Source organism: Schistocerca gregaria, chromosome 2 (genome assembly GCF_023897955.1).
Source record: "Schistocerca gregaria isolate iqSchGreg1 chromosome 2, iqSchGreg1.2, whole genome shotgun sequence".
Taxonomy (NCBI): Eukaryota; Metazoa; Arthropoda; class Insecta; order Orthoptera; family Acrididae; genus Schistocerca; species Schistocerca gregaria.
In genome coordinates, this window is record NC_064921.1 from 879116216 (window position 1) to 879638921 (window position 522706).

Here is a 522706-nt window from a genome sequence, read left to right on the forward strand (position 1 = left end):
CAGTTTCTGTTTCTGCCATTCCAGCCTTACCCTCTTTGGATATACGCTGGGAGGAGCTCTTGGGGTGAAACCTTTTCCACGGTTCCTGGTCTGAACCAAGACTGACAGGGAGACTTTTGCCACCACCAAACCCATTTTCTTTGTGGAAAATACTGAGGACAATTTTGGTGAAGTTGAGATCTGGCTCTCTCCTTATAAAGACAACTTTTGCCAGTCAGCCAGCCTCTTTGCGGCTGCAACCATTTGGGAGACAACCCCATGGCTGTCGCTCCTCACAAGTCACTCAATATGATACGTGGAGTAATTTTCCATAGGCACCTTCTCCTTCAATCCGATGATGAACATAGGGCTAATCTGGAATGACGTGGCATTCATTTCATCCGGCATGTCCAGAAAGGCCCTAACGACCATTGCGTAGACACTGGTGCTTCTATCAGGGTATTTGAGAGGGATACCCTGCCTGGCAAAGTCAAGATAATGGTGTACAGATGCAATGTGAAACTGTACATTCCACCTCCCATGCATTGCTTCCATTGACTCAAGTCTGTCCACTTGTACTCGCAGTGCGATGCCACTCCCATCTGTGGTGACTGTGGCCACCCTCTTCATGTGGAAAGCCCTTGCACCCCACTGCCTAACTGTAAACTGCTGTGGTCTCCATTCTCATGAAGGAAAAAAGAATTCAGGAACTAAAGAAAGACCCTTGACAGCCTCAGTTACTTTTAGGCTCGAAAGAAATTTGACGGACATCACCCAGTAAATCTCCTCTACCTTTGCCTCAGTTACGTCTTCCCTCCTCACCTCTCTCCATTACTCCCATCCTGCCCTCCTTCCCTTTCCTCACCCTCAGTGGCTCCCATCCCTTCCCCTCCAGGAACCACTGTTCCTCCTCCTCCTACTCCTCCTCCTCCTCCTCCTCTTCACCAGGGAAAACATCCTCTTCTCTGGCACCTGTAAGGGATGGGGCTCCATCTTGGAACACCAATCCCCGGTGTTTTCAGGACAGGAAGCTTGCACCTTTGGGCCGGAGGAGAGACTGACGCTCCAAGGGCCCCAAAGCCTCTCACTCTCTGTCTGATCCTGACATCACTGCCAGCTATCCCCATAGTGGTAACACCTCTTCCCTTCCTCTGAGGGGGAAGAAGAAACAGTGCAAGTCAAAGGACGAGGATTCCCCGACTTCCTGGAGGGCTTTTCCCCCTCCACCTCATCCCAAATCAGACCCAGTTTTTATGGATCCCATCCTCGTTGGTGACAACCACCGACCAAGTGATATGACTTCCCCTCGGCTTCTTTTATGTCTCATCTGGACTCTTACCACACAGTAATCAAATGGAATTACAAAGGATATTATCGCCACCTCCTGGAAAAACAATGCCTTGTTTCCTCTTACTGCTGGGCGGTGTGGCCAAGCAGTTCTAGACTCTTCAGTCTGGAACTGCGCGACCGCTATGGTCGCAGGTTCGAATCCTGCCTTGGGCATGGATGTGTGTGATGTCCTTAGGTTAGTTAGGTTTAAGTAGTTCTAAGTTCTAGGGGACTGATGACCTCAGATGTTAAGTCCCATAGTGCTCAGAATCGTTTGAACAATTTTTTTCCTCTTACTCTTCGTTCTGTCTTGCTCTTCAAAAATGACCACTCTCCTATGTTTTGTGTTACTGGGCATTCTGTCGCAACTGTGCCAACCCCAGCATAGCGTCTGAAGGGGTCTGCACTTTGGTTCACACCGATGTCATTACTGACTGGATGCCCCTTCATACCAACCTGGAAGCGTTAGCAGTTAGAGTGAAGACGACTCAGGCAATGATCGTTGGCATTGTCTACCTCCCTACAGGTAGTCCACTTCCTTACGTTGAACAGTCTGCCTTAATACAGAAACTCCTGCTCCTGTATCTCCTCCTTGGAGGCTTCAATGCAGACACATTAGCCTAACAAACGTACTCTGTAAACTGCTTGAGAGGATAGTTAGCTTCCGATTATGTAGGGTACTCGAATCTCGAAGCCTTTTGTCCCTGTATTAGTATGGCTTCCAGGAAGGACGATCTCCAACTGACCATTTACTCAGATTGGAAACTGCAATGCGACAAGCTTTTACTAACTGTCGGCACCTTGTCATGGTCTTCTTTCACCTACGTAAGGCATTTTAGTTACCCTTCATGACTGGGGCTTTTGCGGCCCCCATCCAATTGTTACTCATGAGTTTTAATCCTACTGGCTCTTCTGGGTTCCAGTTGGCACTTCACTCAGCACCCCTCAGATTCGGGAAAACGGTATCACACAGGGTTCTGTATTAAGTGTCACACACTTCCTCATAACAATCTATGGGCTTGTAACCTGTGTTGACCCTCATGTTACCCCAGTGTTGTATGTCGACCATTTTTGCATCTGGTGCAGCTCCCACTCGGTAGCAATGCTGAGTGCTGGTTCCGAGGTGCCATCCAATGGACCTCTGCATGGGCTGTCTCCCATGGTTTCCAATTTCCTCCCACCAATGGGAGGCGATCAGCTCCTAGATATTGCAGCACTGTCCTGTGTCTTGGGCTTTTTTTTTTTTAAACAAAAGCTGATGTATCTGCCCCATATTTGCCACCTGAAGACTGCATGTGTGAAGAAGCTTAATGTTCTCCATATCCTGGCTCATACATCTTGGGTTGCAGGCCATGCTACTCTTCTCCATCTTTACCATGCTCTAGTCATGTGCAGACTTAATTATGGAAGTCAGGTTTATGGCTCAGCGGCTCCTTCCTCCCTGAAAATACGTGATCCTGTTCACCACTGTGGGCTGCATCTGGGTGTTGGTGTCTTTCGCACTAGTCCCGTTGACTGTCTCCTCACAGAAACGGGGAGTCTCCCTCTACAAATATGATGAAGCCAACCCCTGGTTTCTTATGCAATTGCCATTCGCAGATTACCTGACCATCCCATGTATCCTACTCTGTCCTCTTTGCAGGCAAGGTCAGTCTACCTCCTGATCACCGCCCATGGGTGGGACTGCCAGTTCGAATGCATCTCACATACCTCTGTCAGGATCTCCATCTCCATTCACTGTAATGCGCCCCATGTATTTCCTCTCAAACTCCCTCGGATTTTGCCTAGACCATAGATTAGGACTGATCTATTCCAGGGTCCTAAGGTCTCTGTTGCCCATATGGTCTTCTGGCGACTTGTACATTCCATCCTTGCAGAGTTTGAGGTTACTACTGTCTTCTACACAGATGGTTCTAAGATGATAGCTAAAGCAGGAAAAGCTTTCATGTCTCCTTCTGGCTTAGAACACCATTCATTGCCAGAATCATGTAGTGTGTTCACAGCACAGTTGCTAACTGTTACCAGGGCCCTCCATTTTGTTACTCAGGCCTCCCACCACAATATCTTAGTATGTACTGACTCATTGAGCAGCCTGCTACTCTCATCATGCTTTGGTCTCTGCTATCCATTACCTTCTCTCCTTTCTTGGCCGTGCCGCCTACTCAGTTGTCTTTCTCTGGGTCCCAAGTCGTTTAGGTATGTATTCCAGGAAATGAACTGGCTGATTGTTTGGCTAGATAAGCTGATACTCACCCTCCATTCCCTTTCATGACCCCACCTGCAGATATGCAGATCTACGTCAAATCTGTCTTTGCCCAAAAGTGGAATATCTGGTGCACTGCTGCTCTCAGTAATAAACTCCGCAGCCAAGGAGACTACTGCACTTTGGTGCTCTTCGTTCCACTCCACTTGGAAGGAGTTCACTGCTTTATGACGTGTACCCATTGGTCATACTCGCCCATTGTTTTCTCCTGTGTAACGAACCACAACCACATTATGGTTGTGGAGCCAGATAATGGTATCCCACATATTAGTGGAATATCCCCTTCTTCTACATCTACAGCTACATCCATACTCCACAAGCCACCTGACGGTGTATGGTGGAGGGTACCCTGAGTATGCTTCTGCGTGGGCTCTAATCTCTCTGATTTTATCCTTGTGGTCTCTTCGCAAGATATACGTAGGAGGGAGCAATATACTGCTTGACTCTTCGGTGAAGGTATGTTCTCGAAACTTTAACAAAAGCCCGTACCGGGCTACTGAGCGTCTCTCCTGCAGAGTCTTCCACTGGAGTTTATCTATCATCTCCGTAATGCTTTCACAATTACTGAATGATCCTGTAACGAAGCGGGCTGCTCTCCGTTGGATCTTCTCTATCTCTTCTATCAACCCTATCTGGTGCGGATCCCACACTGCTGAGCAGTATTCAAGCAGTGGGCGAACAAGCGTACTGTAATGTACTTCCTTTGTTTTTGGATTGCATTTCCTTAGAATTCTTCCTATGAATCTCAGTCTGGCATCTGCTTTACCGACAATCAACTTTATGTGATCATTCCATTTTAAATCACTCCTAATGCCTACTGCAAGATAATTTATGGAATTAACTGCTTCCAGTTACTGACCTGCTATTTTGTAGCTAAATGATAAGGGATCTATCTTTCTATGTATTCGCAGCACATTACACTTGTCTACATTGAGGTTCAATTGCCATTCACTGCACCATGTGTCAATTCGCTGCAGATCCTCCTGCATTTCAGTACAATTTTCCATTGTTACAACCTCTCGATATATCACAGCATCATCTGCAAAAAGCCTCAGTGAACTTCCGATGTCATCCACAAGGTCATTTATGTATACTGTGAATAGCAATGGCCCTACGACACTCACCTGTGGTACACCTGAAATCACTCTTACTTCGGAAGACTTCTCTCCAATGAGAATGACATGCTGCGTTCTGTTATCTAGGAAATTTTCAATCCAATCACACAATTGGTCTGACAGTCCATATGCTCTTACTTTGTTCATTAAACGACTGTGGGGAACTGTATCGAAAGCCTTGCGGGAGTCAAGAAACACGGCATCTACCTGTGAACCTGTGTCTATGGCCCTCTGAGTCTCATGGGTGAATAGCGCGAGTTGGGTTTCACATGATCGGCTTTTTCAAAATCCATGCTGATTGCTACAGAGTAGATTTATAGTTTCCAGAAAAGTCATTATACTCTAACATAATACGTGTTCCAAAAATCTACAACTGATCGACGTTAGAGATATAGGTCTTTTGGCCCTTTGTACTAGATATAGTCTTTCTTAATTTTAATGCTAGCAGAGAATTCATGGGTGGTTGAACTGGTCCTCAGTTTCCTCCATGCAAGTGATTATTTCCAGATGCAAGGTTTTGCTTTACTCCTTTAGCAGAGGCAGGATGGTTTTGGACGGGATCTCTCTTCAGGTATTCTGTCTGGGACCCCATGGCCACTCCCACACGGAAAGACTGCTCTTTTTTTCCAGTTTTTATATTTGGTCTAACCTTTTATGCCATTTACTGTGTGTGTTTTAACTTCCTTGTTTTATAGTTTGACACCCCTGTCTGGATCCATCCACTCATATCAGACCCTCTTCCTCTGTGAGTAACTTTGGAATCGCAGGATTGATGATCTCGTCGCTTGGTCCCATAAATCCTTTCAATTAACCAATCAATCTCAAAATTTGTCAGGGAAAATTGATAAAAATTTTCTAGAAGTCAGGGAAATATCAGGGAATTTCACTTGGGGAAACTTGTGGAAACCCCGGTTACTTAGTGGCAAGCACCAGTGTTATTTTATTTAAGTGCAGGTATGTGGTGTACCATATAGAAGGATGTACGTGGGCCATTGCACATGTGATAGAAAATATTGTACTTTCAATAGTTCCAAGACTTCCCTGTTAATAGTAGAAGTAATGGGCAGCAATCATGAGTTGGTAGTGGTCAGCTATTGAGTTGCTGAGCTGCCACCACTATCTGAAGAGTCCTATCCATGCAACTGCAAAAATATTGACTAGTACCAACCTACATGGCCACCACTCTGGCCCCCAGCTGAGAGCTGGCCACTATGAGATGACTGGTACCCACACATTACCATGATACCGCTGGTGGCCTTCACAATGTTGCCCACTGCTGTGTATGGCTCCCTGGCTCTGCCCTGGACTAGATGATCTGTCAAGTGCAACCCCCCCCTCCCCCCCCCCCCTCCACACACACACCATAGCAGTGATGCTAGGAAGAATGTATGTTTTCCACAAGAGTTATGGACCTCAGTTAATGTGCTTAGATGGTCCTTAAAGTACACAGAGAGCCTTGTGTGGGTCCTTGGATGCTGGAGGCTGTTGACAGGTGGGGCTTTCAGAAAGTACTACAAAGCAACAGTGATGCTCACACTTTGAGGAGTTGTTGTGGAATGCCTCTGGTATGAACCAGTGCTGCCACATTTATGCTACTCGCTACACAATTCCTGTGAGAGGCGAGAAATTAATAATATGATTGTGCAACAATAATGCATACACCACTGTATTTGATGGGAATTTGTCTGATGATTCATATTCATTGTGGATGTCTATAGGTCCTGTCCTGATACTTTCATTTTGTTTTGAAGAATCAGTCACAATGACTGGTGCTAATTCTTTAAAAGTCATAGTAAGAAGATAAAAATCTCAAGTACATATCATATAGTAGACCAATATTTTCAATGTTCCATTTAAGTTGTAGTTATACTATAGGTAATATACCAAATTGAGGAACTCATTTGCTTTGGCTTAGGCTACAGTTAACAAATACACTGCAATCTTTAGTCACATTCCGTCAACTGTCTGTCTGCAGCCCATGAATCAAGTTGTTTGAATAACTGTCTTAATCAACCAGCTACGTTTTGAAGTCGTTAGCAGAGCTGGATACTTGTAGATGTCCCACAAATGGAAACTTAATGGTAGTTGAACTCTTAGAGTTCATCACACACAAATGTTTCAGGCAGATCTCATCTGATACACAACTGTGTGGTGATTTTATAACATGCCACCTCAGCCACCATCCCTGTTGCTCCTACTCCCCCAGCAGCAGCCCCCACTGCCGGCTTGACTACATCACCATTGTGGCAGCCATGGCTGACAGACAACCCACAGGTTTCCACTCCAGCGGCCACGAGGACTCTGCAGCTGCCATCTGAATCAGGGCTGGGAGTCACCACTGCAGGTGGCATGTGGCAGCCACCTCCACAGCGTTTCTGACCTCACACATCATCTCCTCCGCCTCCTCGTCCAGACCAGTGACCTCACGACGTGGGTGCACTATGAAGTATACCTCCCTGCTCATCCCCACAACCAGCTTAGTCGACTGGATGGAGTCAATCATAATTGCCTAGTAGTAGCAGTAGTAGTAAAAGTGATCCTGTGGCTAGCGGCAGATCTGTCTCCCATCCTATTAGTGGAGGACACTAGATCAGTAAAGCAATGCCCAGCAGGAGGGAACAGACATGCAACTAGCTTTCTCAAAGTGTACCTTCTTCTTCTGGAATCACAGCCCTCAAAACTGCTAATGATCTGCGGAACCCCACCATAAAGTGTAACACAGTGCTATGTTGTGAACTGACGATTCCCCTCAAACAGAACATGAGAGATATTGACGTTCTGGTGTTTTATAACTTGGACAGTATCAAGTTCCCCGTGAAGATCCAGGACATTCCTAAGCTTGAGGCTCAAAATACTGGGATATCAGTTCGTGTTTATGGCCAGGAGAAATAAAAACACAATTCAGATGAGCAGAACAAACCAGATAACATGCTGCTATTCTGCAGGGGAGATAATAATATTCACTATGTGTGGATCAAAGATATGTTCTGACTCCTTACCTTCCAATTGAGTAACCATACTGGTAGAAGATATTTTGCCTTAGGTGGGAGTCTCAATGGCTTATCCTCAAGCAAGTTATTACCAGAACATCTTGTGGATTTTTTTCTTCCATGAAACTGTTACATGCCCACAGAGGAATACAAATTTTTAAAGTTTAAGAATGCCTCCTGTGAGGAGCGATGTCGCCTTTCTAGCATGAGCTGCCTTCGAGTGCCTCGTTGCTCCTGTGACATACTGTGAAGGTGGTCCTACAGCCTCACATAGTGGCTTGATGGACAAACATGTACCAGGTTGGGTGTACATATGATTAGAGTCTTAACTGCCACAAATCGCTTGTAGGGAGCCTCTTACAATACGGCTGCTCACTGAGCTCCAAAAACTTTCATGGGTGGTTGATAAACTTTACAGAGCAGCATCATTCCATGAGAAGTAGAAGGAGAATGATGATTTGTTCAATAGTGTGATTGACTGTCAGATTTGTGGGCTGTCATTGGATAGAAAAGCAGAAACTCCTTGCAGGGACCACTGTCATCTAATGAGAAATTTATGAAACCACTTAGTGATTGAGGTGCTCCGCAATACCATGCCTTTTTCCTCCCAAATATGCACGATACTTGTCTCTTCAACACTGGAGTTCTGGTTGAGAGGATGCGTGAGATCGCAACATAGCACAGTGCTACACTTTATGACAGGATACCATGGGTCATTAACAGTTTTGACGAGCTCTGTTTCCAGAAACAGAAGGTACGTTTTGAGAAAGCTTGTTAGATCTCTGTACCCTCCTCCCGGGTTTTCTATATGAGAAAATAAGAAGCGCTCCTCATTACATCCTCAATCAGCTCGTAGTTTAATTGCAGCATTGCGTTACTAATCTAGTGTCTTTCACTAATACAATGGGAGATGGAACTGCCACTAGCCGTAGGATTACTACTACTACGCTTAATGATTGACTCCATCCAGTCGACGAAGCTGGCCATGGGGAGGAGCAGGGAGATATAGGTTGTGGTGTGCCCACCTTGCGAGGTCACCGATTTGGCTGAGGAGGAGGTGGCACTATGTCAGGCCAGAAAGAACGCCCAGGCTGTGGGGATGGCTGCCATGTGCTGTCTGCAGTGGTGACTCCCAGCCATGACTTCTGGCTTGGATGGTGGCAAAGGCGTCCTAGCTGCCGGAGGGGTGGAAACCTGTGGGTTATTTGTCAGTCATGGGCAGTCACAGCGGCTGAGGAAGTGGCTCATGTAGGCACAAGCATCGCCCTGGTAGTCGAGTTGTGTCTAACAGAACCACGTTTCGGTGATGTCAGGTTCATTTGTGCAGTTACCAGACAGCACCAGACAACAGACTGCACTGCGCATGCACAGCTACAATGACATAGGCAGCCCGTGCTTGGTGCTTTTCATCGCATTTCTGGTGGAATTTTGTGCGTAGTGGGGTATCGTGTGACCATGTGGAACCCTGCAGCATGTTGTTGAGAGGACATACAGAGTTGTACTTAGAGCAATTGTTTTATCATATTCCACACTAATTAAGGATGCAAATAAGGAAGCAGTTTTGGCAGAATATCATTCCAAAATTAGACTCCACAGCACCGTAACATTTTGCTAAGGTGTGACTTTGATAGATTATTATTTTTTTTTTATTTGTACTCTGTGGTATTGTTATGTAGCATTTCCAACAGGTTTACATGTACACAAAACTGGAAGAAAAACTGTTTCTTGTGTAGCTTACACCGGAATAAAGGACAATACAGTTCATGACTATTTCCAAATGTGTAAAAAATTTGAAAGTTTCTCTGTTAGGCAAATAAACTGTACAACTGAAAGTTTATATTATACTCTAGGAATAAATATGAAGCCATGTGGGGAGTTAAAGCTATAAAACACAGTATGCTGCCAGTCAAATAGCATAGAATTGCATTCTGTATATCTAAGACGTAAACACAAATTAAGAAATAACTTCAGGCTTAGAGGAAGTACTAGACAAGTGCCTTGTTTTCGAAAAACACTTTCACAGAAGGCAGATCTGTAAAATTCTGCTACAGCTGTCATTATGTCTTACAGTGTCAAAAGGAACAGGGCACCAAAGACTACGCCAGCAACATTGGAATTTCATAAACCTTACTAAAATGCTACATTCTGCTCTAATTGCACATTTCTATGTCCAGATGCACTCTGAAGTACCTGATATTCAGCTTTTCATGTGGTTCTCATGATACCAATTTTCTTGGAAGTCCAGTACTGTATTCACATGTTTGGTTCTTTAATATGGTGTAATGTCATTCGTTCCATAAAATGAAAATTTGCACTTGAAATTAAAACAGGTTGAAAGTAGCCGATAGTACTTCATTTCAAATACACTAACTGCTTCAGCGGAAAAAATTAATAGAAGCAAATTTCTCTATAAAACAGACAGAAATAGCTTCATTAAGAAATTAATGGTTGTTTGCTAATAACGTGGAAATAATATAAAATCAGAAAAGTGAAAAGACTAACTTATTTTGGTCTTTCATGGTTATGAGAATGCATATTAATGCACTTGATGGCTCATGGCCACAGAAATGCTTTGATTTCATTTGACGTGAAAGCTATAAACGAAGAGACCAGCAATATTACGAAGACACAAAATATATACACAGGTTACATGGCGAAGGACTCTCCCCACTTATAACTCAGCTTGCTCTGCGCATGCGCGAACCTGGCAGCTTGGGCGCGCTGGAAAAATTTTTCCTAGTAGCATGTGGCTACATGCTGCTACTGCTCATACGCCAAACAGCCATGCTTCAAGTAGCCAGAAGCGGGAGGAAGGCACTGCTCATATGTGAATTCAGCTCTGCGCATTCGCAGGAGCCCGCTGGCAACTGCTCATACGAACCTGGGCATCTTCAACTGCTATGACACCCAAGCCACTGGGTACTGTGGGAATGGTGGAATGGATTGCACCCCAGACACTGTCACCTTGCTGACTGTAGAGAAAGAGCAACGAAAATAAGTACATATGTTATTTCCTTGCCTGCTGCTGCAAAGAAAAATATTGATTATATATACTACAGAGATTAGATTAGATTAGATTAATACTTGTTCCATAGATCATGAATACGACACTTCGTAATGATGTGGAACGTGTCAGGTTAATGAAAGATGTCTGTACAAGATATTACATTACACAAAATATTGCATGACACTAATGTTTAAGTTAGTTTTTTTCCCTCCCTTAATTTATATCTAAAAATTCAGCCAATGAGTAGAAGGAGTTGTCATCTAGAAATTCTTTTAATTTATTTTTAAATGTTAGTTGACTATCTGTCAGGCTTTTGATGCTGTTTGGTAGGTGACCAAAGACTTTTGTGGCAGCATAATTTACCCCTTTCTGTGCCAAGGTCAGATTTAACTCTGCATAGTGAAGATCATCCTTTCTCCTGGTGTTATAGCTATGCACACTGCTATTACTTTTGAACTGGGTTGGATTATTAACAACAAATTTCATAAGTGAATATATATACTGTGAGGTTACTGTGAGGATCACTAGATCCTTAAATAGATGTCTGCAGGATGACCGTGGGTGGGCTCCAGCAATTATTCTGATTACACATTTTTGAGCAATGAATACTTTTCTACTCAACGATGAATTACCCCATTATATGATACCATACGAAAGCAGTGAATGAAAGTAGGCATAGTAAGCTAATTTACTGAGATTCTTATCACCAAAATTTGCAATAACCCTAATAGCATACGTAGCTGAACTCAGACGTTTCAGCAGACCATCAATGTGTTGCTTCCAGTTTAACCTCTCATCAATGGACACACCTAAAAATTTTGAAAATTCTACCTTAGCTACAGACTTCTGTTCAAAGTCTATATTTATTACTGGAGTTGTGCCATTTGCTGTATGGAACTGTATATACTGTGTTTTATCGAAATTTAAAGAGAGTCCATTTGCTGAGAACCACTTAATAATTTTGTGAAAAACATAATTTACAATTACATCACTTAGTTCTTGGTTTTTGGATGTTATTACTATACTTGTATCATCAGCAAAAAGAACTAACTTTGCATCTTTGTCAATATGGAATGGTAAGTCATTAATGTATATCAAGAGCAGTAAAGGAACTAAGACCGAACCCTGTGGGACCCCGTACTTGATCGCCCCCCAGTTTGAGGAATCAGCTGTTGTTTTAACATTACATGAACCACTTATTTCAACTTTCTGCATTCTCCCAGTTAAGTATGAATTAAACCATTTGTGCACTGCCCCCCTGAAACCATAATGATTTATCTTATCTAAAAGAATTCCATGATTTACACAATCAAAGGCCTTTGAGAGATCACAAAAAATACCAATGGGTGATGTCCAGTTATTCAGAGCATTTAATATTTGATCAGTGAAAGCTTATATAGCATTTTCTGTTGAAAACCCATTCTGAAAACCAAACTGACATTTTTTTAGTACTTTATTTTTACAAATATGGGAGGCTACTCTTGAATACATTACTTTCTCAAAAATTTTTGATAGAGCTGTCAGAAGAGAGATTGGGCGATAGTTGTTGACATCTGACGTATCCCCCTTTTTATGAAATGGTTTTACAATGGCATATTATAGTCTATCGGGGAAAACACCCTGCTCCAAAGAGCTATTACATACGTGGCTGAGAATCCTACTTATCTGTGGGGAACAAGCTTTAAGTATTTTGCTGGAAATGCCATCAATTCCATAAGAGCTTTTACTTTTCAGTGAGTTTATTATTTTACTGATTTCCGAGGGAGAGGTTGGTGGAAATACAGTTGTTTCAAGCTGCACGGGTATGGCCTCTTCTATTAGAAGCCTTGCCTCTTCTAGCGAAGATCTAGATCCTATTTTCTCCACAACATTTAAAAAATGATTATTGAAAATATTTCCAATTTCTGATTGTTTGTTAGTACACTTGTCATTCAGTTTTATGGCACTAAAGTCTTGCTGTGCTCTTGGTTGCCCTGTTTCCCTTTCAATAATATTCCAAATGGCTTTAATTTTATTACCAGAGTTACTGATCTCAGACATGATACACATGCTTCTGGACTTTTTAATAACTTTTCTTAGTACTGCACAATAGTTTTTATAATATTGAACAATTTCGGGGTCAGTACTCCCTCTTGCTGTTAGATACAGTTCTCTTTTACGGTTGCATGATATTCTTATTCCTTTAGTTAGCCAAGGTTTTTTATATGTTTTCTTGGAATTATGTTTAACTATTTTCTTGGGTAAACAATTTTCAAATACCCTTAAAAATGTATCGTGAAATAAGTTATATTTCAAGTTTGCATCGGGTTCCATATACACTTCATCCCAGTCTAGCTGCTTTAGGCTTTCCCTAAAGTTTGCAGTATTTATATTGTTAATTGAATGCACTGCTTTGAAATTCTGATTTGATATACTGCATGGAGCTATGTCATGTACTGTAACTAGCTGTGCACCATGATCTGAAAGACCATTCTCAACAGGATAAGCATTTATGTTCTTAAACTTATCTTGGTGTATAAAAAAGTTATCTATCAATGTCCTGCTGTTCTTTGTTATACGAGTAGGAAAATCAATGACGGAGCTCAAATTGAAAGAACTGAGTAATATTACAAGGTCATTCTTCCTATTACACTCTTTCAGGGAATCAACATTGAAATCCCCACAAATAATAATTTGCTTCCCCCTGTCTGACGGATAGCACAACAAAGCATCCAAGTTTTCTAGAAATAGCTGGAAATTCCCTGAGGGGGATCTATACACTGTTACAATTATGAAAGTGCCATCATTTAGTTTTAGTTCAGTGGCACATGCTTCCATATGTTGCTCTACACAAAAAGTTTTGGTTTCTAATTTTTTTGTGCTGTGGAAGCTTTTGACATATATGGCAACTCCTCCTCTCATCATATTATCTCTACTTACATGTGCAGCTAATTTGTACCCATTGATGCTAACCTTTTGCATATCTATGACAATGTGATGATCAGACAGGCATAGTACATCTATTACATTCTCAGTTTCTGTATCTTCTAAATAAAGCAGAAGCTCATCAATTTTATTCTTCAATCCTCCAATACTTTGATGAAATATACTAACATTATTTTTCATTTTACTTTTGTGAGTATCTTGAACTTTTTTAACATCTTCAGTACTTGCCTGGCTGAGTTTACCACTGGACACTGATCTTACACTAAAAAAGAGTTACCACCATGAGATGTAGTTCTTCCCCCCTTTAAATTTCCTGCTATCAGCCCAGCCAGTTCACCCTTCCCCTTCTTGTTGAGGTGTAGGCTATGTCTAGTATAGTCCCACCTACAGAGTGAATCAACAGGAACCACACAAATGTGTGACCCCGCATCAGATGGGTACGTAAATTACTGATATCACCCTCTGTCCAAGCTGACACCATTTCCCTGAGGTCATTGGGGATTGTCGTACCCACTCTGGCATCTCCAATTCGAATTTACAAAGCCACAGCTCCTTTTCCATTTCTTCCACCCACTGCAGCAGCTCCTTGTCTGTATTGGCGTGGAGTCATCATAGGTCCAGCTCCCCACAATCACCTACAGTAACAAATTGATTTAAAACATACACAGCTCCATTAAGAAAAAATTTTTTAACGAAGAGAGCACATACTTGCACAACAGCTGTGATGGTTTCGCTGCTGGTGGTGTAACACTGGTGTCAGACTCATCGGGCTCCTGCTACTGAAATCACCTCCGACAATATATTGATTAAAAAACGTAGACACACACACACAAATTGAAACACTACGAAAAAAAATTTAACGAGAATATGTACTTACAAGGCTGCGATAGCTGAATTGCCGCTGGGCACTGCAACGCGATCTGACCGTCGGCTCGCCTGCCTAGTCTCCATAACTGATCGAGATCGGCCAATATAATTGCTGCAACAGCAAGAAGAAGAATTCTTGTATACTACTAACATTTGTCAGAGCATTCAGTACCACAAATTTTGAACACGAAATTATTTGTTTGTCGAGTTTATGTACTTACGTGGCTGTTGTGTCAACTGAATCGCCGCTGGAGGCTGCTCCATGATCTCTGACTCGTTGGTCTTCCTTCTTTCAGCCTCCAGCTGCCGATCGAGGACGGCTAGAATTTCGGAAATAAATGCTGCAACAACAACAAGGAGAAATTGTAACACAGGAAATTTTTCTAACGAAAAAATATTCTATTAACATACTGATCTCATAACACATGCTACGAAATTCGTTTTAACTGCGAAATTTGAACTCGTACAACAAAAGAAAATACGTACTTACATGGCAGTTCCTCCTCTGACTGCCTCCTGCTTTTTGATGCTGACGAGTGTTCACTGATGATGCTCTCTCTCTCTCTCTCTCTCTCTCTCTCTCTCACACACACACACACACACACACACACACTCACTCACGTTCGCGCGCGCTGAGGATTACTGGGAAGGGAAGGGTTGATATAGATTCAAGTTCTGCCCACAGACAATCGAAGAACTGATTCACAGCAATTACAGGCTTTCCAACGATGAAGACGTTTACACGACAGTTCTCGAACGGCTCCGTGACCAAGGAGTGGATGTGTATTGTCAAGGAATTGAAAATTCCTAGCGGATTAAAACTGTGTGCCGGGCCGAGACTCGATCTCTTGACCTTTGCCTTTCGCGGGCAAGTGCTCTACGGGCTGAGTTACGCAAGGACGACTCACGACCCGTCCTCACAGCTTTACTTCCGCCAATACCGCTTCTGCTACCTTGCAGACTTCACAGAAGCGCTCCTACGAAAGCTTCTGTGAAGTTTGGAACGTAGGAGATGAGGTACTGGCGGAAGTTGAACTGTTAGGACGGGTCGTGACTCGTACTTAGCGGTACAACACTTGCCTGCGAAAGGCAAAGGTCCCCAGTTCGAGTCTCGATCCGGCACACAGTTTTAATCCGCGAGGAAGTTTCATATCAGCGCCCTCTCCACTGCAGAGTGAAAATTTCATTCTGGAATCATTAGCGATGTTGTTCTACACTTCCTCTGTCAGAGAGAGTGCCCTCTCGTCCATCGGAATATCGGTAATAATGTTTCATGTTTATTGTACGATCTCGAGACTTGAGTTATGCCAAGCCCATACAACAACTAAGCAAATTTGTGTATACTGAACCGGTGGTGACCAAATACATACATTACATTCGGTAATGATAAACTGTGCCCAAGAAAATTGGTTAATACAAATGTATGATATAAATATGAATAGTGTAGTTCACTAAAATCGGCATTTTGTTTGGGTTTAAGGGCCGTCATCTAAAGCTAGGTGAAGTAATATTGGCGACAACTTCAGAAAATCTTTGAATAGAATTACAACTGTGAGTTGATTAATTTCGTGAGACAGTACAGACATTCTCAGCAATTGAGATTCTTCACGAAATTTTTTGAGGATAGGGAAACCATGACTAAAACTGATGACGAAGTAACAAACTAAAATCTTAATGGTGAGAGTGACGTCAGTGAAGAAAAGGAATATAATGCTCAGTGCAATAAGACACAAATTGATATACCTGCGTTTTTGGAAGCACAAAGTCGCACTTCGTCCATTTCAAAGTAAAAGTGTTCTACAGAAAGACTTGTACCGCCAAAGAAAACACAACAGTCACTACCAACCGCTCCCCCTTCCCCTCAAAAAATAAAAAATAAAATAAAAACACCACCTGCCGCTGGTGTTCTCGTGGAGTTTCGAGTTAATAAAAAAAATATTATAGGCTCCTCACTGTGGCTAACAAAGCGTCCAGTTGGTACTTTTTTTTTTTATCAGGTGCTACACCAACTTTGAAAGCATTGCCCTCGCGATACTAACACTACACAAAAGACGATATATTTGCCGTCGTGCAAAAATTTGAGTTCAAACTGCTTATAGTGCAATAGCGACATGCGCAATCAACTCCCAACTGTGTGTGTCCTCCGCCAAATCTGTGCAAACTACCTTCTGCTGCAGGAGGCTACCAAAAATCTACCCCAGGAGAGAAAATCTATGAGATAATTCGCTGATTAAAACCAAAAGAAACGTTACGTAACAAAGTTAGTTTACACTTGCTGACATTTTTTGATGGTATCGTGTCTTTAAATTAGCATACTCTCATGTCCAACGAAAATATAAAATAATTGGATTTCTTTTGTAATACTGTTGTATGTCAGCTAACAGACACAATGACGAAGAGTTCTCTTGATGTAATGCTTTTCTCCAGTGTGCGCGTGCAGGTTTAATTTCATTCGGGACGGCATTCCGGCACCAGCCAGTGAATATTTTTTTTGAAATCACTGGAACAAGTCGGCATCAGATATTTAAAATAGTGCGTGACCCGAATGGGCCTGAAATATCTTCAGTCATTCATGGCTAAATACATTACTAATTAGTAATGGACACACGTTCACTGCAACTGTTTGAACTTTGGAGCTGAAACTTGGGGTTCTGTTGTTTTAAGTATAAGAAATTATGTTTTAAACATCTGAATTTCGGAACAGTATTTTGTTAAAAAGATATCTTCTCGTTGTAAGTTTTATCAGAAGCTTTCAGAAATCGAAATGCATGATTTTTATGGCTTGATGTGTGGTTGTATGGTTAAAGAGGTGCGTTCCGGCAAGTAAAATTTCAAAAATTGAACAGTGTGCATGCTTGTCTGTGCCTTTCTTTTTCGTATGAACTCTCAGTTTAGTTGAAAGAATTTTCTGACATTCTGAAGTACTCACAAAACTGATTCTGTCGTCTGTCATTTCCCTGTAAAAAATAAGAATTTCACCTAAGCTGATATCTTTTACGATAACTTATGAAAGTCTTTTTTATGTTTTTCATCCAGAAGCGATATCAAAAGTTCGTTCTCCGAAATTTTACCCAATCAGTTGCATTCAAACGAGGGAAAATTAGCATCGCTGGCCAGAGAAAAAGACTCGCAGTCTTATCGCTGATGGTTGCAGTAGCAGTTCAGCTCGCTCTGTGACTCGTGTCATGTCATGTATGCTAGTATGTTTCGTGTTTCTATGAAAAAAAGTGTGTTGTGTGCTACGTACTACTGTGTAGTCTATGATTCACTATCACTACGTACCGGAGTTCCACATTGGTGGCCCCGAACTTCGAGTGAACGTTAAAATAGTGCAAATTCGCGTCGTGACAATATGGTCGTTACACAGCCATTGGTTTACGCTGACCACGAATTTCGTCGGCCTATTGCGTCCCTTGCTGTCGACAGACATGAACAGTGTTCCGTATGTTGCCCAAGTGATTAAAAGAGACAGTAAAACTACTTAAACACTGCAGCCTCATCGCAGGGGCACAACAATGCAATGCAATTGACAATCCGCTTATTGCCTTTGTTACGAGCTCTACCAGTACAACATCTACCCTCGCGCTCCCTCAATATTTTCACTACCTGGACCACCGATTCGTGCCGATCGCGTTGCGGCCGTTATCGTACGCAGTGGACACGTGTCCGCTCATTATGAATGTCGTCTCATCAGCGTCGCCCGGCAGACAGTCTGTCTTTTCCTTGCAGCCGCCTGTATTATCGACTACGGCCAACCCGCAGTTCTCCCCGTGCGGTCGTATTTCAACCACGTTACCGAACCAGTCAGCTGCTTCAAGGCTCACACTACCGCCATTCTGTACGGACGACCTGCGCTTGTGGTTCACGATTGTGGAATGCATGTTCGCCTCTGACACCGTCGCCACGGAAGATACGAAGTACATCACTCCTCGGCCACTTCGGCGCCCACGCTGACGTTATCTACGATGTCATCCCGGCACCAGAGACTACGGACAAGTATGGGACTGCCGAAACAACGCTCTTCGACGCCTCACCTCGATTCCTGAAGAGCATTATACCAGGTACTTTCCAATGAACGTTTACAGAATGGGACCTCCTCCGAATGGTGGTGGCGTCTTAGCAGCAAAATAGACCTGTGCATCATGTCTGACGAGGTACTGTGGACAATCTGGATTGTCAAGCTCCCATCCCAGATGCAAATGACTTTGCTCATCACTAGTAACCAGTATATCGACGAATTTTCTCATAGCATCAACAAAGCTTCCAACAATGGTATGAATATTCATGCTACACTGCCACAAGCGCGACCTTCTGCAAGCACTGACAGTCACCAAGTGCTCCTGGCCCTGCCTGATGGTGACCTCAAAGCAGCAGCCACCCCCCCCCCCCCCCCTCCCCCCCGTTTGACAAAACAAACTCGGCTTCAGGCTCCACCAGCGGTCATTCCCATTAAATTGGCAGCTGTGCACATGCAGTATCACCTCTGTTGGTACCATTCCTGCTTTGGCGACTTTCCTCTATTGTTAACATTGTAACTGCCCAAACTCTCCTCATGGCCTGCGAGAGGCACCCCCAGCTGTGAACAATGCAAGCCACCTCAACACACACAAAGTTGCCATCTATGCGCTGGCTTCTGATGTTGCTCTGATCAACCTTCTGTATGACCTTGACCACATCAGTGGACTATGTTTTCTGGCCACCACCAGATCACAGATCAACACAGCGCCTAACACACCTGCCTTGCCTACGTCTGAAGACTCACTTCTTCACTTCACAGCTGCTAACAGCTCTCCTATCGCCATTAGAAGTATACAGTCATGGACTCTAGACCTTGGTTCCGCTTCACCCTTCACAAGGTTGTTCATCATCGTTGATGTTAAGGAACCGGTCATAGGTGCTGATTTCCTACAGGCCTTTTACTTTAAGCCCTAACTGCATGTAGATGAACTCATCTACATGTCTCCTGACCGCACTGCTCACAGTACACGCGTTTCAGCCTCCTCACTGCCCCAACGTGACAATGTCGACCACGCAGTGGTACATTACAACAGTGTGTGTATTGTGCTGACCCCTTACTTACTATGTGTTTGTCAACAGGGTATGGACACGTAAGAGACAGTACTCTCCTCCTGCAGGACAATACATCCCTACACAGCCACGTCCAGACAGCACAGACAGAACTCGCAGAAGCTTGCTCCACCCCTGATCACCTCCATTCCTAGCCTATTCCCAGTTTTACGGATGTTCATTTCTCATCAACCCGCTGCCTTCCAGCCCCCAAGTCCCCATTCTTTGGCATGCATGGAGTTCCCCAATGTGGCCCCAACACCTATGTCATTCTGCTTAACGGCAAGACAATCAAAGTCTCTGTTAACCAACTCAAACCTGTCTGGTATATCATCAACAAGCTTCCTGATGCAGGCTCTACCATCAAGATGGCTCCTCCCCCTACTTCCGAGCGTCCTCCCCATGTGACCGTGTCCTCTCCTTTCCAGACGGTATTCGACACGTGCTGTTTCTGCCTGGAGCATCTTAGCCCCAAGTTAAAGACATGGAGCTGGTAGTCAGAAGCGCTCTTGGTGACTGCATGGTCTCACCTAAGTCCCCAGTACATAATTTCTGGGAAGTTCTTCCCCCCATTCCTGATAACACCAACTCTGCATTTACATTTCACTGGTGACGGCCACCTGGCCATCTCCAGTACTCGTCCACCCCTCTCAACAGCGAGTTCCTCATGGACCCCCTCAATGCACATGTACCAAGGGGTACATTTTCACAAGCCTCCCTCCCATGCTCACCCACACAGGCCACGTCATCCACACACTTGCCCATTTCCATGACTATCACCTCTACACCCTGCACCTGACCACCCTTGCCAGTGCTTCAACCCCCCCCTCCTCCCCTCGGTCATTGCCTCCACATTATGCTTCACACTACCAGTGGGGGAGCCTCTCTGTGAGAACGTTAGCAGCACTGGTCAGAGAAAACGACTTGAGTCTTATCTCTGACGGTTGACGGTAGGAGTTCAGTTTCCTCATTGAGTCGAGTGGGTTACGTCATGTATCCTGGATTGTATCAAGTTTCTGTGAACTAAAGTGTGTTGTGTACTCCTTACTACTGCGGCGTCTGTCGTTCGCTATCACTATGTACTAGAATTCCACAAGATCATCACTAATGGAGTCATGGGCCGATTACAACACTGTAATGTCGTCGTTCTCTTGGTTGTTTTTATGTTGGCGACACGAACGGTGACTGGAATACATTCCTGATTCCTTCAGATAATACTTGTTCCTAAAAATTTTTAAGTAGGCTTTCGTGGGATATTTGGCGCCTATGTTCCAGCGTCTGTCAGTTGACATTTCTAAGCATTTCTGTAAAGCTCTTCCATGAGTCAAACAAATACATGACCAATTGTGTTGCACTTCTTTCAGAGCATTCACTTTCCCCTGTTGGTACTATCTTTTACGCGCCCCAAGTGTTGCACGAGTGTTTTGTAAGCAGTCTCCTCAGAAGACTGACTACATTTTCCCCAGTATCCTACCAATGAACCTCCTTTAGGCCTACCTACGATTGGGCATAAGTGATTTACGTCTTTGTACTAGAGGTCCTTCACAGTTTGGACTACAGAGGTGAATCTTTGTTACTGACTACAACTTTCTTGGTTTTTTATTCGAACCAATGATGAATAGATAATTCCAGGTCCACTTGTTGCCAGTAGATCCAATATGCTTCCCTTCTCGAGGGCTTGTCCCACCGACTGCTCTAAATTATTTTCTAAATTGGTGTGTCTATCGATACCGTCAATGGTATGTGATGCTAGAAGTACCAAAATATGCTGTCATCGCTTGAAGTTTTACAAGGGCGCTAATAATGGCACTGTGAATCGGTTAAACCTTCCGTTATCTCTATGGTTCTTCTGCGACAAATCCCAGAACTTTTCATATTCACCGCCTCTCGCAAGCAGTAGTTGCTCTCGTATTGCCAACTGTTAGACATAAACTCCATAGAAATCATCTTGAACCTACCGATTGAAATAGTAGCCATTCAAAGTAGTATTATTTATCATGTTATCGGTAATTAGCAAGTCGTGATGATTTCCTATGGAATAACGACTAATAATGCTGAAATGCTGTATTTGTTAATGTTTTATAGAGGAAAAGGGAACTTGAATTTTTAATATTTTTTACACTTCCAGTTGTTTAATAGAGGAAAAGGGAACTTGAATTTTTAATATTTTTTATACTTCCAACGTCACGTTGAAAATAACAGCCAATATTTTCTTGCGTATATCTGGTTGTTTGGCGGACGATCCTGTTCGATAGCTGTGACGTCACTTCTGGACAAAGCGGGCTTCCGGTTGAAGGTTGGTGGTAACCTGTCTTTTCCTACTTGACGCGGTGGAGTGAGGAAGTGTTGGACACGCCGCGCGAATCCGTAGGCATCAGAAGAAGAGAAGCCGCTGAAAATGTCGGAAACATTGCAACTGCGAGGGACTCTTCGGGGCCACAATGGATGGGTTACACAGATAGCAACCAATCCTAAATATCCAGAAATGATTTTATCTTGCTCAAGAGGTGAGTGTGGCACGCGCTTCCATTGATAGTTTGCTATCTACTTGGTTATGGAGGTTTTGTGATACTCCAAAGTATTTTATTTATGTTTTTAAAGTTTTCTAAGTGTAATTTGCTAGTTGGACTCGGACATTGAATGCAAAAGTCTACCGCCTCTTTAGTGTCGAGTAACATTAACCACACTGAACGAGGTTAGGGTCGGTTATTTGTAGAAGCACTGGAGCCCAGCAGCAGCACCTTAATTTATTTGCGAAATGGGAAACGTTGAAAAACACGTGGCCTTAATGTAACCACTGGCAAATGGTTAAAACGGCCAACGTTAATTTTTGCTTCGTATGAGGTTGTAATTGACGGTTACAGTTATTCCATGTTAACTTGAAAAAGTAAGTTTTTCAGTACCTCGTTGATAGCAGTTGTGTTATATAAAACATTGAGCTGGAGATTTACAGTAATTGTCCACATTACTTGTAATTGGGCAGTGCTTTTTCAGTAGCCAAAAGAAATATTTTGGCTGTTGATAGTCTGAGCTATAAATCACAAATCTTAACAGTATGCGCAATGCAAAATTTGCCATTGGTAGATTAGGTTCTACTGTGAAACGTTTTCATTACAGACAAGACCCTTATTGTTTGGAAGCTAACAAGGGATGACACAAGTTACGGTGTCCCTCAGAAGCGGCTCTATGGCCACTCGCATTTTGTGAGCGATGTGGTTCTGTCTTCTGATGGTAATTATGCCCTGTCTGGATCATGGGATAAGACGTTGCGCCTCTGGGATCTTGCAGCTGGGAAGACAACACGGCGCTTTGAGGATCACACGAAGGTGCAGCTCGCCTACTGATGGCAGACCATTTCAAGCTTTTTTTTATAAACTTTTTTTTTTGCATTAATTTAGAAGAGGTTAGCCCGTTGCCAAGTAAGTATGGACATACACTGCACAACTCGTGTTGAGTATCTTCATACAGCACTTCACTTCTGTTATGGTGATTTTGGCTTTTCATTATTCTTAGTATTTGATAAATGAAGACATAATTTCACATATACTTTGACTATAAATGAGATTTAGATGTTCAGTATGAATGTTTCTTATAGTGGTGTTTAACTTTGAATGATTGGATTTTGTTTTGTTTCAGGATGTGCTGAGTGTTGCTTTCTCTGTGGATAACAGGCAAATTGTGTCTGGAAGCCGGGACAAGACAATAAAGCTGTGGAATACCCTTGCTGAATGCAAATACACCATACAGGTAATTGCACAGTACTTACATTTGCACATTTTGATTCTTGACTTGCTTATTGGTTTCTTGATGTTTGGTTAAGACTGATCTCTTAGGATTTCAGACATGGTGATTGCTATACATTTTGCCAGTAAGCTCTAATCATAATTAGTTGACAATACGTTAATCAGGAAAATCATATTAGGTTTTGTGGCATACATGACTGCACGATTGTAGAAAATTCAAAAGTAACAAATGAGGTCAGGTTTTGACAAGGCAGTATTATTTGTATATATTTTGTAATTTTGTTATTGTATGTGTTCTGAAATTTTCTGATGTGGTCCTCACCAAGGGCTATTTTAAGAAAACAAGCTACTACTGCAATGGTTGAGGATAATGGAATTTGAAGTGGGGATTATGTGAGTAGCATAAAGTCGTCCATGTGAAATATGTGCTGTGATAGATAGCAGTGGGGAGAGAACATGTGGTGTGAGACATACATTCATACATAGTGGTTGCCAATTACCCTTCAATGATATATCCCATACCTCCTCTAACTGTAAACCAGTCTAGCAGTAAGATCTTGTTGATAAACAGCTTGGCAATATGAGAAACACAGTTTCTTGAAAACTGGAAAATGGGTTAGAAATAAAGTATGTTGAAGTATGCAAAGATAAATTAAAAACAGAGGCAGCTAGTAAAAGGATGGTGTGAATTGGTCATATGTACAAGGATTTAAGAGATGGGAACAGTGTAGGACAGATGAGCAGTGTTAATCCAGATCACATATGTGAATGTGGCTGAAATTAGTAACTTGTTTGGTGGCCTAAATATTAAAACATCAGATAATTTGGATAGCAATACTATGGTATTTTAGGTTATATTGCACAACAGCTTATTGTGATAGGACTCCACTATTTTGATTTTAAACTTCAACACAATGGCTTAAGAATTTGATGTAGAGCATTTCATCTGGATAGTTGACATGACTTACTGTGAATTGGCAGCAATAATCAGCAGTTCGTTACTATTGCATAAGAGAATCTAATTACTTTGCCTGTTGTTAAAGTACAGTACCACTAAAAAAAATTGTCATTTCAGTGTGTTGACTGTAAGACGGCAGAGTTGAGGGGTCTGTGGGGAGAGGAGGAAGCAAGCTTTGGCTGGTGAGAGGAGAGGAGCCGTTCGAGGGGGGGGGGGGGGGGACAAGGCACGCCTACCAGTTGCAGTGCTGGCGCTACAAATTGTGGGTCATGTTTACACGAAAGCAGACAAAAGGCTTGGAAGTAAAACTTGCTTTAAATGTTTTTGTAAACAAAACTGAAATTGTCATGTAAATTAAAATCTATATGTATAAATATGAATGTGTGTGTGTTTGTCTACTATGCACTCACAAACCATTGATCAGATTGCAATGAAACTTTGAGTTGTTCTCCGAACACCCAAAAGGAGTAATGGACGAGTTGTTCGAACACCCAAAAGGAGTAATGGACAATGTTTCAACAGTTAGGTCACTGTAGCGTGCGTAGTGCAATTGATTAGGCAAAGGGTTGTCATGCAGCGGACCGAGGTTCGATTCCTACTGCTTGCAATTTTTTTTATATTTCATTCCCTGCAATGTATAACTATTAATTATAAAATTTAAATATACTTAAACAGGTCATATAGTATAATGTAACTGTCAATCTCTCTCATATATATAGAAGCTTCCGCATGGGACTAATATATTAACAAAGATTCCAAGACTTACCAAGCGGGAAAGTGCCGGCAGACAGGCACAATGAACAAAACACACACACACACACACACACACACACACACACACACACACAGAATTACTAGCTTTAGCAACCGATGGTTGCTTCTTCAGGAAAGAGGGAAGGATGAAAGGATATGGGTTTTAAGGGAGAGGGTAAGGAGTCATTCCAATCCCGGGAGCGGAAATACTTCCCTTAGGGGGGAAAAAAGGACAGGTGTACACTTGAGCGAGCGCGCGCTCGCTCATCCAGACACAGACACAAGCAGACATATTTTAAATTTGTCTGCTTGTGTGTGTGTGTGTGTGTGTGTGTGTGTGTGTGGATGCCTACATTGGGAATAGGCTACAAACCTGGCTCACTCCCTTCTCAGCCACTGCTTCCCATTCATGCCCCTAAACTATTATAGGTGCCATCTGGTTTCTGTATAAGTTCTAAATGCCTTTACACTCCCTGTATTTTCCCCACATTAACTTCAGAATTTCAAAGAGGATTCCAGTCAGCATTGTCAAAAGCTTCCTCCAGGTCTAAAAATACTATAAACATAGTCCTCTAGGATAAGTTGTGGGTCAATATTGCCTTGCATGTTCTTGCATTTCTCCAGAATCAAACTGGTCTTATAGATCAGTTTTTCCATTCTATAAAGGATTCACAGCATTATTTTGCAACCATGACTTGTGAAACTGATAGTCAGGTAGTTTTCACGCCTATCAGAAACTGCTTTCTGTGGAATTACTACAGCCTGCTTAAGTTAAAGGGTATTTCACCTGTCTCGCAAACCAAATGGAAGAGTTCTGTCATTGTCCCAATGCTGTCAGTAGTTCTGACAGAATATTGTATACTCCCAGGTCCTTGTTTTGACTAAACATCTTTCAGGGCTCTGTCAATTCTTCTTGCAGTATCATATGTCCCATCTCATTTTCATCTACATCCTCTACCCTTTCTATAATACTGTCATCAGGTTTAACTCCCTTGTATATACCAGTTTGTATACTCCTTCCAGCTTTCACTTCTTTTCGTAGGGTGGTTTTCCATCTGAGATCCTGATATTTATACAACTGCTTCTGTTCTTCAAAGGCCTCTTTTAATTTTCCTGTAGTTGGATCTATACTTTCCTTACTGATACATGCTTCTATATCCTTACATTTGTCCTCCAGCCATTCCTGCTTACCCATTTTGCATGTTGTCATTCATTTTTTAAATGTTTGTATTCTGTTTCACCTGCATCATTTGCTGCATTTTTATATCTTCTACTTTTGTCAATTAAATTCAGTATCTCTTTTGTTATTCATGAATTTCTATGACTAGATCTTGTCTTTTTAGCTATTTGGTCCTCTCCTGTCCTCACTATTTCATCTCTCAAAGCTACCAATTGTTGTTCTACTTTATTACTTTCCCTATTCTTGTCAACTGTTGCTAATGCTCCCTCTGAAGCTCTATAAAACATCTTTTTTTTTAACATATGCAAGTCCCATCTCCTTAATTTCCTTCCATCTCTCAGTTTCTTCAGTTTACTCTATTATTCATAACCAATAAGAGTCCACATCTGGCTCTGGAAGTGTCTTAAAATATTATTCTGAATTTGTCTTGCCATTATAAAATCATTCTGAAACTTTCTGGTGCCTCCAGGTCTCTTTCATGTATAAATCTTCTTTTGTGATTCTTAAAGCAAGTGTTAGTGATGATTAAATTTTGCTGTGTTCAAAATATTCACCTTCTATTTTTTCTTCTCTTTGTTGTCCTACTTTAAAATTCCAGTCCCCCATCACAATCTCAATTTCTTGTTTCTCTCATTAGACATTTCTTCAGTCTCTGCATGTGTGAGCTAGGTGGCTTATAAAGTTGTACTACTGTGGTAGGTGTGGGCTTTGTATCCATACTGGCTATAATGTGTGTATTCTGCTGTTCATAGTAGCTTACCCGCATTTGTATTCCTATTCCTTATTCCTCCTGCCACCGAACGTAATTCCCACTATATCTAAATTCAACCTATCCACTTCTCTTTTTAAATTTTCTAACCTAGTTGTCGATTAAGGACGTAATATTCCGCACACCAATCTGTAGAATGAGTTTCGTTTGTTCTGAAATGATTTGATGGTCCTGAGCAGTCCCCACTTGGAGATCCCAATGGGAACTACTTTACATTGGGAATATTTTACGTAAGAGAATGCCATTGTTTAACCATTTTTGCTTTCAGCAAAGTCATATTGGTTGATGATAAAAGGCCAGAGCAGTCAGTCATCCAGACTGTTGTCACTCTTGAGGAACCTCATGTTTGTCTGGCTTCTCAATAGATACCCCTACATTGTGGCTGTACCTATGGTATGGTTAGCTGTATCACTGAGGCATGCAAGCCACCTCAGATGGCTAGGTCCATTGTTCATTTGTGCAGTACAAACCATTTATAGTGCAGTGTAACTGGTACATTTTATGGCAGTCACGTGACTAATAAAAGAGAAATGATAATGCTCCAAAGTAATATATTAACAAGCAGACACATGGTTTCCCAGTTTCAATCGTGAGGAAAGTAAAGGCACCTTTTTCAGTGAAAGGCATAGTTATGGTTTCCAGTCAGTTCTGCAGTAAACTACAGAACTTTTGCATCACAGTTATGCTGGCCAGGTTAAGTTTTCCTACCTTAAAGAAAAATACATCTTTTGGAGATGTGTTCAATTTAACATAATCAGCTAAGTAACCCATGACTTGTTTTGATATTGTCATCCCAACACATTCTCTCCATCCTTCATGTCAATGAAATGGTCTATTACCTGCAAAGTTGTGTGATTTCACTCTCATGTGTTAAAAATGTGTGGTACCTAGTGTTGTATTACTTGGAGCATTTTTAACAGTTGTTGTCCCAGGAAGGAATTGATTGTTTTCAGGACTTCCTTGGCTAAAAATTAAGCACGTCAAGGAAGCTCCCCTCCCTGCTGAATTCCATAGGATACATATTGCCTGACAATTTTATAGCTTAGGTCAGGTTTTCTTTTCCCACATTGTGACTTGTCTACTTCAGCATCGCTTGTCCCCCCTAATTGCTGTGAGTTATTTCCCACTAGATACACCCTTCATGACATACACACTTGCTGTAATTCGTGATAATCCTTACTGTCCTTTAATATCACATGGAAACCCAAAGGACACAGAAGCAGAGATTTTTCATCATTCGCGAATTACCAGTCCGTGCAATCCACTTGAATCTGCACTATGTCGACAATATGACTACCTTTCTGTTCTTTAAGGTGGCACCAACAGTGAAGCCTCGTTTGGCAAAAAATTTGCTGGAACACTTCATTTTGGGTAGTCCATATTTCCTGGTCTAACATGCCACCATCCACAACTGTAATATACCTGCACTCATTCTATAAAAATTCACCTCTCAGCAAACATATGTTGAACTATATTTTGAAAATGAACTAAGACTAGTCAAATGAAAACTAACCTTTAAAAGAACCCAGATTTCGCAGTATGTTCACTAGGTTCAACATCAATACTGGTAGAACAATGTTGCATTTGATTTCTGCAGAGTAAGTGTGTGTGTGTATGCTAAAAACTAACCACACAAGCTTTGAAATTGAGTCTTTCGTGAAACAGGAAATTTAGAATTTAGATAGCAACAAATATTTGGTTTCGTCAGTTGTAACTGCGGTTATAGTTTGCCTATTCACACCCTCCTTCATTGCAGCATATTCCAGAAAATAGCCAAATATTCATGAAAACAAGTACCTTTTTTGTGGTAGTTGTGGTGTCCCAGCCAAACCACACTCCTAGAAATAGTAGCATGTTTGGAAAAGTCATATTTGTGACAGCAAAGAATGTCAGTGCTTCAGTCATAGCAATTTAAGCTGTGCTGTTTCATCCCAAGGGGAAAAAAGCAGCCAATATGTTTTCATACGGATGCTAAACAGCTTTCTGTTGTACACTCAAAACATAGATCACATCTGCTGTGATTGGCTGACACCAACAAACTGAGCAGGCACCACCTGAATTTTGGAAGCTAACATGCCACATTTAATGAGTTTTGTTTTTATACTTGCATGTTCTGAGGCTGTACAGTTTTTTATATGATACATTAAAGATAACACCAAAATAATTTGTTTTTATTATGGTTTGTTGTGCTGTAGTGGCTGGAAGTCTATGAATAGTATATAAAAAATTCAACATTTGGGAAGACAGCAGTGTAGGAACAATCGTTGCAAGACTAAGTAATTTTTTTAGCTCAATCCACGGACTTCATACAAGTGATGACATACCCAGATGAGTAGAGATACTGTCTCAGTGTTCTCGAAGCCAAAAGGATTCTGATGTATGAAGTTCAGTAGTATGAAGAAACTGTTGTGGCATATTTACACACTTTTGCTCAAGTTGCTTTATGTATTTTCCAGTTAAGGTATGTAACTTGTGATGTGATGTTCTGTGGTAATGAGTTACCATTTTGTTTTTCGAAACCTGTTAGTGGCAGAAGGGTTTCTAGGCCAGCTGTTATATTGTACTAGAGATCTGGTATTGTTACTTTCAGTTTTGATCGCGAAAGCTTGGATTACTTCTAAAGAAATTTCAACCATTCGACAGCTATGTGATGGCAGTGTATTGAATGCCTCTATTTTGTAAATTGCCTACTGATCTCTTACATCCTGAACAACAGCTGTGGATTTCTTAATGCTATTCATAGTGAAGTTTTGTAATAGTGCAACTTTGAGTGGAAATACCATTAAATACACTAATCCAGTTCAAAATTTCCTTGTGCAGAGGTTGAAGGCATTGGTATATTTGAATGATTTGCACCTATCATGCAGATGCTCCCAACACTTCAGCTATCTTTGTTGATTACTGTTCTACATTTTTAACCTTACACTGTACAATTTTGCAGAAGTAATAACTGTCCAATCACTCATTGCACTAGTTACTAATTGCCAACATTACATTCTTGTGATATCATTCATTATGCAGTAATCACTTGAACCAGCTGCATGTGCTAAATCCGTTGTGCCCATGTATGTTAATTGTAGAGAATACAGTGGGCTTAAGAGTGCCTCGGTGAATGCATAAGTTTCGAAAACGGTTCACAATCTTTGAGATATTAGCTAGCATCCCACCGCCATCACCACCTCATGAGCATTAGCGTAACTAAAACTTAGAATGAAAAATATTTTTTGTATACTTGTATTTTTAAAATGATAAAGATAAATATTTGTTTCTGTAAGTTTTTCACTAATCGTGAAGTAATGGTTCAATGAAACAGTTGGTATGCTTATTTGTAATGTTTATATAAATTATGAAGCAGTTCCCCATGATTGAGAAGTGCTGTCTATAATTTCTTCTCAGAAAAGAAAGATAATACATTGAGGATTTATACTTGTAGCAGTAGCAACAGCATTTTTCATATTGGTAACCAGAGAGTAAATAATTTATTTTGCTATAGAATTATTTTTCTGGCTAACAGTACTGTTTTTGTTTTGCAGGAGGACTGCCATAGTGACTGGGTGTCATGTGTAAGATTTTCACCCAATCATTCAAATCCCATCATTGTGTCAGCGGGATGGGATCGCATGGTTAAGGTGAGCTGATGGTTGCTGTACATGAACTGTAGTTAAAAATGTGACATTGCTTAGATACTGAAACCATTGATTACCGAAGATACAGTTTCTCCTATTAGTTGTAAGTGTAGGGATCTTGGATATTACCTTCGGTAATTACAAATTGAATCCAAACAGATGGAATAATTTTGGGTACAAGTGTCAACTCAATCCTTTCTTTAAATCAGCTCCCTGTTTTCTGATAAAATGTCGGTGACAGAAGTTATTTCTTAGGTTCTGGGTCACCTCTTAATTCTTGTGGGAATTTGAAGCAGTGTGGTTGCTACTGCAGAAATGAGCACTGGAGTTTGATGACAGGTTGGGTTTTTAGAGAAGGTGTATGTTCTTCATGCTTGAAAAATTTATAAACCACAAAAAATTGTTCCATATATCATTAGAGCTTTAAACTTTTATGCCCTTTCACCATTCACTGTGTTGTCATAAATGGCAAACGTGAAATATTGTACAGTAATGTCAAGAAAGTCATCCATTCAGCCTTCTAGGACATGCAGCACTACCATGGGCAATGTTGCTTTACCATGATGGGCCTTTTTAGCCTCGATTGCTGAAAGCATAATTAATATATGTTGTCAAATATAAAGACGAGCCACAGGCTTCATCTAAATGATGAATTTCCATGTGGGTAGAGATGTTCTCTGTGTTCCCATAGCCAAAAGGATTCTGATGTTTGAAGAACTGTGGTCTCAAGTAACTACTGTTTCAATCACTTGATTATTTAATGCTTTGGGGATAGGCAACTTTTTACAGGTCAGGCCTAGAAAACCAACCATTTATGCAATTATTTAAAGTATTTGTGGCACATGTGCAGTTGATATGTTTACAGAAGTAATACTGACTAAAAAAGGCAAAGGCTTTAAGATTTATTATTTTGTATTTACTTTGATAGATCACAAATCTTAAAACAACAAAGTGTAATAATCATACCTACAAAAAAAGGTGAGAGGTGGTTATTGAGCAATGTCTTGCTCTCAAGCTTCCAAAATTTCTTGCTCACAAAAAAAACTTGACTTACTTGCAGCAGATTTACAGCAAACTGCAAAACCTAACAGGTACTGGCATTAAATTCAAAACTTGATCACATATTGGCTCAGCCATTCATGAGAGCTACTGTTACATTTGCTAATGTTTATTTTAAAGTAATTTTAGGAATTAACAGAAGGCAGCACCTGTCCAGGGACAAGTAGTATGACACCTGTACATTATTCTCGCACACAGAATTCAGAAGTTTTTCTTGTTAAGAGAGCTGAAATTTTTATTAATGTTTGAACATGCTATTCATCTTATTTCCAGGTGTGGAATCTAACAAATTGTCGTCTGAAGATCAACCACAATGGACATACGGGATATCTGAACACAGTTACTGTTTCTCCTGATGGCTCACTTTGTGCTTCTGGAGGAAAGGTAATGTAACATTATAGACACATTGTTTTTAAGTCAGTTTTGATTCTTGTAGCTTAGTAAGTGGTTTGGTGATTCAAGGACTGTTGTTAAATTTAATTGTAATCAGTTTTATATAGTAATGTTACGCTTACGTTGTGAAATGATGCATACATAATTGAACCATGACATTCGCTGAGTGTTTGCGGATATGGGACTGATCTTAGTAGTACTCAAAAGAGTTAAATTATTCCTGTAAGAACAGTTGCTTTATTCTGGCATTTCTTTGTAGGATTGCAAGGCCATGCTGTGGGATCTGAATGATGGAAAGCATCTGCACACTTTGGATCACAACGATATAATAACAGCACTGTGCTTCTCGCCAAATAGATATTGGCTGTGTGCTGCCTTTGGACCATCTATTAAGATTTGGGTAAGTAACTTTTTCTGGGGTGTATCCTGCAGCTGATATAAGGGGCAGATAACCTTGCAGTTTGGTCTCCTCCCCTTTTAAACCAACCAACTATGATGAAATATCCTGACGAGTAGAGCTGTGGTCTCTATGTTCTCTTTGCCAAAAGGATTCTGATCCAAGAACTAAAGTAGTTACCAATGGTAGGGTAGACATGTTAATAATAAGTGTATTAGGTGTACTTGAAAAACCTTGTTGAATAATACATAATAAGATTGCATTAATGTTTTGTAATAGCTTAGGTGTGTTACTTTGTTGCAATAGTGACATAACCATTCATTGTTACAGGACTTGGAGAGCAAGGACATGGTTGAAGAACTCAGGCCAGAGGTAGTCTCTGTGACTGCAAAAGCAGAACCCCCACAGTGCCTGTCATTGGCATGGTCTACAGATGGGCAGACACTGTTTGCTGGCTATTCAGACAACCTGATTCGTGTGTGGCAGGTGTCTGTCTCAGCACGATAAGACTTCACCCTGAGCAGGGTGCTTTTATTTTGGGAAAATAAAACTTTTAACTTTTTAATTGTGTTTATTTTCATAGATTTTACTTCATTGGTGACATGTTCTGTGAAAGAGTAGTATGTGAGTTTTTGTGTATATTTAAAAAGTAGAACGTAAGATTGTCACTTGAAATATTTTAGAAATATGCAGTTGAATGTGAGTGGTCAAAGGTACAATAAGACTGAGTGAAGAGAAAATGAGTGTATTTCAAACCAGTGCAGCCTTTGTGTGTGCTCAAATAAATTTTGTCATATCAGAAAATTATAATGTGGTAGATAATGGTCAGTGATTGTTAAAGAGGATTGGGATAATTTATTTTGTGGTATATTCTTAAAATTGATGAAAGTTCTTAGAATTCTTTTAACAGGATTTGTGTATGTGTCCAAACCCTCCCACACTGCCTCCCAATATAGGGTATGCAGTTGTAAATATGAATTATTGTTGTTACTTTAAGGATAGTCAGTGTATTTATACACTTCTCTTCAGTCTTAATATTCGTCACACTCAACTTTCTTCGCATTATGTAAATTTGTAGCAGTAAAATAAGGAATGAACATTAAGTGGAAAAATTCTTTCTGAATTCTTAAACCTTTCTTGGCAATGTTCCTCTCAAGCAGTGTCAAAACTGCACAGTTTCCTGTGATACTGAAATATTACCTTTGGGTGGGCAATGATTGTTAAAAGCAGTGCTTAAATTCTCTGAACAATATTCTTTTCTCTCTGGCACAAAGTTTCTGAATAGTGGGCACCTTTGGCAGTTGGTGGTGCTAGTTTATGGGAATTGGTTACTGGAGTAAAGGTTTGGGATTTTTGTTTTGTTTTATCTTATCCAATAAAAAGTGTATAAGGGGTGTTTCTGTAAGTGTGCAAAAATGTAACAGGCTGTAGAGAATGCTCCACTGAACAATTTGAGGTTTGGAACCTGGGGTCGGAGAAGCCAGCATAAGGAGATATGGAAGTAAGCTTGTCTACCACTTTGTCTAGCATTTCTGTTTGTCAACTTATTTGCACTTACATGGGTACAAGTTTGTGGACTGTGCTGTTTATTTGCATGTACAAGGATGACAAGCCTGATTACTAGGAAGTCGCGATGCAGGTTTTGTTTACTTGTCCATAAGGTAGCTCTGTTGTATTGTATTTACACTGTACTATGACAGAACATGCTAATGAATCAACTCATTACTCAGTGCCATTCAGAGAGGTACAGTTGAGTACTTGCAGTTCTCGTGACTGACTTTGCACCAAGGGTTGCATTGTTGGTGGTTGCTCAGATAGTGGCTTGATTGACCAGATTTCGTCCAAATCGTGGTGTTAACTGATGAGACATCATTTCATTCTGATGGGATTTCAAACAGCACGAATAGCCATGTGTGGGATGAAGAAAACCATCCTGATGTAGTAGTTGCACCATCCACTAGGTTATGAAATGAATGTCTTGGCTGGCATTGTAGATGACAATGTCAATGGGCCCCCTAACTGGCTGTCTGAATGGCCCCATGTACATGAGGTTCAGGCACAGGATTCTAAATGAGTTCTTGGAGAATGCACCCTTGGCTGTTCAGAGAGGATGTGGATAATAACATGATTGTGCAACACCTCACCTCAGTGTGGATAGCTGCAGCTGTCTCAGTGCAGTATTTCTTTGTTACTGGATTGGAATAGGCAGTCCTGTTCTGTGGCCTGAGAGGTTGCACGACTTGAGTCACCTTGGTTATTTCCTATGGGGATATTTCTCGTCATTTGTGTATGAGACCCCAATGCATATGGAGATGGAATTATTTGCCAGAATTGTAGCTGTTGATGATTTTACCAGGGATATTTGTCAGAGTGCATCAGAATCTTGCTCACAAATGTCATTGAGATTGATGGCTGTCGGTTTCAGCACATTTTGTAAGATACAGCACAGATGGTATGGTCATTGTGCCAGTGATGGTATTCGCAGTTAACTGTGATAATGCAACAAAAAATAAACAGTAATGTGATTTTATTCCTATTATCTCCTTACGCTGGCTTCTCCAACTCCAGGTTCCATATCTCAAATTGTTCGGTGATGCATCCTGTGTGTCCTGTTAAATATTTGCACGCTCTTGTGGAAACACCCTGTATAAATGGAAATAGGAAATATTAAAAGGTTAGTTGTTATACAGATGTGTTAGTGAATTCCTTTCAGAAATTGAAGTGTGAATAGTTTTCTGTAGGCAACATAGCCCCTATATAGAACTTCACAACATATGCGTAATGAAATGTTTATTACATCTGTCATAAGTTCAGTACTCATATTCTGGCAACTAGCTTAGAACTGAGTGGTCTCACCAAAGGTTGCCGTGAAAGTGCCTGATCTTAATGACAGCCATGTAAAATTGGCAATACTTGCATCATACAGTGATGGTAGATTGTTGCAATATAAATAGGGTCTCTATATGATGTACAGGTTCTCATTATAAGTCAGAATCGTTTTGATTCTGATCGATGTATGAGCTTATATATTGACATCTGACGTATGTAATGTAACTATTGCCAAGTTTAGATTATTGTTATTAAGCTCAGGCACTTTCAGTGCAGCCTCAGGTTAGACGGGAAAATGAGTTGGTTCACAACTAGTTGCCAAGATACATGTACTGCAACTGTGATGTATTTGTAATGCACACTTCATGAAATAAAAGGGTTGCTGTGCCTTCATCAACAAAACCTGTGATGTTTCTAAGTGTCATTAACACCCATTTAAAGGGTATTGGAGATGGAAGCACACACATTTAATGGAAGAAATTAGATTTATTTGCTGCCAGGAGACCCAAGTTTCGCCGATAGTTTGCTACAATAGTGAAGATCCTGAATATGACCAGAATGTTAACAATGTGTTACTAGATATTCCAGACCCTAATGTGGAGTCCGAAAAAGTCAGTTTACCCATGTACTAGCAACTAAATAGTTGCAACTGAGTGAGGTGGTGCAGTGATGAATCAGTTGAGTAAAATCCTAGGATGGCTGCTTCCCAATCCTTGAAGCATTCGGAGCATATGCTGTCTCTAATGCCATCAGTGTCAACAAGGTGTTAAACCCTATATTCCTTCCACATCATTATGATACTGGTAGTGAGTGGCATGACAACCCATATGCCACACGCAGTAAGACGTACTGCAGTCAGGTCAATAAAGGAAGACTATAGATATAATGTGACAGCTGATCACATGGGCACAATTGATCAAAATGTGTTCGGCGCAGCAGATCACTATATCAACATAGTGGAGCAGTTCACTGACATCCTCATTTTTATGGGCATTATAATTGTATCTTCTTTACACATTACTGGGCAGTTAACACATCTTGACAAAATTTCAGGCATTATGAACTCAAAACCTATCAAATCTTGTAGGTACAGTGAAGCCCTGCTTCTATGCTTATCAAGTTAATAAAAAAAATGGGAAATAAGCTGTGTATATGATCTTCCATTACGTTTTGGATTTGATGGTATATGTACGTAATACGCATTAAAATACTTGAGTTGATTATCTAATGCTGGTGTGACTGAAACTGGCAACTGTCTCGAAGATGGAAACATTTCACTTGATTTTGTACATCATAATAGATGTTTTTGGAAAGCCTGTAACTGTCATTTATTATGTAAATAATGAAACACTGCATCAGTTACGTATTTTTTCATGCTTAGCCCAATGTGTTTACAGAATGTATTCTTGTTGTAAAGTGCTGCAAAAATTTACGAAAGTATTTGTGTGGTGGCTGTGTGTTTGTTGAATTGCTTCTCTTGCACTGTAATAGCCTTTTTGACATTAATCGGGTACTGTGCTGCCTTAGTTTCATAGAAACCACACACACACACACACCATCACTTGCGTTTTTTGTTTGTGAAACATCACAAGAATACTTGCATTTTTGTACCTGACAATGAGGATAAATTCTCAGCTCAGCGTGAAAAATACATCGCCCTTTTAGTGATTCAGATCTGCTGATTAGGATGCCCTGGTGTCGAGTAACTTCACTGCATAGCTTTTTGTACACTACTTCATGCCTGGTGTCAGCTTTTTGCTCCACAAACATTTTTACGAAGTGTAAATTGTGGGAGAAATATAATTTTGTTAATGCAAAATCAGATGCATATGAACATAGTAATTTTACCAGATGTTACAGAAGAGGAAAAGTTTTTTGAAGACGGAAATGAGCTCACATGCCATGTTGTGATTTCTGACCAGTGTGGTGGTGGAAGATATGTTGGGGGTACTTGTAAAATGTGGAATAATTGTGTGCTTGTTCTGAAGAGGAATTTACACGAAATAAATTGAAATGCAATCATTTAATCCAGCTGAAGGGATAATATTGTGGTATTTCACATTATAGCACCCATGTGACTTATGAGCAATGTTGCTCGCAACTTCCCATTTTTTGTACAACTAAATGTTATAAACCCCCCCCCCCCCCCCCAGATGCATGCATAATTGTTCACATGACCATACATGTCTAAATTACATAACGTTTTTCTTTTTTTTTTTTTCCGCAATAGCCCTGTGTGTCCAGTGAAGGGTTGAAATGGAGATCTTATGTAGAAAGTATCACATGGTCTGTTCTTCCAACTTCTGGGTGGTATCCTTGCCATGCTTGGTTCTTTGCTAGCTTGCAATTAGTGTGAATTTACTCTTCCCTAATAATTCCAAATATTTGTTCTATGGTGCAAGGATACTGACAGGTTTCGTAGTACAAATACCTTCTATATCTTTGATTTACCCAGGTAAGTGATGGTTTCTGTGAGAATTTAGTTTACTTATCTCGTGGTAGTGTTCTCACTTCCTGAGCATGGGGACTCTGGTTTGATTTCACAGCTGGGTCAGGGATTTTCACCTTTCTGGAGGTGACTGGGTGTTGTGTAGTCTTCATCATTCATCCCCATTAGTCAGAGGAAGGCAATGGCAAACCACCTCCACTATGGCCTTGCCTAGTACAGTGTGCAAGTCTCCCACATTGTTTCCCTATGCTCTTTAGAGTATGGGACCATCATCATCTTGTATTTAATCACAGTGGAAAATCCAGGATGTAATGTAACATTATTATGAAAAGGGAAGTTGCTACTCACCATACAGTGCAGATGCTGAGTCTCTGGCACAACAAAGACAGTCACAATAGAAGATTTCGGCCATCAATGCCTTTGTCAAAGACACAGGTACACATGCAAAAACAACTCGCACAACTGCAGCTTCTGGCAGCTGAAGCCACACTGAGCAACAGCAGCAGTGCATGGTGGGGGTAAGGAGGATGGGGTGAGGAGGGGAGGGATAAGAAGGTAGGGGTGAGGGACAGTGAAGTGCTGCTAGGGAGCATGCAAGGATGAGGTGGAAAGAGGGTTGGGAGCTAGATGCAGTCACAAGGCAGGAGAGAGTGGGGGGTGGAATGCGGGCTGTGTAGTGCTGGGAGGGGGCTGGATGGGCGAGAAAAATGATTAACAAAGGTTGAGGCCAGGAGGATTACGGGAATATAGGATATATTGCAGGGATAATTTCCACCTTCGCAGTTCAATAAGGCTGGTGTTTGGTAGGAAGGATCCATATGGCATAGGCTGTGAAGCAGTCATTGAAGTGAAGAATTTTGTTGTGCAGTGTGCTCAGCAACAGTGGTCCGTTTGTTTCTTGGCCACAGTTTGTTGGTGATCATTCATGTGGACAGATGGCTTGTTGGTTGTCATTCCCACATACAGTGCAGCACTGTGGTTGCAGCTTAGCTTGAATATTACATGACTGGTTTCACAGGTAGCCCTGCCTTAGATGGGATAGGTGATGAGACCAGAATGGAGTAGGCAGTGGTGGGAGGATGTATAGGACAGGTCTTGCATCTAGGTGTATTACAGGGATATGAGCCACATGGTAAAGTGTTGTGTAGGAATGGATGAGTATATTGTCTAGGTTCAGTGGAGGGTGCAATACCACTGTAGGCAGGACAGTTCTCATTTCAGGGCACAATAAGTCAGAACCCTGGTGGAGAATGTACTTCAGTCCTGGGTGATACTGAGTTGTGAGGCTAATGCTTGCCTGTGGCCAAATGGTGAGACTGGGAGGTTGGGAAGACTGGAAAGATAAGGCAGAGATTTGTTTTTATACAAGGTTGGAGGATAATTAGACAAGGAGACACTCTTGCATTTAAGAATGTTTTCAGTGACCTTTTTGCATGTGTCTCAGCAGTAAGTTTGTTTGATATTGCCACTTTTTGCCCTGAAAGGTAATACCGTGTTTGGCAAGTCAGCAAATGGTACATTAAAGTAGGAATGTAAAATGATTGTATGATTCATTTCCCATTAAGTAAATCTTTCGTAATACACACACACACACACACACACACACACACACACACACTCGCTTATCAGTGACAACATAGGAGTTTGAGGAACTGAATCTCTTATCATTTTCCAAATGTCGAAGTACTTTGTGAATAGTGTATTATTTGCAGTGCCATGGAATATTTCAAAGTAGTCTAGCATGAGCTTAGTAATTTTATAGGTGTTTTTAGTAGTAGCCTTATTTAAATAGTTAATTGCTTACCTACCCTTGTTTTATATATATGTGCCTAGAATGGAAAAAATATCAACATTTTGATATCTTACTTTTGGAGTTGTATTAAAATATTCATAACGGCTAATAAGTATGCACCACAGATTGTATTTTCTTTGTTTGAGGGATACAGAATTTTTGAAATAATTGCCCAAAGTAAAACATAAGTCATCAGTACACATAGGCTTTCTTTTTTGGATAGATTTGAGTTCCCATTTGAAGATTGGTTTAAAGTTGTTGGGATACCTGAATAATGAGCCACAAAAGCAATTTGATTGTGGTTCTGTGGGGATGAAATAATACAACAGTATCAAAATACTGGATGACCTACTTCTGAAAATAAGTGTAGACAAAACATTATGGCTTAGTCAGATGCATCATAGATAAATGTCTTTTGCATAAAGTCTTCTTCTGAAGCATTTACTGAAAACCAACTTTGATGCCTCCATTGCATAATGTTGACCTCTCCTTAGGTTTTCTGGAAATGATTTTACATTATGTTAAAAATGTCTGCCATATGTTGGTTTCCATGTATATTTGTAGTCACATTACTATGTGTTGCAGAGTTCCATTGGCAAGAGCCCATCTAATGTGTCTGCACTAGTGTTTGCCTAGTGCATTCCATTATTCCTTATATAAAAGTTTTTTTTTTACAGTTTTGAATTGCAGTAACTTATTACCCACCCCAAACAAGCACTGTGTAATTAGTCTTTGGGTTATTGTTGGACCAGCACCAGTATTTTTGTACTAGACTGCCTCCTGCCAGATCCAAAGATGTGAATCATACATTCAAAACTGTTCAAGAAGCCTTCATTGTTTCAGCTTGCTTCACAATGAGCTCTCCTGCCCTCCCTGACCTTTCAATTTAGTGAGAGTTTCAAGGAGGCCACAACAAGAATGGTAATCAAAAGTAGCAAGTTTAACCAGAACCATTTCTGATGGAAACAACTTTTTACTCATTTACTTTTTGTATGAAAGTTCTACTCCCTCCCAAGTCTTCAAAACGCTTTTAGTGTAGTTTGTTGTGCTGCAGTGGCAGGAAGGGAGGCATTTATGTCTTAAACCTTTGGACATTCAAAGGGTTGTTTTTGTAGTGAAAGTATGTATTAATATTATATGATTATGGACAAGGTTTGTGGGTGAATAAGTATTAAGTAATTAATATTGTGAAACTAAGCATGATACTGGCAGTATATTAAGTCTAGACACTTTACAGGCATGATCAATTTGTCACACTTAATTGATACCAAATATTTGACCGTATTCGGTGCTGTTCGACGTGTTTGATAGAAATTTCGATTGATGGAGAATTTGACAAGATCGCGGACGTTGCTGGTGCTGTTTTGCCACATGTTTTAAATAGAGTTTTATTACAGTTTGTCTCCATGTAGGAGTTTCCATAACCATGCAAACAACCGTCAAGGATACTTACGAAATATCAGTGGCTATTACCAAAGTGGTAGAGTTGTCATCTTTCTGACATATTGCGCAGGCAGGTTAAAAGAAAATATTTTACGCACAACATACAAGCGAGAGTCCAATGTTATAAAAAAAATTACTTCTCCGGTTCTTCTGCGGAGGATGCTATGATGTTTCCACATAGAGGTATTTTAACGAACTCTAATTACAGGACTAAGTAGAAAAGAATCAAGTTTACCTTATTTCTGTTACTTTTTAATACGAGGGCGAAGTAATTAAACTAAACAGTTTGTAACGAGAACGTTGATTTTATCGTCAGCTTCCGAATGTTGTAACATTTTCTTGGCAAGTTTTCATTTTAAACTATCCCTTGGTTCAGTGCCTTGTCATCCTTGATATTATTTAAAGTGCCAGCATCAGTGAAAAACACCATTCCATTAGTCGACAAACAGCATATAGGGGCAGCGTGTACTTAAAGTGAATTTAAATTGACGAATTTGTTAGATCGTGTGCTGTATGATTGTTTGACAAATAGGTTTGATTTCCTTTGTTCATCGTATTTGAGAAAGGAAGTAACATGTCTGTCGACTGTTTAATTTGATAAGGTATAACTTTTAATACAGAAAATCAGCTGTTGTATCTGTTAGTGCTCTTACACGAATGGTAACACAAAAATTCGGTGTAGAATAACTTTTAATATTATGTCGTGCTTACTGATTTCGGCAAGGCGGGAGTGCGAGAGTGAAAATATTACCTTTTGAATGACGTAATTCTTGACAACATACATATAAAGCACAGCGACATTAATCTCATTTTAGTAAAATAATCAGTCTTCGTCACAAAAGGTATTTATGGTGAGTGGTTTGTCTTCAAAAATCAGCTTCAGACCACAACGAATCACTTTCGGGGACGTGTGTCGACGTCAAGCGGCGATGTGTATGCTGAAAGTCGCCGCAAACCTGATATCAACGTTCTCCGAAAGGATAGTGCAACTTTTAAACCGGCCTGAATGGTTGAGAGCCAACTGTTGAGACATCAAAATGTAAACTGGAGTTTCACGGCTGGATACCCTGTTAATAGAAGACACAGTAGCTTTGCCACATAATGAACAAAGATAGCAATGACTGTGAAACTGCTTTCGAACGAAATTCATCACACTTGCAAGATGATCTACATCAAGACACTGGGTTCAGCAGATATTACTTTCAGGGAGCTGTACCCACAAAAATGCAACGCCACAAACAAAATGTGGCTTCCATAGATGAATCATACTTCAGTAATGAGTGAAAACAAGAATCAACATTAACGGAACAGATGACGTAACTGACTGAATATAGGAGAGAGTACGCGATGCTCGACCTCTAACTTAAAAAATTAATAACTAAATATATTTCCGCCGTCGCAATATCCAGAGAACTCTCTTTAGTTCGACATTTCGTTTCAATTACGAATCGTGGAACCATATCAACGGCCCGGTTAGAAGATAAGGGCAATCGAATATGGCAGAAACTGGGAGCCCTCGGCCGTTGACTTTGGTGGTCAATAACACAACAGATATCCGCCTTTTGAATATGCCACTTGCAGCATGCATAACACTCTCCTTCAGTTCAAAGAAAAAACGTGAAGCCAGATTAAAGGTAGGCTTGCATACTACTTTCTGCAAACTCTTACACTAAGGTGACAAAAGCCATGGCAAGACCTAATATCGCGTCGGACCTTTTGCCAGGCGTAGTGCAGCAACTCGACGTGGCATGGACTCAAGAAGTCGTTGGAAGTCCCTGCAGAAATACTGAGTCACGCTCTCTCTGTAGTCGTCCATAACGGTGAAAGTGTTGTCCGTACAGCATTTTGTGTGCCTCCTGACGTATTAGATTATGTACCATGAATGTTCGATGGGGTTCACGTCGGGCGGCGTGGGTGGCAAAACCATTCGCTCGAATTATCCAGAATGTTCAAACCAGTCGCGAACAGTTTTGGCCCGGCGATATGACGTTTGGAAACATGAAGTCCAGAATTGCTGCAGTGGTCTCCAGGTATCTGAACATATCCATTTCCAGTGAGTGATTCAATTGCAACAGAGGACCCAGTCCATTCCATGTGAAACACATCCTACATCATCTGGAGCCACCACCAGCTTCAGTCTGGAACCGCGCGATCGCTACGGTTGCAGGTTCGAATCCTGCCTTGGGCATGGATGTGTGTGATATCCTTAGGTTAGTTAGGTTCAGAACTTCAGCCCTTGGCTTCGTGGGGTCTGTGCCTCACTCGAACTCCACCATGAGCTCTTGCCAACTGAAATCGGGGACTCGTCTGACCAGACAACTGTTTTCCAGTCGCGTAGGGTCCAACTGATATGGTCACGAGCCTGGGAGAGGCAGTGCAGACGATGTGCTATTAGCACAGGCACTCGCATTGGTCGTCTACTGCAATAGCCCAGTTAACGCCAATTTCGCTGCGCTGGTCTTAATGGATACGTTCGTCTGTTAGCATTGACAACTCAACGCAAACGCCGTTGTTCTCGGCCATTAGGTGAAAGCTGTGGCCACTGTGTTGTCTGTGGTATTCTTGGCACACGCCTGAGACTGTGTCTCAGAATACTGAATTCCGTAACGATATCCAAAATGGAATGTTGCATACATCTAGCTCAAACTACATTCCACATCCAAAGTCTTTTTATTCCCATCTTGTGGCCATAATCTCTTCAGAACCTTTTCAAATGAATCATTTGAGTACAAATGATAGTTCCGCTAATGCACTGCCCTGTGATACCTTGTGCGATAACTACCGCCATCTGTATACACGCATATTGCTATCGCATGACTCTCTTCACCCGAGTATATCCCTCTAAAAAGGACGCCAGACGTAGAGAGCGACCGCAGTGAGTCGTTGGCATTAATGCACGTGGAGTATGTCTGTTTCTCAGCTCGCAGTTGAGTATATCGATTAATTTTTAATTATCTGGTGTGACAGACACTGATGATGGCTCCAGTGCCTACATTTCAAGACTAATATGTGGGGTCATCTTCTGAGAATAGAGGTAATCTACACACACTTTGTTTTGTGTACCTGCGTTTCTCATTTGTCCTAATCCAGTGGTTAACCCCAGGATGTACGATTGTATATGATGTAAATATGGATTCACAGGTGACAAATACTTATTGTTAGTCTTTTAGAATAGTTTTGCCAACTTGCGGTTGTAACCATTGTCATAGAAAGCGTTAAAGCTTTTGTTACTGCGTGAGGTTCTATACGTAAGTAAGAAACTATTCTAGACAGCTTCTTAATGTAAATGGTATCTATTTTACTGTGCAAAGTTAAATACAAGGAACAGAGAAAAAGCTACCCAGAGCTGACCTAATCTGTCAAAATTTAGTATTTAAATTTGGCGATGGATAACGTCTTAAAGTCGAGATACCGCAATAAGAGAAGTGCATATGTTCATTTTTTTTTAAAATCTAGAGACTGTTCCAAATAAATTTTTGTAAGTTGGTCTGGGAGTGATTTTAGAAAATGGGACATCTCTTCTAGTGTTTGAGAAACGTAATTTGATGCGTGACTGCAATTCAGAGTATATATGATTTGAGTTTGCGATATTTTCTTGAAAATAAGGAATGATCTAAACTGCAATTGCAAGGATGCCCAAGTGTGCCCCAATGTTCACAAAATGTCTCTAAAACAGCGTATATAGTAGCCCACCTCCAGTCCACAACGATCCTGGACATGGCATGCTACTGACGTCTCATTTAACACAATATTGTTTAACACATCCGAAGAAAGATGCACCTGAATTAACATCATGCATAGCAATTGACACTTAGAGCACCGGTTGAATTCTTCGGTAAATATTTATCACTCCAGTGTAGTATTAAATTCTGTTTTCCTTCTTTCCTGGCTGCTCACGAAATATGCATCTTGTTGCTTCAAAATCAAAAGTTCCGTCAATTATTCTTTTTAACAATCTAACCGTTCTGGAGCAAAACAAGAAGACCTGAAGCAGCATCAGCTGTACTCGTTTTTTTGCATTTTGATTGAGTTACCGTAGTAGCATATCCCGATAATCGTTCTTATCCAAATCAAGATCACAAAAAGCTTCCGATCTGGCTTTTTGCAAAACACAATTTCCATACAATTACCACTCAAAGTAAGATTTTCGTTATACGAGCGTATTTGTATAATTGATAGGCCTCGATGGGCAATTAATCCATAACCTTTAAGTGCAGATGCACATTGAAGTTGGGTAGGTAGTGCTAGGGGGGAATGTGTGTTGATAGGAGAGCACCCTGAGACAGCCCACGCATTTGCAGTAGATTCTGTGTCTGGGTGGCACAGTGATTAACATAACTACCGAATAAGCAGGTCGCCCTGGGTTTGTGTACTGGTCTGGCACGTATTTTGTGTTGTGCAGCCGATTGCACATAACGTCCCAATGCAGCTGGTATCCTTCCTTTTCCTTACCTGTCTCCAAGAGGTAATTTCAGATACAATTGCCTTGGAGCGACGTCTCTTAGAATACTTTCTATCGTTTCTGTCTCAGCACCGAGCACAGAATTGATTATCTTGATATGTGTGATCTCGGATTTCGTCAGTTGTAGTCGCATAAACACGAACAATGCCCTTATTAAGAATGCAGCCAAACTTGAAAGTCGTACAGTTGCTATATGCGCTGTTGCCTTAGCAAAAAAAATTGAAATACGGTGTGTATTATGCCTTCCGTTTGTGTAGTCCTTTGAAACATACACTGAAGAGCGAAAGAAACTGGTACACCTGCCTAATATCATGTAGGGCCCCCGCAAGCACGCAGAAATGCCGCAACACGACATGTCATGAATCCACTAGTGTCTGAAATAGTGCTGGAGGGAATTGACAACATGAATCCTGCAGGGCTGTCCATAAATCCCTAGGAGTACGAAGACGAGGTCTCTTCTCAACAGTACCTTGCAAGGCATCCCAGATATGCTCAATAATGTCCATGTCTGGGTAGTTATGTGGCCAGCATAAGTGTTTAAGCTCAGAAGAGTGTTCCTGGAGCCACTCTGTAGCAATTCTGGACGTGTGGGGCGTCACATTGTCCTGCTGAAATTGCCCAAGTCGGTCAGAATGCACAAAAGACACGAATGGATGCAGGTGATCAGACAGGATGCTTATGTACGTGTTACCTGTTAGTCTTATCTAGATGTATCAGGAGTGCCATATCACTCTCAACTGCACACGCCCTGCACCATTACAGACCCTCCACCAGCTTGCTGCTGATGTGCAGGGTCCATGGATTCATGAGGTTGTCTCCATACCTGTAAATATCCATCCCCTCGATGCAATTTGAACGAGACTCGTCTGACAAGGTAACATGTTTCCAGTCTTCAACAGTCAATGTCGGTGTTGACGGGCCCAGCCCAGGTGCGAAGCATTGTGTTGTGCTGTCATCAAGGGTACACGAGTGGGCCTTCGGCTCATAAAGCCTTATATTGATGATGTTTCATTGAATGGCTCACTCTCTGAGACTTGCTGATGGCCCAGCATTGAAATCTGCAGCAGTTTGCGGAAGGGTTGCACTTCCGTCACGTTGAAAGATTCTCTTCTGTCGTCATTGGTCACGTTCTTGCAGGATCTTTTTCCGGCCGCAGCGATGTCGGAGATGTGATGTTTTACCAGATTTCTGGTATTCACGATACACTCATGAAATGATTGCACGGGAAAATCCCCACTTCACCGCTACCTCGGAGATGCCGTGTCCCAGTAGTCGTGCGCCGACTATAACACCATGTTCAAATCACTTAAATCTTGATAACATGCCATTGTAGCAGCAGTAACAGAGCTAACAACTGCGCCAGACACTTGTTGTCTTGTATAGGCGTTGCCAACCCCAGCTCCGTATTCTGCTTGTTTATATGTCTGTATTTGAATAAGCGTGGCTATGCCAGTTTCTTTGGCGCTACAGTGTATGACACAAGGTAAAGTCACCCCAGTAAGCTGTAGTCTAAGGAAATTATCAGTGGTGCGCGTAATTTGAAAATTGAAGATCAATTTTAAATCATCTGTGCTTTCTGCATTATTGAATGACGGCTATTGATTATTCAGATTTGTCACGTTCTTATATGTGCCCTTTCACCATGTGTTGTATTCTACCCGTATTTTCCTTCCACCATTTATGAAGCCGATGCACTATTGCCATTTTTAAGAAACCATTTGCACTCGAGCACAGACAATATTTAATTTTCTTAACTTAGATTATATGTATCGATTTTTTAAGACAAGAGAATGCAAAACAAAGGAATTAACACTGCTCTCTTGTCACAGCCAGTAGGCATCAGCACACTCTTATGTCATTCGTTGTCCTAGAAGTACACAGCTAGCCATATTGATATTTATTGGCAGAAAAGAGGCGCAGAATTAATAAGTCGCTCTCATTTGTGAATTATCTGCAATTATTTACTAAGAATTTTACGTAAGTGTCATTTATATCGTAATGTATATGTTAAAATGAATATATGTTTTATTAAATCGTATGCTTTTCTTTGTTTTAGTAGTTTTAGCCACTCCATTTTCATGATTGAAGCTGAGGTCAGATATCAGACTTTGTCTACAAAAAATATATAATGAGCCCTGGATACGTTCCGTACATCTTCGGACGTGCGAAGCTCGATAAATTCACAGCGTAAATTTTAATCTCTCAATTACTTATTTAACCAAACAAACAAACATTATTATTATTATTACAATTACAAACAATTATTATTATTTTATTTTTATTTGTTAAACCTTCTAGCAGAATGCCTCACATTACTGGTGACTTCTTCAAAGACAGGGAGGGCTCCAAAATCAGCAAAGTCGACAGCTTCACAGCTCACACCTCGTATTCTAATCACCTGTGAGATACGAAATTCGTCATAGCAAACGTCCGATAATCCTTTGATAGGCATTACGTTGTAGTAGCATGGTTTAACACCACCAACTAGCCGTGGAAAAATGTTAGACCGGAAAGTAAAAACACATGTAGCGGCGGCGCACAAGCCATCGGTTGAAGGCCTCTGCTCGATTCCTGGTACAGTGAGTTCCACTCCGGGAATTGATATGCTCCACCAGAAAGGCACCCCTGACCTGATTGGCTGCACTGCCGAGGACGTAGTAAGGAAGCAGTCCTCTTCCAAATTCGAGTACCCGTTGCAAAAACATCTGCAGAAATTTGTGACTTAAAAAGTTCCATACCTTGAGCATGGAAAGAAGGCATTAGATTAAGGAAGAAAACATCGTCTTAGAACGCTATCAAAGTCAAAATAGCTTGCCTCCGTTTGATGTAGCAAAACGTGAGGTGGAACACACAGACAACTTTCTCATGAAGGTTGCCTGTAAAAAGCTGTATTGCTAGGAGACATCGGATGCAACGAAGAGTGTTAGGTGCCACAAAACCTCGGCCAGTAATTATGTAGTTTGTTTTATATCAAATAAAAGTGGACGCCTTTAGCTAGGAGAAGAAATTAGCAAAAACTGATTTAACAATAAGACATGATATGACAGGTGAAGGGACAAATATTTTCAACAACGTTTAACATTTTTAATGTTCGGATAATAAGTTGCCGTCTCTTTAATCTTGCATGTCCCTGACGACCAAATTTGTAGTCGGTCTTCTCCGTGGCCCACAATGGGAAAAGTAGAAGAGACAGAGATACCAGACTTTCCATGGAACATTCATTCCAAAAGAATTAGCAATGACCGAAAGGGAAACTCTTCCTGTAAAAGAACTGGTTAGGTTGCACCGTCCAAGATTCTCCTTTTTGAAAACAAAATCCCTATGGCTTCATGCATCCTATTTCTTGCGATGTACTGCAAGGAATTTAGCCATTGACTTAAGGTTTCCATTTATCCATTGACTAATGCTGTTGCCGAAAACATCAGAATATTTACTGTAGTTTGAATTTTCTTTTGGACTTCGCATATCACTTAATCACCACTTGTGCTTACAAGTCCAAAAATTCTGACACATTTTCTGTCAACGATTTACTCTTTGTAATTTACAGGATTCATGCAACTTGCAGTAGATTTTGGATTCAAATCATCGAATAATGGAAAGTGTGGTTCATTTTATACAAAGACATAATCCATCATTTCCTTAAAAAGACATATCATTTACTCATAAAATTTTTATCCTAAATACATATATTTCTCCGCTTGATTGCTGAAATATAAGAGTTATTGGTGGCGAGGAATGTGGATTCATTTCTTTCATTTATTCTCTAATTCATCCGGCATTCATACATGCACATATGTAGAAATGGATTTTCAAACAAAATCCCAAGGTGAACAAGACCCATTAAATAACTACTAATCCTATGAATATTAACTTCTTTTGACATTCAACAATAAATCAAGAACTCTTAACCTCTAATTATGACACTTCTTTGAAGCTGAACATCAATCAGTTTCCCCTCGCGTTTGATGCACGTCTCTTACAAAGCTATCTGTATCGTCTATATCGATTCTGACTCTCGCGCCGACGTCAATTGGTTTGCGCGGGAAATTATCTTTGCGGCGTTAACCGTCACTCATGATTCATTGCCTAAACGCATCACTTCACTTCACACGTCTAAGCGTGCACTTGAAATTATATATGAACATTCACTGGGAACCTCTTTTGATTATGCAGCGTCATTTTCGGGAAATATTTCTTTCTTCTTGAGGGTCATTCAGATCCTTTATAATTCTTGATGACATTAGCAATGCTAAAGTTCTATGTTTACCCCAACACAGGTGAAACCTATCTCCACTATCTTCTTTACAGCACTCGATAGTTATAGTTATTCACTATTTCTACAATCTGTGTCACTGATTATTTATTTCAGTTAAAATTTTTCCAGCACTAAACACACACAGTTAATTATTATGTTTTTACGAGCGTTCATCTCTGTCACTCGCAACACCATTCATCCCTATCTTCATTAAATTTTTTCAAGTCGTTATGGGAAAATAACCCTTTAATTTTGTTAGATCCCTGGTATGCTAACAGATACGCCCCATGGTTCGGAATTTGTTGAATGATGTATGGGCCAGTATATAATAACTCTCATTTCTTTATACTCTTCTTTATTAAGGATGATTTGGTATGTCTTTTGACTAATACCTTCTCTCCGACGTGGTACGCCTGTACCCTCTTGATTAATTTGTCATATTGTTGTTTTCTCTGATCAGCCTTTTGCGTCATATTTATGATGGCTTGTCTTATCTTTTCTTCCCAAGTCATCTCAGTTTCCTGAGTTTTGGGCATATGTTCAGTCCAGAAGTTTTCTTCTTTTGCCTTGAACATCAATTCATGAGGTGTATAACCAGTGGAGGAGTGGGGCATGTTGTATATCGGCTCAAATTCTTCCACATAATTTGCCCATGCAGTCTGCTTATCATGGCAACAGGTCCTCATAAAGCGATTGAACTCTCTAAAAATTCTCTCAACCAAATTGCCTTGTGTGTAGTAAAATGATGTTAGTATGTGTTTCACACTGACTTGAGACAAAGTCTGTTTCCATCAGAGTCCCGTGAATATCTTAGCATTGTCTGTTATTATCACCTTAGGTACACCAACATGTGGAAGACAATCCCTTGTCAATCTTATTACAATTACTTTGGCTGTAGCCGCCTTTATCGGGTATAGCTTTACGTATTTCGTACACACATCAAGAAATGCCAATACATATCTAACACCTCTTGAAGTAGGTAACGGTTACCACAGATTGCAGGATATTAATTCTTTTGGTTCTCAGACTAATATAGAGCATAATGGGTGCTTACTCCCTTTTGAATCCAACTTTGATTTTTGACAGATAATGCATTTCTTCAATACCTCATGCAGTCTGCATTTTATGTTGGGAGAATAACAGTACACACTTATCTTGTCTGCACATTTTGTCACACCGAAATGTCCCCAGGTTAAGTGGGTGAACCATACGAGTTTGTCTATTTGCGCCTCAGGTATACATACACACCAATGGAATTTGTTTGGCCTTCCACAGCGGAAAAATAATACGCCATCTGATCCGAAGGTTGCTGTTGTAACCTTTAAATGACCCTTCCCATTGTGCATCTCTTTTTCTTCACTGTGCCATATGCACACACAAATTGACGTAGTACGTCTTATATGGATTTTCCTGTAGCAGCAATACAGGGAATTCTAAGTTATTATTTACTTTAATCTCTTTAGTCAAACGCTGTGGTGACCTTGATAGAGCGTTAGCAATAATGAAATTTTTTAAATCCCCAGATGACCGCAAGAGCCTCTAATTCTGTCGTCGTGTAAATTTCTTTCACAGTTGGTCAAAACACTCAAATACCCACATTCGAAGAATCTGTTGACAAGTAAAATTCTTCTTGCATATCCGGATGGTACAAAAGTGGTGCATTTACTAATTGCTTCTTTATCTCTTCGAATGTTTCTTGACACTCTAATGTCTAGAGCCAGGGCATATCCTTCTTAAACAGACTATTTAGAGCTGCTGCGTTCATTGCCTGATTTGTTATGAATCTTCTAAAAAGGTGGCAAGGCCCATAAATCCTTTTAAATACCTCCTATTCCTGGGTGTTTGAAATTTACTAATTGCAATTAGCTTCTCCTTGGTTGGTAAAATTCCCTTTGCATCAATTATATGCCCCAGGAACTTGATTCTGTTTACTGCAAAATGGGATTTCTGTAGGTTAGCAGTTATTCCCGTGGCTTTGAACACGTCCAACACTCGGTTCAGTAAGGTAATATGCTCCTCCCAAGTTTTAAAATACAATAAGCACACAATCAACAAACAATGTTATCCTGCTTCTGAGTTCTGGGCCTAGTGCATAATCTAGAGCTGCTATGAAGATTCCACCACTAATGTTGAGTCCGAAAGGAACTACAGTGAATTGGTAACCCTTTCCAGAATAAATGAAAGCCGTATACTTCCTTGATGACTCGTCCAGCTTAACTTGCCAATAAGAGCGTCGCAAATCAATGCTCGTCAAATGTTTGACGTCCTGGAACCGTTGTATAAGTTCGTCTATGTTTTCTGGATGTGTTCTCACTGGAATTATGATTTAATTTATTTCTCTGGCGTCGAGTACCAGTCTAACAGTCCCATTTGCTTTTGGCACGGCTGACAATGGGGAGCAGTATAGGCTTGTAGAGGGTTTGATCAAACCCCCATTTCAACATGCGATTTATTTCCTTTTGAACTTGAGCCTTTAACTTCCAGGGAACAGGATAGAAAGTTCTACAATACATTTCGTGTGGCTTAACGTAGAGATGGCATATGTATCCCTTAATAACTCCTGGCCTTTCATCAAAAAAGTTTTCATATGTTAATAATAATTCATTGAACTGCTTCTTCTGGTCTTCGATAATGCAGTCAGATTCATTTAACTTTTCAAACACTAATTGACTGAAATCTTCTTTGACTTGGAACTCATTAATTTTGTGCTGTTTAGAATTTTGGGCCATCCTGATTACTTGATTCATTTAACTTTTCAAACACTATTTGACTGAAATCTTCTTTGACTTGGAAATCATTAATTTCGTGCTGTTTAGAATGTTGGGGCATCATGATTACTTGCACACTGATCCCACAATTACATTTTCTCGTAAGGCTTTTTTTTTCAACAACTCCAACTCAATTTCTTGTTTATTAACATTCAACCAAATTTTTCCTGTTTTGAAATCTATTCTGCATCTGTATTGACGTACGCTGTCGACTCCGATAATGGAATCTAACCCCAAATTTTTCACAACAAGGAATGTGCTTAATATTGCTACATTTCCGAATATCATACCAAGTAGTGACTGCACCTTTACATTAGCTGATCAAGCCCCAACGGCGACTATTATTCTGCAATTTTGAACTAGAAAAACTGGTACTCGTCTTATATTTCTGATCCTGTTGAATAGTGCCTCCAAAATAACATTTGTGGTTGCAGCTGTGTCTAAAACCGCCACTATAGGTACGGTCTCCATAATGACTTGCACTTCGGCTACTACCACCTGTTTCTTATCCTCTTTCAGTTCATCTGCCAGTAAACGTCCATCATTAAACGTTAGCATGGTTACACATATCCTGTTGTCCCTCTACCAATTATTGACCGCTCCTCTGGGGCACGAGTGGGTCCTTACGAGTTTGTTGGGTTTTGAATTGTCTGCTGGTTGACATCATCCGTCACTTTGGCAATTACCGGTTGATTTGGAGATGTCTGTCCCCACTGATGTTGCCTATTTGAATTCATTCCTCCCAGTTGATTACAATTTGTATTATTGTTATTATTCCAGGCTTGGGGTCTGAAATTTCTTTCATTCCCCCACATGGGGCTGTATCTTTTCCCGTTCCTGTTGTTCCTTGAATAGCCCCTCCCAAGACCATTGCCGAGATTTCTATTGAGATTTTGAGGGGTTCCTCCATTGTTTAACGATCTCTGTTCATCCCTTCTAAGTGTCGATTGATCGCCATTGCTTGAACCCATACTTCCACCTTGCCTACCGTTTGGCAGAGGTTCTATCGCCCTATATTGATATCTGTTATTACGGGCTTTTTGGTTGTTCTCTTCGATAATATCCATATGAGCTAACGTCGTGAGGAATGACTCCAAGTCTTTGTCGTTTCCGTAAATCAATTGATTCCGGATGCCAGTTAGTAGTCTTGCCTTAAGTATGTTTATTATGTCTGGCAAGGGCATAGGTCTGTCCCAGTATCTCGTTTTATTTATATATTTTTCGAAATACCTTCTAAGGCTTCCTTTCGAAAAGGAGAAAGGCTCTGGCTAGAGCACCTCCTGCCTTAGGCTTTCCTGTACCTCTTCTGACCAGAACTTTGCTAAAAACGCCTTCCTAAAATCGTCATATGTCGGGCAAAGAGAAGTCATGTCTGAGGTCAGATCGCCCCCGAACCTTATATATATCCTGTAACAAAACTGATCTTCTGCCACTCTGACCGATTTCTGGGTAGCACTCCTCTGAAACTTCGAATAAAAACAATTGGATGGACCCCCCTTTTGTCAGGGTTAAAAATCTGGAATTGCCGATGCTTTATCATTTTTTTTCGGCATGGCAAAGGCTTTTGTAATCTCCAGTAGATAAGAATTCACGCAAACAACCAGCATGTGGCAATTTAATGTTTGAATTACTTGCACAAGTCAGTATTGTGTGCGAATGGGCAGTAACTGGCTCTATAGTCGTTGCCAACTTCTGCTGCTGCCCTGTATTCATTTGTTCTGAGCCTTGTTGTGAAGCGCGCATCGACTCTTCCATCATTTGCTTCCAATGCTCCATATCAGCACCTAACTGCTATTGCACCTCCTCAAATCCTTTCGTAAACAGATTCTCTTCCTGTTTGCCAGATGAATTCTGGAATGCTGCCTCAACATTTTGCTCAACGTTTACATACATTAGCCTTTTGTTTTCTAATATGATTTCGGATAATTTACCCATTCATACGTTAATCTGGTGGTCTATAACGTCTTGACGCTCTGCCAAAAGTTTAACGCTTTCCTTTAGGTTAGTCAGTGTACGTGCCAATTCAGGAAGTTGCGCAATTGCACATGGCATGGCGTCTTGCTTCTCCATGAACCATGGACCTTGCCGTTGGTGGAGAGGCTTGTGTGCCTCAACGATACAGATAGCCGTATCATAGGTGCAACCACAATGGAGGGGTATGTGTTGAGAGGCCAGACAAATGTGTGGTTCTTGAAGAGGGGCAGCAGCCTTTTCAGTAGTTGCAGGGGCTACAGTCTGGATGATTGACTGATCTGGCCTTGTAACATTAACCAAAACGCCTTGCTGTTGTGGTACTGCGAACGGCTGAAAGCAAGCGGAAACTACAGCCGTAATTTTTCCTGAGGGTATGCAGCTTTACTGTATGGTTAAATGATGATGGCGTCCTCTTGGGTAAAATATTCCGGAGGTAAAATAGTCCCCCATTCGGATCTCCTCGCGGGGACTACTCAGGAGGACGTCGTTATCAGGAGAAAGAAAACTGGCATTCTATGGATCGGAGCGTGGAATGTGAAATCCCTTAATTGGGCAGGTAGGTTAGAAAATTTAAAAAGGGAAATGGATAGGTTAAAATTAGATATAATGGGAATTAGTGTAGTTCGGTGGCAGGAGGAACAAGACTTCTGGTCAGGTGAATACAGGGTTATAAATACAAAATTAAATAGGGGTAATGCAGGAGTAGGTTAAATAATGAATAAAAAAATAGGAGTGCGAGTAAGCTACTACAAACAGCATAGTGAACGTATTATAGTGGCCAAGATAGACACGAAGCCCATGCCTACTACAGTAGTACAAGTTTATATGCCAACTAGCACTGCAGCTAACGAAGAAATTGAAGAAATGTATGATGAGATAAAAGAAATTATTCAGGTAGTGAAGGGAGACGAAAATTTAGTAGTCATGGGTGACTGGAATTCGACAGTAGGAAAAGGGAGAGAAGGAAACATAGTAGGTGGATATGGATTGGGGCTAAGAAATGAAAGAGGAAGCCGTCTGGTAGAATTTTGCACAGAGCATAACTTAATCGTAGCTAACACTTGGTTCAAGAATCATAAAAGAAGGTTGTACACATGGAAGAATCCTGGAGATACTAAAAGGTATCAGATAGATTATATAATGGTAAGACAGAGATTTAGGAACCAGGTTTTAAATTGTAGGACATTTCCAGAGGCAGATATGGACTCTGACCACAATATATTGGTTATGAACTATAGATTAAAACTAAAAAAAGTGCAAAAAGGTGGTAACTTAAGGAGATGGGACCTAGATAAACTGAAAGAACCAGAGGTTGTACAGAGTTTCAAGGAGAGCGTAAGGGAACAATTAACAGGAATGGGGGAAAGAAATACAGTAGAAGACGAATGGGTAGCTCTGAGGGATGAAGTAGTGAAGGCAGCAGAGGATCAAGTCGGTAAAAAGACGAGGGCTAGTAGAAATCATTGGGTAACAGAAGAAATATTGAATTTAATTGTTGAAAGTAGAAAATATAAAAATGCAGTAAATGAAGCAGGCAAAAAGGAATACAAACGTCTCAAAAATGAGATTGACAGGAAGTGCAAAATGGCTAAGAGGGCATGGCTAGAGGACAAATGTAAGGATGTAGAGGCTTATCTCACTAGGGGTAAGATAGATACTGCCTACAGGAGAATTACAGAGACCTTTGGAGAAAAGAAAGCCACTTGTATGAATGTCGAGAGCTCAGATGGAAACCCAGTTCTAAGCAAAGAGGGGAAAACAGAAAGGTGGAAGGAGTTTATAGAGGGTCTATACAAGGGCGATGTACTTGAGGACACTATTATGGAAATGGAAGAGGATGTAGATGAAGATGAAGTGAGAGATACGATACTGCGTGAAGGGTTTGACAGAGCACTGAAAGACCTAAGTCGAAAAAGGCTCCAGGAGTAGACATCATTCCATTGGAACTACTGACGGCCTTGAGACAAAAATCTACCATCTGGTGAGCAAGATGTATGAAACAGGCGAAATACCCTCAGACTTCAAGAAGAATATAATAATTCCAATCCCAAAGAAAGCAGGTGTTGACAGATGTGGAAATTACCGAACTATCAGTTTAATAAGTCACAGCTGCAAAATACTAACGCAAATTATTTACAGACGAATGGAAAAACTGGTAGAAGCCGACCTTGGGGAAGATCAGTTTGGATTCCGTAGAAATGTTGGAACTCGTGAGGCAATACTGACCTTACGACTTATCTTAGAAGGAAGATTAAGGAAAGGCAAACCTACGTTTCTAGCATTTGTAGACTTAGAGGAAGTTTTTGACAATGTTGACTGGAATACTCTCTTTCAAACTCTAAAGGTGGCAGGGGTAAAATACAGGGAGCGAAAGGCTATTTCCAATTTGTACAGAAACCAGACTGCAGTTGTAAGAGTGGAGGGGCATGAAAGGGAAGCAGTGGTTGGGAAGCGAGTGAGACAGGGTTGTAGGCTCTCCCCAATGTTATTAAATCTGTATATTGAGCAGGCAGTAAAGGAAACAAAAGAAAAATTTGGAGTAGGTATTAAAATCCAGGGAGAAAAAATAAAAACTTTGAGGTTCACCGATGAGCAGTTGAACGGAATGGACAGTGTCTTGAAAGGAGGATATAAGATGAACATCAACAAAAACAGAATGAAGATAATGGAATGTAGTCGAATTAAGTCGGGTGATGCTGAGGAATTAGATTAGGAAATGAGATACTTAAAGTAGTAAAGGAGTTTTGCTATTTAGGAAGTAAAGTAACTGATGATGGTCGAAGTAGAGAGGATGTAAAATGTAGACTGGCAATGGCAAGGAAAGCGTTTCTGAAGAAGAGAAATTTGTTAACATCGAGTGTAGATTCAAGTGTCAGGAAGTCGTTTCTGAAAGTATTTGTATGGAGTGTAGCCATGTATGGAAGTGAAACATGGACAATAAATAGTTTGGATAAGAAGAGAATAAAAGCTTTCGAAATGTGGTGCTACAGAAGAATGTTGAAGATTAGGTGGGTAGATCACGTAACTAATGAGGAGGTGTTGAATAGGATTGGGAAGAAGAGAAGTTTGTGGCACAACTTGACTAGAAGAAGGGATCGGTTGGTAGGACATGTCCTGAGGCATCAAGGGATCACAAATTTAGCATTGGAGGGCAGTGTGGAGGGTAAAACTCGTAGAGGGAGACCAAGAGATGAATACACTAAGCAGATTCAGAAGGATGTAGGTTGCAGTAGGTACTGGGAGATGAAGGAGCTTGCACAGGATAGATTAGCGTGGAGAGCTGCACCAAACCAGTCTCTGGACTGAAGACCACAACAACAACAATGGCGTCTTGCTTTTGTAGTAATTGCGGAACCATTTCCACTTGTTCCCGAACAGTTTCTATCTTAATAGCCACATACTCCTTCATTTCGACACGTACGCGCTGGGTGGATTCCTCACATTGTGCTTTCACCAATTCTATTTGTGCAGTTAATTTTCGTTCCGTCTCTTCAGCCTGATCTTTGAATTCCTCAGTCTTCGCTTCTATCCGCTGCTCTAATCCGGAAAAACTGTCTTGTAACTGCTACTAAATCTCAGTATGTACTAATTTCATCTATTCTTGAGTTTGAGTGACTGTCACTAATTGTGGTTTAATATCGTTTTTCAGATTTTCATGCCCTTCAGTAACTGAGGCTAATTCCGCATTAATGTCGGTTTTCAAAGTATTCTTGCTCTTCGTTATCATCTGCATCTGTCTCATGATAATTACCAATGGATCTAATACCTGCAGCGTACTCACTGTTACACTCGCAGCCGTGTCTACAGGACGTTCTGTTGCGCTATCTGTAGCCATCGGTCCTACAACACTTCTTACTGCTTCGTTATTATCAGTGCTAACAGCAGAAGGCTGATGCGTGCAGCTTTGCTCTGCTTGACTCATCCTAAACATTGCCCCAGTTTAACCCATATTAATGTTCTACTGTCACTAAATGTAACTTCCATCTTCTGGCGTGCTGTCTTCCGGGTTTATTTGTGGATCCAATTATATCACCTGCGAGTCTTTCCTCTCTTTTCCAAGCGGCAGTTGGCTCATCGTAGTTGACATGAAACAGAGAACAAAATTATTTTAACATCGTCCAAAAACGTATCCTGTCACCGATTGGCCATTTTAACATTTTTTTGTTCGGATAATAAGTTGCTGGCTCTTTATTCTAAGAATAGATGATCAATGGAGCTAGCTGCTATCTCTGTGTAATGTCTTGTCTGTACAGACGAGTATCTGTTGTCTTTAAGTTCCCTTCACCTTCACACATGTCTATACAGTAAAGTAAGGCCTTCCCAGTTCTTGGCTGATCCGTGATAAGACAGGCGAAAAATTAGACTAATGGGGGATTCTTAGTATTATCTCTATTTTTATTCGCCCTCTCTCTTTCTCTCCTTTATCTATGTATAGTTTTTAATATAAGATTTCATTACGTGATATAGTGATAAAGAGAATTAGCCTGATAGAATCTTTGGTGGAGTCCTTCGTCTTGGTAATCAGGAGCTGGCTTGCTTTAAGAGACATTTACATTTATTATTACTGTTAAACACTGCAGTCAGTCGGGAGAATCAATCGTTTGGACAATTTGTTCCTTTTACGAAAGACTGCGAATTCCAGGTGTGTACGAAGCCTTTTTGGACGATTTAACACAGACTCAGTGATTGCAGGCTCTCTTCGACACAGCTGAAACTTACCCACTAATTACAGGGCCAACGTGATCAACAAATAATTCAGAAGAAACTCATTCGTTCATTCACTCCAGAATAAAAAAGTCACAAACCTTATTTATGGAGGAAATCGTGTACTAAATCCATCTCCATTACATGTTCAGATCGCAGGTGTTTCCACGCCTTAATTATTTTCCTTTTACAATCTCTTTCTCTTCAAAACAAACCGCTAGCGGCGCAAATGTTAATTGGCTCGCTTTAGCGAGAAGAAAAGCAGAATATGTATCTCTCAGAAACAAGTCAGTCCCTCAACAGATACTCCAGAAGCTGTCCTAGTTACCACTCTCTAACAACCATGGAGAACGCATATATGCATCTCTGTTATTTCAAAGAATAAATGGACTAGAAAATACTTTGGCGTCGACGAGCTGTCGCCGCATATATTACGAGAAAATCAGATCAGATAACTTTTCCAAAGTGAATGAATGTGGATGGTTTGATTGAAAATCATTAATTGGTGCGTTGTAGAGGGTATTTGCTGTGGGGACATTACCAACGCCATATCTCATTTGGGCCTTCAGAATGAGTGGGTCAAAGATGGCAGAATAATTACCAAGACTACAGCTGGAAAAAAAAAACTGAATGATCCACACATATTACAAAAATGAATATATATGTGTGTGTATGTCTGTATTTTCCATATCCCTTACTTACCACTGGACCGATTTCCAGCAAACTTGGTACTCAAATACGTTATGGTCAGCCGACAATCCCTGTGGGAGTAAAAACCACCTTCATATCAAAAGGGGTGGGGGTGAAAAAAAGCATTGCCCATGACACGTAAATTCCCACACTTTCTTCATCCAGTATTTGAGAATGAGGGCACTTAGCAACTTGCTACAAGCTTTACGCAAGATTTCAAACCTTTAAAAATTTTTTCTGGCTGATGACAATTACAAAATGGTGAAAGCTAAAATGTTTATTTCTTATTACTATACTGCTGTTCTCGCATTAAAAGTACTGCACCTGGCCTTACGTTATGATTGATTAGTTCTTTGCTAATAACTGTATTTACGTCACATTTTACAGACAAAATGCCCATATGCAACTGAATGTAAGGGCAAAATCTTGTGTTGTATAACCCAATGTTCAGGAGGTATGACATCATAAATATGTAATGTTCTGAAGGGGACAATTTTATTGGATGCAGAAATTATTCACTGCCTTGAAACTCACAGTACAACAAATTCGATTGCCACAGCAATTCTGATCAAAAATCTTGAAAAATCTTTGACAGAAAAATAAGTATGTTGGTAAGTCTAATGTCTCAAGAGGAATCAATATGTAGTGAATCTACATATAACAAAACAAGAACCAAAGAATAGCACAGCTGAACCAAGACACAACACAGTGCTCCTAGCAGTTGAACACCACACTAATTAACTTCCGTGTTGCACTTGCTGTTCACACGAGATAAAACATAATTTTGCCCGCGAGTGCCGTGAAACCACTGGCCGTAGTGATAGCGACGTGGCCGAAGTAGTCGCTAAATCAGTCCCCTCGGCCAAAGCAGAGCGTCAGTGATGAGGAAGCGTGCAGGGAACTATTTTCTACATCCAGAGAGTATTGTGAGTGCTGCAGCTGAGGTTGTGCTTGCAGTGACGAACTAGCTGTAGGTCCTGGAGGCAATGGCTGTCCCTGATTGGCTTTGGAGGGTGGTGCATCATGGAACATGTATTCTGGCTTCAACCTACTGGCACAATAGACCTCATCATATTACGCCATGTTGACCAGTGTAAGATGGTTCTTAACGGTAGCTTCATATGGAGCCTTTCACATGTGGCAGGATTTGCGCGGTCCTTTCCAGATCATGGGGTACATAAAAATTAGGCTAGTCATGTCGAGAAGCTTGTGACGGATGAATCTGTGCGATATGTCTCGAAGAACTCCAGTTGGTCCTGCTTGATACTGAGTGTGTTTATATCAACAAATTCACCAGAGATATGCAATGATTCTCCATACACCACGTCAGTGGCCAAGGAATCAGTGCCCTATTTGTAAGTTGTCATCAGTCCCAATGGAACAAGTGGCAAGATGGTTGTTCAAGACATATCTTGAAACATGATTGCTGCTTTCAACAAACAGTGGCAGTGCTCCAGCATCCTGTTACTGGCCGGGTGGTAGATCATAATCTTGTGATTCTTATAGCTGCAGAACTTCGCAAGTTGATTGATCAGTTCAGGAATCTAATTGTTATCCCTGTTCAGTGGGACAACTGTACCTCGCTAACCACGTACAGGTGAATGTGGACAGTGAAGTCTCGGCCCATAACATTATCTAGAGAAACTGCTTCTGGCCAGTGTGTATACAGATCAATCATCATGAATGGATATCTGTTGCTGTCTGAGGGCAGCAGCGGTCCCATAACATCCAGATGTAAGTGGGTGAAATATACTGTTACATCCGAGAAATTACCAATGATGGATGGATATGGTAGCATAATTTGCATCTCTGACACTGAAGACAGTCTTGTATCCATTGCTGACAGTTTTTCTCAAATCCCTGACACATATACTACTTAGAGAGGAGATGGAATGTAGGTGACATCAATTGTGAATCTGATCAAATGCTTGCCTGTGGAATGCTGGTAAAAGGAGTGAACAAGATCTTTCTTTGAACATAGTGGGCTTAAAATAAAATGAGGTGGCCCTCAACTATGTACCCTCAGAGTTGAAATATTAAAAGTTTTGGCTGGTTTTGTTGTCTAGGGGCTGGGATACGTAGTTTCCGCACTACAGGCCAAATACTGCTGAGACTACAGTATACAATATGAATCTACACATGAATCGAATGGTCGAAAGTTCGCATCACTCGGCAATTGCAAATTTTCAGTGCAACATAGAAATTTATAAATGAAAGGTTGCAATTAAATAAAATCTGCAGGTACTATTTTTAACAACTTCAAATGATGAGTACTATAGCAGCAGTACCTGTAAGAATGCCGTTTATTACTGCAAAACACTTATTGGTGTCGATGGTCCAGCAATTAAATATAAGTTGCATAACAGGGAAACAATAGATTCCTGCTTCACATAATTAGTTATGAACAACAACATAACTTGCAAGCTATTCACTTCTAAACGCATACTACGTCTTCACTGTAGAAGCCACGGAAATCTCACACGTGCACAAGTCGGCACTACAAAATATTTCTATCTCCCGCAACCATGTGAAAACTACTCCACTCCCCAAGTATTCCTTGCGACCGCCCGTCACGCCTCCACATCCAGCACTCCCTGTGTCCTGTGGGACAATCCATCCCGCCGTCCTGGTCAGTATCCCCACTTCCATACAGTCTCTCCATTCTTTGATAGCCGCCTACCGTAGTAACGAGTGCTGTGATTGGCTAGAGCGCTCCCGCCATGTCTCCAAGCCAACGAACACTCACAGATATTTTGAAAACATACGAAATACTGGACTTACATTTAAATATCATGAAATTAAGTAAATATTCCTACGGCTGCACTATAAACACGCTCTAACACACATTATTAAATACATAAACAAATCAAATAAACATATATCAAAGGAGTAGAAACAAAAATAGGCCAGTAGCCTAATGTCTCTGTGCTTTCTAAAACACAGTAAATATTTGACCAACTTCTTCATGAATTGTATATATCGGATATAAACAAAGACATAGACGAATAAATATATTTATAAGCATGCTGCTACCGTTTTTTCGTGTAACTGTGGAGTACTTATGGCCTGATGTGATCAGTAGTAATTGGCCACTTTGACCTCCAATAACTCATGTACTATTCAAGTTACATGCCTGTAATAAATACCAATTTAGGTTTACACTAATGGCTTTCTAAAGAGACATCGATCGACAAAATCGGATGAACCGTTTAGATTTTGGAAATTCATTGCTGGGTGTTATTTGTATAATTTACAGTCAGATACTAAACTTTAAACTAATAAAGATATTGAATATCTGATCACACCATCAGAATCGTCATGCAAATAATGGTAATTTACATGTTTCTTCTTAAGGTATCATGATTCTTCTGGCTATTATTAATTTCTACATGAACTATTAAATGTCTGCCATTATGGTTTCACAAAGTCCGCCATCTATGGCACTCCCGGCATACAAATCTCCTTCATCGACACAAAGTCCTCATCGCAGCATCAACATTGAATCCCCAGCCATGCGGTCGTCCTGTACCACGCGCCGGGGCTACCCCACGTGCTCCGGCTAACATTCGACACTACGCAGTTGTTGACGAGCCCCGCCTTGCCGAGCGGCTTGTGCGGCCACGCCAACTCCGTACTTAGAATATTTTTAAGGCGCCACAACTCGCCTGTTACCTCACAACATGTCACAGTATAGTTGCACCTCTGTCCTGGGGCTGTCAACCAAATGCAACTGGAGTTGACAAACTGGCATCTTCTATGAGAGTGTGAAGTTCACCATCAGTCTTCTGCGTCTGTGTCAATGCCGTAAAATCTATATGGCTTATCACACTGCTGATATGTGAAAAGCAGTCTGCTATGTTACTCTCTGTGCCAGACACTTGTCGAACATCTGTGCAGAACTGGACAACGAACTTGAACTGTTTAAACTGGCGTGGGGAGCAATTTGTGCAGTTCCGTTTGAACATGTAGATCAAGGGACTGTGATCAGCAAATATAGTAAATGCACTCCTTGGTCTTTGGACAGAAGTACAACTTTATAGACTGCCAACAACTCACGCTTATAAGCGGTCCATTTCATTTGCGATAGTGATACCATCCTTGAACAATTCCAAGCGGCTGCCAGGTGCTTTCTGTGTATTGTTGAAGTGTCATGCTGATAGCTGTTTAACTCGCATTAGCGACCAAAGCTAAGGGCGTGTCAAGTTTTGGGTGTGGAAGCAGTGTTGTGTTAGCCACATTCTGTTTGACGTTGTTAAAGGCGATGCTCATTTCCTCTATCCATTGTATCAGACAACTGCCTTTCCTCTTTGGTCCTGTGAGTACTGCTGTCAGAGGTTCCTGCAATTCGGCAGTGTGTGGCAAGTGATGGTGATACAAAATTAAGCGTAATTCTATGATTGAAGAGGGCTTGATCATGCACATTATTGCATATACTTTTTCTGTCAGAGGCAAGGAACCAGCAGAAGAGATTTTGTGCCCCAAAAAAGGTGACTTCTGGCGGTCCAAAAAACAGTTGGCTGTATTAATAAGAATGTCGTAATGTTCCAGGCAACTAAATATATCTTGCAGGTGTTGGTGGTGTTGCTCTTTTCAGCCAAGAACACTAGTACAACATCTAGGTACGTAAAGCAGAGTGGAAGGCCATGAAGGATTGAATCTACAAATCTCTGCCAAGTCAGCCCCGCGTTCCTCAGCCCAAATGTCATGAATATACTCTCAGAAAGTCCAAGAGATGTTATGATAACTGTTTTTCGAATGTTCATCTCGCTGGGAGTTGTTTGTGGGAAGAGACCAAACTGCGAGGTCATCGGTCTCATCGGATTAGGGAAGGACGGGGAATGAAGTCGGCCGTGCCCTTTCAAAGGAACCATTCCAGCATTTGCTTGCAGAGATTTAGGGAAATCACGGAAAACCTAAATCAGGGTGGCCGGACGCGGGTTTGAACCGTCGTCCTCTAGAATGCGAGTCCAGTGTTGTCCATCTCGGCCACTGGTATTTATGTACACATTTTAGCACAAAGCAGGATGCAAAAAAACTGATTGTGCCGTGCAAAGTGTGGTTATAATGTCACAGTAGTGTCGTGGAATATCTATCAAGTGCACAGTAATGTCCGCAGGGGCGCCAAGTGCCATTCTTTTTAGCACAAGGTGCAAGGTAGAGTACAATCGATTGCTGGACAGTCTGATAATGAATTCGCACAACATGGTCTCGAATCGATCAGGCAACAGAGACACAGTTCCATCTGTTGCCTCTATACGGTGTACCATATTGTGTAGTATCTGTTTCGGAGCGCCGGGTGCCTTTGGTAGGTTCTGGTAATCACTAAGCAGAGCTTGTTCTCTGCTTCTTGTGTCTGGACTAACTTCGCCCTGTAACAGGCGATACTACGGTGGAATCCGCCGGCAGTGATGCTGTTGACCAGCCAAGCGTTTGCCACATCTGGCAGAATGTTGTTGTGAACCAAAAGATCAGCGCCGATGATCGTCTCTGCTATGGTGAAGTTCCAGCTGAATTGAAGACTTCATCCTAGATTCATTCCCAAACTCTCCATCCCATACGATTGAGTTGTTGGCTGCTGTTAAATAGTATGTGAAGGACATCTGCAGCGATGCCTCAGAAAGCTTTGAAGAACATTTAGGTCAGATTCACTATCAATGAGAAACATCAAACATAAGCCGCAGTCGCCAGTAAACAAGCACTTTGATGACGACGGCTGCAAGCTGCTTATACAGGGTGATTCAAAAAGAATACCACAACTTTAGGAATTTAAAAGTCTGCAACGACAAAAGGCAGAGCTAAGCACTATCTGTCGGCGAATTAAGGGAGCTATAAAGTTTCATTTAGTTGTACATTTGTTCGCTTGAGGCGCTGTTGACTAGGCATCAGCGTCAGTTGATGCTAAGATGGCAACCGCCCAACAGAAAGCTTTTTGTGTTATTGAGTAAGGCAGAAGTGAATCGACGACAGTTGTTCAGCGTGCATTTCGAACGAAGTATGGTGTTAAACCTCCTGATAGGTGGTGTATTAAACGTTGGTATAAACAGTTTACAGAGAATGGGTGTTTGTGCAAAGTGAAAAGTTCTGGACGGCCGAGAACGAGTGATGAAAATGTAGCACGCATCCAGCAAGCATTTGTTCGCAGCCCAGGAAAATCGACTCGCAGAGCTAGCAGAGAGCTGCAAATTCCACAATCAACTGTATGGAGAGTCCTACGAAAAAGGTTAGTTATGAAACCTTATCGTCTGAAATTGGTTCAAGCACTGTCTGATGCTGATAAGATTAAAAGAATCGATTTCTGTGATTTTATCCTTGCTCAAATGGAAACAGATGATTCTTTCGTTTCAAAGATTGTGTTTAGTGATGAAGCAACTTTCCACACTAACGGGAAAGTCAACCGTCACAATGTCTGTATATGGGGCACTGAGAATCCGATGGAAACAACTCAGTATGAACGTGACTCGCCTAAGGTGAACGTTTTCTGTGCTATTTCAGCCAATAAAGTTTTTGGTCCCTTTTTCTTCGAAGGTGCTACTGTAACTGGACTACAGTATCTGGAGATGTTAGAGAATTGGCTGTTCCCTCAGCTCGAACAAGAAGCACAATAATTCATATTTCAGTAGGATGGAGCGCCACCACATTGGCACTTATCTGTCCATAACTACCTGAACGTCAACTACCCGAGGCGATGGATCGGCCGCCAGGCAGTCCGTGACAGAGCATTTCATCACTGGCCTCCAAGAAGCCCTGATCTTACCCCCTGCGATTTTTTCTTATGGGGGTATGTTAAGGATATGGTGTTTCTGCCACCTCTCCCAGCCACCATTGATGATTTGAAACGAGAAATAACAGCAGCTATCCAAACTGTTACGCCTGATATGCTACAGAGAGTGTGGAATGAGTTGGAGTATCGGGTTGATATTGCTCGAGTGTCTGGAGGGGGCCATATTGAACATCTCTGAACTTGTTTTTGAGTGAAAAAACCTTTTTAAATACTCTTTGTAATGATGTATAACAGAAGGTTATATTATGTTTCTTTCATTAAATACACATTTTTAAAGTTGTGGTATTTTTTTTGAATCACCCTGTAGGACTACCGGTTGTGGGCATTTGGCTTAGTTGCACAGTGCGATACATTTTCTTCCTCGTTCTCCAAACCGACGATGATACCAACATACTGCTTGTAGACCGACTCCTAGGACGTCTCCGATAGCACCTGCGGTTGGCCTCTACACTGTTCTGTGACAAGTGCTGACCTGCGCGCCTATAGACCTGTCCATGAATGACGGCGGTTCGCTCAGGTCAAGACAAAATCGGGGAGTGCATTGTTGCTGGTTCCAAGTGGCAACTGCGGTACACACATAGACGTGCTTTTAGCTTCATGAAAGCGTGTATCCTGCAAATTATGTCTCTCACTAGCTTGTGTAGTATTTGTTCCTTACCACTACCATCAGCCATGACAACACGCAACAAACAGAATAACAGTTCACTAAATACTTCGCCACGATCACTGAAATGCTCGCATTGGTTACGACTTTCACACCAGGGCGCTCAGGACACTACTTAATGCTCATTGGCTGTCGGAGAATGCTTGACGTAAGAGCGCAGAACAAGTCAAAACTCGTCCGCAATCTAACTAAAGTACCTCGACCTTGGTCACAAGGGCATCATAATCGGCCCACGCTACAGATGTATGTGGTGCTGTGGTACTGCTCCACTGCACTGCGGTTACACTAACCTGTGGTGGAACGATGGCTACTTGTGTCGCATCAGCCAGTTCCACTACTTTGTGCAATGGCATGTCATTCTGAGTTTCAATTATCGCCTTAACTTGCGGCGGTAGTGTGCTGCTCTATAGTGTGTGGAGTAGATTGTCTGGAATCATGTCGGTATCAACCTTACTGTATCAATCTCCTGTGTCCTTTTGTGTGAGTACCTGGCATATCCGGTCCTCTTGGGAGGCTGCAACTCACTGTATCAGCTTGGACTTCAGCTTAGTATAGGATTCTTCCTGTGGTGGCGCGGTGATAAAGTCTCGCACATGATGTGCATAGCAATGGTCTAATTGGCTCCACACTAGAGTGAATTTCGTCGTGTCTGCAGTAATTCCAGCATACTTAAAGGTTTTCTCCAACTGTGTGAACCATAGGATAATATTATGAGGCCAGAACAGAGGTAGGCGAACGGCCAGATGAGAAACGTTTGGTTATTCTGAAATCTCGCGGTGTCGTTAAAATAATAAATTTGTGTGCTTGTTTTCCGCTCCAGATCACATTGGGGTTACCACTTGTTGGGTTTAATCTCAACTCGATCACCCGACTTTTCCTTTACATATCCTGTTAGCATAAACAGGTAATGTTATGGGGGGGGGGGGGAACACTTTTATTGGATGCACAAATTATTCACTGCCTTGAAACCCATGACACAACAGACTCTATTGCCACAGCAGTTCTGAACAGAAACGTTTGAAAATCTTTGATAGAAAAATAAGTACATGGGTAAATGCGACTATCTCATAAGGAATCAGAACATGGAGAGTCTATGTATAACAAAACAGAAACCAAAGAATAGCACAGCTGCATCGAAACCCAGCACAGCGCTCCTAGTGGTTGAACACCACACTAATTTACCTCTGCACTGCACTTGCTATGCGCACAAAACACAACATAATCTTGCCAATGTGTCCCATGAAACCGCTGGCCATGGTATATATATTCGTAGTATGCGCTGGTTAACTCGCTTTTACATAGTAATCACATCAAAAATAATTTTATAAACATATGTTAGTCCTACTGGAAAATTTAAGTATTAATGAGTCGTTTCTTTTTCTATGGAATTCTGACAAAGTCAATTTGTTATGGTGACTGTTAAATAACTTTGATTTAGTTAACAAATTACAGCAACTTCTAAACTTTTCTGAATGTGCTTCTGACTAAATTGCAATTCTGGTTGCTGGGGTCCAAGATTTTTGTTAATCATCCCTTTTCCGTTCTTGTAGTGATATTTCCGTAGAAACTTGAATTCCCTAGTACATACACCCCTGGAAATTGAAATAAGAACACCGTGAATTCATTGTCCCCGGAAGGGGAAACTTTATTGACACATTCCTGGGGTCAGATACATCACATGATCACACTGACAGAACCACAGGCACATAGACACAGGCAACAGAGCATGCACAATGTCGGCACTAGTACAGTGTATATCCACCTTTCACAGCAATGCAGGCTGCTATCTCCCATGGAGACGATCGTAGAGATGCTGGATGTAGTCCTGTGGAACGGCTTGCCATGCCATTTCCACCTGGCGCCTCAGTTGGACCAGCATTCATGCTGGACGTGCAGACCGCGTGAGACGACGCTTCATCCAGTCCCAAACATGCTCAATGGGGGACAGATCCGGAGATCTTGCTGGCCAGGGTAGTTGACTTACACCTTCTAGAGCACGTTGGGTGCCACGGGATACATACGGACGTGCATTGTCCTGTTGGAACAGCAAGTTCCCTTGCCGGTCTAGGAATGGTAGAACGATGGGTTCGATGACGGTTTGGATGTACCGTGCACTATTCAGTGTCCCCTCGACCATCACCAGAGGTGTACGGCCAGTGTAGGAGATCGCTCCCCACACCATGATGCCGGATGTTGGCCCTGTGTGCCTCGGTCGTATGCAGTCCTGATTGTGGCGCTCACCTGCACGGCGCCAAACACGCATACGACCATCATTGGCACCAAGGCAGAAGCGACTCTCATCGCTGATGACAACACGTCTCCATTCGTCCCTCCATTCACGCTTGTCGCGACACCACTGGAGGCGGGCTGCACGATGTTGGGGCGTGAGCGGAAGACGGCCTAACGGTGTGCGGGACCGTAGCCCAGCTTCATGGAGACGGTTGCGAATGGTCCTCGCCGATACCCCAGGAGCAACAGTGTCCCTAATTTGCTGGGAAGTGGCGGTGCGGTCCCCTATGGCACTGCGTAGGATCCTACGGTCTTGGCGTGCATCCGTGCGTCGCTGCGGTCCGGTCCCAGGTCGACGGGCACGTGCACCTTCCGCCGACCACTGGCGACAACATCGATGTGCTGTGGAGACCTCACGCCCCACGTGTTGAGCAATTCTGCGGTACGTCCACCCGGCCTCCCGCATGCCCACTATACGCCCTCGCTCAAAGTCCGTCAACTGCACATACGGTTCACGTCCACGCTGTCGCGGCATGCTACCAGTATTAAAGACTGCGATGGAGCTCCGTATGCCACGGCAAACTGGCTGACACTGACGGCGGCAATGCACAAATGCTGCGCAGCTAGCGCCATTCGACGGCCAACACCGCGGTTCCTGGTGTGTCCGCTGTGCCGTGCGTGTGATCATTGCTTCTACAGCCCTCTCGCAGTGTCCGGAGCAAGTATGGTGGGTCTGACACACCGGTGTCAATGTGTTCTTTTTTCCATTTCCAAGAGTGTATTTCTTTATATCTAACTGAGAAGTGAAACAGCAATTCTCATTGATTTAATTTTTTGATATAACAAAATATGTTCTTAAAAATTTTCATCCCCTATTTCACCCCCATGGGGCTTGAATTTCCAAAAACAGTGAAACACGAATTTTATTATTTTTAACAGAGAGGCCAATTCAAATTTTCCTAGATTTAGCTTTGAAAATGCTTTCAAACTGAATAATTTTCATAAAACTTATTATTCCGTATTTCACGCTGTTAGGGAGCTCAGTTTCCAAAAACACTGAAACACATATTTAACTATTTCTTACTGAGAAGTCGAATACCAGTTTTCGTGTGTTAATTTACAAATACTTCAGTAGGCCATTAATAGTGATTAACTTAAAAAAATTCACCAACTGTTTCTTGCTGGTTAAATTTCAAAAAGGCTGAAATGCATATCTGACTGAGAAACCAAATACCAATGTTCGTGGTTCTAGCTTCAAAATTGTCTTAATAGCGATATATTTCAAAAAGCCTTTCATCCCTATTTCACAACCTTAAGAGTGGAATTTCAAACAATCTCTTCTTAAATGATGCTTACAGTGTGCTGCATATTAATGACATTGCAGACAACATTAACAGTAAGTTCAGTGTTTTTTCAGACGATGTCTATAATGTAGTCCTGTCTGGAAGAAGTTGCATAAATATTCAATCATATCTTGAAAGTGGTGCAAAGACTGGCGACTTGATTTAGATATTTAGAAATGTAAAATAGTGAACTTCACAATACGAAAAAAACGTACTATCCTATGAATATAATATCACTGAGTAACAGTTGGGATCGGCCAACTTATACAAATACCTATGTGTAAAACTTTGTAAGGATATGAAATGGAATGATCACTTAGGCTCAATTGTGCGTAAGGAATGTAGTAGACTTTGGTTTATTGGTAGAGTATTAGGAAAGTGCAATCAGTATACAAAGGATATTGCTTACAAATCACTCATGCAACACTTTCTCGAATATCTTTCAAGTGTGTAGGGCCCATACCAAATAGGACTAACAGGGAACATACAGAAAAGGGCAGAACGAATGGTCACAGTTTCGTTTGACCCATGGAAGACAGACTCCTGAAGATAGAAGTAAATCCCTACTACTAGAGAAACAAAGTTTCAAGAACCACCTTTAAATGAGGAGTGTACCACAACATCCTACGGATCACTCACATAGGAATAATGTGGATAAGAATAATTACAGGATGAGCAGAGGCATTCAAACACTCATTCTTCCTGCACTCCATACGTGAATGGAACAGGAAGAAACCGTAATAACTGGTACAGTGGGATGTATTCTGTGCTATGCACTTCGTGGTGGTCTCCACAGTACAGGTGTAGATGTGGATGTAAATGTAGAAAGTTTTTAGGGGGTTGAAGAGAGCAGAGAAAGCGCCAACATACAGCAGGGACGGGAGTGACAGTGTGGGGGGAACAAGCTGCAGTTTCCTTAAGGTTCTAGCACTACGTATGAGCTTATTGTTTTGGCATGACAGTCACTTTGTGGCAGCTACGGTATGCACAAGGACTCTACTAGATTGCTAATATTGGCAGCAGCAGCCGAGCAGCATTAGCTGATCCAGAACTGAGTCCTTATTCAGAATTTTGTGAACAAGTACACTACTAGCCGTTAAAATTTCTACACCAAGAAGAAATGCAGATGATAAACGGGTATTCGTTCGACAAATATATTATTCTAGAACTGACATATTATTACATTTTCACGCAATTTCGGTGCATAGATCCTGAGAAATCAGTACCCAGAACAGCCACATCTGGCCGTAATAACAGCCTTGATACGCCTGGGCATTGACTCAAACAGAGCTTGGATGTGTGTACAGGTACAGCTGCCCATGCAGCTTAAACGCAATACTACAGTTCATCAAGAGTAGTGACTGGCATATTATGACTGCAGCGCCTTAGACCGCTCAGCTAATCCATCAATGTGCGTTCACAGCGATGTCGCCAAACACGGATGCTGTAAACAGAACCTGACATTTTGCTATTTGTGTACCCAGGTTCGTCGTTGAGTACACCGTAGCAGGTGCTCCTGTCTGTGATGGAGCGTCAAAGGTAACCGCAGCCATGGTCTCCGAGCTGATAGTCCATGCTGCTGCAAACGTCGTCGAACTGTTCGTGCAAATGGTTGTTGTCTTGCAAACGCCCCCATCTGTTGACTCAGGGATCCAGGGATCGAGACGTGGCTGCCATGCGGCCATGCAGATAAGATGCCTGTCATCTCGACTGCTAGTGATACGAGGCCATTGGGATCCAGCACGGTGTTCCGTATTACCCTCCTGAACCCATCGATTCCATATTCTGCTAACAGTCATTGGATCTCGACCAACACGAGCAGCAATGTCGCGAAACGATGAACCGCAATCGCGATAGGGTACAATCCGACCTTTATCAAAGTCGGAAACGTCATGGTAGGCATTTCTCCCCCTTAGACGAGGCATCACAACAACCTTTCACCAGGCAACAGCGTTCAACTGCTGTTTGTGTATGAGAAATCGGTTGGAAACTTTCCTCATGTCAGCACGTTGTAGGTATCGCCACCAGCGCCAACCTTGTGTGAATGCTCTGAAAAGCTAATCATTTGCATATCACAGCATCTTCTTCGTGTCGGTTAAATTTCGCGTCTGTAGCACGTCATCTTCGTGGTGTAGCAATTTTAATAGTCAGTAGCGTATGTTACGAATTTGACTGCATCCGTTAGTGTGACATGTTCGGATGACGTTATGTTTCAACGACAAAATGGGGGATTTTCAGAGGTTATTAATCAGTTCTCAGAGTAACATCCATGAAACACCTAAGTAAAACAGACTGGCGCAGATGTAGAAGATACTTCGCAATTATTTACTGCCTTAGAAGCGAAACAGAAATTGGTATCCTGTGCTGGGTATCAGAATAAAAGTCCCATTATCTGCCCACTTCTGTTACTTGTGAAAAAATGTCTGGTCTCACATTTAACACACAGTGAATCACACTGTCGAGTAAATTACTAAACTGAGATTTCCCTTAAGAAAAGTATGTGGGAAGAAAATACCAGTAGCAAAAAAAAAAAAAAAAAAAAAAGAAAAAAAAGATAAGAAAAGGTTCAAATGGCTCTGAGCACTATGGGACTTAACATCTTAGGTCATCAGTCACTTAGAACTACTTAAACCTAAGTAACCTAAGGACATCACTCACATCCATGCCCCAGGCAGGATTCGAACCTGCGACCGTAGCACTCCCGCGGTTCCGGACTGCAGCGCCTAGAACCGCAAGACCACCGCGGCCGGCACCAGTAGCAACAATCAGCCTGTAAACTTTAAGAGCGAGAAGCGCTTTTGAGGCAATGATTTCCTGCTTTAAAATGCCACAAGTGCCATACAGCATAATGGACTCACTTTCTGTATAGAAATGCAATACTGTGTATGGTGCACACTACGTTGCCAATGATTTACAAGGCGCACTATTGAAGCGTCGACTTTAACTTGTGAAACAGTCTAGGTATTCCTTGTGACAACTGGTTAGAGTGGGACTCATCTGGACGCTCTTCAGTTTCAAAGTTAACCGTTAAATACATCTTATCAAGCTGCTGTTTTCTTGACTAGTTGAATTAGTGGTACTTTGTTATTCCAAATACGAATTTGTGTGCTAGCTGTCAGATGTAAAGTTAAAAATACAAGGGAAATAAACGAACTGAATACCATTGAGATATAAACAATATTTTGGTCAGTAATCTCTCTACTGTTTTTATTGAGACGATTGTTCTTTAACTTGTTTTGTTTGGCCTTACTACAAAAAAATTTGTACTGTTCCATCTTCTTCCTGACTAAGTCTTTGACATTTAGTGCATAATTTACAAGAGACAGACCAAACAACAGAAAAGCCAATAACCCTTTACTCAGCAGAAGACAAAATGCGTTTTTTCCTCATGTATTTTTTAAATGCTGTGCCATATTACCTTGGAGTAGATGTTCTGGCAGAGCAACCAGTAATGCAGCTGACTAATGTATTGACACAACTGTGCATGGTTTTTTAGGCAGGCAGCTAGCTACACATTGTTGATACCCAGTTCATACTTGTGTACTGTCTATATTTTGGGCTAAGGAACGTTATTCTATGTGAAATCTCTACCTGGAAAGTGCAAGAGACAGCAGGCAAAATTGTATGTGCCGGTAGTAGCTAGATTGTGTGGTACACTGGGAAATAGATTTCACCTGTTCAGTGACTAGGTGTGTTAGTTATTTGATAATTACTACTGTCATTACTAACAGGACTGGTTTTTTTTCTTCAATGTATTCTTTCATTCCGTAACCATGACGGTTCTCCATCAGGAAAGGGTCTGAAGACCACAATTAGTAGTTTAATTTTCAATATTAAAGTGAATTCCAGGATATTCATAGGAAGTACAACTCAAAAGCTGAGCATGACTGTGAACATGTAGTTAAAGAAGGAAACATTTGATTTGTAAAATGTAACAACGAGGTGAAGATGTAATTGTGGCATATGTCATGTCATTAATTTTGTTTTTAGATGTGCTTACTGAAATGGAACAAGATGGCCCATAAAAACGAATAACTATTTGAATTGTGTTAGGTGTGAATTTCTATTATATCATCTTTATTACACACACAGGTCCACAAACTGTCTGCTTGCATGTGAAAACAAACACATGTAAGTTAATAAATACACAATATCTCTCACAGAGGACCAATGGTCGCTTAATACGTAGATATCAAAATCTCAGAACAGGATTAATTGAATAATGAGTCTCAATCAAAACGTGAAATGAGAACAGGATTAATCTTTTAACTTAATTTTATCGTAACTTGACACTGCAATTCAAATATTTGAAAGCTCTAGTACTGAGTAAACAATTTAGTATCTGAAAAATAGCAATTTATGGATTAGCAGCCAGAATTTGTGCCGCTCTCTCTAGAGCATTTAGACAGATGAATGATAAATTTCATAACAAATTTAGAACTAGTGCTGGTACATGGATTGGTACCATGTCACGACTCAATATGTTAATTGTAGAGATATAGTTTCGTAAGAAAATTTCAACAAATAAAATTAATTGGATCAAAATGGATATTATACTAGTCTCTCAAATTCTAATACCTATTGGAATCTATAAACGTATTCATTTTGCCTCCTTGCACGAAATGAGGCAGCCAGGAATTTCAGCTATTGACGATAGAGATGAAAAATATATTTAAAATCACATCAACACACAAATTCAAACTGGAAAACTAGACACTAAGGTCAGAGTAAGGTTGAGTAAAAAAATCTTCACATTATTCCTCCATTAAATAAGATTCACCAATGACACAATAGCGTATGGCAACTATGAGTACAGGAAAACGTGTCTGTAATGGTGTTCAGCTTTTGGGCATGGCTTTTTGTTGTATTGTATTCAACTGTATTGAATTGGGGACCTACATACGATGGGGCGGCTTCGTCCTCGCGCAGCCTGCAGTGGTACAAAACTCTACAACAGGCTACAGCAGTCCACTCACCCATCCGCCGCCCCACACCGCACACAGGGTTATTGTGCAGTTTGGCCCCCAGTGGAACCTCCCCAGAAATGTCTCACACCAGACGTGTGTAACCCCAATGTTCGCGTGGTAGAGTAATTAAGGTGTACGCGTATGTGGAGACAGTGTTTGCGCAGCAATTGCCGAGATAGTGTAACTGAGGCGGAATAAGGGGAACCAGCCCGTATTCGCCGAGGCACATGGAAAACCGCCTTGAAGACCATTCACAGACTGGCCGGCACACCTGCCCTCGAAATTAATCCACCGGGCGGATTCGTGCCGGGGGGTGGCTCGCCTTTCCACCCAGAAAGCAGTGCATTAGACCGCAAGGCTAGACTTCTTGTTGTACATGGAAATGCAGTCAACTCAGAGAAGCCTGTCCCACAAATAACCGTCACATGACCATATGCAACAAGTACACACTGATCCCTGTCTATGTGATTAGTAACATGGGCAACAGAAAAGAGTGACCAACATTGGAAAGTTCTGGGCCAAACTCGAGAAAGTAATGCAGAAATCTCTAAAGATGTGTAGATTTTGTTAGGTGACTTCAATGCACAAATCAGCAAAGAAAGAGAATACCACAAAATTAAAGGTCAGTATCAAGCACACAGATTCATGAACAAAAGCGTCACAAGACTCTTCAACCTATGCCAATGAAACAACTTAAAAATCATGTCAAAATATATGAGAAAAGGTTAATGAAAACAAAAGACTTGGAGGACCCCATAAAAGGAACTAGTGAATAACAGCTTGATCACGTAGACATTTCCTACACACTTCTTCTTCTAACAGAAAGAAAACCATGATGCTCAAGTCCTCAGATGATTGAACATAGACTTGGACCATTATAACGAGAATCAAAATGCAATTTAGCCTAAAGAAAATACGAGTACGTCAGAAAAAAGCACAACTATAAAAATTGGACACAAGAATAATCAGAGAACAACCTCAAAGAAAAAGGACTAGGATACACCTGGGTAAAATTCGACTTCAGAATCACATAAAAGGTCATAGAATTAACCTTACTGAAAAAGAACTACAAACAGACCTGTGGGATTCAAAATGTGGAAAACTGCTAAAAGAACACAAAAAAGCTTTCCTTAACACTGTGACTGGCAAATACCTAAAATGAGGGAGCTACAACTGGTGTTCAGGTTGGGTCATGTGACGTCCCTCGCTCGTTACTTTGGAAACGCCATATTGGATTTCATGTAATTTGTTGTTTCGGTATTATAACTTGTGTGTTATGACAGTCTGCTGTTTCAGTGCAATGGCACATTAATAATTTATCACAAACACATTACTCTTGGTACCATATGTTGCAATTAAATGCCACTTAATGACATATGGCAAATGGCCTTGCCACAGTGGTAACACCAGTTCCAGTCAGATCACGAAAGTTAAGCTCTGTCGGCCTGTGTTAGCTCTTGTATGGGTGACCATCCGGTGTGCCGAGAGCTGTTGGCAAGAAGGGTGCACTCAGCCCTTGTGAGGAAAACTGAGGAGCTACTTGATTGAGAAGTAGTGTCTCCGGTCTCGTAAACTGACATATGGCCACGAGGGCAGCGTGCTGACCACATGCCCCTCCATATCCTCATCCAATGACGCCTGTGGTCTAAGGATGACATGGCGGCCGGTCAGTAGCGTTGGGCTCTCATGGCCTGTTCAGACGGAGTTAATGAAACATCAGTATTGAAAGCCTTTGCGGGGTCCTATGATAAATAGTATAAACGATATGTACTTGATGTAGTCTTGTGGTTAGGGATGTGCCGTTACAGAGTGGAAGGAAGTACCTTCTGTTTCTATTACAAGCTAGTATTTTTTCTATCTTTTCATCTGTAACAGTTTCTAGTTCTTTCTTATTCATATAACAGAAATACCAGGTGGTTATAATTAAAATGCAGCTAATCACAGAGGTCCAGTGTAGACCATAGCCCGCATATCATGGTCGTGCGGTAGCGTTCTCGCTTCCCGCGCCCGGGTTCGATTCCCGGCGGGGTCAGGGATTTTCTCTGCCTCGTGATGGCTGGGTGTTGTGTGTTGTCCTTAGGTTAGTTAGGTTTAAGTAGTTCTAAGTTCTAGGGGACTGATGACCATAGATGTTAAGTCCCATAGTGCTCAGAGCCATTTGAACCATTTTTGTAGACCATAATTGTCGTGTGATGACGGAACTTGGTAGATATTCCAACGCACTAATGAGGAAAAAGTTTTATGTTGGAATAAAATAAGTTCCAGAATTTGCCACCACATGCATTTCTATCACAGTGACTGCAAGAGAGATATACAGAAACATTTCCATATGTAATGGATCAGAAATGGGATATGGTCAGAAAATCTCAAACAAGTGGGAAAGACATAATGTTGATTTTATTATTAACCACAGCTTGCACAAATTGTTCAATAATGAGTACAGGAGACCTCGACGAGCTGTACAACGCTAGATTTGCGCCTGGTGACCAAAACTGGAATTAATTTTTTTCCGCCGCAAATTGGCCCACACTGCTTTAATTACAGCCACCCTGTATGTTCTGCAATATTCTATGTTATTTACATATAAGAATGCATTATCCCATGAATGATTTTCTTCCATTTTGAGACTTCAGCGAGTTTGTAAAAATAAAGACGAAATTCCCGAGAGTGAAACGACCAGCAGTGATATTTGCATTCTCGCTTGTCACGAACATTTGGGCCCTGTTTTCGAATATGTCACGATTTCCGAGAGAGTGGTTAGGCAAGAATCTAAGGGAGAGCTAAAACTGCTGTAAGTGAAATGAACAGCAATCATATTCCTAGTCTTGCTTGTCAGAAATACTATGCTGTTTATTTTGAATATGTCGTTATTTCTGAGGGTGTGGTTAGGCAGAAATATAAGAGCACGGCTTAAATTGCTGGGAGTGGAACAGGCAGCAATGACATATATTCTTCATTGTCACAGATATTTTCCTGTGATCAAATCGTTAATAACACTTCCATAAATTCGGCAGTCAAGACAAAGATTGCACGACACAGTGAGTGAGGGATCTCATCTGACCATGATGCCAACCAAACACCGAACACTGGCTGTAGCTTCCTCATTCGAGTTACTCATTTTAGTGCCATGAGGCCACTGCAGGCCACAGTAGAGCCTCATGCCTGACGCCATGGCATGGCCTGGCCTGGCGGTGAAACATTCACTACCTTGTATGCAGCAGGCAACATGCTAAGCATAGCTAAGAAAACACCAGGATATGAACAATACTTTTATGTAATCAGGAAACAATTGATGAAAACCATTTGACAATCCAAGAGGAAATACGTGAAAGAACTACATGTATCAGACTCCATCAAAGAAAATGTTTGTAGCAGGAGATTTCGGTAGATCTTTTGCAGGAATGGTGGAAGGCTCATCTTGATGAATCAGGAAAACTGTCAGGAACTGCACGCTGTTTTTCTGAACTCAACTTCCGCAAACCTCTTCAACATTCCCTAAGAAAATCCCCACATACACCCACACTGAGTCTCTAACACTATCAAAAGAAGAGATTTGTAGGTATATCCTCAAGAGCCTTGGGAGAAGATGGTGTTACTGCAAAAATGCTGAACAATTTTGGACCTGAGTCCCTCAAAGAACTTACAAATCATGACAGAGATTTGGTAGATAGGAAAACGTACTGAAGACTGGAAATATGCTCTGATTCATGCACGTCAGAAAAAAGGTGAATGAATTGAAAGAACTGCAGAAGAATCTTCATTCTACAAGTTAAATACACAGTTCTCTCAGTATACCTCCTCCAAAGAGTTCACGAGCAATTCTATTGCAAAACTGGTGAATACCAAAGCTGCTTTCACAATGGTCGAAACTGGATGGAACAAAGATTAAAATATAATTCGTTCAGGAACAGTCCATCATATGCTCCTGTGTAGGCTTCAAGAAGATGTAAACTCAGTCAACCGACAGAACCCTTTTTATCATCCTCGGGTGACAAGGGCTCTACCCTGTTCCTGTCAAATTCTCACCAGCTCAACCTCCAAAGTAAAATTCATTGGTAAGATGTCAGAACCATTTATGATCAAACCCAGAGTCGTCCAAGAGAGATACAGAGAACTTAAAATCCAAAACTATAACAAATTTCCATGACTTTGAAAAACTAAAAATGATATCCAAATTCTGTTTCTATCTTTTGCATATGACCTGACAATACTAACAGACTACGAGACGACAACGAATAAACAGACAAAATGTCTCAAAGAATGCATTGAAAAAGTTGACCTCCAAACCAGGTATAACCACTCAAAACATCTTCAGTTAATCCACAAGTCCATATAAGCATTGTAGGAGACTGCATAAGCTAAGTTAACTCTTCCTTGGATTACCTCAATTAACTGGTGCATAGGATTTCCTCCTGCCTGTTCTCTGTAAATCTCTCGCTGATGTTATTCCTTGAAGCAGTTCTTGTACCACTCTGAATTCTTTAGAAGATACAAGGAGAATATTTTTGATTATAAATGGAAGCGCACATTGGTAATATACTTGAAATAAGTCCCAGGATGCCAATACAGTGCATTTGTTGGCGAGGAAGTAGTTGAAACAATTAACTAAAAAGATACTGGCGATTTGAAAACTTCAGAAAATGATACTTAACGCTCTAATAGCGTCATAAGCTAGCATAGAACACTGGAAACATGAAAACATTTAACAGCAGTAAGTGCACAATGCCATGTACTTGTATGTTGACCTACTGGGTGTTGTTGTGCTACTGTCACATGTTTTCTATTTGTTTATGCTGGTATTATGGCGTTAACAATCATTTTCTGGCGTTTTTTGGTAGGCAATGGCGAATAGTTTTTTGGTTAAACAGCATGTGTGACATATGTTGTCACAATAGATATTTTTCCACTGCGAGGCTGCTCCATGATCGAAACTGGTGGTGAATAAATGTATTGTAAGACTGAAAAGTCTGTATCACGTATTTCTCCAAGTACACTCCTGGAAATTGAAATAAGAACACAGTGAATTCTTTGTCCCAGGAAGGGGAAACTTTATTGACACAATCCTGGGGTCAGATACATCACATGATCACACTGACAGAACCACAGGCACATAGACACAGGCAACAGAGCATGCACAATGTCGGCACTAGTACAGTGTATATCCACCTCTCGCAGCAATGAAGGCTGCTATTCTCCCATGGAGACGATCGTAGAGATGCTGGATGTAGTCCTGTGGAACGGCATGCCATGCCATTTCCACCTGGCGCCTCAGTTGGACCAGCGTTCGTGCTGGACGTGCAGACCGCGTGAGACGACGCTTCATCCAGTCCCAAACATGCTCAATGGGGGACAGATCCAGAGATCTTGCTGGCCAGGGTAGTTGACTTACACCTTCCAGAGCACGTTGGGTGGCACGGGATACATGCGGACGTGCATTGTCCTGTTGGAACAGCAAGTTCCCTTGCCGGTCTAGGAATGGTAGAACGATGGGTTGAATGACGGTTTGGATGAACCGTGCATTATTCAGTGTCCCCTCGACGATCACCTACACCCAGTGTAGGAGCTCGCTCGCCACACCATGATGCCGGGTGTTGGCCCTGTGTGCCTCGGTCGTATGCAGTCCTGAGTGTGGCGCTCACCTGCACGGCGCCAAACACGCATACGACCATCATTGGCACCAAGGCAGAAGCGACTCTCATCGCTGAAGACGACACGTCTCCATTCGTCCCTCCATTCACGCCTGTCGCGACACCACTGGAGGCGGGCTGCACGATGTTGGGGCGTGAGCGGAAGACGGCCTAACGGTGTGCGGGACCGTATCCCAGCTTCATGGAGACGGTTGCGAATGGTCCTCGCCGATACCCCAGGAGCAACAGTGTCCCTAATTTGCTGGGAAGTGGCGGTGCGGTCCCCTATGGCACTGCGTAGGATCCTACGGTCTTGGCGTGCATCCGTGCGTCGCTGCGGTCCGGTCCCAGGTCGACGGGCACATGCACCTTCCGCCGACCACTGGCGACAACACCGATGTACTGTGGAGACCTGACGCCGCACGTGTTGAGCAATTCGGCGGTACGTCCACCCGGCCTCCCGCATCCCCACTATACGCCCTCGCTCAAAGTCCGTCATCTGCGCATACGGTTCACGTCCACGCTGTCGCGGCATGCTACCAGTGTTAAAGACTGCGATGGAGCTCCGTATGCCACGGCAAACTGGCTGACACTGACGGCGGCGGTGCACAAATGCTGCGCAGCTAGCGCCATTCGACCGCCAACACCGCGGTTCCTGGTGTGTCCGCTGTGCCGTGCGTGTGATCATTACTTGTACAGCCCTCTCGCGGTGTCCGGAGCAAGTATGGTGGGTCTGACACACCGGTGTCAATGTGTTCTTTTTTCCATTTCCAGGAGTGTATATCGATGCTGCTGACAATCGACTGAAAATTATTTTAATCTTCGTACACTGTCAGTAACATAACAATATTAACTTGTTTACTGTTTCAACTAGTTTACTGCATAATTTTACTGTTATATTAAAGCTCTGATGGCACGTAGGCTCCTCCTAATATTTGCTATGTCAGATGTGGACTTTAGTAACTAGTGTTTAATAAAGAGTTTCACACTAAATGTCTTTGGTTCTTCTCTACACAGACCGCCAAACAAGATCCTTTCTCATGTCTCCTGTACTTCTCCCCACTCCAGTATCACACAATCTCTCCTTCATCGATGCCTGTATGAGAAACAACTTCTCACTCGCTACTAATGTGTTCTGCAGTGTTGCTTAAGGGAGCGAATTTCTTCTGCTAGCTGCAGCATACCAACTAAATTGTAAAATTTAGAAAATAAAATGCTGTCTAAAATAAGAGGGACCTCACAAGCTCTGTACTTCAAGTACTTAGGCGAAATTCTTAAACATACAGGGGAAGAAAAATGGCACAGAAAATTCGGATGCAAAAACTTAGGAGAACTTGTGATAAAATCTAAAAACTGTACAGAAAAAAATTATATCCATATACATGAAAATATGGCGCTATAAGACAGTTATCAAGCCTGAAACCATTTGAGCGAACAAAACTCTTACATTCCACAGGAAAACTGATCTGGAGATATCCTAAAAGAAACGTATTCTGCCCCAAAAGACCAGAAGACAGATACATACTACAATCTGGAAGAAAGCTGAGTCTCGTGGTAGACATCAGAAAAAGAAGACTGAGATTTTGTGTATAAATTCACTGACTCCAATCACAGATGTATTCACAAAATTTCGATATAGATAGAACAGTTCAAAGGCTTATTCTGAATTTAGCAAGTGAAAAAGAATTTAGAGAAGACTCGTATACGTTATCAGACGTTTTCAATAGAAACTTACACAGACAAAAAATAAATAAATAAAAAATAAAGAATGAAAGAAATACCAAATTGGAGATACTACCATCAGAGAATGGAGTCACCACAAGATCAGGGACAAAGTGGACTGAAGAAAGAAAAAGAGTTGGCAGAGAAAAAAATGAGAGCCACTCAGAAACTCCAAAGGTTGGAACATTACAGCTTTCTGTGATCCAGTAGAGTCCAATCGCATGTAATAATAATAATAATAACATTTATGGTCACCAGGTAAAATTTTTATCCATGGCATTCATAAATGAAAATGACTATTTTTAGAAAGGATTTTTTAAAATAGATGCAAATATTAAAACACAAATTAACATTTCTGCTCAAAAGAAACAAAAATTGTGTACCTGGTTTTAATCAAGAATCTCATTCATAGCTGGAGTGATGTTACAGTTATATTTATCTCTGGCATATGTTTTAATAAGAAGTGATAGGTTTTTCTTGCATCATAAGACGTCATTTTTGAAATTTTATTTCACCTTTATGGACAGTGTATGGTAACAGTTGGTTTGTTGTTCTAGTTCACAAAAACGTTAAGGAAAAAGCCCTTTCAGCTTTTGCATTGTGGCTTTGAATCAAAAACGTAGAATTGGCCAACTTTCAAAGGTGCTGAGAATGATTTAGTACATGCAAACTTTTGAATTTGAATGATTTATACAATTTTGTTTTTGTCTGAAGTTAAATCTGTTTCTGTGCTACAGTTAGTGGATCTAGCGTAATGCTGTAAATTGCACATTGGCTCCTGTCTTGGGTTCTTTAGCTGATGTTTGATTGCAGATTTTTCTGATGTATTGCCAGGCACAAGTGGTTGGCATTGTCAAAGCTTGACCCTCCATTGCTGGTGGTGGACTGTAGTCGAGCAGGTTATATGTACCTGGTGCACCAGTGTCCAAGGCTTTTCTATGGCCATTACTGCTAGGGTTCTCCCTTGCTACCTGCAACAGTTGTTTGCTGCAGCACAGGAATCCAGGAACCATTCATGTTGGAGCCTTCTTCTTTCTTGTTGAAGCTGTTGTCGTGTTTGTGTACTTCTATAGCTTCCGTACACAAGTGGGAATGACAACTCTTCTCTACAGCAAGAACTTTCATGTTGATGAGTTTAAAAGTGATCAGTTTCACACAGTGCATTCTCCTAAATGGTATGTAGTATAATGTAGTTCACATCAAAGAAAATGAGAGTATCCTTTCAGACAATATTGTAGTTCCATATTACAGCACTTCTTTATCTTCTGTACATATCAGTGTCACATATGCGCATACTGAACACAAAGTACATCCTCTTCTTTCTGAGTCAAACTGTTTCTTAGAAACATATTTATTTGTAAATTTCTGGCAAAACAGTGCAGAGAGTTATACAGAGTTAGTTGTAATTGAATTGGTGTACTGCAGTAAAACTATTCCAGATATGAAATTGCTTGGAACATATTTGTCATAATTCTCTAGTCAAGGATCTACGTATACTTTTTACCTTTTCTCAACCATCACTACTACCTGTGCAGATACTTTTACAAATCTTGAAGATATTTAATGAATAACTTTGTTTGTTTTTTGAAATGGTAAAAGGTAGGTCCCTGGATGTGTGAGCTGTACAATCTTATATGGTCCTGTACACAGTAGCTGCCAGTCACTATTTCTTTCCTGTTGGGCTGAAGATTTATAATGTGATTTTAACAACACAGTTTCCCCCACTGAATACCATTGTACATGTCCAAACATATCGTCATAGCCATTCTAGCATGTTCAGTGAGTGCAACCAAGTGTATACCTTATCTTTTCTTCCAGCATTAATTCTCCTTTAGGCATTTGTGGCAGTGACTTTATGCAATCATTAACTTCTTTACTGTTCATTAACAAATGATATGGAGAATATGGGGTTGTGTAAATTGGCAGATTGTTTACTATGTGCTCAAATGGTTCAGTAAATTCCAACCAATATGTATGTTGTGTACTTGCATATGTTCATACAAAACAAACTGACTGAAAATACGTCAAATTGGGTTACATTGTGAGTGAATGTTTTAATTCAAAATACATAAAGCTCCAGTTATGTGGGAATTTCGTACTAGGCAAGTTGGCACCTTTTTTTATCTCCTTAATCTTGTTAAATAAATTCTACAAAATAAGCCGTGTCTATTACAATTAAAGTAGGAATCTTCCCAACTATGGTACTAACAGAAGTTCACCTACCCTGTGAAATGATCATTATTGAAGGGCTTCATGAGACCAAAATTAGTGTGACAATGCTTCATTGTTGGTAGCTATTTGTGGCTCATTGGCCCCTTTGATAATATTTACCAACAGGCCTTGAGTCTGCCAGCTGATATTAGATGTACCACGGTACGTCTGATTATTCTTGGATAGCTGTTATCCATGTACCTTCATTTCTGGTTCATATTATGTGAATTCCAGAGAATGGTTTTGTTACTTCTATAAAACTGTCCATCCCCATTTCACTGATAAGCAAGACGATACCAGTTGTTGTATGTCCTTCTGCCATTATTTAGATCTGGCGAATGATGGGCAATGCATCATGCACCGTACCTGGGTGACACAGGAGGTGATCTCATTTCGGCAGTTCGATAGCCATTGGCTGTCCTGGATTTTGATTCTTCACTTGCAGGTGATTTGACAGTGGCATGCTGTTGTGGCCATTATTGTTATTATGACTGACCTTATATCTCCATAGATAAATTCTATGTAGTCAGATGTCAAAATGTTCTATGTCATCTTTCAGTACATGGACAAATTTCTCATGGATATCTAAATACAGCATCACCTTTAGAATTCTCAAAATAATTTTATGAGAAATTGGCTCATTCCAACAGCGCATTTTGTGTAACTACTTATCAAAATACCTGAACAGGCTACCCTGTTAGTACGAAATGGTTCAGGATTGAGTACCTGTTTCCTAAGCCTTTCCTAAAGGCATTCTGACCAGTATCTAGATAAATATGCTTTTTGAAGTTGTTCACGTGTTTGGCAAGTTCTTCCATTTGAACTGCCTAAAGGGCACCATCAACCTGAATATAGCCTGTTATGAAGTATTTTTTTTGCTGTCTACTCCAGGGTTGAGGTAGTACTTCTTCACAAGGCCTCTTCAAAACAGAAGGATGTGGAGTACGTTTATGTGGCAAAAATACCTGGAATTTCCTGCGCATAAATAAACTTCCTCAAGTAGGACAGAGGTTACTGATGGTGAAATCCCTACTTCGCACAGTGTGCAGATTGGTGGTAAAACACTGTAATTCATTTAGTTCTGTACGTCATTCTATGTGCAGCAGAACTATTGTAACTGTAAAATTCTCTATTAATAGTTGTTGGGGTGCCTTGAACTCCCTAGTAGCCTCTGACGACTCTTGTTGCACAGTAGTAATTTGTATTCGATGTTGATTGGACTATTTCAGCAAATCGTTGCATGACCATTTCATTTATTACACAACCTAACCCTGAATCTAATTTTCTATGAACCACTTTGTCCTTGTGTGAAAAACATATCAAAAAGAAATCAACAATTTTCTTGCACTGGTCATCAAATTGGTTCTGTACTTTAGCCCCCTGCTCTTCCAGAACAGTATCAGCCTTAATTTCTAATTTTTGCACAATATTGGTTTTGTTCCTCAGAGTGAACACGTAGCTTCCGGTAGACATTTATAGACCACTTTTGACTGTATAATTTCACCTGTCAAAGCATTAAACTGCAGTGACAAACTGTTAAAATTAGTTGTCAATTTTGTTAGGTTATTAGATTGCCTTTTTTTCTGACATTCTTTGTTGTTGTGTGGATTCCTTCTGTAATTGTGGCAGTATGCTGTTTTCCACTATTTTAAAATTCATTTGTTGTTCTGTCTTAAAACCTTTTACACTTTCTTCCATAGCATGAAAACTTTGTAACAGTTGCATAATTGGATCTCCAGGCTGATTACTTATTTGTACATATGATTCATGAGAAGTATTTGTCTATTCATACATTTACTTCACATGAAACATTATTAAATTGGATAATTACATTACTTGAAGCATTATCTGGGTGCACATCAACTTCAGATAAATGACCAACAATGACAGCATCTGTATCACTTTCAGAGTGCAATTGTAGAACATGTTTGGAAATGTATGACTTTTTAATTTCTGCATCAGTGAATTTGCTTTGTTCTGTGTCAGGTTCCATGATACAGTTTTCTTCCATAGCCATTTTAGTGTGCTTCCTATATTTACCATAGCACCTACATATGCAGGAAATGTTTATAAAATTTGAATGAATTATGATCTGAAAAAGTATCTACTTGATAACAGTACTTAACATTCACCTATTACACAATTAAATATATCTTATTTCTCGTTAAAAATTTTTTACTTCTAATGAACAAAAATGTCAGTGTTAAAAGCTATACACTTTAAAGATATGCAAAATAGGTATGTTGTCTTCACCGTTAGTAGTGATACATTGTAATTCTCAGTAACAATCCATGTTAATTTTTCCTTTTAAAAGTCCTTCTAGTTTTATTTATTTTCAGTTCTGTGCAGTGGATCCTCTCATTTCCATTGTCATAATTTTTGTAACTGCAGGTATGTATTGGACATGAAACATAAAACAGACAATGTCTGATATCTGAAAGTCCAGTCGCCATTATAATGCCTCCTCCTATTTCGTGAATAATTACATCTTATTTATTCTATGTGATTAGTAAGAAGAGAAAGCAGAATTCTCTTAATGATAGGAGCAGCAAGAAAAAATTGGCACAATCAATGATCGTTGGTTCATTGCTAACAGAGTGATGCACGACTGTGGAAAGAAATATAAGTATGTCAACACCAGTATTTCCTTTGCATGACAATACTTCTTTTAAAAAGATCATACTTTGTGAAACAAATTTTGAATCAGCATATGTCCTTTTATTGATCATGCACTATGCATTTAAGACTGCAGCAGTGGTGACCAAGCAATAGCATTAGTGATTCATTAGGAGCTCACCATTGCAAGAATGAAAAAAATAATGTTGGGACAGGAAATACTAGTAATATTAAACAAAAGTGATGCAATCTGGAACATATTTAATTAATATAAGTTGTATAATGATTAACAATGTCAACTTGTGCTTTCTGTGCAGGCAGGAGAGGCACCGAGAAGTATGCGGCACAAGCAGCTGAGATAGTCCCAGTAAATTTTTTAAAACAAAAGCATAAGAAAAGTTTATAGAGATGTTACAGTTTCTTAAATCATCTCAGATCATGGGGCGCTGTGGATTCTCTTTCGTAATGATGTATTACATTGCATTACCTAAAATGAATGAACTTGTAAATGACTAATAACAAGTTGTAATTTTAACTGTCTGTCATGAAAGCAGGCCTGCTAATATCAGTATGCAAGTATGCAGGCACCATAATTCTAAGAGAAAAGAAATATGCCAGTTCTAAATTCCATTATAATGAGATAACAGAATAATGCCTGCCTTGCTTCCAGACACCCCCGTTGGAATTTGTAGAATTTTCTCTGTCTGATTTCTTAGATGTCATCTATTTTTTGGAAATGAATTGAATTTGTGTATCGTGAATTTGAGTACCTCTGAGTGCACTTTACTGGCAAAACAATAAATGTGCAGTGGATCTTCACATTAAATCTTTTATTAAGCTGCATCCTGTACAAGTGACAGTAATGTGGTGACTCCACAAATTTTTCCTCCTCCTATTCCTTTTTTTTTTTTTTTTTACTAGAACCACAGACATGGCTGCAGCAGCGACCTCTTCTCCCCCCGCCCCCCCTCGAACTCAGTGTCACTGACTGACTGAAGGGCAGCTGATACTTGAGGTGCCTGGATATAGGACCCACTGTGAACGCCTCACTGCAGTGGTTCTCAATCCCCGACGAAAAGGAGCACTTTGTTCGCATTTTATGATTAAGTGAGGTGACGCAATTTGTCCAGGTTTCTGCTTCCAAAATTAAGTCCATTTTTAATAAGTTAAAGATAAATGTCCCTGTTTGTCAGGCAAAAATTATGGCAACCCTAACCAAATGTCACATATCGAAGTGTCACTTCTAGTTTTAATTGAGCCAGAACTGCATTTTTAATGAGAGTATCGGATTTTTAATAGAACTTAAATCACAGCTCTACAAGTTAAAAAATGGTTCCAATGGCTCTGAGCACTATGGGACTTAACATCTGAGGTCATCAGTCCCCTAGAACTTAGAACTACTTAAGGACATCACACACACCCACGACCGAGGCAGGATTCGAACCTGTGATCATAGCGGTCGCGCGGTTCCAGACTGAAGCGCCTAGAACCGCTCCCCCACACCGGCCGGCTGTTCTACAAGTTCTCGGAATTAGCTTTCCTTATCTGGAAGTGTTTCACATATGGATCTTCATTTACGAGGACCATGTTCATTACTTTGTTTGATGTTATTCATGCGTAAATTCCACTTTTCAAACCAACATTTGTGCTTCCTCTTCTTCTAATTGGATTCTTGGCTGAGTTGTAATACCATACCCTCAATGACAACATTAATGTCCGTACAAATTATCTCAGCTTATTGGAAACATTGCTTCGACAATTTTGATAGGAGCGTGTGAAAACTGCTGCTCATGCCATCAGTGCGTATTATCCGTCAAGTCAATTGTGGCTTCACTTATGTTGAATGTGGAAACCCCGCTTTAGAACTAACTGCAAAACCGTGGTCAGCAGCTCGTGGACTTGTGGCTTGCGTTGCTAATTCTCGATCACGGGGACCCGGATTAGATTCCCGGCCGTGTCGGGGACTTTCTCCTCTCGGAACTGGCTCTATGTGTGTAGCATTCATCGTTAGTTAACTGATGTGCAAGATGCCGAAGTGACGTCAAATAAAAAGGCTTGCTCCAGACGGCCAATTCCCGACAAACGGTTATATCTTTGCAACAAGATCTATGTTTGTTTGTTGCGTCCATGGTAACATCTGTATCGGCGAAATGTCTTTGGTTGTGGAGTTTGTTTCTCGATTGTTCGTACAGTTTACCAACGAGTAAGCAGCTTCTGTGGTGTACAGTGCAAAATTGTGAAATGTCAGAGTACGAAGTTGTCGCGAAAGGCCCATTGAAAATAAAAGGCGATGGTGGTGTGAAAAAGTGAGTATGTAACATTGTGTCCAACATGTGAAAGGCTATTTATACTGTAGAATTGCTTGCTAACACTCGTGTCCTATGTTAGGAAAAAGAAAAAGAAGGATCAAAAGAAGTTGTTGGAACAAGTTCCTAAAATTATAGAGGTTCCGAAGGAAGAAAAGCAAGTAAATGAAGTTAAAAGAACAAAGGCAGAATTGGCATTCTTAAAGATGCAGGAAAAAATGGTATGTATTTGCTTTCTCAGATCTGTTATTTGTTGACGTGTTGTACGTTCTGTTGTAGAACAATTACGACAGAATCTGCCCTTTGTCGTGTAGAATTCAGTTTTGTAGGCGCCTGTGTGTATGTGAAGGAATAAACAGAAAATTTTGACAAGTATGTTGTCATGTGTGTAACCGTTAAGAACTGATCAGCTGTGATAAAAGCGATGAACATATTGTTAAGTTTTCAAATTTTTTAACTGTATCGTCACAGATTTAGGAAAACAATTGAATCCCTTACAATATTCAGTGAAAGGTCATTTATGTGTACCAAGGAAAAAAGATGACCATGAGGAGAATCTGTGTGACAACCACTTCTCCACTTTAACGTAAAACTTCATTTCTCTTCCAATGTACATGAAAGCGTGCTGCCATTTAATCAAAGTATGTACCCTCTGTTCTCAATTCATATAAACAGATAATTTGCATTTTATTCTGACAGTATCTTCAAGCTGCTATTTTGAGAAAATATTGCAGTGTGTTCCATTAAGAAATCCAGAAAGAGCACACAATGAAACAGCATATTTAGAATGGGGAGTAATCACTACATGTGTACCATGGCAATCGACATTGTTAGTTCACATTGTATTTATACATGATATGCAAACACAAAGAAGCAGGATTCCTTCAATTTGCTTATCTTATTCAAGTGTTGAAATAGAAAAATTGCAATACTTGAAAATGTAAATAGTAGTTTGTGGAAATTTAAGTAGTAGTTCTCTACAGATAAGCTGTTCTTTATTTATTTCTTATTAATTTATCCATCTATAAACAATATTAATTGTATGGATGTTATTAACACGCAAATTACACAGTACAGACATACAAATGTTTAGAAGTGGAGTTACATACATTGTTTGCTTTATACTATACGCAACATTTGTACATTATATTTCAGTATTCTATTGAATGTTTTGTAAAATGCCCCTTAATTTTATGCATGATTGTCAATTTATATATGAACCAAAAATTGCAATACCACCAGTCAGGTTTGACCTGCGATGTAACTTACGTTGTGCTACATCACTGTGGCACAGTGTCTCTGAAATGGATCATTGTTGTAAGAGGTCGTGGTGGATTAAACAGTGGTGCACTCAAATATGTGGTGTTCGTGTTCCTAATTTGTTTGTAAATAATGTTAGTGTAAGATTGGACTTATTGCTCTGTAGTACTTGATGTTTTTGGACACAATTGTTGTTGTTTTGGGATTGTTAGTCCATGCTTTGAAGTTTGTCCCTTATGGAATTTACTTGTGTTTGTAATCCAGAATGGAATGTAACAAGATTATGAAAAGGATAGTTGCTACTCACCATATAACACATATGCTGAGTCGCAGATCACACACACACACACACACACACACACACACACACACACACACACACACACACACATTAGATTACCTCTCGTTGTCCCCTGAAATGAAGAATGTCCAATACACTGTCTTTCCCAACCCTCCCACAGTCATATTCCGCTGTCCACCAAATCTACACAATATCCTCTTCCACCCCTTACAAAACCCTGCTCCTAACCCTTTGCCTTATTGCTCATATCCCTGTAATATACCAAAATGCAAGATCTGCCTTGTACATCATACCACTACCACCTCCTCCTCCTCCTCCTCCTCCTCTTCCTCTTCCTCCTCCTCCTCCTACTACTACTACTGCTGCAGTCTGGTCACAAGCATCACCTATCCCATCAAAGGCAGGGCTACCTGCAAAACAAGTCGTGCGATCCACAAGCTAAGCTGCAACCACTATGCTGCATTCCATGTGGGCATGACAACCAGCAGGCTGTCTATTTGGATGAATGGCCACTGACAAACTGTGGCCCGGAAACAACTGGACCACCCTTTTGGTGAGAGCCCAACTTGACATTCTTCATTTCAATGACTGCTTCACAACCAGTGCCATCCAGATCCTTCCCAGCTTTTCTGGATTGCACAGTTTGAAACTTCCCCTGTAATTAATCGTATGTACCCATATTCCTGCTAGCCTCAAACTTCAATAGTCGTTGCCCTTACCCATCTAGCCCCTTCCCTATCCCATCCCAGCACTACACAACCCTCTATTCCACCAACACACTCTGTCTTTTTACTTCTCTCCTTTTCCACTGCCGCCCCACCCTCTGTCTAACCTCAAGACTGCACGTAGCTGTCCTACCCTCTCTCCACCTCGTCACTGCATGCTCCCATAAGCAGCATGTTACCAACCCTCATCCCCTATCCAGCTGTTCCTCTTCATACCTCACCCAGCCTCCTCCTTACCCCCACCACCTGGTTATCTCTCCCGTCAGTGGTAATTGTGTGTGTGTGTGTGTGTGTGTGTGTGTGTGTGTGTGTGTGTGTGTGTGTGTGTGTGTGTGTGTGTATTTTGTCTGTTTGCAACAAAGGCCTTTTTGGCTGAAAGCCCACTTTGTGCCAGCCTTTTTTGATGTGCCTGTCTGTGACTCAGCATCTCTGCTGTATGGTGAGTAGCAACTATCCTTTTCACAATTTTTAATTTTGTGTGTTCATCATTTGATGCTTGGTATGAATCTAACCACTGATTTAACAGTAATTTGTTAGTGCTACTGTGGATGAGGACATGGCTGTGACTGTAAAATTTCTATATACCTCGTCACAGAATGTGAGCAGTGTCATCAGTTCGGCAAATTGAAGTAGCTGATGTGTCACTGCTTCTTGAGCCAGGGAGCAGGACATGTGGCGGTGCCACCATGATAAGACTTGGATTTCCTGGTTTGAAAAATCTGGTTGGCCTTGTAGATATTGTTTTGTTGACTTCTTATTGCTGTAATTGTTCAAATTGTTCATTTATTTGGCTTTGTTTGCAAGAAATTGGTGTCGGTGGTAGGTTGGTGTTTTTTCCCATGAGGTTTGTTCAAAGATGGTACAGTATAGGAGAGCCTTAAGCAGGGGGTCGAGGATAGTTGCAGGAATTGATGACTCCTGTTCAGGAAGGCTAAGCGTGAGAGGAATGATTGTCTTGTGGGAACATTGGTGTGAAGGGGCAGAGGGAGAGGGGGCGTGTTGTATTTGATGTAGTTTTTAGGGTGGTGGGAGATGTACTAAATAGGTTTGGTTGGTTTAATTGAAGGATATATTGCAGAGGGTTCCACTATTATTTCCAATTCTTTTTCTTTGTACAGGAATTGTTTCAACATTTAACGCTGAGCTGTAATGTAGAGTTTAATGGTTACGCAGTAGGGTCGAAAGGGATATTGGGAGTTTGTGTGTGTGTGTGGTTTTTTTTAAAGTGGGCTTAAGAGTGTATTGGGTTTGTTTATGTACATAATTTTCTGTGAGATGTGGATGTCGAAATTTACGTTGATGTTGTGGTCTGGAGTGCAAAACTTGCTCGATCCCCACCTGTGATGTCTTGGGTTGTTTTTGATAGCTGGTGGGATGGTAGCAATGCTGTGGCAGATGTAGAGAAAGAAATGGTGAACATAAAAAATTCTTTACTAATTCATACAGCTTGAACAGTCATCTCAGTGCGCACTCATTTTTGTCATGCTTCAGTGTTCTTTCATATTGTTCCAGCTTGTAGCAGGGAGTGTGGTACATGCAGCATGTGACTCGCATGCGCTGCTAGGAGCGTGGCAAACTGAATTAGCATTGCTACTACACTAGGAGTTGAGTCGAGAGTAGTGGTAAAGTACTGATTACGACACGAGGAGGGGGGGGGGGGGGACACTGGAGGCAGTGGCAGTGATGTCTTCTCGCTTGTAACAGATTGTGGCGCTTTGCACAGGGCCTGGCTTGGGACTAGGGAACAGTGGCAGGTAATTGGTGGACTCTGTCGAGGAGGAGAGGTGCAGTAGAGATAATGACGGTGTTGGGTGCCAGGGGTTGGGCAGTCAAGCAGCAGCTGTTGGTTTAGAACTCGATTCTGGAGTGAGTGTGGTGACACAGTTATGGTATGATCTCAGAGGCTGTCTCTGACACATACCTGGTGCAGCTACACTGACCAGCTAGGCAGCTGGTCCAGGAGAGGTTTAAATGCAGCTGCTCCGTGCTGACTTCGCAGAAGGAACTGCATTTCCATGTCAACTTCATGGACACTGGTAGATGCCCAATGTCGTTGCCACCTTGAAGCGGAGACTTTTGCTGAGTTGCTGTATTGGCAGATGCATTGTCCAGGAATGGCCAAGATGTGAGTCTCGGTGACCTGTCCAAGGCACTGAGGATGGTTGTGTTTTATTCAGTTTTAACTCTTCCCCCTGAGAAAAATCTGGTTGCCAAATTCCCAGTGCAACACAAAAAATAGATATTTTTTCGTGGTGTGCCAAGGTGACGGAGTCAACTCCATCAGATTTGCTGATTGTGTGTATAGATTTGCTATACTCTGTGATCATTCTTTATGTACAAGAACAATTGGTGGACTTTGGAGGTCATGGTCAGAAAAGAGTTGAGACCATGCAGTACCCAACTGTCTTCTATTGGTGAGGTGTAAGATGCAAAGATGCGCTGCAGGTGCCACACTCCACCACTTTTGTTCATGTTGCTGCAGGTATCATCGTGGTATATGACATCCTCTCTGTTGTCTGGGTGGCTGCTATGGTCAGACTGGCAGCTGATGTCAAGGCACTGACTCATCCTGCTGGAGGGACGGGATGTAGTCTTGGCTCACAATGACATGGGAATGCTGTTCTTCTGGCATGTTTTATGGCATCTTGGATCTTTCTTATGAGGGATTTGACAGTTGTCCAACTTTTCCATCTATGGTAGATCTATTGTTGGGTTTGTTGTCTCTTAGGACACTGTGGTACTGTTCCCAATCCATATGTATGTATCTTTCCTCGGAAAGTCGGCCAGGGGGTTCATCATGCAGAACCTGGCTACTGTAGTACTGACCTGTGGTTTGATGTGAGACCCTGGACTTGGTCAAATGTCACATTGTCACCAATGTTTTTATTGATAACATGTCCAGGACATCTGGTTTGTGACCTGCCACAAGTGAGATGTATGTTGTGTCATTGGGGCTGTCACTGGTGTAATAGGAGTTGCAGTAGCTTTTCCCCTTTGGTTTTTTTTGTGTTGAAATCTCCACCAATTGCAATTTTGGGGCCTGTCTAAGATTTATCTGAGATCATCCTCAAAGAGCTGGCTGTTAGACCAGATAGGTTGTCATGATCGTCAGTTTGCCTCTCTCGGTGTTGATGGATGTTAGTGTGACTTACACATTTTTTATGCCGGAGGCATGTTTATCATATTGTATGGTATCGATCTTTTGAGTAAAGCAGTAATGCAGACACCTTGTTGGTCAGTAGACAGTGATGTTCCGCAGTCTGAAAGAAGCGCAGGGTCTGAGGTGTGTGTCAACAACAAGCAGTATGTCCACATTATGCTCTGAGATGAATGTCTGAAGTTCCACTGTTTTGTTGTTAATTTTGTTTGCATTCCAGATGCAAAGGATTAGATCTCAATTCAGTCTTTCTCAGCATGCCATTTTTAAGTGAAAGCTTTGAGGAGACCTGTCGGCTGATTTGTGTTTTCTCTGCTTCATCCAACATCTTACATTATAGATTTGCAATGTTTATGATTGTTGCGATGATGTTGGTGTCTTGCTTGAGGGCACAGATCGTGTTTATCATCTCCCACAACGCTTCTATGCGCAACTCCGTATTGCTTGTTTGTGGTGGAACTGTGTTTTGCTGAGTAGTGTTCTCTGTCTAGTGTTTGCTTCTGGTATGTCAAGTGAGAGTACTGCCTCCACAAATGAATGGCAGTGAGGTGAATGTGTGATGGTGGTCGTCTCTGCCTCTGCCTGTTTGTCAGTGGCAATGTCCAGGTAGACCTGTAGTTTTGTAAGCATATTGGTGCCTGCATGTTCTTGATCATGCATTTCTTGCATGCATTCTACAGGTGGTGGCTATTTTGACTTCTCCTGTGTTCCTGCAGCCATGCATTTTGTATATTTGTTTTTGTTCGAGGTGTGTGTTTCATTGGTTGGGGTAGGTCTGCTGTTTTTTGTGTTTCCTTGCCCATTTGCACTTCTTATATGTTCACACTCACTTGTGGCATGTTTTCCACAGCTCTGGGCATTTGTCCCTCTATTGGCTGACTGACAGGACACATATACTTCATGAGATTGGCTCAGCCTTTGTGAGAAGCAGGGTGGTCGCCTGCATATAACACAAGTTTTGGCAGTCTTTTAGTGGCATGGAAACCTATACAAAGAAGTACATGTCTTACCATGTTGCAATCAGGGATCAGTCTTTTCCTGTCCGTGAGTGCTGACTTGTCCCATTGCAGCAGAGGCCAAGACTCTGCAATGTGCCCTAAACACCAGCTGCCCCAAAATTCTGGCTTTCTGGAATATCTCATCTGTAGTATTTCATCTGGCATACAGAAACACAGCTTTACTCTCTTCAATGCTGGTGGCAGCAGCTGTTCAGTATAGAAAGGGTTGCTACATTTTTGCACCCACTGTGCTGCAAGCTTCATTGGCTCAAAACATTTCATGCAGAACCTGTTGTTTTGGAGTGAAACTGTGATTTATACACTATTTTAATACAGTTTCAAGTGTTTACACTTTGGTGACATCTAATTCACCCACTGTGACACATTGCCCTTTGCACTATTTACACTATCTCGTAACCATTGAAACCCATTTACACTATCATCACTTCAGCTCGCACTGTGTCATATTAGTAGCATCACTTCACATCTAGGGAAGGGATTGGGATCAGAAAGGTATTCTAACCCACTTACTGTTTGTACACCAAAATTCACTTTTCTCACATTTTCTTTTTACGTACATGTAACAGCTTGAATAGAGGCCTCATATGTAACACGAACACAATCACATGATCTCTACTGAATCCAAGAACTCCTTGACCTATACAGTTCTCTTTTCATTAATCTATATTCATACTATCCTGTTCCCTTATCACTGTGACCTAACAAATAATGAGATTATGTACAAAAGGAAGGGAGTTTCATGTGGCTTCTGCCACAAAGTTTGTTTTGGATTGCTTGAGAAATAGTGACGGACTTTGGGGTGTTTGTTGTAATGTAGAGACTGTTGGATCTGTGTTTGGAAAGAGGAAGTTTGGAAGAAGTAATAATAATGCTTCCGATGAATGGGTATTGGCAGCATGGCGAGGAAGTGAGAAGTGCTTCGTTCAAGTTGTTCAGAAAAGAACAAAATATGTGCATCTCAATGTGATAAAGATAGTATATGTTATATGGCACAACAGTAATTTCATATTGTGTCCAATCATGCAAGTGCTTCTCTTATGGTTTCATGTACTTGACTGTGAACTCAAAGCTCCAGACAACACACACACACACACACACACACACTAATATTAAAGTAGCGCAGAGTTTGCTGTAAGGTGCCCCTTGCATGGAACAAACCTGTGCAAAAATATGTTTAACTCTTATTTATTTGAAAATATGTGGATGAGGAATTAACTCATTTATGATGTTTACGGAAGTTGTATCGCCCAGCCCTTCTCCCATGAACCACGAACTTCGATGAGGTAGGGTGGCTTCAATGTCTCAGTGATGCAGGTAGCTGTGCTGTAGATACAACCACAATGGAGAATGTTTGTTGTGAGTCCACATATGTGTTTCCTGAAGAGGGGCAATGGTCTTTACAGTAACTGCTGGGTCAACAGTCTGGATGATTACCTGATCTGGTGTTGTAACATCAGCCAACATGGCCTTGCTGTGCTGGTGCTGTGAATGGTTGAAAGTAATAGGAAATTACAGCCATTTTTTTCACCAAGGGCCTGTAGCTGTTCTGTGTGGTGTAATGGTGGTGATATCCTTTCGTGTAAAATATTCCGGAGATAAAATAGTCCCCCATTTGAATCTTTGGATTGGAACTTTGTTTGAGGGTGGTGTCATCAATAGGAGGAAGGGTGGGGGGTGTCTTGTGGGTCAAGAGTGTGGAATGTTAGACCCTTTATCAGATATGTAGGTTCAAAAATTTAAAAATGGAAATAAATACGTTGAATAAGATACAGTGGGATTTAGTGAAATTTGGTGGCACGAGGAACAGGACTTCGGGTCGAATGATTACAGTGTTATATAAATACAAGCTCAAATAGGTGTAATGCAGGAGTACGTGGAATAATGAATAAGAAAATGGGAGTGCGAGTAAGCTACTATGAACAGTATCGTGAATACATTATTGTAGCTGAGATAGAAATGAAGCCAACATCCACCACAGTAATTCAAGTTTACATGCCAACTAACCATGCGTATGATGAAGAAATTGAAGAAATATATAATGAGACAAAAGAAATCATTCAGCTAGTTAAAGGTGGTTAATTGTGGTGAGGGACTGGAATTCAGTAGTGGAAAAAAGAAGAGAAGGTAAAGTAGTATGTGAATATGGACTGGAGGGGGGGGGGGGGGGCAGAAGGTTGTATCCATGGAAGAGACCTTGGAGGCACTGGAAAGTTTCCGGTTGATTGTATAATGGTAAGACAGAGATTTTGGTGCCAGATTTAGAACTGTAAGACATTTCTAGCAGCAGTTGTGACTCGACTGTCACAGTTTATTAGCTGATTAAATTAATTACCTTTATTGTAGATTAAAACTGAAGAAATTGCACAAAGCTAGGAAATTAAGAAGATTGTATTTGAAGTAGTTTAAAGAACCAGAGATATTTGAGAGTTTCATTGGGAGCATGAGCAGGAGAAATGGATACAGTAGATGATGACTGGATAACTTTGGGGAATGAAATAGTGGAGGCAGTTGATGATCAAATAGATTAAAAGACAAGGCTTAGTCAAAATCCTTGAATATCACGAGACACACTGAATTTACGTGGTGAAAGGAGGGAATGTAAAAATGCAGCAAATGAAACAGGTGAAAGGGAATACAAATTTCGAAGTAGGTGAATATATATATAAAGATTGACAAGAAGTGCAAAGTGGCTAACGATGAATGGCTAGAGGACCAATGTAAGGATATCGAAGCATATATCATTGGGGAGAAAGAGAGACTGCTAATAGAAAAATTTAAGAGGCCTTTTTAGAAAAGAGAAGCAGTTGCATGAATATCAAGAGCTCAGACGGCAACCAATACTGAGCTAAGAAGGGAAAGCTGGAAGGTGGAAGTTGTATATAGAGGGACTATACTGGGAAAATGAACTAAAAAGCAATTTTAGAGGAAGGGAAGAAGATATAGATGAAGGTGAGATAGGGTGTGTGGTATCATGAGAAGAATTGGACAGAACACTGAAAGACTCAAGTCAAAACAAGGCCCCTGGGGTAGATGACAATTTGTTGGAAATACTGGTGTCCTTGAGAGAACCAGCCATGACAAAACTATTCTACCTGGTGTGCAAGATCTAATAGACAGGTGAAGTACCTTCAGACTTCAAGGAGAGTGTAAGGATTCCAGAAAAGAAAGCAGGTGCTTGATGGGTGTGAATATTACCAAACTATCAGTTTAGTGAGTCATGGTTGCAAAATACTGACCCAAATGCTTTAAACAAGAATGGAAAAACTGGAAGAAGCCGACTTCTCGGAACGTAAGTTTCGATTCAAGAGAAATGTAGGATCGCACCCTAAGACACCTCCTAGAAGATGGCTAAGGAAAGGCCTTTATAGGTTTAGAGAAAGCTACTGACAGTGTTGACTGGAATACTGTCTTTGAAAGTCTGAAGGTAGCATGGGTAAAATACAGGGAACGAAAGACTATTTACAGCTGGTACACAAACCAGACGGTAGCTATGAATCAAGAGGCATGAGAGGAAAGCAGTGGTTGAGAAGGCAGTGAAATGAACCGCTGCTACGCCGTAAAGAAAGAATTTATTAATTAATTAGCTTGCTTGCTTTTGACTCCGACACAGATAAAGACAGGTACTGCATTAAAAAGAAACTCTTTTTGAATTTTTCGAAGACGCCGTTTCCTTTAGCAGCTACAGTATTCACAGTCGCTGTAAGATTTTCTTTTCAGGAAACACTTTCAGAATAATAAGGTTGAACAACAGTGGCAGTATGATATCTTCTGACTAACAAACTGGTCGCTTAGGGAACGTCTTAGAAGTACAAGCTGACTGCAAAATATTGCACATCGTTCGTACTGTGGTAGTAGCAGATTCGTCCACTATTGTTAATTCACGAAGAAATCACTATGCACTGTATTGCTAAACACACTAATAATTTTTATGAAGGTCCAAGGATCCAACATCGAATAAATGTTTGTAAATCATATTTACCTTTTTTCAGAAATTAAATTTTTGTTCTTGATAATTGGGATTAGAAACTGACCTCTGCATCTCAAATTATTTCTGTATGCAAACTTATCTCCAGCAACTACAAGAAAACATAGATGCTTTTTTTTCCACAGCAAAGAGCATTGTCTCAAATTATGGTAGCACATCATTGCTGGTACTCGGAGCCAGAATATTACAATCGTATTACATTATGTAGAGACATTACAGCAGTGACGCAGGGTTGTAGCCTATCGCTGTTGTTGTTGTGGTCTTCAGTCCTGAGACTGGTTTGATGCAGCTCTACATCCTACTCTATCCTGTGCAAGCTTCTTCATCTCCCAGTACCTACTGCAACCTACATCCTACTGAATTTGCTTAGTGTACTCATCTCTTGGTCTCCCTCTACTATTTTTACCCTCCACACTGCCCTCCAATACTAAATTGGTGATCCCTTGATGCCTCAGCACATGTCCTACCAACTTATCCCTTCTTCTAGTCAAGTTGCGCCACAAATTTGCTATGGCTAATGTTACTCAATCTGTGCATTGAGCAAGCAGTAAAGAAAAATTTGGAGAAGGAATTAAAGTTCAGGGAGAATAAATAATAACTTTGTGGTTTGCCACTGACATTGTAATTATGTCAGAAACAGCAAGACTTGAAAGAGTAGTTGAACGGAATGGACAATGTCTTCAAAGGATGTTATAAAATAAACATCAAAGAGGGTAATGGAATGTAATAGAATTAAATCAGGTAAAGCTGAGGGAATTATTTTAGGAAGTGAGAGAGTAAAAGTAGAAGATGAGTTTTGCTATTTAAGCATTAAAATAACTGATGATGGCCAAAGTAGGAAGTAGACCGACAGTGGCAAGAAAAGTGTTTCTGAAGAAGAGAAATTTGTAACATAAAATGTAGAATTAAGTGTTAGGAAATCATTTCTAAAGATATTTGTCTGGAGTGTAGCCTTATATAGAAGTGAAACGTGGGTGATAAACAGTATAAACGAAAAAAAGAATGAAGCTTTAGAATGCTGAGTATTAGATTGGTAGATCGAGGAGGTACTAAACAGAATTGGGGAGAAAAGAAACCTGTGGCAAAACTTGACTAAAAAAAGGGATCAGGTGATAGGACATGTCCTTAGAGATCAAGGGAAGCGTGTGGATTCAAGTTGTCGAGAGAGCCCAAGAGATGAATACAGTTAGCAGACTCAGAAAGCTATAGGTTGCAGTAGTTATTTGGAGAAGAGAGGCCTGCACAGAACAGAATAGCATGGAGAGCTGCTTTAAACCAGTCTTCAGACTGAGGACCACAACAACATGGAAGCTATTTCCAAAATTTACAGTCTGAATAATGTTCTGATTTTTGTTCTGTATTGTTCCCACTGCCATTACAACAACTTTTTAGGCTAAACGTAAGTATTAGTATTGAAAGAATGTTGTCAACACTAATTGGGGGAGGGGGGGTGTTAAGTGGCAGCTTAAGCAGGTTATGTGCAAACTAGTGACACAAACCAATTGATGTAGCACCTATTTTTCTACATTTACAGATTTGCGTGGTTTTAATATATACCAACATGTTTAAATGGACTCTGTATGTATTCCAAAGTTTCATAAGTTGTTATGTTAATTTGTTGCTTCATTTTTTTGTGTGATTATGTTAAGATTTCTAAGATTGCGGTTAGGCTGATAGCCAAAAGCATGATTTAAATTCCTACAATTGAAATTAGCACCAATAACATTACAAAATTGCTTCTGAGAAATATTTTCTAGTGACAACATTCAGGGTCTTCCTTGTCACAGATATTTCAGTATGTGAACTACATTTATTTATGTAACATATAATGTTACGAAATATACCGAGCGAGGTGGCACAGTGGTTAGCACACTGGATTCGCATTCGGGAGGACAACAGTTCAATCACGTCTGCGGCCATCCTGGTTTAGGTTTTCCATGATTACCATAAATCGTTTCAGGCAAATGCCGGGATGGTTCCTTTGAAAGGGCACGGCCGATTTCCTTCCCAAACCCGAGCTTGCGCTCCGTCTCTAATGTCCTCGTTGTCGACGGGACGTTAAACACTAACCACCACCTGTTACGAAATAGCAATGTCTTTGGCTACCGACATGGAACTCAGGATTCATTGTGTTCTTTTACCACCATTCTCTGTGTAGTTACTAATTTCAGCATGCAGCGGAAGAGCCAGTGCACATTAACCTGATAACTTGTAAAGAAACTGAGGCCAGAACTTGGCTATGTCAAACACAGCTGATGATTTGGAAATTGTCATCATTGCATGATGCTTCATCCTTTCTGCCATTAAGTTTATTGGACATAACATTTACCTGCCCACATGTTTTTTTTCTGCTGTAGGCTCTACTAAATGACCTGTCTTGGTATGAATAACAACCCAATGTTTGGGAAGTAAAGCTGTGAGAATGGGTCATGTGTCATGCCTGGAAAGGCCAGTTACAATGAGCATTGCCCAAGAAACTCAAAGTTCTGGTAGGGCTTTTGGTGCAGAACAAAGTTTTAAGGAGCCAGGAAGTTTCGAAACAGAGCACAGTCTGCTGCAGGGTGAATGATTGATCATGGAAACTCGAATGCTGGAATATGTTTGGATGTGGTAGTTTGTAAAATGGCAATGAGTTGAGTAAGAAATGAAACCCTCAAAGTAGTTACCTCCCATCATATAACAGGACTGGACCATGTGGAAAGCCCAGAAATGTATATGTAGTGGTGTGGCAGTGACCGGAGTCAGGAGAAGAAAAAGGGCTGTATGAGCTGGTGCAAACTACGTCCAATAAACAGAATTGCAGCCCAGGTCAATTGCCTAGGTAGTTCACAAGAGTCCTTTTCAATCTTAACCTCATTTTTGGTGCCTGCTGATCATGCAGTGGGTTTCTTCATTCCAGCTTGTTGATCACTACATTGGTTTCAAGGTCTCTACACACTAATGAGGGTGCTAATCTGAATAATATATGCAGGTTGCCCATTGCTGATGGTTTAAGCATCTCCTCATAATTTGACAGCTTTCATTTGTTGCAGTGTCAATATGTTTCGGCATGCACAGACCAGTCTTACTCTGGGGACACACATTCTACTGCTAAGGATTTGCAGAGCAATAGTGTATACTCTCAACTGTAAATTGACATGGAGGTTGTCGTCTTGGTGCTATTGTCAGTGTGGTGATCGCATCTCACAACGTTTTTTTAAGTGATTGAATTATATAGCAGAGCTCCATTTTGTTATGTTCCTTTTGATAATATTGGATGGATGTGTCTTTAGCTAGAAATTCTTATAACACCCTACAAATGCTTCTAGAGCACAATTCATCTATCTTCAGTAAGCTTGAAATGGCTCCTGGGGATGCTGGAGCTGGACAAGCTTGTCACAAGGGATTTTGCTACTCACTTGCATTGTACTGTAGTTGGAGACTGTGCCAGCAGGCAGGCTTAAGCACTGAGAAACCAATATTCTCATTGTTAGTCTTAAAGAAAGAATTCTCAGTTATCACATCAGATCTATTGAACTAGTGTTATATCCAAGCTAGATGTCAAGACAGTCTGTTGCATTTGAGAATTTCTTGATATCAAATCTATTTTCTGCATCCAAGATGGAACATGCCACAGATGGTTAAAATACAACCCCAGAAACTGAGCGTATACCAGAATATGTAGGCAGAAATGGAATGGGCAGATGACATAAAAGTGTAGAACATCACTGCCACAGAAGACCACCTGTGAAGTACGAAGAAATTAAAATTGTTGGGATAATATTGCAAAGAAGGCTGTGTAAATAATATGAAGAATTGGAGGAAATGGTGCATCATCAGCAAAGTGATACCCTGCATTAAAATAGCACCAAACATTTTGATTTTGTGCTCAAGTATATGGGAATGCTGTAACCGTCCTTGGTGGCGATCCCTGACACTTCCAGGTCTTAAATGGTGCCCAGAGCACCCGTAATGAAATGCTTGTACATTGAAATCAAGATTTCATCTTATCAGGACCAGGAGTAGATGGTCAAAAGCATTATGTGCGGACAAAGCAATAGCATCTGAGTTTGTTGAGTACAGGCATCTTGATCTAATGCAGTAATGTTGTGGCACATCAACACTTACGTCATCTCATTATGTAGGGAAGTTCTGTTAAAATCTAAATACTTTAGGAGTTAAGAAGACCATTCACCAAAATGCAGCATGATAAACATTCACTTTTGCATCATAAGGAAGAAGATTCCATCCTTTTAATCATGAAGCTAAAATCTCAGCCTACTATTTTGACAAATTAAAATCACAAACAAGACTGTTCAGATACTCTTGAGACAAAAATGGGGCTGCATATTTCCTTCACTGGGGGGTGTTTTCTTGTCCTGGTTGCTGACTTGATTTTAGGTGTAAAAACTGTAACACTTCTTTATAAGAGGATTAAGCTTGTGTTTTGGGATTTCAAAATTAACTCTCCCCAGATATAACAAAAATAATGTACAGTATTTACACAGGTGAAGCATTGCTTGTTCTGAATTAACACAAACCTACACGTAGAACACAGTCATTACCAGCCATTGTCATAAACTTTGTGCTGAGATGATAGTAACAAAAAAGTGAATATGTGTTAAAGTGCATTTCATCAGTGGTGAATTATGTGCAGAATTGCCTAAATTATGTCATAATAGAGTGTACTTGTTTTGCCATTTTGATGTCAAAGTTGTTTGGCATGACATTTTATTGGTATTGGTTGTAAGTTGTGAGAATGTTTGGAAACCCAAATAACTTATCATTTTTTTCTTTCAGCAAAAAGAACGCATTAAGCAGAAGGCTTCTATGACACACAAACAGCGTGTTGAGGAATTCAACCGACATCTGGACAGTCTGACGGAGCACTTTGACATCCCAAAAGTCAGTTGGACGAAGTAGAACAAATTCTTTGTTTTGGACATATCCATATGTTGCTCGCATATTTGTTTGCTCACTCATCTTATGCAAGGTGGTGTGGTGCAATGTTAACCTGTCATTTGATGTGTACACATGAACATCATTATTCCATAGTGGTATATGGAAAACAGTTATGAAAATGTGTGAAGCTTGTGGATAGAAAAAAAATGTTGATATTTATTGTACAGTAAGGTTTATAGGACTGGTCTCACTTACAGCAGTTTGCAACCTTGCTACTTAAGTAACAACTTCTGGAAGCTGATGATAGTATGTAAATAATATGGTAGTAAGCAAGTTACAAGAGATAATTTCCGTAAATATAACTTTCGTTTAAAATTTTAGACTTGGAAGACATAAGTTTTCCTGATGCACTTAACAGTATACATTATGAAACATTTGCAACCACTTTGTTGTTGCCTGAAACTAAAATGAAAATGAATGCTATTTTGAAGTATTGTAAGTAAAAAGTTTCCTTTCTTACAATGTTGTGTTTTCTTTGATAAGCTAGCTGTGGTATATATACCTTGAGTACTCTAAAGGTCACTAACACTTAACTGTATTTCAAAGTGTTTGTTGGTATGGTTGCATTGCAATAAGAAAAATCAGTCTTCCCACTACAGAAAAGATATTATAATCTAGAAAATGTTTTTGTTATGTTTGTGTTTTACAACAGCTTATGTTTCTTTTCTTAAGTGTTTAAAGTGAGATTTTGTTCTATTGGAGAAACTAGAATATGATACAGATATAGAGTTCTTTGCTTCGGACAGTTTATCTTCTATATAAAATAATAATAATAACTGACTGAAAGTTGTCTGAGGTTTATAATGAGTCTTCACTCTTCATTATTAGCAGTTAAGAAATCATAGTCAAACGTAACCATGTTGTTCTAGAAACAGAAAGTTAAAATATGGTATTATGTCTAGTGAGTTTCATGTCAGGCATTCTTATGTTGTGTAAAACTGTTATAATGACTTTCACAGTGACTGAACTCATGAAGAAATAAAGCAAAGAAAGTGGAAGAAAAAACTCTGAAAGTAGAGTCAGGAGCTAGTCAATAGAGCAAGGAGCTGCGTATTGCACATAAGTGATTTGGTATATGAATGTGTAGATAAATTTTCATGAGTCTTCTTCAGAGTGTGGTTGAACAAGGAATATTTGCTGGAAACTCTTTGATATAGAGGCCAGTACCTAAATAAATATGCACAGTAATAATTACGAAGTGGGTAAAAGCCTTGACAAATGATACTTGCGGCTACCTGCAACAATAACTGATTTGCAGTTAAAAGTTAGGCATTGTGTCAACATGAAACTTCTGTTTCCTTACCTTACATACTACTAATGTATGCACTGCATAGCATCAGCAATTTTTTTTCCAAATTTGGTTTTAGTGGTCTGTGTTCTTAAACAAGAGCTGTCATGAGAATGTAGAAATTCAGGTGAGAGATTTATCACAAAATACTTTAAACAAAAACAACAGTAGTGTTTCACAACTGTTAGATGTTGGAAGAAATTCATTAAAATTTGATGCAGTTGGTATTTAAATATGTCAGGTAATTTCATTTAAAACTACACAGGTCATTTCAACTCATTCTCATGAATTTCTCTGGAAGAAATGCGTATTAGACCTCTATATCATAAGCGTTAAGAAATAACATTTTTTTTTGTTTTATCTTAATTTTTGTAAAGGGTATGGCCCTTTGAAAAATTTATACTTTGTAAATAACTCTTAAAACAGAGAACAAAAAATATAACTAATGAACAAGAAGTATTGGAGACCTGTCAGATGTTTTACATTAATCTCCCCATTAGTGTGTTGAAATTTGGTTCACACCTGCACACTTACGGGCTTCCTTTAACTTACAAAATTTAAGATGAAAACATGAAATTTAATTTTTCCATTTAAAAAATCTTTTTTCTGATTTGGAAAGTCAAAGAACACTATATTTTCTGTCATACTACCAGATACTACTGATGTAATTATAAAAAGTATTGTTCTCTGCTCCAGCTATCTGTATTATGTAAATATTTATTACTAAAAATGTTAAAAATTGCATTTTTATGAGTTTTTATGAATTATTTATTGAAAACCCCCACCCAAAACCTTTTGAGAATTTTACAAAGTATTGTTGGCTAATATGTTAGTAGTCAGTGCAAACACAGTGGTCAATATTTTTCAAAATTCTGTATCAGTTAATTTCTACTGTAAAATATGCATGTTGGCAACACTGTTTCGAGCACTCTTCTATTTATAACAAATGAGTGAGAACTTGCACATAAACCATTCTGCTTTGAGTTTTGTGTTTGGTTTGAACTTTTTGTTAGATACAATGTCAGTGAGGAAATACGGTAGTGAAAGAGTGGGCCGGGGGGGGGGGGGGGGGGGGAACAAGAAGGTGGTGGTGGAAATCTGTCAGAGGCATTGCAGAAATATCTTGTTCCTCGAGTAAGTTCAGTATTAGCATCGCATCCACTGTGCAGGAATTGCTACACTGACTGCAAGAAGAAATTTAGTGACAACCCACCTAAACGATCACCAAACCCTTATGTGAAGAAGACAGTGCAGATGTTTATATTCCTGGGTGTGAAGCTGTTGATGCATTGGATGTTAGCAGGTCTGCTGTAGCCCCTACTATATCCCCTTTCAAATGTCCAGGAGAGGTAAGAAACACAAGAAGAAAACAGTATGTAAAAAGAAAAGTGGAAGAAATTGAAACAAGCTTTACACAAGCAACATCTCTGAAACTTTGTGAAATGTATAATGTAGATGTACTTGTTGCAGAACCTGAAAACAGAGATATGTGCATGAAATGTGATGTGTGCTTTCAAAACATAACTACTGCTGTCTCAGCAGCCATCTGTACTGAGAAGGTACAGTTACTGACACTGATACCAGGTAGCTACTGTTAGCAGCAGATACGGAAATACATATCCACATCCTCACATTATTTGAAATCAAAAGCTCATAAAGTAAAGAATGAGAAAGGTATTTGGGCATGCCCAGGTTCTTACTGTGGGCATCCGTTATAAGATGATACGCTTACTGTTGCCCTAGAATATTATCTAAGTGGTACAAAGATTGCAGCAGCAAAGTCCTAACTAGGCTGTTGTCACCTTGTTTCTGAAAAAGGTAAAAATATATATGACAAGGTCAATAAGAGAAGCATGTCTCCTAATGAAAAAGTAGAACCCGAATTTAAAAATTGGTCTCACAAAATTCTATTCCTTATGACCAAAATGGGTAAAATGACAGCCAATGAAGAAAGTATTCAGATGTATTTGCTCCACTAATTTATACCTTATTTGTTTTGTCATAAGCAGTGCCACAGGAAAAAATACACAGAAATGGATCTGATGCTTTTGTGTGCATGTCAAGAGGGGCATGGTAAATGTTGCTTACAGAAGTGTGCAATGCATCCTGGTGCTGAAGTGATGACTGGTTGAAGCATTACACCTTCAGAATACTGACAATGACGTAATCGACGTACTGTGGGAGGGAGGAGAGTTGGTGAAGAAGACAGTAGAACCAGAGAAGTTTTTTACATAGGTTAAGCATTGGGTCATGAAAGGAATGGCTCACCATCATATCCGGAGGATTCAGAGACTGCCATAGCAGAAGTAAAATCACCCATATCCCAGAATACTAACACGTAAGTTCAGGTATCAATATTCACATGTGTTACTCATATCCTTGGAACATCACACTGTTTCTCTTTTGTAAGTAATGATCTCCTTCATGACAGTGCATGTGCCTGCTTTACTGTCAGCATGATAACTGATGACAAAGCATCTAGAGGCCATGCATTTCCTACGCGTGTATGTGACTGTTGCTGCAGCATCTCATTTTAAAAACCACTTTTCCGTGATCTCCCTAAATCGTTTCAGGTCCTTTGAAAGGGCACGGCTGATTTCCTTACCTAACCTGAGCTTGTGCTCCGTCTCTAATGACCTCACTGTCGATGGGACGTTAAAGAAAACACTGACTAACGGAAATTATGAATGTTAAAAAAAATAGTCAGAAATGAGGAATTTGACTCAGTTTATTATCTCTCTAAGATTAAAATAAAATTTCTTACATCTAAAACAAAAAAGGCGACTAAGAAAGTGATCAGACACAACACCACTACAGCTAATATCTCAAAAGAAAATATAGAAAAATTTAGAGAAGAAATTGAAACAAGAAAAGAAGGTGATTGGCATGAACCCCAGATGCAAATAACTTGAGCAGCAGAGAAAACTTTACGATGGGTCAAGAATAAAAAGAAGACATGGTGGAATGAGGAGTGTGAAGAAGCACTAATACAATAAGCTCAAAGATGGAGACATTTGAAACAAGAGGAAGACCTCGGACAATTCAGACAACAAAGGAAAGAAAGATAAAAATAATCCGGAAAATCAAAAGAAACTGAAAATTCTCAGCATATTGAAATAGAAGAAAATTTCACCAAAAATAATACTAGAAATTTTTACCAAACCTTTAAACACATGCTTAAAGGATATCAGGCACCAAGTATTTGTTTCAAAGATGAAAATGGCAAAATGGGTTTGAATAACAAAGAAAATTGTGAAATTTTAGAAACTTTTTTTGAAAAGCAGTTAAACTGCCCAGTTTCAATAGATAAATTAGAATTTCCAGTGACACATCAAAATCTAGAGAAAGATTTCCCACCAACATAGTTAGAAATTCATGAAGCCATCAAAACACTCAAAAACAATAAAGCAAGTGGTGAAGACTCCATTACAACAGAATTATTGAAGTGGTCAGAACCAAAAATCATAAAGGACCTATTAACTGCTTCTTGAGAACATTTGGAAAACTGAAAAGATTCCTGTTGAATGGAAAACAGCATTAATCCACCCACTACATAAAAAGGGAGACTAACAAAACGCCAATAATTACAGAGGAGTGTTACTCCTGCCAGGGGCATACAAAATATTATCAAAAATTTTCCTGAACAGGGTGGTATATACTTCATACAAACAACTGGGCGATTATCAGAGAGTGTGACTGTAGGCTTTCTCAGCATAAACTGTTGATGAAGGTTTCTCAGGTCTCCAGCCAGGTGGTAGCACTGATACCTCGCAACATTTCGGGAAGTGTCATACTACCCATCTTCTGGCAAAGTGTCGAGATTCGCGGAGAGCAAGCTATTTATATGCGCGGTCAACCCCCCCACCCCCTCTCCCCCACTAGACCTTGGGTGGCTGCGATGCACCAGTGGCATGTGCGCGGTGGGGGTATGGCAGTCGTCCCTGGCAGTCGCAATCGGTTCTCTGTGTAAGCATTCTGTCTGCATCCGCAGTGGAGGACGTCGACAGGGGCACTCACGTTCCTTCTCTACGTGGGTCTGCTCTAGGCCAAAATTGCGCATCTTCTGGGCAAATACAATATTGAAACCGTTCTCCGACCATCACCGAAGACAAGGGAGCTGCTAGGTTCTACCAAAGATGCGCTTACCCTTAACACACCAGGAGTATGCAGCATACCATGCGGTAAACAATAAATTGGGCAAACACAGCGCTGTATATCTAAACGCTGCAAAGAACATATCAGATGTGTGCTAGTAGGTCTCAGAAAAATTAGCCATATCAGAACACCTTCAACTTCGAAAACATGAAGGTACTGTGCCGAGTATCTGGCTTCTGGGAAAGCGTTGCCAAAGAATCCATAGAAATAAGTATTCAAGACAATCTGGTCAACAGAGATGAGGGATACCAACTCTGTGCAGCATGGAACCCTGTGATAGTGGCAAACCGTTGGGAGCGCGCCCATCAACGTCCTCTGCTGCTGACGCAGAGAGAATGCTTACACCGAGAACCAAATGCGGCCGCCGGGGGTGACTTCCATCCCCCCACCATGCACACGCCTCTGGTCCACAGCAGCCATCCGAGGTCTAGTGGAAGGGAGGTGACCACGCATATAAATAGCCTGCTGTCTGTGAATCTCTACACTTTGCCAGAAGATGCGTAGTATGACACTTCCCGAAATGTCATGAGATATCAGTGCTACCACCCGGCTGGAGACCCGAGAAACCTTCATCAACAGTTAACGCTGGGAAAGCCTACAGTCAGATACACGACACCTCTCTGGGGAAGAAGCTTCAAACGGCTTCAGAAAGAACGCACCAAGAAAGCGAACCTTCTCAACACACTGGCTTTCCTACAATGCTGTCGAGACAAGAACATCTTACCAAGGTTTGCAGTGATTCAACATCCAGTAAAATCTAAGAAGACTGACCGGATATTATGAACAGCGGACAAGGGCATAGTAAGGGAGCGCATTCATTTCACTCGGAAGGAATTCATTTCATCCGGAAGGAGCTTGCAGAAATGTGTGCACCCTCCTCACATGCCACCTACAACTGGCAAGGACAATGGGCTGACTGCAGCACGTACTCCAACAGTGAGGTCCAAAAACGGGGTCTACATCTAAACAACACGGCAAATTCAGCAGACTAGCCGGGACTCAGACGACAAAAAAAGAAGGTGAATGACACCAGAGCCGTGGTCAATTTGACTGGAAAAGAACTGGAAGCTGCCACAATCACAACCCTCAGAAAAGGACTGAATTTCACCCCCGTTTCCAGAATGATCCGAAAATGAGACATTATCAGTGGCGTAGAAGAAGTAGTACAAGGGCTTCTAAAGGAGGAAGCAGAGGAAGTCAGGCAGGAAACTTGCAGAATAATCGACAGATCTCGATTACCTAAAAATAACATATCTGCAGAAGAACAAGCAGCTCTCTGGTCCCTTAGAGATTACCCTGATATAACGATCCTACCAGTGGACAATGGGAACGCTACAGTGCTATTAAGCACTGCCGGGTACCAACAGAAAATATACCTGCTGCTACATGGCGAGGCCTACAAGAGGCTGCAGAAGGATCTAACTCCGACGATGAGTAGAAAGATGATAGCTCTGTTGAAGAAATCTGACTTACGTGAGCCAACGAAGAAGTAGTTGTACCCCAGAGCACCAGTGATACCACACCTCTATGGACTCCCCAAGATCCATAGGGAAGGGTACCTCTGAGACCGATTGTGCACTCCATCAACTCTCACAGTTACGGACTTGCTAAATACCTAGCGACACTGCTCAAATCCCTTGTGGGATTTGCAGCCACCATGTGAGAAATTCGGCCGAATTTATAAAAATACTCAGGGCCATACGACTACAAAGAGAGGACCTACTTGTGAGCTTCGACGTGGTGTCGCTTTTCACAAAAGTGCCCCTTCAAGACTCCTTGACACTTTTAGTACAGCACTTTGAACCACAAGCAGTCAGCCACTTCGAACACACACCAACAACCACCTACTTTCAGTGCAATAGGGAATTCTTCGAGCAGATCAATGGTGTGACCATGGGCTCCCCACTGGCTCCTGTGATTGCAGATCTCATATGGAACATTTCGGGGATGTAGCCCTTCAAACTGCCAGGCAGAAACCAAAGCACTTCTTCTGCTATGTCAACAACACTTTTGTCTTGTGGGGACATGGCAAACAGGCGCTGGATGATTTTCTGGAACACCTAAACAGCATCCATCCGAACATCAAATTTACAATGAAAATGGAGTAAAATGTATGCCTCCCTTGATATTTTAATTAAGAGGAAGGCAGATGGTTCACTAGGCCATGCAGTACATAGGAAGAAGACACACACAGACCTATACCTTCATGCAACAAGCTGTCACCATCCAGCACAAAGACAAACAGTACTGACCACCCTGGTACATAGGGCGCGCCATCTGCAACAATGACAGCCTACCATCTGAGCTGCAACACGTGAAGGAATTCTTCCACCAAAATGGCTACAGTGAAATGCAGATCAACAGTGCGCTTAAAAGGAAGAAGGAAGCAGTGAGAACCCCAGAAGAAGATGAAGAGGAAGAAGACAAATGACTCACGGTCCTTCCATACATGGGTCTGCTCTCAGGCAAAATTGCACATCTTCTGGGCAAATACAATACCAAAACCATTCTCCAACCACCACAGAACACGAGGGAGCTCCTAGGTTCAGCCAAAGATGCGCGGAACACACCAGGGTTATATAGCATACCATGCGAATGCGGTAAGCAATTCATTGGCCAAACACAGCGCTGTATATCCAAATGCTGCAAAGAACATATCACATGTGTGCTACTAGGTCACACAGAAAAATCAGTCATAGCAGAACACAGCATAAATGAAGAATACGCCTCCAATTTCGAAAACATGAAGGTACTGTGTTGAGCATCTGGCTTCTGGGAAAGCGTTATCAAAGAATCCATAGAAGTAAGGATTCACGTCAATCTGGTCAACAGAGATGAGGGATACCAACTCAGTACAGCATGGAATCCTGTGATAGTGGCAATCTGTCGGGAGCACGCCCATCAACGTCCTCAGATGCAGACAGAATGCTTACCAAGAACCGAATGCGCCACTGGGGATGACCACCATCCCCACCACTGCACGCACGCTGCTGGTCCATCACAGCCACCCGAGGTCTAGTGGAGGGGGATGATCACACATATAAATACCCCGCTCTCCACGAATCTCGACACTTCGCCAGAAGATGGGTAGTATGACACTTCCTGAAATGTAGCAAGATATCAACGCTACTACCAGACTGGAGACCCAAGGAACCTTCCTCAACGAATATCAGGGTGATTTTCGAAACGGAAGATCCTGTACAGAACAAATTTTTAACTTAGTCAATAATTCAACATAGATTGTTAACCAGCAAACCAATAATAATGTCATTTATTGATTTCAAGAAAGCATTTGATTCTATAGACAGAGAAACAATAGATAAGGTCATTAGAGAATTTGGTGTTCAATCAAAATTAGCAAATATAATTCGTGAAACACTAATAGGTACAATATCTAAAGTCAAATTTATGGGAGAAGTAGCTCAGCCATTTGAAATAAAAGCTGGTGTTAGACAAGGTGATGGTTTATCACCTGTACTGTTTGTGTTCTAGAAAAAATTGTAAGTATCTGGAATATGGAGCTAAAAAAATCACAAAATTGAACCAATAACTCTGGGAAGGAAAACAAATGGAATTAAGGTACACTGCTTGACTTTTGTGGATGATTTTGCAATATATTCAGAAAACCTGACAGAAGCAGTTATTCAGATAAAGTAGCAAACAGAACTGGTCTCAAAATTTCAGCTGAAAAAACAAAATTCATGACAAATATAAAAAATACGCTGAAATTCATAGAAACACAAATACACTCCTGGAAATTGAAATATGAACACTGTGAATTCATTGTCCCAGGAAGGGGAAACTTTATTGACATTCCTGGGGTCAGATACATCACATGATCACACTGACAGAACCACAGGCACATAGACACAGGCAACAGAGCATGCACAATGTCGGCACTAGTACAGTGTGTATCCACCTTTCGCAGCAATGCAGGCTGCTATTCTCCCATGGAGACGATCGTAGAGATGCTGGATGTAGTCCTGTGGAATGGCTTGCCATGCCATTTCCACCTGGCGCCTCAGTTGGACCAGCGTTCGTGCTGGACGTGCAGACCGCGTGAGACGACGCTTCATCCAGTCCCAAACATGCTCAATGGGGGACAGATCCGGAGATCTTGCTGGCCAGGGTAGTTGACTTACACCTTCTAGAGCACGTTGGGTGGCACGGGATACATGCGGACGTGCATTGTCCTGTTGGAACAGCAAGTTCCCTTGCCGGTCTACGAATGGTAGAACGATGGGTTCGATGACGGTTTGGATGTACCGTGCACTATTCAGTGTCCCCTCGACGATCACCAGAGGTGTACGGCCAGTGTAGGAGATCGCTCCCCACACCATGATGCCGGGTGTTGGCCCTGTGTGCCTCGGTCGTATGCAGTCCTGATTGTGGCGCTCACCTGCACGGCACCAAACACGCATACGACCATCATTGGCACAAAGGCAGAAGCTACTCTCATTGCTGAAGACGACACGTCTCCATTCGTCCCTCCATTCACGCCTGTCGCGACACCACTGGAGGCGGGCTGCACGATGTTGGGGCGTGAGCGGAAGACGACCTAACGGTGTGCGGCACCGTAGCCCAGCTTCATGGAGACGGTTGCGAATGGTCCTCGCAGATACCCCAGGAGCAACAGTGTCCCTAATTTGCTGGGAACTGGCGGTGCGGTCCCCTACTGCACTGCATAGGATCCTACGGTCTTGACGTGCATCCGTGCGTCGCTGCGGTCTGGTCCCAGGTCGACGGGCACATGCACCTTCCGCCGACCACTGGCGACAACATTGATGTACTGTGGAGACCTGACGCCCCACGTGTTGAGCAATTCGGCAGTACGTCCACCCGGCCTCCCGCATGCCCACTATACGCCCTCGCTCAAAGTCCGTCAACTGCACATACGGTTCACGTCCACGTTGTCGCGGCATGCTACCAGTGTTAAAGACTGCGATGGAGCTCCGTATGCCACGGCACACTGGCTGACACTGACGGCGGCAGTGCACAAATGCTGCGCAGCTAGCGCCATTCGACGGCCCACACCGCGGTTTCTGGTGTGTCCGCTGTGCCGTGCGTGTGATCATTGCTTGTACAGCCCTCTCGCAGTGTCCGGAGCAAGTATGGTGGGTCTGACACACCAGTGTCAATGTGTTCTTTTTTCCATTTCCAGGAGTGTAGGTAAAATAGAATGAGTAAATGAATTTAAATATCTTGGAGAGACTATACAAGAGAATGGACTAAAAAATCTGCAATAGATGTAAGAATTAACAAAATGGAAAGAGCATATGGTCTGACCAAAAATATTTAGAACAAGAAATGTATATCTAAAAAAACAAAACTAAAACACTACACCACAGTGGAATGGCCAGAATGTTTATATGGATCTGAATTCCTAACGAAGAACTATAAGATGGGCAGACTAGAGGTACTGGAAAGAAGGATTATTAGAAAAATAATGGGTGCAATAAAAACTGCAGATGGTTGGAAAATAAGAAGTAATGAGGAGATCTACGAAAATATAGAGAAAATATCTGAAGTAGTGGCCAAACAAAGATTAACCTTTTTGGACACTTCTACTGAATGGATGGAAATATACTAAGAAAACAAATACTCCTATATTTCTGGAAGAAGAAATTGACAATATCATGTATTACAGAAGTAATGGGAGATGTAGAAAGAAACATCAAAGAATAAGAAATAACAAAAAGAAACTGTTTTAAAAATAAAATATTAAATTTGGAAGGCTTTCAAAATAGAAGAAATAAAAAAGCGAAGAACATGGACAGAAGAAAGGAAGAGACTTCATGTGGAGAAAATGAGGGAATACTGGCAAAGTAGGAAACAACTACAAAGGAAGAAGAGGACCTGAAGTTGTTAATGTAATCCTAGTTAGTCAATATGATTTGCTATGAAGCGTGTGGTAGGAATTCAATCAAGTCACTAGTGGATTGCATCCTGGAGTGGCAAATACATTGCAAGAACAGTTCTCCATGAAATGCAGTGACCACAGTATACTCTGGAAGACTCTGTTGTGAGCCATTTTATGTCCTGTGTGTATGACAGTCTGTGGTGGGTGGGACATAAAAATAGGTGTCTCTCTCGTGAGCTGCAAGATATAACTATCGTCTTTATGGCACCTCATGGTCCTGCTAATGCTTTCAAATGGCCATCATCAAAAGTTCACTGTGCAGTTCCCATTTCCAAAGTATTGCTCCTGTGTGATCATCCTTGTAATAATTTGTGAAAAATATCATAAAAAGAGAAATGGGTATAAACATTCTATATCTCATTTTTGTTTTAAAATTCTTTTGAACAAAAGTATTAATAGTTTTCTCACTCGCTTATAATGCTGTATACTAATTATTTTGATTAAGAAATACCAGTTTTGCATGACATTTATTTAAAATCAGCAATCAATTTAAATATTTAAGTGTCCATGGTATTTTAACCTTGAGAGTAGAGCTAGGTCTACCTAAAAATTACTCACATATTGTACAGACAAATATTGCCACCTCCAATTGTACATTCTGTAAGTACAATGACCAATTATTTTTATAACAATTTTGATGGGGTTTTAGGAGAAAATAATTTCTAAATAACCAAAAAATTTTATTCTTTCATCTTTATGTTCAAAGGTTTTGACAGTTTAAGAATTTTGTGCATTAGCAGTCCTACCACTTTCATTTCTGAAGACAGTTAATGTATGTGACTATTCATATTATCAAAACATAAGTTTGGAAGTCACAAAAAGTTGCAAAATTACATAGTTTACTTTTCTGAAAAAAATTATGAAAACTCAGAAGTGTGTGCGTGTGTATTAATCATGTCTCATAGTATTGGTAACAAAGTATTTACTGAAAATAAATTCAGATCTCTCTCCCTTTTGGTTTCTTAATTACGGTTTTTCAATTTTTCCCTTTCATTAAGACATTTTCACAAATACTCTCATTTAGAGAGGTCTGTTGCATTTTAACAAATCATCAGAAAAGCAAAATATTGTAGTTTTGTAGAGATATCATGTGAAACTTAAACATGTATTTTATTCAACAAACTATGAAATAGTGATGTGACACATTCACTCTTGACCTGTATGATTTGAGATGAAATTGCCCTGCCCTGGTATTAATTCACAGCACAACTTCAAAGCTGAAATTAATTCAGGCCAGACAGAAGCCTACTGTTAGGTAACTAACAAAAGGGTAGCATTTACGGACAGCAGTTTCCTTTGCCCCAAGTTACTGGAATCATGTTAACGTACAGGTAAAACATGACAGGCCACTTTTTATTTTCCTTGTTTGACTTGTTTCGTCCATCAGAGGTGAGCATCAAATATTCACTGCACTGGTGGCATCACATTAGATGTCTAAAGCATCAGTCAGCACCATGGTCAACACAGAGTGGTTTGAGCAAATTAATTTCAACTGTTCCTGTATCTTTTGGCAGGCAATGACTGTTTGAAAACCATGTTACTCTGTTAGTGCCTTACGAAATTTCAGTCCTCAGCTTGTAGAAATGGCGTTCAAGAAGTTTTGCACAGTCATCTCTAATTTTTTTATTTTTTGCAGGAGGAGAATGAAATTTTTTTGTGAACATGCTTGGATTAAATTTGTAGTTTAACAGATTTTTTGTCTTTATTATTTTGCAATTTATCTGTAAACTGACAGAATAAACGGAAGCCTTATGTTACTCGTATAAAATCCAATCACTAATAAATGAGTACTAGTTCAATGATACTCTTTTCTCTACAACAGTTTGGTATTTGGTGACAGCTGAGTAATAAAGGTTGGCTTTCCTTTTTTTATATAAGAAAAATCAAAACAAACATCTTTAAGCAGAAAGAACAAGAAAATATGTAACACAAAACAGTGGGTCGTATTTTCACTCAGTTCCTCACAGAAATCATCAGTTTAATAAGGGAACATCAGTCACTTGAATGTAATGATCTTTTTAGAAACCAACAAGCTCCTCTGTAGAAGTCAAGATATATTCAATTACACTAATTATGTGAAACTCAGCTAGCTCTGTTCGAGAGATACCTGGAAGGTTGTAGATGCACAACACTGGTGAGGCCTGGTTTGATTTTTACAGAGCCAACTTCCATTGGCTACAAAATATAGGGTGACCATAATTTTTTATACTCTCTCTCTCTCTCTCTCTCTCTCTCTCTCTCTCTCTCTCTGTGATCAAAAATATCCGGACACCAGGCTGAAAATTACTTAAAAGTTCGTGGGGTCCTCCATCGGTTATGCTGGAATTCAATATGGTATTGCCCCACTTTTAGCCTTGATGACAGCTTCCACTCTCACAGACATACATTCAGTCAGGTGCTGGAAGATTTCTTGGGGAATGGCAGCCCACTTTTCATGGAGTGCTGCACTACGGAGAGGTATCAATGTCATTTGCTGAGGCCTGGCACGAAGTCGGCGTTCCAAAACATTCCAAAGGTGTTCTATAGGATTCAGGTCAGGACTCCGTGCAGGCCAGTCCGCTACAGGGATGTGACTGTCGTGTAACGACTCCGCAACAGGCCATGCATTATGAACAGGTGCTCAATCCTGTTGAAAGATGCAATCACCATCCCTGAATTGTTCTTCAATGGTGGGAAGCATAAAGGTGCTTAAAACATCAATGTAGGCCTGTGCTGTGATAGTGCCACGCAAAACAACAAGGGGTGCAAGCCCCCTCCATGTGAAACATGAGCATAACACTACCGCATCCAAATTTTACTGTTGGCATTACACACGCTGGCAGATGACATTCATCGGGCCTTCACTACAGCCTGCCATCAGATTGCCACATTGTATACCGTGATTTGTCACTCCACACAACGTTTTTCCACTGTTCAGGTGTCGAATGTTTAGGCTCCTTACAACAAGTGAGGCGTCGTTCGGCATTTACCGACGTGATGTGTGGCTTATGAGCTGCCGCTTGACCATGAAATCCATGAATTCTCACCTCCTGCCTGACTGTCATAGTACTTGCAGTGGATCCTGATGCAGTTTGGATTTCTTGTGTGGTGGTATGGATACATGTCTGCCTATTACACATTACGACCCTCTTCAATTATCGGCAGTCTCTGTCACTCAACAGACAGACAATAACATGACCACGTTTGAAGTCCCTTTTGATCACCTAATTTGGTGTGTGTGTGTGTGTGTGTGTGTGTGTGTGTGTGTGTGTGTGTAGGGTGGAGAAAAATTGTGCCATGAGATTTTTTAACCCTGGATAGCTGATGCCAGTAGGAACCAAAATTACTAATGTTGTGTAGATCAGCAACACACAATTTTTAAACTACAGAAACTTGGCGCCATGTGCTCCGATTGGCTGCGGGATTGCCCTGTTGCCAGATGCTCTGGACAGCACATGACCATGAATGCTTTGTCTGTCAGAGGTCGCGATGTACCCATGGCGGCCCGCATGCTCAGTGGTAGTTCGCCAGCCTTCCACTCTGTAGGCAAGTCCGCCGGGCCCATCACATGCATTGTAACTTCATGATAAGACGTACTGGAAACAAACCCATCAGACGCTGTTAGTTCGCTTTCAGAAAGTCTTTTATAAATTGTCGGCCCTGAAAAGGGCCTTTTCTTGTGGCTGGGACACTATTTACTTAAAGCAGGTGCTCAATCTGGTGACCCTCTCATGTGACCCAAGCTTGGCAATGTTGAAAGGTATTTTGCTGAACTCTTTCAAACACTCCTGGCTTTGCCCTGATGTGTTTGGCGGCATGGGAAATGCAATCCATTAATTCCTCTTCATTTCTAGCTGGTCCGCATCCGGGTGGGTGAACTAGACCCTTGAAGAATCCCCACAGGAAAAAGTCCAGTGGTGTGAGGTCTGGTGATCGCAGGGTCTATGTCACATGAGCACCTCTGCCAATTACCCGGCCCTTGAACAGTCAATTTAAATATCCGTGCACAGCACGACTGTACATGGGGGAACCCCAACATGCTGCAATCACTTGCGTAGCCGTATGTCCAGGGGAACATGTCCCAGCAGGCCAGGTAGAGTTTCTTGCAAAAAGTGAAGGTAATTTGCCCTGGTAAGTTGAGGAGGTAGGCTGACCGGCCCATTCAGATGCCTCACCCACAATGCCTGCCCAAATGTTGAGCGAAAGTTGTTCCTGGTGTCAGTGGACGTATGTGATGTGAGGATTTCCTCTTGCCCAGTAATGAACATTTTGAGTGTTGTAAAGGCCATCTCGATGAAAGGTGCACTCATCGGTAAACAACACAATGACGAGGAAGTCGGGATTTCATACAACTCATTGCAGAAACCACCAGCAAAACCTTAGCCTTTGTTCATAGTCCGCCACAGGATTTAGGTCTTCGTCATGTCCAACCGCTTGAATACTTGTTGGAGGTGCTTTCTCGAAGTGATCGAGAAGTCTCTTCAAATGCAGCATCCTGTCATGTTCGAGGTCTTCCAGCATGACCATGATATACCACTAATGAGCCCGTTTTGCCAGGTCACAAGTGAATTGCTGTAAATGTTTGTGGGTGCGTGTGGCTTCTTGCTAGGTAACCATCGAGCTTCATGTGCATTACCTTCCGCCAGTCTATAAACAAAAATCATATCTCATTGTTCTTCAAAAGAATACTGCACTGCCATGCTTACTGTATGACTAAATCAAAGGTGAGGCGTGTGTGCTCCAACGCGAAGCTTTTGTATGAATGCTTCTGATGTGAGGTGGAGACAAACAGCAAGACCTATTTGACAAGTGTGTGTTTCATGTTGGGCCACTGATGGGGTGAGGGACATTTGTATGTGTGAACTGACAACCCTAGGACCAACAAGATGCCTTCTGAGGTGCGACAAGGTAGTAGTAGGCAAAACGCAACAGGGAATAACAATATAAATGTGGTAATAGTAAATTGCAGGAGCGTCTATAGAAAGGTCCCAGAACTGCCCTCATTAATAAACGGTCACAATGCCCACATAGTACTAGGGACAGAAAGGCGGCTGAAACCAGATGTAAACAGTAATGAAATTCTAAACTCAGGTTGGAATGTATACTGCAGAGACAGGCTGGTCAGTGAAGGGGAAGGTGTGTTTATAGCGATAAAAAGTGCAATGGTATCGAAGGACATTGAGGGAGGTCCGAAATGTGAAAAAATTTGGAGAAGGTCATGGTTAAAACAGGCTCAAACATGGTAACTGGATGTCTCTATAGGCCTCCTGGCTCAGCAGCTGTTGTGGCAGAGCACCTGAAGGAAAATTTGGTAAATATTTCAAGTAGATTTCCCGACCATGTTATAGTTCTGGGTGGAGATTTTAATTTGCCTGATATAAACTGGGAGACTCAAACGTTTATAACGGGTGGCAGGGACAAAGAATCCAGTGACATTTTTTTAAGTGCATTATCTGAAAACTATCTTGAGCAGTTAAAAAGAGAACTGACTTGTGGCGATAACATATTAGACCTTCTGGTGACAAACAGAGCCAAACCATTTGAAACAGTTAACGCAGAACAGGGAATCAGTGATCATAAAGCGGTTACTGCATCAATGATTTCAGCCGTAAATAGAAATATTAAAAAAGGTAGGAAGAGTTTTCTGTTTAGCAAAAGTGACAAAAAGCAGATTTCAGAATGCTTCATGGCTTAACACAAAAGTTTTGTCTCAAGTACAGATAGTGTTGAGGATCAGTGGACAAAGTTCAAAACCATTGTACAATATGCAATAGATGGGTATGTGCCAAGCAAGATCGTAAGAGATGGAAAAGAACCACCGTGATACAACAACCGAGTTAGAAAACTGCTGCGGAAGTAAAGGGAACTTCACAGCAAACATAAGCATGGCCAAAGCCTTGCAGACAAACAAAAATTATGCTAAACGAAATGTAGTTTGAGGAGGGCTATTCGAGAGGCGTTCAATGAATTCAAAAGTAAAGTTCTATGTACTGACTTGGCAGAAAATCCTAAGAAATTTTGGTCTTATATCAAAGCGGTAGGTGGATCAAAACAAAATGTCCAGACACTCTGTGACCAAAATGGTACTGAAACAGAGGATGACAGAATAAATGCTGAAATACTAAATGTCTTTTTCCAAAGCAGTTTCACGGAAGAAGACTGCACTGTAGTTCTTTCTCTAGATTGTTGCAAAGATGGCAAAATGGTAGATATCGAAATAGATGACAGAGGGATTGAAAAACAATTAAAATTGCTCAAAAGAGGAAAGGCCGCTGGGATGGGGTACCAGTTCGATCTTAGAGTGCGTGAAGGAACTTGCCGCCCCCTTCTTGCAGCGGTGTACCGTAGGTCTCTAGAAGAGCATAGTGTTCCAAATGATTGGAAAATGGCACAGGTCATCCCTGTTTGCAAGGAGGGACGTCGAACAGATTTGCAGAACTATAGACCTATATCTCTAAGGTCGATCTGTTGTAGAATTTTGGAACACTTATTATTTTCAAGTATAATGACTTTTCTGGAGACTAGAAATCTACTCTGTAGGAATCAGCATGGGTTTCAAAAAAAGATGATCATGCAAAACCCAGCTCGCGCTATTGGTCCACGAGGCTCAGAGGGCCATAGACACGGGTTCCCAGGTAGATGCCATGTTTCTTGACTTCGGCAAGGCATTCGATACAGTTCCCCACAATCGTTTCATGAACAAAGTAAGAGCATATGGACTATCAGACCAATTGTGTGATTGGATTGAAGAGTTCCTAGATAACAGAATGCAGCATGTCATTCTCAATGGAGAGAAGTTTGCCAAAGTAAGTGTTATTGCAGGTGTGCCGCAGGAGAGTGTCGTAGGACTGTTGCTATTCACAATATACATAAATGACCTTGTGGATAATATCAGAAGTTCACCGAGGCTTTTTGTGGATGATGCTGTAGTATATCGAGAGGTTGTAACAATGTAAAATTGTTCTGAAATGCAGGAGGAACTGCAACGAATTGACGCATGGTGCAGGGAATGGCAATTGAATCTCAATTTAGACAATTGTAATGTGCTGCAAATACATAAAAAAAAGATCCTTCATCATTTCGCTACAATATAGCAGGTCAGGAACTGGAAGCAGTTAATTCCATAAATTATCTGGGAATAGGCATTAGGAGTGATTTAAAATGGAATGGCCATATAAAATTAATCATCAGTAAAGCAGATGCCAGACTGAGATTCATTGGAAGAATCCTAAGGAAATGCAGTCCGAAAACAAAGGAAGTAGGTTATGGTACACTTGTTCGCCCACTGCTTGAATACTGCTCACCAGTGTGGGATCCGTACCAGATAGGGTTGATAGAAGAGGTAGAGAAGATCCAACGGAGAGCAGCGAACTTCGTTACAGGATCATTTAGTAATCATGAAAGCATTACGGAGATCATAGATAAACTCCTGTGGAAGACTCTGCAGGAGAGACGCTCAGTAGCTTAGTATGGGCTTTTGTTGAAGTTTTGAGAACATACCTTCACCAAGGAGTCAAGCAGTATATAGCTCCCTCCTATGTATATCTTGCAAAGAGACCATGAGGATAAAATTAGAAAGATTAGAGCCCACACAGAGGCATACCGACAATTTTCTTTCCACGGACAATACGAGACTGGAATACAAGGGGGAACTGATAGAGGTACTCAAAGTACCCTCCGCCACACACCGTCAGGAGGCTTGCGGAGTATGGATGTAGCTGTAGATAGTGCAGCCCATCAAATGGCAACAGGGCAATCCCATGGCCAATTGGAGTGTACGGTGCCAAGTTTATGTAGTTTAAAAATGGTGCCTTGTCGGCCTACACAGCATTAGTAATTTTGGTTCCTACTGGCATCAGCTATCCAGCGTTAAAATTTCATGACACAATTTTTCTCCACACTGTGTGTGTGTGTGTGTGTGAGAGAGAGAGAGAGAGAGAGAGAGAGAGAGAGAGAGAGAGAGAGAAGATGATTGGTAAATCCCAGAATTAACAGGTGAAGTGTAGACTTATCATCATGGTGTGGTAAAAGTCCAAAATTTCTTATTATATGCATATATTTCAAACTTTTACCAGAGTTTTGGTAAATCTTAGAATGTACCCATACCAACTGCTTAAACCGCATTCATTAAAAAATCATAAGCCTAGCAATTTATTGAAATAGTTTGTATTTATTGTACATTTATTTATTTTAAACATTCTTGCATTCCAATGTGATTATAATGAGCAATAGTCCCTATTGGTGAAAATGTTGTAAAAAATGTTACCTTGTGAATGATAATTTTTCTTACAACAAGGCTGACTATTACGGCATTTTGAATTACATAATATGGAAGATGATTTACACAAGCATTTTTTAGTTGCACACTTTTTTAAGCAATTGGATTCTTTAAACCCTTTTCCTCCGACAAAAGTTTATTTGGCAACCGTTTCCAGCAGACTAATTTCTTCTGTTGCTAATTCTTCGATGTTGGTAAAATGTCCCTTGCACAATGAAAACTGGTTCCCAGAGCACAATGACTTCAGTTTAGCAGATTTGGTACCAAGTTGATAAAATTTGTCATCCTGAATATTTATTACTACTGGTGTTATAGAGTTGGCATCAATTTTTTCCCTGTCTACATCTGGTACTTTCCAACATTCTGTCCAACTGAAGGTTTTGGAATTTTCTTACATGAGGCTGCTTTCGTTTCCTTTGCCTGCAATTGTAGACGTTCTTTGGCAGCTACTCAGATCCACTTCACTTTATTAACACTGTTGGAAGTTGTCAGCAACTCATCACAAGCATCAGCTGCTGCCGGTGTCTCATTGTTAACTGTCATCAATCGCTGTGTCTCTGATGCTTCCTCACCTGCTGAAGCCACACTTTCTACCTCTGTTCCTTCTGTTCCAGTTCTTGATTCACTGGCATCAATTCCTTAGCTGTCATTTTCAGTTTCCTGTGAGTCAATGGAAATGGTGTTTAACATTGTTTATAAGTCTTCTTCAGTGTATATATTTTTTATTAAATCACATGGAACAATGCCCATTTTCATTGGAACCCCAAACATGGCTTCATATGGTGAACATCTGATCCCTTCATGATAAGCCTTATTGTTCATTGCTTACACAAACCTCAGCCCTTCAGACCATTTTGAAGTTTCATTTGTTTCCATCCAAGTTGATAACGAATTTTCGATATCTTGATTTGCTCTTTCTACTGATCTCTGAGACTGTCTGTGCCTTGGCTTCCTGTGGACTACCTTTCTATCACTCCACAACCCACATAAACTTTAAATGTCTTGGTTACATAACTCTCCACCATTAGCAGAATGAAGGATATTTGGAGCACCAAAGGTGGTAAAAATATCCAAAAGATGATATGCTACTTCATCAGCCCTTTTTGAAGTTAGTGTGCGAAGTATAACAAATTTTGTCAATTGATTAGTATAGAAGCACGAACTTTAACTTATTGTCTGGATTTGCCTGCATGTAAAGTAAGTCAGTTGGGCATCATGAATTCATTTCACTGAGTATGATAGGTTTTACTACATCACCCCTTTTCAAAGATTTTTTTTTTTTCTGACGTGTTTCACATAATCTCAAATAAGCAACGATTGATTCAACAGTCACATTCTTGTACTTAAGATTCAGTTCTACAGTTATCTGTGTTCAGCTGCCATGGCCCATAGTAATTTGGGTCTCATGTAGTACATTAAACAGTTCACCAAAACTAACGTAAATACGAATTTCTTCTTTTCCAGTAGACACCGTTGCTATGAGTTTTTCTTCACCTCCTATGCTTGAGAACATCATATCACTTCAACCATCTGTAGTGAATAGATTTTTTATTGGAAACAATTTCTGCATTTTTCACTTAACTGAATAGTATATTGCTTAGCACTTACATAAAAATTGTTGTCTTTCTTCTTACTCAATGATTCACTTAAAAGTTTATAACATCTGTTACACATAACATCACTCATTCTGAAGCAAAGCTGCACAAGGAACATGACTAAAACAATTCGAAAAGATGACCATATGCACGATGCTTGACACCGCTTGAAACTACGCAGTGGTGAGCCGATTGAGAACTCATAATTGCCAACAAAGAAATTTATCTGAAAACAAAATTGGCAACAGTGAGACTTGTCTGAACTCGCACGATGGAGGTTGGAGTCTTTGATACAGCTTTTACCAGTTGGAATGTCTCTTGGTAAAAGTTAGCAATCTATGCAAATAATGAGAAATCTTGGACTTTTACCACACTGTGATGGTAAATCTTAGGTTTCACTGGTTAAGTCCAGGAAGTACCAATTATCTTACTTTCACAGTAATTCATATATGTAGCACACACACACAAGCTCTGTTCAAAAAATTGCAGAACATAACATAATTTTGCACTAATGGTGTGTTGGAGCAAGACATAGTTGACATCCCTGCACACGCCTGTGTTTAATGTGTAACTGCTCGAAGTTTCATTGCTGTATGCCTGTTAGTTATTGTTCAGTACTGTATTGAGTAGAATGTTGCATCACACAGTTTGCAATTTTCTAGATGGCAGAGTCGGAGGAGCAATGTATGTGCATTAAATTTTGTATGAAACTCAAGAAAATCTCTACAGGCACACACCAAATAACGCAGCAAGTCTATGGTGATGAATGCTTAAGCCGCACCTGGTATTGCAAATGTTTCACACTGTTTAAAAATGGTTGGATGCAAGTTAAAGATGATCCATATTCATGACACTCTACAACATCACCGACAATGCTCCTGTCGGGAAAGTCAATAAAATTGTGCATGCCAACCGGAGTGTGACTGACAGAGATTGGAGAAGAGTGTAAGATTTCAGTTGGCTCATGTCATGAAATTGTGACACAGCATCTTGGAATGCATCTTGTTGCCACCAAGTTTGGCCCTCTGTTTATGAGTCAAGACAAGGAAGATCTTCGTCTCTCTATCTGTGAATAGCTTTTGGATTACACATATGAGAAAGATATGTTCCTTAAGAGAATCATAACTGGTCATAAGACATTGGTCTACAGTTATGATGTTGAGACAAGGTTCAGTGGTTCAGTCTTCGCAATGGGTCGGGAAAGGTCCTACAAGACCAAAAATAGCTTGTCAGGTCAGGTCAAATGTCAAAGCCATGCTAATAGTTTCCTTTGTCTTTGAAGTCAGTTTATAATGAGTTCATGCCACAGGAACAGACTGTTAATCGATGGTACTATGGGGGCATGTTGCGACACCTGGGAGAAAATGTGAGAAGGAAACGGCCTGGAATGTGGTGAGAATTCAAATTCCCTGTTGGTGCATGACTATTGCACAGGAAGCAAAATTGCTGTGCTGCCTCATCCTCTGTACTCTCAAGAACTGGCACTTATGGACTTTTTCTTTTTTTTTTCCAAAGTTGAAATCCCATTAAAAGGACAATGGTTTGTAATGATAGAAGAGAGAAAGAAAACGCAGATGGCACTTTGCGCAATCCAGCAAGATGCGTACCAAGACTGCTTCCAGAAGTGGCAATGGCATTGGGAGCAGTGTATCAAATTGTGGAGGAGAGTATTTTGAAGGAGGCCATGCACAATAAGTGAAAGGTGAGTGCAGAAAAATTTGTGGACAAAGTTGTGGAATTTTTTGAACATACTTTGTATAATAAAATTTTTTCCAATTGATGGTGCTGTAAGTTTCTTAACGTAAATGGGGTTGGCTAAAAATGACAGATGAATTGCAATATGGTGGGTATGATTTGAGTTGTACATTACACCATCTGCACAAGTTCGGCAGTCAACAGCAGTGGCACTGCTAGTTAGGTAAGTCCATACACCATGGCTAAGTCCACATCAGATGGGAAAAATTGTTGTGAGGCCTAAAACTGCATAAAAAGCAAAATTATATTGGTTTCTAATTGTAGTGATATTGGCGCGAGGCATGTTCAATATGCTGTCCACCGTTTTCTGCCAGAAGTCGAAATCATTAAACAGCATGTTACACAACAGATCAGAGTGTCTCAGGGGTCACATTCAGACTGCATTGTGTAATGCATGCCTTCATTAGAGCTACGTTCGTAATTGGAGCACAGAACACACCATTCAGGTGGCAAAACAGCCAGAAGTTGCATGGATTAAGATTGAGTGAGCTGGACGGCCAGGCTGTAGGGAAATGATGGCTGATAATTCTGGGCTGTGTAGTGTGTGGAGAAGTGCCACATTGCATGAAAATAATCCTATCTACACATCCACACTGTTGATGGTTTGGAATGACAGTGGTGCGCAAAAGATTCACATAGAATTTACCTGTGATGGTACAGGCAACGGGACCCGCAATACTCACCTTGGAAAATTACGGCCCTATGATGAACGATGCCATCAATCCACACCACACAGACACCTTTGCATAATAAAGTAGTACCAATTCATGTGCGTGTCGATTTCCCATTGCCCATATTCTGCATATTGACATGTTCTTGGAGATGTAAATAGGATTTGTCTGTCCACAGACTGTTCCATGGCCATTCATTGTCCACTTCCATGTGACCAAGAAATTCCAGTGCAGACATTTGTCCTGCTGGCAGGTCAGCAGGAAGCAACTCATGAACATGGGTGGTTTTGTATGGTTAGCAAATGTAGGATGTTTCATAGGATTTTATGCACTGTGCTCGCAGGCATTTCCAGTGTTCAGGCAATTCCTTGTGCAGTGCATTTTTGACCCCTTCTGCAATGCTGTGACAAGATCTTTGACAGACATTGGATCAACTGCTTTATTCCCTCTGGCACATTGCACTTCAAAAGAATTTTGTCATCAGTTTCTCCATACACTTAGCAGACATCGGACCAATGCAGTTTTTTCATAGCCTTGAGTGTTTGGAACTTCTGCAGGGCTGCTAGCACAACATCACCCTTCTTGTAAAAGAGCTTCACCAGCCAGTGCATAATCTTTCATGGAGACAGTCATGTTGGGTATCTCTGACACCAACTGAGGAACAGCTGTGTGGCATGTGTCTGTTGGTGCGTGTATTCTGACACAGTACCATCCAATGGGTCAAATTTTCATTAACTTTTTTTGTTCCATAATGTTTGTCCCTTAATCAATTATATGCTGTTAAAATTTGACATAATTCTGAGAAGTGGGTCTCTTTCTACAGCATTTTGAAACTGGAACTTTAATTATGGACACCCAAGTGTATGATTACTGATTATCAGAACAGATATTCTGTTGGATAAAATACTTTAAGATGATGGTGCAGCATCTCATTTTAAAAACTGCTTTCAGCTTTATAAGCTTGGCCAACAATGTAGTACACGAATTAAGACAAAAACTGGATATTTTCAGGAACAGGTCAAGGAAAAAATGCATGTGATGGGGTAGGGGGTCTCTGTAAACATCTTTCAACAAGATTTAATCTAGAATGAAGCTGTTGATGCTATAAGAGATGTTACTGGATTCGTATGCACCGTATCAACATTAGTATCAAACATGAAACACTTAATTCTAGGAAACAAATGTATTATTATAAAGGAACACCTGGTGTACCTCAAGGAAATGTGGTGGAACTATTGTTGTTAACAGTGTAATATATTCCACACTCAGATTGTTTGCAGATGATGCAGTTGATGTTATACATTTGTAGCAGTTGATATTATACAGTTGTAAAGAAACGTGTTGAGACTTGTAAATGGTCAGTGCTTGGTAAAAGGCAGGCAGCTGAACATCATTAAAAAATGTAATATGTGTATTCAGACAAAAATATGCAATTTTGTTGCTGGAGACAATCACAACCATCAATTCACTCTGCTGCTATACAAACGTAAAAGCACAAGAAACTATTAGTTGTGTACTTGGGGAAGAAAGAGGGGGAGGATTAGAAATAAAGGGTACCGTAGATCATTCAGATGGACCCCAAAATGAAAGAAACCCTTTTGTTTTGACAATGGGGGAAGTCATCTGCTTCCTCATGCTGACACGAGGTGGATCCTCTCATTCTGGAGTCTGTCTAAGTAACATGACTTAATTTCCAACATTCCCTAACCTGCCCCTCTTTCCTCCTCTAAGATGGTACTCTTAGTTCAAAATTCTAGAATAGTTTCTTTCAACAGTGCTCAATACTTTGCCTCATGAAGGAATGTGCTTCGCAGCCATTCTATAAGTTTGATGTTTCCTCAATTGTGTTTTCCTGCTGATACATTGTGACAACTGTATTGCTTATAACTTGTTTATTTCTTCATTTCACATGTGGAGTAGCCCCTGTTTCCGGGGTTATAAGTTATCTTCAGGAAGTGCATATACTGAATCCAATTACAGTGTTTTCAGTTTATGATAGCAATATTGTTGTTGTGGTGGTCAGTTCAGACTGGTTTGATGATTTCTATGCAAGTTGTAACAGAGCAGTGTGGGAGTATCCATCTTGTTCTTATACCAGGCTTGGTGTCAACACTTTTCCTCCTTTGGTCTTGCTTTGTTAAGAGTATTTATCTGACAGTGACACAATATAGCTGTATTTCATTAAAATGCATTTTTTGCAGGATAGTTTTCAAACTGTTAATGGTAATAGTTCACGTGTGTCATATGGAAACGTTTTCTTGAAAAGAATGTTTGTGATTTACTACACTGACAAGCCAGATGGCGGTCAAATTTTCAGTAGGCACTTTCTAAATTGGCATAGCTCATTTGAAAATCCTTTCTCTCCTCTCGCCAACAAATAAAGTTTAGGAAAAAATAATTTAACATTCAAAAATTATTTGTATTAAAAACTTTGGTTTTCTAGAAAATTCCAATCTTAAATATTGCAGTGATTATTTCCAAAATTCAGTACCATACTTCCGTAGCCCAGATTTTTCTGATTGCAAAAATGCCATTTCACTGAAATAACATGTTCTCTTGTCAATTATTCAATTTGGACAATTAAACTTTCTTGAAACTTTTTGGCAGGCCTTGGTAATAACTGTGAACATAGAAATCACCCTCATAAAACAACACTAATAATTTGCCATCTTCTAATTACACAGATCATATTGCATCTTTAAGTATAACAATAATGGAAATTCGTGGAGGGAGCAGTATATAAGACAAGGGAAAAGAAACCACTTACTTATAACTGGTTGATACCTGGAGCACAGTAATACAACATAAAATAGGATTCACACGAGCCACTGAGCACTCGCTCTTTTTCCAGCTATAGCACATGTATTCATACACATGGCCACCCAAACACACACTTCGTTTACCACTGCAAGACTAACAATAAAGCTTTTCTAGTCAGCACAGCAATCCCTAAGTATATGAGAGTTGTGAGAATTGATACGTTAGTTCACCATCAGAGAATTTTGTGATATGGTGCTTATGAATTTAATTTGTTTACCTGGTTCGACTGTTTAGATTTATACTTGACAAAGCTTGGTCATCATACAGGGAACACTGATTATAAACACGAAGAGTCTAAAAATCAATTATTGCAGTGTGGTAAACATTATTTGACATACGTTCATCAGCTCCTTTAACAGGTGGAAGGCCATCGTCATGGAGACTATGGAGCTACTGAAGGTATAATACCAGGTGAGTACATACTCTATCCTTGGCAGACATCTTCATCTTAGCACAATTACTGTGACTTAGAACTGTTTGAAACTGCTTAAGTATTATGATAGTAGCACTCTGCTGTAAATAAGAAATTTACACATGCACTTGTGATGAAGCAAGCTGGGGTCTCTTTACTTCCTCCCTTGTTTTGCTATCTGCATCCTTAAAGTCATTTTATTTTTATTTTTGCCTAATTTCCATTAACATGCATGAATATAATGGCATATCCATAAAAGAGAAAGGTTGGCCCTCAGTTTGAAAGAATACAGCACCAGGTCTAATTTTGTGGCTAGTTTTGTGTATGTAATTAATTACCTAATTTATTTTGACCATTCCTAGTTAACAGCTTTGTTATAGGGCGAAATCATTAATTGTTTCATGACTTAGATTCTGTTGTTGACTTACAAATATAAATTCCATAATTATAAACATTTGGAAGAACTACAAGGATTCTTAAAGTACTTGTTTGGCTCCATTTGAAAACATTTTAGCAAAGCCAGCCCTTAATCAATTCCAAAATAATTACCAGGTTTGTCAAAAGTATTATTTGTACAACTATATCTTAATTTCATTATTTAAGGAAATAATTTGGTCTAACATTTGTGGTAGAAGACTGTTAAAAAGAAGGAATTTTTTGATGTATTCAGTTAATTAAATTAGTTATGTTTTAATTGTAATTTCTGTAACTTAAACACCAAACAATGTATAGTTTCAGTGCCTATTGTTGTGAGGATATATAAAGGCCCGAGTTTTGGTCCCAAGCCAGTCAGTCCACTGCCGATTTTCAGAAGGGAATTGTGTACTGGTTCAAGTAACAACAATACATCAACTTAACAGTGGAATTAGTGTAACACAAAAAGGCCATGTGTTAAAATCAGAAATAGTGTCACACATACTGTATTATTCTGCAGGAACTGTGAGGTTAGGTTTTTACTGTTCATAGATGTTCAACAGCAAACTATTGTAGCAGTATGCTAATGTTTGCCTGCAACCTATTAATGAGGCTTATCAAAATTTACCAATAGTGAACCGGCCCTATAACTGTGTAATATTGGGGGGTTGTGAACAGTGAAAGTAAGAACTGAGAAACGCAACTATCGACTACATCATTTACAGTAGCCGGTGTTGAACTTCTATCCCCATTTTTCAGCCAGTATAACAATGCAGTATGTCAGCACCGAGCACTATCTATGAAGAAATAAAGCAGACGAACATCACACACTCTGTGTTGCCACTATGGTGATTGAACCACCATTTGTATGTAATAGGAATGGGTACTGATCTACTACCATCAATTAATGAATCTGTTCTGATTTCAAGACCTATGTGTTGTACAACTTATTGCTTACTCTTTGTGTAAGAATGAGTTAAAATGACAGTGAAGAAACAGTCCTGCCTCATGTGAATTAAGGTCAGTGACTCAGTCAATGCAGAAAGACCAAAACTTGCTATGAATTCTGTGAAATACATGGGCTATGAACGGTAAGTGAAAGAAAAGTGTCATGAATTACGGAAGGTTTCATGACATTCACAGTTAGGAGAGGAGTGTCAGGACAAGCATTTACTCTGAAGATGAGCATGAAACAGGATTTTGTGAAGTGATGGTTACGAAATGCATCACAAAATTTTTGCAGATGTCCTGTGCTACAATGCACCAAGTTGTTACAGATAAATTGAACCCTTCAGAACTTAGAGCAAGATGGATAGAAAACAAAAATGCTTTTATGCTCATGAAGCAAGAATGGTATCTCTCAAGCATTTGTGCCAATTTCCCCCCCCCCCCCCCCCCCCCATTCCCGCCCCCTGTACGAAGAGAGAGAGAGAGAGAGAGAGAGAGAGAGAGAGAGAGAGAGAGAGAGAGAGAGAGAGAGAGAGGGGGGGGGTGTTATTCTAGCAGCTATTATGCAGTATCCTCATACCAATTATCAGTTGATGAAGCTTGGTCTGAAACTGTGTTACAGTTTGTTTAACATTCCTTAGGTTTTAACAGTGAAGGGTGTGTTTGTTTTCTGTATACCATTTGTGATTCTTTTTTATGGGTTGCATGTTCAGATACCAATAATAAATGAGCTCTGAAATTTTGTAGGTAAAGATGAAAGACTGGTATCATATTTGTAGCTGCCCAATGAATTTTTTGATTTTTCACCTTACTCTACTAGTATTTCACGATATGCAGTAACACTGATTTGTTGTTATAGCACTAACACATCTTATGAAAGCCCTGATATTTCCACAATGTCGTTCACTTATGTGTAGCTTTCCACCTTTTTGTGTAATAATTCTTCAGCGTGTCTCAGTTAAGCAGTATTGTTTTGCAATGAGAACAAATTATAGTAACTTTTCTTTACATTTATGCATTTCATTTCTTAAAAAAATGTTGATACAATTGATTCATTTTGCCATCGTCCAGATGTCATCAACAACCAGGAAACATTGTTGTATGCCAGTGGGTTGTCATCAGTTTCTGACAAGTACACTTAAAAAATTATACAATATACACTGTCTGGCACTCATCGGAGAGAGATCCAGATGAAATGTCTGGGATGGGAAGGCTTGCTTGTTTCCTTCTTTGCAGTCAGTCATCACTGTCACCTCCATGGCATGGATTGTTGTGTCCACTGCTGCTTAGTTCCGCCATCACACTTGGCAGTGACAAGTGACTTTGAATCATCAGACACAGTGAGACAAAGACCACTTGACGGGTGCTCCAGTGCCAGTGTCTGTTGCAACATAGAAAGTAGAAATTAGTCATGTAAGTAAACAAACTTTTTTTTTTGGTAAAGCAAACTTATACATTCAGATGAGATGTACCAAATATAGACAGATTGGGTTAGTCAATAATAAAAAATAAGATACTGACTGAATGTTAAAACAAACAAAAAGAGTAAAACTAGAGAGATACAAGGTTCTGAAGAGATGGAACCTATTAATGAAACATAACTATGACCTAAAAATATAACAGAGTCTACTGAATGAGTGTTAAGTTTTTCATTTTAGGAGTCTCTGACTCCTTTGAAATTAACATTAGTAATTTGCAGGAACGAGTTGGTGAATATTCTACACTCCTGGAAATGGAAAAAAGAACACATTGACACCGGTGTGTCAGACCCACCATACTTGCTCCGGACACTGCGAGAGGGCTGTACAAGCATTGATCACACGCACGGCACAGCGGACACACCAGGAACCGCGGTGTTGGCCGTCGAATGGCGCTAGCTGCGCAGCATTTGTGCACCGTCGCCGTCAGTGTCAGCCAGTTTGCCGTGGCATACGGAGCTCCATCGCAGTCTTTAACACTGGTAGCATGCCGCGACAGCGTGGACGTGAACCGTATGTGCAGTTGACGGACTTTGAGCGAGGGCGTATAGTGGGCATGTGGGAGCCGGGTGGACGTACCGCCGAATTGCTCAACACGTGGGGCGTGAGGTCTCCACAGTACATCGATGTTGTCGCCAGTGGTCGGCGGAAGGTGCACGTGCCCGTCGACCTGGGACCGGACCGCAGCAACGCACGGATGCACGCCAAGACCGTAGGATCCTACGCAGTGCCGTAGGGGACCGCACCGCCACTTCCCAGCAAATTAGGGACACTGTTGCTCCTGGGGTATCGGCGAGGACCATTCGCAACCGTCTCCATGAAGCTGGGCTACGGACCCGCACACCGTTAGGCCGTCTCCCTCTCATGCCCCAACATCGTGCAGCCCGCCTCCAGTGGTGTCGCGACAGGCGTGAATGGAGGGACGAATGGAGACGTGTCGTCTTCAGCGATGAGGGTCGCTTCTGCCTCTGTGCCAAAGATGGTCGTATGCGTGTTTGGCGCCGTCAGGTGAGCGCCACAATCAGGACTGCATACGACCGAGGCACACAGGGCCAACACCCGGCATCATGGTGTGGGGAGCGATCTCCTACACTGGCCGTACACCTCTGGTGATCGTCGAGGGGACACTGAATAGTGCACGGTACATCCAAACCGTCATCGAACCAATCGTTGTTATCATTCCTAGACCGGCAAGGGAACTTGCTGTTCCAACAGGACAATGCACGTCCGCATGTATCCCGTGCCACCCAACGTGCTCTAGAAGGTGTAAGTCAACTACCCTGGCCAGCAAGATCTCCGGATCTGTCCCCCATTGAGCATGTTTTGGACTGGATGAAGCGTCGTCTCACGCGGTCTGCACGTCCAGCACGAACGCTGGTCCAACTGAGGCGCCAGGTGGAAATGGCATGGCAAGCCGTTCCACAGGACTACATCCAGCATGTCTACGATCGTCTCCATGGGAGAATAGCAGACTGCATTGCTGCGAAAGGTGGATATACACTGTACTAGTGCCGACATTGTGCATGCTCTGTTGCCTGTGTTTATGTGCCTGTGGTTCTGTCAGTGTGATCATGTGATGTATCTGACCCCAGGAATGTGTCAATAAAATTTCCCCTTCCTGGGACAATGAATTCACGGTGTTCTTATTTCAATTTCCAGGAGTGTATTTTAAAATGATAGATAAAAACTGGATGAAATTTTAGAGGGATGTTAAGGATGACGTGCATGGACAAATGTGAAAATGTTTGGCCAGAAGAGTTTATGAATAAGGAAATGACAATGCAAATGATAACTGCATAAAGGTACAACATAAACCAGAATTTGGAGAGAGGGTAGGAAGTATATAAATGATACAGCAGATTTCAGCCTAATGAGTATCCAAAAAGAAGTGTGTTCTGGAAATCAAATGAAGAATGCTGTTACTATTTGATTTGGTTTACTAAAGGCCAGACCTTGTAATGCATTTCACTCTGAAGTATTGTCTTGCCCAACCTCAGATGATTTGTATTAACTCTCGTGCCATGCATTTGAGAGAAAAAACTTTTCAATTGACAACTAGCCAAGGTACTTGCATAGAGGGGGCACAGAAATTTAAATGACTTTAAATAACATAAGATTAGTAAATTCTTATACTGAGTAGTACAAAGGAAATCGAGACACTGTCATTAAAATCGTTGAATCAACTGAGGACTTAAAACTTTAAGAATCAACAGTTGAATAAGACCAAAGCAAGGTTCCTTGCAAAAAAGGTTTTATTGGGACATAGGTTTTGTGGTGGGATTGACTTTAACCAAAAGTTGGAACAAAGTCATTCAAATTATGCAGCAAATGTCTTGCAGCTAGTGGCAGTTACTTCAAAGAATAACAAATTAGCACTGTAAGGTGTAAGACATGATGGGCTAGAACAGCTCATATCCAACATACACAACAGCCATATTTAGAGCTAAATGCTATTTTTGTTCCCAGTATAAATCAGCAAAGGGAACTCAAATTCCTGGTAGAAATCACTTGCGAAATATGTATTCAGAGACGATAAACAGGTGTGGTGGCTAAAACTAGTATTTTATCACTCTCTTAACTCACAAGCTAGCAGTGTGATAGTCTAATAAAGACAAAGGTTTGAGTTTTACTTTGTTAAAACCTCTTAGCTATATGGAAGATGTCTTTCTGGGGCACCTACAAACCCAATAAATTAACTGTAAAATGCAGTTATCACCAGTACAGATAGCATGGTGTGCAATTTCACACATATCCCAATTTCTATGCACCACTAATACTTTAGTCAAAGTCCTCTCCCATTGGATTTTCAACCAACTTCCATTGCCTAACTCTTTCATTGAAAATGGCTGTCTTTGCCCATGGCAATCAGCCTATGATATTTTCCTTTCTTTGGGAAAGGTACACAATCTTTCTTCACAGTTAATATGATTCTTTCAATTCTCCCACTTCTATGACATTTCCTATTCTAATGTTAAGCAAGTCTTTTCCCTTCTTCTACTCTGCTCTTTTGTCTTTACTGCGTCTATCCTTAATCTGTGCCATGTATGCTGTCCAGTTATTTTAATAGTTCTCCTAGATACCCCTTATGCTTGACCAGAAGCACTATGTTGTCTGCAAACTTTTATACTTGTGATGTTTCCATTGTCCTTTTATTCCTTTTGTGAAAGTTATTTTAAACCTGTATTGCTTCTTCAAGGTACAAGCTGAACAACAATGATGTCAGCTGTAACCTTGCCTTACAGACTTAATAATACAAACTTGTATTTGTGGAACTTCCACTTTTATCACTCCCACTTGGGGTTTTGTAGATGTTTCAGATTATTTGTCTTTTGCTGTACTTGAGTCTCAACCTTCTAAGGACTGTGAACATCTTATTCCACTCTGCACTGTCTAGGGCCTTCTCTAGGTCCACAAATGCTAGGAAATACCCCAGTCATGCAGTATTAATTGGATGTGACTTTAAACAACAGATTATAGACAGGGGAGTTGACGGATTCATTGCAGGTGGTAGGGACATACAATTTTGTGAGGTAGTTCTTAACTAATTTTCCAAAAACTAGTTTGAGCAGCTAATTAGAGAGCCACATGCAGTGGAAATACTTTAGACTGTATAGCTACAAACAGGCCTCACCTTATCATTGATGTCCATACAGAGATAGTAGTTAGTGATCATGACAGCGTAGTGAGGATGATTACCAAAGTTAATAAAACCATCAAGGAGGCTATGAGAGCATGCATGCTGCAATGAGCAGATATGCAGTTCTAGCATCCTATTTACACATCTTTTAATTCGAACAGTGGGACTAAGGCCAAAGTTTAAACTGTCAATCCTGCTGTGGGGAAATGTGTGCCCAGTAAAGGAATTAAGGACTGAAAATACCCTTGGTGATTTATAACAAAATTCAGGAAATGTTGAGGAAACAGAGACTGTTGCATTCTCAGTTCAAAACAGAATACAGAAATGTCGAGAGGCAAAAGTTAGTAGTACTTTCTGAGAACCCAAGAAAATTCTGATCCTGCATAAATTCAGTAAATGGGTTGAAGGCCTCTGTCCAGTCACTCATCGGCAGTGAATGGAAAGATGAAATTTTAAATTTCGTGTTGAAAAAATCATTCACACAGGGGTAGATCACAGACATAGTTTAACCATCACATATGGAGAACATAGAAATGGGCAGCCCCGGCATCAAGAAGCAGCTGAAAGAGTTGAAATGAAATGTATCGCAAGGCCTGGGTAAAATTTCATTTTCGTTGTAAGGAGGTTCTCAGCATGGACTCCCCCCCCCCCCCCCCCCCCCCCCGTCCTTACATTTACCATGAATCTCTCACCAAGTGTGAAGTCCCAAGCAACTGGAAAAAGTGCAGCTAACTTCTGAGTCTAGGGAGAGTACAAGATATTAACCACAAAATTACACACCAACATCCTTAACATGGATTTTCTGCAGAATTCTTGAGCATATTCGCAATCTGAATATAATATATTTCCTTGAAACTGAAATGTTCTGTCTACAAATCAGTGTGGCTTTAGAAAGCTCAGCTGCATTAACTTACATTTTTCTACATTTAGAGCAAGCTGCCATTCATCACATCAAATAGAAATTCCATGTAAGTCATCCTGTATCCTCTGATAATCACTGAAAGACAACCACTTCCTGTCCATTGTGGTGTTATCAGCAAATATTCACAAAGTGCTGCTCTCCCTATTCATCATATATAGAGTACAGGAGCAGTCCTGTCACACTTCCATTGCTGCATTCCTAGTGATACTTTCCTTTTTGCTATCCCTCCCCTCTCCCCAACCCTCCATCTAATCTCCTGACTGCACCTAGCTGCCCTACCCTCTCTCCACCTCATCCATGTGTGCTTCCACAAGCAGCACTTTACCGTTCCCCTCCTCTACCCTGCTGCCATGCACTGCTGCTTGCAGTCTGGCTTCAGCTGCCAGAGACTGTGAGACTGTGGTCTCGTGTGTGTGTGTGTGTGTGTGTGTGTGTGTGTGTGTGTGTGTGTGTGTGTGTGTGTATTTTGTGAGTAGCAGCTATCCTTTTCATAATATTGTTATAATCCATCTAGGATTTTCCACTGTTTGAAGTATTTCATTTGTCATCTGTTGGTTTTTCACAGTTATCTTCCTTGTACCTATGTTTTTCCCTCCAACTTCTGTGATTTCCCTTTTGAGATATGTCCATTCCTCTTCTACTGAACTGCCTATTGAGCGATCCCTTATCACAGTGTCTATAGCCTCAGAGAACATCAAGAGTATCTTCTCTATCGTCAGTATTTGTATATCCCCCTTCTTTGTGTATTGATTCTTCGCGAGTAGTCTCTTAAATTTCACTCTAGTCTCTTAAATTTCACCCTATTCTTTGTAATTACCAAATTGTGATTCAAGTCTCTATGTACCCCTGGGTACATCAAACAGTCCAATATCTGCCTGACCAAGATGAAATATAACTGAAATCTTCTTGTCTTTTCCAAGTATACCTCCTCCCCTTGTGATTCTTGAATAGAGTATTGCTGTTATCATCTGAAATTTGTTGCAGAAGTCAAGTCTTCTCCTCTCTCATTCCTACTGTGTAGCCCATATCCTCACTATAATACTTTCTCTACTCCTTTCCCTATAACTGCATTCCAATCCCCCATGATTATTAGACTTTAATCTCTTATTGTGTACTGAGTTACCTGTTCAGTATCCTCACGTACTTTCTCAATCTCTCAATCCTCTTCTTCAGATGTTGGCACATGTACCAGAACTACCGTTGTCAGTGTTGGTTTGCTGTTGATTCTAATGAGAACAATCCTACCACTGAACTGTTCACTGTAACTCACTCTTGTCCTACCTTCCTACTCATAACAAATCCCAGTCCCTGCTGCTGTTGATATTACCCTGTACTCGGGTGACCATAAATCCTCCTCATCTTTCCATTTCACTTCACTGACACCCAATATAACTAGATTGAGCTTTTCTCTTTTCAGATTTTTTAGTTTCCCCACCACATTCAAACTTCTGACATTCCACACCCCAACTCATAGAATGTCATCATTTCATTCATTATTGAATCTTTTTCTCATGGTCACCTTTCTCTTGGCAGTACCCTCACATAGATCTGAAAACAGGACTAGTCTGGAATCTTTTGCCAATGGACAGATCATGATGACACTTTTTCAATTACATGCTACATGTCCTGTGGATACATGTTATGCTGTCTTTAATGTTGTGGTTTCCATTGCCTTCTGCATTCTCATGCCATTCATCACAGCTGATTCTTCTGCCTTTTAGGGGCAGTTTCTCACCCCAAAGGCAAGTGAGTGCCCTGAACCTCTGTGTGCCCTTCCATTCTCTTGGACAAGGCTGCTGGCAGAATGGGATGACTTCTTATGCCAGAAGTCTTTTGCCGTCATTGATGACAACTTTTATTCAGAATTTAAGCAGTAGCGAGGTTCAAATCTGGGACCAAGGATGTTATGAATACTAATGAAAGACGCTGTCATTAGACTAAATGTATGGCTACCACTGAATATTCACCTATTCAGATGTTGGACACCGCCTAAAAAACACATCCAGCCTGGCTGGCACACTGGCGCCGTCTCACCAAACCCCTTAAGTGATGTGGTAATGTGTGACTATTGAGATGTAACAACTTAGTTCCTACAACTTCCACTAATTTTGGTGACTCTGAAGTACAGGGTTCAAAAACAACTGTTCTAGATTCTTACAGGAGATAATAGTAGTAAAAAATGGAGACAAAAGTTGTACGAACGTTTGTAAAGAAACAAATGCATGTTGAGATACGGGTCATTCTGTTCTATGATAGCTGTCATTACTACGAGTGTTGACTGAAAAGTAATGCCTCCACCTTCATAACTCTTGAAGAGTTGGCAGCTTTTGTATGCGGCAGGTACTGGTTTGTTCCGTAGCCTCTTCTCTACATCTCCGGTTGGCGGGAAGCCTTAGAATTGAATGGTTGTGTTGTTACAGTGTAAAGTATGGAACCCTGCACAGCAGGTCAGTCAATGCAATTTAAACAACATGCAGTCACTGAATTCTTGACAGCAGGAGCTGTCACTCCACAGGAGGTTCATCAGAGAATGAAAGCAGTTTATGGTGATTGTGTTGATGTGAATACTGTGTGTCATTGGGCGAATAAGTTTAAAGGTGTTCAGGTGGAAACATCTGACCTGCATGACCAACAAAGAGTTGAACATCTTGTGACAGCAACCACCAAGTTTCACAAGCAAAATGTTGACAGATTGATTCAGGATGATCGATGTATCACTCAGAGAGAAATTGCAAGCACAATCAGCATTTCACAAGAAAGCGTGGCTCACATTATTGCCTTGTTTGGCAATTGGAAGATCAGTGCACGATGGGCTGGTGATTATGTGGAAAAGTGAATATTAGTAGTTAAAGATCACATTCTAGGGATTATTTCTGCATTTGATTTATTAAAATATTCTAATCTGAATCCAATTAACAAAGGTGGAGGCATTACTTTTCATTCAACCCTTGTATATATAGTGTTCGGTGTTGTTCGCAAAGAATTGCCGTCTTGTGCAAACACTTCTGGCTGCCCTTGAATTTGGTCACACATGCTTCTGTAATGAGCTCACATTGTCGATGGGTGTGAAATACATAAATGCTTTTAGATGTCACTATACATGAAAGTCAAGATAAAAGTTGAGCAAATGGGGAGGCTATGCTACTTCATGTCCTTGACCATTTCATTGTTCATTAAACTCAAAGTAATTTTGCACAAGATGTAAGTGGTGCTCTGCTGTGAATAAACCACAACCACTGTCTTTCTGAGCGGATGATGTGGAATAATGGGACACCATTCCACTATTTTCATTGTTTACAATCAACTAAATAACTAACTTCATTCCGATGCCAGCAAAAATTTCAAAATGACAGGTGTAGGATCACTGAAGCAGGAGACAGTTCTGAATGCCTGAATGCTATGGATGTCAGCAACGCAGTTAGTGGAGTACTATATGCACAGTGTATGGAAATTGAATGTGAATATAGCATTACAAAAGCCTGTAACTTTTTAATGAATAATTATCCATTGGTAAGAATTATAGAGAATGTAAAAGAGAGTTAAAAGAAAATTCTTCACATACACAGGTAGAATCTAAGCAATAAAATATTTCATACTGTGTATTCTGAATCACGCGAACACACACACACACACACACACACACACACACACACACACACACAAAAGAATTTGTGAAAGTCAGGTACAGAGATCTGTGGGCAAGAGCAGAACATGCATCTTCAGGTTCAGTATGACTGATTCAAAGGTTTTGAAGATGTTGATTTAAAAATGTATCAGCTTCTGGTTAATTGCACTTAAGAAGTGCTTGACATTTGAAACTTTTATGTTCTTTCCAATTCTTAACTACCGGTATGTATCATGAGACATTAAATAGCTATAGCTACTTGTAGTTGTTATACACATTTTGAGTTGCTCTGCATAACATGTCACTTTTTGGTGATGCTGGGAACATAAGTGTGTGAGTGTCGCTTAGCAAGTGGGCTGCTGTGGGACAGGTATTGCAGGGCAAGCAGCAAATGAGAATACACATTTCATTCACAATGCCTATAACAATGATGCAGGCAGCTGTATTGTTTTCTAACTGAGGTTGGCAACAGGTTGAAACAATACATAGGAAAATGAAGTCATCTGGCTTCCACAGATTCCTCTGCTCCCAAGTTAGGTTGCACATATAGCATAATTGATAAAAATAAAACCAGTAAGAAATGAGCAATGGATGTTGACAAAAAGAGAGCCTACACCACTGAGCAGTGACACAAATGAAAGGGCCCATTTGTCAACTAGTAATTTTGAGACAATTGTTTTAGGACTTTATTTTGAGTTTGGACCAGTTCTGTCACCCATAAAAACAGGCTTAGACCCAGGGCTCAATTCCAGGGGACATCAAAGTGTGTTCACGGTTTAGGATGATTTTCCAAATATGCTTCATACTCTAAGTCTCTTTTGGGGTGGGTGGCAGGTGGGGATACCCTCTACAAAGTGTTTCTCTTGTTAGTAAGTATGTACGCTACTACCACTGTGGATTATTGATGTCCCACAGTGATTTCCTCCACTCTCTCACCATAGCTGCTTAGGATTTTAATAACAGTAATAGATACTTTCACACAATAATAATAAATTAATTATATGTGTGTGTCACTGCTTACTAAATAAGTATAGCATAATACTAGGAGAAAGCAAATCAGAGGAATACATCACTGGAAAAATTGCGATCAATTGAACAACTTTGACACCATCACAATTTAAACAATATGAAATCACTGTGCATACTCAGCATTATCAGTATGTTTCTTAGCACTACATTTGTCAAAACAGCATATTACAGTTCTGGAAGTGTGTGAATGGAGAGCGTACTATTTGGTTTGGTCATTTCTGTCTAAGTTAGAAAACAGTCATTGTCTCTGACATTTGTTTTGTCAGTGCGAGATTTTTCCCCTTTCTGTATTGCCTCAGTTAACTTCCTGTTGGGGTTTTTCTAAGCAGTAGGCATGTTCAGACTCTGAATGGAACACTCTCTGCAACTAGCCAGGTTGAAGCACTGTTCACATGAGCTATCTTCTAGGGAAAGAATGTACAATTCCTTGCCTTTTTTGAGACTCTTACTTTTCATCCTTCACTATTCTCCATGAATTTCACACTGTTTCAAACTTGTGGCTGAGTTTACATCCCAAGAGTGAAACATGGCAGGTGTTCAGTGACTATTTGGGCAGCTGTATCAACATATTCCACAGGCCCCATGGTTACTCTGTAAGGCTGCACTACTGCCATGGATAATGTGACATTTTGGTAGATCAGGTCCATCCCATGCTAAATTATTTGTTCCCCAAAGGTGATGCTGTGTTCCAAGGCAGCTGATCCTCTGTAACACAGCTCGCATGTCCATGACTGGTTTTGTGACCACGAGGATGAGCTATTGCATCTTCCCTGCCCGCCACAGTCACCAGATCTCAATGATATAGATCCTGTGTCGTCTACTTTTGAAAGAGGGGTGCGTGACTGCTATCCACCTCATTCATCATTATCTGAGCTTGCCACTATTTTGCAGGAAGAATGGTATAAGATACCATTGAAAACCATACGGAACCTGTATTTATCCATTCTGAGAAGCCTGGAAGCTGTTTTGAGTGTCAACAGTTTTCCTACACTGCATTAGGCATAGCAGTGTGTTGCTTTTGGAGTTTCCACATTTTTATCTATCTCATGTTGTTCTCCATACTAGCATGCATTTTGTTTTTCATTTGTTAATGAGTAGCCCTACTTTACTTGCTGCTAGGATGACCATTTTGCACAAATCTCCAAGATCTTCTCCACTCTCAATAAAAAAAGGGAATTATCCAAATCAGAAAGTAATCTGTAGATGTGGTGCACATTTACAGGCAAACAAATTATTACAGTTTTAGAAAAATTGGATGATTTATTCAAGGGAGAGAGCTTTACAAATTGAACAAGTCAATAATGCATTGGTCCATCTCTGGCCCTTGTGCAAGCAGTTATTTGACTTGCATTGATGGTTAGATGTCCTCCTGATTGATATCGTGCCAAGTTGTGCCCAACTGGCACATTAGATCGTCAAAATCCTGAGATGGTTGGAGGGCCCTGCCACTAACGCTCCAAACATTCTCAGTTTGGGTGAGACCCAGCTATCTTACTGGCCAAGACAGGGTTTGGCAGGCACAAAGACAATCAGTAGAAACTCTAGCTGTATGCAGATGGCATTATGTCACTGAAATGTAAGCCCAGGATGGCTTGTGCCTCCAGTCACGTTTTTGGACTTATTGACTGGGGTAGAATTGTCTTTAGTGATGAGTCCCACTTTGAACTGTGACCCAATGACCAGTTAAGAGTATCTGGAGACGCCATGGACAACAGTGGAATAGGAAACCGACAGTCACCTGCCATAGTGATTAACAGACAGGACTGATGGTCTGGGGTGCCACTCCTTTACATAGCAGGACGCCTTTGGTAGTCATCTGTGAGACCCTTACAGCACAGTGGCACGTTGATGATATTCTATGCTCCATTTTGGCTGGCCGGAGTGGACGAGTGATTCTAGGCGCTTCAGTCTGGAACCGTGTGGCAGCTACGGTTGCAGGTTCGAATCCTGCCTCGGGCATGGATGTGTGTGATGTCCTTAGGTTTGTTAGGTTTAAGTAGTTCTAAGTTCTAGGGGACTGATGACCTCAGATGTTAAGTCCCATAGTGCTCAGAGCCATTTTGTTGTCCTCCATGAAAAGCCATCTTGTGCTGACATTTCAGCAAAGTAATGGCCGCTCGCACAAGGCGAGAGTTTCTACTGCTTGTCTTTCTGCTTGCCAAGCGCTACCTTCGCCTGCAAGGTCGCTGGATCTCTTCCAACTGAGGACTTTGGAGCTTTATGGGCAGGGCCCAACAACCATCTGGGAATTCTGACGATCTAACGCGCCAGTTGGTCAGAATTGGGCACGATATGCCTCAGGAGGACACCCAGATCTTTGTCAGTCAATGCCAAGCTGAGTAATCGCTTGCGTAAAGGGCAGAAATGGACGAACACATTACTAAGCTGCAGAACTATAGACCTATATCTCTAACGTCTATCAGTTGTAGAATTTTGGAACACATATTATGTTCGAGTATAATGACTTTTCTGGAGACTAAAGCATGGGTTTTGAAAAAGACGATCGTGTGAAACCCAGCTCGTGCTATTCGTCCACGAGACTCAGAGGCCAAAGACACGGGTTCCCAGGGAGATACCGTGTTTCTTGACTTCCGCAAGGCGTTCGATACAATTCCCCATAGTTGTTTAATGAACAAACAAAGAGCATATGGACTATCAGACCAATTATGTGATTGCATTGAAGAGTTCCTAGATAACAGAACGCAGCATGTCATTCTCAATGGAGAGAAGTCTTCCGAAGTAAGACTTATTTCAGGTGTGCCGCAGGGGAGTGTCCTAGGACCGTTGCTATTCACAATATACATAAATGACCTTGTGGATGACATCGGAAGTTCACTGAGGCTTTTTGGGGATGATGCTGTGGTATATCGAGAGGTTGTAGCGATGGAAGATTGTGAAGGATAGTAAGAGGATCTGCGGCGCATTGACGCATGGTGCAGGGAATGGCAATTGAATCTCAGTGTAGACAAGTGTAATGTACTGCGAATACGTAGAAAGAAAGATCCCTCATCATTTAGCTACAATATAGCAGGTCAGCAACTGGAAGCAGTTAATTCCATAAATTATCTGGGAGTACGCATTAGGAGTGATTTAAAATGGAATGATCATATAAAGTCGATCGTCGGTAAAGCAGATGTCACACTGAGTTTCATTGGAAGAATCCTAAGGAAATGCAGTCCGAAAACAAAGGAATTAGGTTACAGTACGCTTGTTCGCCCACTGCTTGAATACTGCTCAGCAGTGTGGGATCCGTACCAGATAGAGTTGATAGAAAAGATAGAGAAGATCCAACGGAGAGCAGCGCGCTTCGTTACAGGATCATTTAGTAATCGCGAAAGCGTTACGGAGATGATATGTAAACTCCAGTTTCGAGAACATACCTTCACCGAGGAGTCAAGCAGTATATTGCTCCCTCCTACGTATATCTCGCGAGGAGACCATGAGGATAAAATCAGAGATATTAGAGCCCACACAGAGACATACCGACAGTCTTTTTCCACGAACAATACGAGACTGGAATAGAAGGGAGAACCGATAGAGGTACTCAAGGTAGCCTCCGCCATACACCGTCAGGTGGCTTGCGGTGTATGGATGTAGATGTAGAATTTGTGATTCTCTTCCTTTTGAATAAATCATACAGTAATCATTGTCGGTAAATGTACATCAAGTCAGCCAATTTCCGTCCCATTCGGGTAATTCTTTCGTGGTGCGTCCTTCTTTGTGTCTCTCAAGAGTCTACAAATGGTTTTGATAAATTGACCACTGGATGTTTATGAGCCCTATGGCCCTCCACTTGCATCCACACCTATGTGAGAATATGGGAGCACTTTGAAAAAACCTCGTGGGGAGAGGGAAGGAGAGGCAGACGCACCTTCTGGCTGTACCGCCACCGCTGGCGGCTTAGTCCGGAGCAGGCGGCGAGCGCTGCGACGGCGAGGGCGCGCTGCGGCCGTTCGGGCGCCTCCAGGCAGAGCGCCTCGTCCGTGGCGAGCGGCCCGGGTTCGGAGCCCGGCCGCGGCATCACGAAGGCGGCCAGCAGGTGCGCGCGCGGGCTGCCGCCTCCGCAAGGCCCCAGCGACGCGGGGCCGGCCGGCTGGTTGACGCTGGGACGTGGCGCCGGCCGCCGAGCGCACAGACCCGACTCCTGGTGCACCAGCTGCCGGCAGGACACCAGCACACGTCACAAAGGAGGTTGCGTTGCAAGCCAATACGACTTTGAAAATTCATACAAACTCATTCGTACAGGTTGTACAGGCCTTCTCTCGACTTCATTTCGTAGGAGTTCGCCTCGGTAGCTGAGTGTCAGAATGTCAATCCTAAGGGCCCGGTGGGACGTGCTACACACCATAAGAGGTCTCTCCAGACAGCACGCAAACCGGAAGCTTACAATCCACCATAAAACAGAACTGATAAACACGACGACCCTGTCGAAAGCATGGTACCTTGCGCAAATCTTAAGCATCCCGACAGAAATTGCGCGAGCACTAACGAGCGCAGTGTACTACCTGTTGTGGCGTCGAAATAAGAAGGGGGACTGGGTCTAGTTGATATAAAGACCAAATGTGCAGCCCTTCTACTGAAACGAACGCTCGCCATCCAGGACAAAAACCCTGACAGCGTCACAGCCAAGATAATTGGAAGATACAAGCCCGCATCACAAGAAGCGCCGGTCGACACGAGGCACATTCCCTTCAGAATGCGACACGTCAGGCTGCACTGCGCCAACAAAAGTTACGTTCTGGACACAGTGGCGAACTCCAGCCACAGAACAGCCAAGAGAATATACTGGGCCCTGAGGGAGAAGCCGGCAAAAAACAACATTGAACACAAACTCCCGCAATACAATTGGAAACAAATATGGGGAAACGTCTCGGAAAACGTGTTGCCTAAACATGCAAAGGAGACATGGTACAAAATAGTTAACAGAATGGTACCAACCAACCAAAGACTGGCGGAGATAAAACTCGTCGCAAGTGACAAGTGCGACGTATGTGCCATGACCGACACCTTCGAGCACCGATTCGCCTGCGGGAATGCCATCAACATCTGGGAAGCGTGCCAGCAGATGGTGACCCACATCAACAGAACGGCGCCGAGAAGCATCGCAGTAGAAGCAATCACCGCCCCAGACTGCAACCCATTTCCACGACCCAAGCAACTGGCGACTCTGGATCCTCGCCATGACGGCACACGCCATCGTAGCGCGGAGGCAGACCGAACAGCTGGCCTTCCTGATGGACCTCTGGGAGGAGAACAAGATGGCCCAGCAGCACAGGCGCTACCGCGAGAACTTCAAAAACTTCCTGCAGATTCCACTGCAGACAGCCATCGCCAGAGTCCTCACCAGCCTGTGACACTCAGCACCGCCACCGGCCACTTCACCACACTCACCACAAGAATAACTTGTGCAGTGATAGTGAATAAGTGCCACAGAAAAGATAAAGTGCTCTCTCCTCTCGCATCAAATAGTGAAGTATAGTAGTATAAAGTGTTTCTTCTTAGTGAAAGCAGTGATACAAAGTGCTTCTCACCAAACATCTGTCATGCTCGCAGCCAAAACAGTGTCAAAAGTATGTCCAGTAGTACTACCAGTTTTTTTAATTAATTTTTTTCATTATTTGTACCATATTGTCTAGGAGACAAGCATTACTTAGTGGAAAGTGGCAACTACTCATAATAATAATAATAATAATAATAATAATAATAATTATTATTATTATTTTTAAATGATTTCCTTTGCTTTGTGCCTATAAAATTCTATTGTTTACTCACGCTCTCCTTTCGGCTTCTCTTATATAATATGACAAAATTTTCTCTCTTCTTCAATTTAGGTATAATCTGTGGTATATGTAAAAAAAGTTTCTTCCACTTCTGCTCCATCTATCATTTTGATGTTTCCCTCATACTGTCCCACCTAACTGTATAAACTAAGAGGAAGAGATCAAACCAGAATACACAATGTGCCTGTGGCATCACAAGTGCATCACATAAAGAAACATGAACTCAAAATCAATGCATCAATGCTAAATATAAACTGTTATGCCTGTCCTGCAATGTCTGCCACCCAAAAAAAGATGACAAATGGCAGTGTAAAAGGGTTTAAGGAACAACTATAAGAGAAAAACGAAAAAGGAAAAAATATATAAACGAAAACCTATAAAATGACAGTAATATTAACCGACACTAGGAGTATAACAGGTTAAAAGAATAAAATGTATTTTTTTAATTGTATCGTTGTGAATATATTTAAATAAATATATATGGTTACAAAAAAAAAAGTTCGATTCCCGGCTGGGTCGGAGATTTTCTCCACTCAGGGACTGGGTGTTGTGTTGTCCTAATCATCACCATTTCATCCTCATCGACGCGGAAGTCGTCGAAGTGGCGTCAAATCGAAAAACTTGCAGCCTGCAAACGGTCTACCCGATGGGAGGCCCTAGTCATACGACATTTACATTATATTTCGTAGGTAATATGGAGTGGCCATCTGTAGAAATTTATCCAGTGGGAGGAAGGACAAAATTCCAGAAGCACCATTTTTTAATATAACTGATTATCCGAGCCTTATAAAGTGTCGTGCCTCAGTAAAAAACTTTATAGGAAGTGCACGAAACTTACTGTATCTTACTGAACGTTTACTAGTTATTCAGTCAATCAATGCATATCATAGAAATGGATGTGTGTGTGGCTTTTTTTTCTCCAAATCTCCTAAACCACTGGGTCGATTTCAACCAAACTTGGTACACATGCGAGGGTTGTGACAAAAGTAATGAGACTGATTTTTTTATCTACCAAAGTCTTTATTTTTTTCAAACAACAATATTGTCCCATTCAAAGTAGTTTCCTTCGGCAGCCTTAGTAGCATCGATGAAAGGCCTCAACTAATAGGGCCTTTAACATGCCACTCACATGTAACCTCCCAACAGAAAAATATCGTTAAGTTCCCAATAGAAAAATTTCTTTCCAATAATAAAATTTCAAGTTTTAATGTGACCTTCCATTAACGACTGCCTGCATATCGAGATTAATAAGTTCTGAAGTCAGCGGCGCTGCGTCATGGCCCTGTGAATCATCCTGAATAAACTGAAAAATTCTAATCTCACAATGATGTCGTCGGATAACGCTAACTATGTATCCGCTCCTATAAGAAATTTTTGGCACAGCCCAGTGCAAAGCTGGCCACTACACTTTCATTTGTAGGAAAACAACTGATTTTCTTTTGGTTAATCAACATGAGTACGCACAGGAAAAATTCGTGTAATCTTTAAAAACAGATAAATGACTGGCAAATACCATATCGCTCAGGCACCGCCAGCTTTCTGCATGACCTGCCTAACACAAGCCAACCGCTGCACTGCCCTGTCCGAACTCCATAACTTAGTTCTCTATGCGAGCTAAAAAACACGACTGCTCTCTGCGAGCTACTAAACTCGACATGCTGCCAACACTGCTCTGACCTGCGATTCTATTGTAGCTTAGATATTCCATATCGCAGGCAGCATGTGAGCAATCCATCAAAATTACGTCTGCTCAAGTGCGCTAGTGAATAGTAATGAACCCCTGACACACGTTCTTTTGAATGTTCTCCAGAGTCCCAAAACGACGTCATTTTAAGACACTTTCCAATTTCTGGAAAGGAAAAAAGTTAACAAGTACTCAGATCAGGTGAATAGGGAGGTTGTGGAACAACAGGAACTCCTTTTGAGGTAAAAAATTCCGCAATTAAAGTGGCCTTGTGACGTGGGGCGTTGTCATGACGAAGCACCCACTTGTCTGCAACGTCCGGTCTCACTACATCTACCCTTTTCCTAAGCCTTTCAAGGACATCTTTTTAAAACATTTGGTTGCTCTCACAACAGAGTGCACACGTTCGATGTTCTCGTCGTGTTTTGAATCTGAAGGTCTCTTTGAGTGAGGCTCATCTTCACCGTGTCCTTGGTTTACCAAAAATGATTTGTGCCAGTGGAAAGCCTGTGCTCTTTATAATGAATGTTCCCCTTAGGCCTGTTTCAACTTTTTGAACGTCACACTCGCGGTCTCTACATACTTAACAAGAAACTTGATTGCATATCTTTGCTCTAAATTCCGCTGGGCCATTTTCGTAACACTACAAAAACAGAAGTTAACTAATGGCGCTCTCAAAAAATTACGTGAAGGCTGTACGCAGTTGAAACTCAAACTGACCATCTGGAAGGGATGAGCACACCAATCTGTGCAGGTGGAGCAATACAGCGTTGCCAGATCGATCACCGTGGTGTCAGTTTTTCTTTTCTCACACACTCGCGTCCGTTAGTGTCAGGCAGTGAACGCTTTCGAACTAAGAACCACATACCTATCGTAATTTAAAAGATATGGCGTCATAAACACTGAGGTAGGTGAAAGAATGCTGCATCAAGTTTGAAGTTTTAATACATTTATTCTTTACTACTAAGACATTCCTACAACAAGTAAGATATATTCCAGACACGTTGCAGCACTTTTGACAGCTTTCTACTACAAAGCACAAATGACTGTAGGAGAAAACGATAGCCATTTATAGAGCTATAAGAACCGTTGCCATAGAGATGTTTACAGAATCGCACTGTTCACATGCCAAGTAGCTGCGCCCAGGGTAGAAACTGTCTGGGATCCTGTTTCTTAATCTGAATACTGTAGTTATACAATTGTACATTATCTATCCTTCTTCTTACGACTGTTTCATAATTTCAAAAGTGTTTTCACAAATACATGGGAATGACATTTTTTCGATACTTCACTGCAAATACTCTTTATTTATTGTTTTCAATTCTAGTAGAAAATTGGCAAAATGAATATCTGAACACTGCTGGGTGTGTCAGGTAGTGTGTGTTGTACCTTAAGAAAGGTAAAGTTCCGCCTTCTGATCCTAGAAAGACCAGTCAGGCCGACCGTCCATCGTGTCACCCTCTGCCAATGTGGTATGTAGGGGCATGTGGTCAGCACACTGCTCCAAGGTCATGATCGAGTCCCTTTATCTTGGAAGTGCTACTGATTAGACAAGCAGTTCCTCAGTTGGCCTGACAGGCCTAAGTGCACTCTGTTCGAATCCTCCCACCAACCAAAGATTCCTGACAGTCCCAGGAATCAAACTCAGGCTCTCACGTGGCACTCAGCCGTGAGCTGACCACTCACCTATGAAGGCAGACTGTTAAAGCTTAACGTTAAGCATATTTCGCTAGTATAGCCACAATACACCTTTCTGTGTTATTAATATGACCACAGACATAGGGAACCTTCGATGATAACAATTATCAGGTTGATCAGTAGAACCAATTCTTAACAGCTTAATTACTGAACCAAAATAGTCTCGTTTCCCTGCTTTGGCTTGCACCTGTTCAGCCATTGCAGCTGGTCTGTAGAAAAAAAATGGTTCAAATGGCTCTGAGCACTATGGGGCTTAACATCTGAGGTCATCAGTCCCCTAGAACTTAGAAATAACTAACCTAAGGACATCACACACATCCATGCCCGAGGCAGGATTCTTACCTGTCGCGAGGTTCCAGACTGAAGCGCCTAGAACCGCTCGGCCCCTGCGGCCGGCAGTCTATAGAATTCATAACATTATGGCCGGACGTTGCACTACATTGCAACCCATGTACGAGGGTCATTCAATAATTAATGCTCCACTTTTTTCTCAGAACATATTTATTGTTAAGAGTCAGAATTTGGTGACTATATACATCAACGTGTCTTGTCCATGTCCATTTGTCTACGTAGTCTCCGTCACGTTCTATGGCCGTATACCAACGTTGTGGAAGAGCATGTATTCCCTGCTGGTAAAAGCTCTTGTCCTGTAGGCGTAGCCATGTTTTCACTGCATGACTGACACTCTCGTCATCTTTAAAGTGTGTTCCCTGTAGAGAATCTTTAACCAGTCCAAAGAGATGGAAGCCCAAGGGTGCCAGGTCTGGACTGTAGGGGAATAAGGCAATGATCTCCAACACAATTTGGCGATAAGTTCCCAGGTTCTCAGACTTGTGTGTGGGCGTGCATTATCCTGTTGGAGCAAGATTTCTACTCTATTCTTGTCTGATCGACGCTGCAGAAATGGTTCTTGAGTTTATTCAGGGTCTTCACATATGCCTCTGAGTTGATAGTTGACCCTCTTAGCATCACATCCACGAGAATGACACCTGACAATCCAAGAAGACTGTTACAATTACTTTTCCGGCAGAGGGGGTTGTCTTGAATTTCTTATTTTGTGGTGAATGAGGATGATGCCATTCCATGGACTGCCTCTTTGTTTCTGGCACAAAGTGGTGTACCCAGCTTTTGTCCCCTGTAACGATCTGTGACAGAAAAGCCTCTCCGTCGGTCTCTAAACGCTCCAACAATTCAGATGAAATGGCCTTTCTTTGAATCTTGTGGTCCGCTGTGGGCATTCGTGGAACCTATCGCGAGCACCTCTTTGAATATCGTAGAGTCTCGCTCATTGTAGACGCTCTTCCGATGCTGACCGACAACTGTAGAGCCAAGCCAATTGTCGAGTTGTGATGCACCGATCTGCACGATTCAGCATGTCTGGAGCAGAGGCTGTGACAGGACGTCCCGAGCGTAGCTGGTCATGGAGGTCTGTTTCTGCATTTCCTGAGGCTGTAACTATCTTTGCTCATCGTGCAACTGTACTTCTATCAACTGCAGCATCGCCATTCATTGCACACATACGTTTATGGATGTTCGCCACGGTTTCCTTTTCTGCGCGCAAGAATTCAATAACAGCAATTGTTCAAATTTGCAAATAAATAATTTATTTGTGAAAATATACAGTACAGTCACCAACAAACTTTACATATTCACATACACCTTTACCTTTTACCCAAATGAATACAGACTCATTTACAGATATTTTTCTCCTGTCACGAGTATACAAAGACAAAGCAGAAGTCGACATATAAGTAGATTTACCAAAGTCTTTATTAGCAAGTTCGGCCATGTGATAGGTGCGAAATGCAATAATGTCTCTGTCAACAAAACTTTCGAGTCCAGGAACATTTGATACTGCGGAACCTCCACGTACAATAGCTACAGTAAGCCAAACGTTACCATGACCAAATGAATCATTAATATCTAAACTAAAATTAAGTCGGCAGCCACAGAAAACAGAAGGTCCGTCTAGCAAAGCTTGAGCAGCGACAGACTTCACTGGTATACGATTCTTCTTATCTCCAGCTGTTGTAGCAATCTCGATGTTCTCTGCTACAACAGCTGAAGATAAGAAGAATCGTGTACCAGTGAAGTCTGTCGCTGCTCAAGCTTTGCTAGACGGACCTTCTGTTTTCTGTGGCTGCCGACTTAATTTTAGTTTAGATATTAATGATTCATTTGGTCATGGTAACGGATGGCTTAATGTAGCTATTGTACGTGGAGGTTCCGCAGTACCAAATGTTCCTGGACTCGAAAGTTTTGTTGACAGAGACATTATTGCATTTCGCACCTATCACATGGCCGAACTTGCTAATAAAGACTTTGGTAAATCTACTTATATGTCGACTTCTGCTTTGTCTTTGTATACTAGTAACAGGAGACTTAACATCTATGGTCATCAGTCCCCTAGAACTTAGAACTACTTAAACCTAACTAACCTAAGAACGTCACACAACACCCAGTCATCACGAGGCAGAGAAAATCCCTGACCCCGCTGGGAATCGAACCCGGGAACCCGGGCGCGGGAACCGAGAACGCTACTGCACGACCACGAGCTGCGGACCAATAACAGCACGCGGCATGTAATGCCAGTCGTATGTAGACGCCAGTTTGACGCTGTAGTACGGCTCTGCCATCTATCAGAACGGTTCGAAACTTCACCCGCGCACAGAAAAAAATTAGATGTCATGCACCGACAAGGACGTTTGTCTATGTATATTAAAGGCTTCTTAAAAAATGTGGGCCATCGCTTATTGAACGACCCTTGTGATAAAGCTACAGTGTTTCTCGCTGCCTTTGGCAATGCTAAATCTGAAATTGAGTAGAATCAGAGACAATCAGTTCTAGAAATAAGTGAGAATTCTGAAAGTAGTGAAATCTACCGCAGATTCCCGCTCTCGTGCGGATCACACCACTGATTGCGCTAGAAGCACTTACAAACAAAAGATGGCGATCTTCACTAGTCCCGTGCTCACTGAGAGTTTTGGTTTGAACAAACTAATTCTACAACTGTGCAACGTGATATTAGTAACGAGCAGACAAAGGATCCTCCCAGTAGATCCACCATTTATGAATGACGTAATTGTTTCGTTGAAACAGGGTGCTCGGTAAGCCACGAAAAATCCTCAGGGCGACCGCCTGTGTCTGACGATGTCGTAGAGCAAGTGGGGCAAAACTTTGTTTATAGTCCTACAAAGTCGTCCCGGGGTTCTTGTCGTGAACTGGGAGTCCGTCATATGACTCTTTAGCGTGCATTAAGATGTTTGTATCTCAGAACGAAAAAATTAACAATGCTGCATCATCTAACAGACACTCATACTATTAGTCTACATCTATGTGGATACTCTGCAAATCACATTTAAGTGCCTGGCAGAGGGTTCATCGAACCCGGTTCTAGGCGCTACTGTCTGGAACCGCGCGACCGCTACGGTCGTAAGTTCGAATCCTGCCTCGGGCATGGGTGTGTGTGATGTCCTTAGGTTAGTTAGGTTTAAGTAGTTCTAAGTTCTAGGGGATTGATGACCTCAGAAGTTAAGTCCCATAGTGCTCAGAGCCATTTGAACCATTTTTTCATCGAACCACCTTCACAATTCTCTATTATTCCAATCTCGTGTAGCGCGCGGAAAGAATGAACACCTATATCTTTCCGTACGAGCTCTGATTTCCCTTATTTTATCGTGGGGATCGGTCCGCCCTATGTAGGTCGGTGTCAACAAAATATTTTCGCATTCGAAGGAGAAAGTTGGTTATTGGAATATCGTGAGAATATTCCGACGCAACGAAAAACGCCCAACTTTTAATGATTTCCAGTCCAAATCGTGCATAATTTCTGTGACACTCTCTCCCATGTTTCGCGATAATACAAAAGTGCTGCCTTTCTTTGAACTTTTTCGATGTACTCCATCAGTCCTATCTGGTAAGGATTCCACACCACCTAGCAGTATTCTAAAAGAGAACGGACAAGCGTATTGTAGGCAGTCTCCTTAGTAGGTCTGTTACATTTTCTAAGTGTCCTGCCAATAAAACGCAGTCTTTGGTTAGCCTTCCCCAGAACATTTTCTATTTGTTCCTTCTAATTTAAGTTGTTCGTAATTGTAATACCTAGGTATTTAGTTGAATTTACGGCTTTTAGGGTAGACTGATTTATCGTGTAACATTGCTAGCAATGGCTTTTGTGGAAACCTAACTCTGATTGGATAAACACGAATTTTCACTGAAAACAATTCGTTACTCATGTATTTTCTTCCTCGCCTGCACTCCGTGCCCGATTTGGGCCGAGTCTGTAGTTTTCGTATCCAGTTCATAGCCCTCAGTGGACTCAGATACAGAATCGTTTAGTTGTTCAGCTTTCTCCTTTGCCGCACGTTGATGCCGATCCGGTAGTTTTCACATCTGTCTAGCTACTTATTATAAGTAAACTGAAGGCGCGGGTGAAGGAAAGGGAAGGCAAGGGATTACTGATGTCAGCTGCATCGGTACATTACGCGGAATCAGCGGCGACAAATGAAAACATGTATTGGACCAGGATTCGAACCAGGAACCTCCTGCTTACTGGGCAGGTGCGCTAACATTGTGTCACGGCCGACCCACATTCACACCGAGCGCTACTTGCCTGCCGTCCCTGTGCATTTCCTCCGTGCTCGCTACTTTTGACATTCCCGCAGGAGATCGGATGTACTTGTGCATCCGCCCTGAAGAAGGTGGATCCGTTGCCCATCCAGGCGAATCAGTGATATGAATGCGCGGTGTCTGTTCTTTCGGACATGTCCAAAAGAACAAACACTACGCATCCAATTACTTATTCTCAGTGGAGCAAGTCGTTAGCGACACGGAGTAACGAATACGTAAGTCACTCTCCATGTTTTTCTTTCCTCAAGGAATTCGTGTCCGATTCGGATGGAGTCGGCAGTATTCGTAGGGCTGCAGTCACAATGTCATCGACATCGGGGTATTCTCCCGACGACCAACATGGGCTCTTGTCAAACCAGTAACGTGTGTGGTCTCCGTGTAACCTATTTCAACGCCCGGAAGTACATTTTTCGGACGATGGCCAGCAGAGTTCATATCAGTTTGTTTTCTTCGGTCGAATAGGGCGACGATTCCACACCCAATCCGGTACACGGACTGTGAGAAATTTTTAAGTCTGGTACAAGAAAGAAGGAATCTGAGGCATTCTGCGGATGAGAAGTATAGTAACAAGATACATCTCGGAATTTATGGTCTAATATTGCTACCTTATGCGAAATCAAACGTCTGAACAACTTACAAAATAATAATAATAATAATAATAATAATAATAATAATAATTTATTGGACGTTACCTTACATTACTAAGCATGTTCTGTGACTGTCTAGCCACTTCAGCCGCATGTGTACAGTTAATGCAGCATGTCCTCTTCAACATCGGCAAACGCTATATCGGAAATTTTGGGCCTAGATTATAACCTAAAATATTACATATTCAAGTGCGAAAGGTGGCGTAACTGAATTTTGACGCATAAATACGAATTATCATCAATATATATTATTTCCCAGTGATGTTATTTGTCGGTACGCCGTATCTTCCGTATTTCGTAATTAATATTAATGACAGACATCGTTACTGTTTGTGTCAAGAAACTTTATTTAGAATGCATTCTTGTATAGTCATTGTAGAAAGTGCCATCTGTTGACAATCTATTTAACTAACATATACGACAGCTGTTAAAGCTGTTCAGATTCTTTACGCAAGCGTAGTCAGTCAGTCGATATCGATCATACAGGTCGATGTAAATAATTTAGAAGGCGCCATCTATTGACAGTCTAATTTCGCTATTACGTGCAACAGGGGTAGGAGTTGTTTACTTTCTTTAAACAATATTTGTGTACTGCGCAAATAGACTAAATTACATCAACATTCATCATTATAGGTAAATACCGTTTACTTCTATTAACTTATTTTATTTAAATTTTAACTGCTCATTACTGTATAGCATCTGCATCGTTACACTACACTTCTCCTAATCTCAATATCATTATTCTGCACCACAATTCCTGGGCACTGTTACTGTAATTATGATAGTTTTATTGCCACCATATTCAATGCCAGCAGATATCGATGAACTGGGTGTTTCTCAATTCTATTCGACGCAGATTCTATGTCCAAAAGCGATGATTGTACTACAGTTAATGAATATGTCACCTTCAATTTGTTGCCTGAAGAGGCAATGGTTTACCTCTGTTCTGGTTCTGTGCAACTTGAAGAAATAAATAACATTCAGTAGAATCTGTAGAACTTTTGAACTCTAAATCTGTCCACTTTACCACCTTGTCAATTGCTGTTAAATAAAAGTGCTACTATTATGTTAATTTGAAACCTTGATCTAATGTGGCATAATTAATGCTGTAAGATTAGTGGTACCTCACTTAAGTGAGATTACATTACTGCTAAATTCATTGACTGTGCTAGAACCCCACATTCACTTCACACCTTGTTATTCAACCACGCCTTTCCAAATGATAAGACAAAATTCTCAATAAAAATAGCCTTCGCTATGACCATTAACAAGGCATAACTCTGAGAGAACGATTCCACGCAGAATTTAACCAAAAACACCCATCTTTGTTTATCACTTGTTAATTTAATCGCAACTGCTTCCTTAACAACGCTATCCCAACAGCTGGAAGTGCAAGCCAGAATCTCCGTCTTGTGTTCTGTAGGTCGACCAGTGCCTAGGCAATGTTCTGCAACAGCAGTTTTACTTGGCTGTTGTGTTATGCTTATGCTCAATACACCAGTTCTCCACGCTCCTGATGGTATAACAATGTATGACACACCACAACTGCAAGGGATATGTAGACAGCTACCTAACACAAACGAAGACTGTTCTTTGCAGACCCAAGAACGCCCCTAATCGTACTTGGTGGTCAAAAAACACATTTCACATCATATTTCCACAGAGTACAAGCAATCCTGTTCATAATGCCACCAAATCACCACTGGGTGTATCACTTCGACCACGAGAGAAATAAATGAATAAACAATGCATACACGTGGATTCAAGAATAGTGAAAAAGGTGAACATGCAGCCGTCGTTGGGACTGCCCTGGTATCATGCTAACGATTGTACAGGTCATCAATCACAATAGAAAACTAATAAAATGTCCCGATGGAATTACGAGATGCTGTCAAGAAGAAACGTCATAGCAAGCTGTCCAAGTGGTTGTTTTTATTCCAGAGCAATGCCCGAGCTCATTCCAAACAAGAAGCAGCCACAAATGTTGGTTCCTTGTCCTGAAATGGTACCCATAGCTGCTTCCTCTTTCCTACGATGAAGAAACTATTATGAAGCAGACGTTTCCAGAATGACAACAAGGCAATTTCTGAGTTTCCTGAACAACCAAAATGAAGACTTATTCAATGAAGGCTTCCGCCATTGGGAAAAAAGTATCACATTGATGGTGAAAATGTAGAGAAAGACTAACATCACTGAGGAGATAATTAAACATTTATGAATTCCCACCACAGAGCGAGCATAAAATAACTTGGTCTGTACCTGTGCAGACAATGCAGTAGAGTACAATGGTAATGGTGAAACCTTTGTTGTAAACGACCATCGTGTGGTAAAGGAGGTGCAATTCGACAGCTGAAGCCTATGCACAAAAACATATCGCACATAATTTGTATGCTACAGCTAGGGAGTCTGTAAACGATAATACAGGGTGTCTCAAAAGAAACTTCATACTTGATGTACTGAAATAAATTAGAAGTTGAAGTCTATCGACGAAATCTGTATTTATTATTGAAATATACAGTTTGGAAATTTACTTCTTAAAAATGATGTCATTTAAATGCAAATCAACATGCCTATGGCGCTCATTTAAACGATGAACAAAATTTTGCATGACGGCTCGGCATGTAAACGTTGGGGTGGCAGCCACTTTGCTACACATTAGATCTGAAATATCCCCACATGAAAAAAATCCATGGATCTCAAATCTGGACTGCGTGAGGGCAATTTATGTCACCTCTCCTGGAGATCAATTTACCAGGGAAAATTTCACGAATTCCCAGTATAGGCGCATTGGACGTGTGTGCTGTGGCTCCGTCTTGCTGAAATCATGTTTTTCTATGACCAGGAATGTTTTGCAATTCAGGCACCAAAGAGTCATTAACAATGCTACATAAACTTCCAACTTAATTGCAACTGCGCGACCACTCTCGCCCTCGAAAAAGTACGAGCCAATTATTCCTTGAGCCGACATCGCAGCCTATAGAGTAAGTTTTGGCGAAGGATGGGGTTTCTCGAGCTTCTGTTTAGGATTCGTTGCACTCCAAGGAAGGATGATTGGTTTGAAGTCCCGTCGACGTCGACATTGTCAGAGACAGAGCTAAAGTTCGGCTTGTGTCAAGAGTGGGGAAGGAAGTCGGCCGTGCCCTTTTAAATGAACCATCCTGGCACTTGCCTGGAACGATTTACGGAAATCACTTCAGGTGAAACTGAGCCTCGCCAGAAAGCGAGATGATGTTAAATGAAGGGCATTAAGCCAAATCATTAACGAACTAAAGCGTATTTCTGGTGTCCCGAGGTTTTAATTCTTGCACCAATTGGATTTTATAAGGGTGCAGTTCAAGGTCTTTTTGCAGAATTCAGTGCAGAACTTGAATGCTTATGACTGGCGAGGTAAGGACCGTCACGAACGTAGTGATTTACACACTTCTCGGATTCTCCCGTTCTTGATCACCTTGGTCGCTCCGATTTCGGTTTGGCCAGTGTTGAACCGGTCTCCTCAAACGTTTTCATTCTTCTCCCGACAAGACGAACACTTGGAGCATCATTTACATTACTCAAGCCAAGTTTATTGCAAAATTTCCTGCGTGCTACAGTCGCTGGATAACCGTTCCCGAGAAGCGCTCCTTATCGACTGAATTCCTAATGGCCACGCAAGCGGTGAACCTACACCCCCCCCCCCCCCCCCCCCACCGTTCTGATTTGGTGTGCATACGCAGAGAGCTCAGCAAGTACAGATTTTCTTTTGAGGCACCCTGTAGTGTTGTAATAGAATGAAATTATTTTCTTCTGGTCATAAAGCTGAAATACTGAACACCTTTTTCCAAAGCTGTTTCACAGAGGAAGACCGCACTGCAGTTCCTTCTCTAAATCCTCGCACGAACGAAAAAATGTCTGACATCGAAATAAGTGTCCAAGGAATACAAAAGCAACTGAAATCATTTAACAGAGGAAAGTCCACTGGACCTGACGGGATACCAATTCGATTCTACACAGAGTACGCGAAAGAACTTGCCCCCCTTCTAATAACCGTGTACCGCAAGTCTCTGGAGGAACGGAAGGTTCCAATTGCTTCGAAAAGAGCACAGGTAGTTCCAGTTTTCAAGAGTGTCGTCGAGCAGATGCGCAAAACTATAGGCCTATATCTCTGACATCGATCTGTTGTAGAATTTTAGAACATGTTTTTTAGTCTCGTATCATGTCATTTCTGGAAACCCAGAATCCACTCTGTAGGAATCAACATGGATTCCGGAACCAGCGATCGTCAGAGACCCAACTAGCATTATTTGTTCATGAGACCCAGAAAATATTAGATACAGGCTCCCAGGTAGATGCCACTTTCCTTTACTTCCGGAAGACGTTCGATACAGTTCCGCAATGTCGCCTGATAAAGTAAGAGCCTACGGAATATCAGACCAGCTGTGTGGCTGGATTGAAGATTTTTTTAGCAAAGAGCACACAGCATGTTGTTCTCAATGGAGAGACGTCTACATACGTTAAAGTTTCCTCTGGCGTGCCACAGGGGAGTGTTATTGGACCATTGCTTTTCACAATATATATAAACGACCTAGTAGATAGTGTCGGAAGTTCTATGCGGCTTTTCGCGGATGATGCTGTAGTATACAGAGAAGTTGCAGCATTAGAAAATTGCAGCGAAATGCAGCAAGATCAGCAGCGGATAGGCACTTGGTGCAGGGAGTGGCAACTGACCCTTACCATAGACAAATGTAACGTATTGCGAATACATAGAAAGAAGGATCAATTACTGTATGATTATATGATAGCGGAACAAATACTGGTAGCAGTTACTTCTGTAAAATATCTGGGAGTATGCGTGCGGAACGATTTGAAGTGGAATGATCATATAAAATTAATTGTGGGTAAGGCGGATACCAGGTCGAGATTCATTGGGACAGTCCTTAGAAAATGTAGTCCATCAACGAAGGAGGTGGCTTACAAAATACCCATTCGACCTATACTTGAGTATTGCTATTCAGTGTGGGATCCGTACCAGGTCGGTTTGACAGAGGAGATAGAGAAGATCCAAAGAAGATCGGCGCGTTTCGTCACAGGGTTATTTGGTGGGCGTAATAGCGTTGCGGAGATGTTGAGCAAACTCAAGTGGCAGACTCTGCAAGAGAGGCGCTCTGCATCGCGGTGTAGCTTGCTGTTCAGGTTTCGAGAGGGTGCGTTTCTGGGTGAGGTATTGAATATATTGCTTCCCTCTACTTATACCTCCAGAGGAGATCACGAATGTAAAATTAGAGAGATTCGAGCGCGCAGGGAGGCTTTCCGGCATTCGTTCTTCCCGCGAACCATACGCGAATAGAACAGGAAAGGGAGGTAATGACAGTGGCACGTAAAGTGCCCTCCGCCACACACCGTTGGGTGGCTTGCAGAGTATAAATTTAGATGTAGAGATGACGAACCGTGGGTTCTTTGAGTGCTCAGTGAGGTGGCACATCATACTAGAACACGTGAAATATTAGTTGACTTTATTATATAAATAAATAAATGATTTATTTTGACGTAGTTCTTTGCCACAAGATTACTTAATAGTTTGCAACTGTCATTGATTATGAAAGCATGACTTGATCAAAGATTTACAAAACTTTCTCTTGAAGTACAAAGTTGAACATTAACACAGCTACATGCTTCACTGAGGCTTCGACTAACACTGTTCTCCTAGAATTCACTGGTTCCCAACTTGGGGATAATTACACCCTGAGGGCAAAATGAAATTTTTAGGGGATAAAAACAAAAAGGTGCGACTGGATCCCAGTCACTACTTTGAATTATTTTTGAGGGATTATTGCTCCTATTACTGTTTCATAGGACTCTCAACACTGATGGCTTAAGTTAACAAAGATTACACATTTCTTCAAAAAGTAACATTAACGTGTTATACGATGTGGGGCAGGTTAAAGCTTGTGAAGCTAATGTAAGTACATAATGTTTCTCAAATAGTCCACCACTACCCACATATTCTGTACTTTTTTGTACTATGCACATATGACAGTACAACTGAGATACTTACACTTAAATCTCTCATGAAAATGCCTTCTCCGAGTTGTAGGTAGTTCCCACACAGGACCAGAGATTGCTTCTATATCCACTTTGCAGCAGATAAACGAACTGATTACAGCACAACGTAACAGTAAAATTGTGATGGCTACTACACTAATGTAGGTCATAGGCAGTATTATTATTATTCTTTCTTTCTTTCTTTCCTCAGACGTTATGTCTGGTCAAACATGGAAAGTGACGTGGAACTTGATCAAGTCTGACTTCCTTTTAACTGTATGGTATATGTTATATTGCATTTAGGAACTTTCTGGTAATTGAACATGTATCAATAATTATGGATTTCTGTAGTTGTATATATAAGTTTGGATGTAGCTGTATTGCATTGATGCACTAGTGGATATTGTGTGGTATGCCTCCTGTAGTTGATAGTTGGTATGATGTCAACCTTATCCTGATGCCACATGTCCTTGATTTCCTCAGCCAGATGGATGTATTTTTCAATTTTTTCTCCTGTTTTCTTTTGTATAATTTTGTTGTATTGGGTATGGATATTTCGATTAGTTGTGTTAATTTCTTCGTTTTATTGGTGAGTATGATGTCAGGTTTGTTATGTGGTGTTGTTTTATCTGTTATAATGGTTCTGTTCCAGTATAATTTGTATTCATCATTCTCCAGTACATTTTGTGGTGCATACGTGTAAGTGGGAACGTGTTGTTTTATAAGTTTATGTTGTTAGGCAAGCTGTTGATGTATTATTTTTGCTACATTGTCATGTCCTCTGGGGTGTTCTTTATTTGCTAGTATTGTACACCTGTTTGTGATGTGATCTACTGTTTCTATTTGTTGTTTGCAAAGTCTGCATTTATCTGTTGTGGTATTGGGATCTTTAATAATATGCTTGCTGTAATATCTGGTGTTTATTGTTTGATCCTGTGTTGCAATCATGAATCCTTCCATCGCACTGTATATATTGCCTTTTCTTAGCCATGTGTTGGATACGTCTTGATCGATGTGTGGCAGTGTTAGATGATATGGGTGCTTGCCATGTAGTGTTTTCTTTTTCCAATTTACTTTCTTTCTATCTGTTGATGTTATGTGATCTAAAAGGTTGTAGAAGTGGTTATGAAATTGCAGTGGTGTAGCCGATGTATTTATATGAGCGATTGCTTTGTGTATTTTGCTAGTTTCTGCTCGTTCTAGAAAGAATTTTCTTAAATTGTCTACCTGTCCATAATGTAGGTTTTTTATGTCGATAAATCCCCTTCCTCCTTCCTTTCTGCTTAATGTGAATCTTTCAGTTGCTGAATGTATGTGATGTATTCTATATTTGTGGCATTGTGATCGTGTAAGTGTATTGAGTGCTTCTAGGTCTGTGTTACTCCATTTCACTACTCCAAATGAGTAGGTCAATTTTGGTATAGCATAAGTATTTATAGCTTTTGTCTTGTTTCTTGCTGTCAATTCTGTTTTCAATATTTTTGTTAGTCTTTGTCTATATTTTTCTTTTAGTTCTTCTTTAATATTTGTATGATCTATTATTTTTTGTCTGCATCCTAGATATTTATAGGCATCTGTTTTTTCCATCGCTTCTATGCAGTCGCTGTGTTTATCCAATATGTAATCTTCCTGTTTAGCGTGTTTTCCCTTGACTATGCTATTTTTCTTGCGTTTGTCTGTTCCAAAAACCATATTTATATCATTGCTGAATACTTCTGTTATCTTTAATAATTGGTTGAGTTATTGATTTGTTGCTGCCAGTAGTTTTAGATCATCCATGTATAGCAAATGTGTGATTTTGTGTGGGTATGTTCCAGTAATATTGTACCCATAATTTGTATTATTTAGCATGTTGGATAGTGGGTTCAGAGCAAGGCAGAACCAGAAAGGACTTAATGAGTCTCCTTGGTATATTCCACGCTTAATCTGTATTGGCTGTGATGTGATATTATTGGAATTTGTTTGGATATTAAGTGTGGTTTTCCAATTCTTCATTACTATGTTTAGGAACAGTATCAATTTAGGATCTACTTTGTATATTTCCAATATCTGTAGTAACCATGAGTGGGGTACACTATCAAAAGCTTTTTGGTAATCAATGTAGGTGTAGTGTAGTGACCTTTGTTTAGTTTTAGCTTGACATGTCACCTCTGCATCTATTATCAGTTGCTCTTTACATCCTCGTGCTCCTTTGCAACAGCCTTTTTGTTCTTCATTTATAATTTTGTTCTGTGTTGTATGTGCCATAAATTTCTGTGTAATGACTGAAGTTAATATTTTGTATATTGTTGGTAGGCATGTTATGGGGCGATATTTTGCTGGGTTTGCTGTGTCTGCTTGATCTTTAGGTTTCAGATAAGTTATCATTATTAATATCATTATTAATATTATTATTTGCAATAGTCAGATACAAAGCACTGGCAGCCTGAATTCTTCCAGTTTTTGTCATTTCAGAAGCAAAGAGTCCAGCAATCGAGTGGTTTGCAAATAATAGATGCGGTTGATTTTAAAGGTTGGTGTTGGCTATGGATAAAGCAAGTGTCTCTAGGAATAGGAGTGATGCAGAGGAAGTATGTTTTGTAACAAGTGTGTCACTCGCGATATGTTGAGAACTGCTTCATCAGCCTTTAAAAAAATGGTGTTAGAAATAAGCGGCACCAAATTACCTCTTTGACTCATTAGGTCATGGTATAAAAAAACATCTAGTGTAACAAAACATCTGCAAAAAATTAAAGTATTATTTATCTTTTGTCATTTTAATAATAAAAGTGTACAAAAAAATTTTTTCATCCTAAAGTTTGTTTAGGCGCTGAAGTTTATGACAGTGTATGAGGGGAGGGATAGAGGGTACTAGCTAATATCTGATTACACTCAGGGGTAGTGGTCTCAGAAAGGTTAGGAAGCATCAGACGTACATGATGCTGACTGCTGAAACTGAGGTCGCAAACTGGGCGAGCTCTTGCATGCTCGACACCACATTAATCTCAGCTTGAGAGCACTGCTTTTCACGACCGCCTCCCATACGTCGTTGCGGATTGCAGCGAGCTCTCGCTAATGTCTGTGACATCGATTCATGATGCAGACTTTGCGTAGCCCCCTATCTCTGGATGATATCTCAAATAGACTATCGTAACAATGCAAAAGCGCTGTAACAAACATGTATGAAATGTCTGCGTGCAGAATTGTGGTTGGAGGGTGTCTATATGCTCGATTCCTATTAAATAATAACTATTTTTAGCTAGGAACATGGGGTGAAACATTTTTGGTTTAGCCCGGACCAGCGGCCTTTTGTATAGCCATTCGAGTACGTTTCTTACCATTCGTTTAGTATCGTATTTTTCTTTGTTGTTATTTTGTGCACTGTATTAAATATTTATGGTTTTTTCATATGTTTGCATATAAGGTTTCATGCGTATATGAATGAATTGTTAGTAACTATAAAACAAATAAATTAAGAAACAAAAATAAAACAGAATTTAAAAATTAAAAATAAATAACAAAATAAAAATTAAGAAATACGATAAAATTAAAAAAAATGCAACAAAAACCTCCTGCTGGCATGTCACCTTGAGGTTGTGATGAATCTTGTGAGCTCTGAGGACACGTTATGTCATACTGGACCGGTTCGATAATAGCAGGCAGGGAAAGGTAGAGGAGTCCAGTTCAAGCAACATGGTTCGAAAAACAATAACAAAAGCCTATAGCACATCAGTCGTCACCCATGTCAACAAAAACCTACATCGGTTGCCAAACTATAGCGATCTAATGGCAAAATTGTGGAAGAGTCAAAGCTGGGAACCAGAACGAAAAATTTACTACCATAGCACGAAAAATGAGAATACTTCTTGGACAGAGTTAGGGATGTGAAACAAGGGAACTAGCCTTTCCACTTATCTGGCTGCTTCAAAGACATTTAAATTAATACATCTTTCCACGGTCGCTCTTTTTAACGAAGTAAACCTACTTCCCCCAGCGATACAACTTCACGTTGTTGGGCGTTCGATATTGCAAAAGCGATAGGCGCTAAAGAATTTACAGCTTCTCAAAGTTCGATTAGTCGCTTCAAAAGATCACATAAAATTTTGTCAAGAAAAATAACAAAATTTGTATCGAGAAACAGGTCGGAAGATGAAGTCATTCAAGCTGAATTCGTAAAAGCCTTTATTACGAATGCAAATCATACTTTAATAACGCAGATCAGTCCGGTTTTCAAAAAGAAATGCGTGCAAAAAGATGACTCATTGAAAGGGAAAAACATACATACCCGACTGCGCAGTCCTAGACTGCACTCACGCAATCATATATTATATTGCCCATATTTAGTCCACATGGTTCATTCCTGCCTAAACTGTATGTTGAATCAGTCAGACGTTTTGGGCCACGTGTCAAAAGAACAACGTCCTACGCAGACAATCTTGAGGTAGACGCATCGAAATCGGGGAAAAAATGGAAAATGAAAGCGTTACAGTTTTCATGCATCATATTTTTCATCTGCGGCAACAAATCTCTTCTCCTTCTAGATTCGGCGTCATGTCATTCTGATTCGTTGAAAGCTGTATCTCAAGCTCACACTAATAAAGAAGTAGAGACACTTCAGATTCCACATGGCACGACGAACGTAATTCAACCGTTAGAGAATTGTTTCGTCAATGGAAAGCATTTTACAAAAAACTAACAGAGAAGAACTAACAGAGGAAGAACTAACAGAGGAAGAACTAACAGAGGAAGAACTAACAGAGAAAATCTTGTAAGTACGGCGACTGAATGTCAACAAACCACAAAACTGGTTGTACATACTGTTAATCCCACATAAAATTATTCTCATTACGTTGTGTTACGTTTTTTAGATGCTTGAAAGTGGGTTAATGCCGAAACTGCAATTGTAAAATAAAGTTCTGACAGCAGCTGAAAGATAGATGACATCATTTAAAACGTTTATAGAAGCTATGGACCCATATTGGAAGAAAGTAGTGATGAAAACTGTTTCATGAAGACACACGTGAACCCTGAACACTATAGTAGGTACATTACGGAAAGAAGATTACTGTACGCAAATCGGAACATTTCTTGTTGACTGTCCTCTGTTTTGGATTCATGCCAACTTAATCGAGCTATTGGTACTGACTCTTTTGAACCGTTGGGAAATGTTGCGATGTGTGACGCAATAGAGGTAAAAATTGTGTAACAAGTGTGTTTAAACATGAACGTCTCTATAATCTGCTTCCGTGAGTCCTCGTCACACCCGTGTCTTAGTTATAACATAACTGTTGTTTTGTACGAGTCGAGTACATCCGTGGGTTGCCTGTACTGCTGGAGAAACAAGTACACTCCTGGAAATGGAAAAAATAACACATTGACACCGGTGTGTCAGACCCACCATACTTGCTCCGGACATTGCGAGAGGGCTGTACAAGCAATGATCACACGCACGGCACAGCAGACACACCAGGAACCGCGGTGTTGGCCGTCGAATGGCGCTAGCTGCGCAGCATTTGTGCACCGCCGCCGTCAGTGTCAGCCAGTTTGCCGTGGCATACGGAGCTCCATCGCAGTCTTTAACACTGGTAGTATGCCGCGACAGCGTGGACGTGAACCGTATGTGCAGTTGACGGACTTTGAACGAGGGCGTATAGTGGGCATGCGGGAGGCCGGGTGGACGTACCGCCGAATTGCTCAACACGTGGGGCGTGAGGTCTCCACAGTACATCGATGTTATCGCCAGTGGTCGGCGAAAGGTGCACGTGCCCGTCGACCTGGGACCGGACCGCAGCGACACACGGATGCACGCCAAGACCGTAGGATCCTACGCTGTGCCGTAGGGGACCGCACCGCCACTTCCCAGCAAATTAGGGACACTGTTGCTCCTGGGGTATCGGCAAGGACCATTCGCAACCGTCTCCATGAAGCTGGGCTACGGTCCCGCACACCGTTAGGCCGTCTTCCGCTCACGCCCCAACATCGTGCAGCCCGCCTCCAGTGGTGTCGCGACAGGCGTGAATGGAGGGACGAATGGAGACGTGTCGTCTTCAGCGATGAGAGTCGCTTCTGCCTTGGTGCCAATGATGGTCGTATGCGTGTTTAGCGCCGTGCAGGTGAGCGCCACAATCAGGACTGCATACAGGGCCAACACCCGGCATCATGGTGTGGGGAGCGATCTCCTACACTGGCCGTACACCTCTGGTGATCGTCGAGGGGACACTGAATAGTGCACGCTACATCCAAACCGTCATCGAACCCATCGTTCTACCATTCCTAGACCGGCAAGGGAACTTGCTGTTCCAACAGGACAATGCACGTTCGCATGTATCCCGTGCCACCCAACGTGCTCTAGAAGGTGTAAGTCAACTACCCTGGCCAGCAAGATCTCCGGATCTGTCCCCCATTGAGCATGTTTGGGACTGGATGAAGCGTCGTCTCACGCGGTTTGCACGTCCAGCACGAACGCTGGTCCAACTGAGGCGCCAGGTGGAAATGGCATGGCAAGCCGTTCCACAGGACTACATCCAGCATCTCTACGATCGTCTCCATGGGAGAATAGCAGCCTGCATTGCTGCGAAAGGTGGATATACACTGTACTAGTGCCGACATTGTGCATGCTCTGTTGCCTGTGTCTATGTGCCTGTGGTTCTGTCAGTGTGATCATGTGATGTATCTGACCCCAGGAATGTGTCAATAAAGTTTCCCCTTCCTGGGACAATGAATTCACGGTGTTCTTATTTCAATTTCCAGGAGTGTATTATACGTGCAAACAACGTTGGCACTGGGCGAGGTGTCTGAAGGGAGCGGTCTCATATGGAAAATGCCTTTAGAATCGCTACCAGCTGCCACCGCGCCAAGTGTCAACTTTGTTTGCGGATACAGTAAATCTCTCCTCCCCCCCACAAATCCCTCTCATGGCCACCCCATACCCGTGGCAAGGCAGTCCGCGGCTCCTCTCCCCCCCCTCCCCCCTCCCTCTTTTCCAGCCATTACCATAGCTCTCAAGGAACGGGAAAAATATAGTGTAGGCAGGTGTTTATCTTTCAAGAAAATGATTTGAAAGTCGGAATTGGGCAGGTTGTCAACTGGGTCGGAACTGGAACTATTTATGGCTACTTACAAGGCGCCATTCGTCTTCCGAAACATTAAAAATCTTCCATACCATCAGGTTCAGCACACATCACCCGCCAACTATCACATCGGCGCCCTTGGTTAGTGAATTTGATTGACAGTACTTCACAGGATTAACATTTACACTGTGGTGACAAAAATCATGGGATAGCGATAAGCGGGATGCAGGCAGCAGTAGTATCATGTACCCAAGGTATAGAAGAACGATAGAACGATGCATTGGCGAAGCCGCCAACTCTACATAGGAGGTTCATGTGAAAAGGTTTCCAACGTGATTAGGGCCGCGCGACGGTAATTAATAGACTCTGAATGCGGAATGATAGTTGGAGTTAGACGCATGAGACAGTCCATTTCGGAAATCGTTAGGTAATTCAATACTCCGAGATCAAGAGTGTGAGTGAGAATACCACATTTCAGGCATTATCTCCCGCCACAGACAACCCAGTGGCCGACGTCCTTCATTTAACGACAGAGAGCAGCGACCTTTGCTTAGCGGTGCCAGTGCTAACAGACAACCAGAACTGCGTGAAATAACCGCAGAAATCGATGTGGAACGTACGAAGAACGTATCCGTTAGGACAGTGAGACGAAATTTGGCGTTAGTGGGCTAATGCAGCAGACGACCGACGCGAGAGCCTTTGCTAGCACATCGCCTGCAGCTCCTCTCCTGGGCTCGTAACCATAGCTGTTGGAGTCTACACACTGCGGCCTGGTCAGATGTGTCCCGATTTCAGTTGGTAAGAACTGGTGATAGGATTCGAGTTTTGTGGAGGCTCCCCACTAAGCTATGGACGCAAGTTGTCAACAAGGCATTGTGCAAGCTGGTGGTGGCTCCATAATGGTGTGGACTGTGTTTACATGGAATGGACTGGGTCCTCTGATGGAAATGGCTATGTTCGGCAGCTTGGAGACCATTTTGAGCCGCCGGCCGCTGTGGCCGAGCGGTTCCAGGCGTTTCAGTCCGGAATCGCGCTAATGCAGGTTCGAATCCTGCCTCGAGCATGGATGTGTGTGATGTTCTGAGGTTAGTTAGGTTCAAGTAGTTCTAAGTCTAGGGGACTGATGACCTCAGATGTTAAGTCCCATAGTGCTTAGAGCCATTTGAACCATTTTGAACCATTTTCAGCCATTCACGGACGTTATGGTCCGAAACAACGACGGAATTTTTATGGATGACAATGCGCCATGTCACGTGACACAGGTATTCTCGATTGGTCTGAAAACATTCTGGACAATTCGAGCGAATGATTCACCGAAATCTCCCGACATGAATCCCATTGAACATTTGTTGGACGTAATCGAGCGGTCAATTCGTGCACAACATTCTGCACCGGCAACACATTGGCAGTTATGGACTTCTATAAAGCGGGGACTTCCATAACTTGTCGAGTCCATGCCACGCCGAGTTGCTGCACTACATGCACGAAAGTAGGTCCGACACGTTATTTAGGAGGTATTCCATGGCTTTTGTCACGTCAGTGTGTAACCGTGACGGCTGCGCAACACACGGGAAAAACATAGGGAAGTAAGGGAGCAGGAGGATTAAAAAGAAATTGATACAATAAGGCAGATTACGGGAGAAATGCGGGAGAGTTGCTCGTCCTAGCTGTAAGTGCGCAGGACGGCTGGCGACTCTCTACTGAGACGGCATTAGGGAGGAGTGACTGCAAAAAAATTATTACCTGAAAACAAAAACTATGAGGTAAAGAAAATTAAGAATTTAAACTGAGCTGCTTTTTCGCGAAACTCGATCCAAGAAGGTGAAGATAGTCAAAAATATCCGTAAAATTTTAAAACACGGTTTTTGTGAAATACTTAAAAAATTGTAGTTCCGATCGAAAAACGTTAAAGGAGAAATTGTAGGACTTAAAAAAGATCTGTCGTTTGCTATTTTAAAAGTTTCGGTAGCTTTCTGACGTCTCGAGGTGTATTGAAATAAACTGTTAAAAATCGGGTTCTCTGTAACTCGTTCACATTCACGTTCACATGCTTACTAGTAACTCATAGCCCGCCGTAAGTTGAAAAATTAAAAAATGTTATTGTTCGAGATATATATTTTTGTAAAGGCGCTCCCCACAAATGGCCAGATTTTCTCAGCGGACGCTCCTACGGTAACGTTTTTAGCCTTATTTTCTTCACAAAGAGTTGTGCTATGATGTTATTACATAATTTTTTCGGTTTTATTAACTGTAAGGATTGAAAAATTACTTCAAAAGCCTTGAACTTTCATTGCGTATGTTCTTTTTAGCTAACTATCTGAATTTATACGTATCTTATAGACAGTTGTTTTGTTGAAAACTTGTGTAAATAAAAAAAAACTCTTTCAATTTATTCTGATATGTAGTATTTACTTAATTTTCCACCAAAAATAATTAGGTACTAGATAATGAAGTAAGTGTTAAAGAAATCAGCAACAAATATAACGTATGTATCATTAATTAAACCAAACATTTAAGTTATTTCATTAAAGATTCTGTTGTAATAATACAAAATTATTAAAATGACGATAAATATAAACAAATAATAAATTAAATAAAAAATACTTTCGGGGCTATTTTGCTACCAAGGTGAAAATAACGGTAACATTAGTATAGCTACCCCAGAAGAAATGGAGTTTTGTACGCGGTCCAGAAGCCGAGATATCAAAGATTACGCGAGCGCGTGCATGCTCCCCCGACTTCCCCGCCCGTTCCAGCTGACACTCCGCGCTTGCACAGTTCACTTTATTACTCTATCACTACTACTAAAAATGAATAAAACATACATTAGCATTTTTTTCTTGAAAATATAAGTTTTCATTATTAACCTCCATCAAGCATGTCGTTGTAAAATATTGTGACCACTAGATTTTTAAAAATATATCTCGGTTCCTCAAGCTCATGGTTTTTCTTTTTAAATTCTTAAAAATGTCAGCAGTTTCTTTCCTTAAAAGTTACTTTCATAAAATAAAAACAGAGAAAGCTAAAAAGACACGCTCAATGTAAGTTCAAGTTGTGCATAGTCATTTTTTGATCCTTACAATTAATAAAATCGTAAAAATGATTTAATACCGTGGTAGCACAACTATTTCCGAAAAAAAGCCTAAAACCGTTACTGTACGGGCATCCGCTGAGAAGGTCTAGCCAGTTTACAGAGAGCGCATTTTTTCCTAAAATCAATGTACACTCCTGGAAATTGAAATAAGAACACCGTTAATTCATTGTCCCAGGAAGGGGAAACTTTATTGACTCATTCCTGGGGTCAGATACATCACATGATCACACTGACAGAACCACAGGCACATAGACACAGACAACAGAGCGTGCACAATGTCGGCACTAGTACAGTGTATATCCACCTTTCGCAGCAATGCAGGCTGCTATTCTCCCATGGAGACGATCGTAGAGATGCTGGATGTAGTCCTGTGGAACGGCTTGCCATGCCATTTCCACCTGGCGCCTCAGTTGGACCAGCGTTCGTGCTGGACGTGCAAACCGCGTGAGACGACGCTTCATCCAGTCCCAAACATGCTCAATGGGGGACAGATCCGGAGATCTTGCTGGCCAGGGTAGTTGACTTATACCTTCTAGAGCACGTTGGGTGGCACGGGATACATGCGGACGTGCATTGCCCTGTTGGAACAGCAAGTTCCCTTGCCGGTCTAGGAATGGTAGAACGATGGGTTCGATCACGGTTTGGATGTACCGTGCACTGTTCAGTGTCCCCTCGACGATCACCAGAGGTGTACGGCCAGTGTAGGAGATCGCTCCCCACACCATGATGCCAGGTGTTGGCCCTGTATGCAGTCCTGATTGTGGCGCTCACCTGCACGGCGCCAAACACGCATACGACCATCATTGGCACCAAGGCAGAAGCGACTCTCATCGCTGAAGACGACACGTCTCCATTCGTCCCTCCATTCACGCCTGTCGCGACACCACTGGAGGCGGGCTGCACGATGTTGGGGCGTGAGCGGAAGACGGCCTAACGGTGTGCGGGACCGTAGCCCAGCTTCATGGAGACGGTTGCGAATGGTCCTCGCCGATACCCCAGGAGCAACAGTGTCCCTAATTTGCTGGGAAGTGGCGGTGCGGTCCCCTACGGCACAGCGTAGGATCCTGCGGTCTTGGCGTGCATCCGTGCGTCGCTGCGGTCCGGTCCCAGGTCGACGGGCACGTGCACCTTCCGCCGACCACTGGCGACAACATCGATGTACTGTGCAGACCTCACGTCCCACGTGTTGAGCAATTCGGCGGTACGTCCACCCGGCCTCCCGCATGCCCACTATACGCCCTCGTTCAAAGTCCGTCAACTGCACATACGGTTCACGTCCACGCTGTCGCGGCATGCTACCAGTGTTAAAGACTGCGATGGAGCTCCGTATGCCACGGCAAACTGGCTGACACTGACGGCGGCGGTGCACAAATGCTGCGCAGCTAGCGCCATTCGACGGCCAACACCGCGGTTCCTGGTGTGTCCGCTGTGCCGTGCGTGTGATCATTGCTTGTACAGCCCTCTCGCAGTGTCCGGAGCAAGTATGGTGGGTCTGACACACCGGTGTCAATGTGTTCTTTTTTCCATTTCCAGGAGTGTATTTGGAACAATAACTTTTTTAATTTTTCAAAACGCGCTATCCCTTTTCACCCTGACAGAAAATTTCTTAAAACGTTGTCTGATATGTACCAAATACCATACATTATTACGTGTAGAATCAGGTAAAAATACTGAAAAAATTCGCATAGTGATAGTTTATTCAAGAAGTCACCAGCATTATCGTGCTACTCAAAATTATAACATGTATAAAACGCAAGTAGCATTTCACAAAAGTGTCTAGACACCTTACAAACGTTAAGTGAAAGATTCTCAGTCTAAAATGATGCAGGAATTTCCTTAAACTAATGAAATGTAGGAAAACAGAATGCATTTATCTCGGTAACTCATGGCTTTGTCTTTTCGTTGAAGTTTTCAATGATCTGTTGCACTCTGGTGGTCGCAGCATGAAATAAAACAGCTGCCACACGGAAGCTGGGAGCTCGCACCATCGCTGCAGTCTGGAGTGACGCAGAATCGTGATGTAGTTGAAACACGAAAAATTTATAATCGAACCCGCACGATTGTGTGGGCCAGAGTGGAAAGGGCTATAGCGATCTATACTCAGTAAATAGCAACTATGGGACCGTGATGGTTAACGAGTTTTAGAGAACCAGATTATTAAGGGTTTTCTCGACATATCTCGAAACATAAGAACGCAATCGATACTTTCAAAAAAGCAAACGATAGATCTTTTTAAACGCTACAACTTTCTCCTTTAACTTTTCTCGATCGGAGGTATAGTTTTTTAATTATTTCAGAAAAACCGTGTTCCGCAACTTTGCGGATTTTGTGGCCATGTGCGCCAGCTAGAAACGAGTTTCATGAAAAAGAAACACTGTTTAATATTTAATTTCCTATACCTCATAGGTTTTGTCTTCAGGTAATAATTTATGCAAACTTAACATTAGGCTGTCACAGAATGCTTGCACTACCGGTGCCATGTTATTCTGCGCGAGCCTTACGCGGCCTGTTGGCTGTGTAACGGCAGGCGACAGACGCTACCGACAACCCGGCTAGGGAAACTCAGCATACATCTCCTTTCGTATTACGAGACCCTCCCAAGGTAGTAAACTTCCGCAAAAGTTTTTGAGTCTAGCCATGAGTCCATAGAAAGTGGTTTGGGTGGCTTGCAGTGTAACCGTTCCTTCCCACTTAAGACTGCAAAAGTTAACTCCTTTCTGAATCAGCTTAGTGAATCGGCACTGGAAACTCCCCCTACCTGTTCTGTGCAGTTTTCTCGCTCATGTAGTTCCTTGACGCAATTATTGTAGCGCTACTGGATTCGTCTGCGTTTGGACATGCAAACCGTCTACCTGTATGACTGCAAGTGGACATGTGGGTAGCTAATACACAAGGTGGGGCAAATAAAAGTGGGCCGGAGAACAGAATTCCATTGTAAAAAGAAACACAGCAGAGGACAGGAAATACAGTACTAACCTGACTATAGCAGATATTGAAAGTGACCACTACTCATCTCTTGGCACATTTGGGCCCTGGTGAGTAAGTTGCTGAACGCAGATCGAAGCTGGACTACTGGAATTGCTGCAGGCTCATCCGAAATGTCCAGCTGCAGTTCTTTTAAGACTGTGACGGTTGTTACGATACACCTTAGACTTGAGGGATACACACACACAAAGTAACTGCACACTGACAGATCAGGTAACCTGGGTGGCCAGCTATGGCAGCGACCAAACTGACTTCTGCTAACAACACTGTCAGGATTTAAGATTGTGTAAATGTACTTTAATGTTACTCCATCCTGTTGGAAGTAACTGTAGGTTTTTTTCCTCCTCCGTTAATGCTGCCACAAAAGATATCCACTCGTCCGTGCCACTTTTCTTTGCCTCACACTGTACTTTATTATAAAGTTAGAGATGCCATGACGATGCATTTATTGACTAACATCAGAAAACGGTTAACAATCACACCGTTAGGCCATACAAGGCGGCGCACGAAATGTGTCACTATTTATTTCGTACATAGTGTATCAGTGGCACGAGATATCCCGTTGATCATCTTAGCAGCAGAGCTTGGAGAAACAAAAGAGTTAGGAAATGACGTTTAATCACGATACCGTCGCTAGGAGACTAGTGTTTACAACATGGCCGACAATAAACAACTAAGATCGCAGCACCGATCGGCAGTTGCCTTACTTCAAAATGGTTCAAATGGCTCTGAGCACTATGGGACTTAACTTTTCAGGTCATCAGTCCCCTAGAACTTAGAACGAGTTAAACCTAACTAACCGAAGGACATCACAAACATCCATGCCCGAGGCAGGATTCGAACCTGCGACCGCAGCGGTCGCGCGGTTCCAGACTGTAGAGCCTAGAACCGCTCGACCACCCGGGCCGGCAGTTGCCTTACTTTTTCACGTAACGAAAAGACCTGCTGCGACGCAGAGGCGGTTTCGACAACAGTTTAACACACCGTGGGCCCCTTGCAAGAGAAACACCCACAGTCTGTATGATAAATTTTGCACGGGAAGGATCAATATTGTAAGCTAAGCGATCTCGGCCAAAGCCTGTTTGTTCGAAGGAGAATGTTCCAATTCCCATACATATTTAGCAATTGCGAAACATTAGCGGGTTCGCTAGTATTTAATAAATAAATTGTCTTAGCTTCGCGCCTAAATGTTGGTGGGGCCCCAACAATCAGTATCTCAAGAGCAGGGTTCAGTCTCGCGTTTCTCACACCACTGGCATATTTCGGGCCGCCAGTGTCTGTGCATGCGTTCCCAGTGCGGAAACGTCTTCTTGCTCGCAGCTATAGCACTCTACGATGCTACCCAGGAAAGCTGGTTATGCTTATTTTACCAAATGAAATGTGGTCCAGTATGAGAGGAACGTCACAGAATTTATAACCGCACTCAACTCAGATGCAGCAGAACAGCTGTGCGATCTCGAGCCTAAAGCATACCGCAAGCGACCTGTACCTTCACCGACAGTATGCACCATCCACCGCTCTCTGACTCTGTCGCAACAATTCGAGGTGTCTGCACCGAGGCTGCACTTACCTTGCCGAAGAAGCGGTCCTCGGTGGGGAAGAAGTGCGAGGGCCAGACGGTGTCCAGGTACCAGCGGAAGCTGCGGCACTGCAGCCGGTTCCTCAGCTCTAGCCGGCGGCGGACGGTCTGGCGGTCGCGAACTGCGGCCGCCTCTGCAAATACCAGCAAGCAACGTGAGAACACTGATGGCTCTCACAAGGGAACCACCCCATCGCACCCCCTCAGATTTAGTTATAAGTTGGTACAGTGGATAGGCCTTGAAAAACTGAACACAGAGCAGTCGAGAAAACAGGAAGTAGTTCTGTGGAACTATGAAAAAAATAAGCAAAATATACAAACTGAGCCCATGTGCAAGATAGGCAACATCAAGGATAGTGTGAGCCCAGGAGCGCCGTGGTCCCGTGGTTAGCGTGAGCGGCTGCGGAACGAGAGGTCCTTGGTGCAAGTCTTCCCTCGAGTGAAAAGTTTAATTTTTTATTTTCAGACAATTATCAAAGTTCAGGCATTCTCACGTAGTCAACTTCGCTCTCCAAAATTCCAGGACATGTTCAGATTTGCTTGGACATATGCAGGATTTGACGGTCTACACACAGGAAAATTTGAAAACGTTAAAAACATATGTTTTGACAGAGCACAGGGAGAACTGTGCGACTGTGAAACTGTTGCATTCATTTGTTGCAGTTTATGTGACAAACTCTTATGTTTTCATCAATTTTTTGGGAGTGATTATCACATCCACAAGAAAACCTAAATCGGGCAAGGTAGTAGAATCTTTTTACTCATTCGCCAAGTGTACAAGTTAGGTGGGTCGACAACATATTCCTGTCGTGTGACGCACTTGCCGTCACCAGTGTCGTACAGAATATAATAGACGTGTTTTCCTGTGGAGGAATCGGTTGACCTATGACCTTGCGATCAAATGTTTTCGGTTCCCATTGGAGAGGCACGTCCTTCGTTTACTAATGGCACGGTTTTGCGGTGCGGTCGCAAAACACACACACTATATTTATTGCAGTGAACAGAGACGTCAATGAACGAACGGACAGATCATAACCTTGCGAAAATAAAGAAAGTAAACTTTTCACTTGAGGTAAGACTTGTACCAAGGACCTCTCATCCGGTAGCTGCTCACGCTAACCACGGGACCACGGCGCTCCTGAGTTCACACTATCCTTGATGTTGCCTATCTTCCGCATGGACTACTCAGTTTCTATATTTTGCTTATTTTTTCATAGTTCCACACAACTTCTTCCTGTTTTCTCGATTGATCTGTTTTCAGTTTTTCAAGGCCTATCCACTGTGCCAACGTATAACTAAATCTGAGGGGGGTGCGATGGCGAGGTTTCCTTGTTAGTCAAAGCAGCCTACGTGCTGCAGCAATCATTTATCTGTGTATGCGACCTAGGAGCACAACGCGCGTCATTTGTACACGACGCCGTAGTTTGGTGGACTCTTTTACTTACATGGGAAACTCCCCATCGCACACCCCTCTGATTTAGTGGTAAGATGTCCCAGTGGATAATCCGCCAAAAACTGAACACTGATCAAGCTTGGAAACAGGAAGAAAGTGTACTGAACTGTGACAACAGAAACAAAACCCGTGAACGGTCCAAGATGTTCAATATCGAGCGAACTGCAAGTATCGAGGGCTCGGGTTGTGTGGTCTCAATGTTAGACTGCGAAGCGGGAGATCCGTGTTCAAATCTCCCTCACGTAACATTTTTTCACAAAATTGTGAACTTTCCTGGCCGGTCATTGAGCCCGCCCAGTTAGCCGAGCGGTCTAACGAACGGCTTAATGGAGCGGGAAGGAGCGCCTGGTCCCCGGCACGAATCCGCCCGGCGGACTTGTGTCGAGGTCCGGTGAGCTGGCCAGTGTGTGGATGGTTTTTAGGCGGTTTTCCATCCGCCTCGGCGATTGCTGCTCAAACAAGTTGTGCACGTACGCGTACACCACCATTACTCTACCACGCAAACATAGGGGTTACACTCGTCTGGTGTGAGACGTTCCCTGGATGGGGGGGGGGGGGGGGGGGGGGGGCGAGCTGGCACCGAGTGTGGCGGCGGAGGGGTGAAGTGGACTGGGGTAGTCGTCGTGGGGTTGTGGACCACTGCGGCTGCGGCGGGGACGGAGCCACTCCGTCGTTTCTATGTCCCCAGTTAACATACACCATACATAAACCGCTCATTGAAGTGTCTGTTCTTCTGCAGTCTTCGCAACTGTCATACTATGCACTGGATATACCGGGTGATCAAAAAGTCAGTATAAATTTGCAAACTTAATAACCCACGGAATAATGTAGATAGAGAGGTAAAAATTGACACACATCCTTTATTAGAACAAAAAAAAAAAATATCAAAGTTCACAAAATTTCCAACAGATGGCGCTGGACAGCAAAACGTCAGTGGCTGCTATCGTGACGGGTGAGAGGTACGCCGATATGTTACAGAATCGCATCATCCCCAGCCTGGCTGATAAACACCTGCTGGAACGTACGATGTTTATGCAGGATGGCGCTCCACGCCATATTGTTAGACGCGTGAAAGATCTCTTGCGCGCGTCGTTTGGTGATAATCGTGTGCTCAGCCGCCACTTTCGTCATGCTTGGCCTCCCAGGTCCCCAGACCTCAGTCCGTGCGATTATTGGCTTTGGGGTTACCTGAAGTCGCAAGTGTATCGTGATCGACCGACATCTCTAGGGATGCTGGAAGACAAAATCCGACACCAATGCCTCACCATAACTCTGGACATGATTTACAGTGATGTTCAAAACATTATTGCTCGACTACGGCCATTGTTGAGGAATAATGGTGGATATATTGAGCATTTCCTGTAAAGAACATATTTGCTTTGTCTTACTTTGTTAGCATTACATTGCTATTCTGATCAGATAAAGCGCCATCTGTCGGATATTTTTTAAACTTTTGTATTTTTGTGGTTCTCATAAAACCCCATGTCATTCCAAGCATGTGTGTGAATTTGTACCTCTCTATCTATATTATTCCGTGATTTATTCAGTTTTTAAATTTATACTGACTTTTTGATCACAACGGTACAATATGAGTCGAGTGTTAAGAATATGTCACCGTCCCAAGTAAATGTGATGAATAGTCAGAGCAGGCGAGATGCCGCGTACACCTCACACAGAAATGAAAACATCAAACGGGTGTGAAATATGTTACAACAAAGCTTCCAAAACGGAAAGTAAGAGTCGTGACACATACCTCTGCACAGCAAATAGGAGGTACGTACTTGTGGAGTCCTTTCCTTACACCTCACTGTGGCAAACAGACGTTACACCACGACACAGACACAAATCTAAATGCAGCGAACAGACACGTCAGTGACCAGACGGGCAGTTCATAATTTTGTGAAAAAAAAGAAAAAATAAAGAGGACACGAGGGACATCTCCTTCCTGTTTTCATGCTTGATGTGTGCTCATTTTTTCACAGGCTATCCACTGGGTCATCTTACCACCAAATCTGAGGGGCGTCCGATGGTTTTTCCCTTGTTACCTGACGTGGCCCCTGCAGAGCGATTCTACACTGTTATTGACTGCTAGGTTACTGCGTGCATGGAAAAACTTGTAACTTCATTACTTATTATTAGTTGAATAGAAGTCAAATAGGAAACTGCATGCAGATAAAGAGTCCCTTTAGGATGTGCTAATCGAAATAATCTGACGATAATATTTAAAACATAAGAAAAGTTATGAACAACCCAAATCACTTCGTGCATTTTAGTATTGTTACGATCCAATCTGGCACCAGGTAAAACTGAGTATTGTTCACCGGCACAAAAACGGCGAATATGCCTGCAGGCAAGTGGGGAACCAGCTATTCCAATCGTCATTCCACCCTCCTCACCATAAATTGTGGCGTGCGGACTTATTCTCCCTCTTTTAACACAGGCCATCATGAATCCTTTTACCCAGTCCCTCTTTGCTGCTAAGCCTCCATACTCACCATCTCCCTCTGACTGCCACTGTCTATAATATGTCTCTGTCCCTATGTCTCCTTTTTCTCGCGTTGATTTACAGCATGCGTGTCCAATGTTTTAGCTTCCGAAAGCCACGCTGGAAGAGAACAAGTCTTTTTGGGCATCGCGTAATATACATAATACTAACAAAAAACTGAGTGGAGTGGTGAGGAGGGGGAGGGGGGTGGGGAGGGCGGGAGAGAGGGAGGAGGAACGGACGCGGTCGAACGTAGGAACCATATTGTTATCTCGCATCGGTTGATAGTAGTTTCAAGACTATGACTTCCGACATCTACCGCCCAGAGACAGGGGCCAAGTTGTTGCGGCTAGACAGTATAGCACCACAACATTAGAAGGGACTTTCTATACTGTGGACGGGGTGCTGCTGCTGCGGGGCGACGAAGAGCAAGGGAAGCAGCTTCCGCCATCATGCGCAGCATTTACACATTTTGAATTGTTCCGAGTATCTGCCGTAGTAGAAATTGAGCGCGAAAGTAAAATTCGTGAAGGCCCATTATACAGACATTCAAGTTCGAATGTTGGTTCAAAATGGTTCACATGGCCCGGAGCACTATGGGACTCAACTGCTGAGGTCATAAGTCCCCTAGAACTTAGAACTACTTGAACCTAACTAACCTAAGGACATCACGCACATCCATGCCCGAGGCAGGATTCCAACCTGCGACCGTAGCGGTCGCGTGGTTCCAGACTGTAGCGCCTAGAACCGCTCGGCCGGCTTTGAGTCACGTGTCGTCTGTAGGTTGGACACCTTCGACTGACAGTACATACCACTTCCACCGTCTCGTATCTCACGTCCACTGTCTTTTTTTGTCTTTCTTTCCCACTGCCACTGTCTCTACCATACCTCGACAGTTCAAAAATTAATGATTGAAACTGAAGAAATGAATTAAAATTTTTGTACCTGACACGACTTCAAGCCAGGTGTCCTGTCTTATTAGGCAGGTATGCTAGCCGTTACACCACCACAACACTATAGCTAACATAGCTGCACGGATCACTCTAGTCGAATGCCCTCCCTAACACATACTTCAATTCACATCTTCAGTTTATTTTCCCCATCAAAAATTCATCAATGATCTTATTTTTCCGTCTATACTAACATGTTTAAAATTTTGGTCCAAAATGCGCCCTCCAATATTTCAACATGTTAAAATTGTCCGATATGGGAGGATCCAGACCCATCAAGTCCACGAATAGGCTCACCCATATCTCTCTCACTTCCACCGTCTCCTGTCTCTTTCGGTCCCAAGGCTTCTATCTCCATCCACATTTCTCTTTCACTGCCACTGTCTCTCACTGATCATCAATATCTTCTCTCTCTTTGACTCCCACTTGTTGTCTTCATCCTTCTCTCTTTAACTGCCACTTTCTCCCTCCTATACCCACTGTCTTCTCTCTCACACTCGTACTGTCTCCTCTCTTCCACCGTCACTGGCTCTATGCCAGTCTCTTGCAGCACAAGAAAGCGCGACGGATGACGGATATACCAACCTTCAGTGCACTGGTGTTATGTGCAATACTGGACATTGTACCCGCGTCATACATGATCCTGCACCTCCTGTATTTCCAAATGCGTTGAGTCTGGAGTGATATCTGTGTTGTGGGCACTCACCAGGATTGTATTTGAAGTAGAACTCCTTCCAGTCGTCCATCCAGACGAGAGCGACCCTGGCCAGGTTGGAGTACAGCACGGTGGAGACCCCGCCAGGGAAGGAGTAGGGCGACGACCTGCGAAAGACGTGCCCCACGTGCGAGCACGGCACCATCTCCACGCGCCCGCCGCACATCCACACCTGCGGACCAAACAACGGTGTTCCACCAAATTGTACCTGTGTTGTCGGAGGCACCCAGACCTCCAGATGTCAGACGCTCAGATCCGTACCAAACGTGCCTAGTAATAATAAACGGTAATTTTTGTGCACTTACAGTTATTATTATAACCTTAAGGGGACCACTCCATGGTTCAGGTCGATAGATCAAGGTTTTATTTAAGGGAGGTAGGACGTCAAACGGGCCGACTTGGAGCAGGAGAGGCACCACAGGACATTTTAATTTCCACTGTCTATACTTTTACAAACAAATTCATAAAACTTTGTCAGTATGGCCAGGAAGGATTCAGAATTGACCCCCATAGCAGTGGAAGTTCGAAAACATAACAAAATATTTTTTTTTACGTGCGAAATTTCATCATTTTTTACACTTACTAATGGCTGCATTTGTTGCTATAGGTACACTTTTCTTCGTAAGTAAGTGAGATTCCTCGATGAATTTTGCACAGCATACAAACCATACTTAAAGGTGTATGAAACTCTAGAATTTTCGAAATCTATTAAAAACTGTGGTAAGAATTGAAGAAATTAACTATGAAATTTTCTAATCATGAAGTTTAAAAACAACAGTTAATTCGTTTTTTCATAAATTAAATAAATTCTAGAGTTTCATACACCTGTGAGTATGGTATGTATGATGTGCAAAACTCATCGAAGAATCTCTCTAACTTGTGAAGAAAAGTGTACCTATAGCAACTAATGCAGCCATTAGTAAGTGAAAAAAATGATGAAATTTCGCACGTAAAAAAATTATTTTGTTATGTTTTCGAACTTCCATCGCAATGAGTGTGAATCCTGAATCTTTCCTGAACATGCTGACAAAGTTTTATGAATTTATTTGTAAAAGTATAGATATAGACAATGGAAATTAAAATGACGTGTGATGCTTCTCCTGCTCCAAGTCGACCCGTTTGACGTCCTACCCCCCTTAAGTACATTGAAAAAGATTCTGCTGTAAAAAAATTTTTCGATCATTTAAAGAGCATTTTCCTACCACGTGTGTTTATGTGCCACGCCCACTTTTCTGTCACCCACTGTCAACCCACCCACTGTCAACTCTAAGCCATATGAAGATGCCATTATTAGCGAAATAGAATGTGTAGGTCATGTTCAAAAACGTTTGGGAACAAGGCTGAGAAAACTAACTGTTGATATGAGGGGAAAAAAATTGGAAGATGGAAAATTGTTGACCAGACAGGTTCGATTAACTAAAACTGAAATAAAAAACTCGTAGGTATACTACGGGCAGGCAATTAGGAGAAATAAAGAAAATCTGGAGGCGATGAAGAGAGGTGTTTGGGCCATATTCTTCCATAAGTCCTCTGCTGATGATAAGCCATGTCATGGATTGTCCATCAGGAGAAAATTCGTGGTACAAATACAATTGGGCTCAGGCAACTGGAGAATCTTATTCTCTTCCTGCTGCTATTATTACAGCAGTTAAACGTATTTTCAGAGACTTGGCTTATCCTCACCTTCGAAGGAAATGTCTGCACGGACAGACACAGAACTCAAATGAATGTTTCAACAGCATAATTTGGAACCGCCTTCCTAAAACTGTATTTCTAGGCATGCATACAATGAAACTAGGAGTTCATGATGCTGTTATTACATTCAATTTTGGTAATATTGGAAAGTGTTGGGTACTGAAAAAGCTGGGAATTAATCCTGGTGAAAATTTGATCACTGGGCTGCAACATTGCGATAAAATGAGGATAGCCGATGCAGACAGGTCTGCATCTACTATGGCCAAGAGAGCAAGACAAAATCCAGGAAAGTGAAAAAGAAGGTGGAAGACGTGCTAGAGGCCAAAGAAGGGCAATAATATGAAACAGGACAGTTTTATTTAACTGTAAGTAACAAATTTCAAAAGTTTTTTCTTTAAAGTCAATTTCGCGCAAACTAAAATTTTCAGTACATATGCCCTATTATGCCAGAAACTATCATAGATAAAAGAATGAAATTTTCAGAGACTCTGCATAACATAAAAAGCCACCTCCGGTGCGACATTCATTAATATTCCGCCATTAGGAAGTTCAGAAAAAATATTTTCTGTAGAAAAAACTTACTATTTTTTGTTATTAAACGTAAAAAAGTATTTCTTAAAAACTATAAAATGGATAAAGTAGATTTTAGTACAGTTGACTATTAGCATCAAGTAACATACAGTAAAATATTAAGGTTCTGTTTCAAATAACTTTTTTTTTCGGAAATGGGTCAAATACTTGCCTAAATTAACGTGGGTTAGATAGGCAGGGTGTGGTCCCCTTAAAGACGCGTCTAATATTATATGTTCCTTAACAAAAAAAAGAATCTCTCTTTGTGGCCTATCATTCCTCAAGTTTGTCGGTATCGTCATGCAACAACGTGTATATGGCTCCGTATGAGCTCTAATTTCTCTTATCTTCTCTTTGCCTGTCGAGGGAACCTGTTAGTAATAAATCCAGCAGTATGTCTCTGAACTGCTTCGATGTTTTTTACCTCTACATCTATTCTCCGCAAGCCATCTTGAGGTGAATGGCGGAGTTTACTTTGTGTACCACTCTCACTTTCCCACTTTCCCGCAATGGTTCATAGAAAGAACGATTGCCGGTAATCCTCGATGTGGGTTCGAATCTCTTTAATTTATCTTCTTGGTCTTCTCGCGAGGCTTACTTAGGAGGAAGCAATGTATTCGTTGTCTCTTCTAGATCGGAACTTTAATAGTAACTCACCCGGTGATGCAGAACGCCTCTCTTGCAGTGTCTGTCACTGGAGTTCATTGATCACCAGTGACGCTTTCGCGCTTACTAAATGAACCTGTAACGAATCGCGCTGTTCTTCTTTGGATCTTCTCTGTCTCCTCTATTAATTTTATCTGCTGTGGATCCGAGACTGACGAGTAATATTCACATATTGGTCGAATAAGGGTTTTGTAAGCCACTTACTTCGCTAGTGGACTACATTTCTTGAGGATTCATCCAATTAATCTAATTCTGGCTTCAGCCTTTCCTGTGATTACTTTTTTCTACATCTACAGTTATACTCCGCAAGCCACCCAACGGTATGTGGCGGAGGGCACTTTACGTGTCACTGTCATTACCTCCCTTTTCTGTTCCAGTCGCGCATGGTTCGCGGGAGAACGACTGCCCGAAAGCCTCCGTGCACGCTCAAATCTCTCTAATTCTACATTCGTGATCTCCTCGGGAGGTATAAGTAGGGGGAAGCAATATATTCGATACCTCATCCAGAAACGCACCCTCTCGAAACCTGGCGAGCAAGCTACACCGCGATGCAGAGCGCCTCTCTTGCAGAGTCTGCCACTTGAGTTTGCTAAACATCTCCGTAACAATATCACGCCCACCAAATAACCCTGTAACGAAACGCGCCGCTCTTCTTTGGATCTTCTCTATCTCCTCCGTCAACCCGATCTGGTGCGGATCCCACACTGATGAGCAATACTCAAGTATATTTCGAACGAGCGTTTTGTAAGCCACTTCCTTTGTTGATGGACTACATTTTCTAAGGACTCTTCCAATGAATCTCAACTTGGCACCCGCCTTACCAACAATTAATTTTATATGATCATTCCACTTCAGATCGTTCCGTACGCATACTCCCAGATATTTTACAGAAGTAACTGCTACCAGTGTTTGTTCCGCTATCATATAATCATATAATAAAGGATCCTTCTTTCTATGTATTCGCAATACATTACATTTGTCTATGTTAAGGTTTAGTTGCCACTCCCTGCACCTAGTGCCTATCCGCTGCACATCTTCCTACATTGCACTGCCATTTTCTAATGCTGTAACTTCTCTGTATACTACAGCATCATCCGCGAAGAGCCGCATGCTACTTCCGACACTATCTACTACGTCATATATGTATATATTGTGAAAAGCAATGGTCCCATAACACTCTCCTGGGGCACACCAGAGGTTACTTTAACGTCTGTAGACGTCTCTCCATTGAGAAAAACATGCTGTGTTCTGTTTGCTAAAAACTCTTCGATCCAGCCACTCTAGCTTGTCTGATGTTCTGTAGGCTCTTACTTCGTTTATCAGGCGGAACTGTATCGAACGTCTTCCGGAAGTCAAGGAAAATAGCATCTACCTGGGAGCCTGTATCTAATGTTTTCTGGGTCTCATGAACAAATAAAGCGAGTTGGGTCTCACACGATCGTTGTTTTCGGAATCCATGTTGATTCCTACAGAGTGAATTCTGGGTTTCCAGAAATGATATGACACGAGAGAAAAAAAAAAGTTCTAAAATTCTACTACAGTTCCATGTTAGAGTACAGGCCTATAGTTTTGCGCATCTGCTCGACGACACTCTTGAAAACTGGAACTACCTGTGCTCTTTTCGAAGCATTTGGAACCTTCCGTTCCTCCAGAGACTTGCGGTACACGGCTATTAGAAGGGGGGCAAGTTCTTTCGCGTACTCTGTGTAGAATCGAATTGGTATCCCGTCAGGTCCAGTGGACTTTCCTCTGTTAAATGATTTCAGTTGCTTTTGTATTCCTTGGACACTTATTTCGATGTCAGACATTTTTTCGTTCGTGCGAGGATTTAGAGAAGGAACTGCACTGCGGTCTTCCTCTGTGAAACAGCTTTGGTAAATGGTGTTTAGTATTTCAGCTTTACGCGTGTCAGCCAGTGTTTCAATGCCATTATCATCCCAGAGTTCTTGATATGCTGTTTCGTTCCACTTACTGATTTAACGTAAGACCAGAACTTCCTAGGATTTTATGTCAAGTCGGTACATAGAATTTTACTTTCGAATTCACTGAACGCTTCACGCACAGCCCTCCTTATGCTAACTTTGACATCGTTAGTTTCTGTTTGTCTGACAGGTTTTGGCTGAGTTTAAATTTGCAGTGAAGCTGAACAAACACTGGTAGCAGTTACTTCTGTAAATATCTGGGAGTATGCGTGCGAAACGATTTGAAGTAGAATGATAATATAAAATTAATTGTTGGTAAGGCGGGTACCAGGTTGAGATTCATTGGGAGAGTCCTTAGAAAATGTAGTCCATCAACAAAGGAGGTGGCTTACAAAACACTCGTTCGACCTATACTTGAGTATTGCTCATCAGTGTGGGATCCGCACCAGATCGAGTTGACGGAGGAGATAGAGAAGATCCAAAGAAGAGTGGCGCGTTTCGTCACAGGGTTATTTGGTGGGCGTGATAGCGTTACGGAGATGTTTAGCAAACTCAAGTGGCAGACTCTGCAAGAGATGCGCTCTGCATCGCTGTGTAGCTTGCTGTCCAGGTTTCGAGAGGGTGCGTTCCTGGATGAGGTATCGAATATATTGCTTCCCCCTAGTTATACCTCCAGAGGAGATCACGAATGTAAAATTTGAGAGATTCGAGCGCACACGGAGGCTTTCCGGCAGTCGTTCTTCCCGCGAACCATACGCGACTGGAACAGAAAAGGGAGGTAATGACAGTGACACGTAAAGTGCCCTCCGCCACACACCGTTGGGTGGCTTGCGGAGTATAGATGTAGATGAGCAACTATGGGCCTTAATCTGATCAATATATTTCTTAGAATGTGCGCCTCCAGCGCAGCATTGTACGACAGTGAATCTTGGACTGAGGAAAAACGGTGAAAGACAAGACTTGAAGCGTTTGAGACGCTGTGCTGTAGAAGAATGTCGAAAATTAGGTGGACTAGTAAAGCAAGGAATGAGGTGGCTCTTCGCTAGATTGACGAAGAAATGAATATATGGAAAATACTGACAAGAAGAAGGGACGTCATTATAGTGTAACACTTATTTTGTATCTGTATCGATATTTCGATGTCAATTTGTAGTGCTGATTATGTTAAGTGTTGTATCTGTAATGTAAATTCTTTGATTATGTTTACATGTTTCAGTTATGTGGAACTTTTGAACGATGTTGTTTAAAATGTGCTTGTGAGTTGAAGTAACTATTGAAATGCTTGTTACATAATGTACTGTAAATGATTAGGTCCAAAGTTAGGGAACATAGGGTTGATGCATGTAAAAGATGTGGGGAAGCTCCGCAGCTACGTAAGCAGCCTGGCAGAGTGGAAAAGGTGTGGTTGGCGCGCAAGTGGCAACTCGTCCTTTGTGGTGGGTAAGGAGTTTGGGCTGAGTAGTGCTGTGGTTAACATTTTGCTAGCAGTAGAGGATCATTGTGGCTCATAGTCTTGGAGTTTTGAGGCCAGGAGAGCTTAAGAGTAGTATTTATGGATCTCGGATTTTGCATTTGGTGATACTATTATCATGGCATGGTTTTTGGCCCTATAAATATAATCCCGACTCCAAGAAATTACACAACAGGGCAAGGCCAACAGTAATGCCACGACTGCAAATCAGGCCACCAGTACCGCCAGCGTTCCACTACATAGTTTATATTTGGCACTCTGTCAATGGACCAGGTTCTGGTGAAATTTTGTTGATTTGAATAATAATCGTGGTGTTGCCGAAAACTATCTTACACCCATGATTAACGCAACTTACAAACCTGGACAGGAATCCTATCCTAGTGAATTTAATTGCGAGTGTTGTGATTTATTATGGAAAGACTTATTTGCCAGCTGTAAAAATAGTTGTGATTGCTTTCTAATGTGTAGAGGTGTAGTGTTTAAATTCCACTTTTGTAATTTAAGAAATACTCAACTTCCAGTGCATTTTTTAAATAAATCCACAATCATTTCGTATAATAATTTGCCTTACTTGAAAAGCTGCATGAAAATAATAAAGTTGATTCGAAATGAAAAAGATTATTAATTGCTGCATTTATGCACACTGATCAGAATTACAGAGTTTTATTAGTGTTCATTTCGTGAGAAAGTTATTGAACTTGAATTTAACGTTGTGTGGGCATTTTGAGCAGGTTCAAAGACTGCTTATCAAAGACAACCTGTTATTTAAAGAGACATAATTTGTTGTGCTTTACTTCATCAATAATTATTAATGAGAAGACTTACTATTTCTCATACATATTTTTGTAGTTTTGTTAATGAGCATCGTTCTTCAAACCATGAAAATTGAAGGATCCTCATTCACTAGCTAGTTAGTTAATGAAACAAAGCAAAGGCTGCTTCAGAGCCACTGTTGTTAGATTAGCATTCTGTTAGATTGCTTCATACCGAATTTCTGAAATAAATATTTACTGCGTTAGCTACTCTAATGGAAGTTTGTTAATGCACAGACATAGAGACCCTGTACTAAGCAATGATGTTATAGAATATGATCATTAACAGAATCCCTCATTTAAATAAGAAGTATTTCATGCCTTTCCCTGTTTAGTATTGCTTACAGTTTCATGTGTGTTGCTGACTGGTTCTATAAGCTGTTGCATGAAGTTCATTTCAGGTGCGTATTGTTGAGAGGCATATGTTACTGTTTGATATCTCATTGGCCATTTGTATGTCTGACTTTCAGGTTAGTAGTACTTTTATCTGCACGGTTAGGTTAGTATGTTGTAGTGTGAACAAATGTAAAGAAAGAGCTTAGTGTGTCTGTCAAGGAAGTTTGGGTTAGACTTAGCACTGCCTTTTGCTTTATTACACTACTGGCCATTAAAATTGCTGCACCAAGAGTAAATGCAGATTATAAACGGGTATTCATTGGACAAATATTTCATACTTCAACTGGCATGTGATTAGATTTTCACGCAGTTTGGGTGCATAGATCCTGAGAAATCAGTACCCAGAACAACCCCTCTGGCCGTAATAACAGCCTTGATACGCCTGGGCATTGAGTCAAACAGAGCTCGGATGGCGTGTACAGGTACAGCTGCCCATGCAGCTTCAACACGATACCACAGTTCATCAAGAGTAGTGACTAGCGTATTGTGACGAGCCAGTTGCTCGACCACCATTGACCAGACGTTTTCAATTGGTGAGAGATCTGGAGGATGTGCTGACCAGGGCAGCAGTCGAACATTTTCTGTAACTAGAAAGGCCCGTACAGGACCTGCAACATGCGGTCGTGCATTAGCCTGCTGAAATGTAGGGCTTCGGAGGGATCGAATAAAGGGTAGAGCCACGAGTCGCAACACATCTGAAATGTAACGTCCACTGTTCAAAATGCCGTCAATGTGAACAAGAGGTGACCGAGACGTGTAACCAATGGCACCCCATACCATCACGCCGGGAGATACGCCAGTATGGCGATGACGAATACACGCTTCCAATGTGCGTTCAACGCGATGTCGCCAAACACGGATGCGACCATCATGATGTTGTAAACAGAACCTGGATTCATCCGAAAAAATGACGTTTTGCCATTCGTGCACCCAGGTTCGTCGTTGAATACACTATCGCAGGCGCTCTTGTCTGTTATGCAACGTCAATGGTAACCGCAGCCATGGTCTCCGAGCTGATAGTCCATGTTGCTGAAAATGTCGTCGAACTGTTCGTGCAGATGGTGGTTGTCTTGGAAACGTCCCCATCGGTTGACTCAGGGATCGAGACGTGGCTGCACGATCCGTTACAGCCAAGCGGATAAGATGCCTGCCATCTCGACTGCTAGTGATACGAGGCCATTAGGATCCACCAAGGCGTTCCGTATTACCCTCCTGAATCCACCGATTCCGTATTCTGCTAACAGTCACTGGATGTCGACCAACGCGAGCAGCAATGTCGCGATACGATAAACCGCAATCGCGATAGGCTACAATCCGACCTTTATCAAAGTCGGAAACGTGATGGTACGCATTTCTCCTCCTTACAGGAGGCATCACAACAACGTTTCACCCGGCAACGCCGGTCAACTGCTGTTAAAATGTGTGTGAGAAATCGGTTGGGAAGTTTCCTAATGTCAGCACGTTGTAGGTGTCGCCACCGGCGCCAAACTTGTGTGAATGACCTGAAAAGCTAATCATTTGCATATCACAGCATCTTCTTCCTGTCGGTTAAATTTCGCGTCTTTAGCACGTCATCTTCGTGTTGTTGCAATTTTAATGGCCAGTAGTGTATATTGCTTGACACGAGAATGCCTAATTAAGCTGGCGACCTGTTTTAGTATGTAATGTTACAACTTGCTTTTGCGCTGGGGAAACGCCTGTTCCTGACCCACCTGTTTACTGTTGGTTGTACTCTGCTGGAGTGCTTCGGAAAAAAATCCCAGTTTGATTGTTTTGTTCCCGTTAGATTATCTCACGGTCAACATACTCGAAAATTCCTCGCAGAGTTTTCACTTTAGCATCGATTGCCGTTTAAGGTGGCCGGTGTTACCGTTACAACACGAAGTGTGTTAAGATATCACGGAATGACCTCCATAGTACTAGACGGAGTGTAAAAACTGTCGAGGAAGACAGTAAACTGGGATACATCCAACAAATAATTAAGGAATGATAATTGAATCAAGACCCCAAGCTACCGACAGGCGTTGATCCCTCTGACCGAACACGCTGAGCCACCGAGGTCAGCCGGCACGGTAGCTCAGCGTGTTCGGTCAGAGGGCTAGCTGCCCTCTGAAATAAAAAAAAAAAAAAAACTGAGTTACTGGATAAACAACAAACTGAAACTGGAGTCTTTCGACGTCCGCCCAAGCACATACAACGAACAAAATGAAATTAAAAAAAAAAGGTTAATGTGTATGGCTGCTAAGCCAAAGGTTCTGAGTTCAAGCTTTTTCGGTACTAAATATTTTCTTTATTTAAAAACAATATCGAAGTGTCTTACGTCATCAACTTTATTCGTTTGAATGTACTTTTGTGAAATTTCTAGTGACAACTAAAATCGCTATACGGAAAGTATACGCTATGGACCTTTACCTCTGCAAACTCTTCATAATTTCGTGCAGTGGTTTACTACATCTAATGCTGCATAATAACTGCGTGGAACTTCACAACAAAATTAAGTCATTTATGGGGGGGGGGGGGGGGGAAGATATCAGTCAAGAAGATGTGTAAAAATCAAATTTTTGGGACAAATATTTTTTGTGAAATCGAATGATAAAGTGTGTCAAAGCAGTCGAAACAGGCGAGCAGTGCAATGATGACAAAATCGCGTACATCGCGGAATGCGGGGAGCACGTCTCTGTAGCAGCGAAAGGGTTAATGCGGCTGTGGTGGCTTTACTTCATAAACTGCGCGCACCCCCCCCCCCCCCCCCCCCCCCCCTCCTAAACGTAAGTTTGCGAACTATACTATGGCGCTGCTTCTCTTGGCGCGTACAACTGGCAACGCAGCAATCACCCGCGTCTGGGCGGGCATGCGAGAACCGCCAAGATAAATGAATTGAACTATGGTTAAGGACACAGGTTGCAAGTGCTACTGTGAGATGAAGACGTTGGCACTGGAGAGGAATTCGTGGCGGAAAGCATCGAAGCAGTCTGGAAAATAATAATGAATGATGAGCTCCTCCCCCCCCCCCCCCCCCCCCCCCCCCGAAAAAAGTAATGTAGAATCTACATGTTACCCTTCTTATCATAAATAGTCATGCCGATAGATGTTCCGATGGTCCTCGGAACATCTATCGGCATGACTATTTATGATAAGAAGGGTAACATGTAGATTCTACATTACTTTTTTCGGGGGGGGGGGGGGGGGGGGGGGGGAGGGACTGGAACAAGTAGGACGGGGAGAGAATGAGGGAGGGGGGGGCGGGCAATCATACTGCAGTACTATGCAACCTCCGCCACGCAGCGTAAGGCGACATGTGGAGTGTAGATGAATAGGCGGATGCCATCCAGTAACGAGCTATCTCAGGTGTAGAGGACTGGTCCGGTGTGGGCAGCTCCGGAGGCTGTGCCGTGTCCCGGCCGCTGACAGCTGCCTTCCCGTCCACTGGAAGGGCGCCAGGGCGAGCTCCTGTTGCTGCTGCAAGAGCGGGACGGACGTGCGTGCGTGCCGTGGCGGGGTTCACTCACCGGACCGCGGAGCTGCGCAGACCGGATTTTCCAGACCCCGCGACCTCTGGTCCGGACAACCGGGAGCCACGTACTGGAAGTCCGCGGAACAGCGAAGCTCTGGAGCGGGGGCTTTCGCCACTACAGGCGCCACACGGACCAGGTGTCGCTCATCTACATCTACATCCATACTCCGCAAGACATTTGACGGTCTGTGGCGGAGGGTACCCTGAGTACCTCTATCGGTTCTCTCTTCTATTCCAGTCTCGTATTATTCGTGGAAAGAAGGATTGTCGATATGCGTCTGTGTGGGCTCTAATCTCTCTGTTTTTATTCTCTTGGTCTCTTCGCGAGATATACGTAGGAGGGAGAAATATGCTACTTGACTCTTCGGTGAACGTATGTTCTCGAAACTTCAACAAAAGCCCGTACCGTGCCACTGAGCGTCTCCCCAAATAGCAAAACTCCTTTACTACTTTAAGTGTCTCATTTCCTAATCTAATTCCCTCAGCATCAACTGACTTAATTCGACTACATTCCATTATCCTAGTTTTGCTTTTGTTCAACTGCTCTTCCAAGTCCGTTGCTGTCTCTGACAGAATTACAATGTCATCGGCGAACCTCAAAGTTTTTATTTCTTCTCCGTGGATTTTAATTCCTACTCCGAAATTTTCTTTTGTTTCCTTTATTGCTCGCTCAATATACAGATTGAATAACATCGTGGATAGGTAACAACCCTGTCTCACTCCCTTCCCAACCACTGCTTTCCTTTCATACCCCTCGACTTATAACTGCCATCTGCTTTCTGTACAAATTGTACATTATGTCATTATGGCAACCAAGTTCCGGTTTCATACTTCTGCACCTGGTATACACAGCTCATGTATTATGGAGCGACAACCAGCTTGCACAGGGCCTTGTTGACTGAACTGTGGCTTCGTGAGGTCGCAGCACATTCGAAACCTACCATCAGCTCTTACCAACTGAAATCGGGGATCATCGCACCAGGTCACTATTTTCCAGTTTTGTAGGATCCAACCGATATGGCCACGAGCCCAGGAGAGGCGCGGCAGGCTATGTTGTACTGTTACCAAAGGCTATCGCATTGTTCGTCGACGGCCGCGGTGGCCGTGCGGTTCTGGCGTTGCAGTCCGGAACCGCGGCACTGCTACTGTCGCAGGTTCGAATCCTGCCTCGGGCATGGGTGTGTGTGATGTCCGTAGGTTAGTTAGGTTTAAGTACTTCTAAGTTCTAGGGGACTTATGACCTAAGATGTTGAGTCTCATAGTGCTCAGAGCCATTTGAACCATTGTTCGTCTGCTGACGTAGCCCATTAACGCGAAATTTCGCCACACTGTCCTGCCAGATACATTCTCGCATGTCCCACATTGTTTCCCGTGGTTACTTCACACAGTGCTGCTTGTCTGTTATCACTAACAACTCCACGCAAACGCCGCTGATCCTGCTCGTAAAGTTAAGGCGATCAATCACTTCGTGTTTGTGGTGAGAAGTAATGCCTGAAATTTTGTATTCTCGGCGTACTCCTGCCACAGTTGACGTAGGAATGTTGAATTCCCTTACGACTTCCGAAACGGAATGTTCCATGTCCCATAAGAAGTCACCCTCGGTCTGACAACAGCCTTATCAAAGAGGGCAGAGGAGCGGACCGAGGTTCAGGGCACTCTCTTCTCCTTGAAGTGGGAAACAGCCCCTAAAGGCAGAAGAATCAGCAATGGACAACAGCATGACGATGCAGAACGCAATGAAAACCACTGCACTAAAAAAACGTAAAAATTATCCACAGGACTTGTGGCCTGCAACTGAGAAATGTGTGATGATGATCTCTCCATTGGCGAAAGATATTTGAATAGTCCCCTATTCGGATCTCCGGAAGGGGACTGCCAAGGGGGAGGTGACATGAGACAAAGACTGGCTAGTCAGTGAAAGGATAATGTTCTACAAATTGGGGCGTGGTATGTCAGAAGCTTGAAAGTGATATGGAAGATAGAAAATCTGAAAAGGGAAATGCAAAATCTAGCTCCAGATATAGTAGGGGGTCAATGAAGTGAAACGGAAAGAATACAAGGATTTCTGATCAGCTGAGTATATAGGGTAATATCAACAGCACCATAAAATGGTATAACGGGTGTAGGATTCGTTATGAATAGAAACGTAGGGCAGAGAGTGTGTTAATGCGAACAATTCAGTGGTAGGGTTGTTCTTATCAGAATCGACAGCAGACCAACACCGACAACGATAGTTCAGGTATACATGCTGACGTCGCAAGCTGAAGATGAACAGACAGAGAAACTGTATGAGGATATTGAAAGGGTAATGCACTATGTAAAGGGGGGCGAAAATCTAATAGTCATGGGCGACTGGAATGGAGTTGTAGGGGAAGGAGTAGAAGAAATGGTTACAGGAGAATATGGGCTTGGGGCAAGGAATGAAAGAGGAGAAAGACTAATTGAGTTCTGTAACAAGTTTCAGCTAGTAATAGGGAATACCCTGTTCAAGAATCACAAGCGGAGGAGGTATACTTGGAAAAGGCCGGGAGATACGGGAAGATTTCAATTAGATTACATCATGGTCAGACAGAGATTCCGAAATCAGATACTGGATTGTAAGGCGTACCCAGGAGCAGATATAGACTCAGATCACAATATAGTAGTGATGAAGAGTAGGCTGAAGTTCAAGACATTAGTCAGGAAGAATCAATACGCTAAGAAGCGGGATACGGAAGTTCTAAGGAATGACGAGATACGTTTGAAGTTCTCTAACGCTATAGATACAGCGATAAGGAATAGCACAGTAGGCAACACAGTTGAAGAGGAATGGACGTCTCTAAAAAAGACCATCACAGAAGTTGGGAAGGAAAACATGGGTACAAAGAAGGTAGCTGCGAAGAAACCATGGGTAACAGAAGAAATACTTCAGTTGATGGATGAAAGGAGGAAGTACAAACATGTTCCGGGAAAATCAGGAATACAGAAATACTAGTCGCTCAGGAATGAAATAAATAGGAAGTGCAGGGAAGCTAAGACGAAATGGCTGCAGGAAAAATGTGAAGACATTGAAAAAGATATGATTGTCGGAAGGTCAGACTCAGCATACAGGAAAGTCAAAACAACCTTTGGTGACATTAAAAGCAACGGTGGTAACATTAAGAGTGAAACGGGAATTCCACTGTTAAATGCAGAGGAGAGAGCAGATAGGTGGAAAGAATACATCGAAAGCCTCTATGAGGGTGAAGATTTTTCTGATGTGATAGAAGAAGAAACAGGAGTCGATTTAGAAGAGATAGGGGATCCAGTATTAGAATCGGAATTTAAAAGAGCTTTGGAGGACTTACGGTCAAATAAGGCAGAAGGGATAGATAACATTCCATCAGAATTTCTAAAGTCATTAGGGGAAGTGGCAAAAAAACGAATATTCACGTTGGTGTGTAGAATATACACTCCTGGAAATTGAAATAAGAACACCGTGAATTCATTGTCCCAGGAAGGGGAAACTTTATTGACACAATCCTGGGGTCAGATACATCACATGATCACACTGACAGAACCACAGGCTCATAGACACAGGCAACAGAGCATGCACAATGTTGGCACTAGTACAGTGTATATCCACATTTCGCAGCAATGCAGGCTGCTATTCTCCCATGAAGACGATCGTAGAGATGCTGGATGTAGTCCTGTGGAACGGCTTGCCATGCCATTTCCACCTGGCGCCTCAGTTGGATCAGCGATCGTGCTGGACGTGCAGACCGCGTGAGACGACGCTTCATCCAGTCCCAAACATGCTCAATGGGGGACAGATCCGGAGATCTTGCTGGCCAGGGTAGTTGACTTACACCTTCTAGAGCACGTTGGGTGGCACGGGATACATGCGGACGTGCATTGTCCTGTTGGAACAGCAAGTTCCCTTGCCAGTCTAGGAATGGTAGAACGATGGGTTCGATGACGGTTTGGATGTACCGTGCACTATTCAGTGTCCCCTCGACGATCACCAGAGGTACGGCCAGTGTAGGAGATCGCTCCCCACACCATGATGACGGGTGTTGGCCCTGTGTGCCTCGGTCGTATGCAGTCCTGATTGTGGCGCTCACCTGCACGGCGCCAAACACGCATACGACCATCATTGGCACCAAGGCAGAAGCGACTCTCATCGCTGAAGACGACACGTCTCCATTCGTCCCTCCATTCACGCCTGTCGCGACACCACTGGAGGCGGGCTGCACGATGTTGTGGCGTGAGCGGAAGACGGCCTAACGGTGTGCGGGACCGTAGCCCAGCTTCATGGAGACGGTTGCGAATGGTCCTCGCCGATACCCCAGGAGCAACAGTGTCCCTAATTTGCTGGGAAGTGGCGGTGCGGTCCCCTACGGCACTGCGTAGGATCCTACGGTCTTGGCGTGCATCCCTGCGTCGCTGCGGTCCGGTCCCTTGTCGACGGGCACGTGCACCTTCCGCCGACCACTGGCGACAACATCGATGTCCTGTGGAGACCTCACGCCCCACGTGTTGAGCAATTCGGCGGTACGTCCACCCGGCCTCCCGCATGCCCACTATACGCCCTCGCTCAAAGTCCGTCAACTGTACATACGGTTCACGTCCACGCTGTCGCGGCATGCTACCAGTGTTAAAGACTGCGATGGAGCTCCGTATGCCACGGCAAACTGGCTGACACTGACGGCGGCGGTGCACAAATGCTGCGCAGCTAGCGCCATTCGACGGCCAACACCGCGGTTCATGGTGTGTCCGCCGTGCCGTGCGTGTGATCATTGCTTGTACAGCCCTCTCGCAGTGTCCTGAGCAAGTATGGTGGGTCTGACACACCGGTGTCAATGTGTTCCTTTTTCCATTTCCAGGAGTGTATGAGTCTGGCGACATACCATCTGACTTTCGGAAAAGCATCATCCACACAATTCCGAAGACGGCAAGAGCTGACAAGTGCGAAAATTACCGCACAATCAGCATAACAGCTCATGCATCCAAGTTCCTTACAGGAATAGTATACAGAAGAATGGAAAAGAAAATTGAGGATGTGCTAGATGACGATTAGTTTGGCTTTAGGAAAGGTAAGGGCACGAGAGAGGGAATTCTGACGTTGCGGTTAATAATGGAAGCAAGACTAAAGCAAAATCAAGACACTTTCATAGGATCTGTCTAGCTGGAAAAGCGTTCAACAATGAAAAATGGTGCAAGATGTTCGAAATTCCGAGAAAAATAGGGGTAAGCTAGAGGGAGAGACGACCAAAATACAATATGCTCAAGAGCCAAGAGGGAGTAATATGAGTGGACGACTAAGGACGAAGTGATCGGATTATAAAAGTTGTAAGACAGGGGTGTAGTCTATCGCCTTCACTGTTCAGTCTGTACATCGAAGAAGCAATGGTGGAAATAAAAGAAAGGTTCAGGAGTGGAATTAGGTGAAAGGACATCAATGATACGATTCGCTGATGACTTTGCTATGCTCAGTGAAAGTGAAGAAGAATTGCTTATCTGCTGAATGGAATGAACAGTCTAATGAGTACAGAATATGGAAGTAATGACAGCTAGCAGAAAAGAGACCAGCGAGAAACTTAACAGCAGGATTGTTGGTTATGAAGTAGATGAAGTTAAGGGATACTGTCACCTAGGCAGCAAAATAACTCAAGATGTATGGAGCAAGGAGGACATTAAAAGCAGACTAGCACTGCCAAAAAGGGCATTCATGGCCAAGAGAGGTCTACTAGTATCAAACACAGGCCTTTATTGGAGGAAGAAATTTCTGAGGATGTACATTTCGAGCACAACATAGCATGGTACTGAAACATGGACTGTAGGAAAACCGGAACACAAGAAAATCGATGCATTCGAGATGTGGTGTTACAGATGAATGTTGAAAATTAGGCGCACTGATAAGGTAAGGACCGAGGAGGTTCTGCGCAGAATCGGAGAGGAGAGGAATATGTGGAAAAAACTGACAAGGAGAAGGGACACGATGATAGGACATTCGTTAAGACATGAGGGAATGACTTCCGTGGTACTAGAGGGAGCTGTAGAGGGCAAGAACTGTAGAGGAAGGCAGAGACTGGAATACACCCGGCAAATAACTGAGGACGTATGTTGCGAAGTTGCACGTGCTACTCTGAGATGAAGAATTTGGCACAAGAGAGGATTTCGTGGCGGGCCGCATCAGACCAGTCAGAAGACTGATGACTCAAAAAAAAGTGTACGAGAGCCAAGAGGGAACAATAGCAGTGGAAAACCAAGATGTCTGGCCTGGCAACGGAAGACAGCAAAACGAAAGCTGAAATTTTAAATTTAGCATTTGAGAAATCTTTCACGCAGGAGGATCGTGCAAACATACCACATGCCACCGTTTGAGTCTCGTCCAGATTCCCGTATGAAGGACATAGTGATAGACATCCCTGGGGTTGTGAAGCTGCTGAATGGGTTGAAAATATATAAATCGCCAGGTCCTGATGGGATTCCAATTCGGTTTCACAGAGAGTACTCTACTGCATTGGCTCCTTACTTAGCTTGCATTTATCGCGAATCTCTTGCCCAACCTAAAGTCCCGAGCAACTGGAAAAAAGTGCAGGTGACGCCTGTATATAAGAAGGGTAGAAGGACGGATCCTCAAAATTACAGACCAATATCCTTAACATCGGTTTGTTGCAGGATTCTCGAACATATTCTCAGTTCGAATATAATGAATTTCCTTGAGACGGAGAATCTGCTGTCCATGCATAAGCACGGCTTTAGGAAGCATCGCTCCTGTGAAACGCAACTCGCCCTTTTTTCACATGATATCTTGCGAACCATGGATGAAGGGTATCAGACGGATGCCATATTCCTTGGCTTCCGGAAACCGTTTGACTCCTAAGTAAGGTAAGAGCATATGGGATTGGTTCCCAAGTATGTGAGTGGCTCGAAGACTTCTTAAGTAATAGAACCCAGTACGTTGTCCTCGATGGTGAGTGTTCATCGGAGGTGAGGGTATCATCTGGAGTGCCCCAGGGAAGTGTGGTAGGTCCGCTGTTGTTTTCTATCTACATAAATGATCTTTTGGACAGGGTGGATAGCAATGTGCCGCTGTTTGCTGATGATGCTGTGGTGTACGGGAAAGTGTCGTCGTTGAGTGACTGTAGGAGGATACAGGATGACTTGGACAGGATTTGTGATTGGTGTAAAGAACGGCAGCTAACTCTAAATATAGACATATGTAAATTAATGCAGATGAATAGGAAAAATAATCCTGTAATGTTTGAATACTTCATTAGTAGTGTAGCGCTTGACACAGTCACGTCGATTAAATATTTGGGCGTAACATTGCAGAGCGATATGAAGTGGGTCAAGCATGTAATGGCAGTTGTGGGGAAGGCGATAGTCGTCTTCGGTTCTTTGGTAGAATTTTGAGAAAATGTGGTTCATATGTAACGGAGAACCGCTTATAAAACACTAATACGACCTTTTCTTGAGTACTGCTCGAGCGTTTACAATCCTTATCAGGTCGGATTGAGGGAGGACATAGGAGTAATTCAGAGGCGGGCTGCTAGATTTGTCACTGGTGGGTTTGATCATCACGCGAGTGTTACGGAAATGCTTCAGGAACTCGGGTGGGGGGTCTCTAGACAAAAGGAGGCGTTCTTTGAGTGAATCGCTACTGAGGAAATTTAGAGAACCAGCATTTGAGGCTGACTGCAGTACAATTTTACTGCCACCAACTTACATTTCGCGGAAAGACCACAAAGATGAGATTAGGGATCGTACAGATGCATATAGGCAATCATTTTTCCCTCGTTCTGTTTGGGAGTGGAACAGGGAGGGAAGATGCCAGTTGTGGTACGAGGTACCCTCCGCCACGCACCGTATGGTGGATTGCGTAGTATGTATGTAGATGTAGAAGTGCTCGGTTTAAAAAGGTTGTAAGATAGGGATATGTCTTTCGCCCCTCCTGTTCAATCTATAGATGGGATAATACGCAACCAGCGGAAAAATGCTGCTATCGGAGTACAAAAAAGCGAACATGCTACTGCTTAAAAAACTGACTGAATAGTGTGTATCAGGTGACTCATTCCACCTCCTTCAGTATCTTTAAAAATTTCCCCAAAATTTGTCCCTATCTCGGCGGATGGCAACTAACGCATCCCCAACTGTGATGGAGTTAACATAGTAAACCAAGCATAGATTTCAGAAACTTTCCGACCTCTCTTTGAGAACTGGCACAATGAGAAGCAAGTCCAAGTTCGACTATCTTCCGATACCATGCCTGATCTAAGTGGAAACTGCAGCTTTTAATGATAACGCTTGGAAACATGTTCTTTGCCGCCACATGAACTGCACCTTCAAAATCTGAGATTAATGTTTCAGGGTTAAAATTTTTAGTTCAGAAACTACGAATACCAGTCCATATACATTTTTTTGATACAGTTTTTTAGAACATTAAACAAAAAGCAAGTCGGACATATACCAAGGTAGTATATTTGTATAATTCGTAAAGCTGGTGAAAGTATTTTGGCCAAACGTAAAATGTCCCATCCGTAAATACAGTACGCATATTACTACACACCACCGAACACAACACACAGCAAAAGCTATGTGTGCATATTGGGTAGAATAAACGCGTAGTTGAGAAACATACGAGCGTGATCAAAAGTAACGGGAATTTTGTTTTTCCTTGAAGAATCTATTTTTTGATCAACATCAACTTTGACCCCTTCAAAGTAGCTCCCGTCAGATAAAATACACATTTACTTCTCTTTTTATCTCATCAATGATGACAAAACGACGTCCTTTTATAGTTGGGTTCTCTTCTTCCTCGGAAATAGAAAGGATGTGCAGGGGTCCAAGTCCGGTGAATACGTACCGTTTTGTTTGTTTTTTCTTTTTTCCTTTTTTTTTATAGAAAAGAAATACGAACAAGCATGGAGGTGTGAGCGGGAGCATTATCGTGATGCAATTGTCACAAGTGGTCTTGCCACAGTTCTAGTCGTTTTCTTCGGATTGCTTCACGCAAACAGCGCTCAACTTGCAGGTAGCATTCCATATTGACCGTGCGACCGTAAGGAGGAAATCATGATGCACTATTCCATTGTAATTTAAGAAAACAGTGATAAGAACCTTCACATGTGATCGAATCTGTCGAACATTTTTTCGTTATTGGCTTCTCAGGCAGTTTCCTGTGTGACGATTGGGCGTTGGTTACGGCGTCATACCAGAATACCCGTGTTTCGTCGCGTGTTATAATCGCATTTAGACCTGTATCGTTGTGGACTTCGTTCAGCGATTCCTTAGAGATGTCTACGTGACGTCGCTTTTGGTCAAAATTCAACAATTTTGGAACGAACTTTGCTACTACACTTTTGATGCCCAAAACATCCGAAAAGATTGATTGTCATGAGCCAAAGGATATTCCGACATCATCTGCAACCTCCCTGATGGTTATTCGGCGATTTTCCAGGACCATTTTCTTTTCTACTTCCACAGTGTTATCAGTAATTGGTGCACTAGGGTGCTAGTGTATTCAGGGCGGTTGCCGTCTTCTAAGTCTTCTCAACTCTCTTTGAAACGTGTATGCCTCTTGTAAACTCTTGTAAACCCTTTGCAGATTCGCCAAAAGTCATAGTCAAATTTCTAATGCAGAGCTGCACTTCATTCCATTTTTAAAGCAAAAATTAATGCAAAAATCATCGATCTATTGTTTTTCGAAAGCAAACATTCGCCAAGTAGTCGTAAACGCATATAACATTTCCGTCTGTCAGCAACAAACTAAATACGTAAAACAGCTGAAAATGCAGACATACATCAGAAACATGTGTACCAACAAGGATATATATATAAAATCTGATGTATAAAGCCCGAGAAATTAAAATATTCCCGTCACTTTTTGATCACACCTATACGTAGTAGGCAACTAGAAACCGCCTTGAAGAGAACCGCAGCAAGTAAGTCGAAATGTTGGCAATTTATTTGTTTTAGTAGTTTACAATGTCTTTCGACTCTTGTAACTGCAGTTTGGTTTCCGTACAGGTTGTAAATAGCCTTTTGCTACCTGTATTTTATTCCCGCTGCAGACAGTACTTCAAAATGTGTATTCCAGTAAACAGTGTCGATAGCTTTATCTAAGAGTACAAATGATACAGACGTAAGTTTTGGCTCTCATTTACGTATCTTCTAAGCTAAGCTGCAGGATGACTATTATCTTGCGTATTCCTACATTTCTCCGGAACCCAAACTGGTCTTTCGCCGAGTTTGGCTTCTACCAGTTTTTTCCGTTTTTCTGCACGTAATTATTGTAGGTATTTTGCAACCATAACTTATCAAACTAATAGATCTGTGATATTCACACCTGTCAGTAGGTGTCTTCTTTGGAATTGGAATTATCACATTCTTCAATAAATCTGAGTGTATTTCATTTATCTCACATATCTTGCTCACCTTTTTGAACAGTTTTGTCGTGACTGGATCTCACAATGATCTCAAGAATTATGAGGGCTCAGGAAGCCTTGTATCGACTTAGGGCTTTCAAAGTTGTGTCAAATTCTCTCACAATGTCATAGCTGCCTATTCAACTTCATCTACTTCATCTTCTCTTTTTATGGTATTGCCTTCTGGTTCATTTCCCTTGTGCTGAGACTAAATAATAAGAATTAGATAAAGGCTGTACAAGAGCTTCCATCTGTTAACGTCTACGCTATCTGCAGCTGCTTTTCCCTCAGTGTCAACTTCTATCACAATTTGCGATGTAATTTATACAGCAGCGACAAGGACCCCTACACACACAGACATACACTCACCCTGAAGGACATCTCGAGGTTCTCGCCACCCCAGATGTCCATCTCGTCGTCGTACCCACCGAGTTCGAAGAAGTAGTCGCGGTCCATGGCGAACAGTCCCCCGGCCATCGCCGGAGTGCTGCAAAACAAAGACCACCATTCATTATTGCTTCTTCTTCTTTTTCAATATAATAATAGTAATAATGCACAGTATCGAAAAACGTCACCGGTTACTCACTTAAAATGCTTAGGAGAAACCATCCAATCCACAGGACTGAACACAATCGCCAGTACAGAAAGAATATTCAAACCGCAAAAGGCGTACTAACTGACGTAGAATCGCTACAACAAAAGAGCACTATCTACACTCCTGGAAATTGAAATAAGAACACCGTGAATTCATTGTCCCAGGAAGGGGAAACTTTATTGACACATTCCTGGGGTCAGATACATCACATGATCACACTGACAGAACCACAGGCACATAGACACAGGCAACAGAGCATGCACAATGTCGGCACTAGTACAGTGTATATCCACCTTTCGCAGCAATGCAGGCTGCTATTCTCCCATGGAGACGATCGTAGAGATGCTGGATGTAGTCCTGTGGAACGGCTTGCCATGCCATTTCCACCTGGCGCCTCAGTTGGACCAGCGTTCGTGCTGGACGTGCAGACCGCGTGAGACGACGCTTCATCCAGTCATAAACATGCTCAATGGGGTACAGATCCGGAGATCTTGCTGGCCAGGGTAGTTGACTTACACCTTCTAGAGCACGTTGGGTGGCACGGGATACATGCGGACGTGCATTGTCCTGTTGGAACAGCAAGTTCCCTTGCCGGTCTAGGAATGGTAGAACGATGGGTTCGATGACGGTTTGGATGTACCATGCACTATTCAGTGTCCCCTTGACGATCACCAGAGGTGTACGGCCAGTGTAGGAGATCGCTCCCCACACCATGACGCCGGGTGTTGGCCCTGTGTGCCTCGGTCGTATGCAGTCCTGATTGTGGCGCTCACCTGCACGGCGCCAAACACGCATACGACCATCATTGGCACCAAGGCAGAAGCGACTCTCATCGCTGAAGACGACACGTCTCCATTCGTCCCTCCATTCACGCCTGTCGCGACACCACTGGAGGCGGGCTGCACGATGTTGGGGCGTGAGCGGAAGACGGCCTAACGGTGTGCGGGACCGTAGCCCAGCTTCATAGAGACGGTTGCGAATGGTCCTCGCTGATACCCCAGGAGCAACAGTGTCCCTAATTTGCTGGGAAGTGGCGGTGCGGTCCCCTACGGCACTGCGTAGGATCCTACGGTCTTGGCGTGCATCCGTGCGTCGCTGCGGTCCGGTCCCAGGTCGACGGGCACGTGCACCTTCCGCCGACCACTGGCGACAACATCGATGTACTGTGGAGACCTCACGCCCCACGTGTTGAGCAATTCGGCGGTACGTCCACCCGGCCTCCCGCATGCCCACTATACGCCCTCGCTCATAGTCCGTCAACTGCACATACGGTTCACGTGCACGCTGTCGCGGCATGCTAGCAGTGTTAAAGACTACGATGGAGCTCCGTATGCCACGGCAAACTGGCTGACACTGACGGCGGCGGTGCACAAATGCTGCGCAGCTAGCGCCATTCGACGGCCAACACCGCGGTCCCTGGTGTGTCCGCTGTCCGTGCGTGTGATCATTTCTTGTAAAGCCCTCTCGCAGTGTCCGGAGCAAGTATGGTGGGTCTGACACACCGGTGTCAATGTGTTCTTTTTTCCATTTCCAGGAGTGTAGTAAAGGGAAACAACGGCATTACAACACGACTGTTTAATCAGAAGACTTGTATGTGCATAACCACACGAATTATAGAGATGACGAAAAGTTATAGCAACTAGAAACAAGAACGGTAAATACTTGGAAAAAATTCACGGCACTGTTATTCGAGATGGAACTTGGGTCAGAGAACCCGTGAAGATTCTGTGCGAACACGCAGACAGCACCACAGATAAATTTGGGAAAACAAAAATGGTTCAAATGGCTCTGATCGCTATGGGACTTAACAGCTGAGGTCATCAGTCCCCTGGAACTTAGAACTACTTAAACCTAACTACCCTAAGGACGTCACACACATCCATGCCCGAGGCAGGATTCGAACCTGCGACCGTAGCGGTCGCGCGGTTCAAGACTGAAGCGCCTAGAACCGCCCGGCCACCATGGCCGGCTGGGAAAACACTTCTACAGTCAACTATCTTTGATGTCTGAAAAACAGAATCACTAACAATTTTTTTAAATAATCGTTAAGGTAAGTAAGTTGACGACTGCGTGGACGGAAGAAACACAAGAAGACCTGGAACTATCGAAAATCTCAGGAGAATAAATTAAGAGCAGGAAAGACTTAAGAAATAACATCACAAACATGAAAACTGCACAAATCTCAAGAACAGAAACAACATAGAAAAAGGGATACAGGAAAGACAGAAAAACACAGGGAACTTATGAAGTTTTGGGAAGAAAAGGAAAAACGAAGGGAAGATGTGACTAGCTTAGTTCACAAGCTCTTATTCATGAGGATTGATTGAAAATAACAAAATAGGTAATGTGAATGGACTCAGTAACGATCATTTCGATTTGATAGCATAGAATAAATGCTCGGCGTTTGTAGATGTCCATACAGAAACTAATGGATTTTCGACAGCCACACAGGATCGAAGTCACTACGATCAGAAATACCAGAAATATTTGGTTCAAATAGCTCTGAGCACTATGGGACTTAAGATCCGAGGTCATCAGTCCCCTTGAACTTAGAACTACTTAAACCTAAGTAACCTAAGGACATCACACACATCCATGACCGAGGCAGGATTCGAACCTGCGACCACAGCAGCCGCGTGGTTCCGGACTGAAGTGCCTAGAACAGTTCGGCAACAGCGGCCGGGCAGAAATATATCCTGGAGGGGCAAGGAGTATATTATAGCCGCAGGATGAGTGGGGATCAGAAGGCGACTGCATCACACATTATAGCTGGCTGTAACTCCGACACCCACACAATGTTTATGAGGTCGCCTTAATGATTCAGTAGAAAAGAGGGAGCATATCGCGATGGAGACAGACCTGTGGTAAGTGCCCGGATGCAATGGCTGTCAGCCATTCAAATTACACATCTTTTGTGAAGTTCTTGCAATTTGTTTTTCTCCTTGGAAGTCACCAACGATGCTATAGTGTGTCCAAGTTATAGGCGCTGGCGCCAGCCCCTAGGCAACCCTGACAGCAGCAAACGTGACGTGGTATGCGTAAGCGGAACGCCTCGCATTCGTGGGAGACAAGGCGTTTCCACGCAGTAGCTAGCTCCATCTTTTCCACTCACGATCATTGCGATCAGTCGCGGTCATTGAAAAACAAACAAGATTGGGAGACGTTCCTCCTATGGGACGTCAGCGCAAAAAGTCACGTTTGCTGCTGAGGGTGTGGCCTAGTGACAGGCTCCATCGCCTGTAGCTTCGACATGTCGGCTGACATTTTCCGACACGGGTTACTATCAGCTATTTGTGTTTCAAGGCACACACTACAACTCCTCGAAGTTTGTCGCAACATTTCTGGGACACCCAGTATATTTTTCATTGATATGTGGCAAGTATACCAACGCCACCTGTTGGCAGTTGCCTTACAGGTTATAAAAACAACGTGGATTCTACGAAATTACCACTTTATCCTGTGATGTAGCATACAAATTTTGCTGATAAACTGGAAGACCTACTTTCACGTGATACAGTCAGTTATGTTTCTAGTACATTTCATGTTTGATAGTATGGTATAGCAACAGCGTTGTATTTCGTAGAGTATATGTTGGAAATTTGTGGTAAGGTCTTATGGGACCAAATTGCTGAGGTCATCGGTCCCTAAGCTTACACACTACTTAATCTAACTTAAACTAGCTTACGCTAAGGACAACACACCACATACATATCTGTCTCGCGTGTGTTCGAAACCTCCGACGACGGAGGGGGGGGGGGGGGGGGGGGGGCACGCGGTCCATGCAAGGCGCCCTACACCGGTCGGCTACCCCGTGTGGAAGTATATATTGATGAGTTTTTTTCTATCTACAGATCTGAGGATGGTTCATGTTGAATCGAAACTGTTTATTAAGAAGAATGAAAGCTAGATAAACAATAAAAATCTGTTTTATGACAAGAGACTGCGGATCTTCTCAAGGCCGTTATATAGTATTTTACAAGTTTCCTGAATGTTCATCAAACCACGTACGTGCGCGTGCATCTGTATTAACGTCGTTGTTGTCGTCTTGGAAGACGTAGAACCCAGAACATACTCATCCTGAAGATGAGGGCAACATTTGATGCAAAGAACGTGAAACTTCTTTCTTTAAATGAGTGTGTCTGTACTTAAATTGTAGAATGACAGACTCGCAATATCCTAGCGCAACGGAATCTGACTGTTAAAAAAAAAAGAACCTGATTTCAAGTAATTAATGCAAAAGAATGGCCCTGACTAAAAAGGAATTCTAACGATAATCTATACATTTCATTAAGCACTTACCTCACAAAAATCTTCATTACGCGAACTACGGCAATACAGCGAGCGTCAATACTGCCAGCTAAATAAAAGATTCTAACTACTAAAGCCACTAACTACTAATAGGCATGTGGTTAGCAAAAATACAAAAATATATAATCATGAATAATATTCAATCTCCAAGTCCGAACATGTACAGATCGTTAGATAACACTTCAGACCTCTACTCTCCATCAATGCCAACTTCTCACATTTAACATCCATCACTGCTGGCTGTTCAACTCCAACTGCCCAACAGTACTTCCATCACTGCTGGCGACTAACTTCCAACTGCCCAACACTACTGACGAGTAACTTCCAACAAAGCGTCCGACCAGCCACTGTCTCTGACAAAGTAAGCGCAGTCAGAGATCCAACGCAAAGCGCTACACAGCGCTGCCAACACAGAAGCAGCCCACTTACAAATGTTGGAATAACCGTATTGCTTCATTATATTCCACATTCATCTACTGTCGAGTTTTATGATGTTTGGCGCGTTGAAGACATGCACCTTTTTTTGGTTTTGTTTGGGGTTTAAGTGCGCTCAACTACTGAGGTCATTAGCGCCCAGTCACAATTGTAAGAGCACATAGAATCTAGTAAAGCTCAAGAGGGGGGGGGGGGGGGGAACACCAGAAAGTTCTTACAAAGATGCAGATAAAATAAATGAAAGAGTTAGATGTCTTTGGACAAGCCAGTTAAAGTAATAAAACGAAGAACACGAGCAGCTGCTCGAGCGTCATCAGCTAAAATATCCTGTAAAGTAGATGGCAGAGGCAGGACAACACGAAATTGACTAAAACAGGGACACGACAATAAAACGTGGCGTACTGTCAATGCATGACCACAAGGGCACTTCGGGGCTGGGTCACTGGAGAGCAGGTAGCGGTGGCTAAACCGGCAATGCCCAATCCGCAATCTGGTCAGAAGGACCCCTTCTCGCCGAGATGGTCGGGAGGAGGTTGTCCAAGCAGTTGGGAACGGTTTTACGGCCCGGAGCTTGTTTCCTTGAAGTGATGACCAAGTATACCACCACAATGACATAAGCCTCTTACAAACAACCCCACTAATGTCAGATGACGGGACACAATGGGAGGCTGGCCGAGGCAGGAGGACTGCAGCCTTGGCTGCAGCATCAGCAGCCTCATTCCCAGGCACTTCTACATGGCCGGGAACCGACAGAAAGCTGACAGGAGAGCCATCAGCAGCAAAAGAATGGAGGGACTGCTGAATCCGTTGCACCAAGGGATGGACCGGATATGGAGCTCCAAGGCTCTGAAGAGCACTGAGTGAAACAGAGCAGAGTACATACGACGAATGGCGGTGGCGGCGGGCTTACTGAACGTCCTGATGGAGAGCAAAAAGCTCGGCCATAAAGCTGGAACACTGGTCGAGGAGCCGGTATTTAAAGGTGACAAAGGCACAGCCGACACCATCGTCAGTTTTGGAGCCATCAGTGTAAATAAAGGTGTGACTGGCAAGTCGCGCACGAAGTTCGACATACCGTGAGCAATACACTGCAGCCGGAGTACCCTCCTTCGGGAGCGAGCTGAGGTCGAGATGAATATGAACCGGAGCCTGGAGCCAAGGTGGTGTAGGGCTCTAACCCTTTCTGAAGATGGTAGGGGGGCAAAATAAAATTGTCGAAGCAGGCAACGAAAGCGGACTCCAGGGGGCGGCAGGGTAGACACGTGCAACCCATACTGACGGTCGAGAGAATCGGCGAAGAAGGACTGATGAGATGGGTGGTCGGGCATTGACAACAGCCGACAGGCATACCGACAAAGCAGTACGCCGCGCCGGTAGGTCAATGGTAATTCGGCAGCTTCAGCATAAAGACTCTCGACGGGACTAGTGTAGAATGCCCCGGTCGCAAGACGTAACCCCCGATGGTGGATGGAGTTGAGACGGCGTAAGAGGGATGGCCGAGCAGACGAGTAGACGAGGCTCCCATAATCCAGCTTTGATCGGACTATGGACCGATACAAGCGAATCAGGACAGTGGGATCGGCTCCCCAAGATGAACCACTTAGAACTCTGAGGACATTGAGGGAACGTGTACAACGGGCAGCCAAATAAGAGACGTGCGGAGACCAACAAAGTTTCCTGTCCAGTGTGAGCCCTAGAAACTTAGTTGTTTCCACGAATGGGAGAACAACGGGACCGAGATGTAGGGATGGCGGAAGGAACGCTTTATATCGCCAAAAGTTGATGCAACCCGTCTTCTCCTCAGAGAACCGGAAGCCATTAGCCACACTCCATGAGTATAGGCTGTCAAGACAACGCTGAAGGCAGCGCTCCAGGAGGCATGCTCTCTGGGCACTGCAGTAGATCGCGAAGTCATCGACAAAAAGAGAGCCTGAGACATTAGGTGGAGTGCAATCCATAATTGGATTGATCGCTATGGCAAAAAGGGCTACGCTCAAGACGGAGCACTGAGGCACTCCGTTCTCCTGGAGGAAGACGTCGGACAATACGGAACCCACACGTACGCTAAACATTCGATCTGTTACAAAGGAATCAATAAAAAGGGGCAGGCGACCGTGTAGACCCCACCTGTGCATAGTGCGGAGGATACCTCCTCTCCAACAGGTATCATAAGCCTTCTCCAAATCGAAGAACACGGCTACCGTTGGGCGCTTTCGCAAAAAGTTGGTCATGATGAATGTCGACAAGGTCACAAGGTGGTGAACAGCGAAGCGGCGGCGACGAAAGCCGCATTGAACATTGGTAAGTAGCCGTATAGATTCAAGAATCCAAACTAACCGAGCGTTAACCATGCGCTCCATCACCGTACAGACACAGCTTGTAAGAGAAATGGGGCGGTAACTAGAAGGAAGGTGTCTATCTTTCCCGGGTTTGGGTATAGGAACAACGACGGCGTCACGCCAACGCATGGGGACTTGACCTTCGGTCCAGACGCGATTGTAGGTACGAAGAAGAAAGCTTTTGCCTGCCGGAGAAAGGTGTGTCAGCATCTGAACGTGAATGGCATCTGGCCCCGGAGCAGAGGACTGGGACAGTGCAGGTGCACGTTCGAGTTCCCGCATAGTAAAGGGGGCATTATAATTTTCCAGATTCAGCGAGTGGAAGGAAGGTCGCCGAGCCTCTTCTGCCTCTTTCCTGGGAAGGAAGGCAGGGTGGTAATGGGCGGAGCTTGAAACCTCCGCGAAAAAGCGGCCGAAGGCGTTGGAGACATCCACAGGATCAACAAGTACCTCATTACCTGAAGTCAGGCCAGGTACCGAGGAGTGGGCCTTAATGCCCGACAGCCGGCGCAGGCCACCCCAGACGACAGAAGAGGGAGTAAAACTGTTAAAGGAGCTGGTGAAAGAGGCCCAACAAGCTTTTTTGCTATCTTCGATGACTCTACGGCATTGCGCTCGGAGTCGTTTGTATCCAATACAATTCGCCAACGTTGGATGGCGGCGAAAGGCGCGTAAAGCACGTCGTCGAGCACGGATAGCGTCTCTACAAGCCTCATTCCACCAGGGGACGGAAACGCGACGTGAAGAAGAGGTAGTACGAGGAATGGAACGTTCGGCAGCATTGATGATAACAGCCGTGAGGTATTCGACCTGACTGTCACAACTGAGAAAATCGTGGTCCAGAAAGATCGCCAGAGAGGAATAAAGTCCCCAGTCAGCTTTCGGTATGTTCCAGCTCGAAGGACGTGGGGATGGGGTGTGGTGCAGGAGACGAACGACACAGGGGAAATGGTCGCTCGAACAGGTGTCAGAAAGGACATACCACTCGAACCGATGGGCAAGAGTGGTAGAACAGATCGAGAGGTCCAAGTGGGAGTAGGTATGAGTAGAGTCCGAGAGGAAAGTCAGGGCGCCAGTATTGAGGCAGACAAGATTGAGATGATTGAAGACATCCGCCAAGAGGGAGCCTCTCTGACAGGATGCAGGAGAGCCCCAAAGTGGATGATGGGCATTGAAGTCGCCAAACAATAAAAACGGCGGAGGAAGCTGAACAATCAGGTGCATCATGTCAGCGCATAGGAGGCGGGACGTAAAGTCGCACGTCGCACCGGTAGTACATCACCTTTACCTTCTCTGGGAGAACTTCCCCCTCGAAGGCGAGGATAAAGGCCCCGGTGTCGATGCGACGGTCTTTGGGGCCGCGCTGGACTCGCCGGACGAAATGAACGCTTCAGGGCTCCGTGTTGGCCCTGAGCTCCTCATCAGATTGCAGCAGGAGGTGCCGATGAAAAATAACCCCCTGCGTCCTATTCAGTGCCAGATGAGAGGCAATGGACACTGGGATGTCCCCTAGTCGGTCACACACCTGGAGCGCCGCCGACTGTGTGGCGGAGGTGGTCCTTATAAGAACAGACCCCGAAAGCATTTTACTGAGAGCCTCGATTTCCCCGAAGATATCCTCGATGAGCTGGACAAATAAGGTGGGCTTGGAGGTGGCGAACGTCACCCCATCGGTCCGAGAACAGACTAAATAGCGGGGGAAGTACTTCGCCCCAAGCCGGCGGACCTGTCCTTCCTCCCAGGGAGTGGCCAAGGGGGAAAGGGCAGGAGAACCAGAACCAGAGACAGTAGCTTTCTTTTTAAAAGACTCGGCCGCAGATCGACTTGATACATGTTGACGTTTCATCTGCGAAACGTCCGCCCCGATACCACCCACTCCCACCAGGGGCTCCACCCAGCCTCAGCAAGGGCCACCTGGCAGGATGACCGTTGCCGGGAGTCCTGATGCCCCAAGGAGACGGGCATCTACTCCTTGGCCGACGTGGGGAGGGTGCAGCTCAGGTATCGGCAGTACGATCTCTGTGTTGTCAGGGGGCTACAACCTAGAGGGTACATGACGACCCCACCACAACAGGCTGGCTACCGTGCTGGATTTCGGGTGCCATGGAAAGTCCATCATGATCGTAGGTGCAGATGGGGACGCACTATGGCCGTAACTTGGGCAACCCATCAGGCGTTTAGGCCCAATTTGAGGAATAGTGGGTGCGGTTACAACGCCGTTACAATGCTGAGTGCCAAGGCCTTAGTGCACTGAGGACCAGTGATACACCACGTAAGGCGTCCTTCCCCAAAAGCCTCGTACTTCTGTAGAATTTTGAAAAATGGAGGTCAAACCCCAAGGGGGACCATAACATGGAAGGCCGAAACGGTTGAATCTCCTTTTAGCCGCCTCTTACGACAGGCAGGAATACCTCCGGCCTATTCTTACCCCAGACCCGCAGGGGGGACATGCAGCTTTGTGCTACTGCCAGAAATGGCCTTCTGCGAAGCATCCGCTTTCAAATTTTCATTGCGTGCTGTTCATTGCGCTATGTCGTTCTGAAACTGGCTGAGAAGGACCTGCATTCACTGACAGGGGCAGTTCCTATTCAATACTTCCTCATTAGTTATGTGATCTACCCATCTAATCTTCAGCATTCTTCTGTAGCACCACATTTCAAAAGCTTCTATTCTCTTCTTGTCCAAACTATTGTATAGACCCTCTATATACTCCTTCCACCTTTCTGATTTCCTTTCTTTGCTTAGAAATGGGTTTCCATCTGAGCTTCTGATATTCATACAAGTGGCTCTTTTTTCTGAAGGTCTCTTTAATTTTCCTGTAGGCTCTATGTATCTTACCCCTAGTGAGATAAGACTCTACATCCTTACGTTTGTCCTCTAGCTATGCCTGCTTAGGCATTGTGCACTTCCTGTCGAACTCATTTTTGAGACATTTGTATTCCTTTTTGCCTGTTTCATTTACTGCATTTTTATATTTTCTTCTTTCATCAATTAAATTCAGTATTTCTTTTGTCACCCAAGGATTTCTAGTAGCCCCCGTCTTTTTACTAACTTGATCCTCTGCTGCCTTCACTACTACATCCCTCAAAGCTACCCATTCTTCTTCTACTGTATTTCCTTCCCCCATTCCTGTCAGTTGTTCCCTTATTCTCTCCCTGAAACTCTGTACAACCTCTGGTTCTTTCAGTTTATCCAGGTCCCATCTCCTTAAATTCCCAACTTTTTCGCAGTTTTTTCAGTTTTAATCCACAAGTCGTAACCAATAGATTGTGGTCAGAGTCCACATCTGCCCCTGGAAATGTCTTACAATTTAAAACCTGGTTCCTAAATCTCTGTCTTACCATTATATAATCTATCTGAAACCTGTCAGTATCTCCAGGCTTCTTCCATGTATACAACCTTCTTTCATGGTTCTTGGACCAAGTGTTAGCTATGATGAAGTTGTGCTCTGTGCAAAATTCTACCAGGCGGCTTCCTCTTTCATTTCTTACCCACAATCCATATTCACCTACTATGTTCCCTTCTCTCCATTTTCCTACTGTCGAATTCCAGTCACCCACTACTACTACATTTTCGTCTCCCTTCACTACCTGAATAATTTCTTTTATCTCATCATACATTTCATCATCAATTTCTTCATCATCTGCAGAGCTCGTTGGCATATAAACTTGTACTACTGTAGTAGGTGTGGGCTTCGTATCTATCTTTGCCACAATAATGCGTTCACTATGCTGGTTGTAGTAGCGTACCCGCATTCCTATTTTCCTATTCATTATTAAACCTACTCCTGCATTTCCCCTATTTGATTTTGTGTTTGTGACCCTGTAGTCACCTGACCAGAAGTCTTGTTCCTCCTTACACCGAACTTCACTAATTTCCACTATATCTGACTTTAACCTATCCATTTCCCTTTTTAAATTTTCTAACCTACTTGTCCGATTAAGGGATCTGACATACCACGCTCCGTCCGTAGAACGCCAGTTTTCTCTCTCCTGATAACGAAATCCTCTTGAGTAGTCCCCGCCCGGAGATCCGAATGGGGGACTATTTTACCTCCGGAATATTTTACCCAAGAGGATGCCATCATCATTTAATCATACAGTAAAGCTGCATGCCCTCGGGAAAGATTACGGCTGTAGTTTCCCCTTGCTTTCAGCCGTTCGCAGTACCAGCACAGCAAGGCCGTTTTGGTTAGTGTTACAAGGCCAGATCAGTCAATCATCCAGACTGTTGCCCCTGCAACTACTGAAAAGGCTGCTGCCCCTCTTCAGGAACCATACGTTTGTCTGGCCTCTCAACAGATACCCCTCCGTTGTGGTTGCACCTACGGCTATCTGTATCGCTGAGGCACGCAAGCCTCCCCACCAACGGCAAGGTCCATGGTTCATTGGGGGTGGTAATAACTGGTACTACATTGTAAATCAATGTTTAAATAAATGAACAATTACTTTTTATTTAAATTTATTGAAGTTCTGTCTGACTCTTCCCGCTGGTTTACAACCATCATCGATAATTCTTTTAATTGACTGGTGACTTAATCACTTGCTTTTCTAACGCTATAGTATCACTTCTTCAATGTGTCTTTTGTGAAAAAATATTTGTTATTTTCTTCGAATTTCTTTAATTGATACAGTTACAGAATACGAATCATGCTTGCAAATACTATATAACCTACTGTATATCGCAACGGAATTTATCTTGAGGGTCAGTTTTTATGCCGTCATATGATTTCTCCCCTTACCACTCCATATAGGGTTTCGACATTTTGATCCAAGACGCAAAGTTTACTATTAAGTAAACTTACTATTCATAAACATGGGAAAAACTGTACCAAAAGCTACTTACTGGCAATAAAGAAAAAGAAAATATAGGAACTCACATAACAGTGACGACAGGCGATAAAAGAGTGCAGTCAACCATAACTATTTAATAGCTCCAAAAGCGAATGATTTTTCCTAATCAAAAGTGAATACGCCCTGGCTCAAAAGAGTCAAGCTATTCTCAGCGACCCACAGAGGGTGCGAACTCTGTTACAGACTGTGGACGGCGTTGGAGAAGATTGGATTAACTATGAAATTCAATTACTAATGGGTGGATGTGAATAGTACTTCTTCGTACTATCAAATACTATACATGCTAGGTACTTCCCACAGACTGCGGAATTAAAACATTTGTGTGCACTGTTTACGTAATCTTCTGCACGATGAACGTCCACACAAATAAATGGCTGAACAGAGTTTTATGGGCTAGAGTCATTTGATTATTAAGTTACGGAGTCGATAAAACTTTGCAACGTTTTTTTTCTTCTTCGCGTATTCCTCAGGGAACAGTTACCCTCTATTTTGTACCTCCAACGACACATCAGCTTACTTAGTTACGCATTAATTGCATCTGGAAAACTTAATCCACAGCAATATGATATACAGCTGTAAATGATGGAAAAATCACACTATTCAGTATACAATTAGAAGAATATTACACCTAGGTGACAAAAGCCATGGTATAGCGATATGCACACGGTATAAAAGTGCAGTGCATTGCCGGAGATGTCATTTGCCTACTCAGCTGATTCATGTGAAAAGGTTTCCCGCAAGACAGGAAATAATGCACTTTAAACAGGGAATGGTAGTTGGAGCTAGACGTACGGGGCATTTCATTTCTGAAATTTTTCGGGAATTCAATATCCCGATCCACAGTGGCAAGAGTGTATCGAGAATACAAATTTCAGAATTTACCTTTAACGACGGACAACGTACTGGCAGACGGCATTCACTTAACGATGAAGAGCAGCGGATTTGGCGTAGATTTATCAGTGCCAACAGCAGAGATCAATGTTGGAGGTACAAGGAACGAGTCCATTAGGACAGTGCGGCGAGATTTGGCATTAATGGGCCATGGCAGCAGACGACCGATGCGAGAACCTTTGATAAAAGCATGGTATCACCTGCAGCGCCTCTCCTGGCCTGGTGACCTTATAGGTTGGACCCTCAACGACTGGAAAACCGTGGCCTGGTCAGGTGGGCTCCAGTTCAGTTGTAAGAGGTGATTGTAGGGTTCTAGTGTAGCGCAGACACCACGTAGCCATGGACCCAAGTCGTCAAGAAGGCAATGAGGAAGCTGGTGGTGGGCCCATAATGATATGGGATGTGGTTACATGGAATGGAAGGGGTTCATCTACATCTACATTCATACTCCGCAAGCCACCTGACGGTGTGTGGCGGAGGGTGCCTTGAGAACCTCTATCGGTTCTCCCTTCTATTCCAATCTCTTATTGTTCGTGGAAAGAAAGATTGCCGGTATGCCTCTGTGTGAGCTCCAATCTCTCTGACTTTATCCTCATGGTCTCTTCGCAAGATATACGTGACTCCTCGGTGAAGGTATGTTCTCGAAACTTCAACAAAAGCCTGTACCGAGCTACTGAGCGTCTCTCTTGCAGAGTCTTCCACTGGAGTTTATCTATAATCTCCGTAAAGCTTTCTCGATTACTAAATGATACCGTAACGAAGCGCGCTGCTCTCCGTTGGATCTTCTCTGTCTCTTCTATCAACCCCATCTGGTACGGATCCGAAACCGGCGAGCAGTATTCAAACAGTGGGCGAACAAGTGTACTGTAACCTACTACCTTTGTTTTCGGACTGCATTTCCTTAGGATTATTCCAACGAATCTCAGTCTGGCATCTGCTTTACCGACGATTAATTTTACATCGTCACTCCATTTTAAATCACTCCAAATGCGTACTCCCAGATAATTTATGGAATTAACTGCTTCCAGTTTCTGACCTGCTATATTGTAGCTAAATGATAAGAGATCTTTCATTCTATGTATTCGCAGCACACTACACTTGTCTACATTGAGATTCAATTGCCATCCCTGTTCCATGCGTCAATTCGTTGCAGATCCTCCTGCATTTCAGTACAATTTTCCATTGTAGCAACCTCTCGATATACTACAGTATCATCCGCAAAAAGCGTCAGTGAACTTGATGTTTTCCACAAGGTCATTTATATATATTGTGAATAGCAACGGTCCTAGGGCACTCCCCTGCGGTACACCTGAAATCGCTCTTACCTCTGAAGGCTACTCTCCATTAAGAATGACATGCTGCGTTCTGTCATCTAGAAACTCTTCAATCCAGTCACACAATTGGTCTGATAGTCCATACGCTCTTACTTTGTTCCTTAAACGACTGTGGAGAACTGTGTCAAACGCCTTGCGGAAGTCAAGAAACACGGCATCTACCTGTGAACCCGTGTCTATGGCCCTCTGAGTCTCGTGGACGAATAGCGCGAGCTGGGTTTCACACAATCGTCTTTTTCGAAACCCATGCTGATTCCTACAGAGTATATTTCTTGTCTGCAGAAAAGTCATTATACTAGAACATAATACGTGTTCCAAAATTCTACAACTGATCGACGTTAGAGATATAGTTCTATAGTTCTGAACATCTTGGTCCAACTCAACGGATAATGGGATGGAAATGTTTACGTTCGGCTACTTGGAGACGATTTTCAGCTATTCATGGACTTCATGTTCCCAAACAACAATGAAGTTTTTATGGTTGACAATGCCCCATGCCACCGGGCCACAATTGTTCGCGGTTGGTTTGATGGACATTCTAGACTGTTCGATCAAATGGTATGGTCATTCAGTTCGCCCGACATGAATACCGTCTATCATTTATGAGACTCAATGGAGAGGTAAGTTCGTGCACAAAATCCTGCACCTGTAACACTTTCGAAATTATGGAGGGCAGTAGAGGCAGCGTGGCACAATATTTCTTCAGAGGACTTTCAACGACTTGTTGAGTCCATGCAAATGGAGCTCTGACACAATATAAGAAGTATCCCGTGACTTTTGTCACCTCAGTATAGACGAGGGGCGTTTGAAAAGTCCATGAAGAGTTCGAGAGATGGCACCACCGGCGCGTATCTAGGTCATGTTTAGTTAGTAGCATCTTTGGAAAGAACGCACTTCAAGTTTCAGCCATGTTTGTCTATTTCTTTGTGTTTTGCATTCGCGTGAGTCAAGGAAGTCGAGTGATTGTCAAAGAATGGACAAAAAAGAATTTCGTGTGGTGATTAAACATTACTTTATGAAAGGTGAACCGCCTCAAGAGACTAAAGAGAAGCTTGATAAACATTACGGTTACTCTGCACCTTCGATTGGAACAGTTTATAAGTAGATTAAAAATTTCGGAGTGGCCATATGGGCAAAAGTGGTACTGAACGTTCTGGACGTCCTGTGGAGGTTACGACTCCAGAAATAATTGATAAAATCCATGATATGGTGATGGATGACAGAAGAGTTAAGGTGCGTAAGATTACTAGTGCTGAGGGCATCTCGAATGAGTGGATACATAATATTTTGCATAAACATTTGAACATGAGAAAGATATCCGCAAGATGGGTTCCGCGACTGCTCACACTTGACCAAAAACGAAAACGCGTGAAGTGTTGCAAGGATGGTTTGCTGCTATTCAGGAACAATCCGCAGCACTTTGAGCGTCGTTTCGTCACTGTGGATGAAACATGGATACATTACTATACTCGTGAGACCAAACAACAATCTAAACAATGGATTACCAACGGAGAATCTGCACAAAAAAAGGCGAAGACCATTCCTTCGGCCGGAAAGGTTATGGCGGCTGTCTTTTGGAATTCGCAAGGGCTAATCCTCATCGAGTATCTGGAAAAGGGTAAAACTATTACAGGTGAAAATTATTGGTCGTTATTGAACCGTTTGGAAACCGAGCTGAAGAAAACGTCGGCAATTGGACCGCAAAAAAAGTCCTTTTCCATTACGACAATGCACCAGCACACACCTCAGCAGTTGTGGTGGCAAAATTAATGGAAATAGGATTCCAACTCGTTTCACATCCCCCCCTATTCTCCAGACTTGGCTCCCTTGGACTACTATTTGTTCCCCAATTTGAAGAAATGACTGGCGGGACAAAGGTTATTCAAACGAGGAAGTGATTGCAGCAACTAACAGCTATTTTGCAGACTTGGACAATTCCTATTATTCGGAAGGGATCAACAAATTAGAACAGCGTTGGAGGAAGTGTTTAAGTCTAAAAGGAGACTACGTCGAAAAATAAAAAAGGTTTACCCCAAACACGTAAGTACGGACTTTTCAAACGCCCCTGGTAATGCTTACTTTAACTGTGGCGTACCCCTTGAGATGTCATCACGTGTCCCTGGGGGTAAGGGTATCCGCTGGGGGTGTGCGTACCCCAGCCGTATACCACTGATTTAGTACAACAAATGGCCGCAGTTGAAAGAATGAGTACATGTGTCTACCGACAGTAAAGTTACAGACTATTTTCATTGAAGAGGAAGAATGAATAATTCACTGAATACGCAAAACTACAACGGACGCTCTCGATTGTATTCGTTCTGTTGCTACGACTGGCTGGTTTCACCCAAAAGAAATGAGTGATTAATAACCCAACCGATACGTTAACTGAAACCGAAAGAGTCCATTGTTTTTCCAACAGGCGACTGAATCGACTGTTTTCATTCGGGTGTTTCCATCGTTAGTGAGCATCAGCATGTCCAGATACACCTGTCACTCCTCCACGTCGAGCCACCTTACAGCATTTAGATTAGATTTACTTTCATTACAGCTGATCCGTAGTGAGGAGGTCCTCCAGGATGTAGAACATGTCAGAAAACAACAATACATGACAAATATCTACAACTCAAACAAATAAGCTAATGTACCATTCCACAGGTCCCAAGTGGCATGGTCGTCATTTTTTAGTGAACGCTATATGAAAGAATCATGTTACAAATACCAATGCACTGAATTTAAAATAAAATAGTTTATTTATTTATAGGGTAATTAACGTGTAATACAACTACTAAATACTTATTTACAATGAACACATTACTGCACTGAAACTGTGCAGAATTTATATATATAAATCAGTTGGTTCTACTGAGAAATTCATTCTACTGGTTCTACTGAGAAATTCGTCAATGGAGTAGAAGGAGTTGGCCACCAATAAATCCTTCAGGCTTCTCTTAAACTGAATTTCACTGGTTGTTAAGCTTTTTATGGCTGCTGGCAAGTTATTGAAAATGTGTGTTCCTGAATAATGCACACCTTTTTGTACAAGACTAAGTGACTTAAAATCCTTGTGAAGATTATTATTTCTAGTATTGATTCCATGAATTGAGCTGTTGGTTTGAAAAAGTGATATCTTTTTAATGACAAATTTCATTAAGGAATAAATTTATTGGGAAGCAGTAGTTAGTATCCCTAGTTCCCTGAACAGGCTTCTACAAGATGTTCTTGAGTTCACACCACACATAACTCTTACTGCACGTTTCTGTGCCCGGAAAACTTTAGCTTGGCTTGATGAATTGCCCCAAAAAATAATCCCTTATGACATTATGGAATGAAAGTAAGCATAGTATGCCAGCTTTTTCATGTTTATATCCCTATGTCTGACAAAGTTCGCATTGCAAACAGATTTGTTAAGACGCTTCAGCAGTTCTGTGGTGGCCTCCTCCCAGTTGAACTTATTATAAAGCTGTAATCCCAAGAATTTAACACTGTCCACTTCTCCTATCTGCTTGTCGTCATATGTTAGGCATATACTCGTGGGACACCCCTTACAAGTTCTGAACTGCATGTAGTGTGTTTTTTCAAAGTTTAGTGACAAAGAATTGGCTAGGAACCTGTGATTAAGGTCCACAAATATTTTATTAGCTGACCTTTCTAAGACTACACTCGATTTGCCATTTATTGCAATGTTTGTATCATCGGCAAACAAAACGAACTTGGCATCTGGTAATGTTACTGATGGAAGGTCATTGATACATACAAGAAAAAGTAAGGGCCCTAAAATGGAACCTTGTGGGACCCAACATGTAATCAGTTCCCAGTTGGATGATGCCTGATAGCTTGATACATGTCTCTTTCCTAATAACACCCTTTGCTTTCTGCCAGAGATATAAGATTTGAAGCATTTTGCAGCATTTACTGTTACATTATAGTATTCTAATTTACTTAAAAGGATATTGATATTTACGCAGTCAAATGCCTTTGACAGATCACAAAATATACCGGTTGCCTGCAGTTTTTTGTCTAATGAATTAAGCACATTTTCACTGTAAGTGTAGATAGCCTTCTCACTGTAAGTGTAGATAGCCTTCTCAATATCAGAACCCTTTAGAAATCCTAACTGTGACTTTAACAGTATATTATTTGAGGTAAGATGGTTATAAAGCCGAGTGTACATTACTTTTTCTAAAATTTTTGAGAATGCTGGCAAAAGTGAAATTGGACGGAAATTTGATGCTATTTCTTTATCTCCCTTCTTAAATAGTGGCTTAACTTCAACATATTTCAACCATTCAGGAAATGAAAGAAATGAATGATTAATAATCCAACCGATACGTTAACTGAAACCGAAAGAGGCCAATGTTTTTCAACACGAGACTGAATCGACTGTTTTCATTCGGGTGTTTCCATCGTTAGTGAGCATCGGCACGTCCAGATACACCTGTCACTCTTCCGCGTTGAGCCACCTTACTGCAATGATTTCATACAGCCATGTGGCAAATACAGACAATTTCACTGTCATGACGTCAGCACTCAAGGGTCTCTTGGTAGCCTGGTACCAGTTCCGTACGATCTTGATAAACTTCCTTGAGTGTTTCATTTACTTTCTCGGCAAGGAGCTCTCTTGTTTTCTCAGTGACTATAATATTGCTGTCATTAGCGAAGAGAATTTTTTCACAAATTATACTGGTGGGATTTGAACCGACGCTCGCATTTAGTTCACATTCCATGACGCTACCGACTGTACCGCAAGTTCAAAGTGAGTTTAGTTTAACAAATGGCCTCAGTTAAAAGACTGAATACATGTTTCAACAGACACTGAACTTGTAGACTGGTCTCAACTGAAGAGGAAGAATGAATAATTCACTGAATACGCAAAACTACAACGGATTGTATTCGTTCAGTTGCTACGACTGGCTAGTTTCATCTAGAAGTAATGAATGATTAATAATGCAGCCGATACGTTAAGTGAGTTCATTGTTTTTCAACAGGGGACCGAATCAATTTTTTTCAATCGGGTGTTTCCATCGTTAGTGAGCATCGTCACTTCCAAATAGACCTGTCACTTCTCCACGTCGGGACGCCTTACTGCAATAATTCCATACAGCCAGGTGGCAAATACAGACCACTTAACTGTCATGACGTCAGCGCTCAAGGGTCTCCTGATAGCCTGGTACCAGTTCCGTATAGAGAGCCTGTATAGGGAGAGAATAGCCAACCCGACGATACGGCGGGCATTTTTCTGCCAAACTGCGGGCGGGACGTTTGAATGGCCAGTAGTGGAGTACACACTCACCGAATCAAAAGCACAAGACAATATGGCGAAATCATTCGTTAAATGCCTTTGTTTATAAGAATAATGCCTTATAATAATTTTCACACAGCCAGTTTACGGGTCTGTTTTCAAATTTATCTATGTATATTGTAAGATGTTTTACATGTAGTAGAAAGCAAAAACGACTTACTTCACAGAGATAAGAGTACTTGGTTAGTTTCCACTAGGCTCCTGTTTGATTTATGTCAGCCCTGTTGAGTGTGGCTGCCCACTGCTTTCGTCTTTCTTCATTGCGTTGAAATGCTAACACGCGAAATCCAGCTTCGCCTCTATTGGAACAACCAAATGCAGCACAACCTGTCATCGTTTACGAACGTCTGCAGAACGAATTACAGGTGTCATAAAACAGTACTGTACAATTACTAACGTGTTTACTTCAAACATCTAGGCCTACCGACTTCATCACAAAACGCTTCATTATTTCAACTCGTATTTAAGATCGCAAACGCTGATTACGTACTAAAAACGATATACAACTAAATCGAACATGCTTGCGTAACGCATAACAAGTCTCTCAATAATTCAAATACCTTTTAATCGTTCCCAAAAGTCCTCTGAACTTCAATTCAACTCAAAAGCACGGCGAACTTAGGAAGCGCGAGAGACGTTTGGCGCCATTTTTCTGCCAAAGCTAATCAACCAATCACGGGCAACTTCACCTATGGCCACTCTCTCTGTATACAGGCTCTCTAGCTGCGTACGATCTTCAGCGCCCCACTCGGAGAGTGAGGACATTATCTTCCAGTGCAGGTATCACGTGAGAGAGAGGATGCTGACGTGGCGCGCACACACACACACACAGGGTAGTTCAGGGACTGACCTGTAGGGGCGCGCGAGGTCCTTTCGGCGGCGCCTCATGTCTGCGGCGGTGAGCGCGTACCAGCGGAAGTGCAGGTCCCAGTTGAAGGCGCCCCAGTGCAGCTCGAAGCTGCGCTCGTACGCGAACGTGTCCTCGTTCACGATGTCGATCACGGGACACGCCGCCACGCGCCGGTCCTCCCACACGCGACGCACCAGCGCTTCCAGCCAGCCTGCAGATAACAAGAGGTCACCCGACACACGCAGTCAGCCGCAGCGAACACAGCAGTGGCTTTTAATCATTCCCGTTATACAAGAGGGTAGAATATTTTACCACCTCACTTCCCCCCTTTACCTCTTTCTCCTTTCTACTCTCTCAACATATGCAGGGGAACAAATGTGACGTCAATGGTTTTTTTTTTATTCGCCTAACATCATGATGTGAATGTTTTTAATTAAGAATGTCACATTTTATTACATGGATGTATGTAGTGTCGTTATCACGTACATCAGTTAACAGATTTGTGTCAGTTGAAATATCCACGACACTATGTTCTAGCCACAAGATGTTAAAATGAACTAACAAGGGAACCTCCACCATCGCACCCCTCTCAGGTTTAGTTATAAGTCGGCACAGTGGATAGGCCTTGAAAAGCTGAACACAGATCAGTCGAGAAAACAGGAAGAGGTTGTGTGGAACTATGAAAAAAATAAGCAAATTATGAAAACTGAGTAGTGCATGCGGAAGATAGGCAACATCAAGGATAGTGTGAACTCAGGAGCGCCGTGGTCCCGTGGTTAGCGCGAGCAGCTGCCGGATGAGAGGTCCTTGGTACAAGTCTTCCCTCAAGTGAAAAGTTTACTTTCTTTATTTTCGCAAAGTTATGATCTGTCCGTTGATTCATTGACGTCTCTGTTCACTGTAATAAGTTTAGTGTGTGTGTTTTGCGACCGCACCGCAAAACCGTGCGATTAGTAGACGAGAGGACGTGCCTCTCCAATGGGAACCGAAAACATTTGATCGCAAAGTCATAGGTCAACCGATTCCTCCACAGGAAAACACGTTTGATATATTCTATACGACACTGGTGACGGCATCTGCGTCACATCACAGGAATATGTTGTCGACCCACCTAACTTTTACACTTGACGAATGGGTAAAAAGATTCTTCTACCTTGCCCGATTTAGGTTCTCTTGTGGATGTGATAATCACTCCCAAAAAAGTGATGAAAACATAAGAGTTTGACACATAAACTGAAAATAAAAAAATTAAACATTTCACTCGAGGGAAGACTTGAACCGAGGACCTCTCGTTCCCCGACCGCTCACGCTATCCACGGGACCACAGCGCTCCTGAGCTCACATTATCCTTGATGTTGCCTATCTTGCGCATGAACTACTCAGTTTGTATATTTTGCTTATTTTTTTCATAGTTCCACACAACGTCTTCCTGTTATCTCGATTGATATGTGTTCAGTTTTTCAAGGCCTATCCACTGTGCCAACTTATAACTAAATCTGAGGGGGGTGCGATGGGGAGGTTCCCTTGTAAGTGTACAAACTTCAGCAAATATTATCGATACTTCCTTCTAAAAAGACTGTATCGTGTTAAAATGACGATAATTATTTCATTATTTTTGTAATAATTTAATTTCTGTGTGAATTAAAACAATTATCAGAGAAATACATTCATAGACAACGACAATTACAATATTTTTTGTTATCTGTGATAATTGTGGTTCAGTTGTTCTTCGTGTGCTAACCGATGAAATGTTCGGACGTGAGACGTGTGCGGTCTGTAAAGAGAAAGCCTGTAACTATATTGTTAATTATTATTTGAGGACTAGAGTCGCTATTGTCTGGACGTGGATTTGTATTTATTTCAATTGTAATCAAATTTAATTAATATTTTAAGTGTTAATTTTTAGCTCCGCAATTAGGAGCGCAGCCATTAGCGTTAGTAACTTACAGCGGAGTTTACTAGTAGCTGGTATAAAATAATATGACGGTATTTATCATTGATAATGATTTCAAATGCTAAGGAATAGAGAGCAAAACGCTTAAGGACTTATCCGAATACATTACCTTGATATGAAAGGAATCGAGAATAACAATAGACAAATTGACTATCGTCTGTCTGCCACCATCTTAGTAAAAATATCTCTGCGGCAGTTTTGAATCGAGAATTTTAATGGCTCCAATGGCTCTGAGAACTATGGGACTCAACATCTGAGGTCATCAGTCCCCTAGACTTAGAACTACTTAAACCTAAGGACATCACACTCATCCATGCCCGAGGCAGGATTCGAACCTGCGACCGGAGCAACAGTGTGGTTCCGGACTGGAGCGCCTAGAACCGATCGGCCACCGCGGCCGGCGGAGAATTTTAACAAACATAAATGTCGTAAGATATAAATGAATGGAAATAAATGTGCACCGGTGGTCCCGAATCTACTTTAAAATACAGAATTAAACTTAGATTGAATCTTTTAAAACAGTGCTCACAGCACGTTACGTAATATCAATTTCTTATTTGCTGATGTATGAGGCGTAATTATTTCGGACGATTTACATGAAATATTTTAATAGGAGACATACGTCAGTGTTATGCGCGGGTAGTATTTTGTGACTAAATATTCCCTTTGCTAGAGAAAAGTGCTTCCATCTTAAGTAGCATTTGTGTAAAAGCTGATGATATGCAATTTAGTGCCACTCACAGGACTTGACAGACAATATTTCTACACAACCTCAAGTCGACATTTCTTTATCAGAGTGACAAATATTAGCCGGGATAATTATTTTTGAGATCAAACGAACTGTTTCGCTGACAATAGACAACTGGAGTTATATATTTTTTGATCTACCTGAAATATCATTTACAAGTAATTAAAGTCACGAAATAATACAAACCGGTTCCGCCACATAGTTTAATCTTATAATGCTACTCGTGACTAGAATGAGATTTTCACTCTACAGCGGAGTGTGCGCTGATATGAAACTTCCTGGCAGATTAAAACTGTGTGCCCGACCGAGACTCGAACTCGGGACCTTTGCCTTTCGCGGGCAAGTGCTCTACCAACTGAGCTACCGAAGCACGACTCACGTCCGGTACTCACAGCTTTACTTCTGCCAGTATCCGTCTCCTACCTTCCAAACTTTACAGAAGCTCTTCTGCGAAACTTGCAGAACTAGCACTCCTGAAAGAAAGGATATTGCGGAGACATGGCTTAGCCACAGCCTGGGGGATGTTTCCAGAATGAGATTTTCACTCTGCAGCGGAGTGTGCGCTGATATGAAACTTCCTGGCAGATTAAAACTGTGTGCCCGACCGAGACTCGAACTCGGGACCTTTGCCTTTCGCGGGCAAGTGCTCTACCAACTGAGCTACCGAAGCACGACTCACGTCCGGTACTCACAGCTTTACTTCTGCCAGTATCCGTCTCCTACCTTCCAAACTTTACAGAAGCTCTTCTGCGAAACTTGCAGAACTAGCACTCCTGAAAGAAAGGATATTGCGGAGACATGGCTTAGTCACAGCCTGGGGGATGTTTCCAGAATGAGATTTTCACTCTGCAGCGGAGTGTGCGCTGATATGACGGATATGACGGATACTGGCAGAAGTAAAGCTGTGAGTACCGGACGTGAGTCGTGCTTCGGTAGCTCAGTTGGTAGAGCATTTGCCCGCGAAAGGCAAAGGTCCCGAGTTCGAGTCTCGGTCGGGCACACAGTTTTAATCTGCCAGGAAGTTTCTACTCGTGACTGTTTCGGTTTGGTATACAGGAAACTGATGGTGTTCTGTCTACTGAAATTGGTTATCACATAAAGAATTTTATCAACAGCTTGAGGTGGTAATCGTAACATTTTTCAGAAACTTCTGAAAAGTTTGGAAAGTAGGAGAAAGGTACTGACGGAAATAAAGTTGTGAGGGAGAGTCCTACTTAGGAAGTCCAGGCGGTAGAACACGAGTTCGTGGAACGCAAAGGTTGCACAGTCAAAGCCCAGACCGGTGAACAGATTTAACCCGTCACTCACAAAATAAAACTTTCAACCATTATGGATGAGGAACATTACGACTGTGATGAAGAAAAAGTTTCTAGAAACGACTGCAGCCAATCGCATTTTGGTTTGTTCTTCAGTTTCTATTTACCATGATGGGTTTTGTATCGCCTAGCGATTCATCATCACAGGGCACATACCTGTAGTGGTTGCATGTTTGCAGCATTGTTGGGGTCGTTTCGCAGTGGTAAGACGTAAAAACGAAACATTTAAGCATTAAACGTGGCGAGAATTATTTACATTATTTGTGTAATAATGAATTTAGTACAGTATAAGTAGAAATATACTGACTGCCGCCAATTTGCAATGCGAGTGCCCAACAAAGAAAGTCTGTGCCCCTACATAAATTCTTTGAACAAAAACTTTAGTCATGTTCTTTGGTTTACTTACGTTTTGTAAAGCCCGCGGAAGTTGTTACCTGTAGCAAAGTGCTATAAAATTAACGTTACTCGGTAACAAGCATTATGTTTTCCAGAATAATGTGTGTGCATCAAAACAAACCAACAGATACTAATGACTGTAAGTAATGCCTTTAAGTAGATCTTTATGTAAAAAATTCTTGCCAGATTCAGTACTTACATGTTTCGTTTTCGCATCTTGTTACAGCTACACGACCCCTACAATGCTGCATATATGCAATAAATATGTACCGTCTGATGATGAATCGCTTGGCGATTCGAAACCTGTAGTGGTACGAGGGTAATCCCAAAAGTACCGTCTCCTACTTTTTTGTAAGTACAGAACCCTGCTTCTGCGGCAGTTGGTCACACTGTTACGAGGAGTGCTTCGCGCGCTGTGTGTAAACAAGCGCACGCCGCGCTGAGGCGCTGTCTTGGCTTGGCAGCTGTTGAGAATGGAGCTGCCGTTGGATGTTACCGCCAAGTGCGAATTGCACGCAGTTATTCGGTTTCTCAACGCAAAGGGCACTGCGCCGATTGAAATCCATCGCCAATTGACGGAAGTGTATGGTGAGTCGTGCATGGATGTCAAAAATGTTCGTAAGTGGTGTAGAGAGTATGCAGCTGGTCGGACCGAAATTCACGACGAACAAAGGAGCGGGAGACCGTCAATTTCTGAGGAGACAGGGTTGAAGGTTGACCGAAGCACGCGTGAAGATCGGCGGATCACCCTGGATGATCTCTGCACGTTGGTTCCTGAGGTTTTCCGAAGCACCGCCCACAGAATTTTGACGGAAACATTGAACTACCGGAAGGTGTGCGCAAGATGGGTGCCACGCATGCTGACTGAAGACCACATGCAGCAACAAGTTAATGATTCTCGTGTATTTATTCCCCGCCTTGCAGCCGAACAGGACAAATTTCTGGACTCAGTTGTCACGGGTGACGAAACCTGGCCATACCACTTTACACCTGAGACCAAGCAACAATCACGCCAGTGGCGGCATCCTTCTTCACCAAAGCCGCGGAAATAAACTCAAACTGGCGATTCAGAACCGGAGAAGAGGAATGTTGAGCAAGGGCGTACACATTCTCCATGACAACGCTCGCCCACACATCGCGCGGCAAACCGTTGCTCTCCTGCAACAGTTTCAGTGGAACATAATCACCCACCCACCCCATAGTCCTGATTTGGCGTCCGGTGACTGTCACCTGTTCCCTAGGTTAAATGAACATTTGGCCGGAAAGCGATTCAGCTCCGACGACGAGGTGAAAGAAGAGGTTCATAACTTTCTGAACAGCATGGCGGCGAGCTGCTATGACATGGGCATACAAAAACTGCCACAGCGTCTACAAAAATGCCTCGACAGAAATGGGGATTATGTCGAAAAATAGCTAAATGTTCAAGCTGTAAACTGATGTCAACCATTGTAGAAATAAAAAGGTTTATGTACTTATAAAAAATAGACCTTACTTTTGGGATTACCCTCGTAAATAAACTGACGAATGAAACAAAAGGCGACTGGTTGCAGTCATTTCGGGAAATTTTTCAATACCAGTTTTTCTCTCTGAGTGAAAGACATCAATCTATGGCTATTTAATTAATACCGTAGTCAGAAATAACAATACGAAAAAATCTATTTCGATACGTAAAAATCTATCCTGCAGTTTGTTTCCAACGTGGCGAGGAGTGAGAGACACATGATTATTCATAAGTATCTCAGGGGTTTCAGAATACGACTACACAAAAGCTTCGTCGTTCAGAAAACACACACAGGTCAGAGGGTGGAGAGTATCGCCAAGTTTGTAGCTCACATTACAGGTGCTCAATATGAGTACCGTCTCTTACGCGGCACACGTCAGTAGGTGCGTGCAACTGATCCATTGGAATTGTCTGTGAAGGTGCGGCAGCAGCCCGCATTGCAAATCTGTTCATTGTGTTGCCTATCTGCAGGCGCAAAGTCTTTCGACGCGGCAATAAGGAGGAGAGGGTTAGCAATGGAACTTGAAGACAGCACAACTTACAGTTTCATTCTGTAACTGTAGGAATTCTGAAAACCAGTTTCCTCTACGAATAGGACACTGATACGAGCCATGTCTGGAAAGTTTCAGTAAATGGTCTCAAAAAATAAACGAAACAAAAGTTACAAAATACCTTCACTGGATATTAGGTAAAACACACTTCTGACATCGGTTTAAAGCTGTTTGAAAATGGGCAGCAAGGCTGGCCGAGCGGTTCTAGGCGCTACAGTCTGGAACCGCGTGACCGCTACGGTCGCAGGTTCGAATCCTGCCTCGGGCATGGATGTGTGTGATGTCCTTAGGTTGGATAGGTTTAAGTAGTTCTAAGTTCTAGGGGACTGACGACCTCAGAAGTTAAGTCCCTTAGTGCTCAGATCCATTTGAACAAATTTGTTGGAAAATGACAAGAAACTATCTTTAAGGAATCGCTCTAACCACCATGGTTACGCGTTGTAGGATATGCTCAACGTCTGGGAATATTCGTGAGCAATAATACTTACAATGTCAAAAATTGTTCAAATGGCTCTGAGCACTGTGGGACTTAACTGCTGTGGTCATCAGTCCCCATAACTTAGAACTACTTAAACCTAACTAACCTAAGGACGTCACACAATTCATGCCCGAGTCAGGATTCGAACTTGCGTCCGTAGCGGTCGCGCGGTTCCAGACTGTAGCGCCTAGAACCGCTCGGCCACTCCGGCTGGACTTACAGCGTCGTCCATTATCTTCAATTCTTCTGCTCGCATTCTCAAGGACAGCCACCGACCATCCAAAAGCATCCGTCGCCGTCGTGTCATTGTGGAATGGAACGCAGAACGGAGCAACGTGTAAACGAAGTTTTGCTTCACATTAACAAAAACGGGGACAGAGACTGACGGAATGTTAGTGCAAGTGTACGGTGTTGGAACGGTGAATAAAAATTGGATGTCTGAGTAGTTTAGAGACGAGTATGGGCGACGTGGAACGAGTGCGATGGATCATGGCGGATGGTGAGCGGCTGTCTTTTAGAGTGTAAGCGCTAACGGACGTTACGGGTGTCCAGCAACGCGCGACTATAGTGCTTTGAGCAGTTCCACAGGAAGCGTTTGCTGATAGTTTCCATCGGCTTCACAACCTATGTCAGAAGTGTGTTGTATGTAATCGTGATTACTTGCAAGGTCAGAAAATGTATTTTGTTTTTAAATCTTGTTTCCCTTATTTTCTGAGACTGATCACCGAATTGTTTTAGAGATACTTCATGTGTAGCAATAACATGCAGACAATTCCCACTGGCTCTCTGATAATCTGTCATGGGTATAAAACACGCAATGGACTAGCAGTGAACGATAGGCGGTTCTAATTACGTGCAAAACAAACACACACGGTTCCTTTTAAAGGGTACGGTCTACTTCCTTCCCTAATCCGATGGGGTCAATGGTTCAAATGGCTCTGAGCACTATGGGACTTAACAGCTGTGGTCATCAGTCCCCTAGAACTTAGAACTACTTAAACCTAACTAACCTAAGGACATCACACACATCCATGCCCGAGGCAGGATTCGAACCTGCGACCGTAGCAGTCGCGCGGTTCCCGACTGAGCGCCTAGAACCGCTACCCACCGCGGCCGGCTTGGGGTCGATGGCCTCCCGGTTTCGTCCCCTCCCCCAAATCATCCAACCAACCAACAAAACGAAACGAACAAACTGAAAGGGCTGCTGATATCTGTGCACTATGAGCTTCCCTTATAGCTTGGATACAAAAAACAGCGCGCAATGTCGTCTGCGACCGCGCCGCGCGGATGCCGGCCTTAGAGAAATTTATTCCGCAGGGTATAATCGAGAAGTGAGCCCCGGTCGAAAGAGCGGGATGATGGGAATGTAGAAAATTTATATATATCCAGGAAACTGATTTTATAATAAGGTTTCTGATGTCTTTACCGAGAGGGAAAGAGAGTTTTTGATCGATTTCAAGAAGTCTTTATAATAGGGTAGTAATTAATTTTCTTTGATTTAATTGTGTGCGGTGTGCTGCCTACACACCACCATAACAATCTAGTATCCAACACGGAACTTCACTCCTGTTCTTAATTCGATAAATCGGCGAAAATTAAGGAAAGATTAACTCTTTAATGTAACCTTTTGTAGTCTACGATGCACATATGTATTTTGTAATAATTCTTTGAACATGACATCGTTGAACAAACAGCTTTAAAGCATTTTCAGAGCTTGTCATTTCTTGCAGCTCCTTGATTATAATGATTACTTTTGTAAAGTGAGTTTTCTAGATTTGCCAAGACCTTTTAAAGGAATCAGTATTAACTTAATTTGCCACGTAATCATCAATTTCTCAATGTTTGTCACCCATTAGATAAAGACTTACAACTGCAATTTAAAATGCACACACATTACGAGGACTCATTGCACACAGAGTTCACGTTTAGTTAGTTTGCCGCTCAGTAAAAAGAGACGCGCCTTGTTAGTAGCTGCCAATAGCTACAGCGGAAGTTTCCAGAGAGCATTTGTTCGAGTGTTGTTCATTGCCGCAGGTCAGCCAAAAGAGAAAAAGAAAGAATTCTATTTCACATTTCGAGGGACTTCGTTTCGTATAACCAGAAGTCGGCTAAAGTTTTGTCAAATTTCATATCAGAGAAACGAAGCATCACACAGAGAGTGAAGATTCTTGAAGTGAGTTCAGCTAGAATCTCGTTTTCTTTATGAGGCGACTCAGCGCACTCTCTTTGAAATGACACACTCAGACTATCTTCTGATTCGAGTCATTAATTGGAATAGATGAAACTTCTCAAATAACTTTCACACAATCGAAGCAAAGCAACTGCCAATTCGAAATCTTTCTTTCTTTTAGTGTTCAACTCCGAGGCTGGTTTGCAGCATACCGCCATTCCTCTCTCTTGTCTGTCTTCCTCTTCACTTCCACGTACGTGTTACATCCATCATCATTCATGATCTGTTGCATAGTATGGTATCTTTGGTCGCTCCCACCGATTCCTTCCCTCAATAGCTCCTTCTGCTATTTTTCCAATGATGTTGTAGTGTCTTAGAACGTTCTCTACAAGTTTTTTTATTCTTATTTGGATGTGCCTCCACAGAGATCCGGTTTCCTGTGCTCTTCTAATCACCCCCCTTCATTTGTTACTTTGTCTCTCCAGCTGACCTCAGCCTTCTAAAGCACCACATCTCCAGGGCCTCTAGTCGTCTCCCCTCTTAAGAGACAATGGACATCCGCGTACGGCCACACTCCAAACGAAAGTTTTCATGATATGTTTCCTTATTTTTCAGACATGTTCTTGCTGGTGAGTAAAATTCCTCCTCAGATTAAATGCAATTTTGGCCTGCTGTATTCTGCTCACAATTTCTTTCTGGCTTCTACCATCCCTTGTGATTTTGCTTCTCAGGTAAGCAAATTCCTCTATCACTTCCAGCTCCTCTCTTCCATATCTCATTCTCAGACGTTCATATTCTGCTTCTGTACTGCATACCATCACTTAACTCTTCCTCTTTTTTATCCTCATTCCTTACTGATTGCATAGAATCCTTGCAATTGTTCTGACTTCCTCAAGATCTTTTCTCTCCGTGACAACAGCAATATCATCTACATAACTAGCATGTCTATCTTCTGCCCATTAATTTTGATCCCCATGTCAGTAGTTTCTCGAACTAAGTCTATAGTTTCCTGGATGTAAGTGTTAACTATAAGAGGAGACAGAGCACATCCTTGTCTTGCACCTTTTCTAATAATTGCTTCTTGTTCCTGGTGACTGTTTCTAGTAAGTAGGAACTGTCAGTGCAACTAGCAAGTTTTTAAAATCTTTCAAAATACGAGGGTCACGCCAAAAGAAGTACACACTATTTTTGTAAAAATACAGATTTCATTCTGCATGTGTGAAAGTTTTACAGTGTTTAGATACATCCTTCTCGCTTGTTTTCAAATTTAGTTCAACCTGTTCCGGTGAGTGGCGCCGTCACAGCATGTCTTCAAGATGGCTGCTACACTTGACGTTCGTCACAATAACATACTGTCATAGAATTCCTGTGCTGTGAAAACGAGACAGTGGGAAACATCCACAAGAGGTTGAAAAGGGTGTACGGAAATGCTGCTGTCGTTCGCAGTAAAGTTAGTCGGTGGGAAAGCAGGTTTCGTGATGAGAGCGGGCACGGCAATATTGAGGATTGTCCTCGCAGCGGCAGGCCTCGTACTGCACACACTCCAGACAACGTGCAGCGAGTTAACGAATTGGTGACTGCTGACAGACGCATCACAGTGAACGAATTCTCACGCCACGTTGGGATAGGGGAAGGAAGTGTTCGCAGAATACTGAGTGTTGGCGTTAAAAAAGGTTGTGCCAGGTAGGTTCCCTGGATGTTGACAGTGGCTCACAAAGAAACAAGAAAAACGGTATGCAGCGAACTTTCGGAACAGTACGAGAATGGTGGAGATGAATTTCTTCGAAGAATTGTGACAGGTGATGAAACATGGCTCCATCATTTTTCACCAGAGACGAAGAGGCAATCAACGGATTGGCATTATGCAAATTCACCGAAGGAAAAAAATTCAAACCCAGACCTTCTGCTGTAAAAGTTATGGCTACGGAGTTTTTCGATTCGGAACGACTCTTGCTTGTGGACATCATGCCAAGTGGAACCACCATAACTTCTGATGCATATGTGACGACACTGAAGAAACTTCAAGCTCGACTGAGTCGTGTTCGACCACATCGGCAAAAGCAGGATTTTTTTCTGTTGCACGACAATGCACGGCCACATGTCAGTCCAAAAAACCATGAAAGCGATCACAAAACTCGGATAGACAACACTGAAACACCCGCCTTACAGTCCTGACCTCGCTCCATGTGACTATCATCTGTTTGGGAAACTGAAAGACTTTCTTCGTGGAACAAGGTTTGAAGATGATGACTCCCTTGTGAACTCCGCCAAACAGTGGCTCCAACAGGTTGGTCCAGAATTTTACCGTGCGGGTATACAGGCGCTGGTTCCACGATGGCGTAAGGCAGTTGAGAGGGATGGAAATTATGTGGAGAAATGAAAATGTTGTTCCTAAGAGATGTATCTACGCACCGTAAAACTTTCAAACATGTAGAATAAAAGATGGATTTTTTTAAAAAAAATAGTGTGCATTTCTTTTGGAGTGGCCCTCGTAAATTCCTCTATCACTTCCAGTTCTCTCTTCCAATTCTCATTCTTAGACGTTCATATTCTGCTTCTGTACTGCATACCATCACTTTACGCTTTGTCTTGTTTATTCTCATTCCTTACTGACTGCATAGAATATTTTCAATTGTTCTGAGGACTTCTTCTAGATATTCTTTTGTCTCCGTGACTATAGCAATATCATCTGCATAACTAGCACGTCTATCTTCTGCCCACTAATTTTGATCGCCACGTCAGTCGTTTCTCGGACTTGGTCCATAGCTTCCTGGATGTAAGCGTTGAATATAAGAGGAGAAAGAGCCTATCCTTAGTTGTTGTGTTAGCAGAAGAGCCAACACCGTGTTACTAGTGGAGGCCGAAATGCACTCGTTTAACTGACGCAGACTGGCGTGAGGAGGGGAGGACTGCACAGACGTGAGGTCTGGAACATGACAAGGAATGAGAATTCAGACAGCGGAAGTAATTAGTTTGATACTTAACTTTAATCCATTAATGTTGAACGTCGCTCTTGACGGTACATGATTCACAATATTATCTGTTCAAAATACATTCTTGAAGTAATTATAGCAACTGAATATGGCACCTTGCAAGGTCGTAGCAAATGACGTAGCTGAAGGCTATGCTAAACTGTCGTTTCTGCAAATGAGAGCGTATGTAAACAGTGAAGCATCGCTAGCAAAGTCGGCTGTACAACTGGGGCGAGTGCTAGGGAGTCTCTCTAGACCTGCCGTGTGGCGGCGCTCGGTCTGCAATCACTGATAGTGGCGACACGCGGGTCCCACCTATACTAACGGACCGCGGCCTATTTAAAGGCTACCACCAAGCAAGTGTGGTGTCTGGCGGTAACACCACACTTTTCTTACACCTTTTCTAATATTTGCTTCTTGTTCCTGGTGACAGTTCCGAATACGTAGGAAATGTCAGTAAAACTAACAGTTTTTTAAAATATTTCAAAACAGAAAAAGGAAACAAAGAGAAATGGTTGGCTCCCAGTTTCTCTCTTACACGTTCTTTCCCTACCAATGTTACCAACACTACCGGTAATTGCAACGTTTTCTGCGGCATCTGTGTACTGTACGAAAACTACCGAATAGACTTCTGTGACAGTGCAACTCTGGCAACGTTAGACTTTTATAGGACAGGAACTGTCGGTAAAACTAACAGTTTTTTAAAATCTTTCAAAGCAGAAAAAAGGAAACAAAGAGAAATTGTTGGCTCCCAGTTTCTCTCTTACACATTCTTTCCCTACCAATATTACCAACACTAGCCGGCCGGTGTGGCCGTGCGGTTCTAGGCCTGCCTCGGGCACGGATGTGTGTGATGTCTTTAGGTTAGTTAGGTTTAAGCAGTTCTAAGTTCTAGGGGACTGATTACCACAGATGTTAAGTCCCATAGTACTCAGAGCCATTGAACCAACACTACCGGTAATGGCGACATTTTCTGCGCCATCTGTGTACTGTACTAAAACTATGGAACAGAGTGTGATGTCTTTAGGTTAGTTAGGTTTAAGCAGTTCTAAGTTCTAGGGGACTGATGACCACAGATGTTAAGTCCCATAGTACTCAGAGCCATTTGAACCAACACTACCGGTAATGTCGTCATTTTCTGCGCCATCTGTGTACTGTACTAAAACTATGGAACAGAGTGTGATGTCTTTAGGTTCGTTAGGTTTAAGCAGTTCTAAGTTCTAGGGGACTGATGACCACAGATGTTAAGTCCCATAGTACTCAGAGCCATTTGAACCAACACTACCGGTAATGTCGTCATTTTCTGCGCCATCTGTGTACTGTACTAAAACTATGGAACAGAATGTGATGTCTTTAGGTTAGTTAGGTTTAAGCAGTTCTAAGTTCTAGGGGACTGATGACCACAGATGTTAAGTCCCATAGTACTCAGAGCCATTTGAACCAACACTACCGGTAATGTCGTCATTTTCTGCGCCATCTGTGTACTGTACTAAAACTATGGAACAGAGTGTGATGTCCTTAGGTTAGTTAGGTTTAAGCAGTTCTAAGTTCTAGGGGACTGATGACCACAGATGTTAAGTCCCATAGTACTCAGAGCCATTTGAACCAACACTACCGGTAATGTCGTCATTTTCTGCGCCATCTGTGTACTGTACTAAAACTATGGAACAGAGTGTGATGTCTTTAGGTTAGTTAGGTTTAAGCAGTTCTAAGTTCTAGGGGACTGATGACCACAGATGTTAAGTCCCATAGTACTCAGAGCCATTTGAACCAACACTACCGGTAATGTCGTCATTTTCTGCGCCATCTGTGTACTGTACTAAAACTATGGAACAGAGTGTGATGTCTTTAGGTTAGTTAGGTTTAAGCAGTTCTAAGTTCTAGGGGACTGATGACCACAGATGTTAAGTCCCATAGTACTCAGAGCCATTTGAACCAACACTACCGGTAATGTCGTCATTTTCTGCGCCATCTGTGTACTGTACTAAAACTATGGAACAGAGTGTGATGTCTTTAGGTTCGTTAGGTTTAAGCAGTTCTAAGTTCTAGGGGACTGATGACCACAGATGTTAAGTCCCATAGTACTCAGAGCCATTTGAACCAACACTACCGGTAATGTCGTCATTTTCTGCGCCATCTGTGTACTGTACTAAAACTATGGAACAGAGTGTGATGTCCTTAGGTTAGTTAGGTTTAAGCAGTTCTAAGTTCTAGGGGACTGATGACCACAGATGTTAAGTCCCATAGTACTCAGAGCCATTTGAACCAACACTACCGGTAATGTCGTCATTTTCTGCGCCATCTGTGTACTGTACTAAAACTATGGAACAGAGTTTTGGTAGAGCGCAACTCCAGTAACGCTGGACTTTTATAGGCCAGACGTGGAGGTGTGACGCACGGGCTGAGGACTCACCCGCGGTGCACTCGCAGTGCGCGTCCAGGAAGACGAGCACCTTGCCCACGGCGGCCTCCGCTCCCAGCATCCTGGCGCGGACCAGCCCCACGCGCCTCCCGGTTCGGATGATCCGCGTCGGCACCTCCAGCGAAGCCACGTGCCTCTCCAGCGGCTCTCCCAGGAACGCTGCAACACGCCACACCGAGCACCCTGCGGCCAGCTGGCCAAAGCTCTCAGTACAAGTCGCAGCAAAACGTTTTGTTTCACCTTGCCACCCTGTCTCAAACTGACATTTCGACAAACCTTGCAAGACGTTTGTATTTCCATTGTCTATTGTCAAATCACAATTTATCAAAGATGTTTATACTTTACTAATAGGATTATGTAGGAATAATTAATATTTGTCATGTTGGAAATAATTGTGTGCACCAAAGTATCGGATTTTCGCGGATGATGCTGTAGTATACAGAGAAGTTGCAGCATTAGAAAATTGTAGCGAAATGCAGGAAGATCTGCTGCGGATAGGCACTTGGTGCAGGGAGTGGCAACTGACCCTTAACATAGACAAATGTAATGTATTGCGAATACATAGAAAGAAGGATCCATTATTGTATGATTATATAATAGCGGAACAAACACTGGTAGCAGTTACTTCTGTAAAATATCTGGGAGTATGCGTGCGGAACGATTTGAAGTGGAATAATCATTTAAAATTTATTTTTGGTTAAGGCGGGTACCAGGCTGAGATTCATTGGCAGAGTCCTTAGAAAATGTAGTCCATCAACAAAGGAATGGCTTACAATACACTCGTTCGAAATATACATCACTAATCATCAGTGTGCGATCCGTACCAGATCGGGTTGACGGAGGAGATAGAGAAGATCCAAAGAAGAGCGGCGCGTTTCGTCACAGGGTTATTTGGTGGGCGTGATAGCGTTACGGAGATATTTAGCAAACTCAAGTGGCAGACTCTGCAAGAGAGGCGCTCTGCATCGCGGTGTAGCTTGCTCGCCAGGTTTCAAGAGGGTGCGTTTCTGGATGAGGTGTCGAATATATTGCTTCCCCCTACTTATACCTCCCGAGGACATCACGAATGTAAAATTAGAGAGATTCGAGCGCGCACGGAGGCTTTCAGACAGTCGTTCTTCCAGCGAACCATACGCGACTGGAACAGAAAAGGGAGGTAATGACAGTGGCACGTAAAGCGCCCTCCACTACACACCGTTGGGTAGCTTGCGGAGTTGAAATGTAAATGTAGATATTATTGACAAGAGAGACCGCAAATTGATATAATTTTAAAAATGGCGGGAGAGACCGCGTATGGATAGATTTTAAGAAAAAAGCTGGAAAGACCACGCATTGATACCTTTTGTAATGGTAGCAGGGATTGTCTGCAGCAGAAAGCACTGCTGGCGGGAGAGAAAGCACTTAAGCGTTCGTAGGAAGTCAGTAGCAAGCGAGAAGTGAAGCGAGTCGGTAGCAGATCTGAAACGAGAGGTTGAGAGGATCGGTGTGCCTGCCAGCCACCAGCTATGATTTACAAAACATTATAAACGGATGTACAGAGACATCAGTTAACTATTATCATAAGAGGAACTAATATTATTGAATTAATTTTTTGAGAAACTCAAGACTACTGAAGGTATGTTTGCGCATTGCTAGTTGAGTGAACGCATTATTGTGGCCAAGATAGATACGAAGCCCACGCCTACTACAGTAGTACAAGTTTTTATGCCAACATGCTCTGCAGATGATGAAGAAATTGATGAAATGTATGATGAAATAAAAGAAATTATTCAGATAGTGAAGGGAGACGAAAATGTAATTGTCATGGCTGACTGGAACTCAACAGTAGGAAAAGGAAGAGAAGGAAACGTAGTAGGTGGATATGTATTGGGGGAGAGAAATGAAAGAGGAAGCCGCCTGGTAGGATTTTGCACAGAGCACAACTTAGTCATAGCTAACAATTGGTTTAAGAATCTTGAAAGAAGCTTGTATAGATGGAAGAACCCTGGAGATACTAAAAGGTATCAGATAGATTATATAATGGTAAGACAGAGATTTAGGAACCAGGTTTTAAACTGTAAGACATTTCCAGGGGAAGATGAGGACTCTGACCACAATCTATTGGTTATGACCTGTAGATTAAAACTGAAGAAACTGCAAAAAGGTGGGAATTTAAGGAGATGGTACCTGGATAAACTGAAAGAACCAGAGGTTGTACAGAGTTTCAGGGAGAGCATTAGGGAACAATTGTCAGGAATGGGGGAAATAAATACAGTAGAAGAAGAATGGGTAGCTTTGAGGGATGAAGTAGTGAAGGCAGCAGAGAATCAAGCAGGTAAAAAGACGAGGGCTAGTAGAACCTCGGGTAACAGAAGAAATATTGAATTTAATTTATAAAAGGAGAAAATATAAAAATGCAATAAATGAAGCAGGCAAAGAGGAATACAAACGTCTAAAAATGAGATCGACAGGAAGTGCAAAATGGCTAAGCAGGGATGGCTGGAGGACAAATGTAAGGATGTAGAGGCTTATCTCTAGGGGTCAGACAGATACTGCCTACAGGAAAATTAGACCTTTGGAGATAAGAGAACTACTTTTACGAACGTCAAGAGCTCAGATGGAAACCCAGTTCTAATCAAAGAATGGAAAGCAGAAAGGTGGAAGGAGTATATAGAGGGTCTATACAAGGGCGATGTACTTGAGGACAATATTATGGAAATGGAAGAGGATGTAGGAGAAGATGAAATGGGAGATACGATGCTGCGTGAAGAGTTTGACAGAGCACTGAAAGACCTGAGTCGAAACAAGGACCCCGGAGTAGACAACATTCAATTGGAACTACTGGTGAGCAAGATGTATGAGACAGGCGAAATACCCTCAGACTTCAAGAAGAATGTAATAATTCCAATCCCAAAGAAAGTAGGTGTTGACAGATGTGAAAATTACCGAACAATCAAATTGATAAGCCATAGCTGCAAAATACTAACACGAATTCTTTACAGACGAATGGAAAAACTAGTAGAAGCCGACCTCGGGGAAGACCAGTTTGGATTCCGTAGAAATATTGGAACACGTGAGGCAATACTGACCTTACGACTTATCTTAGAAGAAAGATTAAGGAAAGGCAAACCTAAGTTTCTAGGATTTGTAGACTTAGAGAAAGCTTTTGACAATGTTGACTGGAACACTCTCTTTCAATTTCTAAAGGAGGCAGGGGTAAAATACAGGGAGCGAAAGGCTATTTACAATTTGTACAGAAACCAGACTGCAGTTGTAAGAGTCGAGGGGCATAAAAGGGAAGCAGTGGTTGGGAAGGGAGTGAGACAGGGTTGTAGTCTCTCCCCGATGTTATTCAATCTGTATATTGAGCAAGCAGTGAAGGAAACAAAAGAAAAATTCGGAGTAGGTATTAAAATCCATGGAGAAGAAATAAAAGCTTTGAGGTTCGCCGATGACATTGTAATTCTGTCAGAGACAGCAAAGGACTTGCAAGAGCAGTTGAACGTAATGGACACTGTCTTCAAAGGAGGGTATAAGATGAACACCAACAAAAGCAAAACGAGGATAATGGAATGTAGTCTAATGAAGTCAGTTGATGCTGAGGGAATTAGATTTGGAAATGAGACACTTAAAGTAGTAAAGGAGTTTTGCTATTTGGGGAGCAAAATAACTGATGATGGTCGAAGTAGAGAAGATATAAAATGTAGACTGGCAACGGCAAGGAAAGCGTTTCTGAAGAAGAGAAATTTGTTAACATCGAGTATAGATTTAAGTGTCAGGAAGTCATTTCTGAAAGTATTTGTATGGAGTGTAGCCATGTATGGAAGTGAAACATGGACAATAAATAGTTTGGACAAGAAGAGAATAGAAGCTTTCGAAATGTGGTGCTACAGAAGAATGCTGAAGATTAGATGGGTGGATCACATAACTAATGAGGAAGTATTGAATAGGATTGGGGAGAAGAGAAGTTTGTGGCACAACTTGACTAGAAGAACGGATCGGTTGGTAGGGCATGTCCTGAGGCATCAAGAGATCACAAATTTAGCATTGGAGGGCAGCGTGGAGGGTAAAAATCGTAGAGGGAGACCAAGAGATGAATACACTAAGCAGATTCAGATGGATGTAGGTTGCAGTAGGTACTGGGAGATGAAGAAGCATGCACAGAATAGAGTAGCATGGAGAGCTACATCAAGCCTGTCTCAGGACTGAAGACCACAAGAACAACAACAGTTGTAAGATTATTGTAAAAAGTAAGTCCCGTTTGTAAAATCATTTAATTCAGAATATAATTAACTTTTGCCAGTAATATTGCATTTCTAATCATAATTCATCCTAAACGCCATCAACGTAAAGCTATGCAAAATTTTATTGTTGTCGAGAAAAAGTTTAACTATGAATTACATAACTTCAAATTAATTAAAGACTAACGTCAGCTTTGCTATTAAAGAATAACGTCAGTTTTGGTAATAAATACAGCCACTTAATATGAAAGCCCACCAGCAGCTAAAAGAGTATAGTAAAACACAGTAAGTATATTCATGCCGCAGTTCGATGTAGCAGTCAGATGGCGATCCAGTAACAGTAAAAAAGGTAAGGAACAGTTTTGGGTTATTGCAGATAACGACTGAGGACCACACGACGACGACACATTCTATGTTTCGTCGAAATAATTTTCAAAGGGAAGATTTCATTTGTTTTTATTAAGCAAGATATGGAAATCCTAAGGGAAGGTTGCGTAACAAAAGAGATATAGAGGAGACGGTTATTGAGACAATAACAAAAGAGGTATAGAGGAGACGGGAGGGTTTCAACCTGACTGATATTGACATTTCGGTATTAGATTACGTTTTAGACAAAATCAACTTTGTCTTTGTACAGTGTATTTCACAATTCGTGTTACACCCTTCTAGAGGTTGTGGAAGGTACTCAATAGATTACGTTTTACATAGGAATTTGTGTCCGGAACGTCACCCACTGATGCTACAAAGCGTCTAAGCTATAGGCGCCGTCGTTTCTAAATGTATGGATACACCGGGTGATAAAAAAGTCAGTATAAAATTGAAAACTGAATAAATCACGTAATAATGTAGATAGGAGGTACAAATTCACACACGTGCTTTTAATGACATGTGGTTTTATTAGAACCAAAAAAATACAACAGTTCAAAAATTGTCCGACAGATGGCGCTTCATCTGATCAGAATAGCAACAATTAGCATAACAAAGTAAAACTAAGCAAAGATGATGTTCTTTACAGGAAATGCTCAATATGTCCACCATCATTCCTCAACAATAGACGTAGTCGAGGAATAATGTTGTGAACAGCACGGTAAAGCATGTCCGGAGTTATGGTGAGGCATTGGTGTCGGATTTTGTCTTCCAGCATCCCTAGTGATGTCGGTCGATCACGATACACTTGCGACTTCACGTAACCCCAAAGCCATTAATCGCACGGACTGAGATCTGGGGACCTGGGAGGCCAAGCATGACGACAGTGGCGGCTGAGCATACGATCATCACCAAACGACGTGCGCAAGAGATCTTTCACGCGTCTAGCAATATGGGGTGGAGCGCCATCCAGCATAAACATCGTACGTTCCAACAGGTGTTTATCAGCCGGGCTGGGGATGATGCGATTCTGTAACATATCGGCGTACCTCTCACCCGTCACGGTAGCAGTTACAAAACCAGAATCACGCATTTCCTCGAAGAAAAAAGGCCTGATAACGGTATATGTGGTAAAGCCAACCCACATGGGCCGTGGCGGGGCTCTCGGGCGCAAGACGCTATCGATTACTCCTCTGGTTGAGGTTGGCACTATATGCGGTCTGAGCACCTCCTGTCGGAGCGGGTCCTAACGAGGGAGTGAGTGCGAGTACGGGAGTCTGGGGCGGACAGCAGGGGAGAACGGACATTGCGGCCGCACTCTGAGGCGACAAGAGAAGAGTTGTTGTGCAGGGCCGAGAAGGGAGCGTTGAACAAGGCGGCAGCAGTCAGCATCGCTTTCCGGGGGACAGAGAGTTGCGGCAGTCCAGCGAGCAGACACCAGCTCCGGGAGCAGTGCTCCGGTTTGTGGACGTGACGTGGGTCGTATTTTGGCGCAGTATAGTTTACTTGGTACGCATCTGCTGCTCCCTTTATGCCCACCTGTGTTGTTCTGTCCGTATGTGCATTGAAAAGGTTACGCTCCGGCGGGAACAGTGGTTTGTGCTTTACGTTCATGCACCCTGACTCATTTGTTTTGCTGCAGGAAGCTGTAATTTCAGAGATTTTTTTTCGTCGCGATTGTCTTAGCCCGGTGGTGCCTAGTATCCGAGAACAAGACAGCTAACGTGTGACCTGTTGTTTGGGGTTTTGGAGTCGTGCTTGGGCAACCTAGTTATCACGCACACAAATGCATTGCTGCCGAGTGAGGTTAGTCCTAATCTTGTGGAACTGAGCTTTCAGTGACTGGCTCGTCTGCAAATTAATTAATTTAACCTTTGTGGTGTGTTGTTTTGCTTTCAATGGTGAATTTCTTGTCATTCATTTGTGTATGTTCCGCCGTTAATGATAACTGTAAGATAGCAAGGTCTTGAAGGGCTTGCCTATTGTGACTGTATTTTTGGCAACTGTTTAATTTGATTTCTTGTTTATCGGTCTGGTGAAAACTTATGCCAAGTTTACTAATTTCCGCCTGTGGTCCGGAATTGGTTTGAAGGTAAATCCGTTGGTAAATCTTTACCGGACCTAACTGTTAACTGATCTTGCGTTGAACTAATGTCATTATTAAATCGTTTCTTGTGTGCTAAAGATTTTATTACCATAGACAAGGAGACAGGAAACATTCTGTGGTGGAGGGGTAGGCACGGCTGCTGCTTTGCGCGTGGCGTCTTGTTGCTCGCTATCATTTCCCGCGTTAGTACGGGCGGCGTGAGATTTGTTTGCTCGCGGTTGTGTGGCCGCTAGTCAGCTGTGCCTGCTCCCGCTTCAGGGTGTGCCGTGTTTCGTAAGGCGTACTCCGACTTTGTCACTGTTACTCCTGTGTTGCTGTCGGTCGCTTACCGAAACGTCAGTCTGTTTTAGCACGGTGACCACTGGGTCGTGACGATGTCGGTCGTCCGCTCTGAGTGGCTTCGGTCGCTTGGACTTGGCAGTTACCTTCTGGTTAAACAGATCAAACTTGTTTAGCTGCTGTAAATTCCTAAGTAGTTTGTGAGAAAAGTTGTAACTCAGCTTTTCATTATTTTACTCAATTCAAGCATTTTGGTAAGGCATATTCCTATCTATGTTTTATTTAAATGAGAATTCTTTATTGGGGTTATTCACTGGTTGAAGGTTAACATTTGTTTGTAACCAAGTTTATGTCCCTGCTTAATTTAGATTTGTTAAGAGCCTTTATTGCTGGAAGATCATTAAAATCTTGGGTGTTTGTAATTGTGAATACTGTTGTCTGTCTATGTTGTGGGCTACCCTTCCACTTCCACAGCCAAGCTGTCCTATCTACCAGTACACCACACAGTGACTTTATCTACATCTACATTTATACTCCGCAAGCCACCCAACGGTGTGTGGCGGAGGTTACTTTACGTGCCACTGTCATTACCTCCCTTTTCTGTTCGAGTCGCGTATGGTCCGCGGGAAGAACGACTGTCTGAAAGTCTCCGCGCGCGCTGGAATCTCTCTAATTTTACATTCGTGATCTCCTCGGGAGGTATAAGTAGGGGGAAGCAATATATTCGATACCTCATCCAGAAACGCACCCTCTCGAAACCTGGCGAGCAAGCTACACCGCGATGGCGAGCGCCTCTCTTGCAGAGTCTGCCACTTGAGGTTTGCTAAACATCTCCGTAACGCTATCACACCCACCAAATAACCCTGTGACGAAACGCGCCGCTCTTCTTTGGATCTTCTCTATCTCCTCCGTCAACCCGATCTGGTACGATTCCCACACTGATGAGCAATACTGAAGTATAGGTCGAACGAGTGTTTTGTAAGCCACCTCCTTTGTTGATGGACTACATTTTCTAAGGACTCTCCCAATGAATCTCAACCTGGTACCCGCCTTACCAACAACTATTTTTATATGATCATTCCACTTAAAATCGTTCCGCATGCACACTTCCAGATATTTTACAGAAGTAACTGCTACCAGTGTTTGTTCCGCTATCGTATAATCATACAATAAAGGATCCTTCTTTCTATGTATTCGCAATACATTACATTCGTCTATGTTAAGGGTCTTCCTGCATTTCGCTACAATTTTCTAATGCTGCAACTTCTCTATATACTACAGCATCATCCGCGAAAAGCCGCATGGAACTTCCGACATTATCTACTAGGTCATTTATATATATTGCGAAAAGCAATGGTCCCATAACACTCCCCTGTGGCACGCCAGAGGTTACTTTAACGTCTGTAGACGTCTCTCCATTGAGAACAACATGCTGTGTTCTGTTTGCTAAAAACTCTTCAATCCAGCCACACAGCTGGTCTGATATTCCGTAGGCTCTTACTTGGTTTATCAAGCGACAGTGCGGAACTGTATCGAACGCCTTCCGGAAATCAAGGAAAATGACATCTACCTGGGAGCCTGTATCTGATATTTTCTGGGCCTCATGTACAAATAAAGCGAGTTGGGTCTCACACGATCGCTGTTTCCGGAATCCATGTTGATTCCTACAGAGTAGATTCTGGGTTTCCAAAGTCGACATGATACTCGAGCAAAAAATATGTTCTAAAATTCTACAACAGATCGACGTGCAATGGAGTTTCCACGACAGTTCTAGGATTTTCGGTAGCCCAAATTCTGCAGCTGTGGGCGTTGACAGACCCTCGGAGCGTGAAATAAGCTTCGTCGGTCCACAACATGTTACTCAATCAATCGTCATCTTCCGCCATCTTTTGAAACGCCCACCCCGTGCATAGACGAACCTCCTACAGTCTCCATTTCTTCCTGAACTGTCTCAGCAGCATTACGCCATGTGCTCGGTCGACCGCTACGGGGTCTATCGCCTAAACAACCTGTGGCTTCGAACTTCGAAATCATTCTCGTCACAGCTGCATTTTCCAACGGACCTTTTACCCTTTCGAATCCCCTTCCTATGGCGATAGGATCATAACGCTGAACTCGCACATTCCCCATTCTGATTTCTCCCTCTCATTACAGCTCCTTTTTATACACGATTGTCATGCTCAGTCACTGACGTTTAGCTGTCCAGCACCATCTGTCGGGCATTTTATGAACTTTTTTTTGGTTCTACTAAAACCCCATGCCACTCCAAGCATGTGTGTAAATTTTTATCTCTCTATCTACATTACTCCGTGGTTTATTAAGTTTTCAAAATTATACTGACTTTTTGATCACCCGGTATATACCGGGAGATTCCGTGATGATGTTGATGTTACTACAAGGTGTAAAACTTTGCATCCGCCGTTTTTTCTCCAACATTTGAAACTTTAATAAAACAAATTGGTTACACATGTATCATTCAAAGTATTTTCCATTGATGGCCACTACTTTCTCCGATCTTTCATGCAGTGTTCGAATCCTGCGTTGAAAAAATGGTTCATCTTTTGAAGCGATCCACGAATCGATCCAATTTGTGACTTCTTCATAAGATCGGAAGTGTTGGTCAGCCAGGCCATGCGCTATTGATCTAAACAGGTCAGAGGAAGCAGAATCTGGAGAATACAGCAGATGGGGTAGGACTTCCCATTTTAACGTTTCCAAGTACGTTTTGACATCTTTTGCAACGTGGGGTCGAGAGTTGTCGTACTGCAAAATCATTTTATCGTGCCTCTCGCTGTATTGCGGCCGTTTGTCTTTTAATGCTTTGCTGAAACGCTTAGATTGCGTTCGTTAACGGGCACCTATGATTGTTTCACTTGGTTTTAACACCTCATAGTACACGACGCCGAGCTGGTCCCACCAACTGCAGAGCATGATCTTGGAGCCGTGAATATTCGGTTTGGCCGTCGACGTGGTAGCATGGCTGATATATCCCCATGATTTTTTGCGTTTAGGGTTACCGTAATGAACCCATTTTTCTTCTCCGGCACACAATGCAATGCAGAAATCCCTTCCGTTTTTGCCTCTGAAGCAACTGTTCACAAACACACAAACGCCGTTCAACGTCTCATGGTTTCAGCTCACACGGGACCCAGGTTCCTTCCTTCTGAATCATACCCATACCCTTGAGACGTTTTGAAATGGCTTTCTGTGTCACTCCCACTAATCGTGCCAATTCTTCTTGAGTTTGACGTGAGTCTTCACTCAGCAATGTCTCCAATTCTCCATCTTCAAAAACATTCTCTCCTCCACCACTATGCCGGTCAAAGACGTTAAAATCACCGTTCTTAAAGCGTTGAATCCACACACGACACGTTCGTTCACTAACGGCGTCCTTACCATGCGTACTTGAGAGCATTCGATCAGACTCAGCGGGTGTTTTCTTCATATTGAAACGAAACAGTAACACCTCCCGCAAATGACGAGAATTAGACCCGTAAACTGACATTTTCAGTCAAGAACAACATTACGATACAGACACAAATTGATTAACGTCTGAATGAGGTTATGTTGAACGAGGTCCAAGCTAACTGCCCGACATCTACGATCTGTCTCTTTCGACCGCTACTTGCCGTTGTCGCCATCTATCGGCAAACGGCGGAAGCAAAGTTGAACACCTTGTAACTTTCTAAGATGATCAAGGATACATATATGAATTTGAGGTATGGGTCCCGGTTCGAAAACTAATATAAACGTAAATCTTTCTGATACCTCTGCAGTGGCATAGATGTACTGGTAGTGTTGTTGCTAAGACTGCTGGCAACATTCATAGGTTGCAGTAGGGACCAAAACAAGGAACATTTGTACAGTAAACATGGGCTTTAAAAAGTATACCTGAGGGGCTACGAGCACTTTCCCATCTTCGCTAGTGTGAAATACATCTCTTCCATTCAACAAGTCCTCACAGATCTTAAAGTACGCATTTTAGAGCTCAAGTTCACTATAGATTTTTTGTTCTTTTAGTCTATACTACCATATCTGAAACTTACCTACCATACAATTAGTAACAACAGGAGCGGTACATGTATCCCACTGTCAGAGGTATCAGAACGGTTTCCGTTTATTACTTTCGACTCTTTCGTTTCCGTTGCAAGGAATCGTACCTCAAATTGATACATTGATCCTTCGCCATCATCCTAGAAGGTTTGTAACATCATCACGGGATCACCTGCATACATATACATTTACAGGCGCCTCTAACTTCGACGCTCTGTAGTGTCGTTGGATGATGCTTCCACACATGGGTTGCTATTTAAAACTTGATCTAAGTCCCCTCTACAACGTCTAGAAGTGGGAAACATGAATTGCGAAACATGTGTATATTCACTATCTTTGAAACACATTTTCGATCTGTTTTTCTTAGACCAGTCGAACTGACATTCCATTCTTCTTCTTCTTCTTCTTCTGGCCTCACGACATTCCTATAACTCTTCCTTCTTGTTAGATAATAATGCAATTTAAATCATTTCCCCTTTATTTTGGTAGCACAGTACGAAAGGCTGCGTTCCTTTCCTAATAACGTTTATTTCGTTCAGTTCTTAGTCTGTAAAATAATTGGAATTAGCGTGTTCGGTGCTGTAACGACCGCGTAACGTAAGCGCTCATTTCAGTATCTATGCTTCGAACCTGCAGCCTATGTAATTGCCGAAGTCCGATTGCGATTATCATCATTGCTCAAAACTGTGCTGTAAGAATAATATGTGGCGCTTCCTCCCCCACGATCATCCTGTAGACATTTGTTTCATGAGTTGTGTGTTTGGACTAATACTTCACAGCACACCTATTCGCTCATGAAGTTTGTTGTAAACAATCAACTACACTTACAAAGCAACAATGATGAACACAATTACAATACCAGACGGAAAAATACCAGAAGGAAAAATGACATTCATTACCCCACACTGAGGTTGCCTTCAGCATGAAAAGGGATGCACAATGCTGCAACTGAAATTTTTGACCACTTAGCCAGTGATATAAAATATCTGACAGGCAGTAAAGTAAAATTTTAAAACAAACGGAAGAAGTTTCGCCGCGCGGGATTAGCCGAGCGGTCTAAGGCGCTGCAGTCATGGGCTGTGCGGCTGGTCCCGGCGGAGGTTCGAGTCCTCCCTCGGGCATGGATGTGTGTGTTTGTCCTTAGGATAATTTAGGTTAAGTAGTGTGTAAGCTTAGGGACTGATGACCTTAGCAGTTATGTCCCATAAGATTTCACACACATTTGAACATTTTTTGAAGAGGTTTCTTCTCGACAACTTCCCCTGTTCCGTAGAAGAATTATTGTTATTCTTATGTATAAAAGGCGGTAGTTAGGAATTACTAACTCACGTCTGTATATTAAAACAAATCACTTTACACATATTCAGCTTGTAGCCATAATTTACAAATTAATTTACATTGTGGATGTACAATGACTCGTTCCACGTTATTGCGATTTATCGTGCAAAATGATCCATGGAACATCGACCTAACTCACTACGATGCAAAACTGACATTTCCCATTAATAATTAACTGACATGGTTTTTTGTCACCACGCTTTTTTCCTTCCAATGACAACTGCTCGACCAGAAGCTAACTCCGTTTTACGCCATAAGAAACGACTCAGAACGCCTATACTGTCTTGGCAATTTTACGATTGCATGTTTTATTTTCTTGTTGGCAATGTGATATATCTTTTCTCTGGAAAAGATTTTACTACCACGAATAAGCCTAAAATTATTATCCGTACTGGAGGAGAGAGGATATAGTACAGAATGATCGTGGTACTCTGACCTATCGTGAAGAGACTCCGAGCGGTGCTAACAGTTAAGCACCTAGAAACAATGCTTCGATGTTGATCCAGTGACGTTCGAGTTCATGCGAACAGCGGGTACATAAATGGTTCAAATGGCTCTGAGCACTATGGGACTTAACTTCTGAGGTCATCAGTCCCCTAAAACTTAGAACTACTTAAACCTAACTAACATCACACACACCCATGCCAGAGGCAGGATTCGAACCTGCGACCGTCGCGGTCGTGCGGTTCCAGACTGTAGCGCCTAGAAGCGCTCGGCCACTCTGGCCGGCAGGTACATAAATGATCAGAGTTACAATGATCTACGATAGTGACGACATATGCTAGCATGCATAAGTTTTATTACCACACGAAATAAGCGACACGGAATGTGAAAAACTACACTACTGACAATTAAAATTCGTACAGCACGAAGATGACGTGCTACAGACGCGAAATTTAACCCACAGGAAGAAGATGCTGTGCTGTGATATGCAAATGATTAGCTTTTCAGAGCATTCACACAAGGTTGGCGCCGGTGGCGACCTACAACGTGCTCACAGGAGGAAAGTTTCCAACCGATTTCTCATACACAAACAGCAGCTGACCGGCGTTGCCTGGTGAAACGCTGTTGTGATGCCTCGTGTGAGGAGGAGAAATGCGTACCATCACGTTTCCGACTTTGATAAAGCTCGGATTGTAGCCTATTGCGATTGCGGTTGCGGTTTATCATATGTCGACATTGCTGCTCGTGTTGGTCGAGGTCCAAAGACTGTTAGCAGAATTTGGAATCGATGGGTTCAGAAGGATAATACGGAACGCCGTGCTGGATCCCAACGGCCTCGTATCACTAGCAATCGAGATGACAGGCATCTTATCCGCATGGATGTAACGGATCGTGTAGCCGCATCTCGATCCCTGAGTCAGCAGATGGGGACGTTTGCAAGACAACCATCTGTACGAACAGTTCGACGACGTTTGCAGCAACATGGACTATCAGCTCGGAGACCATGGCTGCGGTTACCCTCGACGCTGCATCACAGACAGGAGCGCCTGCGATGATGTACTCAACGACGAACCTGGGTGCACGAATGGCAAAACGTCATTTTTTCGGATGTATCCAGGTTCTGTTTACAGCATCATGATGGTCGCATCCGTGTTTGGTGACATCGCGGTGAACGCACATTGGAAGCGTGTATTCGTCATCGCCATACTGGCGTATCACCCGGCATGATGGTATGGGGTGCCATTGGTTACAAGTCTCGGTCACCTCTTGTTCGCATTGACGGCACTTTGAACAGTGGACATTACATTTCAGATGTATTACGACCGATGGCTCCGCCCAACATACGATCTCTGCGATATCCTACATTTCAGCAGGATAATCCACGACCGCATGTTGCAGGTCTTTGACGGGCGTTTCTGGATACAGGAAATGTTCGACTGCTGCCCTGTCCTGCACATTCTCCAGATCTCTCAGCAATTGAAAACGTCTGGTCAATGGTGCCGGAGCAACTGGCTCGTCACAATACGCCAGTCACTACTCTTGATGAAATGTGTTATCGTGTTGAAGCTGCATGGGCAGCTGTACCTGTATACGCCATCCAAGCTCTGTTTGACTCAATGCCCAGGCGTATCAAGGTCGTTATTACGGCCAGAGGTGGTTGTTCTGGGTACTGATTTCTCAGGATCTATGCACCCAAATTGCGTGAAAGTGTAATCACATGCCAGTTCTAGTATAATATATTTGTCCAAGGAATACCCGTTTATCATCTGCATTTCTTCTTGGGTAGCAATTTTAATGGCCAGTAGTGTAGTAGAGATGGGATCATAATCGAACTCAAAGATTTATGCTACAGAAAGGCGAAAATAGGGAATTTGGGCAGTAACATTTATGAGAAAGGCGAAAGGCGGAATCAATTGACAAATACAGGGATGGTGTCAATACGGAAGAAAACAAATGTAATCAAATGTACAAAACACAAGACAATAAGTTTGGTATCTCATTCGGCAAAAATTCTACTAAGATTAATGAATAGACGATTGCAATCAAAAGTTGAGAGAGAACTGAGTGTAAGATTCTTCGGCTTCAGATGGGGCAAAAATAAAACAGATGAACTAACTGTTTTACGAATAATCGGGTAAGGATACTTAGATAAAGGTAGGGAAGTCCGTGCTTTTTTTGTTGAATTGGGAATAGCCTTTGATAGAGTTCTGCGGAATAAAATTTTAGATGGTCTAAAGAAAAGCGGAATTAACTGGAAGGAAAGGAGGTTAATAAGCAATTTATACGAGGTTTGCCAAGAAAGTAATGGTTCAAATGGCTCTGAGCACTATGGGACTTAACATCTGAGGTCATAAGTCCCCTAGACTTAGAACAACTTCAACATAGTACCCTAAGGACATCACACACATCCATGCCCGTGGCAGGATTCGAACCTGCGACCGAAGCGGCCGCGCGGTTCCACTCTGAAGGGCCTAGAACCGCGTCGGCCGGCAACAACTCTACACCTGGATGGAACGGAAAGAAGGATATCAGCAGGTAACTGAGCCATTTTGGCCAAGTAGTAGGTTTAATTTCAATCGAAATTCTAATGATACATATACTACTGTTTATAAAAAGTGAAACGCTCAGACGCAGTGACCTGCATCACGCCACGATAAGAGGAAGTATAGAACAGTATAATATAATAAGTGATTTAAATGGCAGAGAGGTGGTGTGCACGTAGGCCCAACAGTGCGCTGTTTGGTGTTGTAACTTCGCTAGTCAATAGCGAACAGCATTTATTCCACAACTTTGCAGTACGGCTCGTAGCTTTGGAGCCATTGGCGTGACAAACAGCCGCTTGTATCTTAGCGTGACACATTAGCATCTGTCTCTAGTCTAGCCTTGGGAAGGGGTACCTAAGTCAATTCTAGCGACAGAATATTCAAGCCCCTAAGAATCTAAATAAACTATATTAAATATTATTCAATTTAGTTAAAAGTCAAGATACTGCCCTTTGTTATTAAAAAGAAGATTGTGTAAAAATCTCAGCTTTCTAGCTGTCGTACTTTCAGGGTTAGAGAAAATTACCTAAGACATCCCAAACCGACACTTTAATCTTAAAGTCAGTTAGGATTCATAACAGTTTGTATTTTAGTATCATTTGGAATCATTACTGAAGTTCACAAAATGTTAGGTCAATTTGTTTGAATTTTCATAATTAAAATGAAGTTATTGGTTTCTAGCGTCCGGATTGTATTGCCGTGAAAACAATTGCATTTACGGACAGACTGTGAAAATTTGAGCATGGTGAAGTCTTTTGTTAGAGAGATAAACGCGTGTTAACTTTTTGCCTTTGTAAAATTCCGCGTGGCATGTTTCATATTTGTCTATGGAATATTTGGCGAGTAATTTCTTTATTAGAAATCCACTGCAAAACGACCAAAGGTGAAACTCGTATATTGTAGCAGAGTAATGACTGTAAATCGCGTAACAATTCTACATCTACATCCACCTGACGGTGTGTGGCGGAGGGTACTTTGAGTACCTCTATCGGTTCTCCCTCCTATTCCAGTCTCGTATTGTTCATGGAAAGAAAGATTGTCGGTATGCCTCTGTGTGGGCTCTAATCCTTTCTGATTTTATCCTCATGGTCTCTTCGCGAGATATACGTAGGAGGGAGCAATATACTGCTTGACTCCTCGGTGAAGGTATGTTCTCGAAACTTGAACAAAAGCCCATACCGAACTACTGAGCGTCTTTCCTGCAGAGTCTTCCACTGGAGTTTATCTATCATCTCCGTAACGCTTTCGGAATTACTAAATGATCCTGTAAGGAAGCTCGCTGCTCTCTGTTGGATCTTCTCTATCTCTTCTATCAACCCTATCTGGTAAGGATTCCACACTGTTGAGCAATATTCAAGCAGTGGGCGAACAAGTGTACTGTAACCTAATTCCTTTGTTTTCGGATTGCATTTCCAAGGAATCTCAGTCTGGCATCTGCTTTACCGACGATCAACTTTATATGATCATTCCATTTTAAATCACCCCTAATGCCTACTCCCAGATAGTTTATGAAATTAACTGCCTCCGGTTGCTGACCTGCTATATTGTAGCTAAATGATAAGGGATCTTTCTTTATTGGGTCGGACTTAAGTATATTCCTGTGCGCCTTGTGTGTGTACTGGGTTGTATGAACTGTGAGCTGAGGACAGTGATATTATTCGTTAATTAAATACGGGCTGATGGCAAGCGTTTAATTTTGAACCTAAAGAAATTAAAGGACACGTTCCAGAATTTTGCCATTTTTCAAAAGGGATGAAGCAATCGCCTTCCGCCAGAAATTTTTTATAAGATATTACAGGATAGCTTGGTACCTGAGTTTACGCGGACTTTGCAAACCTAAGTACTGACTGTGGTTTTCTTCAACGCTGCTTTTAACATCGTATGGACAGTATCTACGTATGCAGAGTAGCGGGCTGGTGATTAGACGTCGTACTGAGGTAGGTGGTACTTTTGCAGTGGACAGAACCACGAAGACAGTGATCAAACATTTACGCCAAATTTAGAACCCAGCGCGCCGCAATGTGACCGGACAGGTCAGTGTTCCGCAGAGCTCAGGTGGTGTGGAGCCGTCATCCGAAGTGGACACACATAACCAAGTGCTTCTATGCCTCGCCCATACCACAGGGTGGAATACTGGCATGTGAGTGCATTCGAACGTGTGGCACGCACGGGGCACACTGCTTCAACATTGAGGCATATGTAGAACCAGTAGGGCTGTACACAGCAGCCACACGCTGCTGGACGACGCTATGTGACCACAGCACGAGATTACAGCCATGTTGTCCAGTTGGCCGTTACGGAAAGAATAGCTTCGTCCACAGTATTGGTGCGACGTTGCAACACGGCAACGGGTGTGGACATGTCTGCTTCGACGGTTCGACGCTTTCTTCTGAGAGCTGGACTGGTAGCACGCATGCCATTGCATTGGTCTCCACTGACCAGAACCCACCAACCACAGACTGCAACGGATACGAGAACCTCACTGATCTGCTGAGTGACAAAATGCAGTGTTTTCGGAGTAGTTGAAGAGAGACTAGTACGAAAACACTCCATTCTCTTCAACTTATCCTGCAATGACGGCCGCGTACAGGTTCTTTATCGCCATGCTGAACGCAGTCGGGCAGATTGTATTCTGCGGTGGCATGGCGGACAAAAACACTACTGGCCATTAAAATTGCTACACCAAGAATAAATGCAGATGATGAACGGGTATTCATTGGACAAATATATTATACTAGAAGTGACATGTGATTACATTTTCAAGCATTTTTGGGTGCATAGATCCTGAGAAATTAGTACCCAGAACAACCACCTCTGGCCGTAATAACGACCTTGATACGCCTGGGCATTGAGTCACAGAGATTGGATGGTGTGTACAGGTACAGCTGCCCATGCAGCTTCAACACGATACCACAGTTCATCAAGAGCAGTGACTGGCGTATTGTGACAAGCCAGTTGCTCGGGCACCATTGACCAGACATTTTCAGTTAGTGAGAGATCTGGAGAATGCGCTGGCCAGGGCAGCAGTCGAACATTTTCCGTATCCAGAAAAGCCAGTACAGGACCTGCAACATGCGATCGTGCATTATCCTGCTGAAATGTAGGGTTTCGCAGGGACCGCTGAAATGTAACGTCCACTGTTCAGAGTGCCGTCAATGCGAACAAGAGGTGACCGAGACGTGTCACTAATGTCACCCCATACCATCACGCCGGTTGATACGCCAGTATGACGATGACGAATACACGCTTCCAACGTGCGTTCACCGCGATGTCGCCAAACACGGATGCGACCATCATGATGCTGTAAACAGAACCTGGATTCATCCGAAAAAATAACGTTTTGCCATTCGTTCACGCAGGTTCGTCGTTGAGTACACCATCGCAGGCGCTCCGAGCTGATAGTCCATGCTGCTGCAAACGTTGCCGAACTGTGTGTGCACATGGTTATTGTCTTGCAAACGTCCCCATCTGTTGACTCAGGGATCGAGACGTGGCTGCACGATCCATTACAGCTATGCGGATAAGATGCCTGTCATCTTGACTGCTAGTGATACGAGGCCGTTGGGATCCAGTACGGCGTTCCGTATTACCCTCCTGAACCCACCGATTCCATATTGTGCTAACAGTCATTGGATCTCCACCAACGCGAGCAGCAATGTCGCGATACGATAGACCGCAATAGTGATAGGGTAGAATCCGACCTTCATCAAAGTCGGGAACGTGATGGTACGCATTTCTCCACTTTACACGAGGCACCACAACAACGTTGCACCACGCAACGCCAGTCAACTGCTGTTCGTGTATGAGAAATCGGTTGGAAACTTTCATCATGTCAGCACATTGTAAGTGTCGCCACCGGCGCCAACCCTGTGTGAATGCTCTGAAAAGCTAATCATTTGCATATCACAGCATCTTCTTCCTGTCGGTTAGATTTCGCGACTGTAGCCCGTCATCTTCGCGGTGTAGCAATTTTAATGGCCAGTGGTGTACTTTGGAGGGAGGAAGAGTGAGATCGCTGGACTCACCCCTGTCGCTGGCGTCGTCAACCAGCAGGATCTCGCGGAGCAGCCTCCTGGGGGAGCGAAGCAGCGCGCTGTGGACCGTCCGCAGCAGCGTGGACCACGCCTCGTTGTGGAAGACGATCACCACCGAGGCCGCCGGCAGCTCCGACAGGGACGCGTTGGAGCCCGAGCCGTACAGCCGCTGGCACCTGCGGCACGCCACACCGGCGCCACGTCTACACACGGCTACCACAACTCCGTCAGCGCCTACACCGCGCCACTGGCGGCCTCTGGATACGAGGGCCACTCAAATGAAAACCTTAAATTTGTAAAAAGGAATCGAAATTTCGACCCGTTGTTCTGTAAGCTGGTAAGCGTGCTACAATCAGCGTGCAGAACGGCCTGTAGGTGACAGCAGATTCACACATAGTGTCGCAGTTTCTGTATAAAGATGGCCGCCCCACTTGCGACTTGCACCAGGGAAGAACAGCGTTTTTGTTTAACAGATTACCGGTTTCGGTCTTTAATGACCATCATCAGATCTGCAGTAAAAATGGGAAAAATATAAACACACTCGCAAACTGCCGACATTAGCGACATCTGGTCAACTTACTACACAAACATCTTGTGGCTACTGTACGGCAGCTTGTTCTAATCAGTAGTTTTACTGACAACATGACTCGTGCATGTGATGTGATTTATATGTATTTGACGATGCTGGTGCTGATTCCGCATTTAACATTTGACGATGCCACTATGGCTGCAGTACATTAGGACTTTGTTTTTATGAAACAGATATGCCTCTTCATATTTAAAGCACACAAATATCAATTTTGTCAGTACTACTTTTCAATATGCGCTATGTATTGTTCTTAAGCTCTATTTATATTTTTCCCATTATTGCTGCAGATCTGATGATGGTCATTAAAGACCGAAACCGGGGCCCGACGGTGTGGCCGTGCGGTTCTAGGCGCTTCAGTCTGGAACCGCGTGACCGCTATGGTCGCAGGTTCGAATCCTGCTTCGGGCATGGATGTGTGCGATGTCCTTAGGTTAGTTAGGTTTAAGCAGTTCTAAGTTCTAGGGGACTGATGACCACAGACGTTAAGTCCCATAGTGCTCAGAGCCGTTTTGAACCGAAAGCGGTAATCTGTTAAACAAAAAAGATTGTGACCATAGACGTAAATTAAAGGAAACTTATTACATATACGGGTCACTGTGTTGTGTCGCGACGATGTCGCTGCTTGTGAACAGCGTTCTGTTATTTGGTTTTTGCGTAGTGAAGGTGTGAAACCTATTGGAATTCATCGACGAGTGAAGGTTCAGTACGGTGATGCATGTTTCTCACAGCAGCAAGTCTATGAATGGAGTAGGACGTTCGCAAATGGTGTGACTCCAGTGGAAGATGCTCCTCGTCCAGGTCAGGCGCAACGAGTTGTGGCTCCACAGAACATTGCAGCAGTTGAAGCCATAGTGTAGGCAAACCGCCGAGTTACACTGAATGACATTGCAGCATGTTTACTGATTAGTCGTGAGTCAGCCCACCACATTGAGCATGATGTGCTCCAGTTTCACTAAGTGTCTGCAAGATGGGTGCCACGGCAGCTGACTCCTGAATGAGAGAACGACTTGTTGATGCTTGTGAAAAACTTTTTCGGCGCTTAGAACGAGAAGATGATGGCTTCCTTGCAAGAATAGTCACTGGGGAAACGAAGAGAGCGAGCAAGGAATGGCGCCATTCCTCATCACTAAAACCAAAGATGTTTCTAACAGAAGCATCAGCGGGGAACGTAATGGTGACTCTCTTTTGGGACGAAAAATGCGTCATTTTGGAGCATTACCTGCCTAGAGGGACCACTGTCACTAGTGCATCATACACAGATCTCCTAAAAAATCATCTGCGGCCTGCAATCAAATGAGAGCGGCGTGGGTTGCTGTCAGCAGGTTTTCTTTTGCAACATGACAATCCAACAGCTGCAGCAATCACAGACCTGCATTTCGAGTGCCTTCCTCATCCACCATACTCACCAGACCTTGCCCTAAGTGATTTCCAGATGTTGGGACGCAATGGGACGAAAGAAGTTCCGTTTTGATTAAGAGGTAAGCCACGCGGTGCATGAGTGGTTTCGCGAACTAACAAAATTTTTTTCTAAGGGAATTTATGCACTTTGAAAGCGCTGGAGGACTTGCATTGAGCGTGGGGGAGATTATGTTGAAAAGTGATAAAGCTTTGTACCACTTCCGCACAATAAATAATATTTAAAGAAGTATTTCAGGTTTTCATTTGACACACCCTCGTACCTGTTATGTAGCCTTACTATGACCTCCTACGTCATCCAATCTACACTCTAAGAACAGACAGCAAGCGCTACAAAGAAATTACCCAAATGGGACAGAAACTGGTAGATGTAATGTACAGTAATGGACAAAACATGCGAGGCCCCTCTCCTTTTCGTTATGCTGATCCGTACAACTTCAAAGTCTGCTACGCAGCATAACAGGCAAGGCGAAGAAGCACTGCCAATATTCTATGCAAGTTCGCTCAGTTGATGTGCTGAGATAGCTAGTAGCACTGGAGAAACTCGCGCTTCGAAGACGCCACAGCATCATCTGGCACCACTTCGTGGGAAACGAAATAACTCAAGTATAAGCCAATGTGTTGTATTCACCTATCTGTGACTATGAATTCGATCTAAAGTGTGGTTATGGATAGTACGAATGCTCAGATTGCGAACCGATCATGAATAAAGACAAAGGGAAATGAATTAGGCGTCCTTCCTCATCCGTAACAAATATATTTCAGTTATTTTTACTTAAATGAACTGCGCAGAAAATCATTCACCAGTAGTGAATAACTTTTTAGTAACACCAGACGATAGTAACAGCTTGCCGGCGCCGGTTAGTCGTGCATTCAACGGCGTCATATCGCGGACCGCGCGGCTCCTTGCACCTTCAGTTCGAATCCTTCACCGGGCATGTATGTGTGTTAAGGTTAGGTAGGTTGAAGTAGTTCTAGATATACGGGACTGACGACCTAAGCAGTTTGGTTGCATAGTTCTTAGAGACATTTTTTTGACCTTTCGCACACATTTTCTTTACATAAACGGCGGTATCTTTAGATTTCGTTGACATAGCTCACTTTTTTTACACCGCTTATTATGTCCACCCGTACTTGAGGTAAACGGGTTTTAAGGATTGGGTAGACAAATAGACGGTCAAGAAAGCGAGACTAGTAGGGTTCCATTTTTACCGATTTACGTGACGAAATCCTAACAACATAAAAAGCTACTACAGTTACTGAAGATGAGGGCCTCATAATTTCCCCTACTCTTTATTCGAAATGTTCCAGTTGCAGTCGATACATCAGCATATTAATCGTAGCTACGCTTTCGATCCAAATCACGTTTACAGGAATGTAAATAAAATCCATTTGCCTATGTTGTTGTTGTGGTCTTCAGCCCTGAGACTGGTTTGAAGTAGCTCTCCATGCTACTCTATCCTGTGCAAGCTTCTTCATCTCCCAGTACTTACTGCAACCTTCATCCTTCTGAATCTGCTTAGTATATTCATCTCTTGGTCTCCCTCTACGATTTTTACAATCCACGCTGCCCTCCAATACTAAATTGGTGATCCCTCGATGTCTCAGAACACTTCCTACCAACCGATCCCTTCTTCTAGTAAAGTTGTGCCACAAACTCCTCTTCTCCCCAATTCTATTCAGTATCTCCTCATTAGTTATGTGATCTACCCATCTAATCTTCAGCATTCTTCTGTGGCACCACATTCGGAAAGCTTCTATTCTCTTCTTGTCTAAGCTATTTATCATCCACGTTTCACTTACATACATGGCTACACTCCATATAAACACTTTCAGAAACGACTTCCTGAAATTTAAATCTATACTCGATGTTAACAAATTTTTCTTCTTCAGAAACGCTTTCGTTGCCATTGCCAGTCTACATTTTATATCCTCTCTACTTCGACCATCATCAGTTATTTTGCTACCCAAATAGCAAAACTCCTTTACTACTTTAAGTGTCTCATTTCCTAATCTAATTCCCTCTGCATCACCCGACTTAATTCGACTACATTCCATTATCCTCGTTTTGCTTTTGTTGGTGTTCATCTTATAGCCTCCTTTCAAGACACTGTCCATTCCATTCAACTGCTCTTCCAAGTCCTTTGCTGTCTGTGACAGAATTACAATGTTATCGGCGAACCTCAAACTTTTTATTTCTTCTCCATGGATTTTAATACCTACTCCAAATTTTTCTTTTGTTTCCTTTACTGCTTGCTCAATATACAGATTGAATAACATCGGGGAGAGGCTACAACCCTGTCTCACTCCCTTCCCAACCACTGCTTCCCTTTCATGTCCCTCGACTCTTATAACTGCCATCTGGTTTCTCTACAAATTGTAAATAGCCTTTGCTCCCTTTATTTTACCCCAGCCACCTTTACAATTTGAAAGAGAGTATTCCAGTCAACATTGTCAAAAGCTTTCTCTAAGTCTACAAATGCTAGAAACATAGGTTTGCCTTTCCTTAATCTTTCTTCTAAGATAAGTCGTAAGGTCAGTATTGCCTCGCGTGTTCCACTGTTTCTACGGAATCCAAACTGATCTTCCCCGAGATCGGCTTCTGCTAGTTTTTCCATTCGTCTGTGAAGAATTTGTGTTAGTATTTTTCAGCTGTGACTTATTAAACTGATAGTTCGGTAATTTTCACATCTGTCAATACCTGCTTTCTTTGGGATTGGAATTATTATATTCTTCTTGAAGTCTGAGGGTATTTCGGCTGTCTCATACATATTGCTCACCAGATGGTAGTTTTGTCAGGACTGGCTCTCCCAAGGCTGTCAGTAGTTCTAATGGAATGTTGTGTACTACGGGGGCCTTGTTTCGACTCAGGTCTTTCAGTGCTCTGTCAAACTCTTCACACAATGTCAGATCTCCCATTTCATCTTCATCTACATCCTCTTCCACTTCCATAATATTTGCCGATACATGTGGTAATTCAGATCCCACTATTAATGTCACCGCGTTTTAGAGGTGTGAGCATTCCCATTGTTAGCTACCTTAAGGAATAGTTCGGCTAATGAACATTTTCTGGCTGGGGCACGTCTAATGGAGAATTCGAAACATTGTAGAATACGTCTGGCAGCTATGTCACCGTTTATTTCCTGAGGTGGTGCAGGATTATCCTACTAAATTTACTCTTTAATAACAGTTTTTTGTTATCTCGATAAACATTACGAATGATTGTCACATAAGCGGTGACATAAAGGTAGACAATTCATGTTTTTGAGTCCAGAAAGCTCTATGCAACAGAAACTGCAGATCATTTTGCCATTTTCATTGCGAATTTGCCGGCTTATTCATGTCTGGGGTAATAATAGAGGGCTGTTTGCCTGGGTTGCTTGCTAGTGTAGTGAAAGGTGTTTGCTACTGAAAGGGAGGTCTGGTTTGTTTTCGGTTCTTATCTCTCTGGAAGCAGATAGACTATCAGTAAAAGAATATTAAAAAATTCTCGCGCCCCCAATACGTTTTATTGCTATGTTTATTCTGTACCGGCGCCCTGTGGATGTCGATATGAAACGGTTGTAGAATTTCATACTTGTTACTGCCTACTTTTTCCACTTCTGTCAATAATTGAATTGACTTAAGTGTGGCACTGAATGATTTTTAACTGATTTTCGTTATGAATCTTCACGCATTGCTAAATTCGCACACTATTATGGTAGGTGAGTAACGGTAATCCAGTATGACTGGTCTCAACGTTGCCACAGACCATTTCGCGGCCGAATGCGCAAAATATTTTGCTAATTCGTAACGACTGGGGTACTTCGTCTTACTAAAACAGTTATGTTATCTCGATGAGCTGAAATTCATTTTTATTAGTACAGTTCAAACTAATTAGCGTTTCTTCTTTCATTTATATCTTATACAGGGTTATTACAAGCGATTGAAGCGATTTCACAGCTCTACAATAACTTTATTATTTGAGATATTTTCACAGTGCTTTGCACACACAAACAAAAAATCAAAAAGTTTTTTTAGGCATTCACAAATGTTTGATATGTGCCCCTTTAGAGATTCGGCAGACATCAAGCCGGTAATCAAGTTCCTCCCACACTCGGCGCAGCACGTCCCCATCGATGAGTTCGAAAGCGTCGTTGATGCGAGCTCGCAGTTCTGGCACGTTTCGTGGTAGAGGAGGTTTAAACACTGAATGTTTCACATAACCCCACAGAAAGAAATCGCATGGGGTTAAGTCGGGAGAGCGTGGAGGCCATGACATGAATTGCTGATCATGATCTCCACCACGACCGATCCATCGGTTTTCCAGTCTCCTGTTTAAGAAATGCCGAACATCATGATGGAAGTGCGGTGGAGCACCATCCTGTTGAAAGATGAAGTCGGCGCTGTCGGTCTCCAGTTGTGGCATGAGCCAATTTTCCAGCATGTCCAGATACACGTGTCCTGTAACGTTATTTTTGCAGAAGAAAAAGGGGCCGTAAACTTTAAACCGTGAGATTGCACAAAACACGTTAACTTTTGGTGAATTGCGAATTTGCTGCACGAATGCGTGAGGATTCTCTACCGCCCAGATTCGCACATTGTGTCTGTTCACTTCACCATTAAGAAAAAAATGTTGCTTCATCACTGAAAACAAGTTTCGCACTAAACGCATCCTCTTCCATGAGCTGTTGCAACCGCGCCGAAAATTCAAAGCGTTTGACTTTGTCATCGGGTGTCAGGGCTTGTAGCAATTGTAAACGGTAAGGCTTCTGCTTTAGCCTTTTCCGTAAGATTTTCCAAACCGTCGGCTGTGGTACGTTTGGCTCCCTGCTTGCTTTATTCATAGACTTCCGCGAGCTACACGTGAAACTTGCCCCCACGCGTTCAACCGCTTCTTCGCTCACTGCAGGCCGACCCGTTGATTTCCCCTTACAGAGGCATCCAGAAGCTTTAAACTGCGCATACCATCGCCGAATGGAGTTAGCAGTTGGTGGATCTTTGTTGAACTTCGTCCTGAAGTGTCGTTGCACTGTTGTGACTGACTGATGTGAGTGCATTTCAAGCACGACATACGCTTTCTCGGCTCCTGTCGCCATTTTGTCTCACTGCGCTCTCGAGCGCTCTGGCGGCAGAAACCTGAAGTGCGGCTTCAGCCGAACAAAACTTTGAGTTTCCTACGTATCTGTAGTGTGTCGTGACCATATGTCAATGAATGGAGCTACAGTGAATTCATGGAATCGCTTCAATCATTTGTAATAGCCCTGTATTGAGGCTTTGTGGTTAACACGATAATCAGCATTAATATAGTCTTACACATGATTGCAAACAGTCTGACAAATTTCGGATAGTTTTTCAATTTCACCCCTGTGCATAGTACGTTGGTAGCACTTCGTCGCCTCGCCTGTTAAGATGTGTAGCAGACTTTAAAGCTGTGCGGATCAGCATAACGAAAAGGCGAGGGGGCTCGCTCGTTTTGTCCACGACAGACAAACGAAAGATTACGATTTCAGAAAAATTGGTTACTTTATTCATGAGAAAGAGCTTCACAAGCTGAGCAACTCAGTAACGCGTTGGTCCACCTCTGGCCCTTATGCAATGCAAGCAGTTATTCAACTTGGCATTGATCGACAGAGTTGTCCGCTGTCTGGTGCGTCTGGCCTTTGCTGGTCATCGCGGCTCAGTACGAAGTGAGGCTTATCACTGAAGACTTCTACTCTAGTAAATGAGATCAGAGGACGAATAAATGTCTCGTGACGCCACGGACAGCGATGGAATACCCAAACTGACTGTCGCTCGCCATACGGCCCAACAGCCAGGAGTAATGGCCTGGGGTGCCATTTCTTTTCATAGGACACCTTTGCTTGTCATTCGCGGCACTCTTACACCTCAGCAGTACGTAGACGATATTCTAAGCCCAGTTTTGATGATGATGATGACTGATTTATGGGGCGCTCAACTGCGCGGTTATTAGCGCCCGTACAAATTGCCAACCTTTGCTCAGTCCAATTTCGCCATTTTCATGAATGATGATGAAATGATGAGGACAACACAAACACCCAGTCGTTTCGAAGCAGGTGAAAATCCTTGACCCCGCCGAGAATCGAACCCGGGACGCCGTGCTTGGGAAGCGAGAACGCGACCGCGAGACCACTAAACCCAATTTTGTTAACCTTATTCGCAAGCCATCATGGGCTTTCACTCCAGCAATATAATGCCCACCAACACACGGCGGAGTTTCTACTGCTTGTTTTCGTGCTTGTCAAACCCTACCTTGTGTGACGTTACGCCTCACAAATATTGACATTTTTAGCGGTTGTAAATCGTAGTTTAGGTATTTTATGAATATAATTTGTGTACAAGATATATTTAATGTTCTTGAAACAACTGATATCCAGCGATAGCATCTTTATTTAATGTCTATGAAAATAAAAATGGATGGAAAGAGGTGCGATTGTACGGCCGAGGAGGAAGGACGTATTTTGTGATAGACACACTGTTTTGTTTCGCTATACGGAAGGCAGCCATTGAGTGGCTACACATTTTCTGTGCGTTTCTCGTATTTCTGCTTAAATAAACTTGTTATTATTATTATAAAATGAATTTCTTTGTAATAGTTGTCACCTCAAATTCTCTCAGTTGCTAATTATTTTTAATAAGCATTTTTTCAGTAATTTGCGCTGCGAGTTCATCTTCCGATGCAGCCTCTGGTCGGCCATTGCGCGCCGAAGTGTTAATTTTTAGTGTTAACAGTAACTGTAAATGCGAGAGATTTCGTTATAAGAACCTTTTTTAATTGCAACAGATAATTAATTTACGTTGAAGTACATGTTTTAAAACTATGCAGATTCCATGAGTTCAGTAAGTTTTATCTTGGCCGCTCCACGGCAACAATCGAAATTCTCTCAAGCCTTGCTTTTCAATCAATAAGTAGAAATTAACAAAATTACATTCAATACAGTTAACGGCAACTATATTTTAGTCATCACGTGCAAAATCTAAAGTTGGTACTTGAATAACTGAGGCCCTTCAAGAACCCGTTTCATATTTACTTATGCACGTAAATAAGTGATAAGAATAGACAATATCCCTGAGAGAAAAAGCATGCATGTAATTTCCTTTGTATACTTCGTCGAATGACACCCGACGTCACATGCTGATAAATTAAAAATGAAAAATATATATAAATAATTTTTTGTATACGACGCCACGAATCTCAAACGGACGTCACAAGTGGCCCCATCACAAGGGACGTCACACTTGGCCAGCAAGGTCACCGGATCTTTCGCCAGTCGAGAATGTTTGGAGGATTATGGGCAGGGCCCTCCAGCGACCTCGGTATTTTGACGATCTATCGCACCGATTGGACAGAATTTGGCGTGATATCCCTCAGGACGACATCCAACAACATTCAGTTAGTGCCAAGCCGAATAGCTGCTTCCAGAAGAGTCAGACGTGGACCATCGCGTTATCGACTTGCTCCGTTGGTGAAGCTGCGGAAATCCCAGACTGTGGCGTGTTTTTAGAGTCGGAGAAAGCCTGCGACACCTGCTCAGGAACAGGCACCTTACATGCTCTCTAAACGTGGGGCTTCAGTGGCCGCCTGTCCCGTTTCCTTTAGAATTTTTTAAGGGGGGTAGGACGTCAAACGGGCCGACTTGGAGGAGGAGAGGCACCACATGACATTTCGATTTCCACTCTCTATACTTTTCCAAGTAAATTCATAAAACTTTGTCAGCATGACCAGGAAGGATTCAGGATTCACACTCGTAGCAGCGGAAGTTTTAAAACATAACAAAATAATTTTTTACATCTGAAATTTCATCATTTTTTCACTTACTATTGGCTGCATTTGTTGCTATAGGAACACTTTTCTTCATAAGTAACAGAGACTGTTCGATAAATTTTGCACAGCATACAAACCATACTTACAAATGTCTGAAACTCTAGAATCTATTTAATTTATGAAAAAATGAATGCGCTGTTACGTTTTAAAATTAATGTTTAGAAAAAAAATCAAATTTTGTAGTTAATTAACTCAGTTTTTGCCACAGTTTTTAATAGGTTTGGAAAATTCTGGAGCTTTATACACCTATAAGTATGGTTTGTATGCTGTTCAAAATTCATCAAAGACTCTCTCTTACTTGTGAAGAAAAATGTACCTATAGCAACAAATGTAGCCAATAGTAAGCGAAAAAATGATGAAATTTCACATGTAAAAAAAATTATTTCGTTATGTTTTCGAACTTCCACTGCTATGAGTGTGAATCCCGAATCCTTCCTGGTCATGCTGACAATGTTTTATGAATTTATTTGTAAAACTATAGACAGTGGAAATTAAAATGTCCTGTGGTGCCTCTCCTGCTCCAAGTCGGCCCGTTTGACGTCCTACCCCCCTTAAAAGAATGACGTTTCGAAACATGTTTGGATTCTGCCTTCTTGGACACCTTTATCTAGGAAAACGGTGTTCCTCAGGGTTCCAGGGGCATTGATTTCCTCGCTATCGCCATTAACCGTATAATGGCCTGTCTACCACCGGGTATCTCTTGCTCCCTTTTTGTTGACGATTTTGCCACCTACTGCACTTTTTCACGGACCTGTCTCAGTTATTTCTTAATTGTCTTTACTCGTGGAACATCAACAGTGGATTTTGTTTTCCCACTGACAAAACTGGCACAATTGTCTTCTCCCACCGTCTTTACATCTTGTGCCTGTTGCTCTTCCATTCACTGAAACTACATCTACATCTACAGCCATACTCCGCAAGCCACCTGACGGTGTGTGGCGGAGGGTACCTTGAGTACCTCTACCGGTTCTTCCTTCTATTCCAGTCTCGAATTGTTTGTGGAATGAAGGATTGTCGGTATGCCTCGGTGTGGGCTCAAATCTTTCTGATTTTATCCTCATGGTCTCTTTGCGAGGTATACGTAGGTGGGAGCAATATACTGCTTGACTCCTCGGTGAAGGTATGTTCTCGAAGCTTCAACAAAAGCCCGTACCGAGCTACTGAGCGTCTCTCTTGCAGAGTCTTCCACTGGAGTTAATCTATCATCTCCGTAACGCTTTCGCGATTATTAAATGATCCTGTAACGAAGCGTGCTGCTCTCCGTTGTATCTTCTCTATCTCTTCTATCAACCCTATCTGGTATGGATCCCACACTGCTGAGCAGTATTGAAGTAGTGGGCGAACAAGTGTACTGTAACCTACTTCCTTTGTTTTCGGACTGCATTTCCTTAGGATTCTTCCAATGAATCTGTCTGACATCTGCTTTACCGACGATCAACTTTATATGTTCATTCCATTTTAAATCACTCCTAATGCCTACTCCCAGATAGTTTATGGAATTAGCTCCTTCCAGTTGCTGACCGGCGATATTGTTGATAAATGATAAAGGATACTTCTTTCTATGTATTCGCAGCACATTACACTTGTCTACACTGAAATTTAACTGCCATTCCCTGCACCATGCGTCAATTCGCTGCAGATCCTCCTGCATTTCAGTACAATTTTCCATTGTTACAATCTCTCGATATACCACAGCACCATCAGCAAAAAGCCTCAGTGAACTTCCGATGTCATCCACAAGGTCATTTATGTACATTGTGAATAGCAATGGTCCTACGACACTCCCCTGCGGCACACCTGAAATCACTCTTACTTCGGAAGACTTCTCTCCATTGAGAATGACATGCTGCGTTCTGCTGTCTAGGAACTCTTCAATTCAATCACACAATTGGTCTGATAGTCCATATGCCCTTACTTTGTTCATTAAACGACAGTGGGGAACTGTATCGAACGCCTTGCGGAAGTCAAGAAACACGGCATCTACCTGGGAACCCGTGTCTTTGGCCCTCTGAGTCTCGTGGACGAATAGCCCGAGCTGGGTTTCACACGATCGTCTTTTTCGAAATCCATGCTGATTCCTACAGAGTAGATTTCTAGTCTCCAGAAAAGTTATTATACTACTATTTATTTATATTACGAAAATCCTGGGGCTCCTGCTCGATAGGAAACTCTCTTGGTCCTCCCACATGTCTTACATGGCAGCCCAAGGTATGCGGTACCTCAATGGTCTGCGTGTCTTCAATGGTACTTCTGGCGTGCAGATCGAATCACCCTCCTTAGTTTATAATGGTCCCTTGTCCGTTGGAAAATAGACTATGGGAGCTTGTTTATGCATTTGCACATCCATCCCTCGTTTTCCGTCTCAATGCTATCCACCATTGTGGCAACTATTTGGTCACTGGCGCCTTTTACACTAGCCTGGTTGAGAGTTTGTATGCAGAAGGTGCTGAACTACTGCTGGCCTATCCCCGTAACTTTCTCCTCCGCAGGTATGCATGCCGTTTGTGTGCCAATAAATCAACAGATTTTTCTAAAACTATAACCATTTTTGGCTGTATTTATACATTACACCTACCGATTTCCGACCAATTTGGAAACTCCTCCGTGGTGCGTCTTTTTTTTTTCCCTCTTAGAATGTGTTAGGATCATACCTGACACGACGAAACGCAAGCTTCAGGTGTTCTCCAGGATTCTCAGTGTGGTTCATTTGAACATCTCCCCTCCCCCTCCCTCTCCCCCTCCCCCTCCCCGCCAGTCCCTTCTGCCCCCTTGTCATCTCAGTGTATTCAGACGACTGACCCAGGATGTGTAACGTTTCCTGGTAAAAACATGCTTTATAACTATGTGAGGCGTAGCGCCGTATACCGATCCTGCCTTGGAGGCGGTTAAGTGGGAGACGTATTTCAGAGCTGGATAGTGATAGATGGTGACGCGAGACTGGACGCGCACGTAGTTTATGTATCAGCCGATAGAGGACAGTATTGGGTAGGTGACTGTGATTTGGTTTTGATTGTGCCCACTAGAGTGCACTAAAGTAATAGAATGTTTTTCATGAACTGTTCTAGTATTTTCATGAAGTGTTGTTATGTCTTTTTGTGTATGTAAAATGTTATAAATGTATTTTAGCAGTATGAATGATGCGTGAGTGTCGTCTTAAGTTAATATGAAGATAACTGTTTAACGAGTTATGTAGTGGGATTCAGTGTGGGAACATTTAGAAGTAGTATGGATGTGGACAAAGGGGATTTTCGTAGAATATATTTGTAAAGTAAGTTTGTGGTAAAGGGAAATTTAATTCAGGTATAAATAACAGTAGTAAATAACTTTATGCATAAACAAAACTTCAGCATATTAAATAATTACGTCGGTAAAAAGTGCAGTCGTTAGTTTTACTATTTTGCGATTGGTTATTGACGAAAAGCACGGACTGACGCGGGAGAGTGTTGTTTTGCTATTGGCTGTTGAGTAAACTGACCAATGGTAAAGCAATATTCTTCGTGCACCTTCCTCCGCTGGCAGAGAAGACTTAAGAGTATTCGAGAGAAGAGTGGGAGCCTAGCCATGAAACAGTTCGGACGTGTGTAATAGTAGTAGTTACGATGGAAATGATAAGTTGCCGGATCTACCAGTGTTTCATACATCGAAAGTGTTGTAAACTGACGGCATAGATATTCCGATGGATGTGTAGAAATTTCGGAATTTTTAGGTGAATTTTATGACGAGGAAAGACATAAATTCCGCTTGGCGTTTTGAGCAGCTCAGTGGCTAAAAACTGTGACTGCATTAGGTACCGACATACCTAATATTTATCGAGCATTCTCAATCAAAAACAAACCGTATTCTTGTAGCTATTACCTTTTTGGGAAATACAGCACCATAAACTTGCTAACGTGAGTGAAAGTGATTGTGAGTGACTGTGTTAAGACTAGCACGGGCTTGGCAGTGATACTTGTTCACCTAAGTTTCAGAATATATTAATTAAGGACAAAATTTCCAACCTTTCATTTCGTGTGAAAACTTTCTTCCGAAACGTAGATTAGTGACTTTAATTGCAGCCTGGTTCACGTCGAAGTACAGTAGGTTTCGCTCGGCTTTCCTACTGTTGATCTGCTGAGACTATGTTCACAGGTACGTCGTAAAGGGACAGAAGGAACCGCCCTGCCGCATATGCAATTGCAATTTTATTTATATATAGGCACTGATTACGTCTGTGGACTCTGATTAACAATAGAATAGAGATAATTATGATATATTTTGTATTTGTGATGGATTACGTAGTGGATTTGTGAAATAATCTCTCTGTCGGCGAGTTCTGAAACGGCCTCAGAAAAGAATTAGCAAAGTAAAACTCGGAGATATCATGACAATCAGTCATTGTACAGGGTATTACAAAACGGTACGGCCAGACTTTCAGGAAACATTCCTCACACACAAAGAAAGAAAATATGTTATGTGGATATCTGTCCGGAATCGCTTACTTTCCATGTTAGAGCTCATTTTATTACTTCTCTTCAAATCACATTAATCATTGAATGGAAACACACAGCAACAGAACGTACCAGCGTGACTTCAATCACTTTGTTACAGGAAATGTTCAAAATGTCCGCCGTTTGCAAGGATACATGCATCCACCCACCGTCGCATGGAATCCCTGATGCGCTGATGCAGCCCTGGAGAATGGCGTATTGTATCACAGCCGTCCACAATACGAGCACGAAGAGTCTCTACATTTGGTACCGGGGTTGCGTAGACAAGAACTTTCAAATGCCCCCATAAATGAAAGTCAAGAGGGTTGAGGTCAGGAGAGCGTGGAGGCCATGGAATTGGTCCGCCTCTACCAATCCGTCGGTCACTGAATCTGTTCTTGAGAAGCGTACGAACACTTCGACTGAAATGTGCAGGAGCTCCATAATGCATGAACCACATGTTGTGTCGTACTTGTAAAGGCACATGTTATAGCAGCACAGGTAGAGCATCCCGTATGAAATCACGATAACGTGCTCCATTGAGCATAGGTGGAAGAACATGGGGCCCAATCAAGACATCACCAACAATGCCTGCCCAAACGTTCACAGAAAATCTGTGTTGATGACGTGATTGCACAATTGCGTGCGGATTCTCGTCAGCCCACACATGTTGATTGTGAAAATTTACAATTTGATCACGTTGGAATGAAGCCCCATACGTAAAGAGAACATTTGCACTGAAATGAGGATTGACACACAGCTGGATGAACCATTCGCAGAAGTGTACCCGTGGAGGCCAAACAGCTGCTGATAGGTCTGCACACGCTCTACACGGTACGGAAACAACTGGTTCTCCCGTAGCACTCTCCATACAATGACGTGGTCAACGCTGACGCTGACATTAGGGTTATCGTCATCGGCACGAAGAATTGCCTCGTCCATTGCAGGTGTCCTCTTCGTTCTAGGTCTTCCCCAGTCGCGAGTCATAGGCTGGAATGTTCCGTGCTCCCTAAGACGCCGATTAATTGCTTCTAACGTCGTCCTGTCGGGACACCTTCGTTCTGGAAATCTGTCTCGATACAAACGTACCGCGCCACGGCTATTGCCCCGTGCTAATCCATACATCAAATGGACATCTGCCAACTCCGCATTTGTAAACATTGCACTGACTGCAAAACCACGTTCGTGATTAACAGTAACCTGTTGATGCTACGTACTGATGTGCTTGATGATAGTACTGTAGAGCAATAAGTCGCATGTCAACACAAGCACCGAAGTCAACATTACCTTCCTTCAATTGGGCCAACTGGCGGTGAATGGAGGAAGTACAGTACATACTGACGAAACTAAAATGAGCTCTAACATGGAAATTAAGCGCTTCCGGACACATGTCCACGTAACATCTTTTCTTTATTTGTGTGTGAGGAAAGTTTCCTGAAAGTTTGGCCGTACCTTTTCGTAACACCCTGTATAAATAGTAGTGTAAGAATAATAATGTCGTTGTCTTGGAGCCACATAGAGAGGAGGAACCTGTGACACTATGTTTAACGCATAGGTAGCTTTCTTTTGTCAAGATTGTAAGCAGGACGCCATTAGGCGCTGATTATAAAGAAACGTGTCTCAAGTTGTTATTATTCGAATTTTAAATATAGTTATTTAATGAGGACTCGCATGGTATTATTAGAAAGCTCGCCTGGTATTTTACCCACTTATTTAAGACATTTTCAGCCTTTTAAGTGCAGAGTTGCGACACGCGGAACGAGCAGCAGCTGCGGCAGATTCAAGTCTGATAAGGGCATCATACAGCGATAAGCGGTCAGGTACAAAGTGAATTTAAAATTGCTTGTTACAGCAGTGCGAGATCGGAGTACAAAGCAGTAGATTTTACGTTGCGTTTCACAGGCGGACGCGGGCTGCTAATATCGTAAACTTTAACAGTGTCAAAGTTAAAATACTTTCTTGTTTCAAAAGAAAATCTTGCTATGCAAAAATTCTGGACTGGTAAATAGTCTCATGCTCTAGTGCTAGCCGTGGCACTGATTAATAATTTATGCTCACGAAAAATCCACAGCAAGGTTTGAGGTTCTTTAAGCATTGCGTACGGTAACTTCATTATGTTTGATAACAGAAATAATTTCAGAACATTATTACGACAGTTGTAGTAGAGATGGATATGTTGTGCACTCTACTGAGTTACAGTAACTAAACTGTTCATTTAATAAGATGCCAGTTCCAGTATAATAATAATTAATCTCATTTGTTTGCAACATACAATTAACCAAAGTAAACCAGTGTACAGAAAAAGTATTGGAGCGCGAAAGGTGCTGCGGTTACGTCTACTCGCTGCCCGGACTCCAATCAGGTTGTGAACTATTGTTGGTCTCATGCCGCTATTTATAGCAGAGTTCGATTCCTCACGATCATTATGCCGCTTTGGGGCTCTTGTTTTCAGGTCTCGCACTGATATTCCGAGAAATGCAAATTCTCTCAGTGTTTTCTGACTCTGGTGGAAGTGGCGCCAGCGAGATTTTAATAATGTAAGTCGGGAAATCACTGAGGGAATTTGAGTTCCGCGGAATATCGGTGCGAGACCTGAAAAACAAAAAGAGCTGCAAATGGCATAATAAACGTGGGGAATCGAACTCTGCTATAAATAGCGGCGTGAGACCAACAATAGAAGACAGTCTGGATGGGGTGGAGGTGGCGGTGGCGAGTACACACAACCACAGAACTCGCAGCACCTGAGTGTAGCGCCTGTGTCGGTCGTTGAAATACGAGGTGTGGCTACAAAACACCGTAACTGATGCTGTCACATAGCAAATAGGCATGTGTCAGAGATTAACGACCAATAGCTGTGAATCGCAATGCCTTCTCAGCCGACTGCGCCGCCATATCTGGTACATGTAGACAAATCAGTGTGGCCGTATCCTTCGTTTCTGCATGAGCTGTTACCTTGTTTTGCCGGAAAAAATGGTAAGTGTAATAATAGAGCAATGATATGTCGTGAAATTTAACATGTAACTTGGAAAAATAAATCCTCCTGAAACCTAACTTTTACTAGAAGATTTGTATACAGAAGACCGTTTATCAAGTACGCGAGTTTCTGAATGGTTCAAGCGTTTCCAAGACGGCCAAGAAGCCGTTGACGATCACTCAGGCCCGGGACGCCCTTTAAAACAGATGAAAGTATCGAAAAAATAGGTTATGTAATTCGATATGACTGTTGAGTATTCGATGGGTTGCAGAAACTGTGGCAAATTTTATATGATCTGTTTAAAATGAGAGAAGGGTGTGCGAAACTCCAGCTGACAATTCTCACATTTGAAGAAAAAGGTACTCGTGAAAATGTTTGTACCGACACTTTGAATACAATTGAAAATGGTCCTAAGTGTGTGTCTTCACTGGGTTCCTGTAGGTCAAACTGTTAATCAAGATTAACATCTTGAGGTTCTTGCTCAACTCCACGAGAAAATACGAAGAAAACGACTCGCATTGCGGAAGAGCAAGAAACGCGTTCTGCCACAAGACAATCCATCGGCTCATAACGCGTTGTCTGTTAAAGAGGTTTCTGGGGAAGTACAGCGTCCCATTCACAGACCACGCATATTATTTGTCTGACCTAGCACCACGTGACTCCATGTGACTTACTTATTCCCCAAGGTCACATCTGCAATTTCAGATTACATAATGGCAAGACAGAGATTTAGGAACAAGGTTTTAAATTGTAAGACATTTCCAGGAGCAGATGTGGACTCTGACCATAATCTATTGGTTATGAACTATAGATTAAAACTGAAGAAACTGCAAAAAGGTGGGAATTTAAGGAGATGGGACCTGGATAAACTGACAGAACCAGAGGTTGTAGAGTGTGTCAGGGAGGGCATTAAGGAACGATTGACAATAACAGGGGTGAGGTATACAGTAGAAGAAAAATGGGTAGCTTTTAGAGATGAAATAGTGAAGGCGGCAGCGGATGAAGTTGGTAAAAAGTCGATGGCTAGTAGAAATCGTTGGGTAACACAAGAGATATTAATATTAATAAATGAGAGGAGAAAATAAAAAAAAATAATAAATGAAACAAGTGAAAGGGAATAGAAAGGTCTTAAAGTGATTGACACGAAGTGGAAAATGCCTAAGCGGAAAGGCTAGAGGGCAAATGTAAGGTTGTATAGCCATATATCACTAGGGTAAGATAGATGCTGCCTACATGAGAATTATAGATATCTTTGGAGAAAAGAAAACCACCTGCATGAACATCAAGACTGCAGATGAAAAACCAGTACTAAGAAGAAAATGGAAAGCTGAAAGGTGGAAGGAGTAAGGGAGATGAACTCGAGGGCAATATTATGGAAATGGAAGAGGACGTAGATGAAGATGAAATGGATGATATGATACTGCGCGAAGATTCCTACAAAGTATTGAAAGACTTAAGTCGAAACAATGCCCCGGGAGTAGACAAAAAATTGATCGAGCTACTGATAGCCTTGGGAGAGCCAGCCATGACAAAACTCTTCCATCTGGTGAGCAAGATGTATGAGACAGGCGAAATACCCTTCGACTTCAAGAAGAATATAATAATTCCAATTCCAAAGAATGCAGGTCTGACAGGTGTGAAAATTACCAAACTATTAGTTTAATAAGTCACAGCTGCAAAATACTACCGCGAGTTCTTTACAGACAAATGGATAACTGGTAGAAGCCGACCTCAGGGAGGATCAGCTTGGATTCCGTAGAAATATTGGAACACGTGAGGCAATACTGACCCTACGACTTACCTTAGAAGATAGATTAAGGAAAGGCAAACCTACGTTTCTAGCATGGCAGGGGTAAAATACAGGGAGCGAAAGGCTATTTACAGTTTGTACAGAAACCAGATGGCAGTTACAAGAGTCGAGGGACATGAAAAGGGAAGCAGTGGTTGGAAATGGAGTGAGACAGAGTAGTGGCATAGCCCTGATGTTATTCACCTTCTATTTTGAGCAAGGAGTAAACGAAACAAAACAAAAATTTGGAGAAATAATTAAAATCCATGGAGAAGAAATAAAAACTTTGAGGTACGCCGATGACATTGTAATTCTGTCAGAGACAGCAAAGGACTTGCAAGAGCAGTTGAACGGAATGGACACTGTCTTCAAAGGAGGGTATAAGATGAACAGCAACAAAAGCAAAACGAGGATAATGGAATGTAGTCGAATTAAATCGGGTGATGCTGAGGGAATTAGATTAGGAAATGACACACTTAAAGTAGTAAAGGAGTTTTGCTATTTGGGGAGCAAAATAACTGATGATGGTCGAAGTAGAGAGGATATAAAACGTAGACTGGCAATGGCAAGGAAAGTGTTTCTGAAGAAGAAAAATTTGTTAACATCGAGTATAGGTTTAAATGTCAGGAAGTCGTTTGTGAAAGTTTTTGAATGGAGTGTAGCCATGTATGGAAGTGAAACATGGACGATAAATAGTTTCGACCAGAAGAGAATTGAAATTTTCGAAATGTGTTGCTACAGAAGAATGCTGAAGATTAGATGGGTAGATCACATAACTAATGAGGAAGTACTGAATAGGACTGGGGACCAGAGGAGTTTGTGGCACAACTTGACTAGAAGAAGGGATCGATTGGTAGGATATGTTCTGAAGCATCAATGGATCACCAATTTAGTACTGGAGGCCAGCGTGGAGGGTAAAAATCGTAGAGGCAGACCAAGAGATGAATACACTAAGCAGATTCAGAAGGATGTATGCTGCAGTAAGTACTGGGAGATGAAGAAGCTTGCACAGGATAGAGTAGCATGGAGAGCTGCATCAAACCAGTCTCAGGACTGAAGTCAACAGCAGCAGCAACAACAACAACAACAACAACAACAATCTAAAAATCCTGCTTAACAACTAAACACAGTTTCACTACTAATCCTTACTAAAGTAGCAGCAGCCAGTTGTTATTTCTCTCACCATTAGATAATAAGATTGTTGTAACTGTTCCACACTCACACTCCATAGACTTCCTTCTCCCCCTCTACCCTCATCTTTCAGCCTGTTCATCGCATTAAGCATTTTGTCCGTTCGACAGTTTAGCCTGTGCCATTACTCACTTGTACAACATATTTGGCTCATTAATTCACTCAGTTTTAATATCTGAATATACTGTAATATAAGATTTAGACTGAAGCGCCAAAGAAACTGCGTATTCGAATAGAGAGACACACTATGTAATAAAAAGTATCCCAACCTCTGGCTGAAAACAACTTAAAAGTTCGTGGCGCCTCCATCGGTAATGCTGGAATTCGATATGGCGTTGCCCCGCCTGTAGCCTTGATGACAGCTTCCACTCTCGCAGGCATATGTTCAATCAGGTGCTGGAAGTTTTTTGGGTAACGGCAGCCCTTCTCACGCAGTACTGCACTGAGGAGAGGTATCTGTCGGTCGGTGAGGCCTGGCACGAAGTAGGCGTTCCGAAATATCCCAAAGGTGTTCTATGGGATTCAGGCCAGGACTCTGTGCAGGCCAGTCCATTACAAGGTGTTATTGTCGTGTAACCACTCCGCCACATGCCGTGCATTATGAACAGGTTCTCGATCGTGCTGAAAGATGCAATCACCATCCCCGGGTGCTCTTCAACAGTGGGAAGCAACAAGGTGTTTAGAACATCAATGTAGGCCTGTGCTGTGATAGCGCCACGCAAAAAACAAGGGGTACAAGCCCCTTCCATGAAAAACACGACCACACCATTACACCACCGCCTACGAATTTTACTATTGGCACTATATACGCTGGCAAATGACGTTCACCAGGCATTCGCCATACTCATACCCTCCCATCGGATCGCCACATTGTGTACCGTGATTCATCACTCCACACAACGTTTTTCTCCTGTTCAATTGTCGAATGTTTACGCTGCTTGTACCAAGAGAGGCGTCGTTTGGCAAGTAGCGGCGTGATGTGTCGCTTATGGGCAGCCGCTCTACCACGAAATCCAAATTTCCTCACACACCGCCTAACTGTTATGGTACTCACAGTGGATCCTGATGCAGTTTGGAATTACTGTGTGACGGTCTGGATAGATGTCTGGCTATTACACATTACGACCGTCCTCAGCTGTCGGCGGTCTCTGTCAGTCAACAGACGAGTTCGGCATGTACGCTTTTGTGCTGTACGTGTGCCTTCACGTTTCCACTTCACTATCACATCGGAAACACTATATCTAGGGATGTTTAGGAATGTGGAAATCTCGCGTACAGACGTTTGACACAAGTGACACCCAATAACCTTACTACGTCCGAAGTCCGTGAGTTCTGCGAAGCGCCCGTTCTGCTCTCTCCCAATGTCTAATGAGTACTGCGATCGTTGATATGGAGTACCTAGCATTAGGTGGCAGCACAATGAACCTTATGTGAAAAAAGTATGTTTTTGGGGGTGTCTGGACATCTTTGATCAGATAGTGTATGTAAACAGGTAGAATACGGGGCTGCGGTTGGCAACGCCCATGCAAGACGACAAATGTCTGGCGCAGTTGTTAGGCAGGTTATGAAGATGTAAGTCAGTTTGAATGAGGTGTTGCAGTCGGCGCACGAGTGAGGAGACGCAGCATCTCCGAGGTAGCGATGAGGTGGGGATTTCGCCGTACGACCAATATCAGGAATCCGGTAATCATCAAATCTCCGACATCCTGCAAAAATCGGACGAATGACGACTGAAGAGAATCGTTCAGAATGACAGAAGTGCAGCCCTTCCACAAATTGCTGCAGGTTTCAATGCTGGGCCACCAACAAGTGTCAGCATGCGAATCTTCAACGAAACATCATCGATATGGACTTTCGGAGATTAAGGGCCACCCGTGTACCCTTTATGACTGCGCGACGTAAAGCTTTACGTTTCGCCTGGGCCCGTCGTCACCGACGCTGTACTATTGGTCTCTAGAAAAATGTTGCCTGGTCCTACAATTCTCGTTTTAGATTGTATCGAGGGGACGAGCGTGTACGACTGTGGAGACAGCCTCATGAGTCCATGCACCCTGCATGTCAGCAGGAGACTGTTCAAGCTGGTGGAGGCTCTGTAATTGTGCGGGGCGAGTGCAGTTGGAGTGGTATGGGACTCTGACAGGTGACACGTAAGTAAGCATCCTGTTTGATCACCTGCATCCATTCATGTCAATTGTGCATTACGACGGACTTGGAAAATTCCAGCAGGACAGTGCGACACCCCACACGTCCAGAATTGCTACGGAGTGCCTCCAGGAACACTCTTTTCTGGGTTTAAACACTTCCGCTGGCCACCAAAGTCCCCAGACATGAACATTATCTAGCATATCTGGGATGCCTTGCAACGTACTATTCAGAAGAGACCACCCCCTCGTGCCCTTCCGGATTTATGGACAGCCGTGCAGCATTTATTTTGTCTGTTGCCTCCAGCACTACTTCAAACATTAGTCCAGTCCATGCCACGTTGTCTTGCGGTCCTTCTGCATGCTCGCGGAGACCCTATACTGTATTAGGCAGGCGTACCAGTTTCTTTGGTTCTTCAGTATATTTGTTCGGAGCCCCTTTAGGTACTGCATTATGCTTGTGTTTTGTGTCGATATAGCTATAAAGTGTCACATATCTTTGTACAACAGTCTTTGTACAGCTATGAATTGTCCGCAGCTCGTGGTCGTGCGGTAACGTTCTCACTTCCCGCGCCCGGGTTTGATTACCGGTGGGGTCAGGGATTTTCTCTGCCTCGTGATGACTGGGTGCTGTGTGATGTCCTTAGGTTAGTTAGGTTTAAGTAGTTCTAAGTTCTAGGGGACTGATGACCATAAATGTTAAGTCCCATAGTGCTCAGAGCCATTTGAACAGCTATGAATTCTCGATGAAGTTGTGTGGACTGTGTGTTTAATATTAAGTTATCTGACGATGTCGGAAGAAGCCGAAACCGGCGTACAACGAACTATTAAATATCATTGTGGAACGTTAATACTGTGTGTTCAAGTTATTAGGATGTCTATGGTCCTCCAAGAACTAACTGAATTATCACTAAGTATGTGTGTTTTTTAAAGAATGTTTTACAGCAATAGTCCCATTATCTTACAGCCACACATCGTTCTGTGCTTTTAGTGGAAGCAACAACTCGCAATAACATCCGAAGAACAGTATGGACCAATCGCGCAGAGAGAACCTGAGAAATCACGAACTGAAACGTGCGTGGTGAGAAAAATTGGTATTTTCCTGTTGTTGCAAAGACGATTTCACAATACTGATCGTGAGGGTTCTGTACAGACGAGCAAAGCGAGCGCGTGGAGGTAGTTGAGCACAGCGGCAGGCCGGTGGCCGCGCGACTCACCTCTTGCTGCGGACGTCGGGCAGCGACCTGTTGAGCGGGATGCGGTCGGAGGCGACCAGGTTGAAGCGGTTGACGCGATACAGCCGCCGGCTGCGGCCCTGCAGGGCAGGCGGCAGGAACACGGGCTGCCCGTCGCGGCCCTCGCCGGCCACAGGTGAGAACGCGTTCCCGTCCAGCTCCTCTGTAACACCAACACTCACAATGTACTCCATTGCGATCTCACAGCACTGCTGGCGCGGTCGTATCCAGAGTCCCCACAGAGTCCCCACAGAGTCCCCACAGAGTCCCCACAGAGTCCCCACAAGATTCGAAAGCAGGTTGATTGGGCTGATTTCGTGGAGGAGACCAAACAGCGAGGTCAGCGGTCTCATCGGATTAATGAAGAATGGTGGAGGAAGTCTTCCGTGCCCTTTCCAAGGAATCATCCCGGCATTTGCCTGGAACGATTTAGGGAAATCACGGAAAACCTAAATCAGGGTGGCCGGACGCGGGATTGAACCGTCGTCCTCCCCTGGACTCGCATTCGGGAGGACGACGGTTCAATCCCGCGTCTGGCCATCCTGATTTAGGTTTTCCGTGATTTCCCTAAATCGGTTCAGGCAAATTCTCGGATGGTTCTTTTCAAAGGGCACGGGCGACTTCCTTCCCCATTCTTCACTAATCCGATGAGACCGCTGACCTCGCTTTTTGGTCTCGAAAGCAGGGTCGACAATAAAGTACAGTGCTCAGCACCAGAGTTATAAAACTACCGTAAGTAAGCGCTGACTACGATTGTTTTCCTACTAGCTTTGGAAGCGGTAACGTCCGTCAAGTATCTGTGTGTGACTATTCGAAATGATCTCAAATGGAATGGCCACATTACACGAGTAACGGGTAAGGCAAACTGTAGATTGCTGTTCAAAATCGCTCTGAGTACTATGCGACTTACCTTCTGAGGTCATCAGTCACCTAGAACTTAGAACTAATTAAATCTAACTAACCTAAGGACATCACACACATCCATGACCGAGGCAGGATTCGAACCTGCGACCGGAGCGGTCGCTCGGCTCCAGACTGCAGCGCCTAGAACAGCTCGGCCACTCCGGCCGGCTCTAGATTGCGGTTTATTGGTATAATCCTGAAGCGATGCAGTCTTTCAACAAAGGAAATAGCTTACAATACGTTAGTTCGTCCAGTCTTAGAGTATTGTTCGTCTGTATGGGACCCTTACCAGTTGGGTCTGATTCACGAGATTGTGAAGGTCCAAAGAAGAGCGGCAAGATTCGTGACTGGTACATTTAGCCATCGAGAGAGCGTTACAAATCTCATAGAAAGTTTGAAGTGAGACACACTTGTAGATAGACGGTGCGGTAAACAGAAGGGGCTGCTCGCTAAATTCCGAAATCCGATCGTCACCGAGGATGTAGAGCATATATTATTACCACCAACATTCAAATCGGTCAATGATCACCATTCAAAGATAAGGGAAATAAGAGCTCGTACTGAGGTGTTCAGACAGTCGTTTTTCTCTCGCGCCATCCGCGAGTGGAACAAGGGGCGTGTGGAAATATGATTTTGGCGCGCATTGTGCCCTCAGCCACACACCGCTTGGTGGCTAGCGGAGTATATATGCAGATGTAGATGAGTTAAGATTACACCCGCATTACCTATACGTTGGGTGTGCTGCATACCTTTTGGGTGTTATCTCATAATGGTCGCTTTCCTTACGTATGCTATCGGTGTCTTAACAGATCTACGAGCAGGATGTGGTGAACCGTCTAGAACCTGAGTGAAGGATGTTTCACAACTCACGTGCATGCTTCTAGGGGTTGTAGAGGAGACATGGTCGATCAAGTTTTAGACAGAAAGATGTTACAGACTTTCTAGGATGATGGAGAAGGATAAATGTTTCAGTTTGAGGTAAGATTTTCTGTAATGGAAACGAGTCGCAAATTACAAGCAAAAACCGTTGTGATAGCTCTGACAGTGAAATACAGGTAATGCTCCTGTTGTTTCTAAGACTGTACCGTAGGCAACTTTCAGAGGTGGTAGTACGGACCACAACAAGGAAAAAAATCAGCGGTGAACATGGGCTCTAAAATGCATACCTGAGGAGCTATGAGCACATGTTTATTCTCATTACTGTGAAACACATCTCCTCTATTCAGAAAGTGCTCATAACTCTTAATGTAAGCGTTTAGGAGCCCATGTTTACTGTACTTTTTTCTTATTTTGGGCTATACTAGCAGCTCTGACAGTTACCTACCCTAGAATCTTAATAACAACAGTACGAGAACACTTATTCCACTGTCAGAGGAATCAGAACGGTTTCCGCTTATAACTTTTGACTCGTTTCCGGTACAGGGACCCTTACCTCAAATTGATACATTTACCCTTCTCCATCGTCCCAGAATGGTTCTATCTTCATCACGGAATTAGCCTGTATGTACTTACGGGTGCCGACGCCTGTATCCTTGACGCTATGTAGCGTTGTTGGATGACGTCTCCGGACATGGGTTCCCATGTATAACTTGATCTACTGAGTCGTCTCTACAACCTCTAAAAGTGTGTAACATGAATTGTGGAAGGAAGCCGGGCAACATACGGAACATTTTTTGGTACATACGATCAGTTATCCTCCTGTCTGTTCTTAAGAATAAACAATATTTAAAGTAAAACTGCAATTGTCATTGTTTCATACGAAAATCGTTGATTTGTAAGGTGAAACTAAGGGATGTTCTAGTAAAAATAAAGTAAACAATACAGATTTATCTTATAGCGCTAGAAATCGCAATTTTCCCAACAAATAGTTAACGTAAAAAAAAACCTAAAAAATTGTCATGCATCGCTTTAATACTTCGTCAAACTTATATAAAACATGAAATTTCGTGGCAGATTAAAACTGTGTGCCGGACCGAGACTCGAACTCAGGCCCTTCGCCTTTCGCGGACAAGTGCTCTTGCTCAAGTCTCGGTCCGGCGCACAGTTTTAATCTGCGAGGAAGTTTTATATCAGCGCACACTCCGCTGCAGAGTGGAAATTTCATTCTTATATAAAACATCCTCCCCCCCCATGAACCATGGACCTTGCCTTTGGTGGGGAGGCTTGCGTGCCTCAACGATACAGATAGACGTACCGTTGGTGCAACCACAACGCAGGGGTATCTGTTGAGAGGCCAGACAAACGTGTGGTTCCTGAAGAGGGGCAGCAGCCTTTTCAGTAGTTGCAGGGGCAACAGTCTGGATGATTGACTGATCTGGCCTTGTAACAATAACCAAAACGGCCTTGTTGTGCTGGTACTGCGAACGGCTGAAAGCAAGGGGAAACTACAGCCATAATTTTTCCCGAGGGCATGCAGCTTTACTGTATGGTTAAGTGGGTAAAATATTCCGGAGGTAAAATAGTCCCCCATTCGGATCTACGGGCGGGGACTACTCAAGAGGATGTCGTTATCAGGAGAAAGAAAACTGGCATTCTACGGATCGGAGCGTGGAATGTCAGATCCCTTAATCGGGCAGGTAGGTTAGAAAATTTAAAAAAGGGAAATGGATTGGTTAAAGTTAGATATAGAGGGAATTAGTGAAGTTCGGTGGCAGGAGGAATAAGACTTCTGGTCAGGTGAAAACAGGGCTATAAATTCAAAATAAAATAGCGGTAATGCAGGAGTAGGTTTAATAATGAATAAAAAAAATAGGAGTGCGGGTACGCTACTACAAACAGCATAGTGAACGTATTATAGTGGCCAAGATAGACACGAAGCCCTGCCTGCCACAGTAATACAAGTTTATATGCCAACTAGCTCTGCAGATGACGAAGAAATTGAAGAAATGTATGATGAGATAAAAGAAATTATTCAGGTAGTGAAGAGAGACGAAAATTTAATAGTCATGGGTGACTGAAATTCGACAGTAGGAAAAGGGAGAGAAGGAAACATAGTAGGTGAATATGGATTGGGGCTAAGAAATGAAAGAGGAAGCAGTCTGTTAGAATTTTGCACAGAGCGTAACTTAATCATAGCTAACACTTGGTTTAAGAATCATAAAAGAAGGTTGTATACATGGAAGAATCCTGGAGATACTAAAATGTATCAGATAGATTATATAATGATAAGGCAGAGATTTAGGAACCAGGTTTTAAATTGTAGGACATTTCCAGGGGCAGATGTGGACTCTGACCACAATCTATTGGTTATGAACTGTAGATTAAAACTGAAGAAATTGCAAAAAGGTGGGAATTTACGGAGATGGTACTTGGATAAACTGAATAAACCAGAGGTTGCAGAGTTTCAGGGTGCGCATAGGGGAACAATTGACAGGGATGGGGGAAAGAAATACAATAGAAGAAGAATGGGTAGCTTTGAGGGATGAAGTAGTGAAGGCAGCAGAGGATCAAGTAGGTAAAAAGACGAGGGCTAGTAGAAACGCTTGGGTAAAAGAAGAGATATTGAATTTAACTGATGAAAGGAGAAAATATAAAAATGGAGTAAATGAAGCAGGCAAAAAGGAATACAAACGTCTCCAAAATGAGATCGACAGGAAGTGCAAAATGTCTAAGCAGGCATGGCTAGAGGACAAATGTAAGGATGTAGAGGCTTATCTCACTAAGGGTAAGATAGATACTGCCTACAGGAAAATTAGAGAGACCTTACGAGAATAGAGAGCCACCTGCATGAATATCAAGAGCTCAGATGGAAACCTAGTTCTAAGCAAAGAGGGGAAAGCAGAAAGCTGGAAGGAGTATATAGAGGGTCTATACAAGGGCAATATAATTGAGGACAATATTATGGAGATGGAAGAGGATGTAGATGAAGATGAAGTGGGAGGTACGATACTACGTGAAGAGTTTGACAGAGCACTGAAAGACCTGAGTCGAAATAAGTCCCCGGGAGTAGACAACATTCCATTAGACTTACTGACGGCCTTGGGAGAGCCAGTTCTGACAAAACTCTACCATCTGGTAGCTAGATGTACGAAACAGGCTAAATACCCTCAGACTTCAAGAAGAATATAATAATTTCAATCCCAAAGAAAGCAGGCGTTGACAGATGTGAAAATTACCGAACTATCAGTTTAATAAGCCACAGCTGCAAAATACTAACACGAATTATTTACAGACGAATGGAAAAACTAGTAGAAACTGACCTCGGGGAAGATCAGTTTGGATTCCGTAGAAATATGGGGACCCGTGAGGCAATACTGACCTTACGACTTATCTTAGAAGAAAGATTAAGGCAAGGCAAACCTACGTTTCTAGTATTTGTAGACTTAGAGAAAGCTTTTGACAATGTTGATTGGAATACTCTCTTTCAAATTGTAAAGGTGGCTGGGGTAAAATAAAGGGAGCAAAGGCTATTTACAATTTGTAGAGAAACCAGATGGCAGTTATAAGAGTCGAGAAACATGAAAGGAAAGCAGTGGTTGGGTAGGGAGTGAGACAGAGTTGTAACCTCTCCCCGATGCTATTCAATCTGTATATTGAGCAAGCAGTAAAGGAAACAAAAGAAAAATTCGGAGTAGGTATTAAAATCCATGGAGAAGAAATAAAAACTTTGAGGTTCGCCGATGACATTGTAATTCTGTCACAGACAGCAAAGGACTTGGAAGAGCAGTTGAATGGAATGGACAGTGCCTTGAAAGGAGGCTATAAGATGAACACCAACAAAAGCAAAACGAGGATAATGGAATGTAGTCGAATTAAGTCGGGTGATGCAGAGGGAATTAGATTAGGAAATGAGACACCTAAAGTAGTAAAGGAGTTTTGCTATTTGGGGAGAAAAATGACTGATGATGGTCGAAGTAGAGAGGATATAAAATGTAGACTGGCAATGGCAAGAAAGCGTTTCTGAAGAAGAGAAATTTGTTAACATCGAGTATAGATTTAAGTGTCAGGCAATCGTTTCTGAAAGTATTTGTATGGAGTGTAGCCATGTATGGAAGTGAAACATGGACAATAACTAGTTTGGACAAGAAGAGAATAGCTTTTGAAATGTGGTGCTACAGAAGAATGTTGAAGATTAGGTGGGTAGATCACATAACTAATGAGGAGGTATTGAATAGGATTGGGGAGAAGAGAAGTTTGTGGCACAACTTGACTAGAAGAAGGCATCGGTTGGTAGGACATGTCCTGAGGCATCAAGGGATGCATTGGAGGGCAGCGTGGAGGGTAGAAATCGTAGAGGGAGGCCAAAAGGTGAATACACTAAGCAGATTCAGAAGGATGTAGGTTGCAGTAGGTACTGGGAGATGAAGCTTGCACAGGATAGAGTGGCATGGAGAGCTGCATCAAACCAGTCTCAGGACTGAAGACCACGACAACATATAAAAACATGTTTCTGTTATTCACGATCAGCCTTCGCGGTTATCAATAATAAGAGGAAACGTTTTTCTTTGTAGAGATGAAGAACTTTGTATTATGTACAAAACAACAACAATTGCACATATTCTTTATGTTTGTGCAAGTAAACAGTATTTGCATCAGAAGTAACTGCTTGGGTTCCATAAAAGCACACACGTTACGCAATCAGCTTTTTTATTACTTATAAAGTGCAATTTACATGATGTGATAAAATAAAAAAAACATAATGGTCTAACGGAATTATGTGCGGTTCTAATTACATGCAAAATAAATAACCAAAACTCAAATAGAAGCCGTTGGCTTCCATTTTCTCTATTACACATTCATTTATGTTTCTTTTCCTACACATTGTAGCAATACTGCCGCTAATATTACGATTTACTATGTTATTTATGTAGTGAACCAAAACTATCGAACTGTAGTTTTGGTAGAACGCAACTCTATTCAGCACTTGGAGCACCCTAATTACGGACGCTGTGACGTTACTTCTCATTTGAGGTCTCGAATCAATAAAATTCTGAGCCCTCACACGTTAAGTGACACCAACAATCCATATAATTGGTCTCATTCATAACGAACAATTAAACTGGCTGCAGTCCATCCCTGGAGTTTGGTATCGGGGATCTCGTGTGCTATCACGTGTTCATCGTATAAGTATTAAGTCAAAACAATTTTCCATGTACAACATTTATTACTTAATCACTGTTCACACATACAGTTACATATGAAGGGCTTATTTCAATAGTGATACAAGTCCGTCTTTGGTCGTTCTGAGATACAGAGTACTAATATTAAATGAGCGCTGAAAAATCTGCAGATTCAAGTATATATACTTAAATATTTCTGGTATCTCAACTGCAAATTTTTCAGCGCTCATTTAACTTTAGGACTCTGTATCTCAGAACGAACAAAAATGGACTTGTACCGCTATTGAAATAAGCCCTTAATATATTGACAGGAATACCCTTAACCACCTGTTGGCGTCTCTCAAAATCTGTTTACTGACATGCTCTGCCAGCCAGTATTAGGATGTGAGGTCGCGAAAACAAAGTAAAAGTGACCAGCCTGATGGCTTGCGCTATTCTGATTTCTATTACTTTTTACAGAAAAGGAATTTCCCTGTGGGTATTATAATAATCACAATATCGCAACACCAAGGAGGAGTTAGTAGGCGTGTTTCTACATCTGAAAGATGATGTCTCTTCAGATTTCTCGCCAGTCGCATAAGAGTGGCGCCAATAGTGCCACCATGAGGATGCAAATCAGGTTTGCTTTAAATACACGCTGTAACGGTCGAGCTTTGGTCGTGGTGAGTTTATGGTGGTCAAGAATGCCTTTAAGGTGGCAAAGGCGCAATTATCAACACATCACTGAATCTGAATGGGATGGGGTGATTGGGCTACGAGGAGCACGAAGTTCCTTCTGCAGTAATGTAGTCAGACTTGGCAGGGATGTAGCCACTGTACGTCATTGCTTGCGGCGGTGGTGGTCCCGAGAAGGTACAGCCTCAAGAAGACCGGACTCAGAACGACTACGTGGCAGCACCAAGATGTTTGGCTCTGGCGCATCGTGCAGCAGTAATTTCAGTGATAGTAGGCGCTACAGTGACACAACTAACTGTTACGAATTGGTTACTTGAAGGATAGCTCCGAGCTTGACGCCCTGTCGCGCATTCCACTGACCCCAAACCACCGCCATATGTGACTTGAGTGGTGTCAAGCGAGAGGTCACTGGAGGGCAGGGTGCCAGTCGAGGGCCTGTAACCAACCTGTCAGCATGCTGGACTCTGGAGCTACATGTGGAGCTACGGCCTGGGTCCGATTTCGTATGACAGCGGTTGCACCTGAGCCGTGTAGCGGCTCGCGTTGGTGCCGTGTGTAGGTTTCTGGCTGACGGTATCGTTTAGTTGGTATGCTTGCGTTGTTTGCCTTCTTCTCGTGTTCACTGGCGCCACTCTGATACGTAAGCGTTGCCTGTCCGCTAGTGGCAGCAGCGGCGATTATCGATTTGTAGTTCGGCTGCCCTATCTTTGGGGGCGACCTCGTGCGTCTTCCGTGTGGTGTCAGTGTGGAGTTCGGTTGGGGACGCAGGAGCAGCGAAGACCGCGCAGTGCGACAACACACCGGGACCGCTGGCGACGTGTATGGACTGTCGGATCGAGGGGCAGTGGTCAAGAGAGGGTGCACGACCTCGTCGAAACCGGATCGTGCATGTATAAGTTGAGTGCATTGCAATTTGCGTAGAGAAACCTCCACCATTGTGAAATCTCGCGATTCTCCAGTGACTTGGGTTCGTGTTGCTGCTCGTAGTGTCGCCGAGGCGAAAAGCAGCGAGTGGAGTACCTGGGGAAGGTGGATATGATTAGCCTTCCTGAGCTTCTAATTACTAGAATGAAATTTTCACTCTATAGCGGAGTGTGTGCTGCGTGGTAGGAGACGAGGTACTGGCGGAATTAAAGCTGTGAGGACGGGGCGTGAGTCGTGCTTGGGTAGTTCAGTTGGTAGAGCACTTGCCCACGAAAGGCAAAGGTCCCCAGTTCGAGTCTCGCTCTGCCACACAGTTTTAATCTGCCAGGAAGTTTCTTCTAACTACTACTTACTATTTTCAGCTCCTTACATTGTTAAGTTCAACCAACAGTATTTTTCCGTCCTGTGGCCGCTAACGCCCTATTTACCTGACCTGGGGGTTAGTGTATGAACGGCAGTGTACGTTTCCTCGTATTGCCGCCGCTGTCCGGTGAGGCGTGTAAATTTGACAGCTTCTTGATTGTAGGTTGTGTGGCCTTTTTCTGCCTTAGTGGTGGTCATTCCTTCTTGGTCCGGGCGATCTAAGCACAGTATTCTGTGGGCGGAGCCCAGACCGCCGGTTCCGGCTTTGGCGTAATTTTTAGATCTTGCATTTGTGTTGTTGGATGTCAGATAGCCTTACCAAGATTATCATTAGTCGCTCGTTAGACTACCACTGGTTCGAGTTACCTTCTTGTGACCTGAATGCAATTCTTGGCTGCCTTTCACTTCGCTCGCGGAGCTGTTTTTGGTGTGACTTACTCAGAGGGCGATTCCTGGAGCACCGTCTGTCACTAGCCCTTGTGTTTTATTTTATTATTGTATTATTAAGTTACCATCATTTGTCTCGCTTGTTAAGTGATATTTTTTTAAAAAAAATTAACCTTTACTATGCCATTCGCCGTTTTACAGTATATTTGTTAAATTTTTTTTATAATTGCTATGTTGGCGTTAAGGGCCTTCAGCCGTGATTGTGATTACTAGCCTTAAAATTCTGAATGCGACCACATTGGTTTGTTTTCAAACATCATTAAAATAAATGAACGAAATTGCAAAGCAAACTAATAGTCACACACCGTCAGGTGGCTTGCGGAGTACGGATGTAGATGTAGATGTAGAATAGTTATTCATTCGGGCCCCGTCCACAATCCTAACCCAATCCTGTCTTCCTTAATTACCAGGTTTCAGCACCCTCGTTGATATCCCACACACCCCTACTGTAGATTTCTATGTGAGTTTGACGATTCAACCTGTTGTGTTGCCATTCATGAGGAGCACTCCAGGGGTGTGTTTTCAAAGTGGATAACGCTCACCCACATACCGCTGTTGTAGGGCAACACGCTCTACGGCGTGTCGACATGTTGCTTTGCTCTGCCCAATCACCAAATCTGTCTCCAGTCAAGTACGTATGGTACATAATAGGACAAGAACTCCAGCGGCGTCCACAATTAGCATTAACAGTTCCTGTCTTGACCGACCAAAAGCAACACGCATGAAACTTCATCCCACAAACTGACTTCCAACACCTGTATAACAAAATGTATGCACGTTTGCATGCTTACATTCAACATTCTAGCAGTTACATCGGTTATTAAAGTACAAGCATTTCATATTTGCAATAGCTTATCTCACGCTTACATTAACCTGTGATCTAGCGGTGTTACTCATTTAAATGTGTTACCTAGACAAATACATTCGCGAAATGCCTTCCACTGCTCCTCATTCTATGCAGCTCACCCGGGAACAAAGGGCTAGATAATGACCCAATGAATCCAGTTTCGTACGCACGAACGTGTCCATTAAATCTTGCCGAGAAAATGCAGCAAAGACAGATATACGACAGATAGTAATGTCATAGAGAATAGTCTGCGTGAGTCTAAGTCTACATTTATACCTCACAATCCACCACTTCGGTATGCATGCGACATTATGCGCTAACCACTTCGGTATGCATGCGACATTATATGCTAACCAGTATGTGCTCCATTTGCCTAAGCAGGAAAAGTGTACAGCATTCTTATTTTGATCCTGTACTGCACGATAGTGAGGAACCCGCCAGGATAGCCGAGAGCGCTAACGCGCTGCTTCCTGGACTCGGGTAGGCGCCAGCGCCGTGGATAAAACGGGACTTTCCGGTGCTCATACCTCGGGTTCTATTAGTGACAAAAAGGTAGGGCCAAGTGTTTCGTATTTCCCTCGGGCTAGGCACCACTTGTATATACAACAGAAGCATAGTCTTGGCCTCACTATCGTGCAGTTCTATCTATCTATTATCAATTGCGCCTTGTCCCACGGTTATGATGGGTCGGCCATGGTTAACCGGATTTGGCATGTTAATTGTAGGGGGTGGCCGGATGCCCTTCCTGCCGCCACCACGTACCCCCTCCCCCCCCCCCCCCCCCCCCCGCCGCCCCAGGGCGGAATGAGTGTACCCCAGCTGTCTGCATCTAGAATAAATCGTGAAATAATGTGAATGTGTGACTCAAATGTCTGTGAGTCGTGTAACTGAGGTGGGATGTGGGAACCAGCCCAGTATTCACCTCGTAGGATATGGAAAACCGACTAAAAAACACATCCAGGTTGGCGCGCCTACCCGAGTCCAGGAAGCAGCGCGTTAGCGCTCTCGGCTATCCTGTCGGGTTCCTCACTATCGTGCAGTACAGGGTCAAAATAAGAATACTGTACACTTTTCCTGCTTAGGCAAATGGAGCAAATCGGTTGAATCTTTTTGCATTTGATGGGCTTGATGAGACCTACGGAGGCACCATTATTTCATGGGTGGTTCGTCCGTCGGAAAACCCCAGGGAACCAAAACCCAGACGACGATTGCAGGACTGCTATGCACAGAAAATGAGTAATTTTTACGATGTATTCCTAAAATCCCGATCTCTAACAGATTAAAAATTTTCCTCATATCTTTATCCACGCCGACATACAGAGGCTCAAACTTAACGTACATGTACACGTAAATTACGCACTTAAAATCCATTGTGAGGAGAAAACGTAGATTATAAAGTGACTTAGCACCGAGAAATGTGCTGTAAAGTGTCTCCGTTACCATCTACGAACCCCATGCCGTAGTACTGAAGCACGTGCAAAAAGTTTTGCCCATAACATCCGGTGTGGGGCGCAAAATTTGTTTTGCGTTATTTCAATTTCACATAAGCAAATTAACTAAATTTTACTGACAAATTTCTTTTCATATGAGTTACACGCCGTGCTGCAGCGGGAAAAAAGGGAACCACGGAAAAATGCACCTACCGGAACACAAAGAATGAGAATATGTTCCTGTTTACTTAAAAGACTGGTTGAAAAGTGGAGTACCAGCTGCCTCATTCTACCTTAAGCAGCATCTTTAAAAAAAATCCCCATAATTTTGGTTTAAATGGCTCTGAGCACTATGGGACTAAACTTCTGAGGTCATCAGCCCCCTAGAACGTAGAACTACTTAAACCTAACTAACCTTAGGACATCACACACATCCATGGCTGAGGCAGGATTCGAACCGGTGACCGTAGCAGTCGAGCGGTTCCGGACTTAAGCGCCTATTACTACTCAGCCACTGCGGTCAGCCCTTCGTTTTCATCTACACCCCCATGATAAGCTTTGATTAATCGATATTCAAATTTTAGGCCTATAAGTAGGATCGAGAGATATACCTGTGAGGTCACATGACACAGCATGGCTTTCTGGGTTCCACTCGTTAGGTGAAGTGATGGGAAGATCGTGTGTACCAACACTCTGTCTTTGTGATGTGATGATAGTGTTTCTCTGAAAATCTGATGAGTTACTCTCCTTCTGCAGCTCCAATAACGTTTTAGTTCCCACACTCAACAACCCGTTTCCCCATTATCCCTCCCATTCCCCCTTCCCCCCCTTCCCCCCCTCCCCCCCCCCCCACTGCACTCCCACACCGCTGCGTAGATATCTTCTAGATAACTGCTAACTTGTAAGAAAGATCGTTTACTGCTCTGTCAAATTCTGGCCGCTTTACTGGACGACTTGTGTCTTCGACATCAATTTCCTCTTCCTTCCTCCACATAGGAGGTCTAATGTATCCTGCTCTTTAACGTATCCATTACTTTGTAATGTATTCCTAACTTTGTATTAAGTATGACGGAAGTGTCTCACCTGCGCCTCCTGAGTTAATGCCCTTACTTCTTACTTTTGTTTAGCTATTTTTGAACTACCTGTATGTCATATCTTTGAGTCCTACGATCATGGTTTTCTCAACATCTTTACCTCCCATCTTTTTTCAGCACCTCTTTCATTTCTAAACAGCCACTGTTGCCAGCTTTCTCTCTCATTCCTAGCAGTTTCGTAGTTTCTTCTGCCGTCGATAAGCTGGAGCATTTTCTGAGACATTTATGACTTTCTTGCCCGTAATTTCTACATACCTCTTTCCTTCAACTGACGTAATGTCCTCACTTTTACTTGGGCCTTCGACTCCGTCTCATTCTGCCCTATTCAGTATTCATCACCGTACTCTCCCCTTCCAAAACGTAGAACAGACAGGAGGAGACACGAACATATCAACTGGGCTATTTCATTATCGGGCAGAGGTCTAGAAAACAAATCCTACACTGTTCAGCTCACATAGGTGTGGACAAAGATCATAAACTACTAGGGATGAATAATCCGCTGCCGCACGGGGTAGCTGTGCGGTCTAGGGTGCCTTGCCACGGTTCGCGCTGCTCCCCCCGTTGGAGGTTCGAGTCCTCCCTCGGGCATGGGTGTGTGTGATGTCCATACCGTTAGTTGGTTTAAGTTAGATTAAGTAGTGTGTAAGCCTAGAGACCGATGACCTCAGCAGTTTGGTCCCATAGGGAAAAAAAGGAGAGAAAATCCGCTACAAGTGAAGTGTGTAAGAACGTCCAAATGGTGGCGTGATCCTACAGCGTGAAACAACGCGGAGTATAATAACCTTCAATCAATCGCTCTTCACTTTCTTTCCAGCCAGCGTGTGGCTTCATGTTCGACAGTCCAAAAATGTTAGCCAGCGGGGATGCCAACTTTGTAACGGCAAACTTGGGAGTGGTATCGTTGTGACGTCGCACGCTGTTCCACGATGTTCTTTTAGTCGTCACATTAGTTTCCGGCTACAAAGAAAAAAAAAAAAAAAAACAGAATCCAGAGATAATGTGCTTATCTTATACGAGGGTAATCGCAAAAGTAATGTCTCCTATTTTTTATAGGTACATGGACCTGTTTGTTTCTACAATGGTTTACGTAAGTTTACAGCTTGAACATTTAGCTATTTTTCGACATAATCACCATTTCTGTCGATGCACGTTTGTAGACGCTGTGACAGTTTTTGTATGCCCATGTCACACCAGCTTGCCGCCATGCTGTTCAGAAAGTTATAAACCTCTTCTTTCACCTCGTCGTCGGAGCTGAATCGCTTTAGGGTCAAATGTTCTCGTCTCCCGTGACAACTGAGTCCAGAAACTTGTCATGTTCGGCTGCAAGGCGGCGAAAAATGCGTGGGAAGCATAAACTCGAGTTAATGTGATCTCTCTAAGCTTGTTGATACCAGTGCCTACCAATTTTAATTGTATATTACAGCACTGAGGATGGTCACTAAGTGACCGAAAATCGATTTTGCGGATAATAAAACAAAAAAATACGACCAATGCTGTTTCTCCTTCCAATTATATCCATTATCTGGTCGTGGTGCAGAGAACACTCCATGGAGTCGCTAATCACTCTTCATAACATTGTGACGAACTGCCACACATAAACAGTTCTGTACTTATAAAAAAATAGGAGACCTTACTTTTCGGATTACCCTCGTAGGACGAAGTTTCCTCTTCACGGTCCCATGGTGCAAGAAGACGTTGCGTCACTGCACTGATCGCAGTGTCTTTTTATTTCAAAGAATATGTGGACAGAGTTCAACACTTCCGCTTCTGGTGCCGTTCTGAACATGAAGCATCTATAACTGATTTAATAACAGTGAATTCTAAGCGAATCATGTCTCTCCTCATCGGTGATGGAATCACGCGGAAGTAGATTAGCACAGAAGTCATCAGAGAAAAGTTCATCACTTATGCGCATAGTTTCATCCGTACCTAAGGCTACATTTGGTACAACGCCATATTAGTAATTTTCGGTGGTGTCCATATGTTCATAATGGTTATTAAAATAAAATGCACTGCACCGTTTATAAACATTCTCGCGGTTGAAATCATTTCAAATAATCATATATTTTTTCACGCAAAGGTTTATGGTGTTGATTGAATACGCTCTTATGGTTGCAGATATGCTGGAGGTTAGGAATATGCTTGTCATCACGTCAAAGTTAAAGAAGTTTGATGTACTTCATGTCACATCAAGGCTATTTGCGTTACGTACTGCGATGACAGCGGACCAAGCGGCGATTAAGGTACACAATTGCTTGCAATATCTGATGTATGCGAAATTTTCCTTATATATTGATTTGTAACACGATTTTTACAAAAGGGTGCTTATGCAGCGCAATAGGGTGCAGTTGTAATAAAAATAAGATCCTATTTATCATCCTTCAGGTTTTCCAGAGGGCCCTGAGATACATGAAACATGTTAGAGGACTCGATAGTTACTATTCTCTTTTAATACACACAAATTTTCTCAAAATTAACTTTTTAGGAGAAGAAATAGTAAATAGGAGAAAGGATTTTTAGCAGAAGTATATTGTATACTCATACAATAACGTGCAGTTTTGTTTGCTAGACAGTAAGCCAAACCAGTTCATGAGCCTGGAAAATAAAAGAAAGAACCTGGTATGCAGTGCAGTTTTTACATTATTTGACGTACGGAATAACCCACTGCAGCAGTCGCTGAAGAGAGAACTGTGACAACAGAAGTCAAAAGAAACCAATTCCGTGAGTGTTGCTACCTCAGAGCCTCAACAAAGACGACTTTTGAATATGAACTAATCAGAACAAATAAAATTATTCGTGTGTTCGAATGCGGAATTCGGTGCAAAATTATTAAGTGATAAGGCAAGTGTCTATCACAATAGAAATAATCGAAAAAAACACATACATCACAGAAACCATGAGAAGGAAGACAAACTTAATTTAAAAATATTTCATTCAAATACGTAAAAAAGATGAAGCTGACTCATTTGGGCGGGTAATTTATCAGATTTGTATTTAATTTAGTTACGTTACTAGCTTCTCTCTTGCTTTCCATATGATCCTAGCTCCTTTTTGCTGGTCGTTACGCAATGACTGAGAATTATTAATATAGTACGTACATTTTTGTTAATTGTAATGTAAGGTACCCATTGTAACGAAGTCTGGATCGTAGGTCTCCATTTAACTAGAAGAAACTCATAACACATAATAGTAAGACGAAAGCTGTAGCTATGACAACACGTGTCGAATGACTAAAATGCAGAACTAAAGGTCAAATGATGCGTCGATCCTTCCTACATATGCAAAAACGTGTATACGTTTCTTATGCGTGAAATAGTGCGATTATGTTCTATTTCTTCGACGGTCTACAGGCAGTATCTTGTCACTACCCTCGCGAGTTTTTGCTGTGTTTACATTTTGTATTACAATCATTCATGTTTCTTGATGTTTTATTATGTCTTGGGACGCAAAAACATAGTCATCACTTCGTAAATTACTCAGGAATAGCATTATAAACAAACATAGTTCTTATGGAATGACGACTTTAATAGAACGCATACTTTCTCACTCTTTGGCCCGCTAGTCTCTCTTCAACTGTCAGACGAAAACAACTTTCACGGCAGTGAGTGCCGCGAGTGTATATACCAGACTGCTGAAACGCAGACGGGGACAGAAGGTTTTGAAATGTGGCGCTACAGAAGAGTGCTGAAGCCTAGTTGGGGAGACAGAGTAGCTGGTAGAAAGGTACTGCTTCGAATTAGCCATAAAAAAGCTGATGCACAATTCTACCTGGAAAACGAATGTCCAACAGGCTGTTCCAGCAATCTGCAGACATAGGATCATTCGTAATGACAGGGATTATGATCCACCTCTTACAGAACGGACTCCCCATACAGGAGAGTGAGTAGTGAGACGTTCCATACATAACCTAACAGAAACGTTTAGTGAGGGATACATTGGTCTAGGAGCGCCAGGGGTATGGCCTCCTCGTCCACCTGACCTTAATCCCTTTCTGGCAAAGGGAGTATTTAAAGGCACTATCGCGTTCCGAACCAAAAAGTGAAAACGTTACACGAGCTTATGACCAAGGCATGTCACCAAATCCGCGGTCAGCCATGTTTGTTCACACGAGTTTGCGATACTTTGAGGCTAGTGACTGAAGAATGTGTAAGCACCAGTGGTAACCGAGAGAGAAGTTACTATTAGACGACAGAATGGCCCATATCTCAGAAAGTGTTTGAGGATTTATATCCATGGGATTTTATTCTAAGCAATTTTGACCAGTACACTTCAGTGTAAGAATATGGGGCACTTTTCCTCAAATGTCCTGTAAAAGCAATATGCAGTGCCAAGTCCGGCAATCATTAGTTTCACGTGTAAAGACAACAGCAGAGACAGCCGTCTAAAAATTCATATGTTTTATTCGGGACAATGCGGCTTGCAAGCCGGGAACATTTTGTCCAGTTAATTATACTCCTAATATGCCAGTTTCTATATTCGTTATCTCTGCTAGTCTCCATCCCCTAGATAACAGCGTAGCATCTTAGATACGCTACGAAAGGCTTCCGCAATGTTTCTGCGTAATTCTTAATTTGTCTTATAACGACAATGAACCACATGGAACGTGAATATTCCCCAATGTAAGTTGTCTGGAACCTTAAGTCTGGGCTTTGTGGGGGTCATTTAAATGGGGCTGCAGATGTTGCTGATCCACGCCCAGTCACGAACGTGAATAGAAAACTGTGATAGAGCTCCGTCGTGCATGATTTGTGATTCTCTGGTCTTAGAGCCGACGTATTATCCAAGTCTGCAACAAGTACAAATAAGGAGTTCCATTCACGTACCTCTCAACAAGGATAGTCTGAACAAGGATCACGATCATATCATGGACCATATCATAAAATGAGCCGGTTTCATTTCAGTTCTTGCAGGCATTGGGAGTTTTCCTTAGACCACAAACAACATCCTTTCTAAGTGCCTGTATGAACTACGGTATATCACATACTCAGATGACAATTACACTCGTGAGTTAGAAAATTGCCAACAAGGTACGCCAGGTTGAAACTAGTTGTTCCACATAGTCGTCGCTTATATGAGGAGGCCGGCCGCTGTGGCCGAGCGGTTCTAGGCGCTTCAATCGGGAACCGCGCTGCTGCTACGGTCGCAGGTTCGAATCCTGCCTCGGGCGTGGATGTGTGTGATGTCCTTAGGTTAGTTAAGTAGTTTTAAGTCTAGGGGAGTGATGACCTCTGATGTTAAGTCCCATAGTGCTTAGAGCCATTTGAACCATTTTATACTAAGGAGGCAAAACATTATGATTACTTTCTTAATAGAGTGTTGGTCCACCTTTCGAACGCAAACCATAACGATTCTGCGTGAATGGACTTGACAAGTCCTTGGTAAGTTTCCGGAGGCATATGGCAGCAGAGGCAGTGGTCTCGTCCTGAGTGGAATACTCTTCAGCAAGTGGAATAAAGGTGACCAGCACCACAGATTATCGGAGGCTCCAGAAAAATCCGTGATTCTTAGTACGTATCTGAATGTGGAGGACTGAACAAGATCTTCTGTTGGTGTTTCCTATCGGAATTCAAAGTACCGTTCATTCACGTCGTCGAGCGTCCTCTACCGAGCGAGGTGGAGCAGTGGTAAGCCACTGGACTTTTTTTTTTTTTTGTCTAACATTGTTCAAAATGAGTCCCACCGGATCCGCAGGTTTGATGTGTTTTGTTTGGCTTAAGTGCTGTGGTGGCACCGTTTATTTAATCTTTTGGGGACAGGACCGTGAATTATCGAACTTAGAAGTTCGTCAATCCACCGTCATAGGTGGGGTTCTGTGCCTCGTTGGGTTGAGGCTTTGGTTTTCTAGTTTTGTTGTCACTAGGTCAATATTCCTATGTTGTCTTGGTTTGATTTAATCTAAGATTATTTATTTAGAGGTCCTAGACTTCTTGTTTTCCTTCATGGATACCTATTTTACTTGATTGGACATTATGAATTTATCCTACATCTTATTGGTCTAATATGGTTTTGGTTAGCCTATTCCGATTGTTTTTTCACCGCGCCATGAATTTATCCTACATCTTACTGATCTAATTGTTGTGGTTGTCCTATTCTAATTAGTTTCTCACCATGCTATGGATTATCCTACTTCTTACTGATCTACTAATATTTTTAGTAAACCTATTCTAATTGGTTTGTCATGAGCTTGTTTTACATCCTGTTGGTCTAATATGGGGTAGTAATTAGCGTATCCTAGGTGGTGATTTTCTAAGGGAGTGAGGTTTCTTCTGCTGATGGGCACAAATTTAGATTGCTGGCTCTGTGATACTTCGTGGAACTCTTTGTGCCGTGTTCTTGGTTGGATTGTTCCCATGTTTCGTAGGTGTCTGCTGTTGTCTCTGTATACGTCCAGCTTTTTTAGATAGCTGTGGTTAGCTTTTTAATCGTTGTTTCAACAGTGTCCATCTCCAGGACTTCATGAAGGGTTATAATTTTGGTCCATAGGGGAGCGTCTCGAATCCATCGAAGGACTTTGTTCTGTATTCAAAAATGTTCAAAAGTGTGTGAAATCTTATGGGACTTAACTGCTAAGGTCATCAGTCCCTAAGCTTACACACTACTTAACCTAAATTATCCTAAGGACAAACACACACACACCCATGCTAGAGGGAGGACTCGAGCCTCCGCCGGAACCAGCCGCACAGTCCACGACTGCAGCGCCCTAGACCGATCTGCTGATCCCGCGCGGCTGTTCTGTATTGTCTGCAATTCACACCTTTTGGTAGCTGTTCCCTAAGATGCGGAGCCATAAGTCATGGTGGGGAGAACAGTAGTTTTGTAGAGGGTCCTTCTCGTTTCCTGTCTTACGTTTTTGCTTCTGGAGAGTGGGAATAGGGCTTTAGCAAGGTTGAGCGCTTTAAACTTTTTTTTCGTTGACGTGCTGGTGGTAGATCAGTTTCCTGTCTATTGTGACACCTAGGTACTTGACTTCGTTGCTCCAGAGCAATTCTTGTTCATTCAGATGTAGCTGTTCTAGGTGTGTAGGTCTTTTTCTAGTGAAATAGACGGCTGTTGTCTTTCCTGCGTTGAGCGACAGCTTGTTTTGGCGGCACCACTTTTCCACTATGTTGAGTTGCCGTTGGATTTTTCTGATGTTCACCAGGTGTCGCGGGAGGACGGCGCTTTAAATCCACGACCAGCAAACCACATTTACGGTTTCAGTGGTTTCCCTAAACCGCTTAAGCGAAATGCCGGGATGGTACCTTTATAACGGTTACGCCCGATGTTCTTCCGAATCATTTCCCAATCCCAGTGTGTTCTCAGTCTCTAATGAACTCGTTCTCGACCGGACGACAGAGAGTAACCTTCCTTCCTTACAAAATCCAATGATGATAGATCTGCGCAGGTTAAGAGAAATACTAGTCCCTTATTCCTATCCGCGGATATTAAAATTCTGAAGACCACCTTAACCTGATCGGTAAGACAGAGCTTGCGTTTGGCCTGAGCCTGCTGTATCTATATTCTGCTGATGTATATTCTACTGACGAAGAAGGTAGAGGTCGATCGTGACCTCCTTTTTATACAATCTAGCCTATCATATTGTTGATAACCTACAGAATTTAGACATTTCTGAAAGCGATTTTGTAGATTTTTCTGCGGAAACTTTCCGATACATTCTGAATTAAAGTGAAGGACTTCGAGTCGTTGTCACATATTCCGTACCGTCAGATGTTTCTGGTGTTCAAAAATGGGTCAAATGGCTCTGAGCACTATGGGACTTAACATCTGTGGTCATCAGTCCCCTAGAACTTAGAACTACTTAAACCTAACTAACCTAAGGACATCACACACATCCATGCCCGAGGCAGGATTCGAACATGCGACCGTAGCAGTCTCGCGGTTCCGGACTGAGCGCCTTAACCGCGAGACCACCGCGGCCGGCTGTTTCTGGTGTAATTCGGTTGTCGAATGTAGGAGAATTCATCAGAATGTCATACCATAATTGCGTGTTAAGTTCTCCTATAAGAAGTGTTGCAATGTGTAGCTGTAAATATATTTCAGTGGAACGCTGAAAGATTCACTGAATTTATGCCGTTCGTTATTTTGTCGTACACGAAACACAAGCAGGAGTCTGGATGAAGTGGAAGTCACAAATACTGGAATGTCCTGCAATAGCGTTCATGTCGCTTTATCGTTGCTTATGGCAGTTACTTTTCGAGATTCCAGTTAACACAAACGAAATATACGTAAGTCAGTCCTAAGTCATTAGGATGTACGTGTAATCTTACGGGAAAGCAGGAAGAATAGTCTGTTGTGATCCACAGTCCTTTTAGATGTCAACTACGCATCTCTCTCTACACGTTAGTGCACCTTCCAGCCGATTACATCTACATCTACATACATACTCCGCAATCCAACATACGGTGCGTGGCGGAGGGTACCTCGTACCACAACTAGCATCATCTCACCCTGTTCCACTCCCAAACAGAACGAGGGAAAAATGACTGCATATATGCCTCTGTACGAGCTCTAATCTCTCTTATCTTATTTTTGTGGTCTTTCCGCGAAATACAAGTTGGCGGCAGTAAAATTGTACTGCAGTCAGTCTCAAATGCTAGTTCTCTAAATTTCCGCAGTAGCGATTCACGAAAAGAGCAAACAGCCGCACATTGCTATCCACCCTATCCAAAAGATCATTTATGTAGATAGAAAACAACAGCAGACCTACCACACTTCCCTGGGGCACTCCAGATGATACCATCACCTACGATGAACACTCACCATCGAGGACAACGTACTGGGTTCTATTACTTAAGAAGTCTTCCAGCCACTCACATACTTGGGAACCAATCCCATATGCTCGTACCTTAGTTAGGAGTCTGCAGTGCGGCACCGAGTCAAACGCTTTCCGGAAGTCAAGGAACATGGCATCCGTCTGATACCCTTCATCCATGGTTCGCAAGATGATATGTGAAAAAACGGCGAGTTGCGTTTCGCATGAGCGATGTTTTCTAAAGCCGTGGTGTTGTATGGACAGCAGCTTCTCTGTCTCAAGGAAATTCATTACATTCGAACTGAGAAATGTTCAAGAATCCTGCAACAAACCGATGTTAAGGATATTAGTCTATAATTTTGAGGATCCGTCCTTCTACCCCTCTTATATACAGGCGTCACCTGCGCTTTTTTCCAGTCGCTCGAGACTTTACGTTGGGCGAGAGCTCCACGATAAATGCAAGCTAAGTAAGAAGCCAATGCAGTAGAGTACTCTCTGTAAAACCTAATTGGAATCCCATCAGGACCTGGCGATTTATTTATTTTCAACCCATTCAGCTGCTTCACAACCCCAGGTATGTTCTCCATACGGGAATCTGCACGAGATTCAGATGGCGGTATGTTTGTACGATCCTCCGACGAGAAAGATTTCTCAAATGCTAAATTTAAAATTTCAGCTTTCGTTTTGCTGTCTTCCGTTGCCAGGCCAGACTGATCAGTGAGTGACTGGATGGAAGTCTTCGACCCGCTTACCGATTTTACGTTAGACCAGAATTTCCTTGGGTTTTCAGCAAGATCTTATGCTAAGGTATGACGGTGGTAGTGGGTGTATGCTTCACGCATTGCTCTTTTTACAGCAGAACGAATCTCTACTAACTAATGACACTCCATAACAAATGGTAACGATATTGACAGAAAAAACAAATATTACTATCGATTGTATGTAATCCAAATACAGAAAAATTGTGTTGTTTACATTGTACTTAAGTTTTTATTCGCGAAGTCAGTTTTACGGCGCATATCTGCATTAGCGTACGCCTTTATTATGTTGAAGATTCGCGTACGAATCCGAAGGTACGACCACAAAAACAAAGGTAATGTTTTGGGCATAAATAGGAAGACCATGACTGCGTGAGTGCCCAACTGCAGAAGAGTCATTGTAAGCAGCCACACGTATTAAATATCTGGGTCTATACGTATGAAGTGATTTGATGTGGAACGACCACATAAAACTAACCTTAGCTAAGGTAGATACCAGTATATGAGTCAGTAGAAGAATCGGCAGGACATGTCTTCCAGCTACGAACGAGGTGGCTTACAAAACCCTCGTGAAAACGATACCTGAGTATTATGCTCCTAGAAGAGTCAACAGATAAATTGAATTCTTTAACGTACACTCCTGGAAATGGAAAAAAGAACACATTGACACCGGTGTGTCAGACCCACCATACTTGCTCCGGACACTGCGAGAGGGCTGTACAAGCAATGATCACACGCACGGCACAGCGGACACACCAGGAACCGCGGTGTTTGCCGTCGAATGGCGCTAGCTGCGCAGCATTTGTGCAACGCCGCCGTCAGTGTCAGCCAGTTTGCCGTGGCATACGCAGCTCTATCGCACTCTTTAACACTGGTAGCATGCCGCGACAGCGTGGACGTGAACCGTATGTGCAGTTGACGGACTTTGAGCGAGGGCGTATAGTGGGCATGCGGGAGGCCGGGTGGACGTACCGCCGAATTGCTGAACACGTGGGGCGTGAGGTCTCCACAGTACATCGATGTTGTCGCCAGTGGTCGGCGAAAGGTGCACGTGCCCGTCGACCTGGGACCGGACCGCAGCGACGCACGGATGCACGCCAAGACCGTAGGATCCTACGCAGTGCCGTAGGGGACCGCACCGCCACTTCCCAGCAAATTGGGGACACTGTTGCTCCTGGGGTATCGGCGAGGACCATTCGCAACCGTCTCCATGAAGCTGGGCTACGGTCCCGCACACCGTTAGGCCATCTTCCACTCACGCCCCAACATCGTGCAGCCCGCCTCCAGTGGTGTCGCGACAGGCGTGAATGGAGGGACGAATGGAGACGTGTCGTCTTCAGCGATGAGAGTCGCTTCTGCCTTGGTGCCAATGATGGTCGTATGCGTGTTTACGACCGAGGCACACAGGGCCAACACCCGGCATCATGGTGTGGGGAGCGATCTCCTACACTGGCCGTACACCTCTGGTGATCGTCGAGGGGACACTGAATAGTGCACGGTACATCCAAACCGTCATCGAACCCATCGTTCTACCATTCCTAGACCGGCAAGGGAACTTGCTGTTCCAACAGGACAATGCACGTCCGCATGTATCCCGTGCCACCCAACGTGCTCTAGAAGGTGTAAGTCAACTACCCTGGCCAGCAAGATCTCCGGATCTGTCCCCCATTGAACATGTTTGGGACTGGATGAAGCGTCGTCTCACGTGGTCTGCACGTCCAGCACGAACGCTGGTCCAACTGAGGCGCCAGGTGGAAATGGCATGGCAAGCCGTTCCACAGGACTACATCCAGCATCTCTACGATCGTCTCCATGGGAGAATAGCAGCCTGCATTGCTGCGAAAGGTGGATATACACTGTACTAGTGCCGACATTGTGCATGCTCTGTTGCCTGTGTGTATGTGCCTGTGGTTCTGTCAGTGTGATCATGTGATGTATCTGACCCCAGGAATGTGTCAATAAAGTTTCCCCTTCCTGGAACAATGAACTCACGGTGTTCTTATTTCAATTTCCAGGAGTGTATATTGCGCGAAAAAACCGTGAAGGCAAAGATTAGAGATACGAGTTCGCACGTAGGATTATCAGCAATCGTCCTTCCAGGACATACTTCGAGACGAGAACAGGAAAGGGCAGAAGCAACACCTCCGCCACACAACGCAAAATGCTCCTACCGGAGCACAAAAATATGCGAACGTGTTCCTGTTTATTTAAAGGACTGAAATATGGGGTAACAGCAGCCTCAGTCTATCTTTTTCAGCACCTTTACAAACATTCCCAAAAATTTTGGCATGCGTACATATTCGCACATTTGTTTAGCATGGTGCTCACCTGAAACTCGCTCAGTCTTCCGCAGCTCAGAAGCACCAGTCCATAGCTGTAAGTGGCTCATATCCATCCACTCTCAGCTGCCCTTTCTCACTCACTCATTCGGCCCAACACACTGTCATTATCTCTACATCTACGTGATTACTCTGCTATTCACAATAAAGTGCCTGCCAGAGGGTTCAATGAACCACCTTCAAGCTGTCTCTCTACCGTCCCACTCTCCAACGTTGCGCGGAAAAAACGAGCACTACAATTTTTCTCTTATTTTATCGTGATGATCATTTCTCCCTATGTAGGTGGGTGCCAATAGAATGTTTTCGCAATCGGAGGAGAAAATTGGTGATTGAAATTTCATGACTAGATATCATCGCAAATAAAAACGCCTTTGTTTTAATGATAGGCACTCCCATTCACGTATCACGTCTGTGGCACTTTCTCACCTACTTCGCGATAATACAAAACGAGCTCCCCTTCGTTGTAATTTTTAGATGTAATCCGTCAGTCCCACCTGATGCGGATCCCACACCACACAGCTATACTCCAGAATAGGGCGGACAAGTGTGGTGTAAGCAGTCTCTACAATAGACCTGTTGTACCTTCGGAGTGTTCTGCCAATGCTGGTTGGCTCTGCCCACAACATTATCTAAGTGATTCTTCCAGTTTAGGGTATTTGTAGTTGTGATCCCTAAGTATTTAGTTGAATTTAAAGCCTTCAGATTTGTGTGACTTATCGCGTAACCGAAATTTAGCTGATTTCTTTTAGTACTCACGTGAATAATTTCACACTTTTCTTTATTCAGGATCAATTGCCACTTTTCGCACCGTACAGATATCTCATCTAAATCATTTTGCAATTCGTTTTGGTCATCTGGTGACTTTACAAGATGGTAAATGACAGCATCATCTGCAAACAATCTAAGACGGCTACTGAGATTGTCTCCTATGTCGTTAATATAGATCAGGAACAATAGAGGGCCTATAACACTTCCTTGGGGAACGCCGGATATTACTTCTGTTTTACTCGATGACTGTCCTATTACTAGAAACTGTGACCTTTCTGACAGCAAATTCACGAATCTAGTCGCACAACTGAGGCGATATTCCATAGGCACGCAGTTTGATTAGAAGACGCTTGTGAGGAATGGTGTCGAAAGCCTTCTAGAAATCTAAAAATATGGAATCAGTTTGACATCCCCTGTCAATATCAGTCATTACTTCATGAGTATAAAGAGCTAGTTGTGTTTCGCAAGAACGATATTTTGTGAATCCGTGCTGACTACGTGTCAATAAATCGTTTTCTCCGAGGTACTTCATAATGCTCGAATACAGTATATGTTCCAAAAGCCTACTGCAAATCGACGTTAGTGATTTAGGCCTGTAATTCAGCCGATTACTCCTACTTCCCTTTTTGGGTATTGATGTGACTTGAGCAATTTTCCAGTCTTTAAGTACGGATCTTTCTGTGGACGAGCAGTTGTATATAATTGCTAAATATGGAGCTATTGTATCAGCGTAACTCTGAGAGGTACCTGACTGGTATACAATCTGGACCGGAAGAGATTTAAGCTGCTTTGCGACACCGAGGATATCTATTTCTATGTTTCTCACCTTGGCAGTCGTTCCTGTTTGGAATCCAGGAATATTTACTTCACTTTCTTTGGTGAAGGAGTTTCGGAAAATCGTGTTTGATAACTCTGCTTTAGCGGCACTGTCACCAATGTATTCACCGTTGTTATCGCGCAGTGAAGGTATTGATTGCGTCTTGCCACTGGTGTGCTTTATATAAGACCAGAATCTCTCCGGGTTTTCTGCCAGATTTCGAGACAGAGTTTCGTTGTGGAAATTATTGAAAGCATCTTGCACTGAAGTACGCGCTACCTTCCGAACTTCTGCAAAACTTTGCCAGTCTTGGGAATTTTGCGTTCTTTTAAATTTGGCGTGCCTTTTTTCGCTGCTTCTGCAACAGCGATCTGATACGTTTTGTGTACCATGGGGGATTAGTACCATCACTTATTAATTTATGTGGTATATATCCCTCAATTGCTGTCGAAACTATCTCTTTGAAATCATTCCACAACTTTCTACGCTTACATGATCAGATCGGAAGCAGTGCAGAATTTCTCTTAAAACGGTGTTAACAGCATTTGTATCAGCTTTTTTAAATAGATTTTCTTTGCGTTTCTTGTTGATGGTTGTGGGTGTTGCGGAATGTAGCCTAGCAGCAACTGCCTTGCGGTCTCTAATCCCTGTATTCGTCACGATACTCCTTATTTTCCAGGATTATTTGTTGCTAAGAGGTCAAGTATGCTTTTGCAACCATTTACTCTTCGAGTGGGCTCATGAACTAATTACTCAAAATAATTTTCTGAGAAAGCATTCAGTACAATTTCGGTTGACGTTTTATGCCTGCCGCCGGCTTTATGATTTTTCCAGCATATCGAGGGTAGATTAAAGCCACCGCCGACTATAATTTTATTAGCGGGGTACCTATTTGAAATGAGACTCAAGTTTTCTTTGAACTGTTCAGCAAAGATATCTTCTGAGTCGGACGGTCGGTAAAACGATCCAATTAATAGTTTAGTCCGATTGTCAAGTATAACCTCTACCTATACTGTTTCTCAAGAATTATCTACTTCAATTTCACTAGAAGGCAAGCAAACTTCTAACAGCAATGAATACTCCACCACTTTGTGCCTATTTGTCATTGTCTTCTCTGTCACAGCCACAGTCCCTTTCCTTCTGTCTTACTGCTACAGTGTCCTCTATGTAAACTGAATGTGGAGGGGGAAAGGGGGGCAGGAGAAAGAAAATGAAAGCGAAAAGAAGGCATTACTGATGTCAGCTGCACTGGGACATAGAGTTTTCTTTTTAAATTATTTATTCACTTATTGTACTTAAACATGTTAATCCACTACCTAAATACATTAGTGGCTTCTAATTTCATATTTTACATGTTTGCAGCTATTGTTTCTACACTACACGTAAGTACTTATCACTACCGTGCCACTACAGGGATCTCTAGTCTTCTATTGTTTAGTTTCTACCTACGTCTAAGTACTGGTTATTATATATCAGTTTTTAAGACACGTCTGATTTGTCCTCCTAGCCTGTACTACCTGCAGCGTTACTGGTGTGCCAGTGGTCTATGAACCTAACTGTTGTTGGCCTTGCTCATCGAGCTAACCCCAGTAGCCGTGCCCCTGGCACTGAACTGGCCGATGACATCGTTTCGCTGGAGTGGTATACTAACAAGTTTTATCTTATCTTTCTGCATACTAACCTAATTCTTATATCTAACGTCTCAATTGGTGCGTGTCTTGATTGGTGGTGATGCACACCCTCCCCCCTAATCCAAGGCAAGGCGGATCTCAGGAGTGAAGCGGCTGGCTAAGTCCAGGCCCCGGCGCAACAGGGAAGGTGTACGGAGTCTAAGTCTGTGTGATTATTAACTGGTTATTCCTCATAAATTCCCTAAAGACCTTTACACAGATCTCATCTGAAAGCTTATTTAGGACATTGTATGTGTCCTCTTGCCTAAGCAGGTGGTGCTTGTCTCTGTTTGGAAGTTGTTGTCTTAGTTGATTTGCTACGTCATTGAAGAGGGGACACTCGTACACTACATGTTCTGGAGTGTCCTTCACAGCACCACAGTCACACAGTTGGTGTAGCCCTCTTCCCAAACCGACACAGGTATTTCGGGTAGGGCCCACGTCCAGTAAGGAAGTGCTGCAGTTCTCTCGTAGCCTTGAGGTATGTGAGCTTTAAGCATTCCTCTGTCTGGCAACAGCTCATAGGATCTGCGCCCCTCATTATTACATTGATCCTGCCATAGTTCTAACCTCTTCTTTTTATTGCAAGCTTGTCCCTAACATAAAACCCCATTATTTCCATTATTTTTTCCCTCCTCTCCTCCTTCATCCAGTACCAGGCAGCCTGCTCTTTGATTCTAATATAGATTGGACAGATCCCCATTAGCACTAGAAGCGCCCCTCCAGGAGTTGTTCTGTATGCTCCTGCAAACGCAGAAGTATATTTCGCTGCACCCTTCTTACGGCCATGGCAGGCATGACCCTCGTGAGCCTGTGTGCCCAGACACCTGATCCGTACCCTACTGTCGACGTTAGGATGTTGTTGTGGTAAAGTTTTATTAGGTTAGGTGGGAGATGGAAACGTTTGTGACCTATTCTGATGAGGTTGTTTAGCAGTACCAGAGATCTTTGCGATACAGTATCAATGTGTGATGTAAAGTTCCACCTCTCATCGATGACTACACCTAGATATCGGGCCTCACGGCGCCGAAGAACCGGTGAGCCGTCAATTCTTACGATTGGATTTCTAGCAAGTTGACCTTTGAATAACGTATGTTGACTTACTAGGCACAATTGTCATTTTGCCTTGCGGTACCATGCTGTCAGAATAGTTATAGCTCACTCTACTTTGGGCTCTAAGTCCTGACGGCTCCGGTCGCCAACCAACAGGAGGTCGTCAGGGTCGGCTATGACCTCGAACACATCGTCACTGGTCTTTACATCTTCCAGAAGTGGCTCCATATTGATGTCCCAAAAGAGAGGTCCCAGGACAGAGCCCTGAGGGCACCCTTTGGTTACTTTCTTACTGACTTTGCCGCTAGGGACGATAGCCAGACCTCCCTGTCTTCACAATAGCTCCTCAGACAGCCATATAGCGGCCCTGGACAATCCTCCTCCCTGCACCGGGACATAACGCGAAGTCAGAGACGAGGAGCGAAAATGCGCCATCTGGGGCCCAGTGATATGGCAACCGCGCGAACTATCTCTGCACCCCTTGTGACCGATCCACTCTCCCGTCTAGCGCCACCTATCCACTGTCTCTGTTCATTTCCTCCATGCTCGCTACTCAGAGATTCCCACAGGAGATCGAACGTACTTGTGCATCCGCTCTGAAGAAGGTGGATCCACTGCCCATCTAGGCGAATCAGTTATACATGGTGGTCCACTGATCGTGACCGGGACAAATATCTCACGAAATAAGCATCAAACGAAGAAACTACAAAGAACGAAACTTGTCTAGCTTGAAGGGGGAAACTAGATGGCGCTATGGTTGGCCCGCTAGATGGCGCTGCCATAGGTCAAACGGGTATCAACTGCCTTCTTTTAAAAATAGGAACCCCCATTTTTAATTACATATTCGAGTAGTACGTAAAGAACTATGAATGTTTTAGATGGACCATTTTTTTCGCTTTGTGATAGATGGCGCTCTAATAGTCACAACCATATGGCTCACAATTTTAGACGAACAGTTGGTAACAAATAGGTTTTTAAAATGTACCTTTGTGAACTTATTTCTGAGAACGCTTGCTGTTACAGCATGATTACCTGTAAATACCACATTAATGCAATAAATGCTCACATGTCTGTCAACCTCAATGCATTTGGCAATACGTGCAACTACATTCCTCTCAACAGCGAGTAGCTCGCCTTCCGTAATGTTCGCGCATGCATTGACAATATACTGACACATGTTGTCAGGCGTTGTCGGTGGATCGCGATAGCAAATACCGTTCAACTTTCCCAGCAGAAAGAAATCCGGGGACGTCAGATCCGGTGAACGTGCGGGCCATGGTATGGTGCTTCGACGAAAAATTTACCTGTCATGAAATATTCTGTTCAATACCGCTTCAATCGCACCCGAGCTATGTGCCGGACATCCATCATACTGGAAGTACATCGCCATTCTCTCAAGCAGTGAAACATCTTGTAGTAACATCGGTAAAACATTACGTAGGAAACCAGCATATATTGCATCATTTAGATTACCATCGATAAAATGGGGGCCAATTATGCTTCCTCCCATAATGCCGCACCACACATTAACCCGCCAAGGTGCTGATGTTCCACTTGTCACAGCCACCGTGGATTTCCCGTTGCCCAATAGTGCACATTATGCCGGTTTACGTTACCGCTGTTGGTGAATGACGCTTCGTACCTAAATAGAACGCGTGCGAAAAATCTATCATCGTCCCGTAATTTCTCTTGTGGCCAGTGGCAGAACTGTACACGACGTTCAAAGTCGTCGCCATGCAATTCCTGGTGCATAGAAATATGGTACGGGTGCAATCGATGTTGATGTAGCATTCTCAACACCGACGTTTTTGAGATTCCCGATTCTCGCGCAATTTATCTGCTACTGATGTGCGACAGCAGCTAAAAGACCTACTTAGGCATCATCATTTGTTGCAGGTCGTGGTTGACGTTTCACATGTGGCTGAACACTTCCTGTTTCCTTAAATAACGTAACTATCCGGCGAACGGTCCGGACACTTGGATGATGTCGTCCAGGATACCGAGCAGCATACATAGGACACGCCCGTTGGGCATTTCGATCACAATAGCCATACATCAACACGATATCGACCTTTTCCGGAATTGGTAAACGGTCCATTTTAACACGGGTAATGTATCACGAAGCAAATACCGTCCGCACTGGCGGAATGTTACGTGAAAAAAGTGGTTCAACTAAAACATTCATATTTCTTTACGTATCACACGAATATGTAATAAAATGGGGGTTCCTATTTTAAACCGCCCGAAGTGGCCGTTCGAATCCTGCCTCGGGCATATATGTGTGTGATGTTGTTAGGTTAGTTAGGTTTAATTAGTTCTAGGCGACTGATGACCTCAGAAGTGAAGTCGCATAGTGCTCAGAGCCGTTTGAACCGTTCCTATTTTAAAACACGCAGTTGATATCCGTTTGACCTATGGCAGCGCCATCTAGGGGGACCAACCATAGCGTCATCTGGTTTCTCCCTTCAAGCCGGTCGAGTTTCGTTCTTTGTATTTTTTAGTTTGATGTTTATTTCGTGAGATATTTGGCCCAGTTACTATCAATGGACCACCCTGTATACATGTGCAGTGTCTGTTGCTTTGGACATGTCCGAAAGAACAGACTCTACGCATTCATATAACAGTCTCCTCTCACTGTAACGCTCTCCCACTTGCTCTCTCTTACTACTAGTATATCTTTCCTTCCTCCACACTTTTGCTGTCTCTTCTTGCTGTCACTATCTCTCTTGTCCTCGTTGTCATACATCATACCATCAACACTTCTAACAACACTGAGCGAGGACAACACTAATGCACTTTCATGGCCGTTCTAACCGTCACAGAGAATTGCTGCTCAAATCACTTGCATGCCACTCTACGGAGACTTTGCGTATGCAGTTACATTCAATCCGACCATTTCTTCTAGATGCTTCTTTATTTTTTGTCAGGAAGTGTGTAAACCAGCCACGCCAAAGAAAATTATTTTTTTATGTGTAATATCAGAGATGAATCCAGACGCAGTTTAAGTCAGGCGCACGTAGATGAGTATAAAAAGGAAACTACGACCACATTAGTGTTTCAGAATTGTAGCGTAGCATTAATAAAACAGTTGGAATTGAAAAAAGTATTTGTTTATTGAGTAACTGATGAGAGCTGTACGAGACAAAGTGTCATTTGGAGAGCAACTCTGTGCGATTTATAAATATAGCAGTTGTGTAACATCGTCTAAAGCGGAAGATACTTTCACTCACATTACGTGTTTGAGTGTCGATTACTGTAAAACTACTCGAGAGCGTGATTTTGTGAAATAAATGTGCAAGAAATGACTACTGAAGTGCTTTCTGTATACGTACCACAAATGTCTATACACCAAGTTGTTCTGTTCTTTAAAGACATATTCCCACACTCACTCATAACGTGCAGTGATTTTCCAGTTTTCATGACAGCGAAATTCACTGTGCAGGCTAAACAAATTTGTACAGAGCAGATCAAATTAATAACAACCGGTACTTATTACCTACTGGAATTACGGTGACAAATAAGTTCCCTACAACGCGTCTATTTGCTGTGACTAATGAAAACGTTTGTAAACGATTGAACTCGGGAACACCCACTGCCAATATGAGACCCATTCTTGAGTACTGCTCGAGCATGTGCGATCCCCTCCGGGTCGAATTAATAGAAGACATCGAACCAGCTCAGAGGTGTGCTGGTGGACTTTTTTGTTACCGGTCGGTTCCATTAACGTGAGAGTATTATAGAATTCAGTTTGGAATCTCTGAAAGAGAGACTTCCTTTTTTGCAAAAGACTACAGAAAAAATTTAGAGAACCGGCATTTGCGGTTGACTGCAGAACGATTCTCCTGCCGCCATCGTACATTTCGCTTAAGGAGCATGGAGGGAAATTAGCGGTCGTGTGCAGGCATATAGGCAGTCTTTTTTTTTTCTAACGTTGCAGTTTCGAGTAGAACATACACTACTGGCCATTAAAATTGCTACACAACGAAGATGACGCGCTACAGACGTGAAATTTAACCGACAGGAAGAAGATGCTGTGATATACAAATGATTAGCTTATCAGATCATTCACACAAGGTTGGCGCCGGTAGTGACACCTACAACGTGCTGACATGAGGAAACTTTCCAACCGATTTCTCATTCACAAACAGCAGTTGACAGGCGTTGCCTGGTGAAACGTTGTTGTGATGCCTCGTGTAAGGAGGAGAAATGCTTACCATCACGTTTCCGACTTTGATAAAGGTCGGATTGTACCCTATCGCTATTGCGGTTTATCGTATCGCGATACTGCTGCTCGCGTTGGTCGAGGTCCAATGACTGTTAGTAGAATGTGGAGGATAATACGGAACGCCGGGCTGGATCCCAACGGCCTCGTATCACTAGCAGTCGAGATGACAGGCATCTTATCCGCATGGCTGTAACAGATCGTGCAGCCACGTCTCGATCCGTGAGTCAACATATGAGGACGTTTGCAAGACAAGAAACATCTGCACGAACAGTTCGACGACGTTTGCAACAGCATGGACTATCTGTGGTGTCACCGCCGGACACCACACTTGCTAGGCGGTAGCCTTTAAATCGGCCGCGGTCCGGTAGTATACATCGGACCCGTGTGTCGCCACTATCAGTGATTGCAGGCCGAGCGCCGCCACACGGCAGGTCTAGAGAAACTTCCTAGCAGTCGCCCCAATGGCACAACCGACTTTGCTAGCGATGGTTCACTGACAAAATACGCTCTCATTTGCCGAGACAATAGTTAGCACAGCCTTCAGCTATGTTATTTGCTACGACCTAGCAAGGCGCCATATTCAGTTACCATTGATATTGTGAATCGTGTACTGTCACGAGCGACGTGCATCATTAATGGATTAAAGTTAAGTATTCCACCAGCTACGTCCGTTTTTCTCAATTCTAATTCCCTTGCCATGTTCCGGACCTCACGCCATCCTGCGTAAGCTAAAACGCGTGCATTTCGGCCTCCTTTAGTTGTCACGGTGTTGGCTCTCCTGCCAACCACAACACTATCATCTCAGAGACCATGGCTGCCGTTACCCTTGACGCTGCATCACAGGCAGGAGCGCCTGCCATGGTGTACTCAACGACGAACCTGGGTGCACGAATGGCAAAACGACATTTTTCGGATGTATCCAGGTTCTGTTTACAGCATCATGATGGTCGCATCCGTGTTTGGCGACATTGCGGTGAACGCACATGGGAAACGTATATTCGTCATCGCCAAGCTGGCGTATCACCTGGCGTGATGGTATAGGGTGCCATTGGTTACACGTGTCGGTCACGTCTTGTTCGCATTGACGGCACTTTGAACAGTGGACGTTACATTTTAGATGTGTTACGACCCGTCGCTCTAGCCTTCATTCGATCCCTGCGAAACCCTACATTTCAGCAGGATAATGCACGACCACATGTTGCAGGTCCTGTACGGGCCTTTCTGGATACAGAAAATGTTCGATTGCTGCCCTGGCCAGCACATTCTCCAGATCTCTCACTAATTGAAAATGTCTGGTCAATGGTGCCCGAGCAACTGGCTTGTCACAATACGCCAGTCACTGCTCTTGATGAACTGTGGTATCGTGTTGAAGCTACATGGTCAGCTGGACCTGTACACGCCATCCAAGCTCTGTTTGACTAAATACCCAGACGTATCAAGGCCGTTATTACGGCCAGAGGTGGTTGTTCTGGGTACTGATTTCTCAGAATCTATGTACCCAAATTGCGTGAAAATGCAACCACATGTTAGTTCTAGTATAATATGTTTGTCCAATGAATACCCGTTTATCATCTGCATTTCTTCTTGATGTAGCAATTTTAATGTCCAGTAGTGTACAATGGGAACAGCAGCAGCATTAGTAGTGTAACGGTTCCTCCTCGATGCACTGTATGGTGGCTTGGCAATTAGGAGGTTTGTTCGGAACTAAGGTTAAAAGGGAATTAGCTTTAGCTTGGAATGTCCGTGAGGGAAATTGGTACCACTGCCGTGTAGTGCGAAGCCAGCCGAAGGAACGAGCACTCCCAACGATCGATAGCTCGTTGATTGGTGTTACGGTGACCGTTAGAAATGAGCGCTCTCATTCCGGCTACCGACAGGTGCGAAGAGCGCGCTGTAATTCGCTACCTAAATGCTAAGGGCATGCACGCCGCTGCGATCCATCGCGAAATTGATTCAGTTTATGGAGAGGATGTAACATCAATTTTCGAAGGATGGAAATTTATGATGAAGACAGAAGCGGAAGGCCGTCTGTTGTGAATGATGATGTGGTACTTAAAATTGAAGATCATCTCTTTGACCTCCGTTCGACAATTGACAACCTGCATGCAGTTTGTCCAAACATTTCACGGACTGTTATTCATGAAATCTTAACTGATCGACTAAATTATAGCAAGTTGCGTGCGCGATAGGTGACCAAGATGCTCACCGAAGCACACAAATTGAACAATCAGCACCGCTCGCGAATTTCTTGACTGTTTTGAGACTGAAGGCGAGGCTTTTCTCAACTCTATAGTGACAGAAGATGAAACGTGGGCTTACCATCATACGTCAGAGAGCAAACGACAATCAGTGCAGTGGCTCCTTCAGCCAAAAAATTCCGAACTCAGCGAACATCGAGGAGGGTCATGGTATCAGTGTTCTGGGGCAGAAAAGGGGTTCTGTTCGTTGATTTTCTGGAAGGAAGTGAAACAATAAATGCTGCAAGATACTGTGAGATCATGAAGAAACTTCACACAGCCATGCAAAACAAACGTCGTGGGATGCTGACAACGGGAGGCTGTCTCCTTCATGACGACGATCTTCCGGCCACCGCTCAGGCAGCACAGAGTTGTTGACTTCTTACGGTTGGGTTGATTTAAGCCATCCCTCTCACAGTACGGATCCCGCACCTAGTCACTATTATCTGTTCACTAAACTGAAGGAACACATTCGTCGAAAACACTTTTCCGACGACGAGGTGAAAATGGAAGTGAAGAACGGGCTGAAAAAGGCGTCTGGAGACGCCTGTAACGCAGAAATCAAAAAACTCATCCCATCGATGACATATGTATTGAGATATATGATGATTATGTGGAAAAATAATGCAAGACCTCCACTACAATGCATGTAAATTTTATAAAAATAAATTCATTTTGTGTACTTCAAAAAATCCTTGTAGCCTTACTGTCCGGGTTATCCTCGCTTGTGTGCAAATGTATTCCTCTCAATATAAATGTGATTCTCGCAGTTGCTTATATGTATTCATTTTATTTAAGTACACCGGTAATGCTTGTAAGTTTTCATTGTAAATTAGTAGAGTAGTATTCTGAGATTTTTCTGGGCCAGAGAGGATCAATGTGTATGTCGGATGAAGAAATGATGTCTGTTGAAGCCCAGCTGCAGCAATTGAGATCATAGCGCTGTGGGCTCTGCTTGAGTTAGGTCGGGGATCTCAGCATCTGCAGAAAGCGGCGCTTCTACGTGCGCTGACAACCACGCAGTTGAGCGCCACACAAACCAAATATCAACCACAGTTGCTCATATTTGGGCAAGTGCAGTCGTTGCCACGTGGGTAAGGAAACAGACTCTCTACCTATAGAGCTTCGACATAATGTAGCGACGGTAATGTGACTGGCAAGTGTTAAAATTTAGAATTAGAATTACGTTTTAGCTGTAGATTTCCATGTTTTCTACGGAGAAGGAGCGTGCTGTATGCCTGCGATTCGCCAAGTGTTATCACAGTATAACGAAAATTAAAATAATAGCCGTATATTGAATGTTATTGAAGGACATTGCTTCAGTTGTGGAACTGTACATTTCCATGAAATAACAGCTGATGAATTAAAGCTCGCATGCTGTCGGCTGCTAAAGTCGTACGGACATTTGGACATATTTTGAACAGAAGAAATTAAAAAGTTTTACGTTGAGGAGTGTGACAACAGACTGTCAACTTCGTTTACAATTAACAACGAAACTTTTGTGAGTAAATCGAACATGTGAACTTGTAGAACTCGTTACATTTGATAATATGAGCAGAAAGAGAAAGGAAATGCAAGGTGCAGCGATGAAAAGAGTTGAGTATTATTCGAATAGATTTTTATCTGAATAATTATTTGAATAAGTAGTTCAATCAAACAAATTTATACACCAATACATTATATGTAAAAATGGTAAAGAACAACATATAATGCCACTGTATTTTCTTTTCTTATTTCTTGTACCGAATAAGTATTTGTTCCATTGCCTCAGTGCAGTTTCTGTTAGATAAATAGCTCATTAACAGTTTGGGCAGGAATGTTTCTTTGTCTCTCAGTGGCTTATATTTCAGACTACAAAACTAAAGCTTTAGGGTTCGAGCTTACGTTGATCGTATAATTTCCTCTTTGACTTATAAAAATGACAATCATGCTATTCAAGTTGCACAGTATTTCGGAGTAGGTCTTGAAATATACACTGAAGAGCCAAAGAAACTGGTGCACCTGCCTAACATTGTGCAGGGCCCCCGCGACCACGAAGAAGTTCCGCAACACACGTAGCATGGATTCGACTAATGTCTGAAGGAGTGTTGGAGGGAACTGGCACCATGAATCATGCAAGGCTGTCCATGAACCCGTAGACTACGAGGAGGTGGAGATCTCTTATGATCAGCATATTGTAAAACATCCCAGATATGCTCAATAGTGTTAATGACTGGGGAGTTCATGACTGGGGATTTCATGACTGGGGATTTCATGACTGGGGATTTCATGACTGGGGATTTCATGACTGGGGAGTTCATGACTGGGGAGTTCATGACTGGGGAGTTCATGACTGGGGAGTTCATGACTGGGGAGTTCATGACTGGGGAGTTCATGACTGGGGAGTTCATGACTGGGGAGTTCATGACTGGGGAGTTCATGACTGGGGAGTTCATGACTGGGGAGTTCATGACTGGGGAGTTGCCAGCGGAAGTGTTTAAACTGAGAAGAGTGTTCGTGGAGCCACTTTGTGGCAATTCTGGACGTGTGGGGTGTCGCATTGTCCTGCTGGTATTGCCTTAAGTCGGTCTGAATGCACTATGGACATGAATGGATGCAGGTTGTCAGACAGGATGCTTACGTACGTGTCACCTGTCACAGTCGCATCTAGACGTACCGGGGGTCCCATATCACTCCAACTGCACAAACCCCACACCTTTACAGAGCCTCCACCAGCTCTAACACTCCTCTGCTGACATGCAGGGTCCATGGATCCATGAAGTTGTTTCCATACCCGCACACGTCCGTCTTCTCGATACAATTTGAAACGAGACTCGTCTCACCAGGCAACGTGTTTCCAGTCAAGAGTCCAATGTCGGTGTTGACGGGCCCAGCCGAGGCGTAAAACTTTGTGTCGTGCAGTGATCAAGGGTGCACGAGTGGGCCTTCGGCTCTGAAAGCCCATATCAATGACATCAATGACGTTTCGTTGAATGGTCCGCACCTGTTGATGGCCCTGCATTGAAATATGCAGCAATTTGCGGAGGGGTTGCACTTCTGCCTCGTTGAACGACTCTCTTCAGTCGTCGTTAGTCCCGTTCTTGCAGGATCTTTTGCCGGTCGCAGCGATGTCAGAGATTTTATGTTTTACCGGATTCTTGATATTCACGATACACTCGTCAAATAGCCATCTTGGAAAATGCCCAGTTAAAAAAAATGGCTCTGAGCACTATGGGACATAACTTCTGAGGTCATCAGTCCCCTAGAACTACTTAAACCTAACTAACCTAAGGACATCACACACATCCATACCCGAGGTAGGATTTGAACCTGCGACCGTAGTGGTCGCGCGGTTCCAGACTGGAGCGCCTAGAACCTCTCTGCCACCCCGGCCGGTAAAACGCCCAGTTCATCGCTACCTCGGAGATGCTGAGTCCCACAGCACGTGGGCCAACTGTAACACCACGTTCAAACTCAATTAAATCTTGATGACGTGCCATTGCAGCAGCAGTAACCGATCTAATAACTGCACCAGAATGTTGTCTCATATAGGCGTTGCCGTATTGTGTATTTGAATACGCATTACTATACCAGTTTCTTTGGCCCTTCAGTGTAGGTCCTCCTCTACCTGGCTGTGTAAGCCTGTTGAGAGATGGGAGGAAGGCAAGGGCACTGCAGTGCCAAAACCATCCTTGAAGTTGATCACAGTGTTACTTGATTTACAGTGCAACAAGTGACACATAAAAATGCTTACAGGCGGACGGTTTCAGCATTTTGGGCTATAACGCACTAGGCAGCCGCAATGTTAAGCAACCAGTTTAGCCAGCCAGCTGACGCTCAGTCGTGAATCATCAGCTGTTCTAGGTGGACGAGGAATATGTTATGCCTTTTTCTGACAACAAACATACTATGCTGCAATTATAAAATTATTTTTCCTTCGTTTTACTTGCTTTACGTGCCGCGAATTGTAAGTTCACTTACATACATGTTGCAGCGTACGGAAAATATAGTGAATCATCTATTTTTATGGAATTAATTTTGCATGAAGATCTTGCTAGTAAACATCTGCGAATATCGGAGAAAGGCCTCTTATCACTCAAGGGAGTACGGAGACAAGGCGTCTGGTATATCTGAAATTTTAATGCGTCCTTATGGAGGACGCGGTTTAGCAAGCAATAAAAGAACTTTTAAAAACAGACTACCTCGGCTAGGCGGTTTAGCCGACCGAGCGGTTCTAGGCGCTATATGTGGAACGGCGCGACCGCTACGGTCGCAGGTTCGAATCCTGCCACGGGCATGGATGTGAGTGATGTCCTTAGGTTAGTTAGGTTCAAGCAGTTCTAAGTTCTAGGGCACTGATGACCTCAGAAGTTAAGTCCCACAGTGCTCAGAGCCATAGGCGGTTTATAGAAAGCATATTTGGTACTCTGGCAAATAAATTGAGAACAGAGGATTTTCCATCGCCCAACGATGTTCGAGAAGAGTTTTCAATTCCCATAATAAATGCGTGGTGCGTTTTACAGAATAATGTGCCAGAAAGAAGTGACTGTAAATTTGAACACATTGTATGTACCTTCAAAACTGGGAATCACCCCATGTCCTACAAGCTGCCGAAAGTCATCACGGAATTTGTTTCTGGATGCAAGGAAGGTCTGGCTGCTACGGCAAGTGCATGGAGACTGAAAGCAGGCACGTACGTTCTCCACGAGACTGCCTGCTCACAATTGGCAGTGCAGCGGCCCAGTGTGCACGCTACAATGCAGGTCATTCTTTTTTATTATCGGCTGCGGCACACGGCTTGGCACCATTCAATGTCTCTGCACCTGCCAATACGTCGTCTCCCCCTCTCACTGCTAACGTGGCACAAGAACAATACTTAAGCAGCCAACGATGAGATTCCAGCTGACGAAAACTCTCAGTCTTCAATACCTTTCTTAGATTGCTAATACTATCGACTATTCGTGTCTCCTTGATACACTACTGGCCAATGAAATAGCTACACCAAGAATAAATCCAGATGATAAACGGGTATTCATTGGACAAATATATTATACTAAAACTGACATGTCATTACATTTTCATGCAATCTGGGTGCATAGATCCTGAGAAATCAGTACCCAGTACAACCACCTCTGGCCTTAATAAAGGCCTTGATACGCCTGGTCATTGAGTCAAACAGAGCTTGGATGGCGTGTAGAGATACAGCTGCCCATGCAGCTTCAACACGATACCACAGTTCATCAAGAGTAGTGACTGGCGTATTGTGACGAGCCAGTTGCTCGGCCACCATTGACCTGACGTTTTCAGTTGGTGAGTGATCTGGAGAATGTGCTGGCCAGGGCAGCAGTCGACCGTTTTCTATATCCAGAAGGGCCCGTACAGGACCTGCAACATGCAGTCGTGCATTATCCTGATAAAACGTATGGTTTCGCAGAGATCGAATGGAGTGTACAGCCACGGGTCGTAATACATCTGAAACGTAACGTCCACTGTTCAAAGTGCGGTCAATGAGAACAAGACGTGAACGAGATGTGTAACCAATGGCACCACATATCATCACGCCGAGTGTTACGCCAGTATGGCGATGACGAATACACTCTTCCAATATGCGTTCACCTCGATGTCACCAAACACGGATGCGACCATGATAATGCTGTAAACAGAACCTGGATTCATCCTAAAAAATGACGTTTTGCCATTCGTGTACCCAGGTTCGTCGTTGAGTACACCATCGCAGGTGCTCCTATCTGTGATGCAGTGTCAAGGGTAACCGCAGCCATGGTCTCCGAGCTTATAGTCCATGCTGCTGCAAACGTCGTAGAACTGCTCGTGCAGATGGTGGTTGTCTTGCAAGCGTCCCCATCTGTTGACTCAGGGATCGAGACGTGGCTGCACGATCCGTTACAGCCATGCCTGTCATCTCGACTGCTAGTGATACGAGGCCGTTGGCATCCAGCACTGCGTTCTGTATTACCCTTCTGTACCCACCGATTCCATATTCTGCTAACAGTCATTGGATATCGATCAACTCGAGAGGCAATATAGTGATAAGATAAACCTTTATCAAAGTCGGAAAGGTGATGGTACGCATTGCCTCTTCTTACACGAGGCAACACGACTACGTTTCACCAGGCAACGCCGGTCAACTGCTGCTTGTGTATGAGAAAGCGGTTGGAAACTTTCCTCCTGTCAGCACGTTGTAGGTGTCGCCACCGGCGCCAACCTTGTGTGAATGCTCTGAAAAGCTAATCATTTGCATATCACGCGAAATTTAACCGACAGGAAAAAGATGCTGTGATATGCAAATGATTAGCTTTTCAGAGTATTCAAACAAGGTTTGCGCCGGTGGCGACACCTACAACGTGCTGACATGAGGAAAGTTTCCAACCAATTTCTCGTACACAAACAGCAGTTGACAGGCGTTGCATGGTGAAACGTTGTTGTGAAGTCTCGAGTAAGGAGGAGAAATCCGTACCATCACGTTTCCGACTTTGATAAGGGTCGGATTGTAGCCTATCGCGATTGCGGTTTATCGTATCGCGACATTGCTGCTCGCGTTGGTCGAGATCCAATGACTGTTAGCAGAATATGGAATCGGTGGGTTCAGGAGTGTAATACGGAGCACCGTGCTGGATCCCAACGGCCTCGTATCACTAGCAGTCGAGATGATAGGCATCTTATCCGCATGGTTGTAACGGATCGTGCAGCCACGTCTCGATCTCTGAGTCAACGGATGGGGACATTTGCAAGACAACAACCATCTGTACGAACAGTTCGACGACGTTAGCAGCAGCATGGACTATCAGCTCGGAGACCATGGCTGCGGTTACCCTTGACGCTTCATCAGAGACAGGAGCGCCTGCGATGGTGTTCTCAACGACGAACCTGGGTGTGCGAATGGCAAAACGTCATTTTTTCGGATGAATCCAGGTTCTGTGTACAGCATCATGATGGTCGCATCCGTGTTTGGTGACATCGCGGTGAACGCTCATTGGTAGGGTGTATTCGTCATCGCCATACTGGCGTATTACCCGGCGTGATGGTATAGGGTGCCATTGGTTACACGTCTCGGTCACCTATTGTCCTCACTGACGGCACTTAGAACAGTGAACGTTACATTTTAGATGTGTTACGACCCGTGGCTCTAACCTTCATTCGATCCCTACGAAACCGTACATTTCAGCTGGATAATGCACGACCGCATGTTGCAGGTTCTGTACGGGCAGAAAATGTTCGACTGCTGCCCTGGCGAGCACATTCCCCAGATCTGCCACCAACTGAAAACGTCTGGTTAATGGTGGCCGAGCAACTGGCTCGTCACAATTCGTCAGTCGCTACCCTTGATGAACTGTGGTACCGTGTTGAAGGTGCATGGGCAGCTGTACCTCTACACGCCATCCAAGCTGTATTTGACTCAATGGCCAGGTGTATCAAGGCCGTTATTAAGGCCAGAGGTGGTTGTTCTCGGTTCTGATTTCTCAGCAACTATGCTGCCAAATTGAGCGAAAATGTAATCACATGTCAGTTCTAGTATAATATATTTGTCCAATGTATACCCGTTTATCATATGCATTTCTTCTTGGTGTAGCAATTTTAATGGCCAGTAGTGCATAAATGCAACTGGAATTCAAATTTATCTATTATTCTTAACACTTTTCACTCACAGATGACGAGTAGCGGTATAAGGGTTTTTAGTCGTGTAAGTGAACGATGTTTCGAATAATATTTGTTATTCGCGAATAACGATTAGTTATTCATATCTGTATTCGTCATTCACATTAATTTCGCCCAAGTCTTGTGCAACCTAAGCGCATCATGCGCGCATGCGCACACGGCAGATTCTCAACCCACGCGCATGTGAGTGCAGGTGCGTGAAATCCGCTTAGCTGCGGACAAATCTTCTCGCTGTGTGGCGGTTGAACATGCTCTCACGCGGCTGTCATCAGATCCGGTAATATTCGGCAATTTCCGCCAACGTTCGCGATGCGTATTCGCGATCTCAATTGCACACCACAGGCAGGAATTAACGGACTTTGAACGTAGAATGGTCGTTGGAGCTAGACGCATGGGACATTCCATATCGGAAATCGTTAGGGAATTGAATGTTACAAGATCCACAGTGTCAAGAGTGTACCTCATCACAGACAACGCAGTTGCCGACTGCTTCAGCCGGCCGCGGTGGTCTCGCTGTTCTAGGCGCGCAGTCCGGAACCGTGCGACTGTTACGGTCGCAGGTTCGAATCCTGCCTCGGGCATGGATCTGTGTAATGTCCTTAGGTTAGTTAGGCTTAAGTAGTTCTAAGTTCTAGGGGACTGATGACCACAGCAGTTGAGTCCCATAGTGCTCAGAGCCATTTGAACCATTTTTTTTTGCCGACTGCTTCCACTTAATGTCAGTGCTAACAGACTAGTAACTTTGCCTGAAGTAAGAGCAGAAATCGATGTGGGACGTACGATGAACGTATCCATTAGGGCATTGCGGTGAAATTTGGCGCTGATGGGTTATGGCAACAGACGACATCGCCTGCAGCTCCTCTCCTGTGCTCGCGACAATATCGATTGGATCCTAGAGGACTGGAACACCGTCGCCTTGTCAGTGAGTCCCGATTTCAGTTGCCAAGAGGTGATGGTACGCTTCGAGGTTGACGCAGACCCCAAGAAGCCATTAACTGAAGTCATCAACGAGGCACTGTGCAAGCTGATGGCGGCTTCAGAACGGTGGGGGCTTGCTTATATGGAATGTTTTGAGTCACTGACTGGAAATGGTTTGTTTGTTTTTGTTTTAGGGCGCAAAAAACAATTGAGGTCATACGCGCCCAAGTCAAAACTATAGAACGCAGACACAGAGACAAGGGAAACGACTATATGTAAAAAAAAAAAGTTCAAATGTCTCTGAGCCCTATGGGACTTAACATCTGAGGTCATCAGTCCCCCTAGAACTTACAACTACTTAAACCTAACTAACCTAAGGACAACACACATACATGCCTGTGGCAGGATTCGAACCTGCGACCGTAGTAGTCGCGCGGTTCCGGACTGAAGCGCCTAGAACCGCTCGACCACCGAGGCCGTCGACTATATGTCAGTCCCAACGGAAAGAATAGGAGACATCTAAACAAGGCAGGTCGAAAAAGGGCTAAAAAAAACACCATACAAAAATGGATATCCAAAACTAAAAATTAAATGGCCTTCACCATATTGCTTCGGCCGATAAAAAGCTAAAACAGCTGACAAATCAGACGGCAAACCCAAGATGGAACGTAAATTAGTAAAAAAAAAGGGCATTTTACAGCAGGTAGTGGCGAACAGTTCAAATTTGGACGCAGTTCGTACAAAGTGGTGGGGCCGCGCCATTGAACAAATGACGATGGCTAAAAAGGCAGTGCCCAATACGCGGCCGAGTTAAAATAAACTCCTCCCAGCGGGAGGGCCGAGAGGTGGTCGCCCCAGGCGCCGGTAGAGGCTTAAGAAGCCGAAGCTTTTTCCCGTGAAGGGAGGACCATTGGCGATGCCAAAGGGACACCACATACGGCAACGCAGAGATCATCGGAGGGAATAGAGGTATTCACAGGCTGAGGTACGAGGACTGCAGCCTTGGCAGCAGCGTCAGCAACCTCGTTTCCTGGCAGACCGACATGACCAGGGACTCACTTGACTTCGGCTCCACCAAGAGTGAGCAAATGACAGTTGTCCTAGACTAACTGCACTAAGGGATGGGAAGTGTACAGCCCACAGAGACTTTGGAGGGCGCTGAATGAGTCTGAGCAGAGAACACAATTGGGAAGGGTGTGTCGCCGGATGTAGTCGACGGCCTGATACAAGGCAAAAAACTCGGCTGTAAATACTGATGAGTGGGCCGGAAGCCGATGTCGAAAAATACGGGTGCCAATGACGAATGCACACCCGAACCCACTGTCAGTCCGAAATGGTTATGAGTCTGCTACTCTGTGACCATTTGCAGCCAAACAACAATGGAATTTTTGTGGATTACAATGCGCCATACATCGGACCAAGATTTTTCGCTATTGGTTTGAAGAACATTCTGGACAATTCGAGCGAATAATTTGGCCGCACAGATCGCCCAACGTGAATCCCATCGAACATTTATGGGATAGAATCGAGAGCCTAATTCGAGCACAAAATCCTGCACCGACAACACTTTCACAGATAAGGGGGGGCTATAGAGTAACCATCAGATTTCCAACGACTTGTTGAGTCCATGCCACGTCGAGTTGCAGTACTACCCGGGCAAATGGAGGTCCGTCACGATGTTAGGAGGTATCTCATGACTTTTGTCACCTCAGCGTACTACAGCCGTCTTCTGCTGCTCAAAAATCAGAGACTTGTAGTCTTATTTCCTCGTCTAATTTCCTCAGCATCCCCTCATTTAATTCGACTACATTCTGTTACGGTAGTTTTACTTTTATTGCAGTCGATCTTATAGCCTCTCTTGAAGACATTATCCATTTCATTCAACTGATCTTCCAAGCCCTTTCCTATCTCTAACAGAGCTACAAAGTCAGCTTGGTAGATCTCAAAGTTTTTATTTTGTAAGTGGGCTGCTTCTGCGTTGGCAGCGCTGTGTAGCGCTTTGCATTGAATGTCTGACTGCGCTATCTTTGTAGACTCTGTGGCTGGTTGGACTCGTTGTTGGAAGTTAATCGCCAGTAGTGTTGGGCAGTTGGAAGTTAGTCGCCAGCAGTGATGGATGTTAGATGTGAGAAGTTAGCATTGATGGAGGGTAGAGGTCCATTCTTTTTAATTAATTATTTGAAGACAGGTCTTTTCTTGAGCACTCAGATTGAGTTGAGCTAGAATATTGTGGGTCAGTGTTGCCGTGATAAGAAAAAGTAAAGAGAAAGTAGGTTCAGTACGTTCCATTTTACTCAGCTGATTCAGAATCAAATAACGTAGAAGTTTCATCTTCCTAGTCATTCTTCAATTTTAAGTACAGACACACTCGTTTAAATAAAGAAGTTTCAATTTCTTCTCCCTGAACTTTTATCTCATTTGCAAATTTTTCCTTGGTTTTCTTTAAAGCTTGCTCGATCTATAGATTAAATAATACCAGGGGTAGGCTATAGCGCTGACTTACGTCCTTTTAAACTACAGCCTCCCTTTGACGTCGTTCGACTCTTATAGATAACTTTTCGCTCTTTATATTACAACTCTGTTATATTCTGAATTTCGAAGAGTGTATTCAATTCAACAATGTCAAAAGCTTTTCCCAAATCTATAAATGATAATAACATAGGTTTACCCACCGTCAGTGAATATTCTACGGTGACTCGCAAGGTCACAGCATTGACCCGCGTGTTCGTACGTTTCTCCGGAACCCAAATTGATCTTCCCCGAGGTCAGAGTCTACAACGCTTTTTATTCTTCTGTTACTGACTATGACATATTCGAGCAGATACGGAGACGTACCGAGAGTCTTCATTCGCATACGCCTGCTAATGTCGTAGAGAGGAGCGGGAAGGGGAAGTATAGAGTGGCGCTATTGGTAACAGTCACTAGTACATTAAGTGGTTGCCATCACATTACACGTTAAATACAACGCCTGCCGTAAGATGGAGCAGCAGTCGACCTGGCTGGGCACGCCGGCTTCGTCGAGCGCTCACGCAGCTGTGTCGATAATCGATGACTGCTGTCACGGAAGGTCGAGCTACACTGCAGCACAGAAGGGCATTCAGTCGTAATTACAATTCTTTCGGCGATGCGAGGACAAATGCTGGGTGGTAACCTGCTGTTTGTGAACGAATACTTCATTCTGCAGGTAGTCTACCCACGTAATGCAACTCCTTGGTAGTTTAAACATTCCTAGATTTCCGTAAGGAAACAGAAGGGCGGTTAGAGTTTAACGTCTCGTCTATTGAACACGAGGATAGGAGAAGCAAATCGGCCGCGCCCTTTCAAAGAAGCAATCCCGGCATTCGCCTTGACCGACCTAGGGAAATCATGGAAGACCTACATCTGCATGGCCGGATTCCCTAAAACGAGTCCACTGCCACCAGGCTCAGCATTCCGGAAGGCGTTCTTTACTGCGCCACGCCTTCGACTAATATCAAAGTTAAGGTCATACGGACTAGCTCTCAGATACGCGAGAGGTTCCATGTAATATAACCCATAACCCTGTACTGGTCAACAGAAAAGAAAGTAACGTAAGGGTGTCCTATGAGGGCGTAATATGAATTCATCAGATAAGTTCAGTAACATTGATCTATTATTCACTGACTTAAGAAATAGGAAAAGGACGTCGATAAAAGGCAACATAATGTCTGTAACAAAGAGAAAGAAGCCGACAACACCCCGTTGCAAAATTAGTGACATACTTTAGAGAACAGTGACCTGTCTTGGAGATAAAGTAATTTGCTTACGTTCTGTTATTCCTAGATTTTTCGACACAACTACGTAAGCATTTTACAACGTTGTTTTGTGAAATGCTCATGTGATTATATCGCAAAATGTAAAAATAACATAAAAACATAAGGATAGTGGTATACTGCTGAAGACTGTAGCATCGTTCAAATATTAAGCAGTAATACTAAGAAGCAGTATGGAATGGCACTAGCTCGTAAAATCAGTACTAGGTAATGCGAATGGTGTGCAATTTTATTGGAAACGTTCTGGGATAGTGCAATGCATCTGTAAAAGAAATGGTATACAAGTCGCTAGTGCAACAGTTCAGTTGTACTGTTCACGTTTTGAGCCCGTATCAAATAGGCACGACAAAAGACGACGAACGAATACAGAGAAGCGCTGCTAGGGTGCTAAAGGGTCGATATAGGCCTTACGGAAATGTAACAGAACTGAAATTGGAAACTATGTTGAAATTTCGTGGCATATTAAAACAGTATGGCAGACTGAGACTCGAACTCGGGACCCTTACCTTTTCCGGAAAGTTTGGGAGGTAGGAGACGAGGTACTGGCGAAAGTAAAGCTGTGAGGGCGGGGAGTGAATCATGCTTGGGTACCTCAGCCGGTAGAGCACTGGCTCGCGATAGGCAAAGGTCCAAAATTTGAGTCTTGGTCCCACACATAGTTTACATCTGCCAGAAAGTTCCACATCAGCGCACATTTCGCTGTAGAGCAGAAATTTTATTTTGGAAACTAAGTCGTCGCGGCACCATGCTAAGTAAATTTAGGTAACTTGTGTACAAGGACGGTTGTTCTGCTGCCGCCCTTGTAGGTATCGAGCGAGAGAGAGAGAGAGAGAGAGCGCTTAGGTCACGCACAGAGGTACATTCAGACTCATTTCTCCCTCCCCCAACACACGAATGAAATGGGACATCCGAATACGTACTGTGGACGTTAGTAAGGCTCGTAAGTGCCTGGGAGGTTCGGAGATCAACCTTCTATGGGATGTATACAGGGTGGTCCATTGATCATAAGCGGGCCAAATATCTCACGAAATAAGCGTCAAACGAAAAAACTACAGAGAACGAAACTTGTCTAGCTTTAAGGGAGAAACCAGATGGCGCTATGGTTGGCCCGCTAGATGGCGCTGCCATAGGACAAACGGATGTCAACTGCGTTTTTTTTTTAAATAGGAACCCCCATTTTTTATTACATATTCGTGTAGTACGTAAAGAAATGTGAATGTTTTAGTTGGACCACTTTTTCGCTTTGTGATAGGTGGCGCTGTAATAGTCACAAACAAATGGCTCACAATTTTAGACGAACAGTTGGTAACAGGTAGATTTTTAAAATTAAAATACAGAACGTAGGTATGTTTGAACATTTTATTTTGTTTGTTCCAGTGTGATACATGTACCTCTGAACTTATCATTTCTGAGAACGCTTGCTCTTACAGTGTCATTACCTGTAAATACTACATTAATGCAATAAATACTCAAAATGATGTCCGTCAACCTCAACGCATTTTGCAATACGTGTAACGACATTCCTCTCAACAGCGATTAGTTCGTCTTCTGTAATGTTTGCGCATGCATTGATAATACGCTGACGCATGTTGTCAGCAGTTGTCGGTGAATCACGATAGGAAATATGCTCCAACTTTCCCCACAGAAAGAAATCCGCGGACGTCAGATTTGGTGACGTGCAAGCCATGGTATTCAAACGCACGCGAGCTATGTGCCGGAAATCCATCATGTTAGAAGTACGTCGCCATTCTGTCATGCAGTGAAACATCTTGTAGTAACATCGGTGGAACATTACGTGGGATAACAGCATACATTGCACCATTTAGATTGCCATCGATAAAATGGGGGCAAATTATCCTTCCTTCCATAATGCCGCACCACACATTAACCCGCCAAGGTGCTGATGTTCCACTTGTCGCAGCCGTTGTGGACTTACCGTTGCACAAAAGTGCACATTATGACGGTTTACGTTACTGCTGTTGGTGAATGACGCTTCGTCACTGAGTAGAACGCGTGCAAAAAATCTATCATCATCCCGTAATTTCTCTTGTGCCCAGTGGCAGAACTGTACACGACGTTCAAAGTCGTCGCCATGCAATTCCTGGTGCATAGTAATATGGTACGGGTGCAATCGATGTTGATATAGCATTCTCACCAACGACGTTTATGAGATTCCCGATTCTCGCGCAATTTGCCTGCTACTGATGTGCGGATTAGCAGCTAAAACACCTACTTGGGCGTCATCATTTGTTGCAGGTCGTGGTCGACGTTTCACATATGGCTGAACACTTCCTGTTTCCTTAAATAACGTAACTATACGGCGAACGGTCAGGACACTTGGATGATGTCGTCCAGGATACCGAGCAGCATACATAGCAAAGGCCCGTTGGACATTTGGATCGCAATATCCATACATCAACACGATATCGATCTTTTCCGCAATTGCTAAATGGTCCATTTCAACACGGTTAATGTATCACGAAGTAAATACCGTCAGCAATGGCGGAATGTTAGGTGATACCTCGTAGTTATACGTTTGTGACAATTATAGCGCCATCTATCACAAAGCGAAAAAAGTAGTCCAACTAAAACATTCATATTTCCTTACGCACTACACGAATATGTAATAAAAACTGGGGTTCTTATTTTAAAAAAAACGTAGTTGGTATCCGTTTGACCTATGCTAGCGCCATCTAGCGGGCCAACCATAGCGTCATCTGGTTTCCCCCTTCAAGATATATATATATATATATATATATATATATATATATATATATATATATATATATATATATTTCTGCTCTGGTAATTTATTATAGAGAGAATTATAGGGGACGCAGCACCTCCAACTTCTCACAGCACAATAAGTAACTTCCCAGCCAATTTACAATCCAGATTGACAGTCGACATAATTGTATCAGAGTGTGTTATGGCACTGATGTTAGTTGATGTTGATACAACACTCTTGGTACCTCTAATTCGCAGGGTTCCTTTCATATGCATTTCCTCTTCAAATCCCGATTGGTCGGAGTCGAAAACAAATTAATTACTGAACGACGGGTTACGTCTATCTCATCCACAAATTTTCGGGGAAGATCCAAATTGACTCGTCGTTTGAAATTTCGTTACCTTACGTCTGCCAGGTCTGTAGCACTGTTTCAAGTCAAGCAACCAGCCACAGCTTCCCTTGAAATCACTGTAATCTATGTCACCCGCAGTTTAAAGTGCGTATCGTAGGAGGTCATTATCATGCACATCCTGTAAATTGTATCGAGCATCTTTGAACCACGCAAACACCAATTTTTGTAACATGTGCGCCTTGTCCCTCTCTTGAATATCCGTAGTTTTTGTCATTTGCTCCACGGCCATATTGCTACGGACGTAGTCGAAATATGTTCATAATAGCTTTTTCTTTTTGATGTTTAGTGCCCGCTCCTTTACTGTATTTCACTGGAGTTGAGATTTGCGGCTCCCTGTCCGTCAAGGATGATGAACTACGTGGCTCGACACCTGTTTCAATATCACCTGCAGTTCTTAATTAAGTATTGTAATCAAAATATACATTTTTTGGCACAGTCTAGTGCATACGACACCGCACATTCCACTGACTCATCTTGCTAACATTTCATCTGCCACTTCTTTTTCACTCTGCGAAATTCCTTGGGTTTGTTTCTGTCAACTTCAGCAACTGTTGTGTAGATATAATGGACTGTTTGGTTTGTTTATCGTTGCCATTGCCCTGCTTTGTACGTGGTGTTCAAAACGTCTCTCCGCAGTCCCGTATGATTGTCAACCGCGCGTGCCATATGATCGTTCGCCTCCCTGGGTTGCTTCCCTTCAAGTGGACTCTCCCACATTCCACTGTTTCGTTTATCTCAGCCAGCCTCAGTAGTATGGTTGGTGTGTGTCGTTACGTGTTGAACTGAACTTTTAAATTTAGTTCCTTTGTTCGTTTGTTTCGTTTTTGTCATTGTTAAAATGCTAACCATTGAAGAACGTTTGTTTTTAGTCGAACAAGTGTTCAAAGCTGGCGGTAAATACACAGTTTCAGTTCGTCAAACATTTAATTCAGTTTTCCCGGAGACAACACTTCCACATCGCAGTACTGTGCGAGATTTGATTAACAGATTTCGAAGTACGGGTTCAGTGACAGATGCACCGAGAAGCGGTCGTCCTAGCGTTTTGTCTGTGGATAAACTACTCGATATTTCCGATAAAATGTCCACGAGTCTTAACAAGTCAGTAAGAAAACTCGCCCAGGAAATCGATGTTAGTGTCGGAACGGCTCACACAGCTGTAAGGAAAAAATTAGAACTTTTCCCATACAAAGTGACAGTCGTGCAAGAACTGAAAAATACCGATCATGGCAAGAGACTGCATTATTGCCAATGGTTCAAAAATTTCGTTCAACAAAATGGAATGGATATTCTTAATGAAACATTTTTCACTGATGAGGCGTGGTTTCATTTATCCGGGTACATGAAATCGCAAAATTCTTCTATGTGGAGTACTGCAAATCCATTCTGTATTCATGAGGAACCACTTCTGTCTGTGAAAATAGGAGTTTGGATTGCAATTTCTAGACGTCGGATTGTGGGTCCCATATTTTTCAACGAAACAATAAACGCACAACGATATTGCAGTGATATTCTGTACCCATTCATAGGAGAACTTTAAGTGAAATACTGAACGGTTATTTTCAACAAGATGGTGCAACCGCGCATACAGCTCCCGTTTCAATGTCACTGCTTGCTGATGTTTTTTGTCATCGCATAATTTCACGGGGACTTTGGCCTCCACGATCGCCTGACCTAACACCACCTGACTTTTTCCTCTGCGTTGCAGCGTCTAACAACCCTACCACAACAAAGGTCAGCATTTTAATAACGATTGTGGTGTTGCTCACTCTGCCAAATACTGCATTTTCGGACAACAACAATCATATTATGTGGCAGGTGTCATTAGAGCACAGTTAATAGTAATTTCATGTAATAATGAAAAAACTAGGAACTCATCTTTTTGTGTTTCCCAAGCTGGTCTCGTCGTAAAATCATGGCTCAATCGTTGAAAATCTAGGTGGTTATGATTCCAAGCTCGGATGCAAAGAGGCCTAGGTTTTATTCTGCTATATTCAAACGTTTTGTAGATGCGTTTCACAAACCATTTCTGAAGATTACACTTTTGCTGGACAATGGTGATGTAAAAAAATAATCAGCACTCCAAAATTAAGTTACACTTCTTTTTAATTGCTTTTATAGCAATATCACGTAAACACAAAACATCACTTCACAATACAAAACATACTTGAAAACATCTTCCTCACAGTCACTGTTAACGTTCACATTTTATAAGCGGACTACGTTATGCCTCTTTCCAACATGACGTCCAGAACTTGACTATCTCAACGTCCGACTCTCTAACAATTTAACAACCAACTAATAATCGCTTACGCGCCCAAAAATCAGAGTTAAAAGTACGTCAAAGATCGTAGTGACAAAAGAAAGAATACACATAAGAATAATATCATTGCAATATAAACATATCGATTTATCACGAATGAAATCAAATCTGAATGTTGTTTCAGAAATATGTCAACTACTTTGCGTAAACACAGTAGAATATTACTGGTATCGAGAGGTTCAGGTGAGCTGCCGTAATGGTTACGTAATTCAAGTACCATTACAAGTGAAAGCAAATGTCTACAAAAACCGTCCAAAATCCGTCGATGAATTGGAAACTACAATATCCATTTGCACTGCTACTGTTACAGAAGAAATGTTACAGCTTGTGTTTGGAAGTACGATTAGACGAATTGAATTGTGTATTCAACAACAGGGGGACACTTTCAACATTAATGTGAAAATTTGTAAGTAAAAACGAATATTCAATAAATTAATAACTTGTGTTTCACTGAGTTTCATTTCGGTATATTCACTGCGGCATACGGCACGCGCGGTTAATAATCATACGGCACTGCGGGGAGACTTTTTGAACACCACTCGTACTGCTGTGAGTTATTCTTCGACTACGCACTTCAACTGCGCTCCGTAGCCTCATGCTGTGCTCGTCACTGGATACCTCCAGTCCCGGCCCCTGTCGCCATTAGCAGCCAGTATTGTTGTTGCATGCTACACAAAACGCGCGTCTTCGAATGCCGTGAACATCATTCTCCTTTTTCGACCTCGCATTCAAAGGGTTCCTTGTGAGATCCTTGAGAGAGTTAGCTATGACAAAATAGTGTATCGGACAGGCTTAATATCCTCAGACTTCAAGGAGACAGGTGCTGGCAAGTATGAATACCACTGAACCATCAGTTTAAGAAGTCATGAGTGCAAAATACAGACTCGAATTGTGCAGCATGAACCACAGTGCGATTCCTTGCACGCTGGCAGTCCAAAATGCCTCCAAAAAAAAATTTCGCCGCTTGAGTTTTTTCGATACAAGACAGGCGTGAAAGCAAGGCAGTTCGCTCTGTACTTTGTAGCTGTGCTGCCCTATGTCCGGCACAGTAGCCCAACGTGTTCGGTTATGGAAGAGGCAACCCACTGTAATAAAGAAAAAAACCGAGTAAAGTTTTCACCGATGGAATTTGAGGGGTGTCTATGACATCTGCATATGGAACGGGTAGAACGAAAACAAATGTTTAGAGTAGTGGGTACAGTTTTCCGTAAGAATGCTCGAGTTCTAAAGCTGATTCCGTATCTAGGTGTCATATTTTTATTTTCTAATTTTAGACTGCGTGATATGGTTCCTGCTTCTTAATCCATTTACCGACTTAGAAATGAGGACACGATGGTTTTTCTCATTTCACTTTTAACCTCTTCGTTCCCTCAGTACATACATGTGGACCTTCACCATCTTTTTTTCTCCGTAAATAACCGTATTTGTTCCGCTTATAGACCAATGGTTCGTGAGTGTGCACCTAGTTCTGTGGTAAAACCGGGGCGCAGCACCTGGCAAGAGACGATCCATGTGCTAGTTTGCAACTGATCATACACGGGAAAGCTAAAAGGTATGTAAATAACTATTGCCGCTAAATATTAGACTGAGAATCTGTGTTTTTAACCAAACGCTCTCTAACTGTTCTGGATGTTGAGAATTAGTTTAGATTTATATAAATTTTGTTGAGTACTACAAAATAACCTATTCTGTGACGTGGACCTCAGGTCATAATGCATATTTGCTAATTTCAAATTGGTTGTCGATAGTGGAATACTGAAATAACCATTTTTTTCTACATTATACAGCAATGCGTGAAAATTATCGGTTTGGAGAGATGATGAATTAGACAAGATTATGCTGCTGAGTTTGATGAAACTGACCGGTAAACAATAAGAACGTTAAGATCTCGTGCCGGTAGCTAGGAGAAGAGGAATTCCTTATACAGTGAATTCGTCTGACAGTGAAAATGTGGGTAAGGCAGAAAAAAGCGAAGAAGAGCTATGACACAACCAATTTCAGAAGTTGCAATGTTGCCCAAATACCAAAATCTCTTGAGGCAAGGAATGCCTCAAAAAGCAAGAAACGTGGCTGCAGTTTCAAGATAAGACACGTGTACGTCAAATGTGAAATGTATACACCTATTGTGAAGAATAATTCCTTCGAAGCTTCTCATAAAAGGTGCCGTAAGGTCTTGTTTACTGGCACTAGCAAATTATTACTTGCCAGAAATTGTTGTAGATTTTTATTTCCTTGCATTTATGAATTTGTTCAAGAAATGGTTCAAATGGCTCTGAGCACTATGGTACTTAACATCTGTGGTCATCAGTCCCCTAGAACTTAGAACTACTTAAACCTAACCAACCTAATGACATCACACACATCGATGTCCGAGGCAGGATTCGAACCTGCGACCGTAGCGGTCACGCGGTCCCAGACTGAAGCGCCTAGAACTGCACCGCCACACCGGCCGGCTATGAATTTGTTTTAGAGCATGAAACAAAACCTGTATTGTATACAATATAATTAAAAAATATTAACATTAGGAATCCTGTTTTCTGTGTGCACTAGAAAATACAGTTTAAGGTTTCAAATAAAACATGTATATGGCTGAATGAAATGTTCTTACCGGAGCAAGGCGAAGGTTAATACAAAGCAAAGACTAGTATATTTTCACCATAACTAAGACCTGAGGTCCATACATGTGATCCTCCATTTAAGCCTTAATGAAGCATAAAAAATATTTCATTTGTGTTTCTATCATGCTTGATTATTAGTTTGCTGAGAAATATGGAAAGAAAATTTCCTCTGAATTTTATCTCGGGAGTAGAGAAGTTAAAGATGTCTCCATCGTGGCGGTTCTGTTTCATGGCCTTCGTATTCACCTGACCTAAATCCCCTAGACTTCTTCCTGCAGGGACACTTGATGGAGCATTTTTTTTTTATTGCTATCGTTTCGACCTGCTATGGACCACGAAGATTTTTATTTCTTCCCTTATTCCGTTTTCCTCTCTTGCCAGTAGATTTTCATTTTGGCTGACTCTGCTTCTTTTCTTTGTTTTGACCATTTGCAGGCAGGACGTGGAACTGGCGTAGTAAGCGAAATAAGGTTTTTAGTAATTTTGACTTTTTCTTCGAAAACTTCTCGATCCAGAATGTCATCAAATGAAATTTGAGCTTCCTGTAAATCCTTTTGAGTTGGCTTGGCCATTTTGAAAACGATTTTGTTTTTGAAATTAATAGATGTATGCGATGAGTAAGTCTTTGCGGGTTCATTCTTTTCAGATGACCAAAAAACATCATTCTCCGCTTCCTCATGCTGGTAACAAGGTAGAAGAAGTGGCAGCGCGCTTCCCTGCTGATGTTGAACTGTGCCTGGAAGCATGGTTCAGAGAAGCATGATTCAGAGAGTCGCTAAATGGCTTGAGATGCAAGGTGGTCGCTTCGAGTGTCAGTTTTGGAAGCTATGTATGATTTGTGAAAGAGGTGCCTCAGTGGCAGTGTATTTACAATACCGCAACTGGTCGCTCTTTCTGAATGTGGTATGTATGTTTAACAAGCGCACATTGATAAGGTTTGTAGTTATTTCTTTCATAGGACTCTCCACGAATATTTCTGTGTATGACCAATAATTATTATGTTCAACGGTAAAGAAGAACTGTAAGTGTAGTATATGTATCGTTTAAGAAACAGTGCATACCGTAGCACTATAATAAAGATCAGGCTGAGTTCCAGAGAAATGTGGGATAATGCGAGTCAGTAATCACCCTAACACTTGTCTTACAAGATTGACTGCGTTTACTCAGCAAGCACTGGAGAGATGCGTGTTGGGAATTGTGGTTCAGGGTGAGAGTTGGCAATACTCTCTTAGTCGCGCTTCGCAGCGCACGTATTAATTAGTGGAAGTTTGGAAGTCAGTATAGGAGCCCGCCTGCTGTGGTGCGCACGTGTGTTGGGCGAGGGGTCGTCGCCGAGCTGCCGTACTGCCGTGTCCGCCAGCAGCGACACAGGATTTGGTATTTAGTTGATATTTATTATAATTTGCAGCGCGCTTATTAATTTAAAGAAAAGGGTTTGTGTATGTGCGTAGCAGCAGACGGTAATTTTGATAATGAAAGTAGTTGAATTCTTAAGGGAAACCATTGTTAGGCGAATAGATTAATTATTGATTTTTGTCATTGATTTCTTTTGTAATTGCCAGGGAATTGTTTCACTATGTATTTAATTGAGAAGTATTTCAGTCTGTCTCAAGAGTTTGATTAATTTGTAATATTGCTTTAATGCCACTGTAGGCAGATTTACACACGAAGCGATTGTTCAAAGAGCTTCTAGCGTTTTGTTAATTGAATGAGGAAGAATCGCTTTCAGAATACAGTATTTGAAAAAAAGGAATTACTTTTTTTGGGTTATCATTTATCGAGTTTAGATTTGACCAAACATTTTCTCTTGAATTATGTGTAGTTACTGTAAGCAGCAGCAGCCGCAGCAACAGCAGGAGCCGCCATACAGAACATGCATTGCACTCACCATGAATAATAGGTTTTTTTATATTTCTGTTAAATAATGGACTGCAGCAGACCAAGCAGTGGCAGCAAAAAGAACAAGTAAGTTATTTTTGCGTACAGGACCAATTAAAAAAATAAAGTTTAGGCGATCTGTCTAATAGTAAAGTTAACAAGAGTACAAGCACGAGATTTTCAGTAGAAAACAGGAGATAAGAAGATAGAGCTCGCGACTTTCAAGGGAACAGACTGGAGTAGAAATAATAATCCTTCCAAAGGCAAAGCGACCCTCAAACCTGAGATTGTCTTGAAAACTCAGCGGAGCGTATTAGGACCGATACGTTCTTGATATACATTAATGATTTCCCCAGCACAATTATTCATTGAAAAAAAAATTCTTTTTGCTTATGACAGCAATATTCTATTCACTGAGAAAGCAAGGTAACTCCCTGCCGAGAAAGCAAGTAAAACCCTCGGGGATGTTTAGAACTGAACAATACGAGGAGAAGTGAGACTGAACACACAGAAAACCAATACCATCAATATAGAGGTGGCGACAGGAAGGGCACACGGCTGCTCCTTAAACGAACCACGCCAAATTCGTTAATAATCATGCCGAACTTGCGCAGATTCCGGACAAAAGCACAGAAAAAAAAGCAACGGAATACGTAATTTAAGCTAAACAAATTATTTTCTCGGAATCTTGAACAATTAGTCGACAAAGCTAATTACCTTGTTGGCTCTTAGGTCTCAATTTTGACACACGTATTGTTGCATGGTAACGAGATTTTGATAACTTCAGATGCTGATATCTCTTGAATCAACTTAGTGAAAGCAGTTATTACCCCACCAAGTTCGTAGCTGGGGACAGTATATCTGTAATAATAATAAGACTATTAAATCCTTACGAAATGTGAAAGTGTGTAGATTTTTGTATTCTTATGGTACAATCACGATTATATACTTGCGATGACGAGATAGTGAAAGGTGAGTGTTGCATGTGAAATGGTTGGATTGAACACACATCGTTTCAAGCTGAAGGCTGTAATGCTTGTAAAGGTCTATGAGAGACTTTTATTCAGCAGTGGATATCCAATTTCTGATGAAGATCGTCGTCATGATTTTGGCGACGACGATGACGTTGACGTTGACAGTGATGACTGGAGGTGGTGATGACAGGAGGTGATGTTAACGATGATGATAAGAATGATATTGATAATAATAGTATCAATGATGATGATGATGATGATGGAGATGACGATGACAGTAATGATATTTTACTGCCAACTATGGCAGTGTTGAAGATGAAGGAATACAAAGGAAAGACAGTTCAACGAAGAGAGTAGTTCATTTTCCGCTAGTCGAACGGCGAGAAGAATTCAATGGCGCTCACGTCCAGGCATCAGCCAGTGAATTATCTGAGGATGACGTTAGAATGACTGACATTACGTAGCCGCGAAGGCGTAAATATTTATGTTTAGTCGGGAGGGGAGAGTCCGCCGAAACCAGCAATTTGGACGCACGCGCGGCTATCACACAGGGTCAGGAACCAGACAGTGCTCACTCATCCGCGACACCCAGCCAGTGCAGTGTGTTGCAGGTTGCCGCACGGTAGCCAGTAGGCGCTACAACTAGTTCACGCTTTCTCTCGACTCTTAAACGCACGTCTCTTCGATTGACCATACTCACTAACTACCGTGGCGTAGTCGCTGTAGTTATGTTAATACCACAAGCACACTCAATGAAAGTCGATGGAAAAGTACACGAGACAATTATATTTATTCGATACGGCATCGTTTCAATGGTTAACGGGAGTGAATACATGCATGCATTTGCGAGGATATTTCTTACACGTCAGGTTATCCCCAATGAACTCGTTTCGTACTTCACTTCCTGCGATTTGTTGCTAGTCTTTTCTCCTGTACACTCATACTATGTTCAACATCCTTGATAAAGTGCTTAACTACTCCTGGATGACGTAAAAGATATCTACTGAGGAAACTTTTCTTTTAATACGAATTAACGTGGCTTTCTTTTATCCTTCTCTCTTTTAGGTACTTGCAAATTTCGTTGCTCATTTGTCTATTTCATTTTTAATGCCATGCCTTAACAGCGTATTTCAGCGTTATTATCAAAAGGAACAGGAGGTCGTTAAAATTCGGCGTCATAAATGTGAGGAGCTTCTAGACTTGTCAACATAATCTTTTCTGTGACAGCCACCCTACACACGCTAGATCAAGGTAAGAGATCACAAGAATTTTTGTCACTCCAGTGATTGCTTCCTTAAAGGGAAAGAAACTGCACAGGATGACAAACCAGATGCTGCAGACACTAATTTAAGACAAATCTACATCTATAGTCAGCAACCTACATTACGCCGTGTGGCGGACAGTACTTTGTGTATATCAGAAACTGGGACTGGGCTTGTCAAAGATGCTGAGATGCTGTAAGAACTGTGTCCTTTTGAAAGGAACTACCCCGACTTTCACCTTTATTTATTCTGGTGTAGAGATTGACGATTAGCTCTTAATCAAAAAATAAATATATAAAAATAAAAATAAAATTATAAATCTTTCACGAAATGCAAAAATTGCAGTCGTTTTTGCTGACAAGATACATATTTAGTAACCGGAGAAAAGGAAATGGAAGATTGGGTTTAATGTCCCGTCGACATCGAGGTCATTAGAGGCGGAGCACAACCTCAGATTATGTCAAGGAGGGGGAAGAAAATTAGCCGTGCCCTTTCGAAGGAACTACGCTCGCATTTGCCTGGAGCGATTTAGGGAAATCACGGGCAACCTAAATCTGGATTGCCGGACACGGGTTTGAACCGTCGTCTTCCCGAATGCGAGTCTAGTATCCTAACCAGTGTGCCACCTCGCTCGGTATTTTTAACCGGAATCGGTCAATTCACATCTACAGAGCGCTCTAAAATTCGCGTTACAAACTTCTACGAGTTGTAGAAGGGAGTGAGTGGATAGTATGTTGAACTGGAATCCATGTCCGGAGACGTACCGTTTCGTGTTACAGCCGTTAGGAAACATGTTGGTAATGCGGCCACTTTTACAAGTAATTGATTAGGAGTGACCCTGTACATCACTCACTAACGGTCAAAGAAATCGCTCATATTAACGGGCTCTCTTCAACATGATGCACTACGCCTTTTCCAACTCGGGTGTGCGGCTTCTCCTTGGAGCACAAAACTCACGCCTGCTGACGATGAAGGTACCTTTTCTTGAAGCCGTTGCGTAATTGTGACGAGAAGGGTATGGGATGGGGTCGAACGTTATGGAGAACGATCTTGATAAAGGCGACAAGCGGCTTTTCCATTACCGTGAGCTTCGCCATTCAGAAGGATCATTTTGGTGCAATCTGCTTACGTATGTTCAACCATGCTGCTTGAACACACACAGACACGTGAACGAGGTTCGAACCAGATCAGAGAGGTAGGATAGACGTTATTTGACATCGGCCGATCCGATAAAACTCCCCCTCCCCCCCCCCCCCCCATCTTCCCCGGCCCTGTTGCACACCTACCTAGCAAACATGTTTTCAAACGGCTGCAGCACGGACATGGGTTCCTATTCAAAATATCATGGACTCATTCCCTTCTACATGTCCTAGAAGTTTCTATCGGGAAATACCCTGTAGGTACCAAGTGGCAATAGAAAAGACCTGACAAAATATTAGTCGATTCGGCAAGGAAGAGATTATGCAAATTTCTTCAAGCATGTTAAATCCACGTGAAGCCGCTCACTGAAGACTAGTTCCCGAAGAGCTACCAAACTGAGGGAATGTTGATTGCTACATTTCACCAGCTCTTCTAAATAGTGGCCAATATTTTCTGTGCTTTTGAGATCGCGAGATTATCTGGTCAGTCATAGGCATGCGAGATGGGGGATTGGTGGGGGGGGGGGGGGGGGGGCGTACATTTCTCCGTATGCGCATGGCACCAGTTGAGGTCCCTTAGAGTGCCTGCCTGATCATTAAGTCAGGAACGTATGCGTGCATAAAACCACGTGAAAACGGTTATTGTTACATTGGAAGACGAGTGTGTCCGCAGCAAACTCGTCTACAGGATGTAAAGGAAAGGGCAGTCCTCACCCGCCCAGAATGTTGAAATAACTGATCTGGATCACCTTCAAGGTAATCTGGATGAGTGGCCTCAAGTCGTACGATATACACCACTAAAACATCACAGGACTTCATAGGACATCCCCGACTTTAACTATACGTTCTGCACACAGCGAATTAAACGCCACATTGCTCCGTCGGTGCATTCGACGCCTTGAATGATTTGACGGAGCGAAACTGCGACTCGTCGGATACCCCGGAGACAGGCCGGACAGTTCTTGCTGGTGCATCAGCAACTCGAGCAAATTAATTCGTGCTTTAATCTTCGGCACGTCAATTTGTGATCAGTGACTAGAGTAAAATAAAGAAATTCTGTACTTCCTCGATGAGCGTCTTTAATTGCTACTACGTTGCAGCTATTAAAAATATATAAATGGCCTAGTCGATAGCGTCGGAAAATCCATACAATTGGCGGATGATGATGATGTGTACAGAGAAGTCTTAACGGCAGAAAATCGCAGTGAAATGCAGGAAGACCTGCAGAGGATCGATGCTTGGTGGAGGGGTTGGCTGTTAACGCCAATATAAACAAAATTTACATATTGCGAACAAACAGCTGGAAAAATGTCTGTGTGGTGTCACCGCCAGACACCACACTTGCTAGGTGGTAGCCTTTAAATCGGCCGCGGTCCGGTAGTATACGTCGGACCCGCGTGTCGCCACTATCAGTGATTGCAGACCGAGCGCCGCCACACGGCAGGTCTAGAGAGACTTCCTAGCACTCACCCCAGTTGTACAGCCGACTTTGCTAGCGATGGTTCACTGACTTCTACGCTCTCATTTGCCGAGACGATAGTTAGCATAGCCTTCAGCTACGTTATTTGCTACGACCTAGCAAGGCGCCAGTATCCGTACTATTGATATTGTGAATCATGTACCATAAAGAGCGACGTTCTTCATTAATGGATTAAAGTTAAATATTCCACCAGCTACGTCCGTTTTTCTCAATTCTAATTCCCTTGTCATATTCCAGACCTCACGCCAGCCTGCGTGAGCTAAAACGCGTGCATTTCGGCCTCTTTTAACCATACGGTTGGCTCTCCTGTGAACCACAACAGTCTGTGTCTGATTTTACGATTGTCAAACAATCACTGGAACCAGTCATATCCATTAAATATATGCGAGTATGTGTAGCTAGCGATTTAAAGCTGAATGACCACATACGAGGGTTGGAACTTTAATAGTGGGAACTATTTATTTATTTACAGCTTGTACAAAACAGATACGTGTTTCAAAGTTTTACTGAACTTCAAAGTAGTCACCAGCGTTGTGTATAACCCGTTGCCAGCGATGTGGAAGTCGTAGGATACTCTTAGCAGTGCCAGTTGTTTTCACAGTTCGAACGGCGAGGTCTATTGCCCGACGAATTTGTAGCAGTTCTGAAACGAACGCCATGAAGTGTTTCCTTCAGTTTAGAAATCGAGTTGAACTCACAAGGGCTGAAGTCAGGAGAGTGCAGTAGGTGGTATAGCACTTAGCAGCCCCATCAGTCAAACAAATCATTTTTGGAACACAATCTACGACCAGCTCAGAGACAGAAGTGATGACACTTTCTGCAGGACCTGACCATCATTTTGCAGGACAATACTCAAGCACGTACAGTGCAAGCTGTTACTGATTTGTTTGACTGATGGGGCTGCCAAGTGCTATACCACCTACTGCACTCCCGTTTCTTAAGCCCTCATGAGTTCAACTCTATTTCTAAACTGAAGGAAACATTTCACGGTATTCGCTTCAGAGCTACTATAAATTCGTCGGGCAATAGACCATGCCGCTCGAACAGTCAACACAAATGGCACTGCTAAGAGTATCCTACGACTTCCACATCGTTGACAACGGGTTATACGCAGTGCTGGTGACTACTTTGAAGGTCAGTAAAACTTTGAAACACGTATCTATTTTGTACGAGCGGTAAATAAATAGCTGCCACTATTAAAGTTGCAACCCTCGTAAAACTAATCTTAAGAAAGATGCGAGACAGATTCGTTGGAACAATCATTAAGGAAGTAGGTAGTTTATAAAATCCTCGCACGACCAGTATTTTAATATTGCTCCTCGGTCTGAGATCCTTACCAAACACGATTGATAGAAAAAATAGGGCAGATCCAAAGAAGAGCAGCGCGCTTCACCATAGGTTCGGTTAGTAAGCACGAAAGTGGCACGGAGATACTCAACTCTTATGGCAGACGCTGCAAGTGAGGTGTTGTGCATCACTTAAAAATTTCGAGAGAGCACGTTCCTAAAAGAGCCAACCAATAAATCTCTTCTTCCTATGTTTTATCTCGGTAAGAGGTCATGAAAGTACAATTAGAGAGGCTCGAACTCGAAAGTCGTTCTTGCAGGGTATTAGTTATGACTGGAATAAGAAATGGTGAAAGTGAGCGTGTACACAAAGTACCCTCCGCCGCTCACCATAGGCTGGCTTGCGGAGCACAGATGCAGATGTGTGTGTGGACGTGCACTTAGGACTGCAGACGCCTGCTGGACGTCCCAGCTATGGAAAATTTGGGAAGAATTCGTTCTGCAGTGACAGCAGTGCGTCTTCCCAGTTTCAGCCCGACGCGTGCTGCGCTATCAAGTAAAGCACGCGGCAGCCACTTCCCGCCTCAGCAGTGAAACGTACGAGACGTCTCAGTTTATCTGAGGCAGCGACCCTGCACATGGCGGGTCAAGGTAAGCGGCCCCACGTCACTCCACTGCTTCCTTAAAGGAAGACCAACCAGATGCGGCAGGAACGCGAAAGCCCGAAGATGGGCTAAAATTTACAGACGCGCGAAATTTGGCACGTACTTCGATGCGAGATGCCTTTAATAGGTTCCACAACGAAACATTGTCTCGAAATTTGGTAGAAAATCCGAAGAAATTCTGGTCGTATGTAAAGTACACAAGCGGCAAGACGCACTCAATACCTTCGCTGCGCAGTGCCGATGGTACTGTTATCGACGACTGTGCCGCTAAAGCGGAGTTATTGAACGCAGTTTTCCGAAATTCCTTCACCAGGGAAGACGAATGGAATATTCCAGAATTTGAAACACGAACATCTGCTAGCATGAGTTTCTTAGAAGTAGATACCTTAGGGGTTGCGAAGCAATTCAAATAGCTTGATACGGGCAAGTCTTCAGGTCAAGATTGCATACCGATTAGGTTCCTTTCAGATTACGCTGATACTTTAACTCCCTACTTAGCACTCATATACAACCGCTCGCTCACCGATAGATCTGTACCTACAGATTGGAAAATTGCGCAGGTCGCACCAGTGTTCAAGAAGGGTAGTAGGAGTAATCCATTTAACTACAAACCTATATCATTGACGTCGGTTTGCAGTAGGGTTTTGGAGCATATACTGTATTCAAACATTATGAATCACCTCGAAGGGAACGATCTATTGACACGTAATCAGCATGGCTTCAGAAAACATCGCTCTTGTGCAACGCAGCTAGCTCTTTATTCGCACGAAGTAATGGCCGCTATCGACAGGGTATCTCAAGTTGTTTCCGTATTTCTAGATTTCCTGAAAGCTTTTGACACCGTTCCTCACAAGCGACTTCTAATCAAGCTGCGGAGCTATGGGTGATCGTCTCAGTTGTGCGACTGGATTCGCGATTTCCTGTCAGGAAGGCCGTAGTTCGTAGTAATAGACGGCAAATCATCGAGTAAAACTGAAGTGATATCAGGTGTTCCCCAGGGAAGCGTCCTGGGACCTCTACTGTTCCTGATCTATATAAATGACCTGAGTGACAATCTGAGTAGTTCTCTTAGGTTGTTCGCAGATGATGCTGTAATTTACCGTCTAGTAAGGTCATCCGAAGACCAGTATCAGTTGCAAAGCGATTTAGAAAAGATTGCTGTATGGTGCGTCAGGTGGCAGTTGACGCTAAATAACGAAAAGTGTGAGATGATCAACATGAGTTCCAAAAGAAATCCGTTGGAATTCGATTACTCGATAAATAGTACAATTCTCAAGGCTGTCAATTCAACTAAGTACCTGGGTGTTAAAATGACGAACAACTTCAGTTGGAAAGACCACATAGATAATGTTGTGGGGCAGGCGAGCCAAAGGTTGCGTTTCATTGGCAGGACACTTAGAAGATGCAACAAGTCCACTAAAGAGACAGCTTACACTACACTCGTTCATCCTCTGTTAGAATATTGCTGCGCGGTGTGGGATCCTTACCAGGTGGGATTGACGGAGGACATCGAAAGGGTGCAAAGAAGGGCAGCTCGTTTTGTATTATCGCGTTATAGGGGAGAGAGTGTGGCAGATATGATACTCGAGTTGGGATGGAAGTCATTACAGCATAGACGTTTTTCGTCGCGGCGAGACCTTTTTACAAAATTTCAGTCACCAACTTTCTCTTCCGAATGCGAAAATATTTTGTTGAGCCCAACCTACATAGGTAGGAATGATCTACAAAATAAAATAAGAGAAATCAGAGCTCGAACAGAAAGGTTTAGGTGTTCGTTTTTCCCGCTCGCTGTTCGGGAGTGGAATAGTAGAGAGATAGTATGATTGTGGTTCGATGAACCCTCTGCCAAGCACTTAAATGTGAATTGCAGAGTAGTCATGTAGATGTAGATTTCATCATGTAGATGAAATAATGCGCTCTCTACATCTATACTTCGTAAAGCAACTTAAACTGCTTGGTAGAGGATACCCCAGTACCTCTATAATTAGTCCCCCTTCCCCATAAACTATCTGATCAAAAGTATTCGGACAACCCTTTGTAAAACAGAACTGACTACTAGACATCACGAGAGGTGGACCAGGCAGTATAAACGGAGGCACGGAGTCAGCAGAGAAGCAGAAACAGCAGAGACTGTCAGCAGTGCCTAGTGAGTTCGGACGTGGACTAGTAACTAGATATAGCCTGAGTAACAAACCCGTCGCGGTCATTTCACCCCTTCTAAAGTTCCCCAAGTCAACTGTTGATGATGTGACTGAAGTGGAAACGCGAGGAAACGTTCGAGCTAAACCAAGTCCTGGCGTATCTCATGTAGAGAAAGGCAGGCATTGTTGAGCAATGCGGAGGATGGCTGTACAGAATGATATGAAATTTCGGGAAGAAATTACTCTTGAGCTCCTAATTGCTACCAGCAGCCTAACTAGCACAATGACTCTGCGGCAGGCGACTAAAGAGAATGGGTTATAATAGTGTAAGCCACACATTTCTGCTTAGGCGTCGATTGAGGTGGCTTGCAAAAAAAATGGTTCAAATGACTCTGAGCACTATGGGACTCAACTGCTGTGGTCATTAGTCCCCTAGAACTTAGAACTACTTAAACCTAACTAACCTAAGGACATCACACACATCCATGCCCGAGGCAGGATTCGAACCTGCGACCGTAGCAGTCGCACGGTTCCGGACTGCGCGCCTAGAACCGCGAGACCACCGCGGCCGGCAGAGGTGGCTTGCAGACTGACGCCAATGGACAGTGGATGACTAGAAGCGAGTAATTTCACAAATCGCTCTATACCCTGTGGCAATACAAACGAAGCGTTTGGGTTTGAGGATTGGTTCAAATGGTTCAAATGGCTCTGAGCACTATGGGACTTAACATCTTAGGTCATCAGTCCTCTCGAACTTAGAACCACTTAAACCTAACTAACCTAAGGACATCACACACATCCATGCCCGAGGCAGGATTCGAACCTGCGACCGTAGCGGTCCCACGGTTCCGGACTGCAGCGCCTAGAACCGCAAGACCATCGCGGCCGGCGGTTTGAGGAATGCCTCTAGATGGTTACTTCTCATCACCTGTAGTGCCAACATCGAAGGGCGAAGGAGGTAGTTTTATAGTGTGAGGTATTTTTAGTTGTTAGGACGTGGTCCTCTTATTGCACTTACGAAAACGCTAATGCGGTAGGATAAGAAAACATTTTACAGCATTGTGTTTGATTGTGTACAATAAAGCAACAGCTCGGAGATGATGACTGATTGTATCAGCATGACAATGCGCCCTGTCATATAGCAGCATCTCTGGGGCAATGGTCTGTGGACAATAACGTTCATGAAATGGGCTGGCCTGCCTAGAGTCCGACGTGAACATAATGGAATATCTGCGGGATGAGTCAGAATATCGGTTTCGCACCACACACAAGAGTCCTCCTTTGGTTCTGGCTCTTGAGGAATAATGGGCTGTCATTCCTTCCATATTTTCAAACATGTCATTCAAAATGACCCCAGCGTAAGCCGTCATAAATGTAGAGGAAATAGCGGATAGATGGAAAGAGTACCTTTGAAGGCCTCTGATTTGGAAGATTTGTCTGATGTGATACAAGAAGAAACAGGAGTCGATTTAGAAGAGATACAGGATCCAGTATTAGGATCAGAATTTAAAACAACGTAGGATGACTGAAAGATCAAATAAGGCAGAAGGGATACATAACATTCGATTTGGGGGAAGTGGCGACAAAACGACCATTCACTTTGGTGTGTAGAATGTATGAGTCTGGCGACATACCACGTGACTTTCGGAAAAATATCATCCACACAGTTCCGCAGACTGCAAGAGCTGGCAAGTGCGAGAATTATCGCACAGTCAACTTAACAGCTCATGCATCCAAGTTGCTGAGAAGAATAGTATACAGAAGAATGGAAAATAAAACTGAGGATGTGTTAGATTACAATGAGTTTGGCTTTAGGACAGGTGAAGGCACCAGACAGGTAATTCTGACGCTGCGGTTAATATTGGAAGCAAGACTAAAGAAAAATCAAAACACGTTCAAAGGATCTGTCGACCTGGGAAAAGCGTTCGGTAATGTAAAATGGTGCAAGACGTTCGAAACTCTGAGAAAATAGGGGTAAGCTATACGGAGAGAGGGGTAATATACAATACGTACAAGAGCCAAAAGGAAATAAGAATAGTGGACGACGAAAACGAAATGCTCGGATTAGGGGGGTGTAAGACAGGGACGTAGTCTTTCGCCCCTACTGCTCAGTCTGTACATCGAAGAAGAAGTGATGAAAATAAAAGAACGGTTCGGAATGGAATGAAAATTCAAGGGGAAAGGATATCATGGAGAAGGTTCGCTGATGACATTGCTATCCTGGGAGAAAGTGAAAAATAATTATATGATCTGCTGAATGGAATGAACAGTTAACAGAATATGGATTGAGAGTAAATTGAAAAAAAAAAAAGAGACGAAAGTAATGAGAAGCAGCAGAAAGGAGAACAGCGAGAAACTTAGCATCAGGATTGACGCTCACCTAGGCAGTAAAATAACCAATGACGGACGGAGCAAAGAGGACGTCAAAAGCAGACTAGTACTGGAAAGGAGGGCATTTCTTACCAACAGAAGTCTACTAGTATCGAACACAGGCCTTAATTTGAGGAAGAAATCTCTGAGGATGTACGCTTGGAGTACAGCACTGTATGGTAGTGAAACGTGCACTGTGGGGAAACCGGAACAGAAGACAATCGAAGCATTTGAGATATGGTGCTACAGACGAATGTTGAAAATTAAATGTTTTTTATTCCAGTCTTTGATCACAATCTCAATTCTTTAGACGATGACCGGTTTCAGTCCGTAATGACCATCCTCATATCTTTTTTACACCGTGTCGTAAAGTGCTAAGGCCATATTGGCATCGTCAAAACATATAAATATTAGGTGGACTGACAAGGTAAGGAATGAGGAGGTTGTGCGCAGAATCGGAGAGGAAAGGAATATGTGGAAAAAACAAGGAGAATGGGCAGGACGATAGGACATATGTTAAGACATGAGGGAATGACTTCCATGGTACTAGAGGGGCCAGTAGAGGCACAAACTGTAGAGGAAGACAGAGATTGGAAAACATGCAGCAAATAATTGAGGACGTAGGTTGCAAGTGCTACTCTGAGATGAAGAATTTCGCACAGGAGAGACCGCATCAAACCAGTCGGAAGACAGGATTGACACAACCCTAATAGGTGTTCAGATACTTTTACGCAGGTAGTGTATGCGTCTTGACTCTTGTGGCTACGTTCTCTCTCGGAATATCAATTTTTTGGGATGAAGAGATCACGATGGTGATTAAAATGAATTTTTTTCATTCTTTTCCGCCATAGTTATTTAAGAACTTCACGAATTATATATCTGACACTTGACTGTACAAACCTCTCTAATATATATTACTATCGTGATTTTGGCTTTAAGTCGTTATGAAGTTCAACGAAAGTTTAATTATATCCAAACTGTTGTACTTGACAATGGCTTAAGGCTGAAGTCATGATTAACAATATAAAATGAAGTTTGTACAGTCAAATGACGAAAACATCATTAACACATAAAATGAAATCCTTAAAAGTGGAATAAAATTCTGTAAGTTCTCCTTTTTTTAATTATTTAAGAAGTGACGTCTCACCACTTGATTTTACTTTCTACCTTTGCGGCTGATTGGAAACCATAGCTGTTCCCAGAATGAGATTTTCACTCTGCAACGGAGTGTGCGCTGATATGAAACTTCCTGGCAGATTAAAACTGTGTGCCCGGCCGAGACTCGAACTCGGGACCTTTGCCTTTCGCGGGCAAGTGCTCTACCAACTGAGCTACCGAAGCACGACTCACGCCCGGTACTCACAGCTTTACTTCTGCCAGTACCTCGTCTCCTACCTTCCAAACTTCTGAGGAGAGCTTCTGTAAAGTTTAGAAGGTAGGAGACGAGGTACTGGCAGAAGTAAAGCTGTGAGTACCGGGCGTGAGTCGTGCTTCGGTAGCTCAGTTGGTAGAGCACTTGCCCGCGAAAGGCAAAGGTCCCGAGTTCGAGTCTACTACATCTACATGACTACTCTGCAATTCACATTTAAGTGCTTGGCAGAGGGTTCATCGAACCACAATCATACTATCTCTCTACTATTCCACTCCCGAACAGCGAGCGGGAAAAACGAACACCTAAACCTTTCTGTTCGAGCTCTGATTTCTCTTATTTTATTTTGATGATCATTCCTACCTATGTAGGTTGGGCTCAACAAAATATTTTCGCATTCGGAAGAGAAAGTTGGTGACTGAAATTTCGTAAAAAGCTCTCGCCGCGACGAAAAACGTCTATGCTGTAATGACTTCCATCCCAACTCGTGTATCATATCTGCCACACTCTCTCCTCTATAACGCGATAATACAAAACGAGCTGCCCTTCTTTGCACCCTCTCGATGTCCTCCGTCAATCCCACCTGGTAAGGATCCCACACCGCGCAGCAATATTCTAACAGAGGACGAACGAGTGTAGTGTAAGCTGTCTCTTTAGTGGACTTGTTGCATCTTCTAAGTGTCCTGCCAATGAAACGCAACCTTTGGCTCGCCTTCCCGACAATATTATCTATGTGGTCCTTCCAACTGAAGTTGTTCGTAATTTTAACACCCAGATACTTAGTTGATTTGACAGCCTTGAGAATTGTATTATTTACCGAGTAATCGAATTCCAACGGATTTCTTTTGGAACTCATGTGGATCATCTCACACTTTTCGTTATTTAGCGTCAACTGCCACCTGACACACCATACAGCAATCTTTTCTAAATCGCTTTGCAGCTGATACTGGTCTTCGGATGACCTTACTAGACGGTAAATTACAGCATCATCTGCGAACAACCTAAGAGAACTGCTCAGATTGTCACCCAGGTCATTTATATAGATCAGGAACAGTAGAGGTCCCAGGACGCTTCCCTGGGGAACACCTGATATCACTTCAGTTTTACTCGATGATTTGCCGTCTATTACTACGAACTGCGACCTTCCTGACAGGAAATCACGAATCCAGTCGCACAACTGAGACGATACCCCATCTCGGTCGGGCACACAGTTTTAATCTGCCAGGAAGTTTCATAGCTGTTCCGTTGTAAAATTTGCGAAGTCTTTAATACACAGACATACACTGATAAGCAGGAACGTAATAACCACTCCCAAACGCGACGTTTGATGCCATCTAGTTGCGTTGCGGGCACGTGATGGCGTAACGAAAAGTATATAAGCGGGTCAGACAGGGACAGGGGATTACCCTGGCGAAGGTATGGGCTGCAAAAGGGGAAATCTGTTGAGATAAGCGACTTTGACAGATTATTATTACGCAGAGTCTGTGAACGAGTATCTCGAAAACGGCGAACCTGGTCGAATGTTCACTTGCTACAGTCGTGAGCTTCTACGGAAAGAACGTCAGCGAAACTACCACTAGGTGCTAAATGGTTGGACGCCCACCACTCTTCACACAACATGGGGTTCGGAGGCTTGTCTGCTCTGTAACACAGGATAAATGGTGATCTGTGGCATCTCTACGGGAAGAGTGCAATGCTGGTGCCCGCACAAGTGTTTCGGAGCACACCGTTCATCGTACATTGTTGAACATGGAGCTCCGCAACAGACCACCTCTACGTTTCACATGTTGACCCAACGACATCGTCAATTACGATTGCAGTTGGCACGGGACCATCGGGATTCGACCGGGAACGTGTCGGCTCTTCAGGTGAATCATATTTTTTCTAAACTAGGTCTATGGTCGACTCCACAAAACCCGTCATCGTAGTGAGTGACGGCTCGAACGCGCAGCGCGCTACGCACGCAAGCTGGTGGGAGCAGTATAATTATATAGGTGACAGTCTCCTACTCTTGCGTGGGACCTGCGCTGACACCTGCAAACCACCTGCACCCCTTCATGATAGATGTCTTTCCCGACGGCGACGTCAACTTTCAGCAGTATAACTGTCCGTGTCTCTGAGCCAGAACCGTGCTACAGTGGTTTCAAAAAATGGTTCAAATGGCTCTGGGCACTATGGGACTTAACATGTTACGTCATGAGCCCCCTAGACTTAGAACTACTTAAACCTAACTAACGTAAGGACATCACACACATCCATGCCCGCGGCAGGATTCGAACTTGCGACCGTAGCAGCGGCGTGGTTCCGGACTGAAGCACCTAGAACCGCTCGGACACAACGGCCGGCTACAGTGGTTTGGAAGCATTATAGTGAACTCACGTTGATGTCTAGGCTACAAAATTGGCCTGATGTAAATCCTATGGAACACATCTGCGCCACTATTGGGCGTGATCACCTCGTACGCAAATCAGCGGCCAATTATTTTCATATATTACATGACATATGTGTAGACATCTAATGTCACATACCGGGTGTTCAAAAAGCCAGTATAAATTTGAAAACTGGATAAATCACGGAATAAAAGATAGAGGGGTAAAAATTGACACACGTGCTTGGAATGACATGGGGTTTATGTAGGTTGGTACTCCACCCCATATTGCTAGACGCGGGAAAGATCTCTTGCGCGCGTCGTTTGGTGATGATCGTGTGCTCAGCCGCTACTTTCGTCATGCTTGGCCTCCCAGGTCCCCAGACCTCAGTCCGTATGATTATTGGCTTTAGGGTTACCTGAAGTCGCAAGTGTATCGTGATTGACCGACATCTCTAGGGATGCTGAAAGACTACATCCGACGCCAATGCCTCACTATAACTCCGGACATGCTTTACAGTGCTGTTCACAACATTATTCCTCGACTAAAGCTATTGTTGAGGAATGATGGTGAACATATTGAGCATTTACTGTAAAGAAAATCATCTTTGCTTTGTCTTACCTTTTTATGCTAATTATTGCTATTCTGATCAGATGAAGCGTCATCTGTCGGACATTTTTTAAACTGTTGTATTTTTTTGGTTCCAATAAAACCCCATGTCATTCCAGACATGTGTGTCACTTTGTACCTCTCTATCTAAATTATTCCGTGATTTATTCAGTTTTCAAATTTATACAGACTTTTTGATCACCCAGCACTTCCACAAATCTACCAACATACTGTCAGATCCCTGGTACGTAGAATCAGTGATGTATTTCGTTCCAGAGACGGACAAGCTATTAAGCAGGTGGTCATAATCTTTTGGCTCATCACTGTATACTTACACAAGCCGCTGAATAAAGTGGTGCTGTAGTACTGACCTTTGGTGAGGTTGACCTCTGACGCGGAGTCTCCCGAGTCCGGCACGTAGCGGCCCACAACCACGTGGACGCCGCGGGAGTCTACGAACTCGCTCTGCCGCTGGCCAGATCTGCAAAAAAAAGCAGGAGACTCACTATAGCTGTCTGCAGTCCCTCAGCGCTCAGCTCTCGCCTGAACTGTTGTTAAGACAAAGCTGCTATCGATTCGACAATTGATTGGGGAACAGGAGTGCTTTATACCGTGGCGAAAACGTCATGCGACAGTCATATTGACAAGTATAGATGGAGGTAGTAGCGCGCACACAAAGTATAAAACGGCACTGCATTGGCGGAGCTGTCATTTAGAATCAGGTGATTCATGGTAATGTGTGTCCCATGTGATTGTGGCCGCACGACGGGAATTAAAGGACTCTGAACGCGAAATGTTAGAGCTATACGCATGGAACATTCAGTTTCGGAAATCGTTAGGGAATTCAATATTGAGAGATCCAGATTGTCAAGAATGTAGCGGGCATATTGAATTCCAGGCACTGCCTCTCAACATGGAATGAGTTATGGCAGCAGACGACCGAGGTGAGTGCCTTTGCTAACAGCAAAAAGTCGCCTACAGCACCTCTTCTGGGCTAGTGACCGTATCGTTTGGACCAGAGAGACTGAACAACCATGACCTGTCAATGAGTTCCGATTTCAATTGGTAAGAACTGATGGTAGGGTGCGAATGCGGTCCAGCCCCTATGAAGCCATGGACCCAAATTGTCAACAACGTACTGTGGAAGCAGTTGGTGGGTCGATAATGGTGTGGGCTGTGTTCACATGGAATGAACTGGGTCCTCTGGTGCAACTGAACCGATCATTGACTGGAAATGGTTACGTTCGGCTACATGGAGACCATTTGCCGCTATTCATGGACTTCATGTTCCCAAACAATGATGGAATTTTTATGGAGGGACAATGCGGCATGTCACCGGGCTACAACTGTAACCGATTGGTTTGAGTACCATTCTGGACATTTCGAGCGAATGATTTGGCCACCCAGATTGCCCGACACCAACCCCTTCGAACATTTATGGGACAGTATCGAGAGATCAGTTCGTGCACAAAATGCTGCACCCTCACCATTTTGTCGATGATGGATGGCTGTAGGGGCAGCATGGCACAACATTTTTGCAGAGGACTTCCGATGAATTGTTGATTCCATGCCACGTCGAGCTGCTACTCCAGGAAAAGGAGGTCCGACACGACATTACGAGGTATCCCATGGCTTAACTCTTCACTGTACTATAGTTCTGTTTAAAATAATTGGCTTTTGACAGCGAGGGGGCTGGATTGGTCCTGCCAGTGGCATCCTGGCATTTTAGGGTCCCTCTATTGACACTCGCTTTGCTCGAAAGCATTATGCTTATTAGTTTTGAAGTAACTTTTCCAGACGCAAATATTGCGTCTCCTTCAAGTAAAAAAAAAGTAACTCTGGTCCTAATTTAATCAGATACAGATCTACGTCATGCCTAGGGACACTTTAGGTATCAATGCCAAACACGAATTTCAGAAAGGAATGAGGCAAGGGCTTGACGTCACATCTACGACGAGGTTATTTCAGGCAGAGGAAGATATCGCATAAGGAAAGCATGGGGAACAACTGTCGTGCCCTTATGGGAGGCACAAACCTGACATGGTCTTAAGCTATGTAGAGAAATCACGGAAAGCCTGACTTTGGATAGTCGGACGGGGATTTGGACGGTCATGCTCCTCCATATAAGACCATTGTGATACGCACTGCGCCGCCTCGCTTGGTGTGAATTTTAGACACTTTTATTCGCGGTTTTTGTAGAAGATTGAGATTTAATGCAATTTTGTGTCGCTGCGGAGAGTGGAGCGCTATGTGGTCTGCCTGCAAACAATACTTGCAGGAAAGTTAGAACTTGGGACCTTACATCTACATCCACATTTATAATCCGCAAGCCACCCAACGGTGTGTGGCGCAGGGCACTTTACCTGCCACTGTCATTACCTCCCTTTCCTGTTCCAGTCTCGTATGGTTCTAGGGAAGAACGACTGCCGGAAAGCCTCCGTGCGCGCTCGAATCTCTCTAACCTTACATTCGTGATCTCCTCGCTTGGTTTAAATAGGTGGAAGCAATATATTCGATACCTCATCCAGAAACGCACCCTCTCGAAACCTGGATAGCAAGCTACACCGCGATGCAGAGCGCCTCTCTTGTAGAGTCTGCCACTTGAGTTTGCTAAACCTCTCCGTAATGCTATCGCGCTTACCAAATAACCCTGTGACGAAACGCGCCGCTCTTCTTTGGATCTTCTCTATCTCCTCCGTCAACCCTACCTGGTACGGATCCCCCACTGATGAACAATACTCAAGTATAGTTCGAACGAGTGTTTTGTAGCCACCTCCTTTGTTGATGGACTACATTTTCTAATGACTCTCCCAATGAATCTCAACCTGGTACCCTCGTTACCAACAATTAATTTTATATGATCATTCAACTTCAAATCGTTCCGCACGCATACTCCCTGATATTTTACAGAAGTAACTGCTACCAGTGTTTGTTCCGCTATCATATAATCATACAATAAATAATCCTTCTTTCTATGTATTCGCAGTACATTACATTTATCTATGTTAAGGGTCAGTTGCCACTCCCTGCACCAAGTGCCTATCCGCTGCAGATCTTCCTGCATTTCGCTGCAATTTTCTAATGCTGCACCTTCTCTGTATACCACAGCGTCATCCGCGAAAAGCCGCATGGAACACTATCTACTAGGTCATTTATATATATTGTGAAAAGCAATGGTCCCATAACACTCCCCTGTGGCACGCCAGAGGTTACTTTAACGTCTGTAGACGTCTCTCCATTGAGGACAACATGCTGTGTTCTGTTTGCTAAAAGCTCTTCAATCCAGCCACGCAGCTGGTCTGATATTCCGTAGGCTCTTACTTTGTTTATCAGGCGACAGTGCGGAACTGTATCGAACGCCTTCCGGAAGTCAAGAAAAATAGCATCTACCTGGGAGCCTGTATCTAATATTTTCTGGGTCTCATGAACAAATAAAGCGAGTTAGGTCTCACACGATCGCTGTTTCCGGAATCCATGTTGATTCCTACAGAGTAGATTCAGGTTTTCCAGAAATGATATGATACGCGAGCAAAAAAACATGTTCTAAAATTCTACAACAGATCGACGTCAGAGATATAGGTCTATAGTTTTGCGCATCTGCTCGACGACCCTTCTTGAAGACTGGGACTACCTGTGCTCTTTTCCAATTATTTGGAACCTTCCATTCCTCTAGAGACTTGCGGTACACGGCTGTTAGAAGGGGGCAAGTTCTTCCGCGTACCCTGTGTATAATCGTTGTGAGCGCACTGTAATCCCATATTACGCAATATCTCAACTTTTGAGGAGCGCGCTGGCGCTTGTAGTTTGGTTTGAGACATTTTTGCCATATCTGGTCACTGTCGCCAGCGCTGACACCAGGCAGTCAACGTATGTCCGGGCCTGCGTAAGCTGCTGGAGTGTACCGTACTGAAATGTAAATCGCTTTGTAAAGGAAGTTGTAATGTTTATGCTAACGCTTTGTTGCTATGTGGTTTGAATGTTTTGAAGAATTTATATAGAAGTGCACTGGATTCGCTAACGGAACGAAAATGTTATTTGCTGGCTCTGTTTATGTGCATGCAAACACGAGTTGTTATCCAGGGTATTTGTGACAGTTTCGGTGAGAAACGTCAGTAGTTGCTGAAGTTAGCATGGATAAACCGAGCTGTGCTTCTTATGTATAAGACCGTTTACTGAAACAGCACCAACGCTTACAAACTTTATTTCTTTACTAGGTCGCAAAAATAGTCTCATATTACTTAAAAACCTTCAGAGTCGCCGTTGACTGTATAAAATATTTATTATTACAATTGAAATTTTTGCCTTATGGCCATTTTCAAGTAACACAGCAGAAGTTACATTCTGTCAGAATATAAGACAATCTGACATGAGTAGACGTCGTCGCAAAATGTACGCTTTTGACTGTGAGAGTCCCACAAGATCCGATGAGTACGACACTTATTACATCGTAATATGTTATAAATATAATAAATATAATCACAGTCAAAAGGCTGCATTTTGAAGACGGCATGTACTCATGTCAGATAGTCTTAGATTCTCACAGAATGTAACTTTTGCAGTATTACTTGAAAATTGCCGTAAGGCCGAGATTGCAATTGTAATAATAAATATTTTACACAGTCAACGGCGACTATGATGTCTTAAGAAATATTACATGACTGTGAATCCCAACCATGAGGAGTTAGTCTCACATTAGACGTACAATAATGAAAAATCAAGAATTACTTTTAGCCACACATGTACAATTAACGGTTATCAAATTACAGTGCAACTTTTTTTCCCCCCCAGAAGACACGCGAGTGTGTTTTTACCTTGTGGTACTCTTGACTGTCAAGTACAATCTACTGCAGTGTGGACAGAGAAAATTGAGCAGTGCGCGCTTTCGGTATGTAATCGAAATAGCCATTCAGGCACCTCTGTAGCTACGCAACGGCTTGCTTAGTGTCCCTCAAGTTAGCATGCGTGCGGTTTGCCGCGGCAGTAACACCGCCCCGGTCAGCACTGATGAAGATAATGATGCTGTCTGGTTTGTGGGGCTCTCAACTGCGCGGTCATCAGCGCCCGTACAAAGTCGTAATTTTTACACAGTCCAATATTTTACACAGAGTAGAATCCAGCCACTGTCACAAATGATAATGGTGACGTTGACATGATGAGGACAACACAGACACCCAGTCCACGGGCAGGGAAAATGCCCAACGGGGCCGGGAATCGTATAATCTACACTGGAATGATACGAGGGTCACTCCAAAAGAAAGGCACACTATTTTTTTTAAACCCATCTTTTATTCTACATGTTTGAAAGTTTTACAGTATGTAGATACATCCTTTAGGAACAATATTTTCATTTCTCCACATAAATTCCATCCCTCTCAACTGCCTTACGCCATCTTGGAACCAGCGACTGTATACCCGCACCATAAAATTCTGGACCAACCTGTTGGAGCCACTGTTTGGCAGCGTGCACAAGGAAGTCAACATCTTCAAACCTTGTTCCACGAAGAGAGTCTTTCAGTTTCCCAAAGAGATGATAGTCACATAGAGCCAGGTCAGGACTGTAAGGCGGGTGTTTCAGTGTTGTCCATCCGAGTCTTGTGATCGCTTCCATGGTTTTTTGACTATCATGTGGCCGTGCATTCTCGTGCAACAGCAAAACATCCTGCTTTTGCCGATGTGGTCTAACACGACTCAGTCGAGCTTGAAGTTTCTTCAGTGTCAACACATATGCATCAGAATTTATGGTGGTTCCACTTGGCATTATGTCCACAAGCAAAAGTCCTTCGGAATCGAAAACCACCGTAGCCATAACTTGAATTTGCATGATGCCACTCCATTGATTGCCTCTTCGTCTCTGGTGAAAAATGATGGAGCCATGTTTCATCACCTGTCACAATTCTTCTAAGAATTTCATCTCCACCATTCTCGTACAGTTCCAAAAAAGTTCGCTGCATACCTTTTTTCTTGTTTCTTTGTGAGCCACTGTCAACATCCAGGGAACCTACCTGGCACAACCTTTTTTAACGCCAACACTTTCAGTATTCTGCGAACACTTCCTTCCCCTATCCCAACGTGGCGTGAGAATTCGTTCAGTGTGATGCGTCCGTCAACAGTCACCAATTCGTTAACTCGCTGCACATTGTCTGGAATGTGTGCAGTACGAGGCCTGCCGCTGCGAGGACAATCCTCAATATTGCCGTGCCCGCTCTCATCACGAAACCTGCTTTCCCACCGACTAACTGTACAGCGATCGACAACAGCATCTCTATACACCTTTTTCAACCTCTTGTGGATGTTTCCCACTGTCTCGTTTTCACAGCACAGGAATTCTATGACAGCACGTTGCTTCTGACGAACGTCAAGTGTAGCAGCCATCTTGAAGACATGCTGTGACGGCGCCACTCACGGTAACAGGTTGAACTAAGTTTGAAAACAAGCGGGAAGGATGTATCTACACACTGTAAAACTTTCACACATGCAGAATGAAAACTATTCTTACAAAAATAGTGTGCATTTCTTTTGGAGTGACCCTCGTAGAAGTCAAGCGATAGTAATCATAAAGTACAAAAGGGCAGTGGATTGGTGGAGCAATTGTTTGTATTCAGGCGATTTGTGGTAATTCTTCCGGCTGATTATGGCCGCACGACGGAAATTAACAGACTTTGAACGTGAAATTGACCCTGACGCGTGGGCATTCCATTTCGGAAATCGTTTGGGAAATCCGTATTCCGAGATCCATTGTGTCAAGACCGTGCCTAGAATACAAAATTTCAGGCATTACTTCTCACCACGAAGCACGCACGGGCAGGCGGTCTTCACCTAGCTATCCAGAGCAGAAATTGCGTAGACTGTCAGTGCTAACAGACAAGCAGCACTGCGTGAAATAACGGCAGTTATCAATCTGGGGCGTGGGACGAACGTCTTCCTTAGGACAGTACGGTGAAATTTGGCGTTAATGGGCTATGGCAGCGGACGGCCAAAGAGTGTTCCATTGCTAACAGCACGGCATCGCCTACAACGCCTTTCCTGGGCTTTTGACCTTATCGACTAGACCCCAGGCGACTGGGAAACCGTGGCCTGGTCAGATGAATCAAGATTTTAGTTGGTAAGAGCTGGACACACACATCGTCAGACATGAATGCCATCGAATATTTATTGGACATAATAGGGAGGTCAGTTTGTGCACAAAATCCTACACCGGGAACACCTTGGCAATTATGGAGGCCTATTGGAAGCATCATGGCTCAATATTTCTGCAGAGCACTTCCACAGACTTCTTGAGCCCATGCCAAGTCGAGTTGCGGCACTAGACCGGGCAGGAAGAGGTCCGACACGATATTAGGAGGAGTCCCATGACTTGTCACCTCAGTGTACAGAGGAAGCGACACGATACAGATGGAAGCTGGTTTCACGCCAATAACGAACGACACTGGACTGGCTTATTATAAGTCACTTCTTGTGTGTTTCTAATTACCATGTAGAGTGTGAAGTGAGGAAGAGTAGGGCTTAACGTCCCGTCGACGTCAAGGTCGTTAGAGATGGAGCATAATAAGCTCGTATTGTTTTGAAGAACAGGGAATCGGTCGTATCGCTTCATAGAAACTATGCTGCCATTTGCCCGGAGTGGTTTAGGGAAATTACGGAAAACCAAAATCTGGATGGCTGGACAGGTATTTGAACCGTCGTCCTCCAGAATGAGAGTTCACTGTGCTAACCAGTGAACTGCCTTGTTCCATGCGTGCATAATGAAAAACAGCTACCAGAGCATCTGTCTCGTTCGCTCCATTCGTAGGAGTCTAGCTCTTTAGCCTCTGAGAAGTATTCTAGTGCACCTGTAGCCCATTTATATGGCGGCGGTGCAGCACGCTGTTTGTTCCTTACCAAAAGTAGCTGCTTATTTGGGTATGAAGTCACGAACTCTTGCTGAAGATATTAATCGCGTGTCATGTTCAAATCACATAAATCCTATAGTGTAAATATTGTAACTTGTTCCAAATTAGAAATTGGCTTTTGAAGAGTGAAACGCCCCTGAATTACTCTATTAGAATTGCGATGCTATCAGCATAAATTACAAGAGTTCCATTTGAAAAGGCTAGGTCGATTTCGAAATCTCCGTAATTAGTCTAATATACATTGCTGGCAAAAAAAAAGAAAAATGAAGCTCCTAGGAAACATTGTGTGCTGTCACTGTATTTTCATACGCGTCCACACCAATGGGGGTGTATAAATTATTAGAGTTGCAAATCTCTGACACGTATACTGGTCACCCGAGTACATTATTATTGTTAGTGTTTCATGTTTGTTAGCAGACCTCGTGGGGTATACAGTGTGTCCCATTTATCTTGACCATCCTAAATCACTGTTTGTCCAGATGCAAATTACAAAATGATTCAAGCAAATGTTCTTTAGCCGTTAGGGGGCATCAATCAGCATGATTGCCTTCGTTGAACCTTTGTTTTTTACAAAGATATGCACAGCGGTATGACTTTTTTAAATGGCATCCTGTATGTTTTATTCGATAATTCATTTCCTCTCCTAAAGACCTACTCGAAAATGTATCACTGTCTACCATTCACTGAAACACAACGTTATTCATTAAATAACGAAACACAGACGTCGACGCTCCCAGCGCTTACTGCAGGTACTCGGGGTAATGGAACGCATCCACGTGCTGACGTTGACAGAGGACAAATGTAAACATAAGTAAAATGCACACCCGTCATTCCGTCAAACATCATCGGTTGAAGAGTTGTGTGAGTAGAATGTACACCAATGACAGAAGGTAGAAATTCTACTCATCTATGGGGAATGTAGGTTAGCAGAACAGTAATTGGAATACTGTTTTCTTTTGTACAGGTACATTTAGTACAGTAGTTTAGTCCTTTTAAACAGTGTAGTGTAGAGTAGGCATACAGTGGAGGCTATCCTTCCTACAAACTGCATCGACATAATGTTTCTTTGACTGTTTTGGTTGCTGTTGAAGGTAGGCGAAATGCTATGCAGGCAGCGGAACTGTACAGAGAGCGATATCCTGACAAGAACCCACCTTCCCGATTGATGTTTTCTCGTCTCGTTCCAACACTTCAGGAAACGGAAAGTTTCAACCCACGACAATGCAATCGTCGTAGCACTCGCACAGACGAAGCTACCGAAGTTACAGTTCTCGCTTCCGTTGCTACGAATCCACATGTGAGCACACGACAGCTTGAACACGAGATCTGCATTCCTAAAACTAGTGTACATCGTATTCTTACACGTCACCGGTTCCGTCCTTACCATGTAAACCTACATCAATATTCTATTTCCAGAATCGTGAACAGTTCTGTCAGTGGGCACAGCAGCAGATCCTCGCCAACCCGAACTTCTTCTCCAATGTTCTATTTACCGATGGATGTTCCTTCCCAAACAAAGGACAGGCAAATACATGGAACATGCATTATTGGTCCAGCGAGAACCCAAGATGGCTTAGACAGGTGGAACATCAGCGTCAATGGAGAGTTAATATCTGGTGTGGGATGCTTGGAACTACAATTATTGGCTCTTATTTCATCAATGGTGGTCTAAACGGCACAGCGTATGCCAACTTCCTCAGACGAATTCTTCCTCCTCTTCTGGATGAAGTGCTGCTAAGAGCCAGAATGCTTATGTTGTATCAACACGATGGATGTCTAGCACATAATGCCTTGAATGCATGTAGTGTTCAGAACCAAAGGTATCCTGCCAGATGGATTGTTCGAGGGGGAACAGTTAGTTGGCCTGCTAGGTCTTCTGTGTGAGTGGGAACCCTTATTTCAGCTTTTTTACTCGTTTCACAATTCACTGTAACCTGAGTGAATCCACTGATGTAACTAATCTCAGGAGCAAGGACCATGTTTGTTGCATATGCTAAGGCATGCCGGCTTGCTGCAACCGTCTTCTGTGGCACGTTACAGCAGCGTCTAAACGGTGTGAAGTTACCAGTTAATTCTCTGAACTGAAACCTCTATCCTGGGGCAGCTGTTCCGTGTGTCTGCAGTTCCCGAGCTTCTTCCGTTATTGTTTATCTCGTGTAACCTGTACGCTATCACTTACACCTACCACGTGCATGTCGTCTTGGAGTGCTCTAGCTGGCTTCCAACAGCTGGAGGGGTTGGGTTGTTTGGGTAAGACCAGACAGCGAGGTCATCGGTCTCATCGGATTAGGGAAGGACGGGGAAAGAAATCGGCCGTGCCCTTTCAAAGGAACCATCCCGGCATTTGCCTGGAGCGATTTAGGGAAATCACGGAAAACCTAAATCAGGGTGGCCAGACGCGAGATTGAACCGTCGTCCTCCCGAATGCGAGTCCAGTGTGCTAACCACTGCACCACCTCGCTCGGTCGCTTTCAACAGCCTCAAAGTCAATAAGCCGTCAGTACACGACAACATTTTGTATTTATCTTCGTCCACATGCAAATTACACACTATTATATTGTTCACCTATTGAGAAAAAAACTACCTGAGAGATGTAGTCTCTTCGCTGACTCTGTACTTTTCATTTGTGGTTATACATCACACCACAACACCACACTGCATATGCAGTTAGCCACACAATATAGAGACGTATTTCAGACATCATATGCAGATTTGAAAAATGAACTGGCAGATCATTTCCACTCGGACCTTGGCGAGAAATCAGTGTAGAAATGCATGTATGTTTCAATAGCTGAAAATTTAGTAACAGTTTTACGGCCAAGATTACTTCAATATTGTTTACATTTAAACTTTTGTCTGTACCGGTATTTACCGTAATGGACTAAACTTATACACAAGATATGTTGGAATTATCAAAGTCAAAGTCCCTGGAGAATCGTCTGTTATAGAGAAATTAGCAATGTGCGGTAATAATGATGCGTGCGGTTATCAACTGTGCAGAGTTTCAGTCAACCGCCACCTACAGCGCTAGTTGTTGATAAACAAAAATAGCGATTCGTTTGGAGAACTGGTATCGCGAAGAAATCCGCTCAGTTATCCGATTCCTGTGGGCGAAACATGCAACCGTAGATGAGTTCACCGACAGCTCACAGTGGTTTACAGAGAGAGTACATTGTCTCGTCAGAATGTCGCAGAATGGTGTCGAAAGTTTGCGGCTTCTAGAGAGCATATCACCAACGAGGATCACAGTGGTCCACCCAGCACACTATCAACAGATACGAACACGGACCTCATGGAGGAGCAGATTCAGGGCAACAGGAGCACCGTGTTACGGTATGTAAAGGTATAATTGGGACTGTCATTCGGAAGCGTTCGCTATATTGTCCACTCTTCAGTACCGGAAAGTTTGTTCACGATAGGTTATACCAAATCTGACCAACTAACGTAAGGAAAGTGTATGGAGGGAAGTCTGTAACTTTTGCAACAGTTCTCTACAGAAGGAACAGTTTTCTTCAGTGAATCTTGGAACCACTATTTCGCTCCCAGCAGAAAGCGCTTGTCAGTGGAGTGGAAACATCCCTCCTCTCCAAACGCAACAAAGTTTAAGATGACACCATCTGCGGGGAACGAGATGATTGCGATGTTTTGGGACAGTGTCATACTCTTGGAGCTTTTGCTGACCGATACTGCGAGACCTTCACAGTTCCGCAAACCAATCAGAAGGAAATGGCCAGGACTTCTCACTGAAGGCGTCAAATTATTTCATCACAATGTGAGCTCATGGTCTGAAGAAGACCCCCATGCTGCAGAAGCAGTTTTGCCGGGACGTCGTAGACCACCCTCCCTAACGTCTGGATCTCACTCCAAGCGATTTTCACCTTCTTGCTCACTTTAAGGAGCGACTAGAGGCTGATGATTTGCTTCAGACGAGGAGGTGAAGCACTTCGCAACAACATAGCTGAAAACGCAAGGACAGGATTTTTACGAGGAGGGTATTCAGACGCCCCCCACGAAGCGGCAAGTGCCTATTCCACTCCGTAATTGAAAACGGAAACCACGTGTGTACGTGTACCTCACCCCTCATTGTAATGTACATGTGCGTCAGTGAAAAAGACCAATGAAAAGGTGTTAGCATGTGGACGTAATGTGCTGTTCCAGTCTCTTCTATACCTAAGGTCCATCACCGTTCCCTTTGGATCCCTACGTAATTCGGTGCTCTCCGATACACACGATCGAACAGCGGAGGAGTGGTACTCAAGCGTCAACTTTAGGTTACAATATCTCCGGATGTAATTAACATTTTACAATGCAACAAACGGCAGTGATTAAGTATTTGTTTATATGTTCAGATGTGCTAACAAAACTAACGGGGTTCCATTAAAAAAAACGTAGGTTTGTGTTAAAAAACATACTTCCGTGCATTTTTTTATGGTTTGTATTGACCAATTACACTAGCCCCTTTCCTCACGTTCGGTCTGTGGAATCGATTCGTCGGTATTTGATATGGTTTACGAAATATATCCAGCGGTAACTTAGGTGACTCATCATGTATTTGTCCAATGAATACCCGTTTTTCATCTGCATTTCTCCTTGGTGTAGCAATTTTAATGGCCAGTAGTGTACATATCAGCTTAGGCACTTGCCGCTTCGTGGGGAGCGTCTGAATACCCTCCTCGTAAAAATCCTGTCCTTGCGTTTTCAGCTATGTTGTCGCGAAGTGTTTCACCTCCTCGTCTGAGGCAAATCATCAGCCTCTAGTCGCTCCTTAAAGTGAGCAAGAAGGTGAAAATCGCTTGGAGTGAGATCCAGACGTTAGGGAGAGTGGTCGACGACGTCCCGGCAAAACTGCTTCTGCAGCATGGTGGTCTTCTTCAGTGAGCATTTTTTTATGGTTTGTATTAACCAATTACACTAGCCCCTCTCATCGCGTTCGGCCTGTGGAATCGATTCGCCAGTATTTGATGTGGTAGCTTCCGGTCTCCACTGGTAAGGTCTCTCACCTGACGGGTATCCACTCGTCCTCCTCGACAGCCATGCCAATGCCTACGCCCGCACCGAACTCTGCGCCGTCGTCCAGGCCGTCAGGCAACAGGAGCAGCAGCGCCAGCAGGAGCACGAGGGCGGCGGCGGCGCACACCAGCAGCAGCAGCAGCCACGCCAGCACGACGCGGGGGCTGCGGCACCGCCGCCTGCACAGCCCCGGCCCCAGCCACAGCCGCATGCCGCCGCCCCACAGCGGCTGTCCGGGCTCCACCGCTCCTGCGAACACACACGGGCAGCTGTGAGCGGGATATTCTGGTGAACGTTTGTGTAACCATGTTTTTAAGGAAGTGCCAGGAGTGGCCGAACCACTAGAAGTGCCAGTGCATTTGAAGTGCCCGTGCATTTGAAGTGCCCGTGCATTTGAAGTGCCAGTGCATTTGAAGTGCCCGTGCATTTGAAGTGCCCGTGCATTTGAAGTGCCAGTGCATTTGAAGTGCCAGTGCATTTGAAGTGCCAGTGCATTTGAAGTGCCAATACATTTGAAGCGCCAGACAGGCGGGCTGTTGAAGCGCCAGGCAGGAAGTGCCGGCAGGCAGGCGAAGTGCCAGCAGGAAGTCAGATGTTAAGGGGAGGGAGGGGGGGGGGGGGTAAATACCAATGGCTAAGTCCAGGGGTTGGAGTACCAAGGAGTGAAGAGCTAGGATGAAGTAGGTGGTCCAGTATACGAATTTCCTACACTGTATGTGCTGTTAGTAAATGAGATGGCTTCGATTCTAAAGAGACTGGATGGGATTTTGATGTTTTAGATGCAAAATGCTGTAGAAATTGCGGTAATGAATGTCCAAGAAGGCAGTTTACTTGATTCTCCCGAAAGTTGTAGGTGTGAGGAAAGCAACTGCGAGGAACCTTGTACAACAGAAGAACTCAGTTGATTGACAGTAGATGGAAGCATAAAAATGTTCAGGGAAAGTCAGGAATACAGCAATATACATCACATACGAATGAAATAAGCAGAAGTGCAGGAAAGCTATAGGAGAAGTGTGAAAAAGTCGAAAAGGAAATCGTCTTCCGATAGACAGAATAATCATACTGGAATGTCACACCAGCCTTCTGTGAAATTGGAAACAAAGAAGACAATATCGAATATGGAAGAGGGTTCCACTGTTAAACGCAGGATGGGCTGGGTAGAAAGAGTGCACTGAAGGTCCCTACGAGGGAGACGAACTGTCTCATGATACGAGAGGAGAAAAAAAAAATAGGGAATATGTAGGATATCCAGTTTTAGAGTCTCAGTGTAACAGAGCTTTGGAAGATTTGCGAACAAATACATTGGGAGACATTTTTAAGGTTACTACAGAATTTTTAAAATCATTGGCAACCAAACGACTGATAAAGTTGGCGTGTAAAATCTACGACGCTGGAGACATACTACCAGACTTCCAGAAAATCATCACTGACGCCGTCCCGAAGATAGCAATTGCACACAAGAGCGAAAACTATTGCTTAGCCAAGAATAATATACAGAAGAATTGAAATAAAAACTGAAGATCTGTTAGATGACTATCTATTTGCTTTTGGAAAAGTGAGTCACCAGAGTGGCCGTTCTGACGTTGCGTTTGGTAATGGAAACAAGACTAAAGAAAAATTAAGAAGACTAAAGAAAAATCAAAACACTTTAATACGGTTTCTCGACCTAGAAACTGCCTTCGACATTTGCAAACTGAAAATTTTCAAGATTCTTAGAAATATGGATATAAGCTAAAGGGAAAGACGGGTAAAATACAATACCCACAAAAACAAAGAGGGAACAGTAAGTATGGAGGACCAAGGACAAAATGCCCGAAGTTAAAACCATGCGAGATTGGTATGCAGTCCTTCGCTCCTACTGTTTAATCTATACTCAGAAGTATTAAAGACCGAAATAAAAGAAAGGTTCAAGAGTGGAACTAAATTTCAGTGTGAAAGGATATCAGTCATAAGGCTCGCTGATGACATTGCCATCCTCAATGAAAGCTCAGGCGCATTACAGGACCTGTTAAGTGGGACAGTAGTCTAATGAGTACAGAAGATGAACTGAGGATACATCGAAGAAAAAAGTACTGAAGGAATGAGGTTAGCGATGAGTTTGACACCAAAATCGAAGGCAATGAAGTAGACAAAATGAAGGAATTCTGCACTCTTGGAAACAAAATAGCATATGACCAGGATAACCAAGTAGGATATAAAAAGTAGACAAGCAAAGTGGGCATTCTTGGTCAAAATAAATCTACTAGTATCAAATGTCAGCCTTACTTTTAATGAAGAGGTTTCTGAGAATGTACGCCTGGATCACATTGTTGTGTGGCTGTGAATCATGGCGTGTGGTATAACCAGGAAGGAAAAGAATCGAAGCGGGTTCGATGTGATGATTTAGAAGCGTATTGAAAAATCAGGTGGACTGAAAAGACAAGAAATGAGGAGGTTCCTCGTTGAATCGTCGAGGAGAGGAACATATGTAAAGTATTATTAAGAAGGAATAGGATCACAGGACAACATGTGTCAGAATATAAATGAGTAATTTATATATTAGAGAGAGCTGTAGAGTATAATCTGTAGGGGAAGACAGGGATTGGAATACACACAACGAATAATTGAGGATGTTGGTTGCAAGTGCTGTTGAGAGATGAAGAGGGTGATACAAGAGAAGACGTCTTGGCAGGATACATCAAATCTGTCAGAAGACTGATGCCTCTCTCAAGCCAACAGAAAGTGTATACGATCCGATACATTCCATTCCACGTTAATAAACTTGCACAGAAAACAATTCCTTCATTAAAAATTACGTCGCTCTGTATTTAGTAATACGTGCTTAATATCAACATTTCCTTATCAGTTTGCCCCACGCAATTTTATATCAAGTTCATTCATACACACATCAAAAAAAGTTTTGCACCGCCCCGGTTCAAAGAACTCCTGAAGATAGACGCTGTGTGGTTTTCGTATCACAGACGTAGTCCCTTTTCAGAGATGTCACTAAACCAGCCCAAAGATGTAAACAGCCATGCATGAACAGCGTCTATTAGACGGAGGGGGTCCGACAGCTGATCAGTTCCAGTCATTCCACCAGGATGGAGGTAGACGGCTCGTGTTGTCTGTATTTTAACCATGCCTAGATGGTCAATACCGCTGTTCGATCGCGTCCGCATCATAACTTTGTGCCAGGGAGGGCTCTCAAGAAGGGAAGTGTCCAGGCATCTAGGAGTGAACCAAAGTGATGTTGTGCAGACATGGAGGAGATACAGAGAGACAACTGTCGATGACATGCCTAGCTCAGGCCGCCCAAGGGCCACTACTGCAGTGGATGATCGCTACCTACGGATTATGGCTGGAGTAACGCTGACAGCAACGCCACTATGTTGAATAATGCTTTTCGTGCAGCCACAGGACGTCGTGTTTCTACTCAAACTGTGCGCTGTAGGTTACATGATGCACAACTTCACTCCCAACGTCCAGGACAAGGTCCATCTTTGCAACCACGACACCATGCAGAGCGGTGCAGATGGGCCCGACAACATGCCGAATGAACCGCTCAGGATTGGCATCACGTTCTCTTCACCCATGATCGTTACATATGCCTTCAACCAGACAATCGTCATAGGCGTGTTTGGAGGCAACCCGGTCAGGCTGAACGCCTTAGATACCCTGTCCAGCGCCGGCTGGAGTGGCTGTGCGGTTCTAGGCGCTACAGTCTGGAACCGTGAGACCACTACGAACGCAGGTTCGAATCCTGCCTCGGGCATGGGTGTGTGTGATGTCCTTAGGTTAGTTAGGTTTAAGTAGTTCTAAGTTCTCGGTTACTGATGACCTCCGCAGTTGAATCCCATAGTGATCAGAGCCATTTTTTTACCCTGTCCAGCGAGTGCAGCAAGGTAACGGTTCCCTGCTGTTTTGGGTGGCATTATGTGGGGTCGACGTACGCCGCTGGTCGTCAAGGAAGACACCGTAACCGGTGTGCGATACGTGAATGCCATCCTCCGACCGATAGTGCAACCATATCGGCAGCATATTGGCGAGGCATTCGCTTTCGTGGACGACATTTCGCGCCCCCATCATGCACGTCTTCTGAATGACTTCCTTCAGGATAACGACATCGCCCGAATAGAATGGCTAGCATGTTATACAGACATGAATGCTATCGAACATGCCTGTGATAGATTGAAAAGGGCTTTTTGTGGACGACGTGACACACCAACAAGTTTGAGGGATCTACGCTGTTGATGAGTGGGACCAACAGTGTCTTGATGAATTTGTGGATAGTATGCCACGACGAATACAGGCATGCAACAATGCAAGAGGACGTGTTACTGGGTATTAGAGATACCTGTGTGTACAGCAATCTGGACCACCACCTCTGAAGGTCTAACTGTATGGTGGTACAACATGTAATGTGTGGTTTTCATGAGCAATAAAAAGGGCAGAAATGATGGTTATGTTGATCTCTATTCCAATTTTCTGTACAGGTTCCGAAACTCTCGGAACCGAGGTGATGCAAAACTTTGATATGTGCATTTACTACCTCTCCTGCAGCACAAATTCAGTATCCTAACCCCTGTCTACCAGTCTTGTCGCTGCTTCTTAATCCTGTCCCAGATGTAACAACGTCTCCAGTGGATGACCAACCTCCAAGTAATCACGTTGGAGGAAGTTTAGTATGACGTATCGGGAGTAGATATTCCGTTTCGTTGAGTAGTTCCATCCAAAATGACCCCAGGTTCATTTTCGTAATATTTATTTCATATCCTCCCGCAGCCCTCCCCATACATAATCAAATCCATAAAAAAATCTTTCATAACTGTGTTGAACTTTTTGTATCTCAAAACCATATATACTGCTGTTTAACACTTCATCATTCATACACTAGCCACCATTACAAATCCGATCACTTCCACAAGAGTGTTTCCCAGCTTTGAATTCATATCCACCTTCATTTGCTTTTGAAGAAATATACCGTGAGAAATTTATTACAAGGAAAGTTCCTGGCTTCAAAACACCTATTATGTTTACTTCTATGGCGAGACTTGAAACATAGAGTTACAGATTATTACAGCAGGCCAAGAAAGGCCTATTAAATGTGCTCAACTATAATTCAGAGTGATACAGATACATGACATTCTCCATCTTAAACTCTGTAGACAGCGGCTTAAACGTTGCACCAATCGTCCAGTTCCTCAACTATACTCCTGGAAATGGAAAAAAGAACACATTGACACCGGTGTGTCAGACCCACCATACTTGCTCCGGACACTGCGAGAGGGCTGTACAAACAATGATCACACACACGGCACAGCGGACACACCAGGAACCGCGGTGTTGGCTGTCGAATGGCGCTAGCTGCGCAGCATTTGTGCACCGCCGCCGTCAGTGTCAGCCAGTTTGCCGTGGCATACGGAGCTCCATCGCAGTCTTTAACACTGGTAGCATGCCGCGACAGCGTGGACGTGAACCGTATGTGCAGTTGACGGACTTTGAGCGAGGGCGTATAGTGGGCATGCGGGAGGCCGGGTGGACGTACCGCCGAATTGCTCAACATGTGGGGCGTGAGGTCTCCACAGTACATCGATGTTGTCACCAGTGGTCGGCAGAAGGTGCACGTGCCCGTCGACCTGGGACCGGACCGCAGCGACGCACGGATGCACGCCAAGACCGTAGGATCCTACGCTGTGCCGTAGGGGACCGCAGCGCCACTTCCCAGCAAATTAGGGACACTGTTGCTCCTGGAGTATCAGCGAGGACCATTCGCAACCGTCTCCATGAAGCTGGGCTACGGTCCCGCACACCGTTAGGCCGTCTTCCGCTCACGCCCCAACATCGTGCAGCCCGCCTCCAGTGGTGTCGCGACAGGCGTGAATGGAGGGACGAATGGAGACGTGTCGTCTTCAGCGATGAGAGTCGCTTCTGCCTTGGTGCCAATGATGGTCGTATGCGTGTTTGGCGCCGTGCAGGTGAGCGCCACAATCAGGACTGCATACGACCGAGGCACACAGGGCCAACACCCGGCATCATGGTGTGGGGAGCGATCTCCTACACTGGCCGTACACCTCTGGTGATCGTCGAGGGGACACTGAATAGTGCACGGTAGATCCAAACCGTCATCGAACCCATCGTTCTACCATTCCTAGACCGGCAAGGGAACTTGCTGTTACAACAGGACAATGCTCGTCCGCATGTATCCCGTGCCACCCAACGTGCTCTAGAAGGTGTAAGTCAACTACCCTGGCCAGCAAGATCTCCGGATCTGTCCCCCATTGAGCATGTTTGGGACTGGATGAAGCATCGTCTCACGCGGTTTGCACGTCCAGCACGAACGCTGGTCCAACTGAGGCGCCAGGTGGAAATGGCATGGCAAGCCGTTCCACAGGACTACATCCAGCATCTCTACGATCGTCTCCATGGGAGAATAGCAGCCTGCATTGCTGCGAAAGGTGGATATACACTGTACTAGTGCCGACATTGTGCATGCTCTGTTGCGTGTGTCTGTGTGCCTGTGGTTCTGTCAGTGTGATCATGTGATGTATCTGACCCCAGGAATGTGTCAATAAAGTTTCCCCTTCCTGGGACAATGAATTCACGGTGTTCTTATTTCAATTTCCAGGAGTGTATATCAATCCGCCGCGTGCTCATGAAGCCATTCCAAAAATGCAGTGTGAACATCCTCATCGTTGGAAAATCTCTTTCCCATACATGTTCTTTCAGCTTGCCGAAAAGATGACAGTCGTATGGTGTAAGATCTAGACTTCCCGAACATCCTCGCCCACTCCTGTGGGGCCTTGCAGTAATTGTTGGCACAGTTTCATTACGGCTGGAATCGACATCGCATTTGGTTCACACGTCACCAGAATTTCGAGGTGAATCCGTTTGCAATTTAGATGTCTTGCCACTCCATTTCAGTTGGACGCTGTGATGCAGCTGTTATCCTCACCGATCACAACGTAGAATACGTATTCCCTTTTGACAACACGCCACTCTTGCAGCGCAGTGGTCTTCACGTAGGACATGTGTGACTTACTTCTGAAATCATTACGTGTCTTCTTTGTTTACGCTATCTCGCTATATGGCCATCACTTCAGCACCATATTCTTCATGAAATTACACCACCAATATGCTCTATATGCCAGTTATACGTAAAAGATGTCATTTCCTGGAACTATTCCCTTTCATATTGAAATCGTTAGACGGTTTAAATGTGATATCAATCGGCAAATCTTCAACGATTCAGTAAGAGCAGCAGATAATCTCTGAGTACATAACTACCGCCCAAAAGTCTTCCTCCAACAAGAGCGTATACCCGTGTCCCACAAGACGCTTCATATCGCGAAAGAATTCAGGACATGGTGGAATAACAACAATAAGAAACTAGAATATTAGCGGGACTGTTCGAATGATTATTCGGGGCCACGCAAGACGTTGACATTTTAGAAGTTTCATTAAATTTACAGCAGAATGTTCCATCAAAGTACTTCACTGACGAGCAAATATGGAGGTAAGTGAACTAAAAGAATTTTAAAAAAAGACCACGTTAGATGCCAATTACGTATTACTCGAAGCGTCATTTGTAGCCCAAAATCACTGTATTCTTTCACTGGCAGCCAGTCTCCTTTCCTCTGTGCATCCCCTTCCACTTTCTGTCCATGACGAAAGCCTTTAAAGCTGTTTATCACATCAGATGGCACGCAGTAATCTTCGTGAGTGGTATGAATTGTGCAGAAGTAGCGTTTTACTTACAATGAAAGATATTGTTTACTTCCATATATATATATATATATATATATATATATATATATATATATATATATATATATATATATATGCCATAAACGGATCTTACTTTAATCGTGATTTTTTTTTTCCGTCCTTCCTTAGATGCTTCAAAATTCATGGTGGTGTGTTCTGTCTATGCAGCTAAACGAAAGGTAGTTTTTGTGCCATACGCGTTTCGCTTCCTTTATTTGTGAAGCATTTTCAGTGGCCTTAACAGATGCTTGTTTTTATACATATAATGAATGTATTATGTAATAGTCCGCAGCTCGTGGTCTCGCGGTAGCGTTCTCGCTTCCCGAGCACGGGGTCCCGGGTTCGATTCCCGGCGGGGTCAGGGATTTTTCACCTGCCTCGTGATGACTGGGTGTTTGTGTCGTCTTCATCATCATCATCAATCATCCCCATTACGGTCGGAGGAAGGCAATGGCAAACCACCTCCACTAGGACCTTGCCTAGTATGGCGGCGCGGGTCTCCCGCGTCGCTCCCCTACGCTCGGTAAACGGAGTATGGGACTCATCATCATCATCATTATGTAATAGTTACAGTATGTTACTATGTTACATTTTGTCATGTTTTTCTGATTAGAAACAACTTTTGTAGCACAAATATCTTGAGGTTAAATTATCGTTTGGTGTTACTGGCTACTTCCAGTGTTGTTAATCCATATTAGTACATACGTGTGGTCCTGGAGAGGAGTTCATTCGGTCCTCATGCTCCAGTTCGCTGATTTCAGGCGTTTTTCACTCACATTTATTATAACACATCACTTGCACTTGTCATTTTGCGATCTTTATGCGTGTGTTAACAGAGTGTAGCGTTGCCAACTGTCGCTATGTGCTTATCTTCCGTCTTTTGTTTGTGTTGTGAGTGCTGCTTGATATTTTTCATTTGTTTTGTGCATCTGAGAGACGGAGAGGGGGAGAAGGGTGGGGGAAGAATTATTAATTATGTACTCCGCTTACGTTTCAGATTCTCTTTGTTATCGTTTTGTGGCTAACATCATCAAGGAGTTATTGCTTATATTGATTTGGTAATTAACTACTTTCTTTTTCATTACAAGGGTTCTTTGTATGTGAAAGTTTCTTATAATGGCTGGAGATTTTTGTTGTGATTGTTCACTCTAATAATTTTCATGTCTTGTTCCGTGCTGGATGATTCATGTCCAAGTTTTTTCAGGTGTTCGGCATAATAGAATGGCTATTTTCATACTTCCAGCTTCTTATATGTTCTTTATACTTAGTTTTGAAATTCCTACCTGTCATCCCCGTATATACTGATGCACATTCTTGGCATTCTAATTGATGTATGTAATTTTTTGTTGTTACAAATGTCGGTGATGTAAATTATACAGTAGTCAATTCCTTACGTACTACGAGGGTGAGTCAAATGAAAACCTTAATTTTGTAAAAAGGAATCGAAATTTCGACCAGTTGTTATGTAAGTTGGTAAGCGTGCTACAATCAGCGTGCAGAACGGCCTGTAGGTGACAGCAGATTCACACATAGTGTCGCAGTTTCAGTATAAAGATGGCCGCCCCACTTGCAACTTGCACCAGGGAAGAACAGCGTTCTAAGTTTCCTTTAATTTACGTCTATGGTCACAATCTTTTTTGTTTAAAAGATTACCGGTTTCGGTCTTTAATGACCATCATCAGATCTGCAGCAAAAATGGGAAAAATATAAACACACTCGCAAACTGCCGATATTAGCAACATCTGGTCAACTTACTACACAAACATCTTGTGGCTACTGTACGGCAGCTTGTTTTAAACAGTAGTTTTACTGACAACATAACTCGTGCATGTGATGTGATTTATATGTATTTGACGATGATGGTGCTGATTCCGCATTTAACATTTGACGATGCCACTATCGCTGCAGTGCATTAGGACTTTGTTTTTATGAAACAAATATGCCTCTTCATATTTAAAGCACACAAATGTCAATTTTGTCAGTACTACTTTTCAATATGCTCTATCTATTGTTCTTAAGCTGTATTTATATTTTCCCATTATTGCTGCAGATCTGATGATGGTCATTAAAGACCGAAACCGGGACCCGACGGTGTGGCCGTGCGGTTCTAGGCGCTTCAGTCTGGAACCGCGTGACCGCTACGGTCGCAGGTTCGAATCCTGCTTCGGGCATGGATGTGTGTGATGTCCTTAGGTTAGTTAGGTTTAAGTAGTTCTAAGTTCTAGGGGACTGATGACCACAGACGTTAAGTCCCATAGTACTCAGAGCCGTTTTGAACCGAAACCGGTAATCTGTTAAACAAAAAAGATTGTGACCATAGCCGTAAATTAAAGGAAACTTATTACATATACGGGTCACTGTGTTGTTTCGCGACGATGTCGCAGCTTGTGAACAGCGTTATGTTGTTCGGTTTTTCCGTAGTGAAGGTGTGAAACCTATTGAAATTCATCGGCAATGAAGGTTCAGTACGGTGATGCATGTCTTGTCACAGCAGCAAGTCTACGAATGGAGTAGGAAGTTCGCAAATGGTGTGGCTTCAGTGGAAGATGCTCCTCGTCCAGGTCAGGCACAACGAGTTGTGGCTCCACAGAACGTTGCAGCAGTTGAAGCAATAGTGAAGGAAAACCGCCGAGTGACACTGAATGACACTGCAGCATGTTTACTGATTAGTCAGGTCAGCACACCACATTGTGCATGTTGTGCTCCAGTTTCACAAAGTGTCTGCAAGATGGGTGCCACGGCATCTGACTGCTGAAATGAGAGAACGACAGGTTGATGCTTGTGAAGAACTTCTTCGGCGCTTTGAACGAGAAGGTGATGGCTTCCTTGCAAGCATCGTTACTGGGGACGAAACCTGGGTTCACTTCCACCAACCGGAAACGAAGAGAGCGAGCAAGGAATGGCACCACTCCTCATCACCAAAACCAAAGAAGTTTCGAACAAAACCATCAGCAGGGAAAGTTTGCTGACTCTCTTCTGGGATTAAAAGGGCGTTATTTTGGAGCATTAAATGTTTAGAGGGACCACTGTCACCAGCGCATCATACACAGATCTCCTAAAAAATTCATCTGCGGCCTGCAATCAAATCAAAGCGACGTGGATTGCTGTCAGCAGGTGTCCTTTTGCAACATGACAATGCAAGGCCCCACACTGCCCGTACAACAGTTGTAATAATCACATGACTGCATTTTGAGCGTCTTCCTCATCCACCACACTCACCAGACCTTGCCCCGAGTGATTTCCATATGTTTGGACCACTCCAAGACGCAATGGGAGGAAAGAAGTTCCGTTCTGATGAAGAGGTACGCCACGCGATGCATGAGTGGTTGCGCGGACTACCAAAAGAATTTTTTTCTAAAGGAATTTATGTAAGTGCTGGAGGACTTACACTGAGCGTAGGGGAGATTATGTTGAAAAGTGATGGAGCTTTGTACCACTTCTGAACAATAGATAATATTTAAAAAAATATTTAAGGTTTTCATTTGACTCACCCTCGTAAATTTAACACTCTTTCAGTTTCCATTTTCGCTGCCATAAACAGCAGCCCTGTTACAAATGTATTTTTTCTGTTTTCTTTTTCCTTTTGGCACACACAACTCTGAAACGGACAGCGTTCTGGTATGCAAGTTTGTAAATCCAATTAAGTTTACTGGTGTCACATGGCGTCCGACTGGGTAGGGAAGCGTCCCGTGGTTAGTGGCTACAAGTGCCGACGTAACACCGTGCTGGTTCCGCTCGCAGCTCTGACCAGCTGGCCTTCCGTCCCGTGGAGCGCCTCGCCTGCCGGAAGAGCGGTCAGTCGCCGCAGCAGAGCGGGAACGCGTGACGTCACCGCAGGCCGGTGACCCTGTCTGACAGCTGACCGGGTGTCCGTCCGGTAGAAAAAACGGAGGCCGTGTCACGGACACAGCCGCAGTGCAACTTCTAGTACATCAATTTAACTACCTTCCAATACAACATAAAATAAAATTTCTGTAACCGACTGACAGCCTTAATTGACAGAATACCTAAGCGTTTGTCCACTACAGTGACCGTCATCAGAATAGACAGTTCGAAGTCATCTCGCCGTCTTACAGTATTGCCAATTACTTCTAATTTCAACAGTTAGTAAAAATTAATCTTACATTTGCACAAGATTTCGTCTATAGTCTTTTTAAATCTGATACCTTTCTATGCCCCCCCCCCCCCCCCCCCGATGAACCATGGTCCTTGCTGTTGGTGGGGAGGCTTGCGTACCTCAGCGATACAAATGGCTGTACCGTAGGTGCAACCACAACGGAGGGATGTCTCTTGAGAGGCCAGACAAACGTATGGTTCCTGAAGAGGGGCAGCAGCCTTTTCAGTAGTTGCAGGGCAACAGTCTGGATGATTGACTGATCTGGCCTTGTAACACTAACCAAAACGGCCTTGCTGTGCTGCTACTGCGAACGGCTGAAAGCAAGGGGGAAACTACAGCCGGAATTTTCCCGAGGTCATGCAGCTTTACAGTATGGTTAAATGATGATGGTGTCCTCTTGGGTAAAATATTCTGGAGGTAAAACAGCCCCCCCCCCCCCCCCCCAATTCAGTTGTCCGGGCGGGGACAACTCACGAGGACATTGTCAACAGGTTCTACAGATCCGAGCGTGGAATGTCAGATCCTTTAGTCGGGCAGGTAGATAAGAAAATTTAAAAAGGGAAATGGATAGGTTAAAGTTAGATATAGTGGGAATTAGTGAAGTTCGGTGTCAGGAGGAAGAAGACTTCTGGTCAGGTGAATACAAGGTTATAAATACAAAATCAAATAGGAGTAATGCACGAGTACGTTTAATAATGAATTTAAAAAAAATACGAGTGCTGGTAAGCCAAGACAGACACGAAGCCCACACCTACCACAGTAGTACAGGTTTATATGCCAACTAACTCCGCAGATGACGAAGATATTGATGAAATGTACGATGAGATAAAAGAAATTATTCAGATAGTGAAGGGAGTAGTCATGGGTGACTGGAATTCGATAGTAGGAAAAGGAAGACAAGAAAGGTAGTAGGCGAATATGGAATGGGAGTAAGAGATGAAAGAGGAAGCCGCCTGGTAGAATTTTGCACAGACCACAACTTAATCATAGCTACCATTTGGTTCAAGAATCAGAAAAAAAGGTTGTATACATGGAAGAACTCTGGAGATACTAGAAGTTATCAGATAGATTATATAATGGTAAGGCAGAGATTTAGGAACCAGGTTTTAAATTGTAAGACATTTCCAGGGGCAGATGCTGACTCTGACCACAATCTATTGGTTATGAACTGTAGGTTAAAACTGAAGAAACTGCAAAAAGGTGGGAATTTAAGGAGATGGGACCTGGATAAACTGAGAGCACCAGAGGCTGTACAGAGTTTCAGGGAGAGCATAAGGGAACAATTGACAGAAATGGGGGAAAGATATACAGTAGAAGAAGAGTGGGTAGCTTTGAGGGATGAAACAGTAAAGGCAGCAGAGGATCAAGTAGGTAAAAAGACGAGGGCTAGTAGAAATCCTTGGGTAACAGAAGAAATATTGAATTTAATTGATGAAAGAAGAAAATATAAAAATGCAGTAAATGAAACAGGCAAAAAGGAATACAAACGTCTCAAAAATGAGATCGACAGGAAGTGCAAAATGGCTAAGCAGTGATGGCTAGAAGACGAATGTAAGGATGTAGAGGCGTATATCACTATGGGCAAGATAGATACTGCCTTACAGGAAAATTAAAGAGATCTTTGGAGAAAGGAAAACCACTTGTATGAATGTCAAGAGCTCACATGGAAACCTAGTTCTAAACAAAGAAGGGAAAGCAGAAAGGTGGAAGGAGTATGTAGAGGGTCTATACAAGGGCGATGTTCTTGAGGACAATATTATGGAAATGGAAGAGGAGGTAGATGAAATGGGAGATATGATATTGCGTGAAGAGTTTGACAGAGCACTGAAAGACCTAAGTCGAAAGAAGGGCCCGGAAGTAGACAACATTCCATTAGAACACCTGATAGCCTTGGGAAAGCCAGCCCTGACAAAACTCTACCATCTTGTGAGCAAGATGTATGAGAAAGGTGAAATCCCCTCAGATTTCAAAAAGAATATAATAATTCCAATCCCAAAGAAAGCAGGTGTTGACAAATGTGAAAATTACCAAAATATCAGTTTAATAAGCCACGGCTGCAAAATACTGACACGAATTCTTTACAGAAGAATGAAAAAACTGGTAGAAGCCGACCTCGGGGAAGATCCCTTTGGATCCGTAGAAATATAGGAACACGTGAGGCAATACTGACCCTACGATTTATCTTAGAGAATAGATTAAGGAAAGGCAAATCTACTTTTCTAGCATTTCTATACTTAGAGAAAGCTTTTGACAATGTTGACTGGAATACTCTCTTTCAAATTCTGAAGGTGGCAGGGGTAAAATACAGGAGGCGAAATGCTATTTACAATTAGTACGGAAACCAGATGCCAGTTACAATGTAAGTAGGCTGTTTAGGTTTTTATATTGGTAACGCCACGTAGCGCTTTGTATGAAAATCACTGGCTGTGCTGTGTGCTGTCTGTGGCTGGGTGGCATTGTTGTAGTATTCGCTATTGTAGTGTTGGGCAGTTGGCTGTTAACAGCGCATAGCGTTGCTCAGTTGGAGGTGAGCCGCCAGCAGTGGTGGATGTGGGGAGAGAAATGGCGGAGTTTTGAAATTTGTAAGACTGGAAGTCATGAACTGATACATATATTATGACTTTTGAACACTATTAAGGTAAATACATTGTTTGTTCTGTATCAAAATCTTTCATTTGCTAACTATGCCTATCAGTAGTTAGTGCCTTCAGTAGCTAGTGCCTTCAGTAGCTTGAATCTTTTATTTAGCTGGCAGTAGTGGCGCTCGCTGTATTGCAGTAGTTCCAGTAACGAAGATTTTTGTGAGGTAAGTGATTTGTGACAGGTATAGGTTAATGTTAGTCAGGGCCATTCCTTTGTAGGGATTTTTGAAAGTCAGATTGCGTTGCGCTAAAAATATTGTGTGTCAGTTTAAGCACAGTCATGTATTACTTTTCTGAGGGAACGTTTTAACAAGAGTCGAGAGGCATGAAAGGGAAGCAGTGGTTGGGAAGGGAGTGAGACAAGGCTGTAGCCTCTCCCCGGTGTTATTCAATCTGTATATTGAGAAAGCAGTAAAGGAAGCAAAAGAAAAATTCGGAGTAGGAATTAAAATCCATGGAGAAGAAATGAAAACTTTGAGGTTCGCCGATGACATTGTAATTCTGTCACAGACAGCAAAGGACCTGGAAGAGCAGCTGAGCGGAATGGAAAGTGTCTTGAAAGGAGGATATGAGATGAACATAACAAAAGCAAGACGAGGATAATGGAATGTAGTCGAATTAAATCGGGCGACGCTGAGGGAATTAGATTAGGAAATGAGACACTTATAGTAGTAAAGGAGTTTTGCTATTTGGGGAGCAAAATAACTGATGATGGTCGAAGTAGAGAGGATATAAAATGTAGACTGGCAATGGCAAGGAAAGCGTTTCTGAATGAGAGAAATTTTTTAACATCGAGTATAGATTTAAGTGTCAGGAAGTCGTTTCAGAAAGTATTTGTATGGAGTGTAGGACATGTGTGGAAGTGAAACGTGGGCGATAAATAGTTTTGTCAAGAAGAGAATAGAAGCTTTCGAAATGTGGTGGTACAGACGAATGCTGAAGATTAGATGGGTAGATCACATAACTAATAAGGAGGTATTGAATAGGATTGGGGAGGAGAGACATTTGTGGCACAACTTAACAAGAAGAAGGGATCGGTTGGCAGGACGTGTTCTGGGGCATCAAGGAATCACCAATTTAGTATTGGAGGGCAGCGTGGAGGATAAAAATCGTAGAGAGAGACCTAGAGATGAGTACACTAAGCAGATTCAGAAGGATGTAGGTTGCAGTAGGTACTGGGAGATAAAGCTTGCGCAGGATAGAGTGGCATGGAGATCGGCACCAAACCAGTGTCTGGACTGAAGACCAGAACAACAACATTACGAGGTATTCCATGATTTTTTCATTTTTTTAAATTAATGTAGATTTAGGAGGTGTGCAGTTAATAGGAATTGTGTCTAGTTGCCGGGACGGCACTAATCGTTGGATGCCCCTACAGTGGTGATTTGGCTACCGACGGGAAGAGAGAAGCAACGCCCCGTGGCATGTGTGAGGGTGTCCGGAAACAGGTCCGACCGTTTGTTCGCCGCGGCTGGCCGACTTCCCGTGCGCCGTCAGCTGTAAACCTGTTGCCGGTAAACGCCCTACACGCCGCCTGCAATCGCAGCCCTGCTGTATTGTACAGCGAAACAGCGGCTTCCAAGCACCCAACAGGTAGCAGGTAGCAGTGGTGCGTGACAACCAGTCAAGTCCAGGACATGGTGCAGAACACCCCGTTACTACAGGGGGACAGGGGGGGGGGGGGGGGGGGAGAGGCGGGCACGCCGTAGATATGAGTACATACGGACGCGTAGGCCCCCATTTCTGCAGACATCTAACAGTAAGTCACTTGACGAAGGGCACGCAGCCGAATTTCTGTCACCATCCATTACGCGAATTGTAACCCTCAGTTAAAATTTCTGGTAGGCGGTTTGTGGGTTTAATTCATCTTGTGGTGCATTTGACCTGCGGTCGTCGCACGGTGTCGCTGGCAGCAGTCCACATACGCAGAGGTGCGTTGATGCGTGTCAGAGTACGGTGCAGCGAGTAGTGTGCAGACGTTTTCAGATGTGCTAATGGTGACTGTGTGTTGAAAATGGCTCAAAGAACACATATTGATGACGCTATGAGGGGTAGAATACTAGGGCGACTGGAGGCTGGTCAAACACAGTAGGTCGTAGCACGGGTCCTCCGTCTGCCACAAAGATTATGGCAACGATTCCAGCAGACAGGAAACGTGTCCAGGTGCTAGAGTACGGGACGTCCACAGTGTACAACACCACAAGAAGGCCGATATCTCACCATCAGTGCCCGCAGACGGCCACGGAGTGCCGCAGGTAGCCTTGCTCGGGACCTTACCGCAGCCACTGGAACAGTTGTCTGCAGATACACAATCTACAGACGACTGAACAGATATGGTTTATTCGCCCGGAGACCTGCAAGGTGCATTCCACTGACACCTGCTCACAGCAGAGCCCGTAAAGCCCGGTGTCAAGAACACAGTACGTGGTCATTAGAACAGTAGTCCCAGGTTATGTTCACGGACGACTCCAGGTATAGCCTGAACAGTGATCCTCGCCGGGTTTTCATCTGGAGTGAACCAAGAACCAGATACCAACTCCTTAATGTCCTTGAAAGTAACATGTATGGAGGTTGTGGTTTGATACTCTGGGGTGGGATTAAGATTGTTGCATGTACACCCTGCATGTCTTTGACAGAGGTACTGTAACAGGTCAGGTGTATGAGGACTTCATTTTGCACCAGTATGTCCGCCTTTTCAGGGGTGCTGTGGGTCCCACCTTCCTCCTGATGGATGATAACGCACGGCCCCACCGACCTGCCATCGTAGAGGAGTACTTTGAAACAGAAGATATCAGGCGAATGGAGTGGCCTGCCTGTTCTCCAGACCTAAACCCCATCGAACACGTCTGGGATGCTCTCGGTCGACGTATCACTGCATGTTTTCAAACCCCTAGGACACTTCAGGAGCTCCGACAGGCACTGGTGCAATAATGGGAGGCTGTACCCCAGCAGCTGCTCGGCCACGTGATCCAGAGTATTCCAACCCGTTGTGCGACCTGTGTACGTGGTGATCATATCCCATATTGATGTCGGGGAACATGCGCAGGAAACAGTGGCGTTTTGTAGCACATGTGTTTCGGGACGGTTTTCTCAATGTATCACCAATACCGTGGACTTACAGATCTGTGTCATGTGTGTTCCCTATGTGCCCATGCTATTAGCGCCAGTTTTCTGTAGTGCCGTGTTGTGTGGCACGACATTCAGCAATTGTCCTTAATTTATGAGCTTGAGTGTATATCTACACAAAGGGTCTCAAGTATTTCCGGTAAAACTGATACAGATGCTTGTAGGTCCAGAACCGATTATATTGAGATAGGGGACCAGTGAAGACAAATACATATTTATCGTGTTATGAGCGTACACAGCATCACAACCATGTAGCTCATACTATTTGTGTGGTGTCACCGCCAGACACCACACTTGCTAGGTGGTAGCATTTAAATCGGCAGCGGTTCGGTAGTATACGTCGGACCCGCGTGTCGCCACTATCAGTGAATGCAGACCGAGCGCCGCCACACGGCAGGTCTAGAGAGACTTCCTAGCACTCACCCCAGTTGTACAGCCGACTTTGCTAGCGATGGTTCACTGACTTCTACGCTCTCATTTGCCGAGACGATTGTTAGCATAGCCTTCAGCTACGTTATTTGCTACGACCTAGCAAGGCGCCAGTATCCGTACTATTGATATTGTGAATCATGTACCATAAAGAGCGACGTTCTTCATTAATGGATTAAAGTTAAGTATTCCACCAGCTACGTACGTTTTTCTCAATTCTAATTCCCTTGTCATGTTCCAGACCTCACGCCAGCCTGCGTGAGCTAAAACGCGTGCATTTCGGCCTCCTTCAGTTACAGTGTTGGCTCTCCTGCCAACCACAACAATTTGTTCACAGTCACGACCGCATCTCGATGCATGCACGAGAACGGCGCATGAAGTCCTGCTGCACTCTCACAAAGATCCGGGGTGTCTGTTGGGCACTGGAACAGGCGGGTGATAAGCAGCGTAGGTAATTTCCAAGAATGATTGCATATCGAAGTCGATTGGTCCAATCGATACATATCGAACGTGCGATCGTAAATCGATCATGCGACTCTGATGGCGAGCATTGTGAGTATGGTTACGTTGGTCACTACAGCAACGACAAAAGAAGAGTGATACAAAAATACTTGTGATTGCAAAGGAGACGACTTACCTTACTCGCCGTCCGTGTTGTCATGTGAAAGTCCATTACGGTGGTCTGAGTAGATAATTTGGACGAGTCGAACCATGTATTCTCCCTGATACTCATTCGTTTTCCGCGATGTCCGCAATGAAATTGTACCTGTATTTCAGTATCGAAACTGTTCTTAGGAAGTTTTACACGCTTCGCACCACCACAGTCTACACTGTCCCTTCTTTTCTCGTCCGGTACTACTCCATATTTGGCGACAAAAAGTCGAACAATTTTCTACCCTGGATGAACATGTAATTAGATTCTTCCATGTGAATGAATCCGCCGAAGAAACGTCAAGAACACCGACATCCCACTCGCTAAAGACTTAAATCTTCTGGGTTTCGCTAGCAACTCACTAATAATTCACGGAGGTATGTAATTTAGAGCAAGTAAGGGAAAGACGGAAAACAGATAAAAATGATGATCACAAATAATTGATCACAACGCCCGCCGCCGGAGTCGCGTGATCGATTTCCGATCCCACGTTCGATATGTATCGTTTGGAACCAGCGACTTCGATAGGCAATCACTGTTGCAAATTATCGCAGCGTACACCCCCACCACCGGACGGACATACTCTGCGCAGTTCAAAGCATTTGTGTCATGTGACGACAGCATGCACCGCACCGCCGCATTAATCTGTGCTGCATACACACCAGTATCTCTAGAGTCAGTTGTCCATCGCTTCAGACAGCTTGTGATTTGACAGTGGTGAGGTATGTTACTGTGTACAGTGAATGACACGTAGTCAAAGATAGGACGTTACTTGTAACGAGAGTTGGCAGACATGCATTTGATGTACGGTGCAGCAGGATGTAGTGCCCGTAAGGTAGCACAAATGTACAGAGAGCGTTTTCCTAACAGGTGTCATCCTAACTAGAAGTAGTTTATCTCTGTGGATATACCACCGTAAGAGAGACGGGGTCGTTCACGCCACAGAGAGCCGGCCAAAGTTACCATCATAAATGTGTATGTGTGGTGTCTGTTCTTTTGGACATGTCCGAAAGAATAGACACCATGCGCAATCCGCAGCTGCGATACAAATTGTAGCGCAGAAGACATGTCCGAACGCTAGACTTTGAGGAGACAGTGTTGGATCGCGCGTCCGACCTACACTATGTGATCAAAAGCATCCGGACACCCAAAAAACATGTCTTTCGTAGTGTTTGACTGTTGGAGCTGCTAATTGCTAAACACCTACTGCACTCCCCTGACTTGAGCCATCGTGAGTTCAACTCGATTCCTAAACTAAAGGAAACACTTCACGGCATTTGCTTCAAAGCAGCACTCCGTCTTCAGGCCACAAGTGACTCATCGGGACCATCCGACCGCCGTGTCATCCTCAGTTGAGGATGCGGATAGGAGGGGCGTGTGGTCAGCACACTGGTCTCCCGGTCGTTATGATGGTTTTCTTTGACCGGAGCCACTACTATTCGGTCGAGTATCTTCTCAGTTGGCATCACGAGGCCATTCGCTTCAGAACTACTACAAATTCGTCGGGCAATAGACCGCGCGGCTCGGCCTGTCAACACAACTGGCACTGCTGAGAGTATCCTGCGACTTCCACATCGCTGGTAACGGGTTATACACAATGCTGATGACTACTTTGAAGGTCAGTGAAATTTAGAAACACGTATCTATTTTGAACGAGCTGTAAATAAATAGTTGCCACTATTAAAATTCCAACCCTAGTATTAGCTCAAAATCTTCATACATCTGGTTTAGATATGAAAAAACAACAACATTTATCCTATCTTTGAAAAAATGTGTTAGCACATAGTGTGTATTCTAAAAATAACTTTACCCATGGAACGAAATGTTATTTACTTCACATATCTTCACTGCAACCAAATGCTGCACAAGTTTCCATCATGGCAATGAAGCAACCTTTCCTGCTGTTAGATCGGTTACTGCTGCTACAATGGCAGGTTATCAAGACTTATGCGAGTTTGAACACGGTGTTATTGTCGGCGCATGAACGATGGGACACAACATCTCCGATGTAGTGATGAAGTGGGCATTTTCCCGTATGACTATTTCACGACTGTACCTTGAATATCAGGAATCGGGTGAAACATCAGATCTCTGACATCGCTGCGGCCGGAGAAAGACCCTGCAAGAACGGGACCAGCGACGATTGGAGAGAGTTATTCAACATGACAGGAGTGCAACCCTTCCGCACATTGATGCAGATTTCGGTGCTGGGCCATCAACAACTGTCATGGTGCGAACATCACAGTTATGGGCTTTGGGAGCCGAAGGGCCACTCGTGTACTCTTGATCACTGCCTGGGCCCGTCAGCACAGACATTGGACTGTTGATGCCTGGAAAAATGTTGCCTGGTGGACGAGTCTCGTTTCAAATTGTATCGAGTGGATGGACGTGTACGAGCAAGGAGGCATCTTCATGAATCCATGGACCCTGCATGTCAGCATGGGAGTGTTCAAGCTGGTGGAGGCTCTGCAATGGTGTGGAGCGTGTGCAGTTGCAGTGATATGGTACCCCTGATAGCTCTAGATACAAGTCTGACAGATAACACGTACGTAAGCGTCGTGTCTGAACACCCTCATCCATTCATGCCCATTGAGCATTCCGATGGACTTCGGGGCAATTCCAGCAGGACAATGCGACACCCCACACGTCCGGAGTTGCTACAGAGTCGCTCCACTGTTCTCAGTTTAAGACACTACCGCTAGCCATCAAACTCCCCAGATATGAACATTATTGAGCATATCTGTGATCCCTTGCAACGTGCTGTTCAGAAGAGATCTCCACCCTCTCGTACTCTTACGAACGTATGGACAGCCCTGCAGGATTCATGATGTTAATTCCCCCCAGCACTACGTCAGACATTAGCCGAGTCCATGTCACGTGGTGTTGCGGCACTTCTGCGTGCTCGCGGGGGCCCTACGCGATACTAGGCAGGTGTACCAGTTTCTTTGGCTCTCCAGTGTACGAACGGTGCCGTGTCGGCACTGGTGCTCCTTGCGGCTCGCGACTTCACTTCTTGCGGACGTTTGCTGGCAGGACTCTCGCTGCTGCGCGCGAAATGAGGAGGGCGACGAGGCGATTCGGATCGACCTCAGTTACCGTGGCGCCTGGCACGAACTCTGAAGGCTCATGTTTGACAGCAACTGGGTTGGAACATGCAATTTGGATTATGTGCCCAAGCTGTGATTCTGTCCAAGGGGCTAGGCAGTGTCGCCGAGGGTGCGAAGTGTTGCTGATATCGGAGATCTGCATTAACCGCGGTGTCATAGTAAACCAATAATGATGTTTATCATGCTTCCAGCGAAGTGGTCTTGTGGATTACTGTGCAACTGACTATGTTTCAACCTGCAAGTTATTAAATCAAGTTTTTTTTTACAGGTGGCATATTATTGTACTGTGTTGTTCCTCAAACAGTAAATCAAATGTGTATGAGGTGGTTGCTATTGGCGGGAGAAGCAAGAACCAAGAACAAGGATTGATGTCGTATGGAAGCATTTGATTCCGCGGTAACTCACTGATAGTATGGAAGGCACGTTGCTGTATCTCATTAATAGTTTTAGTATACTGTTCTTGCCTATTTGCAAGATTTGTTTTTGCTCAATGCTAATGATACTGCCTCTCTTGAAGAACTGGTTTTCATGCACCATAATTAAATTCTGTTCTGTCTTTTACGAAGAGCTGTTAATGGTATCATTGAAAGGACATACAAAGTGCGTGACTCTAGCATAGGGGAGGTGTTCCTCAGTCACGTTTTGTACTAAAAATGTTCAAATGTGTGTGAATTCCTAAGGGGCCAAACTGCGGAGGTCATCGGTCTCTCGACTTACACACCACTTAAACTAACTTATGTTGAGGGAGGACTCGAACCTCCGACAGGGAAGGGCTGCGCAGTCCGTGACATGACGCCTCAAACCACGCGGTCACTTCGAGCTGCTGCGTTTTGTACTGTTATTACGTTTGATTATACAGGAGTCGCCAAGTAAATTCAGGGACTTCTTTTTGTAAATTTTCTTATTACCAGCTGGCAGTCTTTCATGAAATACCATCTTACACTCAATAGTTACTATTTTTCTTATTTAACATTTGCGTACCTTGAGAAGCCTGTGGGCTGCAGGTCTGCTGTTTAACAGAGGTGTGTTTACTGTTGTGTGTTTCTAAAATTATGGGTAACTTTTTTAATGAATGAGTTCACTATTGTGTGTTGAATTTCATTAATTATTGGTATTTCTTTTTCTTGTATTAGAGAAGTAAAAAACCCCAAAGCTCAATCAATCGTTCCGTCCGTTGACTTCCAGCTTCCTGCTACAACACTGGACAGTATTCCGGAATTAGTTTGTAGTGATACACTCATTACTCGAGCCCATGGCACGTAGTGTTGCGGTACCTCGTCAACTGGTCGAGATGTTGTATGGTCTAAGGCGGTGCCTGTTTTTACCAATTGCAGCTGCCAATCGTGACCAAATGCGCGTTAAATACTACGCATTGCGTTCATCGCGGAACAGGAGGGAATAAAGCAATTAGTTTGCAATGGAACGTTCGTCTGTACGGACGCCAACTGCGCCTGCGGAAGCCTTTATCCGAACTCGCTCTGTCACGGAGGCTCAACGGGCATTGCGACAGAACAGCAGTGATCGCCATTTGTCTGCACGAGGCAGGCACAATATTCTCTGGCGGGCAAGACAGTGCAGACACACTAGCAGTGTTCCGAAACGGCAGTCATTGTAGCTGACGCTGCTACAGCCAAAACAAAACAAAACAAAACAATATCGCTTTCCGCACGATCAACACAGATTGCACCAAATACATGACGTGAATGTGGATGCTTAGAAACACGCAACGAGAAAATAATGTACGTCGGTGCAAAGCACTGAATACCTATATATGTAAAAGGACAGATCGCTATCACATAGGAAGGAAAAAAGTAGTTTTAACATGAGAACTGTTTATGATCTCGTAATTGTTTTTATAAACAAAACCACAGTTGTTACAGTGACCACAGAAAATGCTAGAAATAAAACGACTCGCATCTCATTTTATTGCTTATACAGTATGGCCCACGAGTAGTCGTGCATTTTCATTTATTATGAGGATTAGCGCACATTTACACTAATATAACCTACAGATAACTGTTCTTGGTACATAATTACTGAAAACCCAAGCGCAGTTCTACCTCTTACAAAGTGCACCACGCAGTTGGCTCCCACCACTGGCGATGCAGTGCTGAAGACGTTCGCGGAGCTCCTCATTACATTCTAAATCATTTCTCGAGAAAGTTTCTGTCTCTTCCTGGATTGCGGATTTCAACTCATCAGTATTGTGGTGAAGTCGCCGCGAAAAACCTTCGTTCTTGAAATGACCCCACAGAAAGCAAAATCGTGGGCTGAAAGGTCAGGTGATCTAGCTGGCTGTGTCATATCACCCAAACGTGAGAGTAATATTGGAGGCTCAGTGTAGTCACTGCACTACGAGTCATGTTGCTGAAACCGTATTATGATGTCCGCATACCACTCGGGACTGAACTCGCTGTTGTTATGTAAAAAACCATTCCAATGGACTGTTCAACAGCACACTACACGACGACCTTCGGGCTACCATGGGCCTTTTCATGAATGAGCTGTGGTATTGTGTCCGAGCAATTGCGGAGGTTTTGTTTATTGACAAACCCAATCAGATGAAAGTTTACATAGACAGAAATTACAAGCTTTGTCCAAAATGCGTCATTCTTGTCTAATCTGTCCAGCGATGTATCGACACTGCGCCTACTCACTTTATCTCCCGCCTGCAACTGTTGAACCACTCATAACGATGACACTTTAATCCTGTTTCACAATACTGTGCAAAGGCGTGCGAGAATTTTTTTAATGTGCTGAAATGGCGACGAACACATCACTGTGGACTTGGCATCAGAGCTGCGCGAACTCGTCGGATTTTTTCTGGTGTTCAAACTGTCGTTTAAGGTACCTTGTGCGTCACATTGGTTATAGAACCCATCTCACGCTGTTGTTTTATCCACATGGGCATTGTCCTTCTGTCTGGAACACGAAAATAGCTGTCTGTTTCAAGGAGCATTGCACGATGGACACCCTCAACGCCCTAGACACGACTGAACCGCCTGTATTCCATGTATAATTCCACTGAGCCTTTCATTCATTTCAATGATTTTGAGAATATTTATTGGTCAAAACACTTATGACCCATTTCAATTTGAAGTTTTACGTGGTTTCCCTATATCGCTGAAAACTAATTTCTCGATAGTTCATTTAAAAAGTACGAGGCCCATTTCGTTTCCCATCCTTCCACAATCTGAGCCTGAGTTCCGTCACTAATGATTTCTACGTCGGCGAAATGCTAAACCGGATCAGAAAACAGCACCAGACTGATTACAGGCCACTCTACCGACTGTTTGCATAAAGTACACTTGAGGGAACACTTTGTTTGTGATTAAAACGAATATAACATTTTGTATAGACAATGGACACCGTGTCCGTATGAAACAATACAATTCATCATCATTAATGCGCAGACTCCACCCACACACCACAAAATAAGTTAGAAAATATCTTCAAAGACACTAGAGAAAAGGCTTGTAACGATCTTAGAAGGAAACGATTACAAACACTAAGTGTGTAATTTGCAGCTGCCTTTTGTTCTGTCGTTTTTTACTTGTTTGATGAGATCCTCCATGGTTTCTTCCTTGTACCAACATTCAGTTATACGCACTATATTTTCTAGTCTCTGTCGCCAACTACATTTTCTTTGCCTTCTCATCTACATCTACACTGATATGATTACTTAGCAGTTCACACGGAAGTACACGGCACAGGCTCATCGAACCACCTTCGAACTATTTCTCCACCGTTCCGCTCTCAGACAGTGCGCAGGGAAAACGATCACTAAAATCGTTGTGTGTCAGCTCTGATTTCTCTTATTCCTATGATCATTACCCCATATGCAGATGGGTGTCACCATAACGTTTTCGCATTCGAAGGGGCAGCGGGTGATTAAAATCTCTTGAAAAGAACTCGCCGCAACGAGAAACGCCTTTGTTTTAATGCCAGCCACCCCACCTCATGTATCATATCCGTGACACTCTGCACCCTATTTCGCTACGGTACAAAACGATCCGCCTTTTTTAAAAACTTGTTCGAGTCTTCTGTCAGTTCCCTAGTAGAGGACGGACAACCTAATGTACGCAGTCTATTTAGTAGATTTGTTGCATGTTCTAAATTAAGGTTCTGCCAGTAAAACGAAGTCTTTGGTTCACCTTATCCGTAGCATTATCTGTGTGATAGTTCCAGTTTAAGTTGTTCGTAATTGTTATCTCTAGGTATTTAGTTGAACTGAGAGCCGTTAATTCGTGCGACTTATCGTGTGTATGGCCTGACGCTTTTGATTATTTAGGGTCAATTTTCAGTTTTCGCACGATAGAGGTATCTTGTCAATCATTTTGATATTGGTTTTGATCTCCCGATGACGGTAAAGTAACAGCATCATCTCCAAACTATCTAAGAGGGCTGGTCAGATTGACTGCTAAATAATTTGTATAGATTAAAAAGTCAGGAAAGCCTATAACAGTTCCTTGGGGAATGTCAGGTATCACTTCTGTTTTGCTCCACGACTTTCCGTCAGTTGCTACGAAGTGTTACCTTTCTGACAAGAAATCACGAATCCAGTGGGACAACTGAAACGAAACTCCACAGGCATGCAATTTGATCAGAAGCAGCTTGTGGAGAACGGTATTAAAAGCCATCTGGAAATCTAGAAATATGGGATCAATATGAGAGCCCCCGGCGATAGTAGGGATGACAATGAAGAGTTAGTAGTGTTGCAGACAGGCGATATTTCTTCAATCCAGGGAGACTACTCGAAGAAAACAATTTGCTGACACGCAATGTTCGGACACAGTCTATGTTCCATAATGCTACTGCAAATCGACGTCAGTGATATGGATCCGAAATTCAACGAATTGAATTGTATTGTATTGTATGTGAACCGGGGACCTAGAAACGACGGAGAGGCTCCGTCCCCGCCGCAGCCGCAGTGGTCCACAACCGCACGACGACTACCGCAGTCCACTTCACCCCTCCGCCGCCCCACACCGAACCCAGGGTTATTGTGCGGTTCGGCCCACGGTGGACCCCCCAGCGAACGTCTCACACCAGACGAGTGTAACCCCTATGTATGCATGGTAGAATAATGTAGATGAGGCGGAATAAGGGGAACCAGCTCGCATTCGCCGAGGCAGATGGAAAAGCGCCTAAAAACCATCCACTGGCTGACCGGCTCACCGGACCTCGACACTAGACCCCCGGGCGGATTCGTACCGGGGACCAGGAGCTCCTTCCCACTTCGGAAAAGTCGTGCGTTAGACCGCTCGGCTGACGGGGCAGGCTCATTCAACGAATTACTCATGTTTCCCTTCTTGTATATTGGTGTCACCTGTGCAACTTTCCAGTCTTTAGCTACGGAGCTTTCGTCAAGGGAACGGTTGTACGTGATTGCTAAGGATGGAGCCATTATATCAGCGCACTCTGAAAGTAACCTAATCTGTATACAGTCTAGACCGGAAGACTGCCTTTATTACGTGATTTGAGTTACTTCGCGTCACCGCGGATATCTAGTTTTAAGTTACTCATTTTGACAGCTGTTGTTGATTCGAATTCTGAAATATTTAATTAGTTTCCATTGGTGGAGAAATTTCGAAAAACCGTATTTAATAAGACAGTTTTTGCGGCCCTGTCATCGGTAATTATTACCAGCCCTATCGTGCAGTGAAGGTATTGTGTCTTGCCGCTGGTGTACTTTACACATGACCAGAATCTCTTAGCATTTTCTGACAAATTTCGAGACGGAGGTTCGTTATGGAAATTATTAAAAGCATCTCACACTGAAGTCTACGCTAGATTTCGAGGTTCTGTAACACTTCGCTAATCTTGGTGATTTTGCGTTCCTTTAAATTTAGATTGCCTTTTTCGTTGCTTCTGCAACAATGTTCTGACCTGTTTGTGTGCCACTGGGGATCAGTTCCGCCTCTTATTAATTTGTTTGGTGCAAATTTATAATTTGCTGTAGATAATGTTTCCTTGAATTCAAACCACATCTGGTTTACACAGTTTGGAAGGAAGGATTGGAGACTGTCTCTCCGGCCGCTGTGGCCGAGCGGTTCTAGACGTTTCAGTCTGGAACCGCGCTGCTGCTACGGTCGCAGGTTCGAATCCTGCCTCGGGTATGGATGTGTGCGATGTCCTTAGTTACGTTTACGTAGTTCTAAGTGCGGGGGACTGATGACCTCAGACGTTAAGTCCCATAATGCTTAGAGCCATTTGAACCATTTGAGACATTAAACGAATTTTTTTATCTGCTTTTCTAAATAGATATATTTTACATTTACTTGTAGGGCGTTTGGATGTTACAGTATTCAGTCTCGTTACAACGACCATGGGGTCACTAATTCCTGTATCCGTAATGGTGGTATCTATTTGCTCAAGAGCATTTGTAGCTAACAGGTCACTTATGTTTTCGTGAACATTTACATTTCGAGTGGGTTCATGAACTAATTGCACGAAATAATTTTCGGAGAAAGCATTTAGTCCAATTTCGGACGAAATTTTTAGCGTATCACCGGCTTTGAACATACGGGCTGTTTCTGTAAGACGTGCAAAAATGTAACAGGACATAGAAGATGCTCCACTGAACAATTTGAGGTAAGGAACTTGCGGTCAGAGAAGCCAGCTTAAGGAGATAACAGGAATAAAATGACATTACTGTGTACTTTTTTATTTACATTAGTTACAGTTACCTGCAAATTCCATCATTGACACAATGAACGTACCATTTGTACTCTATCTTACAAAATGTGCTGAAACTGACGGCCATCAACCTCAATGTAAGAATGACATCGGCGAATAATATTCTGACGCACCCTGACAAATATCGTTGGTGCGTTTCGAATCACATCATAGGTAGCTACAATTCTGGCAACTAACTCCATATCCACTGGGGTCTGATAAACAAGTGACTTTATATATCACCACAGGAAATAATCAGGTCAGGTGACCTCGCAGGCCATGGAATGAGACCTACCATTCCAATCCACCGTTCAGGAAATACTTTACCGGTACTGCTCCATCGCATTGTACGGTACGTCCCTGAATAGCACTATGTAATCAATGGGTCTGCCGTTGATTCATAACACTTTCTGTCATGGGATAATGTAAATACGAAACAATAGAGCCACTTTAAGGACAAGAAAGTAAACGAAACCTGCATCACTACTTCCTGGTAATCAGGCCCGTCCTCCTGGTTTCCTTGCAGGAAATAAACAATGTACATGTAAATAAACAGCACAGTACTCGTAAACTTGTAGCATGTGCGTTGTAAATAAGCTGGAGAACAGTAATGCTAGACAAAGCGGTAGATAAGTTTACTTCCGTATCTCCTTAAGGTGGCTTTTCTAACCCCAGGTTCCGTAGCTCAGATTGTTCTGGGGAGCATTCTCTATATCTGTTACATTTCTGCACGCTCTTACGGAAACACCCTCTATAACATATCGAGAATAGATTGAAGTCACCAGTAAGTGTAACTTGTATTAGTAGGATACCTGTTCGACATGATACTCAAGTTTTCTTCGAATCTTTCAGCAGCTCTATGGCCTTCTTCAGTACCATGGATGTAATTATCTCGCGTCTTAACGCATGTCCTATCACTCTGTCCCTTCTTCTAGTCTCTGTTTTCGGTACATACCTTTTCTCGCCGATTCTACAGTGAATCTCTTTTTTTATCTTATCAGTCCACTCACTTTTCAGCTTCCTCTAACACCACATATGAAACGGTTCTCTTCTCTTCTTTTCTATTTTTCTTCACAGTCCATGATTCACTTTCGTCCAGCATCTACATTCTCAGGAATTTCTTCCTTTAACTAAGGGCTATATTTAATGCTGATAAACTTCTTTTAGGGAGGAATGCTAGTCTACATCTTGTATTCTCGTTGCTTCGTGCGTAATGATTATTTTATTTTCAAGGTAGCAGAATTCCTCCACAGCTTAATGTAAGATAGCATGTAATTTGTAGTGCAGACTTTATAGTCTCTTCGAGTTTGCTGCCGGATCCTAAAATCAACTTGACTCGATATTTCGGCAATCCAACTGCAGAAGCAGCAGATCAATACGCCTAACTGCCAGTTCTTCGCTTCGGTTCCCTCTAGCAGTGTGGGACAATACCAGACACTTCATTTTTCTCTGGCGATTTGTTCTTAGCTAGCGGGCAGAAGCAGCATTTTCCTGAAGATGGCAACCAGTTGGATCGCCGAAATATCGAGTCAAGTTGATTTTAGGATCCGGCAGCGAACCCGAAGAGACTATCAAGACTTATTACGCCGAGAAAGCCTACGTAATCAGAATTTGTAGTGTAGCATTTAATTATACGTCCAATAGTTAGTGTTGCCATCAATGCATCTGACTTAAAAGCCATGGACCGTATCGTTCCCATGTCTTATTGGGTCTTTTTATTTTCAAACTGCAGATCAATACGCCTTACTGCCAGTTCTTCGCTTCGGTTCCCTCTAGCAGTGTGGGACAATACCAGACACTCCATTTTTCTCTGGCGATTTGTTCCTAGCTAGCGCGCATTGTTAGTGTTGGTGGGATCCATTGTCCGCTCGCCATTGATTTCCTTTAACAACTGTTTTCGCCGGCCATTCATTAGGGTTTTACCGCTCCGCCAAGTCCCCAGAAGAAGGCGTACGTCCTCGTCTCTCACGAGGACAACAGAGTACACATTTCCGCGCTCTCACAGCACGTCTTCCCGGCAACGCCGCAGCACAAGAGGATGCGTCACCGTACTCTTTTTCGCACGAATCTCACGCTGCGGCGTGGGGGAAAGCTTTCATCAGCCATGAATTTCTGTGAAATTGCCCCGATGACTGTATGATATCTTGAAACGTCCCTAGATGTTCTCTACGGTCGGAATCCATTCGCTGCCAGCGGTGTAAATTACGCTGCGAAATGCTCCACTGATTATCAGGGAAATCTTTAATGGCGGACACGGATTAATTCTCATAACTGCAATATTTGTAAAGTTGTCTTAATAAGGATCGGCAGCCCCGCTCAGTGCCTGTAAACGAGCTGGTCAGCGACACACTTCCTCGTTAACATACTTCTCGAAACACAGGTTTGTTGATACATATATTCTCTATCAGCTTCCATTGTAGCTTGGATACGCAAGCGGCAGTCGTGCTTGCTTTGTTTCTGACAGTGCGCAATGTCATCTGCGGCACTACACGACTGCAGTAACATCTCTGCGTTGGCCGCTTCTCGTGGATGCTCGTCGCAGAGGCAGTCAATCGCAGAAATAGTCGTATAATAGTGACGTCAGCCACGCCAAGATAGCGTCATGGCAAAAATTATGAAAATTTATTTTTATTGAGGAAATTGATTTTATAATATAATTTTTTATGTCTTTACTGTGACAGGGCAAGATTTTGATTGGTTTGATGAAGACTTAATAATAAGGTAAAAATTAACTTTTGTTGCTTTAATTACTCGCGAGCTGCTACCGGCATACCATTATAGCAGTTCAGTATGCAACGCAGAACTCTCTCTGTCTTCTTAATTAGCTAACATTGTCGACAATTCTGTAAAGAGTAACTCAGTTAATACAACGTTTTGCTATCTACGATGAACATACACAATTTGCAATTATTCTTTAAACATGACACTGTTGATGAAACAAATTTAAAGTACTTTCAGGGTTTGTCATTTCTTTGTAATTCTTGATTGTAATGAAGAATACTTTTGTATAGCGACTTTTCTAAATTTGCCAGTAAACATTTTAAAGGACTCAGAATTAACGTAATTTACCCCGTCATCATTCATTTCACGATTTTCGTCATTTACTAGGTAAATTTTCATAACTGAAATTTACGATGCAGACACGTTACGTGGACTCATTGCACACGGAGATCACCAGTTGTTTGTTTGCTGCACAGTAAATGAGACGCGCATTTGCTTTCAGCAGCAGCAGCAGCCATTTTCCAGAGTGCCGTTGTCGGAGCGTTATTCATTGCCTCATGCAAGCCAAAAGGGGAAAGAAAAAAAAATACGTTTCAGACTTGAAGGGACTTCCTTTCATGAGACCAGAAATCAGTTAAGGATCTGTCAAATTTAATGTCAGAAATAAAGAAGTATGAAACAGAGTTAGTATTTTTGAAGAGAACTCGGGTATAATCTGGTTTTCTTTATTATGAGATTCTGTACGCTTTCTGGAAATCACGCAGTCAGATTAACTTCTGTTTAGATTATTTGTTTGCAATAGACGTAACTTCTCAAACAACGTTCCAGCCAATCCACGCAAAGGAACTGCCAATGCAAAATCAATAAATAGAAACTATCAATAAAAGTAATAATTTTTTAAAGAAACTTTCAACATTCAAATGAGTACACTACCCGATCCACTGACGTTCTTTATAGATCGCAAAATTTTGCTTTTTATTTAGTTCAAATGGTTCAAATGGCTCTGAGCACTATGGGACTAAACATCTTTGGTCATCAGTCCCCTAGAACTTAGAACTACTTAAACCTAACTAACCTAAGGACATCACACACATCCATGCCCGAGGCAGGATTCGTACCTGCGAACGTAGCAGTCGCGCGGTTCCGGACTGCGCGCCTAGAACCGCGAGACCACCGCGGCCGGCTTTTATTTAGTATTACACATACTGTAAAAATTGTTTCATCGAAATCCAAGAACAGTAAGTAGTTATTTCAAACTGGGGTGTAAAACACTAAAAAGTTGAGCTAAACATGCTTTTGTCCGAAAGAACAGATACCATCTTAGTAAATATGCAGTTAAGGCTCACTGGCCACTTGACCATCTTCTTCTACTGTGCGAATGCACAAACAGTGGCCGAACTCTTACGGGAATCGGCAACGCGCCGCGACTAATGAGTAGAATGGGCGGGGGCACTACGAATGCAGTGCGGGACAATACGTTGAGAATGTGGGTTTCGCCAGAAGGGTGCCAGAGATAAATCCCTGCAGTCGCGTTATCCTCTGTGTCCTCGGTGGCTCAGATGGATAGAGCGTCTGCCATGTAAGCAGGAGATCCCGGGTTCGAGTCCCGGTCGGGCACACATTTTCCATCTGTCCCCGTTGACGTATGTCAACGCCTGTAAGCAGCTAAGGGTGTTCATTTCATTGAAACAATAAATTATGTAAAAAATGAAGACCGACAAAGCTTTGAAATAATTTATTTCCAAAAGATTAAGACGTGAACTAGACAAAGTGGATCTCTCCTTATAAAGGAGAAATGAATCAACTAAAAGAAATTTTAAGAAGACTGCATAGAAGAGACAAGCTAAGTAACTTATTCCTCTGCGAATAGTGGTTCTTCACCACACTGCAATAGTTCGCCTCGCCTTTGCATTCCCTTATATGCTTATTACACCAGTGCAGGCCACTGACATCTGATGAACTTCAATCATTAATTTTAACGAGCACCAAAACAAAAGTAGAGCCTAGAAGCCGCAAGATAAGATAAAATATTATCTACGTAGACAATGTAAGAAGCTACTCTAGACGCTACTGTGGAGAAATGGGAACACCTGCCTCGATCGTAGAACCTCAGGAGACACAGACACACAGCTTAAGACGTCAAAGTTTATGTGATACCACCAATCTGCCGCCCCCGCTCTCCTCCCTACTTCTCCCCCTCCACGTCCTCGGACCTTATAAAGAACACGACTCCCATTTATAAAATAGCTTCTAATGCCTGATTACTTTAGTTTTGAAAAAAGCTATTTTTCCTCATATCTAAAAATTTTATGCTGTCGTATCACTTTAACTATTTGTTGTAAAACGATGTAATTTTGCAGACACGTTGAGTGCAATATGTGGATACTATCTGCACAAAGTATTACCGAGTAGAGTTGATAAGCAAAGGAGTCATAAAACGTCATGCCAGATGCAGAAGTTCTCCTGCATGAACAGCGAAAATGTGTGGGGTGGGGGGTGGATGTAATCGACAAAAAGTTTCGGAAAGTTTTGAACTTATGTGTAAAAATTTGTTGGATGTCCTAAATGGTCTCATTCTCAAATATGGAAGAATGTAGCCTGGGTAATCTGCGTGCCGTGAGACGTGCTGGCTCCAGACATATACACAGTCCTGTGTTTACTGCCAGATGCGGTACACAGCTACGCAAACAGGGAGCACCAAATTGAAGTACCTGTCTCCAGAGTGAGGCCACATAGTTATAGTGTTAGTCACTACAGAGATGCTTTTAATAATTTCCCCAATGAGACTGTCTCGTAATCTGACAGAAAACCCAAAGAGATTCTGGTCATACATAAAGCACACCAGTGTCAAGGTGCAATCAGTACCTTCACAGTGCGATAACAACGGTGAAATCACTTATGACAGTGCCACCAAAGAAAAGTTATTAAACACGGTTTTCCGAAAATCCTTCACCAAAGACGACAAAATACACATCCCTGAACTACGACCAAGAACAACTGCCAAGATGAGAAACATAGAAGAGATATCTTCGGTGAAAAAAAAGCAGCTTAAATCAATAAAGCCAAGGCCTCCGGTCCAGATTGTATACCGGTCATGTTCCCCTCAGATTCTGCTGATACAATAGCTCCATATTTAGCAATTATATACAACAGCTCAGTCACAGAAAGATCAGTACCTAAATACTGGAAAATTGCTCAAGTCATACCAACAACGAAAGAGGGAAGTACGAGTAATCCCGTGAACTACAGGCACATATCACTAACGCCGATTTGCAGTAGGGTTTTAGAACGTATACTGTGTTATAACATTATGAAGTACCTCGAAGAAAACGATTTATTTACACATAACGAGGATTCAGAAAAAAACGTTCTTGCAAAATACAATTAGCTTTTTATAAAGTAATGAGTGCTATCAGCAGGGAATGTCAAATTGATTCCATATTTTTAGATTTCCAGAAGGCTTTCGACACCGTTCCTCACAAGCTTCTTCTTAACAAACTTCGTACCTATGGAATATCGCCTTAGTTGTGCGATTGGATTCGTGATTTCCTGTCACAAAGGTCACAGTTAGTAGTAATAGGTGGAAAGTCATCGAGTAAAACAGGAGTAATATCCCGTGTTCCCCATCTATTGTTCCTAATCTATATTAACGACATAGGAGAAAATCTGAGTAGCCGTCTTAGATTGTTTACAGATGAAGCTGTCATTTGTAAAGTCATCAGTGGACCAAAACGAATTGCAAAGTGATTTAGGTAAGATATCTGTATGGAGCGAAAGGTGGCAATTGACCCTGAATATACAGACTCCAAAACGTGCATTGAATACGTTAACTCGTTCTTACGTAACAGAAAATTCTGTGTTAACTTAGGAGACATAAGGGCGGTGTTAGGTCAGTTGAGGCAGGAGCCCCCAGGGATTGTTCTGGGGCCCATATTGTACAGTATTTTCGCGCATGACATGCCAAGGCAAGACGGCACTCATCTTGCTGTCTTCGCAGGTGACACTGCTGTCTACTCGTTATCCGAACCCCAATTACATGGTCTTCAACATATAAGGAGACTCGACTAGACTACACAGTGTTGCAATTTCTGGGAAATAAAAATCAGTGCGACTGGGTGCAGTGCCGTAATGTTCACAACTAGAAGGAAACTTCCCAACCGCCTGATCTCTCGTGTGACACGTTCAAATACTTAGGTTTAAAAATTTGATAGAAAGCTCTTGTGGAACGCGCACACATCCGACGCCTGTAGCCTAGGTTTCAGGCAGGCTGTAGCATTTATACCCATTGTTAAGTTTATTCAATTTATACCCAATGCACTGGCCGGCCAAATCAAGTTACACAGATAAAACGTGGTGGTCTTTCCAAATTTACGTTACGGCCATAAGATCTCACAGAACAAAAGCACATATAGTTCGAAGTATGGTTGTCAGGGTGATAATTGATGCACCCTGTTTCATCCCGACCTCACTTACACACAAGACACAAACATGCCGCCCCCCCCTCTTCCTCATCTCATCATCAACCATTTAACAAAGAAGCCAAACATTCTACACAAATTCAGAAAGCTCACCACATCCACTCATTTCATTCATAGGCACTGACCTATTCCAGATTAACTACAAACTTCCAGATTAACTACAGACATCCGAAAATCACTATTATCCGCCAATTCCGGACTAAAAATAACACACACACACACACACACACACACACACACACACACACACACACACACACACACACACACATATATATATATATATATATATATATATATATATATATATATATATATATATATATATCACAATAATCGACCCCCCCTCCCCCGGTTTTCGAAACCCAAATTAGAGAGAAGGCACAAACGCAAAAGCCAGCTGTCCTTCCAAACCACCTAATACGCGGCACGGTACTCTGTCAGTTACCAGTTGCCTTCAGTCATCGGCCAGTTGTCGCAATGTCTCACTATCTGCCGAGTGTAGCCATATGCGTTATTAACGCAGCCAAAACTTAGATACTGATATAGACAGCAAAATGGTTCAAATGGCTCTGAGCACTATGGGACTTAACATCTGTGGTCATCAGTCCCCTAGAACTTAGAACTGCTTAAACCTAACTAACCTAAGGACATCACACACATCCATGCCCGAGGCAGGATTCGAACCTGCGCCCGTAGCGGTCGCGCGGTTCCGGACTGAAGCGCCTTCGTGGTTCACCGACCCAGGACGTCAAAGTTGAGCAGTGGTTTCAACTACCCAAGCCACGTCCATTCATGTTGTGGTGGTTCGTTTCAGTGCTTCGCTGTTGGGGAGGTTTTCCTGTGAGCAACACCGAGTGTTTCTATTGCTAAAATTTTGCCGCCATGAGGTACAATTAACTATATCAGATGACCAATTCGAGGGCACCAGCGGAATTTTCTGCCTTGTGGCCGTTAGTGTTGCGGTTACCTGCCCTGGCCACTAACGTAACTTCAGGCAGCTTCCTTTCCTCACCTGTTGTCGCTGTCAAACATGGTGTGTAGTTTTGACAGCTTAATACATATTTCATTGTGGATTATCACGTTCATAACCTTTTGTGTATGAGTTCTCATGTACTGATTGATGGCAAGTGAGTCATGTCGGTCGGTTCGTGGCTGTCCCCTGGTTGGGTTCCGACAGATCGAGTGTAGCTGGGTTCACCACCTGTCTCACCTAAGTAAACGAGGCAGACCGACCCCCCTGGAGACTACTGAGTGCCCTTGTCTTTATTGTCTTTCCCACCGGTGTTTAAATATCTGTTTTCAGCTACTTAAAATTTAAGGCTTTTGGCTATTTTTTCCTTCTTTTATTAAAAAAATTGCAAAATTAATTGTGGGTTTTCAGTCTTGCAACCTTATTCTTAAAATTATATTTCAAGCTTAAACATTGTGGCCTTCTGCCTTTAAAAGTTTATGGTAATATATTCTAAATTTTTGAAACTTAATTGTGACCTTCAGCCATTTGTATTGCTCATTGCATATGTTTGTTCTATCTACCTTGCTTCGAGGCTTTCCATTTAGCTGTGATAGATGTTTTTTTAAAACTATTTTATTGCTATTTTAATTCGATTTTATCTTGTTGATTTTTAAAGATTTCTTGTTTGGAGGCTTTCAACTGTGAAAGAGTTGCATTTGGTGAAGGTTCGGCTATGTGACGCTTTGGTTGTAAATGCTTCATCAACTTACAATAATTTACAATTAGAAGGTGAAACTGACCCCCAACCTTATTTGGCCTTAGTCTTACGGATTTATGGACAGCCCTGCAGTATTTATCGCGTGAAGTCCCTCCAGCACTACTTGAGACATTAGTTGAGTCCATGCTACGTGTTCGCGGAGGCTCTAGACGATATTAGGCAGGTGTACCAATTTCTTTGGCTTTTCAGTGTAGTTTAAATGAGTGGAATAGTCCCGCTGTGCCCAATGCTTCTTGTGGGAGAATAGTTTGGGGAACTTGTCACCTCAAAAAACCTATGGCCGCCTCGCTCGCCGGTCTTTATTCCACCAGAGTTTTATTTGGGGAGCAGCAAATTCCGTAGCATATCGCAGTCGCCCATGCACTCCGTCACTTGAAAACTGAAGCAACTGCGACCAATGGGAGAAGCATATTACAGTAAGATCTGCTGAATGTGTTTTCCAGTGGGATTAAGCGTAGCAGGCCGTGGACGTTATTTTCAACACGTGTTGTAACAGCACAGCAACTTTTCGAACACCCTGTAGGAGGACAGAGCCTGCGCCGGTATGCGAACCACGGCCAGTGCGCCGTCAGGCAGGGCGGGGCAGCTACTGCGGTAGGCGCGTTTCTTGTGCGCCGACCGCGGCCGCTGCGGTCTACTCACTGGGCCGCACTCTGCCGGCATACCTGCACGTGCACCGCAGACAAGGAGTGTAGATACGGCTTGCGAGAATACAAGCGGAAAACGTGTCCGCCTCAGTAGCTGCGCGGTCAGCGAAGGGGCCCTGTTTCGATTCGCGGCCGGGTCGGAAATTTGTCTCCGCACTGTGTTTGGGTGTTGTGTTGTCCTTATGTTCGTATCGTCACAGTTGACATTCCACTATTAAGGTGGCTGGATGGGCACGTTCCGAAAGCCAATAAAGCGATTTTTTTTAAAGAAGAAGAAAGTGAAGGAAAAGAGGAAGAAGAAGGAAAAGAAGAGGAAGGAGAAGGAAAAGAAGAGGAACGAGAAGGAAAAGAAGAGGAAGGGGAAGGAGAAGAAGAAGTCTTAGACAACCGCCGCTATTTAGACAGATGTGCCCCTTGTTATTTCCAACGCACAAATTCAACGAGAGAGCGAGGAGCAGGGAAATTTAAAACCTCGGAACGCAGAGCATATGCAGAAAGTCAACACACACATTCACCGTAAACACTAACGCCATTTGACACTGTTGCATGACGATTTCGTGGCGTTCTACAATTTATCAACCATGCTGTCCTGCTCTGCCAGATTCTCTACTCCTTGACGTCCAAGGTAGGTCAGTCAACAAACTTCTTTTTTAGTGAATTTAAGCCCTAAACGTCTGTTCTTACATTTCTGTCCAGTACCTCTTCACTGGTTATCCAGTCTGGTCATGTCCCTGTAACACCAGATTCAGAGTTCGTCTGTACTGTTCTTTCTGTACCATTTACCGTTCCATATTATGCCACACTGTAGAGAAATGTCTAGAAACAGCTTCCTAACACTTAAATTTACATTCGATGTTAAAATACTTCTCTTTTCAAGAAAAAATTTCTTGTTAATGTCAGTCTGCGTGTTATATCCTATTCATTTCTAGTGTCGTCAGTTATTTTGCGGTCCAAACAGCAAAACTTCTCTGGTACCTCTAGATAATTAATAGCGATCTGGGCAATGCTTCACAATTGCTAATACACAATAAACAAAAACGGAGTGACGCAACACGAAGAAATTATCCGAAAGTGACGGAAATCGGTAGATGCGATGAAGTGATGTGACAAACAAATGATTGCAACTGCAGAGAAATTGGATGAATTATTCAAATGGTTCAAAGGGCTCTAAGCACTACGGGACTTAACATCTGAGGTCATCAGCCCCCTAGACTTAGAACTTCTTAAACCTTACTAACCTAAGGACATCACACACATCCATGCCCGAGGCAGGATTCGAACCTGCGACCTTATCAGCAGTGCAGTTCTGGAGTGAAGCGCCTAGAATCGCTCGGCCACAGCTGCCGGCTTAATTATTCAATGTAAAGAGCTTCACAAATTGTGCAAGTCGTAAGACGATGGTCCACCGGCGGCCGTATTGCAATCAGTTATTTGGCTTGCCACTGATTGATATACACTCCTGGAAATTGAAATAAGAACACCGTGAATTCATTGTCCCAGGAAGGGGAAACTTTATTGACACATTCCTGGGGTCAGATACATCACATGATCACACTGACAGAACCACAGGCACATAGACACAGGCAACAGAGCATGCACAATGTCGGCACTAGTACAGTGTATATCCACCTTTCGCAGCAATGCAGGCTGCTATTCTTCCATGGAGACGATCGTAGAGATGCTGGATGTAGTCCTGTGTGCCTCGGTCGTATGCAGTCCTGATTATGGCGCTCACCTGCACGGCGCCAAACACGCATACGACCATCATTGGCACCAAGGCAGAAGCGACTCTCATCGCTGAAGACGACACGTCTCCATTCGTCCCTCCATTCACGCCTGTCGCGACACCACTGGAGGCGGGCTGCACGATGTTGGGGCGTGAGCTGAAGACGGCCTAACGGTGTGCGGGACCGTAGCCCAGCTTCATGGAGACGGTTGCGAATGGTGCTTGCCGATACCCCAGGAGCAACAGTGTCCCTAATTTGCTGGGAAGTGGCGGTGCGGTCCCCTACGGCACTGCGTAGGATCCTACGGTCTTGGCGTGCATCGGTGCGTCGCTGCTGTCCGGTCCCAGGTCGACGGGCACGTGCACCTTCCGCCGACCACTGGCGACAACATCGATGTACTGTGGAGACCTCACGCCCCACGTGTTGAGCAATTCGGCGGTACGTCCACCCGGCCTCCCGCATGTCCACTATACGCCCTCGCTCAAAGTCCGTCAACTGCACATACGGTTCACGTCCACGCTGTCGCGGCATGCTACCAGTATTAAAGACTGCGATGGAGCTCCGTATGCCACGGCAAACTGGCTGACACTGACGGCGGCGGTGCGCAAATGCTGCGCAGCTAGCGCCTTTCGACGGCCAACACCGCGGTTGCTGGTGTGTCCGCTGTGCCGTGCGTGTGATCATTGCTTGTACAGCCCTCTCGCAGTGTCCGGAGCAGGTATGGTGGGTCTGACACACCGGTGTCAATGTGTTCTTTTTTCCATTTCCAGGAGTGTAGTTGTTGGATGACCTGCAGGATATTGTGCCAAATTCCCTGAAATGGCTTGTTAGATCGTCAAAATCTCGAAATGATTGGAGGGCTCTGCCCATAATGCTCCAAACGTTCTCAATTGGGGATACAGATCCAGCGAGATTGCTGGTTGAATTCGGCAACCACGGAGACAACAGCAGAAGCTCTCGCCGTTTGCGGTCAAACATTGTCTTGTTGAAATGTAAGTCCAGGATGACTTACAATGAAGGGCAACAAGACGAGGCGTAGGATATCGTGTCATTTCGTTTCATAGCAGGACCCATTTTGATGTTATCCGCGGCACCCTTACAGCGCAGCGGTACGTCGACGATATTCTATGCCTCGTTTTCTTGCCCTTCATTGTAAGTCATCCTGGACTTACATTTCAGCAAGACAATGTTCACCCGCTCAGGGCGAGAGTTTCTATTGCTTCTCTTCGTGATTGCCAGAACGAGCCTTGACGTCAGCTAGGTCGCAGAATCCCTCCCGAATTGAGGACCTTTGGAGCACTATGGGCAGGGCTGAACAACCAGCTTGGTATTCTGACAATGTAAGGCTCCCAGTGGACAGAATTCACCACAATGTCCCTCAGGAGGACATCCAATAACTATCAATAAATGGCAAGTCGAATAACTGTTTGGATAAGGGCCAGAGATAAACGTGTTATTGACTTAATCTGTTGAACTGTTCCTCTTGAATAAATCATCTATTATTTCTGAAACGGTAATCACTTGTTTGTCTGTGCAAGTACATCACATCTAGTCATTTCCATCCCACTCCGCGGGAGTCTTTTTTTTGTCTAAGTGCATTTCTAGAAAAAACTTCCCAATATTTAAATTTATATTCAGTTTTCATATACTTCTCGTCTGAAGAAAACTTCACTAGTTCATGCCAATCTTCATCTTATATCGTATTTAGTTCTAGCGTCGTCAGTTGTTTTGCGGCCAAAACAGCAAAGTTGTCTACTATCTTTAGGTAATTTCTACCAAACTCAGCAGTGTTTCGCAGTTGCTATAGAAAACAATAGCTTAGGAACTCTGTAAATTACAGAAAAGTTCCCCGTAATTGTATCTCCGTCATTGGAGAACATATTTAAGGTTGCCAGTCCCGTAGGTCGTTAGGAGGACGCACCGACGCATCTCGTATGGCCCTGAATACGTAAGAGGTGGACAGCTATGCGCAGATGCGTGAATTAAATATGTGTCATAATCTAATCGGAAATATGTCGTAATCTACTTCTCCACCCCCTCCCCCTTTTCTGTCCATCTTCTCCTTGCCGCACTGAGTAGCCGTGCGGTTTGAGGCACCATGTTACGGATTGCGCAGCCCCTTCCGGCTGAGGTTCGAGTCCTCCCTCGGGCAAAGGTAGAGTGCGCGTGCGCGTGTTTTCTTAGCATAAGTTAGTTTAAGTTAGATGCCCTCAGCAATTTGGTACCTTAGGAATTCAAGCACGCACCCACGCACACACGCACGTACACACATACACACACACACACACACACACACACACACACACACACACACACACACACTTCTCCTTCCCTTCTGTGTTTCTATTTCCTGCACTCCTCAGTTCTCTCGTTCTCACCCTCAGGCTTTTTTATTATTATTGCGAACAGTACCTTGACTGACAACGGAAGTTACTTAGAAATGAGCTGCTGTATCTATCAGGATAGTAGATTTAGTGACAGTATTTCGCACGATTCAGATTCCGTAAGAGTATTTTAATCAAAGCCAATAAGCGATAAATACAGCTTACCTGTTTTCCGTTAAAACCGACAATGATGAAAAAGCTAAGCCGCATATTGTCTCAGTACAGGACAGTACAGAATCTTCTTCCTCGCAGTCGGTTTTAACAGAAAACCTGTACACTGTTGTCTAAAAAAAATACACTGCCGATGTCCATCCGAGTGTTTATTAAATCACCGTGTAAAAGTATGGACTAAATCGGCGAAGGACATGAGAGGCCCAAGACACCTGATATACTACTCGGCGTCTAAGTCGGTATATGTCAGACTACACATCTGAAGACTCGGGGTTCAATTCCTCGGATTTTCCTATCACTTATCACCTTCTATCTTAGACCAAAGCAGCGTGGTGTGGGCCGCCTTGCCACGATTCGCGCGTCCCCCCCCCCCCCCCCCCCCGCATCTCGTTGGAGGGACGAGTCCTTCCTCGAGCAAATGTGTGTGTGTGTGTGTGTGTGTGTGTGTGTGTGTGTGTGTGGGTAAGTTAGATTAAGTAGTGTGTAAGCCCAGGGACCGATGAATACAGCAGTTTGGCTCCATAGGAACTTACCACAAATTTCCAATTTCCTTGGACCATTGCTGATATAAAACGCACACGACGTAATTACAACCAAACCAGTCTTTCAATCAGCTGGCTACTGGTGATGTCTATATGTATCCGTTTTCTATAATACTGTTCAATTTTTCTTTTCAGTATTTTCAGAAAACATTTCAAACGGTTCAAATGGCTCTGAGCACTATGGGACTTAACATCCGAGGTCATCAATCCCCTAGACTTAGAACTACTTAAACCTAACTAACCTAAGAGGCAGGATTCGAGCCTGCGACCGTTGCAGCAGCGTGTTTCCGGACTGAAGTGCCTCTAACCGCTCGGCCACAGAGGCCGGCTCAGAAAACATTGTAAAATTGTTTTCAAAACAAAAAAAGTTCGAACATAGTTTTTCACATTAAGTGACAAGTTAACGGACTCAAGCTAAGTAATGATATCGTTCCCAAGCAGGTGAGAATGACCTATTGGAGAGTGTGTCTAAATAATAAGAATTTAATAATATATGTCACTATACAACGAGGTGGCTAAAGTACCTAATTACGATGGTGTAAGTCGCGTTTTCACATGCACACTGGGAAGTTGGCTCTTCACACCATAAAACGTAAACACTGGCATCTTTTGACCACTTCAGAGATGATGTAACCAGCTTGTCTAATAACGAGTTCCACTAGACGAAAAGGTGAAAAATGGGATGTCTTTATGATGATCTTTGTCCATCGTTTCACTTATCTTTCTGTCAGTGGCTGCTTAGAGTATAGCGAAATTTAAACTTGTGATTCGGTTATCTATTTTATTTCATAACCACATCAAGTGAATAAGTCATGCTAATTGCCAGTAAACTAGGCTATTACACAAGTGCTCTCGCTTTTACTGTGGATGAAATTGATTTATATAACCGAAGATGCATATTTTGATGGTGACTTGTGTTGTACTCATGTCTAATGATTTTTGATGCGTAAGAGAACAAATCACGCAGTCCATACACTACTTTAACTGTTTGCCCTGCTATTTGTCTGATTCTTGTATTGTGCTTTAATCTGTTGCAGTTGTATGACTTGAAATCTAGATTGTGGAATAAAACCTGTTTTACATTCAAATGGCGATTATGTCTTTCAAAAAGTTTTATACGACTGTGGCTTCACACCAAAGTAAAATCATAGACAGTTATTTTTTGCAGCTAGTGCATGACTCTGCAGTCTAAGCCTTCATCTCGAGAATCAATTTGTTAATAAAAAAGGTACCAAGCTGCACTGTAAGCGGAGACCACATTAAATGACAGGTCCCACTGCAACTGGGTGGGTGAGTCAGTTCCAAGGTCGGGGGAACGCAACGGTATATCACCTTCATCAAATCGGACCGTGCCTAATAAAGTCCTTCGGCAGCGAAGGCATACTTTGGGCTGAAGACAGCCTTACAAATCAACGTGCCAGGACGGAAATTCGAATCCTGTTCTCCCGGATGAGAGTTCGAGGGCTTCGCCGCCCGTTCGCCCTCTATGTTAGGATGACGGAGAGGCGACTAGAAATCAGTGAAGTACAAATGGCAGTAGCCGTTGCCCCAACCGGTTCTGCCGGTTGTTTCTTGCACAGAAATGCCCTTGGTCTAGTCGCCGGCTAACTGGATCTTAGCGACCACGCCTAGCTGTGCACATTTACGCAAGTATGCGCCCTTTGACTATTCACAGTTTTGTGCAGTAACTGGTAAGCTACCATTGCACAAGAAGGTCTGGGAGTATATCAGAAGTACTTTTATTCCACAACGTCAGTTTGGGTTGCGTCTATGTCCTTCCAGAAGTTCCGGAAAACAGCTTCAAAGGATTTGAAACTTGTGTAGCGAAATGAGAGAGAGAACAGTAACTACCCACCCGTCACACTACTGGCATTGTTTTCCAAAATATTTTGGGAGTTTATGTATTCTAAAAGAGTATCCTACATAAGCAACAATAATTTTCTCGGTAAATCGTAACCTGGATTCCAGAATAATTACTCAGTCGACAATGCTATTTACACGTTAATCATTAAAGTTACGCGCATCAAATAAGGAAACAACACCGATTGGAATTTCCTGCGACCTATCTAGGGAAACTGGCTGGTTAAGGTATATCCAAGCAATATACACTGGAAAGTCAAAGAATCTGGCACACCTGCCTAATATAGTATTGGGCCCCGCGAGTACGTAGAAGTGCCGCAACACGACGTGGCATGGACTTCACTAATATCTGAAGCAGTGCTGGAGGTAACTGACTCCATGAAACCTCAGGCTGTCCATAAATCCGTAGAGTACGAGGAGGTGGAGATCTCTTCTGAACACGTTGCAAGGCATCCCACATATACTCAGTACTGTTCGTGTCTGGAGAGTTTTCTGGCCAGCGGAAGTGTTTAAACTCAGAAGAGTGTTCCTGGAGCTACTCTGTAGCAATTCTGCTAGAATTGCCCAAGTCCGTTGGCATACACAATGGACATGAATGTTCAGACAGGATGCTTACATACGTGTCACCTGTCAGAGACATATCTGGGTGCATCGGGGGTCCCATATCACTCCAATTGCACCCGTCCCACACCATTACAGAGCCTCCACCAGCTTCAACAGTCCCCTGCTGACATGCAGGGACTATTGATTCATGAGATTGTCTCCATACGCGTATACGTCCATCCGCTCGATACAATTTGAAACGAGACTAGTCCGACCAGGCAACATGTTTCCAGTCACAACAATCCACTGTCGGTGTCGACGAGCCCAGGGGGGAATAAAGTTTTGTGTCGTCCACTGTTCAAAGTGCCGTCAATGCGAACAAGAGGTGACCGAGACGTGTAAGCTATGGCACCCCATACCATCACACCGGGTGATACGCCAGTATGACAATGACGAATACACGCTTCCAATCTGCCTTCACCGCGATGTCGCCAAACACGGATACGACCATCACGATGCTGTAAACAGAACCTGAAATCACCCGATAAAAATGACGTTTTGCCATTCTTGCACCCACGTTCGCGGTTGAGTACACCATCGCAGGCGCTCCTGCCTGTGATGCAGCGTCAAGGGTAGCCGCAGCAATGGCCTCTGAGCTGGTAGTCCATGCTGCTGCAAACGTCGTCGAACTGTTCGTGCAGATGGTGGTTGTCTTGCAAACGTCCCCATCTATTGACTCAGGGATCGAGACGTGGTTGCACGATCCGTTACACCCATGCGCGTAAGATGCCTGTCATCTCGACTGCTAGTGATACGAGGCCGTTGGGATCCAGCACGGCGTTCCGTATTACCCTCCTAACCCACCGATTCCATATTCTGATAACAGTCATTGGATCTCGACCAACGCGAGCAGTAATGTCGCGATACGATAAACCGCAATCGTGATAGGCTACAATCCGACTTTTATCAAATTCGGAAACGTGATGGTACGCATTTCTCCTCCTTACACGAGGCATCACAACAACGTTTCACCGCAACGCCGGTCGACTGTCGTTTGTGTATGAGAAATAGGTTGGAAACTTTCCTGATGTCAGCACGTTGTAGGTGTCGCCACCGGCGCCAACCTTGTGCGAATGCTCTGAAAAGCTAATCATTTGCATATCACAACGACATCTTCCTGTCGGTTAAATTTCGCGTCTATAGCACGTCATCTTCGTGGTGTAGCATTTTTAATGGCCAGTAGTGTATTTGAATACGCATGCCTATACCAGTTTCTTTGGCACTTCAGTGTATTATATCACATCTGATGAAAATGATGCAGGAAGTTGTACTTAATAATTCAAACAATGTAAGAAGGGAAATTTCCTTTGACTGGGGAGAAATCATTTACGGGGTTCCACATAGCTCAGTTTTAGGTCCACTATTGCTTAACATATTCGAAAACGATTTTCCGTCTGATATAGAACAGGCAGAATTAGTCCTTTTGCTGATTTCAGTATTATCATAATCAATCGAAACATATCAAGTAATGGAAGAACTGGTAAATAATGTGCTTGAAAATATTAATATCTAGTTCTTTGCGATTCGTCCCGCTCTGAGTTTCAAAAGTGCACAAACCATTCAGTTCTGCCCCGTCTAGACGTACTACAAGGGGTTGGAAACTCATCATACACAACACATTACCACGCCTAATACGGTGTATGAAACCCGTTGGCACTCAAAACAGTTTGGTTTCAGTGGTCTCGGAATAGATAAATACAGGTTCCGCGTGGTTCTCAAGGGAATCGTACAGCATTCTTCCTGCAAAACAGTGGCCAATTCGGGTAACGATGATGGAAGTGGATAGCGATCACGTGCACCTTTCCCTCCAAAGTAGACCACAAAGGCTCAGTCCTCTGTTAGAATAATGCTGCGCAGTGTGGGATCCTTACCAGGTGGGACTGACGGAGGAAATCGAAAAGGTGCAAAAAAGGGCAGCTCGTTTTGTATTATCACGTAATAGGGGAGTGAGTGTGGCAGATATGATGCGCGAGTTGGGATGGAAGTCATTAAAGCGAAGACGTTTTTCGTCGCGGCGAGATCTATTTACGAAATTTCAGTCACCAACTTTCTCTTCCGAATGCGAAAATATTTTGTTGAGCCCAGCCTACATAGGTAGGGATGATCATGAAAATAAAATAAGAGAAATCAGAGCTCGAACAGAAAGGTTTAGGTCATCGTTTTTCCGGCGCGCTGTTCGGGAGTGGAATGGTAGAGAGATAGTTTGATTGTGGTTCGATGAACCCTCTGCCAAGCACTTAAATGTGAATTGCAGAGTAATCATGTAGATGTAGATGTATTGAGACCTGGTGGTTGTGGTGAGCAGGGGACTTGCGAAATTTCATCCCCTTGCACACATAACCAGTCCTCGACTTTACAAGCTATGTGAACACGGGCCCTGTCGTCTTAAAACACGGCATCATCACTGGGGAACAAACACTCTACTATGGGATGGACCTGATTAGCCAAAATGGTCACATAATCCTCGGCAGTAATGTAACCCTGCAGAGTAACCATGCGGCCAATGGAAAACTACGGTACCGCTGCCAAAATCATCACCGACCTCCGCCATGTTTCGGCCTTGGCAGGACTGCCAGAAGTTGTAGTGTTTGACAAGACTCATCCGACCAAATGACCGCTTTCCGTTGCTCCACAGTCCAGGTTTCATGGCTTCGGCACCACGTTTCCCTATTATGTGTATTTGCATCACTGAGAAGTAGTTTTTGAATTCCAGTTAGCCCTGCAATTCGCTGCTAATGAAGCTCCCCCTTCGTGTTGTTTTGGTGCTCACTGGGTCCGTGAGTGCGATACTGAGTTGTTCCGTGACTTTGCAGACGTCGTTCTCTTATTTTTCGTCGCAATTCTCTTCAGTAACCGTATCTCACGAGCACTCAACACATTTTCGTCCGCGCTGTGACATAGTATATAACGTTTTCCCAATTTACCTGTATGCAATATCAGTGTTCGATATGGTGTCTCTTCACACTCCAAACACTTCAGCCACCTTGGGTACAGACGCACCCATTATACGCGAACCAACAATTTTCCCAGGTACGGTGGTGATGAAGATGATGATGATGGTGATTATTATGATTTGAGGTGAGAGGCGCTCGACATCATGGTCATCAGGGCCTGAAGAAAAGTCAGTATGCTAATGTCATAGTTGGGGACGAATGGTAGATACCACATGCGGAGCAGTTTATGATATATTAAAGTCTGTCTCCCTTCCCCGCCAATTTAGGGATGGGACCTGACAGTTTACAAAATATCACCACCTTTGTAACACTTGAATCAATATCTGTGAGGATGGCGGGCCGATCTCCATCGAGACTGAAGGAGATCGTAATATCAGCATATAGGGCACACATTGCCAAAATATGCTGAACTGAAAGTGGCACACCAAAACCTTCACAGAGTGGTGGGTCCTCCAAATGGTTCAAATGGCTCTGAGCACGACGGGACTTGACATCTGAGGTCATCAGTCCCCTAGAACTCAGAACTACTTAAACCCAACTAACATAAGGATATCACACACATCCATGCCCGAGGCAGGATTCGAACCTGCGACTGAAGCAATTGCGCGGTTCCAGACTGAAGCGCCTAGAACCGCTCGGCCACCGCGGCCGACAGTGGGTCCCAGTTCCATGCGGCTTTTCGCGGCTGATGCTGTAGTATACAGAGAAGTTGCAGCATTAGAAAATTGCAGCGAAATGCAGGAAGATCTGCAGCGGATAGGCACTTGGTGCAGGGAGTGGCAACTGACCCTTAACACGGACAAATGTAATGTATTGCAAATACATAGAAAGAAGGATCCTTTATTGTATGATTATATGATAGCGGAGCAAACACTGGCAGCAGTTACTTCTGTAAAATATCTGGGAGTATGCGTGCGGAACGATTTGAAGTTGAATGATCATATAAAATGAATTGTTGGTAAGGCGGGTACCAGGTTGACATTCATTGGGAGAGTCCTTAGAAAATGTAGTCCATCAACAAAGGAGGTGGCTTACAAAACACTCGTTCGACCTATACTTGAGTATTGCTCATCAGTGTGGGATCCGTAGCAGGTCGGGTTGACAGAGGAGGTAGAGAAGATCCAAAGAAGAGCGGCGCGTTTCGTCACGGGGTTATTTGGTAAGCGTGATAGCGTTACGGAGATGTTTAGCAAACTCAAGTGGCAGACTCTGCAAGAGAGGCGCTCTGCATCGCGTTATAGCTTGCTGTCCAGGTTTCGAGAGGGTGCGTTTCTGGATGAGGTATCGAATATATTGCTTCCCCCTACTTATACCTCCCGAGGAGATCACGAATGTACAATTAGAGAGATTCTTGCGCGCACGGAGGCTTTCGGGCAGTCGTTCTTCCCATACGCGACTGGAACAGGAAAGGGAGGTAATGACAGTGGCACGTAAAGTGCCCTCGCCACACACCGTTGGGTGGCTTGCAGGGTATAAATGTAGATGTATATGTAGATGTAGGGGGAAGCTATTTGTTAAAGGACTATGTGCGACGCGCAGTCTGGCTAGCAGAACCTCCCCCCAGCGCTGAGGCTGACATGAACTCCGCCATGCCTTTATGGTCGATTTGAGCGACCGCAGTTTGTTTTCTGTCAGCCGAAACCATTCAGTCTCCCACTGGTGCATTATGAGTGTCAGAAAATGAGGTGATACCCAGGTTCGGAGGCACTTCACTTCGGGATACTGCACTCACAACTACACAGAATGGCCGCGACTGACACTTCCAACATACTGAGCACATTACCCAGATGCCATTCGTTGTCAAATACGACAGTGCAACCTGCAGGGTTGGCTGTTATCTGCGTGCAACGATAACACATAATGAGGAAATATGAACTACGATGTAAAATTGGAGATTTTTAGTTTCATGCGTTGATGAGAATTTAAACGGGAAGTACATATTTTGTAACAGCTTAGTTTGTTCACATTTGCACTTCGCATCATTGCAGATTTTAGGGAAAGATAAATCAGCAAACTGACAACTTTTGCGTATTTGAGCCATGTGCGGCTCGCGTTGGTGGTGTGGGTAGGTTGGCATCATCCAATAGGGATATTGGCGTCTCGTTTTCTTCTTCTCTTTACTGGCGCGACTACGTTTGCTAGCGTTGTCTGTAAGCGAGTGGCGGCAGCAGCAGCGTTTTTCGATATCTAGTACCCGTACTATCTGTGGAAAGACGTGAAGTGTTTTCCAGATCTGAGTGACGAGAGTTCGGCTGGGACGGAGCAGCAGAGAGGTCCGGCAGCGCGTGGACATGGCCGGACTGCTGGTGGCATGCAGCCACTGCCGGTTCGAGGGGCTGTAGCTGTGAGGTCCACAACCTCGTCCATCGGAGCCAGCATACAGAGCTGAGTGAACATTAATCAAGTAGTGAAACCTCCATTGTTTTGTGATCACGTCATTTGTTCATGCAGTGCTGCTCGCAGGGTTGCCGCGGGATGAACAGCAGCAAGTGGAGCATGTCAGGTTGGTGGAATCTATTTGCCATATTCTACTTCCTGTTATTAGTTTTTAAATTTTGTGTTATTATTTGGTGAATTGCATCCAGCGTTATTTTACTGCCTAGTGACCGCTAACGCCCCAGTTACCTGCCCTGGAGATTAGCATATTTTTGCGGCAGTGCACTTTTCCTCGTCTTGCCAATGGTGTCCGGCATGACGTGTAGTTCAACAGCCTCCTTGATTGCTGTGTGGATTGTGGTCTCTTGTCTACTTTGGTTGTAGTGGATCCTTCTGCCTTTTGATTCTGAAGACGCAGTGCTGTCTGTCACTTCGCCCTCGCTTGAGTTATTCCATCGTTGTACTGGTTGTCACACATTAGGTAGATTTGGTAAGAGGATTGATCGGCGCTTAAAATGTCGCTAGTCTGAATTGCCATCCTCTTAGGTGATCATAACTCTTGGCAGCCTGTCTCACCGCTTACGCAGCTGTAGGGACTTTTCTCATGTCGATCCTTGGAGCACTGTCTGTGGATCACTCCCTTTTTTATTTGGTCTGATTTTGTCAATTGTTTAAAAATAATATTTTGTTTCAATTATTCCTGTTGCTTGTGGTCTTCGGCCGACAAATAATTTGCATTCTTCGTAATAAGGCCTTCAACCGTCAGTGTAGCTTGTGTTACAATCAATTTTTTAATGATTTTTTTTTTTAAAAAAATTCCTTAAGTAAAGCGTATGTATTTACTGTGCAACCAAGGGTAACTGATTAGGCCCCGTCTACACCTTTTCCTGCTTTCTCTAAGTCCCACGTTTCAGTATTCTCGTTCACTGATGCCATGTTGAATGAATGTTCTGCGGAAAGGAATAAAGGCTTCTTTGCACTCAAACGTGCTGTAATAATAATACGTGGTGCTCACCCACTTGGAGACATCTGCTTAAGGATGCTAGGCATTTTTATTGGTTCTTCACTGTATATTTCTTCTTTCATGAAGTCTGTTGTAAATAATCCAATACAATTCAAAAGGAACAATGATTACATAATTACAGGGTGGCAGTTACTGAACTATATGAAATAAAATCGTGATAACTTCCGAACGGTTTGGGTTAGGACGTCAAACTGCACAGCTGACCGCGGGGCATGATGGGAATTACCATATCCATGTGTGGTTTGGTTTAGCGACGAAGCCCATTTTCATTTGGACGGGTTCGGCAATAAGCAAAATTGGCGCATTTGGGGGATTGGGAATCCGCATTTCGCGATCGAGAAGTCTCTTCGCCATCAACGGGTGACTGTGTGGTGTGCACTGCCCAGTCACGAAATAATCGGTGCGGTATTCCTGGATGGCACAGTCACTACAGAACGGTACATGAAGTTTTTGGAAGATGATTTCATCCGCATTGTCCAAAGTGACCCTGACTTCGACAAGATGTGGTACATGAGAGACTGAGCTCGACCCCAAGCAGGAGAGTTTTTGATATGCTGGACGAGCAGTCTGCGGTCCGCCATCTGGCTCTGGGGCACCCAGAGGCCACTGGCATTGGCCTCGACTGGCCGACAAATTCTCCAGATCTGAACACATGTGACTCCTTTCTGTGGGGTTATACTGAGGGCAAGGTGAACAGCAGTAACCCCAGAACTATTGAGCTGAAAACAGCCATTCAGAAGGTCATCGACAGCTCGATGTTCCGACAATTCAGCGGGTCATGCACAATTTCGCTATTCGTCTGCGCCACATCATTGCCAATGATGGCAGGCAGCCGGCGGTTCTAGGCGCTTTAGTCTGGAACCGCGCGATCGCTACGGTCGTAGGTTCGAATCCTGCCTCGGGCATGGATGTGTGTGTCATCTTTAGGTTAGTTAGGTTTAAGTAGTTCTAAGTGACTGATGACCTCAGATGTTGAGTCCCATAGTGCTCAGAGCCATTTGAACAATTTCATAGCAGGCATGTCGAACGTGTGATAACCTACGTCTGAATATCTATAATGACGTTAACGTGTTGAATAAAGTGTGTGCACGCCGTAGTCTCTAACTAATTTACTTTTTTCATGTAGTTCAATAATTGTCGTCCTGTACAATGCTAGTGATGTGTGGTCATCAGCGCCCGTACAAATGCTCAATCTTTACACAGTCCAATCTTGCCACTTTCAGGAATGATTGTGAAGTGATGAGGACAAAAGACAAAACACCCAGTCCTCAGGTTGAGAAAATCCCCAACCCCCGTCCGGGAATCGAACCCGGGACCCCTGATACAGAGGCAGCAACGCTAGCCCCTAGACCACGAGCTACCCACTATCCTAGTAGAAAACTGATATTCCTTTTTCCACATTTGATTTTATTAAAGAGTGGTGCACAGTGCTGCCACCAAAATTTCTGGTCTCTTACCCAGCGATATAAAATGTCAAACAGCAAATTAAATTTGAAAACAAACTCAGAAACTTCGACAATTCCTTCTCTTCCATAGAAGAATTTCCATTTTTGTGGTCGTTAGGCATTACTAACTCACAACTGTTATTAAGGAAAAAAAAAACGCTTGTAACTGGTTATCATGTAGCCATTCTTACATATTACAATCATATGGAAATGGAAATGAGCGTTTGGCGTCATTGGCCGGGAGGCCCCTTACGTGGCAGGTCCGGCCGCCTTGGTGCAGGTCTTATTACTGTCGATGCCACATTGGGCGACCTGTTCGCCGGATGGGGATGGAATGATGATGAAGACAGCACAACACTCAGTCCCTGAGCGAAGAAAATCCCCGATTCAGCGGGCAATCGAACCCGGGCCCGTAGGACGGCAATACGTCACGCTGACCACTCAGCAATCGGGGCGGACACTATAATCATATTATAAATGCGTAATATAAATTTAAGGTGACTCGTTCCACATCATTACAATTAATAGTACAAATGATCCATGGACGATGAAATTGAGTCACTTGTTCTTCCGCATCGCAGTTAACGGCTTGGTTACGCATAGGTTTTATTGATACTGACAATGGACCATATTTAACAACTTCTTAATTTTGATCTGACGTTGACAGTAGCGGAAACGACGCGATAACTACAAAAATGTTCGATCGAGACGGTTTTAGTCACAAATAAACCTTCCTCCCGGAACCTTCACACACGAATATGTCCGTACTGATGCTGTATGAAGAACCAGGTTGTAATCTACCCCCTCCTTACTAGTTGCAGCTATGGTCCACAATAAAGAAAGTGTTTTCTGAAAATTTTAGAGAAATATGATTGCAATTAACTTTTTAGTTTACTTATCTGTTGTGGCAGAGCTGGCGTCAGTTCATCTTGTATTAGGGGTCTGATTGCTGAAGCGGAATTTCTGACATTTTAGGTCCTCATCGTCACGCCTGTCTTCGATGTCTAACTGCCGGAAGTTTCAGTCTTGTTGGTCTGTTAATTATTGTTCACTTCTCTATTGAGTAGAACTCTGCGAATTTCGAGATGGCAGAATTACAGAGGCAACGCGTCTGCATTACATTTTGCGTGGAACTCCAGGAAACCTTTTCAGAGACACACCAAATGATGCAGAAAGCCTACGGTGATGAGTGCTTCTGCCGTACACGGTGTTACCAATGGTTTACACGGTTTAAAAATGGCCGGACGGAAGTTAAAGGTGACCATCGTTCAGGACGCCTTTCGACGTCTACCGACTACGCTCATGTCAGAAACGCCAACGAAATTGTGCGTGCCACTCGAAGACTGACTGTTCTAGAGATTGTAGAAGACTTTAACATTTCGGCTTAATCATGCCACGAAATACTGACACAGTATCTTGGAATGCACCTTGTTGCCACCAAGTTCGTCCCACGGCTCATGAATCAAGACCAGAAATACCGCCGCCTCGCAAACAGTGAAGAGCTTTTGGATCGCGCAAATGAAAACGAGATGTTCCTTAAGAGAATCATAAAGGATGGCGCGACGTAGGTCTACCATGCTGAGACCAAGGTTCAATTTTCACAATGGGTCGGGAAAGGTTCACCAAGATAAAAAAAAAGCTCGTCAGGCCAGGGCTAATTTCAAAGACATGCTGATAGTTTTCTTTGACTTTGAATGATTAGTTCATTCTAAATTCGTGCCACAGATACAAACTGTTAATAGATGGTACTATCGGGACATGTTGCGACGCCTGCGAGAAAATGTGAGAAGGAAACGGCCTGAAATGTGGCGTGACAATTCATAGGTCTTGCGTCACGCTAACACACCCGCACATTCATCCCAGTTGATGAGTGACTATTGCACCAAAAATATCACTTTGCTGTCTCATCCTCGTACTCTCTAAACCTGGTCCTCAGGACTTTTATTTCCAAAGTTGAAAACCCCGTTGTAACGATCAAGATTTGCAACAATGAACGAGATAAAAAAAATTTGCAGTCGGCGTTTCGCGCGATCCAGCAAGAGGCGAACCAAGACTGCTTCGGGAAGTGGAGTAACAATTGTGGAGGATGGTATGTCGAAGGGGCAAAGTTCCGGAATTTTTTCAACAAACAGTTCGTTGCTACGAAAAGAAAAGAATTCCAAAACTGTGTAGCTGAAATGGAAATAATCTTACAGTCGTTACATCTTTGATCTCACCAGAAGGTCACTGGAGAAATTTTTGTTTTTCAGTGCGAAGGAAACGGGTTACTGTATTTCCCCTTTTTGGGGCCCTCTGTCGGTTTGTGCTAGGCGCTGGTTCTCAGACATGGGTCCGTGGTTGTCGACGCGCTCGCCGCTACGTGCGTTGCATAAGGCGGATGGAAAATTGCCGAGGCGAGCTGTGGGTGGTGTGGGGAAAGCGAAGCGAAGCATCCGTGCTAACATCACGCAGCCCGAGCCCCGGCGTTGTCTTAACGCAGTGAAAGCCGCGTTTCTGCGACTGTACCGACGCACCGGGGCGTCAGCAAACGGCCCTTAGCTGCCGCTGAACGCACCGAGGCCGGCCGACCTTGCGGCTTTGCTCCGCTTACTGCAGAGTGTTTGAGGTCACCTCTCTCCAGTTTTATTAGCAACAGAGAAGGTAAAACCATTCATTGTAGTGTGTGTGACGTGCATTTCAGTAATTTGATTCTGAACAACTTCCTGTAGTAAGTATTATTGGCTGATTAATGCTTGTATAGAATATTTATTAAAGCTCTGTGGTGAGACATTCATCTTGAGATCGGTCACTTTTGTATCCGTGTTTGCTTACAAATAAGTCTGAAGACGTTCCGTCTTAAGAAAACAGTTTTTGTCCTTTTTTACCCAAATGGTTCTCTGTAGTTTCAGAATTCTCGGAATTTTTTTATTTGGCCTTGATTTACTAAAAGGGAAAACGGCTTTTTAACGTCTGTACAGACAGAACTTCAGTTTTTTACGTGATGTGTTCACGAATTTAAACCATTTTTTATTGTTTGTTAATATATGTTGTGGTTTCTGTTGCTTTTTGTTCTTTACAGTATATCTGTTATTCTTTTACAGTGTCAGCTGTAGCAATATTGAATTTTTTGCCCCGAATGTTAAATGGTTGAGGTTTGGAGGTTTGCATTATTTTAGTCTATTTTAAAATTAAGTGTGTGTGTGTGTGTGTGTGTGTGTGTGTGTGTGTGTGTGTGTGTGTTATTCTTGAGAGGGGTAGGACGTCAAACGGGCCGACTTGGAGCAGGAGAGGCATCACAGGACAGTTTAATTTCTAGTGTTCATACTTTTACAAATAAATTCATAAAACTTTGTCAGCATCACCAGGAAGGATTCAGGATTCACACCCATTGCAGTGGAAGTTCGAAAACATAACAAAATAAATTTTTTTACGTGCGAAATTTCAAATTTTTTCTCTTACTAATGACTGCACAGAATACATACCATACTCACAGGTGTATGAAATTCTAGAATTTATTTAATTTTAAAAAAACGAATGAACTGTTATATTTTAAACTTCATGTTTAGAAAAAACACAAATTTTATAGTTAATTACTTCAATTTTTACCACAGTTTTAATAGATTTGGAAAATTGTAGAGTTTCATACACCTTTAAGTATGGTTTGTATGCTGTGCAAAATTCATCGAAGAATCTCTCTTACTTATGAAGAAAAGTGTGTCTATAGCAACAAATGCTGCCATTAGTAAATGAAAAAATGATGAAATTTCACACGTAAAAGATATTACTTCCTTATGTTTTAGAACTTCCACTGCTATAAGTGTCAATTCTGAATCCTTCCTGGTCATGTTGACAAAGTTTTATGAATTTATTTGTAAAAGTATAGAGGTAGACGCTTGAACAATCGCTTACACGAATCACCACAGATCGCTCTGACCACCCTTTTCTAGCCTAAGAATGTGCTTAGTGAATGCACAGAGTTTCCCACAAATATGAAACCACATGACTTAGTCTGTATAATCTACTAGAGAGGAGATATATCATGTGAGTTGGGGAGAACGTCATCTATACAAACCCAAAGATATCAAAGACAGATAAATAGAACTATCACACAATGAGCTAGACAGCTGACACACCAACCTTACTAACAAGAATAATATACAGAAGAGTGCAGTAGCAACACAGGACTTGTTTGACGACGATCAGTTTGCCTTTGGGAAAAGGAAACCAGTTCTCACGTTGAGTATAACAATGCAGGTAAGACTCAAGAAAAATCAAGATTTTGGTTTTGTCGACTCAGAGAAAACTAAAGGGAAAGATGGTTAACGTTCAGGGATGAACAGAAATAGGGTAACATTACAAACACAACACGATACCGTCTCTAAACGGTGTGCGAAACCAGTTGGCATTCAAAACAGCTTCCAGTCGTCTCTAAATGGATAAATATCGGTCTCGTCTGGTTTTGATGGAAATCTTATCCAACTCTTTCCGCAAAATAATGGCAAGTACATGAAACGATGACAGTGGACTGCGATCACGCCCACTTCTACCCAGACCACAAAGACTCAATAACATTGAGACCTGGTGACAGCGGTGGTCAGGGGAGACGCGACAAACCCTCTCGCTCGCAAAACCAGTCCTACATGATGCAAGTTGTGTGAAATGAGGTCCTGTCATCATAGAACACATTGACGCCAGTAGGGAGCAAACACCGTGTCACGGGATAGAAGTGATCAGCCAAAATGACCACATAGTCCTTGGCAGTGATGCCACCTTGCTGAATACGCATGGGACCCATGGAATACCACGATATGGCTTCCCAAACCATCACCGATCCCCTGCCATGTTTCATCCTTGGGACGACTGCCCAAAGTTGACAACATGTGAAACAAGCCTCATTCGGCCAAATGACATTCTTCCATTGCTCCGTAGTCCAGTTTTCATGGCTTCAGCATCACATTCTCCTGTTACAGGCATTTGATCCACTGATGTGTGGTTTTGGAATTCCAAAAAAATGGCTCTGAGCACTAAAGGACTCAACTGCTGTGGTTATTATTCCCCTAGAACCTAGAACTACTTAAACCTAACTAACCTAAGGACATCACACACATCCATGCCCGAGGCAGGATTCGAACCTGCGACCGTAGCAATCGCACGGTTCCGGACTGCGCGCCTAGAACCGCGAGACCACCGCGGCCGGCTTTGGAATTCCAGCTCGCCCTCCAATTAACACCTTATGGAGCTCCCTACGTGTTGTTTTAGTGCTGAAAGGGTTCCCTAATGTGACATGCAGTTCTGCAGTGACTTTTTCAGCTGTCGACCACTCTTTTGTCACAACGCACTTCAATGACCGTCTGTCACGATCTGTCAACACCACTTTCACTCGCGTTATGTGTTTTTCTGCTCTGCCTGTAGGCAGTATAAATCTTCGATACAGCGTCTTGTGAAACACCAAGCTCTTTGACTGCCTTGGTTACAGAAGCACCAACCATAAGAGCGCCAAGAATTTGTCCACGTTCGAACTCACTTAGCTCCGACATCGCACACTCACAGACCCCTGTTCTGCCCATCACTGACATTTGTAACATATTAAGGACATTGAACAGGCGCCTTTTGTGGTACTGTAAGGTTGCAGAATAAATGAAGGTCACATTCGCTCCTTACATGAGAGCTTTATACAGCGCAATGGGAAGGTGAATATGACACCTCACTTAATTCGGCGGTTATCAGCATATTTGCCTATCAGTATGTAATGCAAACGGGAGCTGACACTCAATCGATGGTAATTAACACACAATTCCTACATAATGCATGTCTTTGAGCAAAAGGTGCAACAAGCAGCGAGAGGCGTTTTAGTTTGGAATTTCTGAGGGGTGAGCAGAGGCAAAGCTGCACTACAGGAAACCACTTAAAGGGGACTCCCAGACAGAAAGTCAACCACCGACCAGGTGACTCAGATGGGGAGAGCGAGTATAACAGCCCATCTGAGGGAGGACAGGAAGGGAAGCTTTCAGTAAACTGCATTTCGGAATTCCAATTGGATATGGAACAAGACCAGTGACGCATTTTCGATCACATGTCGAGCGAGTGGCACACACGTGAGAGTCAACGTACGCATTTAGGCGTCTTGAAGGCACAAAACGTCTGATTGTCGCAAACACGCTAGGAAGGAGAAAAGAGCCAAAGTTTCAACGCAATGTAATGGTAGGGACCTTGCGATTGGTAGGAAGAGTTTCCACAAAATAAGAGGACCGCTCCTATTGGTCGAAAAAAGCCGTGACGTGAAGAATGAAAGAAGTCAGGTGGGGAGGCAGTTCAGCTATGAGTAAGAGAAGACGGAAATTTCAGGGGCTGTTCCCTGAACTGGCGTCAAGTACAGAATGGAGGGCAGAACTGAGAGGGCATTATAACATGCACGCTGCTCCAACCATGCGCGTGTATATCGCCACATTGTAAGACTAGGGATGAGTATATGTTCTCTCGCATAACGAGAAACATAGGGAAAGTTTCTGCTGGAAAATTCAGCAAAGGTGTATTTAGTTTTGTAGGAATTTCAGCAGAAGTGAGCGACCTAGCAGACGGCAGCTCATCGCAGCTTAAGATAAATACCGCGAGCAGAGGCATAAACTTGTTGGTTCACCAGCTTGCATCCACTGTAAACTTGAGCGACCTTTGGTAATCTTTTGCTCAATCTGTCACATCACTAACCATCCATCGTAGTCTTTATTATCATACTAAAAATAGTACTTAACTTTGAACCGGAATCGGACGATTTTCGTAGTACTGACTAACATCGCAACATAAGTGTAGGAAAAATTTTGTAAAGAAACTTCTAGTTAAACTTTAATATTGTCGTGTTTCGGAAAATTTAACCTTCTGACACTTAATATTTAATATTGTTGTGTTTAGGATTATTTCACTTTTTGATGTTGACGAGATGCATTATCCTGACAACTGTTTTTTACTGTCACATTGAAAACTGTGTAAAAGCGTTTATCTTTGTGGTAATATTGCGACATTAAACATGTCATTTCGACTTACACAGTTGTCTTCAATCCTAGAATAAGCAAACACAAAATATTGCACCTTACAGTACAATACAAAAGTGCAACCTTCATACTTGCCTTTGCAGTTACTTTCAAGCATGCACTTCTCCCTGTGTTGTCATATTTTGACCAGTCCCTGTACAATATGCACAAGAAACTAGAGGAAACAATAACACTGAAAGACAGAGAGAAAAATGGCGTAGGGCAGTGATGCAATCTTTGGTGTAAACTGTTAAAACCTGTACATCGAAGAATCAATGACAGAAATGAAAGAATGGTTCCAGAGTGGAATCAAAATCCTGGCGAAAGGAAAATTTGCTAGACGCTTTGCTAAGAGACAGCAGTCTACACTCCTTACAAACCGATAAGGTAAGCGTATATCAGATGTTGCTTAAATTCAGAGAAACAGTATTGACAACAATAGAGTGTTTCATACCAAGTAAAAAAAAAAAGAAGAAAAATACGACAAGTAGCAGATCCTCATGGTACACAAACCAGCTCAAGATACTGTTACGGAAGCAATGAAAGAAAACGTGACAAATCTAAGAGAACGCATAATCTCCCAAGATTGGGGTTGCTTATCAGAAACGCGGAATTTAGTGCAGACGTCAATACTAGATGCTTTTAAAAATTTCCACGCTTAACAGCGGAGAGTGTGTCAGGGATACGAAACGTAGGTGGGGCGTTTTTAGTTGCTGCGAGATCTTTTCAAAGAATTCCTCCTCCGATTGCGAAAAAAATTAGTTGACTCTCACCCACATATGGATAAACCATCATCGTGATAAAAAGCAATCATAGCTCGCATGGGAAGATTCAGGTGATCATTTTTCCCGAATGGTGTTTGAGAGTGGAAAAGCCCTGATAGAAAGCTCTGAAGCTCAAATAATTATAGGTACAGAAAGCTGGATAAAGCCGGAAATAAGTTCAGCAGAATTTTTTTTCTAGCGATCTAACAGTGTTTAGATAGGATAGATTAAATACAATTGGTGGTGGAGTATTTATTGCTGTCATAATTAGTTTGCCTTGTAGTGAAATTTAAGTAGACAGTTCCTGCGAAAGAGTATGGGTAGAGGTTATACTTGACAATCGGACTGAACTATTAATTGGGTCGTTTTACCAACCCCCGACTCAGAAGATATATTGTTCAAAGAAAACTTTTATTTCAGATAGGTACCCTACTCACATAATTATAGCCGGTGGTGACTTTAATCTACACTCGATATGCTGGAAAAATTATACGTTTAAAGCCGGCGGCAGGCATAAAACGTCATCCGAAATTTTACTGAATGCTTTCTCAGAAAATTATTTTAAACTAGTTTATGAGCCCACTAGAAGCGTAAATGATTGCGAAACATTACTTGATCTTTTAGCAACAAACAATCCTGGACAAATAGCGAGTATCGCGACGAATACAGGGATTAGGGACCACAACGCAGTAGCTGCTAGGCTGAATACCGTAACTCCTTCAACCATCAAAAAGAAACGCAAAGTATATCTGTTTAAAAAAGTTGATAAAAATACTCTTAACGCCTTTTTAAGAGAAATTCTGCACTCCTTCCGATCTGATCACGTAAGCGTAGAAAAGTTGTGGGATGAATTCAAAGAGATAATATCGACAGCAATTGTGGAATATATACCACATAAATTAATAATTGATGGTACTGATCCCCCATGGTGCACAAAACGGGTCAGATCGCTGTTGCAGAAGCAGTGAGAAAAGCATGCCAAATTTAAAAGAACGCAAAATCCCCAAGACTGGCAAAGTTTTGCAGAAGTTCTAAATATAGCGCGTGCTTCAATGCGTGATGCTTTCAATAATTTCCACAACGAAACTGACTCAGAATCTGGCAAAAAACCCAAAGAGATTCTGGCCATACATAAAGCACACCAGTGGCAAGACGCAATCAATACCTTCACTGCGCGATAACAACGGTGAAGTCATTGGTGACAGTGCCACTAAAGCAGAGTTATTAAACACGATTTTCCGAAACTCCTTCACCAAAGAAGACGGAGTAAATATTCCTGAATTCCAATCAAGAACAACTGCCAAGACGAGAAACATAGAAACAGATATCCTCGGTGTCGCAAAGCAGCTTATATCACTTAATAAAAACAAGGCTTCCGGTCCAGATTGTGTACCAGTCAGGTTCCTCTCAGAGTATGCTGACACAATAGTTCCATATTTAGCAATTATATACAACTGCTCGTCCACAGAAAGAACCGTACCTAAAGACTGGAAAACTGCGCAGGTTACACCAATACCCAAAAAGGGAAGCAGGAGTCATCCACTGAATTACAGGCCTAAATCATTAACGTCGATTTGCAGTAGGCTTTTGGAACATATACTGTATTCGAGAATTATGAAGTACCTCGAAGAAAACGATTTATTGACACGTAGTCAACAAATATTCAGAAAATATCGTTCTTGCAAAACACAACTAGCCCCTTACACTCATGAAGTGGATGGCAAATTGATTCCATATTTTTAGATTTCCAGAAAGCTTTCGACACCGTTCCTCACAAACGTCTTCTAACCGAACTGCGTCCCTATGGAATATCGGATCAGTTTTGCGGCTGGATTCGTGATTTCCTGTCAGAAAGGTCACAGTTCATAGTAACAGACGGAAAGTCGTCGAGTAAATCAGATATAAGATCGGGTGTTTCCAAAGGAAGTGTTATGGGCCCTCTATTTTTCCTGATCTATATTAACGACATAGGAGACAATCTCAGTTGCCGTCTTAGATTGTTTGCAGATGCTGTTGTCATTTACCGTCTTGTAAAGTCATCACCTGACCAAAACGAATGCAAAATAATTTAGATAAGATATCTGTATGGTTCGAAAAGTGGCAATTGACCCTGAATAAAGAAAAGTGTGAAGTTATTCACGTGAGTACTAAAAGAAATCCGGTAAATTTCGATTACGCGATAAGTCACACAAATCTAAACGCTGTAAATTTAACTAAATACTTGGGGATTACTTGGCAGAACACTTAGTAGATGTAACAGGTTTACCAAAGACACTGCTTACACCACGCTTGTCCGCCCTATTCTGGAGTATTGCTGTGCTATATGGGATCCGCATCAAATGGGACTGGCGGATGGCATCGAAGAAGTACAAAGAAGAGCAGCTCGTTTTGTATTATCGTGAAGTAAGTGAGATAGTGCCACGGACATCATACGTGAATGGCAGTGGCTATCACTAAAACAAAGGCGTTTTTCGTTGCGACTAGATCTTGTCATGAAATTTCAATCGCCAGTTTTCTCCTGCGATTGCGAAAACATTCTGTTGGCACCCACGTAGAAAGGGAGAAATGATCATCACGATAAAATAAGAGAAATCAGGGCGCTGTTCGAGAGTGGAACGGCTTGAAGGTGGTTCATTGAACCCTCTGCCAGGCACTTTATTGTGAATAGCAGAGTAATCACGTAGATGTAATGAAAAGTCGAGAAATAGTGATTCTATGAAGTGCTGGCAAGGACTTACGTGGGAATTGCAGAGCAGTGGTACATATGTAGATGGCAGTGAAAAGATTAAGCTATTTGCTAGCCTCAGTGAAAGTGAGGAATATTTACAGGAAATGTTGAATGAATGAACAAGCTAATGATAACAGAATACAGGCAGAGTAACGTTAAGATAGACGAAAGTTACGAAAAATAGCAGAAATGAGAAGGACGCCTAAAATTAAATGGACTTATAAGAAAATGAGTCTGCCGAATCATGGAAAACTCACATACGTATGGAACAATGACTGGAAAAAGGGAGGGAGTTATAGGGCACATAATTGGAGACGGGTTTAAGTGCTGTTGTGTGACAAGGATATCGGTGCAGGAGCGGGAATCATGGCGTGTTACATCAAATCAGTCTGAAGACTACCGAATAAGACAAAAAGGAGAGTGTGTTGTAGGGATGAAAGTAAGGAAAGTAAAATAATTTCGTGTTTCAGTGTTACATTGTACAAAGCAGCACTCAGTTTCTGTATAAACCTCAACGTGAAACGTCTACTTCTAAGAAAGATTTACCTCTAAACTCAGTCGTCTTCAATTTGACTGACTGCTTGGCAGTCCTACTGTAATAAATTTTCGCTATTAACATCGATTCGAGTCCAATACAAAATACACGGTGCTTTGTTATTGTTTCTCTCCTCGTATCTTCACGTAATAAAGTTTCCACTCTTTAAATTTATGCTGCAGGATGAGCGACAATGTTGCTTTGGATGTCACTTCATAAGATTCGCTGTGTTTAATATTCTGATGGGCTTTGCATGAAACGCGCACAAAAAAAGTTTTAACAACAAGCGGCGGAAAAGTTTTAACAACTAGCGGCGGAAAACTTTTAACAACAAGCGGATTCTCGTTATTAGTGGTAAGAAATGGCGTTAAAGACGTCCTTAGTACGCACGGCCACTAAGCCTGTAAAGCTTGTGTGATGCAGTTTTCGAATCCTGTTGTGTATTGTGTACTGAACCGGGGACCTAGAAACGACGGAGAGGCTTCGTTCCGCCGTAGCCCTCAGTGTTTCACAAACCCACAGCAGTCCACACACCCCACCGCCGCCCCATATAACCCAGGATTACTGTGCGGTTCGGCCCCCAGTGGGAAGCATTTCTGGCCGTATCTCCAAATGACCTCTTCTGTTCCTTATACTTTCAGGGCCGTATCCCAAACTTAGTCCCATTTAGCAGAATTACTCTTTGTACCCATATCTAGAACTGCCACCGCAATTACTCCCTTCCACTACAGTTTTCAAAGACTCCTACTATGCCTTCATTTCATTATTATTAATGTTTTTATCATTCCTCTATCAAACTATCAGATTGTAAGTCTCTGTAACGTCCCATTTCGAAGACCCCTTCCTAATGCTTTCATTTGTTTTCCTCTTTGTCCACGCTCCGCATTCACAGGAGATGAGCCGCAAACATAGCATTTCACTGAGCTTTTTCTGGTCCCAAAGATTATACATTTGGGTGTCGGCACACCTTTCATTTTATACAGAGTTCTTTTACCTTGTGAAATCCTTGCTACTAAATTTTTCTTGCCTCTTCATTCTCGATACAGTCTTCCGGCCTACGCCTATGTAAATCCCTGCAGCAGCGTTCATATTAAGTGAGAGGCGACCACAATTACTTTCACTAGCTTCAGTTGCAGTACGACCTCTGATGGAAGGTCAGTCACTAGTACAGAGCAAAAAATGTGGTCTGAGGAAACCTACCAGTAAGAAAAGGATCTCAACGGCTGTTCTCTACATAAGAATATTATTATCTAAGCTCCGCACCACCACTAAAAGACGTAGAAATAGAAACTACGCAATGTTCTAGTTTTCCTGCCACTATTAAGTCACCTTCTTTATCAGTATTGTGTGTTTCTTTTTAAGAGTAACGTTCTCTCGAAAAAATGTACACCATCACTAAACCGAAACTTCAGAAGCCCTTTGATTCGTTACGCATCGCCCCCCCCCCCCCCCAAATCTCATTATAATTGCATCATCCGGTACATCTGATATCTGTCGCAAAATCAGTATGACGTTTCGTTAATAACAACTGTACAAAAGAGAGAATTAAATAGTAAATAACGCTACCAGCACAAGAATTATGACGTTGTGTTTTCGCATGAACTGAAGCGTCCAGAACAATAGATTTTTGTACGTTCATGGCATTCGTGAATTTATCATCATCGTCGTCGTCGTCCTCGTCATCTGCATCGATACCTCGTAAGCCACCGTAAGGTGCGTGGTGGAGGGTACCAAGTACCACTACTAATCATTCCCTCCCTTGTCCCACTCGCAAATAGAGCGGGGGGAAACAACTATCTATATGCCTCCGTATGAGAGCTAATTTCTCGTATCTTATCTTCGCTGTCCTTAAGCGCGATATATGTTGGCTGCAATAGAATCCTTCGGCAGTCAGCTTCAAATACTGGTTCTCTGTTTTCTCAGTAGTGTTCGTCGAAAAGAACATCGCCTTCCCTACCGGTAACTAATATAGCAGTCCGCCTCTAAATAAATGTCGTGTGACTAGGGCTTACCGTCGGGTAGACCGTTCGCCGGGTGCAACTCTTTCGATTTCACGCCACTTCGGCGACTTGCGCGTCGATGGGGATGAAATGATGATGATTAGGACAACACAACACCCAGTCCCTGAGCGGAGAGTCCGCCTCTGAGCTGCTTCGATCTCCTCCCTCAGTCTGACCTGGTTGTTGTTGTTGTTATTGTTGTCTTCAGTCCTGAAACTGGTTTGATGCAGCCCTCCATGCTACTCTACCCTGTGCAAGCTTCATCATCTCCCAGTACCTACTGCAGCCTACATCCTTTTGAGTCTGCTTAGTGTATTCATCTCTTGGTCTCCCTCTTCGATTTTTACCCTCCACGCTGCCCTCCAATACTAAATTGGTGATCCCTTGATGCCTCAGAACATGTCCCATCAACAGGACCCTTCTTCTAGTCAAGTTGTGCCACAAACTCCTCCCCAATTCTATTCAATACCTCCTCATTAGTTATGTGATCTACCCACCTAATCTTCAACATTCTTCTGTAGCACCACATTTCGAAAGCTTCTATTCTCTTCTTGTCCAAACTATTTATCGTCCATGTTTCACTTCCATACATGGCTACACTCCATACAAATACTTTCAGAAACGACTTCCTGACACTTAAATCTATTCTCGATGTTAACAAATTTCTCTTCTTCAGAAACGCTTTCCTTGCCATTGCCAGTCTACATTTTATATCCTCTCTACTTCGACCATCATCAGTTATTTTACTTCCTAAATAGCAAAACTCCTTTACTACTTTAAGCGTCTCATTTCCTAATGTAATTCCCTCAGCATCACCCGATTTAATTCGACTACATTCCATTATCCTCGTCTTGCTTTTGTTGATGTTCATCTTATACCCTCCTTTCAAGACACTGTCCATTCCGTTCAAATGCTCTTCCATGTCCTTTGCTGTCTCTGACAGAATTACAATGTCATCGGCGAACCTCAAAGTTTTTACTTCTTCTCCATGGATTTTAATACCTACTCCGAATTTTTCTTTTGTTTCCTTTACTGCTTGCTCAATATACAGATTGAATAACATCGGGGAGAGGCTACAACCCTCTCTCACTCCCTTCCCAACCACTGCTTCCCTTTCATGTCCCTCGACTCTTATAACTGCCATCTGGTTTCTGTACAAATTGTAAATAGCCTTTAGCTCACTGTATTTTACCCCTGCCACCTTCAGAATTTGAAAGAGTATTCGAATCAACATTGTCAAAAGCTTTCTCGAAGTCTACAAATGCTAGAAACGTAGATCTGCCTTTCCTTAATCTTTCTTCTAAGGTAAGTCGTAGGGTCAGTACTGCCTCAAGTGTTCCAACATTTCTACGGAATCCCAACTGGTCTTCCCCGATGATGGCTTCTATTACTTTTTCCATTCGTCTGTAAAGAATTCGCGTTAGTATTTTGCAGCTGTGACTTATTAAACTTATAGTTCGGTAATTTTCACATCTGTCAACACCTGCTTTCTTTGGGATTGGAGTTATTATATTATTCTTGAAGTCTGAGGATATTTCGCCTGTCTCATACATCTTGCTCACCAGATGGTAGAGTTTTGTCAGGACTGGCTCTCCCAAGGCTGTCAGTAGTTCTAATGGAATGTTGTCTACTCCGGGAGCATTGTTTCTTCTCATGTTTTTCAGTGCTCTGTCAGACTCTTCACGCAGTATCATATCTCCCATTTCATCTACATCTACATCCTCTTCCATTGCCATAATTTTGTCTTCAAGTACATCGCCCTTGTATAGACCCTCTATATACTCCTTCCACATTTCTGCTTTCCCTTCTTTGCTTAGAACTGGGTTTCCATCTGAGCTCTTGATATTCATACAAGTGGTACTCTTTTGTCCAAAGGTCTCTTTAATTTTCCTGTAGACAGTGTCTATCTTACCCCTACTGACATAAGCCTCTACATCCTTACATTTGTCCTCTAGCCACCCCTGCTTAGCCATTTTGCACTTCCTGTCGATCTCATTTTTGAAACGTTTGTATTCCGTTTTGCCTGCTTCATCTCCTGCATTTTTATAATTTCTCCTTTCATCAATTAAATTCAATATCTCTTCTTTTACCCAAGCGTTTCTACTAGCCCTCGTCTTTTTACCTATTTGATCCTCTGCTGCCTTCACTATTTCAACTCTGAAAGCTACCCATTCTTCTTGTACTGTATTTCTTTCCCCCATTCCTGTCAATTGTTCCCTTATGCTCTCCCTGAAACTCTGTAAAACCTCTGGTTCTTTCAGTTTATCCAGGTCCCATCTCCTTAAATTCCCACCTTTTTGCAGTTTCTTCAGTTTTAATCTACGGTTCATAACCAATAGATTGCGGTCAGAGTCCATATCTGCCCCTGGAAATGTCTTACAATTTAAAGTTTGGTTACTCAATCTCTGTCCTACCATTATACACTCCTGGAAATGGAAAAAAGAACACATTGACACCGGTGTGTCAGACACATCATACTTGCTCCGGACACTGCGAGAGGGCTGTACAAGCAATGATCACACGCACGGCACAGCGGACACACCAGGAACCGCGGTGTTGGCCGTCGAATGGCGCTAGCTACGCAGCATTTGTGCACCGCCGCCGTCAGTGTCAGCCAGTTTGCCGTGGCATACAGAGCTCCATTGCAGTCTTTAACACTGGTAGCATGCCGCGACAGCGTGGACGTGAACCGTATGTGCAGTTGACGGACTTTGAGCGAGGGCGTATAGTGGGCATGCGGGAGGCCGGGTGGACGTACCGCCGAATTGCTCAACACGTGGGGCGTGAGGTCTCCACAGTACATCGATGTTGTCGCCAGTGGTCGGCGGAAGGTGCACGTGCCCGTCGACCTGGGACCGGACCGCAGCGACGCACGGATGCACGCCAAGACCGTAGGATCCTACGCAGTGCCGTAGGGGACCGCACCGCCACTTCCCAGCAAATTAGGGACACTGTTGCTCCTGGGGTATCGGCGAGGACCATTCGCAACCGTCTCCATGAAGCTGGGCTACGGTCCCGCACACCGTTAGGCCGTCTTCCGCTCACGCCCCAACGTCGTGCAGCCCGCCTCCAGTGGTGTCGCGACAGGCGTGAATGGAGGGACGAATGGAGACGTGTCGTCTTCAGCGATGAGAGTCGCTTCTGCCTTGGTGCCAATGATGGTCGTATGCGTGTTTGGCGCCGTGCAGGTGAGCGCCACAATCAGGACTGCATACGACCGAGACACACAGGGCCAACATCCGGCATCATGGTGTGGGGAGCGATCTCCTACACTGGCTGTACACCTCTGGTGATCGTCGAGGGGACACTGAATAGTGCGCGATACATCCAAACCGTCATCGAACCCATCGTTCTACCATTCCTAGACCGGCAAGGGAACTTGCTGTTCCAACAGGACAATGCACGTCCGCATGTATCCCGTGCCACCGAACGTGCTCTAGAAGGTGTAAGTCAACTACTCTGGCCAGCAAGATCTCCAGATTTGTCCCCCATTGAGCATGTTTGGGACTGGATGAAGCGTCGTCTCACGCGGTCTGCACGTCCAGCACGAACGCTGGTCCAACTGAGGCGCCAGGTGGAAATGGCATGGCAAGCCGTTCCACAGGACTACATCCAGAATCTCTACGATCGTCTCCATGGGAGAATAGCAGTCTGCATTGCTGCGAAAGGTGGATATACACTGTACTAGTGCCGACATTGTGCATGCTCTGTGGCCTGTGTCTATGTGCCTGTGGTTCTGTCAGTGTGATCATGTGATGTATCTGACCCCAGGAATGTGTCAATAAAGTTTCCCCTTCCTGGGACAATGAATTCACGGTGTTCTTATTTCAATTTCCAGGAGTGTATAATCTATCTGATACCTTTTAGTATCTCCAGGGTTCTTCCATCTATACAAGCTTCTTTCATTATTGTTAAACCAAGTGGTAGCTGTGATTAAGCTATGCTATGCGCATAATTCTATGAGGCGGCTTCCTCTTTCATTTCTTAGCCCCAATCCATATTCACCTACTGTGTTTCCTTCTCTCCCTTTTCCTATTTCCGAATTCAAGTCACCCATGACTATTAAATTTTCGTCACCCTTCACTACCTGAATAATTTCTTTTGTCTCATCATACATTTCATCTATTTCTTCATGATCTGCAGAGCTAGTTGGCATATAAAGTTGTACTAATGTAGTAAACACGGGCTTCGTGTCTATCTTGGCCACAATAATGCGTTCAATATGCTGTTTGTAGTAGCTTACCCGTACTCCTATTTTTTTATTCATTATTAAACCTACTCCTGCATTACCCCAATTTGATTTTGTATTTATAATCCTGCATTCACTTGACCAAAAGTCTAGTTCCTCCCGAGACCAAACTTCACTAATTCCATTATATCTAACTTTAACCTATCCATTTCCCTTTTTAAATTTTCTAACCTTCATGCCCGATTAAGGGATCTGACATTCCACGCTCTGATCCGTAGCACGCCAGTTTTCTTTCTCCTGCTAATGACGTCCTCATGAGTAGTCCCCACTCGGAGATCCGAATGGGGGACTATTTTACCTCCGAAATATTTCACCCAAGAGGACGCCATCATCATTTAACCATACAGTAAAGCTGCATGCTGACCTGGTACGTATCCCAAACACTCGAGCAGTACTCAAGAATAGACCGCACCAGCATCCTATATGCGGTCTTCTTTATAGATGAACCATTCTTTTCTAAAAATCTGCCCATAAACCAAAGTCGACCATACGCCTTCCCTACCACAGGTCTCACATGTTCGTTCCGTTTCTTATGGCTGTAGAACGTTACGCGCAGATATTTAAACGAGTTCACTGTGTCAAGCTGGACACTACTAACGCTATATCTGAACATTAGATGTTTTTTCTTCCTACCTATCCGCATCAACTTACATTTTTCCCCATTTAGAGCTAGCTGCCACTCATCACACCAACTGATAATTTTGTCTGAGTCGTCTTGTACCTTCCTACAGTCCCTCAACTTGGACACCTTACCGTACACTATAGCATCATCAGCAAACAACCGTAGATTGCTGCCCACCCTGTTCACCAATTATTTGTGTTTGTAGATAACAACAGCGGTCCTATCACACTTCCCTGGGGTACTCCGTCAAGGACAGCATACTTGGTTCTATTACTTAAGAAGTCTTTGAGCCACTCACATATCTGTGAACTTATTCCATACGCTCGTACCTTCGTTAACAGCGTGCAATGTGGCACGGTGTCAAAAGCTTTCCGGAGATTTAGAAATATGAAATCAGCCTGTTGCCCTCCATCCATGGTTCGCAGTATATCAGGTGAGAACAGGGCAAGCTGAGTTTCGGACGGGCGATGCTCTCTAAAACCATGCTGATTCGTGACGTAAGCTTCTCAGTCTAAAGAAAATTTATTATATTCCAACAGAGAATATGTTCAAGGATGCTGCAGCAAACAAAAGCAAATCATCATCCAACTGACATGTATTGCTGGCTCCTGTAGACTTTTCCATATACTAATTTTTAGACAACATAATTGCATGGAGATCAACAGCGATTAATTTACTTATAATCAATTATTCAAAATGACAGTCACAATCGCATTATTTATTTTGCCACCAACTGGTTTCAACCCGCGATGGGGTCATCTTCAGGGCAATTTACACGATTTGGTCCCTCGCTGGAGTCGTCACCCTGCCTGTGCATCATCATCATCATCGTCATCGTCATCATCGTCATCGTCGTCGTCGTCGTCGTCGTCGACATCGTCATCTGCATCGTCCTCGTCATCTGCATCGATACCTCGTAAGCCACCGTAAGGTGCGTGGCGGAGGGTACCAAGTACCACTACTAATCATTCCCTCCCTTGTTCCACTCGCAAATAGAGCGGGGGGAAAACAACTATCTATATGCCTCCGTATGAGAGCTAATTAAGCAGGCAGGGTGAAGACTTCACCGAGCGATCAAATGGTGTAAATTGCCCTGAAGATGACCCCATCGTGGGTTGAAACCAGTTGGCGGCAAAATAAATAATGCGATTGTGACTGTTATTTTGAATAATTGATTTTCCATATACATTGTCTGATCAAAAGTACGTTGACACCTGTTAGTGGTGTCGCTATCCTTCCTCTTTACGACAGCTTCAATTCTTGGGGACGCTTTCAATGAGGTATCGGAATTGTAGTCCATTCTTCCACACGAGAAGAAACCATAGAAGGAAATGATGCAGGACGCTGGGGTCTGGACCGAAGGCAACATCCTGTTCATTTCAGGAATGGTGCCTCGCAGAGGCTTCTTTGTGGCAGGTGCATTATCATGAAGATGCAGTCAATCAGCGTCTCAGAACTGTTTCTCTGCTATACGCAGTACACAGTGTTGTATTGTTCCTATCTTTCTTAACCGAAGTAAAGACACAACACTAACAGTGAAAAAAAGAGAAAAAAAGACATGCCATAACATCGCCTGCTCCGTACTTTACTACTGACGCTGCCTATGATGGCAGGTAACGTTTTCCTGGCATTCGCCAAACCCAGCAGAAGTCGTGACGATCACAGATAAATGTCGGAAATAAAACCTAGAAACAAAATACAGTTAACGGACTTCGGTTCACAAAACACATGTCTTTTACTGGCTCTGTACCCCACATGAACACCTTGTGGGATCGTTAAAAAATGAAACAGGTTCTTTATTTCTAGCATCTCTATTGCTGTACTCCTCGCATGACATGACCCACAAACATGTGCATTTTAAACTTCTCCATAAACTCGTACATGATGAAACTCGTTTGTCAAATTCACTCTTATCTGTCCCCGGTTTTGTCAAACAAGTCTGTACACGTACCTGCAAAGTTTGTCAATTTAACTTAACCCTTTAAAGCAGACTATTCTTATCGTTAAAAATTTTGACGCTAGTGGGAACGGCTACCGATGCAAGCAAAACGTTTCTTCCATTGACTTTAGCATGGTATGTAAAACAGAAAAAAGAAAACAAGCCACTGGTCCAGTGATTACTTGAAATTGCGAGAGAAATATACCCATGAAATCTAGTAAAGAAATATCACACTCAGAACTTTATTATTTCTTCGAATGGACAAACAAACTTTTAATAAATGAGTTAGTTCGCCCTCACACTGAGAAAGAAGGCACAAGTGTGCGAAAATGTATTGTCTTTTACTTGGTCGTCTTACAACAGTTCATTAAAACACACACACATTATCCGTGGAAGAACTGGACAGCTTCGATATTTTTTACATTTTTTATTTTTATTTGTTGTCGTACCACTTGTATGTTGAGCGTAGAATGTCGATTTTCTCCTTAGCGTCTTCCTGCGTAGCATGTGACTGGGAAAGACGCAATATCTCTAATATTTGCCGGCCGGAATTCAAAATAGTTCAAATGGCTTTGAGCACTATGCGACTTAACTTCTGAGGCCATCAGTCGCCTAGAACTTAGAACTAATTAAACCTAACTAACCTAAGGACATCACACACGTCCATGCCCGAGGCAGGATTGGAACTTGCGACCGTAGCGGTCGCCCGGTTCCAGACTGTCGGCCGAAGTGGCCGTGCGGTTCTAGGCGCTACAATCTGGAACCGCGTGACCTCAACGGTCGCAGGTTCGAATCCTGCCTGGGGCATAGATGTGTGTGATGTCCTTAGGTTAGTTAGGTTTAAGTAGTTTTAAGTTCTACCGGACTGATGACCTCAGAAGTAAAGTCTCATAGTGCTCAGAGCCATTTTAACCATTCCTAACATTTTGGTAACTGCCAGTGGTTATTTTTAAAATTAATCACAGTTCCCATATTTGTCAAAACTCACGAAACAGCGATATAAATTGCAATAAAAACTCTTTCTCGCTAATTATGCTCGGCGAAACATCGTGATAAACAACGTACGTCATCTTGTCAAATCAGCCGTCAAACAAAATTTCTCTGAAACTCACTCTGCCTTTGACAAACATGTCAAATAACGCCGTACACGATTAAATATTTGACGACCCTAGAGAAGTCTGACAAGTTGTTTGATAGTGTACGGAGTGCTTTAACCACATTTGAACAGCGTTTATTCCTGCGCGCAGCGACAGAACGCGAACTTACGTCAGGCAGTTGGCACGACAGCGTCAGCCAAAGGCGCCTGTTGGGTGAAGTTGTGGGAAGTTCGGCTGGTCACACCCAACCGACCGCCCCACAGTGAAAATCGGTCTGCCGTTCGGCCGACAAGCACACACACGTCCGATATATTGGTTGGCCGGACGATAAATCGGTGTGCGTGTAGGGACCTTAAGTGTGAGGCAAAATAGAAGTGTGCAGGCAAAAGAATAAGTCCTTACCCCTAAATAAATAGGACTGTTAAAACAACATAGACCAGAAGAACAAAATTAATAGGCTTATGAAATCAGGGTAGGCTGGTAGACAGAAAAAGAAGTTTCATCTGTACAGGGTGTCTCGAAAGTAAGTTTACATTTGATTTGTCAAAATAAAATAGAGGCTGAAGTCTATGGAAAAAAAACTTATTTACTATTGAAATATACAGTTTAGAAATTTACTTCTTAGAAATGTATCATTTAAATGCAATCCAGCACGCCTACGGCACTAATTTACACAAACCTGGGATGGCTGCCATTTCGCTATGGTTATTCTCTTTCAACTGCTCCAGAGAAATACACTTTAGATTTGATATATCCGCTTAAGAAAAAATTCATGGGTCTAAGATCCGAGCTGCAGAGGAGGTCCATCTGTGTCATCCCTCACGAAGACTCATGAAGATCAATTTGCCGTGGAAAATTACACGAACTCGCAGTATAGACGCTTTGGACGTGTGTGCTGTGGTCTGTCTTGCTGAAAACATGTTCTTTGGTTATAAGCAGGAAAGTTTTGCAGTTCAGGTTGTTACACAACGTTCCGAATAGACAGCAACTGCACGACCGTTCTCGTCCTTGAAAAAGTACGAGCCAGTTAGTCGCCGAGCGGCCATCGCAGCCCACACAGTGACTTTTGTCGAATGAAGGGTTTCTCGTGCATCTGTTTCGCATCCCTTGCACTCCAGTAGTGGCTATTTTGCTTATTCGCCTGACCGTTCAGGTGGAAATGAGCCTCGTCGGATGATACTGTTAAATGAAGGGCACTGAGTCACACCATTAAGGAACTGGAGCCTTTGCCATCCTGAGGCTTTACTTCTTGCAGCAATTGGATTACGTAAGGGTGCAGCTTAAGATCTTTTTGCAGAATTCAGGGCAGTGACGATCTACGCGCATTTAAAGAACTTGCACGCTTACGAATGGATAGGTTATAAATCGTCACAAACAGAGCGATTCACACACTCCACGGATTCGCCCGTTCTTGATGACCTTGGTCGCCCAGATTTCGTTTTGACCAATATTGAACCTGTCCTCTCAAACCTTATGATCCATTTCCGGATAAGGGGAACACTTGGAGCGTCATTTACATTTTGCAATCCACCATCACTGCAAAATTTCCTCCGTGCTACAGTCACCGAGTGACAATTTTTACAAAATTCTCGCACACAGAACGTGCAGTTCGCTCTCTAGAAGCGCCCCATATCGATTGAATTGCTAAAGGCCAAGCAGCCGAAGACTCTATGCCTCCCCCCCCCCCCCCCTCTCCCCCAGTCTCCTTCCTAGAGGTCGCTTCAAATGTAAACTTCCTTTTTAGACATCCAGTGCTATAGTCAAGGGTAATCCGGATGCAAAGACGTTCTTATCTTCACCTCTGGCCGAAATATCACCATTCAATCGCCTTTTCCGTTGTTGTGTGTCCCACTTTTCTACTTCGATAGTTTGATATTTGTCCTTTCATATATTCAGTCCCAGTAGTGCAAGGGCTGCCAGATTTGTTACACTAGCAAATTCACGTGGAAAAAAAAAATATTGCAGTCCATGAAGGAATGCTTGTTTTATTGTTTTACGAGAGTCCGTACATTCACCGTCCGCTTTTCAATTACGTCTACATCGATACTCAGCAAATCACATTTAAGTGGCTGGCAGAGGGTTCATCGAATTCATCGAACCACCTTCACAATTCTCTATTATTCCAATTTCGTAGAGCGCGTGGAAAGAACGAACACCTGTATCTTTCTGTACGAGCCCTGATTGTCCTTATTTTATCGTGGTGATCGTCTCTCCCTACGTAGATCGGTGTCAACGAAATATTTTCGCATTTGAAGGAGAAAGATGCTGATTGGAATTTCGTGGGAAGATTGCGTCGCAACGTAAAACGCCTTTCTTTTAATGATGTCCAGCCCAAATCCTGTATCATTTCTGTGACCCTCTCTCCAATATTTCGCGGTAATACAGAACGTGCTGCCCTTCTTTGAACTTTTTCGATGTACCCCGTCACTCCTATCTGATAACGATCCCACACCGCTCAGCCGTATTCTAAAAGAGGACAGACAAGTGTAGGCAGTCTCCTTAGTAGATCTGTTACATTTTGTCCTTAAGAGGCATTTGTACTTTATAGAACACTGGCGGCGAATTTTTCAATGTCTTCGGAAGGTCGTTATTATTCTGAATCCGTACTGTATTTTCAGACACGGACTTACTTTGCTCTTCTCTAGCGGAATATTGGCAGAGCTTATGTCAAGTTACGGATCCCGTTGTGTGGGAGCTGTAAAGCTGTATTTAAGACTGCGTACAATAAACGGCTTCTTTTTGTGGATTAAAACTCGCACAAAGAATTGGTCGGGCGACCCCTTACAAGTGATGCGAAGAGTTCCCTTCGCTCGTAACCGTCGCGATGCCTGCTGTTCTTGTTTCAGACGAGCACTGAAAATGGAATGAAAAACCAGCAGCCCAAAGGGCGCCGTGTTAATCACACGTTTTGATTGCCAGAGGGAGCGAAAAAAGACCCTCGAATAAATCGACAATCTTCCGTGGCTACCCTTTCAAAATAAATAAATACGCCACTCTCCGACAGTAATAAAATACAAATTAAAACACGAAAGCAATTTCCATTTCTAACGGGTGTTATCTTACGGTGAGGGATTTAAACTCTCTCTTGCTGTCAGGAGTATGTTGAGCTACCAAAATGTCTTAGTCCGTCGCAATGGCGCTCTAAAACGCATCCCATTGTTCCATTACATTCCGATGCCTTCGTAACCACCACAGTTATTTAATTCATTTATTTACAACACGCTCCATTACAATATTTGTAATACTACTTGTTTAGATACCAAGACACATAAAGAACATCTCTAATTATAACGAATTACAATAGTATGGATGAAAAGTATTCAAAATAGAAAACTTGTATATGATCGATGTAAGGTCTTCAAGAAGAACATGATCAAATTTATTCCACTAATTATACTTCTGTACGATCAGTTTGAGGTTTTCCGGTAGAACATTTTTCAAAAAACTTTCAGTGACAATTTCTCATATTCTCGGAAAGGTTGTTAAATTACAAAAGTCCTGAAATTCTTCAGTTTATGGCTTTAATGACGGGCCAACTGCCTCCCTTTTCTGTCATACTCTTTCTCGGGGCATCTCTCTCTGTACTAAGGTCGGGACACACCTTTAACAGGCGGTCTACTGTTTGATTGCCCTCTCCGCACGTACAAGCAGCACTTGGGTCTAGCCCGAAACGATGGTAGTACGACAGTTTTCTATGTTCTGTTAACGTTGTTGTAATGTTAGCTGATTGTGGTGACTTTATGCAAAGACTATGTTGAACAGTCTGAAAGAAATCTTTTGTGGTCGCTCCTTTTGTAGCCCAATCTCTTTCACAATTTTCTTTCGACGTGTGTCTTAACTTTCTTCTGATCACAGGCGAAGGGATTCAGTTCTAGGTTTCTGTTGTGTTTTCTCGAGCTGCTTGTTCCACAAGCTTGTCTGTTATTTCACTCCCAAGAGTTCCTGCACGTGCTTTCGTCTATTCGAAGTTAACATACTATTTCCTCTGACATAGTTGCCTATTTCTGTTTCTGACCCTTCCTATCTAATATTTATGATTCCTGGAATTTTTTAATGAATCCAGCGTAATTCGACTGTCCTTGCGTATTACCTCTGCCATATATTTCTCGTGAGTTCTCTTGTTTCTCTAAGGCTCGCAAGACTGCTAATTGTTTTGCTTAGTTAATGGCGCACCCATTTAGAGCGTAACTGATAGGCAGGTGTGGCATAAATGATTATTACACTCCTGAACCCGTTTCGTTCTCTGAATAAATCCGATCAGTGTAAATCTCTATTGGATATTCCTAGAGTTTGTAATTTTCTTCTAAAGTTACTGTTCTTGTTGAATGGGGCCGCTGGTAATCTAAAAGAGTGTCTATAGAATAGGCCATGTGTTCAGTTTTTATAATTTGATATTCTTCAGCTGTTGTCTGGTGTTTATCAGTTATTGATGTAAGGACTATTAGAATGCACAACGCTTCAGTAGAGCTGTTCTGTAAGTATTAGCAATATTTACGTTGTTGGAGCTCTGTTTCTTCTAATCTTCATAGAGTCGTATTTTCTTCTTAGGACTTGAATCCCAACAAGAGCTGCATCTGCCAATATCGGTCTCATTTTTTGAGTAAACCAGTTTCACAACTGTAGGTGGAGAATTGTGATACATTATACGGACAATACTTTTCTGAAAAGGGAAGCTATGTTAACACCGTAAATAAATTCAAATGTTAGTAGGTATTTACTGGAATTAGTCGTCTATAGTTTAACCCTACATGGAAATATGACGTAAACAGTAAACAGAGATAAGAAGAAAAAAAATGGCTCTGAGCACTATGGGACTCAACTGCTGTGGTCATCAGTCCCCTAGAACTTAGAACTACTTAAACCTAACTAACCTAAGGACATCACACACATACACGTCCGAGGCAGGATTCTAACCTGCGACAGTAGCGATCGCGCGGTTCCAGACTGTAGTGCCTAGAACCGCTCGGCCACCCCGGCCGGCAAGGAAGTGTTATACACCCTTTACTGTTCCTAATCTTTATTAATAATTTCGGCGACAGCCTGAGTAGCTCTCATACTGTTCGCAGATAAAGGCTTTTTTCATCAGTCTACTGACTGGTTTGATGCGCCCCGCCACGAATTCCTTTCCTGTGCTAACCTCTTCATCTCAGAGTACCACTTGCAAACTACGTCCTCAATTATTTGCTTGACGTATTCCAATCTCTGTCTTCCTCTACAGTTTTTGCCATCTACAGTTCCCTCTAGTACCATGGGAGTCATTCCCTCATGTCTTAGCAGATGTCCTATCATTCTGTCCCTTCTCCTTATCAGTGTTTTCCACATATTCCTTTCCTCTCCGATTCTGCGTAGAACCTCATCATTCCTTATCTTATCAGTCCACCTAATTTTCAACATTCTTCTATAGCATCACATCTCAAATGCTTCGATTCTCTTCTGTTCCGGTTTTCCCACAGTCCATGTTTCACTACCATACAATGCTGTACTCCACACGTACATCCTCAGAAATTTCTTCCTCAAATTAAGGCCGGTATTTGATATTAGTAGACTTCTCTTGGCCAGAAATGCCTTTTTTGCCATAGCGAGTCTGCTTTTGATGTCCTTGCTCCGTCCGTCATTGGTTATTTTACTGCCTAGGTAGCAGAATTCCTTAACTTCATTGACTTCGTGACCATCAATCCTGATGTTAAGCTTCTCGCTGTTCTCATTTCTACTACTTCTCATTACCTTCGTCTTTCTCCGATTTACTCTCAAACCATACTGCGTACTCATTAGACTGTTCATTCCGTTCAGCAGATCATTTAATTCTTCTTCACTTTCACTCAGGATAGCAATGTCATCAGCGAATCTTATAATTCATATTCTTTCACCTTGTATTTTAATTCCACTCCTAAACCTTTCTTTTATTTCCATCATTGCTTCCTCGATGTACAGATTGAAGACTAGGGGCGAAAGGCTACAGCCTTGTCTTACACCCTTCTTAATACGAGCACTTCGTTCTTGATCGTCCACTCTTATTATTCCCTCTTGGTTGTTGCACATATTGTATATGACCCGTCTCTCCCTATAGCTTACCCCTACTTTTTTGAGAATCTCGAACAGCTTGCACCAATTTATATTGTCGAAAGCTTTTTCCAGGTCGACAAACCCTATTAACGTGTCTTGATTTTTATGAGCCTTGCTTCCATTATTAGCCGTAACGTCAGAATTGCCTCTCTCGTCCCTTTACTTTTCCTAAAGCCAAACTGATAGTCACCTAGCGCATTCTCAATTTTCTTTTCCATTCTTCTGTATATTATTGTTGTAAGCAGCTTCGATGCATGAGCTGTTAAGCTGATTGTGCGATAATTTTCGCACTTGTCAGCTCTTGCCGTCTTCGGAATTGTGTGGATGATGCTTTTCCGCCAGACTCATATATTCTACACACCAACGTGAATAGTCCGTTTTGTTGCCACTTCCTCTAATGATTTTAGAAATTCTGATGGAATGTTATCTATCCCTTCTGCCTTATTTGACCGTAAGTCCTCCAAAGCTCTTTTAAATTCCGATTCTAATACTGGATCCCCTCTCTCTTCTAAATCGACTCCTGTTTCTTCTTCTATCACATCAGACAAATCTTCACCCTCATAGAGGCTTTCAATGTATTCTTTCCACCTATCTGCTCTCTCCTCTGAATTTAACATGTGGAATCCCCGTTGCACTCTTAATGTTACCACCGTTGCTTTCAATGTCACCAAAGGTTGTTTTGACTTTCCTGTATGCTGAGTCTGTCCTTCCGACAATCATATCTTTTTCGATGTCTTCACATTTTTCCTGCAGCCATTTCGTCTTAGCTTCCCTGCACTTCCTATTTATTTCATTCCTCAGCGACTCGTATTTCTGTATTCCTGATTTTCCCGGAACATGTTTGTACTTCCTCCTTTCATCAATAAACTGAAGTAATTCTTCTGTTACCCATGGTTTCTTCGCAGCTACCTTCTTTGTACCTATGTTTTCCTCCCCAACTTCTGTGATGACCCTTTTTAGAGATGTCCATTCCTCTTCAACTGTCCTGCCTACTGCGCTATTCCTTATTGCTCTATCTATAGCGTTAGAGAACTTCAAACGTATCTCGTCATTCCTTAGAACTTCTTTGCGTATTGATTTTTCCTGATTAATGTCTTGAACTTCAGCCTACTCTTCATCACTACTATATTGTGAACTGAGTCTATATCTGCTCCTGGGTACGCCTTACAATCTAGTATTTGATTTCGGAAACTCTGTCTGACCATGATGTAATCTAATTGAAATCTTCCCGTATCTCCCGGTCTTTTCCAAGTATACCTCCTCCTCTTGTGATTCTTGAACAGGGTATTCGCTATTACTAGCTGAAACTTGTTACAGAACTCAATTAGTCTTTCTCCTCTTTCATTCCTTGTCCCAAGCCCATATTCTCCTGTAACCTTTTCTTCTACTCCTTCCCCTACAACTGCGTTCCAATCGCCCATGACTATTAGATTTTCGTCCCCCTTTACATACTGCATTACCCTTTCAATATCCTCATACACTTTCTCTATCTGTTGATCTTCTGCTTGCGACGTCGGCGTGTATACCTGAACTATCGTAGTCGGTGTTGATCTGCTGTCGATTCTGATTACAACAAGCCGGTCACTGAAGTGTTCACAGTAACACACCCTCTGCCCTACCTTCCTATTCATAACGAATTCTACACCTGTTATACCATTTTCTGCTGCTGTTCATATTACCCGATACTCATCTGACCAGAAATTCATGTCTTCCTTCCACTTCACTTCACTGACCCCTACTATATCTAGATTGAGCCTTTGCATTTCCCTTTTCAGATTTTCTAGTTTCCCTACCACATTCAAGCTTCTGACATTCCACGCCCCGACTCGTAGAACGTTACCCTTTCGTTGATTATTCAATGTTTTTCTCATGGTAACCTCCCCCTTGGCAGTCCCCTCCCGAAGATCCGAATGGGGGACTATTCCGTAATATTTTGCCAATGGAGAGATCATCATGACACTTCTTTAATTACAGGCCACATGTCCTGTGGATACACGTTACGTGTCTTTAATGCAGTAGTTTCCATTGCATTCTGCATCCTCATGTCGTTGATCATTGCTGATTCTTCCGCCTTTAGGGGCAATTTCCCACCCGTAGGACAAGAGAGTGCCCTGAACCTCTATCCGCTCCTCCGCCCTCTTTGACAAGGCCGTTGGCAGAATGAGGCTGACTTCTTATGCCCGAAGTCTTCGGCCGCCAATGCTGACTGTTTATCAAAATTTAGGCAGTGGCGGGGATCGAACCCGAGACCAAAGACGTTTTGATTATGAATCAAAGACGCTACCCCTAGACCACGGGTATGTCATTTACCTGTTAGTAATGCCGTCAAAAATTCAGAACGACTAGCGAAACGATTCAGACAATATATCAGTACCGTGCGAAAAATGGTAGTTGACTGTAAACAGTAAAAAGTGTGTGGCCATCCAAATGAATATCACAAGCAATCCGTTAAATTTAGGTTACATGATAAATAACATTTAAACGTTATCGATTCATTTAAAATTTTTATTTTATTTATTTACTTTTGTGGGGGTTCACAGCCTCGACGTGTTTTGGGAATGAAAACCTAGTCCAAGCAGCTTGTATTCCTTTTATTTTCCGTACAGTTTGTCAGTTTCAACTGTGGATCATTTTCAAGCAGATATGTTTAAACTTGTCGATTAAGTAATACTTAGGGATTACAATTACGAGCAACTGGAATCATCACATAGGAAACGTTGTGAGCAAGGCAAAACAAATCTGCGTTTTATTCGCAAACACTTGTCATGGGTATTGTTGCGCGGTATGCGTTAATTAACTGATAGGATTGACGAAGGACAAAGTCCGAAGAAGGGCGGCACGTTTTGTATCACTGCGAAATACGAAAGTGTCCAGCTATGATTCACGAGTTACGATGGCATTCATTAAAACAAATGTGTTTGTAGTTGTGAGAAGATCTTTACACGAAATTTCCACTACCAACTTTTTCTTACGGATACCAACATTTTTTTTGACTTCATCTACGTAGGGAGAAAAAACATCGTAACAAAGTAAGAGAAATCACAACACGCACTGAAAGATGTAGATTCTTGTGCTTCTCACATGCTGTTCATGAATGGAACGGTAGAGGTATAGTTTGAATGTGATTCAACGAACCCTCTGCCGAGCACTTAAATGTGAACTGTAGAATAGTCATGTAGATGTACGTGTTGATTAAAATAATAGGCTTGAATACTGCAAGCAGATTAAAGTGGTTGCAGGTCGCTGCAGTTATATGAGGCAACAGAATTGCACAGGACAAACTGGAGTGGAGAGATTCATCAAGGCAGTCTTTGGACTGAAGACCACATCACCAAGAATACCTGTGTCATCAGCCACGCAGAAATGTAGCTGTTGTTCGATTTTAATTGAACATATTATCTTTACTCTGAGTCAACCTTCGTACTTGGGTTACCGACACAGATGATGCAGTGGTGATGACACTGGACTCTCATTCGGGAGGACAAAGGTTCAATTTCTGATCCGCTCATCCACATTTATGATTTTCCGCAGTTTCCCTAAATCGTTGAAGGTGAATTCCAAGGTGGTTTCTTCGAAACGACGCGGTCGATTTCCTCCCCCACCTTTCCCCATTCCGAATATGCGCTTCGTCTCTGATGATAATGTCCTCGACGGGACGTAAAACCCCGCCGTCTTTCTTCGTATCAGTGAAAAAACTTTATACGAAAGAATCTTATCAGTATGAATACAAAATTCCAGTCCGGTCCAGAGACTGGGAAACGAGTCAGTATTTACAAAAGTAAAAAGCTGTGAAAAACACTGAACGGAAAAAAGCAGTATCTTGTCGTACAAGGTTTAAGAAATGATTAATATAATCAGGTATTTGTTGGTGACTATTTAAGAAAACAGTTTGCAAAAGTCTGCTTTAAATTAAAGAACACGCAAGACGGAAAAGGCGTGTCCTGCAGCCAAGAAAACCTACAATAAAGGTCTTTATAAGAAAAACTTAAAGCACTGCAACATTTTAATGAAACCAGCATACTTGTATATTAGCGAATCTCTAGTATTAAATTTCAAGCTTGATAAATTAGAAATACTAGAAAGATAAACTGTACAAAAAATATTAGATTGTCAGAAAAATGCAGTTGTTTGGGAATTAAGAAGTAATGATGAAATTTATCACAACATGAAAAAAGTAACAGCAAACATAAGGAAGAGAAGACTACTGATTTTTGGACATTTACAGAATGGGTGGCAACTGTTGCACCAAGCAGCTCTTCAAATACGAGGTCTGTTCAAAAAATAACGGAACATTCGGAACTTCACGACAACGGTGTGCTGGAGCGAAATGTGGTTAGCATCACTGCACATGTAACTACCTGGCAGATTAAAACTGTGTGCCAGACCGAGACTCGAACTTGGGACCTTTGCCTTTAGCGGGCAAGTGCTCTACCATCTGAGCTACCCAAGCACATCACCCAGGCTGTGGCTAAGGCATGTCTCCACAATATCCTTTCTTCCAGGAATTCTAGTTCTGCAAGGTTCGCATGAGAGCTTATGTGGAGTTTGGATGGTAGGAGACGAGGTACTAGCAGAAGTACAGCTGTGAGGACGGGTCGTGAGTCGTGCTTCGGTAGCTCAAGATGGTGGAGCACTTACCCGCGAAAGGCAAAGGTCCCGATTTCGAGACTCGGTCCGGCACACAGTTTTAATCTGCCAGGAAGTGTCATATCAGCGCACATTCCGCTGCAGAGTGAAAATCTCATGCCTGCACATGCCTGTGTTTAATGTGTAAATGCCGCAGGTTTTATTGTTGTATGTCAGTTATTGTTCCGTGCTGTATTTAGCAGAACATTGTGTTGCGCAGTTTGCGAATGTCGAGATTGCAGAGTTAGATGAGCAACGCGGCTGCATTACACTTTGCCTGAAACTCAAGAAAACCTTTACAGAGACACATCAAATGATGCAGGAAGCCAACGGTGACGAGTGCTCAAGCCATATTCGGTGTTACGAATGCTTCACACGGTTTAAAAATGGCCGGACGAAAGTTAGAGGTGACCCTCGGACGGCCTTCGACGCTTGCCAATGTCTGTTCGGGAGGTTGCAGAAGAATGTAACATTTCAGCTGGACCATGTCAGGAAATCCTGATACAGCATTTTGGAATGCATCATGTTGCTACTGATTTCGTCCCACGGCTCATGAATCCAGATCAGAAAGATCTTCGCCACGCAGTCTGTGAAGAGCTTTTGGATCGTGCAAATGAGATGTGCAGAACTATAGACCTATATCTCTAACGTCGATCAGTTGTAGAATTTTGGAACACGTATTATGTTCGAGTATAATGACTTTTCTGGACATTAGAAATCTACTCAGCAGGAATCAGCTTGGGTATCGAAAAAGACGCTCGTGTGAAACCCAGCTCGCGCTATTCGTCCACGGGAATCAGAGGGCCATAGACACGGGTTCACAGGTAGGTGCCGCGTTTCTTGACTTCCGCAAGGCGTTAGATAGAGTTGCCTACAGTCGTTTAATGAACAAAGTAAGAGCATATGGACTATCAGATCAATTGTCTGATTGGATTGAAGAGTTCCTAGGCAACATAACTCAGCATATCATTCTCAATGGAGAGAAGTCTTTCGAAGTAAGAGTGATTTCAGGTGTGCCGCAGGGGAGTGTCGTAGGACCGTTGCTACTCACAATATATATAAATGACCTTGTGGATGACATCGGAAGTTCCTTGAGGCTTTTTGCGAATGATGCTGTAGTATATCGAGAGGTTGTAACAATGGAAAATTGTGCTGAAATGCAGGAGGATCTGCAAAGAATTGACGCAAGGTGCAAGGAATGGCAATTGAATCTCAATATAGACAAGTGTAATGTGCTGCGAATACATAGAAAGAAATATCCCTTATTATGTAGCTACAATATAGCAGGTCAGCAACTGAAAGCAGTTAATTCCATAAATTATCCCGGAGTGACATTAGGAGTAATTTAAAATGGAATGACCATATAAAATTAATCGTCGGTAAAGCAGATGCCAGACTGAGATCCATTGGAAGAATCCTAAGGAAATGCAATTAGAAAACAAAGGAAGTAGGTTATGGTACACTTGTTCGCCCACTGCTTGAATACTGCTCACCAGTGTGGGATCCGTATCAGATAGGGTTGGTAGAAGAGATAGAGAAGATCCAACGGAGAACAGCGCGCTTCGTTACAGGATCATTTAGTACTTGCGAAAGCGTTACGGAGGTGATAGATAAACTCCAGTGAAACACTGCAAGAAAGACGCTCAGTAGCTCGGTACGGGCTTTTGTTGAAGTTTCGAGAACATACCTTCACTGAGGAGTCAAGCAGTATATTGCTCCCTCCTACGTATATCTCGTGAAGAGGCCATGAGGATAAAATGAGAGAGATTAGAGCCCACACAGAAGCACAATGACAACCTTTCTTTCCACGAACAATACGAGACTGGAATAGAAAGGAGAACCGATAGAGGTACTCAGGGTACCCTCCGCCACACACCGTCAAGTGGCTTGCGGAGTATGGATGGAGATGTAGATGTCCGTTAAGAGAATCATAACTGGTGATGAGACGTGGGTGTACGGTTATGATAATGATACCAACGTTCAATCTTCAGAACTGGGCGGAAAAGTTTCTCCACGACGGAGAAAAGGTCGTCAGGCTAGGGCAAATATCAAAGCCGCGCTGAGTGTTTTCTTTGAAGTATTAGTTCATCATGAATTCGTGCCACAGGGACAAACTGTTAATTGACGGTACTGTCGGGGCGTGTTGCGACGCCTCCGAAAAAATGTGAGAAGGAAACGGTCTGAAATGTGGCCAGACAATTCATGGCTCTTGCATGAGAATAACGCACCCGCTCATTTCACCTCTGAGTGTGACTGTTGCACAAGAAACGAAAACGCTGTACCTTACTCTCCAGACCTGGCCCCTGCGAACTTTTTTTTTATTTCCAAAGCTGAAAACCGCGTTGAAATGAAGATTTGAAACGATAAACGACACAAACGAAAATCCGTATACGGCGCTTCGCGCGACCCAGGAAGAGGCGTTCCAAAGTGGAAGACACATTGGGAGCATCTCTCTACATCGACATCACATTGGATACTCTGTAAATCACATTTAAGTGTCTGGCAGAGGGTTCATCGAACCACCTTCAAAGTTCTCTACTATTCCGATCTCGTATAGCGCGCGGAAAGAACGAACACCTATATCTTTCCGTACGAGCTCTGATTTCCCTTATTTTATTTTGGGGATCGTTCCTCCCTATGTAAGTCAGTGTCAACAAAATATTTTCGCATTCGGTGGAGGAAGTTGGTGATTGGAATTTCATGAGAAGATTCCGTCGCAACGAAAAACCCCTTTCCTTTTATGATGTGCAGCCCAAATCCTGTATCATTTCTGTGACACGCTCTCCCATATTTCTCGATAATACAAAACGTGCTGCCCTTCTTTGCGCTTTTTCTATGTACACAGTCAGTCCTATCTGGTAATATTCCCACACCGCGCAGCAGTACTCTAATGGTGGACGGACAAGCGTAGTGCAGGCAGTCTCCTTTGTAGGTCTGTTACATTTTCTAAGTGTCCTGCCAATAAAACTCAGTCTTTGGTTATCCTTCCCCCACAACATTTTCTGTGTGTTCCTCCCAATTTAAATTGTTCGTAATTGTATTACGTAGGTATTTAGTTGAATTTATGGCTTTTAGATTAGACTGATTTATCGTGTAACCGAAGTTTAACGCGTTCCTTTTAGCACTCATGTGGATGACCTCAGATTTTTCGTTATTTAAGGTCAACTGCCACTTTTCGCACCGTTCCGATATTTCTTCAAAATCTTTTTGCAGTTTGTTTTGGTCTTCTGATGACTTTATTAGTCGATAAACGACAGCGTCATCTGCAAACAACCGGAGACGGCTCCTCAGATTTGTCTCCCAAATCGTTTATATAGATAAGGAACAGCAAAGGGCCTATAACACCACGTTGTGGAACGCCTGAAATCACTTGCGTTTTACTCGATGACTTTCCGTCAATTACAACGTACTGTGTGACCTCTCTGACAGGAAATCACAGATCCAGTCACATAACTGAGACGATATTCCATAAGCACGCAAATTCACTATGAGCCGCTTGTGTGGTACAGTGTCAAAAGCCTTCTGGAAATCCAGAAATACGGAATCGATCTGAAATCCCTGTCAATAGCACTCAACACTTCATGTGAATAAAGAGCTAGTTGTGTTTCACAGGAACGATGTTTTCTAAACTGACTGTGTCAATAGACCATGCAGTAGATGAATTGTGGAGGAGAGTATTTCGAAGGAGACCATTCACAACACGTAGATGGTAATCGTAGAAACATTTGTAGACGAAATTCAGGAATTTTTTGAAAAGACCTCGTATCTCAGGGAAAAGAAACTAACAGCCATCAGGATTCAAGGCGTTAAAAAAGACTTAGAAGGATATTATACAAGCGAAGAATAAGTATTGGGAAGAGTGTTTTATTGAAAAAGTTTTAAAACTGGAGGGATTCTGCGGCAAGAGGAAAAAGGAAAACTGACACAAAGTGTTGTGAAGTTAGGGAAAAGACGGGTAGAGAAATAGTGAAGGAATGCTGGGATAAAAGGATAGAACAGCAAACGATTAAGAGCTGTGTTTGGAACGTAGTTCCTTTCCTTTAAAGCCTTAACGCAATAAGAAGAATATTCTACCCCCTGTGAGTCGTAAAGCATTAATGTGCGATAGGCGTAACGGCAGTCAAGCTTAGGTTTATCTGTTGAATTAAGTTGGGTGGATGGGGGGGAGGGGGTGGGGAGGCGTGAAAATTTACTCACAATAGAGAACGACTCTCGTAGATTCAGCAACCATTAGCAATGTATCCTCTTTAACGATTACATGATGCTCTTATTTTCAGTCTCCGTAAGGCCTTTGGCCGTTTTTGTTCTATAAGACATTTATCAGTATAGATTTTTAATCTGGAATACTTCGTGGTGTAGGGCTAGACTATTCCTTTTGGATTATAAAGAAGCCGCTTCGATTGCAAATAGAAACCTAGGTCGATATCCAGTTTCTATTTGCAATCGAGGCGGATTCTTTATAATCATTAAATCATTCAAGATTGCTGACGCGCTGCAATGTTAAAAGCTCTCATATTCCTTTTGATGTTGCGATTCTTTCTTCCAGTTGGATATTACCTTGTAGATTAAAACAACTTTCACAAGTTACCAGCGATATGAAGGCGTGCGTTTGACAAACTATTCTTTTGTATGAGACCAACAGTTGTTGTTGTTGTTGTTGTTGTCTTCAGTCCTGAGACTGGTTTGATGCAGCTCTCCATGCTACTCTATCCTGTGCAAGCTTCTTCATCACCCAGTACCTACTGCAGCCTACATCCTTCTGAATCTGCTTAGTGTTTATCTCTCGGTGTCCATCTACGATTTTTACCCTCCCCGCTGCCCTCCAATGCTAAATTTGTGATCCCTTGATGCCTCAAAACATGTCCTACCAACCGATCCCTTCTTCTAGTCAAGTTGTGCCACAAACTTCTCTTCTCCCCAATCCTATTCAATACATCCTCACTAGTTATGTGGTCCACCCATTTAATCTTCAGCATTCTTCTGTAGCACCAAATTTCGAAAGCTTCTATTCTCTTCTTGTCCAAACTAGTTATCGTCCATGTTTCACTTCCATACATGGCTACACTCCAAACGACTTCCTGATACATAAATCTATATTCGATGTTAACAAATTTCTCTTCTTCAGAAACGCTTTCCTTGCCATTGCCAGTCTACATTTTATATCCTCACTACTTCGACCATCATCATTTATTTTACTTCCTAAATAGCAAAACTCCTTTACTACTTTAAGTGTCTCATTTCCTAATCTAATTCCCTCAGCATCACCCGATTTAATTTGACTACATTCCATTATCCTCGTTTTGCTTTTGTTGATGTTCATCTTATATCCTCCTTTCAAGACACTGTCCATTCCGTTCAACTGCTCTTCCAAGTCCTTTGCTGTTTCTGACAGAATTACGATGTCATCGGCGAACCTCAACATTTTGATTTCTTCTCCATTAATTTTAATACCTACTCCGAATTTTTCTTTTGTTTCCTTCACTGCTTGCTCAATATACAGATTGAATAACATCGGGGACAGGCTACAACCCTGTCTCACTCCTTTCCCAACCACTGCTTCCCTTTCATGCCCCTCGACTCGTATGACCGCCATCTGGTTTCTGTACAAATAGCGTCTTCAAATATTCATTGTCCAGTGGGTTAAATTTTACTTAACGGCAGCGGCGCACAGTGGGCCAGAATCTTGAAAACGTGGCCAAAAAGGAAAAAAAAAAGTTTAAAGATGGGGATTTTGGACTATCAGGTTGGCAGCAGCAATGCTGGGACAACTGAATGCCGGCTGTGCGGACGACCAGACGTTCATTTGTTCGGTAATATCTCAGGTCAAATGCGGCAGTTCATTGTTAGCGTGCGCGCAGCTGGCCAGTCGTGTTGTTGAAGGAAGTTATTTATGTTTTGTACAAGTGAAACCAATACTTTCAATATGGAACGTATTCCAGGAGGTATGTACTAGCTAAAAAACAATTATATCACTATTAAATCATCAATAATGCACGTTTACATTTCAATTAACGTACTACAGGGAAATGAATGAAATGCGCTTAAAAAACCGAGAAGTTACGAATTCCACGACATTCCGCTTTCTTTTGCGCTGTGTACGCAAGTATATATTATTACCGTTGTAAATTAAGCTTCAAATCCTGCGACTAGTTGCGACTCTGGCTTTAAGCCACGTTTTAAGCGACACTTGCAAAATGTCATTGTTCAGAAATCTTCAAAAATGACAGTAGAATCAATTAATTATGAGTTTTATTTGTACAATTTAAATTACAATCGACATGTAGAAGCATAGTAAAGAATAAAATAATTAGAAAAATGACGAAAAGTGTAAGACAGATTTTTTTTTTTAAATTTCAGTTACATCTGATCCAGCGTATTCCAGAATCGGATTTTCGAGGAAAGATATTCTTCTAATAACAAAAGAGTATTTGTCAAATGATTTGGAAGGGGTCATAGAACATTTGGAAAGGTCGTTGACAGAAAAAAGTGGATATACAATTAAAATTCCCTATGATATGAGGCCTACCATTTCGATTTTGTTAACAAAGTTAAGAAGTATAAGAAAGCAACTCGGCGACAAGAATATTTTTTCAAGAAGAACGAAACCTGATTAAATACAATAGTATATATTCCGATTGATTTGAAACCTGCAAGTGTGACTAAATCAACAGGCCGACCTGCCACAAAAATTGAAACATTATCTGATAGGTCTAAAAGAAGGAGAACTGAGGTGATTCCTATGAAATTCAGTCCTGTCGAATTATCGTTCGCCGCGCAAATGAGTCTTCGATCTTCGGAGCACCCAGATGCTGCGAAGAGTGTGAAAGACGTCACACTCTCAAGTCCATCCAAGGTGAAAAATAACAAGGTAGGCTTGCGATTTTCAACATCATCGCCATCCTCATATGATGCAAATGAAGGTCTAGCACTCCTTTCGACTTGAAATTGTCAAAAGAATCTTACCAGCATTTGAGAAATGGGGTAAAGGAAAAGGCTTAAACACACTATATCCACCGTATTCAGCTGTTTTGGTAGCAAAAAAAGCTTGCTGCCCTCCAGACGTAACCCTCACTTTTACCGAATCAAAAGCTGAGGTACGGTTGCAAGCTTTCTTAGACCACACTGTTCAACGTCTTCTACTGCTGAAACGAGACGATATTTTACATATGAGTGAATCGGAAATGTCTAATATGGCCCTTATTTGTAAGTGGGGCTTTGACGGAACCTCCGGGCAAAGCATGTATAAAATGAAGTTTTCAGATTCGAGTATGACGATTCAGTTGAAGCAGAAGATGAAAAAGAATAAGAAAATGAAAACTTGTAAATTAACTTATAAAAAATTTACAAAATTAATAATTGTAATTAAAATGAAAGAATTCTTTGTAATATTTTACATCATCTTGTAACCTACATTTGGTCCTTTCTTCGGTTTTCCATTTTTTTGGTTTATTTTTTAATCATTAACTACAATAACCCCTAAATACTGACCTTTATATGAATAAAAATATGTTGCTGTTGTTGTGGTCTTCAGTCCTGAAACTGGTTTGATGCAGCTCTCCATGCTACACTACCTTGTTCAAGCTTCTTCATCTCCCAGTACCTACTGCAACCTACATCCTTCTGAATCTGCTTAGTATAGTTATCTCTTCGTCTCCCTCTATGATTTTTACCCTCCACTCTGCCCTCCAATACTAAACTGGTGATCCCTTGATGCCTCAGAACATGTCCTACCAACCGATCCCTTCTTCTGGTCAAGTTGTGCCACAAACTTCTCTTCTCCCCAATCCTGTTCAATTAGTTATGTGATCTACCCATCTAATCTTCAGCATTCTTCTGTAGCACCACATTTCGAAAGCTTCTATTTTCTTCTTGTCCAAACTATTTATCGTCCATGTTTTACTTCCATACATAGCTACACTCCATACAAATACTTTCAGAAATGACTTCCTGATACTTAAATCTATACTCGATGTTAACAAATTTCTCTTCTTCAGAAACGCTTTCCTTCCCATTGCCAGTCTACATTTTATATCCTCTCTACTTCGACCATCATCAGTTATTTTGCTCCCCAAATAGAAAAACTCCTTTACTACTTGAAGTGTCTCATTTCCTAATCTAATTCCCTCAGCATCACCCGATTTCCATTATCCTCGTTTTGCTTTTGTTGATGTTCATCTTATATCCTCCTTTCCAGACACTATCCATTCCGTTCAAATGCTCTCCCAAGTCCTTTGCTGTTTCTGACAGAATTACGATGTCATCGGCGAACCTCAACATTTTGATTTCTTCTCCATGGATTTTAATACCTACTCCGAATTTTTCTTTTGTTTCCTTCACTGCTTCCTCAATATACCGATTGAATAACATCGGGGAGAGACTACAACCCTATCTCACTCCCTTCCCAACCACTGCTTCCCTTTCATGTCCCTCGACTCTTATAAACGCCACCTGGTTTCTGTACAAATTGTAAATAGCCTTTCGCTCCCTGTATTTTACCCCTGCAACCTTCAGAATTTGAAAGAGAGTATTCCAATCAACATTGTCAAAAGCTTTCTCTAAGTCTACAAATGCTAGAAACGTAGGTTTGCCCTTCCTTAATCTAGCTTCTAAGATAATTCGTAGGGTCAGTATTGCCTCACGTGTTCCTACATTTGTACGGAATCCAAACTGATCTTCCCCGAGGTCGGCTTCTACTAGTTTTTCCATGCGTCTGTAAAGAATTCGTGTTAGTATTTTGCAGCTGTGACTTATTTAACTTATAGTTCGGTAATTTTCACACCTGTCTACACCTGCTTTCTTTGGGATTGCAATTATTATATTCTTCTTGAAGTCAGACGGTATTTCGCCTGTCTCATACATCTTGCTCACCAGATGGTATAGTTTTGTCAGGACTGACTCTCCCAAGGCCGTCAGTAGTTCCAATGGAATGTTGTCCACTTCGGGGGCCTTGTTTCGACTAATGTCTTTCAGTACTGTTTCAAACTCTTCACGCAGTATCGTATCTCCCATTTCATCTTCATCTACATCCTCTTCCATTTCCATAATATTGTCCTCAAGTACATCGCCCTTGTATAGACCCTCTATATACTCCTTCCACCTTTCAGCTTTCCCTTCTTTGCTTAGAACTGGGTTTCCCTCTGAGCTCTTTGTACTCATACAAGTGGTTCTCTTTCCTCCAAAGGTCTCTTTAATTTTCCTGCAGGCAGTATCTGTCTTAACCCTAGTGAGATAAGCCTCTACATCCTTACATTTGTCATCTAGTTATCCCTGCTTAGCCATTTTGCACTCTGTCGATTTCATTTTTGAGACGTCTGTATTCCTTTTTGCCTGCTTCATTTACTGCATTATTATATTTTCTCCTTTCATTAATTAAATTCAATATTTCTTCTGTTACCCAAGGATTTCTACTAGCACTCGTCTTTTTACCTACTTGATCCTCTGCTGCCTTCACTACTTCATCCCTCAAAGCTACCCATTCTTCTTCCACCTTATGTCTTTCCCCCATTCCTGTCAATTGCTCCCTTATGCTCTCCCTGAAACTCTGTACAATCTTTGGTTCTTTTAGTTTATCCAGGTCCCATCTCCTTAAATTCCAACGTTTTTGCAGTTTCTTTAGTTTTAACCTACAGGTCATAACCAATAGATTGTGGTCAGAGTCCACATCTGCCCCTGGAAATGTCTTACAATTTAAAACCTGGTTCCTAAATCTCTGTCTAACCATTATATAATCTATATGAAACCTGTCAGTATCTCCAGACTTCTTCCATGTATACAGCCTTCTTTTATGATTCTTGAACCAAGTGTTAGCTATAATAAAAATATATAAATAAATAAAAAGACATAGATTTTGACAGCCATCTTGGATCCACCATTTTTAAATTTTTTGAACTTTGTCATCATCAGAAACCTCGATAATTCCCTAAAAATTACTTTTATACGTAAAAAATGATAGTAGTGTACATAGAGCCTGCCATCTTGGGTCCGCCATTTTGATTTTTTTCAGTTTTTGATATCATATTCTTAATCAGAAACTCCGTAAACCGTTACATACTAAGTTTGGTACAAATTGAACAACTACTTATATTTTGACCAGCTTTTTGGGATGCTGACCAACTGTGCGGCGGCGTAGTGTGCTGATGTTGCCAACCTCCGTTGAATTCTGGGAGTTTTGTGACGTTGATGTTAATCTCTTCATATTAACGCAAACGTTTTGATACGAAATGTTCGCTTTACGAGGGTAATAAATTTACTGAGCGGACAAGGGTGCACACAAGAACCCGTCAACCACAGAGCTGGAACGGCATTTATTATTTACTTCATGGTAAACACAAAAGACTATTGCCAACATCAGTACACTGCGCCGCTGTTGCCTTAAGTAAAGTTTTACCATCCTGTGGGTTGCGTTTCGAATCACTGTAGGATCAGCAAGTGATGCCATTATCTGAAGAGCCTTTACATTCCTTTTCCACTGTGCTATACAGGACAACGTATTTAAATCGCTTTTCCTATGGACATTACAATGAAATCGCTTTAATTCCTACTTTGTGGAACGATATCGAAGGAAACAAAGCATTCATTGATACAGAATGGTAGGAAATCTGGGAGCCGCGCGGGATTAGCCGAGCGGTTTAGGCGCTGCAGTCATGGACTGTACGGCTCGTCCTGGCGGAGGTTCGAGTCCTCCCTTGTGCATGGGTGTGTGTGTGTTTGTCCTTAGGATAATTTAGGTTAAGTTCTATAAGGTTTCACACACATTTGAAGACTTTTTTTAAATCTGGGACAGGGCAGAAACACGAAGTAGATCTTACTACCTCCTTCTTAATATAAAGAAAATATTAAAAATTACACACTCTTCTCCGATCAAAGCTCGTATGCCGGGTATCAGCTAAAAATACGCCAACGCGCCACAGATATCTGTGAATGTATAGCCATCGGCATCACGGACCCCAATACCTGGCAGTGCGGTCATAGGCAAGATATTGCACGAATGGATAGGATCGTCTTTATTCAGGAAAAGAAGAAATTCTTAGCTGAGATCGCTATAAAAAGCTTTCTTGTACGTAAGGGTTGCGGCAAGACTTAGTTACCATCTTCAGATCTTCATAACCGTGTTTTGGCGAATTGTGATGTACATAGAAATTTTTAATTTCATATTTTATGTACCCGGAAATTCAATGAAAAGATTTTGTGTGCAGCTTGTCCCCCTTCTTGCAGCGGTGCACCGTAGGTCTCTAGAAGAGCGTAGCGTTCCAAAAGATTGGAAAAGGGCACAGGTCATCCCCGTTTTCAAGAAGGGACATCGAACAGATGTGCAAAACTATAGGCCTATATGTCTAACGTCGATCAGTTGTAGAATTTTGGAACACGTATTATGTTCGAGTATAATGACTTTTCTGCAGACTAGAAATCTACTCTGTAGAAATCAACATGGGTTTCGAAAAAGCCGGTCGTGTGAAACCTAGCTCGCGCTATTCGTCCACGAGACTCAGAGGGCCATAGACACGGCTTCACAGGTAGATGCCGCGTTTCTTGACTTCCGCAAGGCGTTAGATAGAGTTGCCCACAGTCTTTTAATCAACAAAGTAAGAGCATATGGACTATCAGACCAACTGTGTGATAGGATTGAAGAGTTGCTAGATAACAGAACGCAGCATTTCATTCTCAATGGAGCGTCGTAGGATCGTTGCAATTTACAATATACATAAATGACCTTGTGTATGACATCGGAAGTTCACTGAGGCTTTTTGCGGATGTTGCTGTAGTATATCGAGAGGTTGTAACAATGCAAAATTGTACTGAAATGCAGGAGGATCTGCAACGAATTGACGCATGGTGCAGGGAATGGCAATTGAATTTCAATGTAGACAAGCGTAATGTGCTGCGAATACATAGAAAGAAAGATCCTTTATCATTTAGCTACTATAAAGCAGGTCAGCAAGTAGAAGCAGTTAATTGCATAAATTATCTGGGAATACGCATTAGGAGTGATTTAAAATGAGATGAACATATAAAGTTGATCGTCGGTAAAGCAGATTCCAGACAGATTCATTGGAAGAATCCTAAGGAAATGCAGTCCGAAAACAAAGGAAGTAGGTTACAGTACACTTGTTCGCCCACTGCTCGAATACTGTTCACCGGTGTGGGATCCGTACCAGATATGGTTGACTGAAGAGATAGAGAAGATCCAACGGACAGCAGCGCGCTTCTTTACAGGATCATTTAGTAATCGCGAAAGCGTTACGGAGATGATAGATGAACTCCAATGGAAGACTCTGCAAGAGAGACGCTCAGTAGCTCGGTACGGGCTTTTGTTGAAGTTTAGAGAACATACCTTCACCGAGGAGTCAAACTGTATATTGCTCCCTCCTACGTATATCTCGCGAAGAGACCATGAGGAAAAAATCAGAGAGATTAGAGCCTACACGGAGGCATACCGACAATCTCTCTTTCCACGAACAATACGAGACTGGAATAGAAGGGAGAACCGCCAGACGTACTCAAGTTACCCTCCGCCACCCACCGTCATGTGGCTTGCGGAGTATGGATGTAGATGCAGATCTTTGTAATAACCTTTATGAAGATCTGAAGATGGTAACTTAATTTTAGCGAAACCGGTTATCTATAAAGTTTTGTATAGCGATCTCGACCAAGCAGTTCTTCTATCACCACAGATCGCCCCCCTTAGAGCTCAACAGGGGTAAACTAAAGGATGGTCTTTAATAGTAAGAAATAATGATTTGTGGCACAGACTGTATTTTCACGCAGGCAGAATGTAAGGCCGAACTGCAGAGCTATATAACCGAGAGGCATACTGGAAGGTGCTAAACATCATGACAACGAGATGATCCAAGGCAAAAACCAACCACAACGTTCTTCCGCAAGCAGAGGGATGGAGTCTCCGGAGGGGCCAGAAAGAATTCCCTGATCCTGACAGCTGTCTTTTCTTTTTTGGGGGAGGGGGGGGGGGAGGGGGGCAGGGAGGTCTTCATCATTAGTGCCATGAAAGTTATCCCCTGATATCTGTCGGCCGGAGTGGCCGTGCGGTTCTAGGCGCTACAGTCTGGAACCGAGCGACCGCTACGGTCGCAGTTTCGAATCCTGCCTCGGGCATGGATGTGTGTGATGTCCTTATTTTAGTTAGGTTTAATTAGTTCTAAGTTCTAGGCGACTGATGACCTCAGAAGTTAAGTCGCATACTCAGAGCCATAGAGCCCTGATATCTGAACACATTTCTTTCTGTCAATCCCATCTTCTAGTCAGTGTTTTCCATACATTTCTTTCCTCGTCGATTCTGTGGAGAATCTTATTTATTATCTTATTTGTTCACCTAATTATGAACATCCTCCTTTAGCACCAAATCCGAACTGTTTAGATTCTCTTCTTTTCAGTTTTTACCAATCTTAATATTCATAAGGGAAGAGAAAAGGCATTGTGGCCGCACAGTATGTGTGATTCCTGAACCATGCCTCAAAGCGGCAGGGGCTTACAACGCAGAATAAATGAGAAAATCAACAGTTTGATTTTAACTCCCAGTGCACTGAGAATAATAAATTTAAAAAATCTGCAGTGTGGCGGTGGGAATAGTACAGTAGTATTAGGTGTGCCCTCTCGATGTGGAAACGTCTTCGTGCCAGGACTCCAAACCATAGCAAGGTGACATTTCTTTTGTTCACGTGTAACAACTTTTCTCGCTTCATCGCTCTCGTTTTCTCTCCCGTCCTTCATATTTCACTCTGCTTAATGGAACTGATGTTTAAAGTTACCAATGGTCTTTTCTATAAAACAGATGAAAGTGAAAGCTTCACTGGTATGAACTAGAGGTACCTATCTATATGTCGTTTTGCACAGAACCATCCCAGAACACAATTGCTGTAATAGAGGTCTTACCTTGAACGTCCTTGTAACGTTGCCACCGCCGGAAAACGTACCTGTTTTATCCCAGACACGAGAATATCCTTTAACCACTGAGTCATTTGCGTATTTCTTAGAAACTAAGTTATCTCACAAACAGTACACTTTCAGAAATCTGTCTGTGTTCGGCAATTCAGATCAGAAATCCGGCTCTGTTCGGTAATACAAATGACCGAAATGATGTTTCCAAGAGAAAGATTACGACCTTTTTGTAGGCATGCGAATGAAATTCAGTTCGACTATGGTGGCTCACGCCTTAAGATCATGAAATGCAAATGAATTGACGCATGTAGTGACTAGTGACTTAAGTCATCAGTCATCATCAGAATGGGTAGAAATTACATGTGGCGTCCCACAAGTTTCCGTTTTTGGGCCATTCCTTTTTCTTGTGTACATTAATGATCTCTCATCAGTTACACTGCCAGAAGCAGAGTTCGTTTTGTTTGCAGATGACACAAGTATTGCAATAAATAGTATGTAGAGTGTAGTTTTAGAAAGACCTGGTAATGATATTTTCATGGATATTAATAAATGGTTTAAAGCCAGCTCACTGACTTTAAACTTCTAAAAGACTCACTATACGCAATTCAGAACCTGTAAAAGGTTTCCACCCAGCATGTGCATAAAGTATGAAGAAGAGCAGATAGAAGAGGTTGACAGTCCTGGGATTACAACTTGAGAATAAATTCAGTTGGGAGGAGCACACCACAGAACTGCAGAAACGCCTTAACAAAGCTGTATTTGCAGTTCGAGTGTTAACAGCCATAGGCGACATAAAAATGAAAAAGCTTGCATACTTTGCCTATTTTCATTCCATAATGTCATATGGTATAATATTTTGGGGTAACTCTTCAAGTCAAACAAAAGTTGTCAGAGTCCAAAAGTGTGTAGTGGAGTAAATTTACGGACGGCCTGTAGAAACCCCTTCAAAGAACTGGGTAAACTAACTACTGCCTCTCAGTATATTTACTCCTTAATGAAATTTGTCATAAATAATACATATCTTTTTCCAACAAACAGCTCAGTTCATACATGTAGTACCAGGAACAAAAATGATCTACACAGCACTTGAAAGCACTTACTTTGGTTCAAAAAGGGGTTCACTACTCAGGAACCCTCATTTTCAATCATTTGCCAGCAAACATAAAAGATTTAGTTACAAATAAAGATCCGTTTAAAAGGAGCCTGAAAGACTTACTAGTGGCCAACTCCTTCTACTCCATTGACGATTTTTTAAATAGAAACAAATGATGTATTGTATATACTCATACTGTTAGTATTGTTATTTCAGCATTAAAAAAAAGTGACATATTCCACATCCACGAGAATCTACTCAGTACGGATCTATGGAACGAAAAACCTAATCTAATCTCTAATCTAGTAAAGGTAGGCGGGACAGTAGGAGACAGCGACAAATATCAACAAATTTCATTTTCGCCGGAAAGAACCCAAATGGCAAAGATAATGCTTACCAGGACTATAAAAAAGGGATTTGTTTATCATTTTACTTCGTGGCGCATGACACGTGCGCTTCAACAAAACGATATGACAGCTTGTAAACATCACCGCCACCTGTTGATACACAGCTGTAGCAAAACATTACGCAGAAAGTTTTGATGCAGCTCTAGTCACATTTACTGTTTGTTACCTTGGCTTATATCGTTTAGTAAATAGGACGATTTGCCGGTACTGGAATGCTTACCTCGAAAATGGAAATAAAAGTACTTGGCGATCTTTTAATTACTACGGCAGAGACGTCATGTGTGTAACAGTGAAGGTTCCGGAGTTTTAAGAACGGTTGGTTCCAGCCAGGTCAGTGATCCATTGCAGACGTCCGGCAGAAGAGAAACTGGACGTGGCCGCCTGGAACGCCGGCGGAAAGCGAAAACAAAGAAAGGCGTGGGACGCCCACACTCACCGTTAGTCTGCCTACGAGGCTCCTAACGCCGCTTGTCTTCTCCGGTGACGCCTCTGTGTCCACCGACGGACGAGCACACACACGTAGGAATCATCCGCAGACAGTTGCTGCCCAAGATGCGCTAGGTTCTTGCTGCAGTACGGGCGAGAAAAACAATGTTCCGACGTCGGTAAACACGGCGGAGCGAGTCTACCTGCTAGCGGCTGACCGCGGCGGCCGCTCACGTGCGAACGCACCGTGCGCCTCTGCTCCGCGCACGTCGTCTGCGCATGCGCAGCTCGCCGCCAGAGACCTTGGTCTGCGGAGACGCGAGAAGGTGCCGGTGGCGGGCTCTGGCGATGGAAAGCGAAATTGCCGCGGGGCAATTAGCGCCGCACGGCAAATTGCTACAGGCGTGCTTAATAGTCGGCCGTTATCTATGAAACTACAACTCTGATCTCTATTAAATGCGTTTCGGCTTAACAGGCAACACCTAGAAAGTACGTTCTTCATTTTTTTTGGCTTCCTTTACTCGAGGCCAAAGGATATTCGCAATTCTAAGAGACAGTGTTGTCTTAACTCAACGAACGGAGCATAATATGTACAGTAATAGATATAGCATACGTTTCTTCGTAGTTGCTGGTGAAGAAGCCGCTCGACTGCGTGACTAAGGTTTCATCACCAGTGCCGATTTTTTGGAAAAAAGTTGAAGAACTCTGAGTGACCTAGTGCTAACGACTAGCGTTTACGAATTATTAGAGCAAGAAATTACAATATACTTTTAACCAATACTTTAAAGCAAACAAATAATTCGGATCTATATATACTATCTAGAATTGAGATTAAAAGAGAGACCACTTTGTTTTCTCCAAAGTATGACACAGAAATTGATGATCATTGTTTGCTTCTTTTTGTCAGTATCTCAATTTCCTTACAACGTTTGCATTCCAGTTACTTGTTTTTTACTATCGACCAATCGCTCTTCTTACTGAAATCTTCTTTCTGTTCCACTGTCCACCAGGAAGATCGCAATCGACACTATTTACATATTGGTGGATTTTATGCTGGTCCCGGCGAAGGTTCGAGCCCTCCCTCGGGCATGGGTGTGTGTGTTTGTCCTTAGGATAATTTAAGTTAAGTAGTGTGTAAGCTTAGGGACTGATGACCTTAGCAGTTAAGTCCCATAAGATTTCACGCACATTTGAACATTTTTGTACATTTTATGCCAAGCGATTTCGTTTCCACTCTTTTCCTTACTTTCATCACCTCTGTCATTTTTATCAGAACTCTGAAACAACTTTATCTTTTTATTCTCTGGGAATGAGAAATACTGCGTAATGTTACGATTCATTTCGACTCATAAACTCGAAAAGAATTTTACACTTCACCTTAACGTCTTCAGCACTAAAACAGCTAAAACAGAGTAGGGGTTTGATAAAAAATGTTATACAGATAAATAATAATAATAATGATTATAAAACATCCAACATTCCACATAACAGCTTCACTTTATGTTTTTTTTTTCCTTTCTAGAAATACTTACCCCCAAGCTATGCATAGCACAATACTAACACCTCTTCCTGTTTCTGAGCTCAACATCTCACTCATGGAGGAATGCTGACTCAGCTTTCCAGGATAGCAAATGGGAAGTTGCGGTACAGAAAATGGCCCAGAGATCACCAGTGTGTGTGTGTGTGTGTGTGTGTGTGTGTGTGTGTGTGTGTGTGTGTGTGTGTGTGTGTATGTGCGTGTGTGTGTATTTGTAAAAAAATATTGTATACCAGGAGTAAATGTAATGATTGTCTCTAACTAGAAGTCTGTAAACATATGTGGATAGGAATTAGCTCTTTTTAAATTGATCTAAATTTGTAAATACTTTGACATGTCTTATATCCTTGTAAAAAGAGATCTACGGATGAATAAAACTACTACTACTACTGCTACAGTACGACGTTACTGCGTAACAATGAAAGCAATAGCATTTCGAAATATTTTTTAAAATCTGACTGTGGCTCTTAAGAACCAAATGTGGAACGGCTTCAATAATATTGTACAGGTCGATATTCGAGTCTGTGACACTGGCTGCCATGATACTAAAAGAAATACCAATATATCATTTACAAATGCCACAGATGTAGAAGGAGTCTAATATCATTGCCTACTTTGCTAATAATGTCACTGGGTGTGATTTTTCTGCCTTATAACGTAAACACAGTGTAGCTTTCTTCCCCTCTGAAGACAAAAACGTTAAGTGGGCGCATCCTGGAGCGTACCCCGGGAAACTTAGCACTGATCACCATCATCATCATCATCATCATCTAAAACTGTGGATGCAGTATTTCCAAATTTCCGAAAAGAATTTGGCTCAGATCCACAGATATGCAACACAGGGTTGTCGTAGCGAGACAATATTGTAATCCACAAATCCTCCAAAAATAAGTGGAAATATACCTATTAAAAAGCAGACAATAATTCACTTGACGCCTTCCTGAGAGACAATCTCCACTCCTCTCAAATTAGTAATATAAGTGTGGACCAGGTGTGGCTTAAATTCAGAGAAATAGTATCGGCGGCAATTGAGAGATTTATACCAAATAAATTAACAAGAGGCGGAGATGACCCTCCTTGGTACACAAAACGGGTTAGAACACTGTTGCAGAAACAACGAAACAAACATACCACATTTACACGGACTGCAAAATCCCCAAGATTGGCGGTCTTTTACAGAAGCTCGAAATTTAGCGCGGAATTCAATACGAGGTGCTTGTAACAGTTTCCACAATGAATTTGTCTCGAAACTTGGCAGAAAATCCGAAGATATTCTGGTCGTATGCGAAGAATGCTAGCGCCAGGACACGGTCAATGCCTTCTCTGGGCGATAGCAGTGCAGATACTACTGAAGACAGTGCTGCGAAAGCAGATTTACGAAACACAGCCTTCCGAAATGCCTTCACAAAAGAAGACGAAGTAAATATTTCAGAATTCGAATCAAGAACAGCTGCCAACATGAGTAACGTAGAAGTAACGTAGAAGCAGACATCATCAGAGTAGTGAAGCGCCTTAAAGCACTTCATAAAAGCAACTCTTCTGGTCCAGACTGTATACCGGTTAGGTTTCTCTCAGAGTATGCTGGTGCAATGGCGCCATACTTAACAGTCATATACAACCGCTCGACGAAAGGTCCGTACCCAAAGACCGGAAAGCTGCGCAGGTCACACCAATATTCAAGAAAGGTAGTAGGAGTAATCCACTTAATTACAGGTTTATATTATTAACTTCGATAACCAGCAGGATTTTGGAACATATATTGTGTTCGAACATTATGAACTACCTCGAAGAAAATGGTTTAGGCCGGCCAGTGTGGCCGAGCGGTTCTAGGCGCTACAGTCTGAAACCGCGCGACCACTACAGTCGCAGGTTCGAATCCTGCCTCGGGCATGGATGTGTGTGCTGTCCTTAGGTTAGTTACGTTTAAGTAGTTCTACGTTCTAGGGGACTCATGACCTCAGATGTTAAGTCCCTTAGTGCTCAGAGCCAAAATGGTCTATTGACACAAAGTTAACACAGATTTTTTTAAAAAAAACATCGTTGTTGTGAAACACAACTAGCTCTTTACTCACACGAACCGTTGAGTGCTATCGACAAGGGATTTCAAATTGATTCCATGTTACTGGACTGTCCACACAAGTGGCTTGTAGTGAAATTGCGTGACTACGGAATATCGTCTCAGTTATGTAACCGGATTCGTAATTTCCTGACAGACAAGTCACAGTTCGCAGTAATTAACTGAAAGTCATCGAGTAAACCAGAAGTGATTTCTGGCTTTCGCCAAGGTAGTGTTATAGGCCCTTTGCTGTTCCTTATCTATATAAACGATTTGAGAGACAATCTGAGCAGCCGTCTTTGGTTGTTTGCTGTCGTTTATCGACTAGTAAAGTCATCAGAAGATCAAAACAAATTGCAAAACGATTTAGAAAAGATATATGTATGGTTCGAAAATTGGAAATTGTCTCTAAATAAAGAAAAGTGTGAGGTCATCCACATGAGTGCTAAAAGGAATCCGTTAAACTTCGATTAAACGATAAATAAGTCAAATCTAAAGGCCGTAAATTCAACTAAATACCTTGTAATTACGTTTACGGACAACTTAAATAGGAAGGAAGACATAGAAAATGTTGTGGGGAAGGCTAACCAAAGACTGCGTTTTATTGGCAGGACTTTTAACAAATGTAACCGATCTACTAAGGAGACTGCCTACACTACGCTTGTCCGTCCCCTTTTAGAATACTCCTGCGCGGTGTGGGATCCTTAGCAGATAGGAGTGACGGAGTACATCGAAAAAGTTCAAAGAGGGTCAGCACGTTTTGTATTATCGCGAAATATGGGAGAGAGTGTCACAGAAATGATACAGGATTTGGGCTGGAAATCATTAAAAGACAGGCGTTTTTTCGTTGTGACACAATCTTCTCAAGAAATTCCAATCACCAACTTTCTCCTCCGAATGTGATAATATTTCGTTGACACTCACCTACATAGCGAGGAACGATCAATACGATAAAATGAGGGGAAAAGTCGTATGGAATGATATAGGTGTTCGTTCCTTCCGCGCACTATAGGAGATTGGAATAACAGCGATTTGTGATAGTGGTTCGATCAACCCTCTGCAAGGCACCTATATGTGATTTTCAGAACATCTACGTAGATGTTGCTGAAAAGCACGATCGTATGGGGTATCAGGCGAAATTTGTGACTGGAGTGGGGATTGTTTGGTAGAGACGAAGCAGCATGTTATGTTGGACGGAGAGACGTTTAAGGAAAGAACAAAGGTTAGAATTTGAAGTCCTGTAGACAGCGCAGTCTTTAGAGAAGCAGTATTATCACGGATTAGAAAGGGTGAGAGAGGAATCGACCATGCCCTTTTCAAAGGAACCATCCCGGCATTTGCGTGGAGCGATTTAGGGAAATGACGGAAAATCTAAATCTGAGTGAAATTACAATGAAATGAACACCCTTAGCTGTTTACAGGCGTTGACATACGTCAACGGGGGCAGATGGAAAATGTGTGCCCCGACCGGGACTCGAACCCGGGATCTCCAGCTTACATGGCAGACGCTCTGTCCATCTGAGCCGCCGAGGATAGCGTTACTGCAGCGATTTATATCTGGCACGCCTCCCGCGAAACCCACACTCTCAACGTATTGTCCCGCACTGCATTCTTAATGCCCCCGCCCATTCTACTCATTACTCGCGGCGCGTTGCCTAAAGAACAGATACCATTTTAGTATATATAAGTCTGAGTGCCCGGACGCGATTTTTAACCGTCTGCCTTCCAAATGTCAGTCCACTGCGCTAGCGACCACGCCACCTCGCTCCGTTGGAGACCCACTCAGACGTAGATATAAAAGACATTTGAGGTGTGCACCAGTGAAGCGTGTTGAGACCCTTGCTGTTCATCGTATACGTATTAATTACCTTGCAGACAATGTTAATTACAATCCCAGACGTTTCTTAGGTGATGCAGTTATGTATAATGAAGTACAACCTGAAAAAAAGTACAAATATTCAGTTATATATTGATGTAGGAGGGTAATCCCAAAAGTAAGGTATCCTATTTTTATAAGTACATAGACATGTTTATTTCTACAATGGTTTACATCAGTTTACAGCCCAAGTCATACCAGCTCGTCGCCATGCTGTTCAGAAAGTTATGAACTTTTTATTTCACCTCGTCGTCGGAGCTGAATCGCTGGGACCACAATTAACGCTGACAGGTACTATGAGACTCTGAAAAAACTCAAACGGGCAATTCAGAACTGGAGAAGAGGAATGTTGAGCAAGGGCGTACACATTTTCCATGACAACTCTCGCCCACACATCGCGCGGCAAACCGTTGCTCTCCTGCAACAGTGTCAGTGGAACAACCACCCACCCATCCCATGGTCATGAATTGGCGCCCAGTGACTGTCACCTGTTCCCTAGGTTAAAAGAACATTTGACCGGAAAGCGATTCAGCGCCGACGACGAGGTGAAAGAAGAGGTTCATAACTTTTTGAACAGCATGGCAGCGAGCTGGTATGACTTGGGCATACAAAAACTGCCACGGCGTCTACAAAAATGTATCGACAGAAATGGTGATTATGTCAAAAAATAGCTAAATGTTCAAGCTGTAAACTGATGTAAACCATTGTAGAAATAAACAGCTCTATGTACTTATAAAAAATAGGAGACCTTACTTTTGGGATTACCCTCGTATTTGAAAGCTTGATCTTTCCTTCTTGGGAGACCACGGTCATACAGAATTTTTTGAAAGAAGTTTCCACCATTTGATTGTTAATTGTCCATTGTTTTACACAGTCATGATTTCGGCCTTGGAACTATTCTCAAGTACACGTTGAAATATTTAAAATATGTCTGACCTGTCGTCTAAAAAACGTATTTCTAGTAGTTGTATTACAGGACACGAGTACATATGGAAGATACATAATATGGCTACATAATATGGCTGACATTGTGCACAATTATAATGTAGACTTTCACGGCCGGAAATATCATGTCCATTATAATTATCCGGGCTATTATGCCGTGGTCGGTTGATGAATTCTGTGTCAATTCCCAACCGACCACGGCAAAACAGCCCGGATAATTATAATGGACATTGTGCCCAATTTCAGTCATAGTACCCTACAATACGACAACTGTTCTTTACCATGAGACATATGTTTTTTCGGTAACGACTTGTCACAGACATGTTTTAACATTTAAGGAACGGCTCCAAAGGCCGAAATCATGATTGTATAAAGCAAATGGTGTACCTTGGCCCGAGGTTTGTCTGTCAGGTTAGTGGCGGAAGCGAATCCTTCTGGTAACTTCCGTTGCAGCAGTAGTTGCGTGAAGCTCGGTGGAGAACGGATACTCTTCGTAAGTACGGATGTAGCTCCAAAGTGAGGGTGGAGATAGGATGTAAGTAGAGTCGCGTCTTGCCTAAGTTTAATTTCGATAAAATACATTAGTTCTTCAGGTTAACTGAAGAGTCATAATTTCACAGTCAGTTTGCGCTACGAGTTTTCAGTATTAGCTAGCTAATGACTGTGTTCGATAGTTATTTCGATCGTATCTTGCTTTGTTCCTTTGGAACTTCGTGGTGGGCAGGATCCACCAAAGATATGACTAGACTGATCTAGCGAACCTGTCTCTAGTGAGAATGTGAGTGTAATTGAATCTTCGTACGTGTGTGATTTTATTATTCTATTCCTCGGTGATTTTTCGAATCTATCTTTCGCGTACTTTTATATTCAAGTTGTAACTTTTACTTTCGATTCAGGCGCCTCCGGTTTTACTACTGCACTGTAATGTGTTTTGTTTCTTGCAGATTTGTTTTTTGCGCGTTAGATATGTAGTATTATTTGATCTTCGTGATTTTAAAGCGTACCTTTTGTAACGGTTTAGTTGGGTGGATACCACGTGTGCTTTGGATGATCATAGGCCATCAGCCTTGGTGATTTAATTCTAAATTGTTCTGTTGCATTTGCTACTGTGATTTTGACTAATTATTTCACCTATTTTGTGGCTTGAGAAAACTCTATTCTTTCATTGTGTGATTGATTTTGTCACGTGGTCACTCAGTTTGATTGCACATTGGGTGGGCGATTCGCCATTGCAGGTATTTACTGCTTAGAATTCCACAAAAGGCACAAATCTTTCTGCACCGTAGTCCGTTTCAGGAATGGTAGTGTTTTGTTCTTCTCGACCCTTCTTTTACTGTTCCATGAATCTAACGAGATCTCACTGGTGCAAGACACAGTAAATTGGTTTGTTGATCAGGCATCACGTACTTGTGGTTAAATGTCCCCCCCCCCCCCTCCTCTTAATGTGCAGAGTCCGCCAGAAAAATGTATAGACTCTTTGTCAGACTCTATCGAGATATCGATATTGTCTTTCGATTTGAGTTACGAGTGTGTTGTAGTTTGGTCTTTGGCTCAACAGATGTTAGTACTCTCATCTTGGTATTAATAGAACAAACGGGTGGAGCACGCTTGACATTCGAACAATGAAAACGTATTGCGAAGTGGTTTTCTAGTCTGATAATGCCGTTGAAGTGCAAGCTCAGTGAAGGCGGGAGTTTGAAACAGGACAGTCAACCCGCCAAGCAATTAATCGCATCATTGACAACTTTGAATTGCATGGAAGCATGTGTGATATTCACAAAGGACGATCAGGAAGACAGCGTACAGCTAAAAGTCCTGCTTCGTTGGCTCTCGTGTTGGAAACTTTTGTTAATTCTCCACAGAAGTGTGCTACGCAATGTTCACATGAAGTGGGGGTTAGCAGTACAAGTGTACGAAGAATTCTGAAAGCTGCAAAGTGGATTGTTTACACTCTACGATTACTGCACGCGATTAATGACGACGATCCTGATCACCTAATGCAATTTTGCGAATGGTATCAGCAAATGGTAACTGATGACGAGCAATTTGTGACGAAGGTAGTGTGGAGTGACGAGACACAATTTAAACTCAATGGAACCATGAATCGACATAACAGTATGTACTGGGCACCCGAAAATCCGCTTGTTTATGTGGATAAATCCGTCAATCTACCAGGGGTTCATGTGTGGTGTGGACTATCATCGAGGGGCTTAGTAGCACCCTTTTTCTTTGACGCTACTGGCACTGGAGAAGTGTACCTGGAAATGTTACGCATATCAGTTTTGCAGGGTATACGTGCACATTATGGAGCTGATGAAGAGGTCTTCTACTAACAGGATGGGGCGCTACCACACTGTCACCTAGCTGTATGAGCTTTCCTGGATGACAATTTTCCAGGGCATTGGATTGGACGAAGAGGGCCCGTTGAGTTCCCTCCACGGTCGCCAGATTTAACGCCTATGGGCTTTTACTTGTGAGGAACTGTGGAAGATAACGTCTAGCGACGTAAGCCACGCACGCTGGAGGAACTTCGCCAGTAGATTCCAGCGGCGTGTGCAGCGATCTCCACTTCAACACTGGTTGACGTAGTTGCGGCGACCGCTCGTCGTTCTGTTATGTGTACAGCCGCCAACGGTGAATATTTTGAACATTTAAAGTAACCCTGTGCTAAACTGAAGGTTGTACAACACCTTTGATCAATTACGAAATTTAAAATAAACACATGACTAATACTTTTTGTTCCTTAAAATGTGTATACATTTTTCTGGCGGACTCTGTAAATGTTGTCCGGTGAATAGAAATTGTTTCATAAATGATAACATTGTGCCTCCTGTACGTTAATTATCGCACGCTAATTAATACCTTCCTTATTATATTTTTAAAAATTGACATTTGCCACCCTGTTTGATTAAAAAGTTAATTGGATCTGAGATTCTCCTTAAGGGCAGTGAAGTGACTAATCTATGGATTCATAAACAATTATTCTTGCTAAATTGCACAGATCATTTACTCTTTAAAAAAATGTAATATACAGAATTTTCCAGTTCAGTGTTTCTTAAATTTTAGGAAGAGCTTGGGCTGTTGGCGACCGTAAAATTAATAGTAATATTGGGTCTAGATGCCTTCCAGCTGTCAATTAGGAACGTTACAGTGGACAATTAATAGTTAAATGGCGGAAATTTCTCTCACAAATGGTTTTAAAGTGGTACAAAGATTGGGAGCTTATTTCAAATGTTTAGAAATTAAAAAAAGAAAAAGAAATCTGCTCGGTTCACAAAACAAAGAAACTTAGAAACCTACGTAGGTGCAGAGCCTTCCAAAGCTGGATTCAAATACGATGAAAGTTTTCTGGGTGTTGGCACCGCGTCATATTCTAAATAACTATCACCAATATTTCGGTAACGGTACCAGTGGCCTTCTTCTGGCAAAGTTGTACCCAGTACTAGTATGTGTAGCATTACATGAGTATGTCCAATATAGTCGGTTCTACTTTGCGTCACGTGAGTGTAGGGGAGTCGAAACAAATGGTGACCACTGACGTCATATCAACTTGACATTTTTTTATACATGCAATTCATTTCTAAATTTTATCCATTATTTGCAGATTAAATAATTTAATTATGTATAACATTTATAGGTAATGAGTTTTAATGAGATAGATTTAAATATGTTTTGACATAGCAAATCACTTTGTTGCATTATGCATGATATGTTTCCCCTTTGTAAGAACAAAAACTTCCGTGTTGCTTGATTGCGCGATCAAGTAGACGTCATGCGCGGATCTTCTGTAACTTTCATGAATGGGCATAGAATTGTTAATTTACAACACGGAGTTGATTTAAAAATGATTCTAGGGAACCACGGCCCGACATTGGTGCAAACAAATCGCGCGCGAATTCTCAAATATCGGCGAGGAGTTTAAGATACGCGGCTGGACATCGGGCGTTATCGTCGCGTGTGTGATTCAGTAACATTAACCGCAATTTACGGACATTAGCTTGATAATAACTATCAAAGACTTATATGATCGGCATAGTAATCGTCTTGATGCTTAAAGGAAGCGAGAAGCGGTTTACTGTCGGGATACGACAAATATTAATCATTGCGTAGTCCGCTTGTTGATACTTTGCTCAGCAACTCGTAAACGGACAGTGATGGAATTACTGAAACGATCTTTTAAGTATCAATGACCACTAGACACACATCCGAAACTATTTAGTCTAACTGTGAGTGATTTCTGGATTGGATGAGTTTTTTATTTCAGCTAAATGGTATTAATAAGTTCTTTCGAGGCTGAAACTTCATCAATGGCGTCACGCTCACTCAGTTTAGTAGAACGATAGATAGTACTAGCTACGCTACTATTTATAGTTTTAAAAGAAAAGAGAGCACATACCTGTTTTTTGTTTTTGTTTTGATAAATGTTCGTACTTCAGTCATCAGTCTTCTCAAACCAGAGGCACGAGTGACGCTCGCTCACAGCACTAAGATGTCGTGAACGACCACACACATGTGCCCCCTTCTCACTACATTTCTGCGTTGAAAACCCTGAGATATAGCCGCGGTACGAAGAAGGAAGAAAGAAAAGGAAAGATCAGCTAAAGAAACGGAGCAAAGAGAGAAGGGGAGGTCACACATGGTTCATAAAGGAAGTTAACTGTTGAAGTTGACTTTACTTCATACTGAACTTCTGTTTTGCTGTTAAGATACGAGACAGTAGCACAATTTAGCAAGTAATGTACCAATGATTTGATTTGAACTACACAGGAGAAGTACTCATGCGTTTAGACAACAACCAGCCCTCAGTAACACTTGCTATCTGTACATTACGGTAAGGAGACAACGATAATTGTAGATAAATGATTACTAATGCTGGAGCACTAATGACTTCGACGAGAGATTCTTTTGCCAGTTTAATTATAGGAAATTACTACAATTGAATAGTTATGAAGTAATTGTATTTTTTTACTGATTAATATTTTCTTTCTCAAGGAACATTAACTTTTTGATATATTTAGCTCAAGTGGAATATGTTAAACCTGGATTTAGTATAGACTGAATATTTGTAGCCATTTACTTATTCTTGTTCTCTGTTATATTAATACGAAATTTAATTCTGGAAGGGCCGAGGTGGCCGAGCGGTTCTAGGCGCTACAGTCTGCAACCGCGCGACCGCTACGGTCGCAGGGTCGAATCCTGCTTCGGGCATGGATGTGTGTGATATCCTTAGGTTAGTTAGGTTTAAGTAGTTCTAAGTTCTAGGGGACTGATAACCTCAGAAGTTGAGTCCCATAGTGTTCAGAGCCGTTTGAACCATTTAATTCTGGCTCAACTATTAGCATGCGCACATAGGAAATAATCTATTCGTAGACTCAGATCTAGGCTGAACACTTTAGTCGTAACACAATATGGCAAACACTGTCGACTACATCACTCATGAAACTATAAATCTACTATTTCAATAAGAAAAATCTTTGAACTGAATACTTCAAATCTTTGATGAATCTGTTATTGTCCATTTATGAAAATTACGTGGAATATTTCAAAACTTCTGCTCACTGAACATTTATGTACTTAACAACTCCACAAACTTTATTAACTTCTGTTAAGGAAGATAATTGCTTTCCAGTTCAGTAAAATAGGATAGTAGGATTCATCGTGGCACTTGGGACAGCACCCTGTCTAAGAAAATACGGTAGCTCAACACAAAGTTTACAGAACACATACTTATTACTCAAAACCATACATCATAACTGGTCCATGCATTGATACAGTACTCAACTGATAAATTGAGATGAAGGCGGTGGCAGAGTCGATCTTCTGCGCTATTCAAAAAAGTCGGCAAAAATATCCACGGTTCTTCCTCTGTAACGAGTCGGATTTTCTACATCTCTGGATACTGTGCGAATCACATTTAAGTACCTGGCAGAGGGCTCATCGAACCACCCTCAGAATTCTCTATTATTCCAATCTCGTATAGCGCGCGGAAAGAATAAAGACCTATTTCTTTCCGTACGAGCTCTGATTTCCCTTATTTTATCGTGGTGTTCGTTCCTCCCGATGTAGGTCGGTGGCAACAAAATATTTTCGCATTCAGAGGTGAAAGCTGCTGATTGGAATTTCGTGAGAAGATTCCTCCACAACGAAAAACGCCTTTGTTTTAATGATGTCCAGCCCAAATCCTGTATCATTTCAGTGACACTCTCTCACCTATTTCGCGATAATACAAAACGTGATGCTTTCTTTGAACTTTTTCGATGTACTTCATCAGTCCTATCTGGTAAGGATCCCACACTGCACAGCAGTATTCTAAAAGAGTTCGGACAGCATAGGGTAGTCAGTCTCCTTAGTAGATCTGTTACATTTCTTAAGTGTCCTGCCAATAAAACGCAGTCTTTGGTTAGCCTTCCTCGCAACATTTTCTATGTGTTCCTTCCAATTTAAGTTGTTCGTAATTGTAATTCCGATATATTTAGTTGAATTTTCGGCCTTTAGAGATGACTGATTTATCGTGTAACCGAAGTCTAACGGATTCCTTTTAGCACTCATGTGGATGACCTCACACTTTTCGTTATTTAGGGTCAACTGCCAATTTTCGCACCATATATATATCTTTTCTAAATGGTTTTTCAATTTGTTTTCATCTTCTGATGACTTTATTAGTTGATAAACGACAGCAAACAACCTAAGATGGCTGCTCTGATCGTTTCCCAAATCGTTCGTATAGATAAGGAACAGCAAAAAGCCTATAACACTACCTTGGGGGTCTCCAGAAATCACTTCTGTTTTACTCGGTGACTTGCCGTCAGTTACTACGAACTCTGTGATCTGTCTGACAGGAAATCACAAATCCAGTCACATAACTGAGACGATATTCCGTACGCACGCAATCTCACTACGAGCCGTGTGTGTGGACAGTCCAGAAATATGGAATCAATTTGAAATCCCTTGTCGATAGCACTCAACAGTTCCTGTGAGTAAAGAGCTAGTTGTGTTTCACAAGAACGATGTTTTTTAATTCGTGTTAACTTTGTGTCAATAGACCGTTTTCTTCGAGGTAATACATAATTTTCGAACACAATATACGTGACGTTAATAATATGGGCCTGTAATTTAGTGGATTACTCCTACTACCTTTCTTGAATATTGGTGTGACCTGTGCAACTTTCCGGTCTCTGGGTACGGATCTTTCGACGAGCGAACGGTTGTATATGACAGTTAAGGATGGCACTATTGTACCAGCATACTCTGAAAGAAACCTAAATGGTATACAGTCTGGACCAGAGGAGTTGCTTTTATGAAGTGATTTAAGTCGCTTCACTAGTCTAATGACGTCTGCTTCTACGTTACTTCTACGTTACTCATGATGGCAGCTGTTCTTGATTCGAATTCTGAAATATTTACTTAGTCTTCTGTTTTGAAGGCATTTCGGAAGGCTTTTTTTTTAGTAACTCTACTTTGGCAGCACTGTCTTCGTTAGTATCTCTATTACTATCACGTTGAGATGGCATTGTTTGTTTCTTACCGCTAACATACTTCGCATACGACGAGAATTTCTTATGATTTCCTGCAAAGTTTCGAGACAAAGATTCGTTGTGGAAACTGTTATAAGCATCTTGCACTGAAGTCTGCGCTAAATTTAGAGCTTCTGTGAAAGATCGCCAATATTGGAGATTTTGCGTCTGTGTAAATTTGGCATGTTTGTTTCGTTGTTTCTGCAACAGTGTTCTAACCCGTTTTGTGTACGAAAGAGGATCAGCTCCGTCGTTTCTTAATTTATTTGCTATAAATCTCTCAATTGCTGCCGATACTATTTCTCTGAATTCAAGCCACATCTGGTCTACACTTATATTATTAATTTCGAATGAGTAGAGATTGTCTCTCACGATGGTGTCAAATGAATTTTTATCTGCTTTTTTGAATAGGTATATTTTTCGCTTATTTTTGGAGGATTTGGGGATTGCAATATTCAATCTCGCTACGACAACCCTGTGTTCAGTAATCCCTGAATCGGTTTTGATCCTCGTTATTAACTCAGGATTATTTGTTGCTAAGAGATCAAGTGTGTTTTCACAGCCGTTTACTATTCTCGTTTGCTCATGAACTAACTAAGCGAAATAATTTTCAGAGAAAGCATTTAGCACAATTTCTGATGATGTTTTATCCATACCTCCGGAATTAAACATGTATTTTCGCCAACAGATCGAGGGTAAATTAAAGTCAACACCAACTATTATCGTATGAGTCGGGTACGTAATTGAAATCAAACTCAAGTTTTCTTTGAACCTTTCATCAACTGTATCATCTGAAGTCGGAGTTCGGTGAAAGGATCAAATTATTATTTTATTCCAGTTGTCAACTATGACCTCTGCCCATACTAACTCATAGGAAGTATCTACTTCAATTTTGCGACAAGATAAACTACTTCTGACAGCAACAAACACGCCAACGCTAATGGTGCTTAGCTTATCCTTTCGGAACACCGTTAGGTTGTTCGCAAAAATTTCGGCTGAGCTTATATCCGGCTTTAGCCAGCTTTCAGTGCCTATAACGATTTGAGCATCTGTGCTTTCTATTAGCGCTTGGAGATCTGGTACTTTCTCAACACATCTACGACAATTTACAACTGTTATACCAGTGGTTCCTGTATCTACGATCTTCCTGTGTTCAGCCTGCGCACGTTGTGACTGAAGCCGTTATTGTGTTTTCCCGAGATCCCCTAACCTAAAAAACCACCCAGTCCACGCCACACAGCCCCTGCTACCTGTGTTGCCACCTCCTGCGTATAGTGGACACGTGACCTGTTCAGCGGAACCCGAAACCCAACCACCCTTTGGCGCAAGTCGAGGAATCTGCAGCCTGCACGGTCGCAGAACTGTCTGAGCCTCTGATTCAGACCCTCCATTCGCCTCTGTACCAGAGGTCCACAATCGGTCATGTCGACTATGCTGCAAATGGTCAGCTGTGCTTTCATATTGCGAGCAAGACTGGCAGCCTTTACCACTTTTGTTAACCGCTCGAAAGCAAAGAGAATCTCTTCTTATCCAAAGTGACACACATCACTGGTACCGACTTGAGCCACCACCTGCAGTTGGCTGCACCCCGTGCTCTTCATGGCATCCGGGAGGATCCTTTCCACATCTGGAATGATTCCACCCAATATGCACATGGAGTACCTAAGGGGCCCTATAACGCGCCTAACGTTGGAGCTCCCAACCACCAATAATCCCACCCTCTGTGATTGCCCAGATCTTGCAGGCTGAGGTTTCCTCTGAAACAGGAAGGGCTACAGCATCTGGCTCAGCGACAGTGTTAGCCACAGACAGCACCTGGAACCTGTTTCTCAGACAAACCGGGAAGGCCTTCCGTGCGGCCGCCTGGGAAGTCTTTCGCCGCCTGCTTCGCTCTGGGGCCACCTCCAACTCGACCACAGGTGAAGGATCAGCCTCAGTGCGAGCAGTAACTGGGTTGGCCAGCGGTGAGGACCGATCGGAGGACTCGGACGTGCTGGACGTCCGTTGGATCCCCACGGCCGGCCCACAGCAGTGGTGCCCATCCACTGCAGCCTCAAGCTGGGTAACTGAAGCCATCACAGCCTGAAGCTGAGGGCGAAGTGTCACCAACTCGGCTCGCATCCGCACACAACAATCCAAGTCCCTGTCCATCCTAAAGACCGTGGAAAACGAAACTATGCAGATAAATGGACTATCGGCACGTGCTGTGCAACTCTACTGTAGACCCTGACGAAAACGCAGGAACTGTGTCTAATAATTCGCAGATATTCAAAAACCTAACTACCGAAGCACTCAGGTGAAACTAAGTGATTCACCCCTGATCAGGAACTTGTAATATGTCACAAAATTGGTTTACTTTCCTACGCAAACGAAAACGCGAGAACAGTGGCTATTAGATATTAAATTTACACGCATAAACTCAAGAAACTAAACTATTAAAGCACACAGATGACACAATAAAATTCTCTCCTGGTTAGGAACTCGTAAATCTCACAAAAGCGGTTACTTCCCTGTTGCTGAGTCTGTCTCGGTCGGCTACTAGTACACCATCTTCTGACCCCTACTCCCTACCAACAGTGTAGTTGATGTTATGCCAGCTTTCACACCATTAATAGGAATTTCTTATATGCTATGTTGTGATCTTCAGTCCGAAGACTGGTTTGACGTAGTCCTCCACGCACCTCTTGTAAGTAGGCTGTTTAGGTTTGTTCTCTATTAAAATCTTTCGTTTGCTAACTATGCCTATCAGTAGTTAGTGCCTTCAGTAGTTTGAATCTTTTATTTAGCTGGCAGTAGTGGCGCTCGCTATATTGCAGTAGCTTGAGTAACGAAGATTTTTGTGAGGTAAGTGATTTGTGAAACATATAGGTTAATGGTAGTCAGGGCCATTCTTTCGTAGGGATTTTTGGAAGTCAGATTGCGTTGCGCTAAAGATATTGTGTGTCAGTTTAAGCACAGTCTTGTATAATTTTTCTAAGGGGACGTTTCACTCTATCGTGCACAATTCTTCATCTCCGAATAACTACTTCACCCTTGTACCGTATTCATCTCGTGGTCACCCTCTATGATTTTTTAACCGGCACGCTCACGCTTCTCCCCGATACTAAACTGGTGATCCTTTGATGTCTCAGAATGTGTACTGTCAGCCGATTCCTTCTTTTAGTCAAGTTGTACCAACAAATTTTTTGTCTCTCCAGTTCTTGTCACTACCTCCTTATAAATTACGTGAACTACCCATCTAATCCTTCCATTTTCCTTGCTTTGCCTTTGTTCACGCTGACCTTATATTCTCCTTTCAATACACTGTCAAAGAAAGTATTCCAGGAAACATTATCAAAAGCTTTCTCTAAGTCTACAAATGCAATAAACGTTGGCTTTCCGTTCTTTAACCTACCTTCAAGGATAAGTCGTTGGGTCTGCGTCGGGTCTCGCGTGTTCCTACATCTTTCTGGAATCCAAAATGATTTTTGCCCGAGGTCGGTAACTACCAGTTTTTCTATCCTTCTGTAAAGAATTCATATTACTATTTTACAACCTTGACTTACTAAACTGATAGTTCGATAATTTTCACACCTGGCTGCAACTGCTTTCTTTGGAATTGCAATTATTACATTCTTCTTGAAGTCTGAGAGTGTTTCACCTGTCTGAAGGTCTCTTCCCTACTGTATAAAGACTTTCAGTGTTGTTGACACCTGTTGTGTGCTCAGTCACATGATACAAACCGACGTCACCAGAGAACGCCACCATCTGGGCAGTCCCCACACAAGGCACCTCAGTGTCCCGATCTGTCACCACCAGAAGTTTGAAGAAGTTTACTCTCCGAAGGATGCTTACGCTTCAGCATTCCGTTAGTAGTAGCACAATGACACAAGATGCTGATCGATTCATTCCGAACTTCGGAATACGAAACTGACATGATTTTCATCAAGCGTCTTTTACCCTGTATCAGCAAATGCAGCTGTTCATACTGGAACCAGCAATTTCATAAGCACAACATGGTTCATGATATTATGAAGCAATTTTTGGAGGAGGCTACCATCTCGGTAATGACAAGAATGTTAATGCATTGGTCTGCTACCACGCTACCGAATATGTGTAACCACTTCAGACATTTGCCAGTAAGCGCCGACCACCTATCCAAGGTTTTAGCAGCTACAGCACAGGCTGTTGATCTCATTCTTCCTTTACTCGGCGTAGCGAAAGAGTAGACACTATCTGCCTTAAAAACATTTACCGATCTGTCTGCTGAAAAGGTTGGTCGTTCTAATTGTACATTTTACCTCTCCACTACGTTTTGGTTGCAATAGAGTCCAAACCATGATTAACTTCTTGAAAGAAATGAGTTTCCTACATTGGTGGTCTTTATCCATTTCATTTTATATACCAAGACGTTTCGACTGTGTAGCTGTTTCCAAGCAAAAGCAACCTATTAAATACACATTGCTTTGGGTGACAGTATGCAAAATGAAATGGATAAAGACAGCCAATGCAGGAAACGCATTTCCCTCAAGGGTTACACTATGTTTGAATCTTTTTAACCAGCGTTATTAGACCTTATAGTTTTACCCACCTTCTAATCCAATTTATCCTCCTAGGCCTATATATATATATATAACCTGAAGAACCACTTACTTGAAAAAAAAAACCGGTTGTTTTTAATTTATTATTTAGATCATTACACATCAGTTATTTCGCCCTAAAGATGAAACACCGACTCTAAAACTGCTCTTAAAATCTATTTAACTAATGTACCCAGCAGACAAATGTGTACAGAAAAATCCAGGATTACATTCTCTTTGTGCAAATGCTGCAGAACCAGGTGCCATACTGTTGACTGTCAGGGCCCAGAGGGGCATTCAGGCAACTTAATTAGAGGATGCAGCATCGAAGGGAGCATGTGCTCTGAATCTCACGGCTCCATGTGCTCCATCGTCGTTATTGAGGTGTAAGTTCATATGTTGAGAATGGCGGAAGCAACAAACAGTAAATTGCGACCAGTAAAACCAACAGCCCTAAAAGGCTGATGAATCAGCAAAAATCGACAGATGAGGATACAAAAGGCAATGGAGACTACTGCATTAGACACATCATGTGTATCCAGAGGTCATGTGGTCTGTAACTGAAAAAGTGTCATAATGATCTCTCCATTGGAAACATGTGGCCTGAGATGAAAAAGTTTCATGATGATCTCTCCACTAGCAAAAGATTCCGGAATAGTCTCCCATTCGCATCTCCGGGATCATGAGGAAAAGACTGAATAACCTAGATAAAGATAACGTTCTACGGTCGCGGCGTGGAATGTCTGAAGTACGAACGTAATAGAGGGGGCAGAAAACCTGAAAAGATGAAATGCTAAGGCTCAGTCTAGATATGGAGAGCGACAGTGAAGTGAAATGGAAAGACGACAAGGATTTCCCGTCAGATGAGTATGGGGTAGTACGAACAGCAGGATTCGTTATGAACAGAAAGTAAGCACAGAGAGTGAGATACTGAGAACAGTTCTGCGATATGGTTGTTCCCATCCGAATCGACAGCACACCAACACCGACAACAATATTGTAGGTATGCATGCCGACATCGCAAGGAGAAGTTGAAGAGTCTGAGAAACTTTTTGAGGGTACTGAACGGGTAATTTATAAAGAGAGATGCAAAACTAATAATCATGGGGAATTTGAATGCGGTTGTGTGGGAAGGAGTAGAAGAAAGTGCTACGGAAGAAGATGGGCTTGGTAGTAAGAATGAGATGGGAGATTAACTGTGTTCTGCAATAAGTTCCAGCTAGTAACAGCGAATATTCTGTTCAAGAATCACAGGCGGAGGAGGAGATATACTAGGAAAAGGCAAGGAGATACGGTAAGATTTCAGTTAGATTACATCGTGATCAGGCAACATTCCGAAATCACACATTGCGTTGTAAGGCACACCCAGGCGCAGATATAAACTCAGATCACAACTTAGTAGTGATGAAAAACAGCCTAAAGTGTAAGATAGTAGTCAGAAAGAATCACTGCACAAAGACGTGGGGTAAGGAAGTATTAAGGAACGGACAGATGCGCTTCAAGTTATCTGAGACTATTACGGTAATGAATAGTTCAGTAGGCAGTTCAGTGGAATGGGAATGAACAACTCTAAAAAGGGAAATCACAGAAGTTGGAAGGAAAAAATAGTTATAGGGAAAATGCCACGAAACCATAGGTAACAGGAAAAGTACTTACGTTGATCGATGAAGTTCAAATGGTTCAAATGGCTCTAAGCACTATGGGACTTAACATCTGAGGTCATCAGTCCCCGAGACTTAGAACTACCGAAACCTAACTAACCTAAGGACATTACACACATCCATGCCCGAGGCAAGATTAGAACCTGCGACCGTAGCAGCAGCGCGGTTCCAGACTGAAGCGCCTAGATCCGCTCGGCGAAAACGGCCGGCGATCGACAAAAGAAAGAAGTATAAAAATGTTCAGGGAAATTCAGGAATACAAGTCACTTAGGAATGAAATAAACAGGAAGTGCAGGGAAGCTAAGGTGACGTGGCTGCATGAAAAGTGTGAAAAAATCGAAAAGAAATGGTTGTCTGAAGTACTGACTCGGTATATAGAAAAATAGAAACAATCTTCTGTGAATTTAAAATCAAGAGGTTAATATTAAGGGTACAATGGGAATTCTAGTGCTAAATGCAGAGCAGAGAGTAGATAGATAGAAGGAGCACATTGAAGGCCATGTGGGAAAGGACGTGTGTGATCACATGATAGAAGAAGAAACAGGAGTCGATGTAGAAGAGATAGAGGAGACAGTATAAGAATCAGAATTTAAAAGAGCTCTGGAAGTCTTTAAGATCAAATATGGCTAGAGAACATTCCATCGGAATTTCTAAAACCATTGTGGGTAATGGCAACAAAACAACTATTCACGTTGATGTGTAGAATATATGAGACTGGCGATATACCATCAGCCTTTGGAAAAAAAATATCATCCACACAGTTCCGAAGGTAGCAAGTACCGACAAGTGAGATAATTATCGCACAATGATCGTAACTGCTCACCCAGTCAAGTTGCTGACAACAATAATATACAGAAGAGCGGAAAAGAAAATTCAGGATCTGTTACACGGCGATCAGTTTGCCCTTTAGGAAATATAAAGGTACCAGAGGAGCAGTTCTGACGTGGTTGATAATGGAAACAAGACTGAAGGAAAATCAAGACATATGCACAAGGCTTGTCGACCTGGAGAGAGCGTTCGACAATGTAAAATGGTGCAAGAAGATTCTGAGGAAAATAGGGATAAGCTATAGCGAAAGGGCTGATGTGGCCGTGCGGTTCTAGGCGCTACGGTCTGGAACCGCGAAACCGCTGCGGTCCAGGTTCGAATCCTGCCTTGGGCATGGATGTGTGTGATGTCTTTAGGTTAGTTAGGTTTAAGTAGTTCTAAGTTCTAGGGGACTGATGACCATAGATGTTAAGTCCCATAGTGCTCAGAGCCATTTGAACCATTTTTTTAATAGCAAAGGTTGTTAATGCACAATATATACAAGAAACAAGAGGGAACAATAAGAGTGGGACACGAAGAATGAAGTTCTCGGATTAAAATAAGTGTAATACTGTTCGTTTTATATATCGAAGATGGAAATGACGGAAGTAAAAGAAAGGCTCAAAAATGTAATCAAAATTCAAATTGAAAGGATGACTTTGCTATTCTCAATAAAAGAACAGAAGAATTAGAAGAATGGGATGAACAATGAAATGAGTACAGAACAAAGATTGAGAGTAAACAGAAGAGTCGCAGAAATCAGAAGAGCGAGAAACTTAACATTAGAATTAGTGATCATGAAGTACAGGAAGTTAAAAAATTCTGCTACCTAGGTCATCAAAATAACCCATGACGGACGGAGGAAGGAGGACATAAAAAGCAGACTAGCACTGGAAAAGACGGCGTTCCTGGACAAGAGAAGTGTACTGGTACCAAACATAGGCCTTAATTTGAGGAAGGAGTTTCTCAGACGATACGTTTGGAGCACAGCATTGTATGGTAGAGAAACATGGACCGTGGGAAAACCGGAACAGAGAGTCGAAACGTTTGAGATGTGGTGCTACGGACGAATGTTGAAAATTAAGTGGACTGGCAAGGTAAGGAATAGGAGATTCTACGCAGAATCGCTGAGGAAATAAATATATGAAAACACAGACAAGGAGAAGGGACAGGATGATAGGACATCTTCTGAGACATCAGGGAATAATTTCTATGGTACTAGAGAGACCGAGCGAGGTGGTGCAGTCGCTAGCACACTGGATTCGTATTCGGGAGGACGACGGTTCAAACACGCGTCCGGCCATCTTGATTTAGGTTTTCTGTGATTTCCCTAAATCGCTCCAGGCAAATGCCTGGATGGTTCCTTTGGAATGGCACGGCCGACTTCCTTCCCCATCCCTCCCTAATCCTTGAGACCGATGACCTCGGTGTTTGGTCTCCTTCCTCACACAACCCAACCCAACTAGAGAGACCTGTAGTAGGCTGCAAGTGCTACTCTGAGATGAAAATGTTGGTACAGGAGGGGAATTAGTGGCGGGCCGCATCAAACCCGTCAGAAAACTGAAAAAAAATAGAGAAACTGGGCCCAGACAGCTGGGGTACACAAATTACGTCTCAAAGGGAAAAGAGGTACAACAGGAAAGGCACCAGGCCACGCTGTTCGACTAACATGGCCAAATTCGAAAATTAACATGCAAACGCCATGAAGATACGGGATGAATGCCAGGAAGAATAAGAAGATTACCAACCGATATGTGCGGACAAGTAGTTGCTACATAACTCACCAAAGCAGTGGCGTCTTCAGGACTCTGGTATGAAGAGCATACGCTATCTCCGACGCCTTAGTATAACATAGGAACTTCCACACTTGGCGTCTGTGTTTAAGGAAAATGGATACTCTGAGAAGCATCCATCCCCAGAGGTACTGATGCTGGACTGGAGGAATTTTACGGATGTTGATAATTCTTCCGGGTTATATGGCCGTGGTCTATGGAATTCTTCTATTCCTAACTTTCGTCCAATACTACGTTGGACATCCTCAGAGGTAAGGCTGGTCCTGTTGAATCCTGCGGACTGACGAGTCGGGCTTTTTTTTTTTTTTTTCCTTTATTGTGATTTTAATACCTGTGACAAACAGGTAGGCCGGCAGCGGACCAAGTATGCCGCTCTTCGGCCTCAGAGTATACACAGAACAGAGATGAGTGAGATATAAAAACAATCAAGACGGCGGGGTACAAACAGTAGACAAAACAGAGTTAAAACGGAGTCGGTCACGTGCGTAGCACAATGGATAAAAGCGGAGAAACACGGTGCACAAACGCAGATGGCAGATGGCCACACGTGAACCAGCGGAGCACAAACGACGAAACACAAACACACTGCAGGAGAGTCGAGGCACAAACACATGCGATGGTCTTCGGCGTAGGACGATGAAAGTAACTGATGGAAGACAGCAGAGTCGTGGCCTGCCAAGGGGAAAAGGTGTGGGGAAGAGGAGAGAGAGGGGGAGGGGAAGATGCCAGTGGAGGAGAGGGATGGAGGAGAAGGGGGAGGGTAGGGGGAGTGGAAGCCCAAGGAGAAAGGGGAGGGGAGGGAGGGAGAGAAGGGAGAGAGGGTGCCCACAGGAAAAGGAGAGGAGAGGGAAGGTAAGGCTCAAAGTTGGTAGGAGGGGTAGATGGAGGGGAGGAGGGCATCATCAGGGAGGGGGAGTTGACGGAAGCCACCGAGGGAGAGGGTGTGGAGGGTGTAAAGATGGAGAGCAGGTGGGATATAGGAATGCAGGCGCGGCAGCGGGTTGGGGTGGGAGAGTATGGGAGAGACAAGAGGGTGTGGAGGATCAAGCTTGCGGGAGGTGTAGAGGATCCGTAACCGTTCGAGGAAAAGGAGGAGGTGCGGGAAGGGAATCAGGTCATAGAGGATCCGCGTGGGGGAAGGGAGACGGATGCGATAGGCGAGGCGGAGCGCATGGCGTTCTAGGATCTGAATGGACTTGTAGAAGGTAGGAGGGGCAGAGATCCAGGCGGGATGAGCATAGCAAAGGATAGGACGGATGAGGGACTTGTAGGTGTAGAGGATGGTGGAAGGGTCCAGACCCCATGTACGGCCAGAAAGGAGCTTAAGGAGGCGGAGGCGGGAGCGTGCCTTGGCTTGGATCGTCCGGAGATGTGGGTTCCAGGAGAGGCGACGGTCGAGGGTGACACCAAGGTACTTGAGAGTAGGTGTGAGGGTGATGGGACGGCCATAAATAGTAAGATAGAAATCAAGGAGACGGAAGGAACGAGTGGTTTTGCCTACAATGATCGCCTGGGTCTTGGAAGGATTGACCTTGAGCAACCACTGGTTACACCAAGTGGTGAACCGGTCAAGATAGGATTGGAGAAGGTGCTGGGAGCGTTGCAGGGTGGGAGCGAGGGCAAGGAAGGCAGTGTCATCGGCGTACTGGAGAAGGTGTAGGGGAGGTGCAGGTGGAGGCATGTCTGCCGTGTAAAGGAGGTAGAGAAGAGGGGAAAGGACGGAACCTTGGGGCACACCGGCGGAGGGGTAGAAGGTGTAGGAATCAGTGTTGTGGATGGTGACATAGGAAGGACGGTGGGAAAGGAAGGAAGCGACCAGACGGACATAGTTGAGAGGAAGAGCAAAGGTTTGGAGCTTGAAAAGGAGACCGGAATGCCACACACGGTCATATGCGCGTTCGAGGTCGAGGGAAAGGAAGATGGCGGAACGACGGGAATTGAGTTGTTCGGAGAGGAGGTGAGTGAGGTGAAGGAGGAGGTCATCGGCTGAGAAGGACGGCCGAAAGCCACATTGGGTAGGGGGGAGGAGGCGGTGTTGGTGAAGGTGCTTGTGTAGGCGGCGGGTAAGAATGGATTCCAGGACCTTGCTGAAGACCGAGGTAAGGCTGATGGGACGGTAGGAGGAGACAGCGGAAGGCGGTTTGTCGGGCTTGAGGAACATCAGGATCCGGGAGGTTTTCCACAGGTCGGGGTAGTAGCCGGTGGACAGGACCACATTGTAGAGCCTGGCCAATGTGGAGAGGAAGGAGGCAGGACGAGTCGGGCGTCGGAGAGCGGCCTAAATACCGAGGAAAGTGGGCGTGGTCTAGCTTGCACATAGTAGCAGAGGGAAAACTAGTCAAAGATAAAATGTAACTATCGACAATAGTTCGTCATAGATAAAAATCACTTATCGATTCTGTAACGCCACTGTCCATATGTTGCTTAAATTCGAGGCCTCTTCTTTTCTATTAAAATTATCTTCATGTTTATAAATTTCAATAGCCTCCCTATGCAGTCGTGGATAATAGTTCGTGGTAGCACTTAAAACTGTAGTTTCAGAAAATTTAAGTACATGGTCACCTGACTGAAGTACATGTTCCGCAACGGCCGATTTATCTATTTTTCCCAGTCGGGAAAGACTTTTATGCTCCTTTACCCTCGTATTCACACTTCTTTTCGTAGTACCAATATAGACCTTGCCAGAAGCACACGGAATTTTATACACACGGCTAGATGATAATGGTGGCCTTCTATCTTTAACAGAACGAAGTACTTGTTCTACTTTTCTGGTAGGTTTGAATACCAGTTTCACTTTATGTTTCAGCAAAATTTTGCCGATTCGATATGTAACCTTACTAATGAAAGGTACAGACACCGTGTTCTTCCATTGCTGTGACTTTTATATATGACGGACTATTACCGATAGTTACATTTTATCTTTGACTAGTTTTCCCTCTGCTACTATGTGCAAGCTAGACCACGCCCACTTTCCTCGGTATTTAGGCCGCTCCCCGACGCCCGACTCGTCAGTCGGCAGGACTCATCAGGACCAGCCATACCTCTGAGGATGTCCAACGTAGTATTGGACGAAACGTTACGAATAGAAGAATTCCATGGACTACGGCCGTATAACCCGGAAGAATTATCAACAACAGTACCATCCGGTTGTGAAAGCCTTCATTGTGTGAATTTTACGGAGATTTCACGTTAAGAGTTTCTGCTGCCTACCTACCAAGATTAGGACACTACTCGGCTCTGGCAAGGATGATTTGGCACTTAATATGGCAGGCATAAGAATAGTATAGGAAGGCTTACAACGCCGGCCGATTCGTAAAGTTCAGTAGAGGTATGTGGACGAGGCCCAAGAGAATGACAGGCCGCAGCGCGTACGTCACGAAGGTGGTCCTGAACTCGCTCGCTCGCTCAGCTCAGCTGATAAAATGCGTCTCCAAGCCTGTTAACTCGCAGCTGGGCGTGTAAGTGTTACCGAGAATTGCATCTTCCACTGGAATCTGCTATTACGAAGTCTTACTGATTAACAGTACTACAGCAAAATTTAATTTAAGATCAATACTCGATATAAATGGTATAACGGCTTGTTGATAGCATTTAGTCTCTTCTGCTTAACAGTACTCATTACATGCTGGATTTGGTATCTTATGCAACTGATAATCATTTTAGCATGATTTTATTTCATTGTACGCCAGTACAGCCGTAACAAATTAGAAGTATGCCCATGGACTTCCCATTATTATAGCACTAATAACAGTGAGATTCCGTAAGAGGGGATTCCAGTAGAAGTTTCAGTTTTCGTTTCTGCAGACACGCCTAGTTACTATTTAACAGGTGTAGAAACGTAGTTTGTCTGCTGATTTGAGCGAGAGAGCGCAGGACTACGTTCGTCACATACGCGCCGCGGCCTGTCTTTCTTGTAGGCCTCGTATGTGGAAGGTCGCCGTCACGCAAGGTTACAGCAGCCTGAAAAATCTGCGGCCACAGAAAAATGTTTAAACGAAGGATACGTGATGAATTTTGGAAAGGACGTGATAGTCACCAGTACGTCCGGTTTTTGGAGCAGAGTGTGTAAATAGGGATTTATATCGGCAGACAATATGATAAACAGAGACAGGCATTTACCTCTTCCAACGGAACCTCCCCATCGCACCCCCTAAGATTGAGTTATAAGTTGGCACAGTGGATAGACCTTGAAAAACTGAACACAGATCAACCGAGAAAACAGGAGGAAGTTGTGTGGAACTATGAAAAAAATAAGCAACAGATACAAACTGAGCAATCCATGCGCAAGATAAACAACATCAATGATATTCTGAGCCCAGGAGCGCCGTGGTCCCGTGGTTAGCGTGAGCAGCTGCGGAACGAGAGGTCATTGGTTCAAGTCTTCCCTCGAGTGAAAATATTAATTTCTTATTTTCAGACAGTTATTATCTGTCCGTCCATCCGTCCGATGCGAGGTAACTGCGCCGTAGTATGGGGACGCTACATTCAAACAAACAACGAAACACGCGACGTCAGTCGACCACAGCGCACAGAAGAGAGAGTATTCCTGCTAACGAGGCTCCCTGGCCGGCAGTTGACTGTTCGCTACTTTGGACGAGAGTGCATTAAATACGTGAGATGTATTCCTTGGGCAATATGAATCCAGCAAATATAGCTCGCGACTTCAATAACAAGGTCAATGAATATTTTCAGAAGTGTAACGAATCGGAAAGTTTCTTAAGGGATCGAACGTATAGAATATATCAGACGTGTTTTCCTGTGGAGGAATTGGTTGACCTATGACCTTGCGATCAAATGTTTTCGGTTCCCATTGGAGAGGCACGTCCTTTCGTCTATTAATCGCACGGTTTTGCGGTGCGGTTGCAAAACACAGACGCTAAACTTATTACAGTGAACAGAGACGTCAATGAACGAACGGACAGATCATAACTTTGCGAAAAAAAGGAAGTAAACTTTACACTCGAGGGAAGACTTGAACCAAGACCCTCTCGTTCCGGTAGCTGCTCACAGTATCATTTTTTTTTAAAATCTCCTTTTGTTCGGTTTCGTCCGTTGCATCTGCTCGGGGCGGACGTCGTGAGACATCCGTTAAGTTCGTTGTTGAACGATTAACTCAGTTTTTTTATTACAGAGGGCAGCTAACCCTCCGACCGAACACGGTGAGCTACCGTTCCTGTACACGCTAACCACGGGACCACACCGCTCCATCATGGGACCACGGCGCTCCTGAAGCCACATATTCCTTGATGTTGCCTATCTTGAGCATGGACTACTCAGTTTGTATACTTTGCTTATATTTTTCATAGTTCCACATAACTTCTTCCTGTTTTCTCGAATGATCTGTGTTCAGGTTTTCAAGACCTATCCACTGTGCCAACTCATAACTAAATCTGAGGGGGGTGCGATGGGGAGGTTCCCATGTTAGCAGGAGATGGAACCGTATACTAGCAGGTAGTAAAACGTAATCTCTTTTGGAGCCACAGGATTGAGTGCGACATATGGTTGGTGCCTGCATTCTACTGACTTTACACAGTTTAGAGCGAAAGCACCTGTGGTCGGCGGCGTATGTGCCGTGTACGACACGGGGACCTATATTGGGCGATAATTTCCATATTGGGCTCAGTTTCCAGCAGGACTCAGCAGCAGCAACGTCTCCCCTGAAGATGGCTGACAGATAATTCGCAGAAATATCGAATCTTGTTGATTTTGGGATCCGGCAGCAAACCCGAGGAGACTACGTCGGCAGCAAACCCGAGGAGGCTACCAGGAACTCGTACGTTCGGAAAGTCTACTCAGTCACAGAAGGCCAAGAAATGCACGGTGCAGTATTGTGCGCACATAGTTTCCCCGCCACAGATTTCGGCAGCGATCCAGAGGAGAGTTCTGAGCAGACTCATAGTTCATCCACGAATAGAGCCCATTACGCAATTTGGGGAGGAGTCCGTTGCAATCATTCCTTAGTCAGAATCTACATCCTTAAGTAAAATCCTGGTCGCAGCAGTATCTGATCCAGGAATGCCTTCAGTCACTCGCTGATGCTGGCACCAGAGTGTCGTTCGTTTGCTATTCGTTGCTATGTAGAGTGAAAATTATTTAAACTGATAAACTTTGAGAGGATGCACGGGACACCAAAACAATCAGTTTTGTCTAATGTCTTAATTAACTGTGAGCGTTTTTTAATCCGCTAGTGGACGTAACTACTCTCAGCACTCGTGCGACTGTGAATGACATGAACGGTTGTAGCGGGTCAGGGTTTAATTTCTCGTATCTATTCCTTGTTGTTACAGTGCAGGCTGCCAATTAAAGTTCACCTACCTCAGAACGGCGTCTGCTCAATGTCCCTTCATTCGGCAACGTAGATACTTACAAGATGATGTAAGAGCAGCGTTAATAAAAAAAACACCTAATATCTACACTTACTGCGGCCTCGAAACTCTAGTCATGAAAGAAAGTTCTGTAGAAATACTGCCATCCAATTTTATTGGGCAGTAAGAAAATGGATTGGCTTCTGAAAAACAATGTCCGAAATCTCCACACAATAATGTTTATTTTGTCCTTGATAACCACAGAAAAGGTACTATTCAGTCCACATTTAAACTATTGGCTATTTCCTTCCAGTTCACGATTCATACGCACATTTCACATGCACGGCAGCCAGAAATCTGTCCAAACCCGACCCAAATTAAACAACATTTTCACAGTCATTAATTTCACCACTAATATGAGTCATTACATTCGGTCCTTCTTGTGGATTTCTAAAAAAGAAAATGCTCAGCAGTTGAATACTGAAACATGCCACACGGACTCTACGAAGGCCAGTATTTCACACGCGAAGATCTATCCAACAGATTTAGTCAAAACCTCTGAAATTTCGCCAAGCAGACCTCAACAACAACTGCTATCGACTTAGCACACCAATAACTCAAACACTAAGTAATTCTTCATCCGACACATTATTTTTACTCGAACTAGTAACATGACCGTCCGTGTTCAAAGCTGGCGAGCGACTCCCTTCTTCCAGCCTCACTCCCAGTATAACTATCAGGTAACGAGCGGGAACCGGCTCAGTTCTGATTGGCTGACCATACTGACTGCCAATCAGAATTCTCGCTCGTGATCATACTTGCGCCAAAACTCGTGTGCACCAATCCTTATACACAGACGCATTTGCGTCAATCTGACATACAAATATTATAGTAATGTTCAATAAACGAAAACGAGAAGACAATAATTCTGGGAATATTATTTAGATACAGATCTTATTCCAGCTAACTTTCTGGCTGCTCTGTTAAAATAGCAATCACACCTAGACATACGTCATCAGCAAAGTGGGTTAATCCACGAGGATCATTTTCCCATGACAGACTTATGTAACTCTTGCACGTTACTTAAGACGGTATATAATGCAATATTGAAATTTGACGAATGTCCCACATACACACTCTCATTTACTAACAGGCTCACATAACAAATAAAATAAACATTGACTTTAATAGTTTTTTCTGAAGTTATTCTAGATTTCATACAAAGAAAATGGTAAGGTATTTGAAATTTTTAAATTAAATAATTCTATACCCTGATACTTCAGGTGAGTACATCAATTGACAACCAAATAGAAGTCATAAATGTTCCCAGGTGAATTTCCTTGCTTAAGTGTAGTTTTTCTAACTTTTAAGTAAATTTTTCTATCTCCGAAAATATGCCTGCTAGAAAGCTGAGATTTTCACACCATCTTTCTATTAATAACAAAGTGCAGTATACACAATTTGGAAGTGATTACACAAAAACTACTATTCTTTATTTAGATTCTTATAGGTGGTGAATGTAAGCGTACAGTAAGAGACATTCAATAGCTTTCCCACGGCATGCATTGACAATGCACGTGTGTCTCCTGGCTAGGCCGCTAGATGTCAGCCCCTGAAGTTACATACAGCAAGCTATCCTAAAACAAACGTTCGCTATAAACAACTTGCGACGCTACACGGTATGCTCGCAAGCTGGAACCAGATGACATTCCACTCAGAGCACAGTTTTCGCAGTGGTACCTGGAACAGTGTCAAATGCATCCTGCATTTTCGTTCTCTGTGCTGTTTACAGATGAAGCAGCGTTCGGGCTTGAGGGGGTCTTCAACATCCACAGTTCGAATGTCTTGAATGAAGGTAACCCACACGCCACGTTTACTCGCGCTCCCCAAGTGCGGCTCTACGTGAATGTCTGGGCAGATGTTGGTGACTGTTTAATTGGCTAAATTCCCTACATAGGTCAATAAATGACAAGCAGTATTACAATTTTCGGGCCGTAACATTGCCAGAGTTGCTGGATGACGTGACACTCACAAGACAGCGCATTTAGCTCCAGCATGACCTTTCAGTCGCCTGTGCGTCGATTCTTGGACCGACAGTTCCAGAAAAGTCGACCGGCAGTGATGGTCTTGCACTACAACCTGCTCGATTCTCTGTTTGACCCCTCTGGACATTCTTGTCTGACGAGATACGAGGGTCAAAAGAAATGCACATTATTTTTGTAAAAATACAGTTTTCATTCTGAATGTGTGAAAGTTTTACAGTGTCTAGATACATCTTTCCCGCCTGTTTTTAAACTTAGTTCAACCTGTTCCCGTGAGTGGCATCTCTTCAAGATGGCTGCTACACTTGACGTTCGTCAGAAGCAACATGCTGTCATAGAATTCCTGTGCTGTGAAAACGAGACAGTGGGAAACATCCACAAGAGGTTGAGAAAGATGTATGGAGATGACACTGTCGATTGCAGTACAGTTAGTCGGTGGGCAAGCAGGTTACGTGATGACAGCGGGCACGGCAGTATTGAGGATTGTCCTCGCAACGGCAGGCCTCGTACTGCACACACTCCAGACAATGTGCAGAGAGTTAACGAATTGGTGACTGCTGACAGACGCATCACAGTGGACGAATTGTCACGGTTTGTTGGTATAGGGGAAGGAAGTTTTTGCAGAATACTGAAAGTGTTGGCGTTAAAAAAGGTTTGTGCCAGGTGGGTTCCCAGGATGTTGACAGTGGCTCACAAAGAAACAAGAAAAACGGCATGCAGCGAACTTTTGGAACACTACGAGAATGGTGGAGATGAATTTCTTGGAGGAATTGTGACAGCTGATTAAACATGGCTCCAACATTTTACACCAGAGACGAAGAGGCAATCAATGGAGTGGCATCATGCAAATTCACCTCAGAAAAAAAATTCAAAACCACAACTTCTGCTGGAAAAGTTATGGCTACGGTTTCTTTCGATTTCGAAGGACTCTTGCTTGTGGACATCATGCCAAGTGAAACCACCATAAATTCTGATGCATATGTGACGACAATGAAGAAACTTCCAAGCTCGACTGAGTCGTATTCGACGACATCGGCAACAGCAGGATGTTTTGCTGTTGCACGACAATACACGGTCACATGTCAGTCAAAAAACCATGGAAGAGATCACAAAACTCGGATGGACAACATTGAAACATCCGCCTTACAGTCCTGACCTGGCTCCATGTGACTATCATCTCTTTGGGAAACTGAAGGACTCTCTTCGTGGAACAAGGTTTGAAGATGATGACTCCTTTGTGCATGCTGCCAAACAGTGGCTCCAACAAGTTGGTCTAGAATTTTACCGTGCGGGTATACAGGCGCTGGTTCCACGGCGGCGTAAGGCAGTTGAGAGGGATGGAAATTATGTGGAGAAATGAAAATATTGTTCCTAAAGGATGTATCTACACATTGTAAGACTTTCAAACATGTAGAATAAAAGTTGGATTAAAAAGATAGTGTGCATGTCGTTTGCAGTGACCCTCGTACGTGCAGACAAGTTCACAAAACACCTGTTCCATCAGAAGAGGGTCTGGTTGTCCGGATAGAAGCAGCAGCAGTAGGAATTAAGAACACTCCTGCAGTCTTTGTATTAGACAGAACAAGTCAAGGTAGGCAGTTTTGAACCTCTGCTGTAACTGAACTAATCCCTTGCTAATAGAGAATTAAAACATATTGGTGCTACTTTTAGCCCCACAGGAAAATACTTAAGAAATGGTGTTTTCATTATGCCTTGCACCCTCCCGGAGTCTGTTAGTTTAATTTCGTCGCTAGGAGGTAATGTCAGGTAGACTACCGTCTTTAAGCAATCGTCATCTGTTAAGTGGAGACCCCGTACCACTTTACTCTCACAGTTATGAACCACTGGTGTGTGTGTGTGTGTGTGTGTGTGTGTGTGTGTGTGTGTGTGTGTGTGTATGTCATCTGAGCTATCCGAGTGCTTAAAGCATACAGCACCGGCTGTAGAACGCGTTGTAGTCTTTACTCGTCGTAGCAACACACCGAAGGAGGCTTAATTTTCGACTGTGGGCAATGATATTCTAGTAACTCTCATGGAACTGCCCTTTAAAAAAGTAGGATTGTTGTAATTGTTCACTTTACCTTTCCACTATGTTTACTGCTGTTTAACTACAGTTCCAGGCTCGTCATCACCATTCAATATACGTTAGCCTCTAGTTAAATGTGAAATATTTACCTTGCCAAAATACAGAACAACAACAGTGTCCCCGTCTTTGGTCTCAACTCTCTTCGCCTTATGTGGGCAGAGAATCTGAATCAACAGTGAGACCAGAAGGCAGTGGCACCTCCATGACAGCCAAGCTACTTTCGTTAGCAACCTGAGATCACACTCCTGTTTACACGTAACAATGAATTTCAGCCACTATATGCATGTATGCAATTATTTTTCATACGTTTTGTAAGTTCACAGAAATGGTTTATTTTTGAAGGAGTGTCGAAACTATACTGAATACCCTAAGGGTAAATAGTAAATTTAGGACATGAAGCGCAAACAGAGAGTAGTTCAACCGAACGGCCATTATTATCCAGTTATGTGTTAGTTATAATCATGGTCACCATCTTTACTATGAAGGAACAAGAGGTGAGAAATAAATTATAACCTTCCTTGTGCAAGAAGTTAGCCGGCTGCTATGGCCGAGCGGTTCTAGGCGCTTCAGTCAGGAACCACGCGACAGCTACGGTCGCAGTTTAGAATCCTGCCACGGACACGGATGTGTGTGATGTCCTTAGGTTAGTTAGGTTTAAGTAGTTCTAAGTTCTAGGGGACTGATGACCACAGATGTTAAGTCCCATGGTGCTCAGAGCCATTTGAACTTAAAAACATGTCCCTGAAAAACATGTATCAGCGCTATATAGGTTGAATCTCCTAAACTTCCACCGCAGATATTGCGTGAGTGGAAAGTGCTATTGATGTGCGGTTTTGCACAGAACGCATTGGTACTCAGGATCTCGTATTGTTAGCCAATAAACACATTGGAAAGTGTATATTTTGTGCAAATATGCACTTATTAAATGGAGCAATGCATATTGACATTAACAGACTAAAAGTAAGATAAATTAGGGTGTCAGTGATTGCAGAATTTTAGTGCGAGTCGTTTACGAGAGATCATATTTTTAAAAGTTTTCACACCGAAATTTGTACAATACCTGTGGTAACACACACTACAGAAGTGTATATACACCAGTTATCTCTTACAGTTACGAGACAAGTGACCATCACAGGTTGTATTCCAAATGACCACCGGCAGAGGCAATACACGCTTCCAGTATGGTATGAAACCACCGCTGTGCACGTGCGAGCATTTCAGTATAGATGTCCGAGCAGGCTGCCGTAATAAGTCGTTGCATATCATCGAGTGTAGTTGGTATGTCTTGTAGACAGCGTCTTTCGGCTTTCCCTACAGAAAAAAGTCTTCAGGTGTCAAATCCAGTGAACTGGCCGGCCAAGGTACAGGGCCACTGCGTCCAATCCAACGATTTGGAAACAATTCGTGATGATATGCTGTAGTACTTGAGCACTAAGGACTGGACAACCACCATGTTGGTAACACAGGTTCCTCCTACTCTGCAGAATCACGTCTTCCAGTATCCATGGAAAATGGTCTGTTAGGAGGCTGCGATATTTTACACTCCATGGACGCCGACATTATACTTGACGAAGAGAAAGGGGAATGTCAACAGACCAATTGCGCTTGTTTCGGTGGTTTACTTGATCCTGATTGGTAAATGTGGCTTCATTTCTAAACAAGATACACTACTGCCCATTAAAATTGCTACACCACGAAGATGACGTGCTACAAACGCGAAATTTAACCGACAAGAAGAAGATGCCGTGATTTGCAAATGATTAGCTTTTCAGAGTATTCACACAAGGTTGGAGCCGGTGGCGACACCTACAAAGTGTTGACATGAGGAAAGTTTCCAACCGATTTCTCATACACAAACAGCAGTTGACCGGCGTTGCCTGGTGAAACGTTGCTGTGGTCCTCGTGTTAGGAGGAGAACTGCGTTCCTTCACGTTTCGGACTTTGATAAAGGTCGGATTGTAGCCTATCGCGATTGCGATTTATCGTATCGCGACATTGCTGCTCGCGTTGGTCGAGATCCAATGACTGTTAGCAGAATATGGAATCGGTGGGTTCAGGAGGGTAATACGGAACGCCGTGCTGGATCTCAACGTCCTCGCATCACTAACAGTCGAGATGTCAGGCATCTTATCCGCATGGCTGTAACGGATCGTGCAGCCACGTCTCGATGCCTGAGTCAACAGATGGGGACGTCTGAAAGACAACAACCATCTGCACGAACAGTTCACGACGTTTGCAGCAGCATGGTCTATCAGCTCGGAGACCATGGCTGCGGTTACCCTTGACGCTGCATCACACACAGGAGCGCCTGCGGTGGTGTACTGAATGACCAACCTATATGCACGAATGGAAAAACTTCATCTTTTCGGGTGAATCGAGGTTCTGTTTACAGCATCATCATGGTCGCATCCGTGTTTGGCGACATCGCGGTTAACGCACCTTGGAAGCGTGTATTCGTCATCGCCATACTGGCGTATCACCCGGCGTGATGGTATGGGGTGCCATTGGTTACTCGTCTCGGTCACCTCTTGTTCGCATTGACGGCACTTTGAACAGTAGACGTTACGTTTCAGATGTGTTACGACCCGTGGCTCTACCCTTCATTCGATTCCTGCAGAACCCTACATTTCAGGAGGATAATGCACGACCGCATGTTGCAGGTCCTGTACGGGCCCGTCTCGATACAGAAAATGTTCGACTGCTGCTCTGGTCAGCACATTCTCCAAATCTCTCACCAATTGAAAACGTCTGGTCAATGGTGGCCGAGCACCTGGCTCGTCACAATACGCCAGTCACTACTCTTGATGAACTGTGGTATCGTGTTGTAGCTGCATGGGCAGCTGTACCTGTACACGTCATCCAAGCTCTGTTTGACTCAATGCCCAGGCGTATCAAGGCCGTTATTACGGCCTCGGTGGTTGTTCTGGGTACTGATTTCTCAGGATCTATGCATCCAAATTGCGTGAAAATGTAATCACTTGTTAGTTCTAGTACAATATATTTGTCTAATGAATACCCGTTTATCATCTGCATGTCTTCTTGCTGTAGCAATTTTAATTGCCAGTAGTGTACATAATAGATGTCGAGTATCCTGTCTGAATGCCCATGTACATAATTTAAGACGATTCTCATAATCGTTTCCATGCAGCTCTTGAGGAGTGAGATGTGATAGGGATGGAACTTATGTTGATGGTGAATGCGTAAGACCCTTACCTGACTCATGCCACTTCCTCGTGCCACTGCGCAGGAACTAACGGGCGGATGAACTGCAAGAGCAGCAAGAATATTAATTCTCCCCTCTTGTGTCATTGCTTATTTCCTTCTGTTAAGCTGTCTCGATGTAACACTGCCACTTTCATGTAACGGGCTGAAGAGATTGATAAATAATTACCGGGATAGTTGTCATCTATTGGGAGATCCTGCCGCATACACCGTACAAGAACGAACTGCATTCTTCCTACACTCTTCATGTGCCATGAGCATGTCAGGTTTTCCTGCGTTGGTAAAACCCATCGTCCTCTCACGACCTACTGCTTGGACTGTCTCATACACTAACTGACTAGTAAGTCGCAGTGCATTCAAGGAACATACAAGCACACTGTGAGTAAATACAACAGCATCGTACCTAGAAACTACGCAGGTTCGGTGGCACAAATTTTCTAAATGCGATGTCTCGTAAACATCTCGCACTAGAATAGAATCCTGCAACAAACACCACTGACATTCTAATTCACCCTACTTTTAGTTTGTTAATGTCAATAGGCATGGTTCAATTTAAAAAAAGTGTATCTTTGCACAAATAATAAACTTCAAGAGAATTATAAGAGTCTGCTTCTTGGTTAACAGTACGAGCCCCTGGCTACCAAGCTGTTCTGTGAAAACTGCACATCAGTGGCACTTTCCATTTCTGCAAAATGTGCACTGCAAGCTTCAGGTGATTCACCCTGTGTAACGCACACACGCATGACATGTGTTGTATGTTAATTAAATAAAGTATAGTAACATTTAAAGCTTTCTTGGCATATAGAGTGTTCAAACAATTTGGAGAAACTGGTTTCTGTAACCTGCTGGCACAAGATCTTGGTCCATACTTCTGACCATCTCCAACTGTAAACTGGCAAGAGAGAGTAGTTCAGTGTACTTTGTCATTTTAATACCGCGTAGGGTCATAATATTCCAGAATAATGTGGCAACAAGTTATGAACATTAGGGAATTTTCTCAATATTTTATGGAACAAATAAAATGTTGGAATGAAATTAAAAATTACCTTTTAATGGAGAGATGCCGAACTGAACTACAAGTGATTACTTTAAACTGCTTTTTCCGTTCACTGAAATTTTATGGGAACTTTGGTGACCAAGCCCTTTACGGTAAAAACCATAAAGAGAGCAGAGAATCCCAAACTAAGTACTCGTAACTTCTCGAACCACCGAGAGCGTTCCCAAGGAGCTAGCCCATTTTAAGTTACGCTTTGAGCGGTTTGACCTCAACCCCAACAAACAAAGAGCGGTGTCAATGAGGTTGTACGAAACTTGAAGCAGACGGTGCACGTAAGAATCAAACACAGAGCGGCTACAGCTTAAGCACGTTGGCCGTATAGAGACAGAATCTTCGCATAGAATTATCTCAGTTTCAATACAGACCGTACCACAGATAATTTAAAAAATGCGAGTATATGAACTCTCTACAGTTTTACTGTTTGTACAGTCTGTAAATATGTGTAAGTCGCTAAGATATCATGTGAGGGTCATCTTTGATCGTTTGTGAAGTGACTTTGGAGGATCTTGGCGTAATGGATTGATGGAACTGTGGAGCCAAGTAGTTTTTTTCTTACAGAATCTGGCATTTCTCTACATGCTGTGGTTGATGAATGTTTGCTCGTCTGTTGCGTAATGCATGTTTTAAAAGTATAGCGGGGAGTGTCCGTTATAAATCAAAATACTTGTTCTGAAGAATCTGCAGTTTTGTTAGGAGTTTGTCGGTGGCCGTTGACCACACTTCCAGGCGGCCAGAAGTACGTCGGAGCGCCATGTAATCAGCTTCGCGTTATCTGATAGTGCGTTACGCTTGAAGACCGGATACTATTGATGATCTACATCTACATCTACATCTACATCCATACTCCGCAAGCCACCTGACGGTGTGTGGCGGAGGGTCCCCTGAGTACCTCTATCGGTTCTCCCTTCTATTCCAGTCTCGTATTGTACGTGGAAAGAAGGATTGTCGGTATGCTTCTGTGTGGGCTCTAATCTCTCTGATTTTATCCTCATGGTCTCTTCGCGAGATATACGTAGGATGGAGCAATATACTGCTTGACTCTTCGGTGAAAGTATGTTCTCGAAACTTTAACAAAAGCCCATACCGAGTTACTGAGCGTCTCTCCTGCAGAGTCTTCCACTGGAGTTTATCTATCATCTCCGTAACGCTTTCGCAATTACTAAATGATCCTGTAACGAAGCGCGCTGCTCTCCGTTGGATCTTCTCTATCTCTTCTATCAACCCTACCTGGTGCGGATCCCACACTGCTGAGCAGTATTAAAGCATTGGGCGAACAAACGTACTGTAACCTACTTCCTTTGTTTTCGGACTGCATTTCCTTAGGATTCTTCCAATGAATCTCAGTCTGGCATCTGCTTTACCGACGATCAACTTAATATGATCATTCCATTTTAAATCACTCCTAATGCGTACTCCCAGATAATTTATGGAATTAACTGCTTCCAGTTGCTGACCTGCTATTTTGTAGCTAAATGATAAGGGACCTATCTTTCTATGTTTTCGCATCACATTACACTTGTCTACATTGAGATTCAATTTTCCATTGTTGCAATCTCTCGATACACCACAGCATCATCTGCAAAAAGCCTCAGTGAATTTCCGATGTCACCCACCAGGTCATTTATGTATATTGTGAATAGCAACGGTCCTATGACACTCCCCTGCGGCACACCTGAAATCACTCTTACTTCGGAAGACTTCTCTCCATTGAGAATGACATGCTGCGTTCTGTTATCTAGGAACTCCTCAATCCAATCACACAATTGATCTGGTAGTCCGTATGCTCTTACTTTGTTCATTAAACGACTGTGGGGAACTGTGTCAAACGCCTTGCGGAAGTCAAGAAACACGGCATCTACCTGTGAACCCGTGTCTAAGGCCCTCTGAGTCTCGTGGACGAATAGCGCGAGCTGGGTTTCACACGACCGTCTTTTTCGAAACCCATGCTGATTCCTACAGAGTAGATTTCTAGTCTCCAGAAAAGACATTATACTCGAACACAATACGTGTTCCAAAATTCTACAACTGATCGACGTTAGAGATATAGGTCTATAGTTCTGCACATCTGTTCGACGTCCCTTCTTGAAAACGTGGATGACCTGTGCCCTTTTCCAATCCCTTGGAACGCTTCGCTCTTCTAGAGACCTACGGTACACCGCTGCAAGAAGGGGGGCAAGTTCCTTCGCGTACTCTGTGTAAAATCGAACTGGTATTCCATCAGGATCAGCGGCCTTTCCTCTTTTGAGCGATTTTAATTGTTTCTCTATCCCTCTGTCGTCTACTTCGATATCTACCATTTTGTCAACTGTGCGACAATCTAGAGAAGGAAGCACAGTGCAGTCTTCCTCTTGCTAAACAGAAAAATCTTCCTACGTTTTTTAATATTTCAATTTACGGCTGAAATCATCGATGCAGTAACCGCTTTATGATCGCTGATTCCCTGTTCTGCATTAACTGATTCAAATAGTTCGGGTCTGTTTGTCACCAGAAGGTCTAATATGTTATCGCCACGAGTCGGTTTTCTGTTTAACTGCTCAAGGTAGTTTTCAGATAAAGCACTTAAAAATATTTCACTGGATTCTTTGTCCCTGCCACCCGTTATGAACGTTTGAGTCTCCCAGTCTATATCCGGCAAATTAAAATCTCCACCCAGAACTATAACATGGTGGGGAAATCTACTCGAAATATTTTCCAAATTATTCTTCAGGTGCTGAGCCACAACAGCTGCTGAGCCCGGGGGCCTACAGAGACATCCAATTAGCATGTCTGAGCCTGCTTTAACCGTGACCTTCACCCAAATCATTTCACAATTCGAATCTCCGTCAATTTCCTTCGATACTATTGCACTTCTTATCGCTATAAACACGCCTCCCCCTTCGCTGTCCAGCCTATCTCTGCGGTATACATTCCAATCAGAGTTTCGGATTTCATTACTGTTTACGTCTGGTTTCAGCCAACTTTCTGTTCCTAGTACTATATGGGCGTTGTGACCGTTTATTAATGAGAGCAGTTCTGGGACCTTTCTATAGACGCTCCTGCAGTTTACTATTAGCACATTAATATTGTTATTCCTTGTTGCATTTTGCCTACTCCTGCCTTGCCGCGTCTCAGGAGGAGGCGTCTTGTCGGGCCTAGGGAGGGAATTCTCTAACCTAAAAAAACCCCATGTGCACTCCACACTTACTCCGATACCCTCGTAGCCGCTTCCGGCGTGTAGTGCACGCCTGACCTATTCAGGGGGACCCTACATTTCTCCACCCGATAGCGGAGGTCGAGAAATTTGCACCCCAGCTCTCCGCAGAATCGTCTGAGCCTCTGGTTTAAGCCTTCCACTCAGCTCCAAACCAGAGGACCGCGATCGGTTCTGGGAACGATACTACAAATAGTTAGCTCTGATTCCACCCCGCGAGCGAGGCTTTCCGCCTTCACCAACTCCGCCAACCGCCTGTACGAACTGAGGATGACCTCTGAACCCAGACGGCAGGAGCCATTGGTGCCGACATGAGCAACAATTTGCAGTCGGGTGCACCCAGTGCTCTCTATCGCCGCCGGTAGGGCCTCCTCCACATCTCGGATGAGACCCCCCGGCAAGCAGACAGAGTGAACACTGGCCTTCTTCCCCGACCTTCCCGCTATTTCCCTAAGGGGCTCCATCACCCGCCTAACGTTGGAGCTCCCAATAACTAATAAACCCCTCCCCCCGTGTGCCTGCTAGGACCTTGCTGAAGGAGCGGCCACATGTCCACTCACAGGCAGAGCGGGTGATGCCACACGGCCAGCCTCCACATTGACCCTCCGCCTCGTGCGCCGCGAACGCCGCTGAACCCGCCACTCCCCTTGGGGAGAGGGTGGCCCAACCGCGCCCGGTACCCGCGAAGATGTCTTGACAGCAGGGGCAGTGTGTGAAGCATGTAACACCTGGGGTGTACCTTGCGACGCACCAGATTCCCCACTTCCGCTACACTCCGAGGCAGCAGCCTGAAGACGGCTGACCGCGGCCACAATCCTTATTGACCACCTCATTTGTGTACTCATATAACCTCCAGCTAAATTTCTCGTCTATGGATGACCAAGATATTTTACTCACTCCAAATCAAGTCTGTGGAACAGCCTTGCCTCAGTGGATACACCAGTTCCTGTGAGATCACCGAAGTTAAGCGCTGTTGGGCGTAGCCGGCACTTGGATGTGTGACCATCCAGCCGCCATGACCTGTTGCCATTTTTCGGGGTGCATTCAGCTTCGTGATGCCAATTGAGGAGCTACTCGACCGACGTGTGACGGCTTCGGTCAAGAATACCATAATAACGACCGGGAGAGTCGTGTGCTGATCCCACGCCCCTCCTATCCGCATCCTACACTGAGGATGGCACGGCGGTCGGATGGTGACGGTAGGCCACTCGTGGCCTGAAGACGGAGTGCAAATCAAGTCTCTACCACCACTTATGAGTTGGTCGTCGGGCAGTTTGAGCTTGGTGATGGACAGAACAGCTTGGCTGTTAGGGTTGATTTTTACCTTCCAGACAAAGTGCGCCATTGGATGATTTTGTCCAGATGTCTGTTGAGGTTCCTAACAATGAAGTTTAGTCGTGGCAGGAGTAAAATACCATAGTGTCATCGGCGTAAACGGTGATTTCCTCTCTTACCTGGTTGAACATGTCGTTGACGTAGCCAGAACTGAACAGTGCGACACCCCGGCCAACACCGCTTTTATGGCTACTGTGCTGAATGCCGTTTCTGATGAAGAATTTTCCTTTCTCGCAGGAACGAATCAGTCCTCTTGAGCGTATGTCATGGACAACCAATGGAGATTAATTTATATATTAAACCATCATGAGAGACACAGTCAGTAGCCTTTTCTATGTCAAGGAATAGAGCCCCAGTGCTCTCTCCATAACTTTTCCCATTACAAATGTAATCAAATAAGCGCAGGGGCAGGTAGATTATGAAGTTCCAGTGCGAAACCCAAACTGTGCTTTGTTGTCAGTAAAGAATTTCTGGAGGGATCACGATACAGTACACTCCAGAACTTTACTTAGGAGATAAAGAAAGGAGACAGGTTTTCTGCAAGGAGTATCTTTTTCTGGGGTTAGATAAGGGTAATGGACTTTAGCCATCTTCCTCGATTCGGACCAGTATCTTTGAGACGGTTGATGAATGCATACACAGAGTCTACATCTACATCTACATGACTACTCTGCAATTCACATTTAAGTGCTTGGCAGAGGGTTCATCGAACCACAATCATACTATCTCTCTACTATTCCACTCCCGAACAGCGAGCGGGAAAAACGAACACCTAAACCTTTCTGTTCGAGCTCTGATTTCTCTTATTTTATTTTGATGATGATTCCTATCTATGTAGGTTGGGCTCAACAAAATATTTTCGCATTCGGAAGAGAAAGTTGGTGACTGAAATTTCGTAAAAAGGTCTCGCCGCGACGAAAAACGTCTATGCTCTAATGACTTCCATCCCAACTCGTGTATCATATCTGCCACACTCTCTCCCCTATAACGTGATAATACAAAACGAGCTGCCCTTTTTTGCACCCTTTCGATGTCCTCCGTCAATCCCACCTGGTAAGGATCCCACACCGCGCAGCAATATTCTAACAGAGGACGAACGAGTGTAGTGAAGCTGTCTCTTTAGTGGACTTGTTGCATCTTCTAAGTGTCCTGCCAATGAAACGCAACCTTTGGCTCGCCTTCCCGACAATATTATCTATGTGGTCCTTCCAACTGAAGTTGTTCGTAATTTTAACACCCACGTACTTAGTTGAACTGACAGCCTTGAGAATTGTACTATTTATCGAGTAATCGAATTCCAACGGATTTCTTTTGGAACTCATGTGGATCATCTCACACTTTTCGTTATTTAGCGTCAACTGCCACCTGACACACCATACAGCAATCTTTTCTAAATCGCTATGCAAATGATACTGGTCTTCGGATGACCTTACTAGACGGTAAATTACAGCATCATCTGCGAACAGTCTAAGAGAACTGCTCAGATTGTCACCCAGGTCATTTATATAGATCAGGAACAGCAGAGGGCCCAGGACGCTTCCCTGGGGAACACCTGATATCACTTCAGTTTTACTCGATGATTTGCCGTCTATTACTACGAACTGCGACCTTCCTGACAGGAAATCACGAATCCAGTCGCACAACTGAGACGATACTACAAGATAAACCACTACTGACAGACACAAACACTCCACCACCAATTCTGCCTAATCTATCTTTTCTGAACACCGTCTGAGACTTCGTAAAAATTTCTGCAGAACTTATTTCAGGCTTTAGCCAGCTTTCTGTACCTATAACGATATCAGCCTCTGTGCTTTCTATTAGAGCTTGAAGCTCAGGGACTTTTCCAGCGCAACTACAACAATTTACAACTATAATTCCGACTGTTCCTTGATCCAAGCAGGTCCTGTAATTGCCCCCTTTGACATTGCAGCCCATCCCGCACTTTCCCGAGGCCTTCTAACCTAAAAAACCGCCCAGTCCACGCCACACAGCCTCCGCTACCCGTGTAGCCGCCAGCTGAGTGTAGTGAACTCCTGACCTATTCAGCAGAACCCGAAACCCCACCACCCTATGGCGCAAGTCAAGGAATCTGCAGCCAATACGGTCGCAAAACCGTCTGAGCCTCTGATTCAGACCCTCCACCCGGCTCTGCACCAAAGGTCCGCAGTCGGTTCTGTCAACGATGCTGCAGATGGTGAGCTCTGCCTTCATCTCGTAAGCAAGACCGGCAGCCTTCACCAAATCAGATAGCCGCTGGAATCCAGAGAGAATTTCCTCAGATCCAAAGCGACACACGTCATTAGTGCCGACATGTGCAACCACCTGCAGCTGGCTGCACCCTGTGCTCTTCATGGCATCCGGAAGGACCCTTTCCACATCAGGAATGACTCCTCTCGGAATGCACACGGAGTGCACACTGGATTTCTTCCCGTCCTTAGCCACCGTATCCCTAAGGGGCCCCATTACGCGCCTAACATTGGAGCTCCCAACTACCAGTAAGCCCACCCTCTGCGATTGCCCGGACCTTGAAGGCTGAGAATGATCCTCTGAAACAGGGCATGCAGCTGCATCTGGCTCAGCCAGAGACAGTGCCTGAAACCGGTTTGTCAGACGCACCGGGGAGGCTTTCTGATCAGCCTCCGGGGACGCCTTTCGCTGCCTGCCACGCCTTGGAACGACCTCCCAATCAACCACAGGCGAGGGCTCAGCCCCACTGCGGGCAGCAACCGGGGCAACCACAGCGGCAGACCGATCTGGGGACAGACGGGACGAGGTTGACATCCCCGTGATAGCCGAGTCCGGCTCCCCACAGTGGTGCCCATTGGCAACAGCCTCAAGCTGCGCGACCGAAGTCAGCGCCGATTGCAGCTGTGAGCGAAGGGATGCCAAGTCAGCCGTTTGGTCATTCAGCCCTCAATTGAGTTATCCATTTATTAGCTACAACTCCTCCTCTGGCATCAGGGGCTCGTGAAACTTTTAAAAGACCTGAAAATGCACAAGATACTGATAGTTATGTAGCAGAGTACCATGAAATTACCAATGGAAACAGGCAAATTGTCGAAAATCATGATCATAGCTGAATCTGTTAGTCGTTCTTCAATAATGGAGTGAATTGTACCGCTTTCATCCCATATTTTAAATTGGAATGCTCCTGGCATCATCGACGATGTGAATTTCGAACTTGGCTATAATTTCGGGTTTGTCTTCATTGGAACAGGCCAGACTGTTTTACCACGGAGTAGCCTCACTATACTGGGTTGCTTCTCTCGCTTCTGGACAACCTCCCATAATTTCCGAGGGCGCTAGGTAGTTGTTGCTTGTTTATCCCAGCAGTGGACTCTGTACTTGGTTCAAATGACTCTGAGCACTATGTGACTTAACATCTGAGGTCACCAGTTCCCTAGAACTTAGAACTACTTAAACCTAACTAACCTAAGGACAGCACACACATCCATGCCCGAGGCAGGATTCGAACCTGCGACCGTACCGGTCGCGCGGTTCCAGGCTGAAGCACCTAGAACGGCTCGGCCACATCGGCCAGCAGGACTCTGTACTCATGCAGTGCATTCTTTAACATGAGCCTCAAGGCGCCTCAGCGTTCTCCAATCAAAAGAGTCGCCAAATTGCTCCCATGTTTGGCATCAATGGAGTCAGCACTGACGAGGTTCCCACATTCATGTAGCCCAGGGCCTGCCCTGTGTTACTCCTTACTCAAACAGCCCAAGAAATGCAATTTTCAAAACACATTTTATTGCACTTTAACTATGACAGCCATGTTATGAAACAGGAGTTATAAAAATAAAGCATTACTTTCGTTAAGATGATGATATGTGATATTTTGTGAGCGTAGTGCTATAGATGATATAAAAGTTGTGTAAGAGTTTTTATCCACTCAAATGGGTTGTAATGAAAGGAAATTTGTGGTTGTTCTTGTTGATTTCCATCATCCTTTTCTCTTAGAACCTTTTTGTGTTCCATACTTCAGTCTGTAAAAATCGGACTGAGGTCTAAGGCAAGGTTCCCAAATTGGTCCCCTTTCCTACTATCGCTTGTAAATCCATCAAACTGCTAGACGAAAGTCAAGTGAATGTGTCATTATACACCAAAGTTTGTTTACTTTATGTGCCAAGGTCAACGTTTATTGTAAATTTATGAAGAACGTAAAAAATAATAGAAAAAAGTTATTCCTTTATTTATGAGAAAGGTGATCCAAATATGGCCCCTATGTGTTACAAGCATACAAAACTTTGACAGTTGGTAATAAAATCGCAAAACACATAAGAACTTACAAAACTTGGCTAATACTAGAAATCTGTCAAGTATTAACATTTAAGTTTCAAACAAAGAGTGCAAATAAACGTAATTTTACATGAAATTCGTCCAATGCATTTTTCAAGACTCCACAAAACTCACTGTCCACACTAAATCAATTTTTGTCCTTTGTTGTCCTGCAAATTTAGTTTGTTGCACACTGGGCATTTTGCATCTTCACCGCTAGCACTTCCATCACTAACTACTTCATCAGAATTTGAATCGATATCTTCTTCGGCAACAGACTCTTCTGACTACTCAGAGAAAGAAACTTTTCTTTTCCCCTTTCAGTTTGCACAACGTGTCGTCTTTATTGCAGCTGATTCCTCCTTGTCTTACGTCCTTTGATGTGACTCCACAATAATATTTTTGTAAGCTGAGCCTGTGATAAGGCTGGCTGAACCTCGTCAGGTAAAAGTGCTTGGTTCGATGAGAGGCACAGATCGAACATCCTTAAGTGATATTGTCCGACTATCAACTTCTGGAGCAGGGTCTCGTTGTGTAAAATGTGAGTCGAAGCTATGTTCATCCATGGAGAAAATTCCTGTGGATCTAAACCCATTGGCAGCTCGTGTGTAAGGATGACCCATCAGAGTACCTATTTGATAATGAGTAACAACTCATTTTTTTGTGAGAATCCAGCCATTTTCCAATTTATTGGGCATAGTATGATTTTAAGGGGAACATAAAAGAAAGGTCCAATGGTTGCATTTAATCGGTACAGTGCAGAGGCAGGTAAACCATAGAAACACCATATTCTGGGCCAAGCTGAATAACGTTGATGTTATGAGTGAGTGCTATGTGGTCGTCTAAAATCAAGAGCACCAGATCATCTTTGGATGGTCTGACAATGTTGATGAAGCGCTGGAACCATTCCACGAACAAGTCCATCTGTATGCATCCAGAAGGATGAGTTGCTGTGATTGTACTTCCGTTTAGTAGTTCAGCTGTGAAGCTCTAGTGTGGAAAAATCATGGGCGGAGTAAACTGTCGAGATGCGGACGTGCACTTTACGAGAGTTACAATTGAACATCGTCCAGCAGAAGACAGTCAGTGAAACTGACATTTGCCTTTTACAGCAACAATTTTTCTACACTTATGCTGAATTATCGTCGAGTCTGTTTGACCTACATTAATAATTTCCATAGGATCGTGTTTTATTTTCTCCATTTCCGATTATAGAATCGAAATAAATTGTCCATGTTCTCCTTTGAGAATTCCTGGGTCTAGCTTTAGATAGCAGCTGTAGTGTTCGAAGGCGATATCTGGATCGCATCTCACGAACAGTGGCTACCTGCGAGTCCTTTGTAAATACTTAAAAGGATGCTCAACATTATTTCTAATAGGTAGCTGAAAAGCCATATGTTTTACGTCATCTGCATGTAACCCATAATAGTTGTTCTCCAGTGTTTTACAGTACTCGACTAGCTGAGCGTATGTCCTAGTGAAATATTCGAAATATCTGCAGATTCAGCGTTTTGCGACTTTGGAGCCTTCAAATACGCCCTCACTGTTGTTATCGGTACCCCAAATACACGTACCGCTTGTTTAACAGTCATATTTTCCTCTTGAACAGCTTTAATTGCACTGAATATTGCATTTTTATCCCAGTTTGGTCTTTCTGCCATTTGGAAATAAGAAGAAAAACTATTTGATGATATGCTAAGCCGTTTACCCAAATATGGCCCCGGGGCCATAATTAGATTTAGCATGTGGGTCGTATTAGGAGAACGGCAAGCACTGCATATTGCGCGTGAATTCCAGCGGTACAGTTGACGCAAAATATGTTCAACAAATCCGAAATAAAGTAAAGAAACTTCACTACCTGCGATTAAAATCTGATTTTCTAATGTTTATATTTCACAGTGAAAAACAGTCTGTAACGAGAACGTGGCAAAAACTTACATTTTCTCCGAAAAGAAAACAAGATTCCGGGCTATCACAGAGAAGGCTTCTCGGTTCACACACTCTCTGCAGCTCACCAGCGCCCCTGAAGAAGTTCACAGTAATACCACATGATTGCGCCACTTGCTGGAGAGTTTAGATAGGGTAGCCATATTTCTATAATGGGCCATATTCGGGAACTTCAGCTTATGATCGCTTGGAGATGTAAGAAAAGTGAAGCATCTAAGTCAGTGCAGTCAAAAGATGCCACCATTATTTCACATAATTTTAACACTCGCAAACTCTATCATGAAAACCTATGGGGTACTTCCCAATGACACGGAATCATGAAATTTGCCAAGAAGGATAGCTACAAGTCCCTGATCCGCCCCATCCAATATTATGCCCACCGTGCTTGTGTCTCTGCTCCCCCCCCCCCCCAGCTATCTACTACAAATCTCTCCAAATCCTTGAGCGCCATGCACTCCGCCTCGCTTATTGCATCAGTCTCCCGTCCCTTACACAGATCCTCTATGATCTGATTCCCTTTCCTCCTGTTCCTAGAACAAATACAGATCCTATACATCTTCCACAAACTGGATCCCCACCATCCTTTGGTTTCCCTCATCCTCTCCCACCCTAGCCCACTGCCGCACCTGTACCACAGTGTCCTGCTGGGCTCCATCTCCATACTATCCATATCCTCGACCAAGGTGGCTTCCACCAACTACCTTTCCTGGATGATGTCCTCTTGCCTTCCATCAACCCCTCCTACCAAATCTAAACCCTCCTCCTTCCCCCCACCCTCCTCATGGCTTCCTCTCTCCATCCCTCTCCCGCTTCCTTTCTTCCTCCTTTTTCCCTGCCAAACACCTTCTTTCTCCTTTTTACCCCCCCCCCCCCCAAGCTTCTAGCTCCTTTCCTTCTCGCATCCACTGCCCCCCTCCAACCCCCCTCCTGGATTTCCCCCTACCGTCTCTACCCCGTCCCTTTTCTTCCCCCCCTCCACCCTTCACCCAGCGATCGGTCCCCTTGGGTGGTAGGTCCCCTTCGGTGCAGTGATTTTTAACGTTTTCATTGTGGTGTCAGTGTTACTCCAGTGCCATGTGCAATGCTACATTCCACCAGCACCAGCACTGTCGCCAGCGTCATTCATTTGTGGTCCCAATGGTGTTTCTTTGTTTTTTGTGTCGACTCGCCTGTGTGTGTGCGTCTCATCTATGTTGTTTTTAAATCAACAGTTTATACTCATCTATTTTTTCTCTTGTTTTTTTTCATCACTTTATACCATTCTCTGTTATGTGTTATTTTCTCATGCGACTATGTTGTTTCTGTAATCTCTTGGCTGGAGAGTGACGTATGTGCTGCTGCCAGCCTGCCCCTTTTTGGGGAGTGAAATGACAATAAAGAAAAAAAATTGCTAAGAAACGAAGTTTCACACTACAACCGAAGGAAAAAGATCCAAAAATTGTTAATCTGTAATGATATCACATGATAAAATATGCTTTTGTCATTTGTTATCAGACTGTCAGTCTGCCAGTCCGTCGGGGCGGCATTTATCTCACATATTTTGATACTCGCAAACGCACTCGTAAAAACCTATACAATACTTCCCGTGGGTCTACAATCAAGAAATCTGGCAAGAAGAAAAGTTTCGCAGTACAAGTATAGGAGAAGGATCAGAAAATTGTTTATTCGTAATTATATCAAAAGAAAAAAATTCCTTTGTCATTTGTTCTTCGAACTTGAAATGAAAACGTTGTCGAGAGTTTGGGAATCCCTGGGACCGATATCTTTCCAGTATTATTTTCGATAACAGTCAATAATCGTCGAGGTCCTCTGTTTCCAGAATGGAAGAACTGTCTGAATTCATAAGTAGTTCGTGCAGACCCTCAGTGAGCGAGTCCTATTCGTACCAAGCGAGTTATTTTCCATGGAAAGTCTTTAATTTTCTTTGCATTCTAACATTACAGGAGCGCCGTGGTCCCGTGGTTAGCGTGAGCAGCTGCGGAATGAGAGGTCATTGATTCAAGTCTTCCCTCGAGTGAAAAGTTTGCCGGCGCGGCAGCTCAGCGTGTTCGGTCAGAGGGTTAGCAGCCCTCTGTAATAAAAAAAAAAAACTGAGTTAATGGATAAACGACGAACTGAAACGGGTGTCTTGCGACGTCTGCCCCGAGCAGATGCAACGAACAAAACGAGATTTAAAAAAAAAGCAGGCAAGGAGACCTGGGTTCCAGTCCTGACCCCAACACAAATTTTAATTCATTTTGTCTGCTTCGATCATTATCGTAGAAATGTCTTTCGTGGAAAATTTCTTTCTTTATTTCCTAACTCGTCAGACATACTTAATTGAATCGTATTGTACTATTACAGTTCACCAAAAAATTTAGCGCTGTTACGTTATTAATTTATAAAAAGCTGTAGCATGCACGTATTAACGAAATATGCTTATCTTTTCGGAAGGAAAGTAATTAACATTCAAGAA

General features: G+C 43.0%; 3 protein-coding genes, 1 long non-coding RNA gene and 2 other non-coding genes across 7 annotated transcripts; 4 read left to right on the plus strand and 2 right to left on the minus strand.

The window, feature by feature from the left end:
* Positions 1 to 17607: 17607 nt before the first annotated feature.
* On the plus strand, positions 17608 to 32985 carry LOC126335286 (guanine nucleotide-binding protein subunit beta-like protein). The gene is made up of 8 exons (XM_049998374.1): positions 17608 to 18536; positions 21798 to 22049; positions 22660 to 22868; positions 23179 to 23289; positions 30479 to 30574; positions 31904 to 32014; positions 32283 to 32423; positions 32751 to 32985. Exons 2-8 carry the CDS (start codon positions 21941 to 21943, stop codon positions 32925 to 32927), a joined length of 954 nt encoding a protein of 317 aa, XP_049854331.1. The 5' UTR covers positions 17608 to 18536; positions 21798 to 21940; the 3' UTR covers positions 32928 to 32985.
* Positions 32986 to 89941: 56956 nt separating this feature from the next.
* Positions 89942 to 107672, plus strand: LOC126335287 (protein FAM32A). Its single transcript, XM_049998375.1, has 3 exons — positions 89942 to 90252; positions 90335 to 90473; positions 105479 to 107672. Exons 1-3 carry the CDS (start codon positions 90074 to 90076, stop codon positions 105599 to 105601), a joined length of 441 nt encoding a protein of 146 aa, XP_049854332.1. The 5' UTR covers positions 89942 to 90073; the 3' UTR covers positions 105602 to 107672.
* Positions 107673 to 134870: 27198 nt separating this feature from the next.
* LOC126335288 (polypeptide N-acetylgalactosaminyltransferase 3-like) lies at positions 134871 to 472349 on the minus strand. Of its 2 annotated transcripts, XM_049998376.1 has the most exons (12): positions 472049 to 472349; positions 371424 to 371682; positions 358906 to 359015; positions 285174 to 285354; positions 261557 to 261741; positions 242173 to 242340; positions 227674 to 227884; positions 207139 to 207256; positions 185324 to 185504; positions 179721 to 179863; positions 148438 to 148722; positions 134871 to 135256 (listed from the first exon to the last, which is right to left on the minus strand). In XM_049998376.1, the coding sequence occupies exons 2-12, from the start codon at positions 371642 to 371644 to the stop codon at positions 135125 to 135127; spliced, it is 1935 nt and encodes a 644-aa protein (XP_049854333.1). In that variant the 5' UTR covers positions 371645 to 371682; positions 472049 to 472349; the 3' UTR covers positions 134871 to 135124. The 2 variants fall into 2 exon arrangements, with proteins under 2 accessions (XP_049854333.1, XP_049854334.1); XM_049998377.1 differs by lacking the exon at positions 148438 to 148722 and having other exon boundaries at positions 472049 to 472309.
* Positions 231301 to 231375, plus strand: Trnas-cga (transfer RNA serine (anticodon CGA)). The gene has a single exon. It is a non-coding gene; the product is annotated as a tRNA-Ser (tRNA).
* LOC126335289 (uncharacterized) lies at positions 240755 to 242137 on the plus strand. The gene is made up of 3 exons (XR_007564849.1): positions 240755 to 240951; positions 241282 to 241776; positions 241942 to 242137. It is a non-coding gene; the product is annotated as an uncharacterized LOC126335289 (long non-coding RNA).
* Positions 355455 to 355529, minus strand: Trnas-cga (transfer RNA serine (anticodon CGA)). The gene has a single exon. It is a non-coding gene; the product is annotated as a tRNA-Ser (tRNA).
* Positions 472350 to 522706: the final 50357 nt, after the last annotated feature.

Excerpts from the sequence above, each read along its gene's own strand:
- LOC126335287 (XM_049998375.1), top strand. The coding sequence starts at position 90,074 with ATGGTAACATCTGTATCGGCGAAATGTCTTTGGTTGTGGAGTTTGTTT. Across the intron at positions 90,253-90,334 it reads GGCGATGGTGGTGTGAAAAA|GAAAAAGAAAAAGAAGGATC; the intron begins GTGAGTATGTAA and ends GTCCTATGTTAG. Across the intron at positions 90,474-105,478 it reads TAAAGATGCAGGAAAAAATG|CAAAAAGAACGCATTAAGCA; the intron begins GTATGTATTTGC and ends TTTTTCTTTCAG.
- LOC126335288 (XM_049998376.1), bottom strand. The coding sequence starts at position 371,644 with ATGCGGCTGTGGCTGGGGCCGGGGCTGTGCAGGCGGCGGTGCCGCAGC. Across the intron at positions 179,864-185,323 it reads CTACTTCAAATACAATCCTG|AGGCGGCCGCAGTTCGCGAC; the intron begins GTGAGTGCCCAC and ends TGGTATTTGCAG. Across the intron at positions 135,257-148,437 it reads GGTGGCGGTACAGCCAGAAG|ACACTGGCACTGGAGCACCC; the intron begins GTGCGTCTGCCT and ends ATGTTGCAACAG.
- LOC126335286 (XM_049998374.1), top strand. The coding sequence starts at position 21,941 with ATGTCGGAAACATTGCAACTGCGAGGGACTCTTCGGGGCCACAATGGA. Across the intron at positions 22,869-23,178 it reads GCTTTGAGGATCACACGAAG|GATGTGCTGAGTGTTGCTTT; the intron begins GTGCAGCTCGCC and ends GTTTTGTTTCAG. Across the intron at positions 23,290-30,478 it reads AATGCAAATACACCATACAG|GAGGACTGCCATAGTGACTG; the intron begins GTAATTGCACAG and ends TTTGTTTTGCAG.